Source organism: Buteo buteo, chromosome 18 (genome assembly GCF_964188355.1).
Source record: "Buteo buteo chromosome 18, bButBut1.hap1.1, whole genome shotgun sequence".
Classification (NCBI taxonomy): Eukaryota; Metazoa; Chordata; class Aves; order Accipitriformes; family Accipitridae; genus Buteo; species Buteo buteo.
This window is the reverse complement of record NC_134188.1, coordinates 19,235,173-19,771,578: the sequence shown is the minus strand read 5'-3', so window position 1 is coordinate 19,771,578 and position 536,406 is coordinate 19,235,173. Positions and strand designations below refer to the sequence as shown.

Here is a 536,406-nt window from a genome sequence, read left to right as displayed (position 1 = left end):
GGACCCAGCTGTCCTCAGATTTTTGATGAGCAGCGGACCATGCTCAGCAGTTCAGCCTAAGAAGAAGAGGACACTACATAGTATTTGCTTGGTTTCCTTTGGGTGGGAGCTTTTAACTTAATATACAGAGCTGGTGGATCCAGGAGGAGACCAGTCCTGAGATGAGTTTGGTGGTACTGCAGGCCATTACCTCCTTTTGTGTTGGGTATAACCCTCTTCTCCCTTTTGCCGTAGACTGTCTGATAAATGACTTCCGTCCACCTAAACCAATATCTAATGGCTCACTGGTTTTGTCGAGGATCAGAAGAACACATAGATGGGTGTAAGATAATTTGGAATCACATTCTTCTGCTGCCACCATTTTTTTTTCTGTTAATCCAGCTCAGCTGGAACCAAGAATCACCTGCATTTTCTCTGAAAACAAAGCTTTGTGATTTCAGCCTTTGGGGCTCTCTTTCCTCTTGTCACTTGATTTAATTTGCGCTGTCTTGGACTGTCCTTGTGCAGAGTGTGTATTTATGTGTATAGCAGGGAGTACATAAGGAAAGAGAGCGAAGAAGAAATCCCAGTTTGTTGCCTTGCTGCTCCTGAGTCCCTCCAGCAGTGCAAGCCCTGGCTACGTCCCTAACTGCGCGTTGTGCAAGCTTGGCCCTGCTCTGCAGTGGGAGTGAAGTCAGTCACGTTGGTTAGGGTGCTGTGCATGTTGATTTAACTCAAGATTTCCCTCCTACTCTTCCCTTTCCTTTAAGAGACACTTAATACCAGCATAAAAGTAATTAAGTGGCATTTTTCCGGAGAAAAGCGATCCTGATTTTAAGGTAGTCAGTAGTCACCCTTGAGCCTTCATAGAGGTGCAGTTTATCCGAGTCCAGGCTGTGAGCTGGCACCCCCTCTGTGAAGAAGACAATTCTCCTGGGCTCCTTATCATCGGCAGAGCTAGAGATAGAGGAATTCCTCGTTCAAAGGGTCACCCCAGCCTAGTAGCAGAGGTTCCCTCTATGGTTAATGATAAGCACTTCCAGGTGGGATTCCTTCCTTCCTTCCTTCCTTCCCAGGTATCTGGCAAGGCACTTGGGATGGGCGATTCATGCCAGTCTTACTGATTATAGTGGCAGTGGAGTTGACTAACTTAGATTAGGTACAAAACTTCTAGCTGGCTGAAATCAGATGAGAAAAATTCCCCACTTATCATCTTGGGTGGGCTTAGTGACCTCCAGTAGTGCCACCACACTAGTGTCTGTTAGAAAAGGATATTGGTGCATGAAAAAAGTAAAAAAAAAAAGGTCTTTACAGGTAAAAAAAAAAAAGGAGAGACAGCATCACTACTAGGTTCCTTTTTATTTTGGAGACCCAGAATGGTTAGCAGTTGCTAATGTGCTTTGCTGGAGATGTCTGCTGTTGAGAGCATGTGGGTGTTGTGTTTTGTGAAAGTAGTTTTTAGATGAAAGTTCTTGACAAAGGTAAGCACACTTAACTTGCAGGGACTCCGTAGTTGGAAAGCAGCAATTAGAAAGGAAAAAACCAGCAGAAATTAAAAGAGAAAGAAAATTCTATTAATGCCTGTCTTTGTGGTGGTAAGTAGGTCAGTGAGCTGAGAAAGACCCTAGACAGACTTACAGTTCTCACACAGCAAGGCTGGAAGAAAGATGCTGAAGCAGAGGTGGTGATTTAATCGGGGGTTGGTGGTGTAAAGCAAAGAGTACTGGATGTGTAGTCAAAATTGCAGAAAATGTCTTACATTCTGATTTTGGAAATAAAGATAAAGCTGGTGTCAGCCTTGCATTCCCAGGCAGAAATAGGCAAACCCGTTGTCTTTGGGTTTTATGGATGGAGGGGCTAAAGCAGATTAATTGAGGCTGTGCAAGATTATTCTATTGCACATGTGATTGGTGACCTTGGTGCGAGGCACCGTCTCTGTGTGTGTTCTGTGCAAGGCAAACGGTGCTGCTGCGTGGGTGGTGGAGGGACCGCGGGACCCCCCCGCGCAGGGCTGCGGTCCTGGGGTGTGCGCAGGAATCGAGGTGCCCTGATTCGGGACCCGCAGAAAGCCATTTGCATGATGAGCAAGCGACGACACCAATTCCCTCTCCCCGATGAACACAAGGGTAAGAGTCCAATTATTTTGCACATAATGAGGAGGTCACTGAAAGAGGGACTGGAGTTTGGCAGGGCAAAATGGGAGAGTTCTTGTGCTTCCATTTTGCACTGGGAAACCTCATTATTTAGTTATGTGGTTATGAATGAAGTTCTGGCTCTTGGGGTTTTAAGTGCTTGAAAGGAGTCAGCGGTCATCATGGTGTATCTGGGGATCCCGTAAGGTAGTATAGGAAAGGGCTTGCTGGGAGGGGTGTGACCGTATATCTTAGCTTTTTAGGAAACATCGTAGGGCTAATGGAAGAGGAGAATAATTAATGGGTCAGAATATGGACATGTCAGTATAGAAAAGAATCAAATTATTAGCAGTAACCATCCTTTTTTGTTGTTGTTTTTTAGGAAGAAAAATTTCAAACCTATCTTTATGCAGACTAATGCTAATTAAATGAGGGATTAAAATAGTGATATTTCAAATGCTTATTAAATGAGGGATTAAAATAGTGATATTTCAATCTAGGAAACTTGAAATAACTGGAAGAACTGAACTGTTCTTGCACAGGAATGGGATGCTGGTGAAATGACAGCATTGGGTGGGATATGCGTTGGTACTGGTTAGCCAGGAGCGCTCTGGGGCTGACTGGTGGTTACAAAGCTGCAGGAGGAGACTTGTGAGCACGCTGGGGAGCCCAATCTGCTGTTTCAGTGGAAGATATGAGAAATCCCAAGTGAAAATGCTTTGGAACCTCTAAATTTTTACTTATTTTTCTTTGGTTGCTTTGATTTTGACAGAAAAGCATTTTCACCCAAATGGAATTGTTTAGGAACATTTTAAAACTTAAGAGTGTACTTCTCCCATTTTCCAACTGTTCCAATATTTTTTTCCATTCTTTAGGTGAAAAGAAATAAGAGATGTTTGTTGCAGATGAAAACCTGTAGGTATTCTCCAAACAGTTTAAAAAACTTTCATAAACTTGAATGGGACACTTTAATAAAAAATAAGTGTGTGCGTGCACAGAATTAACAAGCATCCTCACCTAATGTTTCTCTTTTTATATCTGTATAAATTTACTTAACACGTAGAGAGACAGAGAGCTGTGTAACTGTTTAGTTTTCACATTAATGAAGCTCAAGGTTGAAAGAAGATGAAGTTATAAAAATGAAGTGCTTCATGGCATTGATTTCTCTAGACGCTAACAAGGCAGAATTTGAGTGGAGATGACAACGAAGTAATGTCTCCGTGGGATCAAATGCCAAATTACACAAAATGTAAATAAATAAACTGAGTCATCCTGTTACTTTGCAGGCTAAGGAAGTTACACAAACAATTTCTAGAGTCTTCTTGAGGTATATAAAACTAGTGATGCAGTACTAAAGGGATATGACATATTAAAATAATTTCTTGGTGTGTTACAGGATTGTGTTTTGGAGTGGGTAGTTTTGGAGAAGAAATCATTCTTCATTTAATACACAGTTGTATGGCGGAATCAGTTGCAGGAGTGATGAAAGTCGACTTGCCAAATGACTGGGACTAAAAGCCAAGTCCAGTCGTCTTCAAGTTATCAAATGAATCCATAGAAGTGTTAGGATAAATTAATCCAAGTCATAAATTAAAGAAACTATTAAAGACATGGATGAGGGGTGTGGCAGTCTGTCTCTGCCCCAGGATCTCATTCCTGCAGCCTGTCCTGTGGCGGATTTTAGAACTACCTACAGCTGTCTGTCAAAATAAACTTGCTATTTTGGAGTGTCGTATTTGTGTGTCTTTGTTAGTTGTTGCAGTGAATTTACAATAAAAAGGACATGCCTTTTCCTTTTTCTTTTTTCTGCCTCTTCATCAGTGCTTTGTGTTCAACCTGTGGTAGTAGCATCCAGCTGGAAACATCCCTCATCTTGCATGGCATTAGCTTCTTGAGGCTGGGTACTCCTACATCAGATTGTTTTTTTTTTTTTTTCCTGTTGTAAGCATAGAAGTATGTTTGTGCAAAAACATTGGCTTTAGGTGATACTGTGCAAATACAAGTGAAAAACTGGCCTAATAAAATCTCAAGTATGAGATGAAGCTGTCTGAGAGAAATTTTAGCTTTACTGTAAAATCTCAGCTGAAAATTGAAAGGGGAAAATACTTGTCATGTTCATGAAAATGAAGCAAGCAAAACTGGAGTCTGTGATATCATTAGTTTTATAGCAGAGCTCCAGAAGAGTATTTCACTTCAGGAGGAGTCATTATCAGCTCAATGGATAAAGAATAATTATATTGCATGCTTTGGTGTGGATCTTACTTTGGTGTAGTACGGGTATTTCTAATGGAAGTGCAGGTCGCAGTTACGTTGAAGTCTTCCTTCCTTTCTGTGATTGTTGCCTGGTTTTGCCTTTCATAGCCTTAGCAAGTCAGTGGTTGAAAACAACTCCAAAATATATTTTGGTTGTTTTTTCTGTCTTGCTTTTTGTACAGTAAAGGTATAACCCATAAGTTGTGATCTTTGGAATTAATTTTTCAAGACTTTTTTCTTTTTTTTAAGAGATTGAAAGTTTTTCTCTTTGCTTTCCCTATGTTACAAAAGTCATGAAAAACCATCACATCACATGTGCCTTTTAAAATTTTGGATGTTCTAATTTAGCATCTTCATTCTGATATATCTGGTCTAAGTTTGGAGGAGGTGGGGAGGTGACTTTTGGGACTCTTTTCTTCCTGTTTCTGAGTTGGCCTCAGATTAATACAATTTTTTTTATTACTTTCTGGAAATAGAAATACAGAGATATAACACACCTATGCAGAAGTAATATCCATCTGTAAGAAGGTGAGTAGAAGAAATATGTATCCTGCAGAAATAGAATATATATTAGTTTACATTTCTTTCTGTATTTTGAGCTTTAAGAAGTGATAGGGTGAGCTGTTGTTGCAAGCTTCTAGTTAATCTGATGTTTTTAAGGTCTCCTTTCCATTACAGTCAGGCAGACTTGCTCCACATTCAAGTTGCTAATTCTTGACGCACAGGATATTTTCCTTCTCATTAAAATGTATTTATTTATTTTGCAGTGAGAATAGCTTGCTTAAGATGCTTCTTTTGATCTTTGGTAATGTCACAGACTCAATAAGACTGCTAGCATAAAGTGGTGTTTATCTCATTTCGGTTTTACATCCACTGTTAATTGGACCTGAATAATATAACTCCATTGCAAAAACTGTTTTAGTTTGCTAGGTCTCAATATGATGTCCAATAAGATGCAGGTAATATTAGTGCTTGGAAATTGCTCCCTGTCTGTAATTGGAAGGCTTCTTCATGTGTTTCTGTGATTTTATTTGCATTTATTGGGTTTTAGGCCTTTTAAGATGTAGGGGGGGAGGGGGAAGGTATAGCGAGAAGCACAAAGTTTTTGTGAAATATAATTATTTTTTCTGAAGCCTGAATTTGTAATATCACTTATGTTTCTAGGGCAACAACTTAATGTAATGCAGATCAGCAGCTGAAATACTTTTCCTAGCAGCTGCAGAGTGAAGTTAGCAGGACCCACGGTCTGTTCTGCAGCTGATACTGGGAGCTTTGTGGCTGGTGGGGGTGGGGGTTGTCCCCCCCGCTCCCCTTCGTGGCTGGTGTCCTTTTGGGGACCAGCAGGCAGCACCGAGTGATGCCAGAATTATCCTCGAGAGAGGTTGTAATACAGGATGCTGCAAGTTCAGGGGAGCGAACAAAATCAGATTTCCTATAGCTCTGTCTCAGGAAAAGCTCTGAAAGGAGGGAGGAGGTGACAACGTGAGCTTTCTCCAGCAACTTGGATTGTAGAGGAATGTGAAACTTCACAGTTTTCTCCCATCTCGCTCTTGAACGTTAACACAAGAAATAGATAGGACTGGGAGACAGTTTTCTGACAGAAATCCCAGAACCTTCATTCCTAGAAACCGAGATGGTGACAAGAAGCTGGGTACTCCGCAGGGACTTACCCAAGAATTTTGTTGACTGAGTTAAATCCTCCAGCAAGCAGGTGTTGGGTAAATGTTTTGATTCTTTGCAGTGTATATTTGCATATTTGAAGCTTTCTGGTACTTACGAATCATTTTAGCTTGCCCAAGTCTTAAAACGAGCAAACTAGCAAGGCCCTTAATTTTGATGGGATCGCTGTGTAGTGGTTTCAAGACCTGAGCTGGGCTCCTCAGTGCGAAGGTCCCGCTTGTCCTACCCACACCTGGGGAGGTGAGGTACCTGCGGGTCCTGACCGTTGGCATCTTATGGATAGTTGTAGGTATGTCACACCTCAGACAACGTGGAAGGACTTTAACCGCCGCTGTCTCATCGTCTCCAGCCCTGAATCCCTTTGGTACCAACACCTCTGATGGGTCCCTCTTGCCCTCCCCAGCACGACCTCCGTCCTGTTTTTTGGCCAGGGTGAGTAGCTGTGGGGCTAACAGGTCAGGCTGGAGCAGCAAGCAGCTGGCCCTTCCAGAATGTGCCATGAAGGGTTTTAAAGGTTTGATGTAAAGCGAGGCTTTATCTCTACTGATGTTTTGTTTGTAAAGGTTATTTTTTTTTCTTCATGCAAATATGCTGGGGGGGGGGTGTTGGAGGAGGAGAAAACATGCTGAGAGAGTAACACTTGGATGTTTTGAAGCAGTTTTATTTTCTTGATTTAAAAAAGCTTTTTCTGTAATTTTTTTTTCAGTTTTGTCATTTCTCATTTGCTGGGATCATGAAGGATGATAATGTGCTTTCTGTAACCTTCTTTGGTATATTTTTGTCTGGTACATTAATAGATTCCTTAGTTCTTGAGGAGAAGCAAGTCTCAACTTACTAGTTGCTAATCAGAACGTGGAAGTGGTATGTTTTTTTTCTAAAAACTGTAATTCAAGGTTATGCATGTGCAAAAATAGCTTTAGGCTACAACAAATATTTTCTTCAGCAGGTCTAGCTCATTTTATTGACATATTGTTTTGTAAACTGCGGGTGACTTGCATTGTTCTCAACCAAAATAACTTGCATCAATCAACATAAGAGGGTAATTAATTTACATATTTTCATTGTGGAAATGTTCCAGACTTTTTGTTACTGTACAGTGCTAGACTTGAGAGAGGAAAAGTGCAATAACATTTTGGGTTTGTAGTTTGTTTTTAAGTTATTCTTCACTTCTGTTTGTGCTGGAGAAGGTGTTGTGACCTCCTTAAATTTGAGCTTGGCATAGCGTTGAATGAAAATAAAGCAAGACTTAAGAGTGAAATTGTATTTTGTGACTGTGTCGCACATCAGTACAGCCTTAATGAGATGAGGAGAGGTCGGCTATTGCGTGCCATAGCAAAATGTAGTCCAAAACGCTCGTCGAGAGCAAATGCAAGAGAGTTAACTCTTTCCTTTCTGTGTGAGAATCTGAGGCCAGCAGAGTCTGATGAATTTTGGCAGGGGCGTGCCTGGCACCTCTCTGCTTGCCAAAGACCAGTGAATACATGTGCAGCATGTTGTCTTTGAATAGGGAGGTGCTGACTCCTGTTTGCATGATGCACCAAAAGGTCTCAGAACCACCTGAACTTTGCTAGTCCATTGCTGAAGTGTAGTTAAAATGCAAGTTTCTGATCTGATGAAATGTAAAGAGCAGTGTAGTTATCGCTGCAGATAGATTGATGGGAGGTGGCTTTTGAGGGAGTGTGAACTTGTGTCTCTGAAGGTGTAGTGCGATGCCTCTTCCTCTCCTCCTCTGCACCCTGAATATACTGTGTGTATGACTTATTAATAGCTGCTTTTTTTCTTTTTACTTCCATAAGGTAATGGAGCAGTGAGGCAGGATGCTCAAAGCCTTCATCTAAGGGTGTGCCATGCACAGGCTATTCAGGCAAATCACTTTACCCATCCCATCATTAAGAATTAAACCTCATATTTTTCAACCTGAGACAATGTAATGCAAAAAAGTCTTTCTTCATTTTACATTATGCATTCTCTGTTACAGTGCTTGGTCTGTTGCCAACATATTATACATTGGCACTGTGACCTTAATTCCTCACTTTTAAGCGCCACCTGAGGGGATATGACTGGAGGTGAGAAAGCTGCTCTGGGAGGCAGGGCATCGGGTAAGATTTGCCTGACATCAGCTAAGGATATCTTTTGGGAAAAAAACAACCAACCAAACAAATCACTTTTATTTCTTGCTGTTTTCATTCTTTAAACAAGATTCCTGATATTTCACTTGAGGAGCTGCCCATGAACAGATAGTATTCAGGCTGATGGCATTGGCCTCTCTCGCTAGTGGCTTTCTGATGGTGAATGTTGCATCACCTGTGCTGATTTATTATTCTCTTGCAAGTGAGACTGCTGCTGTGATTAAGCTATTGCTGCTGTAGAGACAAGGGCTGGAATAGGATTTTCTGGCGTCGAGGTCTAGTCCTGAGATGCAAGGTCAGGATGTAACTGAGCTGCCCAGTGGTCCTGCTTGTGCTGACCAAACCTAAGCAGCTTCTCCATGACCAGTGCTGAGAAGCAGCAGGGTTGGCCCAGCTCCCTGGTAACATGCCTAAATTGCAGAGTATGTGTTGCCTCCTGCTTGCTCATAATCCTGGGTCTCACTCCTCCTGTGCCCACGCAGAAAACCCCTGCTTGTGTGCGGTGATGTTTTCAAGCTGGCTGTGCTGGTGATGGCTCGGAGCCCATATTCTGCTTTCACTCAAGCTGGTAACCCTCCCACTTCCCAGTGAGGACTCAGACAAAATCCAGCTGAGTACCAGTAAGCTCTCTAGAGCTTTCCTGCATTTTTCCCTGGATACCTGAAAGAGTGGATGAATTTCCTGATTTGCTGGCAGAGAATCAGACAAGTGCTTGACCCAGCAATGAAAAAGTCCTTGTGATTATTCACTCAGGGATATTAAAGGCAAATGAAGCCAAAGAAGGTTATATAGACATATGGGCAATGTGACTGTTGGCAACTTGGCAAGACTGAGTTAGTCCCAGGTGCTCTTATCTGTGCTAACTCTGCTGGGAAGTGTCGAACTGACTGGAGAAATGCAGTTGTGCTCACAGTAACTTGCAGAGATTGAAATCTGACTTTACTCTGTACCAGTCTGAATGCGCTCTGCTTTCCTTCCTTTCCATGAAATCAGAAGTGTCAGGGTACTGCAATTAAGATGCCTTTTTTGACTCAAGCACATTTTCTCATTCCAGTTACTTTGCATCAAGTGATGCAGGGGCTTGAACTTGGGCTGTCCGCATCCCAAGTCGGTACATTTCTCTTCGCTCTGTGCTTAATTGATGTGATCGGCAAGCAAAAGAGAATTTGTGAGCTAATCTAGTGAAAGCCTGTCCTCAGATCTTCAGTTTTTAATCTCTTCTTAGAAGACAAGTGATGGGTGCAGTAGATGGTGCCAAGTACAGGGACCCAAACAGTACACCCACGCTGGCAGAGACCACGTACTCCCAACCTTGCTCTTTGTAATGACTTTATGCAGTATGAAAATTCATGAGTATTTTATTTTCCTTTGGGTTAAGGAATTATCTGATCAACTGTCTGTCATTCTGAGAGTGCCTGGATGCAGTCTGTATTCCTCTTCCATCTCAACTCCTTTTAAAAGCTTCTGACTAGTATCCGTTGTCCTGGCAGCGTCCATGGGCTTTTTTTGGAGTGCGCGCAAATGACTGAGGCCCAAAGCCAACTGGTGCAATGCTCACTGAGCGTTGCGGTGCTTAAATAGACATGAAGGCTGGATGGAGTTGGGTTGCCTAAACAGACATATCTACTGCCACGTTAGGAGCTTCAGGGCAGCACATCACTGTTCGTACAGAAGGGCATACATCGCCCTTTGCTTCCAAGATGCATCTAAGATGCCACCATGCCCCAGTGCTTGGGCAGCTGAAACTTTTGTATGCTTCTGTTAATTAGGTGATAGCTTGCTATGCAAGGAGAAGCAGTCTGTGTTTTAATGCAGTGTGGTGCTTCACAATTTTTTATTCTTTCCTGGCTAAACAGAAATTTAATTGATACTGATCCATTTTGCTAGTTCAATATATCCATTGCTAAGGAAGGTGGATTTTTTTTTTTTTGTGAGAAAGTGCAATAAAGATGAGTTGAAAGGTAACAATGTATTAAAACAAATTCACTGTGATAAATCCCATTGGGATGTGCTTGTAGCTAATTCTTCAGTAGTGTACCATTGCAGCAGGACAGGAGTTTGGCATTAGACAGGAGTTAGGTGTGCATTGACAGCTTCCACTATTTTAATTTGCTTTGCTGTCATGTCTTGCAAACTTATCTCTAGTCTCATGCTATATGGTGCATTTAATAACTGGATATTGTTAAAATAAATCTTAGCAAAGAGAAGCTGGAAAAATAAATGAAAGGATCTCAAACACTAAACAAGAGAAGAATCCAAGTTTCCTTGGGTGTTTTTGTTTGGTTTTTTTCCTTTTAAAAATTGTAAAAAAAAAAATAATAATAAAAAAAAAATCTCTGCCTTAATCTGGCAGTGGGGTGGGCAGTTTGTGTCTGGCCCTATGAGAACACATCTCTCTGAACAGATAGAATAGGCAGATAAATACAAATAGTGACTTGGATTCTCTAGTTGTCTTGGATACCCAACTTGAGAGAAGCTAAGCCTAACTTTTTTTTCTTTTTTTTCCTGAGCTCCACCAAACTCCCGCAGCCCACAGAATCTAGCTGTTTTCACCGTTCTTGAATGGGAATGTGTGTTCTTCCAAATGCCATTTTAAAAACGTTTCCAAGGAAGATTATGGTTCTTTCCTGCGATCTAGCCTTTTCTTTTTTCCACATTTGGTAAGTCTTTACAGACAAAAGATGCTGTAGCATTTTAAACCAGTTTTATTGGACAACTCGCGTGCATATCTGAGTCCTGACATAACACAGGCATGCCTTTAGAAACGGCTGCATTTGTAACGCGCTTTGGTGTGTGAGCAATGGGCTGCATGTTGCCATTCAAACCAAGGTGAGCAGAGTCCCCTGCGCCGCATCCCTCCTCACCACAACTCCGCGATGTGTTCAGAGGAGAGAGATGGGCACGCCTGCCCCATGCCACGTCGCCATCCGGGGATCTGTTCAGGGTTGGTTCCCTCTGCGGTGCAGACGTGCTTTTAGGGTCTGAAATCCTGAATTATAAGCTCTCGGAGTCTAGTTCAAGTCTGGTTCTTAACTATCTCTGAAATTTCTTGTCTTATCACCTCTGTTTTTATTCTGATGGGGGATTCAGTTATTGATGGGGATTCGGCGTGCTGTCTAGGGCTTTGGAGGAGGAAAGCAGTAACTGTCGCTGCCGTGGAGAAGGGGGAGAAGCAAGAGCACCTCGTATGGTACCTCCTGGGTGCAGCATGGACCACATTCCTGACCACGGCTGGTTGCCAGAACAGTTTTCCTGTGGTGCCTTATACAAGAGGGGAGGGTATTACCATTGCCAGTCCCCAGCAAGGAATCACACTGCCTCCCTTGAATTCTCCTTGGCTCCAGTTGTTCATCTGACCCGAAAAGGCTGTTGTGACAAGTTCCTTCATGTACAAGGGCAACATGGAGCTGGCTGGGTTTCAGCAAACACTGGTGCCGAGTGGTTCTTGTGTTGTGTATATACAGTTGCAGAACACTTTCAGAATTAATAGTCCACGGCAAAGCTGTTTTAATGAGCTGGAATGCTGATTGTAGAATATCCTACCCAATCTTGCAGTGTTCCACTGAGCTGAAATACCTTCTTTGTTCTTAAAATAGCCCCCACTGATTCAGATTTTAATTGCAGATATTACAGCTGTCAAAGAAAAGGAGAGATGACCGGATGATTGTGTTGATAGTATAAATGGAAGCTGGGGATATGTCGAGTTCCAGCCTTTAGATCTTCCTTCATTCAAGCGCTATCGCAGATACGCCTATGTGCTGCAGTGATTACGTGGAGCAGAGGCTCTCTCTAATGTTAAGATGACCCTGAAGTGCATTGTGCCTCATTATATCCACCATGTTGACTAAACTAATCTGACAATAAGCATGTAGGGCTATAAGGATTTCGGTGCTAGTGAAGGTAACAAATAGGGATAGATATTAAGTATGCTGGTTGAAGCCTGAATCTTGATAAATCAAGGTGGAATTTACTAATGCACAGAGAGATCGTGATTCGGGAATTCAATTAAAACAAAAAAATAACAAGAAGGTGATTAAAATAAAGAGTTTAAAGCTTGGGCACCAGACTGCGTGTTTGCATTGCACATCAGTCAACATCGGTCAGAGGCTGAGAGCTCTTCTGAGTAAGTGAACTGTATCTTTTCAGTACAGACGTGTCAGGAGTGGCCATCAGCTGAGCGACCTGCCATCGTTGCGCTTTTACTTCATTACCTATTGATTGAGTTCTCAAGTTTTACAAGTTCATAAATCACCCTATGGAAAGAGGCATGGTAGGCTAGCTTTGTATTTTTTCATTTCTGGTACCAAGGAGGATGGATTTTTGGCTGGATGCAAGAGGTGCCCGGCAGATTCCTTGGGCTGCAGGGAAGCACCATGAGTGCAGTGTGAGACCATCCGCCTGAGCTGATTATGAACATGGAAAGGAGAAAAGAAATCAAGGAGAAGCCTCCAGATTGAGTCTATAAATCAGTGCAATGCTAACTACACAGACTGAAGCACTGGCACTGTGATACTGTCTTTGAGCCATTCCCTCTTTTGGAGAAGGGTAGGAAGTCATCTCTTACAGGGGCGAGGGAGCTTCTGCCAACCTTGGGAGATTTCTGCGGGGAATATGAGAGTTGTATGCATGGTAGCACACCTTGGTGATCCTTCTGGGATCACCAGTGTCCCAGTGCTGCTGCCGTATCAAGATTTCCATTACATCTTGTATGTTTAGTACTAATCACCATTAGTTAAACATTTACAAAATGAAAGCTGAAGTCGGGGACCAGTAAGTGTTACATTTAGCAGGTCTGGTCCTTGGAGAAGTATAGGACTTCCTTTCCTATTCCTGTTGTGAAAGGTAATATCCTTCAGGGTCGTTGAAGGTTTAATTATGCCCTTGAAGCATTCTAATATGCCTGAAGGGATTTTGCCAGAACTTAACAACAACAACAAAAGCCAGAGACAAGATGGAGAATAGTATTTTGTTTCTTTGTGTGTTTGCTTGAAGTGCTGAAAATGGGGAGGCAGATTGTTGCTTGAGTATCACAAAAACTTTTTTTTGTTCTGGTGCATATTACTTTGTAAATGCAATCATAAAATTAATTTGAAATTTCTTTTTCTTCCCCTATATGTGTGACGGGAGGGAAACTCTGCTCCAAAGATACTGTTACTGGCCTATGTGTGTAGATAAATTAATTACATAAGCTAAATAAAATGTTGGTAATTGATGGTAGCATATTTTCAGGGCATGCGGAGAGGTGTGAGAGTGCTCTGGGTGCTCTGTGCTGCCTGTTCTGGTGGCAGGGTACTTAACTCCCACTTCATTTTGTTCCTTGACACTTTGTTGAAGTGAAAGGAGAAACAAGATGAGCTTTCCTGTCTGAAATATTGACTGTCTTATTAAGAGTCCATTAAAAGTGGAAAGCAGGATTGTTTTAAGGTTACAAGAGCCATTTGAGTGACATTGTAGCCTCACCCAGGAGTGGAGAACAGCAAAAAGTGCTGGTACACTGGTAGCATATTACTGGCAATAATTATCTTGAACTATCCTTTCTTAATGAAGCTTGCAGAATGAATGTGCATGCTTTCTAGCTGTCTTGTGTTTTGCTGTTTTTTTTTGTTTTTTTTGTTTTTTTGTTTTTTTTTTTTTTTTGTTTTTTGTTTTTTGTTTTTTTTTTTTAACAGCTTCATAGGAAGTTTTAAAACATTGTGGCGGGGCCTTATCCTCAGCATTGCTTCAGGCAAATCTCTCAGTGGAGGTATTGGAGGTTTTGCTTCTCTGAAGACACAAACAAATCCAGCATTTTATTAAAGATGAGTAGCAGGCATTACTCACTTGTTTGCATATTGCTCCATATCCTTCTGATTGCCGTGCATGTTCTGCTCATCTTTGTTGCAGGGAAAATGGGAGGAAGGTCTTGGCATCTCATATCATATACAACATTTATGAGCAAGTGATTTGAAAACAAAAGCTTTGGAGGAGGCAATGTGAACGAGAATTTGGAGCCTAAGGAAATTTCATCTTATGACCAAACCCTGTAATTTTGCAAGCCAGAAAGTAGGCGTTGTTTTTCAGAGAAACCAAAAAAACCCAAAACCCATACAGCACACTCTCAGATGGAAGGGAAGTGAAAGTAGTAATGAAAATGGTATTTGTTCATGGTCTGTTTGTACCTGCATAGGGAGGAGATTGCTGAGACTAGGTGGTACTTCAGTCTATCAGGTGGAGGTGTAATAAGACCCAGTGTTCTGGAAAGCAGAAGTGAAGGAAATAAGGCATGCTTGAATTCTTCTTTTCACAGTGAAGGCAATTAACCATTGGGAAAAACTCAGCCAGAAATGTGATGCATGGCTGTCACCTGCTTTCACAACTGGGTGCCTCTCTGGAAGAGGTGCTGTCGCTCAGTTAGGAGTGGTGCACTTGACCAAGGAGCCATTTGGCCTGAACTCATTCGTGGCCTGAACTGATGAGTCAAGCAGTGTGCTCTTGACCTTAAATTCTGTGAGACTCTTGAATCACTCTTGTGTGTGTATTTTCAATATATTCCTTTAAAGTTCTTTTATAGTTAGAAAATGGGAATTGTCTTATCCTGAGGAGGAGGTAAGTATAAAGGGATGAGTATTGTGTTTTTTGCTTTGATGTATTTTTCAATACCTGCTTGTCCCCAGCGTGCTCAGCAGTACTGTTTGCTTTCCTTCTTGACCACCAGTTGGACCGCTGGTGGTATCCCTTGCATTAGTGTGCTGAATAAACACTTGAGGTGCACTCTCTTTGAGGAGAAAGCATTTTGCATCCAGGTGATTATTTAAAGCTAAGTGAGGCTGAAAAGATTAATCAGCTAATTACGTTAATAGCATAGTGGTTTTTTTTAAGAAAGGGATTGTGCAATACCAGAATGGTATTGCACAACAAGTCCCTCTGCAGAAAAAAGAGGAGTGCTCCAGGGAAATCTGCTACCCTCAGTAGTTATCAAACTATCAAAATGTTAAAATAGCTTTCAGTGCATTTGGACCAGGATAGTTAGGTGCAATGTTTGGTGGGAGTTATGGCTGTTTCTTATTCTGTAGTCATAGGAGGGAAAAGAAAAACATGTAGGGATCAATCTATTCTTGCAAGACTGGGAGGAGACTTCCTTCCTTATTGCCCTTTCATTTAACATTGTATTATATGGAGGCACTGGATGAGTTGGACTTAACCTGGAGTTAACATAATAGACCCCCATTTGAACTGGTTTTTAACCAGTATAGACTCGAAGGTTTCCCTCGGGCTGCAAGGCTAAGTGGGAAATGATAATGCAGGGAAACGCTATCATCAGCCTTCAGGAGTGGCTGCTTGGCCAGCTTATCCTTCCCATAGATGAACGAGAGCTGGAATCCGAAATGGCCAGGTCTCCGTGAGCCGGAGTTCAAACCTGCCCAGACAAAGGAGAGGCATTTTTGCCTGGTTGCAGCAGGGGCGTGTCTGTGCAAACCGGCCGAGCTCAGCCTCTTCAGCCCGAGGACTTGCTCTGGTCTGGAGGATGCGTCACTGGGATAGCACCGCTCAATAACTGCCCGAAAATGTCCTGCTTGGAGGTGATGTGAGCACAGCGGGCAGGGGATCTCCTGTGCAGGATCAGGCTCCTGGTGCCTGGAGGAGGTTTGGCTGTCTGGTGCGAGCTCTCGTATTAGGTGCAGATGCTGCGCAGCTGATTTTGAGATCCTTATGTGGGCCCTCAGCCAACCTTGTCAAACTTGTGTGCTTGAAGTTAGGCTCCCAAATCTACGCTTAGGCACCGATTAGGTAGTTGCAGAGCTCTGCTAAGCACCAATGTTTCCTACTTAAAGGAAATTGCTCCAATAGTTGTTTGTATCTGAGTTTGTCTGGCTGTAGGGCTGGCTTTTGTGGGACTGCTGCAAGCAACACATACCAATGGTCAGCTGGACCGCGATGCTTTGCCTGGTTGTAGCATTAACGGCACAGTCACGTCTGTGCCAGGCAGCAGGGAGGTGGCAGCGGTCTCGGCAGCGTAAAGGTCTTCAAAGGCAGAGAGGATGTGGAAGAAACTTCAGTGCAGTCGCTTAGGGATAGTTGTCCAGGCAGATGTGGAGGGGAAGGAGGGAGAAATAGCAGTTCTGGGGACAGGGGTGGGTTGCTGTATGAGCCTGCTGCCGTGCTACCCCGGAGGGCTGCACCTCTGCCCCATGTGGCAGCTGGAGCCCGGCGTGGTGGAGGCTCCCGCAGAAGGCACGGACACCGGGACAGCGGCTGCTGTCGCACCATTAGCCGCACAGCGTGCGGCCGCTTGAAATCCCTCTCGTCATCGTTATGAAGCTGAAATTCAGTGGCAGTCTCACAATGGCACAGTACCCCGTGCGAGGGAGGGAAACTAGGTCACAGACTTCCCTGCCGGCATTTGTTTGTATGGCTGCAGGGCTGTGTTGAGAGCTGAAGGCACCAAGGATCCAAACAGCCGGAATGCATTTCTCCCCCCTTTCATTTGCATCCTTGTTTCTGGCATGGGAGTTGACTGGGGAGGAGATGCTGGAAGGTTTTGTTGACTTCCCTGCTATCGTTATTAATATTTCAGTAGTGCCCAGAGGTTTTGGTATGACTGGGCACGAGGCGTTGTGCAGGCTGTCTACGCTGCCCATGCGCCAAAGAGTAAATGCTTCAGGTGGATGAGTCAAAGCACAGATGAAGCATAAGAGCATTTAAATTTTTGGCTACTGAAGTGTGTGCTCAATATCTAGCTGCTTGAATTGCAGAAGGTGCTTCAGGGTACCAATTGAAGGCCTTCCAGCCCTAGAGGCACTGGCAGCATAGCAGCACCTGCATTTCAGCAGTGATGTTGCATGGTGCGTGGACATCCCCTGCTCTTCCTTTTAAAGCTGTGGTAGCCAGCGATCTAAGGGTTGGGAGGAAAACAAATGAGGTGGGAACCTAACCCTGTCACATAAAGTCTGGGGTGTTCTTTGAAAGGGGAAATAAAGGATGAAAATATGGCAGAGTTACCTTCAGTCATTGTACAGCTTGAGGCTTTAACATGCTCAAAGTCTCTCAAAGACTGGGTTAATACAGTTGTTGCCCAGATAATCAGAGGAATATTTGGCCAAACCCTTGGATGTGCAGCTGTAACTGAGATCTGCAGTCATGCATCAGCGGTTGGAGCTGAGCAGAGTGGAGGGTCTCCGGCCATGCTGACCTGTGCTCCGTTGTGTGGAAGGGTTTGGGGATGGCGGCCCTGAGCACTCCACGTGTGCAGTGTGAGCAGTGGACAGACTGTGTTTTTCCTGGTCCTGGCTGGAGCAGATGGGGACTGCGAAGGCACAGAAGGGAGCACAGAGCAGCCTCTCCTCCAAGCAACAGCACTGGCCTCGCAGTATTGTCTTGTGGAAGCTGGAATTTTTGGTGTAATATAAAACATGATCAGGGAGAAATTCAAGTAGCTCTCCTATGTTTATTCAGTATTTTTCCAGATTAGTTCCTAGCTTCATTTGGCTCAAATATGCAAACCACTTAAGAAGTAAAAAGAAATCACCTTAACTGGCTTCCTGTGGGGGATGTCACTGGCTGCTCTGAGGACTGTCCATCACTTCTTAAAAAGTTAACTTAAACAAAACAAAACATTGTGGCTTTTTCTGACTGCCACAACTCTTCAGCTGTTGCTTAGCTACCACTTGGCAATGACCTTTCCCCACAGAAGTGATGTTGTGAGCCTCCAGGCTGAAATCACCCAAGAAAAGGAAAAAGCATAAAACCCCTGGATGAGGGTCACCCCAGATCTCTGCTCTGAACTCAGTGCTCTCTGTTCCCACCAGGAGCTCCTGCATTTTATGCATGATTTGTCAAAGCCAGTAGTAATCTTGCATGATAGTCTGTGGGATTAGATCTTAAATGTAGACTGTGAGGTCTTTAATTTCTGAGCCATCACTGCCTTCCAGTTGGTTCCTCTGTGAAACTTTGGTGCCATCAAGGTGAAAGCATCGTATTTCTGCAGGGAAACAAAGCCGTGTACCCTGAAGTTCCCTGACATTTGGGCAGAAGCACCAAACAAGCTGCACCCAGCAAGCAGCACGGCGCTCCTTCGGTCATGTCCCAGGCATTGCTTTGGTTTGTGTCTTCTTGCATCCAGAAAGAGCACGGGAGGGTCTCACCTGTGAGCCATGGCCCAGGGACCCTCAGTGTTGGGAGGCACTGGCTGCACAAACCACTGTCTCCGTGGTTGGGAGGGAGCTCTGTGGGATTTTGCAGAGAAGGGCAATCTGTTATATCTTTTTTTTCTTTTTCTTTTTTTTTCCTTCCATTTTGCAACCTTTTATGTACTGAACGGTAGAGCTGAATACAAATACTGCTGTTTTTATCAGGCTGGCGTGTCATTTTTAGAGAGAAAAAGGAAGTTAATACATCCTATATGTTGTACGTTTCATTGAAATTGTAAGTACCAGTGTACTAAGAACTCGAAGCTTGACCTTTTTTGGTTTGATTAATTTTCTCCAGCCCATAAACCTTCTGAGGTAGATTCAGCCCATGTGCACTTGATGTCTCTTGTTCTGTTGGACTGTGCTCTGAGCTGAGCAAGTTGCTGTTTTTCTTTTTCTGGGAGAAAGGGGGAGTGTTTTTGTTTTCAGTGGTATCAAACTCTCATTCCCAGCCAAAGCCAGTCCAGCTGCACAGGTATGTATGGATGCACAAGGACCAGTTGTTACAGACCCAGACAAACAGCCTTTAAGTCAGGTATGCGTGGCAGGGAAGGCAAGAGAAGATGCTAATGTTGCAGATTTGGTATCTGAACAGAGGCTCCCATTTTCTAAATATGGAACAGGGTAGCTTTGTTTTGAACCCCAATGTCAGAAATCTTCAGCTTGTGTCAAAATGAGGGAGGGGAAAAGACAGAGACTTTATCACAGCTTTCTGTAAGCCATTAAAGTAGAATTTCATAAAATGGATGCCACAGTATACAGTACTTTTGTTGGATAAGTTATGTAGAATCTGATGACCACCTATTCTGAAATGACAAAGAACCACAGATTGCAATGAAGTCATTAAGAAATTGAATTTCTGTATCTTTGAAAATAGAGTTATGAGTTAATAAACTGTTTGTTGGTTAAACATCATCCCTAAGTAAACCCAGTACTGTCAGGTCGTAACAAAAATTGTCTTCCCCGCCATTCATGGTGGTCCTTGTTTCACTTATTTTACCTCTTTGCTGGGTCCAAGCAGTAGCAACCTTGCTGCCTTAGAGATTGATTATAATGAGTGCAATAACTGGACTTGATCTATCAAAATTAAATAAATAGTTTGTGTGATGATCAATATTGTGCTAGTGGCAGCTCAAATGATGAAACCTAAGAAATGCTTTGGAATACATCAGGTTTTGTGCCAGTGTGAAAGACGCTAAACGAGTAAAAAGAGGTATCTAGTTCAGTTTTTGTGGATGGATACTAAACAGTTTGAATAGTGGGAGAAAAACTGTCTTATTATCTTTGGGTTGTGCAATAGTAGTTTATTACAGGGAAGGGAGAGTCGGTAGAACAGAAGTTGTATCATTTTTCATATCCCCAAACTCTGACACTGTACTTTTGCACTACAGTATTATTCCAATAAATCAAAAGATGGTATCCCTAGAGGTTTTTGTGAAGGGTCATATTTTTGAAGGGAGGTAGGGTTGGGGAGGATGCAAAAAATTAAATACATTAAAAAGTTCCTACTTCTTAAGCTGCTTTGGAAATGGCTTCAGGAGAAGAAAGCAGCCATGTTCAAGTTCAGACTCTAGCCTCAAGGTACTTAGGTGCTGCAGTGTTTGATCTCTCATCTGCTGCAGTACAGATGCCCGGGACAGGGAATGAGTCAAAGCTTTAGCTGGAATAGAATATGTAAAATCTTGGCCCTGTGAAATTAAGGAAAAAATAATAATAAATCTATAGTATTGAACAGCTACCTGATTGCTTTCATTTATAAAGGATAACAATAATGCTACTGCATTAGAGAAGAACAGCAAGGATGCATTTCAGACTGTTTAAGGCTTGCGATGGTAGGCTGCTGCACTCTCCCTTTTGTTTTGGGTTTGGTAGCTGTAGCCGGCCCCTGCTCAAAGCTGCTGGAATCTTCCCTGTGTGGGAGCCGTCCCCGCCGCTGGCGCAGGCCGAGCCCGTCGGTGAGGGCGGTGGTGCCTCTGGGAGAGCAGAGTGAAGAGGGGAACCTGCAGGGAGTAGGGGATTGGGATGGGAGAGGAACCCCTCTGCGGGTACCGAGGTCAGGGAGGAAGGAGGGGAGGAGGAGCGGGGGAGGAGGGGATGCCCCCCCAGCCCGTGGGGAGACCAGGCGGCAGGCTGTGTCCCCCCAGCCCAGGGAGGGCAGCCCCCGGGGGAGCAGAGGCCCACCTGCAGCCCGGGGAGAGAGGAGACCACACCGGAGCAGCAGGGGGATGCCCCCCAGGATGGCCGGGACTCCAGGGGGAAGCCCGCGCTGGAGCAGGCTGTGCCTGAAGGACTGCAGCCCCTGGGAAGGGACCCACGCTGGAGCAGTTCATGAAGGACTGCGGCCCGTGGGAAGGGACCCATGCTGGAGAAGTTCGTGAAGAACTGCAGCCCATGGGAGGGACCCCACGCTGGAGCAGGGGCCGAGTGAGGAGTCCTCCTCCCCCTGAGGAGGAAGGAGCAGCAGAGACAACGTGTGGCGAGCTGACCCCAACCCCCATTCCCCGTTCCCCTGCACCGCTGTGGGGGGAAGAGGTAGAGAATTCAGGAGTAGAGTTGAGCTGGGCAGGAGGGAAGGGTGGGCAAAATGTGTTCTAAGGTATGGTTTTGCTTCTCAGTTTCCTTGTTTTGATTTGATTGGTAGTAAATTAAATTGATTTTGTTTCTTCCCCATGTTGAGCCTGTCTTTTGCCCGTGACCATAAGTGGTGAGTGATCCCTCCCAGTCCTTGTCTCAACCCATGAGCTTTTCATCATATTTTCTCCTCCCCATCGCACTGGGGCAGGGAGGGAGGAGTGAGCAAGCAGCATCATGTTGCTTTGTTACCGGCTGGGTTTAAACCACGGCACCCTTCTAGCCATACACCAAACTAGAGGGAAGGGGATCAGGTCTGAAGTACAGCGTGTAACCTTGGCCAAAACACACTGTTCCTCCACAGGGTGCAACAGCAGCATCTCTCCTTGGCTCTTGATCAAGAGCTGCCTTTTGCCCTGCTGCCTGGGGGTGCAGTCTGATGTCTCCCTGCAGGTCTGGTATGGAGATGGCCTTTGCATTGCACTTTAATTGTGTCTGGGCACTGTCACTGGTTGTGTTAGTCACGGCACGCTCAGAGGAGAGGGATGTGTTTCCTGGCTGGAGGAGTTTCCAGTTTAAGAAGAGTACAAATCTGTGCGAGTGAGCTCAGTGGACGGTGAAGGAGGATGCCGGAGAAGGGAGCACAGGGCTGGCAAATGTATGTGTTGCATTTTGTAAGTGTCAGGTAACTTTTCAGGCTTTCAGAGGGTAAACCAAGGTGGTGACTGGTAGTGCGTTACATTCCCAGCTGTAGCTTGCTCTGTGTAACTGCCTTGGTAAATACATATCCCTCTCTCTGAGAGCTGGCAGGGAAGTGACCTGCCCTTTAATCTCAGTGTAGCAAAATACACAAGAGCAGTCAGAAACACACTGTAATTTCCCACCTTTGCTTACCTCACATTCTTGCACAGCTATGCTTTTAATTATGTCTATTTTTTGGAAAGCGTTTACCTGCCCCGCTGCCCCCAGTGACCCAGGGGTTATTTTTTCCAGCCAGAGTCAATACTACCTGTATGGAGAGTACTGCCGTTCTGCAGTGCTGCTGGAGCGAGTGGGTTGTCCACCAGGCTGGGCCTCATCCTGCTGAACATCAGTATTCACGAGCTGGGAGTGTAGCGGAGCCAGGCATGCTGTCGTCCCCTCAGCAGCTTGTAGAGAGAGAAGGTTGGTACCCAGCAGCGGTTTGTCGCATCTTTTGAGGTGTGTCCCATCTTTTTGGGATGGGATGTGTTACCTTTCTAAGGTGCTGGTTGCTTTCCACTGATGAGGGTGGGATCCTTCCCCAAGACTGGTATTCAGATGGATTGATTTTAAGTGAGAATAATTCCTTCCCAATTAAAAGCTGTTCAGTTCCTTGACGTTGGTTTGAGCATACTTTTGTGGGAAACTGCGGTCTGCCATAGATTAGGAAGTTTGCTATACTCCTTGGGGATGGCACCATATATAATTTGTTAACATATAGAACATGCTCTGTTTCCAGCATATTTTAGGGGGGAGGAGGGGTTGTTATGTTTTTGCTGTCCATGCTCTGGCATCATCCCGTACAGTTTTGGTGTCAGGGGAGGTGGAAACGCACAGCAGCTCTTTATGCCAAGCTTCTTGATAAGATCTCTTGTGGGCACTGAATCTTGAAAAATAAGCTTTTGTGCCTTTTGTGTCCCTAGAACGGATGAAATGGTTTTGAACAGAGGATGGCTGGATAGATTGTTACACAGTTCTGAGATGAGCACATGCCTGAAAGTTTTGTTTCTTTACTGGATGACCTCATAGGTATGACTACAGCAGTCCCAAAAATACGCTGCAGTGTAGAAACATCTCAGCTTGCTTTAAATGAAATGCTGGGTACTAGCTGCAATCTAGCAATGGCAGCATAGAGCTCAGCACAGTCTAGTTTTCCCTGCTGTTTGTGTGCACTAAAAATCTAGGAAAAAAGTATAGACATACTCGTAACACTTCTGGAAGTGTTATACATAAAAATACTCTGATTAGCTAGCTTTGGAGAGTGTGGTGATTCCACCCCCTGCCATGTTTAGGCCTGGTATGTATTTGAGCATGGAAGAGTTCATTTCAGAAATGAGGAGTTTAAGGATTAATGGGTTGAATGTCTGAATTTATATAACCACTATGTTCAATGTGTTCAACAACTTCAATTGTTTTCTGTCTATCATTTCCTCTTTTTCAGTCCATTTAACTTGTTTCCTTAAGGATTTAGTCTTATATCCGTTTCTGAAATATAAATATTAGTTTCCCTTTATGCTTGTGAGGTTGGCTTAAATAGGAGGTTTGATTTCATATGAAAGGTTTATCATGAAGGTGGGTGGGATGGAAAACCAATCACTTGTTGTTGCACACTGCATTGCTTTAGGATAACTCGTACTTCTTCAGCTCACGGACTAGGATCTTATTTATATTGATTTAGGGAAATGCTTAGGGGTTTGTATTTGCATATTTAATGTAGTTAGAGTTTCAGTTATTTGCATTAGCAATTGCTCCAACTCCAGTAATAATAAGGCAGGTGCTTTTGTATAAATAAAAAAAGAAAAAAAGAAAAGAAGAAAAAATTAGAGTACTGCCACAGGTTAATTTTTATATAGATGTAATGACTTTGAGCCACCACAGTAACACACAATATTCCCCTAGTGATACCTGGAGTCAGGAAAGAAATTAACTCCTGTATATTAAGTTAGCAGTGGCAAACAAAATTGAAGATGAAAAGAAAATGAAGGGGCAAGGAAAAAGGCTTAGTTGCTCAGCACTGCCATGAGGGACACCCAACTTTAATTTCAAGATGTGGTTGTTTCCTTTAATGCCCCACAGATGTGAAAAATACTATGGCAGCACTGGGCTGTATGCAAATCCCTTTGAAACTGGTGGGACTTAGATTAGGCCTACCTTTTATTAGTTCTTTATCCTTTATTTTGTTTTTAGGGTTTTGGGGCTTTTTTTGCCAGAAACAAAGAGGCAAGATAGGCCTGATAAAAGAGTGTGTTACGAAAGATTGGGGATCTTTAGGCTTCTGAAGATCTGCATTACTTAAAACATCATTTTGATTTAATGGGGTTGAACCAGGTGACTTAGATCAAAGCTACATCTATGTGGAACTAGCTGAAGTCTTTTGGCTTCGTGCAATGTCAAGTGCCCACTTACGAGGAAAGCCTGCAGGTGTCTCATTTTGCCCCTTTGTGTGTATGGTATGTTTGTGTAGCAGGCAGAAAAACATGAAGACTGGAGATGTTCCCCCAGCAAAGCCTTGGGGCTCCAGCCTCCATGGGAAACAAGGGCTGCCATCACATGGCGCAAAATCATCTCCGAGAAACAAGTTCCAGTTTGAAATGTAGCCTAGGTACTTCCACTTCTTGGTCCTTCTGATTTACCAAGAGACTTCCCAGTCTTGCTGATTACATATTTTTTTTTTCCCATTCATCCAGCGGTTCCAGCTCCAGAGAGCTTTCCCATAGCATGTACTGCTCTTGGCCTGGCTGGAGGTGGCTTTGCAGGTGCCACTGCCTGCTCCTGATGGGACACTTTCCTCCCACGGAGCTAGAGTGGACTCAGGAAAACTGTCTGGTCTCTGATGCAATGGCTGTTTTCCCTTCTTTGGAAACAGAGCAACTCTGTTAGGGCATAGGAAGGAAGCCAAAAAGTCAAATTGGCTGAGAACAAATAATGAAATTAGCTTGTGCTGCTTCCCCGGCAGAGCTAATAAATGGGGCAGAAAATCTAACAAAATACACAAATGAAGATGGGGTTGTCTACAGTTTTTTAAGCGTGTGTGTATATATATATATTTTTTTTTTTACCTTGACAGTATTCTCATTTAAAAACAATAGTGTGCTTTTAGTGTTTCTGGTTCTTGCCACTACTAATTCTTTCCTAAGTTGTTAAGAGACCCACATAAATATAAGGCGCTTGGCATTGCTCTTTAAATGGGCAGAATCTTGGAAAGAGTTCATTTCTCTTGTAATGTGGTTAGTTCTATTTCTGTCATGTACAAATCCTGTCTGACCAAGAATATTGAATTAGAGCTGGCTTGTGAGTGTTAAGTATCTCCGCAGTTATCTTTGTTTGTGTTGAACAAATGAAAGAAGGCTTAAGGGTGGACAGTCCCATGTGTGTTCCTGTTACCGGAGAGGAGCAGCCCTGCACCCAGCTAGCTGAAGAGGGCCTGGCACAGAAAGTTAAGCAAGGTGCTTGTGCCTGGGAGGAGCATCTTCTTGCTACACAAAGACCTGTTGTCCCTTGCATACTTGTGTATGGCTTAGTAAAACAAAACATAGAATATCCCAGAGGTGTGGATACTTCTCACGCAGCTAAACATCTTGAAAGTCCTGCTAGATAATCTGAGGCAGCCAAAAACTGGTGGCTGCCTTTGGATACATAAGAGCTGAGGATAGAAGGTGCAAGGGAAAGGAGATGTTGCATGCACTTGGGTTTCTTCAGGTCAAACCTTTAAGATCTGTTGCTGCTGAGCACGTGGTGTACTTCATGTGAATTGTGCTACTATATGCTTTGCTCTTGGGACCGATTGCTATGTAAATGCAAATTATTTAATTAACATTATTGTTTCCGTATGCCATAATATGATTTTTATGAGCATTTCTAGATTAAAGTTCACTTTAGAAACATAGCAATTGCTTCCCAAATTGCTTGGCTGTGCACTGCATTTTAAACCCCTTTAATGCAGTAAGGAATCCTTATCATTCCTTAAGCATCAGAGAAGCAGCCAGAAAAAATATAACCACAACGTGTAAATGTAACACTTCAGAAAGCATAACAAAAGCCCTGTGTGTTTTGACATGGCAGAACCAGTAATTCTTGACTGGTAACAGGAAAAAAAGTATTCACAGATCAAACTTGAATCTTCTGGTCCTCAAATCCTAAGTCCAGCTTTAGTTAGATTTCTTTTTTTTCCTTTTATTCTCCCCCCATCAATAGGTATGGTGTTTTCTCAGTAAAATTTCCATATTTGCCAACAGTTACTGTAGTTTTCCTTCTCTGTGGAAAGTGTGAATGGAGGTTAGATGTGTTTTCTAGGGCTCTGGTGCGTGGCACTGGTCAGTAGTGCGATGGTGGTTTGTGTGCAGGATCCTGCCGATAATCCAGCGAGGATGGTACAGGCAGCGAGGGTGGAAGTGGAAGCTCTCGCAGGCCTGGAGCTTTGCCAGGAGCTGCCTGTGCGAACATACAGCTTATTGCTTGGTGCTTTTTGGTTCATTTCCCTGGGTTAGATGATACTCAAAGATCAGTTGTAACACCTTTAGAATAGGAATGTATTGTTCTGGACTGCGGTTCGCCTAGTAAAGTTGTTCACACTGAGAAATTTGAGGACAATCCCCTTCATTATAAATGGGAAGCTGGAGAAGTGTTGGAGAATGTTACCTTGTTTTGCCTGGTGACAGAACTTTCCCAGAGTTTGTAGCTTTTACAAAAAGCTGCCATTTAAGTTTTTGCAGTCTTAAGACTAACCCAATTACGTGTTGGTGCATGGAATTCGAAACAGAGGGAGGTTTCCATAGCCAAATTTTTGTATCCTTTTCTGCTGTGAAATTTTAGCCTGCGTTAATTTCGCAAGGGATTGGGATAATGTCTTTTAATATTTACCCTCTTCTGCTGTTTTGGGTTTGGGCCTTGTTTGTTTTAGTTTTTTTTTATGGTAGCAGAGCACAAGCTGTTTAGTGGCTCACATTCAGGGGTGCAAAGAAGGCACAAGTACTCAGTACTTCCCACTGAATGTAAAGAAATAAATTTTACATAGTAATATTCAGTGAGGTCTGGATTTTGCTTTGAAAGGGGGAAAAGGTGTTGTATTATGCCCAGCCTGGCTTTGTATTGCTTGGTCTGAGCAGACACTCTGTAACTGCTAATGCTTCCTTGGATACCTCTGATGATATTACAGCTGTTGATATCTATAGAGGCTAGAACTTCACTTCTTGGGTTTATGTCTCACCTCGGATGCGTATGGCATCGCATGAGCTGTTGCATGTTGCTTGGGAGGGTGGCTGGCTCTGCTTTTGTGCTCGGAGTAAGCACATGGGGGGAAAAAACGTGTCTAATATCCTTCTTTTTACATAATCTAAGCTATCACTGGTAACAGTAGCAGGTCAGAATTTGCCAATCAGAAATTGTGGTATTAGCTGACAGCATGCCTTTAATCTTTAATTTGCATTTACGAGTTTGATTTTTTTTTTTTTTTTTTACCCTTCCATCAGTTGATAGGCAGCGGTAGATTTTCCTGTTTAATGGTTTACCTGTGCCTCCAGGTGCCAACAAAAATCTACATTGCAGAAGGTTCCTAAATACTTCTGAGTGCTGGTGAGGAAATCTAGATAAAATCCAGCCTCTTGTATAGGGTATGTTGCTGACCTGTGACGACTTTCTGGTTTTAGAGAAGTGGAGTGGGGGTGTTTTCAAGAGCAGGCTTCAGTACAGTAAACAGAAAAGACAGGATTTGAAGTAATTGTATTTTTTATTTTCAGTCTCTCTTAATCCTGCTTGGGGGGAGAAATGGAGAACGAAGGGTTTGATTATGGCATGGGTTAGATGAGTGGCTGGAGTGCGATGTAAGGTTGCAAGCCTTCACTTTTCCCTGCAGCAACCCTAGGTCAGAGCGTATTAGCTGAATAATTCAGCGTTTTGAACTGGGTGAATTAGAAGGTTCCTGTTAGGCTGGGGGGGGGATCAGGGGTTGAGGTTTCTTGCACCTGCGATATCATTCAGTATATTGAGAGACAGAGGAAGGAAACAAGAGCGAGGGAAAGCATGCTTTTAAATGGGCTGGAAATGCGGAGATAAGTCCTCCCTTCCCAGCCTCCGCTGGGCACTGCCCTGAAGTCAAACCGCCTTCACGGGGCTCCATGCAGACAAGTGGTTAACCTGCGCACGCAGGCGTCTGGGGGGAAAAAATTGCTGCTCTGCTCCCTCCCTTCCCACCTCCTCGGAGAGATTTCATTCATAGCCAGGATGTCCAATTGGTTGATTTATAGCGTGTGGGGTATTTTTTTAATTTTTTTTTTCCTTCTCTCAGCTTCTCCTATTAAAAAGCCAGCTGAGTTCAGCTCTCCCAAAGCAGGAGGAATGTTTTCTGTCAGTTTGATTGATCTGTGCATAACTTTGATGTTCCAAGACATAACGTTAATAGAGTTTGTGGCGTAAAGTCGTATGAAGAAAATCTAAAAATAAAGAGCAGCTCGATTAACGTCCACAGCCTAAAAAGAGCGCTGCTTGTGCAGCGGCCAGAGACAGGCAGTATTTGGAGAGGAGTTTTCTAAAAGGGGGAGCTGGAAATTGCTGTGCCTGGAACTGGGACTGAATTGTCTTCAAAATAGTTTCTTTTAATTGAAACCAAATTGGAGGTTTTCTGCCTGGGACGGTGCCTGTCGGCCGCAGAGCTCGTGCTGTGTCGCTGGCAGTGCCTGGGCTCGGCAAAGGACGGCTGGGAGGAGAGGGCAGGAGGGCTCCAGACCAGCTCACAGGCCCTTGGTGCCCACATGGACACTCCCAGGCAAGTATCCCGAATGTTTGCATGTTATAATACTCCTTACTGATACCACAGGATTCTTCTTGTGGTGTTTTCTGTTGCAATTGGGCATCGGTGCAGTGCACTAATAGTGGTGACTGTTAGTCAAAGAGAAACCCCACCATCCTGGGGAGCAGGATCAGGATGCGATTCCTGGAATTGTGTGAGAACCTCCTCTTTCCTACTCTCCTGTCTCTGAAATCCACAGGGAGAGCTGTGTGCCGGTGGCCAGGGCAGGCCGCAGCCATGGCCGGGGCAGGCCGCAGCCATGGCCTGTGGTGCACGCTCAGCCTGGCCCACGGCCTGAGGAGACCTGTCACCCGCTGTACTATCCTGGGTGAGAGAGGATGCGTACTACATTGAATTAATGCAGAACAGTGATATTTTTCTGAGGAACGAGCCAAGGTTTTGCCCTTTTTGGGGAGAGCTCCTTGCTGGCTGGGAAGCCCTGGCCCTGTGAGGAGGGACAGGCACGGGGGTGGTGCTGGGTCTCCTGAGTGACTGACACCCATCCACCAGAGACCAGAATCCTCCTCTTCTCCTCTCCTCCTCCCTCTACACCTACTGCCGTTGGTGGCAGGATCCCACACAGCTCCCTGCAGGCTGAGGGAGCCATCGGAGTCGTTCCTGTTCATTAATAACATTCCCAGTGTGGCCACAACCCTTACTCTTGAAGCGCTTGGAAGCGCTGCAGAAATGTGGGTGCCGGTTGGGAAATTTTGGGTGAGGGACCCTCCCCAGCCCAGCTGTGGGTCTCCCCATCAGTCCCTCATGAGAGGCAGAGGGGTTATGTACACCGTGGCTGTGTGGGCCGCAGCGAGGGCTTGGCATTGCCAACTGGCGGCTTCGGTCCAGGAGCCCTTCTCTCCAGACAGCTCTGGCTGAAAACCGTCAGGGAGAGGTAGGCCTTTTCTTGATACTTTTTCTTCTCCCCCCCCCCCCCCCCCCTCCTTTAAGTCCATAGTCCCATTCTCTTAAAAATCCTTTAATAATTTTATCCAAACCAAGTGGGTTGTTTTTGTGGTTTTGGGGTGGGATTTTTTTTCATTTTTGGATATAAACTCTCCAGGAGTACCTGTCCTGTGTTGGCAATAGGGAAACTATGAAGGTTTTCTAAAGATGTGCTAAGACTATGCTTTGCTGGGACCATGTGGTGGAAAGGTTCATGACCTGATGACTTGAGCTATCACTTTCTGTCATTCCTTGCTGACCTTCCCCTATGTTTATATGGTTTTGTGAACAGCTGGGCAAAAAGAAGAAAAAAAAAAAAAAAAAGGCCAGGACTGCAAGAACACTGCAGATCAGGAAGAAATGCATGTGCTTGGAAAACAGATGTGTTTTTATTTAAAACAAAACAAACCAACCACAGTTTATCTAAAGGATTCCTTTTTTTTTTTTAACAAGTGAAACAGATTAGGCATTGGTAACTTGTAAAACTGGTAAGGAATCATACCTTCTGACCACTGTTTTAAATTTTTATGATAGTGTTGTAACACTATTACGATAGGAAATGTCCTCCATACCTTTCCTCTCCGAAGGAGCCCCATTCTTCAAGTAAGCTGTATAGAAAAGGAGGTCTGTGACTCATGTGCATCCCCAACCAGTTTGTGATTTCATGTTTAATGATACCATCTGGGTAGGGCAGCTCAGTTCTTGGTGGCCACTTAGAGCCTGACTCAGGAGAGCACTGGATCAAGGTTCCTACCACGGGATGGCAGTTCTGGCCCACATGAGATGCACAGAACAGAAAAAAAGTTCAAGATCCTTTTCCTAAAAGAAAGATGACAATTTTATTCTCATGGGCCTGGTCGTCAGAGACTCTGTGGTATGTCAGCTGGAACAGAGGATGGTTCCCTACTGAGCACTAGATGTTTGATTGCTCTTGTACCAAAACTAAGGCAGATGGGTTTGAAGAAGTTTGTACGATGATTGTTTGCTGTTTCTTCTGTCTCTGAATTTATTGTTCACCAGAGTTAAATTCATACAAATACATAAATTGCAGATGGAGAAGTAATAGAGGAAATGCATCATTAGAATATGTGCAACTGATTTCAAGAAGGAATAAAGCCATTAAGTGGAAAAGAGACTAAATGTTCAAGAGCTTTTTGTGGGAGAGAAGAACCTTAGGTATTTCATTATTTGAGTGATAAGGACAGGAAGATTTGTGGCTGGCTGTGCAGCCATTTAATAGTAGGCTGGGATATCGATCTAGTATTGTATCGTGTTTTCTTAAGATATAGGATAATAATGGTACATTATCTTTCACTTCGGGAAATAATGACTTAAAAGGTATGTGAGCAAAGAGGCTGTAGACTGTAGAAATAAAATTAAATGGGAGTTAGATGAAACTGGCTGGAAGAGATCCTGGAATTTAGAAGGGCTATTGTAAAGCAGGTGTTGGCACTTTTCAGTGAGGGTGTGCCACCCTGTAGCCTTTTTTTCCCAAATTAGAGGTTGCGTGTGCCAGTAGAAATTGAGTGGAAACTGAGAGCCGCTGCCTTTTGCAGAGTCCTTAGGGTGCTACAAGGTCCAGCTTTGGGCATCTGCAGAGCTGTTCAGGATCAGTTGTGGAAGGTTTGTGCTGCACACTGCTGGCTTCGGCTGTGCAAAACTGTGGTGCACAAAACAGATTGACTAGGGAATAACTTACTGTCTCTCCATGGATTAGTCTTCATGAAGTGGATGTGCCATGTGTCATGTCTTTGGCTGTTACTAACATGATCTAAATTTTATGCCTGTCCTATTTCAGATAAGACATTACCAAGGAAGACTGTAAAAAGGTTGTGCATTGACTCCAGGGTACTTTGAGCCCTCTTAGAGTAACATCACTCATCCACCATGATGGCATTTATCTGAATGTATTTCTGGTGTGGTAAACAAGTTATGGGAGATCTGTTATTAGCACCTTGTAAATCCCAAGGACAGCTGAACACAGCCTTTTATAGTCTATCATAAAATAGTCTTCTGTTCACAAAAATGTGAAAATTATTGTTTTGCATGTAGACTTCCTTATTACACACCAAGTTTCTGGTTTGGTAAATGTCATTATTATTTAATCAGATTAAGCTTCTCTTACAGTTTTTTGTAATTTGCTATTAAGAAAAAGCCACCTTTATTAAGCATTCTTTCTTAATACTTTCTTAATCTTCATGGCCCAGAGCACAGTTGGGGAGGAAAACGAGAAGGGAGTTAAAAGTAGACACTTTCTCCTGACTATTACACTTTTCTTTTAAAAAACTTTTAATGCGAAGCCTTCAATTTTCAATAGCAAACCATGTCTTTCATTTTCCTGCATTCAGTTCTCCTGGCCAAAGTGTGCCATTAAAGAATAATGAATGTTCATGGCATTCTGTGTATTTTTAAATGCAAAGAAATGGTTGAAGTCAGGAATAGCATGATTGTAATGCTTTGTCTCTCTTTGTAGGTGCACACACATTCAGAAGTACAAAGTCTGAACTATACATACAGCTTTCTTGTTTCAGCTGGCAGTCCCTTTGAAGGTGCACTTGTCATTTCTCTTTTACTTTGTTTGCCTCTGCCTGCAGGCAGCATGTATGAAAAATAATAAATACTTCCACTAATGCCTGATGGGGCAGCTTAGTAGTTTAGGCATCAGATTTAGAAATATCTGGCATTTTCAAAACTTAAAGCTCCAACGCCTCTCAGGGTCTGGCTCCTTCTCAATACTGGCCTTATTGTTTCATTAGGTTGGGATTTTTCCTGCAGGATACGAGCCCTGATCAGTCCAGGAGCTTTCAACGCTGGGTTTCAAAGCATTTCTAAGTCTTGTGGAAATGTTGGCCAGGATTTCTTCACTGGAATGAACACACCATTTCTGCGCTTCGCGGCTTAGGAGATGGTAAGGAAGATGCCTACGCAGGAGCTCTAGGCTTCCTGCCATCTAATTTTACAGCAGCTCGAAAAGCAAACATTCAGTAGAAACAAATGAATTGAACTCAGCCAGCCGGGGAATTGGCTACCAAAAAAAGAAAAAAAATAAGAGGGAAAAAGCTCCTCCCTTATGCTCTTGCCTTTTGAGAGGGTTGCCAAGGAAAAAGCTGGAACTTACAGACGTTTTTGGCAGGAGGACAGGAGGAAAAACAAGGACTGTCAGGAGAGCTCGATCCCTTCTAAAGCAAGACCCAGAGAAGTGAAAGGCTCTTCCTGGCCATAGATCAGACCCTGAAGGCTCTGGGAAGTGAGCACGAGAGGTGGTGCTGGGGCACAGGAGTTCTGCAGCCTCTAATGGGCAACCCAGGGCTGTTCCAGCCTGGTGGCTGGTCTGGTGTTGACAAGTGCACACCTTCATTTGTAGGCTGTTCTCCTACTATATTTTTGATTATGTGCATCACATCTGTTCTGGATCACTTCCTCTCCATACCTGGTGCTGGTTCTCATCACAGGAGGCATAGGGGAGAGGCAAAGGAGATGCTGCATATGGGTAAAGGTTATGTCCATGGAGGGTGTGGGGATGAGGAGGAGTGTTAATGGTCAGCTCTTGTAGAGGAACTGCTGTAGTTGGTGCTGGGATACTTAGTGGGAGGTTTGAAAAGGGCATTTTCCATCTTATGGGATACTTGCAAGAAGAAGAATTAAAGAAAAAAAAAAGAAAAAAAAAAGAAGAAAAAAAGGACAGATTTTGGTATTAGTCCTGTGTCAATAAATCCCATGTCATATTAAGTTTCAAATATTGATGATTATTTTCTTTGACTGTCCCTTGATGTCCATTTGCCAAAGTTGAGACAGAGACAGGAGAGTGGAACTGCCAAGAATTTCTTTTTTTATCTTCATTTTCCTCCACTGAGAAAGCTAATTGAATCTCTTTCCGAACCACTTAATTCACTGCCTGTCATGCTCTTCTCTCTCAGTGTAAACTTCCTTGGGGCTATCGCCATAGTCCCAGCAGAGGAGGAAATTAGGGTCTCTAACAGAAATAACCTACAGCTTACATGGCATAAACAAATCTTGGAAGGCAAACACTGACAGGTTGGGGAAAAATGTTAAAGGAAAAAAAAGAAGAAAGTAATAAAAAAGAAAAGATTAAATGCAAACATAGTGCCCTGCAGTGTTTAAAACACTTCCTTATAGTCTGTCAAGCTACATGTTCAGGACCTTTGATCAGGATGGAGGTTGTTTATTTCCTGTACAAACCAGCTTGTACATTGATCAATGTATTGTTGATATAGTGAAGGTATTCCCTTTACTGGTCTCTTGGAGAGGCCTCAGACTTGACAACAATATTGTGAGCACTAACATGGGTGTCCGAGTTGTGGAGAAAATGCAAAGAGAAACAAGAGGACAGGGTTGATAATAACTTGTTCCCCTATTTAAGGGAAGAACGCTTGGAGGGGTTTCTGTGGAAAGAAGCACTATGGGGTGAAGGTTGTTCACACTTTAGAAGAGACCATTTGGGAATCATTGGCCTAAATAATCAAGCACTTTCCTTACGGTTACTGTGCTAGGAGGACCTGCTCCAGGACTCCTCCTGTGATGGGAGTTGTTCCTGACCGGTCATACCCTGTGGAAGGGGGAAGGCGTTAAGAGTTTCCTGCATTTAAAAAACAAAACAAAACCCAAACCATAAAAATGTACCATTTGCCTTAAAATTTTGCTGCATTTTTTGACCAGAATTTAGCGTTTCCTGCAGGATGGATCTGAGTGCAAAGTTATGCAAAGAATAACCTTAACTTTGTATGCACAGTAATGGGATCTAAAATAACTATTATCAGAAAGGAAAACTTGCTTAGCTGGAAAGTGAAGGATTATTTACTCTTTGTCCAGCTGTTTTAAGTCTGAGGCATCAGGCTTAGAAATGACCTGATGGAGATCTGTAATGAAGCTGTGCAGTTTGCTGCCCCTGGACCTTGTGGATGCCAGAAGTTTTCATGCCAACAGACAGCATCTGTACAAATTCATGGAAGAGAAATCTATCAAATGCTCTTAAAAAGGGAGAAATCCTCTCCAGTTCCTGAAACATGGGAGCTGCAAATCGCTACATTGCTGTGTGGAGTTACTACAATGTGTTTTGCCTGCTTTTACTCCTCCATAGGCATCTGTTGTGGGCCACTATCGGGCAGGATATTGGGCTAGGGAAACCTTTGGCCTAACCTCTGTCAGTCATTCCTGTGACTCATGGAGCAAAGGTTAACTGCAAACCACACTTTGGGAGCCTCTGATCTCCACTCATTTTAAGCAGAGCGCTAATTCAATAATATTTTGCTTATTTGGACTACGACTGGGTGGGATGAATTCAGTTTTCCTTCTCAGCCCGCATGTTTCCTTTGTCACATAAAGTTCTTTTCTGTCTCTGTGAGGCACTCTAAAATGGGAATATTGCCTCTTTTCTGCATGTGCCTGTTGTTTTGCCTAAGTAAAATAGCCCCCCATGATGTATTTGAGCACTGCTTTGGGGGTAGTGGGCATTAAGTACCATTAATATTATCCTGCCAACAGGAGCAGGAGGTGAAACCCCCTCGTCCATCCTCTTCCCCGAAACAAGTGATGCAGAGTAGGAGCCTCCTGTTTGCAAAGAGGGCAAGCTGTTATCTGTTAATATGGCAGCATTTCGCCAAATGATTAGGCTGTCAGAATTATAGCAATTTGAACATGCTGAGCAAGCTTTTATGTACACAGGAACAAGATGCCGGCGTTAGATTACTGAAGAGGAATAACATGCGCTGGAGATTGACAAGTGCTTGGCAAGCCCGTGTTCCTGGGGCTCATCAGACATTCACGGCTCCTCTGTGATGCTGGTGAAGAGCATACTCAAGTGGCTGTATCATAGCCCGGGTGACATCTGGTGACATGCAGTTAGGCCTGTTGTGTTTTTCTGGGATGAATTCATTTTCACAATATTTGAATGGAATCCATTTATGCAGAGTGGAAATATTCTGGCATATGCAAGTGACTTACAAGACAGTAATATTTTTGGTCCATCTTGTATTTGGTGACAAAAGCGTAATTAGCTGCACTTAGCCACGTGCTATTTTATGGAGTGGTTTTCTGGATTTCTGTGCTTCCTGCTGGCTCTGCTCCTCCTCTGCTCCCTCCTGATGCAGGTAGCTATGACTGTTGGGATGAGGAGGAGGGAGCACAGGTACACTTGGCAGTTTCCTCTGGTCATAGCTGGGGCTCCTACACAAACATGTCTGCTGCCAAAAGCTGCCTTTTCTCTCCCTGTAGCAGCTGGAGGGTTTACGTTGCACTAAACAGAGGCTTGGACACTAAGTGGTTTTTGATCCTCTGGTATGCTCTGCTTTGGTAGTGGAGTATATTATTGATACTCTACCAAGTTAGCTGGTCATTCTGCTTTGGTGTTGCTCTATGTAAGTGTTGGGAACTGGGTGATTTAGGTTTCTTTTTTCCTTGACCTCCCAGAAGATGACTGTGGGCTTGATTCAGCATTGCATCTGAGCTGAACTCAGGTTTGGAATGGGGTCTGGTCTCTGTTGGGAGTTCAGCTTTAGCTTGTTCTTTAGCTGTCTGCGACAGAGATGCACAGGAAATAGGATTTCATTGTATAGAAAATGTTTTTATGTTAAAAATCAAACTGCAAACAGCACATTCTGCTTTTCAAGCACTGCTCTCCCTGACAGATGTCAGAGTTTCTGTGGAGAGCAAATGCAGGGAAATGTGTATTTGGGATAAAAATCCAGTTTTTCCTGAAAAGGTGCTTTTGAAGGAAAATTCTTAACTAGGTCTACTGAAAAATCCTGTTGCAGAAACTTTCATGTGGTGGAAGCCCTGCAGGTCCTCTGTGGTGCACCTTGGCACAATGCATAACTGTGTGTGGTGGACCAGCACGAGTCCATGAGGTGCTCTTGTGCCAGGGAATAGCTTGGTGCTGGGCACGCCAGTTTTAGGCTGGATCAACAGCAAAGTTTGACCCTTATTGTGACATCTCTACTTGTAAATAAGAAGAACAAGCTTGAAGACATGTTAGCCTGCTGCTTGGCCCACAGCAGCTAGTGCTCTCCTGCATCCCATGGGCCAGTCCCCATGGGTGATGGGGCGATAACATGGAGACCAAATCTCTGCTGATGACTTTGCACCCTGGGGCTCTCGTGCAGCCTTCTCCGGGGTGTGAAGGTGCCTCTCTGCTGAGCAATGGTGATAATACTCTCAGGTCATTTCAGACTTTTGATCTGAAACCCATAAGCCAGATAGTAGTTATGTATAGTGCTTCATATGGGGCCAAAGTATTATGTAGTTGGACACGGCCAGGCTGTGCCACGCAACCTGAGGTTGGGCAAATAGTCCTTGGCCTGGTTTTATTGATTGGTAATGTGTAACCTGTGTGCCTCTAATAACTTTAATGGAGAAAACCTTATGGAGTAAACTAATGCAAAAGTGCATGGTTCGTGGAGTAGGAGAGATGTGAGTTGTACCAGGAGTACAGTAAGGCAAATCCACTTCGACATTTTGTCCTGCTCTTTGTAGGAGCAGCTGGAGCCACTGATGTGAAACACAGGTTTGGCAGCTTGGTTAGGGGTAAATCTGCTTTCTGTAGTTGTAGTCACACCCAAGTGCTAACGATTGTTTTGCTGAGAGGGGTCTTTGTGTGTCCAGCTGTGGAGAACAGGATGAACAAGGGGGAAAAATTCTAAAACATGGTTTCCAAATGTTCTTCTGCGGGTTGTGCCTCTGAATCTTAACACATGTTGTGGCATGGGCTCCATTTAGGAGTTGCTCCTTGGAAGCAGGCTGGCAGGGCTGGGGTGTAGCCTAGGTGTCCCAGGGCAAAGTCATTTCAGGTTACCCTAATTCAGATGAAGAAATTTTGTGAAACTCTATTTTTCCTATTTGCTTCTGTGTCTTTGGGAGAAAAGCATTCTTCTGGCTCACTTTGTAAATACTGCCTGGTTGCTATCTTCCAGCCTGGTGATTCTTGGATGTAAAACCTCATTTTTTTGCAGTACAGTACTGTTATGATTAAAAACAAAAAAAAAAGCCTTTTAAACTTCTTAAGTGCCCACCACAAGGTAAGGATAAAAAAAGTTTCCCGTTGTTAAAATGGGCATTTTGAGAGTGCCATCAAGGCATTTTGGAGAATAGAGGTATTTTATTTTTAATGAGAAGAACTAAAGAATAAAAAATGGTAGCCTTGGAGAATTGCAGATCAAAGGTTTCTTCATTGTAAAACAAATGAAAGGTCTCAGTCCTAGAAGTGATGAATAAATTGATAAATTTTTAATAAAAGAATAGGCTATAAATGGTAATTTAATTCTTTGGGGGAGAGAATCATTTAAGCACTGTTTAAAAAGTCCAGATTTTTTTGTGTGTGAAGATTATAATGATAACTAAGGGGACGACTGGGAAAGCGCACGGTTCGGCCAAGGCTGTTGTGCACAGCGTTGCTTGCGCTCACTGCGGTGCTTGTGTCCTTCCCGGCACGTGTCCCAGCATGGAGGCGGGCACCCACCTGCTTCTTGCAGGAGCTTGGTTGTGCTTTTTCCCTGGAAGCCAGATACATCTGGGGACTTCAGCCTTTGGGGGAAAAACTGAATGCTTAAAAGTGTCCAGACTTGTCAACATGCCTGTGCTTGCAGCCCCCCCCATCCTTTGGGTTTGCAAGAGGCAGAGCACAGGGCAGGGGTGGTGGGGACCGAGGCAGCCCATCCCTGTGTCCTCTGTCCCAAACCACCCCTCTGCTCAGTGCCAGAGATGTCTGGGGATATGGGGTTGAAAATGGACCCCGATGGAAGAAGATTGCCCATGAGTGCTGCTGGTGGCGGTGGGTCAGGCCAGGGCAGTATGGGACAGGCAGGGGGCTGGGGTGGGAAAGGCAGAGCCAGGAGCGGAGGAGCGTGGCCTTCACGACGGGGACAGGAGCATTAAGAAGCGTAGTGTGGAGAAGGGACATTTAACGGGCATTCAGCTATGGGAGCTCACTGCTGCCAGGCTGGCAGGCTGATGGGTGCTGCCAAATTTGCATAATAACACCACTAATAAAGGCCTCAGGGTCCCTGCTGATTGCTCCTCCGTTGCTTGCTGCGCACTGCCATTGCATTGGGCTCGTCCTCTCTGTAGTGTGACCCACTTTTCACACTCAAAACCGGATTTTATTTGTCAGTTGTGGGGCAGCCTGGCCCAGCTCTACGAGGAAACCTTGTCAGGTCCTATAAGGTGTCCCTGTGTGCCGCAGCATGGCCAGTGGCTGCGACCATGACACACCGCCATGTCCCTGCCTGGGCTGTGCCCTGGCGTATCGTCTGGGCTGCCAGCTTCCCAGTTTGTGTCTTCTAGCGATGCTGTCATGCTCACTAACTCATCCCACTTGTTCTGCTTCCTTCTCTTGGCAGTGTTTTTAAAGTTAAAATAAAGAAAAATACAGGCAAAAAAAGAAAATCTTTGCCTTTTGCTTGATATTAATTCCCTGATACTAATTTCCATTCATTTTTCCATCCCCTATCAATTTTCTCCCCTTGCTTTCACATCACACCTCTCACGGGCCCTGTGGATAGCGAAGCTCCACCACAGGCCTTGTGCATGGAGGTGGACTGGCTTTGCAGACCTGGGTGGCCAAGCTGTGCCTTGTACCCCTGTGTGGCAGCTATTTTGGAGAGAAAAATGTGCTGCTGCTTGTACTAGTGATTGAATTCTGACTTCTTGCTGACCTTACAGCAATGCAGGAAGCAGAATTAGTCATATTTGCAAGGTTCAGAACAGGATCGAGCTGTTTTGCAAGTGGCTGTGTCTCTATCACAGATGAATATCTTTAATTTTTTAAACTACAACAAGAATAAAAAGCCCACTTTGACTTTAAAAAAAAAGTTCTCTAAGAAACGGTGACCACTGTTACATTCTCAAAATCAGTTTACACTGAAGAGGCTTAGAAGGCATGATGGGACTTGTTAGTCATGGGCATAATTTTTTGGTCTGCTTTCTGCTTACTGGGAGTTAGAAATGTATGTCTGCATTCAGACCTTTGCTGTGTCACTGGATTCCTGATGATATGCCTAAGCTCTAACAGCTGGTCACGGTGGCAAAAAGCTCCAAACTGAGAAGCAGTATTGGGCTTTCCAACTTTAACCCTGTGGGGACTGCAGATGGGCAGTGATAATACTGTGAAAAATTTTAAGAGTTTTATTTGTAGCTTAAATAGCAGCACTGTAACCCCAGATAAGGAAAGGTGTGCTTGTAAGTTTTCATAATTTAATTTCTTAGCTTGTATCAACTTCAGGTGGCAAACGGATCATTTGATGTTATCGCTAAGAGTGTAACTAATGATGATCCTGCTTTGCTGACAGTAATTTTATTTTTCAGCTCTGCAGAGGTTTGGCGAAATGTTTGTTTCAGGTGGATTCTCCCATCCCTTTTCAGTACTTGGGAGCTCTGCAGATTTACTTTGTTTGGCTGATGTGAATGGCTGTTGTTAGCCTGAAATCAAACCTAAATCCTGAAGAAGGTTAAATGATAATATTTAGAGGTTGCATTGGTACAAAAGGGGTTCACCTTGGGAAATTCATGTCTATATCTAGCTCACTGTTCTCTTTAAGAGCTTATGGGTCTGATTCAACTTCGTGTTTATTTTGCAGCATTGCTTTGAGTAGAGCTGCTGCTGTTTTTTCACTGATGTGCGAGATCAGAGCAATGCCTTGCGGTGTTTAACTCTTTGCACTCACAGCAATAAGCTTCTGAAAGCTATCTGAGCCCATTTTCAGCAAAGCAATATTTGCTTCACCTGTTTTTCCCCTGCCTCTTTGGCAGGGCAGCAGTGGGGACTTGAACCTCTAGGGAGATGGCAGTGAATGCTCAGAAGGAGTCCAGGCTTCTCAGTGTAGACTTTTTATCAAACATGCTTATATGAATCCACACATTTATGGAAGTTTTGTTCAGTTTTAACCCAGTGAAAGGTTTTGCTTCCGCAGAGAAATAAACCCCTTCACATCTCATCAGCTTAGATGTTGCAACAGTGCTAATGCACATAAACCTGAAAGTTGCACTGAGTCTGGCCACATTTTCCCCCTCTGCCAGTAGCCTGTCCGAGAGAAATGTGCAGAGTAAACTAGCATGGAGAGTGTTGGGTTTGTACAATGTATGTGAGGACATTATTATCTTGAATATATTTTAACTTGACTTTTCCCCACCCCCTCATGATTTTTTTTTTTAACATCTATGTATTAAAGGAAAACTGTGTGTTGCTTGAAAGGTTTCTTTGTCTAACATTGTAGAAATACCTGAATTCAGATGATCATGCATTTAATTTGCTGGCCCTCAAATACTTGCCTTCTCTAACACTGCACTCTAGTGACTTGCACCATTGTGTTTGCTGTGCTCGCTGTTATCTTCCAGATTTGTGTGCATCTAGATATTGCTTGTTCAGCTGTTGCTGTTCAGCTTAGCTCAGAGCTTTTCAAATTCTGGTTGCCTGTCCATTCTCCGACCCTGTGCTCATAGCAGAGGCTGAGCTCCGGCAGTATTATTTCCTGTACCTCTTAGACCTGTCCAAGAGTTGTGACTGTGCTCAATGGGTGGCACGAATGGCAAAACTGCTTATGTCGCTTAGTTCCAACTCCCTTCTTCATTAGCAGCGATGGCTAAGTAGTAACTGTAGAATTTCACAGTCAATTCTGGACTGAGCATCATTTAGTGATGCGAAAGGAGTTTTCAGACTTGGCTGGAAGTTGAAGAGGCTTCCATAGCTATCTCTTCTGTGCTTGCAAAGGGCTGCATGGTTTATCTGCTTTATTGTAGTATTGTTTGTTAATAACTTTAAATGCGTTTAAAGCTTGGGAAATGGAGGAAATATAAAGGGAAATATAGGAAGTGTGACAGTCAATCAGATGGCATATGCAAATAAAGATTGACAAGAAAAGGGGTCGTAGCCATCAACACTTACAGCAATGTGCAGAGGGAAGTCCAGAATCCATGTTGCAAACCTGTTCCTTTGATTGGAAAATGGAGAATTTCTTGGCACAGCACTTCATGTGCTGGAAATATAAGGTATGTAGAAAGAAATGGTGTTTTTCTTTTGGATGTACTCTTCTATTGGCTAGCAAATATGCAATATGATCACTTAAGACTTCTGTTCATTTAAAGTGACACTTTATTATCAGTTTTGTGACCTAAGTTTCCAAAACCAAATTCTTTATTTGTATAGCTGAAATTAGCTTAGATTTGATATTCAGCTTTCACACAATTGGTAAATTTGAATCTTTGTGCTTAATATTCAGAGACTCACAGACCTCTGGAGGTCATCTAGACCAAGACCCTGCTCAGAGCAAGGTCAATGACAGCAGGTTGCTCAGGGCCATGTCCAGTTGGGCTTTGAATATCTGCAAGGATGGAGATTCTATAACATCTCTGGGTAACCTGTGCTAGTGCCTTACCACCCTCATGGTGGAAAAGTGGTTGTAGGGGGTTTTTATGTTTAAAAAGAATTTCCTGTATTTCAATTTGTGCCCATTGCCTCTTGGCCATAATAATATTCCTCATAAGAATAATTTGTATTCAACATTTTGTCAAATTATATTGGTGTAGTCATGCTTATAACTTCCTGAAAAATTAAGATTTTTTTATAAGGAATGTGGCTGAATCAGGGTAGAAGTAATTTTGTTTGCAGAAATCACAATGTGAAGTCCTCCGCTCTCCCCGCCCCCCCCCGCCCCCCCCCCCCAGTTAAGGGTTATATTTATGACCAAAGAATATTTTATCAGATCTTTGTTGTAAGTTGTCTCTTCAGTGAATATATTATGTCATAAAATTGAGAAGATAAAAGATCAGATTTCTGATTTTTTAAGACTGTCATAGAAAAACTTGTGGGGAAAAAAAGAAATGCAGTAACAGCAGTAAGACCTGAAGCTTCTTTCCCCAATTTCATCATCCTTAATTAACTTAAAATCGCACTGGACAATCCTCAAGTAATGTGCAAAAGTGGCATCTAATAGATGGAAATTATTAAGAAACTTTCAGCTGTCCTCTGGGAATATGCCTCAGTGCTTCTGTGTACTTAAGGCTGCCAAAAATATCCCCAGTAATTCTCAAAGTCTTTTGGCAGATGAAGGCAGAATGACTGGTTTTACAACAATCAAGATCAGATGGTGGCAGATCTATCATACACTCTTCTATATTAAGAAATACGTACACTGGGAAATAAGCCGTGATCATATGTTCCTTCTCTTTCCGTCGATTTGTCGCTAGTGAGTTAGTGTTAGCATTAGCGTCTGTAAAAGATGGAAGACAGTAAAAGTTCAAATCATTCGGTTGCTCTACGTGCTTTCTATTTCAAATATTCTTAATGTGGTTTCATTGCTGTCTTGGGGAAAAGAAAAAAGTTCAGTTTTCTCTTTCACCTGCCTAATAATGAGCAACTGTCAGACACACTTTGATACTTCTGGGGCTTGGCACAGCGGTGGCCGCAGAGAAAAATACACCTTTTTCTGCTGTCTTTGTTTTTCCAGTGAGAGATGAGCTTATACACTGTTGGCAAGAGATACTGCCTTTGTTCTGCTAAGATGTATCATTTTAGCCGTGGATGAATCTTGGAAAACAAAAGCATTTAATTTTCTATCACAGCCAAGTGATCTGTGTGAGAAACCGTGGTTAATACCATGGAGCATTTCTGCTGCATTTGCAGGAACAACCTTGGCTCTTTTTGTATTTGCCCATTTCTTTTGAGGAATTCCTACACCTTTTGTCGTTGTTGTTGTTGTTTTCCAGAGGGTTTTGTTCTTAGAAACTACTCTAGAATTTTTCTTATAGTTAGCTTTATCTTCAGGTGGTTTCCCAGTCCACCAGGAGCAATTGCAAAGTTGCTTCTGTGTAAACTTTTAAGTAAGCCTTCTATATGCCTGTAAAATCGTATCTCCATACATGCTGGAAATGCAAAACCTCCTCTTTTCAGGGTGTGCATTCAGTCTTGCTGATGTTTGCTACCATCACAGTGATGCGAGTCATCTCCTATTTAGAGATGTAATTTGACCAGCTGAAAAGGACAGTAGTATCTACATACAACCTTAATTCAGGATAACCCTTATTTTCTTCCTGTGTCTTGAGCCAGACTCCATCTCCATTCAGGCATCCTCTAGCCCAAGATAAATGAGTTGGTTCAGATCTGAAAAAGATTATGTATGAGGGGTCATCCTACTCTCAGTTCCTTTAAGTAGTTTGTTCCAATGCTACAGTTCAAAGCTTGACTTTTTGCGTATCAGTCTTGTTTACAAGTCTACATAGAAGTAAATAAAAGATTTCAAAAATTCCTTTTCCTTTTGGATGGTGCTGTGTAATATAAGCTATAATTACTTTTCTCTGAGATAAAGAACCCAGGTCTGGATTCAGGAAACAGGGATGCTGCGAGAACCCAGACAGTTGATGATTTATAATAATTATTTAGGCGTCTGTTGATGGGAATGCCTGCCCTGACGTTCTCAGCATCTGGCCTCTGTCAGGCTGAGAGGGAATCTCCATCCTTTTTTTTTTTCTTCTTCTTTTTCTTCTTCCAATCCAGAGGATACCCGCAGGAGGACACCTCCCTGGCTCTCGGCCGAACCCCAGAGCGGTGCCACTTTCCTCTTGGTTCCCCCACGCAGTTTCAAGCCTTCGCTCCGCCATCTCCTTAGCAACTCGGAGCGCACGCCCGCAGCACAGAGCCACACAGCCCCCGGGGGCTGCAGCTCTCTATTTATAGGCAGTCAAGCCTGGATGAAAATTTCCAGAGGGCTCTGGTAAGGCCTATACAGGAACAAAAAACTTACGGGTCCTGCTAGAGGATCTGGCTTGGTGCCGTATCTCAAAGCTCTGCCCCTTGCAGGATGCTCAACCTTTGCAGTAAAACACATTCACTCCAATACATAGTGAAGATTTGCTGTTTACATAGCTGCTGATTAACCTTTCAAGTATCATCTTCTTGTAACCCAGGTTAGGAAGTGAAATGCAGGTGCAAAAACAACAGCCTGGGGTAGTATCGTGTTGTAACAGGCAAAGTCTCAAGGATGATGCCATGTCTGTGGTTTTTTTATTTCAGGGATATGGCTTAGTAAAATCTTAGAAAACAGGAGAGGAAAATATTTTTTCTGAGCTTTGTGGTTAGTTTTTTTTAATTATGTTTCTTCAGGCTGAATTCTACATTGAAAACAAGGTTTAATCACTGGTTATATTGCTTAGTGTTGCTCTGCAAAGGTTTATTGATTCAGCATTTCCTTTAGTCATGTGGCTGAGAAATGAAGTAAAGGGATGTGTGGTGGTGCTACGAGTGACTCCAAATGTTAAAGGAATAAATGATAATCCATCAAAATGGGATGGGTGATGACCCTGAGCAGAACACCTGTTTTCATGAACTCTTTATGTATACTGTCCTAAAACTATGAGACACCCATGAAGGCATTTATTGGGAGATAATAACTTTCAGGTGAATCTGAGGAGCTTTTTGGAAATCCTGAAGTTACCATATCTAGTTGTCTGACAACTTTGTACTTTTTTACCTGGGCAAAATCATAATTAAAGACTTCCACAGGGCAGTGAGTTTTTTCTTCTCTTTAATCCTTGCATCTGGACCTTGTGTACCACTGTAGGAGAATTTTGTGTCCTGATCCTAGGGCTTCCCTCCCAGATTTCCCTCATACTCTGCATTCCCTGCCAATGACTGCTCATCGGAAAAGCCTTGGAGGAAATGTCACTCTGCTTTTACAATACTCTTAGATGCCTCAGAGTCATCACTGGAATTGTTCTCCTGGACACCATGGTGAGAAAATAATGTCTGTGTTAGACTGGAGGAGCAAGGGAAGTCCAAAGCAACATTTAACCTACTCCATTTGGTAGGAATGTGGGAATTACATGCTTTTGTGTGTGCTCATGGGGAGAGAAGGAGCCTCTATGCGCAAGGAGAACATGGGGAGGTGAAGACATGCACTGCATAGGCAGGCTGATTGACAGCCCAGCTGGTGCAGATCAGTAATTGGAAATTCATTGCACATAAATCTTCTAGTACTTATCGTGAGACACGGGAAGGAGAATATCTGAGCTCTGAAGCAGTTAACTCTTTCAAGGCCATCTGGGAGGATGTTCAGCTTTCAAAGTAGCAAGACTGTACAAGTATTTCTCTTTAAAGCCTTCATTTTTTTTGCTGTAGCGAGAAGAATGCTGGTGGAGGAAAAAGCCACCATGTGCTCCAAGTGATAGCATTTAGGTGAACAGCCTTAAATATTTAATGTTTATTTCTTTTACAGTGCAGCTTCAGATTGTCTTGGAAAATTCATCTTCGTATTTGGTGGTGAACACATTTTTGCCTTTACAAAATGCATCTTGCACATGTTGCCTGCCAATTTCATGTCTGATTTACCTGATTTGTGTCTCCACATTGGTGGGCTTATTGTATGTTTGTCCATGTGCCAGCAGACTCTGCAACTGTATTTTAAGAGGTCTGTTCGTGTCTAAATATTTATATTCTTTTCCATGAGGCTGAGACTGATCGTATGTGCTAGCAACTTCGTCCCTGCACCCCCTTTCTTCCCCCAGTCCAAGTGTGTTTTTGGTACATCTTCCTCCTCACTTGATTTCAACACTCCGGTGGTTTCCCCTATGCAGTTTTGAATATATAATTGGTTTCTGGTGACCGCATTTTTTTGCATTTATTTTGGTCTGCCTCTGTTCTGTAACGCACATATTTGTCTCTCCATTAATGTCAATGTGAATTACAGATGAAAAGCTAAGTGTAGATAAATTAGTAACTACGCAAAACGGAAGGCGGCATTTAACTTCTGAATTATTTGTGTGGGCACAGGACAGCTAACGAATACCTGAGGATCTGAATAAATGAGCAGCACCAGGATGCGGGGCTCTGCTGTCGATGCGGTTCTCAGTGCAGTGGCTGGGGAGGGTGGGGGACTGTATGGGGGGCAGTGCAACTGTACTGGGTTTTAACGCCCACTCTTCTGGCAAGTGCCGTGAGTAGATGGAAGTGCTGGTTGTGGTTTTGGAGCCAAAAATCATGCTTGCTTCGAAGGGAGCAGTTGTCTATGTACAATAAATAGAAGACTGAATAGTCTGCATTTCAGTCCATAACGTACTGAGAGTTCTCTCGACCCTTAAAATGGTGTAAAACAGTCCAGAATGGCGTTTCTTGCTGTAAAATTACAGTTCTTGGATGAAAGCCTTCCTTCAAGATAGGCCACGTTCTCTGCTTCACTGCCTGTGGTAACACTTCATTCATTTATGTCAGGAGAAAACCTTTTGTCTTCAGCTGAACAACTTCTGCTTTGCTTGCGGTGCTCTGCAGAAGCATTACAAGAGGTTTCCTTAAAGGGAAGCACTTGGCTATTTTCTAAGCTCACTTTCAAAGTACTCTGAATTAATTATAAATGAGTAAAGCCGTCTGGCTCTTGATTACACAATTGCCTATCCTGGATTCCCTGTAATGGAATGTAAGCTGGCCCAATCGTAGTAAAACGGGAGGTGCTTTTTTCCCCTCTCTATCTTATGATATGAGCTATTCTCAGATCTACTGTTCTGATTTCTTTCGGGCTGCAATTCTGTCAGCCTTACATTTCGTCCCCTCTCTCCCTGCTACCCTGTTTTTGTTAGGCTTTTCTTTTGGCTGCACTTATGCCCATATCCTGTTATAATTTCCATTGAAAGTAGTTAACGTGCATTGATACAGTGCCTTTTGCGCTGAACTAACCCAATGCATTTTATTTATTTAAAGGATTCTAAGTGCCTGTAGTGTCTAAGCGTTTGACAAACACATAAAAATACACAGAAGTCAAGCACTTAGCTGCCCTGAGAGGATGGGTTCCCCTCTGTCTCTGCCAGGAACATCCATAAACCCAATTACTCACGTAGCACGTAGTTTAGTAACAATTAAACTGAAGTCTGTGCTTTATATATGGTGAACCCTGATCTCTTGTCTCCATTGTTTGTCACAACATGAACCTCACAGGATATGCTGCATGTTATCCCATTATACTGTCTCTTTCTGCCCTTGTTTTTGTGTGGTGCTGGATGTTTTGGGCAGCAGTTCTTCTCACTTTTGTCACATTTTCACTGGGTTTTACTGTCTTCAGATGGGATGGGAAGTGGCTCAGTGCAAGTTACGTGGATGTCCTTTGCTCTGACATTTTTATTCTGTGTAAAAGAGCAGGAACAGTGTTAAGGAGCCATAAAGTCTTGGTTTGGACTGTAATAGCAGTGTATAAGCTAAAGATCCCAACCTCAGTTTTGGAGTAGAGGCCATTGAGCCCTAGCACTCTTGAGCCATGGCACACATGGTGGAGATGGTGCTGCTCCTTGCTCTGTCCATTGGAGCTGTCCTGTAGTGGATGTCCCAGCCCTGCTCTTGACCTTTCCACTTGCTGAGGAGGGATGGGTTCAAAATGGCCAAAGACAATGCTAACTGTCTTTCCCAAGATGCAACAAGGGCAACATAAATTTATCCACCCCTTCTTGTCCCTTCTCCCTTCTTCCTTGTGTTGGTTTAGGAAGTTGAAGATGTGCTAGGGAAATGGATGGAGCTATAAATTTTCATCTCTTCTTATAACAAAAGCATGGGATTGTCTAAGGATAATGGATTCTCCTTGGCTTTGGTTTTACATCTTTTCTGGAGATAGTAAACCAACAGTATGGAGGTCCTCCATGTTGTTGGCTGAGGGTCGCCTTGAGAAGTAGACTGTACCTGCTGAGTTACCATCCTCCCTGCCTGTGGGATTTGAAGCCCATGTTGATGAATACTGTTTAGTCCCAGAATTACAGGAGAGCTGACACCTATGTATTACTATGCCAAGCTTGGAGTCGTCTCCATTGAAATTAATTTAGGAATGGGATACCTGATTCTTTATTGTTTTCCTCTTTTACTGGAAGTTCCTCACTCCTACCAGTCCTCCAAGATCAGACCATCCCAGTTGCCTTTTTCTAACAAGATGCATTTTTTCACCTTCTCCCTTCCAGCTCCCTTTGCCAGGACCTCTAGCCCTGAAGTTGCTTTTGTGGAGCATCCACAGCCTTCAGGGATCATTCCTACAGCCATCCACAGCCTTCAGGGATCATTCCTACAGCCGGTGCTTGGCTTTGATAAAGACATCAGCCCTGCCAGGTTTAACCTCCAGCAGCCATGGCAATGAGCCTTGCAGCCTTTGAAGGAGTAGTCCTAAGCACCAAGTCTCTTTAAAGACCCATGCAGTTCACTTCAGGAGTCCTCCCCAAAATGGATGGGAATTGTCACTCAATACCATTTACCAAATAGGGCAGAGCTCAGAGAACATCTGTTCTGAAGATGACAGAAACTGTCAAAACTGTAAGGCAATTACACTAATCCACCCTCTCCTAATAGTGGGCCCATCACTCTGGCCATGCTGGAAACCTGTTAGAAATATATGGTGTTTCAGAGTGATTTCTCTATTTATTTTCTCTTCCTTCCTCTCTAAGGGTAATTGAGGCCTGTATAGGCAAATCATAGAATATGAAGTATTTGGGGGGTGGGGGTGGCAGAGCTTTCGTGAGAAAAGCAATATCAAACCAGTGGAAAACAAGGCTTCAGAGGAAAGAATTGTCATTTTGCCTGTTTAGTTTGGGACTAATATATTTGAGCTACAGCTTGACCTTCAGGGATGCCCCTGAAGTGGGAAGGTAAGCTCAGTAGTCATCCCCTCCTGGTGTGCCTGAAGACCCCCTGCAAGTTGTATCTTGCCAGAAGGAGACTCTCAGAGGAGTTGTCCAGATATAACACGGAGTGCTTTTGACTACTTGGATGCAATGTATATTCTGAAAATACGTTGATGAGGATTTTGATCGCTTGACCACAGTGGGGTTGTGGTGGTGGGATGTGCCAACACACTTTGTGCTGGGTTGAGCTGGCTTGCAAAAGATGCTCAGAAAAGTTGCTGCTAAAATAAAACTGGAGAAGGAGTAAAGTATGCAAGCTTGCAGTGAGCGGGAGACAGAAATCTTAGGCATTTGTGATCTCTTGCCAAATCCATCCATCTCTTTTCCCACATTCTCTCTCCATTTCTGAAGAAAGATGCTTAGCAGTTACTTTCTGTCTTCAAAAGTAATAGATGTGAGCAGCTGTGACATGGCAGGGTTTTACATTGAAACTGTTATTAGCATGTGTTGAAGGTATATATTCAAGCAAAGTGACACTTAAAATATATTCCATGTTGTACGCCAATATCCTATAGAAAGGCCTGATATATCAGCAACCAAAATTAGCTGTGGAGCCATATCATCATATAAGCTGGGTTTTTCTCTGTGGAATCACAGACCACTACATGGCAATTTACTTAGATACTTGTAATGCTTTTATTCATACTTATTTTTCCTTCCCCCTATCTGGGCCCATGTTGTTGGTTTTCCTGTATATGGTTGCTGGTGTGCCCTGACCAACACGGGGGCTCTTTTGGCTATGTGTTATGATACAAGTCTCTCTCTGCCTTTGAGCCAGCTTCGTCCCTAAGCTGCCAAGCCAGAGCAATGGAGGAAGGTTTCCTTGCTGCAGAGGAGGAACCGAAGCACACTAACTCAGTGTCGTGGTTTAACCCCAGCCAGCAACTAAACACCACGCAGCCGCTCACTCCCCCCCCACCCAGTGGGATGGGGGAGAAAATCAGGAAAAGAAGTAAAACTCCTGGGTTGAGATAAGAACCGTTTAATAGAACAGAAAAGAAGAAACTAATAATAATAATGATAACACTAATAAAATGACAACAGTAAGTAATAAAAGGATTGAAATGTACAAATGATGCGCAGGGCAATTGCTCACCACCCGCCGACCAACACCCAGCCAGTCCCCGAGCGGCAAAATCCCTGCCCCCCCCTTCCCAGTTCCTAAACTAGATGGGACGTCACATGGTATGGAATACACCGTTGGCCAGTTTGGGTCAGGTGCCCTGGCTGGGCATGAGAAGCTGAAAAATCCTTGACTATAGTCTAAACACTACTGAGCAACAACTGAAAACATCAGTGTTATCAACATTCTTCACATACTGAACTCAAAACATAGCACTGTACCAGCTACTAGGAAGACAGTTAACTCTAGCCCAGCTGAAACCAGGACACAAACTAAACAAAATGCACTGGGAGAAGCAATTGGAGGTGTTGTATAGAAAAATTTTGAGAAGAGCTGTCTTGTGTTAGTGCTCAGTGTGAGCAGGATCAAGGGTAGGGGTGGGACGTATATCATGTAACCCTAACCACACAGTAGGAGGGGCTGCATAAAGCTGGCAGCAGTGTTGTCCCAGGCTGACCATGCACTCAGTGGGGCCAAGCAGATGCCCCGGGAGCCATCCTGCACTACCTGAGGCTGCCTTGGGAACCACAACCAAGCACTTAAAAGTCAAGTGGTATGAATTTCTTCCAACTTTTTTTTTTTCAGTTTTCCTTTCAGTTCATTCTGGAAAGAGCTCTTTCCTCCTCAGTAAATTACAGATATTTCTAATGCTGCAGTCAGAAGCATGAAAAGTGTCCCAGCTAGCTTTAACCAAGCTTGCCTGGGTGCTTGTGGCTGCCATGAAGTCATGGTAACAGATGCTTTATCATGGTATGGTCAGTGGTCAGAGTCTCTTGGATCCTGATTAGATTTATGTGGTCTGTGCTGATATTTGTAGCTTCAGTGGTGTAAAGAGCAATGCTGTTCAGTCTAGTTTAAAATTAGTTTAGCTTTGCTTATCTTTGCTGCAGTCAGATTTTGGGTACAGCATCAACACCTTGCTACTACAGAGCAAGAGCATCTCTGGTGGAAATAGTGAGAAATAGCTCTTGCTTTTTAAGTTTGTGCTCTATCTTATTTTGCAGTACCTTTCTCTGGAGGGTCTGTTTTGAACCCATTGTCTAAGGAGTTAGAAGATGTGAAAATTAGATAACCTTTGTGGTTAGCAGTGAAAATCAGGCACCCTAAAAAGATGTCAGGACCCAAGGAAAGCTTCAGAACAATATACGGTGCTGGTGGCTGGGGGGACCTCATGTGCACTTTGTTGGTGCAAAATTCTGCCAGGATCTAGTTTCACGCTACAAAATTCCGTTCTGCAGATCTCACCTTTGCAGGGTTTGTTGGCAGATTGAGGGCTTAAACAAGATTTCCCAAATCCCAGGATACCTTGCTCAGGACTGCTTTGGGAGCATGGCCACTTTGGTAGAGAGTGCAGCGAGCCCTTGGTGCCTGGCTTGCAGGTATGGACATCTCCTGAAGATGGGCATGGCACTGGATGCGATGGGTGCCACAGCTTGGGTTTGCTGGGCCTGTGTGATGGATGCCACCATGAAGGTAATCACCTGGCCCCACAGACTGGCGACTGCACATTACTGAAACCCAATTTTCAAATAGGAAATTGGCCTTTTATCTTTGGTACTTGCTACATAATGGTGCAGAGCATTAGTCAGCTGAACCTCACCGTGGTTTATTGTGCAGTTATAAATCGTAATTGGCTGACTAACCTTCTCTGATGTTAAGTGCTTTAAAAGGTTGTTTTTTGCTTTGTTGTATTTTAGTTTTTGTTTATGGCTTTATGTGTTCTTTCTGTTTATTCTGCTACTAAAATGTAATTAGAAATTGAAAAGAACAAAGCAAAACCTCCAAGCCTACTGATGTAGATTAACATGAATCATCGTCTCTTGAAAGTGTGTGTAAGCCAAAGCTCTGCAACCTGATATACATCCCCTTCATTTGGTAAATATTTAAAATATCCACAGACATTTTTTCACATTCTTGAGCGTAGACCACATCACCATGTGTTCACCCTTGTTTCTGTTTTTAAGTATTGATGTTTTGAAGCCAGGGTTTATTTAGTTAAATGTTTTTCTTTTTCTTTTGTAATTTCTAGTATTTGTTGTACTATACAAAACCAAGTATAAAGGAATAGAGAAAAATCTACCAATTTATTTGCCTTTTAATAATCAAAATGAATATATTAGAAAGAAAATGTAAGCAACTTTAAATAGTGCCAAAGGCTGTAGTCTTTGAGAATAGTTGAATTGGAAGGTTTAGATAATGAACAGAGTTGATGATGCCTGTAATAAAGTGGATTAGCTGTTGCAAATTGTGTTATACTATGTATCTTTACATAGCTAATCTTCCATGTTTGCAATTTTGGTCATAGGTTCTTGGGGAGCACCCAGATAGAGTATAGTTCTCCAAAGAGTGTTGTAAATGCTGACACTTCCCAATATAATTTTTGAAGAAGAAAAGAGAAAAATCTTCATAGCTTTTCCTCTGGGTCGTATGGTACTGCCCCATTAGCAGTCTTTAGTTCCTGCCCTCAAGTAGTAAATACTGACTTCTTTCTCTTTTGGTAGCAGCTCTTTTTCTTTGCTTTCCAGCTTGGACTTCTGTTAGGTACTCTTTACAGCTTCCGTAGAGTTGGCTTTCATGTGAATAAAGCAAATTCTGAGAACAGTGCAAGCATATGTTCTTCCTCCAAATTATATTAAGCTAAAAATGTGCTGTTCTGTGGATTATGTTTTCGGTATCAGGGCACCAGCTCTGACAGTGGCAGCACTGGTGGGCCCGCGTGTTGGGTGATGCTGATCTCCGAGGACCGTTAGCATCAAGTAGGGTGTGCAGGGGCTGTCGTGGGAGAGCAGGGCCTCCAGGAAACCCAAGCAGCTCACCAGGCCATCCGTGCACGGGAGACCCTTTGTGGGAGCCTCTCACCCCGGTCAGGGCAGGCAACACATCCCTCTTTCCCTGCCTCCAGCAACAGCAAGGGTTGTTCTGTTGGCAGCTAGGGACTAGAACCTTCAGTGGCACTCAAGATTTTTTACTTTAACTAGACTTTAACTGATAACCTGGTCTGATACTGGCATACTTGCTTATTTTGAGAAAAGTTTTCTATCTGTTTTTCTTCACATATGAGGCGTCCTTCCATGCAGTTCCCCACTGGCTTGAAATATCCTACCAAACTGGGACTGCAATTCTAATTGTGGAATGATATTTAAATTATGTTCTAGTAAAATAATGTGAATTATGGATTTTTATTTGGAATAAAACCTGTCAGTGTATACACGTGTGGATTTCTTAAGCAGCACAGGAGCTCCTTAAATACCATGAGCTGTGCTTTGATTTATATCTAAGAGTAGACTAGAATGATGCTGATATTTTTTTTACGGAACAAATGGCTTGACTTTCAAAATATGTCAAATTCAGTTGCTTGTGTTTGAAACAAGAACAGTCTTCGCAGTTAAGGGACTTGAAAAGCCTGGAATCAGTTCCCTGCTATTCTCCAGCACTTCTTGCATCTCCTTGGGGAGGTAGTTTAGGCTTTCAGTGTTCAAATCATCATCTCTAAAATGGGGATAATAAAGACTTTCCTAGTGCCTAGGAGTGTTGAGATGACAGATCGACTGATGGATCATTTATGGGTTCCAAGAGCACTTGTGATCCCCTCTGCAGCTGTAAACCTCAACCTTTCCCAAAATGCAGCTACCCACTGGACCTTTTCAGCCTGGATATATTCAGTGGATTATATCCTCATTAAAATGTTTTCCGGCGTAAATGTTTTAATGTGTGAATAATTTGATTGCTAGGGTCAGTTTCCCCTGTCTTTTGTCAGATGGGGCTTGAAGTCATCAACAGTTCATGACTGTAGTTGTGGGGAAGAGAGCCCTTGCTGGGTGCCCTTTGAGGGTGTTTCCCTTTTTTGCAAGACTTTCCTCAGCTACCCTGGCTGAAGCTTGGCTTTGTGTCTCATGCTTTCGTGGAAGGTGGGTACACTTTCTGTAGCAGATGGAATGTATGTGTTCTTTCACTCAGATGGGATCCCAAAGCACTTGCCAAGTGCTTTGATCCCCTTGCAAAGAGAAGCATTCTGTACAAGGTTGAGGCCACTTTCAGGGATGCTTTAACCAATTGACATTGGCCCCTAATTTAGAGTAGGGGACTGAAAAGGGAACGTAATTTTGCAGACTCCAGACCATCAGGTTGGTATTATCAGCGATCTCTGTATCTCATTTCAAATCCAGTACATTTGCCATGCTGCAGTGCTGGGTCAATAAGGGCTATGAAGCATGAAGATCTGCATCATTTTCTGTGATTTCCTATGAATGTTTTTGTGTTTTCCTCTCATTCAAATTCCAACCCAGTGTTGCTCTGCTTAGTGCCATGTTACTCGGGGGTACTTTTTCCCTGAGCCTTCATGCACCAAAAAACCATGTCAGCTAGATTCTGTTTGTGAAGTCAATACATGTAAAGTGCAGCATTTTCATCATGAGTACAGGAGCCTGGAATTACTGTAGCTCAAGAAACATGGACTTCATGTGTATAAGCAATATACTTGCACTCTTTTGGGTCTTCCCCTGTAAATAAGCCTTTGGTTTTTGATATCTGTTGGGATGGTTGACCGCGGCTCGGGATTTCTGCATAGTCCACATTTATCTAACTGTGAAGGATGTTATTAGGCATCATAAAGAATTTGTGACAGTGTGGCATTTGGAGCTGCTACTAGTAGTCACTAGCTAGTAGTATTGTGTCCTGCTGTAGTAAGGTTTTTTCCTCCCTCAGCTAGAAGGAGAATTGTAACCTTAACATTATTTAATTGGAGGCTTTTTGAGTTAATTAATTTAACTCTTCACTGCCTTTGGTAGCATGGTTTTACGAGTATTTTTAATTGACCTTATTCGTATGGAAATGCAATCTCACATTAATTTAACAAGATGGATTCAAGTCACTGGTCAACGCAGCTGTTCAATCAAGGATATTGCTCAGTGTTATTTATTGGGTTTGGTTTGAAGATTATGGCCACCCCAGAAACAAAAAAGGAAAAGCAGCTACTGGTGGTGAAATCCTGTATTTGTAGGCAGGTTCACTGATGGTATTGTTAGCTTGGAATTGTACTGTCCCCAGCAAATAAATATGGCTTTCTTTTCTTTCCACTGAGTTTCACAAACACAAATAGAAATATGGAAAGGGGAAGGGGAGCTCTTAACCTGAGAATTTCAGACCAGTTGGATTTAAGCAAACCACCCATTTATTCTTAGATTAATGGCTTGCAGGCAGACTCTATCAGTTGCGGACTGTATTGTATTAATTTGCAATGGCAAGAGTTAATGCTGGTAATTGCTTTTCCTCTACAGAGAGAGCCTGTAGTAGATTGTTTTTACATCGCAATCTGTGATTGATAGATCAGGGAAAACAGGACCAAAGAAGGTTACTGCCTCCCAACCACTTCCCCCTTCAAATTAAAATAATTTGCAATTTGTAGGATGCCTTGTTGCACGTGCTGCGGGACTGAAGCAGTAAACGCACTAGGCTGCATTCCCTTAAAGCAGTGAACCTCTTACGGCATTTCTTTCACCAAACCAAACAAGTCATGTTGTTGGTAGTCCTTTGAAAACAAGCGTGCTGGTGAAACAGCCCCCAGACCCCTTCAGCAAACTTCCTGTACGGTCAGGCAGCAGACCTGATGAAAGAGCCTGTTTGTGAACCTTTGGATTCCTTCCATTGATTTGTAAATCCACTTTAATAAAGTACTGCCGAAGCTAGTGAAATGAGCAACCGATGTTCGGCTTCCATCAAGTTTCTAACAAATATCTGATACCGCTTGTATCGCTGGCGCTGGCACATGCTTTTTAAAATTTATTTTCCGCTGCGTTGGATCATTTCGAGACTGGGGGAGTAGGGAAGTAGGGGGGGGAAAAAACGCAGTCTCCATCAGCCACGCATTACATGGCTGCTTTATTTTTCAGCGCTGCTAAAACTCAGCTTATTTAATATCGATCATACCAAGGAGCCAGCAAAGTACAGTGTTAATTGGGTCCACTGGAATTCTTGTCCCCTGGGAGGGAGAGCTTCCTAGGCAGGGAGGGCGGAGGGAGGGAGGGAGGGAGGGAAGGAGGGAGGCAGGCAGGGAGGAGGGGACCCACTGTGCGCCGCATAAAATGTAAGTGCACTAGACATCAAGGCTTCTGCTTGCATCGCTGGAAAGCAGTCGCGGCGTTTCCCACCCTCCCCCCCTTTCAGAAATCAGGCAACTCATATTTTTTTTTTTCTCTCTCTTTTTTTTTTTTTTTTTTAGTCCGGTAGTTCTTCTTGAATTAAGAGCTCCTTTCTTCTATTATTTTTCTTTCCTTTTTCTTTTCTTTTTTTTTTTTCCCTTTGCGGAGGGCTTTTTTTTTTTTTATTGTTTTCTTCTCCTTTCTGCAAAGCTGCAAAAGCTCTGCTTTGAAAACTGCTGCCCCAGAGTGCAGTTGCTTAGCTGTCCTGTCAGCATTGTTCTAATGCTCATTCCATATGTATGTCACATAGGAGCAGTACCCTCCTCCTCTCCCTTCCCCCCTCCATGCATTTGATTTTTTTTCCCTAAAGACTGATTTTTTTTTTATTTTTCCCAAGGATCTCGCAAACAGGGAAATTCAAACTGAATGATTCTGTGCTGTGGTTACTTCTACAGCCAAGACCAGATTTCTCTTAGAAAAAGTGTTTGCTCTGTTCCTTCTTTTCCCCACTCCCTCTTTTTCTTCCCTATAAGCACAAAGGCTTTAAAAACTAAGATCTGTAGTTCTTTTTGCTTTTTCGCGTTACCGTGACAGCATGTATCTCTGTTGCTGAAGAATGAAGCAGGCAGGCTAGAGTTTTTTTATGTTCAGTGCTTTTGGGACCACTAAAGAGAAGTCCACAGAGAAATATGTACAGCAACTGTGCCGACTGAGTTTCTCATGCCTGTTATCTGTCACTTATTCTGACTAAAAGGTAAGGGATTCTTTACTATTTTTGTTGAAGTCTTTGTGCATTGTTTGTGCAGTGTCATTTGACATGTGCAACTAACTGGCTCAGGAGGGAGGTGGGTTATGAAGATTTTTGTGTTAAGGTATTATAGGTCACCCAAGCAAAGCTCTTTGCACCAGAGGAGACAAAAAATCTTGTTTATTGGAATTTATTCCCTTTCCATCTCAAATGGTTCCTCCAGCTTTACTCGCTACTGATTGAGACATAAAGCCAGGGCATTATCGCTGCTGCTTATCTTTTCTGGTCCTCTTTCTCTACCTAGGAAGCACACGCACCCAGTTTGGGTGTGCGTGCGCATGTGTGGGGTAAAGCATATCCCCTTTACATGGGAAATACTTGGCAACATGCACGTTCTCCTCTTTTACTGTAACTAAACGTCTTCAAGCACTCTTTGCAAGGTAAGAATGCCTTAGTTCAGCACACAGCAGCTTATGCCTGTTTAAAAGTATTACTTGGATTACAGTGCATACTGTGGAAAGTTATTAGTTTCCAGAGAGACCAATTTAATTGGGGGTATGTGTGCAGCGGTTCTGTTTTGTGCTTTACATACGCTGCTTATGGGAAAGTATGAAATGTTATTTTTTTCTATATTCTTGGGAAGGGTGAAGTTTACACTGTCTGTTAGGCATAACAGATGAAGTTATAGCTGAAATCGATTAAAGCTGCGGAGAAGCATAGCCTTACAAGGCTTTTCAACTTAGCCCTGAGAGTCAGAAGAGAGTTTATTAAAATATTTTTTTGCACTGCATCGTCATATGCAGAAATGTTAGCAGGAAGGCATCTTCACCAAGCAGAGGTAGCGGCAAATGATGCCTAGACTGGATGATTGTATCGTTTATGTGTTAGAAACCTGTTTAATCCACAACCTTGGTGTGCACTGCTTTTTTTTTTGTGTGTGTGTGTGTGCTGGATGCATCTTTCAACAGCCTCTTAGTTCAAGAGGGCTTTGTTTTATAAAATGTGTTTCAGCTTTGCAGGCAGGAGAAGTGCACTCTGTAACTGTCCCTTTAGCTGTGCCACGGTCTGTTACTTGGCATTTTGGGAGAGGCTGATTTTTAGGGCTTGCTTTGGTTTCTTTCACAGGTATTTGTGCTCTTACTTCTTAGCTGTTAGTTCTGTACCTAGAAAAATGCATCTTAAGGGTGTTCATTTCTCATGCTTTGAAATGATCGGTAGCTGAGACAGTTGAGCAACCTCATTTGATAATATAGTTTTACCTTGAATGTTGCATTGCTTCCTTGAATAACTAGGAATGCCACCAAATATGTAATTAGTTTAAAAACAGTCTAAAAATGAAAAGTGTGAAGGAAGAGAGAAAAGTCCTGTCTGCAGGCATTAATTTCTTTCTTTACTGTAGCTGTTTATAATGTCATTTCAAAATCAGATATTTCCTAACACCTGCTCTGTGACTCTATTTTCCCATGATTGTTGCTTTATATCAGCACTGAGAAAACAGTCATTTAGATAACAGGTTTTCATTGACATCCTTTTTATAATATAGAAAGGAAGAAGCAGTAATAAGTTAAATTGGCATCTGCTAATTATGCTGAATACAGATTGTGAGCTCTGCAAGTCGTCCCTTGCCTTAATGCTGTTAGCATATTTTAGCACTGGCAACCAAAGGAAAGAAACTTGAATGTTCCTGCTTGTTTTTTTAGGGGGGGAAAAAAAAAAAAAAAGACTTGTGAAGAAATGTGAAGTTTGGGGTTTTTTTAATGTTTGTATGCTGGTTTTGAACAGGAGAGCATCACACGCAGTTTGGTAGCGCTTGGTAAAATTGATTAGAGATCATTAAGAGACTGACTTGTCTGGTGATCACTAAAATTAATTTTGACCCTTGGCGACAAAACCATTGTTGTCGGATATAAAACTTAGTCTTTGGGCAGGAAAAGTTTTGAGCGTTTCGTAGTCACCGGATACCTGATTCTTTCGGATCCCTGAGAAATAATAAAGAACACAACCGTGTTCTGAACCTAGCTGTGGTTCTTCACCCTACGCGGCGATTTCGCTCACCTCATCTCAAACCCGGGAGTCTGGGGCTCCCCGTGGGAGCAGACGAGCTGCCCTTCTGCCCAAATGCTCCCATTTCTGCCTTGTCCCTCTTCCTTGGGCAACACCATCCCTGCCTGCCCGTGGCACCGAGCCCGGGCTCCGGCGAGGGAGAAGCTCAGCCTGTGGTGGCTTTGCCAGGGGCCACGCTCCAGCCCTTCGGCGTTGGCAGCTGCAGCAGAAGACACGCGAGCGGCTGCCGTGGGTCAGCCGCTAGAGGGGAGACGAGAGCTGCGTTCCGCGGGTGTCTGCTGCCGCGGAGTACCACGGACCCACGGGGGTGCTGGGGGGGGGTTTGCAGCGTGTGCTGGGGGTAGCTGACCCAACCTGGGTCCTCTGGATGCTGGGAGCATCCAGCAGCGGTCCGGTGGGGTGGAGCCCGGCATGGGTCCTGGTCCTCAAGGAGCACCACGCTTCTGGGGCGGATGGCAGCCCGTGACGAGTTTAGGGAGAGCAGAAACGTGTCTGGGCTTCGTCTGCGGTTTTCTGCGTGTGGACCTGACGGACCGTCGCTGTGCATGACTTCCGTCTTGCCTGGCTCGGATGGGAGCAGGCCCAGCCTTGGTGTCCAAATTCACTCTTGTGTCTCTGTCATGGAGCTTTTTTGCTGTGAACTTGACAGAAGCAGGAGGCCGTAAGTTTTTGTTTGCTTCTCGCATCTGTAGATGACTGCGGTACGCTCGTAGATTGCTTTAATTGGAGTTGAATGGTGACAGGTGGCTGGTAGGCATTGGCTCGAGAGCTCAGAAGTTGAAGGAATTGTCTTTCTTCCCTTCTTGGCTGCTTAAATCTGCTTCTGTATGATCATATGCGAAAGTTTTACTGGTAATATTGATTTGGCACATAGATGTACCATAAGTTGTTTCATCCTTGTCTAGAGGACAGAGACCTCGAACTTGAAGTATTGCACTTGGCGACGGGGCTGGGCACACCGGGAAGTCTCCCGTGCGGAGCGGTGCAGGGCTGAGTGGAGGTGGGAGAGCTCCCAGCCAGCGAGTCCTCCGGGTCAAGGTGAGGTTTCCTGGGGATGAGCAGCGCAAGAACCACATGCTTTGCATATTGGTGTGGTGTGTTATGTCAGTGCTGTAACTCTTGTCTTCACGCAAGCCTAATTTTGCTAAAAGTGGTGTCAGAGTCTTTTTAATAAGACATTACGATTTTGGCTTCAATTTTGGGTTTTCTTACTCTCTTACGTGCATGTGTGAAATGCAAAGCATATTTAATGAGCGAATACTTCAAATGCTTCCAAATTAATTAAAAACAGTTCCACATCTGGAATAAATCCAGTACCTTTCATGGATGGCTTCAACTTCATGGTTTTTCCCTCTTGTGAGAAGCCCTGTGAATATCCCCATGCGGACGCCTGTGAAAGCCGGAGTGGCAGTGTCCAGGCTTATTTTACAAAAGAGAGAGACATCTGAAGCCCACCGAAATCAATGGGATCTTGGCCTTTATTCCAGCAGACTTTGGATAAGACCTAATAATATATATAATTATATAATTTAATATGTCTGTGCATGGATAGATGTTTTCAGGGTATCCTATCTTCAAGGTAGCTGTGCAAGTCTTAATTAAAATATGTTGTTTCTCATGGTTCAACTGCTGTTTAAATTCATGCAGATTTCAGTGGGGCTTGAATTAGACACCACAAACAAAAAAAGCATTTTTATAATGAACTTTTCTTTCTTCTTCTTTCTCTGTCCTCAGATGTAAATAAAATGATCAGGTTTTGCTCTATGGGAATGTTGTGATTTAAACTGACACAACTAAGTGATCTAAAGATAGGAGATAGGCTTATTGCATAGATTAAAAATGCAGGGTTGGGTTGTTTGAACTGCATTAGCATCAGAATAAGAAACGGCAGGGCGAGTTGGCCGAGGTGGCCATGCAGAACTGGGGAGGGTTGTTCTTTGGAAAGCCTCCGAGCTGAGAATTCTTTTCTGAGCCATAAATAAATAAATCTGTGTCCTGAGCAATTAATGAATACAGAAGTCTGGGCAACTTTAAGCTGTTTGGGATATTTAAAAAACCCATATGGTGCTTTTGTTAGTGTTGTTGATTTCCATTCCCCCCCCCCCCAATATTTCCGTTTTAAGGTAGGCTTTTATTTTACTTTCTTTCTTTTTGCTGAAAGATGCTGATGAGAATGGTTTTGCCAGTGCTCTTCTGTAAAACCGCTGTTAACTCCCACATCAGTTTTAGCATGTGTTGCACTAAAATGCTGCCCCTGAAACTTTTGATCCTCCAGACAGAGATCCGGATTACAGACAACTTAGTGCTTCGAGTACCTCGTCTTTGGAGTTGTCCTCTGGCTGCTTGTGCTGGTTACTCTGGGGATGCCAAGAACATTATCTTGCAGGGATCCTACTGCGAATGCATATACTGCTTTTCCGGGGGATCTCAGTGTGTTTTACAGACCAAAACTAATTAAACCTCACGACATTCACGGCAGGCAGATAAGCATGAACCACAATAAGTAAGCTAAAACAGAGAGGTGAAGAGCTCAACTTTCCCATGGTAGCGAACAGTGACATTCCTGTTGAATGGTGCCTTGCACCTCTGGAAATGAGGCCGCTGGTGACGTGGCCGGGAGAGCTACCCTTTTGGAGATGGACTTTGTGGAGGCAGTTAATATTTGCAGTTTTGCATCCAGCACTTGCCTTTTAGCGATCAAATTAGTTCTGATCCCCTCAATGTTTCCTTGCTTGTGAGTTCTTGGTGAGTCTGCATAAGTAGCAACATCTTGGAAGGTTACTGGAATGTCCCCTTACCCTTCTAGACTTGAGTTTTCTGAATTAAGCAGCTGTGGTTGGAATCGTAACTTTTAAGTATCATTTTGCATTAAGCAGAAAGTGCCTGACTAAGGTGCGCCACCTCTCACAGTGCTGACAGGTTTTGACCGTTGCTGGGTTTTGACTTCATTGGTGTAGTGTTTCTAGTAATTCCATCTCTGGTGTGGCTTTTGAGAGAGGATTGATATTCTCAAGATTACTGCTGTGGTCACTGTTGGTCATAGGCAAAAGGAAAAAACAGTGCTGGTGAAGTGGACGAGCTGGCAGTACAGTAAAATGGAGTGGAAATGAGAAAGTTCACTTGCTTAACTGTTTTGAGTGCTCAGCTGCTTCAAGTACAAGAATGTAAGACAACGTCTTTAGAAAAGAAAGTTTTTAGCCAGTCTGGTAACTCGTTTATAAAATTCTAGAGGGGGTTTAAACAAAGCAATCTAAAGAGAGATCTAGTGAAACATCAGATAATTATGGTACTATAAGACAGATTTGCAGATATGCTGATACAATGCAGAAATTGCCATTAGGGCATGCTGTACAACTGGGATATATTGACAAAGGGAGAGAAAAAAGGAGGAGTGAGAGAAAGCTATGGCCTGAATTTCTATAGCCTTTTAACAAAACATCTTAGGCATAGGAGCCAACTAAAAAGGTTAATTGGGCAAGATCAGTTATTGTGGTGTGTGATAGTGAGCTTCAGAGCTTGAGAGGAGACAGCACCAGACAAAGCAGCGAGGTATTTCATGAGATGAAGCTGTTTGTGGTGGTGAGAAATGAGGATCAGCCCCACGCCGATCTGGAAGAGGGATGGTGTAAGAAAAGCAACAGAATTTACTGAAGATGTGAATGTTGTTTCAGTGGTGCAAGACCCCCCAAAGCAGAGCAGGTGGAAAGAGAAGGGCAGACAAGTTGCCTTTGGAACTGCATACAGAAGCAATGAGGGTTACAGTGGGAAAGGAGTAAAGTTTGTGAAAACAGAAGAGACAAAGCACAAAAGAGGAGGCAGCATGAAGACGATGGAGTATTTTTTCCCAAATCAGCACAGTGCCTGAGAGCATCGAAAAAAGTGAGAGAGTTGTATGACTGTATGTGCTGTCAGGCAGGAGCTGGCAGTCAGGTTATTCTAGCACTTGGCTATCTCTGCCTGAGGCCAAACTGGAAATACTCTGTGTAGCTTAGGCTATCTACTTATATAAAGGGTGTTACAGTCATGGAAAAGAATGAGCCAAAGGGAATGTAAAGGTCACAGAGAAAGATTACAGGGGCATCTGATAGAAGAAGCGGAGATGTTGAGGTATGTGCTTCTATAAAACTGTCACACATACTGGAAGGGAGGAATACCAAAGTTCATCCACAAAGTGACAGGGTGGTTGAACCTGGATGGAACTGCTTTATATTCAGGGGTTGTTAGGTGGAATAAGGTGCCACAGAAATCAGGAGAATAAATGAATGCTTGCAGAAATTGAGCCTAAAAATACGGTATGGCATGATGATCTAATTGCTAACATCAAAAAGCAGGAGTTAATTTTGTGTTGGCTTCCTTACTGTAGACCGGCCTGTTTCCCTAGGAAACATCCCTGAGAATGACCTGTTGATACGGGAGCATAAGTATTAATTTTAAAATTAATTTTAATAATGTGGGCATAAGTCAGTTTGTGTTAGTGCTTGGTGCTAATGAAATGGATTTCAGACCAATGTGCTCTGGATAAGAGCAGAATTTCAGTATTTCTCCTATTGCACGTTTCAGTTTGCTGTGAAGTTGGAGCAAAGGATGGCATCTCTGCTTCATTTGTTGCTGGTTATGCAGTTTAATTAGTGCCCATCATTACAGATTTCTGAACAACTCTCATGAAGGTGAATACGAGCTTAGAGAAATCTGCAACTCTGCAGAGGAACTCTGTAACTAGATGCTAAGAAGGGACGGTTCATACATGGCAGACAAAAGGGTCCTTTATGCAAAAGTAGCTTGTTAGCTTTTTGTTTTTAAGCTGTAGCATGTCTAAGCGATCAGGGTGTCACACACTAATAAACTGGCCAGTCCCTCTGGAATAGACATTCTTGGTGGTGATTTAGAAGGTGCATTTATACAGTAGTCTCTAACTTCATTACTACGCTGTTTCCTTGGATACTGAGCATTTTGCATATAATTACGAGAGGGCGTTAACAGTGCTTGGTGGTTCTAATCGTTTTCATAAAGTTTTTCATATTATTTGGTTAGTAATTCTCTTTTTCCTTTAATTTTCTATATTGGAGAGGAAAAACAAAAGGAAGTGATTTTTGTCAGCTAATTTGCACAACTTCTTTTGAGCCAAGAACACATTTTATTTCATAAAGTGTGGAAATTCTGTGTGCTATTTGTGGAATTATGTCGCTGAATGGGTTGTAAATAGGAGCTGAAGTGCTACTATTCATTGCAACATCAAATTCACACTGTTTGGGAACAACCTTACAATAGTAAAGAAAAAGCTGTTTAAATGCTGGGCAGTAAACAAAATTTGTTATGGGTGTGAAAGCATTTAAATACTTCATGTGTCTATTTAAGCCTTGGGTATTTTGATAGTGTTCAGTATGTTTCTCGAAGGTACTTTCTGCTCTTTACACACCATCTTGGTTGCCTCAACTCCGGCTGTTGTTTGACAAACAGTTTGAGCTGCCATGGACATGGAAAGGATCCCTCCCGCCTGCCCCAGGCACCCGTTCCCCATCTCCCTCCCTCCCTCTCTCCCTTTTGTTCGCAGGCATATTTGGAATAGGGCAGCTCAATCCCCAGTGAGAGCAAAATCAACAAAAAATAGAAGAAAAAGAAAAGGGGGAAAAAAAAAAAAAGGCTGGGGTGGGGGGAGGGGGTGAGCCCAGGACAGCTGCTTTGGTGGCCACGGTGGCTTATCCTGCTGTAAAGTGATCACCAAGCTGCGGCATGAAATGATTGTGCCTGAACATAATTTGGTTTAGTTGTGTAGAGCGTCTGCAACTCTTGCGAAGAAGTTGGTAGGAGCGTCAGGCTGCGATGCCCAGGCTCGTACGATGAGGTACAGTGATGCACTGTGCGTCGTGGCCCATCGCTGAGCCTGCACGTGAACACGCAGCTCCGTGTGTGTTACCTCCACAGCGTGCAGCACGTCTTGCTGCAAAGGATGCATTTATATGCATTTGAGGAATGTCTGTTTGGGAGCAGTATTTTTGCATGTCAAAAAAAAATGAATGCTTTCATGTTCTTTGAGACCTCATTGGACCTTAGGATATCCCCTAGAAACACAGCAGCAAGGATTGAAGCTCTTAAATGACTGTAACCGTCACAGGCTGTGTAGTGACATGAGGTTTGAGGGCAGCTGGACATGATGAAATGGGCTGTACGTGTGTGTATACACCCCTACTCACACTAGAAGTGTGCTTACTTACTGAAAGCGTTTTTTTAAGTTCAAACCATTTTTTTTAGTGCTAAAAGAACTACTTTATGTTCCTACTGATACTTTTTCTTCAGAGAAACAATATATTGTATAGTTCATTTAATAAAATAAAATCATTTTTCCAAAAGCCACAGAATACAGAATTTAATACAGTAGGATTTGAACATAAATTCTAGGGATGCATGTGTGATGGCTCTTTTACACTACTCTCTATTTTATTGCAGTCCTCATAGTGGCTTTCATATGCCAAAAGCTATTGAGAGCCTTTTCTTATAAAAGTGGTATAGAAATATATTATAACCACAGACATTTTCTCCTTATTCATGATAGTTTCACAAGTGAGACATGCTTCTTTTTCCCCCTTCTGTATGGAATTGTAATTTTGCTGGGTTTGTTTTGGTAAGCTGATGCATTGCTTTTTCATAACTCCCACTTTTTTGCTCTATGCTTTCATCTTAAAAATACAGAGGAAACCGATAGTGGAGCTTCAAATCAGGCAAAGTTATTCCTGATGACTTTGATCTTTGACCTGATGCTCTCTGATACAGCTGAGTTTTTTCTACCTTTCTGGAGCTTTGCAGGGGTCAGATTGAAATGGTAGCTGGCTTTCAGTCGGTGCACAGAGGAGCCTGAGGAACAAGAACTGTATAGAAGTAGCACCTTGCTATGTGAAACTTCATTTGAAATTGAGGTGTTAAATTCAGCAGCAGTGAACATCCCTGGGCATAAGCTAATAGTTATTATTTAGGCTGGAGTCCTTTTATTTCAGGTGAGCAGCTTTCCCCATCCCTCGCCAGAAGAAAAATGTGGGGAAAATGATGAGCATGTGGCTGGCAGGCACCTTGTGCGAGTTTGCTTCTGCGGGGTGCTGGAAGAGGGAACGTCCATGTGCCTTTGCGCAGGGGCAGTCCTGGGAGCTGCGCACCAGCACGGCACCTTCGGCACGGGGCAGGTGCAGCTCAGCACAGCCACACCTGGGTTTTGGAGGCGCAGAGAGGTATCTGGTGGGATGACACAGGGTTGCCGGCACTGGTTCCTCTGCTCCCAGTGCACGAACAGAAGACGTGGAGCCAGCGGCTGGTTGTGTTTCCAGGACATGGATCAGCAGCGCGGGGAGGTGTGTCCTGCCCTGTTTGCGTTGGTGAGCGCTAAGTTGGATGTTCGGCATTGTGACGTGTCCGCCTTGCTAACAGCTTCTCTAATTGTCAAAGTGCGTAAAGGATGGGGTTGATCCCATTAGGAAGATTTATCTGCTGGGGCTGCGGGGAGTTGGTGTGGCACCAGCGCTGCGTAGGCTTCTAGCAAGCGGGGAGAAGTCCAGAGCAAGGGGGCTGGCAGCAAACCGGGGTGAGACCTGACGAAAGCACGGTCAGAGGGACCGAGCCTGACCCTGTGTCGTGTGTTTAGGTGATTTACCGCAACCAGTGTTTGGTGTGCATGTGGTATTTGCTTTCTGTCCAGAATCTGAGAGTACAGGCTTTGCAACTTGACCTTGGGTGCAGATGATCCTGACTCCAGGAGAGCAAATGGAGAAGGGTGAGGCATTAAGAGATGATCCTGTTCTTCCTAGTGGCTACTGTTTTCAACAACATAAGGGAATCTTGACATTGTTGTTGTTGTTATTATTATTATTACTACCCCTTCCTTACTGGTGTCCGTTTCATGATCAGTGTCTCCAATTAACTTTTGAAGGTCTAGATGTAATTTTGAAGACTGAACCAATTTCCTGAACTGTGAATAAATGATAAGTTTTGAATGGTAGCCACTGCAACGGTGGTGAGAAACCTAACTGTATGACTCCCTGTTTTGGAAATTTAGGCCAGTAATGCTGGTGAGCATTGCTTTGTAGGGAGACCTTCCTGCCCTAAATTGTGCGGGTACAGAGGACAGCATAGCGAGGCGGTGAGAGCTGGCAGCTGGAGTATGCGGGGGGGTGTCTCCTGTGTGGCCTGGAGCCAGAGGTTTGAGCTGTTACGCCTGTTTCCTAATCTGAAAATTGGCTGAGTGCATGCACTTACCTGGTGTTCAAATATGCATGAAAATCAGGGAACTTGAGGGCAGCGCTGTCAGAGCAGTCAAAGCTTTTCTGACAGCCAGTGGATGTGGGTGCTTCAGGGAAGTCCTGTACCCATAAGGATTTCAGGAGGTAGATAGCAGTCGGCTGTGGAGTTGTTACTGCTTCCCAGCGTGGCTGGTGGTGAGGCTTTCCATGCAGCCTGGGCTGCTGTGCTTGTTTAAAACACCTTTCGTGGAGAAAGGGCAAACTGATATTTGAGGGAACATTCTTCTCCTGAGGAAAGCATGGAGCTCTGTTAGTGAAGAGGACTAAAAAAATCCCCCATTTCTTCTTTTTTTTTCTTCTTTTTTTTAATTTTGCATGATTTTGACCTATGAAACTAACTCATAAATGAAACTATCCTCTTTCTGAGGTTCTGCCTTTAATGCCAAGTATTTAAAAGGCACTTTTCCAAGGTGATTATCGAAACTCTGTATTAAGAGATACCTCATTTAATCTAGCATATGCTGATTGCCATGAAGATATTTTCAACAGATACTGTGCAGTGGTGTCTGTCATTCTCCAGGACATAAATAACTGCTGGACTGTAGATGACTCTGCGGCTAACTGATGGCTTATGGGTAACCTCTTTTCTGGCACGGAAATAATGGGTTGTTTGTTCCTCTAGTTGAAATCCTGATGTGTTTTGATGTTTCTGATTTACATTTTTAGCGCTGTTCCTGATACCGTCCAGCGTTCTGGGAATGGTCTTTAAACTTGGTATTTATTTTGGAGCGTTGGTTTTCCAGCAAACAAATATGTGATTAGCAATTAATGGTTTTGCTATAAATAAACAAAAGTGAACAGTTCAGCTTTAAATAGTGATCTCTGCTCTGTAGAGCTTTTAATTGGGCTGTGCCTGCAAAGTTGGACCTTTCCAAACACGCAACAGGCTTTGAGGGACTCCCAGCTGCGGTGACTGAACTGGCCAAGTTGGAAAGCTGAAGCCATAGTGGTTTGAGTTAATGTCTGCTTAGCTAAAAAGTGGTTATCGTCTCAAATATCTACACATGAGCCGACCATTGGAGGGGGGCAAAAGCGTGCATGGTTTCAGTATGGGTAACTTGTCTGAATGTGGTGGGAGTTTCAGCACGCAGAAGACTTTCGGTGCTGTGCCTTCCCCTTGGTGGCTGCTCGCTGGGGTGCAGGTGCCTGGCAGAGGTGGTACTGGAGGTGGTACCAGAGGTTCTTCTGTGCAGACAAGGCAGATCTGTCTGTCTGAGTGCCACCAGCACTCCCTTGTGTGCATCGAAAATAGCGTGTTATAATACCATATTAAAAATAATTGGATTCAGCACCTTGTATGGATTCAGGTATTTCTAATGTGGATAGTGGTCCAAGGCCAGCTTTGATGGAAAGCTTTCTTCCTTGCATGATTGGGCCTTAACACATGGGCTGGAAAGGAAATTTCTGGGTTTCTGTCGTAACTTTGTTTGGTTTAAGGCTGACTCCGTCTACTTTTCTATTTCCCACACAATGTCTGCAGCGTGGATTCCACTTAACTGAGAGAAACTGTGATGTATTTGACCTGATGTATCCGTGCGTTGCTTAGGCAGGTTAACCAATTTCCATGGCCTGAGCTGGATGTAATTTTAAAAAGTAATGGCAATAGCCCTTTCTCTAAACGCTGCTTGTTTGAACAAATGACAGCCTTTCTGATTTTTTGCACAGGAAGATATAGAAAGCAGCCTCTGTATTTATCAACAATCATTTTTCTTTATTTTTTTTGTGAACAGTTGTGGGCTTAGAGTTCGTCCAAGTTTTCAGAGGCTACTTCATCAGAGGGCCAGTTTTTGGGGAGCTGTCTTTCGGAAGGGTGGTTGGTCTGCAGTGCCTGGAAGTCAGACCCATGTAGACATCTCTAGCTGGTTGCAGACAACTCAAGCGGGTTGCTCCGGGAGTGGAAGCGGCTCTGTGTTATGCCTGCGGCACAGCAGCAGGTGCCAGCACCCTGCAGATTCCTGCCCTATCAGAAGAAAAATGTTCACTGCTAAATCTAGGTTTCATTCTCAAATCTCAAACTTGTTGAGGATCTCAATCAAAATATTTGTTCCTTGCACTTCAAGCATGATCTCTCTCTATTGCTGTGTGTCACAGCCATCTTGAAGAGAAATGGCATTGTAAAACCAATAATCCAGTTCCTAGTCTCAAGAAAGAAATTTTTTTTCTTTCTTTTTTTTCCCTCTAGAATCATAAGATTTAGGTATTTCTCAAGTGGTTGTCCTGTTTAATGGTGTTTTTTTTTCTTAATGGCACCTGGATCCATCCATATGTTTTTTCCTGAGACTTCTTCCCAGATTGCTCAGGCAGTGCCATTTTTCTCAGGTCACTTTGCGTGTTGCTTCTGCATGGACCAAACACCATGAAGTTATGGTAGAAACTGAAGGATCAGCAACGCTGGCTGAACTGTCGGACAGCAAGCCTGGCATGCCTTTGCCAAGAATACACCTCTGCCTCTGTGCGTGGTAAATGGCACTGTGCTGGTTAGGGGAACGTGTCCCTCAGTGCTGCTCACCTCACTCACCAGGTCCCATTCTCTTGTCTCTGCTCATCCCTCTCCGGACTGTCCCTTCTCGTTCCTATTGACTCTGTCCGTACCTGCCTTTTCTGCACTAACTGCCAGTGCAGGAAAAAATCCTGCTGACACTACCTCTCTGTCACTCAGCAAATCATTTTGGGACAAACCTGGAGTTTTGGCTTATCCCAAGATCTGGCATGGAGTGAAATGCTTTATCCCACAGTCCCTTTGTAAAATCCTTGCTGGACTGTCATTATTTTGACTTGGGATCTCGTAATCATAGAATCATGGAATGGTTTGTGGTGGAAGGGTCCTTTAAAGATCATGTAGTCCAACCTGACAGTCTTTTCCCCTGGTCTCCATTTTGTGTTGTGTTTTTTACATGGAACTGTCAACTGGGAAGAAGCTTTTGTATATTCATCTCTTTTTCAGCCACCCTCCTTTTGCTCATATATAAAGATCTGGACCATTTGAGCTGCCCTACCTCCACACACAGAGTGTCTGAGGGAGATATATAGTATTTTTTTCCTCTGAGAGTAACAGCTTACCCCAGTCCTTACACCTACATACCTATTATGGCCCTGAAAACAGTAGTTGTAAATCTCATAGCCGCCTTTCTTACTGTAAACTATATCCAAATAGTTTATACAAGCCTGTGCAAGCTGTCAGAAGGAGTATGTGCAGTATCCCGAATGCAGAGCAGACTGGCAGCAGCGGCCGGCAGTGCCTGGGACTAGCGGGGGAGGGTTTGCAGGAAAACTACCATGGAAAAGAGCGCAGGGTGGGAAGTGAGCCTGTGTGGGAAAGGTGGAAGATGCTTTTTCAGCTGCAGGGACACCACGTTCGCTGTTTGGGGGGATCCAAATTAACATGTGGTGAAGGGGGAGCTGTGGAAAGACCAGCAGTGACAGGAGTGGGACTCACCAGTCCTGGGTTTTTTACATTGGCTCCTTGGATGGGGGTCAAAGTAGATTTATGAGATAAACTTAAGGAAGAAAAAAGTGCCAAATAAACAAGAAATAGTACCCTTGAGCGTGCTTTGTAAGGAAGCACGTAGCCCCCATGAAAATAACTGGCTCATTTTGAAACTACCCCAAAGCTTCCCCATTTTACTAAGAAGAAGGAGCCTGGGGGGATTGGAGATACACAAAGCATGAAAACTAGGTATCAGCCTTTGTTTCCCTGGGGGCAGACCACCAAGGGACAAGCTCAAATCCCTTGTAAGGTGGCTCCCAGGAATTCCCTTTTGACAGATCTTGCATGGCGGCAAATTATTCCTCCCCTCTCCCCCTCTACCATTTCCCAAGCCACGTTTCATCCTCGAGGGGGAAGGGAGTCCGACAGACCCTTTGCACCCGCTCCCCAGGAAGACAAATGACGCCTGGCTCCTGCTCGCAAGTGGAAGCATTTGCTGATGAACTGATACTTGGCAAAAATTGGTGTTGTATGGAAAAAATCCCCAGCACCTGCTAGCAAAACAAAGTTATTCATAACATACGGCTGGGTGGCTAAATCTTCACTTCCTAGGGACGGCCTGAATTACACTTGCTACATGCTGAGCGGCCTTTCTCCCGTGTGAAATTATATGCAGGCAGCAGGAGGATTTGCAGCTCTAAGGAAGGTTAGGATTTATAGCGCTGTCTCTTGCAAGGGCTTACTCTGCAGAAATGGTCATTTTGTCTTCCTCTTCTCTTTTTGGGATAAACACATCGTGATATAATCATATATATGGAAAAGCATATCTTTGTGCTCATCGGGGAGCAGGTAGGTCATGAATATATCCCCTGTTGTAAATCTATCGGTGTCAGGTTTTTTTTCCCCTCCTGCCTACGGTTGAATGCACATTTTTAATTCATTTCCGTATGGCACAAATACTAAATTCTTATTCTATATTCTGATTTCTTTTCCTGGCCACTAAATTGTTAGCCTTTCCTAGCTGGGTAAATTATTGTGGAGTGCAGCTCAAGGAAGATGTCTGGCTAGAGGAAGTGCTGTTTAAATGAGCTTTTTGCCCTATTCTAATTTGACAACATGCTAATGATATTGCCTGTGTAATGAGGGAAGAGTATAAAATCCATGGCTATCTCTAGTCTGTTGCAGAGGTTTGCTGGTAGAGTAACACCTTGGTCTTTAAACTCCCAGATCGATACCTTCCATGTGCCTTAAATATGAATTTCCATGAGTTTGGAAGAGTTTTCTGTAGTTGTGCTATGGAAGAGGCTCCTTCCAAGAGAGGGCACCGATGTACATGGGCTCCTACCTCCTTGTTGCAGTATCAACAACAGATGGTGAAAACCATCTTTTCCTATCACTGATGCAGCTTGACGTAAGCCTTAAATAGGTAACAACTACAAACCAGTCAAAATGCTTTGTAACGTTCATTGCACCCTTTTCGCAGGTCCTCACGGACTGGTTGTGCAGAAGTTTTTGTGTAGGCAGGTTGCTGTTGTTGATAGAAAATAGCACTGAGAATAAGAGGATCTATTTAGGTACATGGATCTGCCTGTGACAAACTTGTACGTTTGGTGTTTTGATGATTAGACCATAAGAATAGATAGGCTACTGCTGATGTTGACGTTTAAGTGAAAGGAAAGAGTTGTAAGATTGAGGTCACTTCCAGCAAAGTCAAGAGCTTCTGTTCCTGCTGCAGATGCATGACTTCACTACATACTATTTAGACTTCAATTGCATGTGAAGTTAATATTTTGCCTCCTAAAAAAGACCTTTATGTTTTCAAATACACCTTTTTTCTCTAAAGCTGCTTATTTAATAGAATTTAAATAGTTATCTTTTGAAAGAGAATTGTGACAACTCTCATGAGAAAGGAGTGATAATTCCAAATTGTAGTATTTTTCCATACCATGAGGTCACCACTCCTGTCCTGTGTGAGGAGGCACCCTCACTTTCCTAGCTTCTCAAAGAGAAATAGCAATCAAGGTAAAAACCTTTAAGTCGAGGTTTCTTGACCCTTTTTTCCCAGGCACACAGGTGCATAAATACCTTGACTCTCAGAAATATGTCACCTGAAGTTGAGAAACTGTTTTTTCTCCTCCCAGCCTAGAGGACCCTATAGGTAAGAGGTTCATTGGGTCTTTGTAGTGAAGATGGAAGTTAAAGCACAGATTGGTTTCTTCTGTCGTCTTTTTCAAAGGACCTGTAGAAAGTCTTACATAGTTGTATTGTATTAGCTAGTTACATTGCCTAAGTTAATTTACCTGATGGTCGGCTTGAAAAATCCTTATCTCATAGGGTGTAATTGGGCTTGGAGGGTAAGTAGGGACAGAGGAGAAGACTCTTTTCTTTTCCCTATTGTGGTCTGCCAAGAGCTTATTCCTCCTGTTTGCTTAAGAAGTTTACCTGCTATATTCCTTATATTCTATAAAAGTCCTTTTGGCTCTTATTTAATATTTTCAGAGTTTCCCAAGAGGTATATGCATTCCTTTCTTTTTCAAGTATTTTCTGGTATGGAGATCTTTGGGATTAGAAGAATTAGCCTAGGGAGAGGGAGTCAAACAAAGGATCACACAGCACTTGTTTTACATCTGCACATTGAATTAGAGCCACGATTTTGGTGTGCAGGGATCCTGCCAGTTCCTGGGTCCTGAGTCTTCCTTCTCAGTCTGGCGGGGTGTTATGTTTGGATGCAGCCCAGACTGGAGGTTGCTGGAGCCAAGATGAGAAAAAGGAATGATGCTCATACCTCCCTCAATTCCTCTAAGGAGCACCAGCCACCTACAGCTTTTCTGCTATTCTGCAAGGTTTGGGTCACGTAGTTAAATCTTTGCTCAGGAGCAAAGGAAAGTGACTGAGTGGAGAACTGAATGTGAAATTATAGAGTTCTCCATGATGTTCAAGTTTGTTTTAAAGAGTATTAAAAATCAAGACACACTATTCTATTTCTCCATTCCTTCCTTCCTACTTCAAGGCCAGAGTATTTAATGTGAGCTAGAGCGGAAAGGTGCTGGACTCTGACTTTGTGTTATCTTGTCACCTCCTTGGGTAGTTAGGAGGTTTTTTCTTTTAGTCTCTGCTCTTGTTAGATCTGTGTTTTTTCTTCAGACTAAGCATGTTGAATAGTACCAGGGGAATTGTGGTTTTGTTTTTTTTTTGAGTAGCTCCTGCCTAAATGTTTCAAAATCAAGCAAAAGTAATCATAACCTTTTTCTTTACTTGAAACCATAACATTTTTTTGACAAGAAGTGCCTTTAAAGAAATGCCTTTTATTTTACAGTAGGTTGCTTTGTACATTGTTTCTGTAACCTATCACATTACATTTCCTTTGCATTGAGTATGTATGTATTATGAGCTCTTAAAAACAAATATCCCAGAAGAAAGGAATTCAGTAAATGAATAAAACATTCCTGGGTAGCCCAAGTGCCAGTTTAATAGCTCATCCATTGGGACTTTCAAATAATATAATGATGATGGCCATATAAATATATGGATAGATGAATAACTTCAATGAGGAGCTTGTTACAACTCTGCATACCACATCTGAAATGAAATCAAACTCTGAAAGTGCTGCCTGATGTGAAGGTCCAATTTTTCTAGTGCCAACCCTGAAATTATACCTAAAAATACACAAACTGTGTGTTTGTGTATACAAATGTGTACATAACTAACACATGCAGTCACAAACACACACACATATGTATGTTGTTTCTAGGTGGAATTTAGTGTTTCAGGACTGATCCTGATTGCACTGAACCACTAGAACTTTGTAGACTATTGACATGGCAGGATTTACAGCAGTGTATTTGAGATTAGGTCTTAGTCCTGTCTTTCTCTAAAAATACATAGATAAATGGAATGGGAGCATAAGGTTGTCATGTTATATTGCCTGGGATATACACAACTTTTTCATTAGGTTCACTTAATCACATAGCTTTGTAAGTATCTACTTTGATGCCTGTCTGCCACAGCAGAGTCTGTAACCTTGGGTATGGCTAACCTGAAGGTAAAGTTTTAAATCATTTTTGCTTGTCGCAATGAATTTCTCAGGAAAACTGATTTCTGATTATGGTGGACCTGGAAGCCCGATGCTGATGGCCATGAATGACTGAGAGGAACCAGCGCAGGCTGAACTATGGTATGGACAGGAAAAACTAGACCACCAAATGAGATGTAAATAGGTTAATACGATTCATTTCATTACTCCAAAGAGACCTATTTCTGGGAAGCTGCTGAGCAGCGGTAAAATAAAGTATGGGTGCTCATATGAAACATAGTATCAGTCTCCATAGTAAGCCAGCAAAAATTCATTTTTAGCAGTGGGGAGAGGTTGGTATTGCAGTACAGATGGAGGATGCTGAAGTGCTCTTGGTGAAAGGCAGCAATACAGTGATTTGTCTGTTGAGTATTTTAATAATGCCACATTACAGAAGAGGCACAGCCCTTTATTTTGTTATGAGTTGGGTCTCTCTCATTAGAATTTCTCATTCCCCTTGGCTGGCTTTTCCTTGGCAGCATACCATGTACTGGTTGTATTTTCTACTTGAGAGCATCGTCTCCCACGCTAGGCTGAAGCAGCAGCTTTTAGTGGCAGTACTCAAAGTGATCGCATAAAACCCCATGAAAATAAGGGACTTTGATATTTTCACACTGGTGGATTAAGCTGATGAATGTTTGCTGTGCTGAAAAATAAGGTGCCACTGCTCTGATCTTTTAGCTGAGTGAAATAGCAACAACAATAAAAAAAAAAATCTTTCCTAGCTGAAGTAGAAGTATTCCATCCTGGGTCTCCTAGGGATCAACCTGAGCATGGGGAGAAGCACGGGAAAACCTGATCCCTCACGTACACAAAGCATATTGCATAATTGTGCATATTTGATGTATAAACTGTATGGGATAGGATGTTAATCATAGGACTCACATGATAAGTGCATAGCAATTGAGTGGGCACATTCAGAAAAGGAACTGTCACATGTAGTTCTGTGGGGATTTGTCTGTTACTGGGGAATGCAGGTCCAGGAGGTGATACAGTCTTACATTTTTATTTTCTTTTTAAAGAGTTTCCTTTTTTTTGTTGGTAGAATAGAAAAGAAAATAAGAAGGAAACAAAGCGGGGAGAGAACTGCATGGGAAAATAAGTGTATTGAAAGATGAGTGCCTTGACAAACACTTGGGAGAATTGATCAAATTGATTAATGTGTTAAGCAATGGGATATAGACTGTGGGATCAGGAAGTTAAGTGTTGTGTGAACATTATAACACCAGTGCGATAAATTGATTGTCATTAGTACTTAAAACTGCAATAGTCATTCAGTTATATTGGAAGTGATAACTAACATGAATTCATATTCCAAAACTTGCGTGCAATTTATAAGTCTCCTAGGGGATGTTGAAATCATGTTGGAAATTTAAATTAACCCCTGTCATTATCGACTTTTCCTATCCTTTTCCACTCTGTATTCTAGCTTGGAGAAACCTACTTTTTCAAGCAGCTTTTAAATGACAATGAGAACAATGTATGTGTGCAGTGGGTCTTTCAATAATTGCCTTTTAGAATTGATTTTTATGATTTTCACGAGTAGGAGCGAATGTACTCTGTAACAAAGAAGCTTATTCACACTACCTCACTGTAAGCAGCTGCCTGGTTTCCTTGGGCTCCTTTCCTCTCCTTTCAGTGGGAAGCAATAAGCAGGACCTGGCTCCCAGCTTCTGCAGCACCCTCCAGTTCAGCCAATGTCTTCGCTTACCCAGTCTCCGTTTAACCTCCCAATTTAGATCCCTGAAGCGAGGTACTGGGGCTATTCCACAACAGGACTGTAAGGAGGAACTCCAAATCTTCCCCAAATGGCTGCTTATTAATTGCATTTGAATACATACATTTATAATGAGCCTTTTGAAATCAATGGAAGGGCTCTCACTGCTTTGAGGTGGCTGGAGTGGGACAGACTGGATTGAGATAGGCTCACAGCAATGGAATCGTGTGCTTTATGTGTAGCCAAATTCTGCTTGGGGTTACCAAAGTGAAACGTGATGTAAGCTGGAATTCACTCCACCTGAGTAAGGATGCATTAACGCTCTTGCTAGTTGGGGTGACCTGCTGGCAGCAGGACAGGCAGTAGATTGGAGGGCGTCTTCACCTTTCTTAGGTTGGGATGGCAGTAATACCCAGCAAATGGAGCATTTATTGGACATACAGAAAAAAATTATCGTCCGTGGCCTCATTTAGGATATGTTACCCAGTGTATTTGGTGGAAAGTGGTGACTGTAATTACAGATGCATTGTGGAACATATGCAAGGGTAGAGTTAAGTCCTACAAGCTCTCTCAGCTGTGCTGTTTCCTAACCTGAGTCTTCACCTGAGAGCTTTATTGAGCAGTTTTATTTTCTTCATAGTATTTTGCCTGTCCTCAGTATCTGGGTATGTGTATGCATATGTATATATGTATGCAATTGCATTTAGTTAGCCATAATTCTTTCTTAATTTTGATTTTTCTGAAGGTATCTGTAGTTAAAGTAATGGCTGTGTAGTGACTTTTATGTACTGGTTGTTCTTGGTGGCTCAAATTTCATCAACCATGTGATCTTCCTTAACTGTCCATAAAAAAACCCGGTAACATTTGACTATCACAGTGCTATATACATAACGAAAATCCTGTCTCCTTTCCAAACACTGGGACTCAAAATGAGTTTTCCAATATGCTCTGAAAACAAACAAGTTTAGGCTTAGTTAGAGCTACTGACAAATAAAAACAACAAATTCTGTATGTGGTTCATCCTTTTATGTAAACTTATTCAAATGTGTGTTTCTGATTTTAATTTATTTCACTGTGATTGTTATTCTGGACTATGTGAAGGTGTGTATAGATCTGGTAGGGCCTCAGGGTTTTTTATGTTAAAAAAGCGTATATGCACACACATATATAGTTATGTATATGTGCATGTATGCGTGCATGCATACATATTATACACTCACACACATGTAAAAAAATAATTCAAAACTGATGTGCTTGTGTGTGTGTGTGTATAGTGTTCTCCCTTTCTGTTTTGTTAAATATATAGTGACTAGTTAGTACATATTTTTTATTTTTAATTAAAAATTTAATAAGTAATTTTGACATGAAACTTCACAGTACAGCTTTTATCTCTTGATCGACTATTTCCTGTTTTCTCTCTGTCACAGGGTGAAAGAATGATGTGATGGAGGTGAATATGGGCCACTGGTCAGGCTCACGGCTACCTCTGTCATGCCTTGCCCTTCTGATTGTCAAGCTCCTGGCCTCCATTTGCCAGGTAGCTCACGGGACCACCCCGCTTGGCTTTCACTTTACACATTCCACTTACAATGCTACGGTGTACGAGAATTCTGCAGCCAGGACCTATGTCAACAGTCAAACGAGGATGGGCATTACCTTGGCTGACCTTTCATGGGATATCAAGTACCGGATAGTGTCTGGTGATGATGAGGGCTTTTTTAAAGCAGAGGAGGTCATTATTGCTGACTTTTGCTTCCTAAGAATAAGGACTAAAGGGGGGAATTCTGCTATATTGAACAGAGAAATCCAGGACAACTATTTATTGATGGTGAAAGGATCTGTCAGAGGAGAGGACTTGGAAGCATGGACAAAAGTGAACATTCAGGTTTTGGATATGAATGACTTAAGACCTTTGTTTTCACCAACCACGTACTCTGTCACGATAGCGGAAAGCACTCCTTTAAGGACTAGCATTGCACAAGTGACCGCAACAGATGCGGATATTGGGTCCAATGGTGAATTTTATTATTACTTCAAAAACAAAGTTGATCTCTTCTCAGTTCATCCTACAAGTGGTGTTATCTCCTTAAGTGGCCGCTTAAACTACGATGAAAAAAACAGATACGATCTTGAGATTTTGGCTGTGGACCGTGGGATGAAGCTTTACGGAAACAATGGTGTAAGCAGCACTGCCAAGCTTTATGTTCACATTGAACGTATAAATGAACATGCCCCGACGATAAATGTAGTAACTCATATTCCCTTCCCATCAGACAAGGAGCCTACCTATGCAGTTGTTAACATTGACGACCTAGATGAAGGAGCCAATGGAGAAATAGAATCTGTTTCTATTGTGGCTGGAGATCCACTAGAACAGTTCTTTCTGACTAAAGAAGGTAAATGGATGAATGAGTACAAAATCAAAGAAAGAAAGCCTATTGATTGGGACAGCTTCCCGTATGGTTATAATCTTACTCTCCAAGCGAAGGACAAAGGATCTCCTCAGAAATTTTCTGCAGTCAAACTGGTCCACATTGCTAGTCCCAAGAAAGAAAGTATCCCCATGAAGTTTGAAAAGGAAGCATATGATTTTTTGATCAGTGAATTTTCACCTCCTGGTGTGGTGGTTGCAGCAGTTAAGCTGATGCCTGAGCCACAGGGTGTGGAATATAGAATATCTCCAAGTGAGGAAGCTGAGTATTTTAAGATCAATCCTAACACTGGGCTTATTACTACTGCTCGTCCTTTGAAAATCGTTGAGAAGGACCTCTATGAATTAGAAGTATATACGAACAAAGGTGGTGATTTAAAAGCACACGTTACTGTCAGGTTAGAAGATGCCAACGATCACACTCCAGAGTTCCAGCAGCCCTCCTACAGCTCGTTCGTCAACGAAAGCGTCCCTGTGGGGTCTAGTGTTTTGGCAGTTTCAGCAGTTGATAAAGATAGGGGGGAAAATGGATACATAACATACAGCATTGCCAGTCTGAACTCGCTACCATTTACAATAAACCAGTTTACAGGTGTCATCAGCACATCTGAAGAACTGGATTTTGAGTCCTCACCAGAAAGCTACAGGTTCATTGTGAGAGCCTCCGACTGGGGTTCTCCCTACCGCCATGAAAGCGAGGTGAATGTCACCATATACATAGGCAATGTCAATGATAACAAACCCCTCTTTGAAAAAGTGGCATGTCAGGGAGTGATTTCTTCTGATTTTCCCGTTGGCGGTCACATCACTGCTGTTTCTGCAATAGACATAGATGAGTTAGAGCTTGTGAAGTACAAAATTATCTCTGGAAATGAACTTGGCATTTTTTATTTAAATCCTGACTCTGGTGTCCTGCAACTTAAAAAATCTCTAATTAATTCTGGCATAAAGAACAGCAATTTTGGCCTTAAGATAACGGCAACTGATGGAGAGAACTTTGCTGATGCTATGTTTGTTAATATTTCGGTAGTTCATGGGAAAGTGTCTTCAAAGACCTTTAGCTGTAGAGAAACTAGAGTCGCTCAAAAGCTAGCAGAAAAATTACTCAAAAAGGCAAAAGCAAATGTGAAGCTGAATTTGGAAGATGGTTTTCTCGATTATTATTCAGTGAACAGGCAGGCACCACATTTTGACAAATCCTTCCCTACTGATGTAAAGGTTTCAGAGGATCTGCCAGTTGGTGCCACCATCCTGAGGATAAAAGCCTATGATGCAGACTCAGGCTTTAATGGAAGAGTACTTTATACAATTTCCGATGGTAATGTAGATAGTTGTTTCAACATTGACATGGAGACGGGGGTGCTTAATGTTCTTATGCCCTTGGACCGTGAAAAAGCAGAGCTCTATGTCCTTAATATTACCATTTATGATTTAGGTAATCCACAGAAATCTGCGTGGAGACTGTTGACTGTCACTGTGGAGGACGCAAATGATAACAAGCCTGTTTTTTTACAGGACAGTTACTCAGTTAATATTTTAGAAAGTACAAGTCTTGGCACAGAGATTATTCAGGTAGAAGCCAGAGATAAAGACCTAGGACCTAATGGTGAAGTGACTTACTCAGTACTGACAGACACCCAGCAATTTGCTATCAACAGTTCCACAGGAATGGTGTATGTGGCCGATCAACTAGACCGGGAATCAAAAGCAAACTACACTCTGAAGATCGAGGCTAGGGACAAAGCAGAGAGCGGCCACCAGCAGTTTTCTGTTGTGCCTCTGAAGGTTTTTTTGGATGATGTCAATGATTGCTCTCCAGCCTTTATACCATCCAGCTACAACGTGAAGGTCCTTGAGGACCTGCCAGTTGGCACTGTCATAGCTTGGTTGGAAACTCACGATCCAGATCTCGGCTTGGGAGGCCAAGTCCGTTACTCACTGGTGAACGATTACAATGGGCGGTTTGAGATAGACAAAGCGAGCGGTGCCATCCGCTTGAACAAAGAGCTCGATTACGAAAAGCAGCAGTTCTACAACCTGACTGTGCGCGCAAAGGACAAGGGGCGCCCGGTTTCCCTCTCTTCGGTTTCTTTTGTGGAAGTTGAAGTGGTGGATGTTAACGAAAATCTCTATACCCCCTATTTTCCTGACTTTGCTGTCATTGGATCTGTAAAGGAAAACTCCCGCATTGGTACAAGTGTTTTGCAAGTTGTTGCTCGAGACGAGGACTCTGGAAGGGACGGAGAGATCCAGTATTCCATCAGGGATGGCAGTGGCCTGGGGAGATTCAGCATAGATGAAGAAACCGGTGAGTTTTGTTTCTAATTTCCTTTTCCCTTCATAGAGGCTTTTGCAAAAGCAAAGCTTAGGTATAATTAATTTCTACCCTTAACAAGAAGTTCAGTTCTTCTTAACAGGCAAGATAAAATTATAAATAAGGATTTTCCAGGCACAGCGATGACATGATTTAATTACCTGGTTACATTCATCACTCTGTGAGTGTGAAATAATACACATTCCTTTTCAGCAGCTATGTGATGACTCCATTTAGAAAGCAGTGATAGTTACGGAATGACTCACTTCCAGTCATGTATTATCTGTTGATTGTTGTAAATTACTCAGGTCACCTCTACAGAGTCACAACACTCATGACCTTGAATGCAGTGTTAAACCCAATGAAAGGAAATAAGGAGCATGAAACAAGAATTATTTCATCCTAAAACCTGTTTGTGGTCTTGTTCTTACTGTTGTTGGGAGTAATTTTTCACGGGAGTTAACAGTCTGGAATGATACGCCGTTCTGTGTAATACTCTTACTTGTAGCACACTGTTCCTCAGTGTTGGCATGTTTGTGTAAAGGTAGAAATGCGGGGGAAGATGCTTAACTGTAAACCAGCTGTGCTAGCTTTCCTTTGGTGGCAGTACTATTATGAACATTGATGTTAGAAGACAGTATTAACAGAGTGAAGATTTTCAAGATGTTGAACTTCATTAGCATGTCACCCTATTGGAAAATATGGAAAATAGTAAGTATAAAAGGCTATCTAGTAAAACAGTTAACAAACTGGCTGTTTAAATATCTGATAGCTGTTGGGAGTAATGGTGCATCTGTGGTACTAGAAGTAGTGAAGAAATTAGAAAATATTAGTCAACAGTTTCAGAAATTATATTAAATATGTTAGGTCTGTGGGTTTACTGTGGTTTAAGCAGACCTTGTATGTCTTTTTCTAAAGCTTTTAATTGAGAATGTGGTATTAAAACATAAGATTAAAATGTATGTTTTGGCAAATTCAAACTGTTTAATCAAATGTCAACTTTCTAAACTGAATGTTATGAAAAACAGACATTACAAATGCTGTGGATCGCGTCTGAGCATAAGCAGTGAAAAATATTTTTATTCTATTTGTGCTATAGTCTCTGCTGCAGCTGTGCACTGACGATACAGTCAAAACCTTGTGTCCAGAAACTTCAAACTTGAGTGTCAGAAGTCAAGAGGGCACCTACTCTAATTTCCAGAAACGTTAAGAACTCATGTATCCTACAGTGCTAATTGCAGTTGAAGGCATTCAGTCGACATTATGGAGGCAGTTGAACGTGAATTTCAATTTTAAGTTCCTGCATTTGAAAATTTCGGCCTACCTCCTTATTGAGTAGCATCAACTTCAGCTAAACAGGTTCTTTATAAATCAATGGGAGATTGGTCCAAATGCTGCAGTATTGCTCTGGAAATCTCAGGATACAACATTTATTGAACTGAAGGGAATTGGTAGGGACACTAAGTTAGTGCATGTTACTCATTAATAAATTAAACAGGTTTTTTTACCCTGTGCCTAGACTAGGAGGGGCAATAGCCTATAATAAATTAGGGGCCCCATTCAGTAAAGCACAAATCATGTTTTGACATGTATTTTATTATGTACTCGATATTCCACATTAAACATACTTAGTTTCTTTCCAGAATTGAAATCTAGTTGGGGGGGGGGGGAACCCACAACCCCCCAAACTTTAAAAGTTGCAAATATTTGTCTGCCTTTCACACTTCCACAAGTATTTTCATGAAAATGCACCGAGCTGTGCTGTTTCTCTAAACTGTTCCAGAAAACACCTGATAATCCAGCAGATCAAAAGACTTTTGGATTCTTCTTCTTTCTGTTTTCCCAACTGTTCAATACAATTTAAGTCTTCTCAAAACCAACTTGGAGAACAGTTGGGTGCATAGCTGCAGCCAGGGTGATGTGGAGAGCAAGGGTTCAGGAGTTACTCTAAGTTGCGCTGTTGTAACCCGAGTGCAGAATTTGACCTGGTATGTCAAATAGGACACAACATTAATACTCTGCTATTGAACTGGTGGCAACTTAAATGCTGCTGAATGATGAATCAGCTTTCTAGCTGTAGAAAAGAGCTCAAGTCACATATTGAATTAATTTACAAAGAGATAGCTGTTTATTTACTTTCAGCGCAGTTAATTTGTCACTTTTAAACTGACCGACTCTATTGGCTTATGCACCGTCTCTCCTGAAATTTGTGAAGGTAAGCAGGAGCGTGAAGTACAACAAATCAATATTTTTGGCTGCTGCCTTAATGAAAAGAAGACTGCAGTATCCATTATAATCATTAGGATATAAACTGGGCCAAATTCATCCTGATATGTGAGCAGGCTGGACTCCAAGCAAGTTTGTGCTTTCAGCAAAATTCTTCTCTAGTGCATTATTTTTATTCTTCTGCAATATTCCATCTCCATGGTGTCAGCCCATGTGCTGAGGGAGATGTGCCTGTGTTCCCCAAGGCACATCGATACCGAGGAGGGGAATGAGGAGGAGCTGGCCTGCATGGTGGATCTGCACCGCACCACGCTCCCGCACGCTTGTTGGCATGGTGGCTTTGTTCCTGTTCCCCTATAGATGTATACAGGTGCATATAAGTGCATCTAACTCCACTGAGCTTGACCTGGCTTTTGGTGTGGGTTCCACAACAGGCTGTTCTCCATTCAGGTCTGAACAGTGGTTTGTGGTCCGCGAGCTTGGGAGTCTCCTCCATACTGGCCAATATGGATCTCTCTGTGTAGGGTAGATGTGCAAACCTTGGTGCTACTGCAGTTTGATAAGAGACGTGCCATGGGGGTGAGCCTGGGATTTCCTTCCCACAGTGCTGCTCTTTGCCTTGTGTCGCAGAGGATTGGTTTTGAGGGTTGTTGTTGTTGTGTTACAGCATTCACTGCTAAATACTCTAGTTCATGTGTGGTAGTAACCAGAAGCATAGCGAGTGTTTGCCAGCTAGAAGTATTTGATGAAGTGAAATTTTACATGTATTTGGTCCCACAGCCTTGTGAATCACTTACAAATTTGTCTCAGTGGATTTACTTTCCTTTTTCAGGAGGCAGAGCTGGTACAAATTTGTAAATCAATAAAAGCTCTTGAAATGGAAGGCAGCAGTTCCTGACCTCTTCCAACTCCATCCCTGGTTTCCCACTAGTAACTTAGCCAGCAGACTATATTTCTCATGGGTTTACAACTCAGCTTGTGATTCATAGCTAAAAAAAATGGTTTAAGACTTTTCTAGAGGTTAAAAAAAAAGAACTTTTTTTTTAAATAGAGAACTCTTACTTGTTGATTCTCTGCCTCAATGGAGATTGAGTTTGTCACCAGCCTAGGTGTACGGTTGAAACTCATTGATTTTCTGTCTTCGTTGACCTATTTATTGACTGTTGGTATAAATGTCACAAGCTTGCAATTTAAGATCCCTGCACTGAGGGACATGTAATGTGATCCTGCCATTTATGGAGTCTCTTTTTCCTTCTGTCTCCTGTTCAGAACTGCTTTTTTTTTTTGCATCTCTCTCATTCTCTTGGACTCGAGAGATGTAATCTATATGATGAATTATGGTCATCTACAGTCAGAACTAGTCACTCCAGGCTTTCCTCATAGTCAACAGAGAGAAATGGGCAATTGAGAAACATGATTCTTTTTACCCTAAAGTAAAAATATGAAGTAAGTTGGATGAATCACGCTCTAAAAATGTGCGAAGGTCCTTGTATGACTAGCTCAGAGGTAGAGGTCTACATTAAACACCTTGCCTTGGTCAGATGTAATCCATCCCTGTTAACTGTAAACCAACTGTAAACAAGAATATATGCTGTCAGGTTTACATGCTAAGTAGTTTGTGATGACTCCTCTCTACCAGATTCATGTTTTTAGCCTAATTTCAGGGAATTGTCTCTCAATATGGAACCCACGCATAAATGCACTTCTAGAAATAAAAAGTGGAAAGGTTTTTAAGAGTATAGGGGATGAGATTTATGCAACTAATATTTTACGATTTTTCATTTTCTGAGAACACAGTGCTAGACAGAGCATCCCACTGTCTTTTCTATCTGTAGAAAGTCATCAAGATCTGATGCTTTGATCTTATTTGTGGAAGTGGGTGGTAACTTGCCCCTTATGCAGCTCAGGGGCCATGGAGAAGCTCGAGCCATTTCGTCATCTCTAGTACTGCTCCCTGCCTGGTGTGTTCCTCCACACTTCTCACCAGTCTGCTAATTGCAGTTCCTTAGAAGAGAACTGTGTAAAACCCGCTCTATATTTCCAGTTTGTTGTAACACAAAATGAGCAGAGATCTGTTAAAGATTTTTGTGGGATGACAGTGTGCTCTGAGTTTTCATCACAGTGATAGCTCTACTCTTCTGGAAATGGTCTCTGTCGGAGGTCCTCTACTGCCTTCTTAAAAACCTGGATTTTCACAGCTCTGGTATGTACACCCTCATAGTGCTGATACCACAGCAAGTGGTGTATTTTTGCTGTCTCAGGAGCTGGTGGTGAGTCCAACAAATGCATATGGGTTTATGGTAGCACCTACCTTGGGTGACTGAATACCATCTAACTGTACCTCTTTTCTGGCTGCAGTGGGGACTTGGACAACTAGCAAGACTTCCTGACTTCTCGAAAGGTCGAGTTAGATGAGATCACTCCTAGCCTAAATGCTGACGTCTTCCTTCTCATTTTTTAATGATTTGTGGTTCAGCTAAACAGGATTTTTGACTCAAGCTCTGCTTTTTAGTCTGGCATGTGTTTCTACTCTGTGCACAGTTGATGTAACAGCCTGGCACTCAAAGAGTTTCTATATTTACCCGTACGCTACCCGTGGATGTACTAGTAATAGCAAATGAACAAAATGAGTTCTAAAGGCGCAGAGAGACTAGACACACTCAGCATCTCCTGCTGCAGAGAATCCCGTAGGCTTGATCGGAGTTGGTATGGCAGTGCCCTGGGATGCAAGGAATGACTAACTCCACTGCATGGGTGGGAAAACTGAAGCCATAAGTCTTTTGCTGCTTCTCAGGAAAGGACTGAAACATCTTCTTAAGTCCCACTGAAACTGAACACAGGGATAAAATAGTGGTATTAACGAAATGCTTAGGGGATCTTTAATGTTCTTGCAAAGCCCATAAGCATGGACTTAAGCAACACTTTCAAAACTTACTAACCTCATTTCCTAAGGTTACTCAGGAGTCTGAGTCCCCTGATTTTCATTGGGACTTTAAATTTAAGCATTAGCTGGCACTAATTTTTTCCACCGCTATAGAGGCCCTCTGATAAGAACACAAGCTGGAGATGACCCTGTTAAGTGGTTATCTTTAGGTACTTTCAGCCCTGAAATTCAAATGAATTAGCCAAGCCTGTCTTTCACAGCACCGAAATCTTGAAGTTACTATTAAATGGAGGTGGAGTTCAAATTATTACAGACTCCATGGATTTATTTATGGTGCTAAGGATAGCAGTCTGATCTTCTATTTTGATATCTTTTAAGGTACCTCAAGAGTGATAGAAATTCCTGACAAACTGTGGCTAGAGTCTAAAAAGAAGCCAGTCGGTGTTGGAAAACCCTAATCATGGCTTCAAATGACTAATAATGGAAACTAGAAACACCAGATGATATAGTTTACAATAAACCAGACCTGCCTGCACTGTAATATCTATTTGGCAGAAGGGAATAAATTTATTGCTTCAGACTCCTTGCATCTTGTTGCCGTCTTCTAAAATAGTTTTCGCTTATTGTGTATGCAAGTTGAAGGATACTTTCATTTATTACAGTTTGCGTGGTCTGATAAATATTTATGTTGGACCATTACTAGCACTTCCTTGAAACAAAATCAAGTAAAAATGAAAATGTTTTCTGATACGTGATTTTTTTTTTTCCCCTCGCTTGTTTAATTTTATGAAAGCATGTAGGAACTAGTGGGTAAATCTGGGCAGACTCACTGGTAGAATTGAATTCATTGTAGAGTTTTGGGGCGTTCGTATTACAGATGTTCTTCATTTTCCTGGTGAGTGTAGACAAATTTCATTGCCCTGAGCCACTTAATTATCCCAGGCTTCTGAAACCAGTTTTCAAAGTAACTTAAGGCCATACAACAAGAGAAGTGTCAGTGAGCGTTGCTGGGAAAGAGCAGGAATGGGGGATGCTCGTGGGGGAGGCACCTGCAGCAGCCACTCGGGACTGGAGATCGTCGGTCCTCAGCCCGGCCATGCTGGCTCTCCTGAGCAGCCTCTCTGGGAAGAAGCGTGCCAGACGGATCACAGAGCGTGGTCCTGGCCAAAATCTGGTCTGTCATCCTGTATCTGTGTGAGGCATGAATAAAGCATTCCTGGGAGCAGCTATTTCTGAGTCTACAGTACTGCATTATTGTTGTTCTGTGAATTATCTCTGGTAGCTTTTAATAGTGCAAGCTTTCCTTCATTTATGATTTCCAATTTTAGGAAAGTAATTGTTAACATTTTTCTTTTTCTTTAAAATTAGTTGTGGTGGAAAACCAAGGTTTTTGGATAAATTCTCTGTCTGTGTGTTTATAATTTCCCTCTCATTTGTAGCTGTAAATTAGTAAAGGAACAAGGCTTGTCTTGGATTCACTGGAGTGAATTTGTTTAACTTTTAATTTAGTAATATGAACCCTAAAACAACGCATCAGTTTACAAAAATATTTACTTTAAAGAGCCCTTAGTATCATTCCGACATAGTTTCAAATTTTCCAAAGTGAGGCCAGTCGTGCAGAATTGTTCCATTCAAGCTGTTCAGCTCTCTTGGCTTTATACCCCATAAAACAGCTCACGATGTACTATTTTTATAGCTAGCTGTAATTTGCATGTTTTCCCTTCTTTGGAAAATGTTTAGAGAATCTCCTTTATTATTCAGGGTGCTTCTGGTGATAGGACATTTTGTCTCAATCTCCAAGTAATTTATTTATTAATAAAGAAATGTGCAGTTTGTATTCCCTCCTGTAACCTTTATCACCCTTGAGATTTGTTTCCAAGAGTATTTTGTATTACTGTGTCTTCTGTTATTCTCTCCCTTAGTGTGTAAGCCCAGAAATGACTCTGACATTATCCTGTGCATCATTGTCCATTAAATTATACCCAGGTGCTCCTGCAGAAAGCTTATGCCCAAAGTGCCGGCGATGGCACCACGCCACAAGGTAATCAGTTAGGTGATACTAGAGGAAAATTGACTTCTAGTGTCTGGTGTTCAGTCTGAGCATCTGAGCACCAGCTTTATCCTGGCATCACTTCAGACCATGATCTGCCTTCCGATGTGATCAATGCATGGTAGCTCAGAGGAAACTGGAGAAAAATCTATTTCAGCTCTTCCAAGGCACCAGCGGAAACCTAGGGGCATTGAGAAGTGATGTTGTTAATGTAAAGTTGCAAGCTTATGAGCATGTGGAGGTCAACAGGAGCAGTCCTGTCCTCCTGGGACGTACAGAGGAGGGTGTTTCAACGGTGTCTAAGGTTATGTGGAGCCACTTTGGTGTACTGCCTAATCCTTTCCTGAAACAAGTCCAGGAGAGCAGAATCACTAGTGGCCAATAAAATCGAGGACGCATCCTGCCATCTGACCCTTGCAGCAGGTTGTGTGGCTTTTCAGGGAGCAGTAGAACTGAACAGAGTTAATCAGGAATTTGTGGGACTGGTTTGGAGCAGAGGCAGGAGGTAACACTGGTTTGATCAAAAATATATGTCCATGTATCTGTTCCCCTGCTTCATAGGCAGGCTCCAGGATTTACCTTAGAAGCTGGATTAAAGGGTAGTTTTTACGAAGCTGTTTGCAATTCAAGGACTACAAGTAATGGCGAATCAGGCACTTGCTTGGAAAGCTCTTCCAATCTTTCATTGCTCTCATTGCTAAAAAATTGTCTCATATTTTAAGGCTGTTTGGCTAATTTCAGTGTTAAAAGTCTTGGAACATGTTATGTCTTTGCCAGCAAAGCAAAAATAAAATAAAATAATCCTTCCACTGTCAGATCTCTTTCTATTCATACATACATGTTTACCTGAAAATAGATGTTCAGAGATGAGCTTCTATGGCTCATGGAACAGATTCTTTTAATCCATAGTCTGCTGTTTAATGTAAACATCTTTATTACATTTTATACACTCATGGTGTCTTATTAGCATTGAAGTGTTGCCAGTAAGAAATAACTGAGAGAAAGCCAAACGGAGTGCAGGCGGGGAGGGAGTTTTCTTCGCAGTTGGTTTGCATTAGGCATTTGCACTAATACATTTTTGTGTTTTTCAAAAGTTAAGTTGTCCACTGGCATTGACCTGATCATTTGGTCTGGGGCTAATGAAAAAGGGGTAGATCTGTTCAGTTGTGGTTAGGAGTTTGTCACCTCTTTCTCTTTTTCTGGGGATGTTTTGAGGACAGCTCTGCAGGCTCTGCACCTCCAGTGTTTTGCAGAGCGTGGGGCAGGGACGTGGGGTGGGAAGGTGCACAGTCTCTCGCTGGGCGCTGGGCTACCCTCCCTGGCGTTGTAATTAGATGACGTGGGGCTCAAGTTGGACACATAACACGGGGCAGCATTCATCTCGTATGGCTTCACTCCCCTGGTTAAATGTCTCACGTAGGTTGGACGCGAACGTGGTGCTCAGCTAAGGGGAGGTGAGTCCTACCCCAGGTGGTGAAAGGTGGTCGGGGGAGTCCTGCTGGTGGTACCTGCCCTCTGCTTGGGCAAGGGTTGCTGCAGTGTACCGTGGAAGTACGTGAAGGTGTAGGACTGTGCTTGGTTTCCTCTGTGCTCTCTGCATCGAGGGAATGAGAAAGAAAATGGGGAGCATGGGTTTGCAGGGAGCTGTGGTACCCTCCAGCACATCGCCCATTTAAATGATTGGCAACATCAGGACATGTGGAGCTTACCTGCCCCTCCACTTAGACACATATGTTGATTTTTTGCTCTTTTGATATCTGTACTATGTCCTGAAGATACTAACCAAACAATACCTTTGTAGCTAGCTATGTCTCAACTTTGCAGCTGTTCCCCACTGGTGACAGTCTGGTTACCACAAACCCACTTTGAGAGGGAGGCAGCCTGAAACTGCTTCTTCTAGGAAATGTTTTTCAGTTGCTTTGATGATATTCTTGTCTTGGACTCGAGCAAAATGTGTTCACTGTATGTGTACAAGTGGCAGTTCTCCAAGGTGATGTACTGGAGAGGTGTGCAGCTCTGGGGCTAAGGAGATGCTGAGGTTTGGGTCTGGTTCCAGCTAGGTGGCTGCTTTTGCTAGTGAAAATCAGTTTTTAGTTATAAACCTGAGCTTGTGGCCACTAGCACTGATGAATAATCATCCTAGCAACTATAAGGAATGAAATTAAACTTTCCTGCTTTAATTTATGTCAGGACTAATTATGAAGAAGTGTTTACGCTGCTCTGAGAGTAATCTGATTGTATGTGGTTTCAGTAGCTCTCTGCTTCCACAATATGATGGCTAGATCTGCCCGTCTTTCACAACTGAAGTCTTTGGTTTTTCCATTTTACTAAAATTTGCTATGCAAATTCATTTCTGATTTTAGATCATTGCAGCCCATAATGAATTATATGCATAATTATTTTGGGATTTTTCCTCTTCATTTGAAAGTTTTACTGAGAACTCGTGCTCTGGAAATGCAACTTTACTCATAGGTCATTAAAAATAGTTTTGCTTCTCACCACTGGTTCAGTTTATAAGGTAAAGATTTTTCAAAAAGAAAAAACCAGACCCGAACTGTGAATCAGTTAAATTTTTAATAACTTCTTTTTTTCCCAAAAGCTTTATTTTTATGAGAGAATAACTATGGGATTTAATTAAATTTGCCAGAATACTTCACAGTCCCAGAACACCTTTCATCTAAAGTACACAAATTATTTTTCACATTTTAATGAAGGAAGCTCTTTGATGTACAACGTTTATGTAGTTTCCCATTTTACTGAAAGGGTGTGAGAGGTGTAGATAAGTTAATAGTTTGATTCTTTTTCTTTGGGCGGGGGGAATGACAATGTAGAAATTCATTAAAAACAGCGGGAACTTGAGGTGTTCAGCATCTCTGTGATGAAGCTGTACTTGCCCATAGCATACAGTGGTGGATGGGACAGTTTTTTCTCACTCCTGGCATGTCTTTCCATGCGAGACCACCCTTCCTACACTATACAGGATCTTGGAGCTGGTTTTAAAAAGGCTGGATTTTATTGTTTCTTCTTGAGATGGTCTTTAAGGATGAATTGGTTGGTGCTGCACTACTTCTATTGGCTATACTAGGTGGAGTTCATTACATTGCCTTAATTATCATTAAGCAATAACTCTTAGGAGATGGCAGACCACAGTCCAAGCCATTGTCAGTGATTAATGCAGCTTCCTCCGCGATGATAACCTTGTGTTTTGCTGTTGGGGGGAGAGCACTGGATAGTGGCAAGCACCAGAAATGTGACCCGATCCAGGGATGGCTGGAGTCCTGGGCTGCCCGCGGCAGCTCTCAGGGCTGCCGGCAGCTGGAGAGGGACTGGAGCGAAACCTCAGCGGGAATTTGGGGCTGATTCTTCTGGGTAGCGCTGGGTGCTCTGAACGGCTGCAGGTCCTTCCCAGGGATGGGGCACCTTCCCTCACTTTAACCTTTCCCAGCACCGCTCTTCAGAGACATCCACCTCATCCTTCTCCTTAAGGAAATCCTGAATATAGCAGATTTAGCCCACGTGAGCTACTTCCATTAGAAGCCTCACAAACTTTTAACGTGTTATTTTTCTTCCCACAGTACCAGGGATGGGGAATTGTGTTCTGTGCCTTCAGTACCTACATGCAGAGCAAATTAATAGGTGCTTCTTCATCTCCGTGATGAGCAGTTACACACCAACAGTTTGCAAGTGTGTGGCTCCTTTGCAACCCTTTGTGGCTCTGCTTTTAATGAGGTATCTTCCTTTTAGGAACGTGTTGTTCAGTTTGGGCAGCAAGCTGCTTCTGAGGTGCAAAACATCCTTCTGGAGAATGGCAAAATAATCAAAAAGGAAGGCTGTTCCTATGGTGACATTTTGAGAGGAGATGGGGACTTTTTATGAAGAATGAAGAGCACTAGCATTTAGCTCTGCTGGCAAAAGGGTAAATGGCAAAGTCTGTTTAATAAATGTGACCTAATGAATTTAGGACTGCTGACTCTAGAGTTTCCTCCTCTTTCAGTTGATTGTCAAAACCCATTGCTGCTTCCCTCTAAAGATGGAAGGTAATATTTACATGATATCTGAATTATTTGAACTATAAACATTGAATTTGTTGATGCTGGAAGTGGAAAAAAAAGCATTCCACTGATGGAGGTCATTGGCTGTAGCTGTTGCTGCAATGGAAAGTGCTGTACTCCTATATTCTTAGGAGCACAGAAGGGTTTGTCTTCCCGTAAACATACCAGTGTTTGAAACTTTGTATATGTTTTGGCTCTTTCATGGGGATTTCCTTTAATTGCTTAATCTTTTGTAATGAACATTAATCTGTCATTGGCAAAGATAAAATCCAGCTAATTCTCAGAAAATCTGTTTCTCTTTCTCTGTCCCCACAAATTAAAACTTCTCTGATACCAGTTGGAAGCTCTGCCTAGACATTGAATGTGGTCAGAAGTAACCGTGTGGTCCCAGGGAGGGTAACTGCGCTGCTTTACACTGTCAGTCGTAATCCAGTCCACTTTGACAAGAGGATTTGGACTCTCCTGGAAAGTCCGTGGAGGGGAGCCGTGATCCCCTTTCCCTGGTCACCTGGATCCAGGAGATACCGTCTTCCCCAGAAGGGTTTCTAAAGGGCTGATCTGTACAGAAAAAAACCAAACAAGCCAGCTTTTGCCATATTAGCTTCAATTGCTAGTGAAGAATCCCATCTTTTCAGTAAAATAAGACTGTGATTCCCAGCTCCCTTTAAACCTGGCATATATGTGCTCTGACCACAACAGAGGCAGCCCATTCCTGGTCCTGACTGCTGTTTCCTACCACCTCCCTGCAGTGGCTCTGTTTTTTCACGTAGCCACTTGGTGAGCCAGTTCAAGAAAGCAATGAGAGAAGATCTCATCTTTTTTTTTGAGAAAAGGAGTGAAGGGGTCAGTTCCCTGACTGCAGTTACAGGCCCTGCAAGCAGTAGGCATTTTGGTGGAGGTAGAGAAGGGAGATCAGGTACAAAGCTAAGGGTTGGGTTGCCCTTTTAATGCTTGTGACCCTATGGTTTCGAGAGCATCCATGCATGGAGCTGCAGTGGTGTCACTCATGTCATTAAAATTCATACTGAGCCATATGTAGACATTTACAACTTGTCCATATAGGAAATTTGTAATTTCCTATTTTTGTAGAGGTTGCTTGATGGAGAGTTGGCCTGATAAACCAGAAGTGATTTTAGCAGGATGGAGGAATGGCTTGGAAGCAACATGTGGCGAGAGCTACTGCTTTGTCCTGGCTTTGGTGTGGAAGAGGCAGCTGTGATGGAGTGAGCAGGATGTGTGCTAACACAGGGATTCGGTGTGTTAGCTGGTTAGGATGCTACGTGGTGTTTATGGTGTGGGCCCCTGAGCCTTGAGCTGAAATCACAAGTCAGAGCAACTATCAGATGGATAAAGCTGCTTACTACATGTTACAGAGAGATAAAATCCCTCTGGCAGTATGACTAACCTTTTCATGCCTCACTTTACCTGTCTGTACAATAAGTCTAATGATCGTCACATAGTCAAAGGCATTTTTGTGCCAGTTGTGATGCTCGCATGATTAATGGCTTTAAAATGCTATGAGTGATTTTGATGGAAAGATGTATCAAAATGCATTGCAGCGGTTGTGTGTAATGCAGTCACTTGGTATTTGGAGTTGGAGAGTGTTAAAGGAGAAGTCCCTTCAGGAGTCACTTCTTTCCCAGTCTAATCTTCAAGGAGAACTGTAGCATCGCAGTGACCTATTTAAGCTAGTACATTTATTCCAAATAATTAACTATAGAAATGTTACACTGACTGCACTGGACATACCCAACAGCCGTGCGCTCAGGTTGCCCGATCATTCCTTTCAGTCTTCTAGGAGTGAGTGACGGTCCAAAACCTGGCTTACTGCAGTGCTGGGTGGAAACAAAATACAGAATAAATTTCAGGATCAAGTGAGATGAATCCTTACTGTTGCTCCTTCCATAACTACCGTGTCTCTGTTTGGCCTGGTTGAGGGACTGGCCGTAGCTCCGTGCTGCAGGCAGTCCTATGATGCATCATTTTAAGGGGGTAAAAAATGCAACTACAGTATGTGTTTAGCCATTCTTGCCAGTTATGGAGCTGTTGGCTGGAGGTGGAAAGGGCTGTTGGGCGTTCCCCTTGGTAAAACATTCCTTGTAAGAAATAAAGGGAGATCATTTTGGTGGACTCGGGAGTTTTTGGCGGAGTTGTGCTCCTGCCTCTCAGGTGTTGTGGGAAAAAGCCGCTTGGGTGTTCCTGAGCCAGATAATAATTTCTGTGATACTGTAAGTAATTTATCGAGGGTACGAGCTGTAAGTAATTTATCGAGGGTACGAGCTGAGATGGGGCTCCGCTACTAACCAGAACCAGAGGTTTCGTGCCAGATTATCCCCTGGATAGCAGGAGGACCTCCAGCCCTGCATGGCCAGCGGCATGTCTGGCTGCAGGACAGCAGACAGCAAAGCCTGCCAGAAATGAGCAGCTTCTGCATCCATACCATGGTTTGATTCAGGGAACGTGAGCGTAGCAAGGTGGAAGGCTGTAGGCGAGAGCGAGACACGCTGGGAGCTCCGTCAATGCTTCTGTCTTCATTTACCTTAAATAGTTTCAGCAGCTACTAGCTAACCTGCCTGCTTAGAGTAATTTCCATGTCAGTAAGGAGCCCTGCCATGGTGTCCTTGTTTTAAATCCAGTGTGAGGCTCACTAGAGAGGTGACAGGAATTTGAGCAACTAATTCCCATTTTTGGGCTTGGGGCCAGGCAGTTCGAGGCAGCACGCAGAAGCCGGGGAAGCAGATTAATGCTGCCTGCAGCACGTGATATTTTGGCTCAAAAATCTGCTGAAGGAATGCGTCTAGCATGGCTTCACTGCCTTGCCAAAACGTTTGCTGCGTTATGTGGCATAAAAGATGGTAGTAGTTCTTTTAGGGAAGGATGCTCTGCTGTCTCATATTCCTCCCATTTTTCTACTCCATTTCAATAACTGTATTGACTTCTACCCCGCAAGCAGAACTGCAGACTTATCCTTTCTTTCATGTGATGCTTGACCTTCTCTGGTTTTGTTGGATTTTGTTGGGTTTATTTTGTTGGGGTTTTTTTACTTCAATGTGTGGAAGTTTCTTCCTTCCCAGTACAATCTAAATTTCAAGCTATTCCCCATCAAAACCCCTGTTGTCTCCATACTGCAGTGCTTTAACTCTAGAACCAATTTTTTTTTTCAGTTTTCACTAATCTGATGCTGAAGCACAGGACTGGAAATCTTCCTAAAGATATTAGGAATCTGTTACTTATCGTGGTTGGGAATAATCTCATGTGCCAGTGTCACAGTCTGGCCTGGCTGTAGGGTCAGGGCTTGGTAGTGCAGAAGAGGAATTTTTATTTAATGGAAGTGCCTAAGGACTAGGCAAACACAAAGATTAGTGATGCTACAGCCTTGGTTGAGTTGCTTGATGTCACTGAAGTTAATTTATTTATTGAATTATATGTTCTAAAGATGTGGAAGCCTTGGGATGGAAGATATTACAAAGATTTTAAAGAATTATTAAACTACAAAGCAATAAAATGCCTTTCCCTGTCCCTAATCATTCATATATTGTCCTTTTTTTTTTTTGTGAAAATGGCTTTATGTTTCTCATCAGCCGGTAAGGAAGTAGGTCTCTAGGTAGTGATATTGCTAATGGTGATAAGCAAAGTCAACACGGGGAGGGAACATGCACTGAAGGTAATGTTCCCTGGTCCTTGTCACCAGCCTCTGTTTTGACTTTTTCATTTGTGGTGGCGATGAGTGATGTTAAGAGTGTCTCCTGGGCAACATACTGTCTGTGTGGTGTGATTTATGGACCGCTATTTTAGAGAAGCTGCAATATTCTTCTTCATTCTGAAGAAAGCTTTAAAAACATACAAAAGTTGGGAAAATATTATCTGTCTTTTAAAAACAAGATTCATGAACAGGTGTATATATCTATTCTGTCACCATACAGATGGGCAGAAAATGTTTAGTTGTCATGGCAGCGAAATGTACGGTATCATAGATGAAAAAGAAATATAAAAAAAAAAAGTACTGTCTTGCCAGTTGTTATACCATGGCAGCAGCTGCTGAATTTGAGTTTTATTGTCCTGAAACTTCAACTCAAAACCCTCCAGACCACGTTTCTCATCAGCGGCAATATCTGCGTCCTGTAACCTTCCTGTGATTTGCCTTTAGAGCTCTTCACCCTGGGAGGCATCGGCATTTTCATCTCTAGTTATTTATTTAGATATAGTTTCTGTCTTGAATGGGAGCTGGGCAGTAAGTAGTAGTTGGATATCTGTTCTCATGAAGAAACTCCTAGATGAATTAATGTTTCTATTTTGTTGTTGATTGAGTTTTCCGTATTGCTGAGCGTGATGGGTTATACCCTTGATGTTAGGGTGGAATAGGAACTCTTCAGACTGTAACCAAAATTCCTGTATATCTGTATATAAAATCAGCAGACCTATCTACATGTTCAGACCAAAGTAAAACATATACAGTATCCTTTATATTATATTACATACTTTTTGCTAGATAATATTGACAATCTATTTTAAATCTCACATTTTGCTATCTTGATTTTTATTTTCCCCACTGCAGATACTTAGAAACAAAGCTATAAAACTTCTTTGTGGCTGTTAATTTCCCTTTCTGCTCTCTGAGGCACTATGTGGCAGAGCAGCTGTAGATTACTACACTGCATGGCCATGTTTTAACTCTCCCTTCAGTTGCTTAATTAAATTTACAAAGAAATAGTGTAGCCTGTTTGTATTATTCATCGGGATATTCTGCTCTGTAAAAACAGTCCGTGAAAACAAAATGACACAATTCAGAGGACTGTGTTGTGGTCGTGGTGATGGCTGGGAAAGCGCGGGGTCCCTTGCCCACCAGCACGGGGTCAGGTCATGCTGAGCACCCGCAGCCCTGTGGGCTCAGTCCGTGGCAATGATGGACCTTGAGGGTGGCCTTGGTCCTTCCATAACATCGGAAATGAGTGTACAAACACCCATCGGGTCTGCACCCCCGCTGGTGCAGAGTGCTGCTGTTTCACCTGGGGCACAAGTACAAGGTATGTGCTAATATCAGCAGGAATTATGATATTTGCCAATGGGCACATGAAGGGATAGTAACAATTAAGTAATTGCCTATGGTAAATTCAGAGCCATCATCAAAATTCCTTCTACAGCCTTGATGGTTGTAGACTGATTTTTAATTGTTTCCCAAAAAAAGAGAAGTGAGAGTTGTATCTTCCACCTGACTTTCCTTCTAGGTGGTGGTACCAGTTATCTGCTCTGTGGGTTTTGTGTAATATTGCAAATGTTTAGGGTGCATCCTCTTGGTTACTGCAAATGAGGTGTAGCCATTTCCATTTAAATGACCAATTTTTTTTATCTTAGCTGCTTGAAGCAGTGTTTCATTTTTGGAATAAATAAACAGAGTGCCAGGCTCTCTGAAGGTCAAAACTGTTTACAGAGCTCTTCCCTGCTTGGCTTTTGTTTTCCCAAAAAAAGAAAAAAATAAACTGGGATTTCTGGGATTTTAGGATTAGTTAATGTATTTACCCAGCCTTTAAAAGGTAATTTTCATGGGATAGAGAGATCTTGTTTACAATGTGTATAAAAAGATTAAAAGGAATTAATTTAATTGTGTAAGACTATTAAGTAATCTCCTGCCTTATGCTGTGAACCTATCATACCTTCAGCTGTGTTGCACTTTCTATTTCTACTTCTTCTTAATCTTCAATTAACTAGAAAGCTTTCTCCCATTTTTTAATTCTCTTATTCCCTTCCAAAGCCTTCTCTAGCAAATTCATACATACCCTGGTATGTCCTCTCCTCCTGTCTATCTGTCATGGGTTTTCTTATTGTCCCTGCCACCAGCATGGGGCCCTGATTCAGCTAAGTGCTTTTAACCCAATGAAGCCAGTGGGATTTAAATATCTGAGTGTCTTGGAATGGGATTAGCTTTACTGAACTCAGCCCTTTATGAAAGCAATGTTTCAGTCTCCATCTACAGTTATGTAGATGGAGAGCTGAGCCAGAGAGAAGATGCCACTGAGAAAAAAGTTGTGCTCACAGTCAGCCCGCAACCACTGAATATTGAGAAGCCTTCTGTTGGTATGGTTTAGGCTTTTAAATTCCTCTGTAAATCCAAAGACCTACTGCCAGAGTTCAAATCCAGTGAACCAGTCACAGGACTGGCCTGTCCTGCTGGGTCTATCTTCTCCTCTTCACCAGCACAATCTTGTTCCTACCTAAGGAAGAGAAATGACTGAGCATGGGGGAAGAAGTTAACGGCCAGCCTTGCCTTGATATAAATGACAATGTTTTAATTTACATCACCTGAGAAGAAAATGTCCTCACCGAGGATGATTTCGCTTTCCCATGTTATCTCCTCCTCCTTTCAACGGTGCTGTTTGCTTCTTCTCTTTCCTTTGTATGATCCTTAAGTCTATACTCCTGTATAGAAGGGGCCAGCACTGTGATGTCTTCTGCCTTTACTCACAAAACAAGACCAATAAATCTTTCCACTGAATTGCTGCCAGACCCTTGCATTGTCTCTTGCAGTGATTTCTTTCTGTCTTCTCCTAATGATGGCAGGCCTTTCTTTCCACGGGTGGCAGATGGAGTGGTGGCTCCCCCTGAAAGGGTCTCGCCTTGCAGGGACCCAGGGTCTCCTCTTTCTTTTATTAACCTCAGCCTTACTGTGCTGCTGCTGTTCTTCAGAGTAGCCCATGTAAGGAAGGAGCACAAATGCCACTGAAAGTCAGATTTCCTAAATCTTTTTTTTGGTAAGTTTGAAGATCCAACCTTGTTTCTGTATGGGTAGTAAGGCCAAGAACCACAAGAACTCCTCATGCTTTCCTACATGCCTAATTTTGTGTGTTTCTGGGTCAGAATTTGTATTTGAACTTACTAGGGCCAAGTACTTCACTGAGCTTATTCCTAATTTTGCCCAGCAGCAGTGGAAGCGTTCCCCCGGCAGAGCCTGGCTCATTTTTCACAGGTGCCTGCCGTGGCTCTTGTTCTGAAGCGCGGTGGACTTCAGAAGTACGCCAGCTAGAAAACTTCAACTGTTATTTTTCTCTCTGGGTGCATATTACTCGTGTGATCATTGGGTCTGATCTTACGGGTGCGTGCTAGAGCTCGCTGCCTTCTTAAAAATGTGCATGCAGCGTGGAAAGATTCATGGATATGAGCCCTCGCTAGTTCACAACCGGTAAATGAGCTAATGATGATACATCTTCCCCTCCCTGCTGCACTCAGAATTTTTATTACAAGGCCAGTGTCATTTGTTTTCATCTCTTGCAAATCCTCCCTACATCCTTCCCCATCCTAATCATTTCCTTTGAAAAACACCTACTGCAGTGACCTCCATTTGACTACGAAATTGAAGCACTAATCATCAGGGCTGGTATCGGTGAGGTTTTGTAACTGTTGTATAGTACAGACCCCTTTCTAGCTACATTAGCCCCGAAAAGGCAATGCTTACATTTTTAAGCAGTACAGAGCCAGATATTTCCTTATATGTGAACTTTTGCCTCAGCATCAACATCTCTTCTTAGAAGTAAATTTAAGGAGACAATTTGAGTGTAACTGTTTGCAAAGTGCAAAGTTCACCCTTAGTTTAACCCACCACCCTCCAGGCACATAGAAATTGTGTCAGGTTAAACATGTTACAATGAAGAGCTTTCCAGGCTCAGGAGCAGCCTGCATGGTATTTTCCTTGCGAAAATTTTAATTATGGATCTTGGTGTCCTCCAGTTCTGCCTGTACAGTGAGCCCTGCCAGGACTGTCTGCTTTATGAATGGCACTTCCACATGCCAGTGGTACACAAAGCAGTCATAAATTCCTGTCTTAATGTCAAATGCTTGGATGTACATAGCTCCTGTTTCAAGTAGGAGCCAGGACGTGAAGATTGGAGTGCATGCCTCAGTGGAGAGAGATTTTCTGAGTTTTGGAAGGTGTCTTGGACAGGTCATGCTCTTATCTAAAGAAATGGATTTCAGCTGAATTTTTAAAAGGACAAATGTGTGTCTGCATTATGTATTTATTACTTAATGTCAAGAAGTGAATTATGTGTTTGGCAGATCTGTGTAATAGATGTCCGTAAGAGATTCTGGCAGCCTAAGCTGAATGAAAGAGCAGATTTGTGGACTAACATGTCTGTAAAGGAATTATGTTTTGACTTCGTGCAAGATTTGTTAAAATACATTTTTATTCTGTTTTGGTAGTGGTACATGACTAATACATTGGATAAGTGCATGCGTGGGTGTACAGAAGACTGCTGAATGGCATATTTCTTTAATAGAAATAATTAAATTCCTGATTTTTTTTGAGTACTTGATGAAGTCATAAAAGTCAGTGATGGGAATTACCTTGACCTCTTACGTAATTTTATGCTCTTCCTGACCCGTTGACCTTGGGCCCTCATTTTAAATGTCCCAAATGTGAGGACATTCACCCTGCAAGATTTTTATTAGCGCAGGGATGTGTGACCATGTTTAGGCAGGGGGTAGAAATTCACGCTGCTTTTTCTTATAAATATTTTGGATGCTCAAACTGCAGAGTGCTCCTGCCCTCCCCGTCATGGCAAGCCTTCTTCTTCTTCTCCCTTCTCAGCATCCGTCTTGGGGTGACCTCGTGCCCAGATTCCTGCCCCTCTTTCCCACAGCTCACAGTGGACTGATTAAGGGGGATTCCCTTTTTGCCACTCTGGCCCCCCCTTCCTCAGCCTCATCATTACTTCAGTGATGTCCAAGTGTCTGGTGTGGTGACAAATAAGCCCTTTCATGCACCACTAGTTCAGAGAGCTGAAGCTGAATCCTGACATGTCCCTGGGCTTTCCCTGAGACCATGTTTCTAGCTGCAGTTCATGCATTTTTAAAAATAATTATATTTTTAGCACATTAGATGGCCCCCCCCTCCCCCCCCCCCCCCTTGTCTTCATACCTAATTAGTCATTCCCTAAGTAAACACCGTGGTGCCTCCCAAATTACTCGCACCATGAGGGAATGCAGTTTTCTCTCTCCCAAATACAATCTGTTTCATGCTGCATAGGAATGATGGATTTGTCTCACGGATAAATTTACTGGGAACATTTTTCATAACTGTTTAGCTTGGGGCATGTTTATGTTTTGAATCAATTCTCACATTTTTGGAGGTTTCTCTTTTTTGGAGGCTACCACAGTCTCACTCCTTGAGGAGGGATGGGGTGGAGTTTCTTAGTGTTTCTCCTGATGGTCTCCTCGGTCCTTTGAGGGTACCGTTCTCCCTATTTGAGCTACCTATTTCCTATACTCCAGCAATGTGGTATAATTTGGTAGCTTTTTGGTACCTTCTGGTTGACTACCAGTTCCTAAGCTTGAAAAATGGCATATTTCAGCTTTAACGTCCTTCATATGTCTCAGAGCTTGCACATACATACTTAACTCTCAGCATTGCTCGATTTACCTGGAAGGAAGTGTTCACTGTGAGGTAAAGGTAATCAAATGATGAAACTGTACTCACATTTTGAACTCCTAATTTAATGAAAAAATCACCCAAATGATAAAGTATGTAATTATGCTGATTTTCATGACATTCGGGTCACAAATGGATTCTTCCTTGTGTACAGATGACATCAATTAATACCCGTTATAGCTTTCTGTTAAGTCACAGATTTGGCAATGCTTTTTTATTAAGTGGGCATTAATACTTGCTAAATTGTGAAGTGAGTCTTTGTGTATTACTTCTTTGACACAAATACCTGGAGGGATCCTTCTTTGTCCTAATGCTACAAGAAGGTTGTCCCATGGAAAATTCCTTCTACTGGGAACATATCTACTTGGGGAATAAGTCTTTCAAGCTTAAAAAAAATTATTTTCAACTAATTTAATTTTCCACTTGCATGGAAGTATAAATTTATATGGAATACTTGTAATGCTCATTTCTGTATTGTTGAAACAAGACAGCTATGAAGACTGTAGTTCTGTGCTTATACCCCAAAAGTTTGGCAGAGCAGCAGAGATGCTAGGTTCCCTGGGCTAATCAGAGCACTTCATTGTTAATATCCAGAATGAACAGAGCAATGCTGCCCAGTTTCCATGCTAATGCAAATCTGTCTTCTCTACTGAAAAGGTGTGGTAGGTGGTTAATGGAAGTACTGAAACTGGAGTGAGTTCACAGACAAATACTGCCCAGGCCATTTCTTGGCAAATTCATACTGCAGATAAGTGAATCTTTGTACCATATGGTAAGAAGTAAGTATTGCATGACTAAATCAAAAACCAAAGTCCAGCTGAGACTGGGAGGAGAGTGAGGAACCATGTTTCTGATGCCCTCCTGCTCTTAGATGAACATTTTCCCCCTTAAAATACCTTAAGCACTTTTAAAGCAATTACTATTTCTATAGTATGCAGTACCTATAGAATCTGTAATAGGATAGTGTATATAGAAATATAAAATTTATATATGTATAAATAAAAACATGCAAATTGCATAGTAATAGTTTTCCTCAGGTTCTTTGTAAATCTCTCTAGGAGTTACTGCTTTTTTTTCCCTTCAGTGTCATGTTTTGGACTTAACTGCTTCCTCCGCTATGTTATTATGCTTTGATATTTCATTAATTCTGACTAAATTTTGTTGGCTGAATGATAAGTGTGGTTCTTATTTCTGCAGAAATGCTAATAAAGGATGGCATGCCATATTGGGGATTTTTATTGAATTTAATTAATAACAAAGTGAGTTAATCAGGTAACATTCACCTTGAACTTTTTCCTTTAAAGGGAGATAATTCCTCATCTCACATTTTTGTATTAGGTGGAAAATTTCAAAGTACATTCTGGCAGCTACATTTGAATATCTTTGTAGAGTCTAGTTAAATATTCTGTTTATAAGCGCTGCTGCTTAGTGATCTGATGAGCACAATACCAGTCTCTTGCCACATTATATCTCTGATTCTTTACAGTCAGGAAATGCATCTGGATTCATTCAGCATGTAGAGCTTTTGTCAGTTGGTGTTATTTAGTATGATAGGAAATAAAATATTTTTCTTAAAAAGACTTAAGTGCTGACAAATTATCATTTTTAAGTTTGAGTCCTTGTATTTTGTACTCTGAAGAAACCCTTCATTTTAGGGCATTCAGTAGAAAATTAGATCAGTGCTGTAAAGTAATGGTGCTATTTCACAGCTATGTGCTAGTTTATATTGTAGGGTAGTGCATATGCAAGAGTATTCACTTTTTTCCTTAATGGAGTACCTGAATGTGGATTTTATTGGAGTGCTGCCAGCTTAGCTGATTTTTTGTATCAACTATTAGGACAAAAGAAACTCCTTAAAATAGGTATTCAGAACATGATGTTATGGACGTAATTCATAAAGCTGCAGGAATGATTTCAAGAAGAAAAAGTAAGGCTGTATAAAATTACATTATAAATCTCAAGCCAGGGAGGGGAGGAGGGGGAGGAAGATGTCAGAACCATAAAGAAATTGCCCTGGTCTTCAGGGAGAGAAATGTTAATCCAACACTGAGTGTCTTTGAAAACTTCACCCTTTAGTATTCATATGACTGTGCCTGGAATATTGCACACTGAAAGTGCATTAAAGGAGTATGATTAAGGTTGCAAAGTTAAAAAAAACTTGCAAGTTAGGGAAATGCCTGTGCGAATCTATTCTGTTTGCATTATCAGGCACAGTATGATAATATGATCGGTAGTAGTAGTAGTATTTTTGCATGATCTTGATTATTCAAAGCACAGTTTCTCAGGGACTGTGCATTACTTTGCTTTTCCCTTGTCATTCATTTATTGTGGCCCAATTCACTATTTTTTAACATTCTTGAGGATCTTCTCCTTCTCTTTATCAACAGTATAAATTCCTTGATACTTAACTGGGATTCCTTTGATGCTCTTCACTCCTCACTGTCTTGCTTTCTTTTCATCACGACCCTCACTGGCTGTGGAAATTATGGTTAGGATTCAGCCCCAGGTTGAGATTTGCAAGTATAGACATGTGGGCTTGATGTCAGGGGTTTCTGAGTATGAACCTGTGTTTGGTCAGCTGAAGGGCTAGCGGGATCATTTCATATGCCCCAGCATTGCCTACCTGGTCTCTGGCTAGAACTGCAAGGGAGTATTGGTCCATGCATAATTTCTGTCATATCTGTCAGTCCCTTGAGAATGTCTCAGATAATATGCTGGGAAATCTTAAATGGCACTAGATGCCAGTGTGGAGAGAACTGATTTTTTAGGCTTTCATTGAGCATGAGGGGAGGAGCATAGGAATTTGGCTCACCTACATTTAGGAGTCTGGATTGGGACTTGGACTCCATCCTTGATGTTAAAGTTATTAACACATTGCAGATGGGGAGCAGAGGCCCAAAGAAATGAAGACAGAAAATGTACAGAAATTTTAAGGCTGATTTTTCAGAAAATACAGCAATCTGTATTTCAGAGCACATCAGAAAATTGCAGAAACTCTCAGACTGGGGGGTCCTCTAGCCCATCGTTTTGCTCCAACCTGATCTAACCTCAGTGCTGGATCCAGTTGCTCCAGGTCTTGTCTGAATTGGTTGAGAAAATCCCTCTGGGAGGTCTGTTCCAGTGCTTAACCACACTTAGGGCCGTGAGTTTTCACTTACGTCTAATAGAGGTTTCTTTTGCTGCAACTTGTGACTGTTGCCTCCCTGTGCTCTGTCTTTACACTCTTTAGGTGAGGAGGACTGCAATGAGATTGCCCGCTGCCACCGTTAACCTTTTCTTTCCAATCTAAACAAACCCAGTTCCCTTAGCTTCTTCTCATCCATTGTATGCTTGGGCCCCCTATCCAGTCTTACTGGATAGACACCGGTTTGTCATTAGCTTCTGGCACTGGGGAGTCGAAAACTGGGCCTGCTGTTCCACTTCCCTTGACCTGCTGGCTACCCTTGTGGTGGTGCAACCCAGTGCGTGATTAGCCATCGTCCTGCATGGACACACCGCTGGCTCATGCTCAGTTTGTTGCCCACCAGGACTGCCATGATTTTTCTTCCGAGCTGCTCCCACCGGGCCCCAGCCCATACTGATGAGTAGTGAATCCCAGCGCAGGATTTGACATTGGTCTTTGTTGAAGTTTTGGGTGGTTCTTGTCAACTGTTTTCACGTCAGCTCTTCTTCCATCTTATTGCAGTGCCTCTGAAGAGTAGCCCTGCTCTCCACAATATCCGTTGCTCCTTCTAAACTGGTGTCATTTGTGAACTTGCTGAGCGTGTTTTTTGTCCCACCATCCAGGTTGTGGTTGAACAGTAACGGTCCCAATCCTGACCTGTTAGGATCCCTGATCACAATGAACCTATGGATGTGAGATGAGCCAGGGACACTTTGAACTACAGACCTCTATTATTTGAGCCGAACAGTCCAGCCAGTTACTCCACCTTGTCCACCCATCCAGTTCAGGTCCCCTAAATTAGGCTACAAAGACTACGGAAAACCATACTGAAAGCTTTATTAAAGTAACACTTTGATTTGGCCATGGTAGATCCGCCGTGAATACAAAACCTATGACTGTAGCTGTCTTCCAGTTGAAAGAGAGCTCCAACCACCTCCTGTTTTTTAGAGGACAGTCTGTCGCGGATGCCCAGCGTGGTGCCTCCACTCTGATCCAGCACTGCAGGCTTTCAGCCAGCAGCCACGCCGGCTCCTGCTTTAACTGCCTGGATCCCGTTGGCACATCCCATTGGCAGCTCCCTAAGTGCTCCTGGGTGGGTGGTAAGGCTGACTCGAGCCTGCTTTCACCCCTCACAGCTTTGTCTTTTTGGCTGGCAACTCCTCACACTGCCTTTTGTTTCCTGAGTGCGTTTTGCTCGCTTTGTGAGCCTGGGATGCCCTCCCTGATCCTGCCTTCTGCAGAGACTTTGGTTACCTCTATACCTGCCTGCCACTTTTGATCCCTTCCCCACTGTGAATCATAGAAATGCTATAGCGTCTCATAGAAAAAAAAATAAAAAATTAACATTTAAAAGTATTTTTCACAGGTGCAATTCTTGAAGATGTTGTTAATTTAAGCTGAGCTATAGGAAGTGGTTAAGTTGAAGGCAGGTATGTGGTATAGAAGGTTTAGTGAAAAAATGTTTAGTAATAGGGAAAACTTTCAAACAAATGAAGAGAGATACTTCTGAAATTAATTTCTAGCAATTTTAGTGTCAGTACTGCAGCCCAACTGTTTTAGCCAAGCTAATGAAACATGTTTATAAAATTACATGTATACACTTAGTTTATGATATGAGAGGAACACCAAGTGTGAGGACTTCCAGTTTTGCAAATTGGCTGTTTCCCTAAGTTATGTATAGAAATAAACTACATTTAATGATTGCTGTGAAGAGTAACGGTTGCAAAGGGAAAGCAGACGTGTCTGTAAAGATAATGTTGAACTGAAAAGGTGACCTGTGATGCCTGTAATGAGAGTTTTCATTGTTAATCAGCATATGTTAATCAACAGAAGGATTCTTTTTTCTTGGAAGTTACTTGAAATAGTTGTCATATTTACTAGAAAACTTCTTCACAGTGGTATGAGGATAAGCGTCAGCACACTTTGTTTTTATTTCTCATAAGCTTCTGATACCTGATATTAACATCTCTGTGTTGAGTACGAGCTTGGTCTTAGCCCCATGGCGTAGGAGGGACCAAAGCTCTGCCCGGCTGTGGGAGCAAGAGTGCATCAAGAAGAGATTTATTTGCAGCCTAGTCTGGATTATGTATTTGATACACTTGCTGGCATTGTGTTTTGCCAATCAGATGGTGTAGTGCGTGTTTAACCTGATGTCGGTTGTCTAGAAGTTGCGTGTCGTGTCTAATCGAGTCACTTGGCTTTCCTCTGTAACAGGCCCTTCTGAAATGCTGCGGGGGGTTTGCCCTCTGGAAGTGGCTGTCTCCATGGGCTGCACAGAGAGTCTATCAGACCGGATTGGACTAGACACCAAACTTTAAGACATGTGGGGATAGTTGGAGAGATATTGTACCCTTAAATCAAATACAAACTGACTTCCAGGACTGCAGAAAATGACACCAATCTTGTTGCTTAACATTTGTTTCTTTCATTAGGAAACCAGGCCCAGGAACCTTTTGATTTGTGCTTGTAGGCTCTGTGGTCTGCAGTCTTAGTTGATCTTTGTTTATTTTGCTGTGGCCAAGTCCCATCAACCGGGTAAATTGCAGTGTGTCCATGGAGTGGAGCCCAGCTGGGCCCTGGGGTGGAGGCAGGACGAGCAGTGCATCCAATGGAGCTGATGTGCTGGCAGAATGATGGGAGTAACAGGAATATCATCCAGAAATTTCTTAACCTTCTGGACAAGTGGGGTGAGATTTAGGGGTAATGCACATCTGTCGGTCAACCCCGAGTTATCAAGTCAAGGGTCAACTGTTTCTCCCACCAGCTCCATTTTTAGGTCTGGCGGACTTTCCTGTTCTGTTCCTGGTTCTGCTGACATCTGATTTGAATGGACCTCACCTCTTCTTCTTCACTGTATTTTCCTCTTGCCATGATTTTAGGTGCATTATGGGCTCTTTGTTTTGTTGTTAGTCTTGGCAAAACATGGCAACAGTTTTTTACATTTCTGAGATTACAGAAAAATGATAGTTTCATTATAGAGGAGTATGATGATAACATACAGGTAATTTTACTCTTTTTTGTAGGAACTTCAGTATTTTTGCTGAAAAAAGATTTGGTTTATGGTTTTGTCTCGTTGGAGTGGAAAAGAGGAATCTTTTCTCTCTCTTCCTCTTTCACCCAAAATCATGTCTGAATTTTGTGAGCTGGAAAGAGGAGCTTTTATTCCAGCAGATTTCAAGATAAGGTCTTGCATTTTTTTCCATAGCAGATTTCAGGTTAAGACCCTGATTTAAATGCATTTGAAGTCGAAGTATGTTATTCCCTTTTAATTTGAAAGGAAGACGGATTTAAAAGCAAAGCTTGTAGAACGGCTTGGATATGTTCTGTAAATTGTTTGTATAAATTATATGAGAATAAATAGCAGAGAGCTTTAACTCTTCCCTTCTAATTTTCCTCGGATTTGAACTTGTTTATTCAGAAGTTAGAGAGTATCATTTGTGGCATTTACATTATACTGAAAATCAACTGCTCTCCATTTTCATTATTTTTCATGCTGTGAGGTTCTTGGGTTCCTGTATTTCTGTGTGTTGGGCAGTCAGGGCGGATGGAGAATCAGAGAATCGTTTATCCTGGAGTTTTCCATGTTTTCTGTCTCTACATCTTTTACAGCTTGCTTTATTTTCTCCATCTGGTATTTATAGCAGTTTTAGCAATTTCACATTTCTTTTCCTCTTATGTTCCCTCAAAAAATAAAATGAAATAAAGAAGAACCCAAATGCTGCATATCTCTGCTTTAGAAGTTCGAGGGAGGTGCCTGGATTTATGGAGGAGGTTTCCACCTTGCATGCCACGTATTGGTCTTGTGTTGCAGGATTACTTCTGGCAGCGTTTTCTAAAGAGAAATTTGAAAAAATGTGTAAGGGTTTATGGCGTTGTTTGTGGAAACAGACTTTTTCATTTCTAGCCCTGGGCTGATAACGTTGCCATCTGATATCAGCTTGATAACTTGCAGGAAGTGATTTGAAGGTATCCTGTATTTTAAAAGGGATTTTTTAAGGCTATGAAGATTTATCATTACTGATGTTAACAATTTTGGAAGGGATATTGGATCTTGTGCTTCAGAGTTTCATCCAACGGTTTCTGAATTATCTTCTGTTGTGGCCTTATGTTACTTTAGTAATAACCTAAACATCAAATGAGATTGAATTCTGGATGGCTTGTAACCCCATTTGTCACTGCCATTACCCTGCTTGCGGTTCCTAGGCTCTGGGTTAGACCAATGTGTGGCTTCTGCTGTCCAGGTGCAGTCTTTCAAAAGAGGAGGTTATTCCATATATTTCTATAGGGACCTGCTGATATAATCCTTGAAGAAGGCCAGTAAACTGGAGGTATTTTGGGTCTAATCCTGTTTAGATGAAAACATAGTGACTTTTCAGTTTTTATTTTATATTTTATGTTTACTTGCTTTTGGGTTTTAATTTTCTGGTTGAAGATTTAGGTATATAAAACTGTGTGGCCACTAAAAAATGACGATTCTTGCTTCAGAAATTAAAATTCTAAGGCTATGCCCTGTATTTCATTTAGCAGGACACGTTGCCCATGTTGGTAGGTGTCAGTGCCAAGGGTTTGGTGGGCTCCTCTTGCTCCAAGCACAGCAGTTTGCACTGGTGCTGCCTATGCATGATAGAGGTGCAGATGTGACTGCTAAAGTTTCACCTTCCCTAGTGAATTATTGGCCATGTGTACAGCGAAACGGCAGAGGCAATTTCACTAAAAATGAATAAAATCTGGTGGTTTTGGTTTAGATTACGCAATAAATTTCATTCTGTTTCTAAGAGAAACTAGCACTGTCCATTAAGGTAAACAATTTCACAGTCCATTTGACATTGTACAATGAAAGGCTGAGTTCAGAGATTGCTCAGGTACATCCTATTAGACAAGGGATGGAGCTCTGTTAGTTTTTATTATTATTTTATCCCTCTGCTGAAGTTTCTAGAAGTGGAAAGCCAAGCAACTAACAAGAATATTGGTTGTCTACATTTTATTTTGTCCCAAATGTGTATTGGCTTGGTAGGAATTGGTTTCACCCAGGGGTACCTTTGGTGTTTGGTATTTTAAAGGTTCTTCCTTCTTGAATTGATCTGAAAAACCCAAACTGAACATTTTCACAAACTAGGAATCCAGCAAATTTGGGACAAGGTAAACTCAACTATTTCAGTTCAGGGTTTTAATTTTTCATATTGTAGCTAATGTTACATTTTAAGCTGGACTTCTGCAATGAACTGACAAGCTGAATTTTTCATTCTGAAACTCTCAAAGTAGAAAATTCTTATTATTTTTAATTATTTTTTTTACTTCCAAATTCTGAATTCATTGAATTAGTTGCAGTTTTAGTAGAAAGAAAAAAAGAAGGAAAGAAAGAGAGAAAGAAAGAAAGAAAAACATGTAACCAACTGCAAAACATTTTTGGAGTAAAATTCCAAACTATTTCCAGTTTCTCCACTGGACACAGCTTCCTATGAGTAAATGTCATATATTCTCTGGAGAGCAAATAGCTGCTGTACTGAGAGGAGAGTCTTTGACTGTTTCACATTGTCATCTCTTAGGTTAGCAGCAACAGTATTCATAGCATTTTAACGTTGTAAGTCAAAAAGTTGTGTTTTGGAGGCACACATAAGGGGCCCCTTTCTTCGGGAATTGTAATGGGAATTGAAATGATTACCTTACAATAGACTTCCTAATCTTTATACAGCTAAAATAAGATGATTTCCATCCCTGCTGTTTAGGGTCAAATGTAAAATCCCTGCTCTTTTTATATACCTTTTAATCACAGTGTTAGTCAAAGAGAAGGCTGAAGTACTGTATTTATGGTTGTTAATAGAGACAAATGAAGATTTTTTTCCTTCCTCTTTCAAGTTGGGTGTGAAGCACCTATTCTGAATGCTGTATTAGTCATAGCCAAAAATAAGTTGTCTTATGCCGCTCCCTTCTTCTTCTCCCATATCTTCTGGGGAGCTCTTCTCTTGCTCCTTATCTCAGGAGACTCCTGGGTTTTGTGTTTCTGTGCGATCCATGCTAGAGCCCTGCTTCCTGGCTGCATGCTGCAGTTCGGTCTTTAGCAAGTATCTGTCCTTTGTATGGGCGAAAAAGTGAATTTCCCTACTTTTCATCCCAAGCCTCCAACGTCTGCTGGTTTACACCCTGCTCGACAGAGGCCAGGGGACGCATCTCAACATCTGCTTATTGGTTGCATCCCTATGAAGTGCCTGGCTGAACCATGTCAATAGTCACCCACCAGGTCCTGGGCACCCACATCTGGACCCTTTTGCAAGAAAGCAGGGAGCCCCAGGGTGCTGCTCCTGCAGCCCTGCTCCTGGCATGCCAAGGGAAATTTACTTACCTGACCTTTTAGCTACGGGAAAGGTGATGTAAAGCAAGAGTGGCTGGAGGTGTTCCAGTGAGCTTTGGGCTCAGATGGAGCAATTTGGAGGCTTGCCAGCAAAGAAACTTAGGCAAAGGTACAAATGTAGGTAAGAAAGAAAAAGAAAGTGTAAACGAAGGAAGCCAGCAGCTTGTGTCGATTGTGATGGGATTTGGCCTTGGCTTTAAGACCATTGGAGTCTTTTCTCAACTCTTAAAGTTTCTTTTTTTTTTATGGTACATTTTTCCAAATTAGCATTTAATCATAACCAGGAGAAAGGAAGTAATCCTGTGGTACTTTGCACTACTGAAGGCTGTAATAGAGCCATCTCTGGGGAAAAAGCGCTGTATTTTACTTCCCGTTGTATTTTCTACTGTTTAGTCTGTTTTAGTTCTAAAACACTTGCTTATTGTGGACATTACAGCACTTTCCTTGAGAGGCATTCAGATAACAGTCTCAGGCCAGATGCAGAATGAAGTGATCTTTCTCAAATGGCTCAGGAATAACAATAGTCATCTTCAATTTCTGTGCTGCTGAATTGCTACACCTGGAGGCAGCTAATTTCACTATGAACCTTTGGAACTGACATGGACAACATGATTTTGCTTCCTCAGAGGATGTGAAATCTGAGGGGTTTGGGGTTTTTTGTTGTGTTTTTTTGTTTGGTTTTGGGTTTTTTTGGGGGGGGGTGTTTTGGTTTGGTTTTTTTTCCCCGGAATTATTTTACAGTTGTAGAATTTCAGTTTGCTTTGTTTAACAGGAAGAGCTGCATATTATGGTCAGAGAAAATTTGGCATCTCGGAGTGTGTGTTCTTTACCAGGGGAGAAATGCATAGAGCTGGATATATGTTATATTTATTCTTCACCTGGGAAGAATTTATTCTTCCCCACCTTTTGTGTTGCTTGTAAAGTACCAGTCCCACAGTAGCTGTCATTCCCTAAACTACTCACATTTGAGCAATATTGGCCTGCAAACCCCCGAGAAACCACTTGTGTTCAGTGCAGGAGTAAGTGGCATATCAGACTGCCTGGGGCATTCAAAAGATGCTGGCCTTGCTTGGCCGCTTGGCATCCCACAGCCTCTCTGAGCAACCTAGGAGGATTTATTTGCAGGATGCCTGTCCCTACAGCTACAGGGTCTGGTTTTATGAGCGACTTCAAACACCTCTCGAGGTACAGCAACGGGACTAGGATTCAGCACTGTCTCTCCTTTTCAGGACAGTTGGAGGAGATACATGGATAAAAAAAGACAGAAGAAACCTTCGCTAATTTTATGTAAAAGTGGGGCTTCTGTCAGGAATCCACCAAAGTGAAGCTCTTTGGAGATGCTCTCTGGAAGGTCTGCCCTTTCTTCAGGAAAATGCCAGGGTGGGGTGGGATTCATCTCACCTGAATTTAGCCATCTGGAAGTGAAATTAATAATTTTAAGTAGTCATCTGGGCTCTTGCCATAATAAATAGAGAAAGTCCTGTGCAGGACACAGTGCCATCACTCCTAAGTTGAGTACCTGAGATGGTTGGTTGGATGGTTTTGACATGCAGTCATGGGCAAGAAGCATCCTTCCCTCTGAAGAGAATTTCTCTTTGAATTTGTTCATCTAAACAGTCTGGTCAGTAAGCAAGAAAGGTCATTTCTAGTTCATCTTCTTTCACAGCATGGGACATTAGGTAAATTTTGTGTTTTTCAAATAAAGACAATCAATACTAGAAGGAAATTATTTCCAGGAATGCAAGCAGGTTATTAACTCAGTTGGAATGTTATTCTTTTCAAAGCAAACCCTGAAACAATCCTTAAAGGACTGTAGCAATGTGTGTCCTTTCAAGTTGAGATCAGCATCTGTGTTGCCCCTCACTCCTCCCAGGTGCTTGATCCAGCTGACTGCTAAAGTTTGCCCACGCTGTTTGCTCCTGCAATGAAATCCCGTCTATATGTATAGTGACTTAAAATAAACTAAAGGACTTGGTTTTATACATAAGCTCATTGATTTAATAAATAGATATTACTGAGCATATAAAGGTTGAAGGAAAGTTAGATAAAGAAGCCAGCTAATTAATCATGCAGACTGCATATTCGTCCCTGAGCTATATTTGGTTACTGCTTAGCAAGTAAAGGGTGAGTAGATCTTTGCTTGATTACATTCAATGAACTCTCTGTTTTGACAGGAGAGTGAAAGCAGGTTTGTATTTACTTTTAGGGACAAAAGCAGCATTCCTTTGACATGGGAGTTGTTCTGCTTTACTGCTTACATCCCTGTTCAGAGTAATTTACACCTAGCATGCAATTTACCCGACTGTTTTAAGCGCCTGCAGGATTTGGCCCCAGCAGATTAACATGCATTTACAAATCCAGCTGGCTGTTTGGAAGCTCCCAAAGGAGTACTTGATTGCCAATTACACTGTTTCTCCTTTCTATCAAATTGCCAAGAAACAGTAACTCAATTGATTTAAAATTATTTTTATTCCACGCATTCTATAAGCCTTGCAAGCAGGTTATTATGCTCAGTTGCATGGTGGTGTTTTACCCCCTTGAATTGTGTTTTTAGGATTGCTCATCGTGTGCCCAGTTGGACTCCATTTAATAACTTGCTTGTGCTACATTAGCTGTGTTTCCTATCAGATAATTCTGCGTTCCTGTTAGAAAACAACATCTCGTAGTAAAAGCAAACACAACTTGTGTCTAGGTTTGGGCAGGTAAATTTCAAAACAGTGATATGTATTTATTATTTTGTTTAAATAAAATAGAATGTCACAGTCATAAAGGAGCCAAGTTGCCTGTCGCTGGGAGAACAAACGGTGTCTTTGCTTATACTTTGTAAATAATTATGTTAAAAGAAGATTAATAAGGTGGTGAACACAGGCGCTCAGAGTTGAGTAGTGGTGGGGTGAAGACTGCCCGTGGTGCCTTGCCCCTCTTGTGCCCTGCGGCATCCGCTGGTTTGAATTTAAAGGATCGCGCAGTCATTTTTGCTGCGTGCCAGTTACCTTATTTGGTTCCCTCCTTGAGTGGTGCTTGCGCTTTGAATGACTGTTCCAGTTTTTTTCCCTTCCATATTCAAATTGAAGTTTATAGAGCAGCATTTGAATAGAGAATGATTAACGTCCCAAAAGGCATCTTTCTGTAGATTTTGTGTGTCTGACCTGTTTGAACACGTACTGCTAGAAAGCACTGGATATCTGCTGGGAAAAGTTGGTGCCAACTGGGGCTGGTGAGCAGCACTACGTCTGGAGGGGCCAGGGTTGGCGGGAGGAGCGGCGTGTGCAGGTAGAAGCTGCCCGTGAAGCCCTTGGTTCAGAGTACGTGTCTGTGGCAGAGGAAGGGTTGAGATGCAGTTGCCCATGGAGCTTTCAAGTGAGCTTTTTTTCTTCTACCCCCCTTTCCTGCTCCCTGCCTGCCTTCTTGCTTGTGCAGCAGTTGGCATGAGCATCCTCGTGGACAGCAAGCCTTTGCATCTCTGTGGTTCTGACTTACCTGAGAACGGCCTCATTGCCCGCAGGCAAGGAGACAGCAATCATGGAGGGAAGAGCTCAGGGTCAAAACAAGTGGGAAGCTAACTTCTGTTTCCCAGCATTTGACTTTGCAATAGGGATTGTGTTGTTTTGGCAGAGTTTTCAGCATGTGGTTTCCTTGGTTTGGAAAGAAAAACATAAAAGAAGTACCCTTGTGTGGCAGTGATAAATGGGAAATCCATTTAGTAACAGAGAGCCTAGCATGAGCTATCATTAGGCATAGATGCAACCCACTTTTCCATTGGACTTTGCAGTTGTTTTCCTTGAAATACTGAGATTCAGGAATTTTCTCACTGTAGGTTCTGAATGAGAGCTTATTAGGCATAGGCTTTTTCTGCCTATCCCTGGTATAACTCTCTTTTTATCCTCTTCTCCTCTTGTCCTCTCTGTCCTCTCTTCTGGTTCATTTGTCCAGCCTAGTGATCTGTACTTTGCACTATTTAGGCTTTTGTTCCAGTTCCATCCTCCTCGGCAGGGAGTTTGTTGCTTTCCAGAGTCTTCTCTGCTGTGCTCTATAACTGCACCCTTTTCCTTCCTTGGCTCGCAGTCACAGACCTCTTTTTTACCAATGTCCAGAAAACTGTGTTCTTATTTTTGTGGGAGTCCCAGCTTCCTCCTGTACTTAGAATTCCAAATCTCCTTGTCGTGCTCTCAGGTTTCCATTCCCTGGTTTTCCTCCTCAGCGTCCTTGACGTCACCTCCTCTCCCTGTTCTGCTCTTTTTTCTCCCCCTCATCCTCACTTGCATGTTTAATTTTTTTTCAAATTTTTGTATGTTTTTGGAAACTTTTCTTTTTCGTACTATCTTGGAAGATTGCGGAGAGCACTGGTGTGCACAGTGCCTGTGCTGAGCTCTGGGACAAACAGGTAGCAAAGCCTGGTACAGCCAATAATGGCAATAGCATAAAATGTCCTATTTGATATGGGGTGGATCACACCTGGTTTGCAGGGATATCACACATATCGGCTCTGAGCTTTTAGGAAATGAGCAGCAAGCATTTGTGAGTGACAGTTTTTTGAAGGCTTATAATTTGGGAGAGAAAACGGACAGCATTTTAACAGAGAAAAAAATCAAATACATCTCTGACACAAAGGCTGCTCTGATGCCAATTCAAAGTCCATCTTCCAAAAGACATGGACAGTAGAGATTTTCAGACAGCTCTGATTTATTATCAGTTGTAATGAAGTAGTTGTTCTGTCTTCAATAAATTTCAAAGGTACTCACCATGATGCAGGCAGTCTGGCCTGGACAATCTCAGCCACTTACAGGTTACAGTTTGGGCAAGTAGCAAGTAAGCCATCAAAAAACAGTGTTTGTATAAGGCATTTTCAGGGAACCGTAACACCAGGTGGTGGTACTGACCCCAGCTCTAACAAGTGCGGGTTTGTGCACGCGCCTGCGTAGCGCAACCAGTTATTTTCCATATCGCATTTAATGCAGCTGGCAATCCACAAAATCTTGTGTAGGAGTGCTATGCATTAAGGTTAAAATACCGGCTTGGTTTTGAACAGTTGTTATGCTGGAAAATTATTACCTCTGCGATAGTTAACATTTACTTAAGCAGTAGCCGAGAAAAGCAAGATACAGATGTGCACGGTCATGTCGCGTAGAGGAAGTCTGTGATTTGGCCAGGCTGCAGCCTGGCGTTCGCCTGTGCTCCCCATTATGGAGCATTGCTCAGGCTCACTCAGCCACCAATTTGCAGTGAAGAAGAGGACAATTTCAGTGATGGGCAGGCTTCTTTATATAGGCAATTTGTAAAGCCTTTGGAAATAGTATTAAATAAACAAGACGCTGTTATACAGTTGACCAGCTAAGTTGAGCTTTAGCCAGTAATCCTGCTTAGTAAGCACATTAACAGAAGGAATACACTAGTCTAGACACTTTTTGTGATTTTTTACTTTGGTATGCAGTTACTCTGAAATAACAGGCTTTGAAAGGAAAATTGTCTGAAATGGCTAGTTCTTTACTGCAAGCATTAAGGACCTTCAAGGAGAGAAAACATTAGCGCTAAAGGGCTCTTCAGTCTGGCAGAGAAAGGCATAACGCAAAGGGGTGTCTGAAAGCTGGGGCAGACAAATTTGCATGGGAAGGGAGACACATTTTTAACAGTTACAATCCATTGGAACAAATTCTCATTGAAAGTGTTGAATCTTTCTTTCTATTCTTAAATTCAGGCTGGCTGTCTTGCCGATGCTTGTTTTAGCCCAACAAGACCATGCTTCAATGAAACACAAATTACTGGGATCTGTGCAGGAGTAGCTGGGAGATGTATGTTTACCTGTAATGTACAGATCAATTTACATGATTTGATGGAGTTTGCTGAACTTGAATATTGTGAATTTAACAGCAAATGTTTATCCATACTTATTCCCATGTTATCTGTCATGTCCCTGCCCTTGATTTCTAGCTTGCTTGTGCATGCACGTTGGTGCAGAGACCCCCTTACTTTTGGTTTTGGTGGGTTTTGACATCTAGCTGACCTGGAGCCTCACCGTGTCTGGGCACAGCTGGCAAAAGAAGTGTGATGATGTCCAAGAGGAGTGAAATAGCCACTCCCCTGTAATGCAGATGCCTCAGGAATCTCTCAGTGCCCTTATCTTGCACTCTGCTCAAGATCTCCTATATGTATCGGCCTCTGGCCCAAAAGGGCTGCTTCTGCTTCTTGATTAATTGGCTGTGAGATGTGGAAACCAACCTGAGCTAGTTCCAAGGAAACCCATATTAATCACACCATCGTGCAAACCGTATATGGCAAGCCTAGTAAGCAGCTGCTTTTGAAATCTTTGGGAGACTTTAAAACATAGGGACAAGAGCCATACTTACATACTTCTGATAGCTAAATAAAGCCTTAGCGGTAAGCATGGAGTTCCAACAGGCAAATGAAATGAAGCATCTGGATTCCCTTATCCTATTAAAAAAAAAAAGGGGGGGGGGGGGTTGGGGAAGGGGCTTGTGCCTGAAGAATGAATGATCCTTGAATCTGTGTGCTGAGCAGGGACCCTTGTAGGGGGACCATGGAGGGAACTCTTGGGAGGCACCTATAGGTTTAAGCGATGCCAGCGAGCAGGCTTTCGGGATCACATGCATGCGTTTGCCTGACTGCCAGTTTAAGCTCTGTTTAGATAGTCAGGTTCTTGTTGCCTCTGCCTTTATCTTTTAGGAGCCCCACAATGTAATGTGTCAGATTAAAACATATGTTGAATGGCAGTATTATTTCAGGAGCTGTGCCTGTTCTGTGCCCTATGAGAGACAGTGCTGCGAAGGAACTAATAACATGCGTCGGACTAATTGCACCCTGTGTCCAAAGGTGAGGGTACAGGAGGCTGCGGATAGCTTGGGCATGCTGAGATCTGGCATTGCTGAGAGTTTGTGAGTTGGGCTTTGCAAGGTGCACAGAATTGCACAACAAAGAAATTATATGCAATTAAAATATGCTTCATTATTAATTATTTAAATGTAATGAAATTATGCTTAATCGACTGTGTAAGCTCACGCCCACACCTAAGCTCTGCTGTGGCTCTGCATAATGCACCTATACAGCAGCCTCTCTGGAAAGGCAAATCCACTCATTAAGCAGGTGTGCCCTCACTCACTTCGTTCTGTTTTTTCACTAACATTTTGCCCAGGGGGAACCTGGTTATTCACTTGCAATTAGAGGAAATCATGGCCTGTTGGGAGTGGGTTGGTGTGGGAGCACTTTTCACCTGCCTTGAAAGTTGTTTTTCTTGTTTGTTTTTTTTTTTTTCTTTTCAATTCCATCAGTGAATTAAGCTCTGGGAAGAAGTATTCAGAAAGCCTATGCTTTATGGAGGGATGGGACTCTGTTCCAGGAGGGTTTGTTTTCTTCAGGGTTTCTCACTTCCCCTTCCTCTGACTCAGGCTGGCTTGTCGCTTTTCTCCTTCCCTTCCATCCCATTCCCTTATTGCTTCACCTTTTTTATTTTTCATTCTTTCTACATCCTGGCATCACATTCCTCCGTCACACTTTTGTCAGTCATTACTCACTTTTTCCTATTCTTCATTCTGTCCACTGCTGCCCTGGTTAGCTCCCCCTTCCCTCCTTTCTGTTTTTTTTTTACCCTCCCATATCTCCCGCACATCACATAATGAGGAACAGATTGGATTCCTTGCTGGGCTCATTGGTGAAGAGCACCATGTTGATGCCAGGTTGAACTGATATGATATGATACTACAGACAGGAGTTGGAAATCAGTAAACGTGGTTATTGTGGCACATTGAGATTCTTGGCTCTGCCCCAAAGAATTTAAAAAAAAAAAAGAAGAAGAAAAGTGGAGGGGGGAGGGAGAAACCAGCTGAATGGTCTGTTGCAGCTCACTTAGAGGGGAAAAAAACATGCAGAGCATCAACTATATTTTTTGGGGAGCTGATTTTGTAATGGTTCCATCAATCATACTACTTTATATCATTGGATTTACACAATAAAAATAATGTGCTTTATACTTCAGTTTGTTTGCACCTGCCCTTGTTTGAAAGGTCTCCCAATGCCACTGGGAGTACATACTTTGAGGACTGCATAAACTGGTTTCAAGACAGGTGTTGGCATCCCATCTGGGTATCGCACATAGTTGGTATGTGATATTTCAGTTGGCTGCATATACATGGTGTTTTCAGTTTAGAGGAAACCTAAGATCTGACAATCCAGTAGAGATATAGTATAAACAGTTATTTCTTATTGATGGAGAACTGATAACCTGCCAGGTACTTCTACAAATAAAGCAAGCTTGAGTATGATCCAAACTTAATGGCACTCCCTGGTATCTTGGTACCCATATACGTTATTTATTCATGGTGTTTATTTGATTTTTTTAATCTTTTCTTGGTTATGATGAGTAAACAGATAATGTAGAAATAAACAACCCATAACAGATAGAGGTTTTTAGTTGTGCTACCTGGTATTTCTGGTTTTGCCTCAAAAATTCTTGTTTTCTTCTCAAAACTGAGACCTATTAAATAGCCTATTAAGACTTCCACATTAAGAAGAGATCTCTCTGCTTAATTTTCTTCTACCATGTCCTTCTATGCACTAGAAAGAGCTGGGGCACTGAAGGAGTGTGAACCAAAATGAGACAGACACAACCCACAGTGCAGCATTATGTACTGTCCACCTACATCTGTCCATCTATCTGTATGCTATATGTGTCTTATGTATACAAGACCAGATCCTCAGCTTGTGAAAGTCAGAGCAGCTTAAATGAAACAGTATCGCACAAGAACTAGGGAAAACTTGACCCTCACACACAGCATCTGAGTAACCCATTTTTGCCAGTTAGCTTTCAGTGTGCTCGGTGGATAGTTTTTATAGCACCGTTTGAACTTACAAACATCATAGCTTTATTTTCTGTTTCTACCTTTCAGTTATTTTAAAGGAAATGCTGCCTTGGCAAGGCTGGTCAGGGCTGAGCTGGGGATAACAAAGCAAACTGCCCACGTGTGACTCTGGACTCCTGTGCTCATCCGTAGCGTTGAAATACCATTCCAGTCTGAAGTCCTGTAGCCTACACGTAGGGAAGGAAGACAAAGCTGCCATGTGTGCTCCAAATAAATCAGGAAGTTTCTAGCTCAACTTGTGGGTGGACGTAGCACACCCCTGCCTATGGTGATGAGACACCTGTGGCTCTTTGGTGTCTCTGTCCTTTGCCCACCTCATGGCTCTGGTGGAGAGCATCCGTGACCTGATTTGGGGTAGACTCCTATGACATGGGCAGCGCTCAGCACCTGGAGACTGCACCCTGCCAGTCACCTTAGGGCTCTTGCTTATGGGATGGTGGGTCCCTGGAGAGGATGAACTGCTGTGGAGTGGGGGCTTCGATCCATTTCTTACCCTGCAAATGATACATTGGAAGATTTTCAGCAAATTCGTAGGTCCAGTTCCCCCAAAAGTATATAGGCAGCTCCTCCTGGTCTTGGAAGGAGTTTGGTATGGAGTATTCCCATGGATTTGTGCTTCTATTTGTGAGCAGGGATAAAAGCATTTTTTATAGAAGTGATGCTGGTGATAAATACATCAGCTGTTGTGAGGTCCTCCAGTACAAGGGAGATGAGAGCCCTCTTAGGATAAGAGTACACTTGAGGCTTAATAGTGTTTCCATTGTAGTCGGTTGGGACAATGAAACATCAGCTCCCCTGGGGAATACTCTTGCAAATTCAACCTTTCTCCTGAAGGCAGTGAATATACTTTGCCATGATGGTAGGTGTTGATGAGCTTTCAAAACTGACCCTCTATCATTCCATGGATCAATAGAAAGAAGAGAGAGCAGCAGATGCCAGCCACTGCGAGGCTGATCCCAGGTACAGCAGTGCAGAGTTAACACAATTTTTTTGTAAGTATTCAGCTGTTGAGGCTCTGCTCTGCCTTTCAGTTCTCCTTTGCTCCCACATGCAAGTGACAGGCTTGACTACTCTGACTGGGATTCTCTGCTGCTAAAAGCAGAGTTTGGGTATCTTTCTACTCTGGGATGACATTGCATTACCAATGAGGTGGGAGAGGGGATCCACGGTGCTCAAGGTTTTAAATGACTTATTAATGCCGCTGTCAAGATTTCTGAAGAAACTGTTAATCAGGGCTTTCGCTATGAGCGTATTTACTATGACTCATCATTCTGGGGAAAACAGTTTAAGTGCTTAACAACTTGCCAGTTATCCTGCTCTAGGACACACTGGGGGAAGTGAGAAAGGAATCAACGCAGGCTTTGATACTGAACCTGCTAAAGTTCAACAAGCCCATCCCAAGACTGCTTTGCCCTGTAGCAGATGATGTTAAATGGATCACTGATCACTTAGCAGAAAATTAATATTGACAATTGTAGGGTTTTTGTTAAAAAAAGGAGAAGAAAACCTAGCACACAAACAAACTGCACCACCAACAAATGGTTTTTCTGTAAAGCTTGACATTAGTTACATGGAGAAACAAGCAAACTTTTAAGGATGAACTATTTGACTTCTCACATGCATATTAAAGAGTGAAATGACTCTTGCTCCAGATGAGATAGTAGTATGTGTCTTTTCTTGAAGAGCAAAGTGTTGTCTTTGGTGTCTCAGAGAGCAACGCTCACATGAATCTTCCCTCCACAAAATGCCACTTCTTTGGGCAGTGTGTCAAATAATGGCCTTATTCCACATGCTTCAAACCAGAGCTTTCAAAGAATCTGTTTTTCACATTCCAAGGAATATTTTGGATCTTATCTCTGCCTCGTAATGATATAATTATTTATATTTCTCAAACACCAAAAGCCATTAGGCCTCCTAACAAAAGTGGAACCCTTCCCTCCCCTCCCACTTCTCCATCCACCGCAAAACCCTCAATCTGTATATCGGCTATAAGATGAAATTAGTCTGATCATGTAGCATGCAAATGCATACTGCACAAAGTACAACTCCATAGCCCGTTACCCATTGTATATCCTTAGGTTTTCTGTAGTGGCACTATTTCCTCCTCCATTCTAAATACACTTCTGAGATACAGTCCCCTTGTGTTTGCATTAGACCTCAGTGATGATGCTCTAATGTGTAGTTGGATGGTCTGGCTCCGCTGCCTCCCTACTTTCCTAACTATAATCTTGGGCATTAAGTGAGATGACTAGAATTTGTCTTGTGTGGTTCATTCCCTGCCTGCATGGAGCAGTGTGTGTTTGCAGGGAAATGTTTTGCTTGGTAGTATTTTTGCTTTTAGTTTTTAAATATGCGGGCCTGCTCCATGCTTGTGTTCCTGGAGGAGTTAAATCTGCAGTCTTGGGCCCTGAGGATGCTATCGCTGTAGCACTCATTGATTTAACCCTTATGGTAGACATATTTCTGCTGGAGGAGCAAAAGCAGGACTGAAGAGAAGCATCTGCGCTGGGCTCCTCCTTTTACAGTCCTGCTTTATGAGGAAAGAGAAAGAAGACACATTTTTCTCTCTCCCCTAAGGACAAGCATGGGACCTGGGGGCTGCTATGAGGAGCAAGTTGCTGGGGGGGAAGGTGGGCAAAGAAGATGCACCCCACTGCACACAACAGTGCCTGGCCTGAAGGAGATAGGTGTTGGGCTGCTTTGAAATTGCCCAAAGCCTTGCCCATCAGTTGGACCTCAGTTCATCCCATGCTTTTGACTGCTTTGAGTCAAAATCTTCAGACCTGCCATGGCAGAAAGCCATGTCTGGAGGATGACCAGAGCCACCATCAGTGGCTTTCATTGGGAGGGTCCTAGAGGCTGGGATTTTTGGGTTTTTTTGTGATTTTTAAAAAAATTATTTTATTTTCCCATTTCTTCAGGGAAGTTTTCTAGAGTGTGCTGTGTCAGAGAGTAGCAAAGAACACTAGCAGCAGGGCAAGCCTGAGCTTTGTTTGTTTGCGGGTTTTGTTGTTTTCTTTTGTTTTCCAGTGGGATCCTTTGAGAATTGTTTAAGTACAACATTTCAGCTTCTACTAACCCAGACTTGTTTCTTTCCCATCCCTTAAGGAGGACTGGGTGAAGACAACACTGTCAAATTGACAAAGGCTTTGAATTAAAATGAGATAAAATAAGGACAGACCCCTAAGTACTGTAAGGGCAGTATATACAGTTAACCACAGTGTTTGGAAACGGTGTGGGGTTACCTCCAGAAACAAGGGGCACATCAGTTCCAGGGTGTATAATAAATAGGGGGGGGTGTTAGCGTTTGGGGAAGGATTCACCCATGGAAATTTTCATTACAATACATACAAAAATGAATAAAGCAAACTCATACAGTAATGCAGCATAATGTCATCTGCTATTTATTTCTGAAGTCTAAAGTAAACAAATATGATCTAATGGAGAAAATGATTGCTTTGAAAGCCAAAAAAAAAGAAAAGAGGGGGTGTGCCCCAGTCTGTGGATCATGCCTTTTTTGTTTGTGGTAAAAATAGAAACAATCAAATGTATTGGCCAAAACTGAGACAATTTCAGACAAAGAGTACCAGGAAAAAAAAAGAAAAAAAATATTGGCTTAAAGCTGGGGAAAAAAAGGGTTTGGAAATAGTGTGGCATTTAGTGGGAGTTTTAGTCCAAATAAATGCCTTATGCTTTGTTCTCATCCACATTGAGGACTTTGTGGTGAGACCACGTTCCTCTCTGAACGCGATGGTTACAGGAGGTGGTGAGCTGTGGGAGTGAGTGCTTGGGTGCGTCCTGGAGGATATGCATGACAAAAAATAACTGTAATTCCCACAGATTCAGGCAGAGGTATTTTAATATCCTGAGATTAGATCACCAAGACTTTCACTCCCTTTGAGGCAGTATCCCACTGTTTCTGCAATGGCTGATGTGGTAAGACCCAGTACCAGTTGTGTCCTGTAGGCATTTTTGTTACTGATGAGCTTATTAATGATGTTCTCCTACTTACATCTGTTACTAATAGCTTTAAATTTTCGAAGTATGGAGTCAGCCCCAAAATGTCACACTAGTTAAAAAATGTTTTTCCTGACTCTTAAAACATTCTGGTCATTTTGGTGATCTCTGGTCACCTTTTGGATCCAGCCTTCGCTCTCCTCCAACTCTTTGGGCTGTATGTATGCGCATGGGTGTTTGGATCAAGAGGGCTTTTTGGAATCAAATCTGATTGTCCCCACTTACTGGTCTTTGGTTCAGGTTGGGGAATGGTCTTGGAAGGCCCAAATCTGCTTGCTTTTTTGGAAAACTGAACTGGGAGATACGCACCTGCTGCACTGCAGCAGCTTGGGCATGCAGCCATGGGAGCAGGCTGGAGCACAGAGTATGGCGTTGGGCTCCTCAGAACCCATTACTGTGCAGTACAGACCAACTCCAGTTGCATCATGCTGTTGCTAACATAGGCATAGGCTTATTCTGTCTGATAAAGTCATGGAATTTAAGACCTGAAAGGACCATTATTCATGTTTCTGAATAATGGAAGCGATATATTACTCAGTGATTCTTTCAGCTTCATGATAGCACAGTAGCTTAGACAGTTTTGGTCTAGGAAAACAATGGACCAACTTACAGTTTAGGATGATGGAATTTTTTTTTTACTGTTACTGTGAATAAAATATTCAATTCTACTCTGAATTTGCTGGCATTTTCTTCTTTATTCCCACAGTTGTTGACACCTGCTTTTTTGGCACTATTTTGGGGGGGGGGTTACTCCCTTTTCTGCATCTTCTTCCATACTTCACCTTTTTGTTAGGTAAAGCAAAATGTCCCTTGATATCACTCCATTATGAAACTACTATATCTATAGTTTCTGCTAATCCAGGATTGAGAGATGTGTTTGATAACTTAGTCTGCTGTTACAGTGTACTTAAATTTCTATAAGGCTTTGGACTTGGTGCCACCAGATCTTTTGATTCAACTTGTGTAGACATAACAGTACATACTAGATGGGTTAAAAACTGGTTTGATGACTTGTGTCAAAATGTCATTGTTAGGGGGAGGATATAATTGAGGACGCTGTTTCTCACTAGATACTTCTGGGAACAGTTCTTGGGCAGATGCTATTTCTGGCAGCAACCTAGATAATGGTATAAAGTCTTTGCAGATGACGTAAAGATAGGTGAGGGTGCTAAAAATGATTAGCTTATTTGTCAGTGTGGGCAAAAGGAGCTAATTCAGTCCTCTGATGCATAAAAGAAGAAGCTGAGAGGAGATTCTATCTCCAAACTAGCCACAATAACAACAACAAAAAATATCGTATTCTGGTGCTGGCAATGTGGTACTGAGCAGACACCAAAGGAGACTTCAGTCACTGCAAAAAGATACAAAAGCAAGGATCTTTGCTTTTATCAAAGAGAAGGTTGCTTGGTGTCTTCATCCCTCCATGTGGATAGATGTAGAAGAGTTTTTTGGGTTTGTGTGGCAGGGTTTTGGTAGCGGGGCAGGGGCCGCAGGGCCGGCTCCTGTGAGAAGCTGCCAGAAGCTTCCGCAGATCCAAGCCGGGCTTGCCTCTGGCCCAGGCCGAGCCCGTCGGTGAGGGCGGTCGTGCCTCTGGGAGAACAGAGTGAAGAGGGGAACCTGCAGGGAGTAGGGGATTGGGATGGGAGAGGAACCCCTCTGCGGGTACCGAGGTCAGGGAGGAAGGAGGGGAGGAGGAGCGGGGGAGGAGGGGATGCCCCCCCAGCCCGTGGGGAGACCAGGCGGCAGGCTGTGTCCCCCCAGCCCAGGGAGGGCAGCCCCTGGGGGAGCAGAGGCCCACCTGCAGCCTGGGGAGAGAGGAGCAGGGGGATGCCCCCCAGGATGGCCGGGACTCCAGGGGGAAGCCCGAGCTGGAGCAGGCTGTGCCTGAAGGACTGCAGCCCGTGGGAAGGCCTCACGTTGGAGCAGTTTGTGAAGGACTGTCTCCCGTGGGAGGGACCCCACGCTGGAGCAGGGGAGGAGTGAGGAGTCCTCCTCCCCCTGAGGAGGAAGGATCGGCAGAGACAACGTGTGAGGAACCGACCCCAGCCCCCATTCCCTGTTCCTCTGCACCACTGTGGGGGGAGGAGGTGGAGAGAACCAGGAGTGGAGTTGAGCCCAGGAATGAGGGAAGGGTGGGGGGAAGGTGTTCTAAGGTTTGGTTTTACTTCTCATTATCCTTGGTTTGGTTTGATTTGTAGTAAGTTAAATTGATTTTGTTTCTTCCCCAAGTGGAGCCTGTCTTTTGCCCGTGACCATAGGTGGTGAGTGATCCCTCCCTGTCCTTGTCTCAACCCACGAGCCTGCCTTTATATTTCTCCTCATTCCACCGTGGCTGGGTTCACGGGGGAGGAGTGAGCGAGCAGCTTTGTGGTGCTTTGTTACTGGCTGGGCTTAAACCATGACAAAGAGTTATTGAAGGCTGGCATCTTTGCAGTTCTCCTGGTGAAAGCATGACAAGATCCAATGACTGAGAGTTGATGTGAGAAATCTTTTACTTTGAAATAGGACTGCTACTTACTAATAAAAGTCACTAAATATTACAATGGTTGCAAAAGGAGGTGATGGATCCATGGCTTAGAGACTGTAAAAAGGATTAGTTATTTCTGAAAAAGAAAAGCATATATACATTATTGGGCAGTTGTGCTTCGTGCTCTTGACCTTGAAATCTAGAAGTCATATTGTCCACCCGCTCATCCTGGCCCTTGATGGCCCTTGAGGAGAGTGAAGATTACTTGTGTAGCCTTCAGGAGATTTTTAATACTTGAGGCTCTCTGTGCTGCTGATAAATAAAATCAATTCTATGTTTCTTCTCTCAAACTTGTTGTTGCCTACCAGGGTCAGAATGGATGAATCGCTGCTTTCTTTCTCAATGGTTACCTGGGGATGTGCTGGGTCTCTCTTTGACTGTTTTTTTCTTTGTTTGGTTGAGAATTTTCTTCTTGCCTGTTTCCTGGGGAGAGATGAACCTCATTTGGAGATAAGAGACTGAACACAATGAACAAATGCTTGGTCCTACCAGGTTGGACAAGGAGGCTTGTTCCTGTGGTCAAGATCACAGTGATGGCTGTTTGAAGGGAGGAGAGATTTTTCCCTGGCATGATTAACAGAGAACTTGGGAAAAATTCATCTCTGCAGCAGGGCTCATCCGTCAGCTGGGGCAGTCATTTTTGCCGTATCTTCCCTAATCATTTCCCTGCCATGTCTCTAGTAGGAGCTGTGAGCACCAAGGCCATTTTTTTTCCTTCAGCCTCAGGCATCTTGAGAGCAGTTCACCTTAAGGTCAATGCCTGAAATGTGTCTGAGGAGTCACACCTAGAAGCGCCTGCCTCTGCCGGCAGACGTGGGAGGCTGGCAAGATGAATTCCACCCAAAAGTGGTCTTTTCTCTTGGTGAACTATAATGAGACTCATGGGAGTTGAGCTAAGATACATATATGTTATAGATGTCCATGTTTTGGTCCTGTGAATCCATGGAGATTTCAGCAAAAGCCTTGCTTTGCTTCTGCTTATCAGCTTTACACATCAGCAGTGAGAAACCAATACTATTTCACTTGGGAAAGACAAGCCAACATTATCTGTGAAACAGTTTTCCCCAAATAGTCAGTTTGAATATGGGGAGCAGTTACGGACCTCAAGAAAAACTGACAAAGAGGGGTGGAAATAGAGGATGGCTGTGGGTCAGTTCACGTAGAGGAGGTTATCTCTACAACCTTTAAAGGCTAAAAGCTTAATTTTTATTTTTAGATGAAAGCTTAAATTGTGCAGATGGCTTTGATAAGGCGGCACATGGATTTTTCATCTCCTGTTTGTTATTACTGTGAGGTCGGGAAAGGGTCCTGCGTTAAGGATATCTGGGAGAAAAAAAAAGAAAAAGAAGAAGAAAAAAAAGTGTAAAATCTTCACAGTCCCAAAGCTATAAAGGGAAGAAAGCCAGTCTTCCTAGGAATGGCACATCAAAGCAGCTTAGGAGGAAAGTATCTGTTTGTATTCCCACTGTAGTTCCTCTTTGCCACTACCACCCCTGGAGCATGTTCTTGACCTCAGCAGTAAATTATTACACTAAAAGCTTTTGTTTTTATTTTTTTATTTTCAGGAATGAAAAAAAAAAGGTGGTGTCAGACAGGAGGGTGGGCAGACAGGCAGAGAAAGCAATGTTTGCCTCCCCTTGCAACGGAGCAGAGCAGTCTATAATTATGATTTATTTAGTTTTGATGTGCAGCACGCTGAACTCCCCTCTGAGCTGCATTTCTTACTGCGGTGGATCAGGCACTAAATGTAGCTACTGTTACTAACTGCGACTGTTCAGGTATTTACAAAATCCCTTGAAAATAACGAAGTGACTTATGGGTTGGTGGGTTTGGGTTTTTTTTTGTATTTTCTCCCACATGGAGAGGATATTATTGTGCAGTTTGAAGTCAAATAAGAAGTTACTTTGATGTTCTCTCTCTTTCTGTTTTCCTGCCTCTTCACCCTGGAAAGATAAGATAAATTCTCCCCGCCAAGCCCAGGCAGAGATGGCTCAGGTCGGGAGGGAGCGGGGAGGTTGCCCGCTGCTCGCCCGCGCCTCTCCACGTCTCACCGCTCCATAGTTGGAGCTGAACTTTCTTGGTGACTCACCAAAGCGACTCCCTCCCACCCAGTTTATTAATCCTGCCTGCACTTTAATTTTTGCTCCTTATTAGGCACAGAGGAACAGGTGATTTAAATACAGATATTTAAAATACATGTGCTATTCTTATACAAAGCATTGGTATTGTTTTAGTGCTTTTTTTCTTTTCTTTCTGAGATGAAATCAGCAGAGGACGGTCAGTGAATTTTGGCTGCTTTAGTGTGTGTGTTGGCTACTGTTCAGAAACCGTCTTTGGCTGGCCGCGATTCTCCCCGTCTCCAGTCTATCTTATGAGAAGGTATTTGCTTTTAATGATTCTTGTCTTGTAGCGGTGCTGGCAGCTGGGATGCCATCCCTTCCCTGAGTGACAGCCCTGCTCCCAGCCTCTGCTGCAGAGATTAATACGAGCAGTTGCCTCTGAAACATTTTAATCTCGCTTTTGGTGGTAATGAAAAATGGGTAATCAAACCCTGTAAATCATCACCAGGAGACAGTAAACACTGCTCAGAAGTGTTCAACACCAGGCATGGATTGCACCTCAACCTTAAATCATCGCTGACTGCACCAGGACCCCAGCAAACTCATCGCTTGGTAAGCCGGCATCTTGGAAAGGTGCCCCGTGAATGATGCCGAGGGGTCAGTTGTGCTCCCATCTGGCCAAGCTTCGTTTGAGCTTCATTTCAGTTTTGCATTGGATTTTGGCTGTGGCTGGGAGGGTGGCCCCTCACCACGCCTGGGACAGGAGGGCCACAGCCAGCTTGTGTGACACCAGCTGCCGGTCTTGCTGCACGGGCTGTTGGTGTGGAGCAAAAAAAGGTTTGCAGTCTTTGCAAAGATGCAAATGGAAACTTGTATTGTCCAAGCACCTCTGTTGTCTTTAATGGCTCTTTCTACAAACGTGCCAGGATTTGAACTGAAGTGCATATGCTCTGTAATAATCCTCAAAACTATCTGGCAGTGGAAGTTTGTCAGTGAAAACTGGTTTGGTTCCCTGAAAGAATAATTTGTCTGCCTTGTTTTTACATGGCAGTTATGAGACTTTATAACAACATCAGGAAAAATTAATGCAAAAGAATGTTTTTCATTCCTAAAAATGACCTTTCCCTTTTTTTGCCCAGCAGTCAGGCACTTGTCAGTTGATGCCAGTAACTGAAATTCCTGAAATGCATTTGCTGCTGACCTGTAAAAACCCCTGAGACAGATACTTATAGCACAGGCATCGTGTTTAGGCACCTTGTACAGCTGAACTTTGTTAAACTGCATGAAAGTTCTGTCTTGGTAAATGAAACAACCCAAAATCTCTAAAATTGCTGCCAGCGTGTGAATGTCAATGTTTTTGAGATAACAGAACGTTGGAACAATAGAGGAAGAGGCCGTTTGTTACTATTTAAATACAGCTTCATTAAATATGGCTTCATCACGCCCTTCATTTTTAACGCAAGCAGGGGGATGCTGCCGAGGGTGTCGCCTGGACCCCACCAAGGCTGCCGCGAGCAGCCACCGTCTGTGCAGGAGAGGCTGTGGGTGCGCAGGAGCTTGAAGGGGTCAGCCCAGGAGACCGCTGGGGGATGCGCCTGAGGATTAAAACCATAGACAAGCTTATGTCAAAACCCACCAGAAACACAGCAGAGACTTGTGTTGAACTCAGTGGGCTTTGGATGCAGAGGTGGTTTGCTGGGTTTTCTTTTTTTATCATCTTCATATTTGAATAAAATTGCAAGCTGAAAGGAAATGCGAAAACCTGAGCAAGGCTATATTAGCCCATTTTTTCCCTCCGTCTTCCTGATCCCGTGCAGCTCCTGAGAATTAAGAGGCAATGAGGGACTGGCACGGCTGAAGTCATACAGGTCTGGGCCTGAGGTCAGTGGAGGCAGCAACATTGCTGGGAGAACCAAAAACAGGACTTGACTGCATGTGCTTCTAGGTGATGAAGTTAGTCTATATATCCTAGGCCTTCAAATAATTTTCCTGTATTCAATCCCATTTAAAAATCATTGAAAGAGCTATTATTAATCTGGTAGGATGAGGTACTGTTTTGCTTTTACTTTTATTCTTTTTTTTTTTCTGTATTGATGCTGTTTATTTGGGTGTAATTAATATTTGTGGGTTTTGCAAATTTTAGGTGGGCATTTGCTAATTTTTACTGGATGAGTTTATCACCAGGAGTATATCAGAGGGATGAACATTAGGTAAATAAATAATGATTAATAGTGTTGTTACCACTGTCCTCAACATTTTTTATAATGCTAAATATGCAGCAATTCAAGGATATGGACAACTGATTATCTGGCTGGGGATGATGACAGATTTCAAAACACATTTTATTTGTTAGGACACATCTGCATTAAATTGAAACAGTTTAGATAAATATCCTGCCAAATATTTCAAGTGGGTTACACGCTGACTTTTTTAATATCTATTGTATGTAAATTGCATGTTTATATTTTTGTAATTGCACTTCTAACAAAATGTAACAAAACATTTCTCTCAGAAAAATTCCACTCCTAGCCAGAAACTTATAATCTGTTGCAGGATTTTTGCAATAAATCTGAAGAAATATAAATAATGGGAGAACAAATATAGTAACGGTATAATATAATGTCCTGAGGGAAAATAATTTAGGACACAGGCAGTATAGAGCATAGTATAATTGCATGCATGTGGCTTTATACATTCTCTATCTGTGAATAACAACAAACCCCATCATTTAAAACATTAAAAATGAAGACTCCAGATTGGTACTTCTGTTTTTGTTTTAAAATACGAAATTTCATTTTTTCTATGGTCACATACTCCAGTTGAAAGAGAATTGTGCAGATATTTGTAAAAATAAATACTGTGCACAGAGGACTTGTCTTCTGCAGATTGGGGTACAGTGGTGAGGAGAGAATGGAAGAGCTCTTCAGTTTGCAGTTGTGATGCCAGGTGGAAAGGCTGAAACATGTAAGAGAGAGATTTTTCACAGTGAGAACAATCAATCACTGGAACAACCTCACCAGGGAGGTGGTAGGGTCCCCATCACTGGAGGTTTTCAAGGTGTGTCTGGTCAGGGTGCTAGATGGTCTCATCTAGGCTCTCTTTCCCATGAAAGGTTGGACCAGATGATCTTTTGAGGTCCCTTCCAACCTCGGCTGTTCTGTGGTTCTGTGATCCTAACATCACCTGAAAGGTATATACCAGCATCTTTCAACAGCCCTTCTTCCTGCTCAGAAAGAAGTCTTGCCACTTATTAAGAAATCTTTAAAGTAAGAGGGTTTTTCTACACCTATATGCAACCGGTAGACTATGCCATTTGAAGGTGATATGGAAATAGTGATCTCTGAGCCATAATCAAGGTGGTGGTTGCTTTTCTAAGCCATGCCTGTGCTCCAGCTACACTCTACTTGAATGATCCCAACACTGCCTGCCCCTGTGCCTCAGCCTCTGTAAAGCAGTGGAGCCTTTAAAACCTGACATAGCTCCAAACCTGCAGAACAAACAGAAAAAAACCCACATCCTTAAATAACCTACTTTAGCAGCCCCAGGGAGAGTTATGAATCCGCTTGTGCCAGGTGAGCAGCTGGGACATCAGTTTAATGGCAGCTTGCAGAGTTTTAGCTTTAGCCTTTCTGCGGAGGCATCTGTGTATGGCTATGTAGAACTGTGAACTGGAGGAAGAAACCACATTGCTATCGATAACTTTGATACCATTATCCTCACATTCAAATACTGAGAGGTATTACTTGCTGAGGGTACCATATTGATACAGATACTAAAATCAAAGACTGTATAGATATATTATTTACTTAAAGACTGTTTTTAAATTGAGGTGTAGCAAAGGTGAAATAAGCTGGTTTAAGGATCTGGGAATCACAGCTGATGGGCTGATCAGGTACTGGGGAGAGCACGGGAGGGGGAAGTTGCACAGAGTAGCATGAGGTCTCATGAAAGCTTTTCTGGTAAAATCATTCCTTGAAGTGTTTGAAATGGGGATGGCAAGTCATGTTCCCAGAAATGAGTGATAAAAGTATCAGCTGAGAAAACGCATGGAAGTTTAGTGTATCTGGGTGCAGGTTGGAGGGGTTTCTTACGCGTGTACGATTTCCTTCTGTTCTTGGATTTATATTTAAAAGGAAATTTATATTCAAAAGGAAAAGGACACCTCAGCTCACAGAATTTCTCTCCCATACATGGGCCCATGTCATCAATGCAGAGCAAACGTTTACAATGCTTCCTCTCGAAAATTTGGCATGGCAGGGTAGCCTGCAGAAAGAACAGTATTTCTTCCATGCCCTTTCAGCTTAGGTCCGTGCGGGTGCTACCACCTGTGCCCTATGAGAGCTGTGTTTGCTGTCGCTGCTAACCTGGGGTTCAGACTAACAGACAGAAAGATGAAAGACTAATACCTTCATACATTTCATGAAGCCATTCATTCCTCAGAGGGTTTGCTAGCAAATGCTCCTGCTCCTTGGTGTTCTGGCAGGTTTTGATACACTATTAAATGGTGAATATGCATTTTCATGTGTTTGGTTTTGTTTTTCTTTTCTAGTGGCCACAGCACTTAAAAATTCAAGATACTTCAAAAAAAAGTCCCTCAAAACTGCTCCTGTGGTTGCGTATCATGCATATTCAAGGAGCTGTTTCATTTTGGTTAGCTAAGGCGATTTACATGCTTAATTATCACTAGTAGACTTTTCAGATGAGCCCTGTGAAGCAGCTGAATTTAAGAAAAAAAAAAAAAGGAAGAATAAAAGAGGAGAAAGGTTAAAGAGACATGATTCTCTCCAGCAGATAACCACACAACAGCTCTGGATGCACTTAGTGACCAGAGGCGCCCTTCCTCAGGCAGCAAAAGGTATTCTGGGCAAATGAAGTCAAAAGCCAGCACTTAGGAGTAAATAGTCCTAAAGTAACACTCTGGAGCAGCGGTTTCCTGGAGAGACAGAGATCAAGTCAGTAACACAGCTGGCTTGTTTTTTTCTGAAACTGCCTTTTTTCCTATGGGTATTGACATGGGTACCCATGATGCTGACGACTAGAGCCAAATCCAGCAAAGACACACTGGGATCACTGGTCCCATATTGCCATTTATTTCTGCTGTTGACCGATTCTGTTCATATCCTGAAGGGTTCAATGTGGGCATCCTTAAGGGACCATGTAGATCGGACTTCAGAGGTGTATCTTCTACCCCAAGTGTCTCTTAACGCTCTTTGAGCTTCTGTTGTGGCATTGCTGGGTTCAGCTGGGTCACTCAGCACTGAATCTATAATCCCTGGATTTGAGTATGGTGCTACTTTCACTGACACCAGAGATATTAATTAAAATTGATGGGTTTTAAGGGATGATTGGATTCCTCGGGACCCTTTTGCTTTTGCTATGAAGAAGTGCCTCCAGCATGGGAAGACCCCAGCATGCAGAGCGTTCCCAGCAGCCCTGGGTGTCCTGGGGTAGGAAGACAGACATCGTTCTGCTGGTGCGCCTTGGCCATCCACAGTGCCAGGGAGTGAAGAGGGTTTGGCACACTTGACTGTCCCGGCAGGCAACATTTATGAAAAAACCAAAGGAGCAGTTCTTGAAACACGAGGGCTTTGGCTTGTCACGAGCAGGGTAACGATGGATTATCACATATAGCAGGCACATGTCTTTTTTCCAGCTTGATTTGTTTCTCTGTTTCTCTGAGTGCTTTGTAATCATGGGGTGGAAAGTAACTGGAAAGTAGACTAATAGGATGAAGGCGTTAGAGAGATTTAATTTCCTGGAGAACAATTTTCCACAAGCTGTGTAAACCCCTTTTTGGGGGAGGGGGGGAGCCAAAATTTTCTAGCTGAACTCTGACTCACATAACGATTGCGCGTCTTTCTTTCTGAGAGCTTTAACAACCAGTTGATATATAGCTTCCTACAGTAAATTATATTATGAAGGGGAACCTTTCCTGGAAAATAAATAGAAACAAACACAAAACAACTCAGAAGTGTGCACAGCAGGAGTCTGCCGGTTTTGAGGAATCCATCGTTCCTAGCAGTAGTTGGTGCCTGGGCTGTTCTCTTCTGTATACATACCTCTCTGTGTGTCTCTCTTATGTGCATATTTAAATTGTGGTGACTGGCAATCATGGCCCTGTGTTGGAGACCAAATTTGGAGCCAGAGGAGACATTCAGTCCCACACCAGAGGTCCTTTCCCAAAGTGGTCGGGGGTTCCCTGCAGATGCCAGGACTTGCCAGGGATGTGGTTCAGTCTCTTGACTAAGTGGACTCCATGTTATTAATATTTTAAAAGAGCCTTACACAATAAAGTAGCAGTTTATTAAAATCTGTTTGCAGCCCAGGTGGTTTAAATAATGGCAGGACACAGCCTCTGCAAACTTTTCACGCTGGGATTTGTGCAGGTCGCTTCCCAGGTTATCTGGTGCTGGTGAGCTTTCCTTTTAATCTTCTGCTGTCAATAACTTCAGTGCATAAACGAGCTGCAGATTAATTGTCCAGGCTGGGGTGTTTTGCTTTGCGTTGGTCTTGTGAGGCTTCCCTGCGTGAGGAGCTTGGGCTCTCTGGCTGCCTTTGCTCCAGAGAGTGTTGGGGAGGTTCAGACCTTTGGGCCACTTGTAACACCAAACAGTGCCTTTTTGGAGGCTCCTCAGTCTTCAGGCATGGTATTTTAAATAATTCTTGAGTCAAAGGTGAAATTTATGTCATCATCCCAAACATGGAGTGTATCAAGATGGGTCAATCGTTCATATCATTAACCTATAAGCTTGCTTGCTTTGTTTGTTTTAAATGACATTGATTTTGTAATTACCCCAGAGATAGCCACTGAAAACCCCAGGAATTTACAACTTAATTGAAATCCAAATATTGAAAGCTGTAGGAATGCGTCGTTAGGAAGCCTGGTGACAGGTTCTGCCATTAGTGACACCCACAAGAAAAAAGGAAATGTTTACAAAAACAAACCAACCCCTCCACCTGAATAATTTTTAAGTCTGCTTGCTATGACCCAGGGCCATAACCGATAAAATGCCTCAGGCACAGTGGTGTCATTGTTGTCTGATGGCACGGCTCAGCTCAGCTTTGCTTTGGTCTCCTTAGCTCTGCAAGGAGATCCACGCAGATTAAAATCACTGAGTGCTTTTACTGTTTTGAGTATTTACTCTATCAGGAAGGTTGAGCCCTTGCCTGGTGATTAACTCTGTAGGGGCCCGGTTCTGTACGTCTGGCAAACAGGACCGAACAGCAGTGCCCCATCCATGGGGAGGCATCCACCCAAGCAAGTCCTCAAATGCACAGTCCTGATTTACTGAAGTTATTTCTTTCCTCTTCTTTGATCTCCTGAAGGGTGTTGCAGTGGGATCATGTGTCTGTGTTTCAGGTGGGTGTTTGCAACCTCTGGTCCTCCCTGGGGAGCAGCCTGGCCGGGCTCCTGTGCAGCTGGGTGATGCGGGGAGCAGGACATTTCCTCCAGTGGAAGCCCTGGAGGCAAGAGTTGACCACTACATCAAACGCCAATGAAGTGCCAAGCAGGACGGGTTCTCATCCTGCTCTGCCTCCTCCTCCTCCTCCTCCTTCTCCTCCTCCTCCTTCCCTGGGAGCACTGCTCGGCATTTGCACATTGCTCAGCTTTCCACCCACAATTCAGGGGCACAGGGACGCTTATAACTTGCTAGCCCTGTGAAAATGCAAATGTCTGTTTTGACTCAGAGGTTGACCAAGTGCTGATCAAGTTTTGCCATCCCTGCTATTTCTTTTGTCCGTCCTGTTGAAACTGTTTTCTTGGAAAACCAGTCTTTTTCCTGTCCTGCCATATTCCCAGTCTTTGCTACCTAAAAGTTTTAAGCTGTCAAGAGTTCCTACAGTTTTCCAGGGTTGTTGGCATCAAAATTATCTCCATTAATGACATTTTCCAAATCTTTTGGCTCAGTTCAGGAATGAGGTAAAATCCTCTTGGAAAGTTATGGGGCATGTGAATTGTTAAGCACATGCCAAATTGCAGGAGCAGGGCCTTACATCACCATGTTTCTCCTGTCTTTGCTTCTATAGGGTCTCATAGCCTTCATGCTCTCAGTCAATATTAAATAATGTCCTACCAGTATTTAAGAAGAGTAGCAATGACTCCATATCCTCAGTCACATGTGTGCAGTGAAGAAAACTATAATGCTTGTGTAAGTTTCACTCCTTTGCAAAGCTCGGGGGGTCTAATCTTCATTTTCTTTTTCCTGCTCCAGCTATGTTGTTATCTCCCTTAAATGTGAATAAATACAAAGAGCTTCTCGGTCTCACAGCAGAAAAACAGCCAAGAGGGGGAGAAAAAGGAAGGGGAAAAAATCATACACTTAAGGTATTTTAGGCGGCATTGAGGAAGTGGGTTTTATAGGTCTTTCTTTGAGGATGGAGCAGGAGCTAATCAGTGTGAAGAACCGATTTGGTCTGACCAGAGGCCTCTCCTGTGGGATGGACTGACAGACTCAAAAGTGGTCTCTGGCCACACAGCAAAGTTTTCCAAAAGTTTGACTCTAGGAGGACTCTGATAACTGTTTCAAAGGATAATTTTGGGTTTGCCACAGGGGAGTTGGAGGCTACATGGGCTGTAGATGCCCTGTCCCACCACCTCGTGTGGTGTGCGGGCTGGGGCAAGGGAACATCTGCTCAGCATCCTTCATCTGAGAGCCTCTGATGCCTTTATGCTGAGCAGAGGTACTTGCTAAATACTGACACCATAGCATTAGGAGCAAATTTAAATGAATCAGGATTTCACTCCCATCTCTGCCTATTCATTTTCATTTCTGAAGACTAGGTGTCGGTGGGCTCCAGGAGGTCCATCCTGTGGGTGATGACGCTGCAGAAGACGCAGAAAGGCTGAGGTGATGAGGGAGGACGCCTGGCTGCGGCTCCTGGCAGCATCAGGCCTGGTCAGGGTCTTTTGAAGAGCCGATGGTGTAAAATCGGGAGAGCTCAGGCGGTCGCTTCGATGTGGGCACCCGGTTGGATTAATCGTCTGGCGACCTACCTGCGTTGCAGGGCCTGCAGGAAGGAGGCATTAGCACATGGAAATGGGGCGACCACAGGAAGACATTTGTCTTGCCAGTGTCTTAATCCGGGTTTGGGAAGGCTGGAGGAGCTGGAAGCTGGTACTCCTGGAGATTGCTTCGCTGGCACTGCGGTGGCTGCTCTCGAAACCTCTGCTTGTGTTGGCATCTGAACAGGCGCCGAAATGTTGCGTAGTTTTAAGACATGACGCTGCCATGTGCTATTTCTCCTGCTGCAGTGCTCTATTTTATGTAGCACTGCTTGTCAGCTTGCCTAGCATTGGAAAGTAACAAAAAGAACTTACTCAGATGCATTGAAATTACATAGAAAAATCAGTTGAAAGTAGAAAATTTTCTCCTTCAATTATTAAGGTCTAAGACATGTTCACTTGTTACTGTTTAAACAGCAGCTATTAACCTTTCTGTCCCTAACACTTATTCCTTCCCTACCTTTTTCTGCTTGTGAATTTTGCAGCTCAGATGATTATTCGATGACTGATTCTAATAAATGATTACTTTTTGTTTTGGAGGTGAGGCAAGGAGCGTCAATGTTGATGCTCCTAGTTGTATTAGTGAGGTTGTAGATAATTAAGCACTTGCCAAGGTCTGGGCAGTTTGTTGATGTGTTTTTTTAATTTTGTGGTGAATGAGTGATGTTCTTTAAAGAGAGCTGTCATTGGGGAAATCAGAGATGTACTGAAGCACACCGGTGTTGTCTGCACTGTCATGTTCAGTGCAAGTCCAGCAGTATTATGGTGATGCTTATGGGCATAGCTAATTATGCATGTCAGATGCACTGACAAATGCTCTGTGCATTCCTGTGTTAAACTTGTGAAATTTTATGTCAGCTGTTGAAATTTCAGGTTGTTTTCACAATAGCTTACCATGTTGTGAGGCGTAGATGCTTTGTGCACCATCTATAATGTAAAAGACAGTCATCCATAACACAAAATCAGAGTGGAAAACATAAGACTGCCGTGGTGTGTGGAACTAACCCATGCCATTTTGTAAGACAACGGTGGGATTTGATTTGCTTAAGGAATTAACTCTGTGCGGTGTATGACTAACTTCCCCGTGTTGTTTTGAAAGCCTCGTGCATCCATCCCTTGCAGCATTGCTTCTGAAGCGTTGGAAGTGTGATGCTGAAGCAACCCGGAGCTGTGTTAGGGAAAGCAGATGCAGAGAGAGTGAACCTTGTTATCTTGCAAATAGAAAGGGGTGGATTCTAGTCATGGTCCCCTGCAAGGATGGAGGAGAAACTCTCCTATGGACCCGGGGAGATTTAGTGGTGGTTTTGGTGGGACCAGGCTCTCAACAGTCCTTGCGTTTGCTGCCATGCCACAGTTCTTGCTTCCCCAAAGTTATGAGGGGTTGCAAAGACAAGTCCTCACAAATGTTACTCGTCTCTGCTTAGCACCCATTGCCATGAGTCGAACTATTGCTGGTGCTCTCCAAAAGTGTGGACGGCAATGACTGAATTTCTAGTAGCTGACTCAGGGTGCAATCTCATCCCAATCACAATTTTGTCTTATTTTGATTAAGGAACACAGCTTTTTCTTCAGAGCAATTTCCATGAGACGAGATACAGGCTGCTCATTACAAACAGAAAGATGCTCAAGCACAGTAACCTACTCGGAGAGGACAATGCTGTTTAAAGCCCTGAGTTAATGAGAAGTCCACAGCACACATTTGATAAGCTTTGTCATCCTTTTGTCTGCAGATCATAGACCCTGCATTTTAATTTACTATACATAATGCTTTCTTAATGAGTTCCAGTGGATAGCCATTGAAACATGGCACTGCAGCTGCCAGCGTGATTATGAAGAAGAGGCAGTTATTTGATTTACGTGATATTCTGTTATGGTAACTAATACTTGCCGACAGGATACAATAGAGGAAGAAAAAACGCTCCATTTAGGTTTTGGTATCTCAGGACTAAGGTGCTAAATCAATTTATTTTGCATGTACGTGGGCAAACTGCTAATTGAAAACTAATGGAATTATATTTGAGTCTTGAAAGTCTTGAGAGACTCCTGTTTGCTTTGCACCACAAAGTTCAAGCAAACCCAGTAACACTACCAGGATTTTTAAAGTGCAAATGAGCTTCTTAATGTAGTACACAGAAGCATTTTCTAGAAGAGGTCCCTCATCTCTTCCCCAGTTTCAAAAGAGAAATGAAAATAACCAAAACTTGGAAACAAAATTGTAATGCTATGGCAGAAGCGATGCATTGCTGATGGTAAGTTTTGTTTTGTAGGGAGTTGTTTTCTTGGCCTCCTTTCCTTTTCTTCAGCTGGGTCCTGCAGGCAAGCCTTTATCTGGAGCTCTGTGCGTGTGTGTGCACACTGCTCCCCTTTCCTATCCATCCTTGCATAGCACCACACCAGTGTCTTCTCACACAGAGGCACTATTTAAAGGGTTTATAGAGTTTTTCTATTGTTCTTCCTGTTATTTTTTCCTTAGTATAGGGATAGGAGCCAGGATGCCTTTGTGTGCTAGGCAATAAACAGGGTGAATTACCGTGCTGATAATTTAAACTGAGTTTGTATGTGGCAAGGGAACACGTATGTTTATGGTGGGATGATACTGTGGGACCCAAGTCTAGGAACAGACTTACATTCTCGTGCCTAATACAAGACACAAACTGATGGAAAAAAAAAAAAAAAGTGAATCCGGGATGGGTTAGGTTTTGAATGATGGCAACTTCTGGTGTTTTCTAAGTTAGACCACTTGACTTTACAGTCTTAGCATTCTTAGTGTTTATAGTGTTGTTGTTGTTATTATTTATTCCTCTATGTGTTTGGAAAGCAGGGCTAGCAGGAGTAAGACCTGCCTGTGGGTTTTGCAGAAACTTGCATGCACTCTGATGTGGTGAGACTGAGATTTCTGGACTCCAGTCCCAGGTGTGGGGAAAGGGGTTGTCACAAGCCTTCACCCTTCATTGTCCCAATCTTGTTTGTCTGTCCTAGTCCCTCTCTGTCTTCCCAATCCAGTGCTCCCAAGGTGTCTCTTTCCTGATCAAGCACTGGAACAGGCTGTCCAGGGAAGTGGTTGAGTCACCATCCCTGGAGGTATTTAAAAGACTGTAGATGTGGTGCTTAGGCACATGGGTTACTGGTGGACTTGGCAGTGTAAGGTTTACGGTTGGACTCAATGATCTTAAAGGTCTTTTCCAACCTAAACGATTCTATGATTTTATGATCAAACACCATTTATTATACCATATAAAAATACCACTGCCCCTCTGCGCAGTGACTGGCACTGCCACAGCTGGAGCAGCAGTTATGGGGACATCTCGTCCTGGATCTGCAGCTCAGACACCAAAAGCATCCTGACGAGTCAAACACAAATGCATCTCTACTCATCCCATGAAAATTGAGATTTTCCTCACCAAATTTACAAAACAAAGTGTTCCATCCAGAAAAATAGTAGCTGGTTTTGCTTTGGCCTAAAATAAAGAGTGATGATAATTAATTTTCTATGATACAGATCTCCAGTACCAAAGATTAAATACTGAATCATTTAAGTTTGACAAAGTGTGGAGGAGCAGAGTCCTGCAGCCGAAAGCGTGTACATTAATGGTGAATGGACTTGAAGTGCACATTCCCCTTCTGTAGCGTGTGAGCAAATGCGTACGTCTGTGTGTGCACCATGTGAGTCTGAGTCATCAGTATTACCCTTTTGCCAAGACACTGAGACTCTGAAAAAATAAGAAATGCATGTAAAAATACACCCATCGCTAGATCAAAAGGATGTGGCGACGGGGGAGCTGCAGCAAGGCGACAGTGATGCTCGTGTGTGTGGAATGGCTTTTGTGTGAGAGGAGATTAAATAGGTGGGGACTGCAGCTTGTGGAGAGGTGACAGAGGGTGGAAATGCCAGAGGTGGCATTTCTGAAGTGGCAAAAAGGGGACGCAGAAAGGACTGATTTTTCATGGGTGTGTCTGCTAAAAGGTCTGGGGTCGTCAAATGAAATAACCAGGCAGCAAGTTCAGAGCAAACGAAGGGGAGCCCATTTTCCCCAGCACCTCGTGTCGGGGTTGCACGGCTCTGCGCCCCCGACTGCTCTGCCTGCCGGGGACTGAAATGGGCTCACAAAAGGGATGCAGAGAGTCATGGATGAAAAGCCTTTCGAGAGCTAGTACTTACCAAGAAACAGTTGTTTCTCGTGGCTCAGGAATCCTCTAATTTTAGGTTGCCAGAAGCTGGTAAGGTCTGCCCGGGGAGGTCTCCCTGTGCTCATGCCGTAGCCTTACAGCTGGCTCTAAGCAGCAGCAGCATGGACTCATGGTTTGGTTCAGTCCAGCCCTCCTTGTGTCTGTTGTTTTGCTGAGCTTTTAAATTAGTCCTTTCTAATATTTTTAGAAGTTTTTGAGGAGACATTGCTTTAATATAACTGTAATTAAAACCCAGAACTCTTTAAAACTCTCATTTGGAAGTAGGTCAGTTTGCACTTATTTGTCTTGAAGGTTTTTTTTTTTCTTTTTTCATGTCTTAGTTGTAGGCTGAGTTACCATCTGCCTTTCCTTGGCAAAGCAAAGGAGCGGAAGATAAAATTTGTAAGATATAATTGGGCTAATATTAATCATTTATCTCATGTGAGGTGAGTCACTGGCAATTACCCGTGACCATGTTTCTGAGTCCTCTTCACAGTCTTTTATGGTAGACTTCAAGCTCAGAAAACCTTTCCAGTAAAAAAATCCCAAATAAAAAGACTCATGCTGACTCAGAGGGTGCTAAAATGCCTTAAAATAAAACTGTGTGTGGACAGCAGGGAGCTGCTTGCAGTGCAGCAGTTGGGTTTTGCACACTTGGGAAATCACAGGGTCAGCCCAGGCAGGACGCGGGGATGGTGCTCACCCTGGGGGACTGCCGAACAGGTTGGGCTGTCCCCCCCGCTGCTCTGTTACACCAGGTTATCAGTGAGACAAAAGTGAAACAGTCCTGTAGGGTGCATGCTGGCTTCACCAGATAGGATTATTTATTATCATTTTAGTATAACAAGTGCCCCTAGTCAAAGAATGTATCAGTTCTTAGATGCTGTGTTTGTTGATCTATACACATAGTCAAGCTTGCTAATTTCCCTGGTTTTGCAAAGAATTTTCAATAAAAAGGTAAAAAGAAATGCACATCTCCTGCGACATCCCAAAAGCAATTCTGCTTTTGGTCCAGCTCATTGAGTTTCTTTCCCTCCAGCACCTGGAGACTAAATGAACAGCAGCACCTTCCCTCCTCCATGAAGCAAGACCAGAGGAAAATGCTGCCTCTAACATCAACGTGGCCCCTTGGATTGATGGCTGCGCCCAACAGCTAGCAATTGCTAATGCCCCTTTTTTTTTTAATATGTAAGAAATTTGTATTTGAATCTAAGTTATCAAAAGAAAAAAAAAAAATTTGAGAAGATGCTTTTTCCTTTGCTTTTGGTCGTTCCAGGCCTCCTGCCATAAGTTTTTTTCTGACTTTAATACAAACTGTTCTTATTATAGCTTTCACTTTGAAATGGTTTCTTTGTTTTATCTGCGTGTGTGTGCGCACGTGTGCTTTTAAAAGCTTGCAGATGGTTTTTCCTCACCTCAACATTATAGCTAGCCTTTTTTGTTGTTGTTTTGGTTTGGATTTTCGCTGAAAAGTAAGGCTTGCAGGAGCAGGAGACTATTGTTCAGTCCAAGGAAAGGGGGGAGATGGACTTTTGGAATTAGATGGCAGCATGAAGAGGCTTCAGTAGTGGAGGCTAAGAAAACAAATACCACAGACTATTAAGACTTTATGAAATGAGAGGCTTGTATAATTATTACATTTGCAGCTTAAAAGGAAGCAACATGCCATAAGTATAAATTTACCTTTGTTTTTCATCATCCTTCTCTAGTGATAGTTATTGTTATAGGATGCAACATTGAGTAGCTATTATTTTTTGCTCTTTTTGAGGTCAACTAAAGCAGTTGACAGCAGCCCACTTTTCCTTTGCTTTCCCATGTGTTTCATAGCTGCTGGACATTGCATCTTGCCAAGTGGGTTGGTGTTTAAGAATCAAACAGGATAGTAAAGTTTTCAAGCGTGAAGACTGGTAGCACACAGTATGGTATTGGGTGTATGGAAATGTCTCAGTCTTTTTGGCTGAAGCTGTAACAGCTATTTAAGCCCATTTATTATTTCTTTAGACCTATACTTATATTTTGACTAGTTTTATACTGTTCAGAACTGAATGTTTAAGTTTTGGGTTGGGTGATACCTTCATGAAATAATTGGTCTTTGACTGACAGCAAAAGGAAACAAGAGAAAAAAAATAGCCAGTGACTTCTAACATAGTTCACAAGATCTTGGAGACGATATCTGTGCCCCCACCCAAGTTGGAAGAGCTGGTAAGGAAACAGAAAAATGACTGGAGTCTGGGGAGTAATGAAGACTGCTTTTCAGTGAGAAATCTTAAAACCGTAGAGTTTATTCTGCTTAGTTTATCAAAACAGATGAAGTAGTGATTGGTGAACATGGTACAAGCCTTCATGTAGAGACAATGCCAGGTTGTATGAAGAGTCCCATGAGTGAAATGGTGTTGTCTGTGTTATACGAGAGGTCAAATTAGGTGATCTAATCCTTTTTGACCTTAAAAGCTATTACTGTGTGCCGTTATCCATTTCAGATATGGATAGCCCACATCTGTTACACACAGTTCATGGTTATGATACTATTTGGCTGGAGAAAAAAAATGTCAAAATTAATAAGTAGAATCTGAGTTTTATGTCTTCGTACCAGATTTCTTTGGGGAAATTTCTTGTGGTCTTCTATTTTTAATATAGATACAGGCTCTGGCTTTGGTGATTTGTCTTGCTGCCAGATAAAGTTTGTTGAAAGGAGCGTAGTGATTAATGGCAAGAACATTTTAAAATTCTTGTGAGACGGGCTAGGGTTATTATTTTCATTCTTGAGTTTTACCATGTAATGCCTGCTGTCAGAAGATAAGCGCTATGTGACTTAATCAGCACTTGGGGAGAGACCATTAGTGACGAATCCAGGTACTACAGGTGATCGTGTAGATGACTGAATAAATAGCGTTCTTCTTTCTGTACCAGTGTATTACACAAATACCATGGTGTTGAGTTTGATTGCTAGCAGTAGAATGGTTTTTGCAAGGTTTTGTATATTAGGAGGAGAGCAAAACCACATAGAAAGCAGACAGCAGAAGTAGGAACAGTATAGTCCTGGTTTTCAGAGGATAAAATGAATTTGGTTGGACACTCTCAAGCCCTTGAAGTGAGGTAGGGACTTCGCAAAGCAAAGTAGACATGAACAGGCATATTGAAAGGTGATTCAACTTCGAATAAAGGTTTCCTAAGAGTCATAGAGTCAAAGTAAACTTGAATTTTCTTTGTGTTCTGCAAAGGGATAATTTAAAACATGTTGCAAAATTAAAGTTTTATTAAAATGCAGATAAGGATTAGGGTATGTGAAAGTAATTTAGGGTTGGGCACATTACAGGGATATTGCAATTATTCCAAAACAAACTTAATAAATGCAGTGTATCTAGAGTTAAGGTTAACCTTAAAAGAAATCAAACATGTTAAGGAATGGAAATGCACAATCAGTTCACCCAAAGAATCTTGACTCCGGGGTCGTGTAATATCTATATAATTATGGTGAGTGAATAATAGGGTTTTATTCTTTTTAAAGTCCTGGAACAGATTAAATTGGTCTTTTAAATGATGTTTTCTTCTTAAGTTGTGCCTGCGGGATGAAGATATGGTTAGAGTAGAGTCTGAGGAAGGTTACTACCAATGTATTTTCAATTGATTTTAACTCATAAAATGACAAATGACCCTATTTGTGAGTTCTCAGAAAATACTGTCTGAACTTTCTGTTGTATGGGGAAGATGTGTTATATACTGTATAGTTTAGGCTTTGCTTTAGTGTAGGACTCAAACTAGTCTGTATCAGGGAAACTAAGTGGCACTTCTACAGTGAAATATGTGTAAAATGTTAAAATTTGATGTGAAAAGTGACTCAGGGAAACTCTGAATGTGGGAGAAATCTTGCAGATACAGGGCAGAATTAGCAAGGGAAAGGAATGAAACTGGGTATTTGCACGAATGTGATATTGATTTGAATCCTGCAAAGGGGCTCGAAAGGGACAAGGCAGAATGAAGAGTGGGGCCACAAGTTGGCCAGAGAAATTCAGTTATTTGCTTCTATACTGTATGGAAACCCAAGCAAAGCTGATCCAGAGCTGTGGCTCACACAGGAGTGAGAGGGGGCAGCAAGTGAAGGCGAGGAATCTCTTCTTGAATACAAACGGTTGGGTTTTTTGGGCAGGTAAGGGAGCCTGGGTACCACCCTGAGAGCAGTTAGTGAGACAGTACTGGAAGAAGCCATGAGAAACACCTCAACTGCAAGCGAGGGTATGTCCTTCTGTGAGGAGACTTTCTCATATTACTGAGCTCATGCAAATCCATGCCCCTGGTGGACTCTGAGTTCTGTGACTTGCGGTAGTGGCCCAGATGACCAGGACATTGGTGAATCTGCTGTGGAAAATGCAGGTCCAATGATACCTCCAGAGCCCGGCACGTGCCAGGGCATATGGAAAAGCAATGTCTCACTGGTAGGACTGTCACTTTCACTGGAGCTGTCGCTGGAAATAAAGCAACTTTCCTTGGGATACAGGGGGATTTTGGCTTAGTGTAAGGTTGCTTTAGTGGATTTAGAGGCAACAAGGCACTTCACAATCCTCCTGTAAGAGCAGCAACAGCACAGGATGCCGGGTCCACCATATGTTCATGCTTAATAGCAGTTTATAAGTCTGTGAATTTTGCCTACGGGATGTCTAAAGACTCTGGGGTCATGTAAATTGAAACAATGCAAAGTTTATTGTGCATTTAACTTAATTTAAATACCTAGAAACAAGCACAGGGGGATTCTTACTAGTTGCAGTTATTGGTTTTAATAAATACTGTTGTAATTGAATGTGATTTAATAAAAACAGTTTATTTCCAGCCTTTTGGAGTGGGAGCGCGACTCCCCGAGGGGAAGACAACAGAAGGGGGTTAATCAGAATAACTTTTATTTTAACTTGATCAGTATTACTGAGCCACTCCGAGATGCAGGTGGGCATTCGGTTTCATTCATGCCGACTACGAACTGAGTGTTTAATCTTGGTGGTGGTGAAAAGCCCTGCACTGAGGTTGCTGTTCCACTCTGCAAGTGCCCTGTGAAGTGGCCCTTGGGAGGTGGGAGGAGGCTACTTCAGTTGTTGACCAATATCATGGTGTTTTTCATAGGAATTAACTGAGGAGAGTGGCGACTCTCCCAGTTGACTCTACTGGCTTTCAGAGCTCAGGAGAAGCTGCCTGCAGGGCTGCACATCAATGGATTTGCCCATCAATCTGTCCTCTTTCTGTTTTATTCAGCTCAGTGTAGTCTTTCATCTGCTGGGATCTAAGGTGATCTCATCTAACATCATCTATTTGTGTTCAAAATCCACGTTGAAGTTAGTGGCAAGGTTAGTACTAGTATCAGTAAACCTAGGATTTCACCCGGTAAGGATATCTGCACACCTAAACACCTGCAGAGCCACCATTTCTGTGCAAATCACAGTCACATTAATCCTACAGCATTTAAATACATGCAAAAACTAACGTAGTTAAAAATTCTTTTCCTGTTTATGGCTTCCCAGGCAGATTATAAACCTGGAGATACGCGTGCGATTCCCGTGTGTTGTTTTAATAGCAAATTCCCTAAAGCCATCATCAGATTCAGCAAATCTGTACTGCATTACTTTTACCCAGCTTGTTTTATTGAAAACACCTGGGTGAAGCTAATAGTTATCTGGCACTGATTTGATATTCAGCATCTAAAAAATATCCACTTATTTATATCGTATTTAGGGATCAGAATAAATGCTTTCAGCATAGTATCACTGCTGAGGAAATCAGTTTTCAAGGCATGACTCAAAGGTCACTAATAAATTTTGACTCTTAGAGATGCCACCAGATCAGTAAAAGGGGTCTGTGACAGAGTATTTGAGATATTATTCTGCTTTAGATTTTAAGCTGGAATCTTTATTTTGCTTAAAATGGAGTAGCTGCATCAGAGATGGTTTTTATGTTCCATATTATTGCGTAGACCCTGTATGCCTGTTACAGAATCGCAACAAGAAATGGGATCCCTAAATTTGGGGTAAGATCGGGAGAGATCTTTTAGTTCTGTGCCCCTCATAATATTATTACCTTTTGCTCAGCTTTGGAAAGTAATGTGTACAGTTTGTAAAGTGTAACAGTAATTTCTTCTTTGATGAGGGCTCCAATTACAGTGATTTTATCTTACGATGTTTGATTGTGTAATCTTTAGAAAACCATTTAGACATGCTGAAGCATTAACACCAGGTGTACGGTACCATGAAATCTGTTATAAAACAGCTGTTAGCGGCACTGTTGCTCAGTATCTCTAAATAATTGAAAGACCCAGTTAAGAAAATACTTGTTATTTATGCAGTATCACCTTGTGAGTGCTGTGTGTGGTATCACAGCAGGAGTTGTGTAACCATCTTGCTGAAACTTCAGTGAGAAATCTAGTACTCTCATAGGTAGGAAACTTTGGTATTTTGTAATAATTGTAATAAAGTAATTCACTGGATCCAGTGACAATATTTCTTCGAGTTTGATTGTCAGTGAAATGGAGCCTGTGAAAGTGGTATTTTGGGGTCACTGAAGCCTGTGATCCTACCGGCAGAGGTGGCAATCAATGATATAATAGTATGATCAATGACATAATACTATATCAAAGATAATAATCAATAAAATAATAATCAATGCTATAATACTAAAAGTTATCATAATGATAGTTATGAGAAGTGTGTCCGAGCTACCACACTCCCATAACCTGGGAGGTCTGGGCGGTGCCATTGTTCTCCTCTGTGTGCACTGACAACGAACAAACAGCCCATCAGCTGCAAAGCTTGTTTAAAAAAACCGAAATTTTATCCAAGATCTGAAAACACCACAGAACATGAATAGGAGAATATTTGATAATAACTTAATAAATGTTGTCCTTTGACAGTGCTCTTAACCCTTAGATGCCCTGTGAATACTGTATTATCCTAGAATAAAGATGAAATTCAAGATAAAAACAAAGAAACAGGCTCTGTTAATGCTAAAGAGCCTCTGCAGGTTTCCCTATCTGGGCCAGCTTCTTCATATGTTCCTCCCTCAGTGAGTCCATGTCCGTTTATATTTCATCAGATGATAGAAATTTTAGTCCTTGCAACTTTCTCCTTCTCATTTCTCTCCTGTCATTTATTATTTAACCCTCTACAGCATTTTATGCCTTGCAAGGTGTCATGAAAAATAAAGTTGATTGGTATGAATATTGTATTATGAAGTTTCTACATTTGTGACCTGGTTTTTGTTGCCCTGCATCACTAGGATACTAAATATTAGTTTATGTTTAGTGCCTATTTGGCATAAAATTATGTACCTGTGTATGTTTAAATTCAACTATATGCCCAATGAAGTTAAAACTCTCAGTGTATAACCATGTTGGTGCCTAGTGTGTATTGCAAGCTGGACAGCCTTTTTGTTTGCAGATAATTATTTCCTGTGGCATCAGAAATTCTTCAGAATGCTGGGATTTTTAATTTAAAAAGAAAAAAAAATCATGTAGTTGAAAAACTAGTTTTACAGAAACACTCCACTTGGATTCATAGCTTTCAGTGGCAGCAAGTGCTGTGTATAGCGCTTGGCTTTTCTGTTTCAGTTAGTTAAAAGAATAGTAGAAATAAAGCATGAAATAACCTTAGTTTGAGTAAAGTTTGTCCATTTCTTCTGGATGTCAGTTTTTACCAGGTTTGATCCCCAAAATGATAGATTTATGATGTTTTATTTTTGGCGTTTTACTGAGGTGTGGAGACCTGATGCAGGGTCATGATTTCTGTCTTTCCACCTTGAATATGGAAATATTTCATCCTTCTGCTTTCACACCAAGGATGAGGTGACCAGCATCAATAAGAGAGAAGGTCCCCATGATTGACATTAAACATGGTCAAGGCAGACTGTGCTATATGGGGACCTCTGTTATCTAAAGTGCCAGGTAGACAAAACTATGTATGTATAGCTGAAAGCATAAAATGGATTATACTGGAAAAGAGTGGCATGTAGGAGAGAGAGTAGAAAGTAGAGATTACTTTATGCACTTGGAATGAATCTTTCATCAGAGTCCTGGAATGAAAATCCAAAGATTTAAAAGGTAGTGTGGATTGAGGCCAATAACAACAGTTTATCAGTTTTATTGGGCTTAAATTAATCTTAATGCAGACAGAGAATTTCCAATAAATTAATCTTGAAAGAAAACCAACCCAGCAATACGGCTCATTTTATGTAAGATAATAGGAAGGGAAGCATTTCTCCTGCTAAAATGGCAAGTATAGAACAATCATAAAGATACCTTTATGCACAGTGCTTTGGTTAAGCCGCCTAAATATTTATGGAAATCATGGGCAGTGGGACTTCTGTGCTATTTTATTTCTAGATGAACGACATCTGAGTCATCAGAAGAAGAACATTAAATAAGGTGGTTTTTTTATGAAATTAATTTGAGTCATTAGGTGACCCTAGATTCTGTTCATGCCATTCATGGAGTGGGTCTGAGTGACTGGGGGGGGGGGGGTGATTGGCCAGAGAATGTTCTTTCTCAAAGGAAAATATCTGAAATGTAAGTAAAAAAAAATACCCTGGTCCTATGACTCTTTGTGAAATCCCTTCCCACAGGACAATGTTTCATAGGTCTTTGAAAGCAGTATTTTCCCTCAGGAGAATTCCCAACTGTGCAGCATACGCAGAAGGATTTGGGAGATGGCAGTAGAGATTGCTTTGAATGTCTCAGTTCCTCCCTGTCTTCTGTAGCAGTGATGAATGGGAGAAGCAATTGAAAAATGAAATTTAAAAAAATATCTTTCTGATAGTTTTCCCCAAAACTTCTTTTTGTTGTCCTCAGAAAGGTCTGGTTTTAGCCAGGCTGGTTTTACTCATGGTGAGCAGTCCCAGGTTTTCAGAACAGTGGTGTTGAAAGTGTTGCTCTTGGTATTTACAATACCTGCAGTTGAAATGAAAGGGGTAGTTCATGTCTCAGAGGTACCGCAATCAGGTTGTTTGCAAACCTAGTCAGAAATTGCAAACTGGGGACACCCAGCTCAGGCTTGAAGTTTTTTATAAGGATAACATATCTCAGGAAGGTCAGGGAAGTCTTCTCCTCTCCCATATCTCAAGCTACCTTTCTGCATCCTTCTTGGGAGACCATAAGCATTGAGAAACATTGCTGGAAGCACGCACCTCTTATTTTTTCTCCCAGTCTGGAGACAGCTTCATCTAGAAAGCTTCTTTCTTTTGTACAGGTTCTCTTTATCTTATTAATATTTCAGGAGAATCTGTGCGAAAGGAAGGGGCTTTTTAGCTGAAAAGCACTCCTTGCTCTTCTGAACCGCGCACTGTCATCCTATTGTCTGAACTGTAATTGTTCAGCATCGCCGTTGCTTAGCGAGCAGATTGCACGCTCAGCATCCTCGGAGGTATAGATCTCTCCTGTCTCTACATTCCCCAGTAGCTCAAGGATATCAGCTTTTCTGATGCAGCTGATTTTTGGCTACAGCGGAGACCAAGATTTCAAAGCCACTTTGTCCACAAGATGTCTAGGATAGCAGAGCACATAATTTTGTGGTCATCTTATTTTTGCAAAAATATCCATGTGATGGGGTGTGTGTGTGTTCACTTATCTGTGTCTCTAGGGACTGTCTATTAAGGGAAAAAGTGTGGAAGAGCCAAAAAGGGGGACTGAATATCTGGCATGGTTTCTCTTGAGATTTCCTCCTCTTCTATTAACCTTTCCACCACAACCACTTTTGTATTTCTGGTCTTAATTAGAATTTCGAGTGGAGCTATGGAAGGAGCGTATCTATCCCCCAGTTGATTCCTCCATCTGATTTGGCATCCAGAAATACGTTTCTTAGGAATTAATTATAATTGCTTTTGATGGAAAGCCAACTTTTTTCATGTGTTAACTGTTAATTCTTAGCTCTTTTAACATGTGATTAAGTAATGGTGATAAGCTTGAATGCAGGCTTTCTGTATGTTTGTGATTTGAATGGTTGTGTTTTGTATTTCAGACTTGGTGTGGCTAGATAGCTATGGCATGCTAGTGGTCAGCACAGAGACACATGCTTTGGAGGGGTAAGAAGACAAGACAATACCTAGAGAGGCTTTTAGAGTTGAAGGAGCTGAGGGGTTGATTAACGAAAGGTTGAAGCTACTGTTTTTCGGACTGCATAGCTAGTTTTTAGTTCACTCTCTAGCATGCCTCTCCCCAGCTGTATTCAGGATAGAGAAGTGCATTGCTGTGTTTTTTTCTTTTTTCTCTTCAATAAAGTGTCACTTCTCAGCAGCTACGTGTGGCTGAGGTGGGGACACGAGCACCTTGTTTCTCATGGCGTTTCTCTGTCCTAGGGACGATGTGTAACACCCAGCTCCTGGGTCGGAGAAAGAGGCTGTAGCCTCTACTTTGGGAACTCATCACAAGAGGCTCCCGGTGCTATGGATTTTTTTGGGTTTTTTTCTGCCTTTTTCTATGTATCTTTTTAGTGTGCCTGTTATTCCAGTTTCCAAGAGTAACTCCTTGTGCCAGTAACCATGTTTTAATCCTTGTCCTTCTCATGACAGCCAAAGATGTCATACAGGTTCTTCAAGACAGATTAAAACATCTTTTAGATACTTTATTACTATGCTGCTGGAATTATTTGTGACTGTCAGGAAAAAGCCTTTACTGGGTGATTTTATTCTGAAAACTGACTTTGTAAAAAGAGACTAGTAGCTGTCCAAGCACATTTCTTTGTCAAATTCACTGAGCTTACAAGTGGGGAAGTGCTTTTCCTCCTGCCAGCTTTAAAACTCATCCCAGTGCTAATCAATACGTGGATTGTTTTCAGTTGAGACAGACAGTTTGACAAAGTCATGATGCTTGTGAGTAAAGAAGACAAAGGCTTTTCTTTAGCTCGGTGAGTGGAGCTGTGTATAGGCTACACCTCTGAGAACATACGATCCCCACCCCAGCCTCTTCATAAATGGGGAAGAAGTAGGTAGAAGATGTCCTGTTAATGTCAAACACTCATTTGTGCTATTAATTTAGGCAATGGGATTTTTAGAGACACCTTGCAATGCAACATGGAATGTGGGAGTCCCAGAAATGCAGTGTGGGTAAGTGCTTTGTGCAAGTATAAATTGCAGGTTATTAGGAGGAGATGCTGCTGGGAGGCAGGCGGTGAAGGCGAAACGCTGCACACCTCCGGAGCGACTCTGACAGGCAATCATTTGCAGAAAGCTCCAGTGCAACCATACAGCTACAATTCAGCTGGCGCTTGGAGAGGAACAGTCAACAAGGGTTGAGGAATCGTCACTTTGAGTCCATCTTTTGGGTCCAACGTGATTTCTTTTCAGCGAGGTGTAAAGCTATCCTGTTTATCTTCCAGACACTAAACAGCGAAAGGAAGAGCCAGCACATAAAGAAGTGCCTTAAATGAGTAGTGAAATAAAAGAAGTTTTTAGACTTGCTTAGAAACTTCCAGGGAAGCCTTGAAGTCAAGGATACTTTTGGTTTGCATTCCGTGATCAGCCCTGTCAAAAAGGAGGAAAAATAATGGATTTTGAGTAAAATAAGTATTAATTCTCTAAACTTCATCCTCACACTGGGAAATGCTCTCTACAATGCCTGGGATCACCCTCGGCTTTAGCCCTTACCTGAGAGCTCCTGAACTCAAGCTAGAGGTAGAGATACAGAGGAGAGACTTTTTGTCTCGTGTTGCTGTGGTTTTGTGCCTAGGTTTTACTTAAATAGGATGAACTGATTTTTCTTTATCAACTTTCAACTTTTCCTGGCAAAAAGTGTGCTCTCTGTTGAAGACCGCATGGCCTGGGATGGACTGGTGTGTTGTGGAGTGCTACCAGCCAGAATGGGTGGTGAGATTGCCAGGAGTTTCGTGGGGGCTTTCGGTCAAGCTGAAAAGGTGAGTTAAGAGCTGGTAATGGTAGATAATGTCTGAAAATAGCCATATTCCATGAGACCAAACTCAGATATTTTACCATGTCTGGTAGCACATACACAGGGAGGAATCCACGTGTAGGGCAGAGGTATTCTTGAGTCTGTACTAGCTACAAACGGTGGGACAAGCACCACATCACAGGAGGAAGGGTTACAATTTTGAGAATATTTTTGTGTTTTTACACTATTGTTTGAGAGCTAGTTGGGAAGCCATAAAAAATTACTGAAACCTGGATGTGGCTAATTGCCAAATCCCATTAAACGGAAGTGGATTGATATTCATGATCGGCAACCTGAACTAACTCAGTGTTTGCATAACTTTGAAAACATCCTTTTTTTCCCGAGTTTAGGCATTTGTCGTTTTGTATCTGTGTGCAGCAGGTTAGCGGAGGAAGGGCTGTGCAGGGCAGCATCTGCTTCCTTCTGCCCATGATGGGGATGGCATCCCTGTGCCACCCACAGGGACCCTCAAAGTCGGGCTCCAGGGAGCGATTATCGAGTCTCCTGGCAATTGCAGTATCTCCTGTGCACACTCTGTTAGGCATCCTCATTTGCACGTATGCTACTGGTTTATTTACTGTGGCGTAATTGCTTGCTGTGTTTGTACTGTTTTTCAAAGCACAGGTAAATGATCCTGCTCCACTCAATCTGCTACGGTAAATACCTATTCCAGTGTATTGTCTCTCACCTTGAATGTCCTTTGTCACTGAAGCAATTTGATTCCTCACTCTGCTTTTCTTGATAATCTTTCTATTCCCTCTTTAACCACTTCAGCCCAGTGAGCCTTCCCCTTTTGGGAAGCCTTTCCTTTTTGTGCTTATCTGTGCTCTATCCACTGCCAAAGTAAGCCCCTGTCTACTCTCATGGAGAAAAACCTTCTCTTCACCTCCTTGCCACTTCTGCCTTTTTTTTTTTTTTCCCCAGTTTTGGTCCTTAAGAAAAAAAAGATTTAAGTGGTCATAATAGTTGTATTTATCTCTGTGTGTTATCCCTGTTCCTCTACACCCCATGCAAGAGAGACGTTATGAATAAAACCCACTTGTAAAATCGTATTTTCAGAGTTACAGTGTGGAGAGCGCTGATGATTCCTTTCTATTCTTATTTTTAGCCATCCCCCATCCTGCTTCGTCTGGCTGACCAGCCTTTGGTCCCATGGCTCTCTTCTGCCATCTAACTTGGGAAATCTCTATCTTTTTTTTACCTCCCCCAGCACGTGTCTCTTTTCAAACTGATTCTGCTCTGGTCCTTCATCGCTCTTATCCTGGATTAAGGAGTTTCATTTGTAATCACACCTCCAGCACATCCTTCAAGTCCCTTGAACAGGTTCTCTGAGTGATTTTCTTAATTTCTTCTGTCTTCTTGTCACTGAAGGTACTAGTCAGGTCACTAGTAACTCTTCTCTTCATCACATCATCTCAAATAACATCTTCCCAATATACCCAACATGTTCAACTCTTCCCATTTGGACTTTGGAGTATTGTGTTCTCCTGGTTTACAGCTTATTTTTCCAGCTCCCTTAATCATTCCCTACTGCCTAATTCCCATCATGACACTTGTTGGCATTTTAAATTTTCACCTTTTCTAAAAGTCTTTCAAGAAGTTTTTCTTACTTTTATGTGCTCTCCCTCTGGCTCTCTTAACTCCAGATGTCACTTCTAAAATAGTGACTCCAAAGATCCTTTCAACAGGCGCGTGGTCCACGTCTTGGTGCCTCACAGCCTGGCCCCAGATATTGCATTTCTTATTATAAGAGGTGGGCAAGGTACATAGGTATTTTTCCTAAGTGGTCCAGCAATTTGATAAGGCAAGCTCTGTGTGATTCAGCAGACACATCGGGCTGTATGTATAAAATTTTGCAGAAGGCACTAGTGTGATCTTTGTTGCCCGAGGCACAATGCACATGAAAGGGAAGGACAGAGGGAAAAGATCAGTCTCATTTACCACTAGGCAGTTGAGCTACAGTGTGCTGTAGTGATGGTTCTGTCTGAAACATCAGTTTAATAACACAATAAAAGGTATTTTTGTTCTAGTGTCTGTTGGTGATAAGGAGATAGTTTCTCTCAAGTTAATAAATTTTAATTAAAACTACATACAGTGATGTAAAAATGGCATTTTATTCGTAATCATTGTCAGCTCTAAGTCAAGGAGAGAAATTTAGCCAGCTAAGATGGGATGGAATTTTTCTTTTGAGTCTCCAAATTCATTACAGAAAAATTGAACTGAGACCTTTGGCAGAGTCTGATATGATGCAATAAGGAATTGCTGTAAAATTAAGAAAAGTCCAACTTCCATTCAGCATCCTCCAGATAGGAGATGCTTTTTATTGGCTGTTTCCTTTGGGAATGTGCTCATTACAGTAACCATCAAAATAGGAATCCTTCATCTGGAGACACTGCTTATGTTTGCTATCTGGCTGTTTGGGGAATGAGATCTTTAATTAGTTCAGGATATAAAATACTACACAGAATTTCCCTCCAACTCTTCCTTTGTTGCTGGGGTCAGTAAGTGCAGCTTTGTCGTAATTGTGGTTGTAATGCTGTTGTCCTTGTCTAATCATAGCACACTTTTTTCCACTATAAAGACATATTTTTGCATTCTGTAAATAGCATAAGAAATTGTATCCTGAGTGGATAATAAATATATCAAGTGTGAACAGTGATTTGGTTGACACATATTTGATATCGTGACCAGTGGAGAAGTTTTATAGCTGCCCTTACAGGAGACTTTTAAAACCAGAGGGTAACATCTGGATTTTTTCAGAGGGCATGAGAGATTTAGCATTGGTGTGAATGGCGTTATGATTTCATGCAACATTTGCTTAGAGGTTATTGCTGTAGTCTTAATGGAAATTCAGGCAAATAGACTTCTCAGAACTGGTATGTGTTATTCCTCTGTCAGTGTAGTAAGTGCAGATGGCAGCAAGTCAAAGTCATTGCTTCTTATAGTCAGACAGAACTTAAACTAGAAGGGATAGGAAGATAAAATAAGAATATACTGTACCTTGTTTAACCTAGGTGCTATATAAATCTAGTTCAGATTTTAAAACAGAAGATGTGAAAGGATGCCGTTGCTCTTTGAGAAATTCTGGAAAGCCTTTTCCCAAACTGCTGACACACAGAGATCTCAGAGGACTAGCAAAGGAGGATGTGGTAGGAGAGCACAGCTTTTCCCCTTGGCTGAGGAGTAGTGACCAGTGGTGTTTTGCGATGGAAATTGTCTTTCTTTGCTCTTACGTGTGAGACCTGTGATGGACAAACCTTGTTCTTCCCGCTCTTGACTTGCTCTCTTGAGCTCCTCCTTTGATCCCTTGTGACCTTCTTCAGTCGTTGTTGTTCGTGCCACCTCACTTAACCTCGTTTTCTTTCTTGGCATCATTTCAACTTTCAGATCTGCCTTTGTGTCCCTGGACTGGGAAAAACCCACAATTCTCCAAGCATATCTGCGGCTGCCAGGCACCCCTTCTCCTTTTCTCTCCTACCCAAGCTCCTTATTTCTGCTCTGTATTCTGGCTGCCTTCATCTTCCCGCTGCCAACTCTCTCTTTTCTTGTTGAGTTTCTGCCCTCTCTACTCCACTGAGATTGCAGTTGACTAAACCCACAAATTATCACCTCCTGGCCAAATCCCAAAGCGTCATGCCTGTCCTTGGCCTTGACTTGTTTTCGTATTCACTGCAGTTGACCCCTCTATCCCCTTCAATTCACTCTTTTCTCTGTAGCTCTTGGCAGCTATGATTGCTTCGAAGAATGGCTGGTGCCTCTTATCTCCAAAGTGTGTTGTTCAGCAACTGCCTTGGCAGCTGCGTCTTCTCCATATCCCCCTCCTATTAGTATTTAGCAAGGCTGCAGCCTCAGTTACTTTTCTTCTTTCTTTCTGGTCCTGATCACTGAGAAATTTCATGTGTTTTATTGCATCAGCTTCTCCTTCCGTGCTGACGGCTCAGAAATAATACCCTTTAATATAGAAAGTTCTATTCCGGTTGGAGTGGAAATTGGTATCTATTCCCAGACACCCCCTGCTAGTTCCTTTGCAACTTGCTGCAGTCAGCTTATGTATTATCCCTTCCTGAAATTCCTATTTTCTTCTCCATCATAGGGGGAAAAAAAAACCCAAAGCCAACTCTTTTTCTTTGACTGAGCATAGATAGGTCATTAAAGGTTACTGTAGGATTTTCCTTCTTCAGCACTTCCAAAATGCCTTCGTGTATCTCCACCCTTAGTGTTGGGTTGACCTAGTGATCTCTGGAGTCAATGTAGAATACTTTTGTCCTTTTGCTCAGTTTCTGATTACCTCTTTCATACAAAATGCTGCTTAAAAATCAGTAACAGAGCAAGGAGGCAAAGCTGTATTCCAGAGGGTTCATTCAGGTTAAACACAGCCTCTGCTTCTACACTCTTGTATTACAGCAAAACCAAAAAAGACACATTCAAAGCAAGATAGGCAACAAGGTTGTGTAAGAGTAATGGGAAGAGGGAAGGCAAGAATAAACAAAGCGCTAATGAGATTATATATTGAAATGAGGAACTTGGAGAAACGCTGTTACACACATGTATGGTAGGCTTATTTGTAGGGTTAAACCATGTACATGAAATGTTGCTGGTGTAAAAAATAGTGTTAAAGATGGCAGAACCGAGTCCATGAACTGTATCCCTGCTCTGTTTTCAGGAGCCCACAGGGCTCAGAATGAGACATCATCCGAAGTTCTCCTTCGATACTTGATTTCGCTAAAGGTTCCCCTCCATGGTGTTACTTACAGATTTCCAGCAATGCTCAGAATCTAATCATTTTAGTGCTGCGGTAACAACGCATATTGTAGAGATTGTTGGATAATAATGACAGTAAAAAGTAATTCCAGCGATGTATTCAGTTTATGAATGGCTGTAATGTAGTAGCTTAATATTGCTGCTCTGCTGGAAATCATGTAAATGCCTGATTATCTATACCTATTAAAAACCCCCCAATTATTTATAGCGGAAGTAAAAATAAAGCATCTGTTTTTCACTGGGGAAAACACACCCTGCATTGTGCTATTATAGGCCATGCATGTATTGAGAATTCTGCAGTCTCCAGTCCTTTAATCATCTAAGTTAATAGCTTGTGCCGTTAGCCTGCGTGAGCTCGAGGGAGGCTTCCCCTCTGCGGTGCAGTGCTGTGCAGTGAGGCATGTTTACCCACTTTTGTAAAACTTGATCCATTTTTGCCTGTTGAGCAACTGAACATGTGTTGTAGCAAATTTGCACAGTTGATCAGTTAAACTGAAGACGCACTGGTTAATAATGTGGGAATTTTATGCGGTTCTTACATTCAGTCAGGATGTCAGTGCCAAAGTTAGTAATGTGCATGTGTGCGTGTTTGTTTTGCCTTTTTTAGGCTTGTTTTGTCTGGCTGTTGTAAGAATTAGCAGATGTTTCATTTGATTCATGAGCTGGATGTCACCTCCTGGAACTGGTGTTTTAATTAGGTGGCACCAGATGCTTGTTTGGTAGCAAGCGAGTTGAGGCACGCTCATGCCGGGAATGCCAATACTGTTGCAGTGCCATTGCCGCTTCCCCTCTCGTTCTGTCCTCGGAACGATGCTTTCTGCAACAAACATCCTCATTCTCAACCTCTGCTTTACTTTTTGGTTGTGCCTTCAAGTCCCTAGCAAAGGACCGTTCCATCAGACCTTGCTTTGCATGCCCCTGTGCGTTGCTTAAAAATTACTGACCAGCCAGAGTAACGCTGTCGTGTCTTCTTCCCAGGATCTTCTCTGGCGGCACGCAGGATCAGAAACCTTGACAGCACAGTTAGTCTTGGAATTGCAAACTGAGATTAAGGCAAAGTCTGTGCTGCCATTCAGTGGCATGGTCACAGTGCCAGTTAACAGAGATCCTTTCAACTAACTTGTTCCCGTGCCAACAGCTATCCAGATGTAACCTTGGAGAGTCAGCTTGGGCACGCAGGCAGTGGGTGACATGGCCTTGAGGTGGGATTCTTTGTGGCCATCAGACATCCAGACACGGAGAGAGAGCAGGAGTAATTCCAGCCTAGTGTTCAGCTTATAAATGGCTGTAATACAGAGTTTAATATCCTGCTCAGCTAGGAGCCACGTAGATACCTGGTTGTCAGTGTTGCTGTGTGTGTAAGTGGCACCCATACAGAGTAAAATACTCCTTGGTTCCGTTTTGGAGACTCTACTGCAAAACAGGGAGAAGAGCTGGTTTGCCTGCCACCTTTCAGAAAGTAAGATAGAGCAGCCCGTATTTCTCCTGGCTGCCTCTAGACATTATTCAAAGTACTCCAACCTCCTTGGCTACCTTTTTCCACTTTGCGCTGACCCCTGGGAGTGTTTGGGGAGATGCCTGGCGCTCGCTCACGCAGCGGGGTGGCTGTGCTGCCGCAGGGCACCCTCTACCACACAGTTCACGTAACCTCTTCCAGACCTTACTGGCACGACTATCAGTCTATCAGTACCAAGCCTTAATCTTAAATTAAAGCTGTCTGAGCTATGTCAGCACCATTCACAGTCACACCTCTGGAGTACGAAATAGGAGTGCGGTCCGTTCAGACGTTTTGGCTGTGGAGCTTTCCAGCCTAGTTCTTGGTATGATGGTTTTGAATGACAAATTTTCCTCTTGGATGTTCGCCTTCAGTGTCCCAGCAAATTTGTGTTTTACTTGGTATCACTGGTGCAAACATTTAGTCGTTTAGAATAAGCGTGGAGTGATTCATCTATTTATTTTGAGAGGTTGAATGCCTGACCACAATATGTTTTCTTAAATTTTACCATTTAATAGTAGCCTGGGGTGCTGTATTAATTTTACTTTACTGCTCCAAGAGGCTAAGATATTGCTGTTCAGTGCTCTCCTGCTTTAGTTTAGCATTACTCTGTAAGATGAAAATAACTGCTTGGTAGCTCGAGCTTTACTCTTTCCCTTCTGTTGTATTTCTGACTCTGATGCTGGGCTTTCCCCTCTGTTAAATAGGTGCAGAAGCACCTGGCTGCTGGGAGTTTTACTAATGTTTGTCAAGAGCTCCTGAAGTGATGTTGTATAAGGTCTAACTATTTTCTAAACAATGCCATCCTTCAGAAATTCCTGTACACTTAGTCTCGGGGGAGGGAGTTTGATTGCAAACCACCGCATTTAAAATTATTCCATTTGAAAGCAAAAAGCAATTGACTGCTGAAAGCTGCCTTACATATTTTCTTCCCAACAGCTCTGTCACCTTGTACCCTCCCAGGGTCAAAACAAATCTAATCCCATCTTGTAGCAGAAAAAGCAAAGAAACCCAAAGATATTATTATTTGTTATTGGGGGTTTGGTCCTCACCATGGTATGTTTAGAAGGTAAACTCAAGTTTAATGAACAGACTTACCTGTTCAGGAATTGAGTTTTGAATTGCACTTTCCCAAGTAAGCTTTCCTGAAGGAGCCAGTATTTATCAAGCGTGCTGTCAGAGTTTTAGTGCTCAGCGTTGGACAAGTGGACACGTTACATCTCAATTAAGAATGGAAGATAAATGGGTGGCAGTAAATGGAGGTCATGGGTTAGAGGCATTTAATGGAAGAAATGGAAATGAAAATTGGAAAACAATCTAAGGGATCTTGAGAAGATAAGAGCGAAGGAAACTCAATTAGAGGGAGCTATGCTTCCTCCTGCTCTTGGATCAGGGATAATTTCCTGGTTTTTGTTTCGTTGGGTTTATTGCTACCACAGTTGGCAAAGTTGCATTATAAATAAATAATTAAATTCAATTTTATGATTTCCTCGTACTGATGCATTTCAAACAGTGAAAATATATTGTCCATTTCAAAATTGTTTATAAATAGACAAATAAACTTTCTATCTTAAGTGCAGCCTGTCGATTAGCCCTAGGCAAAGCTCACAGTGGTATTACTGAGTGTTTAAGAACTTAAAGCATAAAATACAAGGACATTTTTGAAAGCTAAAATATTCACAAATGCAAATTCGAATGCTAAGTGTTTATGAAAGCTTTGAACTGCGTACAATGATGGATTTGTAAGGCAATCCATGCAGAGAAAGCATACTATGCATTTATGGTCTGGGCATTTACAGAAATGAAAATAAATCACTTTTCCTTTTTCACTCTTCCATTTAGAATATACATATCTGCAAGTGTATGTGCACGTGTTTTTATACATATCATATCTGTCTGTACATTTATACAACAGTTCACCGAGATGAATAAGTGTGATAAAGTAATAGAAGTCACTGTGATGCATAATGAACACATAAGGGTTGTGTCCACAGCAAAGCCCTTATTTTCTGTGTCTTATTTCATTAGGGCTCGTGCTTGTGGTTTCCCTCAAGGGATCAGACAGCGTATATTGGTACTGCAACATCTCATTATTTACTTTATCAAGACGTTGACTTTCCCCACCTCTTTAGGGAGCTTAGTCCGCCTCATCATAAAACACTCTAAAATTGAGCTGCTGCAGTTTATGTGCATGTACATATATACCAGCTGGGGAATGCAATACTTACTGCTAGTGAGTACATCTGAGCCTTGCCCTGAGTAAGCAAGGGAGCATCTGGGTGGATGCTGATGTCTCGGCACCCCTTGGGTGCCAGGCTGCCCACTTTGCTTCCCGGCATCTTGTGTAGAGCCACAACATCTCCTGGAAAAGTGGGTAGGGAAACCTGACAGAAAGTACTGTGACTTTGGAGGACTCTGGTGGGATAAAGGCTGAGTTTTATGTCTTACATGAAAGGCTATACTTTGGAGAGCAGCAGCCAGAGCACATTTATTTGCTTCACTCTGTTCAGAGCCAAAAGGAAGCACCCACTGAGTCACTGGCAGAATTCCCAATGATCACAGTAGGGTTGTCTGCATTAAGGCTTTTATTGCACTGCTCTGATTTGCACAGTCCCTTGTGTATCTCAGCTTCCCGCTCCCTTCTGTTTTCTTGTCTGAAGAAAAGTATCCTACCTGTGGAAGATTTTTGAAGATAAATGTCAGACTAATGCTTTCCCAAGATTAAAAGAATGGTACTTTCCACCAATATACTCCAGCATATTCCCATATACTTTTTGAACCTTGGAATTATTATCACACAGAGTATGGAGAGTGAAACAAAAGCATAATTATGGTCTGCATGTGCAGGGTCTGTGCTAGGTTTGCCGTTATAACCCCAGTTCTATTTCCTCTATGCAAGGTAGAAAATTAAATTCTGACTATCTTAATGATCATGTGAAGAGTTACCGTGAGGTTGCTCAAGGGGTTTTGGAAAAAATCCAACAAGGAAATGAATTCTAGTTATTTCACTTTTTGCAGTCACAGATATGGCTGTAGGTGAGATGCCTCCCATGCAAAGCTTGTAGCTGTTTCTAAGACCTTCCTATTAGAAAGTTGCTTAGAAGCATCTGGGACTGCTCTTGGCAATTTCTGTGGTCGTTTTTGCCATACTAGGAGAGAGTCAGCTTAGTTGTGAGTGATCTTCAAACACTGATGACTGGTTTTGGTGAAAGATGTATCCTGTTGAGGTAGATGTTGGAATATGAGAAAAGGAGGTTCAAAGAAAGTTGTGGGAGCAGCCTACTGTCTTCCACACAAAATAAGACCATTAAACCCCCCCCCACCCCACCCCCCCGAACTTTTAAGGAAGGTAAGAGTATTTGAATTACATTCAGGGCAGGATTTTGGGGCCAGTCAAGTTGTGCAAAAAGTGACTTAGAAGCTGATGATTTCTAAGTAGGCAGCTCCTTAGCCTGCCCATTAGGGTTTCAAAAGAAAGACTAAACTCCACGGTTACTTCAATAGGGCTACAGTTAAATTCAGCATATAGTCAAGGACTGGACTGTCCTGCCCTGCCCTTTTTGCTAATTCTGCAGGTCTGCAAGTTCAGGTGTCAGTTAATGGAAGAGCCAGACCCAGTTCATCAGTGGCCTTCTAGCTTGCCAGCTCAGATGAGGGCATCAGGGGCACACTGTGTGGTTTGTTGTATGAATTGGTAGATACCAGTTTCTCAACCACCAGTTACCAGCCATCCACAGATGGTTAATACTGGAATTCCTTGGTTAATACTGGAATGACAGTGCGGGTGAAAACATGATGCCATGAACCTGCAGAGGTTCAGCATCTATGCAAAGGGTGTCTCACGGGGGACTGCTTTGTGAAGGGTAATTCCCCATTAGTGAAAGAGATCTGGGGTGCAAGACCCATTCTTGTGCTTAGGAGCACGACCAGAGCTGCTCTTCTGTCTGTTCAACAAGGGAAACTGAACTCCTGTCCTTTCTGAAGCAAACGACAAGAGATGCTCCTAATGTTTTCAATGTTGACAGGTGATCTGAACTAAATTTTGGCCTCCAGGCAACCGTCTTGCATTTTTTTCTGCTGCAGCCACCAAAACTTCTGCCTGGAGCAGAAGCAGCAGCTTGATGTGGTTTTATACCCTCTGGACATGAAGGATGGAAGAGGGGGTCTCTTCCTCAGCCTCTCTAGAGAAGAGAGGAGAGAGTACACCTAAAAGCATACTTAAGAAAAAATGAAATGTTTTGCTTCTGGGCTGTTTAAAGCAGTAGTCCTGATTCAAAACAAGTAACCTATTTTTGATATGCTGACTGTTGCGTATCCTGTCCCCTGTATGCAAAGCCAGTGTGGTACAGAAGAAAAACTTTCATTTTTTGGACCCGGGGACAGTCCCGCAAATGGGTCTAGATACAACTTCAGGTTTCAGTGCATCCAGTCTGCGTTTCACAGTGAAACGCAAAGCTTGTTGCCTTGTAAAACAGCAATGTACTGCTACAGCATCGTGGACAATACTGATGAAGTATATACTTCCTGGAGAGTCCTTATCTGCTGGAAAATTCACTCAAAGAAACACAAGGGCAATTGATTGTTATCCCAAAGCCACGAGGTTGGCTGCCTGAGAGCCTCTTGTAATCTACGAGTTTCTCCTCGAGCACAGAGCGGGACCAGGTTGTTCACTGCTTGCCACCCCCGTGTTACATCCTTCCCGGTGCTCAGCCTGGGCAGAAACAGTGGACATTGCTCCAGGCTCACCAGTGGTCACAGCCAACAGATGTGCTTCTTCTGATGCCTTGTGCACGTCTCTAGAACAGGCTCTGGGGTTTTTTGCATGCCCTCATATGTGACCGTGAGAGAATACCAGGAGCTGTTTTGCCATCAGGTGTATTTTCTCCCCTCCGTGGGGATGGCGATGCAGAGGCTGTTGAGAAAACAAAACAGTGACCATGGGAGCAGAGCTGGGCAGGCTGGGAGTGCTGTGGCAGCCCAGCACCATCCAGTGAACCTCCTCTCTCCGAGCTCCTCAGAGAAAACAGCTGGACAGTGTTCACAAATGTGTAGTGCTGGAAGCCAGAAGAAACCAGATCATTTGGGTTTGTCCCTTTTATCTCTCTGTCTATTATATATCACTTTTATACCTCTTTACTGAGTGATCTTTCTCTAACTAAAGCGTAGCATACATTTGCCACGAAGCGTTTCTCCCCCAACAGTTTGTAGCCCTCATTTGCAGATGTCTAGAGATAGGAGGAAATTATTCCAGGAATTAATCACCCACTTTAGAAAAATAAATAATAAAAAAGGGTATCAAGCTGATTGCTAATTTTATTTTTCCTGGCTGCAGTTTCCAATCATTAGATGTTGCTCCACCTTATTTTGTTAGATTAAAGAGCCCTTTACTACTTCCCAATAATATTTCCACATGAACTTTGCATGGATTTTCTAATCAGGTTGGCTCTCCATCTTCTTTTTAATAAGTTTAACAGATTGAAATCCTAAACTCTCTTGCTGTGAATCATTGTCTCTGCTCCTCATACTGTTTGTGGAGGTCTTTTTTTTGTAAACTTCTCCAATTTTTTGACATGCTTTGTAAAACAGACTCCAGAGTCATGCATGGTACCTCTGAGCAGAGGAAACGGCTGTGCCATGCCGTGGGGTTAAATGGTGCTCCAGTGCTGGCTCTGTGTATTACACTCCCCTCTTCCCTGCGGTGTTCATGTTCAAGTGCAGTGTGGCTATTAAACCCCTTTCAGAAGTACTGTTTCTCTCCTTTTTGACTGCTCCTCAGGGTTTATGTTTGGATAGAGAGAAAGATAAAGGCAGATTTCAGGGTCAATGTTACTGTTTTCATAGGGTTGCCCATTTGCTGTGGGCTGAAAGAAACAGCAACAAGGGGGGCAGGGGCAGAGATTATTATTTCTAGTATACTAGAATAATATATACTAGAATATAATATACTAGTATAATAATACTCTATTTCCAGTATAATATATGTAACTAAAAGGTGAAAGATGTTTATTGGGTGGAGTATTCCCAATAGTCCTTTATCTGTTCTGGCCAACCATCCCAGGCCAACATTCCTCAGTGCTGAGATCCATCCGAAGAGCCAGTGCCCATTTATGTTGTACTTGAGCCTCCCCCAGCAACCAGGCTCCTCTGCAGAGCTGCCTCTACTTCCCTCCACCTTCCTCACCACCGGTACAAATCAGCTGAAGCAGGTCAGCACAGATTTTATAGAAGGGTTTCCAAAACAATCTCATACTGTAGGCAGTACAAAAGGTACAGAGTTCCGTGTAAAGGAAGAGGACCCTGCACAGAAGTCCCTTGCCAGGACTTTTATCGGAATCCTTTTGAGCATTCTTTGCCTTTTTTCTTCATGTCTTCTTCCTGCTTCAGCTTTGCTCCGCTTCTGATCTCGTTTCTAAAATAACCAGGAGCAAACCCTTCTTTTTAAAATAGCTTCCCAGTCCTCCTGGCAGAGGACACATGGGTCAGACTTTGATCTCTTTATTAATCTACTAAAGAGGATGTACAGAAAATCTGGGTTACTCTGGGCATTAGCCAGACCCTTTGAGAAAAAATGCCTCCGTACAAACAGGTTATTATCAAGGTTTAACAGCTTTCATTGTTGGTGCTAGCAATGCGAGGATTTCTGCTGGTACCATCCCCACATTTGGTTTGGTTGGGAAGGCTGCAGAGGTGGGCACAAGGCGCACAAGAGTTGTAATCCCGATGGTGCTCCGAAAACAAGTCAGAACTCATCATTTGCTGTAGCGATAAACAGATACAGAGGGATAAATGCATACAGAAAGTTTATATATTGAAGAGAATTCAGAGTTTGTAATTCATGTGCGGCTGGAAACCCAGTAGCCACAAGTCCTTTAAAAAAAGTGAAAAAAAATCCACAATGCATAGTCAATAGAGTGAAATTATACCATCAGCTGTAGTTCTTCTGAGTTATATTAAGCATGTGTTCCTACAGCCGAGCTTCCAGCAAGCCTTTATAAAAGCTTGTGGTATCTGAATTTTGCACACCACCTGCCACAATCTCAAAAACGCACTTTTTGTTAGTTTTTCTTGGTCCTTTAGCTGAAAAGTTGAGCCTGCACATGTCCAGCGAATAGCACAAAGTTCATCCCATAAACAGGCATCGTATATTGCTGTGCCTGTGAGACCGAAGAGGAAGGTGGATCTACCTGGGTTAAAGGGATGCCGGCAGAAGCCCATGTTCATAAAAGTTCAACAATACGGCTCAAGCCATGCGGGCTTGCAGCACATCCCATTTGTCAGAGCAGTGTCACGGTTTGTCCCGTCATTCTCAAGCGCTTGCAGTGAGTAGGAAATGGTATGTGGCAGCAGTTTAGTCATCGCTGGGGCTTCATGGCCCCTCTCAGCCTGGTTTTACTGCAGGGTTTTATTGCATTGTTTGGCAGTGATGGAGTGTGTTAAGCTTTGACAGAGATTATTTGTAAATGAGAGGGTTTCTTTATAGTATTTGTGCTTTTGAAGGCAGTTTGGTTCTTCCAGAGTTGTCCATTGTGTATTTTTTGTTTATCTATGTAAGATTATTTTTATTCTTTTTTTTTCCACTCAGGCAAAATATATTAAAGCAAGATGAATATGGATATTTCTTTAAATAAGTAGAGGGATGTGATGGAAGATATAGAAACCATAATAAAGCCTAGTCAGGTGAAAATGTTGGCACATCTTATTTCATTTAATTCATAAATGGAAGAAGATAGAGAATTTATTTGACTAAGCCTCTGGTTCAGTGTCTTGATGATATGTTTGGAAAATTGCTCTGTAATGGATGTGTAAGTGACCTTGAAGATGTCATATTTAAGTGATAGCTCATTTTGATGTGAAGGTGTAAGTCTTCCCCCCACACCCCAAATAAAGCAAGCAAAGGAAACCAGCAGCATTGAATTTAAGCCATTAGAACGTAAAGAAGGAAGAACCTTGCCTCAAAACTCAAAATATAAGTGACCTGGAAGGTCAAGCACCTAATCTGAGATGTGCCTCTATTTCAGTGCCATTAAGATGCTGCTTTACCTGTAGCTTTGGTGTCTGCTTTGGGACACTCGAAGAGCCTGCGATCAGACCCCTGAGAAAACCCAGTCCCTATGGTGGGTGGCACTGCTAATTCTGCATGCAACATTACCTTTTGAATCACCTAATTCATATATATATATATGAATATATATGTACACACACTCTATATTTATTGGTATTCATATATACATTATATATTATATAAAAATATTCATACATTCAAAAATACTAATATATTAATATATATTAATATTGGCAAATATGCAAACTTACATATATATGTATTCGTATTATTTTGACTTGAGGGGGCACTGGCCAGATGTAAACTTGATTATCACCTTTAGTTAGTCGAACTCCCCCTCTACCTGTAGTAAATGACGTTACGTTTGTGTTTCGCAGCCTGAGGCAGGGCTGGCCAGGGTCCATGCTCAAGCAGGACAACATCCCCAGCCTGGTGTCAAGGTCATGCCTGCGTAAGCTGTGCCGATGGGGCTGTACCCGATTTAATGACCTCTGCCAGACCTGCAATTGCACTGTGCATCCGAGTCACACAAGTATCCCTGACTTTGGCTAGGCTGCTGGCTGGCCCAAGACCTCAGAGGTCAGAGTAAGTTTCCATATGTACCTGATCTGGATTTCAGACCAGCTGGCCATCCTTTGCCTAAACCATCGTGTGGTGGTGGTTTCTTTCATGAGCAGAAGGAGTTTACAGCCCCTCTGTACACCCAACACTGTGTGCACATCAGCAGTGGTGGTCCCTCCTTTGGAAAGAGCCCACACTTGAAATTGCTCCTGAAACACAAGATGGCATGTCGTGTCCAGTAAGAGTTGTAAACCTGTACATTATCTATTACATTTATTAACATGTTGAATGTCCTTGTCATGATCCTGGCTGATTGTGATATTCATGATATTGTGTGTAATAACACGGTAAAAGGTATATTTGCGGGCTAATCCAGTGTCAGTGGAAATAGCATTGCTGAGGATTAGCTTCCTAATGCTCTTTTACTGCTTTGGGAACTCACACATAATATTCACTGCAGAAACTGCATTTTGAGGTAACAGTAAATTTGTACATTCAAAACATATGTAAAAAAGAGAAAATTAAAAGTTAAGCCCTAGACAGGAATGTTACCTGACTTGCATTGTTTGACAAGCATGGTTTATTATATAAGTTATATATTTAAACCAAAAAAAAAGAATATTAGGATGCTCTAGGTATGTATAGCCTCACAAAGTTAATATTGCTTTTGGATTCTTTCCTGGGCATGATCTAGTCTCTATTTAAGTCAATGGGGATATTTGCATTCACTTCAATAGGAACTGGGTTTGCGTTTTAATATGCATTAAAGCCTAGAATGTTTGTGCAATAAAATAAAACCGGGAGGCCACCCTTTGTGCAATGGGGGGCCTTAAATGAAGGGGCTGAAATAGTGGTTAATCACCAGAGTAAGGAGCCTGATTTTCAAGGCTGCCAGCTGCGAGCGGTGGGGGGGATGAGCGATAGGTCTCCTTCATGCTCCGGTTGAGTTTGTGGCTGATGTGATACCGCTGTCCATATTCAGAGCTGGCACTGGTGATTCATGGCTCAAGACGACTTAAAACAGGGGTGAATATAATTTATGGTTTATTCTGATTCCCACTGGCTTCAGTGGCCCCAGTGCTCTGAATCTGTCTGGCATCGGTGCTCAGGTTCACGTCTTCGTTATGCTAAAGCTGTTTAATCCTGTGGTTTATATTTACAGTTTATCCTTAATGGAAGTAACTAAATAAATATCTGCCAAAAGAGGTATGGACTCTGCTTTTATACACACCACAGCCATTCTACGTCAAGAACAAATAAAAAAATATATGGGTTAGGCGTAATGTTAGCTTTCTTGAATTCATAAATTTTCTTCCTTGATTGGGTGTGAAATTCCTGTCTACAAATCATGCCATTTTGGTTGATTTTATGTTCATTGCTTCGAAGAATAATGGGCTTGCAGTATTTTTAAACTTTTCCTGCCTACGATAGCTCTCTGCTAAGTGTCCTTCAAAAATCACGTCTTTGCTAAATGCAAGCAATCCGGATTAGCTCTGACATTTGCATTTACGCTCACAAACCTTTCCATGCCCCCCCTGGTGCGACGATGTGTGGGGGCAGGATGTGGTGGAGCTTGAGGGGCAGGAGCGGGGGTAGGCAGATGGAAAGCTTTCATCTCAGTGGGGACATATGAGGTGTATGTAAACTCTTCCCCTCTGTATTTTAGACGGGCAAGTTTTGGGAAAAAAAAAAAAAAAAAAATCATTATTCAACTGTTTTCTTCTAAAGGTGCGTTTATTTATAATTTTTTTTCCTAGCAAGGCAATGCAAGCAAGGACCTTTGGCTGACAGCTCAGTGACAAGCAAGGTGTTGTGTTTACTGCCACGACTGGCGGAGTCTTTGATGAGGGTCATGAATAATTAGTAGCATTTCAGAATCACTGATTTTTCTTTTCTTCCTTTGAATTTGAGGGATGAAACAGAGCCCTGAGTTCTTCTCTGTCAGTAGGCATTCCTGACTCTGCCTCATTCCTGTCATTTTAATTTGGGGACAAACCAGCTTCTGCTTTGTAGCTATTTTGCACTGAGCCCCTTTGTTTTGAAGCTGGAGGAGGGAGAGGCAGACTTAGGGCTCTGGAAATGCATTTTTGTAGCACTTTGTATGGCAGAAGCTGACGTGGCCCTTGCACATATTGAGGGTGAGTTTGCAGGTACCCTGGGGGCTGGAGTCAGGAAGGTGCATCCACCACTCTTAGTCCTTCAGTCATCTTAAAGATTAAATATTTTTATAGCTACTTTAAGCACTTTGTCGAGCATTTATACTAGCAAGGAGCTGGCTTTCGGTGGGAAGGAGCGTGCCACAGTCTGACAGCTGGGATCACTGGGGGTGTGCTGCCGTAGCGTCACCTCCATCCCGTGCTGCAGCTTGTGCTGAGGACAGGCTCTGCCTTTGCTGCCTCCCACTCCTCCTGCCCTCCTCTATGGCCACTCCTGGGCCAGGCTTTGGGAATAAGTGGGCTGTTCACTTTATCTGGCCTTTCCTAATTTCCCAGTCTGAGATGCAGATTTGTGCAATTACCTCATATTCCTGAAAAGAGATGAGAAGAACAAGCAACATCTTGTCATTGAGGCTCTTCTCAACTGAATGACTGAGAAGAGCTGATGGTATTAAGCAGGATGTCCCACTGCAAAACCACTGCAGTATTTTGAAAAAGAGAAAATTAAGGGATTTTCTGTAACACTAAACATGTGATAGAAATTTTTGGAAGAGTAGCAGATACTTCCAAGTCAGTTCTCTTTCTGTCTGTGCATGAACCTCCCCGCATCTTATTCATCATTTACTGAAACTAAGAGTATTGACCACTTACACTGGCAACTTTTATAACAGGCTACCGAGTAGCTCAGCAAAATCACATGCTACACTATTTTTTGCATCTAGGCCAATAACTTGGGTAGGAGAATAGGTTATACTGTCTCGTCCTAGTACCAAGATGCCAAATGATGGGAGATTCTGGCCTGTCCCTGGCAAGCAGTTGCTCCTGCCAGATATCCTCCGTGTTGAGTATTTGCACTCTCCTTTTTCTGCCATTGACTCTCAGCCATCAGACCTTGATTTACTTTTCTCAGCTAGATTAAAGAGCCTCATTACTCTCCTCTGTCTTTTCCTCGCCCAGCTTCTTACAGACCACCAAGTTGTCTTTTAATCTTGCCTTGAAAAAAACTAACCAGAATTGAACTCTTTTCAATGTTTGCTCTATTGAGAGTATTCATGAAGGATGATCTGACTTTTAGGAGGAACGTATGTGCAAAGCAGATATCCATGGTGATGGGCACCTATGTAAACACCCGGGCTGACAGCTCCAGTAAACACTCTGTTGCAGAGCTGTGGCAGGTCCATTCATCACGCGACCTATACACAAAGTACTGTCAAACACGTAAGGTAAACAAACAGGGGGCAAAAAAGAGGTGAGGAAAGAAATAATGCTTTTCTCTAATCTCTTTTTGTTTTAAGAGCCTCTTGGGTTTCTCGTGACTATAGTAAATACATAACTTTGAGATAATTTTTGAGTGGAACGTGTCATTTAAAGGGGTCTGCTGAAAGATGTGCAGCAAACTGGTGGGAGAGGCAGGAAGGAAATCCAGTTTGCCCATTCTTTGTCCACTTTAATATCCACTAGCTTCTCACTCCTATTTTTTTTTGCCTTCACCCTTCATAATGCAGCATCTCACTGTGTGCCACTTGCAGGAGCCATACAGAAAAAAATTATCCCATTATTTTCCCGGGGAAAGAAGGAAAACAAGCCTTTAAGAGAAACAAGCACACAACCTTTGCATTGCTGGCACATTGCCAAGCCCAAGGGCTGCACTTAATTTACATATAAATGTGCCCAGGATTTTAATCAGAGATTAATGCACTCTGTTGTTATTTTTCACTTATAGTGTCTGTAATGCACGTGGTGCTTGGCGAATCGCATAGGGCAAATGTACTTGGAGGAATGCAGTGGCAAGCATATCGGTGGCTCCGCTTTTTTGGATTGATGGCTGGCTTTATTTCGAAGGCTGCCCTGGGCCTGAGGAAATGCTGGCTTCAGTCCTTCAGGGATGCTGCAAAATCTGGCCGAGGGTGACATAAAGAGCTGGCTTACAGACTGCTCGGCTGGATTTCAGCTGCCGCATGTAGAAATGCAGTAGTGCCTCCGTGGTGTAGCGTCTCAGTGGATGGGAACATCTGGTTTTCTGTCTTGTTCAGAAATGCGTCTGCAAAATCTTGGAACTTTTTCTTTTTTAATCACTTTGAGATTTTCAGGATCTCTGCTGGTGTTTCTTCTTCCTTCTTGATTTGTTTAGCTCAGGCTTCATTACCTTGTTCATGTTTCTTTTCTAATTAGCAGGCAGCTGGGAAGAGTGTACCACAAAAGCTGTCAAAGAAAAGCCTCTCCTCCCCTCATCCCTGCTGGCCCTGAAAACAAAGCTTTGTCTTTCTTTAGTATCTGTTAATATCTATAAGCTTTGAAGTAAGTGAGGTCTTTTCTGAATCTGTTGTGCTCTTATCCAGGGATATTCTTGGCCTTTCCCATACTTTCAGTCAGCTAAAGTGAGTGAGAGCCTACCTATGGACTGCCCCAGGAAATATTTTGCAACTCCTGATGCCAGCTCTATCAGCCTTTTTGCTTTCCTGCCATACTGATGAAGAAGCAGTGCTGATAGTCAAGTGTCATCATTAGTCTTCAGAGTTAACACCTCATATGAAGATGACATTTGACATCCATGTGGAAGGTGTCACCCATACCTACGTAGAGATCAATTAAATATTTGGGCAGCATGTGTATTCTTGTCGGTACTAACTTTAGACCCATATTTGGATAGACAGCAAGGAGGCACTTTGTGCAGGAAATTCAAAAACATGGTAGAAAGCTTTCCCAGGGCGACGGGAGAGTTTCCACGTGGAAAACCTGAAAGTGAACAAAGACCTTCTTATTTATCAAGCTGCTGTGTGGTGGTGACAGGTGAAATGACAAGACATATTGAGCAAAAGGAATTAATTTATATCTGGGACCTTTTAATAAATCAAAAGTAAAAAGAAGAACCAGTGTAGCAGACCCGTTGGCAGTTGCTAACACTTGTTCAATGATCCTTTCCCTCTGAAATACAGAAATGGAAAGTAACTGTTGCCAGGAGTAATAAAATGAAAGAATGACTCAGAAGATAGATTTATTATCAGCTCAGTATTGGTGAAATTCAGCTTCATAAACAGAGGTTAATCTGCTAAAACCTTCTGTGCTCTCACTGGGGGAAAACCGTACTTATTTCAAATTTTGTTTAAAGAACCAAAATAATTCTTCTTGTCTTCTGAATAAATCTACATCTCTAGGGCTGCTAATGTTCATCATTTTTTGCCTCATCCTTGCCCACGTGGATTTTATTTTATTTATTTATTTCCACAGGTTGTCATTTATTATGGGCTCTTCTCATCCCTGCAATGTAATTTCTCTTCTGGACTTCTAGGCATTCTCATCACAGTTCACTACATATTTCACCCATGTTTCTACAGAAAGTCATTATGTAGCACAAGCTGCTGCTGACAAGAATATTTAGAATACACTCTGCCTTTGTCCTCCAGTGCTATGTTTCTCACCTTTGTTGGGTGAATAATATATCTGAGCGAGAAAGACATGGATCTGAAGTTACTAGAAAAAGACCTAAGCCCATACATGGCTGGAATTGGTACTGCTCCTTTCCCCTTCCTCACTATATGGTTGATCAAATTGTAGGAAAATACTTGTCAGTTAAAACTAGCATTAAAAAAACATAATAAAAAAATCTCAAACTTGAAAAAATTACTTAGAAAAATTTAAAAAGAGGATGTATCCTGTAAGCAAGTACATCAGGCATCTCTATAGCTGTGTGGTGAGTTCTGTGCTGCCTCCTGCCCAGAGCAGAGGTGGACGGGGGATGTCAGGAGCCAGGACCTGACTCCCTGGGACAGGCAGCATCCCTTCTCGCTCGGTGGGCTTCTCTGTCTTGTGCCTGGGGTGGTGGTCGCTGAGGACAGAAGTTACATCATTCGCCTCTTGCTGCTACCCCTCATAAAAGCAATTTAGTAAGTTTGCCAGTAAACTTCAGCATAGGATGTGTTCTGCTGTGAAATCTCTGGGGAGGTTGGGACCAAAGCTGTTCATGGTGTTAGACATCAGAAGCTCTATCATGCCACCAAATCCATCCCTTCTGCGGATGTCTCAGGAGCACAGGGCCATCATTTTCATGGCTGCTCTTCAAGAAATGGAATAGACTTACCAGTTAACTTTTAAACCAAAGGTCTTGTCTGAATCCAGTGTCATAAAGGGATTAATTGCTGGTATAATTTAAAAAGCCAGATTTGATGCATAACTTGTAAGACTGAGGAATAATGCAGATAAATTACTTCTGAACTTCACATACTTCATTAAGAGGGATTGATGGTAGGACTGGTGAGGAGGATCCCTTCTTGGCACCCCATGCTCTGTGGAGTGGCTGAGCCCAGAGCCTGCACCTTCCTTAGCAGTGCCCAAAGCCTGCCAAAACCACCTCTCTGCCTATTCCAGTGTCTTCAAAGCTTTTCTAAGACTTCAGGCTGTCATAGGAACCTTCAGTGCAGTCTGATACTTAAAAAAAGCCCCCAAAGCCAAACAGACATGTACATCCATTATTGGAGCTGGTCTTAGAACACCTCTTTCCTCAGTGATTAACTGATAATGTTGTCCTAAGTAGCGTTAAGCACATCTGACACTAAATTTAGGTTTCTCTTGTTCCTTCTTCCCCTGCAACTTCTCCACCAGTTTCCATCTACTAATGACATGACGTGATGGTCTGCTGCTTTGGGTTTGTGTGCCGGGGTTTTGGTAGCGGGGAGCAGGAGGTTGTTCTAAGGTTTGGTTTTACTTCCTAATATCCTTGGTTTGGTTTGATTTGTAGTAAATTAAATTGATTTTGTTTCTTCCCCACGTTGAGCCTGTCTTTTGCCCGTAACCATAGGTGGTGAGTGATCCCTCCCTGTCCTTGTCTCAAACCACGAGTGTTTCTTTATATTTTTTCCTCATCCCATCAGGACATGTGGGGGGAGGAGTGAGCGAGCGGCTTTGTGGTACTTTGTTACTGGCTGGGCTTAAACCACAACATCTGCAAACTGTCCTTTTTAGTGTATCTCAAGCTTGAGATCTACTATATTATTGTGTAACCCAAGATTTAACAATGCTGTATTAGGAGAGGAAAACGTTCTTGGTATATGCATCACAGAAGTGGTGGGAAAGTGCATTTGCTTATTTTGATGCTGGTGCGGTCGTGTGTGTGGTATTGGTGTATTTGTTCCTCTGTGCTTTTGTGTTCAGTGCTGAAGTCAGTGAAGGTTTGGATTACACAAATGCGAGCAGGTCTTCCAGTGCTCGCAGGTGTTTCTGTTTTACAGGCCCTATATATGTTTTTACCTGTTTTCCTCATAGTTCTGGTGTTCATTTCAGGAGCAGGATAGATTTCTAAATCACTTAAGGCAGAAATGAGGTTGATGGAAGTCCTTCATGGCAGGGACCATGCGGGAGTGGGGGTGATACTTCAATGCAGTGGTGGGTTCCATGCCTCTCTGCAGCTCTTTTATATAGAAACACACCTTCTGGTTTCTTAGGACCAGGTAGGAAACCAGCTGATATTAAACCAGTAGGTAGAGTGGCCAAACCCTTCCTTTCTCCGTGATAAAAGAGGATATACAGGTTGTCTAAGAGCTTTTACTATGTGAGCTTTTGATTGCATGTTATCCAGAATTTTGGCATAGTGCTATAAGTGATCTCATTATTAAATTTACCATCTATTTTCTGAACTTGATTGGATTTATTTTAAACTGCCACCTAGTTTTTCTTCTTTAGCAAGGGCACTGGCAGGAGTCTGAAAAGAGAAGCCACTTTGTGCAGTTGTCAATGGTGATATCCCTGTCTACCAAGGTTTATACAAGTTCGCATCACCAGCAGAAAATGATGGTGTCTTTTCTGTTTCTCTGCCAGCTGCAGTCCCAGCAAAAAATTGGCTATGACATTAGGACACTTACAAAAATCCGTCTTTTTTATGTCCCACACGAATTTCTTGGGACAAAAGATTGAGGTGTTGAGCAGGGTTCAGGGAACAATGCCCAAGTGCAAGTTCCTGTTTTCATTTTATGCACAACTTTTATTTTTCTAAGGGTGGAGCATTTGTTATATGCTGAACACAGTTCTGTAGTACAGCCAAATCAAAATAGATGTGATGTTTCATTGATTCTAGTCCTGAGATCCTCTGCTTGCTGTTTTTCTGCAGGAGTTATCTACACAGCAGATATTCTTGACCGGGAGACGACCAAATCCTACTGGTTGACAGTGTATGCGACTGATCATGGTGTCGTCCCACTCTACACTACCATCGAAGTCTACATTGAAGTGGAGGATGTAAATGACAATGCCCCCCTCACCTCTGAACCTATCTATTACCCAGCTGTCATGGAAAACTCCCCAAAGGATGTATCTGTCATTCAGATCCAAGCCCAGGACCCTGACTCCAGCACTAGTGAAAAACTGACTTACCGGATTACAAGTGGAAATCCCCAGAACTTCTTCGTAATCAATCCCAAAACAGGTAACGAAATCCTGCTGCCTTACAGTGGTGGGAATAGGCAATTTAAATATTTATCAGCTTTCTCCCCTTCAGGATCTGCTGGTGTTGCATTGCTTTCCAAACCTCTGTTTTCTGGTTGGTTATGTGTCTAAAGCAACTTGTATGTGTCTAAAGCATCCTCTTTTGCATCGGTACGTGAACGCACTGGCAGATGACGTGCTGCAGTTGTGCTGCTGCAGCAATTGCTCTTCTGTAGGTCACCAGATAGCTTCTGGCTGTTGCCTCTTCCCTGTGCCTATAAGGATGAGACTTTGCTACACTGAGTCTGCAGAGCAATGCTAGGAAGCAGATTCAAGCTGTTGCAATTTATAGAGCGGCATCTTGTCCTTTGTAAGCCGGTGTGTCACCGCTGAAGTGAGTGTCATGACAATTGTCCAGCACATGCAGTTAGGCTCCACAGTACAGTAGCTGGATGTAATTCTACAGCTTGTTTTATACAAAAAGACAGTTTAGATAATCTAAAAGTCCCTCTGGCCTTTAAAAAAAAAAAAAAGTCGATGTGTTTGCATTGATTTGTAACAGCTGGGGATGTAGCCTGTGGGTGCAGCATCGCAGATATGGTTTTAAGTTAAAGTGCTGCCGTTATCTGGCCTGGCCCCGCTGCGGCAGAGCGTTGCGCCTGTGCAGACCGGCTCTGCACATCTCTATGCCCTCGGGGTCTTTGATGAACCAGGCATCCCCAGTGCCTCGTTGATGAAGAAATTGCCCAGGAGACATATCCCGAGGTTGTGGATGCTCTGCTGGGTGCCTGCCTGTGCTTGGCCTCAGGTGGTCCTCGCTCCAGCATGTACCTGGCCATCCCTTGCTCTTTATTTGGCTGGTGGGCACCCTCCAGCATGGTCCAGAGCTAGATAGTTGAGGGGCTCTTTTGCAGCAATAGGCTACTTTGATAAAGTAGTTCAGAGGATTCACACAGCTCTCATGCTGGTTGTAATGCTTGTTTTGTTCTGGGCTTTTGATTTTTTTTAAAAAAAAGTTTATTTATGTCTGCTGCAAATTTGTAAAGAGCTAGAAAACCAGAAGGAATAGACCTGAGAGGGAACATCTTTAATTTGGTCTAGGAAAATGACATTCACTAAATAGGTTTTCAACATTTGGCTGGGCAATCCTATTGCAATGTGTAGCATAAGAAGAGGTCAGGATCTTTTCAGGCATAAGCCCAGGTGAAGAATCATGAAGCATGTATAATCACTGTGTTCAATCTGCCGAGCCCTAAGGCACACATCTCACTTATTTTTAACACTTGAAATGGTCGAAGATGGCTCTTCCATCTGCATCCCTTCTCCCCCTCCCCACCCCTTAAATCCCATCTGGGCAAAGTAGCAGAGTTAGGACTCCGCAGTGTTTAATGCTTGTGCTTCCCTCCCGTCGGGTCCTCCCGCAGAGCAAGCTGCTTGGCACAGCTCCGCTTATCCACACAGCTTATCCGCATGGGTGAGGCCGTGCTGAGGACCGGGGCCGGGTGCTCTGCAGTTCCGCAGCACCCTAGCCCGGTAGCACGCCGTGTGGAGCGGCTCTTCCTCCTGCGGGAGCTGTGGGCAGGAATACTTTTCCCTTACAAGGAGATCTTCCTTCTCGCAGCTAACACTGGAGATGGTTCGTCTTCGTTTTGCGCTGAGGAAATTGCTGTCTGAGAAATTCAAGGCTTCAGGATGAGTAACGTTGCTGCTTGGGCAACCCCCAGTGGTCCCCCGTTGCGTTCGGTTAGCATCCTGGCTGTTGGCTCGCTGGGGATTTGTCATGGAGGGGATAAACCGTCCCCTTCTATCCACCTCGATGCCAAGCACAGAGCAGTGAGAGCCAGGCAAGGCGTCCTCTTTTAATTTGTTTTTGCCTTTGAAAATGATGGGGCTGATAGACCGTGTGTGCACAGAGGTGCCTTGCCGCAAAAGGGAAGTTTGTCATTTTGAACACAAGGACTTTGTTCTCTGTTGGGAAGAAAGTGTCAACGTGTGGTGAGCTCTGCCTGCCTGGCCTCAACATCAGGAGGCTTTCTCCCAACGGGATGCTGATGTCTGAAGAATAAAAGCATAATGGATTTTCCTAGAGAGTGCCCCTGGAGGTCTCTGACCAGGCTTCTTTCAGCCATCTCCCTGCAGTGCACTAGTTTCTCTAAACCAGCGTTTTACACTCTGGTTGTTTTATACAGGTGACTTCTGTACATGCAGAAGAGGTTTGTAGCGTGCTGGCCCTGTATGCTTGCTGGGATTCAGCACAGCGTTAACTCACGTAGCGGTTTGCACAGCAACCCTAAATGTGGCAGCGTGCTGTATAATCAAGACGAAAAGGTTTAGTGTGAACCCAAATATGCAGCAATTGCCACATACATGAGTTGAGCAAGCATGTTCTGGCCGTTGGGGGAGAGCAGTCATTTGTGAGAAAGAGGATCTTTTATTTTCTGTGTCACTTTGGAAGTTTAAACAGTGCCAACAAACTGACATCTCGTTCCTGTGACTAACCAGATGCTGAGGCAACACGAAGGCTGCATCCCACGTTTTTTACATCCTTTCACGGGAGGTGGCAGAAATTGGCCTCAACTAGAGATGGGGAGTCGGCTGGAGCGTACGGATGCTCTTAGGGTACTAAGAAGTTTCTCCAATCCCCAACTGATTGGGCTTTGCTAAAGTGCTCAGGGTTAAACCTCTGACTGGGTTTGCAGCCAGAAATGAGTATCCCTAAGCCCAGATTATTTAGAGGCTCAGGAAAACAGGTAAGAGAGAGGAGTTTGGCTTTCTCCACTGCAGAGGAGCATGGATCATGGTTCACAGATCACTTCCTTAGATCACCTGGCTATATTGCAGCAAGATATCTCCCACTATTGCTGGAGAATAAGGCATTATTAACCTTGGCCTCCTGTGCCCTCTTATTTTTAGGACTTGGTGCTTTGTACCAACAAAGTTGGGTTTATTACAAAGTGCAGAGAGTGCACAGGGCATGTCATAGCTTATGGTGTGTGTCTGGTGCGTGGGTGGGTGGTGTTTCAGACATTTTTGCCTTGACTCCAGAAGATGCGGTTATCTGCAGCCTGGGTGAGGTGGGTAACCCCATCTTTTTTTTGGATGGTCCTTGCCATCACAAAGAGGAATGCCCTGGGTGTTGCTGCACCCTGCTCATGGCATGTTCCCCTCCACCTTTGCACAGTCTCATGCTCCTCAGTGGTCCTTGGAGCTCAGCAATGTCTGTGTTTGCCTTCCTCTGGATCTCACTTTCAGATGCTTTATAGCTCATGCAGGTCATGCAGATTTCTGGAGGCACATGTACTGCTGCATATGTTGCCATCTGATCAAGGCACCAAGCGGACACATAGGGAGTCCAGGTTTTATTCCGGGTTCACATACAGGACAATAACTGCAGCCAAATCTTACAATCTTAATTTATTATCTGGATAGTGGAAGGAATGATACTCCTTGTATGCTGTGACTGTAGGTAGAAGAAACCTTTTAGTAGACAACCTGTCACTTCCTACATTTTTATAGACTGGCACAGCTCTGGGTGGCTATTTTAGGTACTGTCAAACTGCAAATACATCACATGGATTTGGGTCTGTTTGAAGGCAGTCTTCAGACCTTTCGGGATTATCACCTGCAATTTGCTCTATAGATTTCAAAGAGAGGAAGAGTTGCTCCTGCAGGAGCCAAGGGCTGCTAAAAAGCTGCTGAGAGCAAGATTTTGGCACTAAAGTCACCCTGGGCAACCCATGCTCTCGCCAGGGGCTGGCTCTGCTGCGGCAGCACAAGTGCCCATGGGTGGCGGGGGTTCTGTGGATTTAGGGTTTATATGGGTGCTCCAGGGGAGGAGGAGGGAACGTGAGTGCAGCTGAATGGGTACGCAAAGGCAGTGTGAGCAACCTCCCATGAAAGTCTTTGTTTTCTCACCTGGATTATTTTTTCTAACATAGAGCCGAGCGTCACCCTACACCTCAGCATGCACTTCTATCTCATGAGCTGATATTCATACGTACAAGCACTAAGTGAATAATGTAGCCCATGAGTACATGTGAAACCATAAATCATTGGTGCTTGAGAACAAGGCAGCCTTGTTCTGCAAACTGGTGGAGACCGCTGCCTAAGTTTAGCAGGTCCAAGAGAGCAAATCAGGATTTTTCTTTATAGTGGGCAAGAGGTATTGCAAGGCACAGTTTTGTGAGGGGGGTAGGTAACTTGTTTTTCAAATAGCTGAAGCGACTCACTAGGTTACGTGACCGCAGGGAAGGGCATCCCCTGCGCAGGGTTTCCCAGCCACGTCGTGCACCCAGCAGCAATGGAAGTGTTCCCAGTGCTTGGCACCTCCAGCAGCCACGGGTCAGCCTAAACCCTGGTGTGGCTGCTGGGGGAGCCAGGAGTTTCCCTCTTAGCCTGACTTTTATGCTGGGGAGGGTTCAGGCTTGCTTTGGTGGAGCACAGGGTCACAGGACTTTGCTCCTTGGCGGGTGGTGTGAGATGGGGCTGAGAAGGAGGAAGAGGAGGAAGACAGAGCTGCTGGTGTGGTGGCTGGGCCGGTTGGCTCCCAGGCGAGCCCATGGAAGTGCCATGGCCTCCCCAAGCTGAGTGAGTTATTTTGGGGTGAGAGGCCTGTGGAAGAAGGTAAATAAAACAGATAATGGAGTTAATTAAAATAAATTGATTGATTAGGGTCATAAATTCTTATTTTTATTTCATGTATATGGGTGTTAATTTCACAGCACAGCACAGGGGTAATTTACTGCATTGATTTATTACTTTTCTGTGCTCCGAAGAAAACAATGAATTTTAATTCAAAGCATTACATTATTTTGTTCAGTGTTGCACATATACTGGACAAACCCAATAAACTTCTCTTCAGTCTTATGTAGATTAGATTAAGAGATACTTTAACTAACATGCCAACAGACCAAATTTCACTCTCTTGCACATTGATGTTAATGAATTTACTCTAAAATTATGCTGGTGTGTCTGAAAAATTTGGTTACACCTTGCTTAGTCTCTTGTTGGCACTGTTTAAACAGAGGCAGATCCCTGGCACTCCCAAAATAGTATTTGCTACAGTATTTAAGGCAAGATCCACTGGTAGGTTTAGAAATAATATATGTAGGTCAGTACATGTTTCCAGAGCACTGATTCTGCTTCTGTCACATCTACATCTGAATTTGGAAAGAGACTGGATATTTTCATGCTGAAGAAGTATTAATATTTATATAAGCTAATATGGGGTTAGTGAGTGTCAGAATTGAGTTGAAATGAATGCTACTCTTCTCAGTAGGCTGGGCTTTGCTTTCTTTTGCACTCAGTAAGACAGCCAGCATAGGATCCTGCTGGGGCTGAATGCCACATTTGCCCTGCCATATTAAAGCACTGCTTCACCCTCCTGCCATACATCCTGATTTTTCTGGATGCTTTTGTCTGGTTTGTCCCAAGAAAGTCCCACACATGTTCTTTGCTCTCACAGACTGAGCCAAATCCAGTGCTCTGCTGCTGCACTGTGTCCTGAAGGTTGCCAGCAGTATAGCTGCTGGCTACCCAGTGCCTCTTTTCAGCCCAGAAATAAAGGTATGCCAGAGAGCAGAGAGAAAGAATAGTGGTTTGTATATTCAGGAGAGCACTCTTGGGACTCTGAGAGAAATTCTTGTTCTCCAAGGCCCATGTTTGTCATGTTTTTGCTTTTGTTTTTCCAGCAGAGGAACAAAGATGGTTAAATACTCCAGAATTTTTCAATTCTGCTGGGATTTTGCGGTAGATACCATCTCAAGGGGACACAGCTTGCTCTGGGAGGCAAACTTCAGTGATCTTAATGATCCAGTTATTAACATTCCTGCTGTACTGTAGGCGATGCAGAAGGCAATATGGACAACAAATGGAAGTGGAGGCAACTTAGTCCCTACTACAGCCTTGTGCATCTTTCAGGTTTAAACCCAAGTTGCATTGGGTGAGGAGAAAGACTAACATACATTGATTCTGTAAAGCAAGGGGCATTTGAAACCTTCCACCATGTAATAATTAAAGGTAAATGCCAGACCATTTGGAAAGATTAAACAAAATACTTTTTGATGATATTTCTAAGGGACTTTGGATCAACAATATCAAGCTAAACTTAGTACTGCCTCGGTCCGTTTGTCGCTCTGGTAAGGGGCATTTCATGCTACATTTTTAAAAAAAAATTCTGTTCTTCAAGAATGGGCAGCTTTCTATGTTCATTGACCCCTGATTCTCCCAGTTCCCACCCCGTCATGGAGGGTCGGCTGCATTACTGGGGGACCTGCCTGACATCGCAGTTGATGTTGCAGTTTAGCATGCTGCTAAACTCTTAATAAACTTCCTCTGAAGTAAGATCTTTGATGTTTTGTAAATGAAGGCCTTTAGCTTTTTTGTCGTTTGGATTGTGTAGTCTAACCTGCCACCTCCCTCCAGAGGTGCTATAGTGATCCAATTGGGAAATGCATGTGTTGAATTTTGCGGGTGTTGCAGATCACCTCCCTCCCCCTGGAGGCTCCTTCTGCAGGGTGCCTGGTGGCACCTCCTGCACATAGGTTGGTTTTGGAGTCCCGTTTGGCAGCTGTGTGTGCGATGTAAACTGGCTGTGCAGTTCACGCCGTGCTCACTGCCATCCATCCTGTAAGTGTCCCTGCAGTTCAGCTGACCTCGCCAAGACCATAGAAGACCTTGCAGAGGATGAAACCATTGATTGTAGGTCTCGTCAATCAATCAAATGTGAACTTGAGGAATTGGTTTCCCTTCCTTCTGTGATCTCTAACACTGTTTGTACAAATGCTGAGTTCAGCAACAGTTGCAGAGTCCAGCCCAGTATATCCATCACTGATCTGTACCTATCCATAACTAAAACAGATTTTTACAATGTAGTTCCCTTAGCACATTAGCTGACTTCCACCTTCTGTAATTCATGTTGTATCAACACATGCTAAATGATCTACTCTTTTCTTTCACTTTTCAATATTATTTAAAAGCATGGCTCTTAATGACTTCTTTATAATATGCTCACTGTTAAAAACTGAGCTTCTGAGCACTTTAAAAGCTTTAATTTCTGCTTTGGGATGGCTCATTCTTTACTAGACATCATATTTCCAATGTTCTGAGCCCAGGGTTAGCAGCTAGCAAATCAAAGGACCATGGATGTTGGAGTTACGTGCTTAGTCATAGTGGGACCTAAAAGCCTGCTAGGCACTGTACAGCATACTAGACAAAGTTCCTGCCTCAAGGAACTTGTCATAATAACAATAATAATAGTAATAATTAAGAAAAAAAGAGAGAAAAAAAAGCCAAACAGGGAGGGAAGGATGTAAATCATCAAGTCCATCTGCTTGCCAGTGCATGTTTATTCCCTGGCGCAAATGTTCAATTAACTCCTGAGCTGCAGCCCAGCTGTGACATGAACTGTTCTTTTGACTTTGAGTGAGTCACCTAACCTCACTGTTTTTCTTTTTCTGTGTAAGTGGAAATATTTTCTTACCTCATGTGATTGTCCTGGAAATTAATTCACAGTAGACAGTTTGCAGATCAAATAGGCTGTGGAAATACAAGCTATTGATTTTTCAGGCATCTTGGCGTTAATAGACATCCACACACAGTCACGTATTCATAGGCATATAAAAAGAAAGAGGAGCATCACTTCTGAAATTGTAGGATGAAGAGGAATATAAAACTTTTTTAGATTAAGTATGTCTAGTGCCAGACCACTGATTCCACTGAAAATGAGAAAATTTGAGCTCAGTCAGCCCATCTCTTCCCTCCTCACTGGCAGCGATTCCCTTCTTACTCTGTATGTGTTATCTGTGGAGGGGATAAAGGTGTGAGCTGTGTCACCTTAGTTGAGGCTACAGTAATGCTGCTATTAATAAAATAATAAATCCAGCTTTATCATCTCTCCTGAACAGACCTGATTTCTGCTAGCAGTGGGTTTTGATTCATGAAGCACTGAATACACTTGAGATTGCTGGATGTCTCCAGTATCAAGTGCCTCTTTTAAAATGGCATTAGAAGATACAATACTGCTCATAAATGCCATTTCTTTGTAATCAGCAGATTTAAACATGGCTTATAGAAATTTTAACCTTTCTTTACATCTCCATGATGACCTTTTTAGTCCTCTTTCACAGTAGGAAGCTTCAGGAGCATCCCCATTGCCTTGACTGGACCATTGTGTCTTCACTTATTCAATGCAACATCAGTTTTTAACCCGAACTCCCCGTTTGCCTCAGTAGAGACTTAAGTCTGAAGGGCAACAGCGTGGCGAGGGCCAATGAGTCAGTATTTGCTGATGGAGAAGGTTACTGCCTGATAACCAAAAAGCTTCCTCCTGTCCTGCCCCAGCACCCATTCTGGAACAGCAAGGATTTTGCTGTTAATCTCATAAATTTACATTGTTGTACATTACAGCAGTCATTTCATATTTTCAAAAACATCAGCAGAGCAGATCTTCTGTCCTATTCAGAACTAACATTGGCTATCAGCTTAGCTGTGAAACTATTTTTTCTACCTTGTCTGTCAGTCCTGTTTCTCTATTCATAAATTCCCAGAAGCCATGACTAGTCAGAACTCGTCAAGAAACCATCTACTTTTTTCATATGCTGCACTATTCCCTCACTAATTTGTAATTAGGGCTGTTGCAGTCACTTCCAGGTAGCCAAATACTTTTGAAAGAATTATTATCAATGACAGAAGCGTAACTGAGATGATTGGGTGCAACTGTGTACCACAAGTACCGAGTCAGAGCCCTGTTAAATGTATTCACAATGCATATGCTGTGGATACTTGTCATATCCCTCCATACACTATTATGATAATAGCAGTGAATGCCCCTGCGTTACAGTAATTGCTTGTGGTCCAAGCCTGAACTCTGGCAGGGGGAATTAGGTTGATGAGTTAGGCATGATGAGATAAAATATGTGATGTTATCCCAGATGAGGTGAAGGCTTGGGGGGGGAGAGCAGTTGCTTTTTGTTTTCTTTTGATTTCTTACTGCTTTTTAATCAATTAAGTAACTTGCATTTACCTTTTGCTCAACCATCAGAGGTGCTACACATATCTATGATGTTGGACCCTGCAAATCCCAAGCAGACAATATTGAATCAGCTTTTTTCCCTTTTGCTCCATTGCAATGAATACACTCATAGTGTCATCTTAGGACAGGCACTTTTAGTGGCTTGAATTGTGTATCTTCACATTATTGTGTGAGCACTTTCTAATATCTCTTTATGGATTGGAAGTTAAAAGCAAGGACTGCAGCTATATTTTACTCTGGGTTTGCATCCAGTCCTTGGTACGAACAAAAAAAGATGGAGATATTTCCTGTCTGGGACAATGCGATTGACCTATGCTGCATGTAAATATTAAAAAAGAAATGCTTGGAAATGGGAATAAAAAGAGAAGGCAACTGTGAAGACAGGTGTGTTTGCATAAGCCATCATAATGTCAGTAATCACCAACTATTAATTCTTTGTCTTCCATCACATAGGAGGTTGTGTCAGCACCTATTAAGCCTCCAGAGCCTCATCACCTTGCAGTGCAGCTGAACTGGTCTGGTCAAAAATCAAGGTTAACAGCAGATTTGTGTTAATTTTCCTTTTCTTTATGACTCTCTGTCTCCATTAGAGTTATGCTGTTATAACCAAAGCTAATTATTTTCTGTGAAATTACTCTCCCCTCTCTCTCTCCCTTCCCTTTATGTTAATGAGAGTGCTTTTCTCTTCCTGGGAAGATTGACACAACTTCTTTGAAGTTAGTAGTCCTGTTGCCAGTTAAGTATGTGACCTTATCTATATAATTGTACAGATCGTATTGCCATATGTCTAGACACACAGAGCTTAATTTAACAGGAGACGTATATGTATAAAAATAAAGCAGTATCTGGGGATTAAATATCAGAAGACCCCCCTAATCATAGCTTTCACATTATACAAAGCTTTCTGCAGAGCTCTGAAGTTAGATCTTAAAAACCATCTCCCTACAAGGGACCCTGCTCTTGTAACCTTGGTTTTACATTGATCATCATGTGGATTCCGCTATGCCTGTACTTCCTCACCTGGTGTACATATGTGGTTTCTCCTCCCATGGTAGCTAACTCCTTAATGCTGTATGGTAAGGTAGAGCAGCACCGTTGTTCCTTTTTTAACAAGCAGGGAACTGAGGCAAAGGAAGGGACTAACTCATTTTGTGCCCATAATAAAGATTTGGTCTTAATTTGCCTTCAAAGCCACTGGCCCCATGCAGTGCAAAGCCTTACTGGCTGAAGTCACAGCCCAGCCTGCCCTGCTGAACCTTGAAAGCAAGGTTGACTCAGCACCGGCATTCCCTACCTCGTGCACAGAAGTTATCTGGGCACATGGGAGCCCCAGTAGCGCCTATTTCGTATCCTATTTCCTATCCTGTTTCCAATTACCCCACCATTTCCCATCCCTGCCTTTCAACCCTTCCTCCCCTTGCTTTTCCTCTCACCCAAAGGCAAGCCTGGGTTGCCCACAGGCAAGGAAGGATTCCAGTTCGCACAGGGGCAAGGAGATGTAGGTGGCTCTGATGAAGCCTCCCGAGCGCTGTAAGGGCAGAGCTGACTCTTGTCTCCTGGGTGGGTGAAGCAAACCCCTTCCCCATCAGCCTGCTGCAGGCGCAGCCCTGAGCAGCTTGTCTGATGCTGTCGTGAAGCAAGGAAGTGAACCCAGAGCCCTGGAGTCCCACACTACTCCCCAAGAATCGTACTCTTTCTTTCTCAATGTTACATTTGCTTGTACTTTCTGTGCACAAACATGTTTACTCGTTGCATCCTGTGAATATGAGTTGATGTCATGATCTACTGTGGGTTTGTTGCCTTCTGAGAGAAATTTCATGTTTTTGTCAGATGAGTTACGTGCAAGGAATCTGTGCTGCAGTGATCTATTTGTATGGTAATTAGCAAGTAGCTTTTCAGATCTTGAAGGGAATTGGTTTGAAAACTAAGTATTATTTCCTGAATTTTAACTTACCAACAGCATATGAACAGCAGTGCACATTCACATTTTTTTTAATGTAGCCATAATACCCAAAAGATAAATGTAAGTCTGCTCTGCAAGAGAATATTTTGGCTGTAATTAATTTTGCTTCCATTCACCATATGCTTGTATTTTCTGACCTTCATTTGAATCGCAGACACTATGTAATAAAATGTGCAGTATAAAAAAGAAGTTGCTTAAAGAAGCACAGGTGCTTATGGTGCTACAGCTTCAGCTGAATGATATGTTTTGTGCTGCCTGAGAATTTGACCATCTTCTCCTTAAGAAGATATTATTATGGAAAGATGCTGTCATTGCTCAAAGATGTTAAAGTTATTTTTGTTAACATGAGAACAAGGTGGGTATTTTAAATCTCTGAAGAAATGTTGTATGCCCATCACTTATATTATTCAGAGAGATCCTTTAGGAGAGGCAACCAGGGATGGAGATTTGTCTCTTTTTCCTTATTATTCTATGTGTTTGAGGCAGCTCTTGAGGTAGGACCTGGGAAGATACTACAAATGACACAAAAAATAATTGTTGCTAAATTTAATTTATTGAGTAGATGTGAATTAGATTGATTAAACAGAATAAACACACACAGGATTACCCAGAGTAGGTGCAGGGATGGAAAAATGTTAGATGGTATTAACAGCTTAAATATGCGTGATGCTGTAGATATTTTTCAAGTAAGTCTATAATTTCTTAGGAGATTTCTCTCGGGGTTTTTATTTCTTTCTTGTAACACTTAATGTAATCCAAACTGATTAAGGCAATGTTATGTATTAAAGCAAAAAAAAAAAAAAAAAAGCAACCACATGACCAGAATTAACTCTAAAGTAGTCTACTGGGGCAAACTGCAGCTTCGACTCAGTGAGATTGCACATGACCTGAATTTATATGTGTGGAAACCCCTCAGCTTGAGTTGGGTTCGCTTGCTGAGGACAGAGTCCTTTCCTGAGCGATGCACAGACCGGCATCGGAGCGGCAAACAGGCAGGATTTAGACAGAGTTCTTCTTCGGTCAGCTGGACGGAGCGGCTTCACCTCCCACTCGTGAGCTCAGCTCCGATCTGTTGGTTCGTGCTCTCCTCCTGCTACTTGGTGTTGAGGAGAGAGGAGCTCAAGGGTTTTTTATTCATCCAGCCTGCAGGAAGAGGTTTCCTCTCCACCTCCAAACTTCTGTGTCTATTTTCTGCTTGGAGTCATTGTGCACAATAGCTGGGATTTTACAAACTCCCTGCAAGGCATCAGCCTGACCTCTTTACCTGGCTGCTTTGTTAGCAGCAAAAGTGCAGCACTGAGAACATAATGAAAGTTTTAATGGGAAAACAAAAATGTCAGAGAAGAGAAAATTTCCATGTAGAGAGAGGTCATTTTGGCTTATGAACAAACATGAGGAAAAGAAATGGAAACATGAAGAAAATAATATATTTTTTGTTGAACTGACTGTATAAAGACAGTTGCATCACACAGAAAATATTCCATGTTCAAAACTGTTTCACCCATATATTTGCATGGACTTTGCTTTTCCCACCATGAATGGTCACCCTCACGTCTGATAGTGCCTTTGGGTAAAAAAAAAAACAACCCAGAAACGTATCCTCAAGATACCTTAATTTCTTCACATTGAGTCCTGCAAGAAAAGGAAGAGGGATTGTGGGTTTTTTTGTTTGTTTTGTTTTGTTTTTCTTCATTTAGTAATTAAAAATAATTCAGAACTAAGAACTCAGTGAGGAAAAGCAAAACCTGTGCTGCCTTTTGGTAGCTGAAAGGATGACTTTTTTTTTTAATATTTATTTGCAATATTGTAGCACCTTTGTAGCTGCAGTCACGAGGCGGCACCCTGCTGTGCTTGGCAGGATAAATGGAGTAAAAGATGGTTGCTACACCGAAAAGCTCACAGTTTAAGGGGAGCTTGAGACAACAGATGGGAAAAAGCAGATGGGGATGCGGCAGAAAAACCAAGGCGGTATTGATCAGCGCTAAGTTTGTTCCTGGGCCCTGTTGGTGCGAGAAGGAGCAGAGACCAGGCTTTTACAATCCAGGAGCGGGCAGTTCGGTCCCTTGCTGGCAAGGTGCCGGCGTGACCCCGTGTGCCGTGGGCTTTGTCCTGGGGCTGCAGCTCCTGGCATCTTGCAGAGCTGAAAGGGAGGGAGTGCAAGGGATTTGCCCAGATTGTATGTAGGGTATATATATCCTGCATCTATAGCTACAGAGAGATTTCCCTCCTGCTCTCTGAGGTGTATCTGTATACATATATAAAATATTTAATTTCTTTTTCCCAAAATTTTGCACAAGTTGCAAAGGGTTGGGGTTTTTTTTTATTTCTTTTGCATTTTTTTAAATTAAAGGATTTTTCAGCAAAAATATTCAAAGTGGATTTTTTGTAATTTTTCCTTTAATGGCATGTTTATAAGTTTAGTTTTTTTCCCTGCTCTCCTCTTCTTTTCCATTTTCATGAGAAAAGAAAGACAGTGACAATCTTACAATAAAGGGCTTAGCTGTGGTTTCATTGGGATACGAGGGCAGAGGCACCTAGGAAGGCTGAACTTTTCAAACACGATGTCCAGCTGTGCTCCTGAAAGATGAAATTCCTTTATGTTCTAGAAAAGCTGGCTACTCTCTTCACCATAGTTAAAAAATAGAATATCTAATGGAATATCCTCATCCCTTCCTCCTACACTGTAGCTCAAGGGGTTTTGTAGAGGGGATTTAGAGAGAGACCTGTTGTCTACAGCCAGGGTAGGATCCGGGAAGGCATCTGGGTACCCGATGTCTCGTTAATAACGGTGTGTGTGTAGACACATGTACCAGAGTTAAGATCTTAAATTTTCTTCAGCTACCTCTCTGTGTAGGCAGTGGGACTCACTATTAAATGATGAAGTCAAACATTTAGAGCCAGATTCTCATCTCTTTTCGAGCATGTCTGGACCCTCCATCAAGCCATCTACTGAGAAGGATCACATCAGTGGGGTTTTCTATCACCTTTTATAAAATCTAAAATTTGCACCACCTTACTATTGAGGAGCTGAAGAAATTCAGCTGTATAATTTGTCAAGAAAAATTTAAGAGGTGATGCCTTCATAGTTTGTGTGTGCCTACATGGGGACAGGATTTCTGGCAAAAGTTTTCTTTCATCTAACAGATAAAAGGCATGGAAGTCAGTGGAAAGTAAAGTTAGAGAAATTCAGACTAGAAATAATCTTATTTTTCTGACTCAGGATAATTTTAGCTGTAAAGGTGCTATTCCAAAGTTATCGTCCAAACAAAGGAGCGGAGTGGTGAAATTCCCTGGCTGTTGTTATTCAGAAGCTCAAAAGAGATGATCTGATCTGGATGGAAAACCTATTAATGCATAACACACACAGTTTAAGCCAAAAATGACCATAGCAGTAGCGGGGCTTTATGGCCCAACTCCGTTTTGCACAGAAAACTGGGAGGAAAGGCTGTGTCTCTTCTGGGAGTGGGTAATGTATATTCAAATATTGTGTGTTCCCATGTTTTCCTGCTTGGGGCTTCTTGAATAGCATTATTGCCATGCAATGTTATAAATAAACCAACAAAAGAAAAATTTTGTTGTTTATATTCCTATGGTGATTCTAACAGGATAGGAATAAGAAAGCGTTAGCAGCAACTTGCCTCACCTAAGAAACATGATTTTCTTGTTCCAACATGGCTGAAACATTTGCAGGCCACATTCCTTTTAAATCACTCTTTCACTGATAGCAGAGTGTAATGGAGCTTTTCAGATTCTTCTTGTTACAAATTTTTGGATTAAAAAGTTTCCTATCTGTTACAAAACAGCAATAAACACATTCAGTGAGGTGTGGGGTAGGAGTGACTTGTTCCATTTCTGGGGACATGTAATATTTTATCATGTTGCAGCCTTCCTGCAATTTCGTATGCTGAGAGAAATTAATTTGACTGTTTACAATATTTAATTTTCAATAATTATTCAAGCATATATAACTACAGACATTTACAGTATGTAGTAAACAGATGGATTAGCAATTGTGCATGTAATTAGAAATTACACCTAAAATACAAAAGTGCATGTTCAGTTGCCTTTAAAAAGAAAAAAGGTATAAATGCAACTCTGAGTGCGTTAGAAATAAATGGTTTATAGAGTCCACAAAGCACCCTTCCTAAGTGAGTCTTTGCCAAAAATATTCACTGAATTGCAATTGCAAGTTGCGTATACTTTTTTTTTTTTAAAGACAAGACTAAATTGTTCCAATTTGGTAGTATTTTCCATGCTGGTGTGATTTCAGAATCACCACGGGATCACTTCTCCCACCCTCCAAACAGAGACATCCCCTCTCCTTCACTGCATCCATGCTGTCGGTGGTGTGAAACCAGGCACACCGCACTGTACCAGCTCCCACCTGGCACCTGGTTCTCAGTCCTGCCTCTTCTACAGGTCCAGTTGAGTCATGACACTTGAGAAATTATGTTGTTAGGACAAGATAAATCTTTCCCAGAAATCATGGAACTGTCAGGATGTGAAAGTACCTTAAATGAATAACAGCCTGATCTTATTTCTTTAGAGTTTATCCTTTCCCCACCTTGAATTGTGTTGCAATCTTTCATTCTGTTCGGTCAAAACTGATTTGTAGGATAGGTGGCACAGCAGCCACAGGTAAAATCATCAAAAATGCCTGTGAATGATTTTTAGAAGTGACTTGAGAATATAGATACTTCCCAGATTTCCATGTGGTCTCGTAACGTAGATCGTGGGTTGAACGCTTTGGTGCTGTGCGCTTGGCACTTACACCAGGCTCTTTAGGTCTACATCAGAGCTGGTATAAAAGAACCCCAACTTCATTTTCTCTGCTAATATAATCTTTAAAAAAAAAAAAACAAACCCCACTCTTCTGTCTCATGGATACTTTTGAAAATGTGACTATAATTGTGCTGTAACACCTTCAAAAAATGAGTTTTATCCTGCTCTCAGTGAAGTCAATGGGATTTCTGCCATTGCTACAGATGGGTGTGGGTTTGAACCCTTAGTGATTGTCTGAGTGTGAAATGAGAAAATATATTTAGCTGGGTTCATATGAGACTATTAGAGACAAATTCTCATCTAAGAGAACAGTTGGAGCTAGTTTCCGTGGCCTTCCAGCATATTGACCATAAATCATGTCATGAGTATGAAATACCCCCTCCCCCCATATATATCTCCTCCCTTTAAGGGGATTATAATGTAACATAGAAAAAAATGCCAATTCTTTAATTCTCTGCCCCTCAAGAGTTTACTGCATTTAAGGAATAATTTTAACTGTAGGAAAAAAATAATTAATTGAAGATGATAGTTCTTTTCCTGTAGTCGTAATACCATTATTTTTGTACTATTATTGTATTACAATTTTTGATACTAATGTGCTATTCACTGTTGCAATACCGTTCTATTTATTTATTTGCTGATGAAAGTGATTTTTTTCGTAGACCTCTCAGCATAGCTCATGGGAGCTCCTCTATTTTTCCTGCTTGTGATGTTTTCTGCTTTAGAGATGGAAGCAGAGGTTTTGCAGAGGTTTGGCAGTGTGATAGGATAGTGAATGAACAGATTCATAGTCTTAAGGTCAGAGGGTTATTAGATCACCTGCTCTGACCCCCTACACAGTTCAAATTGTAGGAATTCACCTAATTGCTCCTACACTGAGATGTTTAACTGGTGTGTAACCAGTTAAAGCCTGTATTTCAGGAAGAAACTGATTTAAAGGCTACAAGACCTTTTTTTCCTGATGCTTATCTCCTGCATGCTTTGAAATGTCTGGTTTATTTTTCATTGAATTTGTACGCCTCTTCAGCCATTGGCTTTGGTTGTACCTTTCTCTGCTGAAGTAGAGAGCCCTTTACTCCCTAGTAATTTCTCACTGTGCAGGTACTTATGTGCATTAATCCAATTATTAATTAATTAAACACAGTATAGTTCTTTAATGCAGAGAGGGGAAAAGAAGCACTGATTTAATTAGTGCCAGATTGTCATTGACTTTTATGTAGGAAAATACAGGTTGTTCTGCCTCCGTAAAGCCGTTCATGGTCACAGTCCAACAGTGACCTCCGAAGTCCTTCCCCCCAAGTCCCCAGCATGCAGGAAAGACCAGGGTCAGATGCAGATGTGGGGGTCTGAAGTAGCTCCAAGGACCTTCCCAGCATGAGCAACAGCAGCAGCCGATGCAGCAGAGAAGACGTGCCAGGTTATCGTTCACAAAAATTATTGCTTGTGGCTCTGCCTTCCACGGTAAGCTGATAGCTGCTTAATTTCTTTTTGGTGTAGATAGGAAGGGAATGCATATGGCTTAGCTATTCGTCATCCACCATGGCTATTCCCCGCTTCCCCAAGGACAAATTACACAGTTGTTTTTATGGCTAGAGATGGAAGTTTTTTGGCTTGGGGGGCAGTTAGCCCATTTAATGCTTCTTTTACTGTTAAAAGCTGGAAAAATTGGTATTACATGTAAACACATCGCAGGCATTTTGGGGGTAGGAAACCTAGAAAGTTGTTAGCTTTCTAAACTTTACAATATATATTTAAAGGAAAAATAAGATGAAGACCCAAGTTCTGATATTTCTGAAACGTACAGCAGATGTTCTTAGAAACTCCCATTTGTTTCCCCTTTGTTACCGCTGATTTCAGATTCGCACACATTGTAAGCCTGACCGATGTGGGTTTGTCAGTCCCAGTCGATGAGGGATGTTGTGTAGCACGGAAGAGAAACAGTCCAGTGCGATCCATCACCTTATCACTGTGGTCACACATTTGCCCACCAAAGCGCCAGCGCTGGTGTCTGGGCTGTTTCTCGGCGCTCTTCTATCCAGTCGTGGGCTCTGTCCTATGTGCAGGATGATGCTCGGTCCCTTACCCACCACTGAAACCTTGCTAATGGCACAGAAGCCAATGTAATAAATCAGAAGGAGTTGTGCTTCTGGAAAACGAGGTGTGATGGGTGAGGGGCTGGCTTTAGGTGACGCAGGAAAGTGGTGGGGAGTCGTGAGTTTGAACTTGGCTCCTCTGAGCTCCAGCTACAAGTCTGAATTGCAAGATGTTGCATTGCGTTTGCTCTAGCGAGTTGCCAGTTAACTCACTTGTGTATTAACAATTCCTCTTTAATGTGAAGCGTGGAGTAATTAAGATCTGGATTCTGTCCTTAGCTCTGCCATAAGGCTCTTGCGCGATCTGGAAATGTCTCTTGGGGTGGCTTCCCCCATGCAGAGGTCAGGACTTCGTCACAGCCAGCTGACTTCGTGCCAGCGGTGCAGGACTGGTGGCCACACACGGACAGAAATCTTGACTCAGCCCCCAAGAAGATACCGGAGCTCCTTAAGAGAGTGGGAGCATCTGAAGCACAAAAAGAAAATACATTTTTGTTGTTTTCATTTGCCTTCTGTCTTAGGGTAGACTGAACAGATTTCCAACTTCAGATCCGCAAATATAGCTTTTTTCTGGGGATTGTTTTCATTTTGTTTCTTGTAAATGAAAGCTGAGTCTCTTGTAATTACAAGAGTCTCAAGACATGAAACTTCAGCTAAAATACCTAGTATTGGGTCAGTGATGATAAAACCTTGACAGGACCTGTACGTGACTTCAGTAGAGTGAAGTATATGGTGACACTTGTGTGCTTGGCTCCTCGCAATGAAATTCTGTGTCTGAAAGCACGACTTTACGACTGTGAGCAGCAGCAGTAATGATCCCCTTTTCCCTTGCAGTGGTCTTGTGTGAGTTATTTCATTACTGCCTGTAATGTGCTTTGAGACCTTGGATTGAAGAGCAGGGTGATTATTATGGTAGTTTAATAATATTGTTTAGAAGGATGTAATATGCTGCGGCACTGGGTTTCACAGAAACGCAATCTGCATTCAGTGTAAATGCTCTCCATCACCAAAGTCAATTCGCAGAGTCAAAGTCACACTTGGCATTGCTGCTGCTCCATCTTCAGCAGCATTTGAGGAGCTCAAGGTGCAGTGTGGTGACGTCCCAGTCCCCGGGTCTGTGGCAGGACACAGCTTCAGCCCTGGTTGCTCTTACCTGTCCTCTATTTTCACTGAGATCTTTGCATTTAGGGCTCTGTGGTGCAGGGCGAGGTGATTTGCCTCAGGGTACCATGCCTGTCCTTCTCCTCCGCTTTCCATCAATGCATGGTTTTGTATCACTCCAAGAGGCTGCCGCGACGCTATTTGGGTTAACCCCGTGGTTGACTCCAGTCATTTACAGATTTTTGCGACTGCTTTCAAAGATTTCACTGTGGCGTTACTCTTAAGTGATGCTCACACGTCGCAGCCTGGTGTGCTCTCTGTCTGAGAAGGAAGCAGTACCTGCTGCTGCAGGTTTTAAGGCCAGAAGGAGCTGTTGTGGTTTGGGACAACCAGATGGGAAAAAAGCCGTTTCCCTTTATTTTTGCAGGGGAGCATGGGGATTTCTTTGCCTCCTCAGGGCCCAAACCTGGAGGACTGATTCCCTGGTACTGGCAGCTGCACTGCCACCCCCAAGGCAGCCCTTCTCTCCATGGGGAGGTGGGAGCTGGGGGCCCTGCCAGCTCCCAGGGCTCTCCATGTCCATGCCCCTGCCAGCCCAGCCAAGGACCCGAGCTTGTACCCGTTCACAGAGAGTTTTGCATTTGTTGCAGTATCACTCGGTGTCTGGAGAAGAGCAAATTTCAAAATATCCTGCAAGTTTAGTGACCTTTTCCCATCCAATTCTATGACCTTTTCTATATTTTGCAGCTTTCAAGACTATTGTGCTCTTGTGCCTATTTATCTTTTTTTTTTTTTAAACAAAGTCAGATGTAAGGTTATTGAAAAATACCATTTGCTGCTTAAATTGGTGCCTGAAATACTGTAGTGGCAGTACTGTAATGTCTATTAAATTGCATTTTGTTTTGTTGTATTCAAATTTTTACGTGAACCTTTAATACTACAGCATCTAAATACCTTTCAAAAATGCATTAACCAATCCACTTAACATCTCCAGGAAGATACAGACTTGTTCTATATAAGAAATATTATTAATATACTGTTCAATGCTCAATTTGCATTAATGCTTGTATAAACCAGGAGCCTAAAAAAACCCTTCAGCATCCCTCTGTAATGAAAGCATAGAGAGAAACCCCTCCAGAGGGCAGTTCTTCCCTTTCTGGTCTTAGTTGGAAGGGGTGAATAGCTCTTTGAAGGTCCTGGAGAAAGAGCTGAGGTGCCTTAACATAGCTATTTGGAGCTTCACCACCAGCCTGGTAGGATATGTGGCTCCAGACCAGGAGAGGACCAAAAAGGAGGGGGAGGCTTTAGGGTGGGAATTGCCATGACTTTGTCTCTTTTGTCCTCCTCCCGTCCCCCATCTCCCACCACTACTGGGCATCACGGGACAAGTAGCATGAGAAGTTCCTTTACTCTCCTTTCCTTTTCCTTTCTAGCCCCAGCTTAGCAACACTTTCAGTAGAGAGAGAGGAAAGAGAGGTGTGAAATGGTATATATATATTTTGGCATCCAGCTTGTTTTCGTCTTTTGCTTGCTCTGAGTCTGGAACAATTAGTCTTGGTCCACATTTGGGGCCTCTGAGAGCTGTCATAGTATAAACAATCAAAACAGCAGAGCTGGTCTCTTCCACCAAAGAAGTCATGTAGGTTTTTTCTCTTCCTTGGTCACAGAAAATGAGAAATGACAAGAAGCTTTCAGATTTGGCTTTTCAGATTGATTCCTGACCGTACATGTCATGCGAGACACATAAATGCAACTTAATGATAAATTCCAAAGGGAAAGGAGGAATTAGGAGGGAAGTATCTGAAAATACAACATCTTTGCCAGCCAGCTACATGCTAGAATATCGTTTCTGACTGATTATCATCTAGTAACAATTAAACATCTTTAACCTTTTCAACCTCCTGTGATTTGGTGCATTAATGAAAAAATGTAAAATGGAGCATGCATCTTTCTGAAGAGGTTACACAGAAAAAAAGATGTTGAGTGAGATTTATCAAGGTTTAATTTACATAGCAAATCTGGTTATTACTTAAATTGTCTTTCAGAAGACAGTGTCCAGAGAAAGAATATTCTTCTGACACTACGTAATGATTAGATTTCAAAGCTGAGAGGAATACAGTGCCAGGTGTTAGTGGGGTTTTTACTTGATTTTTTTTGCCTTTTCCTGTGTGTTAAAAGAATCCTGATATAATTTTAAAAGTACCTTTTTAATCACCAATTCTTACTTTTATAGTAATACCCTTAATATGTGTAGCTGTATTTTTTACAGGTAAATAGACATTTTCATGTTTGCAAGGACATCAGAAAATTAGACTTGAATTTCACCATTCTGGCCTGGTTTTCCTTGTTCTCAGTAAGAAAAAAAAACTGTTGCCACGTGGGCTGAAAAGTAATCTGCAGTGACTAATCGACTGCAAACATACACCGCTCGAGTATTGAAGCAGATAAAATTGCCAGTCATTTTTTAAATCGGGGTCTCAATATTTTTCCTCCGCAGTTGCTCTGGGCTCTAGCAAATGCTCGCTATTCAGAAGTCATTAAGGAGGAACACGTAGCCATCGTGAAGAGCAGATTGATCAGTTTAAGCTTTTTCTGTAAAGGTGAACAAAAAGGGCTATACATTTTGTGTATTACAATGATCTCCTGAAATGAGGCTGTGCTATTTTCCTGAGTGTGCCAGTGTTCAGTCTGTTCTGCCTCTGCTGCAGCTGTCCGTGTATAAATAGGCTGTGTTGGTTTCTCCAGGAGTCTGTGCTGCGAAGGCTCTCGTAGATCGTGTTGGCTTCAACGTTCTGCGGTTTGGGGGTGTTTCGCAGGGGAAGCACAGGAGGCAGGTGGCAGAGCTGGGGTCGAGTGGCCACATGCAGCAGCCAAGAGGAGAGAGGGGTAAGGCAGTGGAGACCCTCTGCACAAGCGGCAGCCAGAGGTTTGGAGAAGAAACCATGAAATGCGTTGGCTTTTGCATTAGGTGATGCTCAACTGCATTCCCTGATCTCTCCACAGCAGGGACTTGTCTAACAAGGGAGAATCTCTGTGCCAGCCTAAGGAGGCACCACGTATACAACCTCAGGACGGTCCTGCTTGTCATTTGTCTTGCGTCTTAGCCTCAGCTTTGTCGGACATCTCACAGTGGTTTTCTCACAACAAAACAAACACGTCATGTTATATTTACTGTCTTAACTTGTGGGCTATAGCCGCCTGACTCCATTAACATAGCTTCTGCCATTCTCACATGAAGTGTGTGTCAAAGTTTTAAATCATATGCTGCTAAAACTCAGCCAGCCAGTCAGCACTTAACTACTACGGGGAGCATTGCAGAGCCTGAATAAATACGGCTGTGTAGGTGTAGGCATAAGGTATGGGCTGAAATCCAAACACTGCACAAACTACCGTTGTTCAAGCTCCTGGAACCAGAGCTTAACATTTTCAGAAATATCACACAGCAAATGCCTCAGCTTTGGCTGTGTGCGTAGGTGTGGGGAGAAGGCGGCCAGGGGATGGGCGATGAGTGAGGAGGCTTGGTGGTGGGGAAGATGCGTGGATGGGAGAGGAGGGGAAGCTTTTTAATCTTCCAAACCATACATGAACAGTATGGTAGCACTCACTTACAGTGTCCCAGCACTGTGAACTCGTAGTGGACACAGTGCAAGAGAAGCAGATCCACCCCAGGCTCAGTTCACCCGCACCGTGGTGCAGAAAGAAGTTGGTGATGGAGAAGAGCCTGAAGAAAGGGGACAGGGAACATCTGCTGAACTTTCTTATGTCATGAGGTCTGGGGCTGTATTCAGAAATCATTGAAAAGGAGAAGACAGCTTATCTGCCCACCCCATGCGTTTTGTTGTTTACATTTGTATATAAATCTCATTCTGGTTAGAGCAACCTCATGGTTTTTGATTTCTCCCAGTTGACAGTACTGATAACAGTGAAGCAGTGTCCTTTGCGGTTCTTGCCTACTCTGCCTTGGCATGCCGAGAACAACCCTCTCATGCTATTAAAATCTAAAATGACTGTCTGGGACCAAAGTCCCAGCATTATACTTCTGTTGATCAAAATTACTTCTGGCTTATAAAGGACAAAGAGTGCAGCTTCAGAGCACCCTGGGTAGCTTTCCTCAATTCCACAGTAACCTGTTAGGAGGTGGATTAATGACGAACAATACAGCTTTGCATGGTACTTTTGAACAAGATATAAAGAGACAGTAAAACACAGGAAAGGGAACTCTGTGAGTCATTGGTCATTTTTTATGCTGTCAGGTACCTTCGTACAAATCACGTACCGTTCGAGCTTTCTTCTGAACAGCCCCTGAATATAATTGGTGAAGATGTCTCTCAAGGCAAGTTTGACGAAAGGGCAAACTTCTCATTTTCCCAGTGTTGACATTGACCAAAACATCCTGAAGTCCTTGCAGAGGAGCAGAGCCTGATTAATGTCTCAGCGACAAGGTGAAGGAGGGTTAGTGGAGGCTGCGGCTGCTTCTCAGTCTGTCATTGTGGTGCCTTGTCACGCACGCACACGCCACAAAGAGTGCGCCAGCATGGTATTGCTCCACATTAAGTATGTGTTTGAGGTTTTTCTCTTCTAGGACATCTGGAAATGAAGATCCTCGCAGTTGTACTAGCAGACATATAAGGTAGGCAGTCTGTGTTCTTTGTCGCAAAAGAGACAATTAGGGGGGTGTCAAAGCATTTCCCCTCATTTATTCTTCATAATAGAAGGAGAATGCAATCTGTAGGACCTTTTAATTAGAAATTTCTTTCTGGGCAGTTTTTTGACACCCAGTGTATACTTTAGTCTTCTGTAACAAGTTTGTTTGTTTAGTGTTCTGTAACAAACTCCGAGTGAGAGAAAATGAAGCATTTCATCATTAAAAGGCGTTGGTTTTGTAAAGTCATTGATGTCACAACATATGCAGTACTTGTCATATTTTCTGCCTTTTTTCGATGTATGCTGTAGCTCTGTGGCCATCTGGGTTTTGAGAGGAAACTTTCTATAGGTCATTGCTTTTACAGAGCCAACTAAATATGTGGCACTTCAGTTCCAAAATGCTACAGGATCACTAGGACTGTGGCTACAGCTATAGATGAGATTCACTGCAGAAACTATAGCATGCACAGAAGGTGTGTCTTACATTAAACTATTTAATTTAGTCTTACCAGAAAGAAAACAACCTGGATTTTTGCAAGCATAAGATGAAAGGTAAGAATTGTTTTACATTAAAGGTAACCTGGTAGTCTGGTGCCGAAATGTCACTAGGGAAGGAATAAGTTTTAGCACTTGTAGTTGTATTTTATGAGAAACAGTTTTGTAAAATTCATTGTTGAGCAAGACCTCAGAATAGTGTTGAATTATTTTTATATGGAGAGACATCGTACTCTGAATTCATTGCCATACACGTTGAAAAGGCGTACACACACCTTTTCTTATTTGGTGTTATTTTAATCCCTCTTATGTTTATCTATCTTTTCTGGTTTTACTTTTATTAACTGGTACAAGGCAGCAACTGAAAGACACACCTTATACTGCAGTTGTTGAACTGTTCAAGGAGACGTGCAGGCTCTTCAATATAAAAGGAATGTCTAAATCTAAGAGATAGTTTGCCTGAGGCTTTCAAAAAAATATTCCCTGGGTGCCAGCACATGGAAAGTACCAACAACTCCTGGTGAGAAATGTACATTTGTACAAATGTGCATTATTCTCAACTCGAGTTTGCATGAGGGTAAAGGAGAGAAGGATCCAATAAAAACAGTCGGGTGAATAAACCAGAGTCTGTTGCTGTAGATAAGTTTTCTTGGAAAGGAGTGCAGTGCACTTGGTGTGAGAAGCTGGGTTGCACGGGTGACGTTTCTAGTGCAGGCGGCACTGTGAGGAAAGTAGGGCATTTTGAGCATATGAAAGAGAGAGGTGTGCTGAGCTTCATTAGGGATTCTAGTCACTTCTTCACTACAAGACAAGATAGACAATGTATTTTGCATGTTAAGTCACTTTAGTTGTTCCCTATGTGTTCCACATGTAGGTTAAACATCTTTATTTTTTCTTCAAATAAAGGTGGGTATCTGTGCAAGACAGTGACATCTCTGAGACTGTATTTTAAAAAGATAGCTTAATGGTGGAATTATTTTAGGATTGCTTTGGGTTCTGATTTAAGGAAGGTCTTTTCACCTACAGCATCTTTTTCTGTGCTAGTGTTATTGGACTATTTTGGATCAAAATTTACTACTCAAAGGTAGTCTCAACCAGAACTGGTGTTCATAGCTTTTCCCACTGTGGTATATGGTACCTTTTCTACAAGCCTCAGTATCACAAACATTTTTTTTTTTAATTTTTTTTTTTTAATAAGACTACTCCTCCCAACACAGGATTCAGTTCTGCATAACCTAGAGTGTTCGGCAGCACTCTTCAGAAACATCTCAAAAGATGCTTCCAGGAATTTCAGCCTGGTAAACCCAACACAACGATCAGTGTAGCTGTTGTAAAGCATGTCAGTGTCCCCAAACCTACTGGGGTTCTACAAATGAATTGGATAAATCCAATTGATAGAGTATATTGTTTTTTTGTAAGGCTTCCTAAAAGGCCTTTCACTGCAGTCTGTTAGAAAAAAGAAGTGTTCTCTGTCCAATATTTTTGTCCTCATAAAGGGTTTCTGCAACACAGTAGTATTCTTGTAGTTCTGGGTGGGATTGCAGGCTACATTTACTCCTTTAGTATTTAGAGAAGGAAATCCAGTAGGAACTTTGAATTCCTTTGCACCAACCTCTTTGACATTTTTTTTTTCTTTCATTCACTTATTCTGGAAAGTCTGTTGTGTGCTTCTCAGAGGCAGTCACCACCATCTGTAATGCCATATCCACCCTGCAACAAGGCAGCAACTGGTGCATCCATTGATATTAAAACAGTACCTTGAAAAGGAAATTTCTTCTGTACCTCGAGCCTGGTATCTCACCCATTAGGAACAAGAAAGGGCAAAGTGCTGGTCAGGCTCTTAGAGTTTTTAAGAATAAGTATGGGAAATTGTCACTCTTGTCTTTATAGTGTCTTTACTATTAAGTTATATTTTTCAACTGCAAAAGTTGTGATGGACAGACAGAAGTTCTTCTTTGAATTGGGTCTTACCAATCTGCTGGAAGGCAGGACCTCAGGGTCCTTTTTACTTTGATTTCATACCAGGAGAGGATTTATTCCAAGGCCCTTTGAATTTGAATACACAATTTCCCACTCTGTCTTACTGTCTTACTGGACATAATAATCTGTCTTACTGGACTGAATAATCTGTTTTACTGGAATAATGTTTCCTACCATTACTTTATTCAGTGTTGTCCTAGCTTGTCACCAAAGCTGAACACACAAGAAGAAACAAGAACCACCAGAAGAAACAAATGCAGTTCCCCTCTGAATGTCTTAAAAGCAATAAATAGAACAAAATCTCCCTTCTGTGGGAAATTATTTGTATATTCCAATCTAAGAGTTTTAAATCTCTTTAGCTGTGTTTGTACTGACAAGGACAGAAATTTGTTGTGATTATTGCAAAAGGAGAGTGTACCACAAATACAGGTTGAATATAGCACAGTGCCTGAAAACTGAATTCTCCACGGCCTGCAGATTGGTGTAACTCAGTTGATTTAATTAGGATCATATGGCTTAAAAATCAGCACAGAATTGGTCCCTGGCATTATTAATGACTGGATAGCAAAAGTGGAAAAAAAAGATGCTGTGTTATAGAATCATGGAATCGTTTAGGTTGGAAAGGACCTTTAAGATAATCGAGTCCAACCATTAGCCTAACACTGCCAAGTGCACCACTAAACCATCTCCCTAAGCACCACATCTACACGTCTGTTCAATACCTCCAGGGATGGTGACTACACCACTTCCCTGGGCAGCCTGTTCCAATGCTTGACAAGCCTTTCGGTGAAGAAATTTTTCCTAATGTCCAATCTAGACCTCCTCTGGCACAACTTGAGGCCATTTCCTCTTGTCCTATTGCTTCTTACTTGGGAGAAGAGACCAGCACCCACCTGGCTACCACCTCCTTTCAGGGGGTTGTAGAGAGCGATAAGGTCTCCCGTCAGCCTCCTTTTCTCCAGGCTGAGCAACCCCAGTTCCCTCAGCCGCTCCTCATAAGACTTGTGCTCCAGACCCTTCACCAGCTTCGTTGCCCTTCTCTGGACACGCTCCAGCACCTCAACGTCTTTCTTGTCGTGAGGGGCCCAAAACTGAACACAGGACTCAAGGCGCGGCCTCACCAGTGCCAAGTACAGGGGGACGATCACTGCCCTAGTCCTGCTGGCCGTATATATATGTATACATTGCTGTACTCACTTCTTTGTAACATAAGAAAAATTGGAAAGTGCTTGAGAAAAAATGGGAATAACCTATGCTTTGGCAGATTTCTGTCAGGTATAGTTCTGTAATTTGTGTTTTGAATATATGGCCATGTAATTCTGAATGTGTGCAAAAAAACCCTCAATATTATCAGTACTTTACATTAAAAATACAATTTTCTATTCCATTAATAATGCAGAGTATTCTACAGAAGGTGCAGAAGGAAGAGAACATTGATAAGTATAGTTAATAACTGAAGATAAATGTAAGTTAAATATTTTACTTTTATTAAAACTCAGAGTTGCCATTCTGAGAGTGACTTTTAAACTATCAGAACTGATCCCTTCTGTTTTATCTAGCTCTGACCACACTTTGAGCTGAAAATAAGCGAGGTGATGATGTTAAGATCCTGAAAGCAGAGGCTGTGGTCCAGCATGCTGCTGTTTCCCTTCTTTTATGGTCTGCAACCCACCCAGAGGTTTAGATCTGATGGAATTTAAAAAGTCTAAAAAGTTGACTAGTCCCACTCCAGAAAGAGAGGCAGCAATTACCACTGCCTTTAAGAATGAGTACAGTTATGATATTCTAGTATTAGAATTAGTATCATTATTAGATTTGTTGCTAAGTACAATGTGTTACATTTTCAAAAGAGCCCTTACACCATGGGATTGTGTTTGAAAACCCCACAGGCTGCTGTTTGTGCCTTCTGACTGCATTGCTTCTACACACACTTAATAGGTTAGTAGGCAGAGAACTATATGAAATCTTCATTTTGAGGTGATCCTCACCTGGTTGCTTGTTTTTTTACAATACAGATCCACAGATTTGGAGCAGAATCCATCTTTCATGAAACCTCAACTCATTAGATCTCATTATATTGTTGTTTTCCTCACGTCAGTCATTTTCTCTGCAGCAGCTTAAGATAAGGCATAGTTTATATCTTCTCTTACTAATGGCTGTACAGCTGTTTTGAATCCTCGCCCATTGCATAATACAGTAAAAACCTTATGCATACACAGAAAAAACACTTGAAATTTCCACCATAAAACTAATGTGTGAAAGAGAATTGGCGGGGTTTTTTTTTTCATAGTAAAATAGTTAATTCTTTTAGTAGTAGTAATTATGTCACATTTGTTCAGTAGCACACATTAAGCAAGACTGCATAACCTCTGTGCCCCTTCACATGTTTCACTGCTTGTATTTGCTGAGTGCTTGGAGCAGGGGCATAAAATACTAAGTACCTTGAACTCAAATGGTAAATATTCAAAGTGAAGTATGGTGCATCATTAAGTAAAATTAACAACATTTGCATTTTAAATGGCTACAGTTGTGTGTTGATGCTGTCTGGCCATCAGGAGGATGCTTTCTGCCTGAGCACAGCTCCTTGCTGCGGTCCCTTGGGCTGTGTCTTGCCCATAAGGCACCAAAGCAGGCTTGCCCTGTATCGATGATGTACTCGTTCCTGCCTGCTACTGTTTCTGAACTAAGATACACAGAGTGCAAGCAAGAATAAATTTGTGCAAATAGTATACCTTATACACAATGTCACTCTGATGTTCGGCATGATCTCAATCTATTTGTAATCTGTGAAACTGATGTGTTGATATTCAATACTGTGTGGATTCAGCTAGCTTCTTGTAAGATGAGTAATAAATTTCTGTGATGTTCTCTAACATCCCTATTTTACAAATGCCTGAAAACCAATATCCTTGTCTGTGCCTTATATAGAAGAACAATCACAAAAGGACAGCGATTTCTGGAATAATGAATCTGTTTATACACTGATCTCACTGCTAGTTTCTTCTTACTGTCTCCTAGAGCAGTAATCCAGTAATGTTTGTATGGCAGCACACCTTTCAAAATCGTGATTCTTGCATGAATTTCTTAGGAAACCCAATGAGTTCATCCATCCCAAATCTACCAAAACTTGTGGTGTGCCTCTTGCTCAGGCACTGGGAGAGCTACAAAACTCTGCTGCTTTCCCCAGAGCCTCCCACGTGGCAAGCGGCCTCACGTTCCTGAGCGCTGGCCCTGGGACAAAGCTACAAATTCCTCCATTTTCCTGTTATAATTGGCCAGCAGACCTCCTCCTTGCCTTCACCATGCAGCAGGTAGCCCAGACCACTCCTGCCCGAGCACTGTCCCCAACTCTCCCAAGGACAGTTGTGAAGACTCAAGCACACTCCAACCCCTGAGCTGAACCAAGAGAAAGGCAGTGCACAGCCAACGCTCCCTGCGTCTCTGAATGGGTGGATGTCACCAGGTCAGCAAATGGCACCAAGTCTTGTTAGCCTGAGCCTTTACTTTAGTGTTCTTTTTAGCTTTTTGTTGGGGTTTTTTTGCTGGTTCAGTTTGGTGTCCTGTTCAGCTAAAACAGGCCTGAAGTATAAAAAGCAAGAAATTGGACTTTGTGTGATGATGTCAGACTAGATTGGAGAGGTACAGTCTGAGATTCACAAGATCTGCAATTTTCAGAGAGACAGTGACTAGAAACCAATTCTCTGACTAGCATTTCATTAATGTAATACATCAGTTAGTCTGTATTGTGTTTTTCCTATACTTAATCTATCATTTCGTAGTAAGTAATGCATGATTTTAAAATACTGTTTATGGACTTTGTAATTGAATTCTAGTTAGCCTCCCAGTGCAATTTGATACAGGAATGAAATATAAAATGAAGTAATAAAAGTAATCTAGCAAATAAAAAAAAAATCACAAATCTAGCATAGCAAAGCATAGAACTGCTTTAAAGTGTGTGCAGATTTAATGTACGGTTCTGGTTAGAAAAAGGTTTCCAATTTAGTGTATGGTTACAGTTTAGTTACAATTCGGTGTGTTTTAATGATTACCAGCCACTGGACTGAAACTTACTTTAGGGAAATAACTAAAAAGTACAGCTGCAAAACAAGATTAGAATTGATTATTTAAATGAATGTTTCCTGCTTGCTGATTTAAGTCGTGATTAAAACGAGTGATTTAAGTCACTTCTATTTATATTATTTTGCACAGTTTGGAGACTGGCAATCCAAGTCCAGAGACATTATTTCCTCTCCCAGAATGACAGAATTGCCTCTAGTAAACCACAATTAAATTTCGGAATCCTCTTGCCTTCACTAGTTACTCCAGGATTTTTTTTTCTCCCTCTGCTTAAACAAAGTACATTTGTATCACAAGTTATCTAATTACTGTTTCCTTTGGCCTCTTTATTCAACCTACGTATTGGGTTTTTTTTGCCTGAAATGTCCTTTTTTTTTTTACTTGTCCTTCCCCACTGCAATGATGCCTTCCTCAACAACTCTTCCCAGCACCTGTAGGATGAGGATATTGACAGATATAAATACTACAGTTACTGTGGTTAATGAATTACTCTCATCAGCAGAGCATGGTGAGGGAAGTCAAATGCTCTTGACTCATTCCAGTGCAAAAATCACCATGAGGGTAGTTTAAAGTTTGAATGTTTTCCTTTGCATTTGCAGCAGAATAGGAGCATGCACACTGTTGTTCAGTGGTAAATCTGTTTCAACTGTACCAATTTGTTTAATTGCCCCCACCTTGCTTATGGTTGTCTGTCTCATGCTTTAGCATCACTTAGTATGATATGGTATGGTCTGACTTCATACGATAAAAGTTTTTGTGTTACTATTTCAGTTTTATTTAAGGCAATAATCTTATGAAGCTGGAGAGTTCTTGTAGTCATTGCAAACAGAAGACATAAGAGCTTTCACTGTAACCTAGAGGTTAATCTCCATCAAACCATTACTGAAAATACAAGAGATCATAATAAAATCTTCAGTTTTTGAATATCAGTTGCCTAAAGCCTGAAAGAATGAATATGAGAAGCTCTCCGACTGACTTTAAAGAGGTGGAAAATGCACAGATTTTGTTCAGTCAAACATCCAAGGTTATATTTTCCTTTTTGGAACATTCATAATTCTTCTGATAAGTAAATTTAGTGATGTGTAATGCAAAGGAAAACGTAATATGTGCTGTCCTCTCTTCTTTGTACTTCTGTTTCAAACCTATCAAAGAGCAGTAATGGCATTCCTGGGGTTAAGGACGTTCAGAAGGTTATCTCATCACTTACTGTAATTATGTGGGGTAGTTCATAGGGTGGCTGGAGTTTGGTCCTGAAAAAAAGTCTTTTAGTGGGATCCAGCCCTAGTGAGTAGTAAGTGGAGTTTCCTTAAGGAAAGGGCATTTTTTTTAAGGGAAAAAAAAAAGTAAAACCAAAGAATTGTGTCTTAAAGAACTGATATTATGCTGTCAGTGTCCCTAAATTAACTAAGCAACTGACCTACACTTTAAAGGATTTTTGCATTAGTTTCAGAAGGGGTTGAGTCATTCTCCTTCAGCTAAACAACTCATGTATCCTGTCATACATCCTTAATAAAGAGAATCTGCACTGGAGCCATTCATGTTTCTATCAGGCTCTGCATCAAGAACAATTTGTCATGCAAGGAGGCATAAGTAAGGAAAATCAATCTCACAGAGGCTAATGAGAGTGCAGAACTCCTATGCACTTTCTCCAAAACAGGTTTCCTGATAGCATTTGGGCACTGGAGTCAACGGCTCACTGTCCCATGAATCACAGATCTGGCCATGGTGGAGGAAGAGAGCCTTGGCAAAGGAGGAGAGCTTTTACCGTGGTCTGCGTATGCAGCCACGGGTGGGATTTGTTGGGTCTTCATACTACACAGCCCTTTCACTTCCAAAAAAAAAAAAAAAAGAAATTGGTTTTATAAATGGGTTAAATCATTTATTTTCACAAAAGTGTTATCAGGCAACTCTTGTATCTGGCGTTTCTGTCTGTGCTTCTTAGGGAATTTGATGTTGCAGTGAAGTGCTGGATTAGGTAAGGCATTTGGTTTAGTCTCGGAAGAGCAGCCATCAGCTTCAAGAGTGAGTGCAGGGATGGCCAGGAATCACCTTGCTGCATCAGGAAGCAGCAGCACATGGAGGTGTTCAGTTCCCTCTGTCCTGCTCACGTGGTGAGTCAGCAGAGCGGAGAAGGGTCTCAGATGCTACCTCCGCAGTGGAATTCGGAAGAGATAGAAAGGCCAGCAGCTTCATCCAAGATAATTCAGACTTAATACACCATCTAATAGGCCATACTTGGCAAATTCTTCCTGATATATTTAAAAAGGGAAGATGAATTATCTTTCAGTAGCATTAAAAGCTGGAAGGTCTTCTGCTATTTACTTGGCTTTCTTATTTCTTTTCTTCTTTCTGGTAAATTTAAAAAAAAATCATGACTTGTGTCCTCAGCTATGTTATTTATTGCTGCTGAAGATGATTTGGCTGGTTAAATTTTTTTAAAGGACCGAAACCAGTCTGTGTCAGAGCTTTCAAGCTGCTTATGGCATAAGGACATGTTGGATGGAAAGAGACACATCTCCATGATACTTTGGGACCTGCTGAAACAGTGTGTCTTCCCAGGTCCATTTTCTAGTGGAGATACCTATGGGCAAGCTGTTCAGAAGTGCTAACCAGCATTTCTGGAGATGCACTGAGCCAGTGGTTTCTGTTTAGTGTGAATGTGGTCTCATTTTTAATAGAAAAGTGCTTATTTCCCCTAACTCATGATTGTAGCTATTAATAACTTCATCAAAACAGCTCTTTAGATTGAGCTTTTCCTAATGAACTTGCTAATAAAAATCCTGCTGACTTCCAGGGAAGTTGCTTTGGCTGCAAAGTTGCATTACTAGGAATAGGTTTACTGTCTGTTTCACTGATGCAACAGAATTTGTGGGAGAGGTGATGCCTTTCTCTCCTCTTTGCTGGAGAATGAAATGTCAAACTATCTCTTCAAGGCAGTTCCCTAGGTATTTTCTGCTTGTAGTGGAATTTAGAACTTTGCCTTTTTTAATTTGAACATAGAAAAAAGAAAAAGAGTCACTTACTGTCCCACAATTTTGTTTTATTTTTAACTAACAGTGACTCTTAGCCAGGTCTGAACCTCAGTCACTTGCTTTTCCAAATAAAATTATTAAATACCAGCAGCACTCCTTCTTATGTTGGGAGAGTTGGGAGAGTTGACAGTATATGCTTTAAAAGGCATGGTTTACTCTTAGGTTCTTGAAGGTTTTACCTTCATTCAGGCAGGGGTGATAGTACTAGAGTTTCCCAGAACTGTGTTCAAAAATTCTGGTGAGGTGAAGTAGAACTATTTAAAAAAAAAAGACATATTTGGTGTTACAATCACTGTTACACTTGGTAGGATAAAAATGATAACTGATACCAGGTTTTATGCTTTGAAGAGGAACGGAAAATAATTCTATGCTTTTGATAAAGTTAAAAAGACTATTTTCCTCCATGGAGGCTACCCTTCGGCAGATGGCTATATTGCAGTTCTGTAGGAACCACTCAGCACTGAGCATTGTCGGAAGTATAATACCAAATTACTCTCAGTGAACCACTCAGTTCTTTCAAATAAGACTGTTAGTGTCTTAAAAATTATATAGGGGAGATAATATCCAGCTAAGCAGGGAAACTGAGAAGAAATTAATGAAGGGCAAAATATGGGTTACCTGAATTAAATATGGACATACTTTGGAAGGAAAGGCTTATTGTTTATTGTAAAATGTGTACATCCTCACTGCTTTTTTTTTTTTTTTTTTTTTTTTTTTTTTAGCAGCCCTTGTGGCTAGCTCCAGACAGGGTTCACAAAAGCCATATTTTGTGAAATAGGAACGAATTACATCAAAGAGATTATTTTTTTCTTAATCCTTATTTATTGTTGGAAGTTCTAACCTTACAGCATGGACTTTCCATACAACCTCAGTTGCATTCATAATAGATCTGTTAGAGTGGCTGTCATTTTTCTGTGGCAGTGGCTAATATTCAAACATGCCAGGACAGTCGACAGGGATGTGTTCACCCTGCTCTTTCATCAAGGATTGTCTTTTTATTTTTGCCTAATCTCAGTGTGTCTCCATTTTGATTATGACCTGCAGTCCAAGCAAGAGAAAGAAAGCTGCAGAAACCCAAGAGCCAGACTGAGTTTTGTTTACTTGCTGGTGGAAGAGCTTGGATGACTATATGTTTATTTAATGGTAACATCGGCAGAAAATGAATAGTACCAGCCTTAAAATATCAAGTTGCCTCCTCCCAATACTTCTCTGTTGCATATGCTAGGAGCTCTTAAAGCATGGAGAGTAGAAATGAATGCTCCTATGAGTAGTGATCCTCATTTGTATATTATTTTTTAAGTGCTACAGAATACTTAAGGGTGAAAGATGATACGTGAGTAGCCAGATGAGATTGATTATTAACCTTAAGCATCAAGCCAAAAGTACCTTGATTTCCTGGAACCACAGATGTAAATCTTGGCAGAATCACCTCAGTGTTTATCCTTTCCTGTTACGTGAATTAAAGACGAGCCATTTTATTGTGTTTTCTTCTCTTGGATGAGATCTTAATGACTGAGACCCCATCTGATATATGTGGCCATTACACTCCATTACCACTTTCCATAACAGTAGAAATTTGCCAAATCACTTTAGACAGAATTTTGTCTTGCACGACGTGCTGTTTACTAATTGCCCACAGCCTTCAACGCTGTAGTAGCTATCCATCAGTGGAATGTCTCTTTGGCACTGCACATCTCATTGAATGACATTGAGTTTCTGATCATCATAACAGGCTCACTTCTTCCTGAAGGACACGTGGAGCTTGAAGGTGTCAGGACTACACGTTGTTTCTAAGCTTTCTGGATTCCTCTGCTATAAATGGATTCATCATTTTAACTTACTGCTATTATTACATTACTGATAGATTTCCTAAGGGTAGCTCAAGAGAATGTTCCTAGGGAGTCAAAGGTTTTGCCTAATTAGGAAAACTTACTTCCTGGAGTCTCTAGAAAGCTGTTGGCCTTGCAACAGCTCACCTCAATGTGATGTATTACTGGCAATTTTGGTGAAAACAAATGCAAGGACCCAAGTATGCTATTCTTACCTGACCACTTAGTCATACCCCTGGTAGTCTCCAGCAAAGTCCCTTGGTGAATGTTGTATTCCCAAGTCATTGGCTCTGAGACCTTGAAAGTTTTAGTGTGTTTTTTTATTTCCTTTTTTAAGTAGAGAAAATAACCACATTTGCATCTCTATGACTTAGCCCTTTTAGCCTTGCTATTTCAGTCAGTGTATGATTTTGAATCTGCTAGGTTCTTCCTGGGGCTGGTGCAGGTCATCTTTAATGAGATTGATTTTCTAATATTTTGCTTCAAAGGGCAGAGATAGCCATCAGTGTGTCTTTTCATTTGATACTTTCTGACAAAGGACAGACTAATTTTCACCATTTGCTCAAAGTGGTTTCCAACAGTAAAGCTCCTGTTAGAATATTATTTATGGAACACAAAAGTATTACAAAGTCCAACCTGATTAACTAAAGTGGCTCTTCTCTGTAATCCATTACTCTAAGGTGATGCTTGATAGATGGGCGGTTATTGCCCTGTTTGTATTTAAGGTAGTTATTATTTCTCCAGTTATAAATTTGCTGTCAGAGTTATTTCCAGCTGTCTAAAAAGCCAGTGAAACCTTTTTAGAAAATTTACAGTGTTTTGAAATTAAAAAATATGAAATGTGTTCTGTGTTCATAAAGAGAACAACAACAAAAACAATTAATATGAAAATAAAACCAGCCATAATCTTTCCTAATCACAAGTGATAGAGGGGCAGCTGTCTGGCACTGGCTATCTTTACTGTAGTTGTAGTACCACTGTGTTATTGTCGATTCCTGTTTGCCCTCTCAGAGAGATGTTTGCCATGAGCAGTAGTATGAAACAGAGATTCTCTTTGTGTGCCTGTGCACCCCATTTCTGAACTAGAAATTGGTGTTCAGATCTTTCTGCATGGATGATAAATACTTTTTTTTTTTTTGTGGCAACCATTTGGCTTTTGTCTGAAGAGAAAATACCGTTATCCATCTAGTCCAGTGAAGACACAGCTTTAGGGCCTGGTAGCAGTATTTTGAAAGATGCATATAGAACACAACTAAAGATCAGAAAGCTTGGGCTTACTCCTCTATATTGCATGAATTTTCTATGCCATCTCTGCAAGCTAGGGAGATGTTTATAAAGCACAGTTTCTTCATAGAAGAAATAGAAAAAAATAGATGGTTGTCTCAGAAATTTTCCTCTCCTCTCCTCCTGAGACCACTACAGAGTCTTAGAAATGTTATCCTCCCAAAATTCATGTCTGAGTCTATGAAGCTGCCGAAGTCTTAATTTTTGCTGCCTAATGCTTTAGTCTCCTCCTTACTTATTTTTTGGTTTATCCCCCACAGTCCTAAGTATCCTTGCACAGCTTCCTGCAGTGCAGCAAAGTTGAGCGTGTTCTTGTCCAGCGCAGGAGCTCTTCCACTGTCGTCAGTGGAGCTACTTGCAAACCGAAGCACCTGCATGAACTGGGGTCTTGGTGCAACACTGAACAAGGGCTTGCGAAGCCTCCATCTTCCATCAAAGGATACCACACTTACACTTCTGCTGTGGTTAACACGGTACTCATTGACTTTCTCTAAGTTACTACATTTAGAAATAGTAAGCACAGAAATATACTTCCAGCCATGGCGGACCGTTGCAGAAACATTGAGATGTACACTTATTAAGCGGTTCTTCAGTTCTCATATTTCTAAAGTAGTACTGAATTCAATTTTAAAAGTCTATTAATTTTCATTTGACAGTCTAGTTACCATTTTGGTAGGCAGCCTTATAGTAGAGGACTCTTTAAGAAAACTCTAAGTATTACTTTAAGATTAATTCACTTTGTGACATCAAATGTGTAAGACTACCAAACTGAAATGGGGATGAGGTTTGTAAGTATTCAGCATTTCTAAAATCAAACCACTTACCTAAATGTCTAGATAAGGCTTAAAATGCCTGAATTTTAACCAGGCAACCCAATTTAAAAAGGCTAATTTGGGCATTCTTGTGGAGGCAGACATTCACAGTGGATGCATGTAGATATCTGCTCAACTTCTAAAGAACTTGTAAAACCTGGAATTACGGATTCTGATTTATGCCCGGCTAGAAGACTGGTGGATAATTGCACCATTCTGTTGTCTTTCTAAAATTGAAATACATCTATTTCTGTTTGTGATGATAAATCCGATAATAAAATCTTAATTGGAAAAAAGCAATTTGTCGGAGCAGCAATTAGCAGTGGAACAGCTGCTTCGTTAACATACAGATGCAGGGTAATGGCTTCTGAATCAAATGGGACTTGGTGAACTCTCTGGTGAAGAGGTTCCTCCTGACAGTATTACACATTTTGCTTTTTCCGAGTGTTGTGTTTTCTGTTGCTCATAAGCTTGACTTGCTTTAATACAACATTATTCAAATGGCTCTTGATACCCTTCTCAACATTATCTAAGCTTTTTCCATGTAAAATCAGAAGCAATTACATAGCTCATATTGAGATGATTTACTGTGTCAAACTCAGTCGCCTGCTCTGATGTCTGAATTCAAGAGAGTGATTAAAAATTCAAGTAGTCTTTTGAGCGAGGCTGCCCATCCATGGGTTTATGATGAGAGCTGTGTTCAAACCCCAGCTTTGAAAGCTTTGCTCAGGTGTTGTGCCCACTGGTTGTCCCTGGGCTGTGCAGGGAAGTGTTGTCTGGCACTCCTGGGCAAGAGCAGTTCTCGGTCACTCGTTGCTTTCCAAATGTGATGCCGTTGTAGGTGCCACCATCGTTTCTGTTGAATGTCCTTCACAAGCCAAAGTCTTAAGTGGATGTGACAAAGTCTTTGACATTTCTCCCTTTTCATAGTAAAAGTTCTTGGGAAGAAGTTTGGGTTTGGAGGTTTATTTATTTGTATGAAAGATGATGGGGAAACCTGTAGTCCCACTGGTAGACCCTTCTATCTGTCTGTGGACACCAGACTACAAGGTTCAGTTTTCATCAGTGCTGAGCAGCCTGTAAATGGCCATTGCAAAAGCTGAAAACTCAACTGTCCGGCACGGCTGAAATCAGTCCACCTTCTAGGGACCTGCGTTGGAAAGGCTGAGTCAGTCTTACCACATGTAAAGACACTTCCTCTGTAGCAGACATTTGATATTACTTGAATGTATAAACAGCTGCATGGTTTTTAAGTCTCTTCTCTCCAGCTGATATATCATTTAGTCCTTTGTTTTTTTCTGCTCTTGAAATCTCTTTCCCAGATGTGTGGGAACACTGAAATCACTTATCTGGTTCCTTGGTACGATTAGGGTAACAATACATGGTTGTTTCATGAGGGCAGTAATACCAGCAGAGATTCATACTGAAAATCATTTAAATCAGAACATGAATATTTGGTAGCCTCTTTACCATAGTGTCATAATTATTGGAAGGTGTTGTCACTGTTACAGTGACCACCAGGCAGCCTTGTGAACAGGGTAGAGTATTAATTTGAAAATTGGTGATACTTCCCCAGGAAAGGTTTTTCTTTTGCAGTCCAGTACTATGCTCAACTAAAGGGATAGTGAGTAAAAATTTCAGGTAAGCCTAAAATCCACATTTTCAAAGGTGTTACTTCAGTGCTTAAAGAGCAGTCTTAGGCACTTGATTGCCATTTTTGGTCTAGTGCATTTGAGTATCCTATTGTGTCTAGCTTGATATTCAGAGACATAAATACCTCTGCAAGTCAACTCTTATACTAAATGGCATATTCAGTGGGGCACTACCTGAGATTTCTACATCACTTTGTGGGGTTGGAGTTTTTTTAAGTCTGTTTATTATTCCTACTTCTGTCACAAGTGTTTTTTCTTGGCATTCCTTAATGTCACACCTAGATAACAGAGCTGAAAGAAATAAATAAAAACAATTCTGAGTATTCATTATTGAAAATAATGCCAAGTATATGATTTTCAGACAAAGGTGTCTGGCTTTCAGAGCCCTTTCACCACAAACTAACAAGCCAAGAATACTGGCATCAGCTTTCTATATCCTAAATGTATAAGCAGTTTAAGCCTGACTTGCCACAGAGCCCAGCAGTTTGTAGTCATGCCCTTGAAATGAACACAACATGCTCTTCAGTTAGGCTTGCAATGATATATACCCCATTTTCACTGTCTTCAGTGACTGTGCAGGGTGCAGAGCAACTGGAAGTCTAGGCCTGAATGCTTGCTTACTCTAGGTGTATTTCTGGAATGCTGTTTTTCTGCAACTGTAAATACTCAAGGAAAAAGATCATTTTCAGTTGCTGTTGTGAATTACAATTCCATTGTAATACTATATTTGCTTTCAGAATTAACACCCTCTGGAGATCCCTGCTTAAACACAAAGTGTTGCTCTGGAAGATGTTTCTAAACACACCCCAAACGTCTATATTAAAGAAATATCGTGGCAAAATTTGGAAGGGAGCCTCATGCTCTTCATCTCTCAAATCAGTTATGTCTGCTTTCTGAAAAAAGGTTTGATGGGAAGGACATCGTTGCTGGTATAAATCAAGAATATTTCCACCACACAGTGATTTTTTATAGCCTGACTTATTCTATGATCATCTGATTTGTGTCTTTGTCTCTGTGGCTGAGTGTATCCCCGATATTTTTTTTTTTTTAATTCATTGTCCAGCTACAACCTTGGCAGTAAGATAGACATCTTAAAGATGATGAAGTTCTTCCAGGTGACTTAAGGATAAGTAATGACAGGAGGAAAGAACAGACAGAAGCAAGTGCTGTGAATTCGTGACTTACTGGATACTGGAAAAGCTGCACGATGGACAATCAGGTCAAAAGGTGGAAGAGTGCAAAGAAGAGACAGTTTGAGATACTGTGACCAAGGCCATTTTACCAAGTTTTCAACCTCTTAGACACCAGTATCAATCTACCACAAGACATCAAACCTGAGGAAACATAGTTCTGGTACTCCTGGATCTAGCTGGTAGCTGCTAAGTATGCAAAATACTACCACGGGCGCAGGGCATCGTTGTAACCCATCATAGTGTTAGTGATACACTTCTGGGTGCTGCTGTACGTCACCTCCGCTCTCAGAGTGCCCACTGGGTCCAGTCCGGCTCAGGAGACTGTGACAGTACAGGTCACAGAAGGTAACACCACCAGTGGTTGACAATACAGACATAGACTTATCGCCTAAAATATAGAAGGTGCAGGGCTACATTTTGATGTACGTGACCATTATTTTTTGGACAATAATCGAGCATATCAGGGGGATGATGACATTACTGTTTTCTATAAACAAAGGTTTATCTCATATCGTTTGTAACAGGCTGGGTACTGGGAACTTGAGTAGTTGTTCCAAAACCATTTGCAATCAGCAACGTGGTCCTGCTTTATCGCAATTAGCAGTAAGGGCTAAGAGGAGTTCAGTATCCCACCTTTTATTAGACTTGAAATCTGATCAGCCTTCCTAGCAGCGTGTGGAGTGGGTCCACGCTGGTAATATCATCCACAAGGCAGCCTGCTTGCTGCAATTCCTTTGGATGTAACATGCCAGCTTTAATAAAATGTAGCAATTTCAAGCACATGGTGATAATCACTTTTGCTTGTGGGCTCTAAGGAGGCATTGAGTGGTGAGGTTTTGGTCTTTTCTTACAGCAAGAAACAAATGCATCTTAAAAATAACTCCATTATTAGATATTGGTGAAGTGCAAAGCTAGGTTTCAGGAGACTGCAAAATGTGGGCTGCTGATAGCTACAGCTATTCAATACCACAAAAATATTTTAAATGCAATGTCATAGTTAGATCTCGAGGACAGGCATGGAGTCCTTGACACGCATTTCCCTGGTAAGAGTAGGGAAGCAACTGTAATAGGAAATATGTTATCAGAAGAGCGGATGGGTGTTGGTGCTTGGCTTGGAGCTCGGTGGGGCTGTGATTGGGGCAGTTCACCAGAGTGCGGGGCAGAAGATGCTGCAAACCTGCACTGCATTGGCAGGAGTACGAAAGAGAGGCCAGGGCCATTTCCACTGACATAAGCCAGATGCATTATTATATTTTTCCCTAGAGATGCCTATCATACAGTGGTTGCTTCACTCTCAAATCGGTGGTGGTAACAACCTCCCTGTGCTGCTCATTAGCAAGCTAACCAGCAGTGATCCTCCATACCTCCACAGGGGCCAAAAGGTCTTGTCACCATTTCACTTCTACACTGGTAAAAATTACGTAGGTTGTCCTCCAGATGAAATATATGCCTTCCTGGGTGAGATTCATTGGTGCTTGGTGCAGGGACCCGTGTGACCACAGCTTTGGAAAGGTTTGATGGTACGAAAGGGGGGTGAGGGGTGAGCAGCGGAGCCTGAGTGACTTTTTTTTGGTGATTTGCATCCTACCCTCAGCCACAGTTCCAAGCCTTTTTTACTGCCCAACAAAAAGTGGCTGCCGGAGCCCCGATGGCTGTTGCTGTGCCGCGTCTGCAGGCTGTCCTCTTGCCACACTTCTCAACACTGTTTGTCAGTGGTGAAAGGTGACGTTAATTGATGTGCTAACCCTCTTTAACACCTCGCCACCAAAAATGACACCGCAGGCTACTGTAGTAGACCCATTAGAAACTTGCCTCCATTACCCTGTCAGCGTGAGCCCTTGGAAAGGCTCAAAGAACAGCACCAGGAGCCAAGCTGTTGCTGTTAAATCTAGTGGCCAAAGGCACTGGGACACTGCTCTCTCCCTGGTTTCTTTGAAGTCATCCGTGATGTCGTGAGTCCCTCTGGAGAGCACCATGCTGCCTCGTGCTCCTGCAGTGGTCCTGGAGGCAACTCCGCAGCGCTGTCCCCTCAGCTGCACCACAGGGTGTCCCGCGTCCGACTGTGCCTGGAGACCTCCCGTTCCCCTTCTTGCAGGACCCCTGGAGCTACTACAGCAGTTGCGAAGAGGAGAACAGATACTAGGAAGATACCGTGAGCGTTAGCTGCCTGGCCGCACGCAGAGAGCCGCAGCACGAAGGAGCACCATCTGACCAGGCGGTGCATGCGGAGAAGTGCTAAATTCCTCTTCGGCAGGAGCCCAATCTGTTCCCGAGGTGATTATCAGCCTTTCACACTCCCTTTGCTCTTGGCTCCTCACAAACTGATGGGCAGATCCCGAAGCGCACGCGTGCCTGCTGGCCTGATCCCTCCGAGCCGACGCTCTGTCTCAGGGATGGGAAGTCTGCTCTGGCTCTGCTTGGGCAGAGGAGACCAGGAGTCCTCCACCACGGCAGATGGCCTCTACCGGGAGGGAGGTGAATTTTAAAAAGGTTGGGCTTTCCATCTAAACTATGGTTAATAGCTAAAATACAAAACATCTGAAAGTACTCTTATTGAGGCTGTCAGGGTAGATTTATTCTGCTCTGTGGTCTGGGAAAGCCATTCGACTTTTCGCTTCTTGTGAACTGGGCAGCGTGTGGCGTCTCCATGTTCCTCTCGTTATGTTGCATATCTGCCAAAGGCATTTCTCACTCCTCCTTTGGTGGCAACTGGTACGTTAGCTAAATTCACTCCTTCCAGCAGATGGTGATGCTGCTGCCCCGTCTGTAAGCGTGCGCTGCCTGAACAGCTCGTATCGCTCCTGCTCTTCTCCTTTACTTGATATTCAGGCTGGAGGCTTCCAAGGGATTTTCTTACATCAATTTTTATATGACACCTTTTCACTGGACTTGTGATCAAAAGAAAAAGCCAGGCTCATTTTCTCAGTAAGTGTCATGGTAATGAGAGAGATCTAGGCTAAACTTTAGGGGAAACTTTTTAACCATAAGGATAGTTAAGCATTGCAGTGATGAAACATGAGATGCCACAAAACATCCTTGGGAATTGTACAGTAGTAAGAGAATATCTGTTGGGAAGGGTTTAGATATTGCTGATCCATCTTTGGGGCCATGAGATGGACAAAACTTCTTAAAGTCTTTCTGGTCTTGTCTTCCATATTCTTTTATTAAATTTGTCGATTAATGGGTTGTTCTGAACATACTGTTCACCCTGGATGTGGGTGTCTGAGCAATGAAATATGTAATAAAAAGAATGGCATAGGAAGGTGCATTTTAAAAGGCAGTGATGAGTTTCCATTGATGAGATCAGGGCTGTATATATATACATATATATATATATATCTCCTGGCTCAGCAGCGTTAGACAGTGTGCAAACTGAACCCCAAACTGTGATGCAGGCTTTTTACTCTGCGTGATGCTTAGGAAGAGGAATTCAGTAAGGATTTTTTAGGATGACTGAGACAATACCTGACCTAAGCTGTGTCAGAAAAGGTGTGTTTTCACAACTATTGGTTTGATAAATATCTGAATCTGTGACTTTTCAAAGGCTGAAGTTACCGGAATGGGGAGGGTATAAAGGTGATATTATTAGACCTTGAGGACACTACAGATTTCCCAAGAGAAATGGCTATTTTCATTAGTCAAGAAGCTCCTGAGAAGACTTAAAGGGGAGAGCATCCAGCCTTGCCATCTCTTAAACCTGGTTGAAAGAAAGAAACCTTGCTACTGACTTGCTTGCTGCCAAACACAGGATCTCTTGTATTTGCACCAGGCCCAGCAAATAGGGCATCTTTAGTTTTTTCTGTGGTAAGGGGTAAGAGTCCAGCCATTCTGAAATGCAGCATGTAAGTAAATAACTCTTAGCCAGCTAGCAAGCTTGTCATTGTTAAATATAGAGATCAGTAGGGTAAATAACGAATATTTTGAAGAATGGCCCATTTGTAGGTAGCTGAATATCAGCAATCACGTAACTGATCCTGTGTAAGTATTAAATTTGCTGGGTTTATTCTCCATATAAATGAATACTCAGGTGCACTCTTACATTTGCTTTTGTTCCTGGGAAACCCTCTCTCATTTTATAATCAGTGATATTTCTGTGCTTGTGTTGATGTGCCCATGGCTAGAATTTGTAGACAGTATTGAAGAATGACACTGATAGCTTTGTTCAGATATGTTAATTCTTAATATTATTTAGTGTTAATTTAATTTAATTTATTTTTGTTTTATGTTTGTGCATAAATGCATAGCTGAATTATATAAATACAAATAAAACTGTATATCTCTCTAGTATGGCTTTTTCCTCCCCGATACTAATATTCAGAGCTGGGAAGTTGCTGATGTAAATAAGACAACTTCACGCGATCCCTAAAGGTGAATTTTCCTGGTCATCCTTCTGTCAGGATGTGTGTTCTGCAGCACAGGCAGTTTGATGAAATGCTGACTTACATTTGCGTCCGTTTTTTTCCTCAAAAAGTAGGGTACTTTCAGTGTCACTAAAAACCTCGCGTGAGATGGCCAGTCCCAGATGACAAGGTTCCTGTCCCCAGTGTCTGTTTTGCATTAGTTGAGGGAGCACAAGCCATATGAGAGGCTTCAGTAAGAATAAAGCACTTTGACCTGCTCTTGAGAAATCCCTACTGCTGCACCAGGATGCTCACAGCTTGGGGGGCCTACACATCCCATAATGTCTTGCTGCAGTCTCGGCCCCTTTTGTGAAGATCCTGGATCAGTTTGTCTGCCTTAAGCAGACACTGTGCCTGGAAGTTGCGATGGGCTGCCTGGTGGTAGATTGAGTTAAGCTGCTAGGGCAATCTTCTACCTGATTGCCTGGACTGCAAGCCTCAATTTTCATCCAGGTCCTGCTGGGACACAAACTTTCATCCCTTCCACTTTCCAGATATTACCTCTGTCTTCATCTGCCCATGGTCTTGGTTTGGCTATAAAATTAAATTGGGCTCACGAGAAGGTTTGATGCACCATTTCAATACGGCTCTCGCGTAGTTGTGGATGACAGGTTTGTTATGACTACATTCACAGACCTGAGTTTTAACTGCAATGGAATGAGGCATGTGACAAGGTAAATCAGATCAACAGTTTGAAGGCACTGACAGATTAGCAGTACTCAAATCGTTATATCCAGGCTGTATATCCAGGTCAATAACAGTAAGAGTGACAAAATCTGCATATCATGTGATCATGGCTTGTGTTATGGTTGTGCTCTTAGCAGCTGGTTGTATGCTTAAAGTGTTAGCTGTTGGACTAATTTTGCTTTATCACGTTAAAGTTTTGGTTTATATTTTCCTGATTTATATAAACACTCTGGTGACTTCTGGGAATTTTATTTGGTAAGAATCCGCAATTGTAAGTACCACTGAACACATATTATGAGAAGTCTTAAATTTTAGAATTCATTGACATTTCCTAAAAATTGCCCCTAGTTGGAAACAAAGTTTCCAAATTTCTGAACATAGTTTCCAACAGCTTCTCAGGCATCTGCTTTCAGAATAACTACGTTGCTGAGCCATTTAGGACTTCCTAGTAGAATTTATGTCACCTAGTTTTTAAAAGCAGTAATATAGATATTTGCATTTGAGCTTGTTCCCCAGAATTCCCTAAATGCTCACTAAAACCAAACAAGACCCAATTCAGGCATCTGTGTGCGGATGAAGGATATTCCTCACTTACTGCCAATTTGTGTTGGGGAGCTAAGCAAGCTATAGAGATCTGCACCGTACGTGCCTGCCTTTGGTTAGAGGGCTCCTGCCTCCTGCCTCTCTTGAACCATCATTGGGTGCGATCCTTGTCCTTGCAGTCCTGCATCTCCTCTGAGCTCCCTTTCTAGCTCTGCTCTTCTAAAACATGTTGGCTGTGCCTCTTCACTTTGGGTACTGCCTAAGGGACAGCTTGCTTCTTTCTGTGTATCCTGAGTCCTTCCTTTCTGTCTGTGTCATTTCCACCTTCCTCTCCCACTATCAAATTTGTCCTTTAATTTGGAGCTGTAACACTGAGAAGAACCTTTGTATTTGGGCGTATATGAAATAAGGCTACTCTTGTTGGCGTAAGCTTCTGAAAAAATAGTCTTTGTAGACCTCGTCTGCACCAAATGTTCTGCTATTTCTCGCTTAGACATCTGTGGTTCTTTGTTCCCAGCGTAGTACTTGGGATCACACAGTCACTAGCGCACAGCTTATGAAGGCAGGTGAAGATGAAACCACAGGAGAGTATTGTCAAAGTCACAATAAGCAGTTTCTTAATGCTAACCTTGTTGGTTAGGAAAATAGAAGAATGGCTCTTCCCTTTGAAAATGTAGTTCATCAGCAGAATTCTTTAGTATGTTTTTCACAGTTTCCTTGGAGTTGTCAGTGGCTTTTTATAAGTTAACTGCAAATAGCCTGTAGTATTAAATATTTCATCACAGTTAGGTACAGTATATTCATCAGTTTGTAGAGCGAGCTTGTCAAAAGGCTCCTTGTTTTTGTGTTCAAGTCACATATTTTTAATGCAAATCTGTTGAGTCTGTTATGTGGACTTAAATTGCTGCTTTGCTTGCAAAAATAGAAAAAGAAGAAACTAAAGCTGTTAGGGCTTTAAATGATTTTTGAAATATCTTCAGCAAAGATGTAGGATGAGAAGTTGTATCCACATAACAAATGATTAGTGAAAAACTTAGGAACGTAAAAGCATGTGTATGGCTTGTAAGGAACAGTCATTGGTCATGGTAAGCTTTATTCCACCACTGGTACTTTATTCCTTGTGAGAAAGGTGGCTTTATTTCCCATTAGGAGCACCCTTAGAGTATCTCATGTCATTAAGGCATTTAGAAATTTTTACTGTTCATTTTTTCAAGCACTGAACAATCAGAATTAAAAGTAATGCCAGATAATGAACCTGTGCTGCTTGTGGCCTCAAGGTATGGAACTTAATAAGAAACCAGCTAATGAGAATATCCACAGTTGTACTAGGAAGGATAAAGAGAAAAAAAACAAGAATTATAAACCCTCATGCTTCAGAGCCAGCCATTAATTGGCAGGGAGGTATGAAGAAACTTCCACAGTGCACAGGATACATATTTTGGTGGCTTCTTGTAACTTCTTCAGGAACATCTGGTGCTCATCCCTCTTAAAGTGAAGGTGGCAGAGTTAAGAATTGCTCAGGGCACCAGTCAGATATCATAAATTTAAAGATGAAGGTGCTGATACCACATTGTTTGGCAGCTATATGGAGCATTAGATTTCTATGTGGATATGAGTTTTGTTAATTAGTCAGTGGAGGAATGATTCCCCTTCCTTGGGGAACAAAAATGTATAAAAAGAGATGATATAGGACTGGAAGCAGGAGGTCAGATGTATGCTTGAAGACACGGGTGAAATAGTGACCAGGATATATATAAAATAAGAATCAGACAACACGTGAAGAAAGAAGGTGTAATAAAACCAGCTGTACCATATATTGTTAAATGACCTCCACTGGTTTAGGATTTCAGCTCACCATTATGTCTGCATAGATCATGACTTTGGTATTGCTCCATAACTGTCTACAGTATAACGTAAAAGACATGCTATGTCTTGAGCTTGTCTGGAACGTATTTTAAAAGATTTTTGACCTTGAAGCATTTTGAAGCAATTTGTCCAGTCCCTGAAAACCAGGAATGCCTGCTGCTTTCTGTCTAACCCATGACATGGTTGTCTTCGTAAAAGCAGAGCTACTGTTTAGCTCAGCCAGTCCTGTGCTGCTCATTACTATTACTTTTTCTAAAGGAGAAGCAAGCTGATGGTTTTTATTCACTTTAGATAAAGCTGTAGTGAGTTAATAGCAGCAGCGTGTGTACTAATTGGTGATTAAAGCATTGGTAAAATGGGCACACTTTGCAAGCCTGAATAAATCCTTCAGCAGAGTATCTCTATAGTATTTTCAGTAATCGTTCACCGGGGCAAGAGGCGGCCAAGAACAAATCTGCAGAGGATTGTACTGTTGTTACAGTGACCTCTGAGCAACATGAAACAACAGGGGAAATGAAAAACTTGATTTTACCTCGTGATAGATGATTGTGGCAAGAGCTGGGGGCTGACCATCCAGTCCTCTGCTGCATAGTCTAATAATGAATTGAGAATGCACTCATTGACCTCTTCTTAAATGAAATTTGTCCCATAATCACAAAGACTTCTTTTCACCTTAATCTATTCTTAAAGGAGATTTTATAACCATATGTCTTCAGCAGCAAAAGGAAAATAGTCTATTAATTGGGAAAGTTTTCTCTTAACTGTTCTTTGCTGGCAACCCTCAGAAGCCTCTTCTGACTGCTTATAAAGAGTGATCATCTTTGCTTGGTGATAATAGTTACAATGAGAGTGAGATTGATGCGACACTAAAAATTAAGAGCATTGAAAGGGTCAGCACTGAAAATCTTCAGCCAGATTTTTCATTTAACTAACATCTCTTTTCGTACTGACTCTTATAAGTAACATAAAGAAAAAAGAGACTGTTTTGGTTTAGTTATTTTGGGTAGGGTAAGGAGTAGGTTCAGAGCTTTGCCATTATTCAGAACAACACTGAACTGATTGATTGGGTCACTTTTCGCTTTAAAAGCAGCTCTTGCTTTCTGTTTTGTCCTGTATCATCTCTCCTAAAAAGGAGAAGTGAGCTTGGCAACACAAATTACAGTTAAATATTTTTAAGTGATGGAAAGAATATAACTCTTTGGGGCAACCCCAAGCACAAATACAGGCTGGGCAATGAGTGGATTGAGAGCAGCCCTGCAGAGAAGGACTTGGGGATATTAGTGGATGAAAAACTGAATATGAGCCAACAATGTGTGCTCACAGCCCAGAAAGCCAACCCTATCCTGGGCTGCATCAAAGGAAGTGTGGCTAGCAGATTGAGGGAGGTGATTCTGCCCCTCTACTCTGTTCTCGTGAGACCCCACCTGCAGTACTGCATCCAGCTCTGGGGCTCCCAACATAAGAAGGACATGGACCTGTTGGAGCAAGTCCAGAGGAGGGCCACGAAGATGATCAGGGGGCTGGAGCACCTCTCCCATGAAGACAGGCTGAGAGACTTGGGGTTGTTCAGCCTGGAGAAGAGAAGGATCCAGGGAGACCTTATAGCAGCCTTTCAGTACCTAAAGAGGGTCTACAAGAAAGATGGGGAGGGACTTTTTACAAGTGCATGTAGTGATAGGACAAGGGGTAATGGCTTTAAACTGCAAGAGGGTGGATTTAGATTAGATGTAAGGAAGTTCTTCACTGTGAGGGTGGTGAGGCACTGGAACAGGTTGCCCAGAGAGGCTGTGGCTGCCCCATCCCTGGCAGTGTTCAAGGCCACGTTGGATGGGGCTGTGAGCAACCTGGTCTAGTGGAAGGTGTCCCTGCCCATGGCAGGGGGTTGGAACTGGATGATCTTTAAGGTCCCTTCCAACCCAAACCATTCTATGATTCTATGAATTCCTGATAGTCTGCTTAAAAGAAGTATATTAATTCTGGGATTCAGAGGATCACTTTCAGAGATATTTTATGCACTTTATCTACTGCTGTTCATAGCAGCGTACAGATCTTCAAGCAGTTGACTTGGTCTGATTTACTTTAAATTCATGAATCAACCTTGTGATAGTTTCCACAGCTGCACTGCTGTGTAATAAAAGTCTTCTATAAATCACTTTATGTGTATATATACATGTGCATATTTTTACATGCAGAATTCCAAATGTTTCCATACAAAATACAGGCAACCAAAAGAACACATCTAATATGAGAATGTAAGAATCAGAATTTATTTTTATTCTAATTAATGTCTTTCCAGTCTAATCAAAATTCAACAACTGCTTATTATTAGACCAGCTATAAAAACAATCTAGATCACCAAATTTCTGTAAAGAATCATTAGTACTACAGTAAAACTATGTGCACAAGAATCTGTCCATTCCTCTGATGTTACGTTTCCATCCTCTAATGCATTAGTAGAGTGAGTTCTCGGCACCACATGCTGTTTGCAAGAGGATTATGAAGTTCATGATGGGGATTTCCTTCTCCTGAGTTCTTGGTTCACTCAAAATTATTTTTTCTCTGTAGTTCATCATCACAGTAGTTCATAGGTTGCGCTCTGGTGTTGATTCACGGGGTTAGTTATACCACAATCACTTACTTTCGCTCATTCCTTCTGTATAAACCATGATTTCTTTTTTGCGGGAGGGAAAGAATCTGTGATTGCACAAAGCTAAGCAGAACTGAAGTTAAAATAAACTGGGTAGCGGTGCAACTAAAACAAGTTCATAACCACAAGGCAGTCAACAGGCAAATAATCACAGGGAAATTTCACTTTACAGCTAGCCAAGCTAGACAGTAGGCATCTGATTATAGAGCAAGAGGCAAGCACAGTAGAAATTTCTTGACTTTTACAGGTACAGCGAAAACCAAGCTAAAACATATTCAACACCAGACAAGGCCTAACAAGGTTTGGAGCCGTGCACAGCTAATTATTGTTGTAAAACGTGAGATATGGGACAAGCATCAGCATTTACCAACAGGGCTCTGGCTGGGCCACAGGGCTCCTGTCCATGTGAGGTAGTTGTGCGTCCTGCCAGGACTGCAGGAAGGTGAGTTTGGGAAGAATTGATGTGCAACAATAACTGAGTTGCAAAAAGGAGATGTTGTGGTGTAACCTCAGCCATCAACTAAGCACCACACAGGTGCTCAATCACTCCCCCCACCCAGTGGGACGGGGGAGAGAATTGGAAGGAAAAAGGTAAAACTTGTGGGTTGAGATAAAAACACTTTAATAGAACGGAAAGGAAGACAATAATAATAACAATAATAACAATAATAAAATTACAATAATAATAAAAGGATTGGAATATACAAAGCAAGTGATGCACAATGCAATTGCTCACCACCCACCGATAGGCGCCCAGTTGTTAGTCCCTGAGTGGCGATTCCCCCACCCCCACTCCCCCCAGTTTCTATACTGGGCATGATGTCACATGGTATGGAATACCCCTTTGGCCAGTTTGGGTCAGCTGTCCTGGCTGTGTCCCCTCCCAACTTCTTGTGCCCCTCCAGCCTTCTCGCTGCTGTGCATGAGAAGATGAAAAATCCTTGGCTTAGTCTAAACGCTACTTAGCAACAACTGAAAACATCAGTGTGTTATCAAAAGTCTTCTCCCACTGAATCCAAGACATAACACTATACCAGCCACTAGAAAGAAAATTAACTCTATCCCAGCCAAAACCAGGACAGGAGATGACAGTATTACCCCTCTGCAGCATGATTTACTGATGCTTAGAGAAGTCCTCCCAAAGGGACAACCAGGTTCAGTTCCCTCCTGTGCCTGCAAGGTCTCTATCCCAGGTCTCTTGCTTTCCTGGGAAGCATCCCAACCACCAAGGTGTGTCCCAGGTCAACTGACAGCTCTCACTGTGCTTAATCCAAACAGGAGCTCCTCCGCCAGCATTACGCACAGGATTTCATTACCACGCAAACCTCCCACAGCCGACGGTGCTTGGTGTGCAATAGCTTTCCCATTGACTGCCGCTGGCAGCAGGGGCTCAGTTTCTGAGGCTGCATCGTGTTTATGCAAGGATTTGGATTTGAACAGCTCACACCCCTCTCTCCCCTCAGGGCATAAAGAAGCCTGCAACAGACTGCAATATGTGTTACGGGTGTCTTGATGGAAATGAAGGCACAGTGAAACACAAATGCTCAAAGAAACGTCCTTCCCTGGCTCCAAAAAAGACTGGCAGTGTAACAGGAAGGGTAATAGAAAGTATGATGGCCCTTTTCCATAGATATATTGACATATATTCCGTGGTATTTTAACAGATTGAAAGCTCCTGAAGCTGGAGTGCAGACAACATGCTCTCAGTAGCAGGCTACCCATGGTTGTATACATTTGTGTTTGGAGTACTTGCAAATACAAAGATCTATTGCCTTAAAGTTGTTGCACACTGATTACAGTATAGTCTAATGGAATACAGACATTCATTCGTGATGTCACTGTCATGAAGCAGTAGGACCATTAGGAACCTGAATTCTTTGGCAGACCCTGGTTCTATCTTAGACAATTCCCTGTTGAAAGTCTTTTCACATTATTCCTTCATGCTTGAAGCACACAGTGTTACTTCACTGTTCTGGGTTTGACTGCATATTGCCAGGCATTTTTAGTGGAAAACATTTGGAGGGGTTTGTGTAGCCCTAGTCCTTTTTTTTGTCTTTTGGCTTTGACTCAAGGGACAGCCCCTGCTTCCTTCAGGGGAGCTGGTCTGCAAGAGAGACAGTCTGCGGGAAGGGAAGGAGCACAGGCAGCCTTGTCCTTCCAGTTCATGTTCCAGGCCCGATACTGAAATGCGGGCGGTTGTTGACAGGGTGTGGATGGTCATAAAATATCATAAAACCAGAGTCTAACTGGAGAATAGAAGTAAAACTGCTCTCAGACCGGTGGTAGCAGATGCTCTCAAGCTTGTAACAGTTGGAAGGGAGTATGGGCTGTGTGAAGAGGAGGATTAGAGATGCTCCCCTTCTGATCAGAGCTATATAGTCAATCTGCTCTATTACAGCTTGGGTTGACTGGAGATTTCACTGAAGCAGAGCTGATTTATGCCTGCCAGAGCTCTGACCTTAGCACTAATTTTGAATTCCAGGGGAAACTGGAGTAAGTAGGCGAGTGGTAGATTGACAGATGAATGGAAAAGCCAGGAGAAATAGACGGAGCCACATAACATCAAGTATCCTGTGTTGAGGCATGAAGGACCCATTGGTTAGAGCAAAAATGACAAAGTGGGATATGTTGTGTGTAGGGAGCATTGGCTGAACCAGAGCATTGGTATTAGTACAAGAGCTTATCTGGTGCCCTGGCTCCTGTATCAGTACTCTATTCTCTTTGAACTTGCACTAAATTTGTCATTTCTAATTTGTTAAGAATCAGCCATGCTCTGAGCCACTGGGAAGCCGACACCGGCAGTTTTGGATTAGCAGCATGCTCCGTTTGATGCACGGCTTGGCCTCTCTGTGTTCTGTCTAGCTCAAAGTTCCATGGAAACTCCACTGAGTTTATCTCTCAGTCATTTCTCTGAAGCAAATCAGCTTGGTAAACGAAGCAAGATTATTTGTAATAATTGTGTCATCATCTCTCCTCCAAAGAGATCTCTTGGGATGGATGTTTGTGGATATATCGTTATTTGGAATGCAAACCCAGTTTTTTCTTTAAGAACTACAGGAGCCAGTAGGGCATGCATTAACTTCATCCCTTTTGAAAGCAATGCAGCCAATAGAAAAATGTTAATGTCTAGTGTTGATAGAAGAAGTAAATAGGATTTTGTGCTCATTCTGCTTGTTTAAATTCAGTTTAAGATTCTGCTTACGTCTGATCAATTTGTTAGGCTCATGGTGCAAATATTTTGGGGTTGGGGGAAGTATTGCACACTGCACCATATTGCCCTCCTGCATTTGAATGAGTTGGGCACTGTAACAAGACACAGAGAGTCTTTAGGTGTCTGGAAGAGCTGCTGGCTCAGCTCTGTACCAGAATTGAGAGCACATGCTGGGGGTTTGCCCAGGGGCCTCTTGCCCAGCTTTCAGGTTTAAATACATTTCCAGTCCAGAAAGGGCCGTACGCATGCAAGCATCATCTGGGGACTTGCTTCTTGGGAGAGTTTTCCTCAAAAAAGGATAGGTACAGAGGGCATCCACAGCTGAGGGAGGTGCTTCTCCTCATTCGTTGGCATCAGTTGGGTGCAATGACCCCGTTCTTTTACTGGGCAGGAAATTGAGTGATTAATGGTTTTATACCATAAAAGGATGTATTTGGTCCTTCTGGATGTGGGCACATGCAACCAACCTATTGAGACTCCTTACTATTACCCCCAAAACTGACACACATGAACTAGTCTCAATACCTGACAGCAGTTTGTAGGAAAGGGGTGCTGCTTAAGAGTGATGATAATGAGTTATAATTATTAATAATTTTTTTTACTTAGACTTTTTTTTTCTACAGACGTGCTTGTTACAAGTTGTCTGTCTTACAAAAATATTGATCAAAATCATGCTTAAAACCAACTAAAGATGCTTTTAAATTGAAGTTAGGAAAAGAGAATTTTCTATTCTCTCTCTCTACATCTCCAAAGTTCCCCTTTTTCGCCTTCCTGTTTTCAGAGTATTCTGACAGTGACACATAGGCTTCTACATACAACTGCAGACATTAACTGATGGGATTTTAGAAGTGAAATGAAATGAATGCTTGGGCATTTTTTTTCCTTTTTCTAGCTGTCCCACTGTCATGCTTGGTTAATACTGTCCAAAAAGGATAGAAAATCACAGGAGCATCAGGGATGCAGGAAGTGCGTGAAACGTGATTCTGCTCACCATGGTCTTCCAGAAAAAAAACAAAACCCACTGGTGTTGCTGGTGCCTGATGAGTTGCACATTTCCTATAACTCCTGCATTCACAATTTATTTTTTGACACATGGATTCTCTGATCACCACTACGTCGGCTGAAGTCTTGCTACAGCTTGAGCACAGGGAGGCAGTAACATGGGCCTCCATCCTTTAGTTGGCTGCTTCTTTTCATCAGATTCACAGGAACTTGGATAGAGAATTCTCTCTTTCTGTCAAATTAAGGTTAAAATTGGCTAAGAGAGAAAACAAATTATTGGGGAAGAATGACAAGCACACATAATGTGTTCACTTAACTCTCAGTTCTTTGGAAACAGGGACTGTCTGAGGTTTGTGGCATGTCAGCAGGTGTAGCTTCTGATGGGGGAAGCTGCATTTCACAGTTCAGGAAGTATCATCAAGATGTACATATTTAGAAACTTCCTACCTGCTCTCATCCTTTTCAAATCATGAAGCTTTTATGCTGAGTAACTTAGCTCACCACCATTGCATCAAGAGAGTGTGATTGCTTGGCTTTTATAAAGGGGAAGAAGGATGGGTTCCCAAGCGATATCAACTATACGTGGCATTAGAAGGTCAAGTACCAGTCCTTAAGCTTCACTTAGGAGCCATTTGGCATCCAGCAGAGACTGCAAGAGAGAGGTGTAATGAGCCATCTGGGGAGTAAGAACTTTTTGGGTGAGCTGATACATGGCTAAGCAGTTACGCCAGCCTGTGTTAAAGCACATATCACAAAGCCGTTTGAGAAGGCATTTAAGCACACTCCTAAAGCTAAGCATGTTCTTGAAAACAAGGAGAGTAAACCATATGCACAGTGTGTTTCCCTGAATAAAAGCCTGAAAAAAAAATTTGAAAGCCAATGACTGGAAAGGTTCAAATGTAATCACCAGCTTCAATTTTAACAGAGCTACAGAAAAGACACATGTAATATTCCTTATCTGTGTTGTGTTTCCCTCCTGTTAGAAATTCATCCAAAGTCCAGAGGGGGCAGGAGTTTGATTTGGAAATTGCAGCAAAGGCATCACAGACCATGGCATTTTCAGTGACTCTATGAACTCACAGTCACCTGTCACTCATGGGTCTGACTGCTGTCTGTTTGACCCCTTTTCCCACTCTTGCACTGTATTATATTCTGCAGCACAAGTTTCTGAACCCATGACCAAGGCAATCTCCCGCCACAGCTGTGGCTCTCAGTCATGGTGCTGTGATCACAAATCCACCTGTCATGCAGAAAAACTGGCAAGCTGGCAAAATGAAGCAGCATCAGTACTAATACCTGATCAAATTTGATATTTCAACCCCCAGTGAAAAAATGGACTGTCAACTCAATTATTGTTTGGAGCAAAACACAACAGTACTGTTGGCTGCGAGCCATGTCATTATTGGGACAATTGAGTTTTATGCTGGGGAATAAAATATAGTTATCCTTAGAGTGCCTGTCTGTATGCACACTACACTGCAGACCTCCATGCACCTCCAGCACACAAGTGCCAAAACTGTTTTCCTTAGTGTGTCTGTCATGTGTGTATCCAGATGCTTTAAGTACCCCATACAAAGGGAGCATGGATGATACTGCATAATTACTGCTCTTCTCAACCACTGTTATTCAAGAGAGAGCATTCACACCCTGCATATATCCTATGAATGAGTTCCTTTCTATTCCTTTCATCTCTTTTTTTTTTTAAAATTTATTTTTTTTATCTACCAAATCATGGAAAAGTTTAGATTGAAAGGGACCTCTGGAGGTCATCTAGCCCAACTCATGCTCAAAGCTGGGCCACTTAGTTCAGCTTCAATTCAGACATGATGTGCTTCCACTAGGCACCAAGGGGCATCTGTAAATAAGGATGCCTCCATCTTCTCCTAACTGACTCGAACACTCCTTTGGTCACCATGGTGGCTCTCCTGAGGTCACCATGATAAGAGGTTTATGAGTCCCTGTCCATGCACTCCCATTTCTGTGGGAACTGTGCTGTCTGTGTATTGTCCACTTTTTGGCCAGGAAGTGCCATGTTGAGAGCTGATTCTAGTTTTCCTAGTGGAGTCAGCCCCTGCTCCCATAGCAGAAGACTGGGCTACATGCAGTAACTTCAGTGGGCACAAACTTGTAGTGAAATCCAAGGCCAAGAGCATGGTTTCAGAGTGACAAATTGGCTGACATGAGCATGGCTTTGTGCCCTTGCGCTGTGAATATTGGTGTTCCGTACTGGTAGACTTCTTTCATTTCTCCATCGGTAGTGATGGATCTGGAGGTGTCGCTTCATTTCAGAGAACTACATTTGTGAATGATGCAGCTGCATCTGCACAGCTAAGGTTTCATGCTGGTCCAGAAGCATTAACCATGAATTCCCCATCTTTCCAACTCCACTTGGAAACTGTTCCTAGTTTCTGCTCCATTGGTATTGCTTACAAAGATGGGCTTTCCAGGCTCTCCCTTTGATGCTGATAACTCCTGCAGATCTGAGCACCTCCCACAGAAGCCATGGGAGCCCACTGAAAGAAAGGTTCCTAAGCCTTTGAGCCTGCCTACTGCCAGCTCACCCTGCCTAGCTTTTTGCCTCCAGAGACATCTTCTGCCTTAAAATGGCTCTTTTGGCTGTGAGCCCTCCTTCCAGTTAAGCGTTGACTCCCTAAGCACATCACACCACCAAGGATGTACTGTTTTTACATTGTAAGCCCTCCCCTGCTTGGTTTTTAAGTTCCATCACCGTAGAATAAGAGGAGTTTTCTGATTTGATCTCCAGATTGTCAGACTCATCTCCCTCCTTTGATGAATAGTCATCACTCCATCAACATAACAGGTGGATATCTTTGGAGGCCTGCAGGAAGGCATGAAGAGGAAGTCCAGCTTTACAGATTCCCAGGGAGGAATTAGAGAAGCTTCCATGTGAACTCAAGGATATATTTGCACTAGTCAGCACTCAGCCAGCTAGTCCCATCCTCCCACTGGAGAATAAGAATGGATGGGAATAGTGTGGTAGATGTCTGCCGCGCATGGCTTGCTCAAGCAGAAGGCTGGCAAAGCTCTTACAAGGATGTGGTCCTCTCTCTCACCACCTATCATTTCTTTCAGTGCTTCCCATGGCCAAAAGAAGGATGAGACTGTGGTGTAGCACTCTAAAGATAAGAATGAGACTGGAAGAACTGGGGGGAAGGGGCAGGGGAGTAAAAAAAAACCCACAACACAATCTTATGTTGATTTGCAATGCCAAGATACCAAAAGACTCTGTTGGTCTTTTGAGATTATAGATCCTGCATGTACTGGACATGTGCTATTGGAAATTCATGACAGTCAGGGAGGAATATTATTTGCACTACCTGCGGAAGAACAATCAGGGTAGCATTCACCTCACCTACCCTTAGACATCTGCAGTCTACATATCCTTGTCACACCAGGCTTATAGGTTGCAATACAGGAAATTCCAGGTATATATTAGGAAATACTTTTTCACTGTGAGGATGGTCAGACACTGGAACAGGTGCCCAGAGAGGTTATGGAGTTTTCATCTCTGGAGATATTCAGAATTCAACCAGTCCTTGAGCCACCTAATCTTTTTGGCCCTGATTTGAGCAGTGAATTGAGCTATATGTCCTCCACATGTCCTTTCCAGCCTGAATTATGCTGTGTTACTCTGAATCTACAATCAGTAGAAAGAAATAGGCCTTTCCAAGGCACAACCTGTCTGTTTTACAGATGTATCATTTAGGGAAAGATTAAGGTCTCTCAAATATGTTTTATTTTGGTTTGGGTTTTGGTCTGTATTAACTGTAAAGAGGGCCACACACAGACATCTGCATTTCGTCAAATTAAGACCATCTTTGGTGACAAAAGCATTACTTCAAGCCCCTCCACATTGTCCTGGTTTTGGCTGGGATAGAGTTAATTTTCTTTCTAGTAGCTGGTGTAGTGTTATGTCTTGGATTCAGTATGAGAAGAATGTTGATAACACACTGACGTTTTCAGTTGTTGCTAAGTAATGTTTAGACTAAGTCAAGGATATCTCAGCTTCTCATGCCCAGCCAGCAAGAAGGCTGGAGGCGCACAAGAAGTTGGGAGGGGACACAGCCAGGGCAGCTGACCCCAACTGGCCAAAGGGGTATGCCATACCATGTGATGTCATGCCCAGTATATGAACTGGGGGGATTTGGCCTGGGGGGATCGCTGCTCGGGAACTAACTGGGCATTGGTCGGCGAGTGGTGAGCAATCGCACTGTGCATCACTTGTTTTGTGTATTCCAATTTTATTATTATTATTATTATTATTATTATTATTATTATTATTATTGTCATTTTATTATTTTTATTGTTATTATTTTCTTCCTTTCTGTTCTATTAAACTGTTCTTATCTCAACCCACGAGTTGGGTTTGTTTTTTTTTTTCCTGATTCTCTCCCCCATCCCACTGGGTGGGGGGAAGTGAGTGAGCGGCTGCGTGGTGCTTAGTTGCTGGCTGGGTTTAAACCATGACACACATGCTTTGGACCACACTTCTTATTTGAGAAATGGAGATGCAAGGCCTTCTGTCTCTTTTTGCTTACTAATTTCACTTCTGAGGATTTGCCATGTTTGCTTGATGTAAAAGGATGCCTGATCTTTACCTTCACTGAATGGAGTCTTTCCTGAAATCAGTATAGAAATGGATCTTAATACACAGATCAAGGTCACAGTGATATTAGCCGAAAAACCCTCTTAACTTGACCTCGGTATGCTGAGGTGTGCAGCAGCAGCTCTGATGTCATCCAGCTGCAGTGGTCAGTTTATTTCCCTACAGCTCAGGAAGCAGCTTTTTTCTCCTGACCTTTGCAAAGCGTCTCTCAGAAGAGCTTCACATGCCCGTCAGGTGATGCTGTAGCGGTGACTCCAGGACCGTGCATCTCCAGGGCGCTCCCGCATCTGCTCGGAGTTTCAGGGCTCACCTTCAAGTGATCTGGGGTCTGCTCTGCAGCCTGTGCATCTGTATAAGCATTTGGCAGAGACTGAGAACTTACTTGGGGAATATTTTTATGATGTGTGGTCCCTACGCATTGTGTGTCTTGCCTTCCCTTCTTTTCCTGGAATTCTGGGGTCTGCCATAGGAGGGAAGAGAAGAGGGAGAAGCGCTGAGTTTTCTGCCCTTAATATACAACATATGGAGGGGTAAGACAGATGTGACCTCTGTGAGAAACACTGGGGAAAACAAAGTTGTCTGGAGCCGAATGACATTCCCTCTCCTGGTAGGATGCATATGTGCATGTAATGCACGCACATCATGAAGAGCTATGGTTCCTGGGAAGTAAGTCACATTTTTCAGCTATAAATTTCCAATTATAAGAAGCCTTTTTCATGTAAAATGAGATTGCCTTGCATACCACAAACATCAAATATGCAAGTAAAAATATCCCCCCCCCCCCCAAAACACAATGGACAGATATCTGAGAAACCAAGCAAGGCTGCATTTTGACATGCTGCACTTCTTAATTGAAGATTAGGAAATCAGCAACTAAGCATGTATTTATCTCACTATGGCAGAAAAGATCTTTTGACGCACATAAGCAGTTTCTGTTGCTAGCCTGCAAACACAGAGAAATTGCCTGCTGAAGTCAGAGATGATGATTGCTTCCTGGGTAGTGGTTGTTTTAACCATTTTTTCTTTTGCTTTTAATATTGTTTATGATATTTCTTTGCATTATTATCTGTAAAGATTTTTTTTCAGACTCCACAATATTCAAATAGCAAATAGCTCTGTTGTCATGGAAATCATTACAGAATTAGGCCACAAAGAGTGGCAGTGACTCAGTAGCCAGGTGATACAGGCACTCAACTGGGAAAAGAGAAATCTGTTTTTCTGCCCCTGCTCCCATGAATATATAATTATTTTTTCCCTAATGAAGGGAATGCACTAAGAGGGGATGTCTCAGAAAACTCCTGTCAGGTGACTGCAGTACTCTTTCAGGCCTGGATTCAGATCTCTTGTTCTTACTGGGCAGGAGGAGAGGAGAACCGAATTTTGATTTCATATATCTTAGCAGGTGGAATTAATCTCTGGATGAGGAGGTGGGAGAGGTAAGATGGCTGCGCTTGCCTGTCCTTGTCCGGGTGTTTAGGCAGTCTCTAAGCACACTCACTAACACTGCCGTAGCTAAATGAGATGATAGACGAACGGGTGCCTAATTTTAGTCTCATCAAGATTCAGCCAGGCATGAAACTGTTTCCTCATCACATGGCAGATGTGGGCTCAGGAACACGGGCAGTGATGGGAATTTAGGTGTCTGGGTGGAAACCGAGCAGGAGTACTGGGAATCTCTCTGTATCAGCATAGGAGTCTGTGTTTATCTTCTGAGTTCAACACTTCAAGGTCTGGTGGTGTAAAAAGAAAAAGTTTAATAAAAATTGAAATTGTGAACCTTGTTTACACAAAAGCACACATTTAACTTCAAAAGGATGAGCAGTCCTGTGGCACATGTGACAAACAGGACTTCCCGAGGTCCCTTCCAGACTGAATTATCTTGTGGTCTTATATCTGAAATATCTGGCATGCAGACAGGGAGCGGTTAAAAATGCTTAAACCATTCTTCACAGAACCGTCAAATTTAAATGTTTTTCCAGTGTAAGCAGTTTGCATCAGAAAGAAGGTCATGTTTGCAGAAGTTTAGCTAGAGGAATCACTGGTATTATTATCAGAAAGCCAATCCAGGTTGAAACATAAGAGCTTTCACTCTGATTTTAGTACTGATATTGATACTCCATTTATTAATGATCTTCACAGGAGCAGTAGAATAAAATGAAGACATTTCAGCAGGAAAATAGGAATTTACATCAAAACATTGGCCACCTACTATGTCCTCCCTTAGCCGCCAGAAGTGGTTTGGGGGTTTTTTTGCATCAGCATTTATCTCAGTACTTTCTTTCTTACAAGAGGAAATAGCAGTGCAGTTCTGTAACCTATAATCATTTGTCGGGGATGGGGGTGGAAGATGATTAGCTTATAACATTGTAATCTCATCTGCTGTCTATTTTTGGACAGATTTTGATTAATTCTCCATTAAACGAATTCAGTGGTGTGCATTATTATACTGTCATGCTTTTCTGTAGCATGCTACCTTTGTCATGTGATTAGCTGTCCTGAGGGCAAGAAACCAATAAAAATGACATTCTTGCTTATTATTTGCACCACTACCCTTTCATAGCCCATCATCAGCCTATGTGTTGCCTAAGTCAAAAGTTAATTAGAATGACTGCCACTTTGTGTCATATAAAAGATGATCATTGTATGTACAGAAGTTACATGTCTCCATACCCACATTTGTCAGCAGCAGCTCTGCCAGTTGTGCCTTATTCTTTGGTTTTAGTGGTTGGATAGGAATATGAGACATTCAACAAGCACAAAGGTGGCAGAATCAAACTCTCAGGAAATCAGCAACCTGTTCACCGTGACTGTGGCGTTTCTCAGGAATGCCTTAACTCTGCTAAATGAAAACTCTTCTTTGTACAAAATCATCCTTTTTAAATTATTTTAAGCCTTTCCATTTTATTTACGTCAATCACTGGAAGAAGATTTGTGAAAAGATAACAAAGAACAATTCTTAAAATGCGTGGATATGAATTGTAAGATAAAAAACTTAATTGCAGTTTAGACTTCAGATTTATTTGAAAAGGGGATAATGATAGTAATTACCCAGTTTGAGTTTTGTAGAAGGCTAATTAGATCCCAAAAGCATTTGTATGCACAAGGCAAACCATAAATACAAAAGACCATCTGGTCCTTATCAGCTTACAACACTAACACTGTCTGTAATTATTTTTTCTATATTGTTTTGATGTTGACATTTTATGATGCAATACATCTAGCCATGGTTAGGGAATAACCTGTAAATGCTTTTTGGTTGTTGCTGGGTTTGGGTTTTTATCCTGTTTTTAAAGATGTTGGCTAACTCTAGGAGTGCAGGAAAGCACTCTAGAGTTTAATCATTGACACTACAAATTGGTCAGCGTTTCAAACTGAGTTTGATTGTGGGGTTTTTATCTAAATTGTTCCATCTGCTTTTTCCAACATTCTGGGGTTCAAAAATAATTTATGAAGACGTTGAGATTGGTTTATCAGGCAGTGAAGTAGTTTTAAGGTCTCCAAGCTGTATCACAGCAATAGAAGGACTAATTCTGATGCCCTTGTTCAGGGTTTAGAGCCTGCCATCTCAATCTGCCTGTGGTTTTGCTCCAATGTGAAGTCCTCTGTGGCCTTGTGAAAGTCACACATTAGCACTGTGGAGTTACGAGTTGAGTAGCTTCTCTGCTTTAGGGACCGCTCTCCGTACCTCTCTCCCAAGAAGCTACGTCAGCCTGAGCAGCAGGGATGCCCCGGCAGGATCCCTGCCCGGCTGCAGAGTGGTGCTGAGCTGCAGAAGAAGTTGCAGCAGCCTCTGTGGAAAGGGTTAGTGGGGTCCTCCAAAACATGGGGAAGCAAGACTGGCTCCAAGCCTTAGAGAGGTTTTGAATGTGGTCAAGTCTGAGTGATTTACCGGAGCTACACGGGGAGACGCTGCCAGCTGCTTTCATTGGCATCTCGTGGGTCCTCCGAGTTTTTCTCTAAGAGGAATATTCTTGTGCAGAATTTTAATCAATTCCTTATTTATGAAAATTGTCACTGACTTGATGACTTCTGACAGTTCCCCTCAATAGCAGCCAAACAAGGACTAACAATCCAATCCTGCTGCTGCTGCCTAGGAAGCCTCGCAGGCTTCAGGGATCCACCTGTGAAAATCCAGTTGCAGATCAGAGACTTATCATGACGTTCAGGATTTATTTCACTGAAATTAGAAGTGTTTTAATCCAGTCTCCCTTCACTTCGTTCCAGATACCTCCTTATCTGTTGACCACCTGAACGTTGTCTTGGACTCTGCATCCATCCAAATCCTGAGATCTGACAACAGTTCTGTGTTTAAAGTAACAAGTTGTCCTGAAATTGAATCTTTTATAAAGAATTTTTTGATGCCAGGTGCCTTTATTTCTCTTTGTGCAAGAGACAGGCTCTTCTTTTCAAATATTTTTCTCTTAGTTGCAGTGTTTGGAATCTAACATCTCTTGTGCTTTAAGCTGTTTTGTTCTTATTGTATACTCTCATTTAAGAGTGCACAGAATCTCTAACCAGACCCAGAACTTTGGGAACTTTCTGTTTTGAAAGGGCAAGGTAGGGAAGGGCACAGCTGTACAAGCAGTGTGAACAGGAGTGTTGCATGTGTATAACCTGTATTTTCTGTATTTTTTCCATGGTTTTTCCATGATGTCTACATGGTCTTTTCTTTTGGAAAACCTGACCTGTGTGGATACTGAGAATCTCATTCTGCTTGTGCAAGGCTTAACCCACCTGCCCCACTGTACCCCATGCAATCCTGGTGTCCAGACTCGTACAGCTTGTGTAGCCATCAGCCTTCTGGCTCCCTACAAAGGAGGGTGAGCCTCCCCTGGCCGGGGCATCACCCTCTGCCTCTCCCCCCAGCGCCCATCCCATCCCCGTCTCAGGCAGAGGGATCCCCTGTCTTAGCCTGGGGGTGAAGAAGCCTTTATGCTATCCATGCTGTGAAACTTGGCTTTGGGTAAAGAAGTTAAAAATCTATATCTGCGTAGGAGCATGTATTTATTTATGGCAAAACATGACTGGAAAATGACTAAGTTTTGCAGGAAGTCTTAGGTGGGTGTATTGTTTAAAAATATTTTTTAATTGCTTTGAGACACACTGTTGGCAGGTTTTGTACAGTAGCTACAAACTAACTTAGATTTTATTTTTTTTACAGAGATCAGATTTGCAGTAGACAGTGTTCCTTAAGTAAATGCCACTGAGTGTCCTAAAATTTCATGTGTAATCTCTGCTTTCACATGAGAACCGCCTACTCTCCCGGTGCAAAGCCATGACCCAGATCTCGCCATTGAACCCTGCTCACATCACTTTTGCGTGACCACAGTGCGGTAAAGCACTGAGCACAAACCAGATAGCCAGCCCCTGGAAGTCACCCAAAGGCTGTAGCTGGGGGCTGTATCTGGGGGAAACAACAATTTTATGGCATAGAAGCATGTGACTTCTCAAACCTAGACTACATGCAGCCCTGTCACCATGTGTGGCATCTAAAAGGTTAAGCTGTACAGTAGGAGCCACAACAGGTGAGTTTGCTTCCTAATATAGACTGTCAGGAAAAAAAAATAACAGTGTTTTACTACTAAATTGCTTTGGGGATTTTTGTGGAATCATCTTGTTTGAGTTTTATAACTGTCTGTAGGAAATTGCTTGGGATTAGTCTTGAAATTGTAGCGTGTGTGAGATAGATGGACCTGTGGTACACAAGGGTGATCAAAGTACGTGCTGTGTGCCTGAGGCTAGTGCTGGTGCTGGGAAGGAGCATTCAGACTGTATGGCAAAACCTTCCCTTTTGTTGTCCCCCGCTTCTTCTTCTTCCTCTTCTTCTTCTCTTTCTTCTTCCTGTGATTGCTCCAACTCTCCTAGCAAGCGTCCAAGCATCCAGCGCCTGCTTCCCCCTCAACGTAATCCCCAGATCTGCATGCGCTTCCTCCAGACCGCAGAAAATGTGGCTTAGTTTGGGGGTTTTGTGTGTGAAATGAACACCTGGGGTGGGATTGCTCAACCAAATGTGGACCGCTAAAAAGTCAGCATTTCTGGAGCCAGGCTCCATTGCCTGTGAAGGGACACTCAGGTGGTTACTCCACTTGAAAGTAATTATTACACACTTCAGCGACAGGAAATCTGCTTCTGTTGAGTAGTCACTAGGGGCCAGATCCAGAAAATGTCTTGATTGCCTGAAATGAGACTTAGAATTTAGATACTAAAATCTAATATTGCAGTCCCAAAAGCCTTAATTACTTACACACAACCCTGAGGCCTCTTCAGTTTTTCAGTACATTTGCATTAATACTGACTGCTCCCACCACCCCAAGGTCTTGAGATTTTCTTTTCTGGATCACTGTATTCTCAACAGGACTGATCAGCCTGCACTGTAATTCACATATAAAAATGGACGGTCTTGACCCAGGAAGTTTTCTTTGAGCGTAAGGAATACCTGTTGACAGGGCTGGGCTTCCTGCCACTTGCCATTGCTACGCTATTTTTGAAGATGGCTGCAGGAAGGACAGAGGGACTCTGTCTTTGATGGATTAATGGTGTGGCTACAGCACTTACCCAGGAAGCTTAATGTTCTCTCGCCCCAAAGATTCAAGCTGGCATTTTTCCTCTTCCAGGAGATAAGTGTACTAGGTAAGAGGCACTATACTGATGACTGCTGTACTCTTTTTTTGCTGGCTCTCAGTGTAAAAAAGAATTTATGATTTTCTGCAATGGAAGGAGAGAAGCAAAGCAAAACAAGCTTTGCAGAGAAAGCAAGAGAAAATATGACTTTCCATTGCAGTGTTATGAGCATTTACCTGGGAGGTGATGGTCCAGACCCTCTTCTCTACTGTTGAGGTGTCTTTGGCATTTCTTGCTGAACCACAGTTGGATTAAAATGGCTAACATAAAACTGGAGGATTTCCAAGGTGAGATTCTCCACGAATGAGCTCCTAGATTGGTGATCCAGTTTAAGCTTTGTCTCAGAGCCAATAAATTTTAGGTATTTTGTTTTGCTGTGGTGCAGTGCCCATAGAAGGAACAAGGAGGTTTCTGTGTGTTTCCACGCATACGCCTTGAGGTTTGGGTTGGCTGTTTTCTGAGGAGGTAGGACGTGAGGTTTTGGATTCACCCCCCAGGCAGAGTCAGCAGCTCAGGACTGGCCATCCCTGCTGGTGTCCACTAGTGCTGCCACTTCTGCCTGTCATCATGGGTAGATCCACCACCACCTTCCTGAACTTGCTGCGTCTCTCCTGTCCACGGCTGCTGGTTTTCCTGAAATGTATAACAAGTTGTATCAAATTAGTATCATAGAGACCTATACTCCTCTCAAATTTTGTTGAAATTACCCAACAAAACTGATTGAGGACTTTTATCAGGCAGCACAAAAGCAATCGAGGGTATTTATGAGACAGCACAATCTTGTCATCTTGTTACCTCAGAAAAAAAGGCTAGACTAAGGGTACGGTATGAAGTAAATATCAGTCTGCCTGTGGCACTTGGATGTCAACAAGAGAAGTGAAGTGGATTTTACATCTTGGTTTAGTTAACATAGCTAGAATCCATTAAGTTTCATTACCAATTTTGGTTTGATGTGTGATTTGACCCTGGCGGTCAAATCCTGTAAATAAAGCAATGCTAGTTTACCTAAATTTCTGTCTGACAGGAGCACTAAAATGTAGCATTATGACCTATTATCTAGCATTACTGTTCAGTGATGGTTTGGGGAAGGAATCTCCTTCCAGACATAATTTATTACTTCTTTGTCTTGCTAAACTCTTTGAGTGACGTTCAGACTTAAAGAGAGCCAATTATATTGCTTCTCATAACAGACATATCTATTCACAGAGCCTTTTAGCAGTACTTAGGATTTCTTGACTGCATTTGTCTTTTATCCGTGAAGCTTACTTTCAATGTCACTTCCACTTACTGCTGGAGATAATCTCTGGCATCACTTTTCCTTTCACTCCTGTACCCCACTCCCTCCACCTTGATTTTCTCGCAGAATTTGCCAGCGGCTGAGGGGTGTCAGCCACGGCTGTAGCTCTGGGAGCTGAAGCCTGGTTATAAGAACAGTCGGGACCGCGAAGGCAGCTCGCACCATTGCAGCCCCCCTTACTATAGCCCTTGTTAAAACCCCCGTTCACCTGCCCCGTCACTTACACCAGTTGTCATCAGTTGGCTGACTTCAGGCTGTCTGACTTCGTGTCTTCCTCTCTCATCAGCTGCTTGATAGCTTGCTGATCTGTTTTGTTTGCAGTGTGATAGGTTTGAGCATACTGTATTATTTATAAATGTTTGGTAATTTTCTATGTCAGTGATATATTCTTTGGGGCTGCCTCAGTCTTTCAAAAACAGGCTTGACACAACATCTCTTTGTCTTGGCATTAGAGCATTCCCAACCGGTTACTCTATGTACTTGCTTCTGCTTGCTGCAGTTTTAAAAATGTTCTTGAAGGCTTGCGCTGAGTGATTAATTAAAATTTCATCAGGGTGCTTGGTCTAATTCTCATCCAAGTTACAACAGCATGAATGGGAAGTGGCCGCAGAGGAGTCAGTGGAGTTAAGCTAGTATAAAATTGGAGAATGAGGGCTGTTGTCTTCAGTTACATTGTCACACACTAAATCTTACTGAAGAGTTTCCCTACAAAACCTAACAATTTGGAAATAACTTTTTTTGTCTAATCTTGTTTCCATTGATTTTGTTACTAAATTTACTGTATTTATATTTAAAGCCCCAGAGTCCAGTCTTGAGATATTTTGACCCATCTACAGCTTTTCTCAAACTTGCATCTCATGTTTTGGACCTGAATCAATAAAGATTACCTGCAGTGTATCCTGCATTATGTGAGCATTAATATATCTTCAGAGAGGGAGAGAGTAGTGTCTCCTAACCCCTAGTTCTATTCCCTTTGGAAAGATGGGTTGACCTTTTCAGGGCTCAGCGGCTCTTGCACAGAGCTGCCCTTACAGGTTGCAAAAGGATTTACCTTAGGGAAGACCTGCGGAGCAGCTATAACTCAGGCTGTTATCTGCACCAGTCTGCATTTTTGCTTCTCTCCACCTTATCCCTGCTGTCCAGGCAGATGCAAGTATAATTACAACTTTGAATAGAGATCCCCAAAGTAGCTTTCAGTGAGCTACTGATTGCTAGCTATATTGTCTAGCCATGACAGATCCTCACTTTCATAGGTGCAAGCAGAAATTACTTTAAGTCCTCCTGAAAAATCAAATAAACTTGGCCCACATGGCTACAGGTCACCCACTTTTTTACACCTTATGTGTGTGCGTGTGAGAGAAAGAAGATATTCTGTGCGAAGACTGAAAACCAAGATGTGTGGATACGGATGCTCAGAGTCAAATTTGTGCAAATCCCTCCTGTTGGTCCATCATGTACGTCGTATTGCACTGAATAAGCACCACGCAGCCGCTCACTCACTCCCCCCCCCATCCAGTGGGATGGGGGAGAAAATCAGGAAAAGAAGTAAAACTCCTAGGTTGAGATAAGAACGGTTTAATAGAACAGAAAAGAAGAAACTAATAATGATAATGATAATGATAATGATAACACTAATAAAATGACAACAGTAAGTAATAAAAGGATTGAAATGTACAAATGATGCACAGGGCAATTGCTCACCACCCGCCGACCGACACCCAGCCAGTCCCCGAGCGGCCAAAAAAAAAAAAACTGCCTCCCCCCCCCCTTCCCAGTTCCTAAACTAGATGGGACGTCACATGGTATGGAATACACCGTTGGCCAGTTTGGGTCAGGTGCCCTGGCTGGGCATGAGAAGCTGAAAATCCTTGACTATAGTCTAAACACTACTGAGCAACAACTGAAAACATCAGTGTTATCAACATTCTTCACATACTGAACTCAAAACATAGCACTGTACCAGCTACTAGGAAGACAGTTAACTCCATCCCGGCTGAAACCAGGACAGACATTCAACTCCTAATTTTGCTGTTTGCAGTATACATGTAAAGATATATTAATGGCGTAGGGATTTTTCATGACCTTTGTAATTTTTGTGTATTGAAGGGATAGCTTAGCATCTTGAGAGGAAGTAGATTTCTGTAATACTCCTTTTTGAGGGCAGAATAAATTGAGTTATTCCTCAGCTTAACTAAACAAGCAACGAGTGCATTAGGAATAAGAAGAACAAAAGATGCCCAAGAATTATCTCATAAGACCAGATGGGTAAGCAGAAGCGTAGATCTCGGATAAACTTATGCTGAGAAAATATCATCTCGTTTGCAAACAGGCACTGAACAGGGTGCCTGTGAAACTACTGAGAAAACATGTGTTTGATCCCCACATGTAAATGATGGCTTCTAGTTGACAGCAGCTTTGATTACTCCTTGGAGCTACCCAAGCGAAGGAGAAACTGATGCAGTTGTCAGCCTGATCACTGACTAACTGGACCCATCATGTTATGACAAGTGTATCAGGTACAGATGCTTGTAAAATTTTCTTAATAGGAGAGCCAGACAGGTCTATCTGATCCATCAGCTGCCTCATGTATGGAGAGGCCACCATCACCATTGCTTCTCCTTGCTTTCCTCCCATACTTGCTCAGCAGAGAAGCCTAATATATTCCCCACAAGACCTATAAAGGTTGTAGCCTCAGAGCTCTGTTATTGCATTCATTATATGTGTATGTATACAGATGTGTTCGTATTTTTCTTGTCTGGATTCCCCCCCTTTTCTACCCAAAGAGGAGTAGTAGTTATAGCTGTTCTGCCCCACACTGCCCCATTTTACATGCTTTCCAGGTTATCTAAAGAGCAGCAGCAGCCAGACTCTCATATTGCCTCAATGTCCATAAAGATCACTCAGAAGCCTTCAATTCTTCTATCAACTCGTCCTCTACCAGCTGTGGATTTCTTTCCATTACCTGCAGAGGTGGACACTCTTGCCTGGACCTCTCACAGCTGGAGTCACAAGCACTGGGTGTGAAGAAGTGGCTCTAGTAGTAAGCTTGGTCTTCTGTAGTAGATGGCTTTCAGCTGTAGATAGTCCTTCCCTGTGAGCCAGAGATCTGTAGCCAGAGACGTTACCATGTGTTTGCAAAGCATCATACAAAAAGCACAAACTTAAATTCAGCAATTAATGGGAGGCACACTGTATCGGTAAAATCTGTACCTGACCTCTGCATGAAAAAAGGAATTTAGCAGATAGGATTGACTCCTGAGAGTTGTGCCCACGTGCCAAATTTAAACACGTTATTTTCAAGTCATTAGTTAAATTCAGACTGATTATGAAAATGGTTCATTATGGAACGGTTACTTCAGTTTAGGGGCACCCAAAATGGATCAGGGATCTGATTTCAGAAGATGCTGGTTTTCAGTCTTCTAAAAACCTGACTTCTTCAAGGTACCTCCATTTGTAGCACCCCTACTTATTATGTCTGAAAATTAAAAGTAGTTATTGAGATATAGCTTTGTCCCTTATGCCTAAGAGCATAACTCAAATGTCCTGCTGAGCCTTAAGTTCAATTACCTACCATTCCTTCAGGTGCAGATCTGTCTGCTTAGCAAGGTGGCTCAGAGGGAGACATTGCCAGCAAGCTGATGCACTGCTGCCATTCAAGGCTGTGGTCTTTTCTAGTTTCTAACAATAATTTGAATTTGACTTAGTTGTTTGTGTGGACCTTGCATGGATGTGGAAGAGAATGGAGCCCTGTGCAGCTCAGGGTGCAAGCCCTGGTTACTGGTCATCACTCCTCTTGGCCTTTGGCTCTGATTTGTGAAAGTAGAAACCTCATCAGCACATCGAGTCTTACTCCTGTGCTAAGAAACATGATGAGATTTCACAAAATGGGCATGGGTGACTGATCATTTATCCCTTTGCCAAGTAGCCAGTGAACTGATACGACAGAGCCAAACCTCGAAGTTTGGCTTACCGAAGTCCAGTATACTGTTCACTGTCTTCTTTCTCAGACGTGTTTTGGGGCGAGGAATTATCATTTGTCTCTTCTGGGTCCAGCATCTACCCAACCTTTGCTCATTTCAGTAAAATAGGTCTTCAATATCAGGATAGTCATGTGTGAAACTGTTCTCCTAAGTGCCAGTTTAAAAAACGGTGATGGCTAAAATGCCACTTTCAAGTCAAGTATTGACCATTTGTCTAAGCAAGAAGTAAATGTTTCAGAAATATATTTCTCAGTTGTTGCTGGAAGTGACATAGATTTTGTCCGGTTTCCTAAGTTGTGTCTGTAAATGAATCTTACATTTGGTCATTTGGAGAGGATAGGAAATATATGGTCATGTTTTATTTCCATTTAATATAGCACGTATCCTTTGGAAAGACGCCATCCCATGCTACGTGCCCTACACTCCACATGCATGTACAGATGCAGGCACTGTGCAGTGAGGTACAGTAACCAAACTCCTAAGCTAGAGTTGTTGTAGGAGGGGAAATTTTGGCTATTGATTTCATCAGCACAGAGAGGAGGTCAGCTGTTAAGTGTTTCAACTTACTCGTAAATTGTTTTATTATCCTGTTGTCTTTGTAATACTTGAACAATCATCATTGCTGCAAATTGACGGTATTCCTGTATCCTGGGTTTACAAAAGAAACAGGAGAAGTGAAGGAAATGATATGCTGAGAAGTTGCTAAGAGGGAAGTAACTTGGAGTTGTTCTTCTTGAAATATTTACTGCCTTTCACAGATTTTTTATGGGCTCCAGGAGAGATTTGAATGAGGTGTTAGGTTGAAAACTGAACTGAGAGGCTGTTCCTTATGTAGGGGAAGATGGTATAAAGGAATGAACTGTTTGACAGCTGGACTTTGACTTGTGATGGATATTTTTTACAGAAGAGTGCGAATCGCCCCCCTCCTTTTGCCGGCTGCTCAAAATACAGGGCCGGGTGTGCAGGGGGTCACTGCTCACTTCTCCGTCCCCACGCTGGGAGCGGGTGGATGGGGACCGTGTGGGCAGATTCTCCTCCTCCCTCCCGACTCTCCAGGGAGACAAGGCAGGAGGAGCCATGCCAGACTGTATTACCGGCACGGGTCCATGGTGGGTGGCTGCCTGCAGGACACGACAGGGGAGCGTGGGGGTAAGTGGGACCCAGGAGTATGTGTCTGAGCCACGGTGCCTCCTGGAGCTCCTCTCCTTGGGGTGCAGGTTATGTTCAAGTTCTTACTCAGGGCTTGGCTTACAGGCACTATCCAGTCTATAAAAAGCAATTAAAACATAGCAAGTAATCCCCCCTGGCAACCCTTGTAGGCTTGCAGAAAGAACTCTGCAAATAAATTACTGCTCTTCAACAGCAGCTTGTATCCACCTCATAAACCCATTCCTGAGCTCGGCATGGGGAAAGAAATAAAATAGCATTCAACCAAAGACTAGAGTTTTGTGTTGTGTTTTTTTTTTTTTCCTCTAAAAGTTCAGTTATTTTTACCTAACGAAGAACATTATTACCCCTATAACTCTCTCTGTGTTGGCACTGGGGCTCTGCGTCGCCGGTGTCTGACAGCTTGCTAATAATGCAGCGTGGTACGAGCACGTCCTGTGCCAGCAGCGATTACTGCGAGCAGGCGGCAGCGCGATGACAGCCTTCAGAAGCGGCAAGCACAATCTGAGAGGTGACATCGGAGGGAATTTCCCAATTATGTCTGCTTCGTTATGCTTAGGGTGACGGGAAGGTCACACGGCGAGTGTGCTCCTGCCCGAAAGGTGCAGGTCACCTTTTTCAGACTTCTCAAAATAGTCCCTTTATAATTAGGGGATGTGATTTAATTTTATTATATTTTTTAAAAGATAATAAACTATTGACAGCTGAGGTTGCAGGCTGAATTTAGCCATAATCACAACCACAGATGCTTGTGTTTTCACACAAGTAACTGTACTCATTAAGTCTGCCTGTATAAACAGTTAAACCTCAGGACTAAATTGCCAAAGGAAATCAAGACTTCTGAATACCAGTGCGCTGCTGCCCAGGGACTTACTGAATATATCTGAATGGGCAAGGGGAGAGAGGGGAGAAGGGCAAGGAGTGATGAGGAGAGCTTTTTGTGGTGGTGCTGCTGGCTGTGAGGGATGGGATTAATCTTGTTTAATGTCACCGTTTCAGAGTTAGGCATCTGTGCTAAGCCAGACATGCAGACTTGTCTGTAGGCAGTGGAGAGGGAGCTGCGGTCCAGACTGCTGAGCAGCCTCTCTTGTGCCTCTTACAGCAGAAACCTGGATTACAGGCCACCCAGAGACAGGACACCCAGATTTACTTAGCCAAAACTAGACAAGATGACTTTTATCCTATGATGTGGTGTATGGCATCATATCAGTTGAAATATTAATCCTATTCCTGTGACAGCATGGTGCTGCTATGGTGTAGCTCTCGTAAAATTACCAGAAAGGTGGGTTTTTTTCCCCGTTAGATGATGTTTTAATATAGAGCTATCAAACAACTTCATTTAAGGCTGTATATTCTGGTGGTATCCTTCCTGTGGCGGGGGCAGTGTGGAGTGAGAATGGAGACACAATACCTCCTGTGGCTGGTGCATCTCACAGATGCCTGTCCAAAGCCACCCCAGTGCTGCTTCTTCCCTTGGGGTAGCAGGGCAGGGAAAAAAGTGAGCAGTTCCTGCTCAGGAGCTGGTGTCATCAGTGGCGTATTGAGAAAGGCAAGAAAATAGATGTATTTGCTTGCAGCCCTGAGCACCCACTCATTCAAGGGCTAGTTGGGGTCTAACTCAGCTCCTTGGTCCTTCCAGATTGGACATATTGCACAGTCAGGATGACAGTACTACAGAAACTGAATATGTACGAGCCAAGAAACCCTCTCTGCAAGGAGGATTTTCAGTTGCTGACATGCTACAAAGTTATATACCACTGCATAAAGCACAGGAGAGCCTAAGTCTCCCCCCCCCCCCCCAATTAAAAAATGCCATATACAAGTTTGAATTTTTAGGGGGTGAAAAATCAAAATTTAAATACTCCTTTGTCTTTTGGGAATAGGAGTCCCAATGCCTTTTCTGCAGCTCCCAATCGTCTGGGCTGGGCAACCCACTCAGACATCTTCCTCTGAGCAGCAGCTTTTGTCCTGTTGGGATTCTGGGATACGAGGGCTGTGAGAACTTGGACTGCATCAAGGCACGAAGAGAGACTATTAGACAGCAGAGTGGTATCCTCAAATCCACACTCCTAATTTTAGAGAAAAAATATGGAAATTAAAAACACTGTAATGAAGAGGTGTGGGCTTTTTCACAAAAAAACACAACTGTTGGAAAGCTGAGATTCAGTGAGAAAAGCACTTCATTCGATGCCCAATTTTGTCAAAAACACTTGGGAGGGAGGCTATCACTGGTGCTGAGCAGTGTAGGAAGGTATTAATTAACACAGCTTGATGTCAGGTAGGGTCTGGAAAGCAGGCCATATAAGATGAAAAGGAAATTAAGGTCACTGAAAGTAGGAACCGAAATTGTTCTTCAATGGTTTGTCCCCATCATCACGTTGCAGGAACATGCAGGCAAAGTAACATTTTCTTTTTCTCCCTCAAACTGGGAGAAAAGCACTCCAGGCGTGGGTGTGGAGCACTCAATGAGAAGCCCTGGGATACGTGAGGCATCCGCAGGACCTGCAGGAGAGCCGCGTCTGTCCTGTGCGATGGCTGCGGGTCAGGAGAAGTACCCAAAGCCCTAGATATTTATATGTAGGCAACCGAGTTGAACATGTACTGATGAGCTCCCTACGTCACATGCAGACACCTAAATTTAGGTGTCAGTCTCAAGATGAGTCCCATCTGATGTTTCACATCTAAAGAATTACTGATTTTTCAGTTACAGATCTGCTTCCTGTAAAAGAAACTTGTATTTGTGTTCCCCTTTTCATCCCTAAGGAAAAAACACAACTCCAAACGGAAATTTTGCCTATTTCTGGAAACCTGTTCAATATATGTGTCAGTTTTGTTAAGCATTTCCCATATTTATGCTGTATATATTCTAAACGTAACATGCCCTTTGCTTATCCTAATGTTGCATGACCCACTCAGACATTTGGGAAAATAGAAGATGGTTGGAAATAAGGAGTCCGTGTGTCTAGTTGGTGTCTGTGCTGTTGCAGTATTTGTAGGCAGCGTTTCAGTCTTTCCTTGCTCATGCATATCCATGTGCTTGACCTTGAGCAAGTCACTAAGGCCCTCTGCGCCTCAGTTCTCTGACTGTCCAACGGCAGCATTCCCACCTGTCTGCATTGGCAACCCATTTTTTTATTAAACATCATTTTTTTCTGGACAAGAAATTTCTTGTAGTTCCTCATGAGATTGTTCTAGTATTATTCAGGGAAAAGAGATAAAGAGACCAGGAGCACAAAGCTAAGCAAAACGTGTATCCATTATCGAGTTGATGGGTTCAGCAGCCTCTTGGCAAATCCATTCTCAGCAGAAAGCACAATATGGTTTTCTGTGTTTTGGAGTTAAGTTTAACCCGCGGAGGGTGCTTATGGGAGAGAGGAGTTGTTTTCTGGGGTTGTTTTTTCTCCCTTTGTCAAGTTATGTACTGTGTAGGGCACAATTTCTCCCGGGACAAGTTGACAAATACTCCGTCCAAAGTAATCTTGATGTTTATCCAAACCTCTCCCCAAGTGAAGCCAAGCACTTTGGCAGGTCTGTTTTGCAGCGAGGTGCTCGAGAGCTGACAGCCGAGGCTCTGCTGAATGGGCCAGCACAGGGCCAGGGCTGATTAATGATGCAAACGCAGCCCCGAGAAGCGATGCTTGAGCAAACAGGGGTGATGTCAGCCCTAGCAACAGATGGCAAAGCCCCTTCTCCCGTGCTCCACGGGCTGCTTGAGCGCTCAGAGCCGGTGAATAAAGAACAATAAGGGTAGCACAGGGTTAACCGCCACTTTTATCAGCGTTTTTGTGCTGGCTTAGCTCTTTCACAGCAAAATGTCAGTGGCTGAATTGATTTTTTTTTTTTTTGTTTTGCTGTCCAGACGCAAGAGAAAAGTGGCCACAAGCAACTTTTAGCTCTTGGGGCCTCCTGCTAAAAGGGGCATAATAAACATCCTTCCTGCAAATGTGGCAAAAGCAATTGAAGGTGGAGCTGTTTTATAGAGGTTTCTGATGCTGTTGCAAATTCTTATGGGTCAGTTGCTATTTCTAACATAAACCTCAGCTGCTCAGGGTGGCTGGAAATGTCTGTGTTAATTACCATTAGGCTGAGGTCTTGTCTGTAGACACAAGTTGTATTGCTTTAACTACACTGGTATCATTAAAGCGGTACAAATACCCTGAAGTGAATGCAGTTACAGCGGTATAAATGAGCTTGTTTATCTCATAATCTATGCTAGTATAAAGCACCTTTATACCCATATAATTGCACTCACTGGGGGTTGTGCCAGTGTAAATGTTTTGGTACAAAAATCAATAACTGGCATAGTTGGAGGCAGGAGGCTGTTTGGGGTCTGGCAGGCTGGAAGTGCAGCACTGCAGCGGCTTCCAGACTGAACACTCAGCTATTTTTGTTTTTAATCTATCATTCTTGTCTTGACCTAGAAATAAAAATTGAATGGAAAGTTGAATTTATCTCAGCAGCAGAAATAGGGGTCACAGGTGCTATCTCCCTTCTTGAACTCCAGCGGCCGGAGGATGAGGGAACCGTCTGAGCCGTGGGACAGGAGACGTCCCTCCTTGCACACAGACACAGAAAGAGGCCAGCTGGCAGAGGATCCCGGAGAAATATCAATGACGGGAAAGAGAGTGATGTAGCCTAAAATGAGGGATTCAGAGCTGCTTCACAGCTTTCTGGGGCTGCTTTAATTTATGCCATGAGGCCACACTGACAGCCCCAAAGCCAGGAGAACCTAGGGTGAGAGATAGTCCCATTCTACCCCTCTCATCTGCCTGCTGGGTTTTATATCTTAGGACACAGAAGGTGGGACTCCCCGTATCAAACTGTAATCATCTGCACCTGAGCTAGTTTTGTAAACTGCCTTTATAGTGACTGGAGAGACAGAGACACCCCTCAGCTGCATTTAATCTGCTCTTAGGTTGGATATCTAAAATAAACCATGTAAATCATGCTTAAGAAGTACCTGCTTCTCTCCTTTGACTGTACAAGGGCGTTTGTCAGTCAGGTAGGATGCAGGTGAGTACAGTGAGTCTTACCTGTACTGGATAACTGGGGTCCTGTTCTGGTCTGTGGCACCTGCACTAACCCTTGGATTTGAGAGGGGTTTTGGTGGTGTGGCTGGGGGAATACTCACTGACTCTTGGAAAAATCCATGTACTAAAAAAGCATTTAAACTTACTTCTTTGTCTTCCTTCCTTTGACTGACCCAGCAAAATTATTTTTGGTCATAGAGTGTCTTAGGGAACTTTTAATGAACTGTTGCTCATTTCACTTTTTAATGAACTACTGTTCATTATTTTGTTACTTTGCACGTTACTGCCTTGACTCATTTGTGCCTGCTCGTACAAGCATTGCCTCTGGAAGAGAAACGGCCGCTGTAGCTCTCTGTGCATCCCTGGTTTTGTACCACCATCAGCACTCTGTGCACTAGCTACCAGGATTGTCCAGGTTCTCCAGCAGTGCACTCAACTCTGTGTGTTGCTGCTACCAGGTATCATGGCGGTTTTGCAAATTGTGTTTTGTTGCTATTGTGGTTAGATCTGTGCCTGTCCCTGCTCCTATGGATCCCCATCCCAAGTGCCAGGCAGTGTCCAGCCTCTGCTCCCAGCTCCTGCATGTCTCCATGATATCCCAACACAATGGCTTCGAGCTCAGGGCAGTGTGCTTGGGGTAGGTTGAGGCTTTAAAGAAGCTGACAGTGATTTCTTCTATCTTAAAATGCTTTAAATACCTAATCCATTTGCCTTTTATCTCTGGCTTGTATTAATTTCACCAAGCATATCCCAGGTACCTACAGTAGGTACAACCTGATCCTTTTGGATCCTGCAGGACCAGTTTCTAGACCTAGGGCTGTGCTATTGCTGTAAAAACAATACTGCTAGTAAAATGAATAATTTGGGTGAGCGAGAAAGCCTAACTGATTCATCAAGGGTTATACAGCACAAACATCTAAAAGCATCGTCACAGGATCCTACTGTGAAATGCCACTTAGCCTCCTGCCACATGAAGGCCAAGGAGCAAACACTCTGCATGTTTTAAGGAGGTACTGAGTCTTGGCCTTAAAACCCCAGAAACTCATTGTTTTTCCTTGCCCAGAGACTTTCTTTTATGTATTTGTACATTATTTTTACCTATATTTACCCATTTTTTATCCCAAGGAGTCTCAAAATTGCTCACATTGTTAAAACACAAACCTGAGAGACTGAAGATGAGTTTTAAACTTGCTTCTGCTATGGTTTGCACCGGTCTTCAACATGTAGTTTTACTTTTATAGTTAAGATTCCCTACCTGTAAAATAGGAGAAATCTGTTTAACCCATGGAAGAGTTAACCTTATACCTCACACAGGCTTTTGGTGCTAAATTCATTGACATTTATGAAGTACAGTATAAGCTTTGTATGCTACATGTTGTTAAAGAACATGATGTTGAGGTTCTTAGATTTTTTTTTTTTATTTTATTTTATTTTGTTTTTTAAGTGCTTGTTGAAAACTATAAAGTCACTGAGGAATGAAGTTTTATTTCCAACTTGATAAAACGTACCAAAAACTATGGAAAACTTAGTGTAACTTAGTGTTGTTTTGAGTCCTGTGTCTGAGGCAGTTTTATTCCCTTTAGTAGTGAATAAAAAAGTTGTAACTGATCTGTAAATCAACCCTTTGATGCAGTAAAACTGCCAGAAACCAAAACTGCTCTGGCTCAAATGATAGACACTTATTCTGGCTGACAACTTATACTTTTAATTGGAAGCTGCAGCTTTTGAAATGAATTGGACAGGGTGAAATCATCACAGTCTTAGATGTAGACAATGACAGAAGCCAGTATGTTCAGTTCTCTTCGTTGAGGCTTGTAACACACAGAGAAAGCTGCTGATCTTACTGGATTGCGATTGAAGATATTTGCCCTTCACTGAATAATGAGCTTGCAATCACATTTTTGCTGGAATAGGTTCTTTGTAGAAATGAAACTTAAATCAGAAGGAAGTTAAATCTCATTTCTTACTCTCCGATCAAAACCTGCATGCTTGAGCACCTTGTAGAGAGGAACATTAGGCTCACATTTCTGTAATCTTATTTGTTATTCAAGATTTGCTCCTGATAGCTTAAACTACTGAAAAAAAAAAACCCCACCCATACAACCTTAAAAATGGAAAATTGATTCATTTTCACCACTCTGCAAAGCCTTTCATTATAAAGGGGGAGCAAAGCAAGTAGAAAAGAACTGCATGCATCCAAAGTCACCAAATCTTTCCACTTGTTCCCAGGGCTCGGACAACAATGCCGCTATGAAAATAGCTCTGAGGAGGAAGAGCATGCTGGGTAATGAGATGCAAATGAGCACACCAAGCATCCCACTCTGCTTCAGAGCCTTTGTATCCAGTAGTGCAATAACAACCAGCTTTTGAGTCATGATAGGGTAGCACAGAATAGGTTTCACAATGGGTGTGTGCATTATCCTCTTGGTTCTCCTCAGCTTGTGGTCAGCAGGATAGTTAAACGTGGCATCCATTTTATTGAGAAGTCGCCTAGATTAAAACTAGCTGAAATAAGAGTGTCACAGTTAAGTGTAACAAAACGCAGTGTGAAACCTTGTGAAGGGAGAAGGGAATTTTATTTTATTTAACTTGCTCTGTAAGTTGTTTGTACCTACTCACACTCTCATACCCTACACACCACGGCATGTGTATCCAAGTGCTGTGGCCAAGATGACTCGTGTGGGAAACTGAAGTCCTCACGGCGTCTCTTGGGTTCTTCTTGACTGACAAGGAACTGAGTTTTGGACCCGTCTTTTAAAACATTTAGGAATTAACAGTTATCTTTGCATCACAATCTTGCTTACTTTTGTCTCTGTAAATCATTGCTCGCTTTCTTCATCTCCTCATCTTGGATATCTTTAGGGCTATCATCTGTCTTTCTCTTAGGATGATAGTATATCTGACATGCTGTAACCTTGTTGCCCTCCTGCTGTTACCAGACCACAGGTCTTCTGCTGACAAGTCGACAATGGTGGGACCTTACCAGAGCCCTCCACCCAGATGTAAACAGCACATTCCCCAGAGTTCACCTGCTGTTAGTCATCTCCTTGGTTTATCAATATAGACCATTCTTTTAAACCTGACTGTTGTTTCTTTTGGTGCTTTCACACGCATATGTTTCCATTCCTATTTCATCCATATCCATCTTAATATTTCTGATAGAGATCTGTACAAGAGGGAGGCAGCTAAGGAGACTTGATTTACTCAATTGGAAGGACTAAGGAAGGAATAGAGGAGTAGCTTTGATTGCTCCTTGGGCTCACAGTTCTGCCGTGCAGGTCTGGGAGGACCTCAAAGCCCCATCTGTGTGACCAGGAGAGAAACACAGGTGAGGCCTGGATCAAGTCACACACATCCCTCTTTCATCTAGGTGAACATCATTATCTGGGGCCTTCAGAGGGTGAAGAACTGGAATAGGAGGACTTGTGCCCTAACCAAAAGTTGAAAGGAGAAGGTAGAAAGTAGAAAGGAGAAGTGTATAAGCAGTGATGGAGCAAAACATCAGGGCTGTGCTTCAGGCAGCAGAAAGTAAAAAGCAAGTGGTGGTTATCCCTACAGCTGCAGTACTTCCAGCAGCAGCTTGTCACAGCCTCTGGATGCATCTTCTATTCCAAAAGCACTCCTTGTAGTAGCACCACTCCATCCTCATTCCTTAGGTGATGGCTGGCCCTTGCTCCTCTGTCATTAGCCCCCCCGGTGGCAAAGGCTTGCTAAACATGCCCTGCTTTCGGTCACCTTTTCTCCTCTGCTGGGATTGATGCACGTTCACATCCTCCCCCAGTGCACATCTCCTCATTCCTCTGTCCCCTCTATACTCTCATCTTCCCCGGTCACTCTGGGAGTAATAAATAAATCAGTGTCCTTGTTTAAAAGCAGCCAGCAGGGATGGTGCTCGGGATGCTGCTGAGCCCCCCAGCTGAGCAACCAAACATGGGGTCTGCTTGCCCTTCCTCCTCTCCATCTGCCTGCCTACATGGAAAGAGCTCAGCCTGAGGATCCCACCTCTTACTTGGTGTCAAAGCAAGAGAGAGCTCCTTGCAAATAATTGATTCTGCTCCTCTTCCTCAGCTGAAGATTTACTGGTACCCAGGACCCACTCTTGCCTCTCCACTCTGACAGCTGTCCGGTAAGGCTGAGGTACTGGACTAGCTTTGCAGAGAAAAGCAGCTACTGCTCATGTTCTAGTTTTACTGTGCATTTTTGCTCTTTGTTATGTCAGAGCTAATACTATATTTTACCCATTGATAACCATTTAAATAAATCCCTGTGCAGAGAAGTGAAAAAAAGAAAGCAGAAAACCCTAGAAAGCAAAGGAATTCATTTCAGTCTTTGAAGAAATTATTTTCTTTACTTACTTAACAATAAATTTTGGAAAATGCTTAGTGCTGTTATGGCTGAGCTTTATGAGATTGTTAGTTAATAATAATATCTTACTCTTACACAAGTCATTTTTTCCTTTATAGATCACAAGGCACTTTACAAAGAAAGATATCAATTATCCCGGTTTTATGGGAGGGGAAGCTGAAGCACAGAGACATAAAATGTCTCATGTAAGGTTACAGACCAAGATAGAGGGTGAGCTGGAAACCCAGCAGAGTTGTCTCAGTATGGTTTCTTAAGCAGGAGACCACCTTGGGAAGGGCAGCGGATCTTGACAGTGCCGAGGTCTATCTGTGACTTGCATGTCATGAAACCAGGCCATATATCTTTTCGATGAGGCTTCTTTCCACAGCTCTGCATTCTGCCTCTGGATCAGGAAGGTCACCTCGCCGATGAATCATATTTTTATTAGAGATGAAGATGAGATTGACTTGACCTGGGGAATCTGCAGTTAGCACGACGCACAGCTCCCCCAGCGCTGTGGCTTTGCTAAGCTGGAGACAATTGCTAGTAATGAGGGATCAATGCCTTTCTTTTGAGCGCAGTTGGGAGAAAAGCTGGGGTTGTTTTTCTATTGTTAAGAACGGTGCTCAGTTGAGGGTGTGTGTGGAAAAATGCAAAATCTCTTCTCTTTAGAAGGTAATGAGGGCGTCTAGATTAGGAGGAAAAACTGACAGCTGTGCCCTGCACACCCTCCACACCTCCTCCACAATTGCGAAGGGCAAATACCAGGACTTCATCACGCTGTGACCTACACATATGTGATACAAAAGCATACATTGGAGACATTTTGTATTATTATTTTTTCCTTCGTCATAATATGCCAGAGAAAGAGATCGAACAATAATTCATGATGTATTCAGGCCCAAGATGCAGAGTATTTGCATAGCCCCTTTCCACTGAAAGTGGCACCACCTACCCCCGCCGCGGATGTTATATAAGTCTTCTTTCTTGCAAACAGTGAAATTAATTAGCATAAATTATAACCAGAGTCTAGTTAGGCTCAGTCGTTGCTTTTGCAGAATTATGAGGCCTTTGTGCAGAAAAAAATTAAAGAAAATTGTATAATGATTATGTATGCTGGTTACTAAGCTAGCCACCAGTTATATATATTTATAGCTATTCCTGCCAGTAATAATTATATGCTAATTATAACCCAAATAGAATTCTGTAATTTCTGCCTGAAAATGAAAGCGATGCAGGGGGATGTTAAGATCTGTGCTGAGGCATCATATTAGCAATTAGGTTTTTAGGCAGTACTGCACTTTTTAAGGGAAGAAAACAAAAGAAGGTATGAATACTATTTCTATTCTTATGTATTCATTTGAGCCTAAATAAAGGATTTGAACCTGAAAACCTTCTTATCCCACAAACTGTGAGCTTCCATGTGAAGTGTTTTAGGAGAGCGAAGCCCCTGCATGACAGTCCCTCAAAGGCATTTGCTCAGTTGTTTCAGAGCATCAGAGCCGTGAGAGATGACTCAGGCTACAACGACACCGCAGAGAAATTGCCCGTCAGTTCTGCTAAAGGAGCCAGTGCAGCTTGGGCACTTCGAGTATTATCAGTCTTTTCATTTAAAAGTTGCAGCTGTGGGTTGCAGACCCTGTGTGTTTGATGGTGGCTCTACCACCCCGTCCCTGAGGGCTCATTTTTGAGGGTAGGCTTCTGGGGGTTGCAGTTTGAGCAGTAGCTTCATTCCTCCTGAGTTCAGGCACTTCACTGAGATGCTTGAAGCTATTTATGGTCCAAAGCGACCACAGTCAGGTGGTGACTGTGGTTTAATACAGGCAGGTTTGCAGACTTCGTCCTGCTGTCCACAGCTGTTTAGGATTTGGCTTCTTCCTGGCCCAACTCAACTCACTGCCATCACTCTTTTAGCAAGTAAGAATAACTACGATACTCTCCACTCCAGAAATATGAAAGAACTGGCACCTTAAATTGAACTCCTGCAGCAAGTAACTATTGAGGGGTATTATCAAATCTGGGATTTTGATAGGATTGGGAGATAACAAATAAAGTGTCAGTGGTAAAGAGAAGGAAGACAGGGTGAAGAAACAAGCCTTGCAGTCACAGAACTGTTTGTCTGACCTCTGTCACCTGCAAGGCTTTCGAATGTATTTGGAAGGACAGTATAATTAAAAACGTGGAAATAAATAGAAAATGGGATAAAAGTGCTCATGGGTTTACCAGAAGTAAATCGTATCAGCTTATCTTGATGTCATTGATAAGATGAAGGATGTTCTAAGAAATGCTCTGTGTGTTGTCTACATGGACTTCAGTAATGCATTTGATATGGTTGCACTGCAGAATTTATGAGGTACGAGGACATGGAAATTAATAGTCTAATTGATATGTGCATATGGGTCTGGCTAAAGAGGAAATAAAAATGATGAGTCTTGAAAGAGGAATTTGCATGCTGAAGGGCACACATTAACAGATTATTTCAAGTATTGGCCAGACAAATGACCTTGTTTGGTGGTTTTTTCAATGATGCTGGCTTCAAAAGTGGGAGTTTGCTCTGATCCAGAGATAGCAGGCATCATCCAAACAAGAGAGGTTGGGGGAAAAAAAAAGAAAGAAAGGATCCCTGGGAGTTTGAAGAGTAGAAATTCCTTAGCGAAGTAAATGAAACGGTGCATTTGAGGACTAATAACAAGATTGCCACTCTCTGCTAGATGTGCATCCACTGGAGACAGTAGTTAGGCTGCTTTAGTGGGGACGTGTAGACATTATCTGGAGCGCAGTGTTCAGCCTCCATCCCTCAGGCTTAGGAGGGTTAAGGGCTGGAACTGCAATGCAAGAAGGGCAATGGCAAGTTCATTAGGTGAAAGGAAACCAAAGGAGCTTGACTTGTTTAGTTAACCAAAAAGAAGGTGCAAGTTGCTCATAAATGGAGTCTGTCTAGAAATCAGGGCTTTCAACCATATGGTCATGTTCCCAAGTAGCCTTCCAGGAGGAATACAGGGAACAGAAAACCTGGCTGCTTTTAAAATGGAGAGGAATATTTAGGAGAGCGGTGGCTTTGCCTGCAGTTGCTGAGGACTGTGCTGGCTGAGTTTTGAAGGGATGAAAGGGAGTCCCTCTGAGTCCCCTGTTCCACCAGGCTGAACAGACTGGCACACCATATTGTCATTTTAAACAGATTCTAGGAACAAAAAAAGCCAGAATCTGCCTTTAAAGGAAAGCATAATCCAAATTCTTCATTGAAGTAAATGTTTGCTGTGCATTTTGTGCAGAGTTTTGGTATTTTCAGCAATAAGCTGAGGGAACTCTAACGAGAGACAGAAGGGACAACCAAAGAGGAATAAAAAGGTTTTGCTTCAGCTTCTCCTTTTTTTTTTTTTCTTCAGACATAACCACACATTAGAAAATGTAACTGTTTTTAAAAGCAATCATTTTTTATACCTAGCTTGTTTCAAAGAGGTCATTTCACTCTCATTGTCACCTCAGGAAAAACAATAAGGCAGCAGTCCTCCACGTAATTGCACAGGCTCGCCTGGTGAGTTCTCTTTCTTGTTCAATGAAGGATCATTCATTTAGATCAGAATACAGTCTTTCTAAATTAGAGGTTTACATGTGTAATTATATAAAATGATATGTTTGTTTACATCTCCAAGTAAAATGTACAACATTTTCCATCATTTATCTTTGAAATTCAATTTCATTTTGTCGATCCCTAATTTATTGCAGGAGATGAATGTGCTGTTAGAGTGTTTACAACGCCTCTCACTGCCTGTGGGTAATAAAATTACCCTGGTTATTGCTATTCATTTTGACATTTCTGTGGTTAGGAATACACAACAGTTTTACTTTCCTGAATATATGGTGGAAATCCTAATGCTATTTATTGTGGCTGTCCCTTTTTTTTTCCAGCTAAGGTCCTAAATTTACTTTCAAAGAGTAGCAGGACAGTTGACAGCTGATGGCTATATTTCTCAACAGATGTGTACTCTTTTCTGTGTTCAGTATGTGTAGGGAAAGGCTGCGTTCATACTTTTTTGTGTGCTGTTAATAAATATTTGAGATTGCTAGTAAACTCATCAGTAAACTCATACATTCCCATATGAATTTCAGCAAATTCAGCCTAGGGACTCTGTTGAATGAGCAGTGAGTATAACCAGTCGCTGAATTTATGGAACATTTTTGGAAAAGCAGTGTTTGTTTTACTTATTCCTTTTGTCTGTTTAACTTGTTGGGTTAAAAGGCCCATATTTTCAGCAAACAGTCCCAAGGCATTTTTCTCCCCAAGCAGAGCTTTCAAGGGTAACTCTACAGAACGTTTCCTTTGATATCTTCCTGTGGTTTTCATTCTGTATCCTTGTTCCTTACAGTATTTGAGAAAGGCAGATTGGGAACTGCATCTGCTTTGGACTGTGATGAGATAGCATCAGTGTTGCAGGATGTTCAGAGCATCTTGCAGGGCACAAGAACTCTGCAGAGAAAACTCTCTGATTTTATATTCTTGTTTCCACTTCAAATTTGTTTTCTTTGAAGATGAGGATCGGTATCTTAATGAGGAGAAAGTTTCCTCCAGCAGCCACGGCCTAGAAAGCTTTGAGACGAGACCTCGGCTAATCCATCCAGACCATCTCTGTGTGGGTGTGATGTATAAGCCCTGACATATATGGTCCTGTGCTGCCCGGCTGTCCTGGTCAAAGACCCTAATGCTGGGAGTGGAAAGGATGTAAAGCATGTACTGCTATGACTTGCAGCCAGGCAGTATATTCTGAGGTTTCAGTCAAACCCTGCATAATAACCTGACATCCCTAGTCATACTTCTAACCCACCCCGCACTTGTATTTTTTTAATGAAAAGTTTTTTATGAATATGCATAGCAGGAAAAAAAAAAGGTGATTTAATAATGGGCAGTAAACCATGCAGTAAATTGTACCCTGTTAGTCTTTTGCTGGGGAAGGGGAAGACGTTGCTTTCCTACTCGACTTCCTAACTCTATGAAGATAGTCTGCCTTTAGCTTAAAACAGAAGAACGTATTGGGGTTCTTGTACTTTAGCCTGCTTGTTACCTGTCATATACTCTTTTCATATTTCATCTAAACAAAGTTTGGAAATGAGAAATTAATAAAAGAGTCTTTAAAATTTCAATTTTTAAAAATTTAGTCTTTATACCATAAAATTTGCAACACTTCCAGAGACAGCAGTAAAATACATATGTCTCTCCATACCAGATTCTGTTATCTTTTAAGGAAACAGCTCAGGTAAGGTTATCCATCCACAGGTTGAATGAAAATAATTTAATTTGATAAGGAGAAGGTTATTGAACTCTCCTTGGCTTCATAGCCATATTAGGGAAATTCAATCTGTGTTAGAAAATAGCCTGTGGCAAACTGATTTTTGGTCCCTAAGTGCCATAGTATTGAAAAATATGTGAATTTCTCCTAAGCCAAAGGTCAGTTTAGTTCACTATATCACACCTACAGCCGTGGGCTGATCTGGATGCATAGAGAATAAGCATCAGAAGAAGCAAATCCACAGTAATGTTTCCCTCTGTGTACTACCGTTCCAACTATCCAGTGCTTAGAGATTTCCTGTGCCATAGCCTTCGCATTTAACAGCCCTTGGTGAATTTTTCTTCTGTGGCTCTCTAAGTCTATGAATTAATTTGTTTCTAACACAAATATTTTAAACAATGCATATATACAGAAAGAATGAACATCAGTAAACCTCAGAGCTAAATATACCTCTGTAAATATGTGTATTTTAGGATAATTTTTAACATTCACCTCAATGGGTATATGTAAAATGTCACACACATACATATACATACTCAAATATTTGACTGTATGTACAGTATACATGTATGTATTTGTATAGCGTGGTCTATCGACTTAAGCACACACAGACACGCAGAGGTTTTATTTGTATGAGGGCCCTTCTGTGAAACGAGAGCTAACTGAAGGCAGAGCATGGAGTATCCAATTGGAAAATCCTAACTGGCCGCTCTAATTAGAGCATTGAAGGCAGAGTTAGCAGGCAGGCTTGCATTTGTCCAGGTGCAGTCACCCTTTCTGACTGCAAGAACAGAGGTAGTGAATGCCTTGAGTTTTCCAGAACAGAAAGTGTTAAGAAAACAAAGAAGTGCTTAACTCTTCCAGCATATAAATTAAAGCTTACGTGCATAGGCTACTCTGGCTGACTAGTTGATAATTTATGGAATTTATAAAATAGTGTTGTCCAATAAATACATGATCCTCAGATGACAATTTGGGCTAGTGCAGGTTTGACATTATTTCACCCATCTTTGGTTGTCACCTTCACTTTGATCAACATCAAATTCACCTAAGATTTGAAAAGTCACTATTTGCTTTTACTCTGTCTGCATTTCTCAAGATTCTCACCTTGCTTGCATATTATCCCAGGTTTCGTGTCAAGTTAAAAATAAAAATAACCATAAACATAAATATCTCTGTTGGCTTTAGGCCATCCTATAAAATATATTTATATTTCCAGTAGCGTACAAAACAAACTTTGATAAAGATTGGCAAAAATGCCAGAATTCAAATTAAATTTTGGAGCTCTGGTAGGATTACATGGCAGTATCACAACCTCCTGAGGAAGGAATAATTTGGATATGCAATGGAAATATAGTTACTGAACTTTCTTGAAATGAGAGATGTTGGCCTCAAATTACATTTGAATATAAATTTGTTTGCCTTGCTTTGTTTATGTTAAATACGTTAATAATTTTCTATGCTTTTTCATGTATACTTGACTAAAAATAAAAATGCAAAGATTACATTCATTTGAGAAAGATTCTTAGCTAGCATAAATTTACAGAGCTGCTTTGATTGCAGTGGAATTGCACTAGATCGAGCCTATTACCTGCATATTATCAGAGAGCAATGTGTACTTTTGGGTATTCCTCAGATATAGACATTTAGCATAGCCACGTGTTTAAGCATCCAAGCAGAACTACTGTTCAAAAAACTACAATACATCACAAAAGACTCAGTTTGAGACAGAACATTATACCACTTTTGAATAACAAAGCATACCTTAGCTGACACAATAGAACCAACAAGCTGCTGCTTTTTCAGGTTTGCTGGCTTTATTATTAATAAAGATGCAGTTTTCTACAAAAAAATATCATAAAGCATTAGTCATACTGTTGAATTCATAACTATTCCTGATTTGATGTCATCTTCAATCATCTATACACACAGACACGCATGCATCCACACACATACCTGGTATTAATTCTAAGACATCAGACCTATGATCAAGTTACTGTTTGCTAATAAGTTACATTTCCTCATTTGCACTCTAATAACTGCATGCTTCATTCATTGCAAATGTGAAGAAACTCATGTGGGTTTTGATCTTCCACTGAATTTTTTTCTTTTTTTCTTTAGCATCTGTGATGTGCTAAAAGCATTATCCCAAGCATCAGTGCTAAGTGTTGCTCAAATGTCTTGATCAAACATCTGAGCCCTAATAACTGGTGATTTGCTTCAAAGATGATGCATTGACTGAAGATTGTATAGGCTGATGTATTAGTTAAAGTGTCAGGATTTCTTACTCTTAGTCCTGTTCTTTCTTCTGTGTCACCATGGCTGCACCTAAGCTGTAAGGCAGGTCCACCCCAAATCTCTGGTTCTCTCATCCAGAGTATAAGGTGATGGGGTGAAGGATAGTGCTATTTCTTCTCCGTCCACATGCTGAGTTTCCTTTTAGAGTGGAACGGTGCAGGAGAGGATGATGATCCTATCCAGTGTACAGTGAGGTGCTGGAAGGATGTTCCCCAGTCGGTGTCAGCTGGGACTCGTTGCTCGTATAATGGGACACGTTGTGCAGGGTGAGCTTATTCACCTTCCAGCACTTCTGAACTCTGTAATGGGAGGAAAACAGTAATTGTTCATTTATTAGGGTGGGAAAAGGACTCCAATACAAAAAGTAACAGGTATTGTAGAAAAGCAAGTTATACAAGAACATATAGTTCTCTCCAGGCTGAAATATTGGGTCAAGCAATGCTTTGGAGTTTCACAAAACAGTTCATTTATATGGCCTGAGGAACAGATGTGCCAGGATGCAGAGAGAGATGTTTTAACTCCGAAAGTCAAAGAAAAGTATGAAATGCTGGGAACAGAATCACATAACCTAGCCTGTGAGCTGGTGGTTTTATTGTAAATAACTTTTCTATCGGATCCAGTTTTCCTGTTCACTTTCACGGCTGTTCTTAAAGAATCATCACAGTTATAAATATCCCCTGCCCTTAGCAGGACCATGATGTTTCCCTGGAAACTTGAGTGAAACCATTTGAGAGGTGTGCTATGACTTTTGAAGCTTGTTAGTGGTTTTGACTATTTTGTGATAAATGCGTGCTATATTTCCCAGCTGGCTTTGGACAGTTGTCCAGATGGCTGTGACTAGAAGAGCTACGGCACATATTGAAGGGGGGGAAAAGAAAGGGTCATTTTTTATCATTGTCCCCTTGTGATTTTATATCATAACCAGCGGTGCAGCCTAACATCATTTCTTTGGGTTTATTTTTCTCTGTGAGTTATTTTCTTTAGATAATGTCTTTAAACCATAACAGAGTATGATGATTTAATACAGTTAGAGAAGAACTAAAACTGGAATATAGTCTCTTGTGCAAAGCCAAGTTTCTCTCAGTTGCCCCTGTATCTCAAAAATAAACTTCTACATCCTGCTAAATATTACTATTACTATGTATCTGTGGCATGGAGTACTCAATACAGGAGGGAAGGACACAGCAAGGTTTTCATAAAACCCATGAAATTAATTTCTTTGAGACTGGAGTGGTGAAGCTGTGGGTAGTCTTAGACATAACTGAAATATATTTTCTTTTTTCAGTTTTGATGATTGGTCTTAAACAGAATTCCTTGAAACGCAGTTTTATAATCTGAAAGGACCCGATTAACATCCATACTAATACAGGACCATAATTAAATGAATATTAACATAAAGTGGTTGAGAACTGATTTTGTGTATAGTCATATTTTAAACAGTAGTGTTGTGTAGTGTGATCTATCCGTGACTTCAGGAATGTATGTGGAAGAGAGCAGCAAGGAGACTGGAATGGGGCCACCATGAGTGTTGGACGGGAGAGTTCCTCAGAGAACAGGAATGGAAACTAGAGGCCCCATGACTGCACACACAAATAACCAATTATTTCTGCAGAGTATTGTAACAACCTAATGGCAGTTACATGTAGAGCTGTCTTTAAAGCAAAAACAACTAGTCGTGCTAGCACCATACTTCAGGGTCAGGTCTGCAGAAGTGATGGTGATGGTCTGGTTACCTGCCCTATAGGACCACCTGTTAAGTCTGGGTGCTAAATCTGTTAAGATCTGTCATGTTTAAAATATAAGCAGTGCGTTTGCAGAGATTTGTCATATGTTCATACACCTCTTTTGGAAGGAAATTCAGGTCTGAAGGCAGTATGACCATTACTGTAGTCCAAAAAGCTCTATATTGAAAAAGGAAAACAAACAAAAAAAACTTTAGTGATAACAGTAGTTTTGTGAGGAGGAGCAGTAGTAGTAATAGTAGTAGCAGTAGTAGTTTTAGTTTTACCAATGAAAGACAAGTACTATTCATTCTGACAGTTAGTGATACTCGGTTTCAGATGTTAGCTCTTGGTCTTCAAAAGGAATGTGAATTCATCTGCCTGAAGCTTCTTCATGATGAGGACAGAGACCTTCTATAACTTCCAGCTAGACATTTCTTGTTTAAGAAGAAAGTAGGTGGAGTTCATAGTGGAAGATGATATAAAAATGTTCATATTTCTTACCGTGGTTAGGTTGTGCTTGATAAATATCCATAGTGACCATGCATGTGATGAACAGGGATATTTCACATTTGAAATTTTTACTTTATCAATTTGTTGGGGCTGAACTTCTTTCATAATTAGGAACTTCTTCCCTGTATCTTTGCATTCTCTCTAGACGTGGGGGGGATCTTGTGTGAATGACACCAATTTGTCATCCGTGCTGTCATGTCTGTTTAAACTCATGCAGTGAGTAGATGTCTCCCATATGGTGTAACTGTTTTGAATACTTACAATTGCTCAATGCAGGCAATACCAGTTACGGTTTTTCAGCCTTTTGCCAGCACCAGGTTCTTCCATGTAATTGTAATGATCCACTGTGGCTTCTGTGACCTCCCCTTGGGTGTCACTTCTGTGGTGTAATAGATCTTGTAACCAGTCTGAAATATTGGAGGCAGAGTGGATTTTCTTGCGTTCATTTCACCCCATTAATTCAAGTAATATTTCCCACCTTCTCACCAAAACAGATAAAGTGATTCCTTCAAGAAGGCAACAGTGTATGAGGAGCTGTAGAAGCTTTCTGAGACTAGAGGTCTTATATAGATGTAAGATGTTGCTGATGGTTTTTTTGAAGAACTTAGGAATCCAAACATTGTGGGTTTCTGTTTAGATGTTTGGCTGGTCTGATTGAATAAATAAGTATAGTAGGGAGTGTTTATTTTCTTGTCTTCCTTGGTAATCTTAGAGATGAGGAACTCTTGAGAATGACTTTGTCCACTGGCATTGTCTCCAAAACCAGCTTTATCTCTAGGAAAAATTGATCCCTTTATGCTCGTCAGAATCTATCACAAAACAAGCACATGATGCCTTTTCCTATCCAAAGAAATGTTTTGTATTAGGGAAAACTCAAATCTGCCCTTTAAACCTCTAGTGAGAGCAAAATAAAAAACTAAGCTATGTTCATAGAAGATATGCATCACTTTTCTTGAGGGAACTTTGGAAGTGTTTCATTTTCTTTTCTTAGTATAAATCTCACAAGAGGTTAATCATTTGTGAAAGTACATTGCTTTAAAAAAAAAGATATCTTGATCATCCTTATGTAAAAGGGTACTTTATTTTAAAGACTCAATTTGAGCATGGAACAAATTGATGAAATTGTAGTACAAAACCTTTAATGCATTAGAATGATTACATTTGGAAATCATTATGTATACAAGTAGTTATTACAGAAATAACCTTCTTTGTCAAGTATTCTTGGTGTGAAAGTAATCAGCATCCTATCCCATTAATTGTTTGAGAACTCTGAAATCTTTAATGAGGTTTTTTACGGAAGGATTTCAGTCAAATGCAAATGATTCACTGAAGCACTTAATCATAAGACAAATAGTGATTCTTTAGTAAGTTTTTTTTATTCACTGTAATAAATGTAGCATGTTAACTGTAGATACACAGCTAGCTTTTTCAGTTACTTTTCTCACAGCATTTTTCTTTAAAGATTCATTGTTAGTCAGAAAGTCATAATGGCTGCACGGAGAAAGAAAATGCTTGACAGATGTCAAGAAATCTGTGTCTGATATAGCTTCAAATAGATTTCTTCCCTTTGAGTGTTTGAAAAATGAATTTATTTCTTCTGGTCGATAGAGACATATATTTTTCAATGGGTGTTGACAATCAAATATCATCCTTTTTTCACAGGTCTGATTACAACAACGTCAAGAAAATTGGATCGGGAACAGCAAGCAGAGCATTTTTTGGAGGTAAGATTAAGTGGAAAATATATGTTAAAAGGTTAATTGATTTTTGTCATTTAAAATCACTTCTTCCTCTTCCAGGAGAGTGGTATTCTCCCTTCTCTCAGTGTATGACAGACTCGCACAAAGCTGGGAATTGCCTGATTATACAGAACAAATAATACATTTTGCAATTCACAAGCATGGGAAAAAAGTGAACAAATATGCACAACACTTGCTTTCCACTTCTAATCTGCTTCGGTTAAATCTTTTATTGTAGCCCTTAAATTTTATTTGTGACAGAAGTTTAGAATATCCAGAGCAAAATATTTTTTTTTTTAATTGGTGGAATCACCCCAGCCCTGCCAAGATTTTCAGTCTCTCAGATTAAATATGTTTAAAGTTTTGCATCTCAGAGCTAACATACAAAGTATTCTTTTGGATGTAAGCAAACTTTGACCTTGCTCACATTCACTGCATCATAAGAAACAATGAATAATTCCGTAGCTTTCACTTACTAGGACTATCAGCAACAATTTTCAAGTTAAAAATTGCCCTCTAAAAAGAGTGTCTAAAACATTCCCTTGGCCCTTAGATGAATGTTTCTCTTTATAAGTAGCTCACATACGTTGGATCTGGAGTGATATACTTGTAAACTACTGGTTTTACCACATGTGTTTTCTTTCACATTGCTGTACACCATGCTGAGATTTTTTTTCCTTTGGCTGGAAGATCCTTGAGGCTGTTCTCTTGTCTATTTGTGAAATAAGGAATTCTTGATTTGTGTTGTTACAAGTAAAAAAGAACCATATTGTCCCACATAATCAATCATTCCTACTATGTATTTTAGGAAATCCCTTCAAATCCATACAAGTTAAAAAACATCTGGACAAAAAAGTTCCAAGTGCAATCACTATCTGGCAGCAAAATGTAGTAAACTATACTTTTGCATATTCCATGGCTATTTTTGTTTTTTAGAAATCCCAAATTATTTTAGCTAGTGCAGAACACAGGAGAGAAAAGTTAAATTTATTACTGTACAAGTCGGCGGGGGGGGGGGGGTGTTCTTGATAATTTACTGTAGATTCTTATACATTCCAGGCCATAAATAAATGGAGGGAAATAAAAGGATTTTCCCCTTTTTAGGATTTATTAAGTTGGAAAGTTAGTAAAGTAATCATGTGTTCCAATAACTATAAGCTTTCCAGTTTATGCTGTCAGAGAAGATTGCGAACTGAATGAAATTGGCATTGATTTTGAAATATATCTATTGATGAGAATCTTAGGTCTGTAAGTCTCTTTTGCATTTAAGTGTTTGCCTCAGAGACCTCAGTGAAACACGCCAAATTCACATTTCCCAGACGATTCCCATATAGATGGGGAAGTGTTACCATTAATAGCAAAAAGAAAAAATAATTACTTATAGGAATTAGGTTTTAGTCATCAATACAAGTTAATATATTTCTTCCCCTGAATTTTATCTCGTTTGAAACAATAACCATCTGCAAGATTTTGAGGACTGAAGATGCACTAGAGGGAAATTGGTGTCACAGGCTGCTCCAAGGCTTCTGAATGGGGAGTGGAGGGCAGGCTATGGAGGAGAGAAACACCTGAGTGGGGTGTCCTGGAGAAGTGGGGAGAGGACCAGAATGTTATACAGTCCACTTGGGAATGGTGTGTGGGAGAGGGAATTGGACTCTGGTGGGGACACAGCCCTGATGGCCAAATCGCCCCTTTGAGCTGCTGCTGAAACGTCGACCATCGCTGCCTCTTGGGAGGCACATTCCTGGGGATCACAGCAAATAAGCTGCTGGGGGTCCAGAGCCAGGCTGGCCAAGCTGTGCTCGTTCTTGTGGCACACTCAGAAAACGTTTTCTAAAATGCCTGGCTGTCTCTGTGTGTAATTAACCCCCTGGGGAGGCCTTAATTGCCGAGACAACCGTGGTCTCCCAGTAGTACAGTATTTCCCTTCCGGCTTCATTTTATACCCTTCTTCCAGTAGGCTGTCTGGTATAAAAGAGAGCAAAGTTGGCTCCCTTTGAAAAGCTCTGATTAGTGCTTGGCCTGGCAACCCTTGCTCCCCTTTGCCCAGCGCATGTGTGAGGCACTGACAGACCTTTCCTAGATACAACTTTTTTTAGTTATTTTTAATAAGCCTGTCTTTTCCCTACCTGAATTTGACAGGGACACAATACCCATACCGGCCAGTACTTACTAAGTAAATTCCATTACGAACAGTATTTCCACCTCTTCCTCAAAAGTTGTTAGGAAAACGAGGTGAAATAAGACGGCAAGTGTTAGTCATTGTAATTGTGTGTAACGCCAATGCTCATCCCGAGACTGCCGCCGCCTGTGATGGCTTGGGGTGGCTTTTCTGGAGTCGTCTGTCCCTGTCCGTATCGGAGGAAACACAAATTACCAGCAAGGACTGGATGTGTATTTTTAAGGCTGCCACGCTTAGGAAAGGTGAATCTAAGTGACTCCCCTTGTAAGTACACAAGAAGTCTGTTGCAAAGTAAGTACTGAGCCCAGGTCAGCCATGCATCTCTTCTTCCTTCCTCCTTTAATTATCTTCTTTGGATGTATGGACCTGTGTCCGTGTGACTTTTTAAACAGTACTGGAGGCTGCTGTCACAGGACTTGCACTTACCAAAGGGTATGTGCCAAAGTGAGTGCAGAAACATATCTAGACCCTGAGTTAAAAGGTGCATGAGAAAGTCAGAAATAGACTCCCCTTTATAATAATTGAGACTTTTTGTTCATTTTGGTGGTGGTGTTTGGGGAGGGGTTTTTTTGGTTGGGCTTTTTGGGAGGAGAAAAAAAAAAAGTATTTCTTCTTTTTCATTGATTGTGGCATTGTCAATGTTATTTTTTTTCAGCTCCCAAATTGAGGGCTTAATTTTTTTGACACATTTGTAATGTCTTGCAAGGCTGCAGGTTTTATTCAGTGCTTGTTATCAGGTAGAATTTTTCTGCTTAGGTTTAAATTGGATGTCACTGGACATTATACACGATGGTCTCTTGCTTTAGTGGATTCTTACTAATGGAATAGTTCTGCCTGAAATGGAAGGAAAAATGACCACTTCATTACATTACTTTTTCACATAAAGCGAACCAAAAGCATTTGCTTTATTTCCCAGACTTTCTTAAAGATTCTGTAGTTGGGATGAAGTATTTAAATATCTGTCTGAAACAAGAAAGGTAATTCTGAGAGTTACCTGCTTTCTTTCAAGTAAATGGAAATAGCGATGTATTTCCAAGTGAGGTGCAATTGCAGGTTTCAGGTGATCTGTCTTTATTCTCCTTCAATAATTGGACACATCATCCTCTCCTTTCATTCTTTTACTTCCTTCTTCTGGGTATGCGTTGTCTTCTAATAATTTTTACGTTAACACTTAACTCTGTCTGCTCTTGTATTATGGTAATTTGCAAAAAAGATGAAGCTAGAATTGGAGAGTATTAGTGGAGTTTGAGCTATGGAAAAACACAGAAAATAGTCTGGCTGTTTTTTCTGCCCACATTTTTTGTAGATGCCTCCTAATCCTGGTCTGACTGCTTTACAAACTCTAGTGATTTTGCTGTGATTTTATGCAAACAACTGCTGGACGGATGGAGGTCCAATAATAAGCATAAAAATTAAACCATTTAATGTAGGATCTGCGTTGTTGTGTTGTGTCAGCTGATTTTGAGATGTCCAGAATAGGAGTAATTCCTCATCTGCTTTCCAGTGTACATGTACAGCTTGATGGGAGAGGATTGTTGAATCCAGGCTACAGTTCATTGACTTGTGTGTTCAGCCTGGAAAGTGAATCTGAGCGCATGCTTTCTCACCTTGAGCGGTTTCTGAACACGCTGTTGGAGATGCTGGGTTACTTATGCTTCCAACATGGAAAGCCTCCACAAATCACACCCACTGCTGGGGAGTTCAGTTTGCTGGAAATTTCTGGAGCAAGACTTATATTTAGCAAAAGAATAAAACAAAAGAGTTACAGGGTTCAGTGTGCAATTCTAGCAACAGTCTTTGAAACTTTTGATTGGAAGGATAAACTATCTGTAGCGAGAGATGACTTCTTCTCCCCTTGATAATGGTATATAAAGTTTGTGCTTTTAAAGTGCTGAGATAATTTAGTCTCTCCTTGATGAGTACATGTGGTACAGGCTCTTAAGTCATTTAGCCAGTTTTGAAAATTGTATCCATAGTATCTCTCTGTTCCTCTAAAATATGTTTAGATTTACCACTCTAGATTCATTCAGAAATTATCTTTTAACATTTGTCATGGTGGAAAACTTGTCTATTCAAAGCCTCTCTAAAGAATAAAAATAGTTGCTAATAAGCATGGTCGGAACTTTAAATCTCTTCAAGAGTGACAAAGCAGCTGAAGACAATAGGTTTAAAAATACTGTTACAACAGCCTTAGCCTTTCAAGGTCCAAGTCATGTACCATAATTAATGAGGAGGAGAAGTGGGAGCAGAGCGTTGGCTTAGTGCAGCTAATTTTTAGCCAACTTAGTGCTATCAGAATAGTAACAGTGCCTCTCAAGTGCCTTGCTTTTGTCGCAAATCAGTATATACAAGCCTCATCAATCTTCCTGCTGTGATGCTTGAGTGTAGCTCTGAGAAGGATGTCAGTAACAGTGCAAGGGGTTGTAATGAAGATAAATTAGTAAATCTGATGTGTCAAAATACATGGGCTGAATGAAGCATATTGGTTTCTATTTACTGTAAGTACACTAACAGGGTACAATAAACTGTGTTACATGGTATGTATTTACATGCAGTAATTAGAGGGAAGCATAATAATCTGCTGTAATTGCACCCTTCTAAAAAGAATTCAAATTTCTGCTCGTTTAATGGGAAGTTGTAATTGTGAGGGGAATTTTGATGGAAGGACTATCATTTTATTCCACTGGGAATTTGGTCTGGAATATCACAGGGAAAATTGCTGCGTGAAACTTCGTGGCCAGAGTTTGCAGGGGAGACGGGGTTTAAAATCTCAAAAAGTAGCATTTTAAAATAGCACTGCCTCTCAGTTCTTCCCACAAACCCCACGCTCGTGGTTCACTGTTGGACCGGCGCTGTGTTCTCTGCCATCCTCCTCTTTTCCTCTAGCATCTCCCACGCGAGAATTTAACAGATTTAACCTTGTTTTGCTTTTGAGCCTATTCAGTTAGGCTGTAGCCTTTGCTAGTGGTGTTGCCTGAAGTCAGTGGTCCTTTGTGAGAAACCGCAGCGTTTTCTGAAGAATATAGGCAGCCGTGTGGCAATATGCTCATGTATATTTTTACAGGAGAAGTACAAAAGCTGAAGTTCAGTGGGTTTATGTAGCTGAATAGTGCTCTACAGAACATTGGTTGCTTAAATCCTGGATTACGGATCTGTGTAAGCATTTGTTTCATGGATCTTTAGCATTGCCCACATTTGGCAGAGAAAGCTGCATTTTTTCTCTGTGACATGCTGGTGATGGGGTAAAAATGAGGCAGTGTGTCTGATTGAACATTTTGTCTGAGGTTTAAATGGCTCCAAAGGCACACGCCTTCCCTTTTGTAACATTGAAGCCTATCAGATGATGCAAGGGAAATTAAAAAAAATAGGTAAACAGCCTCTTATTTCCGTCCTGAGCTTAAAAATTATTACTGACTGTGCTTGCTGGAAATAAGAGAACTATTTTTTATTATTTTGAGGACACCTGAAAGGATTTTTAGTGGAACGGTAGGTACGTAGAGGCAACTTTCTAGAAAGTCAATGAAAGCTGTATCATGATGTCAGCTTCACATGGTGACACACTGAACTTGAATATCAGCTTCAAAGTTGGGAGAAAAAAGAAACGGAAAAAAGGAAAGAAAGGGGAAAAAAAAGAAAAGAAAGGTTAAAGAGAAAAGAAAGGGAAGAAAATAAACAGTTCTAAAAAAAGTCAAAAGCATGTTCATCTAGTACTGCCTCTCCATGGGTTTATCAGCAGAGGGGGAAGCCGCCTGTGGGGTAGGTCAGGGTGGTGGTGGATCTAGCAGAGGCCCGAGTTCCCGGCGTAGAAGGCACATGCTGAGCTTGCTCATCCCACGCTGCAGATTTCCATCCTGCTCCCCGTGTTCTTCAGGAGTTGTTATTCTGCACCAGCTTTCTAGAGATGCATGGGCTGCAATTGCCCCCCTTCCCCTTTGCCTCCTGATTATTATTATTTTTTGTTTCCATCAAGTGCTATTTTCAGAAATAGCCAAGAACTTTCCAAAGGCAGGAGATGACCGGAGGTTAAAACTCTCTTTCAGAGACAGATTTGCATATGACATTGCACACTGCTTCTCATGTGTATTCAGGCAGAAAGTCTTACACAGCAAAATATGGGAAAAGTCCTGGTGTGATTCATCTGTCTGCCGTGATAAGTGGTCTCCTCCATTAGACTGTTGTCTCTAACTAATATGATCTGATAATATGAAGAATTATCACGTGCATCACTGAAAATACTACTAGTTCTAGTTCAATTGTTAACTGACTGGCCTCTGTGCAAGAGATACGAACAGGAATTTTAAACTGCAAAATAATTAAGGCATGGCGTTTTTACGGATTATTCTCTTTTCTTTGATTATTGCAAATTTCAATAGCTCCCAGATGTCCCTTTATTATTTTAGATAGTGACTTAAGAAGTAACACAGACGACAAAACCTAAGCATTGGGAAAAATTTAATAACATTCTTCTTCATGCATGTGGAATTTTAATTTTGTTTTCTTATTAAATAAGAAAAAACTCTTCATAAAATGATAGTAATAGGGTGAAATAAATTTGAATTAAAAAAAAAAAAGAGTTGTGTATTTAAATTCCTTAATATTCCACGTTAAATTCAGGTAGCCAGTGGGAAATGCACACAACTCTGATGACGTAATACATACCAAAAACAAGGGGCAAGAATGGGTCCGCATATATCAATAGTAGCAGTGACCCTCAGCTCATTCCAGTTATTCAATGAAATACCAATAGCCTTGAGAGACTGGATGTGCAAAGAATGCCTATGACATTTCCACAAAATTTGTAGACTCTAAGTCAACTCTGAGGAAGCTTTGTTTGCTTTTTGCCTTGTGCTTGTGGTTAATTTCAGTCTTTATTGTTTTAGATACTATTCATCTAATTCTTTGAATTCTTTCAAGATGAGATTGTTTCTCTCAAAAATGTTTTGCACATGCTAACACCGGGATGATGTCAAGGAAAAACACACTACTGGGAGCTCAATTAGTGCATCATTTATATCCAAGTATCTGATTCTGTCCTCTCTTGGAAAGTACTTAAATCGTCCAGTTAATCTGATACTGTATGGAACTTCTTATTTAGTCCAGCATTAAAAATCTCACACTTGTTTGGTTAATCCATTCTATTGATTCAGGATACCAATAGTAATGAAGAAAAGCAGTCCTCTTCTCTATGTTAAATGAACTTCCTAAATCAAAAATCTTCATAACTCAACATGCAAAACTTTAGGTGTCTGTTAGAAATGCTTGACAATTATAGAAATTAGTCAAATAGTTTATAGACCTTTTATAGATGTATTGTAAGCTTATGTTAATTTATTTGGGTATTAAAATAAAAAAACACAGGTAATTTATTATTTAGTCACTCCTTAGCTCATGGAAGAGATTTGATTATCCCAGTTAGTCGATATATAAAAATGGCAGATTCACCATCTACAGTGGAATACTGCCCCAGGTATATTTTCCACAAAATCATGTTTCACTGGACAGTAAGTCTGCTAGAAATGGGCAGGGAACAATTGATATTAAGATCCAGGTTTAAAAACCTGTTAGCCATTTAGATGAAAAGTCGACCCAATATAAAGATAGAGATGATTTTGCGAGTACTAATTCAGGTTCATATTTTGAAGAGCATGGCAAGATCAGAGTTGTCCAGGGCTAGGGCTTTGGTTCACATGCTGCGGTCTACCATGGTTGTTGTGCCTTATTAGAAAAATCACATTTCTGGTTCCCTAGAGCTTTGCCTTAGTTAAGGAATGATTTGCATATATCTGGAGTTTGCAGAGGGGAGGGAGCTTGTTTTACAGATTTCATGAATCACTGACCTGAACTGTTGGGTCATGAAATGAAGAAATGAAAATCCGCAAAGCACAGCACTGTCGGCTTTTTCATGCTGGGCATCAAATGCCTCTTTTAGGATTTTCCTTGTGGACCCACAGCAATTTAGCAGCAGGTCTTGGCTTTAAGCACCTCATTGCATGCAAGCACGGAAGGAGATACTCAGTGTATAGGCTTCGTGTGCTGTCTTATCAAGCATTTTCCACCTCTTTTAAAGGCGTAACAGAGAAGGTGGAATTGTTCCAGGAAGCAAATCCAGCCTACGGGCTGCCACCCTGCAAGGTCCTGAGCATCTCCCGGGAGCTTAGAGGTGTATCAGCATTTCCTTGACCATCTGGACCTAATTAAAATCTCACTGGACTTAGCATCATGCAGTTGTGAAGTCAAGTAGTGCAAGAAAGTGACCTTTTGGTTAACTGGCTTTACGTTAAGATGTACGTGATGTGACTGTGGAGAAGAGAAAGTCTTATTTATTATCCTAAGGGCTAGCTGAGTTCCTTTGCTTACCCTGAGTGGTGTGCTTAGTCCAGCTTCAGTAGCAATGATTTTCTTGAAGTTATCCCTGATAATCCCCAGAATGAGAGAATTAGACATAGGCACCCATGGCTGCATTTCCCCAGGTATGTCTGGTAGTGGATGAGTGAACACATGAGAGAAAAGCAATTTAAAATATACCCAACACCTGTTTCTTCTGCTCTGTTTGCAAAACTACGAGATGGCAGAGCATTAGATCAATGCAAATGGGATGGAAAAGTATTATTAAAACACCAAACATTATTGTGTGGTTTGAAAATTAGGTCTGCACCCATGTGTTAAATGCTGTTGAAACAGAGAGGAATATATTAATGGTCTTCCTTCTCGTTCTATAAATCATTCCTCCTGCTAAGCTTGTGTAGGCAAATTCTGTGATGAATCTATACCAAGTTCTTCTTTTCTGTCAGGATTTAGCAGTTTGGTCTAAGGTTGCTTTCTTGCTGAGGGATTAACTCACAGATTAGCTCAGGGTTAACAGGTTTTTTCTTCATTGTATGTTTCCTAAGATCTGTAGCTCTCTTTTGTGGGCTGGAGCCCACCTACCAGGCCCAAATTGGTCGGATATACCCTTTCAGGGTGTCTCTTTTGCCAGGCTCGGTACTTGGAGAGACAAAGAGTCATTGTGAAGGGCACACTGCTTTGCTAAATCTTCCCATTTGTTTTATGAATGTACCAATGTTTAATCTTCTGCAGAAGCAGCAGGAAATCTTTCACATGATTTGAATCTATTTTAGATGTACAGAGCCTTTGTGTTATCTGAAGCACGTCTGCTTTAGTGCTATATCATGTTTTCTGTAGCATTTGCAATACCCATCAGCTGCCAGACTGTTAATTTATGTCTGTAAGTGTTTGAGCACACACACACATGCATGCACACACACATTTTGTGGAGGTCTGTTTCCTGCCTTCCTGGGTAAGGCCAAGCTGAACGTTGCATTTAAGGCAGGGGAGCATCTTCTTCCTCGATTAGGAATACATTGCATCTGTACTAAAATCCTTCCTGGGCTTAGGAAATCCTAGTACGCCGTTTCATTAATCCATCATTTAGAAACATGCCCTTAAACAAGTTTTGCATCTGTTTGTCCATTCTCCCCGGGTGATCTGTACTCAGCTGCTCAGAATTCATGCTTGTTATCTCTTAAAAAAAGTTAATTCTGTGGTATTTTCACAGTGACTTCACTTGCCGCCACCATTTCTACACACCAAATCAAACCACCCTGCAATATGTCGTGCAGGGATCCCAATAGTAAATCTCCAATTTCTTTGACTTGAGGGGACTTTGGGTTGGTTTGAGACAAGTTCTTTGATCACAGGCTGTTGCAGGGTCCATGGAGTCTGACTGGAGATTGTTCCCAGGACACCCGCAGCTTAAGAGGTCCCTTCCCCAGATCATCTTCACTTGTGAGCCCTTCAGTTTACTGGCAGCTCTTCACAAGGGAAAAACTGGAACAACTCTTTCCTTTTGCAAGTTCTATTAGATTTTACTATCTTCCCTACAGCTCTCTTTTCTTCATCATGGTCAAGATCATCCTTATTCTTGAGGTCTACTCCCTTGAGTCATACTGTCAGTCTAGAGTAACATCATCTGGGTTTTCTCAGTGCTTCTTCCTCTGATTTTTTTTTTTTTTTTTTTTTTTTTTGCCTCCACCTTGTTAATGCTCTTATCATCCAAGGTCTCATAATTTCCAGTCTTGGTGATGTACTGAAAACTCATCATTCCCCAAAACTGCTCTCACTAGTCCGTGCACTTGGTGATAACCTCTTCCTAGTATACCTTGAATACACATTTTCTTTGAGTCTCATCACATTCCTTACAGTCTCCTTCCCATATCCTGTAACGTCTTTCAACAGTATGTATTCTTCCTCTCTATCTGTTCATTCATATTCCCAGATTGGCACTCTGTCCTTCCGCCACATAGTCCTTCAACATTCAGCTTGAGCAAAAAAGACATACTGGAAAGGGTAGGAAAATGTCTTGCAAAAACATGTTAGTCTCAAAAAAGAGTTTATTTTTTTATTTTAAAAATAATTTGTTATGGCAAAAGTGCATCATTGTGTGAAATGTGCTGAAATAAGATTGGAGTATTCAGCATAATTTGTAACATGACACAAATTAAAGTATTTACTAGACACCTAGAGATAAGAAAACCTCTAATCGGGTTGAGAATCAGTTTAATAAGCATATTTGACACCTTTTTTCTCCCTTAATATATTATCATGGAACATAAGAATCCTAATGCTTTTCTTATCTGACTTCAGCTTGATAATAATCAGAGACCAAACAATTCTGTTGCTTTTTATGAAGATATGATTTAAACAGAAAAGTACAAAGGCCCTGAAGCATCAAGTGCTATGAAATCTGCCCTCAAAAGCGGTAATTTTCTTTTCCCAGCCTAACAAATTTCAGTTGTCAGGAAACAGATTAATCTCCTCGTTCTGAAATGTAATATTGCTGTTTGCTAATCTCTCATGATACAGAGACATTGAAAATGTTATCATAGCAGTTCTAGAGTACATTTTATGTTTTGGCAAAAAATAATACTTTCTTTGGCAAGGAGTATTCTAAATATTCAAAAGCAAGGATTAACATGAATAATTGAGAGCAAAAAGAAGCAAAATAATGAATTATTTTTTCTCACATTCCCTGGGAAAGTAAAAAATACAAATATTACTAATAGCAGTCTGTCAGTTTATGGCTTCAGCTTTTCAGAGGACCAGCATGTTATCTTTAATTCAAATACCAACAAATAGCTTATTAATACTTTCTGTCATAGCCTCAAATATATTTGTTTTTCCCTGTGAATCTTGTTTCCTTCCACTATCCCTCCAGATAATTTTTAAGGTGTTGTATAAATAAAAATGTGTTCTTAACCCTCAAGGCCAAACAGCTATTTTAAAGACTTAATTGAAAAAAACATGGAGTATTTAAACATGTGTTTTTATATTGCCACACTTTAAAAAAAACAACACATGACCACAGTTTAAAAAACGCTCAGAAAATTTCTAGAAAGTCACAAGTTTTAGATTGCACATTTTAGCTAAGCAGAGATGATGCTTTTTTATGTGATACATCAAAGTATGCCAAAATGGCATGGCCTCTGTTGACTGAGAGGGATGCAGAAGGCAGTGAGACGAGTGCGTTAGCTTGATGTCAAGACCATAATGTATAGCAGAAGGAATAAAAATATTAACTAACACGTGAGGCTCACTTGCCTATAGTCCTTATCCTCCTCACCAAAACCCTGTTGTTCGAATGGACCTGCACAAACTCTGTGTGTGTGGCTTTGGCCATATGTTTGTGGGATTAAATTGAATACTAAAGCCCAGGTTTTGTCTTTTTTTTCATTGGCATTTACCAAGTGTATGTACAGTTAGGGATCTTTCACTATTTCTGTTGCAAACCACTAGATACTGCCTGAGTGCAGTCTTAACTGTAGCACCTCAGCCAGGGAATGGCATTTTAAAAAGTAAAATAATATTTGCCTTAAATGCCTTCTCTTCAGGCATTTAATCCTCATAATATCTGACTCTCAGTGTGAAAGTATCAATTGAAAGCTGTGGCCTTTTTAATAAAAAGAAGTCTGACGTGTACAGAAGATTTTGGTTTTCTGCAGCACGGGGAGGGTGCCTGGTGATGGATCACACCGGCGATGGGACACCCAACTCCCAGCGAGCTGCTGAGCTCCCGAAAGAAATCCCCGCTGCGGCAGCACGGTGCTCAGTGTGAGGCAGTCATTTATCCTGCCTCTTGACAGAGCAAATTACCCTTCTCGGAGCTGTGGGCTGTGTTTCCAGTACCTCGTTCAGTTCCAGCAGGGCTAATTTGGTGTCCCTTCCCTCTCCACGCTGTAGCATGGACTGAGAGCTACCTCAGGACTTCCTAACCCGAGACACCCTCCCCGCTTTCTCTGGAGTGCAATACGCTCCACTAGCCCTCGCGTGCCTAAACAGTAGTAGCTGAATAAATCACACATTTATGCTCTGTTTTCTAAAGGTTATTGAGCACACATTCACCAGACTTACATAGCAAAACAGGAATTGCATCTTAAACTTTACTTAATTGACAAACTGCCTTTGCCTCACTGAGCCTGTAAGTAAGATGTAGATATTTTGTCAAGTCAGTAATCCATGGATTAGACCCGCTCTTAATACCCTCATTTCTGAAACTGGATGCACTTTTGGAGAACAAGTATATTTATATTTTGTATACAATTTTTCAAAGGAAGCAGCGGCAGCGTCTATAGATGGTGTTGGCCAGGGCTCCACATGGTGAGCAAGCACCTGTGGTCCTGACCCCAGCGTCTCAGCACGGGGATTAGCGCGTGGGGCTGACATATCTCATCTCCCTGTGCCAAGGGATCGCGGCTCCTGTACCCATCCTGACAGGACGCACTTGTGCTGTTCAAGAGCTCCCATAATTCTGGAGCTTTCTCATGGCTATTCCCAACAAAGTACCCAGCCCCTTTAACAGCTCCTGAGACAATCTCAAAAGCAAAGCAGCTCCTAGAGCTTTCCTTTTTCGATCTCTTCTGCTACAAACCAACAAAGCGACTCATTAGAGGGATGCCTTCTGTTTCCCCCCTTTCGCTCCCTTCACCTAGTGAGGGCTAATTGGAAGCCCATAAAATGAATCCAGGAGAACTCTCCTCCTTCTCCCATATATCAGTCCTGCACTATCAAATTGGGCATATTGTCTCATGCAGTGTTTTATTGTCCCCCAGATCACATTATCAGCGGAGCAACCTCACAAAGGTTAATAACTTTACTAGGTTGTCTCTCGGTCTGACATTCTTGCTCATCACTCTAAATCCAGTCGTTTTACCGGTGGTGTTAGACATCTCTACTGAAGTTAATTGGATGCTGCTTGCCGCTGACTTCAAACCCAACTCTATAAATCGTAACTACTTGTAGCTGATTGTCCCTGCTCTTAACTTTCATTTCACAACTGGGAAAAGTATGTGTGGTTTGATATACCTGGCTTTTCAACCGCACTCTTTGACATTTGCAATCCAATTATCGGTCACCTTGGCCATTCGTTTGGTCCAACTGTCCTCCCGTTGGTATGCCATGTGTCAACACCTACTCCGTATACTGCTCTAATGGGAAAATAAACAGTAAATTATGAGCCTGTATAAATCCATTAAAAAGTTACTGTGACTCCCTGGAAGTGAAACTGAAGTGCTCTATGCAGTTGCTGGTATCCAAAATTGGAATTGCTGCTCTGTATTTCTAGAAGGTCCCAGCTTACTGAAGTCAGGCAAGATAAGTATGTGTCGAGAGCCTTGGTGTCCATACAGTAAGAACATGAACCTTAAGGGCTGTGCATAATAGGATTTTGATATTACATTCTTGAATAAATGGTTGTCACCAGTAGAAAGCAGTAAATTTATATTAATCATTTTTTATTAGATATTTCCTTTCCCCAGATGGAAAGTACACTTCCTAGGCTCTACTTACATTTCACTGACCCTTTGCACAGCACTGAATGCCATCCTGTGGCTGCGAAAACCCAATGCATGTTAAAGACTAATTCTGCAGAAGAATCGCAGTGCTAAGAATATTTTAAAAGTTGCGATCTTTTAAAATTCCTCCTGCACTGCAGGAGTAGAGTGCCATCTTCTTATTATTCAGACACATGAAGTTCTCTTTCCAGGACTCCAGGCACTGTGTAATTAATTAATTATAATAGTATTAATTGATTAATTAATATTAATAACCTGAACATTTTTAATGCATTCTGAGTGTTACTCAGGGAAATTAACTTTTTGGGCCAGGATGTTTGGGGGGGTTTTTTTGCAACACATTTGGAATGTTAAAACTTTGGGAAAGCGTTTCCTGTTGTATCGTTACCCCCAAATGACCTTGTTCCTATACGCGCACCTACTTATTTATGTCGGCAGTATGGTCTTGACAAATTCTGAAAATTATTCTTATACATTGCTGTTCGCAGGATCACTGGCTATATGTGTAACAAATTGAACCAATAGGAAAAAAAATATGTTAAAGAATTGTGTATGAAATTACTGCTTCTTTAAAGTAAACAGGAAATCCCACATTTGCTTGGGTATTAAAGTAAGATTCTTCCCAGTTAGTTATAATGCATACAGTGGTGGTGGGGCTGCGGTGGTACACATCTTCTCCACCCTTTAGTCAAAGGCTTACAGCTTTTAGGTACTTAGTTATGCAGCTGGAGCCCAGAGCTGGGCAGAAGCTGAACGAGAAAAACAACTGAAACAATGTTGTTGAGCTCTTGGTGTAACCCTGTTCTCACCAAAGCCATTGGGAAAAATTCCCGTTGATTTCCAAGTCAGAGGATTTCAGAGCTGGCCAGGTCCTTCTCCACCAGGAAGATCCCTGTTAATTCTTCGGCTGCTCAGACAACGTGAGCTCGGTTCCGCAGGGAAACACTTGTCTTTAGACTTGCCCTGTGCGTCTCTAGGCATGCGGTGTGTGCATACCCTGCCATCCATGGTGTGCTTGGGGATGCTGAGGCTGTTCAGGTGTTTGTGGAGGTTTGTAGAGTTTCAACAGAAAGAATGCTGAAAAGAGAGCTAAACTGACTACATGAAAAACAGGGTTACAGTGAACTAGTCCCTAAATGTATACTTAGCTGTGTCAGTCTTGTCTAGTGAAAAAAAGCAAGGTTTTTACTATGTCGGATGAAATACAGAGTCCTAATGCACCCATCAGGGAAGGGGCTGATGGCTGTCATCCTATATCACCAGAACAATTATCTGCATTTTCAGTTTCACATCTTTTGTACTGGATATAATACCCGAGTCCATTTTCCAGGCTGACTCTTCAAAGCTGGAAACTGAATTTGGAAAAAGTAAAAAAGTAGTCCAAGAATATGAGGTTTGCTTCAAAATCAGAATCTGCATTTTTTTTTCCCTATGTATAATCTCATGCTGATTCTCAGCCAGCTTGTAAAATTGACCTCATGTCAATGTAAACTGGATAGTAGATATTTATAGGACACTTAGAATCGAAGACAAGTGGAGATTGAGATAATAAGGCTTGTCTGTGTTGCCTGTTAGATGAAACTGTGATTAAATACGGCCCAATTAATGCTTATTATCTGTCTAAAATTAATTTGTCACAGAAAGTTGTGAAGTAGGCATCAAGAAGTCAAGTAGAAATTTTTATTGCTAAAATCAAAGCAATTAATGATGTGTTTTACTTTAACCTGGTCTGACAAAAGCAGGAAGATACTGTCTTTAAAAAAACCTGCCTTAGGAAGAGCCCCAACAACCAACCTCCTTATTCATGCTTATCTCCTTTACCTTATTTTATGTTTCAAACTGATTTTCTGAGCATTTTTATACTAGCTTGTTTGGTATTTTAGGACGTAGTCTTCATCTGACTACAAAAATTACTTTATTCAAACATGCATGAGTAATTGCTATCATATTGTCCTCTAAGTTGATTTAAATTTTGCTTTGCACCTCATTGCTAACCAAAGAAACTTCTATCAAATAATGTATCAGAAGAAAAATCACATCTTTATTTTTTCCTTTTAGATTAATGAAAACGGTTACAGCAATCTTCCTGAGTGTCTTCCTTTAGTTCACTAAAGCCAGATAAATTTCTGAGGCCTAAAACGTCCATTTTTGCCTTTTATAAATTTAGAATATCTCTACAGGATCAAAAAATTGGAACAAGCTGTACCCCTTAAAGGTCTGATTTTATATACTTTCTACTTGGCTAAGAAATCCATTTTTTATTAATCAAGTTTTTAACTGGTAAGCTTTATTTTGAACATAAAACTGTAGAAGCTTCATTTTTGCCCTGAAAAAACTAAATTGCATTTAAATGTCATAGGCTACTTGTCAGGCTATCAGCTATAAAACTGTCTTTGAAATGTTTTGCATGTATGTGTGGATGGAGAGCATTCATTATTTCTTGCATATTGTGGAAAAATAGTGTGAGATGGAAACTGGATATTTTCAGCAATTACTGACAGGACACAAAGTCTTTTATCTTGACATCACTGGTTTTGGCTTTGCCTACTTTGGTATTGATCAAAGACTTGTTGGTAAGTGATGTGTTCTACAGTAGGGATTTTTTTTTTTAGGGGAGGTGCAGAGAGTAAGTTACTATCTGTAGTGAAATTGCAGAATTCATCACCAAAATCGTAGTTACACAATGCGTTCTCCATCATTGGCAAAAACGTCTTAAGAAATTTCCCCCAGCCTGACTTAGGGACCTGGCATCCCTCTCCTTGTTTTGCTCTCTCACTGCCATCACTCGTTAACCATCTGCCTTTTGGGGGATTTTGTTTTCTTTTGGCAGTTCGTTTTAAACCCTGATTATTTCAGTAGCCCTGTTTGTAGCACAGATGCACCAACAGTTTATTGACGGGTGAAGGTGGCTGCAAACCGATGACAGGGGAAGAACAAATGGCTGGAGGAGGAGCTGGAGATGGGGATGGATGCATCTTAATCTGCCTTTCTGCCAGGGACAAGGTGGTGTCATCCTCTGTTAGCACAACTAAGTGCTGCTTGCTAGAGCAATTTAAAAAAAAAAAAAAAAAGAAAGCGTTATCTTTCTTATCTTTCTTTTGAAAATACTTGGTTCTGCTTCATAGAGCAGGGCAGAACTTGGATACGTGGTACCTATAAAGTAAATAACTTTAAGGAATTACAATGTCTATCTTTCATCTCATTGGTGGCCAAATAAATGTATTACTTCCTTAGTAGTAACAGTATTGTTTCGAGACTGACCATCACAGAGCCTCACCTAAGGGTGTTTCATCCTACATCAGAAGGCACTGGCTGTTGGCGCGACAAAAATTGTTTAGAAGTAAATTTTAATATTATAGTTTGGGAGAGAAGATGAGATTTCCTTTGAAGACTGAAAGTTTTAGTTGAAGTTATTACTCTATTTTAACAGAAACTGCATGCCACAATATTTCTAAGGGCAGGCAGAGCAAGCTTCTCCTACTACGTCTTTTCTTAGAGGAACTTCAACAGCATGTACCGCGTTAGCATGAGGCAGCGCTGCTGCTGACTTACTGCAAAATAGATGGAGGGCTATTGCCACACACAGGAAATCACCTGCACCGAATCTGAGAGTTTCTCCTAAAAGAGTTGCTGTACCTTCATTTCCCATCAGTTTGAATATCTGGGGACCTTTACTGCAAACTGATACAGCTGCACACCCAAGCAAGGATGTAAAGTATATACCGTTTTGCTGCTTGTTTAATTAACTCCATGGTGACTAGTATATAGCTTGATTAAATTTTGGCAATATATCAGTATATATTTTTGAGCACAGCATTTCTGCTGATAATTAAAACATAAAATAAATTATTAATATTAGGAAAAGATCTTGGAAGCATGGACAAAATCTTGTGTCTTTATTAATAGCCAGAATGTTTTTCTCACATGATTACACATATTGACTGTCTAGTATGAAAAAGAAAAGACTGGGGACATGTAACAATCTTCATAATTTTGAGGAAACTTTGAAGAAGGTGTTTGGTTCCTGCTTATAGTGAAGATGAGAGTCAAGTTACCTTTGTGGATAGAAAATGAAGGGTAATTGAATATTTGAGAAAGGGCAGTGCAGTAAGCTTAGAAGTTGATGCACACCTCTTTTGAAGCACAGAAACAGATTCTGAGAGCTACTGTATTTCCAGAGTGCTGAGATAAGATTTTTGGAGAAGGGCATTATCTGTGGAGGTAGATCTGGTAAAGGGGAACTTATCAATATTTGATCACAGGTGTTTCTTATCACAAAAAGCAAAATCCACAAATGGCTGAAGTAGATACTCAGGTATGAATGAAATTACAATTGACATAGAGATTACTGCTAACATTAAATTGCATAAATATCTTAATTTGCAAGCTTTGTGTTATTTAAAGCTGCTTGAAATGAAATATTCTCAGATTTGACTACTCCTCATTTTCTGTTCACAAAACGCTCTGATTGTAATCTTCACTATCAGCAGGAGCTAAACACCTTCTTCAAAGTCTACTGTGAAGATCAATACACAACTTTTATCTTCTTTCTCATTTAGAGACTATGAGGGTAGTTACACTTCTGTTTAGTAATAGGTTGTTCCTAAAGAGGCTCCATATGCCTATAAAAATTATTTTTAAGCAATCACATATCAGGCTTTATCTTGTTTGTAAGGGATCAGTCTGAAGGTGGGTAAATGTCCTTGGGTCCAGATATTATTATCACAAGATTATTTGGAGTGTATTCTTCTGCTTTCCAAATTTTTCTTCATTATATGCTGGGGTAGCAAGATTCATTATTGTAGCCTCATGAACAAAGAAAGGAAGTTGATGCACTCAAAAGACCTTTATAGTTGTTATTTGGAGACTGAGGTTGCTGTTCCTACTATGATCACCTCAAATTTTCTAATCTTCTAGTTACAAACTTTGCAAACTGCTCAACGTGGGATATGATATATGCAGTTTCAAGCACCGCTTCTGATGGTGGTGCTATCACCTAGAAGGTCAGGAAAAGTCCTAGCTGAGCAATGCTTTTTCTTACCAGATGATTTCTGCTAAATCATTAGTGATTACACACTATGGTTAGGCAGTAGAGGTGAAGGTTTTCTGTATTTAACACCACCAGTGGAAGTAGGAGACACATTTGGACTTCTGGAAAGTGATTGGCTTAGAGTCATTTCTGAGCAAAGTTTTATCTACAGTTTGTCCAAAGCAAAATGATATGAGCCTGACATTCCTGAGGACTATAGTTTTATTTTTACTCAGTGAAAAGTGGGAGAGAGAGATACTTTCTCAGATTGCCTAAAGCAGTTTCTTTCAACATAGGACAGGCTGCTCTGTTGTCCTGGGAATTTAATGGCGTAGTGTTTGGTTCTGCATTTAGCTTAGCATGCTTTGATTGAAGAACGCTATAAATACAGCCTGATGCACAAAGGTTGCCAGGATCTCCAAACTGTAATGAACTTCAAAAGCAATGCCCATGGAAAATTACTGTTTTTCTTTTAGAGTCACTGTCAAGAGCTATGCAGATCCTTCCTTGTGTTGCTTCTAAAGCTAAAATATGTCTTTTTTCAGAGTTTATGACTCTTGTTTACTGTTTCATTTTTCAAAAAGCTCACAGAATAAAGTATGACACAGAATAAATGTAGTAGTAGTAGTAGTAGTAGTGGTAGTAGTGGTAGTAGTAGCAGCAGGAGCAGCAGCAGTATTTCTGGACCTTTAAGTCACCTATTGTGATATTTCATTCTGCCAGCTCATTTGGTTACCGTCTACTGGTGTCAGTACTGTGAGTCTGACAAAAGTTAAGATTTGAAGCCTCTAAGACTTTCTTCAGCACGCTCTTCTAATATTTAGGTTTGCAGATACTGCAGGGAGCATTTAACTCCAAATGAAAAAGCCTTCCTTCCTTCCTTCCTGTCTTTTGGCAATACAGTGTTGAAATTACCTGATGTCATCGTTAATTCTCAAATGGTATAACAGACCATTATGCATCGCTTTCTAGCTTGAATGTGGCTGGAAGCCATTGACTTTCCTAATCAGCCACCTAGAGTGTTTGTGTCAGTGATGATCTGTATTTAAAATGTACTCTAAATTATTTATTTCTCATAGCTGGCCAGAGTGAATGTATTAATTTTTTTATGATTGAAAACAAGAGTTCCCAGATTAGCACACTGTAAGGGAAATAAGGAAAGATGGATCATACTGATGTGATTGGCACTCTTTCCTACAAGAAGTGTTGAAGTAATTTGTCTTTTAGGACAGCACTACATTCTATTAGGAGAAGTAAAATAAGCAGCTGCCCACTTGTTTTCCACACTTGCCAAGTAAAGGATTAGAAGAAAAAGGCATCTAGTTTGCTACAGCTAACTCAGTATTTGTGTTGAACTAAAAAAAACCAAAAAACTTATGTACCTTTTTTTTCTCTCCTATTCTGTATATCTTTGAGCTATGCTGCCTTCACTTTGTAGCAATAATCCGATGCGTAGTTCAGTAATATCATGCATTTCAGAAAAAATATTTCCTTGTAAGAAATTAGCTGCAAACTTAGTCTCTCTCTGAAGTAGGCAGAGATAGTAATTCAGTGTATTTGACTTTAAAGTTCCATTCATCCCTCAATGAGCTCTCCTTTATAATCTTTTATTTCTCTTACTTGGGCTGAATTCCAGACTCTTACAATAGGTATTGCAGCTCGTTTGCGCATTGGCAGAAGAAACAAACCCATTAGTCACTAACAGCAGGGGTATGCCTCAGCTCTCAGGCTCCCTTTGATCATTTTTCTGTCTCCAGTAACTCAACCAGATTCTCTTTTCTAAAGTTTTCTGAAGCAAAATTGGCACTTCTGGTTGGGGGAAGGGAGAGACTTTTACCTGAAAACCGCATTATGCACACTCCTCAGATGAGATGCAGGCATCTCAGCTCGCTCTTTTTGCATTAAGCAGTTATCACACGAACGAAAATAAACAAGCAAATATGACATCTTCAGCATTTTGCAATGCTAATGACACTAATGTGGCAGTTCCTCTTAACTTTAAAAATTGGGTAGTCTGAGTACTTCCTCCTACCAGGCAATGATATGGAAGAAGATTCTTGTTCTTTTCAAGGCTTGATAAACTCACATTAAACACCTGCTGATTGTCTTGTTACACTTGTTGAAGTAAGATCCCTGCTAGCTACTCTCTCCAGCTGAGTTAATAATTATTTTGGAAGTCAGGAGCTTTTGTTAATGAGACTCAATATTGTACTTTTACTTCAGGAGGGTGGTCCTCACAGTTGCATTCGTATTCGGAAAAAATTCAAGAGCTAAACCTTCTTCAGTTAAGTGTCACAGTCCAATTCATAGGAGGAGGGACTGTCTCAAGGCAAAATGATTTTTGTCAGCAGTGTTGAGGTCTGCTAGACTGACTCTGAGTTTTCAGCAGACGTCTCCTCCATGCCTTCTCCATGGTCATAAAAAGAAATTTTCATATCTAACGTTAGCTGTTGTATGCTAACAGTTAGTGTTGACCTTGGTTTTCACTGAGAAGGTCCACTGCTATGGAAATCTCTTTGTAGCTGATCTGTGGACTTGAACATAAACATGAATATGAAAGAATATCTCTCAGTCCTGTAGGGAAGGTAGAGTTAATGTCTATAGACCAAACCTACTGAAGTGGATCCTGCAGAAAAAATGGAACTTGCCTTGCTTGGATTTTGAAAGTCCTGTCATTATACTGAATTTTTCATACTCTGAAGAAGGAGATATTTTTGTGTGTCTTTCTCGAAAAACATGTCTGATGTAAGTAGAGGGAATTTCAGGAGGTCTTCTCCTAGTCCATCCAGCTGAAGGAAGCATTGTAAGGGATGTGTGAATGTTGTTACTCTAGCAAAGAAATTTGCAGGTAACCAATACCTATATGTGTATCGGCTGACATGGTTCAGTAAAGTCATAAACATTAAAGCCAATGGGTAAATGCAGATCCCTGACAGAAAATGCTCATTTTATGAAGAAAGCTACAGTGGAGCTGTCTGCAGGTTGAGGGAAAACAGCAGAGATGCTTAGGATTACACCATAAAAGTGGTATATAAAGTTCATATTATTCTTCCTGTCTGATGCCATCAGACCCCATTAAACGTGTCATCACATTCCTTTTAAGATATTCCACCCTTAGCGAATGGACCAACGCTTTGTATGGCTGGTCAGAGAGTCAAAATTCAGCTGCTTTCATGGGTGTATCCCAACTTTGGGAGGTCGTATCCTCTGTTTAGTTTGTGTTAACACGTCATGAGCAGCAATATCTAACCAGAAGGGCAGGGGGGATAGTAGCTGGCCGGCCCAGCTCGGGTTGCACGTGGGCAAGAAGCAGCATGTCTGCACCCATGGTGTCTGGATACCAGGCTCGGCACGTAGACGGGAGAAAGTGTTCGGCAATTAGGAAAGCACGTGCTGACCAAGCATCCATGCCTCATCTCCTCTGGGAAAGCTTTCATTCTGGTCCTCACCATTTCCCCATCTTGATTACTGTGACATTCGCCTCTCGTTGGGTTTTTGATGGTACATCTTGACAAGCATATATTGAGACAGTCTGTCATTCATCTATATCACCTTACTTCTCTGTTTTTTTCCCTACCGTGCCATCTGCAGGTTTCTAAACAAAAGAACTGTTTCACTGGTCCTGAATTACAGCTTCTCTCCTGGCAAGCTCTCCTGTGCCTTGCACATCTGCCTTTCACATTTCCAGAGATACCAGCTGTGAATTAGCTTTTGTGTCTTTGTCCTACAAACGTCGCAACCTCCCTCCCCTCCTGGTTACTTTTCACTGTAATTTCCAGCTGTTTAAGGATTTTGCTGGGAACTGTGGTAATGTTTGAATCAAAATTGCCTTGGTTAGAGGGGCCCCTAAGTGCTGGTGTGATTCAGTGTCTTGATGGAAACAGTATTTGCAGAGCTGTGCACTGAACAACCTCTCCGGTCCTCCCCATTTTTGTCTGGGAACAATTTTGAACTAGCACCAATTTGTTATTTTGTTCTAATGTGTTGTTGTGGAGGGCTTTTTCTGTAGTGGCAGAGGAAAATTTTGCAGCTCTTTTACCCTGTTTATAGCTGCAACCTGAAAAGCCAGGCTGGGGTCAGGCTGATGGAGCAGAAAAGAGGGGTCAGCCAGGGCGCGGATTTACAGTTAGGGAAATAATCACATCGCTGGTGTGAGGGCGGCTTAATTAATTAATTTACATGCCCGCAAAGAGAGAGCTTTAACTCACACTTCAGCTCCCATGTCTGGCACTCAGAGCTCTTTGAGCCGAGCTGGAACCTGTCATTTTGAAAAGTTTTGAGTGTCACCCAGAGAAAAAGGCTTAGCTGGTACATAACATTTTCCTCTCTGGGGACATAAAGTTTTAGACAGAGTAGAACTGACTAACTTCAGGCCTTCTATGTTAATTTCTGTTAATTAGCTGGCATTTCGTGTTATATCCATTACTATTTTCAATTAGCTGTCAGTAAATATTTTCAGTGCAACTTTTCTGTTATTGAACGGATTTCCCACAAGTTTGGCCTTACAAAAACAAACAAATGCATGCACGTATTTACTGCCACACCACCATGTTAGTCAGAATTTCAGCAGTAACCTAACAAACTGTGAGACTGTGTATTGGTAAGACAGGAGGACAGCTTCGCTTCTTGAGCAGTCTCTTGACTTAAGTAGGTTTTTCATCATAGTCGCTTGACTGTTTTTACCACTGTGGTTTTCAGAGATTTTATTATCATCATTAGTTGTAAACTTTTTAAAATCTCCCCACCACCACCACCTTTTTTTTGTAGATAACTGCTATCAGGTTGAAGAAAATGTCTTTTTTTTTTTTTAAAGCTGAGTTATGTTCTGTTCAGACAACAAGAGTTTCCTGAATCTTGCCATGTATTTTGCTTGTATTTGCTTGTATTTTCTATGCGTTAAGAACATTACACCAAAAAAAAGCTTTCTGTTGGTATTTTTGATGAGCATTTAAATAAGCGGGTCTCCAATTGTTCCTGTGCACTACAGCCTGTACTGCCTGGCATCATTGATCATTTTATCTGTGGAGTCAGCAGAAATCCTGAAAAAGGTTATACTTTAACCTGTGCTCTTGCCTAGAGCTTGGCCAGTTGCACCAGCCTAGAACAGAAATAGAGGGGATCAGCCTCCAAGTGGGGCAAAAGTTGTTTATTGCTGAAAGCCTGTAATAGGCGAATTGGCAGAATTGGCTTTTTGTTGCTGCAGAAGCTCTGAGGTTCTCCCGGAGCGGTGAAGTGGGGAGGCTGAGGTCCCCGGCAGTGTCTCTCTCACCGGGTGGAAAGGCAGATTCGCAGCCGCGTGTGCAGCCTTTCGGCATTATAAATGCTGTTTTGGAAAGCGTAGCGGGTGGGAGCTGGATGGCTGAGTACGCTGGTAACGAGCCGCGGGTCCCGTCCCCGCACCCCCTTGGTGGCGGCTGACAGATGGCGCGTTGGTGGCTTTGCAGGATGGCGACGGTCCCCGTCCGGCTCTCAGCAGACAGTCATCCCCGGCACGAGGCGGGGATCCCAACAAGTGCTAATTGCCAACCCTGGTGACAGTCTTAGGAGAGAGAAGCCTGAGGCTGATATGTGTTGTTGGGAGGACAGGGTCCCCTCTTCAAGGGAGTTATGGGCTGATTTGGGGGGGTTACATTGCCACTACATATTGCCATACCATTTATTTTTCTGTAAATAAAGGGTTTCGGTTCCTAAGGCTGTCAGTCTGCTCCCTTCCACTGCATCAGTTTTTAAAAGTATAAGTACAGGAAATGGAAAAGGTCTTTTAGCTTTATCATAGAAAATGTTGTGGTTTCTCTGCTGATCTTAATAACTAAATCAGGGTTACACTAAGTTTAGGCTTCTTGTCGTAAGGAGGGGACGATGGCAAGGGACATTATTCCCAGAAAATTTTGCTTTGCCTAAGGATTGGACATCAGGACTGTATGATTTGCAAGGGAACACAGAAAAATTTAAGGAAAAATAAAGCATTGAGAAGTTAACCAGCAAAGCAATCGATGCGCAATGATCGTTATGAGTAGGGAAGCGTATGTAATATCTTGGATCACTATCGTCAAAAATTGCTACTGTGGGAATTGGCATGTTAGCATATGTAGCTGAAAGTGAAATTTGAACTTCATGCAAACAGAAATAACTTTCTGCCTTATTTCTTTCTCTTTAAAAAACTGCAATCGAAATATTGAGGGAGAATTTTGAAACATATTGATTACATTTTGAAGGCATATTATTAAATCTCTTGAGTGCTTGTTGATCTTGGATCATTTCATTTTCACAGTGTTTCAGACTGAAAATTATTAGTAATTCTGTTAAAGTTTCAGCTAAATTACTAATTAACTTTTGTCTCAAAGATTTTATTTCTTAACGTGTTTCTGGCAGCACAGTATGCTCTTTATACAATGCAGCATAAATTTTTTGCTACCTGCCTCTCTGTGCCCCTTACAATCATATAAAGCAGTTTTGGAATTAATGAGCTGTCACATCTCAGGTAATGAATGAAAAGAACTGACAGAAATCCTTTTGTTGTTTAAGAAATTCCAAATAATTAATGGGAAAAAAGTGACAGAGATTCTTTTACGATTTAAGAAGAAATGTATCTTTCAAATTCGTTGCATGACTGAAGAAACTTTAAAATATGTTTGCAAAAAAGCAGGGATCCTGCTTAATGGCTTAATTCCAGTTCTCTCTCCTGGGATAAACTTGCAGCATTTAAGATAAAAGGATTTTATGTTTTGAGAAATAGATTCCTAGGCCGGAGGTTCCCCGTTCCACATTCATCTCAAAAGTAAAAAGTCTTCCGAATTCCTGTATTGCCATTGCGGGCATATCTGAGTTAGGCACTGAGCATGTTTATAGTGAGCATATCTTGTGTACACAGAAGATTTTGTGAACTGCAGATTTGTTTGGGGAGGGATGGGTGTTTGCTTACGTTTCATGTTTTTTCCAGTTTATGAAGTCCCACTGTACCTATTCAGAGTAACCTCTGGTGCTGTTGTTTTCCAGGTAACCGTCTCAGATGGGGGCACATCTCCCAAGCAGTCCTCCGTTTGGGTGGTGGTCCAGGTTCTGGATGAGAATGATAATAAACCTCAGTTTCCGGAGAAAGTCTATCAGATCAAGCTGCCAGAGAGGGACCGTAAGAAAAGAGGGGAGCCAATCTACAGAGCTTTTGCTTTTGACAAAGACGAAGGCCCTAATGCAGAAATCTCATACAGCATTGTGGATGGAAACGATGATGGGAAATTTTTTATTGATCCCAAAACAGGGATGGTTTCTTCCAGGAAGCAGTTCACAGCAGGGAGTTATGACATCTTAACAGTAAGTGCTTTTCCATCGACATACAAACCCGCAATTTGACTGACTTTTTCTTTAGAAAAAGGCCCTTCTGAATGAAGAGTGATATGTGACTGTGTTTAATGTATGACCTGTATGTAAGATCTGACTCTATTAAGAAATCTAGTATTCACATAGAACTCCTGCCAAAAAATTGAGTCTGAGAGAGCGTTTATGCTATTGCATGCAGTGAACTATTCTTGGACTGTTCAGTCAACTTGCAAATTGTTGGCGTAAGTCGTTCCCTTGAATACACAGAAATGAAGAATAAGGGCTTGTCTGCTCGCAAAGCTTTATCATGTTGAACTGGGCAGATACAGCTACAAATTGTTATTCACCTTTTGTGTAGACACAATTGCTTGCCCTCATGGAAAGGTCTTTGTACTGTCCAACTTAGGGGGCTTCGGGGAGGAGGAGTACTGTGTACTGTGTTGTAGTACCCTTCTCACCACATTAAAGAGCGTAAGTATGGCAGCAATTTCACTTAAAAGAAATCTCAGTTAAAATACTTTTGCCAGAACTCCAACCATATAGACAAGATCAAAGAAAGAAAGAATAGAAGGTGATGGTGTTGATATAAAGCAATATAAGACTTGAATGTGCACTCTTCATCTACAGCAATAAGCCAACAAGTTGCAGTTAAGGAGTTGACAAAAAAAAGTCAGACATCCACGTTCTGCCCCATAGTAAAGGAAACGATGTCACTTACAGTAGCGGGTCTCTGTTGGGATACCTTCATAGGCTTGGAAACTGTGACAAGAAAAAGAAGAAATATCAAAATATTGAGAAATACCTAGTAATCAGAATAGAGCACCCTCTGGGTGAGTGAGCACCTTTCCCTGTGCAGAGCTGGAAGTCACGTCTGGGATCTGGCCCTTATTACAATGCAACAGCTGAAGGTTTTCTACCTAGACACTGCTCGTCACACCCTCAGCATCTTTTCACTAAAGGCCTGCCTGCCTTGAATGGAGCAGGGTGGCGAGTGTTAGCACCAAACCCACTTAACACATTTCCAGAGAAAGAAATAGGGTATGGTATTTCAGGAAAATATTTCCCATTTTTAACAAGCATAGTAACAACATATTTACACTAGTGATCCTATATAGCCAGAAACATTTCCTTTAGTTTTAAAAGAAAAACCCTTTAATTGACATTGATGTTATTCACTAAAGCACCCATTTTGTGACCTACATTCTCCCTTTACTTAAGCCCAATGTTTGTTGCTGCTCATCTTGCCTTTGCTGTGCTAAAACCATAAAGCCTGCCAGGCAAATATCAAGTCTATCCATCCTTCTAGAGGACATTATAGTGAGAAGAATTAGCACCAAGCTGGGCAGTTCTTAATGAACATGACAGAGAGGAGAAAGCAAGGAAAATAAATATAGCAAAATTTTAAATTATATTTATTTTGGAGAATGGGGGAAATGATCTGAAACTTATTTAACTCAATTAAAGATCTTGAAGAAGACAATATGAGGAATACCAGTCTTATCTGCAATACAGATGCCATTTAAAAGCAATCAAACATGGTCTGGGTGAGCGTGTTTCGCAAGTGCACGATGTCCCACAGGGTCATTATAAAGCTCCCAGCTTTGCTGCAAGGGGAACTGGGTGGAAGATGAAATTGAAGAAGGAAGCTGGTTCTGGAGAGGAGGATCTGTGTGGGGAGCACTTGAATTGCATCTCCAGGAGGCCTTACACCAGCATTTCTAAAACAAAACATGCCAGTTTAAAATCAGTCTTTTCAGTGAAAAGTCAGTGTAATGGAAAAAAATGAGAACTGAGAAATAAGAGCTTATCCTCCTCTTTTTTCATGGGATTTTACGTAGAGGATTACAATGGCCATTTTCCAAGCAGTCATCATCATGCGATAGAATTAGGTCTGAACTGCCAAGCTGGGATGCTCAGTCTGAGTCCTCTCTTCTTTGTACCTGCCAGATAAAAGCAGTGGACAATGGTCGGCCCCAAAAATCTTCAACGGCACGCCTCCATATTGAGTGGATAAAAAAACCTGCGCCCTCGCCCGTGCCCCTGACTTTTGATGAACCCTTTTACAACTTCACCGTCATGGAAAGCGATAAAGTGACAGAAATAGTCGGGGTGGTCTCTGTGCAGCCATCTAACATTCCTCTCTGGTTTGATATTGTCGGTAAGTTGGGAGGCAGTGGCGTGAGAAGGACTCTTCAGAAGCAAAGCATATGGGTGTGTGGTTTTGAGAGCAAGAAAACTAACTACAAACTGTCCCCCCCAAAATTGAACCCACTTTTGTAATGCTGAAATGAAAATGCTATTTTAATATAGCAATAACAATAATAATAATATTCCTGCTTTTGTTATGACTCTTTAGCTAAGCTGAAAAAAGAGCGCTGTATGGCTGAATTGTTTTTTTCATACTATGTTATTTACTGCAATCTTAATGTTGTCTGTCATTTAAATTCTATTGTCATACTTTGCTAATCTCATTTCTAAATGTATTTATGGTACTTAGACTTGCTGTCCCTCATTTCTCTCTTTCTTCACCTTTTTTTCTGCATTCTGTTCTTTTTTTTCTGCTTCCGACTGCCCTGCTTCAAGGTGGCAAGCATGCTCGAGAGATGTTCTATATTCTACAGACAGCTTGTGGGCAGAACTGTTCAACAGAAGGTACCCTTAGTGCAAACACATTTGCTAAAATACAACTATCCAGGCTGCCTTTTATTTTTGCAAGTTCTTTGAGACAATTTATATTACATTTTTCATAAATGCCTGTGACAGGATGCGATGCGACACATGGATGTGCTGCGTTTCTTTCTATGACAGCTTTTACCGTATTTGTGTCCAATTATTATCATTTTATTCACGGATTTTCCGCAGTTTATCACAAATAATTAATTCAAACTTTTCACAGTCCAGTGCCATCCATTTAACTGTGAAACAGAATGGGATGCATCAACATATGGGTTACAAATGGAGCCACCAAAAGTTTGTCTTGAATGCAAGCTGAAAAAGAAATGTGTTTTGATGTGAGATTTCAACCACAAAATTGCCTTACATAAAATTGGTTATAAAAATAGGGAAGGAGACATATCCTTAGCAAAGAGGAGGAGAAGCCATAGAAGTAATGGTCTTAAAATCGCAGGGAAATGCCACTAAGGATGTAGCTGCCAAAAAGACAAGGAGTAGAGAGGGTCTCACTCAGTTGCAATGGAGAAACAGGAGTCAATGTTCCTAAGCATTTCCTCCCTGCTTCTGCTGCTGATTCAGTTATATCATTTAAAAAAACTTGTTTAACATCTACAAAATGAGATGTTCCCCAGCAGCACGATGACCCTGCACAGTTACTGTGCTACTTAATATTTGCAGGTACTTGTACATAATGTTTGTATACCTTTGGGTGTAAAACACTGTGTCTGCACAAAGTGGTGTTGTTTAAATGAAGGGTTATAAAGCAAATACTGTATGAAAGATTAGAGAAACAAAAAGCCTTTGCCACAGACTTAGTGGAAAGGGTGCATCAGCAGTCTTTATTTACAGGGATTGAGCCTGGCTGTCATTTCAGCGTAGCTATTTGTGGATGGGTTTAGCCAACAGGAAGGACAAGGACCACAAGAGAAAGGGTCTGTCAGAGTTGTTTTCATCCACCTTTTATTGCCAATTTGTGCAGATGAAAGACAGAAGCAGCAACATTTCCTCTTTGAATTTGTGGCACAGTTTTTGATGTGACAACCACATTAAAATCAAACCCAAATCTGTTATCACATTCTGGGGTTCCTGCTAGCCCCTGGGGAACGACAGTACATGTTCCCTACAGTTTTCCTCCCATTCCCTTGGTTGTTTCAGTATGCTACATGCAATTTATTAGCTATTGTTTACACTCCCTTTCTCTTCCTCACTGACCCTAACTTTCCTCCTGGGACAAATCCATCTTTATTGATGTTATTGCCACTTTTTTCCCATTTGAACCTTTTGCTGGACTCCTCTGCCTTTCACAGCCTTTTGGTCCTTTCCTTGGTGAATTCACCAACTCTTATTAAAATGCTGCCTGTTAAGCACTGAGAGAAGCCCCTGCTCTTCCGCTGCATTCTTTTACATTATTAGAGTTACTTGCAATCAAACAACATCTTATAATAATATTTCATTTTTGCCTACCAAACAGAGATGATAGGGAGAGCATTATGAAATTTAAGCCTTCAATTTGTCATTTAATGTGACCTTTATGGCTAAAATAGTTCAAATTGTTTAGAAGATTTTTGCTATTTAGACAACTCTAATGGTTTCCCTATAGGCTGTAGCTCCTGATGCTGCAAGATGCTGCATCACTGCAGAGGGTCATGGAGACAGAGCTTCCCTAGACTTAATGAGAAATCAGTGACCCTGACCATCCAGTTCACTACTGTTTCCATATGGATGTTGTCATTAAATATTACTGCTCTTACAAATAATAGCACTAGCAACAGCACCCATTTCTGCAATAGGAATAGCCAACAATCCCAGGCGTGCAGAAGACCCTGTTGTTCCAGATGCTCTGCATACAAGATGCAAAGACAAAACCCACCCTGAGAGGTTTATACACAGAGCACTGTATATTTAGATTAAAACACTTTTTCTTCTTGTTCCTCAATATCATCATGTGGAAAAAAAGATGTTGATACTTTCCTTTTGGGGGAACATTGAGGTCTAGTGCTGAAAAGCCCAATGAAAGACATGGGTTATTAGGAGAAGTTAGTTGTCACGTATGGAAAGCTGTATGGGACTGCTGATGCAAGAGATGGTTTCTGTGCTGCTGTAAAACCTAGACTTGAACCTGCTCCATCTGGTATTTTGTGATTTTGAACCTTGGTGCACAGTTCATAGTAACGTCAACAAAAGCCCTGAAGGCTTATGTAGAGCCATGGTTTAATATAGAGTTTGCAGCTTGACCTTTATGCTTATGACCTTTTCAAACTAAATGGGCATTGGAATTCCAGAGGACCTCTTTTTAAATGCATAACATGCACTTTCTCCCAGCTAAAAAAATGGAGGGAGGGCAGATGAAGTTTGGCTATGCTGTCTGCCTAACTTCAGCATCTAATTTGCGCCTAAATTATATCCACTTTAAGTAAGTGTTTAAGTTCTTGAGTTAATCAGCTCCAAGAGAGGAAGGTGCCTTGCAGGCAGGGACATCATCTTCCCTCCATGGACTAGAGAGGAATGGGATACAGATCTGTTTGTTTATTTGTTTGTTTGTTTAATTGGGAATGGTTGCGATGTCATACCTGGTTTCTGTTTTCAGACTGCATTCAACGCCATTCTCAGTTCATGCAGATCTCACATTGTGAAGGACATGAACATAGGTTGTTTCAGTTGTGTTAAATTTATTCTGTCATTTATAAGAAACTAATTTTTGATGCGAACTCCAAAATAAGTCAGAGATCTTTATCTCTCCCAGGTAAATTGAGCCCTCTCTGTCTCTTCTTTTGTTAGTGGTGGGAATGGTGTGGTGACTATTTGACACTGGAGCTAAGTTGCATGGTGCTAGTTTTCGCTTAAGTAGCATGTTGCACAACATCTCTGTGATTCTCCAAACAGGCCTCTCTCTATCTTTCCTCCTTCCCCCAGCCTATGCCTTTATAAGAGAAGCCAAACTTTAAAAGCACGACAGAACTTTTTATCAAGGGTGCTTAATGGCAATAATTTTAATATCTATTAATGTTAATTAATTGTCCTTTTAATTCACAGTGCTGCAAATTTTCATTAATGTCAAAAACATGTAGCTCCCTAGCCTCCTTTGAATTATCTTCTCTGAGAACTATCTAAAATAGCTTTCTGATTTCTTTTCTGCTCTTTTATGCCCTTACCTTCAGCTTCTTAGCAGCAAACCCAAGGCTTTGACTCTCCTTAAAATAGTTTTATCTGAAAATTCAGTCTGCATTATTTTCTTCTTCTTAGCATGATATAGTACATAAAAGAATAAATATTTGCATGTTATGTTACTAGTATTTATGATGTTATGATTAACAAAAGCCTGTAGTTGAATTTGTATTTCTCAAGACAGTTGCTAAGTTTATTTAATCTTTTTTGAAAACAGAAAAATTGGAAATTTTGGCTTTGCTTCTTTTCCTGAAAATAGTGGCACTTTAGACTCACTTTTGAGTTTCAGGGTGATAATTTTCTGCATTTTCCTCTGATTGTCTGCTCTGAGCAATGTGAGAATTGTAGCAATTGGCCTAATTTATCATCCTTATCCTTGGTGGTGTTAGTTTAGTTTGGGACAAGACAAGTAAGAATCTTCTCTGCCCTGAGAAAATGTGGTTTTGAGGACTATTCTCTAAATTAGATCATCTCCTGTATTCCTGTTCGTCCCCACTTGTCCATCATGGCATGGTAGGCCAAATGCGACTTGTGTGAGGATCTCAGTATATCCTGACTTCGTTAAGTTTGAACATGGAGCATGTCTGTTCTTTGCTATTTACCAGTGAAGGAAGACTCTTGCCAGATTTTAGCTGTATTTGATTTGGGGATGTCCTCCCAGAGTTCAGTGTGATCCACCTTTGCATCAAAGACTGAACAAGTCTGATTGTCCACAGTCATCAGATATTTCTGAGATGCATATGCAATCCCACTATTCTGGATCGTTCCACTGGAAAAGAGGGGAAAAGGCCCTCACATGGGATTCATTTGCCTACAAGTCCTCCAGATTTGCTGACCTGTTTTCTTCTCAGAGGAGAAAATAATTTCTCACAGCAGCATAATCCCATCTTAAACTGCATATCAGCAGCTGATAGGAACATAGGGAGGCTCATTGTCTTCCCAAAAAGGAATCCCATCTAGGAAGAGCTTGCAGCAATAGTCAAAATATAAGTGGAATGTGCTTGAAAATAAAAAACCAACATTGAAATTCAAAAGGGACGGAGATGCAGAGCCCACATTCTGTGGGAATGCAAGTTCTGCGTTTTATCTTGCTTTAGGCAAATTCTCTGACTTCTAGCAACCTCTTTAAACAGTTCAGGAAGTTTTCCTTGGCCTGTCCATTGCACCATATGAGTGGTAAGCTTTACATCAGAAGATCATCTCCTGTTAGTCATGTAAGGTTCAGTGTTTGGTTTTGGTTTTAATCTATCTTTTTTATTAAAAGGAGAATTAATTCTTTCCAAAGCATACGGGACTTTTGTCAGAAGAAAAATACATTCATAGTGACTATGAAGCCAAGAAACAAGCTAAGAATGAAGGTAACACTCCAGATTCAGCCAGAAAATGTAACCAAGGCTACTCTATACCAAGAACACAACCTATGGTCTGTTGGCTCAGAGGTGTCTCCGTTCAATTTCCTGAGATCTCCTTGACCATACTAGAGCATCTCTTAAATTGAAAGTTAGGGCTGTTCTAGAAAGGTCTCACAAAGCTGGAGTGAGGGCCAACTAGTATGATCTTTTGTACCAGAGGCTGTTTCTACAGCCGTCCTGAGTTTGATAACAGCTGGAATTGGGTAGAGTTATATTGGAAAATCCTATATAAACTATAACATGCTTTCAGATAACATAAAAAAAAATTCCTAGTTGTAGAAATATAATGCTTCCAGGGCTTACACAAGAGCATTAAGATCAATCTCAAGAAAGTAAGGGTGGAAATCATCTCACTTAACTTTAGGTGTCCAAAGTTAAAATTGGCACAGATTTTGTGTGCTAGGTGTCTTTGGGAATCTTAACAGTCAATTAGAGAGAAAAAGCATTTTCTGGATGAATTTATGTCATCCTAACATGATAAGTCTTCTCATCCAAAGATGGCGTTGCAAGTAGATGTGGGCTTTTCATGAAATCCCACTCTAAGTGCTTCAGTTTAATCAGAGTATTTTAAGGGAGGTCTTTAATCTGTATTGAAGATGTATCAGCATTATGTCTTAGCCTGCCATGGTATTACAAACAATGGCTAATCCACATCTCTCTGACGTCATTCAGTGTTAAAATGCTTTCTCAGGACAACCTATCTAGCCAACTTGCCAGTTCAGTCATCTTGCCTTCTTTATTTTTGATTTTCCCAAAGTGCCCGAGGAACTCTCAATGTATTATCTTCATTTGAAATATTTCTTTCCTAATGCAATTGCAAGCACATTAGCAAAGACAGCTTCTACATATCTTGTATCTGAAAGCAGGTTTTAGTAGACAATAAAAAGGAAAGCATGTGCCATATGTTGGAAAATGGAATAAGTAATAAAAATTCACATTAATAAAACTGAGCAGCTGAACAAAATTTCATCGTCCTTAGTCCCCTTTCATCCTAAGATTGTGATCAAAGAAAATGCTAAATGGCCGACAGTAACATTGGTAAAACTGATACTGCGGGAGCTTACAGCACTGCAGATGAGCTCGCTTCAAAAGGGTTGGTAGTTACCCAGCAGCATGCTTTCGAAAAGCAGCCTCAAGTACCCCAGAAATGTGTGAAGCTGACACCTTCTCAACTGTCACCTCCTACGGGCTCAGCCCTCCAACCTCAACACGAGCACCTTCGGAAGGAAGTGGTTTCACGTGGAGTTCCCAGAATAGTTCAGCTGCAGGAGATTTTAAGAGAAGAGTCCTGTTTGTTTTTACACAAGAACGTTCTCTCTCTCTCTCTCTCTGTCCCTCCAGCACTCATCTATCAAAGATAATCGTGTTGGGTGCTTCGTAGCAGGCCTTGCATAGACTTAACACATCTGTAAGACTCTAAGAGTTTAGCATTTATACCTAATCATTAATGATTCTTCAGTGCTTAAGAGCAACTTCAGAAGCATTCAACATACGAAGACCTGTTTTAGGGTATATGAAGGCCGAGGAGCAGTGCAAAGCATTTCCAGACTGCCTCTAGTACTCCCGATGAGAGGCAGGACCCAGTATCTCAGGTAATACTCCCAGATGTTCAGCCATCTGAGTGGTTCTTCACCTGACCATGGTCTGTTAAAATGTACCAGACTGAATCTGGAATAAATCAGGATTTCACTCCAAAAGAGATTATAATCACAAATCTCACAGCAGGACGTTCTCTGAGCCATCTCTGTCTCAGCGTTTGATGCAGTTTCTGCCTTGTTTAATAGAAAATGAATCAATGTAAAATAAAGTGCATTGCCTGGTTAGTTACAAGTGTAGTCCAGATTGGGGTGGCTGGCAACCAAGATTTATTTGTTTGTCACTAGACCATTTCGGAAGATGTGAATAACATATAAAAAACTCCTATGATGGATTCAGTTCCTACTTTAGGGGAAGAATATACTCTGTTTAATGAAAATGTCTTGAAGAAGTCAGTGTATTTGCAATACACTACATAGTGCCCTGCACCCCAGCTCTAAGCCAACAGGGGAAGAGTATTTAAAACATTTATGGCTAATCCTTCCATGTTACTTCTTGGAAGTTTTAAAGGCAGGGTTTCTTTGGAAGTGTATGCCAGTTGATAGCATATAATTTTTGATTGCTCATTAAGATGGTTATTAAGCATCTTGAAGTATAGGCTTTCATTTTGTTTTCATGGTTATGAAACATTCTCTTTGTAAAGTGCCTACTGTCCCAAGGCTAGCTTCATTTCAGCAGAGATTTCCTTACAAGAATCTCAAACCCTTTTCTTCAAAGGAGGCTTTTTTTCAGAGTTGTTTTTCATGGTATGATTTTTCTCAAGTAAATCAATTTAAAACATTAATTGGGAGACTGCATCTTTTTCTTCCAGACTAACTTTAAAAAAAAAAAAAATCAAACACTGAAGATATGATCAATGTCCAAATACCTTGCTATTGCTTAAATGTCAAGGACAATTATGCTTTTTTTTCTAGTGTCAAATGGTGTTAACTATATATATATATCAATTGAGAAAAATACGCAGTTTGGGCTTGCAGAAAGAGGTTAGGGAATAAGCAATGTTTCTGTTTTAGGCTATAAATCACAGTAGATCCAGTGTCAGGGTTTTCCTGGAAAACCACAATGCATCTATTAGGCTCAGAGCTGTATATATGTACATATATATATATTCAGCAGAGGGAAGTCTGATGGCACATCTGAAACAACTATGTTTGGATCATTTCAGTGGGCAGACATTCACCAATCCTGCCTTTCCTTTGCATAGGACACCCGCGCTCTTATTCCTCCTGCCCCTTTCCTCTCCCCATCCCTGAATGGCCTGCAAGGCAGATACGGACAGTGCTGCTTCTCACGTACACTTTCTTTGCAATAGCCTGTGCAAGAGGTAGAGAGAAGTGAGGGTTTCTTCACTTTAAGGAATTCAGGGGATGCGATTTCATGTGATTCCTCCTAATCTTCAACTTCTTGGAATGCCAAAACCTTCTTCCTCTCACTAAATGCATGACTGTTTCTGAGAATACCAGTCGTTGGTCAGCAAACCATGCAGATGCAAGACTTGGTGGTAGAGCAAGGAAGACCATCCTCTTCGCTCCTCTGTCCCCAGCCCTAAAATGAGAGCCATTTTGTGATAATACACCAGCCATTCAAATATAAATCTCTCTATATATATTGCATGAGAGCTAAGTCAATGGAACGGATGTTTTTCTACCTGTGGATCTAATCTCAGGAGGTCTGAGCAGCTCTTACACAAGTTTTATAACCAGTGGGGTTTGAAAGCCTTTTCTGCTTTGCAGAACTGGGTTGTCAGAGACTGTAGCTAGTGGCATTGCATTGCTGTGTGATGAATATACCTTAAGAGTTCGTTTGTCAGCAGTGTTGTGTTCCACCTCTCCCTGTCCCCAGCCTCCACAAATTTCAGACTCATCTCATAATAAATTCCACTTTATAGATGAGTAAGTAAGAAGCAGCTTAGCAGCAGGGAGTGTGTGCTTTACTTTTGAACATAATGAGTGATTCTAATTTATAAACTATAGCTATGGCTGAGAAATCCTGTAACCCTTTAATCTGAAATTATTTATGGCTTTCCCTTACTTTTTAATAGATTTTTTTTTCTTTTTTCTTTTTTTTCTTTCACCTGAGGCTCAGGAGGGTTTTCCCACTGCTGCATCGTTCAGTGTGTGACAGGATAAGGGGATATTAGTTTCAGAACAGTGCTTTGTGAGGGTTTTTTTAATGGAAAGGAATTTAGGATGTGTATCCTGTCAGATCTATTTGAATAATTCCTAAAAGACTAGTAGAATTTAACCTTTGCTGACAGTAATTATCATTGTCCTTGAAATTAACATAACAAATCTCTATTTGCATTTTTAAAATTGATTATAATTGTAATTTTTAAAGACTCAGTTGACGGTCTTTGCACCCACGAGCATCAGTGAGAATTTCCTGAAAATAAAATTTGCAGTATAAAACCCTCTTAAAATAATTTTTATACAAAAATATAATTGTGCTTGTTCATTATCTAAACTACAAGGGCACACATCTTATGGGCTTATAGCCATTTGATTCTTTTTATAGACTCAGTTATGGTTCACTTAAATATACTGCTAGATTTTTTTTCTTGCAGTGCATTTTAATGATATCTGCTTTCCAATATACAAACTGTGCTTTGAAATATAAATGAGTTACGAACAAAGAAGTATCAGTAGATGTACTGTGTATGCTAAGGCAAGCCGTTAAGATGGATGCCAGTAAAGAGATATGCCCACTTCTAGGAACATTTTCAATGGAAATTTTCCAACGATGGCTAATTTAATTGTATTTTTGTGCAACAATTAGGAGGGAATTACGATAGTTCTTTCGACGCGGAGAAGGGAGTGGGCACTATTGTCATTGCAAAGCCCTTGGATGCAGAGCAGAGGTCAATATATAATATGACTGTGGAGGTCACCGATGGAACAAACATTGCCACGACTCAGGTAGAACATCACATTCCTTTCTTGGCAAGTTTTTAATTTGTTAGTGGAACGTATATGCTATAAAAATTAATAATTTTGCCGTTCAAATAACACCTCATCCTTTGAGACCACCGTTAACTAATGGAGGGGATATTTTTCAGAGCCTTTCCATCTGGTTGTAAAGAATCGGCTGTTGAAGGTTTCAAAGCCTTATTTCTCCTTTTGTCCTATTCGTGCTCACAGGAAAGTAATTTGCCTTCCTCCAGCTGAGGAGGTCCCTATCACAGGCGGCGAAGCTTAGATTTTGATGATTGTACCACCCTGTAATGGTCCAAAATACAATAGTGCTTCTGTGCTGTTGGGGAATATTGCTATTGATTATATTAAATGGAGTTTACACCTCTCATCCTCCCAAGACCCAAATGTGGGACACAGGATCAATTGTTGAGAGAAGAAATTGTTCAGAGGCGAAACTTAAAATTCAGAGGATCTCTCCTTTCGTGTCACTGCCTGCGATTACATTGTCTTCTGGGGAACAGCCCCAGTGAACCCCTTAAAACCAGGCTTGCTTATCAGGCTCAGTGCCTTTTAGTAATTAAAAAGTCAGGTCAGATAAACTTGAAGGGCTGGGATAATGCTGGCTCTGACACATCCTTGTCGGAGAGACCCTGACGCAGAGCCTGGGTATCTGTTTGGTAGGACCCAGTCTGGAGTTGGAACATGGTCAGGGTCATGGTACAGGGACAGAGACTCTGTGGTCCAGGTGGAACCAGGGAGAGTCCGAAGAACAAATCCTTCAATACGAGGGGGAGTTGTGGGGTCCAGATTAGCTAGGGCCTGAAATCCCACATCTGAATTACTGCCCAAGTGTAAAGTGTGCCTATAGCCTGAATATTATTTGACCCACAGGGAAAAATACATACTGGTAGAGGACACCTGTGTGCATCCTCAAATCCCAGATTAAATGTGGTTTATAGAGAAAATGAAAAAAAATAGGTTTGTGATGTTATCTGCTTCTTTATAATGCAGAAGGAAGGCCTTAACATTTTTTATATTTACATATATGCATGCACACGCAGATGCTTCTGTTTTACCTTGCCTTTTTGCTCAAATGGTTCAGATGTAAATCTGTATTCAGTGAGTCACAACACCAACTTTCCTAAGAGACTGTTAAATCATTGATTGCTTTCTCAATCTGAATTTCTGTTTATAACCAGCCCTAAAATCTCTAAGTATCCCTATCTGATAATTTCTCCTGATAATCCACTCTTGATAAGAAAACATCATTTGATAGTAAATTAGGTGGTAGGAAATCTGCTATTTACCCTGTTAGTTTTCAGTAATAAATTACATTTCTGCTAAAAACATCCCTTATTTTTAACTTGATTATATCTGGCCTGTATTCCCTGTTATGCCTTTCTCTGCTCGATTAAAGAGCTCTTTAAAAACCAATATTTTCTCCCCAGGAGGGCCCTTACTCAGAATAGTCAAATCACCTCCCAGTCTTCTGATAGAAAAGTGAAGGAGAATGACTGACCTCTTTATGTTCCCTTTCCATAAATCATTTTCTTCAGCCCTTGAGTATTTTTTTGTTTTGCTTTGTTTTTTAATCTTGGCGACACTCTCAGTCCACATTTCAGAAATGTAGTCTTGAATCCCTAACATGACATTTTTTTTTCTTGCTAACATTTCAGCCAAACAAATATTAAAAAGCACAGGGAATTTCAAACATGCTGGATACGAGGAATTTCTCTTCTCATGGATATTATGTTTATTGTTTTTGCCACTTTTGATTTAATAAATTGACCCCATGACAGTCCTCAAAACCTATTTTGATGAAAACCCTACATTTTTAATTAAAACATATGGTAAAAACATATTTCAGTAAAGCTGTTGCATTCTAAAAGAAGCCTGAGCATTCTTTGCAACAGTGATGTGACCTATTTAAAAATGTAAAATAGTCATTTAAGATTGCAATAGTATAGCATTAGATAATCATTGGTGGGTACGGACCCTTCTTTCCTCTACCTCCTCCTCTCCGTGTGGAAACTGTTGAAGTATTTAACTGTGGCCCAGACAACATCTGAGAATGTGTTTCTTTTGGTCTTCACAACAGAGATTTCAAAAGTGATCATTATCTCAAAGCTGCCAGGATTATGGCCTGCCTAATTATCTCTCCCTTATACAAAACTTTCCTACTGAATTTTTGACTGTACTTTGGAGCCTTTGGTTACCTTATATATCATTATTTCCTTTTAGAACAATAATAAAAAAACAAACTGATAGGTTAAGTTAAATATGTCATAGAAAGAGTGAAAAAAGCATCTACTAATGGCTCTCAGTGGCCTTGTTCTGAGTTTTGATAAAATGACATTGTAAGTGCTTTGTCTCATATACGTAGTACCACCTGCATTTTTAACTATAGCTGCAAGAAGATATGGTAGAAGAGGAAGCAGGTGGAAAGCAAATGTATAAATTCATCCCCTCGAATAACAATAAAGTAATATAAAGCCCCCCTCAAAGTGCAGTGGTTTATTATGAAACAGCTGATCATCACCATGCCAAATGGAACAGTCTTGCTTTTTATTCCACCGCACCTGTTTCCCTTTATCTCTTCCTGGACTTTTGTCTATTACACAGTTGGAGGTGGTAAAATACAGCGTAAAAATGCCAAAGATTTTTGCTTCGGTAACATGATCCCTGGCACGGACTTGGAGAAGTTTCTTCAGCAATGCTCCTGCACGCCTTAAACTCCAATAAACTGTTCACTTCCTTCATGCCTTACTGTGCACATGGTTCACTACCATACCATGAGAGGAAGGAAATCATTTTGATTTAAAAGTTACATCTGTTGTATTAACGGTTCACTGTTATGAAAAGAGGCGAAAAGAACATTAGGAATAGTTAAAAAAAAGTAAAAAATCACAAACTTCCTTTGGACCTGAAAGCCTTTTTGGTTTGGGCACGATCAGGGTTTCAAAAAAGAATACAGTCTCCAAAGTGAGAACCAAAGCACCAGGACTTGTTGAGCCGCTGCCACTCACCGTGCTGCCCGTCCAGCTGAGCCCCAGCCATCCCGGCAGCACAGCCGTGATGGGGAGGCATGGAGGGGGCAAAAGACGAAGAAACGTTGACGCGTTTGATTTATATATTTGGAGTGTGGGTATAAAGCTTCTGTCATGTTGATTAACTTCTGGGAAGGCTAAGTCCCTTGACTTAGCCAGGGAGACCTTTTGGGTTTTTTTTCCCTTTGCTTAATTCATCATTGCTCAAGGCCACGCGGTAATTTATTAAAGGCTGAAGGCGTACGTTGGCGCTAAATCCCTGAGAAACGCGATTCCTGCAGCTGCCAGGGGAGCTGTTGGCCTCGGGGAGGGACAGGCCTTCTGCATCCCGCGCTGGCGAGAGCCGGGACAGGGCGTGAGCCCTTGCTTGAGCAGAGAGAGGACTCTCCCAGCAAGAAATCGGCGTTAATGGCATGTAAATGTGTACTCCTGCCACAATTTTGACTAACTTCACCTGTGTAACATTAGAGGTTCTCTTGGTCATCAGTCAGGTTTATCCCAAAGCCTCCTGGTTTTTTTCTGAACAGCTCAGATCCTTTGCATCCAAGCACAACATAGGAGTAGAATTTATTTATTTCTTTGTAGTGCATACTGTTGAGTTTGCTAAAATACCCACAGAAGTACAGTACACTGGGGAACAATCATCTAAGCGATGGTAAATTTTCACTTTTATTGAGAATGTTGTACTAGAGGATAATTATCTTTTTTAAGAACAGACTCCTGGAGTTGTGGTATTATATGAAAAAGACACTTTTACTTCTTCCTTATTTTCTTGCCTTCTTATTTCTCGTCATCCTAACTGCTATAACAAAGATGCTTTAAACCATGAAGGCTGATGCTTCCAAGTTAGGAGGCAAAAAGTGCCTCAGTTTCACTTATTGCAAAACCATCTCACTATTTCCCAGTGGAGCAGACACTCAGAGAGCAGCAAGCAGTTCCCTCTGAAAAGTTTTTGTAGATCAATACATGGTCGCTTGTAATACCTTCAGTTGGAGCCAACCAGGCTGGAAGAGCAGACGACAGAAGTTACTGCTCATTGCCCCTTTCTGTCTTTCCTTGCAGAAGGTTCTGGACTTTTATTTATTCTTCAGCTCAGGATTGACCTTTAGCTGCAAGTTTCAGGATACCAAACTTGGCCTCACCTTTTCAAAGAACACCTTTTCTTTATAAGATTGTTTCTTAACAGAGGAGCTGATCAATCATCCCAAGTGGGGGTGGTTCTTTTAACAGAAAGGTGAAAAGCTCTTCTTAGAGGACCATGGCCAAAATGTTGCTAAGACATTAGAGCCTGCCAGAAGAGGTTCTGGGCTGTGGATTTTTCTTGGATGGACAAGAAGACATGAGGTTTCCATTCAATTTTTCACTTTTGCTCAGTTGAACATTTCCTCTGAACTAGAACCAACCCATCCCTGTTTTGTTTTGTTTTTTCTGTCCCATTCAGCGATCTCAGCATTGCCTTGCCTGTGAAACAAAGACTTTTCCCCACATTTTAACATAACACAAGGGGCACAGTAAGGTATAAATAACAGGCCACTGAGGTTGGTAGGGAAACTGTTTGCATTTTTATGTTAAGGTTGGGGTTTGGAGGAGAGAAAAACTTGTCAGGAAGTAGCAAATAAAGCTGTGTGGTAACACTATTCAAAGCAATATTAAATCAAAATAGGTTTTCAAAACCCGTACAAAAGCGTAACCTGAGTTTAAGCAATTCAGGCACTTAATAGGTTGTACTACAACACTGTGCCCAGACCAAGCAATTAGCCAAGCAGATTCTTCCAGCTTCAAATGTCTCTAAAGCAGCTCCTGGCATTTATCCAGTTTTCACTCAAATACGTTTGTGCCTAAACCAAAGGTATTTGTGATGGGCAACATTAAAAACAGCTTTGGAGAGACTTCCTGCATTAGGTTTTGTTCTCCTTTGATTTGATTGTATTTCTCTAGGCCTTTCACTTACCATTTTGAATACAAAGTCTTTGCTAATGCTCCGAGTGCTACTTTGCCTAATTTGTAAGCTTGGAGGCCCGTGAATCCTTTATTTGAAACTTGCTTTAACTGTGGGAAATAGGAAGTGAGCAGGGAGAAGCAAATCTTTTATAGTGAGGAGCTTTTCGGACTATAAATTAGGCTCTGCACAATGGAAGCAAAAGGAAGCAAGCCTGCCTTTCTGAAGCCTGTGATGCGCTGGAAAAGATACGAGCTTTCAAGGATAACCAGGCAGAGACTGCTTTGCTGCTTGTTTGCTTTATGAGCGTGGAAGAAAGACTTGCAGCTAATGTTTGTCTATGCAAAGTGGTTTAGTCAGTAACCTTGCACAGTCCTCAGCAAAGAGCAATCCCTACTTAGTAGCAAACAAATAGTAAACATTTCCATTTGTCACCTTTTGGAGATGCGTTGGGAAACTTTTAAAGCCTGTCTTTGATTTTGCACAATGGGTATTGTCACAGCTTAACACCCCAGGCACCTACACAGTAATAAATGATATTTATGCAACACAGCTCATTCTTGCCATATCTTCCATTTGGAAATAAATGTGAAGAAAGTATTAAATTACACATGCACTGTTAGTCTTTGAGTTGCTTCAGTAGGTTAACACTTGATTTGGGGTGAAAGACATGCTACAGGCTGGCTAAAGCTTAAGGCTTCAAGGAGCAGAGTGCTGGCCCTTTTGAAGTCAATGGGAAATTTGCCAGTAGTACCAAGATTTTATGCCTAAGTTTGGCAGCCGTTAAATGAATTTGAGTAACTTTCCTCATATTAACGATCTGGTGGCATTCGGCTTTCTCAACTTAACATATGCTTGTAGGATCAGGTTTTATATGAGCCTGGTGTTCATGTCAGTGTAGCATTTGTCTGTTATTAAAGGAAAAGATTGCCCCCTCTTTTTAAGTAACACCTCACTAGAAGTCATCCTGCTGGAGCAGGAAATCTTCTGCATAGGAGGGTGGCATTTTAAGGCGACCTAATAAAAGGGAGGTGGCTCAAAAATAAACCTAAAACATCTTCCTCAGCTTTGCCACTGCACTTCTTGTGTGGCTTTGGTACGTCATTTAACCTTGCTGCAAAGCAGTGTGTTCCTGGGCAAAGGATGGGAATAATAATAGTCACTTGCTCCTAAAAAATGTTGTAAGGATTGAGGGTTTAATATTTAAAATTGCACTTAAGTTCCATTTTATTTTACCTGACTTTGTTTCAAGTAGCTCCCAAGACAGTTACATTTTTAAGAACATAAAAGTGTTCCATTTTCTCCTTTTCCATAGCTCGTGCGTTTAACAGAGCTCTATATGATCAGTATTCCCATATATAATCTAACTTTCTTTTGCTGCAAGGAAAATCCAGCCCCCTCTAGTAAAGGAGAGACCATAATGTTAAAATTACAGTTGACTCTCGGGGATTTTGAGGGACAGCTGACAAAAATTAGAAATACTCTTAACTGCTTTAATAGAAGAAATTGTGAATCAATAATGACCTCTTTATTCATTACATCTCTAACCCACCGCCTTCCATCTCCAGATGGAAGTGGCTGTTGAAATGCATAGTATGTAATAAATAATGCGTATTTCAATGGGGATCACTTGACAAATCATTAAAATACTGTCATCTCTGGGGAGGAAGATGCCTGCCACTTAAACAGGCACTTGATCAGTTTTACAGCAGATATGAAGTGAAAGAAAAAAAGAAAAGTCATTCTTTTGTCAAAAATATCAAAGCAATTTTAGGTGCATAGCTCCCTGTAAGTTTGATGACCACAGTGACTGAGGACCTCAATTTTTTTATCTTTTCCCCTCTCCATGCCTCCCACTCCCCAAGCACCATCATGGTCCATATCTGTGTGTCATGGCCTTATCCTCTACCTTTTTCAGTGGGCAGAAATGCTGCTGTGTGAATCCACGCTATAATTTCCATAGTCTCATGGCTTACCCTCGGTCTCTGATGCTGATCCAGTCCCACCCTGTTTAGTTTATGCAGTCTAGTGAAGGCGTAAATCACAGAGCTGTGACTTGCACAGTCACGGTGCAAGCTTTGTGGTGGATAAACCTTTATGCCCTCCTCTGCTTTCCCAATTTGCCAGTGATCCCAAAATGCATTAGATATAATGGAAATTGAACCCCAGCACTGGGGTGATCACACACCATGCAAACAAAACAGCATGTCACCACTGTAGCAGTACCTTTAAGACACATTGGCGTGCATCTGTACACTTTTTTTTCTTTTTCTTACAGAATAGCTTGAGCTTGCACACATCAGTGTTAAAAACAAATTCACAGATAGGAGCCTGTCCCTCACATGGCAGCTTACTTGTTCCAAGGTAGACTGTGCTGTACTAGCATCAGCAGAATCAAACATTCTTGGTATTCTCAAACTAATCCATTTGAGAAGTTCTTACTTCTCTGTTAGACTCACTAAAATGATACATGACAAAGTTTTTGGCCACTAACTAAAAGTAAAATTAATTGTGGTGTTGTCTGTGTTAATGATGCACCAGTAAAATAATCCAGCCATGTTACAGTGGTACCTGGCAAGGACTGAGGGTGTCAAAACTGCTTGAGAAGATACCTTTAAGTATTAAACACTGGAAATCAGATTATCCCCAACTCATACTGCTTCAGTGTCTTTTCCTTACACTAAGAAAATTGGATGAGCACTGGCTCTGTGTCCCATTAGAGTAGAGTTGAAGTCTTTCATTTTTTCCTTGGGCTTTCTTTTATATGTTGCAACTCATTTCTTCACACATTTTTCAGATGTGGGTTTGGCTTTTTTTTTTTCCTCAGTCGGGTCAGGAACACACCTTGATGTATTGTGTAGCAACAACAAAAATATAAAAAGCTAAGTAACTCTTCATCATTATTATGGGCCAGCAATGTATATTTCCCCCCAATTTTATTGCTATCTGTCCAAGACTGAAGCATAACTTAATATAGGCTTTGCCCTGCTTCACTCTGGCGTACCATAATCTGGTGAAAATTAAATCGTATGGAATGTGCAGTTGAAGTCCTATGCCATTTACCTTACAGAGCATTTTATTTCAGCTGTCTTTTAAACAGTTCCCAGGCTAGTTCATTACGACTGCTGCTTACAATTGCTCATGTTCCTTTCTGGTAATGTGTTCTGCAAACCCTTCTGCATATCATGGAAATCTAAAATTTCATTTCTCTCTGAGGTCAACATCTGTTTGTGCAATACTGCAATAAAAGTATAACTGTATTTTACTTCTGTTAAGAAAGTATGGGTGAACAGGGCTTGATCAAGCAAAGTAATAAAATATTTGCTTAAAAAAAAGCCAAGTACTTTTCAGAACTACAAAGAAAATATCATGAGGATGGGTCAAGTCTCCTAATCTTAGGGAGGAGTCCTGTGCATGGCCTTTCCTATGCGGTTCATTGGAGTATTTCTTATTTCAAAGTCTGAATAAAAAGATTGTTCCATTTCACTCACTGTAAAATTAGGTGTGTGCTTTCACAGGCATAGTCTGCAAAAGATATACTTTTTTTTTTCCCCAGTACTGAAAAAGAGGCCAGTCTTTGCATTTTGTCTTTCAGTATTAATGTAGTTTGTCAAGTGTTTTGCTGCCACATTGCCCAAAGTAATCTACAGCATACAGAGTCTGGAAAGCAAATTTTCTCCAGGGAGTGAAAATGGTGAAAAATCTCAAACGGTGAAAAACACAAAACCTCATTGGAGCCACACACGCATAACATTGCATAGTCACATAACTTTCGAAAGGCAAACCTTGGAACACAGTGATTCTTATTAGTTACCAGGGTCAGCTTGTGATATATTGAAATGGGTGTAATAGGCAGCAACAGCAGCATCCAGGTTTCTTTAGGGATCAATACCGAGGTTTTAAAAGACAGACTTGAAGCAAATGGCACAGCGTTCATTCACATTTTTAGCAGAAGTTCTGCCGTTCATAAACTGCAACAGAAGGGAGGCAAATAGGTGTTCAAGGGGAAAGTGAATTAGTTGGCAATAAAGACAACCACCACTGGCAAAGGAAGAGCAAGGACGAAACCGTAAAAATAATCCTTCCCTGTGACCAGTGCCCTGAGATTCCCTGTCCTTGGTGGTATGTACTGATCTGTGTGGGGTGGGCTTGCGTGGTCATGAGGTCGTGTCTCCTGTTCTCGCCTCGTCAAGTGTCACCAATGTTCCTACCACAGCCTAAGGTGTAACAGCAACGTGAACTCTCCACTGCTGTCACCATTTAACACTGCTAGTATGTCCCAACGCAATAAATCAGGCAGAAAACATCACAGGATTTAGCCAAATCTTGATTGTATAAAAAGCAGATTTAAGTAACATGAAAAGGATTCTTTAATAGCCTTATTAATAGTCAAGGGGAAAGGAAATCCCATAATAGCTCTAGAAGTCTCTTGTAACCAGAGCAGTTACAAGGGATGACAAAAACTTTGCTATGACCATTGTAGGAATATTTTCCAATCTATAGATACTGAAAATATCAGCTTCTTTGTCAGGCTCTGAGTAGGTCTTATAATTAGGAACATTTTGCCTTCAAAGTCATATCCTTACTATTTCTTTTGATCTGAACAGTAAGCATTTAATACTAAATGATGTTTCTCAGTCCCACCATACAGCAGCATAACATCATCAGCCATCTAAAGTAAATTACATTTCTCTAGATGCCTATTCAGTAATCTCACTAGACTTCAATAACTTAGATGTTTTTCTTTTATTAACTGTAGGTTCTTATCAAAGTGTTGGATAACAATGATAATGGCCCAGAATTCTCTCACCCGAGTTACGATGTCACCATTTCAGAGGACATCCTCCCTGATACTGAAATTCTGCAGATTGAAGCTATAGACAGAGACGAAAAGCATAAGTTGAGCTACACTATTCACAGCAGCATCGATACAGTCAGCATGAGAAAATTCAGAATTGATCCCAGCACTGGGGTGCTCTATACTGCTGAGAGATTAGACCACGAAGCTCAAGATAAGCACATCCTTAATGTCATGGTAAGAATGCAATATTCACTTGGCTCAGGACGCAATCACTGCTGCTTCAGGTGTATATGTGCCTTAGTCTTTGCATGAGCAAAGGATTCTTAGTGCAGTAAGTAGTTATTAATTTCATCTTGGCTTCCCTGCTGTGTATTTATTTTACATTTTTATTTGGGCTTTTTGGGAAACTTATTGTGAATTCATTGTATGGAATATGGTATGATTTGCTGTCTCAAGGGAGAGCAAGCAGGAAATTATTTAATCTTTTGGCATCTGGTCCTCTCACTCAAGGTAATTTTCAGAGTTTCTGAAGTGAGGCTGAAAGTTATTTGAGAAGTTACGCACAGGGAGATAACTGCTTTCTTGCCATAGAGAATGCTACAGCCTTTCTGAATACAAGCTTCTTTTATAGTTTACTTTTACGGACTTATTTCAGTACATAAACTGTTGATATACGAAATAGCTTTCATCTACATTTCCAAATGTTTGGGTATGCAGAAAAAAACCTTCATTACCATTTTTTGCTCAGTGTGCCTAAATTACAGAACATAAGTCTGTCTGTTTCCAAGTGAAGATTGTATGTTATGGACTGGAGGTTAATTAAAAAAAAAATCTGTGTTATTTTAAACTTTGTGGTCCACTATTTCCTTTAACCACTTAAGACTTCTGCAGAAGAGGTCTTTGAAGGAACAGCTCATGACGTGTTATGAGGGCCATCTTTGAGCGGGGGACCCTAGGAATCGGAGAGCTGCTGTGAGATCCAGCGAGCAGGAGCTGAGTGGGGTCTCAGCTCACAGAGTAACAAGCTGCAAGTCCTTCGGCGAGCAGGCTAAGAAATAAATACAAACTGAATCACAGAGAGACATGGCTGACAGAGGTCATTTCCTGGTGCTTGGTTTTGATCTCCACCTGATACAATAGAGGTTTTGGTCTGTTTAAGAAGAACCAAACTTTGGGGGATTGTGTTGGCAGGATTATCAGTGTAGCAGTGCTGAGGTATTTTGTATGGGGTTGAAAGAAGTATGATAAATGATACCTCTGTTGGGAGTGCTTGGCACTTCTTCAGGTAATTCCCACTCTGTTTACTATTGGTATCATCATCTTCAAAAAGGTATGTACATACATAATAATAAAAAAGTCCATTGGCAGATACAAGCACTAGATTGACACAACTAATCATAGCAGGTAAAATTATTTGTAGGTCTTTGAAAGAAAGAGCAACAGGCAAGGTATATTTGCCTCTATTCTACAAAGCAGGGAATGGCAGGGCAAAGGCATGACTATTTAGCACATATGAAAAAAAGTATTACTTGCGAACCTAAAACCAATTTTAAGATGTCATGTGGTTGCCACTTGAAAAATTCATGTCATGATAGTTAGTTGCCAAGCATTTTTTCAAAGTGAAAAAAAAGTCCCTAAACTCTGTTTCTTTTATTTTACTCTCTACCATCTCGCGTGTGAATGTATTTTAGACTGTTCTTTGTGACAAATGGATTTTTTTATTACTTTGTATTAAATAGAACAGAAAGTATTATTAGCACTCAGATGAGTAATATTTATGAAGTATTGCTAGACGGATATTAAGATGTGTATTATGCACCTGTTCTTTAGGTTCGAGATCAAGAATTCCCTTATAGAAGAAACCTGGCCAGAGTCATCATAAATGTGGAAGACTCCAATGACCATAGTCCATACTTTACCAGCCCATTGTATGAAGCCTTGGTGTTTGAATCAGCAGCAGTTGGATCAGCAGTCTTACAGGTCACGGCTTTGGACAAAGACAAAGGAGAAAACGCAGAGCTTATCTACTCTATTGAAGCAGGTTAGGACAGAGGCTGAAAATGTAGCATCATGATTCCTGCCATACACAGAGCAGTGCTGCGACGGTGGTCCACCTCGACACACAAGTCAACTTCATTGGTCTACCTTCTCCTGTAGGGCTGGGCAAAGGAGACACCTTCCTGTTGGTTGTTTTTTATTTTGAAACTGCTATACCCAAAACCCGTCAGAACAGAATCTCATTCATGTTCACTAGATGGCTACAGAGCCTTTTACCTCCAAGTCATTGGTTCAAAACCATCACAGAAGTTATTGAAAGCTACAGCCAGTGTTTGTTCTCAGGTTGCTGGCTTCAGTCTCGTACACAGTGGATCCTCCATAAATAAATGCCACACCAGCTGGTATGTCCTGGTATTTTTGCCAGTATTTGGATCAGAGGAGCATGGAGACTAACACCAGGGCTATGCTAAAAACTTTTGTCAGCAGAGCTGTAGCATTTTAATGGCACAAGGTCTCTTGACACTAAGGGAGGGCATGGTGATATCAGATTAAAATTGCTTTTGCTGCTAAGTTGTGGATATTTACACTCACCACATAATCTGTACCAGCAAAAGCATTCCTCTGCTGGTGCAACAGCTTGGTCATAAGAAATTTGCATTATCTCTGCCACACATACAAGGGAATACAACTTCCTCTGGCTCATATGGATCTGAAGTTAAGAATTATCTCTGAGATAAACCATTAACATATATATAAGGGAGTTGCCTGGAAAAGGAGAGAAGGAAGTAGAAATTTGTAACCTTTGGATTTTTTAATGTTTCATTTCTACTTTTTTTTTAGTAATATGAATCTTTCCATTGTAATAATAGCAAAACTTGAAACCTGTATTGCCCTAAAAAGAAGTCTCATACACTGCAGATTGTCCCCATGTTAATCAGATCACAAGCCTTTCCCAGCATTAGGCTCTAATCCTAGAGGATCATTATTTATCCCTATATTATTATAAAGACTTGTCATTAGCTAGGATGGCTTACATCAATTAGGAACAGGCTAAGTGACAAAAAATAACTAATGAAACAAGAATATCTACACCATCTCATATTGATTTAACTTCATACAGTTCAAGCTCACACCTTAAATTAAGCTGATAGAACCTGAATCTTAGAGAAGACCCAAGGAACTTTCTTCTGTCATTACCCTGTATGCTCTGTGGAAGTAGAGTCCCTTAAGCAAACCGGAGGAAGTCTTTTGCAGCTAAAAGTGTTGAACGTAGACCCTTGTGAGCCTACAAAGATCTTAGCACTACAAAACAAATACTTCCTTTATGCACTGCATTTGGCCTTACCAGTTATTTCTCAGTGTTCTCCAGTGACCTTTAACTTAGATCAGGGGAAATTTTACACGTGCCCAGGCAAGACAACATCGTACCTTATAGAATGAACTCTGAGCAGACCAGATCAGGTTCCTGGGGCAATGTTTTTCAAGACTGTTCCCAGCTTTTTCTTGACACCTTATTACTATTATGGGCTCCAACCCAATCACCCATAGGTGCCACCACAATGTAAAGAGCAACCTGACATACTAGGAGTATGACTCCCATACACTGGTAAGAGAATCATACATGATGCAGACAGAAAAATATGATGATTAGAAAGGATGGTTTAGCTATTAGATGGTCCTTTTTTAGTCTGTGTGTTTTTCTCTTTTCTAGAGGCTCTCTGTTCCATTACAGCCTGTTTCTTTTTCATCATGAGCTCTCCCTGCAGTGTCAGACTTCAAACTTCCATTTACTCTAAGCTACGCACTCCCCCAGTTTCATTATCCACAAACGTTCCAATCCTAGATGCATCAAAATTGAGACTTCTGCTGCTGTAGTTTCTATGATCCATAAAATCTGCAGTTGAGGATACTGAGCATTCAGATTGTACACAGCCCTTTCATTCAGGGGAATTACTTAGATCACCTTACACGTGAAGAGAGCAATTGGTAAAGAAAGTAGCTTTTGTGTAATTTCATAAGAAATTCCTAAAGGATAAGAATCAGATCCGGCCTTACATGAGGCAGTCAGTGGCTAAAAATTATTTGTGTTAGCAAGCAGTGACAAAAAAACTGCAGCAGCATTTGTAATGTCTGCAAATGTGACAGATACTGTGATCTTTATGAGAATTTGTAGCTCTGGCAGAATCTCAGCTCCTCAGTGAATAGCACAATTTTTGTTTTAGCTAGTAGAGTAAACTTTACTGATCTGAAAGGATGGATATAAATAGAAAGCCACTACCAGTATTGAACTACATACAGTAGTATGTAGCTTAAATTAGCCTCCAAGCCCCAGAATTTACAACAGATAGTGAAGCACATCTTAAAAATAGTTCACATTAACTCACTTCATTTAGGATTCCATGTATTTGGTATTCCAGCTACAATTTTCACATTTACTGCTCTGTGTACAGCACCCGTAACAATCACCATTAAAAGAAATTCTCTTGTTCATCACCAGTTACCTGAGACATATTTCTGTCCAGGTCATGGATGGATGCTTGACTGTAGATTGGAAGCAGTTCTAGATTTTAAACTGTAAATTACAATAGCACAGATGTGTTATAATGATTGGAATCGCTGTAACTCGGTACATGCTGTTTGTATTTAGAAACAAATTCAGAAGAAGAGTCTGTATGCTTATACAGGCCATATACACATGCAGCATCTTATTCTTTAAGCGGGCACTCAAAGAACCAGCAAAATAAGGATTGCCTAATAAAGGTGATCTCTAATTGTAGGGTAAGGTTACATATCAAAAGTTTTGAATCTGTCTTGCTAAAGAAGAGGTTGGCAAAAAGATGAAGAAGAAAAAAAGACCCCAAAGAAGGTCCTTGATCCAAACTCACTGTTTTCACCTTTATGCAGTCAGTGATATCCCTGCTTTCATGTTATAACAGACATTTCATGACATTTTCGGCTAAATCTCATTCATCTAGATTCATCCTCCTCAGAGATCATATGATAAACCTTTGTGCCACAAGATACTTGAATCTCTTTTCTATGCTATTTGTTCTGTTTTATTTTTCTAAATGCCACTCTAACCTTCTTAAATTCACTTATTTGAGTCTCGAACTACTGTAATCTTCTCTACGGTTGCTTAATAACCCCTTCAATTAAGAGCCTGGGTTGTATCCATTTGTCATGTAATTGGCTTGTTAGCCTCTGATCTAGTTTCTTTGCCTTAGGTGTACATGTATTTGACTAATTCCCATAATTTAGGAATGCTTTTTCCTACTTCAGTAGGAATAATGTACATGCAGCACTTGCTCAGATGCTGATACTCAGAATCAAGATACAGATAGCAGCACCTGCATTTCTGAAATATATACCATCTGAATTCTATACCATCTATTCAGATACCTGATTTTCAGAATGGAAGACTGGGAGGGTCTTTAGAATTCTTTTATGTTGGCGGGTTGTTTTTTCAGTAACTGCCTTTAAAAAATTGCAGCTAGTTGCTGCTGGTTTAAATTATTATTAAGTGTGTTGTATTTCATTTTTAATTTGCTTTCAATATTTGTCTTTTAGGAAATACAGGAAACACATTCAAGATTGAACCAGTTTTAGGAATCATTACATTACTGAAGGAGCCAGACTTAACCACAATGGGACAGTTTGTTTTGTCAGTCAAAGTGACCGATCAAGGTTCTCCACCACTGTCTGCAACAGCGATTGTGCGGATATCTGTGACGATGGCAGATAACTCCCACCCCAAGTTCACTCTCAAAGAGTACCAAGCAGAGGTTAATGAAAACGTAGATATTGGTACTTCTGTCATCTCTCTCTCTGCAATCAGTCAGTCCACGTTAGTTTATGAGGTTAAAGATGGGAATGTGGATGGAGTCTTCACTATAAACCCATATTCTGGAGTGATCACCAGTCAAAAGGCCCTTGATTATGAACGCGCTTCCTTCTATCAGCTCATCGTACAGGCAACAAATATGGCAGGCATGGCATCAAATGCCACTGTGAACATTCAGATAGTTGATGAAAATGATAACCCACCAGTTTTTCTCTTCTCTCAGTACTCGGGCAGCATAAGTGAAGCTGCTCCTGTAAATAGCATAGTCCGGAGTGTGAATAACAGTCCTCTCGTGATACGTGCCACTGATGCTGACAGCAACCAGAATGCTTTGCTTGTCTACCAGATTGTTGAATCTACCGCAAAAAAGTATTTCACAGTAGATTCCAGCACAGGTGCAATCAGAACAATTGCAAATTTAGATCATGAAACAATAGCCCACTTCCACTTCCACGTGCATGTTAGAGACAGTGGGAATCCCCAGCTTACAGCAGAGAGCCCAGTTGAAGTGACCATTGAGGTAACTGATGTCAATGACAACCCACCAGTCTTCAGCCAGGCAGTATTTGAGACGGTTTTGCTCCTGCCCACATATGTTGGTGTTGAAGTTCTCAAAGTGAAGGCTACAGACCCAGATTCAGAGATCCCTCCTGAACTAACTTATAGTCTAATTGAAGGCAATATGGACCATTTTTTAATTGATTCAAGCACAGGGGTGCTCACCATTAAAAACAATAGCCTCTCCAAAGACCATTATATGCTAATAGTAAGAGTATCTGATGGGAAATTTTATAGCACTGCTATGGTGACAATAATGGTAAAAGAAGCCATGGATAGTGGGCTCCATTTCACACAAAATTTTTATTCCACTTCTATCTCAGAAAACACCACCAATATCACAAAGATTGCTGTGGTGAATGCTGTTGGTAACCGCCTCAATGAGCCTTTGAAATACAGTATATTAAACGCAGGCAACAAATTTAAAATCAAATCCACCTCAGGAGTCATTCAGACAACTGGCATCCCCTTCGACCGAGAGGAACAAGAGCTGTATGAGTTGGTGGTGGAAGCAAGTCGTGAACTAGATCACCTTCGTGTCGCTCGAGTGGTGGTGAGGGTTTACATTGAGGACATAAATGACAACGCTCCAGTGTTCGTAGGGCTTCCGTACTATGCTGCTGTGCAAGTCGATGCTGAGCCTGGTACCCTGATATATCGAGTGACGGCTATTGATAAAGATAAGGGTGAAAATGGTGAGGTGTCCTATCTTCTGAAAGAAGACTATGGACATTTTGAAATCGATAGAGGATCTGGTAGTGTCACTTTAAAAGAAGCCTTCAATTCTGATTTGTCTAATATAGAGTATTTGGTTGTCATTCTTGCAAAAGATGGTGGTAACCCATCGCTGTCTGCTTCAGTAGAGCTCCCCATTACTATTGTTAACAAAGCGATGCCTGTATTTGACAAGCCCTTCTATACAGCTTCCGTGAATGAAGATGTGGAAATGCACACGCCGATTTTAAGCATAAATGCAACCAGTCCAGAAGGCCAGGGCATCATTTATATCATTGTCGATGGAGATCCCTACAACCAGTTTAATATTGACTTTGATACTGGAGTTCTGAGTGTCATCAGCCCACTGGACTACGAAATAAATCCTCTTTTCAAGCTGATGGTGCGAGCCAGCGATGCCCTCACTGGTGCTCGAGCTGAGGTCACTGTGGACTTGATCATTAATGATGTTAATGATAATCCTCCCATTTTCGATCAGTCGACTTATAATGCTACTTTGTCTGAAGCATCTTTGATTGGGACTCCTGTACTGCAGGTTGTTGCTATTGATGCTGACTCTGACAATAACAAGATTGTGCAGTATCAGATAGTCCAGGACACCTTTAACAGCACGGACTATTTCCATATAGACAGCACCAGTGGCCTAATTCTGACAGCCCGGATGCTCGATCATGAACTCATACAGCAGTGCAGCTTGAAAGTCAGAGCTACCGATAATGGCTTCCCGCCACTAAGCAGTGAGGTTCTTGTTAGTATCTCAATAACAGATATGAATGACAACCCTCCAGTTTTTAACCAGTTAATATATGAATCGTATGTGAGCGAACTGGCACCTCGGGGTCATTTCGTGACTTGCGTCCAAGCCTCTGATGCCGACAGCTCCGATTTTGACAGACTGGAGTACAGCATCCTATCAGGAAATGATCGGACCAGTTTTATTATGGACAGCAAGAGCGGTGTTATCACCCTTTCCAACCATCGCAAACAGCGAATGGAGCCCATGTACAGCCTAAACGTCTCTGTGTCAGACGGGCTGTTCACCAGCACAGCTCAGGTGCACATACAGATCCTTGGGGCCAACCTCTACAGCCCTGTGTTTTCGCAGAGCGTTTATGTTGCAGAGGTTAGGGAAAACGCTGCTCCTGGAACTAAGGTAATCCATGTGAAGGCAACAGATGGGGATTCGGGTGTATATGGCCAGATAAGCTACTCCATAATAAATGACTTTGCCAAGGACCGATTTTTGATTGATAGCAATGGACAGATTCTGACAACTGAGAGGTTAGACCGGGAGAACCCTCTGGAAAGTGATATTGGTATATTTCTGAGAGCCCTTGATGGAGGTGGCAGGACTACGTTTTGCACTGTGAGAGTGATAGTAGTGGATGAGAATGACAATGCTCCTCAATTTATGACGGTTGAATACAGAGCAAGTGTCAAAGCAGATGTTGGGAAAGGTTACTTGGTGACCCAAGTACAAGCGGTAGATCCAGATGATGGAGCCAATTCCAGAATTACCTATTCTCTGTATAGTGAAGCCTCCGTTTCAGTAGCTGATCTGCTTGAAATAGATCCAGACAATGGATGGATGGTCACCAAGGGTAGCTTTAACCAGCTGAAAAACACAGTTCTGTCATTCTTTGTCAAAGCAGTTGATGGTGGCATTCCTGTAAAGCATTCCCTCATTCCTGTCTACATCCATGTTTTACCCTCAGAAACTATTTTGCCTTCCTTTTCTCAACCCCAGTATTCTTTTACCATAGCAGAAGACACCGTCATAGGTAGTACCATTGACATTCTGCATGTTTTGCCTAATCAGGGTGCTTTGTATAGCACAGTTAATGGTGAACTGACTGAAAACAACAAAGATGGGGTTTTCATCATAGAGCAAGACACGGGGCTCATAAAACTGGATAAGAGACTTGACCATGAGACAAATCCTGCTTTTCACTTCAAAGTTGCAGCCACCATTCAGCTCGACAAAGTAGACATTGTGTTGACTGTGGATGTGGAGGTTAAGGTGTTGGATGTAAATGATAACAAGCCCATGTTTGAAACGGCTAGCTATGACGCTATAATAATGGAAGGGATGCCTATAGGAACAAAACTTATGCAAGTTAAAGCGGTTGATGCAGACTCGAGTGCAAACGGGCAGGTCACTTATACACTTGCGGTGGAATCGGAGCTGGAGAAGATCACGGAAGCGTTCACCATTGATAGCAACAGTGGCTGGATCAGCACGCTGAAGGATCTGGACCATGAAAAGGATCCTGCTTTCACCTTTGCAGTGGTGGCCTCAGATCTGGGGGAAGCTTTATCCTTATCATCAACCACCTTGGTCTCAGTTACTGTGACAGATATAAATGATAACGCACCCGTCTTTGAGCATGAGGTGTACAGAGGGTCAGTGAAGGAGAGCGACCCTCCAGGGGAAGTCGTGGCTGTTCTTAGCACCTGGGATGAAGACACATCTGATGTCAACCGACAGGTTAGCTACCATATTACAGGTAAGAAACAACTTGCATGCTTTTTTCCCAAAACCAGCTTTACTGAAGAACTGTGCATGTGTCCAGTTTCAGGTGAATGTTTAGCAGGGTTTCAGCTAAATTATCGCTGTGAATCAGACAACTGCATCTTTCTCTGATTTTTTTTTTTTTTTTAATTTGGACAACATTTGCAGCAGCTAGCAAAGCTGAAAAGAGAGAAAGGGAGTGGTTGTGTCTGTGTCTGTCTGTCTGCCTGTCTCTCTGTCTGGGTTATTCTCTCTCTGATTTCCAAGATTAATGCTTCATGATTTGCTGCAGTGCAATGTAGTGTGACCCATCAACCCATCATAATTGATGTGTCAGCATGGAAACCATCATGACTTAATGTTTCATCCAAGGGAAGAAGGATATTTTATTCTTAAGGAGAAAATCCTTACATTTCCAAGCATTTAAATTTTTTTGAAATAGCATTTTTCTTTTTCAGATAGGAAAGTGCATGCAGGAGCCACTTTGAAATACCACGGGGGGGGGGGGGGGGGGGGGGAGGATGAATTTTACATTGGAGTGAGTGGGGAGATGCCATTTCTTATCAGCACAGATTTCTGGCCAGGGAAATAGTAATCCACTTAGAAGCACTGGTTAGCTGCCATGCATTGTTATATACAGCATAAGGCAATTTCGATTACATTACTAACATATTTTTCAAAGTGTGGTAACATTGCTCTTTCCTATTGTGCTATATTTATTATCATTCTTTTCTCCTAGATTCAGACTGGCTTTTGTGTATGTTATGAGTGATGGGGTGCTGCAGTTATTTTTCTGCCTACGGCTTGCATTGTTCAATAGATTTTGTTAGGGAACAACTTTGTCATTCCTCCCAACCTTCACAATCCAAGCGCTAATATTAAATACCTAGTAATAACCAGATTAGTGGACAAATTGGCATTTTTCTCACTGGATGGGATTAGAAGTACACAAGACTGCATGTAGGAAGCAGGCTATTGGCAAAAATGACTTAACTAAGGGGATAACAGTTTGTATATTTTGATCTGGAGGGTAAGACCTACCCCTTCGTTAGCAATCAAATTGGAAATTGCTGCAGGATGGTGTGTAGGGAGAGGTGTATTATTCCAGTTAGCCATAGATTGCCTGTGTTACACATCAGAAGTAGTATCATTTTCAAAGCAACCAGAAATTCATTCTGACCATTTACTTGAAAGTCTGGATTCAGTTTAAAGGTTTGCAAAGACTATGTGTTTATAGTGTGATGCGTTGTAGGATATTAGAAGTAGAGGCAAAAATAGTCTTGTGGATAAAGCACAAGATTTGGAGGCTTTGGGCAAGGTGCATTAGCTGCCGGTAATCCAGTTCCCACATATCTAAAAGTAAATAAGTAGTGCCTCAACCTAGAGATTTTGTGATATTTGAAGGAGTTTGGGGATCCCAGTATCCCCTTGTAACAAAAATGCATTCATGTACTGTGATCATAAGCTGAAGGTACTGTTTTTCTCTTTGTTCTGAAGTCTTTCAGTCATCTCTTATAATGCATTATGCTTTTAGTTACATAATATTGTTTTCTTCACATCCCTGTGCTGTTAATTTAGCAAAAACTGGACTTTTGAATAATAACTGTCACATGTGTCAGAGGGTTGGAGCACCTTCCCTATGAGGACAGGCTGAGAGAGTTGGGGGTGTTCAGCCTGGAGAAGAGAAGGCTCCAGGGAGACCTTATAGAGCCTTCCAGTACCTAAAGGGGGCCTGCAGGAAAGACAGAGAGGGACTTTTTACAAGGGCATGTAGTGATAGAACAAGGGGTAATGGCTTTAAACTGAAAGGGGGTAGATTCAGATTAGATTCAAGGAAGAAGTTCTTCACTGTGAGGGTGGTGAGGCACTGGAACAGGTTGCCCAGAGAGGCTGTGGCTGCCCCATCCCTGGCAGTGTTCAAGGCCAGGTTGGATGGGGCTGTGAGCAACCTGGTCTAGTGGAAGGTGTCCCTGCCCGTGGCAGGGGGGTAGAACTGGATGATCTTTAAGGTCCCTTCCAACCCAAAACATTCTTTGATTCTATGATTCTATGTGGCTCAAAAATTATAGATCATTCTGTACCTTAATTTCTATCACAGTTCAAAATATGTCAGATATTTTGCTGGTATTTAGTTTCTGAAAATGTTAGATATCAAAGCCTAAAACTTTCTCTAATGACTACTGTACAACTGCTAAAGTATATGAGCTCAGAAATTCCACTGTCTTTGAATATATCGTTTGGAGTTGGGATATGCATAAGGAGAAATGAGGTTCTTTTGATTAAAATGTCAAAACATATTAAAGTATAGTTTAACTAACGAAATAGTCTATTCACACATTACCTCACGTTGAGCTCAGGAACTGCACTTGAATATTTCATGGCATTAGATTAGCTAGATGATTATTCAAATGCTCTGGCTTTCTGGGAGGCATTTTGAGCCATAGAAACTTCTGTGAATACAATAAACAAACTCTGAGGGAAAATGGGACACTGACAAAAAGGGAGAAGAAAACTAATTATGAGAATGACATGTGGATCCACCAAAACCAGCTTTGTGCAAATGCACCTGGAGAAAAGTAGCATACAGGAAAAAATCATCACTTAGGAGATGAAAGAAAGAAACATTCTGGGTTAGATGTGATCACTGAAGATTCCTTTGCATTCTTTTGAGAAATACAAATGCTTATTGCAGTCTTCTGGTCAACTGAAAAGGAGTAGATAGATACATTCTGGTAGATGAATATGTATTATGTTCTGAACTCCGTCAGTTTAGGATCAGTTTCCATGATTACTGGCAAGTAGTTGCCATTTTCAAGTCCACCTTCATCTGCATTTGATGGTGGGGGAAAAAACTTTTACACTTACTTACCCTTTGTTATTTGTAGTTTGGTAGCAGCTGGAGATATTCACAAAGCAAAAGCATTATATATAAATCTTAATAGAAAATCAATAGGAAGCGCAGATGACACAAGTGTACTTAGGGAGCACAGCAGTTTTCTTTTGAAGGCTCATTTGAGGTTGTTGCCTGTATCATTTGAGGCAGTTTGGCTACAACCAGCGCTCTGCTGATGTTTAGCCAGCCTAGACCCAGCCAGCTTTACTGAGATTTAACAGTGGTAAGCTAGGAAAAGCCACCAGAAAAATGTCAGTTGCTAAGACTTTGGTACAGTAAAGTGTTTTGTGTTCCTCACTGATGTTAATGAGGCTCCATCAGGCATGTAAATCTAAGGACAGACAATAGTCTTTAAGCTTGGTTCAGCTGAATACAAGGAAGATGGACAGTGTGTTTTGGAAGAAAGAACTGGTATTGTACACAGTAGGGTTTTTGCTGGGTTGATTGCCCAATATGAGCAAAGTGATGTTTTTTGTTTGTTTTTATTTTATATTTGAGATCCTGGAGTTCTGGAGAAATGGATGTTTCAGTGTTTGGGGAGGACTTGGGCTGCAGGCTGAAGAACAGTGTCTGCAATTTTACGATAGTAAAGCTAAGAGGATTGGGTTTATCATTTCGGCAGCTCAGTAAACACGCAACATCTTAACCTGGGAGTGGAGGATAAACCTATTGATTTTATGTGATGCAAATGACTAGAGTTCTAATTGGGAATTGAAAGTATCTAAATAAATGCATAAATGTAAGAGAGAAACTAAATAAATAAGTCCGTAAATACTCAGTTCCCCCTCCCAGACTGGGACATTACAGTGAAAACTGATACTGTTGGCTTCTAGTTTTCTGTTCCCTTATAATTCCCTCTGTGTGTGCTTTAGTAATGATGTGTGTCAGGATTTGTTTATTTTGGATCACTGTGTCTCTACATTTCATTTGTATCTGGCTGTTTTCTTTCTTTACTTAAACTTGAGCTTGATTTGCCTTTGTACTATTTGCTGACTAGGGAGGGAGGGAGAGCATTATTTAAACTTCAAGTAACAAAAGATAAAAGATAGTGCTGATTCTTTTAGCCTCAAACCCTTTCTAAAAAGTTACTGGAGTGTTTTTTGTAGCTAGCACTTCACTGTTGTGACATTCAAAGTAGAACATAAGAAAACTGCCAAAAGATTTTAAAGAATCCATTAATACATGTAGTCAGGAGGCTTCCGTTTAGAAAAGCTACATTATTCAGAGTGAAAAACTAATTAATTAGAATGCCCCTAGGAAACTGAATCTGCTTACATATATTAGTGAAAAAGTTAATTAATCACTGCAGAATGAGATCTGCGTCAAGACATATGTATAAGTACTAGAAAATGGTTCCCTGGGCCACAGTGTGGATTTTTTTGCCTTTCTTTTTTTGAGACTATTTCCTTGATGGTATTTTAGTGTTTACATCTCATTATTTCTGTTACACTTTATAATACAACTTCCACCTTTGTCTTCCATCAACAAAGTGTATAGCCAGTCCTAAGAAACAAAAAAAAAAAAAAAGAAAGGTAGCGCTAATGAAAAAGGCATGCAGATAAACTGTTACACATGTTTGCTGCTAATTGCACAGGTTTCTTGGTCATTCAAATTGATCCTTTTCTAGTGGAGTAAAGTGGGGTGAAAGGGATCCCAAGGACTTTTTTTTATGCATACTCCCCAAATTCCTATGTAAGATTTAAAAGCCATTCCATCAACAACAAAGCAACAGTGATTTTAAAATCGCTCCAAGCTAGCATTACTGCCAGCCATAAAAGCCACCAGCTGATTTTAATTAGATTTTACCCTTCCTCTTTTCTTAGCAATGGGATACCCGTACCTTGAGTGTATTGCTTCATAGTTGGTCGGGACAGTTAATCATTTCCTTTTACAAAAGGACTAATATGCAGGAAAGCACTGATTGATATCACAAAGCTAAATAAGAATATTTAAGACCATTTTTATTAATGGTTTACAACATTAAACTCACTATGACAAGATTACAGCCTTTTATAAAGGGGAGTTAAGCTATTTTATGCTGGTGTTGAACCAAATAGAGAGAATTTAATGTCAATCAGCAGGGGTCTACCTTCTTTGAAGTCACATTAAGACTCAAGTCAATGGACAGTCTCATTGCCTTGAATTGTATACAGATATGGCCTGTAGTGCACATCGACATACTGTGTAACCCTCTTTAGCAGAAATGTGTGTTTATATCACAAAACAGATTAAACAAGGTTTAACCGAGTCCTTTGATGGTTATTCCAGACTGTCATAGAAATCAGTGGGAAAATTAGGATCTGCTTGGTTTTGTGATCGAAAAAGGTGATTTTCTATCAACAGAAAATATCTGTGTTTGATATGCCAGTTTTGTGCTCTGTTTAATTAGAGGGCCTTTTATAATTATAATGCCTATCTGAGTAATTTTCCGGAAATCTTACTCATTACAATGTGATTTTTTGACACAGTTACAGCTAGGACAAATGGCGATGCTTAACAAGAAAGATTTGCTCAGCCTGTCTCAACTGACTTAGTTTTCATATTAAATAGAAACCAGTCTATCTTGTCATTGGTAGCTAATGAAGAAGACATAGATTACAGCCTGTGACCTCTTTTCTGCTTTTTGATGTAGAAAGAAGGTATGAAATATGCATTAGACTTTTTTGCTTGGTTTTAAGCTCAGTTTCAAGTTCAGATCTTCTCTGCCTTATTTTTTTGCTAAGAAGGTCCCTGGGAACTGACAGAATTGTGACACCAGAAGCAAAAACAGTGACATCTAGTCGCTTGACAGCAGAGGCAACTCAAATAATTCAGCCTTGGATTTTTTTTTAAATAGTTATTTACTCAAACATTCAACACAAGTACTAGAGAGGAAGGCTTAAGAACCTGGTCTTTCCACTGAACTTGGACAGGTCCCCTGACACATGTCAGGACCCTGAATAAGTTGTAAGCAAAAGTACACTAGGACGCTTGACATTCTTGATCCTGTTACAAGAAAGAATAAGCATTCCCTTAATATTTTTATACCACTTTTATACATGAGAAACATGGAAAGTAGTTCTCAGATTTCATTTCTGCATGGGAAAGCACAGCAGAAAACTTACCATGGTGGTGAAAGCACTAGTAGCGGGTTAGCTGGAATTATAGTTCGCCCAGTGGAGAAGCGTGATGCTTTTTTCTATGTCCTCACTCAGTTTCTGTACCACGTAAGTTTGCTGTGACTATAGTGTTCTATCCTAAATTATTAAATGTGCAGCTATGTTTTTACAGACCAAGGTTGTGTTAGACACTGTGCCCAGAAGACTGGGTAGTTGGCTTTACTTGTTTTGGCTGGGGTAGAATTAATTTTCTTCATCACAGCTGGTATGATGCTATGTTTTGGTTTTGTGACCAAAACAGTGTTGATACCACAAGAACGTTTTAGCTATTGTGGAGCAGTGCTTACCCAGAGCCAAGGCTTTTTCTGCTTCTCACCCCACCCCACCAGCGAGAAGGCTGGGGGGGGCACAAGGAGTTGGGAGGGGACACAGCCAGGACAGCTGACCCCGACTGTCCCAAGGGATATCCCACACCATAGGGTGTCATGCTCAGCATATAGAGCTGGAGGAAGAAGGATGAAGGGGGGACATTTGGAGTGATGGCGTTTGTCTTCTCAAGTAACTGTTACACGTGATGGAGCCCTGCTTTCCTGGAGATGGCTGAATACCTGCCATTAATTCCTTATTTTGCTCTGCTTACAAAGCAGCTTTTGGTTTACCTATTAAACTGACTTTATCTCAACCCATGAGTTTCTGCACTTTTACCTTTCCGATTGTCTCCCCTTTCCCGCTGTGGGGGGAATGAGCTAGCAGCTGTGTGGGGCTTAGCTGCCTACCAGGGTTAATCCACAACAGTGGCTTAAAAGATTTTACTATCTGGTCTGACAGGGGGTTGAGATTGGGCTCAGAGAAAGGCGATTGAAAGTGGTTTCTTCATGGAGCAGGCAGGGGACTGTACCATTTCAGATGAAAGAGTAGATAACTGTTGGAAGCATTAACAGCTGTGCCCGCCTCGATTATTGTACCCTTCTGCATGTGACATGTCCTTCCTTCCTTCCTGAGGATGATGTGGACCAAAACTTTCCCTCTCCCAACCTGCTTTTGTCACCAGGCAATGTAATGATATGGAAGAGCAACACTGCCAGGTTCAAGTGTCAGTGTTACGGCATGATAAAAAGCCGTTCTGTTTCGTCTCCTGCACTCCTTTTACCAGCTTTCAGTCACGGATACGTTTGATCTAATTGTACTGCTTATCTTCCAACTGCTCCTCAAATGACCTCTTGTTAGGACTATTTAATACTAATGCGTCTTCCTGTGTCATGTAAACTTTTTTAAAAACTAGAATTTTAATGAGCAGAGGAACGGCACAGCTGTATGATAAAGCTTTCATTAGAGGATTCCTTAATAGAACCCACTTCCAGTCCTTGATTGCATAATCAACAGCTAATGAAATTGTCTTGGTAACAAGAGCTACGGTGTATTACATCCTCTCCGGAGACTAAGTGGAAAGACAATTGTACCAGCCTGAGAGGACTATTGATTGTTCACAGTTTGAATTTGATTGCCCTTACGGGGAACTAAACAAGAGATCATCTTCAGCTCTGCTAAATGGATTTTGTTTCCACTGAAAGTTATTGGTTCACTTTCATACAAGGCGTTCGGGGGGCAATAAACACAGGGAGCATAATCTCATTACAGATTTCCTGAGTCTGCGAGTTGGAAAGCACCGACCACTGTAAAACAAATGACGACTACTTAATTCAGGTCCTCTGTGATGTGTCTGTGTGTTTAAACGAGGTGGGAGCTCTGAAGGGACACCCCAACCTGTTGCGTGTTGCTTGTCTCGTTGCAGGAGGGAATCCCAAAGGGAAGTTTGCTCTGGGACTGGTTCAGAATGAGTGGAAGGTTTATGTCAAAAGGCCTCTAGATCGGGAAGAACAAGACATTTATTATCTGAACATCACCGCCACGGATGGCCTCTTTGTGACCCAAGCTGCCGTGGAAGTGACCGTCACTGATGTTAATGATAATAATCCAGTTTGTGAACAGGTGAGTTAGCAACACCCACGGCAATCGACTGTTGTGTTGAAAGTGATGGTTCCCCTAAGGGTGTCCCTGCTATTTACAGGTATTCACAGGCAATGCCCTTTTTCATCTTTAAGGTCTTAGTTGAAGAATCTGGAGTGATCTGGGAGACGAGCAGGATAAAGAAGTCCTGTGAAGCCAAGATTGAAGGATAATGGTCTAGTAAATGTAGCAAAGGAGTCTTGTCCACAGTTGCCTTAGTTGGCTTTAGGAAAAAATGAAGCATTGTGAGGTGGCACTGGGCAGCCACTCCCCCCTTCCAGAAAAACTGTGCTTTCCCTTCACAACCAATGTGGAAATGCCTTCAATCTAGTTTAACTCCAGACTTCCTGAACCTGGCAGATGCCAGAGACCCAGTGGAAAAGGCAGAAGAACGTAGCTTGCTCTCATGTTGTTGGGCATGCATGCAGTGTAGCCTGACCACAGCTTTCACCGTGCTAGCTGTCTCTTATTCTGTGGAACAGCAATGTGGGGAACTGATATTACTGCAATAGAAAGGTCTGTGTGAAAGAAAAGACACGATGAAACGCAGAGTTCCTTAGTGGTACTGCTCACAGAATCTTATATGTGTATATCTGTATGTATATACTCATATAATTCCCACCATTACATTATCACTGATGGACCACTGTCATTGCAAGCACCACTCTGGGGAATCACAGTCTGTATTTCCCTCAAACACTGCTGGATGAGGCGATAAAAACAGTTGTCTTCGTTAGCACACTCATCAAAGTTTCCATTTCATGGGTGTTGACGAAACAAACTGAAGATAGAAAATGAGACTGCATTTAACACCTAAGACAAGCCCTATTAACAGTCATAATTTGGCATTGTTTTTGTGACACCTCAAAGCTTAACAGTGATTTAAATTTCTAGGAATGTGTTACGTGAAGGAAAATTGTTTCCTGTATAGAAAGATGCACTACAGAGAGTTTAAAAAAAGAGTTGTGCAGAGACTATAAAATACTGTTACAGCATAGCTTACATTTCTGTTTTCTTCTCTAGGTTGCGTACACAGCACTGTTTCCTGAAGACATTCCATCAAACAAAGTCATTCTTAAAATCAATGCTAAAGATGCTGACATTGGGTCCAATGGCGAAATTCGCTATTCTCTCTATGGTGCTGGGAACAATAAATTTTTCTTAGATCCAGAAAATGGTAAGATGACAACTGAATGTTTCTGAACAGCCTTCTTAATCCCTCGACTTCAGTGGGTGCTAGTTTTCTTAACTTGAGTTAACTTCGTTATCAGCCAGTTCCTCATCCACTGAGCAGTCCACCCATCAAATCCATATCTCTCCAATTTAGAGAGAAGGATGTTGTGGGGACCATGTCAAAGGCCTTGCAGAAGCCCAGATACATGACATCTGTAGCTCTTCCCTTGTCCACTGATGCAGTCACTCCATCACAGAAGGCCGCTAGGTTGGTCAGGCAACACTTGCCCTTGGGGAAGCCATGCTGGCTGTCTCGAATCACCTCCCTGTGCTTGTCCTGGAGTCTTTTTGGTACAGAAGGGGGGAAGATGCCAACATGGTCCTCCTTCACCTTTGGACCTCACTTCTTCCGCCTTGGTCTAGATATATTGGTATGTAGATCCTGTAAAAAAGACATTCCTTTTATACACAGATTTAGGAGGAGAAAGGATATCAGCAATGAATTTGTGGGCACAGTGGAATGCTACAGAGGTCTTGTACATTTGGCAGTTGGTCTGGAAAAAGATACTGATCTTGCTAAGATCTAGATTTTATGGTTGTTATGAAGTAAAGCTAACTAAAATCATTTTCCCATGAATAAAAATCCCACCCTTCTGTTATTCTTAGGAATTTGGTTTCCATAATGATGGACTTAAGTCCTTCCCTGTGCAATGCCTCCTCTGCCTGACTAGCAGGAGGCAGAGCCCGCTATTGCCGTAGCGTTACTGATGGAAGAGGAGGTGTTTAGAGATCTATGCAGTGTGTAGAATGGAAAGGATTGCCCTCTTCAAGAACAAGATTTTTATTTAACTGCAAATTACACCCTTTACAAAATTAACCCCAGACTTACCTTCTGACTAGTAGTGATGTGGCAATGTTTGGTGGTTGTTTATCTGTGCAGTAGGAAATGGATCATGGGTAAAGCTCTCACAGTCTGAATAAGCTGGCTTTTTGTTGCTGTTAATGTTTATTGTGATACCCATCTCTGTATGAGAATAAGAAGTTTGCTTCAGACTAGATGCCAGAGGTATCTACAAGAATTCAGAGCTGGCTGGAGATTGCTTTGTGGGGAGAACGCGGGTTTTGATGTTATTTTTGAACAGTAGCATTGGAAAACTTTAATGTTCACTATGGCTACTGTCATCAGATTCAGGATGTGTTTCTGTGTCTAAGAGTCTATAAAACTTGAGATAACAGAAAGACAGGCTTGGAAGAACATGGTGGTGTTCATATGGGTGACATTGTAGGCTGTTGATGGCCACCATGAGTGGCTTGTCCTCCCTGCACTCATACTGGCAGCTCACATTGTTGGGTGAGGAAGAGTGAGAAGTGACACTGCTGTGAGTTTTTAATCCGTTCATTGGAATAAGCAAGATTGATTTTTTTTTCTCTTTTTTATTCCTGTGAAATACTTGGTTTTGAGATATTTACACTGTCTAGAATTAGTGATGTTGCTACAGTAATAATGATGGCTGCTGCTTTTAATCAATTTTAGGTGAGCTGAAATCCTTGGCCCCTCTCGACCGAGAGAAAATCCCTGCGTATAACTTGGTTGCCCGAGCCACAGATGGAGGTGGCAGGTTTTGCCAATCAGAAATCCATCTTATTTTAGAAGATGTTAATGATAATCCACCAATGTTTTCATCTGATCACTACACCGCGTGTGTCTATGAGAATACAGCCACTAAAGCTTTGTTAACAAGAGTCCAAGCCACTGATCCTGATGTCGGTGAGTAATGCTGCGAACAATAATTATTGCTCAGGAAAACTCTGTGGGCTGGTGGAATTGCAATACAGATTAATTTGTCTATTGCTGCCTTTCTTCATTCTTTCCTCTTTTTGCTTCTGCATCCCCCCCATTTTTCTCTCTTTTGTTTCTTTACAGCGAAATGCTCATGGCTGAGCTTGACATAATGGTGTTAGAAACAGAAAAGCATTGCAGCAGCCACAGAAGCATGTAGTCTTTTATTGCCTTGATCAGCAATAGCTATGTTTAGGGATAAATGATAATTTGGGGGGTAAATTTCAACTTCCTTCCTCCAATGGTCTCACCTCTTTTTGAGCCATGATTTTGAATACCCATGCCTCTATTTATGCAAATAATATACTTACATGTCATAGGTACCTACACCTGATTAATCACAGCTTTTCTAGAGTTTTATACTGCTATAACTCCCATTTGTTCCAGCTGGTTACCTTAGCATAAAACTATTGTTGTACACTGTGAATGTACATTATAAATGTTCTGGTTATTTAACTTTGCATTCTTTTAAAGTGTAATAGTTTATTATATGAGAACCTTAATGTTGAAATCTGGGCTCAATTATAAATATTTAAAGGGGGTTTTTTTGCATAACACAGTGGTAAAACCTACCAAATATCAGATATTTTTTTTAGCTCATTCACTTCAGTTGGAATAAATAAACCCCACAGTTTATTTTTATTTCCTGTGGTTCTGGAGATGTTTTGTAAAAACTGTGGCCTGAGTAGCTTCACATAAAAAGCAGACCTTTTAGTGAGTGAAAAAATATTTCATGTTAAAATCTTTTTTTTTTGAAGTACAGTGCATGCTGGAAGTCTCAGTTGTTACTAAGGCTAATAATGTAAATATACAGGAATCAGTAAAGGAGCAGCAAGCATTCATTAAAGTGTCTATGAAAATCTGCATTATATGCCTTGGTTGAAAAATCACAATTAAAATTATGATACTGTCCTGCAGTGAAAAGCCAATTACTGGTAGTAAACTACTGAACAGTCTGAAGACTCAGTGTTGTTGTTTTCCACTGTTGTCTTAATTACCATTTTTCTCACAGGTGAGATGACATTCAAGGAAAGAGGGAGACAGAAAGAATTAGAATAAAAAGTTGTCAATAAAAGTTCTTGCTAGCATCAACTTTACATAATAAGATTGTTAGCAATTAAAAAAAAAAACAAACAAAAACCATGATCTAATTGCTACATCTTCCTTCTGAAACTAGATAAGTTAAAGGGAGGGATGCATGTGATGAATGAGAAGGTGCTATGTATTTCCTTAATGATTAGACCTGAAAATCAACCAAGACATTGTATCATATGAAAGTGACTCTGGTCTCTAAAATTGGATTTTATATTAATTACTATTCTATTAGTCCCTACTAAAATCACTGATTCCCTATTGCTGCATAATAAATGAGTTCAGGTAGTGTAATGTTCCCATCACAGAGAAAAATGTGTTATTGATATTCCTGATGGGCTATGGTATTCCTGTAAGGTTTTGTGGACTGTTACCCTGAAAACATCAGTGGATCCAGTAATCATCATACAAATAAATTTTTAACATTCAGGAATCATCATACGATCAGTCTTAGAATTTGCGCGTTCTGCTTTGGGTTTTGAAGAGCCACGTACTGTAAGGATAGGAGTATCAGTATGGAAGCCATTGAGATAAAACTTTAGAGAGGTCAATTTGTGTCTGCACCTAAACACAATTTAACATCAAACTGAAGATATTATGGTCAGACACTGTTGGATAATTAAGACAATTTCCTGTTAACAGGAAAATAGTGTTATATGTGCCTTGTGCCTCTGATATGTTTTGAAGTTCCTGAACTCATAATATCCTGGGAATTTTCAGGACTGGAACATAAATTGTTGTTTAATATATTTGTAATTTGGATACATGCTTAGAAACTAGCTGTATCAGCTGGACACACTGAAGGAGAGATGTGATTCTTCTTCACAATATTCAACAGAAGAAAATAGGTTTAACTGTTTAACTCTAGTAGCACGCAAGTTTATTTTACATAACCTCTCCATGTAGCTAGGTATCTTAAATTAAATGATCACTTGAAGGAGAGAGAATATACATAAGTCCCTTTGTTAAGACTTATTAGTAACATTAATATAAAACATTTTTTCTCCCATCCTGCTTCTATTGGAAATTCTTAATATTTCCACAAGGTAACATTTCCTACTAGCTGACCACCATCAGGTTTGGAAATGCGCAAACTAAGAAATGAAAGAGAAATGCTGGTTTTACAGGGTTTTAGAGAAGTTCACAGGGAGCAGTGGATTTTCCACCTCCCACTGTCTTCAAATCAAAGTGCCAAATTACTCCATTCTGTTCAAATTAAGGCACGAGAAGAATTGGACTGAATGCTGAGGTGTAATTATCTGAGCAAACCCATCAGCCAACTACAATATCAGCCCGTTTCAAAGGAATTAGGGTCATGCTAGAGCAGCAACACTGAGAAAACCTACATGGGACTTTGTGGCAAGCATGACATTAAAAAAATTGATAAACTTCAAAGTAAAGCGGGAGCCCAAACCTGAGCTGCAGGTGCATACTCATTTCCAGCCCTGCTCCTGTTTTCTGCATGCATACAATGTTGTAGCGTTGCTCGCAGAATACAAGAATGAATGACAGCATGGTCCAAGCTCAGCCGTATTTTAAGTGATGGTGAATTCCTGCCTCACTTGCAGCTACTTTGCCTTGTGAATGACCTCCATGCTCAGGCCTGTTTCCGTGATGATTGATGGTGTAGTCTACTGAAGATGGAAACACTTACTGTACTAAATACGAACAGCGCATCATCTGTCCTTCTGCACTCCTCGTCATCACCACTGGGGCACCGGCAGTTCCACACCATCCACGCTCGTAGTCAGTTTAGTGATTTCACTGACCTATTTAATTTTTTCTGGGTTTGTGTTGACTACAGGGCTCTAATTTTGCTGAAAATGGGAACGCCCTTGTCAGCCAGCCCTGTCTTGCCTGCCACCGCTGCCTTCCAGGCTCTGCATTATCCTATGGTTAAAGCCACGGCTGGTTCCCACTCGTGCCGGTCCTCCTCTGTTCCTTGCACAACCAACAGGTATAGATGGACTAGGTTGTCTTGGAGCCAGCACCTTGTATTGCATGCAGCCAACGTGCAGGAAGACACAGGCATGTAGGCAGACAAAAAATTGGCAGGAGTGGCCTTGATTTGGTTGCAAAGAGCACAGACCTCCCTGCTCTGTCCTCAGCTGTCCCCCACGGCCCCCCTCCAGCCCCAGGGCCCATACAAGTACATTGCACAGGAGTTGTGGTGACACGCAGCCTGCAAGGAGCCAGCTGGTGCCCAGGTTACAAAAAGTCTGGCTAGCCAAATCTAGGAGTTTCTCACAGACACCACTGAGACTGATCTGATTCTTTCCTGAGTAGCAGTCACACCTCAAACAGCAAAGGTCCGCACCCACTCGCTTGCCCAGCCAGGCAGTCCTCCTTTGCCAGCTGCCCTATTTTTTGACGTAGTTTTGTCCATGCCTTGTATTTGTCAGTTCATGGTCCGCTTCCCAGCAGGAATGACCCTGCATTCCCCTGCCCCATTTTTGCGGCACGTGCAAATAGCAAATGGGTCAGGAAGGGCCCTCGCTGTGGGCTGAAGGTGAGGACCACAGGGCTGTGTGTGGTGACAAGTCAGAGGGGAAGCGCTTTGGACGGCCTTGCTAGAAATGTGTCTCCTGGCCTTGTGGATACAGAGGTGTCATGCTGCAGGGTTCACACAGTCACACAATGGTTGAGGTTGGATGGGACCTCTGGTAGGTCATCTTGTCCAAAACCACCCTGCTCAAGCAGGGCAACCTGCAGCGGGTTGTCTAGGACTGTGTCCAAATCGGTTTTGGGTATCTCCAAGGATGGAGATACTCCCTGAGTGCTGTGCAGCATGGGCACCCCAGGGGCCCTCTGCGAATAACCAGAGACCTGTGCTGTGGATACAGACAAAATCCTGACATCCTCACTGTGACCTGGCAGAGCAGTGCAGACAGGCAGCAAACCCACACTAATGCCCTCTCTGACTGCCAGCTCTTCCCAAGCTGGAAATAATTCAGAGAAGAAGAATTAATGGCAGATGAGATTTTGCAGAAAGTTTAGTTTGGGGAAGTTTTCTCCTATATCTAATAGCAGATTTAATAGTACTGAGTAATGCAACCTAGACAAATAATCAGCAGTGTGCTACTTTTGCACATAGGATGCCCAGAGTTACAGATGTGTCCCAGGTTCTGCAGGCTGTAGATTCACAGCAGAACACAGAACAGTCTGAGGTTTATTTGTCAGTTCCAAAAAAAAAAGTCCAACTAGTTTGGGGTTGGAGAGATTTGAATGATGACCCTGGTTTTCTGTTCTTTGTTCTCTGTATTTCAAGCTTTGGTATTTAGGTGGGTGTAAGGGAAAAAATGGGTGTTGAAAGCCTAATTCAAGGAGCCAGGAGAAGACTTGAGGCTCTGCCACAGATAAGTTTGTACAGCCAGGTTATACAGGTCAATTGTGGTTGAATTTGGTTGTGGTTTTTAAGAGTTGTATAGAGTTAAGGCCAAGATCTATAAGAAGGATTCTGTAGTCATCTGATTAGTGCATTTGTGTTTAGTGTGGAGAGTTTAAATCAATCAAGTCTCTAACCAGTCTGGTTCTTCGTGCGGGGAGCTGATTATTCACCTCTTCGCACAAAGTGGAAGAGCTGCAGCAGAAGGGACTCAGCCCTTCTGGGGAAGCCGTTTGACCTTCTCCATAGGAGACGTCTGCTCCCTAAGCCTGATCCTCTCCACCAAGAAGTACAGGGGAGCAAACTGTGGCCCGTCATCTGCCTGGTGAGCAGCTGGGGAACCTGGTGAACTGGGGGAAGGAGGGCCATTTTCTTTCAGCTTCTGATGGAAAGTTTTATCTTGGATTTCAAAGAAATCTGCGACAAAACTGATGTTTTCCCTGCAAGGTTTGACCTCAGTGATTTTGATGTTTCAATAAAGACGGTTTGTCAAAAAACAAAACAAAACAAAACAAACCCTTACCATGTGCACTTGTAAGGCTGGTGCACAGGAAACAAGAAATGTGTTTTCTAGGGAAGAATGGTAATATAACTTCTCCTTCAGGTTTCAGTCAGTCTAGTCTGGAGTGTACTTACCTCCAGGAGGGTGATGAAGCAAGCATATTATATCTTCTTTTTCTTCTTGTCCTCTCCTTGTGTCAATGAGAAAAATGAAGAAACCATTAAAACAATAAAAATGAAATATCTATCAGAAATAATGACTGAGGAACATGGATTGTTCTCCAGGGTTTATCACTTGTTTGTAGAAAGTGGCACTGAAGTGCCAACGAGCACAGTACAGAAAAAAATCACTCCGTTAGGTTGTTCAGTGGGTCACCGCTTTCAAGAACACGTACATGGAATTAATGAGTACAGACTTCAACCGTATCAATGGTGGGCTTCCCTCTTGAAGGAATTAGGGCAACTGAGCCTGTTGCACAGACAGTTGGGCAACACAGCTGGGCTTGGGGAATGGTAAAGTGCTGCCAGGTGAGATTGCAGAAGTGTCAGAGAGGAGTGCAAGACAGTCACAGCTTGATTACAGAGCAATTCTCTGAATTGTGTACAATCACAAGTAACAAAATAATAGAAATGCTGAAGTAGATACTGATTTTGGCATTTGCTGGCAAAGCCAGTATACAGCAAACCTCCACTTTGCATGTTTGTTTATGTTGGGCAGGTCCCTTAAAATGGATCTAGAAACTTTTGAGCCATTCAGGATCTGAAAAAAGAAGAAAACAAGGATTGAAACATGAATAAGAAGAATAACAGAAATAATAGGACAGAATATTTACTAAAACCCAACAGCTAATAGGTAGAAAACTTTGGCAATGATGCCAGTAGTACCTATATGATATTTCTGGATAGTGCCTGAGTTTTTGTAAAATAAATATTACAAGATACTTTCAAGAGGATGGCTCATTCTCTTTAAAACATACATGGAGTTTCCTATATCTTTACCCACATCTTTGCCTCACTGTCTTTTAAAATAGTCCAGAGGTTAGTGCACTAATGCAGGATATGGAAGACCTGAATTATTAATTCCTTGTTCTGCAGCTATTCAAAACAGCATTGCATAAGTAGGGGTTATAGTTGAAGTAAGGGGTCCTTTCCACTGTCACTGAAGCTGTTTTGAAAAAGGATTCAGGAATCAGCCAGATGGGGAAAAAAAAAGACATGAGTGTGCATTGCTCTGTAGCCTGATGGGTGATTGCATTCTGGGCTCTGTTCCCCCGGGCTTATTGAATGAAGAGTAATAGTCTATGACAATGTACTCTTGTACTCCTCCTTCCTGGAAAGGTGTCCTTACCATTAGACTTCTGTTCCATAAGGAGAGTGGGAGGGCAATGCCTCACATCCCCCAGTGGGCTGGCCGGCCCCGAGGACACCTACAGGTCCAGGTTCACCCAGTGAGTTATTAAGGAGAAAATCTAGTTTTTGCCTTCTTATTAAAGGCAGAAAGACTCGTAGGAACACAGAGATACAGCACTTTGGGCCCCTGAAAAATTGCCAAATAAAAAATAACAGTCAGGCTCTGTGGAGTTCAGACTTACCTAGTGTTAGGAGGTAAACAAACAAGGTGTTTGGGGATTATGATAGAAAGCTTAGGTTTCTGCCTAAACAAGCCCAACTTCGTATTGCTTATTTTGCTTCCCATGCCTAGGCACTCAGGAGACCTAATCCTGTAAGTACTCAGTCTATATGACCCTGTTGTTGAATCTTTCAAAGGGCCAGATTTTTAAAGCTGCAGATAGGTAGTCAGGGGGACTTAGTCACCCAGCTTGCATTAAAATGAGTCTATGTGTATCAAGCTAAGAGCTAGTCTGTGTTCAGCAAGCAGAAGTCATCAAACCAATCTCATTTCCTTCTGCAACATGCAAAGAGGCCATATAGAAAGAAATATTATGGGTGGTATGGCTTAGGTTTAGTGAGGGTTTTGACATTATACTGCATGATATTTTTGTAAGCACGCTAGGGAAACATGGTCTACATGCAACTGTTATCAGGTGAGTTTGTAATGACTGTTACACTAGAGGGATAAGTTAAGAAAAGTACTGGGTGCAGCATTGCTCTTACTTCTGTTCCTGGATGGGTAGGTAGGCATAAGGTCTATATTGGTAGATGTCAGAAAGCAGAATGAGACTGCAAATACCCTGGATAGTGTCAAAGTTGTAGCTGTGGGATTTAACAGTTGGAAAAGTCATATGGAAAAATATAATGCAAGTCATCAAGATAAACGTGAAATCCTGCGTTTAGATAAGAATAACCAAGTGCACCAGTATTGTCTGGGTAATGACTGACTGGGCAGCAGAACTGCAGACAAGCAGCTGTATTATGGTGAATCACAGACTGAATGTGTGTTTACACTTTCATACTGGTGTGAAAAGGCAAATACTTTAATGAGTTGGGTAAACAAGAGTAATGCTAGAAAACAGAAGTAGTTCCTTCTGTTTACTTCATCTTGGCAAATCCTGATGTGAAAGGCTGTGTCAAGTTCTGGGTACAGCACTTCCAGCAAGTGGCTAACCTGGAGATTTACAAGAAAGGTCACAGATCTGGAAAATGGGTGCTACCAGGAAATATTAAAACAGTTGAGCGGAGGTGCTGGGGAAAAGAAAACTGAGATGATAAAGTATAACAGTCTTCAGATATCAGACAAGTAGCTCTGAGGAAGGAAGTCAACCTTTGTTCTTCCCCCCCCCATCTTTTATTACTTTTATTCAATCATCTCAGAAAAAAGTCAGGACAAGATTTTTAGTTGTAAGAAAAGTGAGGCACTGGGGTGTGTTATCCAAGGAGGTTATGCAAGTTCAAGATCAAAGGATAGGCCTGTGTTTGGGGATAAATTGCATCCATCCTTTCTTTGTGCAGGGATAAATTAGATGACCTTACAAGATTCCTGCTATCTTTATACTCTGTCATTTCTATTAATTTCTTTAATTTTTGAGATTTCCAAGACCTTGTTAACAACATGGAGGCAAAGAACTAGACAAGGAGAATTGTACCTCTTGGATTATGTTGACTTAATAAGCTCTGTATTTAAACTGGATCACTGAAACATGTATATGTATGTGTGTGTGTGTCTATATATGTATGCATACATGCATACTTTTTAATATAACTCTCTCTACACATGCATTCCGTTGCTTCAGGCTACATTGCCCAATGTTGTCAGCTGCAATGTGTAACCCTAAATCAGGTGAATCCAAAATGGCCTCCCCCACTTCAGAAAAACAAGGAAGCTTATGCCTGATCACCGGGGGGAAGTGAATCACTCAGGAGCACTGATGGAAATGAGTATTCATGTCAAGTCATGTATGCCAGTACCCTGGGCTATGTAAATCTCTGCTAGATTCTAGATCTGCTAGAGAGGGAGGGTGAGCCAACCATCCAGATCTCATCTTCCCACCAAAAAAGGCAACACCCAACCCAGATGAAACACAAAGCAGGGATTTGGACACCTGTGGAAGGTATCATACCACTAAAAGCTTTATGCCTGCCATTTCTGTCTAGTATTTCCCTTCAGTAAGGGGTTGGTTATCTTCTCTGTCCTCTGTGGCCCTGCTTTCATCCCATGGTACCGTGACTCTGCTGGAGCACTGGTGTGAGTAAAGGCCTTTGAGGTTAAGGCTGTCGTTTCCCCACAGAAAAGGGACAAAGCAGTGAAAGCCTGTCTCGGTAGCGGTGTTACGGATTGAACTTGGCCAGCTTTTCTGCTTAAGTTGTAAGAATCACTTGAAATATCTTTCCCTATGGGGCTATATATTCTTCTACAGTTCAGCAAGGTCCTTCTGGCAAGGTTTTTCTCTTTCATCTCAAAATGATGGAGTGAAGTATTATAAAATCTGGTTTAGTATTCATCTTTTGTCTTGTTTGTTGTTAACGAAGTTGTGGACTTTTAACTTCCAGTAATTGGTGTTGTGGTTAACATTTGGGTAATCAGGAAAGGCCATGGGTATACAGTGGAGTTAATAGAAACACCATGAAAGACAGAGGCAAGAGGAAGCACAATAATTAGATACCATGCTTGCAAATCACTCCTAAATTGATAAATAACTTTTTTTACGGATCTCTTTCTGGACAGCTTTCTGTTCTACTTCTTGTTTGTTTATTTTTAATGCTTGCCATTATTTTTCATTCCATAGGTTTCCAAAATAAAAATGAGCAGATGACAAAGTTAAGCATTGCTTTCCAGAGATAAACAAGAATGAGTGGGCTAGCTATACTTGGGGAAACACATTAAGTAATGAGGTCAGGGTAACAGATGAAAACAGAAAGGAGAAACACAGTATGTATGGTCTTTAATACCTGTAAATTTTAGTTTGTGTGTGATGCAGTCAGCAGGTAATGCTGCAGAAACTCACTGTCATATGGGGATTGCACCTGTTGTGTTAATGCTTAGCCTTTTAATTGGTGTCGGTCTGGATCAAACCGTGTTGTAACTGAACCATTGTCAGTTGAGCTGCACCTCAAATACTGTGTTCAGGTTTGGGCCCCTCACTATAAGAAAGACATTGAGGTGCTGGAGCGTGTCCAGAGAAGGGCAACGAAGCTGATGAAGGGCCTGGAGCACAAGCCTTAGGAGGAGCGGCTGAGGGAACTGGGGTTGTTTAGCCTCAGAAAAGGAGGCTGAGGGGAGACCTGATCGCTCTCTACAACCACCTGAAAGGAGGTTGTAGTGAAGTGGGGGTCGGTCTCTTCTCCCAAGTAGCAAGCGATAGGACAAGAGGAAACGGCCTCGAGTTGTGCCAGAGGAGGTCTAGATTGGATATTAGGAAAAATTTCTTCACCGAAAGCCTTATCAAGCATTGGAACAGGCTGCCCAGGGAAGTCGTTGAGTCACCATCCCTGGAGGTACTTAAGATGTGTAGATGTGGTGCTTAGGGATATTGTTTAGTGGTGGACTTGGCAGTGTTAGGCTAACGGTTGGACTCAGTGGTCTTAAAGGTCCTTTCCAACCTAAACGATTTTATGATTCTATGAGTTAGACAAGGAGGAATTTGATACTCCTGAATTATAAAGAGAAGTTATTTTATTTCCCTGGTGCTATTTAAAGTAGTAATGACATAAAAGATGTCATTATGTGACATTCAGTGCATGGCCCTTTGTTTTAGTACAGAAGAAAACACAAAGAAAACTCTGTTTGAAGGATGGCATTTGAGGTACTAGAAGGCTGTGTGTTGTACAAGCTCGTCACACCAGAGATTTGGCAAAGGGCAATATTCTATCATATGCTAATACAAGTCTAAATAGAAAATGTGCTTGCTTATTCCTCTATTTAAAAAATGTACTACAATCCTCTTATAGTAATAGTAATTCCTGCAAAGCTTTCCATGTTCAAATAGCTTATTTTTGTGATTGGCACCTTAGAAATCTGAGAAGTTTAAGTGAGTAAGTGAATAGACACAACGCAGTTTGTAAACATTAATCCCCCAGCAGCTGTGGGCAAGCAGTGGGGGAGGATTTCTCTCTTTACCCGTGCAGGGACCATGGTGTTGGAGCAGTTGTTTCCTTTCCACAGAAAGCATCTCCTTTATAGTCACAGCAGAATCTGCCATCACCTCCATGGCAGGGATGCCATTGACACACACTGGTGGATGCTACTCTCTCAGCAGATGGTAGCCCCTGGACTAAAGCATTTTGGATTTCAGTAGAAATAGTTTCCTACTTCAAATTTGCCTCATGCCCATTTTGTTTCCAGCCTCGGGTCAGGAAGCTGAATGGAAACAGCTATTGATATAACACAAGACTTTCTTCAAAGGGCTGTTTCTGCCACAGCTTCTCACTGAATTAATTTTCCTCCCAAGAAGCAAGCGTTAAACTCCAGACCCACAAAACACTGTGGGAGAAGGTCAGCAGGCAGCTGAGATCTGCCTCTGTATTTCTCCTTCTATCATGTCTCTGCATTCAGGCTGAAAGCCACCAAGAGTTGTTGTCTGTGAGTGTCCCAGCTCAGGTCCTCTGCCCTGATCTTCTATCTCTCTTTGAATAAAATGGCATTTTCACCTGTAAGAAAGGTGCATTTCATCCAGGTCCCATGGGAAAAATAAGACTGTTTTAGTCATCAGACCAGACTGGTACAAGATAACCCACATCCCTGGAACTTCTGTGTTCCTCTCTTGTTTTCCAGGAAGGAAAAATAAAAGCACTTGCCTTCAAGAAGTAACTCTCTCCATTTCTGCCTAAAAATCCCTTATATTAGAGTTAGCAACCAGAACACCATAATCTGTATCTGAACTGTCTCCATTGTAGGATCACTAGCAATCATTTATCAAAAACCGTGATTCATATTTTGTTAATTAATCACCTTTAGTGATGCTACACACCAGGAACTATGTCACGACCAGTGCTGGACAGACCAGGGAGGGGTTGTGGTGAGTCTGGAATTCCCTCGGGCTAAATTAAGGTGAAGCAACACCAAATGATCAGTTGAACATTTTATTTATGGCAGAAGCAGCCTGAACTTGGAAGGTGTAACAGCAGGTGGCAGGGTTTCTCACAAGAGGAATTGGCATGAAACTATGACAGTAAACCGTGTAACCCGTGGTAACCACATATATCAATTCAGGGAAGAAGAAGATCGTCCGTTGAGTCACGAGGTTGAGAGTGGACCCCCTTGCTTTCTACACGCCTTCTCAGAGAAGAACCTAGGCGCGGCTGAATCCATTCCTAGTCCCAGACTCGGTCAACGGTTTTATGTCTAAAGGGATGAGGTGTAGGAATTATGAGGGGGGGCGAGAAAAAATATTTCACCAATCCTGGGTCCATTGTTGGTCCAGCCAGCCTAGAGGTCCAGTGCCAGAGGGCACGCGTGTGTGGGGCTTCAGTTCGTGTCCTTTCATCATCTCCTTGCCCCTCTTTCAGGCAGGCACTCAAACTCATTAGGCTAATTAGGTGTCATGTGTGGTTTGTGCTTTCAGAACCTTCAGGAAATGGGTCGGTGGGCTTGGGGGTCGTTTGGGGAGTAACTTCTTTCCTGCAGACATGACCATTGTGTGATCTTTGGCCTTGCATGGTGGGCTGCCCTGCTCAGCGTATCAGAGCACAGACCTGGGCATCTTCCTGCAAGCCCTCCCATCCCCTTCTCATCTGTGGTTCTTCCTTTTGCAGGGTTCTTTGTTATGCAGAACTTTCCCCACCACAATGTTTGAGACATTAACTCTTTCAGTCTCTCACAAAGTAGCATACAAGGAGAGTGGTCGGACTATATATCAATCAGATTGCAGTCACCAGAGTTACCCCTTCCTTTATGTAAACCCACCCTACATGGTGTCACATCCACCAAATTCTGTCTCTCCCCTGTCCCCCTTGCAAGGTAGTCTTACTGAAGTTTTGGGGTGTTTCAAGACACAAGTCCTGGGTAGGCCATCTCCTTTCTAGCTATTTGTGCCTTAAAGACTGTGGTATCTGAATCTGCTGTCTTGTGCCCAGGTACGCTGTAGTGAGTGTCAAATAGGGGGTTTGTGCCAGAGAAAAACCCAAACCAGACTAAAGTTCTCTTGCAGTCACAGACACATATGTGTGGAAGGTATGTGTTAAGGTCCCTGCTTCAGAGAAGTTTTTAATTCTGTGTAGAAACTGGCAGACATCAAGAGAGCCCAGTACAGAATACTAAATAGCTTTACTGTTAAAACTCATGTATAGGTTGGGTGTTCAACTGCATGCTCTGAATCAGGCAAAATCCCCTTTTCCAGCATTCCCAGAGATCAGTTCTAATTACTAGCTTATTAATTGTTCTGGTCAGGTCTGTCCCTTTTTGTAAGTGGAAGTTCAGGGAGGATTTCTAGCAGAAGGAGATCCTCCCCTGCTGGAAATGTAGACACACCTCCAGCCATTCAGTCCCTCAAAACCTTCCACTTTCCGGAGGGTTTTACGCCTTTTTCACTTTTGCCAGTTTGGTTGATGGTCAGCTGATGGAGCATTTGGATGCATGTATAAAGGGGCTAAGTGAAGGGGTGAGCATGGTCTCCAGCAGACTCTAGGGTATTCAGAGTCTAGGTGTTTCAGCACGTGAAAGAGTCTCTGACTAGTTCGTGGGCTGAGCTCAGTTCCTCGTCTGTAGGACAGGAGTCACCTCCTTGGCTGCCTTGCCGGTTTTGCCAAAGGAGGGCCTATGTTTTTTTTCACATTTGAGATGCCATGGTGAATAGAGAGGTTCTGCTGTGATAAAACAAAACAAAACAAAACAAAACAAAACTGGTTCATTGCAATATTGGCATTTAAAATTTAAAATTTTATTTTAAAGACATTTGAACGTTTGAAATATACTCTGGTGTCTCAAGCACTGTGTAAAAACTTTATTCCCTGAAGAGGCCAAACAGTAATTCCTAATGCTCTCCAAGTAGGGTCTGGCGCTCTGTAGTTGCTCTAGCTTTTAGGTGCGTGTGATTGAACAAAGAGTCTCCCAGCTCCCCCTTGTGTGGATGCTCTACTCCTGCTACGTCAAGCAGAAAACAACTGTGATTTGTGCTGCTTTTGATCAGACATTTCTACAATGCTTTGCTGCTGGAAAGCAGAATAATACTGTCACAAATTTTAAATTAACAAAATATGCCTAGAAGGGATTGGTAGCTCTTGTTCGTCTGATTAATGTCAGGCTTGTAAAGTCTGTTCTCCAACAAAAAGGGCAGCAAATGTTCAAGTGAGAGATGTTAAAAACAGAGACTTTCCATTTCAGTGGATCTTTGTGTTTCAGTTATAATCTCTTAGTGAAGCACCCAGGACCAAATCACAAAATCAACCAGCATCAAGGGATTTGAATTAGGTTGTATCTGTGTTCACTTTTAATTAGATTTGAAATGGCTATCCCACTGTAGTGCAGCAGGCAACCAAGTCAGTACCGCCCCTCAGGCCTTATTACTGACAACAACCTTAGCATAGATCTGCATAGTCAGCAGCTGGGTGGATAGGTGTTATGTATTGGGAAATACAGGCAGGATTTGAAAAACATAGGATAGCTTTCGTACAACTAGATTTTTGCTCTCAAACTGGGGGAGTGGGGGACTTTCCTTTCTAAAGTGTCCATATTCTGGCAGGAGTTTTTTGATGCAGCTTTTGTCTAACAGGTATCGTCTTATCATAATATTTTGCTGCTCAACAGTGGAATCAAGGCAGCACTGGTAGCAAGTACATTCTGTGCCACCTGATGTATTTTTATGGGTTTATTTTTCCCTTATGTACATTTCTATTCCTTCAAGATGTGCTCTGAGACATTTCCAATTTCAGCATTCTGCCTGTCTCATCTAATTCAATTGTAAGCTTTTCTGGGCAAGGACCATATCTGGAGTCTGCTTTCCAGTTTCATTACACAGCAGTTCTGCAAAGTGATCTTTTAAAAAAGTATCATGATGAAGGAACTTAACTTATCCATGGGGATTTAACATGTGAGAAGAGCATGTCCTGATCTCCCAAACTTTCAGCAATACCATACCCACAGGCACTCCTACCTCCATGTGCTCCACCCCCATTGGAAATAATCAGTGTGACAGCAGATTTTTGCTTAGGGCTTCTGTTAAATGGGAAGAGGTTGTTCTTTACTTTATTTCACTTTATCATTTTCACATTTGCTTCTCTTTCAGGTGTGAACAGAAAAGTTACCTATTCCCTGGCAGACTCCGCAGATGGTTACTTCTCAGTTGACCGGTCATCAGGAATCATTATTTTGGAGCATCCACTTGATAGAGAGCTTCAGTCTTCCTATAACATCAGTGTGAAGGCCTCAGATCAGAGCATTGTGCTGACCTTGTCCTCTTTTGCCACTGTTACCATTACAGTGCTAGACATTAATGACAACCCCCCTGTGTTTGAAAGAAGAGATTATCTTGTTACAGTACCTGAAGACACCTCTCCTGGCACTGAGGTCCTTTCTGTTTTTGCTACAAGCCAAGACATTGGTACTAATGCTGAGATTGCCTATCTCATCAGATCAGGGAATGAGAAAGGGAAGTTCAGGATTAACTCAAAAACAGGTTTGTAAAGTGGCTCTTACTTGTAATGCAAAATGAAAGCATCAGAAAAATGTGAGTGCTTTGGGGAAGGCTCTTGGATGAAAAAAATTTCAAGAGCAAAGACTCAGAGCTTGTCAATGTGGAATTAGCTGCACAGTTAAAAACCAATTTTAGGTTGGAGAGTGATGTAAATTACAGTCACACTCAGCTGCCCCAGCTTGAGTGGAGAATACTTTTCTCCATTAGTATGTCCGTTGAAGTCAATGTAGATGTGACAACCCATTAGCCAAACTGTGCAACCCTTACAGTTCTGAACACTTGCAATGTTTACCTGCTTACCAGCTGAGTACAGCCTCAACAGTCTGGACCTTAGCAAGCATCAGACAGCACTATCAGGAACAAATAGCTGGCAGTCCTAATGTGATTGCTGTTTATACAACTGTATGCAACTTCACTGGCTTAGGTGGCTCCTGATTTGTGTTGTCTGACAGTTGACTTCAGCCATGGTTTGGGTTTTTTTTTTGTTGCTGTTATACATCACAAATTTTGAAAACGTACTGCTGCTTCTCTTTAAGAAATACTAAGAAAAGCTACCTTATTGGTGCAAATGGCTCGTTTTCTTTGGATTTCCTTAGTGGGATATATTCTTTATCCTTACTGAGGTTTTAATCCATCAACAGTAAGCTATGATTCTTCCGTGCTTCCCATTATTCTCATAATATTCAGGATGACCAGTACAAATCTGCCACCAGAGCTTCAGTGCAAAACAATCTTGATTTTGAAAGCTGAAGGTAACACTTGTTTGAGTGCAGCTGTAATAACCAGTAACCTAGAAAATCTCAAAATGATGCATTGTGTCATTTATATTACTGTGTGCAAAAATCTCTCTCCGCTCTGTGGAGGCCACTGCCTTGCATGTAAGGGACTTAACATAATTGTGTGTTGTCTGTTATCTTCAAAACATTGATTAGTGCTAACAAAATTTAAACGTAAATACACCTAGACAGCAATACTTAACTTCACATTTGACAATGAAGCCAAGGAGATAAATCAATAAAAACCCATAATAAAGCTTAATCACACAGGGAAAAAAAAAAACTATTTATTATTCATTAATGTGTGACAGCTCCATTATTATCGGTTTAGAGGCAGGAGCTCAGTTTCCAGACAGCCGGGTGCTGATGTAGCATGCCTGATCAAGGCTTGAAAAATAATGCCCTTCACACCATTTATCAGTGGGAACTCTCTGCTAGCCACTTGGAAGCTTCTCTTCAGGGCTTCTGCTTCCAGCAAGTCATGCTGAAAGGTAGGATTCATTTGGAGAGAGCTCAGATGAGATTAAGAAGAATGATCCAAGGTCTGTAAAATGTGGCTTACCAGAAAAGACTGAAGGAATTGAGACTATTTAAGCTAGCAAAGAAAAGGCATGCTGTTAGTATTCAAGCCTGTAAAAAGTAACTACGAAGAGGAGGGGAATAAACTGTTTTCCATGCCCATTCATGAGAAAAGAAGTTGTGAATGGGTTTAAATTGCATTTGGATTATTTTATTTAAATGATAGAAAGAAAATCCTAACTGTAATGATTATTAAGTACTGAAATACATTTCCCAAGAAGGTTAGGAAACTGATGTTGTTGGAGGTTTATATGAACATTAGAGATGAGTACATTCAAGAATGATGAGGTTAGCTGACCTGTGTTGGGCAGCAGTTGGACTAAATGACCTTTAAGCCCCATACATCCTTGCTCCTGATGGGTCTATATTGAAAAGGATTTGGCTTCCCAAGGTTGAGGATTTGCTTGTAAGTCTTTCCTGCCATGCCCAGTATTACCTCCTTCAAGGCATCGCTAGTAATCTGTGCACAGCCCACTCCCCCCTTCTTGTTAAGGTTATGGGTACATGGGAAACAAGGGGAGAGTTTGCATTAAAAATCGTTTCTATCCTAGAGGGGGTCTGGGTGCATGGAGTGAGTCAAGTTACAGAGGATCTTGGTTTTGATTGTGTGGTGAGGGAACCCAAAATTTATAAACTTAGTTGAGTGGGGAAGTCCCTGTTTAATCACATAAATGATAGACAACTGATTTCTCAAAGGTATTCATACCCTGTTCATTTGTATTTAATTCATGAGAAGTTAATTACATGGGAGTGAATTTCTGTTTAGTTATCAGGGCTTATTTCCAGAGTTGGCATTCAATTCTCCCATAGGCTCTGTGCATAAGCCCAGGCAAATGGGTGGATAGGGCCCCCACTTCTCCGTCTACAATACTCATATAATAAAAGCTATTTTCATGAGAAACCATTCATTGCTTCATGCCTTGTGAAGGTCCTTTCTGCAGAGGCAACCCAAGTGCAATTAGCATCATTCTTTAAGCAAATGACAGCAGTAGAAACCTGACCAAATATTTTTATTGGATTGGGCAGTGTTACAGTTAGAACAACATATTTTGTATATGTGCCATGGTGATAAATAGCATGCTGTATTGTTTACTACAGTCAAATCCCTTAGTCCATAGCATTATTTGTTTTTCGCTGGCTGTTGACGTTCCCTCCCTTGCTTCAAAGGAGTGATTTCCATTTTTGAAGCTTTGGATTATGAATCGTGTAAGGATTTCTACTTAGTAGTGGAAGCAAAAGATGGAGGTACTCCAGCCCTGAGCGCCGTTACGACTGTGAACGTAAACGTGACAGATGTTAATGACAATGCACCAAAATTCAGCCAGGAGGTCTACAGCGCAGTCATCAGCGAGGACGCCGCCATCGGTGATTCGGTGATTATGGTGAGTGAGGCCATGGGTGGCATTTAGGTGACATGAAGCCCTCTGCCACATGACCTTTAATAAAATACTGCTGCACTGGTTAATAATGACAACTACTGCATCTTGAATCACCCAAACTGTTCTCTAGCCAATACTCTGCATCAGCTACTGCTTTCCAGGCTGCTGCCAGTTTCCCCCCAAAAGAAAGTAGTATTAGTACCAACTGTTGCTTTTTAACCCTGATATGCTGCCAAAGAGCAATGGCATGTTTAAGGCATTGCGTTTCATGGGTCAGCTAGAAACAAGTGGGTTTTATTGGAAAGGCAGAATTCAACTTTTCAGCGACATACATAGTATTTGTGTAGCCTGGCATGCAGTGTGCCATACCCAAACCTCATAATACTCTCATCTTGGAACTTGTGGATGCAGAAAGAAAGCCTTGTTTGGAATATTAAGATTAAAATATTGTGTATTTTTAAGGCTAAAATTCTGAAAAGGTCCAAGGGGAGCCTCCTATCAAAAACTGATTGGCTTGGTGCTTGGCTTGATGCTGTAGAGGTGTGGATTTCAGATGTAACTAGTCTGATGGAACATGAAGTCTTACTTTTTGGGGTGTTGAGCCATTAATATATCATACAGATGGCTTAATATTTGTTTTGCTAATTTTCACTCTTCTCTCAAAAAAGTTGATAGCAGAAGATCTGGACAGTCCTTCCAATGGCCAGATTCATTTTTCCATAGTGAATGGGGATCGAGACAATGAATTTTCGGTTGATCCTGTTTTGGGACTCGTGAAGGTTAAAAAGAAATTGGATAGAGAAAGGGTAAGACATGTGGGACTTCTTAACTTACAATGACTTACAGATGTGTATTGATCTCAACTCCGCTGCTAGCTTGTTTTGAAGAAGCTTCTTTTATACTCTGCAATGATCAGCCTAAGATGCTCCAATAGGTCTTTCTAATGTTGTTCCACTTCTTCCCACGCCAACCCTATCCCCAATCCTATCTACCAGCCAACTGCTCTGCTAGCATTCCCATCCTGCACTAACACAGCTGAGGCCAGATCAGGGAAAAAAGCAACCCCAAATTTCTCCTGTGGTGCCACCGGCAGCTGTTGCTGTGTTAATGAGCTGCCTCCTCTCTCCTGCGCGTGCAAGCACACACGTGCAGCGGTGTGTGCGATGGGGCGATTACGACATACTCCAGATTGTGGCACCAAGCACCGAGCTGAGACCTCAGCCATTAATTAGCGCTCTGCAAAACATGTCACTGGGGAGGTGATGTTATGAAGTGGCCAGGCTGTACCAAAAGTGAAAGAGTGCTTCATTAAACAGATTCTGCTGCTTTGTTTGCTCACTAGATTATTTATTCAGGGTGATTTATCACCATTTTGCCATAGCTAGCAATTAGCAGCTTTTGGAAAAAAACAAACAAATACAGGTGCCTGTGCTACTAGCAGAGCAGGAGAGCGCTACATGGCTTCAAAAGTCTTTGCAACACATAAAGAAATCCATGCCTCCTGCCTCTGAGCAATGCGTCCACAAAACTGGGGAAGCTGATTGCTATCCTCGGAATGTGGGCTCAGCTGGAAAAGCTCTACTGGAAGCAGGGCTACTGCTTAAAGCAGTGGCAAATATCCTTTCTGTATTATCACAAAGGCAGGATTAAATTGTCAGTGTTTGGTGGCAGAATGACTTTACTGCAGACTGTCGAGGACAGGGAAGTAACAATGGCTGTGCAGATTACAAATTTGCTGTGATATATTTCTTTTAAATGACATAGGCTTAATTTCTTAATATGATTTTATTTAGTTTCTGAAGTGCATCTGCATTCAGACACACACATTCACCGTCACCGGCACGTGCATGTTTAATGCCAGGTCTGTTAGAACTGCATTTCCAAAGTTTCCCTTGGTTAAAATAAGCTGAGATATTGTCTTTTTCTTTGCTTCCTTGGCACATTTCCTAGACACAGGTGTTTCTGACCCCTTCAGGGAAAATGATACGTGATGCCCTGTCTGCTGTAGATGCCCAAAGGCTGTGCTGAGTCCCAGGTTTCAGTGGTTTAAGGAAACTCATTTGCAGAGCTGTAATCACACAGAAACCATGACTTTTGCCATCTACCTTTCTGGATACATTGAAATGAAAACAAACACGCACAAAATTTGGGAAAGATCCCACAAAACTGTCAGTCTTGTCTTTAGCTAGCAGTAGAAATTACAGCTCAAAAGGGGGGGGGGGGGAAGATTAATTCTCTGCCTCAGTTTCTTGACTTTCCATACTTCAGGATTATTCCTCCCTCCTGTGTCACTATGCCCCCACCAAATCACAGTCTTTCTCCTCCCTACAACCCCTCCAAAAAAACTGTTGCCTTTTTCTTTAGGTTGAGCCCACATCCCAGAAGAGCCCCCTTGTTTCATACACTTAGCCTGGACTCCTCCCTCTTACCCAAATTACTTTTATCTTTCAAATGGCTTTTGATTTCCTCCCACCCTGAAAAAGCCCCTTTAACATTACGTTGTTCCCTTCTGCAGGGGCATGCTTTTCCCCTTTCCAGCCCCGCACAGAGAGGCTGGAGTGGGGTGTTTTACCTGGCGCGTGTTTTGCCCTTTGCTCGCTCCCCCATAGAAGGATTCGCAGGCAGACGTGTCAGCAGCTTCCCCTGGGGAGCAGGAAGCGATATACATTAAAAAGCAGTTGTAAGACCTAAGGAAGCCAACATAAGGATGCAGTTCATAAAATCAAACTGTCATCCATAAGCTGTGCGTAGACAGAGCTTTTGCAAATTGTCACATACTCTCACACCTCACACATGGGCACATATGTGCGTAGAGGGCCCATGGGTGATGCACTGAACTGCCCACACCCTGTTGAGTAGTTTGTGTCTGTTGCAAACACGTAGGCTCATAAAACCCTTATCTTCTACTGAATGGTGGATAATATCCTGTTGCTACAGAGACTGTTGTCCTTAGTAGTCCCAAATGTTTCCCAGTGTGTTTAAGCCAACTGCCTGTGAATTTTTTCTTGGTACTCCATCACCATGTTAGAAACACTGTGTGTCAAACTGAGGTTGGCTCTAATAAGCAATTTATATAATATCCTGGAAACCAACTGTCAGATAAATAGAATCAGGTCACATATCCCAGGTGACACCTAGGAGAGATGAAAATGTTAGCAACAGTAGTAATGGCTGAGTTTGGATATTATCTGTCGTTTATTTTTTGTCTGCCCCTTTGTTTCAGGAATGCATCATCTGATACAGTTATTTTAATACAGTGAAGCTGTTATGTTTATTGATAGCCTTATAAAACAGAAGTTGGGACACAGTGTGGCAATAAACAGGATAATGTTATACTAAGGGCAGGGAAGGTAATGAGGCCAAACAGCTTTCCGTAGAATATGGTAGGTGGTGCACTAGATGTAAAGAACATGAGTTAAAATTTAGGACCGCTTTCACCATGATTTAATGTTTTCACCTTTTTGCAGATATCTGGTTATTCATTAGTTATCCAGGCAAGAGACAGCGGCAGCCCTCCTTTGTCTTCATCTGTGACGGTCAATGTGGACATTTCCGACGTAAACGATAATAGCCCTGTATTTACTCCAGCTAACTATACAGCTGTAATTCAAGTAAGTTTATCCTCCACATCAAAAACTTCTCTGACTTTTAAAATACAAAAGCATTTGGTTTCAGTTAAGTAGCTTTTGATGATTTATCTGCAAAAGATGTATCAAGTGATCTTATTTAAAGGAAAGTATAAACATGTCTTTCTTAAGTCTTTGGTAAGTTTCTGTTTGCTAAGGGTCCTTAACCTCAGCATCCGTCACACGTTTTACCATTCATCCCCGGTGCGCCAGGTACTCTGGCCTCAAAAAGTCTGAGCTGGGATGAGTTCGCACTTCTTTACACCGTGCTCAGTGTGCAAGTCTTAATGGTTAGTCAGGGCTGCTCAGATACGGTACCAGCAGAGCTCATCGGTCCCTGGAGATGTGGGAGGTACCTACATCTCTGCTCCAGTCCATGGGGCAGAAGTGGTGTCAAATAAATGCTGCTTGTGAAATGCTGTCTTGGGCAAAGAGCATTCAGTTGAATATTCTCGATAGCGAAATGTGGTATTTTATGATTGTGATATGTATCATTTTAATCTTTTTCTTTATACGCTGTGTATATGTGTAAAGGAAAATAAACCAGTGGGGACAAGCATTTTGCAGCTGGTAGTGACAGACAAAGACTCTTTTCACAATGGCCCCCCTTTTACCTTCACCATCCTCACCGGCAATGAAGAGGAGGAGTTTACGCTGGACCCTCACGGCGTCTTGAGATCTGCAGTCATCTTCAAGCACATGGTCGCAACTGAATATGTGCTCTGTGTGCAGGTACAGCTTGATTTTTGCATCTGCACAGAAACAAAAACCCTCGTAGTGGTAGGTCATCTGTACATTGCCTGTATGGGTTGGTTTCAACTGACTGTATTCTATGAGTAAATACCATGCATTCCAGTTCACAAGTGCACAACGTGGTATATTTCCTTTGATGTCCTTAAACCTAATTTCATATAAATATAAATAGGTAGCCAGCCACCTTTCCAATTTCCTCCGCATGAAATGAATTTTCTGAGCAGCGGCCGTTATGATTTAAGATTTTCATCTTTTTTTTTTTCTGTAGCTAAGCGAGGAAAATAAGCAAAAATGCATTATATACATATAAATACACCGCAGAACGAGTGACAGCAAAATATTGTTCTAGGAAGGAAAATCACTTCTGCTTTTAAGTCATAAATTTAATCATAAATTTTTGGAAGCCTACCAAGAATTCATGAAATCACATTTCCAAGGTCAACTTAGCTTTTAAAGAATGTGAAAATAAGACATACAATAGAAGTCCAGCTCAAACTTAGCTTTAGAGTCATTGTTGAGGAACTTTGTAACCAGGGTAATTTTGATTACAAAAAATTGTAAATCCCAAAGTAATTTGTCCACATTGCTCAGGCCTGCCAGAGAAAATGTAGTAGGGTTCAGTAAATATGCAAGTCTAGGGAATGAACTATGCTTCTTCATTGAAATGGACGTGGTCCTAGAAGCTAAGTCTGAAAAGCAGGCTTCCTCCACTTGCTTTGCTGGAGTTGATTTCTCTAAATACAGCCTGTCTGCTCCCTTACAAGCACATTTAATGCTGTTCATAGCAGTAACATCCTTAGTTAGTTACAGTTCCAAAAATATAATCCCTGATGCTAATTAACAGTTCAGATTGAAATAAGGTTTTACAAGTTTGTCATTTAATATCCCTGAAACCTACTTTTTGAACCTTGTAGGAAAATAAAAACCCCTCACCTTTCATTCTTACCATGCCTTCATCCTAAAATACCCTGTTTTCAGGGCAATTTGCTAACCAGAGTTCCAGTATAGCCAAAATTGGGCATGAGAATTAAATTTAAGCAGCATCCTCTGGCTATGTAGATCCAAATATGTCATATAAATGTAATATTACACAGACCGCAATGTCTGAGATGCACCAACATATTCAGAAAACCACGCTGTTGGATTGTGGAGGCCTAATTCCTCCCAGTATTATTTTCTTTAGGGATTTCTGCAGTGAAAACATATTTTATAGCTTCCTGCTGTGTATAGACCATAGAAATGTTTCTTTCCATTCATATGTGCCAGAGTGCTGCTTCCTCCTTTCCACCATCAGGTTCCTCCTCTATGTTAGGTTTATTAAAAAGTAATGTTAAAATTTAAAGTAGAATGGGATGTAATCTCTGTGCATGTACGTGTGTGTGTATGTGTGTGCACATATACATAAAATCTTTTTTCGAATCCACCCAGCCCTATTAGGAGTGAGGATGAATGATCTTTAGAGTGTCTTAGAGTACTAATCCTTTCCTACTATTGTCCATATTAATGTTGCCATCCCGCCTTTTTTTTTCTTCAGCTTGTAAATTTTCCTCCCCATGTCCAAATACAAAGATCTTTGAATGTGTGCTACATCTCTGCCCAGTGACAGTTTAGTCTTCTGTTCTCTGGAGCAAAGAAATGTGTGGAGCAGTATATCTTAATACTGACTTCAATGAAACATTTTTCTTAGTGCAGGAAAGGACACTGATTCGAGTTTGCACACCTTTCTGTCAAGATGGCCTTGGGTTTTTTTGTCATCCTTGCTCTTTTAGTCTATAAAAGAGTGCAAATGATGCTATCATACGTGCTCTGGGTCATGCAGTCATCTGTCCAAGTGCAGTGCTGCTCTCATATGTTAGCATTGGTAACAGCACAAGCACCCTATTTCATTTTTGGACGGTGATAAATTTTATTTATTTCAAGCATGTTTCTTGATTGCTTCAGGTAGAGTAGTACACAGCAATGTTAGAAAAACTCTGAACTCCCTCGCATCCACACAAACTAAGCAGCATCTGAAACACTTTGGGGCCCACCAAACAATGCAGAAATTGAGGCTGGCATTTCACTGGGCTTCAGTCTCTTTTCCAACGCAGAAGTGAGCCTAAACTCCGTTCGGTGCAGAATATACCACATTCAAATGGCTCAGTTGTGAAGAGGACAAGTGATAGCTGTGGGATCCTGGGAACATTTCAGTTTGAGTAATGAGACATTCTGCTGACACATTTCTCTCTTCAATCCACTTAGATGAGGTATCTATGCTTCCCTAAAGGGTTTGTAAATTCTGCTACTAGAAATGGCTGAGATGTTTCCTTACATATGTATTTTGCAAATGCATTTGGGAAGTTCTTTTGAGAGGTCTTCAGAATTAGTGATGCTGTGAAAATATATATAGCAAGAAGTTATGGTTGTTGGCTGTGTTATATGTGTGTTTTATTTTGGTTTTTTTGTTTGTTTTTTTTTTCTAAATTACATTAGGCAAAAGACTCTGGGAAGCCTCAGCAGGTTTCCCACACCTACGTTCAGGTGAGGGTTATTGAAGAGAGCATTCACAAACCAACTGCCATTCCACTGGAGATTTTCATTGTCACCATGGAAGATGATTTTCCTGGGGGAGTCATTGGGAAAATTCATGCCACAGATCAGGATGTGTACGACGTCCTCACATATACACTAAAATCAGAGCAGAAAAGTTTGTTCAAAGTCAACAGCCACGATGGAAAGATCATCGCCCTTGGAGGGCTCGATAACGGCAAGTATGTCCTGAATGTCTCTGTCAGTGATGGCCGGTTCCAGGTACCCATCGACGTTGTGGTCCACGTTGAGCAATTGCTACAAGAAATGCTGCAGAACACAGTCACCATCCGTTTTGAGAACGTTTCCCCGGAAGACTTCGTGGGCCTTCACATGCACGGGTTCAGGCGTACCTTGCGAAACGCAGTGCTCTCTCAAAAACAAGACAGCCTACACATCATCAGTATTCAGCCGGTGGCAGGCAGCAATCAGCTTGACATGCTGTTTGCGGTTCAGATGCACAACAGCGGTTTCTATAAGCCCGCCTATTTGATTCAGAAGCTTACCAATGCAAGGAGACACTTGGAAAATGTGATTCGTATTTCTGCTATCTTGGAGAAGAATTGCTCTGGTCTGGATTGTCAGGAACAGCACTGTGAGCAAAGTCTATCTATTGATTCACATTCCCTGATGACCTATAGCACGGCACGAATTAGTTTCGTGTGCCCCCGCTTTTACAGGAATGTGCGCTGCATGTGCAATGGTGAGTACCGCTCCCTCTTCCCCTCCCATCTTTACACATTATGCGATAGGATCGGTTTTATTCCTCTGATGCAGATTAGAAGGGGCATTTCAATTCAGTCCGTTAAAGCACAGCTGGCTGATGTGTTGTGGGAATTGATTTCTCAGGCTCAGGAAGAATTGTTCGTGTTTACTGATGTAAATGGAAGTTGATGAACTTTGGCCTTTTACGACAAAGACCGCTTTCCTGGAGGCTCCATAATCAGAGCCATCAACCAACTTCCAGGGGAGGGGAAGGAAGGGGAGAGGAAGAGAGAGGAGAAGGAGGGATATGGTTTCCCACCCCCTCGGTGCCACTGCTGGAATAAACCTGGAGCGTGACCGTAGCAGAACAGCCTGGTCTGCCGCGATGCACCAGCAGTCCCCAAGGAAAAGGACCCCTGACCTAAGCAGTGCAGGTGGAAAGCCCTTTTCCAGTCCCATTTTTGCCGAGACGCATGGAAACCAATGAGGTATTTTATTAAGTAACTGCAAGCAAGCGCTCTTCCTGACCTTTAATGCTACAGTAGGTGACAGGGAGGGGTTTTGGCTGGGTTTCAGGCTCTTCCACGTTGTGACAGAGATTTCATATGGGCATATATGACAGATAGACTTGAGAGCCAATCTTCCTTATGATTCTGCACTTGAAGTATAAAACCTCAGGCAGTTATAATAATAGTTCTGTTTCTTTTGTTTGCCAGGCTATTTGCTCCTCATTCCACTTCATTTAAGAGTGGAGAAAAAAGCTGCTGTAAAATCAATACATCTAAGTCTCCCTCATCTTAAGCACACATGCACAAATACACACACAGAGAGCGGTACAAGAATTCAGCAGTCATGTCTCTCGGTAACCAACCTTTGTTTCTGCAGCAGTCAGCAGGACTTCGTGTCTTACCATCAACTTCAGAGGGGATGAAAATAGGCATAAATTGCATAAAACTTAACCAGAAATCATTGTCTCCTGGGGCACGTGAATAATAATGCCATAGAAGTTCAGTTCTGTAAAAATATCAGAATTCTGTATCTGAGGTATTTTCATGTACATTCAAGAGCAGACTATCTGGACAATTTTTAAGTAATAGCATTATAAGTCTCAAACAGATGTATCTATTATAACACTAGTCAGCATTTTGTTACATATGAAAGGCTCTGAAATAAAGGATTTTCACAGGTTTAAAAGGGACAATGCTGCAATACCTTCCAGACGAGTCCAGGATCCAGTGCAGGAGCCCTACCTGCAAAACACTTTTATATTCTCTAAGTCATAGCTTTGTCTCATTTTTGTACCAAGAAATCACAAATCCTCATCTCCATGGGGATAGTGATAGCCCTCACTGTCAGAAATTGGTTTTCTGGCAGCCAAAATTTTCACTGTTTATAATTTCATTTCACTACTTATTAAAGTCAATAATGATATATTATTCCCTTCAGATACTAACAGTAAGTGGATCTGCCTCGTAATCCCTTAGCTTAACTCCAAAAAAAAGGACTTTGCAGTGCAGTACAGTTCTCATCCAGCAGCTCTCTCCCTTTTCCTCCCTGCACAGCAAGTTTGCACTGGAAGCACAAAAATTCAGCTGGGGCAGCGATTTCCAGATTTTTCTGTCATGTTCCAGTCAATCCTCAAAATGTACGGCAGGCTGCCGGAAAGGCAGGGTGGTTTTGCAGACCGACTGTGGTCCCTGGTCTCCGGACCATTTACCGTGGCCTGAAGACTTGCTGGGTGGGAACACTTGCAACAGGCGGCTTGTCCTGGTCCAGCCCGAAAGCTGGATGGGCTCCCACAGCTCCCGTTCGAGGCACTAGGTGCTGATTCCCCATGGGTGATCCACAAGACTTGGGATGGGGTCGTGCATGTGCAATCCGCCACCCAGTCTGTAACAAAAAAGTGTCCAGAGCTGCTAATTTAAGTCTAGCTACCAGAGAGGTGAAAGCCTTGGTGCCTCTTACTTGCACAGAGATAAGAGATCTTGTGGGAAGTAAAAAAACCCCATGCTTTGCTCTTCTCCACGTTAGTTAATATTTCAGCCTCTTCTACTGTTTTTAATTAAAGGAGCCACAAGAAATGTCTTGGTATTTAGGTAAATACACAGACACACACTGTGTTTTACCACATAGGAGGTAACACAGACTTCTGAGGGAATATTAATTAGAGAATGTATGCATAGTTTTGCTTTCATGAAGGCTAAAGACTGGGCCCAGTAAGAGAGTTAGAAAAATGCAAATACTTCTTTGATCAGTAGTTCTTGTACACGCACATAAATGCAGCAAGTCAGGAAAAAGCACACAAAATACTAGAATAAATGTATTTTGGCTTGTTTAACAAGAGAGCATTAGCAAGATATTATCAGTATAATAAAAGTATTATACTTCTTTTGTTACTAGGATAGTTTCATGATCCAGTCCAGTAAATATTAATAGCTTGAATTATGACAAAGCCATTAAAATATTGCATATGTTTCCAGAGATCTGATTTGATTATGACCCAGAAAGCTTGGGTTTGAACTAATTCACTCATTCTTGAAATATGTATCATACTTGGAGTGTTTTTCCCACTGGCAGATGTCACAGATATGCACAATTTATGCATGCCAGCTGTGCATAACTTACCTAGATTACCTTTGTGAGCAAACGGAGTTACCTAACGTGAAAATGCAGGGAGACTGTAAAAGCAGGCAGTGGGTGAACTTCAGAGGTTCAGCAGCTCAGTTCTGGAAGGGTAAGTTCGAAAGTTCAGGTGCATCAATCTAAGCCTTTAAAATCAATAAAATTGAACTAAAGAGTTTTCCAATAACAGACTGTCTCCTTAGATTTCTGGCTCATCTGCTTGTGTTTGTATGAAAAATATTGTACCAAACTGGGGTTTGTTGCAGTGTGGCTATAGGGGCTATGCAATAGCCAATCTCCCATCACATGACGTGAGGGTATGCAAACATCTGTCAGTGCTTGTGGGAAATAAAGATAGGAGGACCGGCATAAATATATTTGTGTAAAACAGTTCTCATGACATTCTAATTTTTCAGAAGCAAAAATCTATTCCATATTTTTATTTTTTCATGATGCAAAATAATTCTTTTGTGTTGAGACAAAGGTGCAGGGAAGAAGCAGGTTTTGTTGGGACTACTTTGCTATAGAGTTGTTCTGCATTATAATCTTTCAAAAGTGAGGTTACATTAATATGTTTATGGGAGAGGGCTCAATTGAAATCATCTTGACAAATGTGGGTGTATATCTACATCTGAGCTGGTCACTCCAGGTCCCATTTGCAGACAGTGGAAAGAATGAGGTATTTTTAATGATGTGATACATCTCTCCCTAGATGTCTAAAATCAGTCAGATGAATCATGCCCTAAAGTTAGATGAGATGAATTCCATTTCAAGTGTTTAATATGGTTCTGGCTTAATAGTTTGAAAGAATTTTTCTAATAGACCCAGAAGTGTTCAGCAAAAGTGCAGGCACTCACATCCGCGTTATTTAATCAAGTGAATAGCAGCCTTGGTCCACTTTCTCATGAAACCAGGCAATTCAGACTTTATGGAGCCACTTCTAGCATTTTGTGAATGTTCTGACAGAAGGAAATCATAGACTGTGATGATCTGCTATTAATATAGGACCTAATCCTCAGAGGTGGTTTGTGTCCTCAGCTCAACAGAGCACACGCTGCCTCTTAAAGAGTCCTGGGTGTTTTGCGGGATTGGGCATCAGGAACCCCATTCCTATGGGTACAACACTGCTTTTCCCATTTTCAGGAAGCACACAGGTACTAATGAGCCTCGAGTTGTCCTGTCATGGTAGCCAGGAAGATTGAAGAAGGTGGCGTCCTGTCTGTGCTTGGGAGCAAAGAACTGCAGATAAATTTGATAGATTTGATTTGGCTGTAGTCCTTTTAACATTGCACTTGTGTAAGGAGAGGTGTTTCTCCCTGTGAATATCCCCCGTTTTAAGGCCCATGCTGACAACCCACAATCTCATATAAAACGTGGGAGAGCTAAAGCGTGAAGTGGGGGCATGACTGTAGAATTGGGGCAAGTGGGAATTGCTGTCTATCACTTAAGGGGTCTTAAGGGAAGCTGTGATCAAGGAGTGGATGGAAGAGGTCAAATGTCTCAGTTCTTCTAAAACTGGGAGAGAATCTGATTCACTAGGACATACTGCGTGACACAAAGTTTTCCAGGGGCACTTGACCTAACTGAAACCCATGGCTGACTCGTGCAGAAAGAAGTTTGTGGTATCTGCACTGTGATACGTATACAGTAAGCATTGCTTACAATACCTGGTCACCATGCTCCAAAAATAAGAACAAACTGCAGCTCATGAGTTGACAGTCTTCCCTCTCCACTAAACTAGTGATGAGGTTGTTTAAAAGTAACAGTTTGGAGTTTGCTTTACATGCTTTCTGAGACCCTGGCCTTCAGGAGTCACCTTTCAAGCTTTCTTCTGCAAGCAAGAGAAACAGACTCTTTTTTTAATATTCATGCAGATTCAGGAGAATGGGCTTACAGAAAAATAAAAAAAAAAAAAAAAATATCACGAGGCTCAAGTTAAAATTGTTGAAGCACTCAATTTTCAAAATATATTTACATTCCTGGAAGTGATCCTTCTTTGGAGAGGCAGGAATTAAATAAATGTCTCATTTTGCAATGGAAGAATGTTTTCTTCCTCAGTATACTAGTAGGGAGATTGTAATACTTTTACCTTCTTTTAGAGAATTAAACGGAAGATGATCTCTCAAAATCAAGTGGGTCTATTCCACCTTTTCCTGCCATGCACTGGTTGATGCTAGCTCATGTGTCTATGACACCTTGTAGAGAACAGCTTTATTAATACTAATGTGAGTTTCAAGGGAATGCCATGGATTATCTGGACTTGCCTACAGAAAAAAATGATCAGTTCAAATCTGTATGTCTTGAATCTCTTCTTGGATGATAAATAGACTGCTCTTTGGAGTGGAAATGCAACATTAGAATAATTTTATTCAAACTCAGGCTGTAAATCTTTGATGTGGACAACATAACCTTGAACAATTTCACAATTTTGCTCCACATAGTTGTGAAATTAGCCTGAAAATGCATGTTAGCTAGGGAAATGCAATAATGCAGATTTGTAGCTTAGGTTCTTACAACCATACAGACAGGCGTAAAGCATTTCTTCTCCCTAGTCTGACAATTTTAAAAATTTTGTGACAGCTATGAAATCCTGCTGCAGCAGGATGAATAAAAAGTTGATTTTCTTGTTATCTACTTGATACTAGAAGAACTATTCTTGGCCTGCCAGGATAAGCAGTTCTTTAGTGTATCTCCACAGTTACACTAAATATGTTAGATCCTTTCCATACAGTTTTTGACTGTGGAGGGATGACTCTGAAGTACAAATCAGAGTTTGAATCAGCTAAAAAAACTGGCAGAGATGGATAACGAAGGAAGCTATTGCTTTATTGCTTCATGTCAAAGATACACTCATAGGTTAGGGAATGTGAAAATTTGCGGAGCCACATTTGGAAATCTCAGTGCCGCTTTCTGCTGCACACTGACGAGCTGTGGGGCTTTTGTCCAAATGACTTGTCTGTCAGCTACGCAGACGCTCACTTGAATTACAGCTTCACAAAAGGTTTAAGTGTGTTCGGAGAAGAGATACACTCTGCATACAGCAGAATGCTGTGTATTTGTCACATAAGAATGAATTAAAATAGCTGAAAGAACCAAGTAGAAAGTACAAGACAGCCTATAGAATATTTAACTGCCTGTTATCATTTCAGAAATAACTGTTACTTGCCATTGAATTGCAAAGAATGGGGGGGGGGTGTCCTAAAAAAAAAAAAAAAAAAAAAACAAAAAAAAAAAACACCAAACTATAGAAAACATCATATTCTTTGTTAAATTCTGCAGACCTTACATCTAAATAGAATATAGTTCTGTGGTGCAGAACCCTATTAAATGACATTTGTTTCTTGATTCTATAATACTTAAGTATGACTGTATATTGCAGCTGTTATTCCTGTTAATGTTACCTACTAAAGTGATTAATAAAGATTGCCATGCATCATTTTCTAACAGTGCTACAGGCAGTACTGTAAATCGTTTACTGCATAGACCTCTCAAACAAATGTTTGACAAAGGAGGGGAGGATGTTAAAGATTAAATTGACTGTGCTGTACATCAAGCAAGACATTTACAGTCATTGCCATATTTGTAGTCAGCCCATGTCCACTTTGAAACCTATAGCAGTAATTTTTCTTTTTCCAGAAAATACTTACAGTGCCAGGTAATTTCAGCTGTGCTTGCTATGAGCCCTACTTGGCTTGTAGTGAAGTGTGAGAGCAATAAGATTCTTTCTTTCATTACTTTTTGGAGATACACTCTATGACAGGTTGATTTCTTCCTTTATAAATTGTAAATAAAATACATATGCTCAAAAACTAAAGTAGTTTTTGAATATGATAAGTGTCCTGCAATAAACAAGAATACCAATATGCAGAAAGTGAGGGACAGGAAGGTCCTGACTTTTTATTGTTAAAATCATCACCTGCATGTGCTAAGTAAATTAATTTGATAAGCAAAACAAGAGACACCTGCCCATTCCCAGCAACTGGCTTTCACTCTCTTCACGCTCTGGCTGCAAATTAACAGAAGCAAGGGCAGGAGTGCCTTTTTTCCTGCACTTACAGGCTACTTTCATAGCAGCCGCACACAGGTGTCCAATGGTAGAAGCTGACCTTGCATATACCGAGTTCCTCTACCGCAACCAAGAAAAGGCTAACTGTTGTGGAAATTGTATGGTCCTGAGAATTCATATATTCAGCAGCAATAGTTGTATTTTGGTTTGCATTATTGTAGACAGTGTTTGCATATCTTTTAAGATGAGGGCAATCAAGACAGATTTATTTAGACACTTTCAGAAGTTATATAGAAGTTTTAGCCAAACCCCATGGAATCCAAGAAGTTCCTTTGACATTGACAGGCTTTAAAATAAGCCCTTGACATACTCAGCTTGATAGATGTTAAGAATTTAGGAGGTTTTGAAGAACCTTAATGTAATTGTGTTGCACAAGTATTTTAAGCAAATTTAAAACTCGATATTCATCTGTCCCTTCAGCTTACTTCCCTCATGAAGTTAGTAGTAGTTCTGAATTCACCTATTCTTGGGCAAGATCAGATTCCATACTAATAAAAGATTTTTAGGAAAGAGTTGACACTAGCATTCAAAATAATTTTAGCCAAATTATGCTCTTCTCCATATATAAAAGGAAATGGATGTTTTGCCCAATTTATAATAATAAATTATAACTGGCTATTTAGATTATTAAGCTTCTCCTTTCTTCAATTCGGTCATGTCAAGCAATAGGTCAACTAATTTTTGATTTTCAAAATTTCTTCACTTTGAGTTCTTAGTGTCCATAGCAAGTAATCCACTTTTTTTTTTTCCCCCCCCGGACGCATGCAGTTCCAGATGCAAGTGGACTTATGTAGTCACAACCAAAAGAAAGGAGGATAGGTTTTGGCAGCCTAGGCAAGGTGCACAATAGGATGTGAGATCTCAGAAATGTCAGGAGAAACATGGGGACAGGGCAAGTTTGCCTGTGCTGTATGATCAGGCTGGCAGCATGTCCTGTGCAGTATAAGGATGAAAAGTCCAGCTGTCACTCTGTAGCCCAGGAATGACTTTTTTCTTATTTTGTCTCCTAGGGAACTCTACCTCCTTAAATTTTCTTCTCAGGGGTGTGCTGGGACAAAAGGAGTGTGTAGCTTCAAGTCATTTTTTGTCTCATATCTCTAAAGCCCCTGTGCAGGAGGCTTTGTGAGAAAATGAACAGCCTGAGTGTCACAACACCAATTATAAACCAGTTACTGCCCATAACAGTTGGTTTTTATAATACGTTGCCATGGGTTTTAGGGCAGCCTTTGAACAAGAACCATAATGGTTTTGCTGCATACTTGTCCGAAAGACGTCTCTTCTGTGAAGTTTTTTTTTTTCTTTTTGTTACTATTATTAAGCCATTCTTTGCTTGTACTGACGTGTGAGATCAATAATTGTCTTTCATTACTCTTGTATTGCTGCAGATCATGCTTTACACTATGTATCCCTGACAGTATTTTAACTTACTGCAGGAGGACTCTGCCCAGGGTCTAACGATCCCTGTCTGGAGAAGCCGTGTCCAGGGGACATGCAGTGTGTGGGGTATGAAGCTAACCGGAGACCGTTCATCTGCCAGTGCCCACCAGGAAAGCTTGGCGAATGTTCAGGTGCATGTCACAGCGGCAATGGGGCATATACTTGAACAACAAAGTGCTGCCATTCTCATTGTGTAGGTAGAGGTGCCACTGAAGTCAACAGAAGATGTACTGCTTAACCCTTCTCAGCACTGCTGCTCAGCATGTCTGTTTATAAGGCCTCTAAAATACTTGTCTTTATAGCTATGGGGCTGTATGAAGACCGTGATCCAGTTTCTGTTGGGAAATTCCCACTGACTTGGTTGAATCCCAGATCAGTAAAACAGGCCGCTAAGAAAACAGGACTTTTCCTAGAGGCTGTTACGCCAGATGTGTTCCTGCCATAGGCAAAGCTCTATAATTAACTCTTCTGCTTACTATTTAGATTACCAAAATTCCAATCTTTATTGATGAAAACACTACACGATCCCAAAAAGAAAGTTTGAGGACATTTGTTAGTTCTCCGCAGCTGTGTTGTTCCCTGGGATATAAAGAGCCAGGTGGAACGCTGGTGAAGCGGAGCTTTCTGCTGACTTCAGTGAATCCAGGCATGAGAGAGACTATGTGCTATTCCCCTGATGAAAACACAGCAGATACTGAGCTGTACCACTGTGGTCCTGAGCAGCGGTTGCAGGGAACTCATTGCAAGGGTTTGGCTGGCATCTGCCCACCCCTAACATTATACCCGTAACTTAACTGCCTGATGTACAGGCATGGTCGTCTTTGACTCCCTCTGTTATCAGTGAGGCGAGATAGGTGCCTCCAGAGGTGTATAACCTTAAAAAGGGTGAATACTTGGAGAAACCTGTCTTTTTTGTAAGTATGGAGAAATAGAACTTTCCTCCATCCCTTGATAAATAAATTTAAAAAACCAAACAATATGTTTTTGTAGTAGGTGCCAGCCTTTTTTCCCGTCAAAGTTGGGTTTTATTTATTTCTTCCTAGACATTCTCATAGCTCTATAAATTCTTTAATTAACTTGACAGTTGAGGAATTATTTCATGTGTCACTAAAAGAACATGTCTTTTCAAAATGGTTATTTCAGGCCACACTTCTCTTAGTTTTGCTGGGAATAGCTACATTAAATACCGGGTTTCTGAAAATAGCAAGAAAGAGGAATTCAAGTTGGCTCTCCGTCTGCGAACGCTGCAAAGCAATGGGATTATAATGTACACCAGAGCGAATCCCTGTATAATTCTGAAGGTAATTAAAATAACTTATCTTTTCTGCAGTTGTTTTTCTTGATTATATGTTTTCTGTTGGCTCTTGATTTGGGGAATGCTGTTCTCATTTCAGCTGTAGATTGAGAAGATGAAGTCTGATCTGTTTCATGCTAACAGGGAAAAACAATTTCAACAATGGCAGCAACAACAACAATCAAAAAAAGCAGCTTGTTAGTAGTACTTTACTTGGATAATGCTCCATTGGGTGCTGTTCATTATAAGAACGTTATGTGTGTCTGCATGCAGAAGCCAATCTGCACGAGATGCAATATTTGGCCATTTATATGACCATATAGTAAAAATGATGCATACTGAAATAGCTGCTCTTCCCCTGTGTCCATGCCTGTGGATAGAGGATATGCCCTCACTGTTGTCAAGTTAATTCCAGAAACCAATTGCTTATAACATGCCTCCTACTAAATGTGAAGATTTCTGCACTCTGTGCATTAAGATTATTTGTTGAGAGAAGCATGGGGTAGCTGGAGATTGATATCCAATCAATATTTAATTGATAAGCTCTCCGTGCATTTTTGTTGTTTGTTGGCTTTCTGTGGAATGGGAAATATCTGCTGGATGAAAAGGGAGTGGTAGGCTCATCCAAGAGCCTGCATGTATAGTATTTCTGCTAAAGCCTCTAAGGTACAAAATGAAGATATTGACTTTCTTAACTCAGCCATGACCTATAATTCAGCAGCGGGAGAAATGGCACAGAGCCTTTTGTGTCTGTATTTGCAATTTTTAGAGTTCTTTTGGCTGAATGCTTAGGTAATGTTAAAATGGCTAGATGAGTTATTAATGGGCAACAAATAATTTTCTGGCTGTTAGACTGAAATATTTCATGAACAGGAGTACTGTCTGTCATTCACTAGTGACTCTCAGCGGTGTTCAGATTTGAACAAGACAATTAAGCTCTGCTTTGAGACACAGAAATGCACAGTTTGAACTTTTCAGTGTACTTTTTTGTTCAAAAAACCAAAACAAAACTGCAGGCTTTAATACCTTCTTTGAAGTCTTCATCAGAGTTGCTGTTAGCATATATCAATAGGGAATGTTTGCAATTCTGTAGTTTTGAAAAATGCTTGGGAAAAAACATGGCCCTGGTGGAAGGTGCCGCTTGAAAACAGTAGGAGATGGTACAAAGGCAGACTGAAATGGAGTTAGAATGATGATAGGAGAATTAGTTAGAATTTAGTGTATAAACCTATCATGATTAAGGAGTATAGCAGGTCAGGTCATAGGCAACTGAGTGGAAATCTCCAGTTGAAGCTGGGAAATTTTGCCGCCAAAAGAGAAAAGTTTATGCTATTACAAAAAAAATGAGTAAGACAGCTCCTCATTGCAGTCACCTGGGTTGAGTTTTTAGTTGTTGGGTAGGAGTTATGTGTTTTCGGTCACCGCTTCACACAATCACCTAACCATTTTGCTTTGAGAAATACTGGGAGGAAAAAATAATACTTGAAGGACCAGCGACAAGAGCTGTGGCTACTCTGCTCCGATCTCAGAGGCCAACCTTCAGGTCATGGTCTGTTTTGCTTCCTAGCTCTAAGAAAGGATTTCCAGCTCTGAACCCATCTCATGCAGGACTTGGTAGAGAGCTTCAGATGCAGCTGCCGCCTCACGGGTCCGATGAGGTCCAGGGTTGTGTATGGATGGCTTCACTTTCTCCCATGCATTGACAGGGAAGAACACGGGGAATTCCCTTCCAGAGCCTCATCCTTGGCTTTTAGGTGGGGCAAGATCTGCTGTTGCAGTGGGTACGTCCTTCTCCCAGGTCTGGCCCTTGGCTTGTATAAGCATAGGGTTTAAAGAAAAGTAAAGCATTACATTCGGCATGTTTTTTGAAGAAATGGCGTCACTTAAAAGATCGGGAGTTGCTAGAGTTTTGTTTTTGTGAAGATCATTTAGCAGAGGAACATCAGACTAAGGTCTCACAAAAGTGCTCTACAGCAGATGAATGGCATTATGCTCAAGGGATGTAGCTGTAGCAGTTCTCTTCAAGGGATGGCAGCTGACTCATGAACTGCACTTTGGGGATCCCTAACTCAGATATTTTCAAGCAAGTTATGCTTAGGCTTTCTAAGCATATGTTTTTTCATTTGTAAACCAGAGGTAAGGCGCTTTTTTGCCTTTTTTTTTTTTTAACTAGGTATGTATGTTGTGAGATAGGGAGGTGCTCAGAAATGAGGCCATTAAGCAGATTAATTAGAGGTCTATAAATGTGAAGTTGTTATCATTTGAGCATTGCTTTCAATTAAATTAAACATGAGGAGAAGCTTTCCAAATAGAGGATAAAGGATGGGATACTGTGCTCTTTTGAGCACTCTGGCATCACTCCAGCAAAGCACTTAATCACTTGCTTAACTTCCTGTATTTGAAGGCAATTGGAACTACTCACATACCTTAATTCTAAGCATGTACTTAAGTGTCTGCTGGATTAGCACCAGAGGGCCCAGCACCATCACTGAACTCCAAAGGCAGAGGTGGAAGAAGTTTAGACCCACCGCATAGTATGAGCCCGTGGGAGAACGGGCAGAAAACACCACCACTCTTGGGGCATATAGTGGCATTGATTTTTTTGAAGCAAGTCTCCCCCATTGCAGTCGATTTAAAAATTAATGCTGCAATATGGTTTTCTGTGTTTAAATGACCAGCTTAATTTTGGGAGCTCATACATTTGTGATAACTCCAGGGATGGAAATATTTCATAATCATAGCACGGTGTCCTTCTTAGATGAATAATCAATTCCATAGAGCAAACTGCTTGTCTACTACTTTGCTGAAAGCCTACCAGCTATGCTGTATTGATACAATATAATAAGGGTGTTATTTATTCAGCTGTTTCAAATAAAGCAACTCATCCATCGATTTTGAGAGGTTGGCCATTTTTTTTCTTGTGTGCTCTTGCTTTTAAGACAATTGGAGCAAAATGAGATGCAGGTCGATGGCCTTTTCCTTTCCTTTGAAAAGATTACGTGTGCCAAAACCAGTATCACCATTTCCTTCTTCCTTTGTAGCATCTATCTGGGAAAAGTAAGATTTAACTATTTAAAGTATTACGAGGCCATTACAGAAGAGAATTCTATAATTTATTTCATTTTTTTCCAAGGAATATAATGGAAATTCAACTTGTTTTGTGAAATTTAAAGGATTAAAAATGCGTAAAGAAAGACTTTCCCATCATGGCAGAAATATAGCTGCTAAATGGTAAAAGGCAAGCATATGTTCTTCTGTCCAGGCAGTTAATGTGAAACTTTGCATGGTTTAGTTAAGTGTACATTATACGTTTTAACGCATTACTGCTGCATGGCTTATGCTGGATAAGACTGAAGCTTGGATATGATCCCAGTTATGGCTGGAGTTGAAACAAGTAATATTTTAATTAAATATACTGTTTTACACAAACGAACCTGAAATGTAATTCGGCTAACGAAATATTTCCCCAGATAGATTAGTAGGCAGCATGCTGTATCCATGGTGTGTGACTGCAGATGGACTGTGTGAGCCGAAGGTGGTCTCAGAAGAACCATTTGATCATTTTATTACCTATGTTGATACACAAATATGGATGTTAGCCAAACATCTTAGCCAGGCTAATATTCTAATATAATTTACAATATGTGTTTGGCTCCATTTTGCTCATTGAATGAAACTGTTGAAATGTAACAGATTGCATCAGCTTTTGGAGCCTTCTCTGTTCTTTGTACTTCTCTACAGGTGAGGAATTCTGCATCTGTAAGAACATACGTGCTTAAGTATGCATTAACCTCACTGTCCTAGTAGTTAACATGAGAGATGCTGTAACTAAGCCCAGAAAGGTCTGAGAGGTTGAAGTTTGGTGGGAATTTTCTGCCCAGCTAGGATGAAGCAGTGTCTCTCTGCTTTCGTCTTGGTGCAGAGGGTCTCAGCTGGCACCGTGGGCTGCTTTGGTGAGGGGTTGCAGAGTTTGCATCTCTCTGCTGTGAGAGGGAGTAACCCAAGCTCTCTGCTGTGTTGGGTCACATAGATGGAGAAGAAGGGAGTGCCACGCGTTCAGTCCTGAGCTGAGAGTCTGATGGTACCAGCCCTTAACCAGAGCAGTCAACCCACTGAGGTTATTGTCTGGATAACTGCTGAGCCTGGACAACAGCATTGGCCATTCATTGGATTTCCATACCATTTGCTTGACTGTACCTCATTTAGTAAGAAGTTCACTTGAAGTTCAGCTTTTCTTGGTACCAAGGTCCAGGGTATAATCAAAGAGCCCCCTCTGAGGATTGAACAGTGTCCCTGACGTCACAGCGGTTATGAGGGATCACGGGAACACCAGGGATTAATCTCTGAATCAAAGATCCGTGAGTGGAGGACCCTTCTCCTCCCTGCCCAGCCAGCCTCGCTGCTAAGTAGGCAGGACAGGAGCCCTTGGCGGCACCCGCTCCTCGCCGGCTGTTCCTGCTCTTCCTCCTCCTCCTCCTCGAGGCACAGGGCTGTCAGGGAACAAATATTTCCTCCCTGCCCCGCTACAGCAGGGCCTGTGACCATCTGATTAATGAAAGTACTTTTATGGTCCCATTGCTAGGGGTATCAGGGCATGTCACAGTCTTTAATGTACGTATCCGTAAAGCAGTGGTGTGAGGTAGGGAAATGACGTTATCCCTCTAACTGATGGAGACCTGAAACTAATGACTTGCTTGAGATCCCAGAGGAAGAGTGTTGCAGAGTGTGGATTCCCATGCATATCTACCATATCTTAGGCTAGTACTGTAAGCATCAGACCATCCTTTCCATCTTTCACTCTAGCCTGAGGTAGGGGTTACTAGTGCCTTTTTAATAAAAGGAAGGAAACATAGCCTTTCAGACAATATAGATTTACTGTGTATGTCAGATCATCTGCTGGTATAAAGAAATAAAAGTGGATGAGAAAGATGTATAAAACATATTTTAATGGCAAATCTTTTAGGTCATCATTTCCCGTATACAAATGGTGTAATATTTATCCCAGGTGCTCATATGTGGTGTTGTATTTATAAAGATAATTGGAAAAGCATGTTCTGTGAGTAAGGGTAATAGACATGCAGGCAGTAGGTCCTTCAGGGTATAAGTAGTCTTAGGGGAGGTATATGTATATTATACACAATCTGTAAAACAGTTTCCATAGGAAAAAACCTTTTGACTAAGAAGCAAGTTAACTGCTTATCCAATGATGGCTGTTTTTCAAAGTGTGATATGTTGGCATGTATTTTTCTGTTTGATTTGTATTCCTGTTGAGCCAGACCACACTTTCTGAGCAGTGCCTTCAAGGTTTGTGGACTATTTTGTTGCACAGGGAGAAAAGAAACTATTTCTCCATCTCTGGAGAGAAACCAGCTCAATTTATCAGGGCATCTTGTTTACCAAGATTCCTCCTGAGCAGATGCTTTAATAGGCCCAATTTCAATCTACAGAAATAGTCTACAGCTGAGGTTTGAGTCCTGTAAGAAAAGATTTTTTAATGAAAAATGATCCAGACTTATTTTTCTATACATCTATTAGCCTTTTTTGATTGAGTTGTAGGCATACCAAGCAACATCCATCCCTCAGGCATGTTGTATTACAATCATAGATCTCATTTCATTACATCCTACAGGTCAGGGACTTCAAAAGAGCAAGCTACCCATAGCAGGGGCTAATTCTTGCTCTTCTGGCTCCTTCTACATGTGTATCCCTCTAACACCCCTCATGCCATGCAGAGTATGTAGGTAGCTGGCATTTATAGGGAGCTTGTCACATGCTTAGTGTCTCCGTGTTCACCCCATCCAAGCGACTGCAGAGCAGTGGAGTGGGGTGGTTTACACCCCAACTGCCCAGTGTGACTTGGCTTGAGGTTACAGCCCAGTTCAAATGCAGCTGGTCAAAAGACTGAGGTCTGGAAAGGAGGGCAAAGTCCAGAGATCATAAGAACTCAAGATTTTACCCTTAGCTTTTCTCCAGGTAGTTTTGTGAACCTCCAAGGAGAATGAAGTGCTGATAACGACACGACAGCAGATCCTGCTCCTGTAGATCAACAGCATCCCATTTACCTTCCAGCCACATCAGAGAGCCTGGCAGAGAAGAGTTTGAGCACCAGTTCAGACACACGCCAAGGGATATGTCTAGCTAACACAGTTTTAAATGACTATTCATGCCAGAAACAGCCAAAAATGGCCAAAGACAGATGGACGCAGTGCAGCATCCTCACATCTGCATTAGCTGTGCCAGTTTAGCAGGCCACCAAAACTTGGGGGGTTCTTGCATGAACAGCTATGGCAACTCTGCTCTGCTGTGTTGTGTTACGGATCAACCAGTGAGAGTACAATGTGCGCTGCAGGGAAGGATGAAAAAGGACACAGCGCCTGAACTTTTCAGGGGGATAAATAATGGGACAGAACTGTCTTGAGATGGGATTTGCAGAAATAAATACTTCCTAGAGCATGACATAAAGGTAAAATAATTGCAAGAGCTTTCAGAGAGCTTGAATCCAATTAATGTGTCATAAGAAATTATTTCCAGCCTTGTCAGCCATTTTAAACTTATCTGCCATCTGTTAGAGAAACCTAAAATCTTTGAGTAAACTGCTAATCAGCAAAGCAGCACTTCATACCTATTCCCTCACTCTGTACTTTGCCTGCCCCAGCAGACTAGCACAGATTTTCCCTTTATGAGGACTCTAGATGGGTGAGGGACAGGAGGGAGAGTGAGAAATCCTAACAATCCCTCTAAAGGCATGAATCCAGCACAAATATGAGGGAAGAAAGAAATGTAAGAGGCATCTTATGTCATCCGTAAGGTTTACACAGAGCAGGTAGTATAGAATCCTTGGAAAATAACTGACTTTCGGTCAACCAGAATCTTACTGTTGTACTTAGAGAAACTGAACTTATGACACTTAGGGACAAATCCACACCTGCTGAGATGCTCCAAAAGGTTACAGAGGCACAAGATGTGTGCATGAGCAGAGCACCTAACATCCTCAGCTGAAAGCAGTGGCCATTGACTTTGCCACAAGCCTCTCTCAAACACTCAGTGGTGGTCCCTTGCCCTGACTGTCCTTTTGGCAGCATCAACCACTGGGAGCAGAATCGCAGCCCACGGGTGGATGGTGGGACTTGCTCGGAGAGGCACAATTGCTCAGCAGCAGAGCCAAGAGCAGAGCATGAGTCCTCCGGTCCGTGCCCTTTTCAGTGAGACATACTGTTATCCCAGTCCTCGCCTGTGTTCTGCATCTATATTTTTTCTTTATTATTTCAGTTTGCCTGCAGTAACTGGCTTTGGGTAAATTCTGAGTAAGCTGATATTTATCACATTTTTTTTGCTAATGATAAAGTCACAGCTTTTTGCTATTTTAGTGTCATGTAGGAGAGCAGCTTTAACACTGTATAGAGACTGTCTAGGAGTCCTCTGTGTTTCCAGATTCTCTATGAGAGCGTGTTACGAGACGGCTGAGTGCCTGAAGCACTTTGATTTCTGTTTTCCTCCCACAGATTGTTGATGGCAAACTGTGGTTCCAGTTGGACTGCGGAAGTGGCCCAGGAATCCTGGGAATTTCTGGCAGGGCCGTTAACGATGGAAGCTGGCATTCGGTGTTCCTGGAGCTGAATCGCAATTTCACGAGCTTGTCCCTGGACGACAGCTACGTGGAGCGCCGCAAAGCCCCCCTCTATTTCCAGACTCTCAGCACAGATAGCTCCGTCTACTTCGGCGCCCAGGTCCAAGTGGATAACGTCCGCAGCCTGACCGACAAGAGAACGACGCAGGTCTTGAGTGGCTTTCAAGGCTGCCTGGATTCAGTTGTCCTAAATAACAACGAGCTGCCGCTCCAAAACAAGCGCAGCAGCTTTGCAGAAGTGGTTGGCCTGACCGAATTAAAGCTTGGCTGCGTCCTCTACCCCGATGCCTGCGAGAGGCATCCCTGCCAGAACGGCGGCACCTGTACCAGCGTGCCATCTGGTGGTAAATATTTTGCATTACTTTATGGGTTGCCCCCCCTTTCCCCCCCCCATATTCCTCTACAATTTATTGCCAGAGATGGTTTTATGCAGCAGCATGCTTGAAAAATCTCATGAACTCTATAAAACTCTGATAGGTATTGCAAATTGTGTAAAAGCTGTTTGCTCTATAAATAACGGTGAAATGGTGCCCCTTCTCATTGCATTAGTGTTCCAGGAGGAAATTGATTTATTGGCTGTTAGGATAATCCTATTTCTATAGAAACCGATAGAATTACAATTACTGTAATGCTCAGCTGGATTTTTCAGGATCCATTTACAGCATTGAAGGCTGTAAACAAAGATGGTGATTTCAAACGTCCATCACAGATGCAACAGCACTGTTGCCTTCCTCTGTTTCTGAAGCTGTCACAAATAATTACTGAGCTGTCCACGAACACCTTGGTCCTTTTGTGAGTAATTTGATTACATGGCTGCATGGAAAATAGCAAGTCCGCCCCATTATAAACACCCCCAGAAGTGTATTTTACAGCTTCCTCAGAGGCCTGAATGCTTCAAGGTCTAAGTAATATTATCCAAAGTTTACAGGGCATTGATTTAAACTGTGCTCGTGTTGGAGTTTCCTATCCAATGGTTATATGGTGGCTCCTGTGATTTGGTGCCAGTGACTTACTACCCAGTAATGCAGTGCACAAGTTACCAAACTGTAAGAACAGTCAGCATCTTCGCAGGAAAAAAGCAAATGGCATACATGTAGGACACTTCCTCTAGAGCTGTTCTCTCTCTGCAGTGTACGGATTTCCCTTCCAGTTCCCCATATTGTATTAGCAGGCAGCATTGCTCACCTTTTCTGGCAGACTAAAACTTCCCTGAAAAGGATGCTCAACAAAGAGGTCTTCTGCAAGTTCAGAGCTTTCCATCCACTTATTGTCAGTGGTTTTGGTCATGGTTCCCAAGGGATGTTCCCACTAAACTCATTTTTTATGGAGCATTTAACCACTACCCCAGGGCTTTCTGCTTTAATGTGTCCATGCAGTTCCCTTGCACCCATAATTATTATTTCTGTTTTTCATTGTTTTAAGCCTTGTTCTCATGTTTCCTTTCTGACTCCCCTCCCCCACATAGATTTTTCTAAACTTTAGGAACTTCCTAAACTTGAGTTTTCAAGGCTGAAATCTGGTGAGATCTGAGCAAAACTGTCAGACAGAAGTTTCTCATTTGGATAACCCTGCCCTTATAGGGTGAGCCCTGACAATGTGGATTTCCTGATGCTGAGCTATGTCAGCTAGCATCTTCTCTGGATCCTTGGCTTTGATTCAGCCACCTCTTCTCCCCTGCCGGGGCAAATGTTGCATCAGGGATGCTATCGGCTTTGCTGTCGGTGGAAGGAGATGGGAGGACAATTGGGAGGAATGAAGCACAGCAGTGGCAAGCCAGGATGTGATGTGCACCACGAGGGAGGACAAATGTTGCTGCTTGTGTGTGTTGTTAAGGGTCTTTATTTACCAAAGGAAGCAAAGAAAAGGAGTGCTGCACAACAAGGGCAAAAGGAAATCATTCTAATGCAGAAGGATGCTGCAGCAACTGAGAGAACAGCTAAGCAAGATTATTTAAATCCCAAGGAAATACAGCTGTAATATGTACCTGAACGTAACATGGCTTTGATTCAGACTCCATACTTAATAAATGAGGTTAACCATTTGCCTAGCATCCTAGGAAGCATGAGAACAGCTCCTTCCATCGATTTTATTTGAGTCTATTTACAGTATTGCTCAGCAATCTCGTGATGAGTAAATTGAAACGTTTCTAACAAAATGCTTTACAGTAATTCTTTTTTCCCCAGCGCCATGTGCATGCCGATTCAAACTGAGGGGAGACATGGGGTTGGGGAGAAACAGGCAGCGCTGAAGATTGAACCCATTTTATTACTGGAGTGGCACGCACTGTTTTCATGTCAACATAATTCGCCGCTGGAAAGCAGTCATGGAACTGATTTAACTTGCCTGCGTTCCTGCCTCGGCGAGGGGGGCACGTGCCCTGCAGGGATGTTTCGGCTGCCTGCCGTTAAAAAATCTGTTTGCTGTTTTTACTGCCTCAGCAGTGTATGTAAATAAAGGATTGTTATAAAGCCATAATTCCGGCGCAATGGGCCCTGACTGTACGTTGGTGGTTCTGCAGCCCAGCCCACAAGAAGGCATGGGCATTTTTGTTTCCACCAGGCAAAGCGATCCTGTTGTTAGTGTCCTCCATATGCAAGAAGGCCACGTAATTAAATTCTGTACAGCATTGCAAATGCTAGTTGTGGAGCCACAAATTGCAGCGTGCATTTAAGAATCATCAGCCATTGTATTTGCTGACATAGATGTTAGCAGCTGACTTTCATTTAAAATAGAAAAAAAAAGTAATAACTCTTCCCTTTTTATCTTAAGAAAGAAAATGCCAGCTTTTTTCTTTTTTGGTGGGGGGAAACATTCAAAAATATACCATGCAAAGGTCCTTTTCCCAATCGCAGGGCATTCAGTAGCATCACAATCTCCTGACTAACATTTTCTATGATATTATCCTCCTGTTAAAGTTTCTGGAGAACAATGTTCATTTTCCTAAACAGAGAGTATTTGGCATAATGATAGGATTTGTTTTAATAAATAAATTGTCTAATTTGAATTTTACAGAGCAGATTTGGTATACTGTTAACATCCTGTTTCTTACAAAAACCCTACTGTGCTTTACAAGAAAATTAAGAGAGAGAAAAAGGAAGCTCCAATTTATAGCTAACTTTAAAAGAAAACAGTCAAGCAAAGGTTACCCAACATTATAACATGAAAGAGTTGCTGGCTGCATGCCAGAAATCAAAGGGGCCATGTCTAATTTACATATAATTTGCATAAATCGATCATCTAAACCACAAACCTCCATAATAGTATTCCTGTTGTGAGATCTTCCTTTCAATAGAAATGCCTACTGCCCTGTTCACCATTAATAAAAAGCTGCCTTTGATTACCTTCCACTTCATCCCGCAGTCACAGGAGTAGGGTAATATTACGGCCCTGTTTGGGGAATTGCTAAAGCGATGCTGTGTATGCACTAGGAGTATGTGCACGCTGCTGCGGTTAGGGTTCGTATGGGTAAATTCACAGCAACTTCGAAGCGCCTGGCTCAGGGTCAGTGCTGTGCATGGGCTGCCCAGAGCTCAGGACCAATGGCAAAGATATTGCCCCGAAAGGAGAGTTGGCATAGTTCACCCCTGCTGGCTCTTTCCGTCTGACCTCTCTGCACATGGAACAGCAGGACAAAATGGGGATCTTAGCCTGCAGGAGAAAGCATAGATAGCTCAGATGCTCTGAGACATCACTGAGAGTACAGAAAAACCTCTGTGCTTTCAAAATCTGGTTTCTGGGCCAGCAGAAAGCGACCATGACATGAAGCTCTGCTTGCACTCATGTGTTCCCACGGGTCCAAATCAAGTCCCGCGGCAGCAGTGTTTTCTCAGCATTGTCGGTTGTTAAAAAGAGGGCACTGTGTGTCCAGAGGCCCCACAGTGAGATCCCCTGCACTCTTTCAGAGGGCTGGGAAAGGGGGACGAGCACTCACTAGGTCTGACAGTTCAGGAGAATCCTAGCAGAAAGAGCTATATACAGCTTTAGGAGAATTTTCTTGGGAGACACTGGAAATCACAGCCCTGAAATATAGGCCACATTCTTCCAGACTTTTCAGTCCCTACTGATAAGTACAGGTTAGTAAAACTATCTTTAAAGAAAGTTGTTAACATTTTGAAACCTGACAAACAGCATGACTTTCAGAAACAGCTTGGCTCTTTGGACTGAAATTTCCCAAGAAAATTCAACCAAGTGTTTAAAGTGTGGTTAAGCTATAAGCTGCTGAATATGAGGTCTTAAAATGGGAAATGTCACACAACCTTAATAATAGAGTGGCGTTACTAGGTCTGCCAATAGTAAATGTATGTTTATCTGCATGAATAACAACATGAGCAATCACAGCAATAGAAAGCCTTACTGTAATCAAATGCAAACACTGCGCCAAGGTTTTCAACCACAGAGAGAAACCTCGTGCTTGTAAAGCCTGCAATTATAAGTATAGTTACTTCCTTTTAATTTGATCAGTCCTATATACATCTGGCTTTGATTGAAGTAAATGGCTTATATGAATACGCAATTTTATTTGAACGTGAAGCATTTGAGCAAAAATATCTACTGAGTCAAGGACTATGGGCAGTGTGAGGACCAAAAGACATTGCTGTCCCCTCTCCTCATTTTTTTCTTTTTTTCTTCTTTCTTTCTTTTATGTACAGAGTTAAAATCCAAAGGGAAGGGAAAATGCAACCTGGCACTTAGGTGGTGTTTTTACTAAATGTTTTAAAGCATGTTGGCAACATTGACACATGGGTGGGTTTGAGGATTAGGTAGTTCTTAAGAATGACATTAGGGAAAAATGGGTGTGTTAATACCATAGTTGTGAACTGACCAGGTCTTACTTATGTTGGTCTCGCTTTTTCACACACACAAACAAGCCAGCATGGTGTAATGTGAGCATACCAAACTCACATCAGTTAATTTTTAAAACCTTTTTAGAAATGGGGGTTTAATCTTTTTTATGGCTATGCTTTTAGACATCTGGATTTAAATTCCCACTTTCAAAGCACATACATGCCAATCCTTTCATAGAAAGCACTGGTTTAACAACGACTGAGGTTCATTTTCATACCAACTACTGGCAAGAGGCAGTCATCTGTTTGAAGACAGATAAGTTAAATCTGAAGTGGCAGGAATAGGTATGGCTGAAGAACACACAGTTCTTGAAGGTGGCCTGGTATGTCTATAAACATGCCAAAATACAAATGCTGGGAGAGGTCCTCTTCACTTTCAGTTCTTCTCATCAGTTAACTTGCCATGAAACACTATGTGAGCAGGGCCAAGGGCCCGCCTGTTTCTGGACATCGAGTTTGTCAGGTCTAGCTGCACAGCAGGGAAAGAAACTATGTGGGGAGATCAAATGCAAAAGCCAAAGCACGTAACAGATAAAAGCCAGCTACTCTTGCATGTGATAGATAGAAACAGGAGCATACACATGTTCAAAAAAAGAATTGGCAGCAGTTCGGAGCATCCTCTTTAATAAAGTCAAGTAAACCTGAGGATAGACAGACATTCAGATGCTCAGGCTGGGAATGCTACCAACAGAGACGTTCACTGCATAACGGCATCCCATCTGCTGATGGCACCATGCCTGCCTTTTGCCACTGTCTCAGCTTATTAAGTGCCAAGCACACACAGGCATAGGCAGGAAGCCTGTGTAGCATCCTCGCTTACAGCATGTTGCTCTTCGGTAAGGTCTGCGCTGAAAAATCCCTTTTCCTCTGGATAGGGACATGGCAACAAGGCAGGAAGAGAAGCTGTTGGAGTCAAAGTGAGAAGGTGACTCAGCTACATAGAGGGGACTCAGATTAGTGGAGGAGCATGAGAGAAGCCTTATAAGACAACCAGAAAGCCCAAGACTATGTGTAAGCAGCAGAGGGCTATGTCTACATAATGTTTTAGATCACAAATGAGCGTTGACATGAGTCTTCTGATCATCCCCTCTCACTATGCTTTGGTTCCCACTGTGGAAAGGTGAGGTCTTGGAGGGTAGAACTAGGCTTCCTTCTGGATGGTGCTGAGCTGGAAGACATGCACCAGGAGTGCAGCTAATGTGATCCTAAACCTCGGAATCATAGAATGGTTTGGGTTGGAAGGGACCTTAAAGATCATCCAGTTCCACCCCCCTGCCATGGGCAGGGACACCTTCCACTAGACCAGGTTGCTCAAAGCCCCATCCAACCTGGCCTTGAACACTGCCAGGGATGGGGCAGCCACAGCTTCTCTGGGAAACCTGTTCCAGTGCCTCACCACCCTCACAGTGAAGAATTTCTTCCTAATATCTAATCTAAATCTACCCTCTTTCAGCTTAAAGCCATTACCCCTTGTCCTATCACTACATGCCCTTGTAAAAAGTCCCTCTCTGTCTTTCCTGCAGGCCCCCTTTAAGTACTGGAAGGCCACTATAAGGTCTCCCTGGAGCCTTTTCTACTCCAGACTGACCAACCCCCAACTCTCTCAGCCTGTCTTCAGAGGAGAGGTGCTCCAGCCCCCTGATCATCTTCATGACCCTCCTCTGGACTCGCTCCAACAGGTCCATGTCCTTCTTATGTTGGGTGCCCCAGAGCTAAACGCAGTCCTGCAGGTGGGGTCTCACGAGAGCAGAGTAGAGGGGCAAAATCACCTCCCTCGACCTGCTGGTCACACTTCTTTTGATGCAGCCCAGGAGACAGTTGGCTTTCTGGCCTGCAAGCGCACATTGCCGGGTCATGTTGAGCTTCTTGTCAACCAACACCCTCAAATCCTTCTCCGCAGGGCAGCTCTCAAACCACTCATCGCCCAGCCTGTATTTGTGCTTGGGATTGCCCAATCCATGTGCAGGACCTTGCAACTTGGCCTTGTTGATCTTCATGAGATTTTCATGGGCCCACCTCTCAAGCCTGTCAAGGTCCCTCTGGATGGCATCCCTTCCCATTACCTGGATATTAAATTAAAAGTGTAATAAAAACTCTTTGTTAGACCTAGGATGCACTCCTGACCAAAAGGGTTTTCTTTACGATTGCACTTTGTCCATGGCCATGTGGCTACAATGTGCTGTAGCGGGCAAAATTACAGCCCCTGCTGAGAGGTTTGGAGAAGCATAAAGGTCTGCCAAGTCTGCTGGCCAAGTCAATATATGCTGTGTACTGAGCCATCGTATCAGCTCTTCACGTCCCTACTCCATGAATTTTGACATATGCTTTGCTGTGTTGGAGACCTCCCGGGTGAATGCTCTGCAGCTCTGAGCATGTGTCACGGGAAAGTTCTGTGTCTTTTGCCAGTGGCTCGGAGTTGCCAGGTGTATGGCAGTGCTTCCAACAGGAGGGAAAGTCAGTGATAAATATTGTCATTTAATACTGTCTTGTTTTATTGCCCTTTTTATTTCTAACTTTGATCCCTAGACTTAGAATCTGTACTGAATACTTCAGTCTTCTAATATCTGACTGTGTTCCACCATCATTAAATCAAATTCAGTCAAAAATGTAGGCTTTCAGAAGCACAATTTTCATTTTGGTCTTGTTCATACATTGCCCAACAGAGCTCTGAACCATCTGGAGCATTCAGTTTAATCTCCTCTTAGTATAAAAAGTTAATTGAAGTTAGTGCATCTTTAATATAAACAATAAGCAACAATAATAATTAATAAATCCATGTTCCTTTTATACTTAGTGGTTAAAGGATTATTTTTTTTACCAAATCAATATTTCTTAAGTTTTTCTGCAGTGAATAAATGTAACAGAATATGTTACAGACTGAGAACCCAGAACTTAAGCAGCTGAAACAATCAGAAGACATGAAAAGAAAGTGACTCAAAGGCTTTATCTTACAAATGATTGGCAACTAATAACTTAGGTACAGAAAGTTGGTTTTTAAAGTCACTTTAAAGCTATGTAGGTTTAAAATATCAGGTAGCGAATAGAACATACCTATTCTGCTATTATATATGGCAACAGATTTGTTTATGAATAAAATATTTTATATTTGAATTGAACATTTTCATTTCAGTTAAACTCATTGAGACATATATATATAAAAAACATTACTGCAAATTTTTGAACTATAGATGTCACTGTTCAGTCATAAAATGAAGCACTGAAACAGCCTTATTTATTCATGCTGTGATTTCTACCTACAGTATTTCTAGAACAGGTACTTTGCCAACTAACAATAAATCTTTCATACAGATGGCATCAAAATGAAATGCCTGGCACAGTCGCAGTTTTGTAATTCTTGAGGCACAGATCTCTACAGGTCCAGAAAATTGTTTGCATTGTCTGAATGAGATATGTATAAGACACAAAAAAATAATCCCATCTTGCTGGTGCTGACCAAATACACTTTCTAGGAATCCCCAAAGTCAAATCATTTCTCTTCTTAACTCTGCCACCTTGAAAACAGCAGTGCTTCTATCTCCCTTCTTATAGCAGGACAAGAAACAGCATGATATTTAAGTATCTCTTTCATTTATCTTCAGTTAAATAGGATTGGACTCTTGACTGAATACGCCAGCAAGTCTGGTTCCAAGTTTGTTCTCTAAAGCCTGTCCTCATGAAAGAATTCAATTAGAGTAACTGAACAAGGCGAATTGAACCAGATAGGACATAAAAGATGGGGGAGCCTTAATGCAGAATTGCTTTTGCCTCATGCCTCCACTGGGCTTTTCCATGTTGTTTCCATGAAATTCTTTTCCTTGTAACTGTGCTGGAAACTCCTGCCTTGTTTCCTAGAGCAGTGGCTTTTAAAATACGTTTGGGTTTTGTGGGGGCGGGGAGTGGTGTCAGGTGTATAGATATAAAAGGTTTTTAAAAATGTGTTTAGGAAGCTCACCACAGAGGGATGATATTTCAGCTACATCAGTTTGTTCTCCAATAACTTTGACACTGAACTGAGTTGCATTCAACCATTTCAGCTCTACCCCCAGCAGTATTAATGGCAGGAAAGTTCCTTGTTCCAGTTGCTTAATATGCTATATTCAGTAAGTATGTGAACCCCATAACTGGAGCTTGAACCTTGCCTGCACATCTGTTTGGGGCATTTAGATTATGTAAGCAGTTTTTTAAAATACCAGCCAGAGTGTTTTACAGATGTCCAGGAAAATTTTGCTAGTTCAACATCTCTAATCTGGGATCCTTTCCATCCCAGGGACTGCCTTAGCCATTTCATGGCTTTCATAACCTACATGTTCCTTGCTCTTTTGAAGAGTAAAAGCACTTGGATTTCAATATCCAGTTCACAACATAACATAAAGAGACATACTGCTTCACTGGATTTCTCTGTGACCTTAAATAAAGTTTTTATTAATGGCATCGTGCCATACGAAATCACAAAGAGAGGGAAAAATAATAAGAGATCTGTCATTTGATACCTGGCAGAGTGGACTGATGAGTTTAAAAAAAAACATGATATTGCTCCGCTGTTGGCAAGTAACATGGAAGTAGGACTTTGATCCCCTGCAGGGTCCCCCTCCCCTTGAGTGGACTTATGTCTGATGTATTGCAGCCACTGATTAATCAGTCTCTTAATAGCACACACAGCACATAGTCAGCTCTGACTAGAGCTGGTGTTGCCCAGGTCAGCTGGTATTATGAAGTGTATAGTTCATGCCTAGATGATGCTCTTTATGAAAGTGGTAAATATCACTACCAAGTGTTTTATTACTGTCACATCTCTACTGTGTCATCCTTCTAAAAGGCAGGTGTGGAAAAGCTCTCAGCTCATGAATTTGTGCTTCAGTGAAGCCCCTAAAGGAGTGTGGGCTGCCACTATCAGCAAATATGGTCTGTATTTTCAAAAATATTGGGAGATGCATCCTTGATCTAGAATATTTCTGGTGACCAAAGTTGTTCATGGACAACATTTATTCTTGTCTGAATCGTGACAATCAGGATGGTCTGGGCTGCAGCTATTCCTCTGGTCCCTGGTTGTAGACATGAGCTCCAATTGCCCAGACATCCCAGATAAACAAACCCTTGTCTGGAATTAGTGTGGACCACACAGACATACCAGAACAACTATAAACGTCCCCTTTCTCCCACAGTACAGTATATTTTTTGGAGTAAAGAAGCCAAATGGATCCCCTTGCTTCTAGACAGATACAGTGTTAGGCTTCTGATTTATTTCTCTGTGTCCCTCACCTCCCAGGCTACCAGTGCAATTGCCTCTCCCAGTTTACGGGAAGGAATTGTGAGTCGGAGATCACAGCCTGCTTCCCAAATCCCTGCCGGAATGGAGGCTCATGCGATCCCATCGGCAACGCTTTCATCTGCAACTGCAAAAATGGCCTGACGGGAGTAACGTAAGTGACCCTCCCCAGGTGGGCAATGGGAGCTTTTCAATTCAGTGATGGCGGGTTATTTGATCAGGCATTTTGTACTCAAAAGCTATGATTCACTTAGCAAAAAATAAGCCAAAAAATTAGTGCTTATTTCAAGTATAAGCTAATGACAGCTGAGAAATCCATTAGGCCTGCATTCAGAAATGCTTTTCTGAACTTGGCCTAATTATTAGTATCCTAAATTATTATTTCAGGATGTTATCTCCAGACATTTTTCACTGAGATATGTACACCTAAGTGTTAGAGGCTTTTTGAGCAATCCCATAAAGCCTGTGGAAGCTGCTATGTAATCTTTTTTTTTTTTTTTTATGGATCAATTATTTAGTCATCTTAGCCTGGACATAAAGCCTAATTTATTGCGTTGATTTTTTTAAAGTCCCAGCCTTGATCGTATACTTGGTATAAAAACAGAAAACCCCCTGACCTGCCCCTCAAAATGTTATTTTTTTCTCAGCTAGTTTGTCTACTGTTTGTATTTTTTTCTGCCTTTTTCTTGATTGCCTGTTCTTCTTTCCAGTTCTCCTCTCTCTTTAAGGTTCCTGTTCTTTTTTTTCCCCCTAGTTCTCTAATATTTGCTCATTTTATCTCCAGCCCTAAATAATTTTACACAGTCAGTATAACCTCCTTTTCTCTTAAATAAGTACTTTGAATTTTTTACTATATTTTTTCTCAACTATTTTCTCCTTGAATCCTCCTAATATTTTGTATTGAATCCCATGGGATGGTCCAAAAACAATATAAAAAGGCTGAGATTGTCTGTTACATTGAGTGAGCCTCCCTAGGGTCAAGTAGCCTTTTCCTATCAGAGGCTTTAAATTCTTATTTCTTTCTTGATGTTTCTATTTTATTGTCTTAAAAAGCCATGAAATACTTGTAGAAAAAAATAAATACCATTAAATAATGTGATAACAATATGATCATTTGCCAAGCACCAGCAAGGTGTTAACTGTAATGGTACCACTTTGACAAAATAAGTCATCATGTACAAGCTGGGCTGTTTGCTAGGTGTTCTCCAAACTCCAAACTCTCTTCTTCTTTTCAGGTGTGAAGAAGACATCAATGAGTGCGAAAGAGAAGAATGTGAAAATGGTGGCTCCTGTGTCAACATATTTGGTTCATTCCTGTGTAACTGCACCCCTGGCTATGTGGGGCAATACTGTGGTCTTCGCCCCGTGGTGGTTCCCAATATTCAAGCTGGGCATTCATACGTCGGCAAGGAGGAACTGATAGGAATAGCCGTGGTCCTGTTCGTCATATTTGTGCTGATCATCCTCTTTATCATCTTCCGCAAGAAAGTTTTCAGGAAGAACTATTCCCGCAACAACATCACGCTCGTGCAGGATCCAGCTACCGCCGCCCTGCTCAACAAGAGCAACGGCATCCAGTTCAAGAACATCAGGAACAGCGGAGACAGCAGAAACATCTACCAAGAGGTTGGGCCCCCGCAGGTCCCGGTGAGGCCGATGGCCTATACCCCGTGCTTCCAGAGCGACTCACGGAATAACCTGGACAAGATAGTGGATGGGCTTGGTGTGGAGCACCAGGAGATGACAACGTTTCATCCCGAGTCCCCTCGAATACTGACGGCCAGGCGGGGGGTGGTGGTGTGCAGCGTAGCTCCCAACTTGCCCGCCATGTCTCCCTGCCGCTCCGACTGCGACTCCATCAGGAAGAGCACGTGGGATGCTGGGACAGAAAGTAAGTGCTGCTCCGTGCCGGTCTCGCTCTTCCCTGCCAGAGGTAGGGGTTGCCTTCAGGGTGCAGCAGGTACCTTTAATGCTCCAACCTCATACACTTAAAATTGTTGTATTTCTCCAAGAAGAGGTTTGGTTTAATTTCGAAAGGTTATAATTAAACTAGGCATACAAGACCTCTACTTCTATGCATTAAGTATGACTAAACGCATTTATTTCACTTGTTCAGAAAGCACGTATGAGTAAGTGCTCTGAGCATTAGTTCTTCAAGTGATACAATGCAATTATCTTTCTATTGGAAAAAAATAATTTGGGGAAGAATTCTCAAATATAAACTCTGCTAGGTTTGGGCAATTTGTCTCCTGGGGGAGTTAAACTTTCTGGAAGAAGCAATCCTGTTTTGCAACGGGGACAAATGAATTAATATTCTCTACTTCCAGTGTCTATGAAATTAAGCAGAAAATCATGCACTACTTATAGGATCACCTTTTCAGAACATTGCATTCCCATCTGCCTTCAGTATCAGAGTGGTCACAAAATTTCTGATCCCCATGCTTGCCCTATTTGTGCTCTGGTGGTTTCTCACCTGATAACACAGTGCTCCCTCCATTCCTGAACAAGTTGCTGGAGATGCAGCAAACATCATCTATTCAGTCATAGCAGGAAATGCCAGTTTGCTGGGACACGGTTGCGGCCCAGTGTTGTCTATCCTTGCAAATCAGAATGTGTCATATAAACTGGGAGATGTTTGCTTTAGCATACAGGGGCTTTTTATGATGTTTTTTCTTTTTTAGTAGTTTTTCCTAATGCATCTTCAACCCCACTGCAACACAGCCTTAACCAAAACTGTCACATAAAACTCCATGATCCAGAAACTCTAATAGTCCTGTAGTTCTAGGCAATAGGAATTGAGGAAAAGACAGAGGAATCGGGCACTGCCTTATACCTGTGCCCTGACCTGCACATTTACATCTAAGGCAGTACGTTGGCTAAGGTCTTCTAGTGAAAAACAGGAATTAATTTTCATTTCTTTGGACTGTATTTCACAGTTGTGTTGTGGTTGACCATTTTAACCATTAAATATAGTTTTGCTGATGGAAAGCATCAGCACGGCAGTCCCCCCACGTGCTCTGTTCTGTATTCTCCTGGGTGTTTCTGCCGCAGACGCTGCTGGTATCCGTATGAATTTCTGCACAGCACGAGGCCACGCCATGAGACGGACCTCAGCTGTCAGGGAGTGGGAAGCAGTGCAGCTTCATTACCGCAGCACTCGCTCCATCTCCTACACACCCTGCTGCTCAGCAGGAGCAAATCAGCCCTTACTGCATGGAGGTGCCTCATGCTGGGTAGAAATATCTACAGCTAGCAGGCGGAAAGCTGTACTTAGTGTTTGCAGCACCTGGGCTTGTTCATTTGTAATTAGCTCAGGTATCTATCTTGGTGCTTACTATGGAGGATAACTTTTTGTGTTCCTTATTATCACTCATATAATGTGTAGTTGAATGTGTTTATTCATGTGTGTTTAATTACACGAGAATTTATACCGTAGGCTGCAGTTACATTTCTAAACTGTAGAAGAGTTGTCAAGACTGAATGTCCCTGATGAAAAGCAATGTAAATTGAAGCATAATCTATTATATGTCAGTGGTGGAGCCATTAAAATCTGATCCAAGGGCCACCGATGTGAATAAAAAGATGCACAATATGTTTATTGAGCATTGAATGAGCCTTTAATGAGGCTCTCAAATTAAGACATGAACAGTAAAGATAAATGTAACTGTAATCTCCTGTATAAGATGTTTACACCACATTTTTTCAGTCATCATTTTCTTGCTGCTGAGACTACATGTCATCTAAAAAGGCAATACTGAATACAGATGTTTCTTCCTTGATTACAGTGGTGTCAGCCACTTGAAAGACTCTTTGGGTTTCAAACGCTTCAAAAGTCTAGGTATCTTTGTCAGCTGCTTCCTTGACCAATAGGTCATTTCCTCTGTCTTAAGGAAATTATTTTATTCTGACAAACATAATAGAAGGTTACTTGTTGGCAGGATTTAAATGGCTCCGTGGTATAAGTAGACAAATGTGCATACGTAGAGAGTACCATTTTGCTTTGTTTTTGCTGTCAATGAAGGTAAAGGGGTTGATGACGCTGAAGAAGTGACCTGTTTTGCAGGAAGTAATAAAGGCAGCAACTCCGAAGTACAATCCCTCAGCTCCTTCCAGTCTGATTCCGGTGATGATAATGGTAAGAAACGGTTTCATCTTTATTATGCTGGAGACAAAGCTATTTAACTCTCTTTCTAATATTATTAAAAACATTTAGGTGACATCTAGAAAGCCCTTTAATGATGCTAGAAGTCAGGAAGTCCTGGGTTCAAACCCTCACTTTGTGTCCATTTTTTAAATTATAGGAACATAATTAAAATCTTGATGCTTGGAGCTGGTGTATCAGTACCCAGCTTTACAGTGTATTAGAGGTGTGATACAGCAGAGTCGTGTTGCCAAGACGTAAGTTGACTAATAGGTTGCAAGGGAAACTGTAGGATTTCTATCATTTTCCCTCTTGGAAGAGGATGACTTTCATGTTTCGTCAGTCAAATTAAAGGGAATTTCTGTGCCGTTTGCCAGGTCTCATTCATGGCCCCAGCAAAACTCTGCTGGTGCTCAGCAGCAGCCGTGAGCGGATGAGCCAGTCCCTGGTGGCTTGGCCTCTCCCTGGCACTCACAGCTCAGCGAACAATAGAGCACCATTAAATCTTTGCTCGGTGCATGTTCGTTGCCCGCTGTCGTGTCCTACATCATTATCTCAGTGGGTGACATGGGCAGAGCCATATACAGCCTGAAAGAGGCCTACAAAGTCAGAGCAAACCTTTGTTCCTATGGCCCATGTATGTTGAGCGGTGGGTCTTAGAAAAGGCAAGATGTTCTGCTGGGGAGGGATGATGGATGTCAGGGAAGCCTCATTCAGATACACGGGAAAAGATTAGCACAAAGAAATTGCACTTAGTTTCCTCAGCCGCCAGTTAATGAACTGTCTGGAGACTCAGTTCCTCAGTCATGTCATGCAGCTCTTCCCTAGGTACTCCTAAACGTTGGAAAAAGCACTTAAAGAGAAGTGCACTTGCAGTTCCTTTTGGTTCAGCTGTGGCTGAAGCATCATGAGTATTTTTGGCAAGCTTCTGAGTGCTTTTCTGCCCCTGCACCCCCAAAAAAACACCCTTTAGTGTTTTTCAGAATTATTAGAATTACTATTATTTCAATAATATATATTTATATAGTAATTACCTTTAGAATAATTATTCAGGTACTCATTTATTGTATGTGGTTACTTTTTATATCTCCCAGATTCTAATTAGGCTTTTCAAGCATCTGATCCTGCCCCCATTTAAATCAGTGACACAGTACCCACTGAAGCTGGATTGGACCTTCTGTGCCCGCTCATTTTTTTGTGAAAGCTGTATTTAAAATATGGCCTTCAGAGATAACAATTCTAGCTGAGGGTCTAAACAAATCCATATCTTCAGGGAGAATTAGGGAAGAAACTTAAATCATCTGAGTTGCTTTGCAGAGGTCAATGCAAGACTGCATGCTCTGGTTTTTTTGCAGCAGCAGGGAGGGTTTGCAGTGCAAGAGCTTAATATATAAATACAGGCACAAGTAAGCATATATACGCTCATATATATGTTCATGGGGGCTAACGGGTATCCCTCTTGAAGCCATAGATCCTTGCCCTTCCTGTCATTTGTTTGGCGCCAGAGAAGCACTGGGACGCATCCCACCGAAGGCGTGAACAGCCCTACGCTGTTCGGTTTGTATCAGGTGCTGGCAGCCTCCGCTCACCCTCTCCATCGTGCTTGGAGCCTTCTCTTGCTGCGTCCAGTAGGGGTTGTCTCACCATGCAAACTCTCTTGGGGTGTGATTTTTTAACCTACTTTTATTTTTTCCACCTTAATTCTACTGCATTTAAATTGCTCAGCTCCCCTAGCCTTCTTGAGAGTAGTTACCAGTATTTTTTGTGATCAAAAAGCAAAAATTTTTATGAGCCACAAATGTAAAAAAATAAAAGTTGCCCACCTCCAGCAATAATATTTTGGGAAGTCACTTCAAAGGCAAGTTACATGTTTCCATGGTAACTATTTTGAATGGGGGGATAGGGCAAGACAAAAGTGTATTTTTAGGTTACTGTTTCACTGCAGGCCAGTGCATGGTTGTGCTGGGAAGTCCAAGGAACTGCTGTTGATGACAGCAATTTTTACCACTGAGCAATGCTGTATTTGGGGATTGCCTTGTGCTGAGCTGCCTGGGGTAAAAGTTTCCCTCCCTTCCGTGAACATGCTCTGCTCAGCTCCCACCAGAGCCAGCCCTTAGTTATGATGAAGACTGTGCTGGCCCTGATTTTTGACCTTCTGTTTTTCACTCTCGGTTGTTCTCTTCCTACAGTAACAGCTGCCCTCCACCTCCTTTTGCAGCCATGCAGCAGCTAATTACATGGAATCACTTATTTTTCCATAACATTTATTCTGCCTTAGCCAATACAAGTCTCCCTTGTAGAGTTACCAACACTGTTGATGGTATAAACATGCTCAACGCAGACATAGAACACAGTTCTTTTTGGTTTATCAAGGCTCTTTTTGCCAAGCCTTCACAAGGACTGAGGAAATTGGATGAAATCCTTGATCACATGCCCAAAATTTAACAAAAACATTAAAATATTCAACATCTATTTGAATGGCACTATTACTGATAACATGTTCCTTGTGACCTCTAAGTCTATTGGCTGCATGAAACAAAAAAAGTATGCCTTGCCCAACTTTTCTGGTCCCCTTCTTAGCCTGCTCCAAAGCAATCAGTTTTCTCCTAATTATAAGACAAAGGAAAAGGGATGGATCCAGTACCCACTGAACTGGAGCTTTCCCTCTGGTTTTTCTGGGTTTAATTTCAGGTCCTCAAAGGCAGAGGTGTGTGTTAGTCCAAAATGCAGATCATCTAGTGGACCACACATTATAGGCTTGTTGGACTCCATGTTAAACAATTGCACGGTCTGTATTAATTATTTCAAGGGAAAAGTATGTTTTGGTTAAACACCTGCAGAGAACACACAAAGCATTTGTGAAAATATTCTGTCAAACACAGATCAAAATTTGAACCAAACCTACTTGGATGTGTCCTCCTAATTACAGCAGTACTGCTTAATATCCCAGAGGTATTACCTGGCACAGCACAAACAGTAAATAAGTAAAACATTCCTCTTAGGAAATAGATTGAGCTTAACACCGTTTCAGATGGCATGATGGTCTAAAAGATAATGATCCCTTAGAGCACATGGCACCGTCTCTAGAGACCTTTAAGCAAGAATGAATTAGAAATTAGTGTCAGGTGGACAAGATAGTGCTTTGGTTAATTGAATCAGCTGGCCAGTCTGCTTGAATTTATGAGGTGATACATATCATCCCATATGCCTTTCTGGAAATGCTGGTTTGGAATTTATCGCCAGTCTGAAACAATGTATGGGATTATCTGAAATGAAATGTCCTGCAACCCACTGCATAAATCATGCATTGGTCTGCAGCCTTTTTTATTTTTCAATGTCAGTTCTGTCTGTTTGAGAGAATTTATTGTGGTAACGTATGATGTGTGTTTTAAATACTAACCTGAAGCTGTCCTTCCCCTCCCTTTATTTTCTGCTTTCCCTCCCCTGCAAGCTTCCATAGTGACTGTCATACAGCTTGTCAACAATGTAGTTGACACTATAGAAAATGAAGGTATTTAAATTTTTTTCTTTCTTGTTATGCAACAATGCTTCCTGTTTTCATTGTGAAACATTCCAGCAGAACCTCACTAATCTGCACTGACCGGCAAACTTGTGGCAGGGATTGGATTTTGCAGATCAGCATGTTCACCAGAAAACACAAAAACACCAGAGGGATGTACCACAAAATACCTGTGGGTAATTGGAGGTGGTAGAAAAGGTGTCAAGGCCTTCATCCTCTTCTGTTCAAGTCAATGTTTTTGCTTGCTTATTCCCATTGCCTTCGGAGGAAAGGATTAGGTTGACAATGGAGCCAAATCATTGAGATTATCCTGGCTGCAGAGACTGGGAAACAGAAGAAGACGCAGGAAGGCTGTGAAGTGTCCCAGGCTGCAGTAGAGCCGGGTTATGTGTTCCAGAGGGACCACATGGAGAGGAGCAGAGTGGTGGTAGGCAGGTGGCTGGTTTCTCCCAGGTAACACTGTCAAACAGAACATGTGGAGACACAACTCCATGGATGCCACGTAGCAAGGCAGCCGGCCTGCCACTGCCTTCCCCTGGGGTTGATGTGCCCACTGAATATGGGTCCAAGGACCCAAGACTCAGCTCTGCCACTGACCTCCTGGGTAACCTCAAGCACGTTACCTGTTTTACAGGTTTCCCTACCTGTAAAACAGGAATATCACTTTTTTCTTCTTCCGTAAAGTACTGGGGAAACGTGATATATGACAGATAAACATTACTTTATTTATTTGTACAACATTTACCTTATCCTTGGGAAAATGTCAACTCAACATCAACTCAAGTTATCCACATGTCCAAAATTTCATATGTCTTCAGCAAATTTAAGCCAGGTTTTGCAGACTTCAGCTAGTCCAGTCTGCACAATGCTTAAAGATGATCAAGTAAATTGTTTTTGTGAAAAGACTGATTTTTTTCTTCAGCCAGTGTCACAGTAATTTTGAAAAGCACTTTTACTCCTTGCTAGTGATGGCACTTGAGTATTTGTCTATAGTACATTTACTGATTTCCTGAAGTGTAAGAGTGCCATTCTTCTCGCTATCAAATAAAATGAACTAGCCAAAGTTAATTCAAAAAGGAAGTCCGGCTCAAAATATAATAACCTTGAAAAGAAACCATAGCCACTGTAAATGGCCTTGCCTTCCTAAAGGAAAGCCTAAGCAAACGCATTGGCTCCCCATCATGCTTTCCAGGTCAGAAAAAGCCAGCCTGGCATCAGTTTCAAGAGGCTGTCCCTGAAAATGCTTTTCCCACTTCCCAGTTCCTTACCTGAGACTTATGAACCTTGCACGCTCTGCAGCGGAGCTGGTGAAGGCAGCGAGCAGTTAGCCGCACCGGAGCTCCTGGTGGCCGGCGGGCAGGATCGCTGCCGCGGAGCCGCGGGAGGACGGGGCTCCTTCCCCAGGGAGCTGCCACGGGTCGTGCAGGTCAGCACATCAGTGAGGTTCTCCTGGATCCTGAAACCACGCAGCTCGGAGGGACCTGACGCATCTCGGGTGCAATGTCATTACACTGACCAAAAGACAGCAAAATCCGCTTGACAAAAAAGAGAGACATGAAGAAGAAGAGTGGTTAGGGCCGGTTCAGACACTGCTGCTAAACCTGCAGTAGCCCCAACCCTCCTCACCCCAGGCTAACGCAGAGCAGGTAGAAAGCTACTGTCTGGCTAACGAGCTAACGAAGAAACCGCTATCACCACATGCGCTCTGTGGTGATAAGCAAGGGCAAGAGTGGTCTCCAGTAGATGGAGGCCTGGAGAATAGTCTTCTCTGCCCTCGTCTGTGGCTGAGCCCCAGAGGTTAAGCACTGTAATGCCATAAAGGTCTATTAGTCTGGCCAGACCTCCTCCAGCAATGCAGTCGAGAGACCTTGCCCAGTGACTTCTTGCATGAAGCCCAATAACATGTGGCTGAACAAAAGCATCTCATCTAGAAAATGCTGCAGCTTATTCCCCGCCCTCGTCTCACATAAAACCTCTTTCCTTGCTCTCTCCCCCACCCCTGCACCCTCTCCATACTGGAATGCCTCCCTCCCCACCAGCTAGCATGGCAGTGCAGGTGGGAGGTGGGTATGGGGTTGTGGGGCATTGTAGCTGACGGCCCCATTAAATGGCTTTGTATTCTATTCTATTCAGGTTCTTATACCGTGCCCATCACCATGGTATCTGAGCCCAGGTGGGCCCAGATTTGTTTGAACCGGCCCTGAGAATGGTAGATTCTTATTTTTCTGTTTCAAAGTGAACAAGTGAGAGAGAAATGTACTTTGCAATTATAAACCGTAGAAATGGTGGATAGCCCTTTTTGTATTAAGAATTCCAGCTCTAATGTAATTCCGTATCTGTTCAGTGAGGGTAAATAATTAAGATATGATAGAAAAGGAATATAATACACGTGACATAATCATTTCTTTATGTATGTCTCCATTTGACTGGGCAAGCTTATCTTGTATGCTAAAATAAAGAACAATTAAAAATCCTATTAAAACGACACGGAGGCAGCTGTACTTTAGAAATATGCATGCAGAGTTTTGTATTTTCACGTATAATGCTGTGCTGGTAACAAGCTCCGAGTTACCAGTTTTTACTTTTCACTTTGTATCTGACAGTGTCTGTTATGGATCAAGGACAGAACTACAACAGAGGTGATTTTTTTCTGAGATGCTTTCTGCCTGTTGGACTGGGCTGGGGTGGGCAGGGCACTGATTTGATCTGTTTTTTTCTTGAACTGCTTCGCCTGTCTTCTTTTGTTTGAATTCTGTTGGGTTCAAATGCTGCATGAGAATGGCCGGCCACCTTCTTTATTTCAGGATCCAGTTTTCAGTCAATCACATTATTTGCTTGCACACTTTCTTTCTTGCAACGCAGTCATTGGAGGTGGAAGGGGAGACTAGATGTGATACCATAAGCATGCTGACTTCATTTATAGATTTTTTCAAATAACGGTGAAAAACATTAATTCAGAAAATTTTTGTCGTTTTGATTTCTTGGACTCATAGTTTCTAACACAACCTAGTAGCATTCTAAAAGGCGAAATGCCCGAGAGTGGCCGTGTGTTGTTTCTTTGCCTGTTTGCCTTAGCATCATAGCACAATTTTGTTCTCCTCCCCTGCCCCTCGGGTCAGAGCATGGCTGACCTGTGTCGATGGCCTGTGGCGCATGCTGCGGTACGAACGTGCTGCGAGGACTCGGAGGCGAGTGCATGCAGGACGCTTCGCTCTCCTGGGCGGCCCCATCCTAACGGAGCGCTCTGGTTCTCTTTCCTGCTGCAGCGTATCATTGGGATACCTCTGACTGGATGCCAAGTGCGCGCTTGTCTGACATTGAGGAGGTGCCCAATTTTGAGACGGCGGATGGAGGCTCGGCTCATCACGGCAGTACCAGAGAGCTGGAGACAGATTACTACCTTGGTGGCTACGACATTGACAGCGACTACCCTCCCCCTCACGAAGAGGAGTTTTTAAGCCAGGACCAGTTACCGCCTCCTCTTCCAGAGGATTATCCGGACCAATATGAAACCCTCCCGCCCTCGCAGCCGGTCTCAATGGCAAGTACGCTCAGCCCCGACTGCAGGCGACGGCCGCACTTCCACCCTAGCCAGTACCTCCCTCCTCACCAGTTCCCCAATGAGACGGACACCACGGGGTCTCAGACTGGGAACGAATTTAGTACTTTTGCTGTTGGCCCAAGCCAGAACACAGAAAACGTTACTGCAGGTAAGATGCCCTTATCCTTGCACAACTCTCTAGATGCCTCCTCCTCTGACGTCTCAGCCAGCTGCGGCTTTGATGACTCCGAAGTAGCCATGAGTGACTATGAAAGCGTGGAGGAACTCAACCTAGAAAATGTTCACATTCCATTTGTGGAGACCCAGCATCAGACACAAGTGTAAAGGAAGCTCCTTCTTCTTCTTCTTCCTCCTCTTCTTCTCTTTTTTTTTTTTTTTGTCATTTGGTCAAATTAATAGTATAAATATTGAGAAGAAATTTTGCTGAAGGTGTATCTATATATATTGGGCAAGGCAAAAATACAGTATAACCCATTATTAACTTGTTCAGAAATGATACTGTATGTGCAGACACGAAGAGACCAATTGTGCTAAGTATTATACATCACAAAATTGTTACAGACAATCTGGAGAGTATGTACCTTCTATTTATTACCAAGAGTAAAACTTGGCTTTTGAGGCAGGGGGAAACAATAATTGCTAAACAATTTCTTTCTCTTCCCCAAAGTTTGATTTTTCTTTTTTTTTTTTTTTGTATTGTATTATTAAAAGTGTTACAGTGTTATGGTGTCCCCACAGTATTAAGGAACTGGTATGGATCATTCCAAGATGTACTGTTGCATGAAGTTTTATGTCAGTGAAAGAGTGAAAGCAATTGATCGCTGAGGCTGCTGTGTACAACACGTCAGACGGCTGAAAAAACAGCATTTACAAATTGACCTATCAAAAACAAGTGACCAGTCAATTGCCCATAAATATTTATCTATGGTTTTGTTTGTTACATAGCATTTCATTCTACTTTGTGTGCATAGAGAGCAACATCTATACAGTATATATTTACTCCAAATTGGCCTGCTTTGGTTGCCATTTTTTAAAACCTGATGTCAGGTGCGTGTGCGTAACTTCACCTGTGAGGACTTCTAGAAATGTCAAAGTTTGGCTCAGTAGTGGCCCAGTTTTGCCCCAGCTGCACAGCCTCCCTTCACTTCTGTATGCAATGTGAACACGTATCTGGAAACTTTGGGAAAGCTAACTATCTACAAAGCGCTGCTGGGTTTTTTGAAATTCCTTGCTTGGGCAATCACCTCTTTAACAGCAGTCATCATGCTATGATTATTGCAGTGAAATTAGTTGCAATTAAGTTGCATATAACGCTGCTGTAACCTCAAATTGTTACCGTAATGTCATTTGGCAAATATCCATCCTTAGAGTTTACGGGATGAGTTCTCAGCTGCTGTAAACTGACTCAGTCGGTGGAACTGCACGGATGGGCTGCGGCCAAAGATCTGGCCTTAGATTTTCCGCTGGATATGTGATTTCATAGGATTTGAGGACTTCCAAAGGTTGTTGGCAGACTTCAGAATATTGTTGTGGGATGAGGAAAACCACGGCATCTGTATGCTTTTATGCTTCTCTCAGCCCGATTGGAGTAAATGGCCTTTCACACTGACTTGGCCTGAGCAGCTAAGTGCAATATGGAAATATGGGATTTTCAGTCAATGTATTAAAGCAGAATATACATACCTGTTGCTCAGTGCTATGAAAATGTTTTTACCACTGCATTTTACAGCATCTGTATACCTTATAGAATGAATGTGAGTCTGCAGTCTGCATTACTGCTGGGGTTTCATCCATTCCTTCCATGGCATAATTCAGTCATTCTGAAAAGCTATTGAGTGCATAAATTGTTGTTATAGATGAACAGATTCATTCACAGGTTTCCTCTGCTGCTTTCCATGTCCTGTCTTTTGGTCAAACATCTTAACTGGAGAGTTTCAGCAGTTGTATTCCAGGGCATGTTCTTGACTGACTTGAGTTTCACCCAAAATTAAATTGTGGGCCGTTTCTTGACATGCAGGAACTGTTTACTCAGAAATTGCCCCCAACACAAAGAAATTCTTCATAGAATGTAATTTAAATAATTGCAGCTTGTAACACTTTTAATAAAACAGGATTTCTAAAATTCTTGGCGTAGGTACAATATGTTGCTGCTTCCCTCCAATAGCTCATATAGCTGTAAAAGATTGGTGTAGATATTTTCTTTGGGATCGTGCAGCAATTCTTCACTAGAAAACAGCTCATTATACAGGTACATGAATAAATTGAGTGAACTTCTAGAAAGAATGTACTGCACATACAAGTATTATCAAGTACTTGTCTGCAAATAGTTCCTGTCCATCGAATTTATGAATGTCACTTTGTCTTCTCAAAGTAAACATGCTTCTGTAACAGTGATATATTCTGAATGTGCTCATGGTATGTTTCAATCCCTTTCCCCTGCTACTATCCCTGTGTTTTCAAGAAAAAAAACAATGGAAATTTGTATTGCGATTGCAAGGAACTGAGGGATTTGCCAATAAGCCATGAAATGGTTTGGCAAGCCTAGAGGCACAGGTAGAGGATGACTTGCGTTGTTCATGAAGTCTATGTTGCAGGAAAGCAGATGCAATTCAAGATGTCTCTTCAAGAGTAGGAACATCTGAGTTTGAAAAACATAGCTGCAAATTTAGCTGCACTTTTAAAGTTGGTATGACTTTCTGAGATTGTAATGCTCTCTTAGCATTGGGCTGCAGTTTACATGAGGTTTGCTCCTACTCAGTTTTGGTGTGAGACATTTTCCTCCATTATGTAATTAGTTCTTTTCGAGCCCCCACCTAGTTATGAAGTGTACTTGTCATCTGTTTCCTGTAGTGAAAATTCTTGAGTACGCCTGAGACACCAAAACCAAAACTTTACTGGGACATATCAAAAGTGTCACGAGGGAGAATATGATGGGAGCCTAGCAGTTGCCATACAAAAAAAAAAAAATAATCAATGTTTCTTACCAAGCTTGTTGCCTCAGTAATATCTTGTTGGTAGTGAGTTTTACTAGTAAAATATGCATAAATACAATGTATAGTACTTTTTCTGTTTTGATGTTGTTGCCATTTCATTTCACTGAACGTCTACTTATTAAAGTGCTGTTGGGAAGGTGCCAAGGATCAACCTTCTCTGTCCCACTCATGATTTCTATACCTCAATATCTCCTCCCCTCCAAATCGAATAGGCCTAATCCATCTTCAAACAGATGCCCCTCTGTGAATATTGGTACTTCTGTGGCCTTTATGTTATGTTCTGGCTCTTTTTGATAATGATAAGACCCAAATGCAGATCTCAAGGTGAAATACCTCTTAGGGAGTAGGATTTTCATATTAACATCACTTTTGTTAATCCAAACCATTTTATTTTCTTTTTAATTACTGCTCTACATGGACAAGCTATAATCTTCTAACCTGGAAGTTACCACCACATTCATAACCTAATGTAAGAATTAGTGTTCGTATTATTCCATCCAATAGATATTTCTTTTTCTGCCATATGATGATTTTTATATTGCTGCTGCTGTTACTGCCATGTCCCTGGTTCTGTCAGAGCTTCCCCTCACATCTCTGCTAATCCTGTGTGTCTGTATTTCAATTCACGTTCCTGTAGATGGCTCCACTACACGGTATTTTCTTTTGGAAACACCTGTAGGAGAGGTTTCATAGACTTAATAAAGTACTTTTGAGTGTCAGTGGATTATAACTCTTAGGATCAAGACAGTCTTTGCTTTTTGTAAAGAAACAACAAAAGAAATAAGCAACTTGTTAAAATGCAAATATATGCTTGTATCAGAAATCACTGACTTTGCCAGGGGTGTATGATTCTGAGTAAAAGGGTGCTTGTTCGCTGCGTTTTGATCAGGTTGAGAATGTCATGCACATTGACAGCCTTTTTGATAACTCTGGCAATGGAAAGAGCCTTAAAGTGACTGACAACATAATTTATGCTGCCAATACCACATTAAGTGGCCTTGTGCAAAAGGAAAAATTAGGCTTATGTACCTTTCTTAAATATGTTAATTATTTTGCCTTTGTATTATAAACATCCTAAAAAAAAAAAAAAGGGCAAAAAAAACCCCACAAAACCATAGATACTGGATATGATTGCTGTCCTGAGCCAGTATCTTATAGCAGGGCAAAGGGCCAAAGGTGGCACCAAGGAGCTGCAGAATCACATCCCTCCAGTGGGGCCAAATGGACAGCCCCACTAGAAGACCACTGTAAAGTTGCCTTCCTATAGGACCCTCCTATAGGACCCAGTGTATCAAGGCAACCAGGAGGATGTTGCAATGCAGAGATTCATTACAGAACTGTGATTTCCAGTCAATCAAGCTATTTTCCTAAGGCTCGGTGATGTCTTTGATCCTGAATTACTCCATGGGTTTCTTTAACCTATAGTTGCAGTAAAAGGCTGGAAGGAGTCAAAGGCTTCTCACTGCCACTGTTTTCCTGAAGTCAGAAAGTTGCGTGCTCCATCTCTCAAGTGGGCTCTCCCTCTCTGCATGTGCCACAGACAAGTTAAATTTTGGTCCTCCGATTTTTTTTTTCTCCCCTTCTCTAAATTTTCTAGTGTAGTCTGAAGTAGTGCTAGCCTTGATGTATTGGTACCCTCTCCAGTCGGAAACTCAGAGTGGGTGCAGCAAAGTGAAAAAATGCATGCCACTGAAGGGCTGATGAATGGGGATGCAGCAGCCTGTTGTCTCTGTGAGCCAGGCAGGTGGTAAACTTTGAGAATATGACATAAAAAATGTTGCTCTTGGCTCATTATAAATTCCATTGTAAAGAGAAATGTGGGCTGGACAGGACAAACGGTTAACAACACGGCTTTACTCCTCATTGAGCTTCTGCTTGAAAAAGCTAAATGGATGCTATAGTGTATCCTTAGAGCCGATAATAATTGCAGTCATGGAAGAAAGGGTTGAAGGTGCTCTGATCCAGTTCTGCTAAGCTTCATTTGAAAAGAAGCATCTTTAATAATGGAGAAAACCAGCTATTTAAAACCAGTAGTGAAAGTACATCTGTGCTTTGTTGGTATTTTTTGGAGCTATTCACTGAGTAATAATGGACATTTCATAGGTTTCCAACGACAGCATTACATCTTCAGGTTCATTCTCTGATGGTTTACCGTCATTTATCATGCAGTAAAAGTGTGCTTTTTGCCTGTTTGCATCTCTGTCCCTCTCAATACACCAAGCTGTGGTTTGAGCCTTAGAAATTTAGACTATTGCCCATTATCCATGGCTTTTAGCCTGTGTTTCATAAACATGACATTTAACATCTCCATTATCAGAAGGGCCATTCAGTTAGTAAATTAGCTACATCATCCAAGGGATGGGCGGATGGGGAGGAAATGAAATTAAATTCATTTCTTTATGTAATAATGAAAAGCAATAATTGCAAATATGTTGTATTACACAAAGGCCATAAGTAATCTTTACCAGTGTTAAGAATGCACTTGAACTGTGTTATGGAAAGAGATTGGAGCCCTCAGAACTGTAGCATTCTTCTGTCATAGGAATACCTGAATCGCTATTATTTAACAATGCAATGAGCCCATACTGCCGCTTTTCAGGAGGTGACAAAGATGTTTAGGAGTGAAAGCAGTTCTCTTTAAAGCACTGTATCAGAAAAGATTGTCTTGTAAATTTTACCTGTCGCAAGCAGGCTGGTTTGTAAAAGATGTATGTTTTGGTGTTTAAAAAGAATTTATAAAATAATGTATATAATGGTTTCAAATTACCAGGCTTTTGTAGATATTTGATGCCAATCAGGTCGCTTTAATTTTTTTTGTTTGTTCGTTTGTTTGATATAATTCTAAAGAGTCATCAAAGTTGGTTCAAACTTTTAAGGTAATAGCAAAAAACAAAAAAGTTTTAGATTTGAAAACTTTTTAATCATTTCAAAATGTACTGTAACTTTCCTTTGGTTTCAGCTCTTTTTGTTTAACTTTTTTTCTGTTTTTAAGAAGATGTTTTTTATTGACTTTTTTTAAATGAATGTGTTTTGCACAAAAAAAATAGAGATATGATTTTTATGCCATTTCAAGTAGGTATTAAGAGATGTCATTTCTCCAATGACAACAAATTCAACCTTATGCAAAAGGGAAGGTTTATCACATTGAGTGGGTATAGTCCTTCATCCGAAAATTAATTGTTCCTTCATAATTGCTGTTGGCAGTATTGTCTTGTGTTCTTTTGCTATAAAAACAAAACAACAACAAAAAAAAAGTGTACAGGTTTGTAACTGCCAAAATTTGCTAAAGTTGATGGTTAAAACAAGTTTTCCAAGTAAACAAAAAGAAAAGCCCAGCTGTGTTGACTATTTCTTGATTTTTCTCCTACTTTCAAAGGAGGGAACAAGATAAGACATATCAGTTCTGCAAGGAATGTAGTGTTTCATTGCCTCTCTGTGTACAGGATTGCAGAAAATGCTACTTTTTTGGACTCTTCAAATTCATTTCATTATTACATGGCAATTCCTCCATAGGCGCCCCTACTCACACTGCAGAGCTCTCTTGCCAAGAGTCGCTTAGCTGGTGTGTGTACTCTAAGGCAGTTGCCTAATTAAATCCACATCCTCAAGTGATGCAAAAGGCATCATCACATCATGTAGCCATATAGACAGTGAGCTCCATCGACTGAGACAATTTCAGGGGACGATCCAGCTGTCCTGGATTAGCTGCTTAGCAGGGGTGCAAGGGGCAGGTGTGTAAAGCAGCAGCCTGTTCCGCAGTGCAGCGGGACAGATTTGCCTCCTGCCACGGGCATCTCCATCCTCCAGCATCGTGGCACTGGCAGCTGGGACAAATTCAAGTGGGGATTCTCAGGTGTGTAAGCACTGCCCCAGAAAAGAGCTGTCATTGTGCTAGGCATGATACTCGGTCTGCTCAGGGGGTTGCATTCAGGGATACCCCGTTCACTTCTCCTTCATCACATATGTTCAACTCCACAGCCCAAGCTGCCCCAGCTGGGCTGGTCTGAAGCATGGCTAGCCCAGCCGCAATGTAGGAAGAAGGGGAGATGTTGCTTCCAGAGGTCTTTGAACGCCCTGCTGGGACACAGCCAGGAGTATGCTTCATGCTGCTGGGGAGGAGGGATGCTGCCTGCAGCACGGTGCCCCATTAAAACATGTGGGACTCAGAGCAGTGTTTCAACCAAGCCTGCCAGCCAGTGCACAAATACCCTTTCTCAACATTCTTGAAACAGAATTTTAAGCTCTGGAAAGGCAAAATATCAAGTCAACATTAAAAGTCTCTCTTCCCTCAAGAATACCTAAGTTTTTGTCCTAGAATAGATGAGTCCCTTACTTTAGCCAGTTTCCTATTTAATTTTCTATTTCTATATTCCCTGCTTGTAGAGGACCTCTTCTTCTTTTCCACCTCTCCCAATAGATTTTTGACACAATCTCAGGGAAGTATTTGTGGCAGCAGAAGTTGCACGACAGTTCAGTGAGGCTTACTGTTACAGTGAGATGGAGCAGAGCATTTTACGAGGAAAAGTAGTTTGGAGAACATTTAAGACTAAATGATGTAAAATTCTTGCCTCTGATGTCCAAAGCTAGACATAGGGAATGACATCAGTATTTCTTTTAGGATGAAAAAGACGAGAATTGAGATGGCAAACAGGTCAAAACATATGTAAGCATTTTGTCAAAATGGAACCACCACCACCGGTTGTCCCCTTAACTTGGGCCAAAAATAAGCTATTTCTTCCTTCCAAGTGTTATAGTAACAGGTTGTGTAAACTTGCAGCATATCCAGTCCAACAGGGTGGAAACCGCCTCCCCCCCATTAACACTGCAGTGCTACCAGTGCATAAAGTCAAAGAGCAGCAGAAGCTGTTGTGGTCTAAAACTAAGGGGGTAACATCGAATGAGAGAAAATGAAAAGGAGCAGACACTAAAGTGACAGGTCTAGTGATTTCACTGGATCTGGAGTTTTTCACACAGAAGCTTTTCCTATATTTCTACAGGAACATCTGTAATGCAAAAGAACAGGAAAATCACTGTTAGGTGGCTGGCTGTGACATTTCCAGCCTCTAAGAAAAACCTGGAGGGCTCCTACAGTATCCTAGGGATCGGTCAGCTGGATGTGAAAAGAAGGAGACAGTCCTTCCTATCTGCAAACTTACTGATCATCTCCATTTTTAGATCAAAGAAAGACATTTCCCTGCTGGTAACACCTTCCCTGCTTCCACTTTTCATCCTGCCTGCCCCCACTCTTATTGTGCAATGGGGTAAAAAGTCAGTGCAATGACTGTGACCTTCTCTCAAGTTCAAAGAAAGCAATTTAGAAACCCCCTCCCTCTTCTCAGCCAGCAGTCATATGCCACAAGGAAGAAAGCCATTTCCAGAAGGCATATCAGCCTGCTGAAGGAAAGGCTCCTGGCAGCGGAGAGAAACATGCATGGCTTCATAGGAGAGGAGGTGAGGAAAATGTAACAGCAGGTGAATGTCAACTTCTTTCTCTCTTAGTTTAACTCACTCAGATTAAGTTCTCCCCAGCAATAATAAGGGTCTTTCTATACATATATTTAGCTCATATCCCCACCTGAACTTGCTTTTTGAGGCTTCCAGAGACTAGTTAAATTTCTTCCTTCCAACACATGAAACCCTCATGCCCCTGGTTCTGGGGTGGAGGAGAGGTCATCTAGTAGGGCTCCTTCTAGGACTCCATACGCCAGACACATAACGATGTGGTGACCAGCCCTGGCAGGGACAACCACTGTGAGGTATGGCCAGGGACGATCAAATGGAAGCCAGTTAAGGGAGTCTTAATTCACAGGCCTGTGATTTGTTAAGTCCACTGCCAGTTCGATATGACTTTTAGCTTCCAGCGTCTTTGGAATAACTTTCTACAGTACACCTAGCCTGAGCTCCCACTAAAGCCAATGCACAGCCACAGGCATCTCCCGTGGGAGATGTACTTTACAAGCTAGGGGTAAATCCACCAAGCTCTGTGGACACAGCTACTCTGAAGCTATTGCCTGATGAAGAAAGAAGGTACAAAGAACCAGCTGCACAGAAGCTAATTCCAGCTGTCCCACTTGGCTAGTTCTTGGCTTGCTCAGACACATGAATTGCTCTCAAGGGAAAAATGCTGCTGTAAACTGGCCAAGCAGAGAAAGCAGCTGCCTGCTGCAACCTACTGAGCAGTTATGTGGGAGTGTTTGCAAGGTCATTTATATGGCAAATAAAAAAGAGAAACTGTGAAGAGAAACTATTTTTTTCAAGTCCTAGGGATTTATTTTATTTAAAATAACATAGAAAATTGGATGCATTAATTACTGTTAACAATGTTAAAAGGCGATCATATCTTTACAAAACAACATGTGAGGATTTAAGCAGCACAAGTAATTCAGCCTTAATACACATAAAAGGTGATGTGCTCATTTTAAGTCCATTACATCACTCCTGTTGTCTTCGGTAACTTCACGGAGTCCCCCTGAGGATGGGATGTTTGTAACCCAGCAGTTGGGGCATTACCACTGCCTAAATAGAAGCAGGAAGGATTTCTCCTGGAAACTTAAATATGCTACTTCAAGTTAGGTGTGAATTGACAGGTTGTAAGGAGACCAAGTTCCTGTCATTCTTCATCCCACTTGGAGCAAAGCAGGGTTAACAGTTCCTGTGCACCTTGTGGTCAAAGATTAATACAAATGGAGTACTGGGGCTGCTGCCTGCAGGGCTTCCAGTGCAAAACGGTGTGCCTTGTCTTTCCTTCCCAGCAAAGACCGAAATACAGTCATGGGGCAGGATTGCTGTCATCTACCTTCAGATATCTACAGTGGCAGCGCCTCCTTTTGAGCCAGTCATCTGTGGCTTCTTTGTATTCAGTAAAGGGATCTAGGATGCAAAGTCATCTAACCTGTTGTTAATATCTGCTTTAGAAGGACACCAGCTGAAGAGATTATTTGTCTTCAGTGACCATTAGGGATTCCAGATGATAATCTCAGCCATGAACTTCTATTTGGATCCTATGGATTCCACTTCCAGTGCATAATTTGCTATTGGGAATTGTTGTTTCATGTCATTGTTTTAAGTATATTTACTCCTATAAGAGTGAGAGATTAGCAAACTGGAGAGAGGTCAGAAGAGAGCCATTAAGAGGGTCAGGGGCTGGAATATATAACATATGGGAAGAATTTAAGGGACCCAACTTGCTTTGTTCTGTAATTCTATCTATTTCTGTGCTTTCTGTCCTAAGAAATAAAATACATTTTCTATTCTACTGAAATTCCTCCATTGCCATGTATAAATATTATTTGCCTTTCATGAATTACTGTAAACATAAATCTTATTTAGTAGGTCCTCAGGAAAATTACCTTGTATTATCTCTGCTTACTGTTCAGTTTTCATAGTACTAATTAATGCAAACATCAAACCCATGTTACTCTATGAAAAAAAAGTTACTCCTAAAGCAAGACGACAATGATCTGATTAAGGCCTGTTTTCCATTTTGAAGGTTTGCCAACAGATGCTGTCTTACTAGCTGCTGTTGAATGCATCCACACATAGCCAGAAGTAACCAGCAATACTCAAACTGTACATCAGCGGAGCTGGTGAGCGAGGCAGGGAGACCTGCTCAGCACTCAGGGTTAGTCAGGTTGACCAGAAACCCACTTTTTCCTCCCTCCCTCTCTTAAAAACCTGGAAGTGTTTAGGAATGTTGCTTTCTCCACTGGCCTACAGTTGTGAAGCAAGTAGTATGAGTTCCTGGACAGACATTCACTACATAAATCTCATGTTTCCAGAGCAGGAAAAGAACTGGATTTCCTCCACCTGTGAGTAAAGGGTCAACACAAACCTAAACTAGTGTAACTGCAAGAAGTGGGATGCTTCTGTACTCACAGAGCTGATGCTACTATTATGATAAGAAGCAGTGGAGATCTTGGATCAATAGGTCTAAGCCAGCATACTAGATCCTAAGCTGTGAAGAGTCTAGGTCAAAGAACAGAAAGTCTGGAGGCAGCCAAGAAAGCATACCTTTTTACATGAAAATCTACTAGCCATACTCTTGTAATTTCCATAATCATCTCCTATTAGCTAAAATGGGCGAATTCTAGTATGACAAAAGGATGTGAGCTTACCCCCCCCCCCCCCCCCCCCCCCCCCCCAGGGATGCAGGATTTCTTCAGAACACGGCAGAGTCAGAGGTACCAGGGGGACAGCAGTGCTGCAAGACTGCAGGAAAATACAACACTGTAATACTGCTAAATGCCAGGCTCTGTCTGTGCTATATAGCCCTCTCATTTTGGAAAATGGCATCATTTTTTCCTAGGCCAGAGGTAAGCTAGTTTAATTCTTTTGATTATTATTATTCAGTGATAATTTGGGGCCATTGAATGAAAAAGTGACTTGTAAGTAATAGCAAACTGAAATAAGTTCACAAGAACATAATAATTTGCCTTTAAAAGCATCTGAAACCCTGGTCAATGGGAGTATTGGATACTGCAGTTTGGTCACCCTCTTCAAAGAAAGGTTCACCACTGCACTTGAGCTTCTGTCCCCCGTCAGGTTACTCCCTTGGGCTGCTAGGTGTGGGGGCAGTGCTCCCCAAATGAGAGTCCAGAGAACATCGAGACCTGCACTGTTCCCACTGGTGATACTAAAGAGATTTCATATTCAAAGCAGTCTCTGCTTAAGGAATTTAATTTAATTTAATTCATTGCTAGATAACAGCAACTTTTGATTATTGATTTGGGTAACAAGGCAAAAAAGAAGAGGAAAAACATAGCCAATTAAAAGTAAGCTAGGGAAACATCTCTTTTACAAGTTGCAGACCCTCAGGGGTGTCCCTGCCCTCATGTGGGTGGCCCGTGGCCACAGGTCCTCAGGGGTGTCCGTACCCCAGCATGGGTCACTCACAGCTGCAGTCCCCCCAGAGGTACCTGCTCTGGCATGGAGCACTTCTTTCCAAGAGCCTCTCCAGCCGTGTCCCCAACAACATCTCCTTCCACATGTTTCCTCATGTGTCTCTTCCCATGTGTTTTAAACCCTGCAGCTGACGTTTTTCCTTAAATATGTTTGAGCATGAAGCTTTGGCACCTGATTAGTTGTTTGCATCATCTTCAGAGCTGAATGGAACCAGCTGCGACCAGCACAGCACAGCCCCTGACCTCCTTCCACACAGACCACCCCTGAAGCTCCGTGCCACCGAAACCCTGCAATTTATGCCCAACACAATGCCCTCGTTTCATTGCCTACTCTCTTGCTCCCCTCCATGCAGACACTGTCTTAGCCGCAGTGCCAATCCTTAGCAGCTCCTCTTGCCCTTTCCCCTGAGATCTTTGTAATTTCTTCTATTTACCATGATAAGAAAGCTTCTCATTATCATCTGCAACAATTGCCATATATTGTCTTAAATGCGTGGTTAAGAGACAGGCCAGGCTAGCACTGAGCCATCTGCCACGTCTTGCCACAGCTTTTACTACCCTAAAAAGTGCTGTGCTGCTTCTGAGCAAAGTTTCTGAGACCTCACTAGTCTGGCGAGTAACGTGGCACCTCTGGTACCAACAGCTCTTTCCTTCAGGCTGAGCTTAGCAAAACTCTGCCTAAGCTTCTGTGGTTAGTTCCGTTAGGTTGTGCTGGGCTCTGATAACCCCAAGGCATACTGTCCCTTTTCTGCCTGGTAAATCCTTAAAGGAAATTAGGTTTTTTGTTGTCCTGTGCCACCACTGTAAGTATCTCTTCCTTGAAAACTACAACCTCAATAACTGCCTAGGTTTACTCCAACCCAAAAGATGTTGTATCCAACTATTATTAGCCTTACTGTTGAGAAGATACTAGAATGAAATGGCAGAATACATAGTCCTTTGTAGACTATAGACCTGTGCAGTGTTACTGAGTCCAATTATCATTACACTGTATGTTTCAACATAGAGGAAGAAAAGTAAATGCCCTTTGACTATTCTGTCCTTAAGGGTTGGGTGGTTCAATCTCTGTCTAAAGTAATTGACTATTGACTAGATCACCACCAATTATAATCAGAGTTTAGACACCTGGCTGTCCCACAGACACCTATGTTTAAATATGATTATGGTGGGATTCAGTTACTTACATATAGTGCTCTAGTGTCATTTCAGATGACAGTTATCCCACCTAGTCAACTAAGGGCAAATAATGTGTGCAAAGCTGGAACTCAACATGATTGAGGTCTCAACTAAAAGCCATGGAAACGCAGATATGCCCAGCATTTAGGGCTGAATGAGACTGCAGAGGCTGAATGACACTGCAGAGGCTGACATAATTGGGTGAAAAAATACTAGCACTATAAGGAAAAAGAAAGTTACAGAAGTTCTTCTTAAATAGCTTAAACGTCACACTGGTAAAGGAAAAAACTGTGAGTCATCATCCATTAGACACATTTCCAGAAGGACATAGAAAGGCTCTCTTCTTGGCCCAATCTCATTCATAAAAATTATCTGGAAATGTATAAAAGTCTTTGCTTGTGTAAATAATAGATAGTACAATGACACAGAACGATTGTGTGAATGGTAAATAATTATGGAAGCTGGTCAATTATACAGAGCAGGATGGAGCATAGAGCAAACCAGGACCATTTGGGAAGGATGATTTTTTTTTTTCAATACACAAAGCAATTTATCTCAGACAAGTGAACATAGATCTCTTCTACGAGATGGAGGAATTGCAAGTTGGTATTGTATGTCAGTAAACTGAACTCAGAAATAGTAGATAATCCTTTGAATAAGCACTTTAAGTGTGATGGTAGGAGTTTGATCTATGGCTGAGAAGCAATCTTTGCCTGCATAAGACTGGAAATACCAAATGGGAGTAGGTAGATGATATTTCCAGCTTTACTAAGATTCATTCAAGTCCTCACAGTTCAAAAAGGGATGTTAAGAAGCTGCAAAGCATTCAGAAAAGCTGCAAGACTGACCTGAAAGCTGGGATCCAAACTTTACAGTGAAAAAGTACAATCTGGGGCTCTCTATTTATTTAGTAATCAAAAGATCATTAAAAATTACTAGAGAAAACAAAATTTTGTCTATTTCAGACTAGATCTGTAGTAAGGCAGGGAATTAGCCTCTAGAAATTACTTGCTTAGAGTTTGGATTGACCATCACTGGACATTTTTAGATCACTCCGATCTTAAATCTGTCTGTTCTTAAACAAGTCTCCATCTATCTCCCTAAAAGATAAGCTGTGGTTCAGGTAAAAGTTACACAACTGACAGTACACCCAGGAAAGTTGTTTGGCCTGTGGTAAACAGAAAGCCAGTCAATGTAGTCAAAATTGATCCCTTCTATTATTAAAAAATTATTCATTCACACAGAGAGGAAATGAAGAGTCTGTGAGGTACAAAATTCCCTTTGGTGCCAAGCAGACCCTGTCTGGAGAAACCCCCCAGACTGTGTCTGCCTTGTGGACACCACTGCAGCACTCCTGGCTGCTCGGCCAAAATGTGGAGCTGGGCGCGAGAGCTGCGACACTGCTGAACTTTGCCAGTAACCGTTGAAGGAGAAGGGGGGGTGATTTACAAGCACTACTTCATCACTTGCAGTATTGTTTTCTTCTTTCACCATTCTCTTTTTTTCTTTCTTAAATTGTATTTTTTAATCCAGGGACGTTTCATTATATTGACTGCAATATTGAAAGCATAAGACTTCAACAATATGACGCCAAAACACTTTCTGAGGGCATTTAGCATTTGTAAAGGAATTACTCATCATGCACTCTGTAGGAAGAAAGACATTCTCCTTGAAATTGCCAAGGGAGGTGTTTTTTCCTTTTCTTTTTTTTCCTCTCTCTTGTTTGCTCTGGTTTCTTGAGCCAGAGATGCTTTTGACATTAGATCACTGTTTTGACGTGGTTTCTTCACAGGAGACTAATTTTAGAGGGCAATGGAGTTTATCATGTGAAGGAGAATTACTCATTGCTTACAGGAACAAAGCAAAAGAGAAAAACTTTGAATTGTCAAAAGCACCCACTAGAAGCTCTGAGTCCAAATGTTTTAGATAACAGAAAGGGCTCCAGCATGTTCCCATACACAGTTAGATGAGGAAGGATAATGGCTACGCTCTTGGCAGCACAGAAGACAACAATGTAGGGGCTTTCAGCTAGGTCCTCAAATTAGAATATGTGTCAGAGTGATATGACAACAACATCTTGAGATTTGTTATGGGGAAAACTGTTGCATCGGGTGTTCCTGCTGCATCCCACAGAACTATTGCGCTAACCACTATGTAAGCGCTCACACACGCTGCCACAGTCTAATGGACTTCAACAGCAGAAGCCAGTTACTGAATTTTACATAGGGCTGAATCAAGTTAGGGACATATGTTTCACTGAGTTTCAGGGTTATGGCCTCTTGAGAAACTCAGTGTCAATATGGGTTCTCAGGATTTGGAAGATCAGCTACCCATTTAACATGTCTGTGTTGATAAGCACTTGAAGGCTTGCAGATAAACAATGCAATTACCCATCCTGGTTCCATGATGGTCCTGAGAAACTTAACAAAATCCAAGCTGTGTATTTTAAGTTATGACTTTCTAATTGACTGTAACCATGTCAGAATGCCTTAACAAGTTACCATATGTCACCTAACCTTTTAACTATCTTCCAGCACGTTGCCAACACCCCTTTCCAGTTGTGAAGCAGTGCACAATATTTTAAAACTCTTATGAAAGTGTAGTCAAGTACCTAGTATGTGATAGGCAACGCTGAAATAATATACATTGACTTACTCATCTCAAACTTATCCAGTCCAAACAAAGTCTCCCGTGAAATGCTGTTCTGTTGGTTAGCTGCCTTAGTGGCAATCACAAGCATCCTTCTCCCTGTTGATTTAGGGCCCTTCTGAATTGTCCCCCATGTCATAGAATCATATCAAAGGCCGAAGATGGAGAAACTCTACTCCTACACCTTCATTCCTTATTTGCCAGGAAAGGTGCAAACCATTGAACTGTCATATTTTCCTGCCCTCCTTCTTGAAGCACTGAGCAACCGGACAGGCAAACAGCAAGCGTCCACCAGCCAGAGAAGCAGCAAGGCAGAAGTTGTCAGTTCTGTCCAGCACTAAGACATCTCCATGCTTACGTGGGTCTTTTTTTTGTTGCTGTCTCAATATCCTTCTTTCTTTTTTCCTGAAAGGCTGGAACTTGCACCAGTCCCTACTTGAATTGTTGTCCTCTTCCTAACCTTTGCTTTCCTCTCTGGATGAAGAAGCAGAAGGATATATAAACAAAGATGTAGGATGAGATGAAGGGAAAGAATAGCCATGGGAAACCACACTGAGGCTGTGTTTGAAAAGGCAGCTTTAAGTAAAATAAGGTTCAAGAAGGAAACAACAGTCAAGTTGAAGGAGCTGTTTTCTCTGCAGTATTTTGGCTGGTTGGAGATTCTGGCCACGACCTGGCTGAGTCACAGCAGTGGGGGCTGCTATGTACGAACCAGGGTAGTGATGCTGGCATTGATGTGGGCCCAACGCACAAATGCAAGGCGGCTCACCGGCCAGCTCCCTCTATATGTCCTTTCCTTCACATCTCGCTGCCCGGTTCCCCCCCACATGCCCCCCATCTGTGCAGCTATCCCCCTCACAACCAACCGCTGCTCCACCGCCTATTGCTGTGTCGTTTCTGTTGCTCACAGCGAGGGGGTTCTTCTTGTCTTCAGACCGGGCTCATGGTGTCAGTTACAGCACGGCTTTCTGTCAGGGCAGGATCCAAGGACACCGGCTTTTGTCCTACAAACCGTTTTCAAAGCTGAGCTACTTTGATCGCCTAGGCAGAGAGGAGCAAATTGCCTGGGAGCCGCTGCTCTGGACGTGATAAGATGGTGCTGTCGGGAGCCAGCGTGCCTGTGGTGGCTGCGATAAGCGGAGGCATTCCTCCTCCCCGCGCTCCTTCTGCCTGAGGAGATGGCGTGGTTTGTTAATCCAGACGTATATGTTGCATCACTTCCTAAAGCACAGGATGGCAATGCCTCTGTTCTGTGAACGTAGCGTAAGCAAAAGCTGGATAAACCTGCAGTGAGGCTGATTAGGAAACTGCCGCTAGACATACAGGCTCTTTTCATTTTTGCCCTCTCCCAATTCCTGACTGTAACATAAAAACTTCACTCCTCAAAGAAGTTAGTTTAGGTTTTTTAACTTTCTCTGAGAGCAGATTAGAGTGGCTAAAACACTCTCCTGTGCCCATAGAAACTACCCTGAACCAAAGTGCGACGTGAGCAATAGATAAGCAGCATTTGAAAACGTAACTTCTGAATCAGGTTAGAATGTAATTGAATATCACATTGGAGAAGAGAAGCGTGGTAGAAGTGTTTGTGCATGGCCACAATAGAAATGCAGGAAATTGGCTGTCAGACCGACATGGACTTCATAGCCGTATTGGTAGTGATTTCCTGAAAACCTATGAACATTTTGACTACTTAGACTTTGGATTTTCACTCAGTTAAAATGAACAATTTGTGAGGTCTCTTATTACTGATCATTTTCCTCATTTCCTTTTTGGATTTCCAGAGTTTTACAATGAAAAACATGCCAATATTGGAAAGGGTGGGGGGTGGGGGGTGGCGGGGGGCTAGATATATGTGAAACAGCAAATATAATGTAATCTTTATTGGAAAGAGGAATTTCTGATAAGTCGCCAAATACTGCTGAGAGGAATAGAAACTCTGATGACAGACGCTGATCACAACAAAAACTTCATTTATTATCTTGACATGTCATCCTGGTGCTCTTAACATCTTTAATCATTGTCAAGCAAGAACAAGAATCCAAAATCACTGAACAGCTGCTTGGTTCTGTTTTTCTTGGTATGGAAAGGAAATCTTTGCTTTTACTCTAACTCCCTGGATAAATACTTTCTTTCATGGGTTTTATTTCATTCTAATCCTCCCGGTGTATATGTGAAAGCAATTGTGTGTATAAATACAGAAAGCAGCTGTAGCCATATTGGATAATAGTCCTGTAATTACTTCTCTGATTTAAAGCCTAATAGTTTATTCCACAACTGTTGTGGTGCGTTTTTATTAATATTGCAATAATTTTGCTGCCCTTTTGCTAAGTTATGAACCATTGTCTCCCAAAATAAATGGAGTACTTACAGTATAAAGGATAATTAGAATTTAGCTCAGTATGGAAATATTTAACTCTCAGTGAACCAAACCAATCTATTTACAACAGGAATTTAGGAACTGGGTTATGCTAAAAGTCTGTGGCTAAGCTGGGGACAGATTCCAGTGCTGACGAATGTATTACTATTCACCATGCTACCCTCAAAAAAAAAAACCAAACAAGTTTTGAGGTTTTTCATTCCACTTGCAAAAAAAAATAACCTATTGTTTTAAAATTAAATATGCTAGGGGAAAAAAAAAAAAAAGTCTGAATCCATTTAGGGACCATATTGCCTGGGTTTTTGCCTACGTGTGTAAGACTGTAGAAAAGGCCATAATAGCTCAGGTGAAAGGTCCACCTGGACTCAGAAGCTGTGTGAGGACTTGGAACACCGATGGAAACCCCAGTGCATGGATGCCTGCTCCACTTCTGAAGTCCACACAAAGCTAACACAGAGCGATCTCTGGCTGCTGTAGCCAGACCATGGGTATCTCCAGAAAGACATAACCTGTGTCCAGCATCTGCAGAAGAGCAATAGTTCTTGGGGCAGGGAGGTGCAGTGTGGGGGAGAAAAGAAACCCTCAGTGGCAATAAACGGGTGCCCAGGGAAGGGCAACGACAGGATGAGCATGTATGACACTTCCCTTCAACTATGTTCATCTCAGGAGATGTCCTTACCTGGCTGTGGTTTGTGCATTTAGTAACTCTTAATAGGGTTATAGCTATTTCCCTGTGTTATCTTTACAGAGGCAACACTGGTATACGAATACTGGTGTCACTTTGTGTTGTCTCTGATGCGTGTGGTCATTCACTTTATCCTTCTGGATTAAATTCTTCCATCACAGAAACATTCGAACACTGAAAATTTGGAAGGCCTTAGCTTTTGCTTCTCGGCATAATATAAACAAAGTACTAAGAGGAACATGGATTAAAACTGAAGTTCCTTTGTGCCACTTTACTGAAAGCCTGCAAACCGAATCATAGGGTAAAAACTACTCATTTAATTGGGGCTTTAAAACAACTTAGGTTTCTTGAAGTGATTTCTCATGGCCCCAGGTCTATAAGTGAAATTTTACTTCCTGTAAAGGTAAACACGTTTATGGATGGGCCGGGATTGTCTGATTGTGAATTGATATCTGAATTTCCTACAATTTTCCCAAGGGTTCTAACAGTTACACATTTGCTGCACTTCTAACTACTAAGCTTATTGCTTTAGTTAATAACAATACCTGGGGAATGGAAGGCAGCAACTGTGATGCCAAATTTTATGGATAGCTCCAGGTAACTACAGACCAGGAAGACTGACCACTGCACTAAGCAAATAACTGGAAACAGCGACGGAGAATAGAATTAGAGGAGAGTTAGCACTGATTTGTTTGATAGAAGTAATCTCTCATAAATCTACTTCAGTTCTTTGGAGAAGTCAATGAGTGTGCCTAGGGTCTTTAAAAAGCTTTCAATATGGTCCTGAAAAAAAATCACCAAAGAAATTAAGCTGATATGCAAAACCAGAGATCCCTCTGAGCAAAAACCTGGTTAAAACATCAGAAATAAAAGTTGAGAAGAGCTCATGTGTTTTAATATCTCAGAGGGTTACAAAAATAATTTCAGAAGGATCTGTACTAGAATATGGGCAGTTCAACATATTCATAAATTAGTCACAAAAATGATGCACCAAAGTGTGCAAATAATATAAAATTATTCAGATAGTCAAAATTAAAGCTGACTGCAAACAGTTGCAGAAGGTTATCACAATTCTGGGTAACTGCGTGATAATATGTCAGGTGAAATTTTATGTTGATAAATGCCAGGTACTGCACATTACAAAAAATAGCTCTAACTATTTGTATAGTGGGTTCTAGTGATGTATTTTTATTCAGAAAAGAAATCTAGGAGTCATTGTGAACAGTCATTGTGAAAATGAGGTTTCCTCTGAAAAATCCACTTAGTGCTTAGAAGTTGTTAAAAAAAAATTCTTATTAGGAATTATTAGGAAAGCAATTGAAAATACAGGTAAAAATATACTTCTGTCTGAATCTGTAAAGAACCCTTATCTTCAATTCTGTGTATTTCCATCTCACATAGGACATAGCTGAACTGCAAGGAAGTGCAGAAAAGGACAGCAATAGACAGCAATAGAGGTATTCTACCATACAGGAAGATAATATATATTAAGATATTTCATCTTAGAAAGAAATAGCACAATGTTTTATGATAAAGACCTATAAGCACTTGAAACATTGAACATTTCTACAGAGAACATGCCTAGGAAACAATCATTCACTGCTCTTTCTAATGCAGAATTAGAGGGACCCAATGATATTATTAAGCAATGATTTTGAAACAAATTGAATGCAGTAATTTTTTTACATGTAGTTAACTTGTGAAACTTTTTGCTTAAATAGTTACGGAGTCCAAAACATAAATGGAGCTTATAATAGGAACAGAATCATATTCATTTTAAAAAGCAAATGTTTCATAGATCCCTTGATGGCTATTAAATGAAATTGTTTGAATGAAAACTGGTTCAGATATTTCCTAGAAGACTTCCCCAGCCCTCTCCAGTAGTAAGGACCACTACGTACTGGGAGTTATCCTGTTTCTTACATTCTTTCTCTAAGCATCTTGTACTAGTCAACATCATAGACAGAACATGTGGGCTGTTAGTGTCATCCTGTGTTCTTACATTCATAATTTAATACGCTATGGAACAAAAAACCCAGTGCTCCCTTATAATGCGAGTTGGCAGTATTAACTTAATTTGTATCAATTTCTCTTCAAGCAGTACCTGCTTTTTGGTTTAGCTAAGTGATCTGACTTCAGGTAGCCTTCTGTCAGATGACATTTGTCTTGCACAAGATCAGTTACATTACCACAGCTGAAATCACAACTCTATTTTTTTAACCATGCTTTTTGAATTTCTAGCAGATATGCTCAGTGTTCAACTAGGTGTTTCAAGATTTTGAATAACTGTCTTGCTGATCAGGTCTGATCTGAATATTAGCCACTGTAAAACTGACTATATTGACGTTCATTTACATTAATTTCCATTGCTGACTTCATCTGCCATCAAGTTCTTAGGAAAGGTTCATCCGAAGTTCAGACGTTCTGTACAGTTCCTGGGTTCGACTGACCTGGGTGACATGCTCCCAGAATAAATTATAGATTTCACTGATTAGATGGATTCAAGTGCAGCTGTCAGAGCTGCCAGAGCTGCTGAAACATCAGATCATTAAGAAGTTTTGATATAAGTTGTATGCTTAGTACTTTTCAGTACTATGTTCAGTATAAAAAAGGAATCATTTTTCACTGAAGTTGATTTTCCACCCATGCACTACTCATTAGGATTCTCCACTGCCCAGGACAGCTGAGAATATGCCTTTTTACAAAATCTATTTCCACAGTTTCACCCTCTTCAGTTTTCTGTACACTGTATCTTACTGTCATGGCATGGCTCTATGATGCCTTCTGTGAAGCACAGAGATGGTTCCCTCAGTCTGTGGAAAACCACATTTTCCTGTCATACATTTAAATAAAATAGTAATTTTCTCTGTACAAACAGGTTGAAATAACATTAGCTAGGTTACAAACGTAGTGTCTGTCACGTCAGTGTCTGTCAGTCTCTCATCTCCAAGTTGCCAGTTTCCTAAACTGGGTCTGTAATCAAAATCTCTAAAAAAGTGCTCAAGATGGTTTAATATTAGATGACCAGTTTCAAGTACATAAATAGCAAGTCATTAGGAGTGGGATTCATCTCATCTAAGCTACCTCCAATTTAGATACCTGTTACATGGCTGCAACCACTTTGGTTGAGGACAAAAAAGCTGTGAAGCATCAGGAGAGTGTCCCTGGCAACAGATTTAGATATTCAACAGCTTTTATTTTTTTACTCCAATTTTAACAAATAAAACACCATTTATTGATCACCACGTCACCTACTTCATGACCCCAGGTGCTAACATGTCCCAGCTAGTCCTATCTCTGACAGTGAACGTGTGCTCAATCCACATGATTCGTCATCTGCTTGGTGGGGAACAGATGGTGTCACATACAATAGATTGGATGGGAAAGGTATGGCACAAACGTGGCTTTCTGTTCCTGAGGCTCAAGGCTCAACAGGGTCTACAGTCCTGAAGAGTGTCACGGATGACGATCTGCTGTCCCTGGACAGCACAAGACAACTAACTCCATGGATCCTTATCCTATGCAGTAGATTGGGTGGAAAACGTTGCATATAATGATATTTGTATGTAGTAAGTCGCAAAGCAGGATCCTTATCTTGAACATGGCCTGGATGTGCTATCTATATCTACACACACACATATACATATAAATATGCACGTACATCTGGATTTAGAATAGCATACACCTTTAGAGAACAGGCTTCCTAAAATCAAGTGCAAATAAACCACTGCCAAAAAAAAAAAAACACCCAACCCCAAGCTTAGTGGCTTGGCTTACTATTAGATATCCTGAGCAGGTGAGCTGTACACTCCCAACAGCTATTTGTGTGGCTAGAAAAATGTGTGTGCATATTGTTCTCAGGTTCTTTCTGAAGCTTGCTCTGAGGCATGGTGTGGTTAAAAAGGCTTTCAACCCATGCTGAGAGCTGAGAAAATCAGACTTACAGTGAGGCATCCGAAACACAGGCAGCCAAAATTATTGTTTCTTTTAAAAACTGAAACCAGCATAATAGCTGCTTAAAACATAGTAAGGAACTTTAAAGATTTTTGATTATGGATGAAAAACTTCTCTGCATTGATAGCTAAATATGTGTAAAAAGGCCTTTCTCTATTAACACCCACAGTAAAGGAATGGGGAATTGCACTTGCTTGTTAGCATTCCAGTCTGGAGGTGATGACTAAGAAATATTCATAATTCATAGCTGTGACATCAAACCAGTGAATATTGTGCTTCTAGCCTTTACACTGAGTGGCAATCTCAATTTTTGAGAACAGGTTATATTTTTGCATGGAGTAGGAGCTTCATGCTTCATAGGCAGTAAATGCCGCCTGAAACAAGCACCATGAACTGTTGACAACCAGATCTCAGGTGATGGTATCAAAAGTAAACAGTGAAACACCTACAGATGACCACGTGTTTCATACATTTTGAGACTAAAGAGAATGTTGCTAATGCTAGCAAAACTATTTTTTGCCTAGTATGACTTTAATTCCCTCAGAAATTACTGTTTACTCAATGCTCATCACTATTAATTACACACTGCTTTTGTGCTCATCAGCATGACCTCTGGACATGAAGTATGCAGACAAAAAAAAATCAAGACCAGTCTCTGAGAAGAGGAAATAAGACATGTTTCTGGCTCCTCTGAATATTGTTCCCCTCCAGCATGGCACCATGTAGATACAGCCATACTCTTACACTAAACAGCCCCAGGAAAGGGCACGTGATCCACTGCATAGCTCATTCAATGGGATGCTCCCTGGCTTGATTTTGGCCCATGCCAGTTGCCATTTCACCAAGCAGTGCCCAGTTGTGGGGACAGCACAGGCCAGAGACTTTTCTCAATAGATTGCATGGATGGAGCTACCCTTTTCTGAGGTCAAGTTGTGCCGTGCCACATACCCTCAGGACTAAAGCACTGGCTCTAGCCTATTTTATTTACTGGAAAAGACGTGCAAGTCCTCCTACAAAGCAGTGTAGGAAGGATGGTCTGTTGAGACGAGGTAGATCTGGGGCTCACACAAGCTGGATTTCTTTGCCTGTTCATGTTGATTTGACCAATTTCTTTTCAATAAAACTGGGATAGTACTTCATAGCTTTTTGTGCTGATGAAATAATTTATTGGTCGTGAGGAAAAATATCATAAATCCTGTCCACTTGCTTTCTGCTTTTAGCAACAGGTGTTTCATCTGCTAGGATAATTATCCTTAACCTTCCACTGGAAACATGCAAAGAAAATATATAAAAATTATAAATTTAGGTAGACATAATCCCGTTTCCTCACCATGTCTGCCTTAGCACCTGGGAGGGATGGTGCGAGAAAAAGGCATCTGAGATGTCAAAAAAGAATTAATATTTCACAGCAAAAATGTTTGCAAGACATAAAAAATAATTTTGTTCATGGTTTGGTTTTTCATTTTTAACAAAAAGGAGAAGTTGTTTTTCTGTGGTGTTTGAGGAATTATTATGTTGACAGTGGATACCGCAAAAAGAAACGAGTGCTTATAGTGGGTGACTCTCTGTTAAGGGGCAGTGAGGCACCCATCTGCCAGCCTGATAGGGAGTCACGAGTTGCCAAGAGGGTGCCACAACTTGTCAAGAGCATGGACTACTATCCATTGCTACTCTTTCATGTGGGCACGAATGATACTGTAAGCCAGAACCTGGGCAAAACCAAGGAAGACTACAAAGCCCTGGGGATGCAAGCAACAAGTATTGGTGCCCAAGTTATCTTTTCTTCCATTTTACCAGTTAGAGGAAAGGGTGCAGCCAGAAATAGATGTATAATGCAAATCAACTTCTGAGTTCATGGCTGGTGCCATCGTGAAGGTTTTGGCTTTTATGACAATGGGACATTCTTCCACGACCGTAGCCTGTTAGGGAGGGAGGGGATCCACCTGTTTAGAAAAGGCAAGGAAATCTTTGGCAGCAGGCTGGCCAACTTGGTGAGGCAGGCTTTAAACTGAAGGATGTGGGGGACGGGGTCGAGAGTGGCAATGCTCACACCATTGCAACCATCTGGGGAATAAACCAGGCCAACCAGAGAGCAGTGACAAATGTTCCTTAGCTGCCTCCCAAGATGAGAACCAGAAGACCAACCACACTTGTGTGTGTGTATGTGCACGTGGGTGAGGTCATTAGCAAACTCACGCCCTCAGCAGTCAAAGAGAGAAACAAGACCAGGCTGTCTCTGTTGTTCATGTTTGTATGACTGAAGGTTGTTTTTATGTGGGCGCCAGTATTCCAGCAGTTGCGTCCATTGGACTGTGACTGGAGGAACCCCAGGGGTCTGTGCTGGTTTTGGCTGGGGTAGAGTTAATTTTCTTCATAGTAGCTAGTATGGGGCTATGTTTGGGATTTGTGCTGAAAACAGTGTTGATCATACAGAGATGTTTTCATTATTGTAGAGCAGTGCTCACACAGAGTCAAGACCTTTTCTGCTTCTCCCCCCACCCCACCAGCGAGGAGGCTGGGGGGGCACAAGGAGTTGGGGGACACACAGCTGGGACAGCTGACCCCAACTGGCCCAAGGGATGTCCCAGACCATATGGTGTCATGCTCAGCATATAAAGCTGGGGGAAGAAGAAGGAAGGGGGAGACATTCAGAGTGATTGTGTTTGTCTTCCCAAGTCCCCGTTCGGCGTGGTGGAGCCCTGCTGTCCTGGAGATGGCTGAACACCTGCCTGCCCATGGGAAGTGCTGAATGAATTCAGCTTTGTTTGCTTTGCTTGTGTGCGTGACTTTTGCTTTACCTATTAAACTGTCTTTATCTCAGCCCACGAGTTTTCTCACTTTTACCCTTCCAGTTCTCTCCCCCATCACACTGGAGGGGAGTGAGCGAGCGGCTGCGTGGTGCTTAGCTGCTGGCTGGGGTTAACCAACGACAGGGTCTTAGACCAAACAAATGTCAGCTGTGTTGGACTGGAAAGGTGAAATGTTCTGAATCTGACAGTCCCCCAGCTCTCATTCCCTTAACAGAAGACTTAACAGCATCAACTCTTCAGGGATTTAAGGCATGCCTAGAGCCAAGTCATTTGCTCCCTGAAAACAGCTTGAATCACCATCTTGTAAATCCCATTAGCATTTCTACCGCCTCACCTTCTTCAGCCCATCGCTTTTGGTATGCAAGGAACTGAATGACCTGTTGAGCATGCAGCTGCAGTGGGAAGAAAGCATTTGAGATGGTCTGTTCCAGTATCAACACATAAACTTTGATTTCAAATTAAAAACACTTTGAGCTTTAGGTGAGTAAGAAACCACTTAAATTAGGACATAGGAAAATGATGGTCATTTGAATATCACCCAATCGGTTAATATTTTTTCCCACTGAGACCAAGCTTCATTTCCATTAGGTCTCTTCCTAAAATATTGAGAGATATTTCCTGTATCTCTTTGCTTCAACCTTTTGTTATGGTGAATAAAACTTTCTTATCTCAAAGAACAACATTTTTGATGGAAAAAATTACAATTGGCTTAAACAATTATACTTCATAATGAGCTCATGAAAGTGGCTCTTATGATCATCTTCATTCCACAGCAGAATAAATGCTATTTATAGAGATCTGTTATTGATAAGCAAACAAAATGAATTGCAATCTCACATCTTTGTCTTACGTCTCATATATGTGGTAGTAGTGCCAAGTGCCTACAGCCATGCAACAGGAAGAGAAGAAATTAATTTCAAGCCTGAGGATTTCTTTAAAAAAAGCAAACTATTATTTAGGAGGCCTGTTGTCTATAATCTCACTTCAAGCTCTTCCTAATAATGTGGGTTCATCACACCAAAGAACAAACTTACAATTTCTTTGTGTGCTAGAATAACACTATTTCTCTGGGACCCTCCTTAAGTTCCTTGTTAAAAGAAATAAGAGGATGGATCAGGAGACAGAAAAGATATGAAATGTGAACTTTGCTCAAGGGTGTCCAGCTATTTGTACAAAAGGAAAGAGAATTTAGACTCTGCAAGTATCATATCAAGTCACTGTGTTATTGGTGACTGGTACAGGAAGGCCACTCCTCCGCATTCAAGTACAGTCCAATTTCAAGCATCTGCTCTGACATTTAAGTAGATGACTCATTAAATACAGTGAGTATCTGGAGGCAGGGATGCTTTTTTTTTTTTTCCTCTGGGCAGCACACTATGTTCTAAAATATAAGGACGCTTAAAAAGTTTGCATCAGTGGATCCTGCTTACTTTAAAAACAAAACCAGAATCTTTCTTTTTTAAGTTTGATTATGAGAAGTTCCTAAAGGAGACTCTCGAGTTACCTCACCCCCCTTCTTTGATCAGAAACAGATGAGCTTCAGCAATTGCTCATTTTTAAAAAAATATGGACCACAAATCCAAAATGTTTCATAGAGACAGTTGAAACACCAGACTGGAGCTGACATTGTTAAATATATGCTTGTGCTTCTGCAGCACTCACTGAAATGGGAAGGGAAGGAAGAGCAATACAGGTGTGCAGATATATGTTATTCAGGATTCAGACACAACAGGTTGTTTACAGCTACTTATTGACTGATAGATGTAAAACTAGGAGTTTTACACTATGGTAGTATATATTCATGGATGACCTGAACCACTTATATGCCATTCTGACCCCTGAAAGAGTAATACTGTCACTACCAGCAGAAAAAAGAATTCTTGTTTTTTCTCTTAAGTGGTACATCCACATCCATCTCATCCCCATCTCTCTGCAAGGAAATGACTAAGAGGGAAAAACTTTACTCTCAGGAAGCACTTAATGGAAGAATGTAGTATATGTAGTGAAAGAAGACTCTTTCAACATAATGTCAGAAGTGTGTGTGAAATTAGAAACCCAATATATTGGGTGGGGATGGCAGACAGGGAAGAAGACAGAAAGGATTGGGAAAGCACAGAGAGAAAAGTAATTGAGTACATCAATTCCTATTCTAGATTTGGTTAAAGTGATGATGATTTTGCACCATCTTGAAATAATACACTGAGAGTAAGGAGGGAACTACTGAACTAGAAAGTTCATAGGAGTAAGACTTGTGGGCTCTGTTTTGTTATGCAGTAAAAGGAAGAGGCAGAAACGTTCACATCATACTTAGACAACTGTACAGTCTTTACATCACTTTAAAAAGCCAGCGACATTGGGACAGGCTAGAACAGTAAAAAATGAGTAGTCGCACTACCTTCATAATGGGAAATGATAGTGCCTTGGTGTGCTAGGAAAAGTTCAGAAGAGTCCATGATGGTATTTACACAGCTCTCCAAAAGCACTTTCAATCCACAAAAAAGCTATACATTGAAAAGCTGTATTTTTAAAAATTATGATCAAGAAATTATTATCACTGTATTGCCATAACTGACAAAACTGATGGCAAGGTTGTCAGATTGCAGCGGAAGATGTGGACTGGGCATTGAAAGGGAAATTCAAACTGTAACTGTTCAGCAGTGGTAATTTGTGACCAAGGAATGATCTAGCATGGAGGGCAAGAAGGCCCAGCTGCAGAAGGGGTTAAACTGGCTAGAAGCAGGAATGCCAGAGACAGAAGAACTTGCAAGAGAGTGAAGTTTCCCTTGGTGATAAGGTAAGAAACAGCCTCAGCATTGTCTTGCAGACCATCCTGGAATGGAAGGGCTCAGGGGCCACCTTTGGGCAGCAGAACTGGCTCTGGGGGGTGAACCCAACACTGGGCTGAGGCTCCCCATGCCAATGATCACAGGATTGGTGCTGGTGCAAGTGTATATAAGGAATTGGTTCATGATGCATCTTTGTGGACTCCTTGTAGAACCACTTATGGCAGGAGGACTCTGTCCAATGCTTCGTTCTTTTTTCTTCTTCTTGTTCTTTTATATTTAAGCACAAACATGTTTAATTCGCCTCAAGGGGGACAATAAAAACTCCCCAACAGCACGCAAGCTACAGGAAGTCAAATAAGAAAGGTCACAGAGCACTCACAAACTTTGGCACAAGCATTAGACCATGGAAGGCTACTGAACAAGCTCTCATCAAATGCAGAGAAAAATTGGAGTTGTTAATAATAGAAGAGATGATTCATCAGTAGCCTGGAGAAAGCAGAGGAATTATCAAAATGTACAAACATATGCAAGGGAACTTAACATAAGTTTGTATAAAAATACAAACAGAAAGCAAAGGAAGATGAACAACACAAAACAGTGAAATCAAAGAAACAAAGTACAAAGAGAAAAGAAAAGAAACAGGTTCTGCATATGAAGTCACATGCAGTAGTCATCGCTGTGATGGAAAAGGACTTAACTGCAACGTTCAAGCAAATGACTTGGACTTCACTCACAAACTTAACTGAAAGGTTCAAGCAAACAACTTATTTGAACTTCACTTACAGACTTAACGCACCACTATTGCAGGTTTTACAGATACAAGGGAGGAATGCACTATTGCAATTTTTTAAGGCAAGAGTAGTACACTATTACAGCCACAAGCGATTCACAGACAACCACAAGCACACATGTGTTTACAAACTTAAAGCATAAACAATATTCACTTACCCCTCCAGGTAAGGGCTCTCAATCCCAGGGAAGTTACCTCGACCGGCGTCCCGATCAAGGCGGGGAAGGGTTTCCTTCACAAGCCAACTGTATAGTTGGAGAAGTGACTCCTCCATTTCCAAACTGAATCTTAGAGTTTTTATGCCCTGACTTGTGGAGTGGTGTGTATGACTATGTCTGAGTGGATTATGATATATGCCTAAATGGATTATGTAAATCTGAGCAGAGTTTCCCCTTATCTTTCCTTTGCTGTTCTGTGATTGTTTGAGTACACAAGGTTGTCATTTGAAACTGAAGTTGAAACCCTCCAGTTCTTTTTTTTTTACCTTGCTTCCTCAGGCAACTGCATGGTGGTTGGATTGAGACTCAGGGCATACTATTTGTTAAGGGATTTCAAGGCTCAGTTCAAGTTTTGGTTCTTTGAATGGCACAGCCACCGCCCTGTTTAGTTTAGGGTTTATCAGACAACCCAGGGCTCAGCTGTCGACACAGCTCCCCATGAGTCGTCTCTGCAGAGAGCCAGGGCCTCAAGGCAACCCAAGGCTGGGTCGGTTTTGTAACCCCCCATGAGTCGCCTGTGTGCGCTAGACATGGTGGAACTCGTTTGTGAACTATGAGCCCGACAATCCACACAGTTGCATGAAAAAAATTGTTATGCCAAAGCCTCCAACAAGAAGTACAGATCAGTTAATGCACAAAACCTCAGAAGCATCGGCCCAAAGGATGAGATTTTGCAGCCAGAGGGGTACAACGCGGCTCTTCATTCTCCATTTGTGCTTTTGCTGTGCCCGTGCCTCTGGACCTTTGCCAGCTGCACAGGGAGCTGAGCACCAAGGAGTCAGCAGCGCATAAGGAACCTACCTGGTCACAGAAACTTCCTACGAGACAAGGAAATGAAACATCAGCCAGGCAAATGTTGAGTCAAACAATAGGGGGAATGATTATGTACCCACAGCAGAATATTAAATAACCTGAATTTAGTCTTGCAGCATAGAGGCTCAGGCAGAAGGCTAACAGGGATGTCTCTTCTTTCAGCTACAAAGCACCTGACCCTAATGCCTAAACCGGAATGGGTATCTGTAGAACAGATAAAAAACCAAAAATATCAAAGCACATACAGAATTTTGGCTCCTCCACAACTAAACTGCTAAGAGATTGCCAAGACTTATTTGAAAGACATTGTCTACGCATGTTGCATCTGAAAAGGTATGAATCATTCAGTGGTGTATCACCTGCTTCACAGAGTAACCAAACAAATGCAGAAAGCAGTTGTTTTTTCTAAAGAAACAGAGCCCATGACCTGGAAAACGTTAAGGTAGCAATTTAAGCAAAGCACTATAGAGAACATACTGCTAAATGCCCTCCACTGACTCAGGAGAACTTCAGTAGAAAAAAAAAAAATAATATCCTCAGTACAGGATGTTACAAATACTGACAATCTCTTCTAGGTAAAGCAAGCAGCTACCTCGCCACACACTGGACCACAAGAAAGAGATAGAAGCCGTCAAAACCACTGTCTGGGATCCAAACCAAAGCAAACTACCACATTGCAGAAAAACCAGCAGTAAAACTTGTAGGATCTCTGTTTGAGTAGACATTTCCAGACTGCTGCCCTGAAGAAAGCAATAGCAGTTCATCACCAAGGCTACCTGTGTCTGCCAGAAAGTGCCTGCGAAGTAAATCTAAAATAGAATAAATGAAGATAATGCTGTGATTGACTTCAGTATCACACTTACATACAACATGTCAACACAACTAATCTGGAGATGAAAAATTTCCAGAGCGTTTTGCTGGTACCCTGATCATCTGGGGTGTACTATGGCTTTCCTCTTGCCCACACAGATGAGTTTTTTGCAAAGCAGACCCAGTGAGGGACTTCTCCTGTGCACAGCTGAACTTTGTTTCAGTGTTAAGTCAGGAGATGGGCATCCAGTTCCTGAGCCAAGAAGCATTGCTAGATTTCACCATTGAAACACCGCTGATCTTCTTTCTTAGGATCTATGATCTGAAGCCCTTTCCAGGTAAAAGCAAGACAGAGGGTCCCCATATCTAATGCTGTAAATGCAGGTACTCACAGAATTACCCCAAGAAGCCACTGCTAGCTGAGGAGGCAGGATTCACACCATTATCTCCTCACATGTAGCCATTTCACGTAGCAGGGAAGTGGTGACACATTAACCAAAGACATATGGTGCATCTGAGGAGATGCCATTGTGATATGGACAGAGGGCCTGCCCTTAGAAATGCAAACAGTCAGCAGATCTCAACCTGTTAAAAGCACCAGAGATAAGCCTATCTGAAAAAGAAAACTATATATATATATATATATATATTCCTGTGGTATAGATCACAATTAGCCTCCATAGTAGATATATCCCTGCCAAGAAAATGCCATTGCTAGCAGGTCTAGGGGGAAAAGAAAATTAGACCTGATTTTTCACAGCCAGCTGCTCAAACTGTAACTCTTGTTTGTACACTGATACTCGCCCTCATGGGAATGAGAAATTACTGGAGGGTACCTAAGTGACCATTGCGGGGAAAGCAGCAAAGTGTTTCAGCAAGCAAAGTGCCTCTGGCTATGCCATTTTCAGAGCAAGGATCTCAGTTTTCTTGGAAAGTCTTTACGCATTTTCCTTGGAAATGGACACTTAGTCGTCATCACTTAGTCATCACCAGAGCATGGCCAGTCAAATGGTAAATCTGCATTGTTGGTTACAATTGCTAAAGGTCTATTAAAGAACATGGTGGGAAGCAAAATAAGTATACTGCAATTCTCCTGAATGGAGAAATCTCTCTCCAGAGGCCTTCATAAAAGTGTAGCAGTTACTTCAAGATACAACCCTACATTCAAGTGCATAACTCCAGGAATACTTGCAGCAGATGAGAAGACATAGAAACACATAGATTAATGCTGGTTATGATGGACAAGCAAAGGATCTCCCAGAATAACAGTTTAGAGACTCTGCCAGGATGAAGTCACTCCTCCAAGAAAGACTGTGCATTTTGTTTACTCCTGTATGAAACTCCTATTCTTACAGTAAATGCCATTTGTCTTTCCTCTTTCTTGAGGGAAGCTGAAACAATGAGAAATTCACTCCCTCCACCTGGAAACAGAAAAATGCATCACTTTTGACACATTGCTTGGAGGCTCCTACTACACCTGGTGCTTTGTCCTTCAGGCTTTGTATTTTGATTTGTATATTTTTTGTTTTGCTTCACAATAATGTACCTATTTTCCACCAACATGTGCTCAAAGAAAGATAGAAAGCTTATGTTCCAAGCAAGTCCCATGGATTTAGAGTTTGCAAAAGATTTTGAGTTAGATATTAAGGAAATATTCAGCAGAGGAAGAAGAATGAAGCAGTGAATCTCCATCACTGCAGTCTTTACAAGAATAGTCTGAGCAAACACATACCGATAGTGTTATAATGGTGAGTCTGATCTGGGGCAGGAGAACAATTCATCATCATGAGATTCTTTTTAAGTCTGTCTTGCCAGCTTGGATTCCGTGTAACGGATGTGATTTTCATATGATGAACAGCCAAATCCTCATTCACATCACAGCACAAAGCTGGTTTGTTGCTCAAATGCATTCCCAAGTCCCACTACAAAAGGAAGATACAAACATCGGCATGGATGACCACCAAGTATGCACAGGCTGAGAGGTCTTCAGCAGGACATGGAAGGATCGCAGGTGCTCAGTGGTAACAGTTATCAGAAGAAGCTCTCCCAAGGTGAAGAGCTAAATGCTAGGTACTCCCCTGCATGTGTAAGGGCTTCATACCTTTGTGACAGCCTCAGGGCATGTCACATGCATGAAGAACTAAGAAAGAACAGCCTGCCGTCTCCACAGCTGAGCTCCCAACCATGAGACTCCCTGTTAAGGGAATCCTAAACAGGCAAGAGCAGTTGAGCACCTCCACTTGGGCCAAGTGACAGGCCCTGTGGGTCCCTCAGAGTAGAAACCTCATCCTCATTAATAATTTTTTTCTGATAAAGGCTGTGGCACTTCACTACTTATGCAGGGCTTCCATGAACAGCTCCGAGTCAGGCATCCCAATATGCCTTTATGAGCAACCCTCTGAAAGCATCATATGCAGGGACAGAAAACTACAGTGTCCAGGTGCAAGGAATAAATCCTAAATCTTGCCTTGTCCTGCTTTTCTTTTTCCATGTGGGCTTGAGGAGTGGACAAGTGCAGTTAACTTTTAATGCAAACTCTTAGAAGCCTGTCTTCCTGGATTAGATTTCTAATCCAGTTCATCAGGCAAGTGTGGATTTTATCTGCTAATAGTATGTCTGCTGTGGACAGCACATGGTTTATAGAAGTGCCTGAGCAATGCTGTTGTCAGCAGCTCACAGACTCATTAGAGCATTAGTTTCTTATCAACTGTTATTTTCCAGCAGGAGTCCCTTTGCATGTCATCTTAACCTAAGACTCCTGTCTTCTGGTGAGGGTTTTCTTTTGGTATGAAAAGCATAGAGGGAAAACCTGGCCTGGATTGATGGATTCACTGTAATTTTCCTAATCTCCTAGCTAGAGCTCTTCAACTCATTTTGAAGAGCCAAAATGAGGATAAAAGTCTGGGAAGAGGCAGGGTGTATGACTAAGGGGACAGAAGAAGAAGGTGATATGGCTGCCTGGGTCCCTCTCTCCATTTCTCTACACTTTCCTTTTTTCCTGGGCCTCACTTGTCCTCTTCTCCTTGTGTCCAACCCTCTGCTTGCTTTGCTGTCTTCTTTTAAACATGGACTCTGTTGGCCCTCAGTTCTCCTTTGGTGTCCATGACACATTTGGGGCTGAGACATGAAGGTGGCCATCAGTGATGTGGGGACTCCTGCCAAAGGAGTGCTTGTTAGTCCACCCTGGGGCTCATAACAGTCTGTAGTCCAGTCCCCGACAAGGACTTCCCAAAACCCCTTTGAGTGTCATCTCCACTGCATAGCCTGCCGCCCTCTGTGCTCTCTGCTGAAAAGGACCAGCTGTATCTGCAAACCACCACCCAGGTTTCTCTGTCTTTGCTTGTTTCCACCAAGAACAATATTTACCAAAATGCTAGCAAGTTTGATGATTTTATCAGCAATGTTCAGCATGCAGCAAGTGCTGTTGTTTCCAGTGTCTGAAGAAAGACTGATGCAAATGCAGCAAACTGTGACAACCTGCCAGCAGCATCTGGAACCCCTGACAAATGAAAGTTGGGGTCCAGTGCCTGCTCCTGCACGGACTGCCAGCACCCCAGTGGCACTGGGGCTTGGCAATGGGGACAATGAAGACATGGAGGTATGTCTACCAGTAGGGACTAGGCAGGGGGTGTTGTTTGTTTTTTGATACATATCTACATTGGTGAGCTCTGGTTGAAAAGAATTACCAAGAACGTCTGTCAAATCCATGAGTTCCCCTTCTTTTATGTACCCATGGCCAGAAAGAAACGGAGCGTAGCACAGAGTAAAAATAGTGTATGTGTCACTCTGTGGACCGCTGGCAAACACAGCACTCAGAAGTCTTTATTAAAGGTCAAGCCACCTCCTGATCATGGATGAAAACCCACTTACTTAGAGGAAAAGAGCTGACTGTGCACACACCTACACTGAAAAATGAGGTGCATTATTAGAGGAGCTCGGGAAGGTATCTCAGCTGCTGAGGGGGGCGTTTGTGGTGGCCCCCTCCCACGTTGCACACAGGTGCGGGGTGCTGGGCTTCCGTGCTGGCTGGGCAGGGGGGCACTACTTGAGTGAGGCAATTGCACTGAACGGGGAGAAGGGGAACCTGGGGATGCGTGATAAGAAACTAGTGTTTAAGCCTCTACTGTTGAATTCAACAGAGTTATTGAACCAGGGGGAAAAGCCCTTACTAATAATTCCCTTGGTGAATCAGGCTGTGATTTTGACCTTGGTTACACTAAGGACTAACAGTCATCCAGCAGGTACTAGCTCAGATTTCTCACTGCGATGCCTTTCTGCCTGTTCTTGCTGTAACAGAGAAATTGCCTCCCTGATCCATGTTTCTCTTTAACCTCCTGCTGCTTGTTTTTCTGAAGGTTGAGAGTCACCTACAGACCTCTTCACAGGTTCCTGGGGTACAATTTGAAAAACCCTGTACCCTTTGGGGGTTTACTAAAGCACAGCCCTCCCCAGCCAAAGGACATTTGGGCGTCCCGGCGATGATGTGGGAGCCTGTACAGGGATCTGCCGAAAGCACTGCAGGGCTGACACAAACTTGGAGGCATCGTGAGAAGCAGCTAGTGGTGGGGAGGGAGTGAAGGGACAGCAATAATATGCGTATGACTTCTGCATGCTCTCAAAGGGAAAATGGAGAGAGGCAATCCTCTTCCTGGAGACCCTGGCCTCTGGAGCACTTCAGTCTCACTTAAGTGCAAAGGCCTGTCACACCATTGCAGCTTTCGGAAATTAATGTCTCTGCCGCTGAAGACAGAATGGAAAACAGTCCATTATATAAAGTGCTGCCAATTATGGTTCTTTTATTCACGCACAGAAGTGACGGGCTGGTACGTGTGTGCCTAGAGCAGGATGCTTCTGCTCATAAAGTGTCCACTTATCTCTGTTTAGATCCCTCCCTAGCCCTAAATACCAGGCTGACTTCTACCACTCTTGCTGAGATGAACAGTATAATGGAGCGTGACCTCTACGGTAAATGCAAGAAAAGATAAGGACAAATGTGCTCGTCCCGCAAGATGAGGTTAACAGCAGTCTGGAAGAGTGGAAAGCAAGCTTATCTCCCATGAAGCATAATGTCTGATGGCACATTTTATTTTAGCGTAAGCCTACATTAGTATTCCTATTTTATTTTATCACCAACATACAGGGACCAGTGCAGGTATCCTTATTCCTGGCAAGCAGTATATTACTATGTAAACTACTGCATTATTCTTAATGGCACAGCTTCCAGAATAATATATTCAATTCATATTTATTGTAAGTAAGAGTATCAAAATTTGGACGTGTATAATGATGAGGGTACAGTGAGTTTTTAAAGGTGAGATGTTTCATTTTAATGTGTTCTGTGTAATATACCTGAAATATTATGACTTGTTTAGCAACATGTGCAAGAAAATAGAACTGTTCTCTTAGTGTTAATGATCCTTGTTAGATAAAATAGAAAGCATCTTTAAAAAAACAGAACCATAAAAAGACATTAATATTTTCTAATGTTCTTGAATAACAATCTAATAAAATTAATATAACTTTCTACTAATGGAGCCATTTTCATTTCTTGGGCTAAAAAGCAATGAGCCATGTACAGCAGCAGAATCTGCAGTCTAGGGAAAATGGAACTTCCTTAACCAAAGAGGTAAAAATATTTTAAAGATTTTAGGGGTTAAAATGAGTGTTCCTACTAATTTCCATCCTCCTCTCACTCATGGTGTAGTCTCCTGAGCATCGCAATTCCCTTTCCCCCCTTCTGTGCCAACAGAGCTATAAAAGGATCAGAAGTGACTGCGGTATGGTTTGGTTTGGGATTAAAACAAAGCAAGGAAAAAAACCCACACTTTTCTCGGAACCCTGAAGCTGGGAAAAATGCGTTGGAGCTCTGCCTTAAGACTGTAGCACACACTTCAGAAAAGGGATAATATTGTTGCCCAAACCACTGGGAGGTTTCAAAGCAGAAACAGACAGGATCTTGCAGTGAATAAAACAGAGGTGAGGCTCTGCAGGGACTTTGAGCAGTTTACTCATCACCATATATTTGACCTAAGGACAAGCCACAGGATCTACCTGATGCAGCAGCTCAGTTAAGCTTAAAGGAAACCTTTGCTTTTCTAACTAAATCCTCTACTGTGTTTCCAACCTATATTCAACCTTTGGATGGAAAATGAGAATTTTATAGTGTGTCCAGATAAATTTAGCAGTTAATTCAGATTAATATATGTTATGAAGGTAAAGGACAGTAGCTATTTCGTGCTTGAATACTTTTTTCCCAAGTAAACATCTTTATGCAGATACTTTTGCAGGAACAGTTATGCTGAAATAGCTATTCCCATGCGACTGCTTAGCCCTGAGCAGTTATGAATGCACAACATTTACACCAATTCACCTGCAATTAGCTTACCTAAACTGGTGCAACTACTGCGGATTGGATCTGTTGTGCTGAAGGAAAAATGTACAGGTACAAGCTGTCCTTTGATGAACACCTTTGTAAAAAAACATGACAGTTCCAAAACAAGTTCAACAGTTTCATGAACATTTTGGACTTTGAAAAGACACTTTTTGGATAAAAGCTTTTCCATTTAAAATGCACTAGCCCTCCCTCAGACACTCCCAAGGCATCCATGTGTTTTGGAAGGTGCTGGTATCCAACATAAGATGGTACAAGCCTTACTTACCCCTTACAATTTAGATTTCTTTATCTGAATACTGTTAGGTTTTATCCCCTGAAAAATATACATGGCAGATAATCACCTCCATCGGTGTAACCGAGCAAGAGAGAGATCCCATAGGCCCAAATTTTGCATTTCTGTTTTCCTTCCTTTCCAGTTAATGATTATCTTTTATTATCAGAGTACTTCTTCAAGACCCCAACTGAGACTAAATCTCCTCTAGACATGATGCTGTGCAGACATACAATAAAGATTTTATCATAAGCTTCAATGATTTTGCAGTCTTTCCTACTGGGACTGAGCCAAAATATCCAGTTGCTGATTCCTAAGACACTGAGGGGGAAGTTAGGCTAACCAGGTCCTTCTCTGGTTAGCATCACTGCATCCTCTCTACCAACACGATTGAGATGGTTAACATTAGAGAAAATACACAGTACTTTGTTCATGAAAGCAAGTCAGAATTGCCAGCAAATTATTGTATTTTTCTCAATAAATGCCCATTCAGTGAAGCCAAACTTTTTTTTTTTCCTTGTAGAAGAAGGTCTAGACAATGCAAGTTGTCTAAAGATCTAATTTCAATGTTGTTGGTTTTGGTTTTGTTCAGGCAAAAATAGCTTTTCCTTTAGAAGCTTAATTTGAGCCACAAACATTATGAATTAAAATTAAAATTAGGATTAAAATGTGCCTAAAACCCTCTAGATGATTGAGAAGACTCAAACCAAAATATTGTCATAATTTCTGTTCACAAAGAAAAATTTAGATTTTGAATTATCATTCAAATTTAAAGCTAGCAATTTTTTTCTACATGCTGAAACATTTTTTAGACAGAAACAGCAGCTTCTTAATAGTTAGATTCTCCCATCTCTATAAAATAGAGTTATAGGCAGTCACATGGAGGAACAAAGAGATACCTGATGTCTCCTTACCCTACTCTGAGGCTTGTTAGGGGAATGAGCCCTAAATAGTTAAGATAAAGGCTGTTGGGAAAGAACAAATTCTTTTCAGGGAATCCCTGAAAACTTTTAGTGTGATCTTTTGCGAAGTATAGAACTTCCTTGAATTCCTGTTTGAATGCAATATTTAATAAAAGGACAATATCTTCCTCCTTTAAAATTGCCCTTAATAAAGACCCTACTATAACCTTAATTATTTTATGCTTTTTGAGACAGTTTTTCCTTTTGAATAACACACTCAAAATGCAAATGTCTAATGCTGTGTCCAACTAGTATGCAATTGTTTCCTGCCCCCAGAGCCTATTGGGACCGCTCCAGAGTTTGCTGTGTCTGCCAGGCCCTGCTAGGGCATTGCCTGGGAGTGTGCTCATTGGCACTGATCAAAACCATAGGTGGATAGACAGGTTATTAGGTGTGCTAAAAACTGGCTGGACTGCCAGAATCAGAAGACAGTAATCAGTGGCTCAGTGCCCAGTGGGCAGCCAGTAATGGATGGAATATGTCAGGGGTTGATTATCTTCATTAGTTTCCTGGGTGATGAGGCAGAACAGACCCTCAGAAAATTTGTGGATTAAGTTAAATTGGAGGCACTTGATATGCAAAGCAGTGCAGCTTCAATTCAGGGGAACCTTGGTAAATTCAGGGATGGGACCAATAGAAATTTCAAGAAGTTCAACATGAAATGCCAAGTGCTCTACCTGGGGCAGAATAACTCCGCTGTTACAAACATGAGTACACATTGGGAACTGACTGGCTAACTGTTGAACAGGACCTGAGAGTTTTGGTGGACACGAGGCTCAGTATCAGCCTAGAGCATGCTCTCCTCACAAATAAGACAAACTGCATAGCAGTGTTATATATTGGAGAAGCAAGGCCAACAGACCAAAAGCAGGTATGAGCCTCCTCTATTTGGCCCTGGTGAAACCATACCTGGCAAAAATCAGTCCAGTTTGGGGTCTTCCAGCCCAAAAGGGACGTGGAGAAACTGGAAAGAGTCCAAAGGATGGCTATAAAGATGGTCAGTAGCTAGAATTCCAACAAGGGCATGTTAAGATAGCTGGGATTGTTTGGTGCAATGAAGGGGCGGTTAAACGGTAACCTAATTGCAGCGTATACGACTTGAAAGGGAGATAGAAACTCCTTTCAGTAATAGTAGACCCTATATAAAAAATAGCAACAGTTACAGATTGGGATATGGGAGGTTCAGGTTAGACATAAGAGAAAATCTTTTCACCAGCACTGGAACAAGTTGCCCAAGAAGGTTGAAAATTCTCCATTCTTGAAGGTTTTCAAGTCAGGTAGTAAAGACACACTGCTTTAATGCTGGTGATCTTTAAGCAGGAGGTTGGAGAAGAAACCTGCAGAGATGCCCTCCGACCAGCATTAGTCCTGTCTGGTTCTTACACAGACGTAGCCTAGGGCCTGCAGAGATCCTGTCCAGCCAACACTAGTTCTGGTTCTTACATACAGCTAAGGCATCGTATAAATGCCTAAGGCTTTCACACAGCTTTAGGTAAATTTTGCTGTGAAGGTGCTGATGTCTCCAGTTGCCTGCTCCACCTTTCTGCTGGTACTTACTGTCCCTGCTGAACCGTCAGCAGCAAAGAGCCCAGTCCCTGCCGCAGCCCCACGGTCACGGCATACACGGGAGAACCAAGACCCAGATACACGCTCGGCTTCACCCACCCCAGTGGGGAAGAGGCTGTAACAAACCTTTGAAGATACAGCAAGATCTGACGCCACCACAGCTGTTTGCCAGGCCAGTTTGACCTGGCTGGCTTAACCACATTTGCAAGCACAGCTTTTTCAAGCCTTGTTGAATGGAGCAATAGAGCTGTTATCTATTCTTCCCACTTGTACACTTCTAAATACATGGTTAACGAAGGAGACCTTTATTGAATGAAGGTGTCTGTCTGTATCTCTGGGCGGTAATATTCACAAAAATGTGTTTGCTGAAAGGATTAGCACACAATAGGATTATTCTAGTTTTGTATCCAGCGTGTTCAAAATTCATCCAGTCCTGGGGACAGACAGTCATAGGAAAGGAAATTGCAAGATTCTTACTTGGGACAGCAAAATACCACTTTTCTCAAAAACATGACAGATTACAAAATGGCTGATCCTGCTCTTTATGTGGTGATTCATTATCACCTGTTATCAGAAACAGATTTACCTATTCATAGATGCAAGGAAAATTCATCTTTTCCAACGATACGCTATAAGTCCTTGCTTGTCAGCTTTACCCTGAAAAATTCAAAGCATCCCACAAGAAGAAGCCCTGTTGTGCTCTGCAAAGTGCAAGAGCTCTTCTACTCTGAACTGCAAACCTAACCTTCCCAGGAAATACAAACAGCTCGATACACTCCAGAAAAACAAGTTAATTTATATCCCATTTGACAATATGAGTAATCATTCATGTGACTGTCAAGTTGGTTGACTGCTGCTCTCATTTTATATCTTAAATTAATTCAGTACCCAAAACATTTGTGTGGAGGCAAGCAGTACTGACAAGGCAGGTTTACCTGCCTTAGATAAGCAACTGGAGTGAAAAAGCAGCCAAACTGAAGAAATGAGCATGTTAAAGAGACCATAAAACTGTCCAGCCAGGGTTAGCATGCCCCTCAAAGCCCAGGTGCGTGTCTGCTGGCAGAAGCCCACAATCTCCTTTACTGAACTTCTTTATACTTCTTTCTTTATGCATGGCGCAGCCCGTGGGTGAGGGATCAGCCCTCCGCAGGTACCTCTATGCTACGTTGGTGGAGGCTTCAGAGATCGGTGTGCTTCCGCAGACAGCGGCTGCTCGCTTGGGTGCCTCACCGGTGCACTCCCTGTCTTTGCTGGTTTGGGAGGAGAGGGAACATATGTGTTTTGATGTTCCACTCACTTGCAATGCCAAGTACCTTCAGATCAGACTTCATACAGCGCAAGGACAGCAATCAGACTGGGGTGATGATCTTTCATTACCAGAAGTGGTATCCCTTGTATACATTGTTAGCAAATGTATATTCATACAGGAGATGGCCTGTTTAACCCACCATTATTTTTTGATATGGATATGTTTGGGGTTTTTTTCCTCAGTGGATAAAAGCAAGCCTGATGTTGGACACACAATGTAATATTTCCCTAAGAATACCTATATGTGGGAGAGCAAGCTGCTGAATACAGAAGACAAGGTGATTGCAACCTTCTGGGCTCCAGCTGTCCTAAAGCACAAAGCCTGTTACTGAGACCTTCAGTGGGATCTATCAGACTTCATGTGTCTATCTTTGAGCCAGTCACCCTCCCTCAGTGTCCTAACAGGCAGAGAGAAATGGGCAATTCGAGGGCACAATTCACTGTATCCTGATGTAGACATGTATACTAAATGCATGGGTTGAATTACAGGAGGTTTTGTCCCTCTCCGTTTCATGGAAGGGGACCCAATGGGCTAGCTCAGGTGTAGATGTTTACACAGCAGACACCTCAAGTTGGGTGAGACTGTTCCTAGCCCTGGTGTGGGCTGGTTCCCACTTAATAACAAGTAATCTGTTTGCAGAAAGAACTTCAAACTTTGGCTTTTAACTATTTCTTTTATTTTGTTTTTAACAGCTAGGAGACTTACAATCATAAAGAATGATTTCCCATTGTAAGATCTGAGGTTTACCTCTTTATTCCAACAGATGCAATTTTCTCTGCACAATACCCCATGTATTTGAGCCCCAATAGCCTATTTAAGAGTTTCATTTCTCCTCAAAGCAATATCTATGCACTGGATGTACCTGTATCTTGAACCGATCTCACAAAGGTTTCTTATTCTCCAAGTAAACTAGGAATCCTTTTCTTTAAGTACATTCTTTCTTTTTTGGAAGGTTTTTGCAAAATAACTACTTCTCACAGGCATGCTGGCTCTCCTCAACATAAACTCTGGCTTTGTTTACCATGCTTCTCCTTGCAAATCTATCCAACTTGTATTTTGCAAATCCTTTCTTAGGATATGTGGTTTTGTTTTTCCTTTGCACATTCTGTAGGATGTTGCTGATCTTGCAGTCCACTACGCACTATTCTGTTTTCCTTCTGAACAGCTATTTTTTGCATCCTGACAAATTCTGATTGCTTTTCCTCAGCTTAAAGAAGGAAATTTAGCAGTTCTGTTTCTCTTTTGAGTCCCTGATACACCATCTGGACTCAGATTCTGCAAAACATCCAAAACTGCATATTCAGCTCTGCAATCTCAAATCTGTTATAAATGATGCAGCAGTTCCTCCCTTTCTTTCAGCTTTTCCTATCAAGCTGATATTTTTCAGATGCATCATTCTTTCTCAGAGCACAGTACTCTTCAAATATCTGTGACTGTCTAGCTGTCATGCTCTTCCTCACCTAAATATAGCTATCAAAACTAGTGTGTCCAACCCATTAATATTAAAATAAAAATAGCTACCTTTCACAAGTCTTCATTTCCAGAAGGTCTATTTGCATTCATTAATAGACAAAATTCTTGCCAGTGATGTTTCCAGTTGGCAGCATTTCTGGAGAATTTGAGGTGCCTCAGGGTTTTTACCTTCTGCTCCAGTTTCTCAAGTCTTCTCTTCTACTTTTCTTTTTCCACCTCCACTACTACCATGTAGTGTGGCTAATGTGATGACTCACATGAACCTTGATTCAGAGTACACATCTCTGATGAGTCTTCCATATAACAAAAGATAAATGAACAAAAACTGGAGGTAAAAGCTTGAGAGAAAGGGAGAGGGAGGAATTTTCATGCCTCATTCTCTGTCAGATTGTTCATCAATTAACTCTAATAAGCCACTCTTTGAAAGCAAGATGAGATGAGGCAAACCTCTTAAATGCGCAGCTGTACAACCCAGAAATTTCCATATCTCTATTACAAAGGCAGAGTTTCTTTCTGTAGGCTTCTTCCAACCTCTTTTCTAAACCAGAGAAAGAAGACATGGTTGGGAATTACTGTTCTCTGGACAAGACTCAGACAGGATACGCTGGGAAATAGAAAGAATGCCTGTTTCACACAATAAAGGAAAAACTTGGATGTAATATGTTATATGAATTTGGCCCTTCAGCTAAGAAGTATGTCTTTTTCCTGTTTGTTTTAATTCAGCAATTCATTTCTTCAGGGAAAAAAAAAGAAGAAAAAAAAAAAAAGGTTACTGATTTGGGGGCAGAGGAAAAGGGGAGGAATTCATGACAATGCCATGGAAATGCAAGGTTGTGTTGTATCAGCTACATCTCACTTTAAATATATTAGAAACACTAAGTTGTATGAATTGCATGGAAGTGGTTTATTTCTTGTGCAATGAAGAGAACTATCCAGATTGTTGATTTTGAGATGAGCTCTCACTTTCCATATTTTGAAGCTGGGGCTGCAGTAATTGGTCTGATGAAGGGGTCTGACCTCTTTTAATGCTGTGGAAATTGTCAATGAGATGCATTGGGTTTGGTGATTAAATCAGCCTGGGTGGTCTTGGCTGACTCAGAAACCAAGGTGATATTTCCAGGAAGAGAATAAGAGAACATTTAAAAGTAAGAGGCTTTCTGATCTGGAAGAGAGTTCAGAGACATACAGCTTGCATGTCTTTGTTGCATCAACATCCTTTTTTACCTGTCTTGAATTAGCTGCTGATACAGTAATGCCCCCATTGTTTAAACTTACAAGTGAAATGGTGTTTCTCCATTTATTTTAAACAGTAATAGTGGTAACTGTAGGAATTCATGATCACTATTTTTCTAGGATGTAGCACACTGCATTTCTCAAATGAATCTGCAGAACTTCATTTCTAATAGGCTGGAGTGAAATTCACTAAAATTATTATCACAGCAAAGAGCCAAAAAAAAAAAAATCTCCATGCAAGAGAATGATTATTATTCAAGAACCGTGCTAACAAAGTAATTTATAAATGAATAAACATTTTGTTCCCTGGAACTTTATAATATGTGTATTGTTTTCTTTTTCAAGTGTCACCTAATGGCCCATGTCAGACTACCTATGCCATAGGCACAGAGAGCTCTGACTCCAGGGCTGTGTGTTAACCCCAGAGTGGAAGTCTGTGGAGTCCCTTCACTCAGTGTAGGACAGCTTTTTGGGGGTGATGCTGTGCCTGAACTACTGAGCTGGGAGGCACCATTCTGTCCCATTTGTGAACTTCAGCTGGTAAGTCAGTATCCTAGCATATTGCCAGGCTCCTAGCGGCCATACTTGCGGTGGGAGCAAGACTACTGTCCTCAGCTTTCTCAGCATGGAGGATTTGTTCAGACCTCATGTATTCGTGGGAGCTTGTTCCCTCTGCAGCTGTGCTCTTTGGGGCCAGTTGCTTTCCAAACAGATGTGCTGTCACTGTAAGGCAGCAAGGTATCCTGGCTTGCACACAGCATGGTGGAAGCAAGGCTATACTGTTACCAGGCACAGACTAGCAACTCCATGCCACCTTGTACCACATCATGTAGCTTTACTGCCTCAGGTTTTTACTATTTCTGTATCACTGCATTGCATTCCAGTTCCTAGTGAGGATGTGTCCAGAGATGATTTGTGACTGACTACCATTTATCTCCAGGTAGTGGACTCAAAGGCATATAATAAGGTGCCCCTGCTGATAAGCCATAAAACATTTGCAAGATGTTCAGCAGACATCCAAGGGCAGGTAAGCTGATTCAATCACATCCATCAAATAAGGCAAGACTTGCTTTTTCCTCCTCTGCTCCAAACCAGGCACTCTTGTGAGTGAGCACAATGGCTGTGTGCTCACCGGAGCATACTGTGATCCACTTCGCTTGCTAAGATAGCAAAAGAATATCCACCATTTTTACTCGGTGATTAAAAGTTTAAGCAGCACCAGAAATGGCTGGCAGAAGAGAAGCAGCAAAAAATGGCCAGGAGGGGGAAGTGGAACTCCTCCTTTTTGGCAGCAATCAGCTGTTATGTTTGGTGGAAACATAGCTCTGTTCAAGATTGATCCATGAGGCTGAAGCAGCTGTAGATGAAGAGAGAGGATCATGATGAATAGGTACAACTTATAAAACTGTAAAGAAAGTCTCTAGCAACAGACCCACACCAAGACTTACAGGTTTGTTTCCATCAACAGGGATTGTCATGGTTTAATGATGATCTCAGTTGATCTGAACTGAGATGCTGCAGCACCCCAGACCACTGTGCTTCTAGCAGGTAAACCATACGTACAGCCAGACTCAGGAGCCAAATCATCAGCTCTCCAAAGGAGAAGTTATGAAGCTTTCAGATATTTGGGGGGAAAGGGATAGAGCACAGATTTTGTGGCAACTTGTGCAATATGGCACGTAGAGTGAACTTCTGACATGATGATTGGGATCAGGAAAGCAGGAGACAAGCTATTTTATATGCTTATTTATTTTTATGCAAAAAAACAGGGGAGGGAAAAGAGGGCTCTTGCTGGTGTCAATGCTGCTGTGAAGACATGAAGAGGAGTGAAAGGTAAAGACCAGAAAAGCAGCAGACTTTTTCCCCACAATTTTTCCAAAACCAGAAACTTTTTGTGACTTTGCACACAGATTTCAGCAAGACTGAAATAACCTCTCTCCCCGAGCAGTACAAGGTGGTGCGTGTAAAGTTTGTGGCTTGATGGGGAAAGGGTTGCTGTGCTCCACAGGACACTCACCACAGTGAGGTCTATCCAGGACTTCTTTCATCATGTATTATCAGGGGCAGAGCCATACTTTCCATTTTTGGTCTCCTTGTGCTTTTTGAGAAAGGTAGATGTGGCAAAGCCCCTCAGAGACCTTTATTAGGGAGGGATTAAAATAATTGGAGGTTTTTAAAAGGGATTTGAAGGTGCAGGGGAAAGCACAGGAGAAACTGTAAAGCTGGAGAGATTCATCATTAGGTTCACATTTAAGATTTCACTGACTTTCAACATCTACTGATTCTCAGTTCCCTTTCAGCAGCTCCACCTTATTAGGAAGGTAAATTACTGACAAGAACTGAAGAAATTGCTATCACGTACTGCTATAAAAATACTGTGTGATTAGCATGAAGTGAGTCATATGTTTTTCACAGTGTGGGAGAAACCTTACCTGCCTGACAATATTTCTGTGCCATCCTATATAATCCTTTTGACAGTACAGTGTAACACATAAAAGCAGGGTCACAGTGCTCTCAGACAACTCACAGGTTTCAGCTGTCTCCTAAAAACACCACCTCCTGGTACTTTTAATCCTTAGCACAGTGGTGAAGGGAGCCACTTTCTGCAGTGTACCCAACAGAGTCTTCTTTGTCAAAGGGAGAATTACAGGTAGGCTGAGAAAGTATACTTAAGAAATTGTAGGTCAGTTGACTAGAGTTCTATGACATTCATTGCATGGTGTGTATCAAAAGAACAGTGTAAAAAAGAATTGTTTACAGCCTCAGGCCATAAAATGTTGTATGATCTCATATGGGACATCTCTTCCAAAAGTGTGAGCCTAGTAATTCCTTAATCAAAGGTAACAGCTCAAAGATCCTGAAGGGATATCTGGTGTTGTGCATGCCAGTCCACAATACTTGTATTAGTATTCTAATAATATTCCTCCTTGAGCTTGCTGCCTACAAAGAGTAGATGCAGTTGCTTGGTGCAGGTCCTATCTGCTAACATGTATTTTCCATAGGCAATATGGCACTATGGTGTGAAACTTCCATATAAAATATCAGTATTTGGACAATGAAGGCGTTCACATCCTGGCTCTTCCTTTACTTATGCATTCTGGTAACAACTGAATTTAAAACTCCCCTATATCAGAGGTCGGTTGCATTTTAAGGCATTTTTGTTGACCAAAGCACTGCACGAGGTTCAAGGTCCTGGTGAATCAACCTCTGGTGCTATAACTAGCTATCAGAGGAAAGGAAGGAAAAGTCAGGCTCCTTCATCTGACAAAGTGAGACTGCTGAAGTATGTAAGCATATTGTTTCTTCCTTAGTGCATTCACATTACATTTTCAATGAGGCTGATTAAATTTTATGAGACTGTTACTACACATTTTTTGCCAACTTTTTCCCCAAAATTGTTCAGCTGTTGTTTGGCCATGAGTCAGAGCGCAAAGACAGTGTTAAGTTACAGGTTATTTAGTGCAACACTTTACCTGGAGGAAAAATCTCCCAGTCTTCAGTTCTCTTTCCAGATACCAGTCATCATATGCCATAATCTCACCACTGTGTACTTCTGTTCTCCCCCAATCCTCTGCTTCCATTTAGAAAGTGAAAGTTACTTGAATTTTAATTCATTCTTTAATTCACTTTAACCCTAAAATGTCCTAAAATGGTACAGAAAGAAATCTCTCTTTAAGAGTTCTTTTTTGTCATCACCACAAGCTGTGGTGATAGCACCCCTACCTTAGGTTGGGTACCACCACAATATAAATTTATCATTGTGACAATGATTGTGAGATGGCTTGAAATGCATGGCAGAGTGAACGTATACTTCCAGCTTCACCTCAGCATTAAACTATAACATTTAAAAGCTAATGAGCTAAAAAGGAATGAATGAGAAAATTAATAATGCACTGCAGAGTAGAGCATTCAAGAGAAACTTCTCCTCCCCTCCATATGAGGGCTAATTAATGTGATCTATTCTAATAAAAATAACCCTAAGCACTACTTACTCATTTTTAACACCCTGCATTCCAAGTTAATGTATAAATGCTCTTTGTAAAACTACAGAATTTGAGTAGTTATGAATCATGCCACTTAAAATGGCACTTTCAATTGTGCAAGTAAATCCAAGGACACTGATTTTTCAAGCGGTTTATTGTATTCATATTGCTATTAAGGAATCCAGGTGGTTGTTCTTCTATCAAATAAATGCTTTTTTTCTTGTACCAGTGCATGTGTTATATGCTCCCAAAAGAAGACTACAAAGGTTGGACCAATTTTTCTGCTAATTTATAGTCCATGCAACCTTACTGAAGTCAAAGGGGTTGCACAGGGTGTAATTGGTAGTGGTTTTGGCCTAGTCTGTTAAAATACCAGCAGTGGGCAAGAAATTGCTATGATGATCACCACAGAGTACAAATTGGCCAACACAACTCATGCTAAAGGGAAATTTGGCTGTTAATAAAACTGCATGTATTGCAGTTTATTTGGACCTTCTGTTACAGGTGTACTTAAAATATGTGGCTGTATGTACACATAATTTGTATTATGCTTGTATAAGCATTTAAATATGAATATTGGTGTAACCTTCTCCCTACCTTCCTTCTGGGGCTAACAAGATGAAGAAAAATGGGGGAAATTCTCCTCCCATTGGAGAAGAGAGAGACTCCTCTACAGTCCCACGACTGGAGTGCTGGGATGGAGGGCTGCAGGCTGTTCGGGAGGGATAGACAGGGCAGGTGAGGTAGGAGGTACGGCACTATACGTAAGGGAGAGGTTTGATTGTAGTTAGTGATGATGTTGTTGAGACCCTCTGGGGTAAGGATTAGGGGGATGGAAAACAAAGGAGATGTTGTAGTGGGTGTCTATTACTGATTGCCCAGCTGGGATGTAAGCACCAATAAGCTATTCTATAGGCAATTAGGAGAAATTTCTGGAAGCCCTTGTCCTTGTGGGAGATTTCATCTTCCCAGACATGAACTGGGAATATTGTACTGCTGTGACAAGCAGGTCTTGGAAATTCTTGAAGTTTGTAGGAGATAACTTCTTGTCACAGGTACTCAGTGAGCCAACTAGGAAAGATGCCCTCCTAGACTTGCTATTTGTGAACAGAGAAGGACTCGTGGGGGATGTGATGGTAGGTGGCTGTCTTGGTCACAGTGATCATGAATTGGTTGAGTTTAAAATTTTCAGTGTAATAAGAAGAAAGGACAGCAGAATTGCTACCCTGGACTTGAGGAGACCAAACTTTAAGCTATTCAGGGACCTATTTAGCAGAGTACTCTGGGAATCTGCTTTTGAGGGCTTAGGAGTCCACGAGTGCCGGTCAGTCTTTAAGAACCACCTTTTAGAAGCACAGGTGCAGGCAATTCCACTGTGTTATAAATCAAGTAAGCAGGGCAGAAGACCAGCTTGGCTGAACAGGAAACTCCTCATGCTGCTCAGGAGGAAAAAGAAACTGTACGATCTCTGGAAGTGAAGTCAGGCTTCACGCTTTAACTTGGTCAGACAGTTGGGCCAGATGATCACTGTAGGCCCATTCCAACTGAAATAGGCTGTTCTAGTCTATTCTAAATAAACATGCATCTACTACAGATTTGCTTCCTTTTAGGTCTGCAACAATGCTTGCACAGTACATTCATAACATGTGGAAGGTGTATGCCAGATCAGCATAAGACAAGAGGGGGCTTGTCTGTTAGCTGTGTCCTAAAGTTTGAATAGATCACTGCAGCCTGCACCCAAGGAGAGGGCCTGTGGACAAGATAAATAACGATGATGGGTCTGAAGCGCTCAGGTTTCCTATACTCAGTGTTTATGGAGGCAAGCTGGAGATGGAGGCAAGAGAAGACACAACTGTAAAGGTATAAGGAAAAATAGTCAGTGATTCACTAAGCCCTGCCTAACAGGCTACTGCATTTCACCCAGGTATGCATGGACAAGCCTTGTGCTAAACTACGAGAAACCTTCCAGATTGCCATCTAGTCCAAATGTGAAGATAGCAGGGAACAGAGGGCCCATTTCTTCCCTTGCTTGTTTTTTCCTTTTGTTAATCGCTTCCAATAGAAAAAGTTCTGCCTAATTCCTTACTTGCAAATGATTGTTTCCATCTTCTGGCATTGATTCTTCTCATTACTTTCTCTCTTCAGTATTCCTCTGTGATGTTCTTATAGATTGGAAACAAGTAATTTTTCAGGTTTTGTTTTAACAAACTAAACATACTAAGCTCATTAATTTGGTCCCAGAGAAGAATTTCCTTCAGCCCTCTGATATTTCTGGGCCTCTTTATTGATCATCTACAGATTTTAAGAACAAATCCTGAAAGTATGCAATACTCCAGTGTGGGGTTTATTTATCCCAAATACACAATGAAAAAAGCAGTCTGACTATGTCTACTAATTATTGCCCTGATTATAGATTCAGATGTGACACTAGTTCTTTGTACCACCACATCTGTTTGTTCAACGCAGTCTGTAAAACACTTTCACAACCACTGCTTCTTAGGAGTTACTCTTCCATTCTGTATGTTCTTTTATGGTGTTACCACCTTGTACTCGTACTTACATGTGTAACTTTGCTGTTGGCTGCATTAAAACACAGCTTGGATGAACCAAGGATAGTAAGCAGTCCTGATCAGTCATTCTGTCTGCACATTCTTGTTTGTGGTGACTATGTTGATCTGCGGTAAGTTCAGAGATTGGATGAAGCAATTTAATGGTTTAAACTACCTCAGTGGGCTTACACTTGATAATACCAGCCATTCATGTTTGAGATGTCATTTACATTTCCTACCACCTCTTACATTTAAGACCTTAGCACAGAGAGTGGGACAACCCTCTTTTTGATTCTGAACTGTAATCTGCCTCCCTGCTTGGATCCACATCAAAGGTGGTCATGAAATAAATCTTGGGCATATTGCTAGTCCTTCCTGGAGGGACCCCACATTGTCTGCTGCCAAGACTGATGAAATGGATAGACAGCTTCCTCTCAGACTGCCGTTAAGCAGTGTGGACACCGGACATGTGGCTCACATGCTGCCTGTGAGTGGCACTGTGGCTGCACAGAAGTGGATAAATGAGTGGAATGGTCTCCAGCAGTTTTAACTGTGTTGGTTCTGAAAAGATGGCATGGATGTAACCTCACTTACCAAGGGCTTAATCCATTCAGTTTGTGCTCTGCGGTACAGTACTGTTTTTTAACAGGAATGCCAAAGCAAGTTAAATGCTCTAAAGGGTTCAAGTAATAGATATCATTACCTTTAGCAGTAGAACAGAAACCTGGATTAGAATGGAAATATTACTTAACATTTCATAACCTTCCATACATCTGCATTACACCATCTCCACCTAAAAATGGGACTTTGCCATTGCTAGAGTTTCTTTACTGCTAGCACTATTTTTCCCCCTCTAATTTCCTTAGTTTTATGCATAATTTACCGTTTACATAGTGCTATTTCCCTGTTTTCCCATTTTTATTTTTCATCAGTGTCTATGTTCATGTCCACTGGCTTATCTCTTTTCTCTGCTAAGGAAGGGACTTGAGCCCAACATTGTAGGATTTTACTATCCTGATTACTTAAGGGCTTATGTCCACTGCACATGGGAGCACTGTGCAAGGTTAGTGTTGACTGATTTGTTATACACGGCCATGGAAATGTATTAGATGAGGTGCTCACAGTTGAAGAGCACACTGCCTAAGCCACCAAACTCTGCCACTTCCTCTGCCACCTCTGAGCCCTGCCTCATTCTGCAGTGTAACTCTTACCTAATAAAATCTTCTTACTTTTCATCTGCATCTGCTTTCTTGTGGCTACGCTTTTTTCCTGATCTATTTCACTAAAAATTTTCCTTAGCCATGAAAAATTTGTCCATATGAAAGAGAAGATATGTGTCTTACATTTGGGACCATCTCTGTCTTTACAAGTTCAGAGTAATCAGGTAATGGTTGCTGGTATTCAGATATCATTTAGCTTTCATTTCAGAAATTATTTCATTTTCCGAATTCAGCATGGCCGTGTAAATCCTCAGGGCTGATTTAGGGGAGAAAGTTGTAATAATTTTTTACTTAAAAGGGAAAAGTAATTCAAGGCAAGCTACTTCTAATTATTTTGCATTGATGGTGAAGAAAGGGAGTGCATACATCAAAGTACCTAGCCACTCATTACCCACTGCCCCCTATGTCATCGTATTAAGGTATACTTTAACAATCAGTGAGGAAATCAACAAAGAACTTACTTAAGATTTTCAGTCCCTAAAGGTGACTTTCTTGGACTTCAGTAATATGGTTACTCATTAGAATGAGGAATAAAATAATTATTTTTTATATTATTTTATATATGTTAAGAAACCAGAAAGCTGGTTAATATTCAAGGATCGCTTCCTACAAGCTCAGGAGGAATGCATCCCAGCAAAGAGGAATTCAGGCAAAAACACCAGGAGGCCTGCGTGGATGAACAAGGAGCTTCTGCTATTATTAATAGGCAGAAGATTGTAGTGCCTGGAGTTTCAACTTTCTTTCCATTTGTGCTGCAGTGGTTGCCCTCCACAGGCTCAGCTTGAGGTTTTCAGTCTGGGACAAACTCAAACACAAAAAGGAAGCCTGCAGAGGGTGGAAGCAAGGACAGGTAGCCTGGGAGCAATACAGAGAAATTCTGTGAGCAGCCAGGGATCAGGTTAGGAAAGCTAAAGCCCTGACAGAATTAAATCTGGCCAGGGATGTCAAGGGAAACAAGAAAAGCTTCTACAGGTACCTCGGTGATAAAAGGAAGACTAGCAAAATTGTGGGTCCTCTCTGGAAGGAAATGGGAGACCTGGTTACCTGGGACATGGAGAAGGCTGAGGTACTCAATGACTTTTTCGCCTCAGTCTTCACAGGCAAGTGTTTCAGCCACACTGCCCAAGTCGCAGAAGGCAGAGGCAGGGACTGGGAGAATGAAGAACCACCCACTGTAGGAGAAGATCAGGTTCAAGACCATCTAAGGAACCTGAAGGTGTACAAGTCCATGGGACCTGACGACATGCATCCATGGGTCCTGAGGGAACTGGCAGATGAAGTGGCAAAGCCACTATCCATCGTATTTGAGAAGTCCCGGCGGTCTGGGGAAGTTCCCACTGACTGGAAAAGGGGAAATATAATGCTCATTTTTAAAAAGGGAAAAAAGGAAGATCTGTGGAACTACAGGCCAGTCAGTCTCACCTTTGTGCCCACCAAGATCAAGGAGTGGATCCTGCAGAAAACTATGCTAAGGCACATGGAAAGTAAGGAGGTGATTGGTGGGATTGAGTGCACACTCAGCAAGTTTGCCAATGACACCAAGATGTGTGGTGCGGTTGATACACTGGTCCTTGACAGGCTTGAGAGGTGGGCCTGTGTGAACGTTACGAAGTTCAACAAAGCCAAGTGCAAGGTCCTGCACATGGGTCAGGGCAATCCCAAGCACAAATACAGGCTGGATGATGAGTGGATTGAGAGCAGCCCTGGGGAGAAGGACTTGGGGGTGTTGGTTGACAGGAAGATCAACATGACCGGGCAATGTGCGCTTGCAGCTCAGAAAGCCAACTGTATCCTGGCTTTCATCAAAAGAAGCGTGGCCAGCAGGTTGAGGGAGATGATTCTCGCCCTCTACTCTGCTCTCTTGAGACCCCATGCAGAGTACTGTGTTCAGCTCTGGGGCACCCAACACAAGCAATACATGGACCTGTTGAAACAAGTCCAGAGGAGGGCCACAAAGATGATCAGAGGGCTGGAGCACCTCTCCTATGAGGACAGGCTGAGAGAGTTGGGGTTGTTCAGCCTGGAGAAGGAAAGACTCCGGGGAGACCTTATAGAGCCTTCCAGTACCTAAAGGGGGCCTACATGAAAGACAGGGAGGGACTTTTTACAAGGGGATGTAGTGATAGGACAAGGGGTAATGGCTTTAAACTGAAAGAGGGTAGATTTAGATTAGATATTAGGAAGAAGCTCTTTACCGTGAGGGTGGTGAGGCACTGGAACAGGTTGCCCAGAGAATTTGTGATGCCCCATCCCTGGCAGTGTTCAAGGCCAGGTTGGATGGGGCTTTGACCAACCTGGTCTAGTGGATGGTGTCCCTGCCCATGGCAGGGCAATTGGAAGTGGATGATCTTTAAGATCCCTTCTAACCCAAACCATTCCATGATTCTATGATTCTATGTTTAAAATATGAGACTACACATGCTTCAAGTTGTTTTCTTCTTCCTTGGACATGGGTGATTGCAGATGTGGAACATGCTAGGTAACTTTTCTCTTAGGATTTGTAGACTGTACCCAGCAGTATTGATTCTGCACAACTAGATCTGCTATCCAGACAATGTACAGCCAGCCAGTGAGGTCCAGCAACCTGAAGAGAGACAACTTTGTGAAAAGAGATTTCTACAGGTCTCTGAAGAATATGGTTTAGATAGAGGAGAGCTTTAGTGGAGTAGAACTGACAAAAAAGAATAAGCCATTGATGCCTTAATTGATTGATGATTGATTGATGGATGCATTGAAGCCTTTATAAGCCAGGTGCTGGTGAGAGGGAGTGGTGTTAGCAGACCTGAATATCCCATTGCTTGCTATGTGAGACTGAAAGAGGAGGGCTAAGCATTCAGTTGTCCCTGTGTAACAGGAAGAAAACCAGGACTTGTGTTACAACAAGAACCAGGAGCCCATGCCCGTGCAGCTGGGAATGTGTAACAAATGTGTAAATGGAAGGGAGTTTCTGTATAACAGAGTAAACTGAATCCTGCTATTATTAATAGGCAGAAGATTGTAGTGCCTGGAGTTTCAGCTTTCTTTCCATTTGTGCTGTAGTGGTTGCCCTCCACAGGCTCAGCTTGAGGTTTTCAGTCTGGGACATTTTGTGGGTAACAGCTTCTGATTCTCCTCCTCCTTTTTTCTCTCCCTCTTTTATTCATTGTGCTTCAAGCCAAAGCTTGAGGCAGCAGATGGATTTAACAGCATGGGATCAGCAAATTCCTGTTATGATGAAATGAGAGAGAGAAAAATCCTAACTTAGCTCTTTGATGCAAAGGGGAATAATTGCTTGTGAGTCAGTGGAGCTAGATTTCACTCTGTGCACCTAGACTCCTCCTGAGTACTTGAAAGTGGAAGCTCTGGGAGGATCTGGCACTCTTAATGGTATACTTATGGAGATTGCACAAGATGTTAATGAAGTAAAAAATTATCAAGATGGTAATACTTATTTTCCATGAAATATCATATTAACAAGCTTGGGATGATTATATTTATAAAGCAATGGCAATTAAAGTGGAGCAAGTTCTCTTTCTGATGTATCTTGACTTCCTTAAGGACTATCAGGAATACTTTCTGATCATTAAGAAAAGACTGCTCTCTTGGACAATATCCTATACATTAATATGTAGGTGTTAAAAGTAAACAGTAGGTGGCCTCAGAACATTAGTATTGCTCTTCACTGGAACAGGCATAAAGTGAGGGCAGGAACTCCGCTGATTCTCTGTGGCTGAGTACAGCTCCTTCCCTAATTGCATGAAACCTGCTGAGATGCATTCTGCAGCCCAGTGCTATTGCTTTCACTTGGAAAAGGGCCATGTGTTAAACCCTACTGTAAGCTCACGTGATCTAATTTTGCTTTGCTGTTTTAAACACATTTTGACCATTGTCATGTCTCAGACATTAGAGAAAATACCTGTGTTGCACAGAGAAAATGAGGAGATACACAATTCTCATTATTTGGTGTGGCATACCAATATACTAGCTACCTATAGTGGTGAAGAAAGACTGGAAAATCCACTTGCTGCTTTACTGACAAGTACTCTCTACTCACACACCTTGCTTTTCAAACAGCCAATGAATGACGACATCTGGTGGTTTTGGAGATGATGACTCATTAACCATCATGAACCACTCCAAGAGTTGGCTTGTCTTCTTTAGGGAAGTTATTGCTGGCGATAAAGAATCCAGACCAAACCTGTGGGCCTCAGAGTCCTGAGAGTCAGTTTGCAGCCTTGGTCAAGGTTTGGTCCCCTCAAGTGCAATTTATATTGTCAGCATCTAATCCTAGGCCTAAAATCTTGTGCTTCAGGAGAATCCTTGATCGCAGAGTCCAGACCTTATGCATGCAATAGCCTAATCTGTTCCATTGGTGCTCTTCCAGACTGCCAGATCATTTCAACAGCTGGAAGAAAGAAGGTGTGTTATTGAATCTTAATTTTTTTATTGTTGACTCCTCAGGAAAAAAAAAGTGAAGTTGAACAAATCGACAGAAGCCTTGTGCACCAAGGAAGATGCAGTCATTATAATACATATTGAGGCATGGGAAATGAAAGTGCAGCAAGTCTCATGTTTTCCTTTTCTTTTTTTTTTTTGACCAACATGAACACCAGTGTGTCACCATAAAAGGACTGTTGATTAGTTAAAGGCATAGTGTCTATCTTCAGTCCACCAAGGACCTGCAGAGACTGGGACAGCAGAGCAAGGGACTGTCCAAGCCAAAGGAGAGCAAGACCCTGCTGCATACTGTCGTTGTCTTTGCAGAACCATTCAGCAAGAGAAAACCAGCAGAATATTGGAATTTTCTATATGAAATCTACCAAGCATCTTCTAATACAGGTTACAGGGCAGAGGAGGAATAGTTGCTGTAAGAGCCAAGTACTTTGCTTAGATACAGCTGAGGCCTTTCAAACTGTGGGATAATCCTCATCTTTTCCAGTGTAGGGTGCATGCAATGGCCTTGCTACCCTGTACCCAACCTTGTGGTGCATTCACAGAGATATTTAATATGTCCATTCAGTCCTGTACACAAATTTTTAAAGAGAGGCAGCTCTTTCTGTTAGAAACATGCAAAACTCCATGCCAGTATCACTCCAATACTGTTGAATGTTTTGCAATTACATGGGATGTTTTATAACAGGCATATCCCAGGTAACATATTAACTGACTGCTGACTGATTAACTGACATTTATTCCTGTTAACTGAGCTTGTTTTTCACTATCTTCTCTGGTAAAATTTGACCAGATTTAGCTTGAGTATCTAATTTTGAAGTTGATCAGCACTAGAGTTCAATGTTCAATGCCTGTCCACATTTATAATTTGCCAGCAGAAAAATCAGTCATGCCAGCGTTACTGAGATAGTGACCTGTGGAGTGCTGCAGGAAAAGTCCTCTGTTCCACAGCTTTTGCCTCTCTGGACAGTTATAGTTCCCAGTCCTAATCCCACATGCAGGGCAGGAAAGCAGTTTTTCAACAGGTATTCAAATGGCAAAGGAGCATTAAGTTTGCCAACCTGGGGTGGGACTGCAAATTCCCCTCCCTTGGTCTGTAAAATATCATAGACTGTTAAGGCTAAAATGTTGTGCTTGGAGCAGGAGGAAAATATGTTCATGGTGCCTCCAGCTGTTCAACAAACACAAGTTGCTATCAGCTCGTCCTTAAAAGCATGAAATGTTTCACACAAAAGGGGACAAAGAAAGCAGCTTTGCCTGGAGGGGAAGTTACCCTTCCTCTCTCTCCCACTTTATAGTGCAGTATCAAGGATGCTACCAAGGCATGTCACTTAGCCTATTTTTATTGCTGATGGTTCTTCATGTCACTGCCAGAGAGAAGCGGCACTGCAGAAAACACACTGGCAGGTCCAGCCTTTCCAGAAAAGACATCCGAAGGAAAAACTGCTGTGGGAGTGCTGCCACGGGAGCAATGGAACTCTTTGCCTGAGAAAGAAGTGTTTTATTTTGCACCTACATCCACCAGCAGAGCCGCCTCTGAACATCTCATCCATTAGGGAAGGTTGAAGCTGCACATCAGGAGGGTTGGCTGACACTGCAAAGCCAGGGCTCTAGGGTGCACAGCCGGTGTTAGAGCCTGCCCTATCCATCCTAGGCTGACCCACCGCCCACATCAATCCCTGTGCACAGAGGGCTTCCTACGGCTGGGTCCACCCTGTTCAAAGAGGTGCCTGTTCAGCCTGTCCCCTTCCTTTCACAGTTCCTGTGATGCTCTGCACACCTTTATCACCTCTCCTGTATGGTAGTTATCAGATCAAATTGTAGCTGCATGGTAGATAGATAGTGAGTTAGCTCTCAGAGCAGCAGCAACGAGCATGAGGTTAATTACCATTTGACCTGCCTGGAGAGTGAATACATTAACAATTTATTGAGCCTGTCTTTCACTCAGTATCCCACGTGGAGCAAAGGACAGGCCTGGACAGCAATGTGCTGCTGTAGCAATGGCAGTAATCTGCATTTGGCTCATTAGAGAACATGATTTGACCTGCCTGAATTTCAATGAGTGCTGACATTTAGCTGAGAACGGAAATCCTCCTGAAATGTCCCAAATCAGTGTCCTTCCATTCAAGTTCATCTGCATTATTCTGCTGCTGGCTGCACTCCAGCACATGGGAATCCCCAGTGTCCTCTGCCATGAGTGATTAGCTGGCAGTGTGAAGCAGAGGGAGAGGATGCACAACTTTCCCTTGCCGTGGAATTATCATCCGCGTGTGAGATAAGAACATCCCTTGTACATTAACGTGATTTCAAAAGAACCCTGCAATTTCACCTGCATTACAACAGACGCTGGCCTAACAATCTGAAATGCTGTTTAATGAGTTAGCAGTCCAGACAATTTCAGTCAGAATTTGATGATTTTTTTTGTGTGTTCATGGGTTAGATTTGTACTTGAATTTAATTGCTATAGTGCCATGTTCTCAGCTGGAAGTATGCCAGTTCAAACTGTTGAGGGTTCGACTCTTCGTTAAGTACCCATATCACTTTTGCACAGGCTGAAAATGTCTTCTAAATTGTAGGAAAAGCTCAGAAAGCATGAAAGTACAGGATTTCAGTTTAAATAGCACATTCTTATTCTTCTAAAAATGTGAGAATATTTTTCTTACTGTTCCATTAGTTTTACTGTCTGGGATGATTAAATATTGGTCATCTTCAGCAGCTATGGTGAAGAGCACAGCTGGGTCAAATAATCTTCATATGGCCCTTCTTTAAAAAGATGCTATGTTCAGGACGTATGAATCAATACATGAAATTCTGTGCCTTGCTTATATACTCTTGACTGTATCATAGGCTACATCTGCATCATAGCCTACATCTGTCTTGCTATATAAAATTGAAGTTGGGGAGCATCTTGCTGAGAGAGTATCTGAGAGCCCGGGAGAAAGGCTACATAGCCCTAGGCCTTAGGTGTCTTCTGAATTCAATGTGGTGTGTCCCTTGAAGGCCCTAAACCATAATTACTACTTTGTTCATGTGGGTTTTTTTCCAAGTTCAGATCCATAGCTGATGTGAGGCTGTGGATCTCAGTGCAGGAGGAAGCTGTTTTCACAGTGGGAAACCCAGGGTTTGTGTTGCAATACCCTGAAAAGCGAGTCCTGGGGGCACTGTTGGAGACATGTGCAGGGCAGAGGGAAGCACAACTGAAGCAGTTGTGCTCAGCTGGTTTAACAGGAGTGGGTCAGGCCATGTGCTGTTCCTGTACAGTGCTTGGGCAGGGTGTCAGAGAGCACAGCCCCAGCCCAGCCTGTGGGCACACTAGCAATGCAGCATCGGTCCTGTGCCTTGGACCCCTTTGGCAATACAAACATAACCAGATCCTTACCCTTTTTTATCTTTATTTCTGTCTTAAGAAACTTCCCAGGTTTCAGTAATGACATGGCAACCAATACTGCCATTCATTTGACCTATCTTTTATTATATAAATACCAGGCTTTGGTCTAAGCCACTATCTCACTGTCCTCAACAGCAAAAGCCACACCCCAATCCTGAGACTGTGAGTGTAAGATGAGCTGAATCTTACTGAAAGTTGCTTATAGAGAAATTATGGATGTTTGGGTTAGGTTTTAGTCCAGTTGTTGACAAATCTTGAGCAAACCACTGAAATGCAGTGTCTGTCAGATAGTAAACCTTACCTGTCTCTTACATGGAGTACCACAGGACTGCAAACCTTTTTGAGATCCCTGGCTTAAAGTGTTGCTGTGCAACTGTAATCCAAAGGTACAGTAACTGTTTATAACTGTGACATGCCAGCATGATTGTTAATGAGAACAAATATTGTATTTATGGGAGAAAAAATGAAGCACAGAGCTTAAACTTGTAAATAATTCCTATAGTGTTATAAAATTTCCCACTTCTCCACACCAACTTAAAAGACAGTGCCTGCGTCCTGACAAATGTGCTACCTATTCAGACAGGTATAATGCACCAGAAGAATTCAAACACAAAGTGTTCTTGGAAAAGACACATAACAAAGCCTTGAAGGAAGATACGATTCAGGGAGAACCTTTCAGGAGGAGGGAAAGAATAAATGATACACAGAAGTGGGAGGCTGGTTGGAGAAAAAAGATAAGAGTGGGAGAAATAGACAGGTAAGTCCAAATTTTGTTTTCAGTTACAGCATCATAAATGATTTTTCCCCAGTAGTACTTGCCTTTGGACACCCTAGATTTCTTTTTGTTGCTTTTCTCTTGATAACCAAGAACCAGCCAAAGTCAGAAAAAAACCCCAACCATATAGCATGGTCAGTAGTCTGATGTGGGCTTACAGAATTTGTCATCTAAGAAGCAAGGAGGATGGGTGGGTACATTTTCTCCCTGTGGGATGGGATACAGTTTGTTTTTCTGAGAATGAAATAGCTTATTGTAATTTACAGCTTTGGACTTAACAAGGAGGTGAGGAATCTGGATGATTTTTTATTATCTTTAGTGGGCTAGATGACCTGAAAGTTATTCAGACTTTAGAATTCATGCCCATGTCTACCCTGCAGGTAGAAATACAGAAGGTCCAAAAAGGTACATTCTTGGAAAGCAGGTACATAAAGAGATAGTAAAAGGACAACATAGGGACTTAACACCAATACCCTTAAAGAACTGACTGCACAGGCCAGGCTCACATGTTCTCCATAATTAGCATCTCTCAATGCCACTACTTGAGATGCAGTATTAGGCCAGATGGACCACAGGGGAAGGTAGAGTGTGTCTTATGTCCTTACACTCTGTACCTTACAGATCATACTTTGCTTTCAAGGTTGAACTCTCCTGCAGACTTAGCCAAAGTTTGTAATTACAAGATCTTGGCATACACACAAGAGACCGGCTAGGTTGTCCATGGTAAGTTGGAGGCCAGGCACTGGAGTGAAGCTGGTGGGATGGGGAGAGCGGTGCTCTCACAGGACACTGCCAGAGTGATTTAGGCATCACTCGCAAAACAAGGAGATCTGCAGGAACTTCACTGGATCAATGGAAGATTTTACAAACCTAGAATTTTGCCAAAAGGGAAATTCTAGGATGGCATTCAGAGGAGTGTAGGGAGTGCAGACAGAGCAGAATGAAATGCCAGTTGACTGAAAGTTTCTCTGTTGTCTCATCTAATGTTTAATACCCTTTTCAAAGTGTGACACATACCAGCCAAAGTGTGGGAGGTAATTCTGTATCACTGGCCTAAGTTTCCTCCCACACAAAGCAAATGCTTTTACTTTGGCCTACCCTCAGCTTTCACTGTGAGGATACACAGAGCCAGTTCTTCACCTTTTGGAAGATGCATTTTTAATTAAAGAATGCTCTCATACACACATTTGGAAGTAAATCTGCACTGAGCACACTGCAAACAACAGCAGGTACAAGACACACAACCTCTGACTCCTGAAAACTGTTGTTCTCTAGACTAGGATTCATCTTCATTAACAGAGGCCTCAAAAAGGTAGGTGGACACTCATTTCATTGCAGTGCCATTACCTACAGACAGAAATCTAAGTGCCCTGACTACTTTGGTAGATGCCAATTAATCAAGGTAAACAAGCCAGGGGACTCTCCCTGGCCTTTAGGTAGCCTTTCAGGAATGGTAGGTATCCTATAGGTACTGTGACAAAGCTACTAGCCCCATGAATGTGTTGTGGATACAGTGCAGCTGGGACTAGATGTGGGCACTGAGACTAGATGTGGGGACCTGGACCCCACTCCTTGTGACTGATGTCTACTGAACTGCCTTCTACTCTCACTTGATTTTACTGAGTAGTGGACAGATTTATATACCTAGACACCTGTAGTGCCATTTGAGCCTCCAACCACCTTTTTAAAAAGATATGGGTTTCCTATAGGCTCTTCATCATGGTTGCCAGGCCTGTGAAGGTATCTTGCATAGGGAAATTCCAATGGCATTACATATTATGTTCAGGCAACTGAATGAGGATCCAGGTCTCCATTGTCTATAACAGGATTTTAAATACCTACCCTAAACCTACTTTTTAGTGTCTAAATCTCAACTGAATGTCACTAGTAGATGGAAAGTGGATTTTTCCCCGCAAAATAGGCCTAACACTGTGATCAGGCGTCCTCTGGGCAGCTAAAGTACAGTATTCCAGAGAATAGATTTTTTTTCATCGTGGACAAACCCTTTGAGTCTAGAAGAAATCTCTATGACATGATGAGAGTTTGCTACAAATAGCCATTGAATTAGTCATGTAGGTCCATAGGTAGCAACTCTGTGTGGTCCTTACATGGTAGCATTTTGAAGGACTGGCTTCCAGATGTTCACAGAATCACAGAATAGTTGAGGTTGGAAGGGATCTCTGGAGGTCATCTGGTCCAACACTCCTGCTACAGGAGTGCCACCTAAACCTAGTTACCCAAGACCATGTCCAGACAGCATTTGAATATCTCTAAAGAGGGAGACTCCACAGCGTCCCTGGGAAACCTGTGCCAATGCTCAGTCACCCTCAGAGTAAAAAAGTGTTTCCTGATGTTGAGGGAACCTCCTGTGTTTCAGTTTGTGCCAATCGCCTCTGGTCACTGGGCAGCACTGAGAAGAGCCTGGCTCTGTCCTCCTCGCACCCTCATTTCAGATCCCCCTGAGCTTTCTCTTCTCCAGGCTGAACAGTCCCAGCTCTCTCAGCCTTTCCTTATATGTGAGGTGCTCTGGTCCCTTAATCATCCTTGCAGCCCTTCGTTGAACTCCCTCCAGTATGTCCATGCCTCTCTTGTACTGGGGAGCTCAGAACTGGACACAATAGTCCAGGTGTGGTTGAGTAGAGTGGATCGACAGGCTAACAATACTTTGCCTAATGCAGCCCAGGATTCCATTTTCCTTCTTTGCAGCAAGGACATATTGCTGGCTTATGTTCAACTTGGTGTCCACCCCCAGGTCCTTTTCTGCCAAGCGGCTTTCCAGATGGGTGGTCCCCATCATATACTCGTGCATGGAGTTGTTCCTCCCCAGGTGCAGAACTTTGCCCTTCATGACGATAAAGTTAAGGTGCATGATGGAATAGAACTTCAAAGGTAGATGAAATGTAAGTTGACAAATATTGATGAGTTTCCTCAGAAGGTCCGAAGCCATTGACTAGCTAGCTGGAGCTGAGAGGAGCTTGTGGCACAGTGCTGGCATGCAGGGACAATGGTGGCTTTTGTTGGACTGTTCAGAGGTAAGCTTTTGTAAGGAAGTCACATGAGAATTGAATGACATTTGTCTTTAGCCTGGAGTTTGATGCAGTTTGCCCATGAAACCTGAGAAGCAGGAGTGTGAGCAGAAGTTCAGAAGTTATCATAGGCAGAGAGTTACCCTTCTTCTAAGTGGTGAGAGGCAAGGGCATTCACTGAAATGAACATGCTGGCTAAGTCTACCTTAGTGACTAAAACAGCACTTAGGAATATGGTAGGGCCCTGGAGCTTTGGACTGTGAAATTTTTCAATGCCTCCAGCATGGTTCTGGCCAAGGCCAATGAGCACTCTCTTAACCAATAACGGATCAGGGTCCTGGACTCAGCAAGGGCTCAGGATCTTTCCCAGTTTGTGGCTGCAAGAGGTCATCCATTTTTGGAGGTATAGACAACGATTGTGCCTATCTGTCTTCTCCATCCCAGATAACAGTCCTGTGAACATTAGATACAGGGAAGATTAGGGTATACATAGCAGCCGACTTGCCCTCAGGTTTTGCACGTGGCCTCCACCCACCTTGTTCTGCTCCCCGAGCTGAATTCTCACTGCTGCCCCTTCCCAGCCTAATGATCCACTCTATCCCTAGCCTAGTCCCCACCCAGCTGCTAAAGTCCCACCAGCCACAATAACCTAAACCAAAGGGTCTGGGGAAACACTGCCCTAGCTATCCTCTCTTCCTTGCAGCACATATTGTTGGCTAGCCTAAAACCAGAATGAGTGTGTTTTATACAAAGGTTGTTTGCAGGCTGCCTTTTTGGTCTGCCACAGTTAGTACAGAAGTTAAATACCTGGAAATTTGGAACTTTTGTGCAGCAGAGCTGAGTGTGGGTTGGATGTCTTTCTTTGAGGTGATATGAGTGAACATATGCAAAAGAGATCTGTTAGACATCTAGAAACCCTGGTGCATTTGCCCTAAATGCAGATGCTTGAAGAGGAAGAAAGAATTGCAGATGAACACTAAACCACACAAAGCCACTTCAAACGTATTTTCAAGCAGGTGAAACTTACTTCTACTGTCAGGCCTTGCAGAACTCTCAAAACTGTCTCTGAAAAAAGTCCAAACAACCCAACAAAAAAAACCCAAAACAACAAAACAACCTCAACAGATTATTTCATCAATCACTATTTTTTTCTATGAAATGAAGATGACAGTCCATTCACGCTGGATTTTTAGAGGTCAAATACTTAGATACTGAAGGAATGCTACCATTTTTCTCCTCCAGCTATAAAATTCCAAGTTTCTTCCTTAATTCTGAGGAAAAAATCTACAAAGTAAAATACGCTTGTTAGCAAAATATTTATCTTCTCATTAGTACCCATTGTTACCAACATCATTTCATCTGCCACATTTTGCATTTTAAGCCTTCCTTCAGATACTCCTAAATTCTGCCTGGAAAGTATGAAAATAATTATGAACCCAATAAAATTTGAAGTATAACATATTCTTGATATGATTTTCATGTTTGCCATCTTGACAGATTGGTGTAGTGGAATGTCAGTTTTACTGTTTCCCCTTTGGAATAATTTTACCTCCCCTTGAGGAAGAAATTAATGAAACTAAGACAATTTTTATCTGGAAAATGTGAGATTTTTGTCACAGGATGTCATGTGCATGAAGACGCAGAACCATTCTGAGTCACTCCCACAGCTGCACCATGTCAGTTCTATTAGTTCCAATTCAGAAAAACGAAGAAGTAGCACATTTCTCAGAGGCAGAGTATACTGGGGCTCAAGACACAGGAAGGAATTCCTTGGCATAGTCGTGCTTAGTTGGGAGATACATAATTTGTGGCTTTTAAGGCTTAAATAAAGCATCATGTTTAGCTCAGGAATGTTCCAGAATTGAGTTAGTGGTCTAGACATGTGCAGTTCATGTTCCCAGGATTCTCTGGAAATGGGTCGGTGGGCTTGGGTTCATCGGGGAGTTGCTTCTCCCTCCCTGCAGACATGACTGCTATCTGGCCTTTCCTTCAGGTGCATACATTGTGCTTCTTCTCATGGTCACTTAAAATAAGGAATTGTAGCTTTGGAGAAGCATGGTCCCACCCTCCGTGTGGCCTTCTACTCCAGGCAGATTTTCCTGTTCACACAACTCCAGCACTTTTACAGAGGCCATCTTCTCCACCAAAGTTCTTTAATGAATATTTGAGACATTGGCTATAAGTTGTCAGATCATCACAGTCTGGCATGGGGCAGGCCCCAACGTGTCCTTACAAAGGCCCTCCCTGCAGCTCCTCCGCTACCAAAACCTTGCCACGGACACCCAATATATATACCTTCATCACCACAGGTTGAAAATCATGCTTTTAATAAATTACTTTTTTCCATGTTTTATGAGTTATGATTCAGAAAGTTTAAAGGCAATCTCAGAACTGCTTGAAACCAAAAAACCTATCTTAAAATTAGAAAGAATGTACTGATTAGAGAATACAAAGAAATAAATTGTTAGAAAAGTTAGAGAAAAAGACAAAGAAATCTGACCACCTCCACACACACAAAAAAACCAGTAAGGAAATGTCCCTTTGAAAGTCCCTTTATTGAGTTTGGTTTATGTATCCCAAGAAATGGTGAAGCATGTATAAGTGCTCACAACCATAGTTGGTATAAATCCTAATATGGATATTATACCAAAAGTAATGGAATCTGATCTTTCTAGGAGGCAACTCTTGCATATTTAAGAACCTTTTATATATGTAATCTGCTATATAAGAATTTCTGCAATGCTTACTAACCTTAAGAAACAAGTAGAGAGTGGCCAGCCTCTCAAGGCAGCCAAGGCATTAGAAGTTCTTTAGTGAAGAGAGGACCAGTTTCTGTTCTGTCAGTATCACCCCAGAGGGTGGAGGTGCTGCTGGAGCTGTTCCAGCTGCTCTTGGAGCACAATCCTACAGAGCAGCTAAGAACAAAGCTGAGATTCAGATAGAGTCATAGAATAGTTTCAGTTGGAAGGGACCTTTAAAGGTCAGTTAGTCGAATCCCCCTGCAATGAGCAGAGACTTCTTCAACTAGATCAGATTACTCAGAGCCTTGAATGTTTCCAGGGATGGGGCATCTACCACCTCTCTGGGCAACCTGTGCCTATGTCTCACCACCCTGAAAAAATTTCTTCTTAATATCTGATCTAAATCTACTCTCTTTTAGTTAGGTTGTGCTTCAGCAAAATATGTTTTGGTTTGTGTGTCTTTCAAAACTATGTTTCTGATTGGTATTCAATTGGCCAACCTCATAATTTGCAAAAACAAACTCAGCTTCTCCCCTAACCTCGCCTAGTAAGAAGCATAGGCCCTGCAATCTCCATTTCCAATGGACCGATTGGTCTCCCCACCTCAGGCACTGCTGATTCACTCTTAGTGCCTGTTTGTCAACATTTTTTCAAGCTCTGAAGGGCTCTGCACTGAACTGTGAGAGTCATTCTGGGTACTGGTGTCATCAACTGTCAGGTAAATGGAGAAAAATATGCCATAGCCCATGCAGTTCAGTGTTTTGCAATAGCAGGAGTCAGGAGTGGAAAGGCAGTGTTACCTGCACTGTCTGCTATGAGCACAGAAAAACATTAGCCTGTAAAGAGATGTTACCAGCTTGGGATGGTAAAGATTGATATAGCCTCAGTTCAGCCTCCTTCCTATGTGGATCTGTCTTGCCAGATTCAGTTCTTACGCAACACCAATCGTATCTACACTGCATGTATGTGGAGCTAGTTCAACAGCACGGTCAGCAAGACTGGATGGTGAGGTTACCTGTCCGCTTCACCTCGAGTCTTGTGATACATACATGTCTTAACATACCTGTCTTGACTACACCAAGAGAGATACATACATTAGAAGGTTATTGTTTCTTGTACCAACATGAATAACAGCAGGTTTTCCTCAGACATCTATCACATCTCCTGAGGTTGCCATATGGTGGAGTTCCTGCCAAGTTTATTCCTATCCACACTCTAGTAACAACCCCCTTTTTATATCTCTACCAGTCTTTTTAGCCTTCACACTCTTCAGGAAAGCAGATGTTGGGGTACCATCCCAGCAAAGTATCATTATCATTCTTCCCCTGCCCAGTGCATTCTCCTTTCCCTTCGGGATTATTTGATGACACATTTCCTTGTTCAAAACTATGGAAGCCAAGAGAACATATGGTCCATAGTTTATAATAAACCCCTGGCAGTCTGCCTCTACGGATGTTTTAGCACATTGTGGGGACTTGACAGCTTGCAACATTTCCTTCTCAGACAGATCATTTCCTGGTAGTTAGTGTTGGCTGTGTTGACAGCTGCAAGTTTGTGTTGGGACAAAGAAATATTTACATGTAATGAATAGCAGTAAAATGCCTGTGTGATACAGCAGCGAGAGGTATAAGTGTTTGCACTAAGAGCTGGACTACTGGCCTTCTTGAGAGAGCAAATGGAGAGCTTTCACTCATTGTAAAATGCAAGTTGATTTCCCCTTTCCATCAGATCATTCATAACCCTTTTTCTTAAATGCAGTGGCAACATTCATACAAGTCCATCTTCAGGATAAAGGATTTCCAGGTTCTGAGCTCATCTAAGGAAATTTCACACAGAATTTTCTCCAGACTTATAGATGATATGAAGGTTCTTCTCTAGTAACTGTTTCTTGCCTCTGAGCCACAACTTAATTTCCCATGCATTGAGCTGATGTAACTGCTTGCTGGTTTTCCTGCTGAAGCAGTTCCACAAATGGTTGCATTGAATGGAGGGGCAGCAGAACTGTGCCATGTGTAGGAAGGGATCTGCTTGAAGTGAGATTGAAACCACATCACATGCATCCCTGGAAAGTATCACTCTATGCATAGATACTCTTGTACCTTTATCTGTCCTCAAGTTTGTATTTTTCCTTTATCTTTACAGTGTTCCAACCTCTTCCAAGACTCAAATTATGGTTAAGTCAGTTCCCCCACCAAAAAAATTAGGAGCTGAACTGGAGGCAGGATTAGTTGCTGAAAGAGAAGTGGACTAGATAGTATCATAGAATCATAGAATCATAGAATAGTTTGGGTTGGAAGGGACCTTTAAAGATCATCCAGTCCGAACCCCCTGCCATGAGCAGGGGCATCTTCAACCAGATCAGGTTGCTCAAAGCACCATCCAACCTGGCCTTGAAGACTTCCAATGATGGACCATCACAACTTCTCTAAGCAACCTGTTCTAGTGTCTCACCACCCCCATTGAAAAAAATTTCTTCCTTATGTCCAATCAAAATCTACCCTCTTCCAGTTTAAAACTGTTGCTCCTTGCCCTGTCACTACAGGCCTTGGTAAAAAGTCTCCCTCCATCTTTCTTATAAGCCCCCTTTAAGTACTGAAAGGCTGCAATAAGGTCTTTCCAGAGCCTTCTCTTCTCCAGGCTAAACAACCCCAACTCTCTCAGCCTGTCTTCATAGGAGAGGTGTTCCATCCCTCTGATCATTTTCGTGGCCCTCCTCTGGACCCACTCCAACACATCCATGTCTTTCCTGTGCTGAGGACCCCAGAGCTGCATGCAGTACTCCAGGTGGGGTCTCACAAGAGCAGAGTAGAGGGGGACAACCACCTCCCTCAACCTCCTGGCCACACTTCTTTTTATGCAGCCCAGGATACAATTGGCTTTCTAAGCTGCAAGTGCACATTGACGGCTCATATCTAATTTTTCATCCACTTGAGATGCCGTAGGGTATCAGGATGCTATAGTGTATCTGTACCAACATAAGAAATATGGCATAAGCCCTACATAAAACCCATGATCTTCTAGGTGGGCAGCTGGAAGACAGGCAGAATAACCTGTTGTGACTAATATGTCCCTGAACACCTATTCAGACAAGAGAACCACAGCCATGTGAAATGTAGCTCCCAGGATTACTTTGGTCTTGGTCTTGCAAAATCCTCTTCAGGGACAGGAACCTGTCTTTGTGCTGCTCTTATACACCCAGACGTATAATGTGGATAGTGAATAGAGAACAGCTACTTTATATTTTTTGCCTCCCCCTGCCCCCAGGCAAATGCTCCACCTCAGCATCTTAAACAGCACTGTGGTTCTTACAAAGATCCAGCTGCATGCTCTGGCAAGGTCTCAGTCAAAGGAATGAGACCAACAGCACAGAAAAAAGCTTATTCTATTTATTATACTTAGCTCAGGTCATTCTTACCCCCAACCCATCCCCACCATTCATTCCTGCTTCTGTCAAATTATCTTGGTTTTGAAAAAGACTTCTCTTAGAATAGTATTTTTTATGATCTGGATTATTTCACACTTCTGTGTGCAGGCACAGTTTTACAACTATGTAAATCCACAGAAAGGAGTGAATTGTAACCTCTGATGATTGGGAGGGAGAGGCAAGGGAGGACAGAGGTGCATTCCTTGGTGGGGGAAGGCTGAGGGCAGGAGCCATTAACTAGCTCTGAGCATTATCCTTGGAGGCCTGGGCTGGATGCCTACGCTTCATCTGTTGACATGAATTGGCTTTGGACCATTTGGAGTTTTGTTGCCTTTTATCCACAGGTGCTAAGCATAGTACAAGGGAAACACAGACAATATCTGCCACCTTACAAGATCACCTTATAAGATTTATCTTCCTAACCCAGCCCAGAGCAGACTGTCTAACCTTATCCTGGAGTTATTGTTCTCCAGGGACAGGTTTCTTCCCATCTTACAGCTATTACCTAAAAATGACGTGTCCAGTCTCAGTGAGACATCTGCAGTCCTCTGAAAAGTGAAACAGTAGACACCTACTTTAAGTATCTAACAAAGATTTTTACTAAGAATAGATATCCAGGTTTCAGGCAGTTGAAGTTGATTGTATTGACTCAAACCATCAAGTCTTTTCTGAACAACAAACCTAATCGAATTATTATTTTTGTCCTCTGCTTCTCATGGAAGATTATTTCATCTCCCTCCTTCCAACACTCTCATATAGCTCTCGGTTCACTTCATTCTCTCAGAACAAGGAATCTTGGGCCTAGCCTACAGTGACTTTCATTGAAAGTCAGCATCTAAATTCTTCAGGATTCAAGCTAGGTTTGTGGAAACCCCAACTTGCCCATGCAGGGGCAAAGAGAGGAAGGGAGTGCCCTTGAGGAATCCTGCAGGCAGGAAGCCAGTCAAAAACCCAGTAAAACCCAATCAAAGTGATTTGATGACAAAGTGCCAAAATCAAATCTCATCTTTAAGATCCCACTATACAGAGGATCACATCACTCCTCTCATGCAGAAAGGCCATGAGGCTGGTGCTGGTTGCTCTAATGCATACAGTCAGCATTGCCGGTGCCAATACTCTTCTGTCCCTGCTACCTACTGGAGCAAACTGTCAGGGCTGAGAAGGGGCTGATCTTGTATAGGTACAATATGCTGGTAGTTTATTACAGTAGCCTCCAGCCTGCTGCACTCTATGTCCCAGCCTACGAATACATCAAGATGCTATTAACTGGCTTCCTGACAACACTGATCTCTGCTATTCTGCATAACTGGGTGCACAAGAAGTCTAGCCATGAAGATCTAGATAGAAGTATCCATCATTTAAATTGTGTCTCATGGGTTATAAGGTGGATGTTAGATGCTAATGTATGGCCTCAGATGAAATGGGCTTTGAATTGTGTGTTTACTAAACTTTTCTCCTCACTGTTGTTTTTTATCCTTCTGCCTCCTGCCTCCAACAGGTCATTAAAGCTGCTGAGGACATACGGTGCGACAGATAAAGGCTGAAAAAAATCAAGGCATTTATAAAATCAGTCCTTCATTTGCAGACTGTGCACTAAACCATTCAGGTGTATTTTGAAATGACATTTTGAGGAGATGCCTATGTATAGTAATGGCACGCACTACTTATCAAGGAGGGGGAAATTTCGGATTTTGCCAGTAAAAAAAAGAGGTTTCTGAAATAGAATCCTTACTCAGTTGAAAAGCTTTGAAAAGGGAAGATGGGAGAGATTAAAAATACAACAGCATTGTACCTCACATGGATGACTGACTGCAGGAGGAATCCAGGGGAGCAGAAAATGAGACTGCATTGGTATGATGTAAGGAGGCAATAAGATGAAAAAAATCCAGACAGAGAAAGAGACATAGTCTTGAGAGTGGTGGCATACTGTGATAACAATAACTGATGGTGTGTAAATGTGACTGCGAACATCTTTTAAACACTTCTGAAATTCACTTTGCTCCCAAGCTATGTTGCTCGCTTCACACTCCTCCTAGGCCTCACTTTTTAAGGTTGGGGGTTTCCTGGAGTTTGTACAGCGCTTACCACAAAGGAGCATGAAATACTGTTGTCTGGCAATGCTGTGTAAATGACTTTAAGGGTTTGGGGCTCCACGCCTGTTGATGACTGTACTGGGCGATCGTGGCAAGGTGCTGGGAGCAGGGGGGCTGCTGGGGCGGCCCCTGTGAGAAGAGGTCGGGTCTGCCGGTGCCTGACGCCGCCGGTTCCATCCCGCCGCAGCTGCCTCTGCAACGGCCCCGCTGCAGGACACAGCTGAGCCCATCAGCCCTCGTCACACAAACGGCGTTTGCTATAGCTTAACCTTAAAACGCAACAGCGCGAGGCACCGCGTGGGTAGCCCTCTCTTCTGCCAGCCCTCATGAAAAGCTCTATCATAGCAGAGAGAGCAGAGGAGCCCAGTGAGGCTCCAGCGGGACCATCTGGCACTGGCTCCTCCAAGGCCTGGCTCGGCATGGCTCCAGGGCCTGTAGGGCCTCCTCTCTGTGGAGCAGGGCCTCTTTAACGCTCCCTAGAAACTGATGCATGTCTGTCCTTGGAACACTGGCCTATTTGGTCCCTCCTAGGAATCCACAGAATCACAGAATCATAGAATGGTTTGGGTCGGAAGGGACCTTTAACAGTCATCTAGTCCAACCCCCCTGCAATGAGCAGGGACATCTTCAACCAGATCAGGTTGCTCAGAGCCCCGTCCAGCCTGACCTTGAATATTCATTTCCAGGGATGGGGCATCGACCACCTCTCTGGGCAATCTGTGCCAGTGTTTCACCACCCTCATTGTACAAAATATCTTCCTTACATCTAGTCTGAATCTACCTTCTTTTAGTTTAAAACCATTACCCCTTCTCCTATCACAACAAGCTCTACTAAAAAGTCTGTCCCCGTCTTTCTTATAAGCCTCCTTTAAGTACTGAAAGGCTGCAATAAGGTCTCCCCAGAGCCTCCTCTTCTCCAGGCTGAACAACCCCAACTCTCTCAGCCTCTCCTCACAGAAGAGCTGTTCCATCCCTCTGATCATTTTTGTGGCCCTCCTCAGGACCCGATCCAACAGGCCCATGTCTTTCCTGTGCTGAGGACCCCAGAGCTGGACACGTTATGTGTCCCTCCTTAGGGCAGGGGCCTATTCAGCCTGTTCTTGCAATCAGGGCCCGCCTGTCTCCGGAGTGGGGACCTATGCAGCCCTCCTTGGGAATAAACCCTTCCTCTCCCTGGAGCAAGGGCCCGTTCTGTCTGTGGTAGCAAATGGCGCCTGCTTATCTGTGAAGTACAGGTCTGTTCAGCCCTCCCTGGGAATCAATGCATGTCTTCAGCCCTCCCTAGGAAATAACACGTCCGCCAGTCATTAGAGTAGAGGCCTCCCTAGGAATTACTGCACATCTGTCCTCGCAGCAAGCACTTATTTAGCCCTCCCTGGGAATCAATTCATGCCTATTGCAAAAGTGTGGGTCTATGCAACCCTCCCTAGGAAGTAATGCGTGTCTCTTTGTGGATCTGAAGCCTGTCTAGCCCTCCCTGGGAATTAATGTGTGTCTCTCTTTGGGGCATGGGCAAAACAGATCCCTGCAAATAGACCCCTAGAGAATAGCACCTCCTTGTCTGCAGAGTGGGAGCCTATTCAGCCCTCCCTGGGCATTAATGGATGTGTTTTCCTCAAGCAGGGACCGATGTCACCCTTCCTAAGAATCAGTGCATTTCCTGGAGCAGGTGCCTATTCAGCCCACACTTGCACATAGGTCCCATCTATCTGTGGAGTGTGACTGTGTTCATCCCTCCCTGGGAATGAAGACATGTCTGTCCTTTTAGTGGTGGTCAATTCTGTTAAAGGGATCTTATGAGATGTAGCCACCACCTCCACGAGTGTTTCTTTATGTTTTCTCCTCTTCATCCCACCGTGGCTGGGGGGGAGGAGTGAGCGAGTGGCTGTGTGGTGCTTTGTTACCGGCTGGGTTTAAACCACGACAAGGTTCAACGAGTAGTGAAGCGGAGCACACATCCCAGAGACACACATACACAGGGACACACACAGGGAACATTGACATGGCCAGTCACACAGACTGCCACAGACATGGCGCTACCTTCAACAGCACCCACACAGGGGAATCGCATAAAACAAAATAGACAGCCAAGTTCCCTCCTGCTTGCTCCTCTTCTTCAGCTGGTACCCCTGCCCAGACCTTGGGCCCTCTTACCTGCTTCGTGGGTCCACTGCTTGCCAGTTAGTCCAGCTTGATGCTCACTAGCAAACACGCACACACTCGTCGCACACTTCACCCTTGCAAGTCCCCCTGGGCATACTAGCACATGGCCTTGTCTGCCTGAGTCCCTAGTCCAGACCTGAGGCCACCCTACTCACCTGCTAGTCCAGCTTGAAGTTTGCTAGTGCATACACACACCCCCCATGCACACCAGGTTTAGGGAAGATATGGACAGTTGCCCCTCCTAGCAGAAAGCACCGGGTACATGGGCTGTGACCTGCAGTCCTGGTCCAGATGCTGGTGTTAAGCCCCTCACCCTCCTCACTCATGCCAGTCCCTCCCAGCCGCTGGTTTTTGGGACACAGAACATTCCCACCCCAGTGGCTGACAGCCCAGACCCCCATTTGCTCCAGCAGCTGAGGCTGAGACTGCACTCACTCCAGTAGCTGACACCACGGGCCAGGGGTTCCTACACCCTGATCTGACTCCGGTAACTGGCACTTAGTCCACTCACACCAGTCCCCCCAGTAGCTGGCACTCTGGGCACAAAGTCTGTAGGACCAGAGAGCTGTGGTCTGTCCAACTAGGGACCCTCACTCACTTCAGTAGCTGACACCACAGCTCTCATCTGTAGCTGGCTTTTAGTTCTTGCAGCAAGTATCTACTTGGGATAAAGAGTGAGATTATGCAGAGACATAGTTGAAAAAAGATCTAATAAGAAGATAGGACAGATTGTGGTGATCAGGTGCAGGGCTCAGCCGGACAAGCATACTGACTGGCCCCATTTTATATGCAACAGGCCACTTTTACACTCTTTTCTGTCTAGCCCCCCTCTTTGTTCTTCCTTCCTCCCCCTTCCCCCTGCATGACCCTCTTGCATTTGTACAGATCTATCAATTCCAACACCCCTCTCAGCCTGCTGTCTGCGGTCTCTCCTGGTTTACAGTCTTATCAGTTGCAAAGTCCAGGTTGATCTTCCTGGAAGTGTTGCCTGTAGTTTCCTGATAGCCCATCAGTTAGTACAACCGGCAACCTTTGTTTCTTGTCCTTGTCTCTGTCAGGTCTGTGTCTCTGTATATTTTGTCAGGTCTGTGTCTCTGTATATTTTGGTTTCTGGCTTCCCCTTTTCCCTTAGTTGATGAGGTCCCTGATGAGATAACCTCGCCACAATAAATTCAGGCCTCAGTTGAAATCCAACAGCTGGAAGCTGAAGACAGGTATATTTTAGACTAGAAATAGGATGACAGTTTTTAATAGTGAGGATAATTAAGCAAATTAGCTAGCAAAGTTTGTAGGTCTGGTTGCACCATAGTGGTCTCATCTGGATTTGAAATACAGAGAGAGTAGCTGTAGGACCAGAATGATCTCAACACTAAGATCTTCCAAAAATCCACCTTTAATTTTGACAGAGAACTTTGGTAGTGCCTCAAACATTTCTCCACCATTGCCATTCTAAATTAATTATTTTCACACTGTTGTAAAGCAAAATAATAATAAAGTTTTATCTGATAAATTGTGAAGACGATTCTGATAAGCTAATGAGTGAGGAAACAAATGAAGTCATTTAGGAGGAAGCCCTCCCAGGATGACCTGGCATGGGCTCAGGACAACGTGCCTTTGTACAGGCTGGAGAACAGAATCACCCACACACTGTCACATTAGTTATGCAAGCAGTAACTAACTATGATGGCAAAAATAAGACCTAAACAGTGGGTGATTCTGCAGTGGAGGAAGGTACACCACTGAGGTGAGCTTCTGCCTGCAGCCATGCCTGTGCAATTGCACTGAAATCAATGTGGTTGCATGGCTACAACTGAGGTCAGCCTTTGCCATAGTGTTCCAAGAGATCAGTCACACAAACAGAGCAGTTATATCACTTGTATTGAATAACATTTGGAAAATGATTGTTTCAGAATCAAATGAGCAGCTCACTCAAGAGATGCCAGTATTAATTTCTGAGTGCCTCCTTTGCATGTGTCCTCACAGTTGTGCACATGACTTAAGTGTGCAACTGCATACTCACATGTTTCTTACTTAGTTCCATTATAGAGTATCTCTTGAGCATTTTTTGTAGAAGTTAAAAGGGAAAAACATTTAAAGGTGAAGATTTGAGGGGGGAGGTGGGGGGAAGATCTTATCATGAGGGCCTCGTCATAAGGTTGTAGTGGGTTGACCCCAGCTAGCAGGTAAGCCTTCACCCAGTCACTCACTCCCCCACAGTGGGATGGGAGAGAGAATCAGAAGGGCAAAAGCAGGAAAAAATCCTGTGTTGAGATAAAGACAGTTTAATAAGTAAGGCAAAGCAGCACATGCAAGCAAAGCAAAATAAGGAATTCATTCACTACTTCCCACCAGCAGGCAAATGTTCAGCGATTTCCAGAAAGCGGGGTTTCATTGTTTGCAATGGTTACTTGGGAAGGCAAATTCCATAACCACAGACATCCCCCCTTCCTCTGTCTTTCTCTGAGCTTTTACAGCTGAGCATGACATCATATGGTATGGAATAGCCCTTTGGCTGGCTTGGGTCAGCTGTCCTGGTTGTGTCCCCTCCGAACCTCTTGCCCACCACGAGCCTACTTGCTGGGGAGGGGACAGTGGGAAAAAGAAAAGCCCTTGACACTGTGCAAACACTGTTCAGCAATAGCTAAAACATTGGTGTGTTATCAACACTGATTTGGTCACAAATCCCAAACACAGTCCCCTACAGGCTGCTATGAAGAAAATTAACTCCATCCCCAGCAGACCTAGTAGGAAGGTTCATTTTTTCTTCTAACACAATTGGTAGTACAGTTAATGCTATAAAACACTGCTGACAGATGCCTTTCATGAATTCTACCAAAGCCTTCTCCCAGCTTTGCTCACATTAATCCCTCTGCAGCCAGGAGGCTGCATTTTTATCCCCAGCAGCTGCAAGGGCAGGGAGACAGAGAATGTATCTTTACTGACAAGTAGCTGGACAGTGACATGCCTCTCAGTTCCCCTATTTCGCTTTCAAGGTATTTTGGTTACTTTACCATCCTGTTTACCCAAACTCAGTTAATCAAAATTCTTAATTAAATAAGGATTAGTTTTACCCCTCAGGACTTGACAGTACTATTTCCTGGATCCAGAAAACCAGAAGTCAATATGCCCTGGACAGCTTCCCAGCACAGCACTTGGAGAGAGCCACACTGCAGCTTGCTGAAAGCCAGTTATGCTCCAAGTTCCCACACATCCCACACTCAGATAAGGGATGGCAGAGCTGGCTTTACAACTTTGGTTTCTTGTCAAGCATTTAATTCAGCAAACTCCCAGTCTCCTCCTTAAGTTACCTGAAGGTGTATAACCCAAACTGCTCTTCCAGATTTTGTACATTTTAATTCATTTGAGTTACAAAATTCTGTATTTATCTGAATGCTTTCTTGCCTTCTTGTATATCCCACCTGAAAAGAGAGCAGCAGGTGCCAGTATGTACAGTTAAGGCATCTTTCACTACTTGCCTTTATAAAGCACAAATAGCTTCTGATACTGAATTTCCAGTAACACGCTGTGACTGGAAAGGTCCTTGCTTTCCATTTGTTTCACTATACAGCATATAAGATGTCTCAGCAGAAGCTTCTACTGAGGAAATGCATTTGCATTGACATCCGTTCAGTTACAGTACTTCTGTTCTGTAAGATGTCCTCAGTGATGTTGTGCTGCATGCAGATAGCCAGGATTGTTTTGCAAATTTTGTACCAATGCCTTTCTAGATGTATGTATCATCTAAATCCTGTGTTTTATAAAGTTATAAATTTTAGTTTAAGCTCCACCAGTATCTACTTTCTGCACAATGTGATGTGGCTAGACGTACTTATTAGCACCTTCCCTGGGACTTGAGTCACTCTTGTAAAGAATATCTACAGTAAAGATGAACACTAGTGAAAGTTTTAACTAGATTTAAAAATAGCAAAATATTAAATTAGTAACCATCTGAATTTCACAAGACTGTCCTGATAAAAACAAGCCTGGAGTCCATGATTTTGAAAGCAAATTACTTATGACACAGTTTTACCCTTATTATCAGACATATTATCTACATTAACTTCTGTGTGGCCAATTGTTGGGTTTTACCTAAAAAAATTAGTGAAGTGAATACTATAGATAAATGACATTTGAAAATACTTGTTCAGTGTGTTTGCTTCTCATTGGGTTTTTTTGTCTTGTCTTCTTTGCATGAAGAACTCCATTTATGTTAGGCATAGCTTAGAGTTTTGTCATGGAAGATGATAGCTGAAGTTTTCAGAAATTTTGCCAAATATGTGCACAGTGAGAAATTCTACCTTCAAACGTTTTGGAAACAAAGTTTTGAAGCCTGTGGAGCAAATCTCAGTCTGCCAAATAAATTTAAGCTGTTACACATATGCTACATAGGTTACAGAAAAATTATTTTAGATGTTTTACAGATATTTTTCATGCTTAAAATACTCAGGTTTTGTGCCCTTTCACACATGCAGCTAGATGCCTCAGTTTTCATTAACCCAAGAAGTTAAGCTTAGCAGGGTGCATAAAACCCCCTCCAAAGTGACATTTCTGTATTGAAAATGTCACTTTCAAGGACAATATTCTGTTATCTTCAAACTTCTAACGAATATTACATGTCCCCTTCAGAAACTCCACCTCTGTGCTTCCCCATGATGCAATACAGTCTCCAGCCTTACAGGATGATGAGGATTCAGACCTTGAAACTGGTATACTGGAAACATGTTACTGGCCCAGAAATAGTTGTTAATTGTCTTGCAGTGAAGCTGGTCTAAAGAATAATTCACTGTAGGGAAAACTTATTTATTTGCAAGGACAAACAGAACACTATTTTCTAACAGGGAGGATTTTAAGAATGGTTTTTATCCTGCTCAGGATACTGGAATATCAGAAAAGGAATGTATTAGCAAGCAAATGAGACTAGAGTCAAAGGAAATACACTACTACTCTCTTCAACATGCGATGTAATTTTCCAGTTTGACATGTGACTGCTCATTTTTCTTGGAAAGTTCCTGCTATCTGGTACCTTACAGAGTTCCTTTGCTTCTGTCTTCTGGTTGTAGGAAAAGTTCCTGGTGGGAATCTATCAAAGAAGGAAAGTAACACAATGCATACTGAAAAAATGCTAAGAAAAAATAATCAAGGGAGAGTGAAGCTACTATGTATTAAATGCACTGTTGGCAGCAGTGCATCCAAACGTGCAGGAGACAAACACAGGATAAAAGTATCATAAGTGCTTACAGAACATACTGATATTTCAATGTAATGAGCATTTAATGTCTGTCTTAGACAACTTTCTACAGAAGCAGAGAAAAAAGATGCAAGGTTGTTTATACAGAGCAAACTCTTAAACCTAGCCAATAATTACTATTAAAACCAAAAGGTGGCCCCACTACTAAATGGATAGGTATTGGGGGGGGGGCTTTCTAGCTGTATGTTGTTTTCGAAGGCCAGGAAGGAATCTGAAAGCTGGATATTGTAAATATCAACAGTACAAAGAAGTTAAAGATGTGTCACTGTTCAAAGAGTGACTATTCAGACAGGTTCTGATTCATCGCTTTCATCAGAAGGAGGTGAAAATAGGATAAGTTGTATTACATTTTAAAAGTGTACTTTTTAAGTAAAGACTGTATGATATTTTTTAAAGCAACAAGCGACATTTCTTTCAGTGAAAATTACTTGATTACCTGTAAAGTACAAGATGTGTTCCTTCAAGAAAATAATAATACTAACAATAATGCTTCACCTTTCTTCACGTGGCACCTGCTCAAGACTTGCTTCTGGCTCCAAAAATGATCAGCTTCCCACAGCAAAGTGACTATTAGGTTGATTAGGATGGCTGCTGTCATCACACCTGATAGCTTTGCAGTAACAGTGGAGTACTGCTCTATGGCCTGTAATGGTTTGACAGGTTTTTTTGCAAAAGTATTCATAACAGACATAGTTTCTTTTCCTGGAGATTACTCAAATGCCTGCCATAAAAATGCTTTGCCTGGGGTGACACTGGGAGATGTCTATAAGAACACATTTTTCTTCATTCAAACTGATAACCTCGCCTAATGGGATTTATAGCTGTGTTGAAGGCAGTGCTGGCAGGGAAAGAGGCCTGTGTAAGAATAAGGGTGGGCAGAGACCATAAAGTACACTGTGACGTTACGTTTTGTGAAGAAAATTATCTCCTAACAGGGAATCTCATAGACACATGTACATAGAGCTTCCTGTGCAGTTCTGATGAAATGGAAGATTTTGCAGTAAAATATGCATGAAAAGAGAAATTTGGCTTCTACCACACTGCACACTGAAAAGCTCTGAGGGGAGCTATTGCATGTAGCACATTTATGCCAGGCTTAGTCCATCCTGCCCTCCTTTCCTCTGGCAAGTCTTTCTTCTGGGGGGGGTGGGCAGCAGGTTTCTTCCTAGGGCAAAAGCCCCAAGGCCTTTTCCCAAACACCCGCCTGGATGTGACCGACCTCCTTTTTGCCTAAATGAAGGTGGCTTGGCCTGGCTCAGGACTTTGGCTGTTAAAGCACAACCAGTAGCTTAACGGTTAAAAACCATCTTTAACAAGGCCTGTCCCACTACCATTGCTGTCTCCTGAGAATTGTACCCATTGCACCCAGTGTACCCACCTCAGTGGGTGGTTTTCCCTCCTTCATATTCAGACATGGACTCCAAAGTCCCTTTTCCAACCATATTGCATGTGTGTGTGTGTTTGTGTGGGTGCAATCTCTTGTGACTCTTTGCCATTTGTCCTGCAACCATGTCCTCAAAGCCCATCTCTGGTACTGGCCGATATTCCTTCAGCACGTGCTCCTGGGCAGGATGAACCTGCATGAAGAGAGTGGCATAAATAGACCCAACATACCTGAGTCATGGGATTAATATGTGTCACACGACTTCATTTCATTGCTTTGATTTCACAGTTTTCCAAACTAGAAACAGTCATGAAGATAAGACATCCAGGTGATATCTAATGAGAGCACTCCAAGATCTTGAGAATGGACAAACCCCATTACATTTAAAAATAATATATTCAGAATTTTATTTACCTGACTTCTTGCTTTTGAAAATAATTGAGTTATGTATTGAAGGACTTTCGTTTGCTTTGTTGCTTTTTTCCACATATAAGCTTACTGATAAAGCAACTAAGATGCCATGGCATTCACCTATCTCACAGGCCTAGGTATTTAACTAAAATAGCAGAACCCACGACTATACTGAGAGAAGCTTCAACATAATAAACGTGTGTACCTGTATTCAAGTAATTTGAATGACACAGCGTGGATGGAGAGCACAGGGTAGCTAAGACTTGGACAGATCCTCACTTGTGTTGCAATTTAAGCCGGTCTGTTTGAATGTGGGTTTGTATCACTATGCTAGTTACAATGAGTTACTTAAGCTAAGGTGACAGTTATTAAGTTGTTAGGGTGAGGTTAATGATTTGTTTATTGCACTCAGTTCATACCAGTATGAATATGGCAGCAGAAGAGTCTTTTTTAGTCCCTGGTTTAGTTTGCTGCTACAGCAGACATCTGTTGCACAGAAGCTTGTTCATAAACAGAACAAGCTTCTAGATTTATACCAGCTATGAGTTCATCTATGAAACCCTGAGGACTGGAGGGGTTCAAATGAGAAGCTGGGCAATGGAAGAGTATAATTTGGAAATGGGTTCACATCAGAAGAGAACAGAGAAAATGCTATCTAATCTGGGAAAAAGTATCACTCAGAAATGCCAGGACACAGGCATGATTGACTAAGAAAGATAGTTAAGCCCACAGCATTAATGTTTGGTTTTACTACTCACAGGGGTCTGTTGAAACATCCTAGATGCATAGGAAAGATTACCAATCGAGGTTGTATAAACGCATTGCTTAAACAACAGTGAAAAGTATACACTTCGTGTCAATTATGTCATTCTTACAGGTTTTGGGGGTTTGTGTGGCAGGGTTTTGGTAGCAGAGCAGGGGCCGCAGGGCTGGCTCCGGTGAGAAGCTGCCAGAAGCTTCCGCAGATCCAAGCCGGACTTGTCTCTGGCGCAGGCCGAGCCCGTCGGTGAGGGCGGTCGTGCCTCTGGGAGAGCAGAGTGAAGAGGGGAACCTGCAGGGAGTAGGGGATTGGGATGGGAGAGGAACCCCTCTGCGGGTACCGAGGTCAGGGAGGAAGGAGGGGAGGAGGAGCGGGGGAGGAGGGGATGCCCCCCCAGCCCGTGGGGAGACCAGGCGGCAGGCTGTGTCCCCCCAGCCCAGGGAGGGCAGCCCCCGCGGGAGCAGAGGCCCACCTGCAGCCCGGGGAGAGAGGAGCCCACGCCGGAGCAGCAGGGGGATGCCCCCCAGGATGGCCCTGATCCATCTTCTTGGAAGATGCAGAAGTAGCAGCTCAAAAATTTAAGTCACGATGACTCCATGTTCAATTTTTACTAGTTATCTGTTAAAGCCTGATCTGGATATCTCCCAGTCTTTACCACCTTACCTATGTCAGGCTGCAGAAACCTTGTGGCAGACTTTAGTCTTTCCTTGGTTCTTTAACGGTCTGCAGGCAACTTTGTCATTATCTAGCTATTTATCAGGCACAGTCTCAAGCTTGCTATTACTTTAGCTGTTCAGTCATAATGAATAGCCTTTATGATTTTGGTGCCTGCATGGCACCATATTAGCCTTCAACTAAGCCACTGGGGGACTCCTAGAAAGCAGATCTATTTCCTTCTCCGCATTCAAACTTATAAGTCACTGTGGTCTCACTGAATTTAATTTGGGCCTTGTTTTCTTCAGATGCAATTTTCAGATGTTACCACACTACTTTTAAAATAAGTGGTTTCATTTTTGAGCTGCAGCAACTGAAGCATATGATAAATACGCACAGGTAACATAAAAAATTGCCTCTTCTGTCCTTCATTATCTATCTACTTATCAATCTATCTATGTTGCAGTGAATAACATATATGCATCTTCATTATTTCAGTTGTTAAAAAAATTTCTGATCTTTTATCTTTCTGATCATCTATCTACATCCTCATTTTGGGCTAGACAGTGCTTAACATCAGCCCAAAGAACTGAACTATAGTAACACCCAATGAAATCAGTAAGATTTTTAAAAAATTGAGGGGGGGGTTGCAGTAGCACTTGAGAGTTTCCACCATAAACAATGGCCTGCTTGTCAAAACTGGTGGCCAGTCACTGCACAAACATATGAAAAAAAGCTAGTGCCTGCCTCCTCAAAATAAAACCTAGGGATCGGATTCATCTTCTCCAACTTAAGTCGTCTAAAAACTAAGCCTCAGACTATTAAGAGAGACACTAGCATCTCCAGAGGACAGTTCATCATATTCTAAAAGAGATGTCTAAGGAGAGACGAATCAACCATGAAGGTACCACATTGGTCACTCCCTTTCCCCATGGATAATAGATGACTAGATGACTAGCCTGAACAAGACACTCAAGACCAAGATGGGTAACGTTAGATAGATAACAGTATCTCAAGAGCCTGGGCATCTGATGTCCTTAGCATTCACTGGTTATTATCTTCATAATGTTCCATCTGTGATATTTAGTGTTTCCCATAATTCAGTATAAAGACAAGAGTACTCGTGAAGATTCTCTGATAATCAACTTTCTCGTGTTGGTTGAGGAACAGAGCAATACAAATTAGACGAGCTCCTGGTAAACAATGCTTCTAGTTCCTTAGTTTGTCCACCTCCTGAAGAGTGTCATATTAATAAAGAAGATTTTATTTTAAAATCATTATCTACTTGTTTGCTCCCTAACTCGAAGCATTAGTATTCTTTATAGCTACAGTACTCCATAACGTAAGGGCAATCCTGCACTACAGATCAGTGACCAAAGCTGAGCTTTGGTTGTTTCACACACTTATATATGCACAGTGACTTCTCTAGCCAATAATAAAAGCACCTGCCATCAACTCAGGGAACAACATTTGACCAGCTTTACATTCCCTAACAAGCAATGCAGGTTTTCTGATATTTACAGGGTTTGTTATTTTGTTTGTACAGAGTTTGTCAGCAAAGAAAATGTTTCTTTACAGTACATTCACCTAAATAATATTTAGTTCCAACTGGTTTAGTCCATTTTTTTAATGTTCTGTAAAAGAAGGTTAAGCAAGAGAAGCAGAACTTTATTTTGACCTTAGGGCATTATAAAATATTATATAAAAGATAGATATGGACTTGTCAGAGTCAATTAAGAAGCTGCGTTGAAGTTAGAAGGCTCAGCTGAGCTGATAGCCAACCCACACAGTAGTGAGTCATTTTTGCCCCATCACCAAAGAAAGCACGCACATAAGGCATGTGGAGAGTGCGTCATACACATCTAGCCAATGGGCGCAGCTCCACTTCTGGACAAAATAAAGTTATTCACTGCACTTAGCTTCTCCTGAGATTCCAATACCGCATGCCCAGGATGTCACACTGACATTTAACAAACAGGAAGAAGTTACTTTTGCTCTGCTCAACCAGCTCAGTTATGCATAAATGCATCAGCCAGAGAAAACAGAAAGAATGTGCAGGGTTGCTGCTTCTGACTGAAATGTCTCCGCTTAAAACCATTACCAATTCAAATGAGTTATTATTTAATATTTAAAGTAGAAAAATAAAAACATATTTAATGAGCATGCAGAGTGCATCAGAACCTCAGGGATCCGGACATAAGCAAACACAGTATGTGATTGCCAGAGTGCTTATCAACAAAAAACCAAGAAGGACAAACCCATGTCTTAGTCAACAAGAAAAACTTGATTCAATTGCCCACACAGACACACCTAATATCATTTAAGATGTGACGGGGTGCCCGGTGAAGACACCCAAGGCTAGCACTGGACCTGGAAAAGGCCTGTGACCGGCAGTTAGGCAGAAGATTTTACAGTCTGCTGTAATGATGTAAACAGATGCAACTAGCTTTTGATATTTAGGCAGCTAAACTGATTCCTAACAGTAAGTGGAGCCTCCTCCTATAAAAAAATATATCAGTTTGCAGTGATTTATTTTCAGGAAGCTGGAAACAGAAACCAAACCCCAAATGACATGCCCTGTCTCCCTCTGTTAGGCCTGATCCTTCTGCCCCAGGTAGGAGTCTTGTCCAACTGAGATCCTCTGGGCAACCTGACACGTTTGCACAGAACTGGCATATAGGACCCATGTACTTCTGGCAAAGCAGCTGGAAGTCAAAGCTGATCTCAGATGGCCCTAGACATCTGCACTGAAATAACTGAACAGTTTTAAGTGTCTAAGTTCCCATTATAACCAATGAGTGAACTAATAATAATGATAATGATTATCAAATTATGAACAGTAGAGTGAATGTATGTTACAGAGGAATTTAGTGATGCCTGCTGTAGGGTGAGCTTCACTGCTCTCTGAGCTTCTTTGACTGCCATGGGAGCTCAGGCTCTTAGCTTATCTCTAGACACCTACATTTAGATCTCTGCCTCTGGGCCTGCATCCTACTTAATTTCTGTGTTGCACTTCCCCAAATACAAATGAGGATAGTAATAGTTGCCCTTTATCAGTGGCACTGTGGGAAACATTCATTAGCACATCAGAAGTATTGCTGTCATGGTACCATGAGTGCAGTACCATGAGCGCAGTACCATGAGTAGCTGAAGAACACAATTAATTTAGGCAGCTTGAATTCAGTAAGTTCACTGATCAAGAGTGGTCATAGCTTTTATAGGATGAGATACCTACAAATATCTGTAACCTACAGAAGTCACTGGAATCCCTTTCTTGGTATTGGGTGGGACTGGGGATGGATCAGACAGTCCATCAAGCTATCCAGTCTTCCAATTCCAATTTCCAATTTCTTGCAATCTCCAGGCCTTGGCCAGCTGACTTGTGAAAGTGTCCACAGTCACACCACCCTACTCTAACTTGGGACACTACTATGACTTATGATCAGTTGGATAATGCTTCCCATGCAATCACAGCATGCAGCTTGAGACAATTTTTCCAGATTTTTGCAGATGTGAAGTATAATCTTTTTTTTTCTCTTCATTCAGGACACATGGTGAATAAAAAATTCAATAGGATTCTTTGCTGAAAGATTCTCTACTTTTAACATGACATCATTGTTCAGTCCCTTAAATTAAAGGAGGAAATAGAACATGAAAACTTGATATAATGGGAAGATTAAGCACTTTCCTTCCTAATTGCACTTCCGTCATCTTCTGCTGAGAGACTCTAGTTGTTTCCTCATATTATTAAAATAACATGACAATTTTGTTAGCCTGGTTCTCAGGCAATCTACTTCTGTTATTTTTTTTAGCTTTTTTTCTGCCTGGTATGACAAGAAAGAGAAAGAGAAAAATTACCACAGAAAGAATTGTACAGCCTGAAAATTGTTTTTTCATTCAACGGGGACAAAACTTTTCACATTCATAGAATCACAGAATGGTTTGGGTTGGAAGGGACCTTTAACAGTCATCTAGTCCAACCCCCCTGCAATGAGCAGGGACATCTTCAACCAGATCAGGTTGCTCAGAGCCCCGTCCAGCCTGACCTTGAATATTCATTTCCAGGGATGGGGCATCGACCACCTCTCTGGGCAATCTGTGCCAGTGTTTCACCACCCTCATTGTACAAAATGTCTTCCTTACATCTAGTCTGAATCTACCTTCTTTTAGGTTAAAACCATTACCCCTTCTCCTATCACAACAAGCTCTACTAGAAAGTCTGTCCCCATCTTTCTTATAAGGTCTCTCCGGACCCTTCACTTCTCCAGGCTAAACAACCCCAACTCTTTCAGTCTGTCTTCATAGGAGAGGTATTCCATCCTTGTGATCACTTTTGTGGCCTTCCTCCAGACCCACACCAACAGGTCCATCTCTTTCCTGTGCTGAGGACCCCAGAACTGGATGCAGAACTGCAGGTGGGGTCTCACAAGGGTGGAGTAGAGGGGGAGAGTCACCTCCCTCAACCTGCAAGGTTCACGTTACAAGGCGGAGCATGTAACAAATCCATACACACACGAAGATGTGTCCATGTATTATCTAGTCAGACTGCAATCATATGGCTTCGTACAGTCTGCATGGTATTTTAGATTTAAGCCTGAAGGGAGACTCCTGGCTTGCAGTAGTAATGTTGCCATTAGCAGAAATTTTAACTGAAATGGGATCCTTTTAGGAAGGAAGAAGAGAACACAGTCCAATGGAGAATGAACTGGTCTGAGGTTAAGGAGATCTGGAATCTCTCCCTAACTCCTTTATAGTTATAAGGAGAGAGTTTTGCTGTCTGTGGTCAGCAAAAACCTGAGAGACCATAGACATGACCCAATACTGGCTATACCTGAAAGGAATGGTGATCCAGTGCTTCAAATATTAAAATAAGACTAAACTTCTTAGGAATAATGTATAACCCTGATAACTAATGTCTAATACCGACTAACTAATAGCTTAGGGGTCCTGATTCTGGATCTGACCCTGCACAATGTCTAGGAGTCTCGTTAGGATAAATCTCACCCAGCTATAGACACAGACATCTCAGCTAGGCAATGGAGAGGTGTTTCCAGGTGTTTCCAGGGAATGATTTGTGTGACCTATTTTAGACATCAAATCAGAATGAAATGAATCATGCCCTAGAAGTGCCTTGGTCTTGACTATAGAGGGAAATCAGGGTGACCAACTCAGATGTGAATATCTGCAATGCAGACACTTGGAGGTAGTCAGATGAGTCCTGCCTTGATGGATCAGAAGAGTTTGCAATCTAAGCACAGGGCAAGAAAACAGTCAGGAGGGAATACAGAAAACATTCTAACACAATTAGTCATCCTGATAGCTACGATGTAATGGAAAATTGGTCAATCTTTAATTGCCTCCATCCTTCTTTTAGAGGAATGTGATTCACTAGACTTTCCCCTTCCCTCATGCTTTGTCTTGTAAGGTTATATCAGTCAGTGGCAGAATTTCCCATGGAATTCAGGGGCCCTAAGCCTTCACATCATGATTTTGGCAATATTAAGAACAAACCTGAGCATTTAGTCTCATGGGTGTTTGGATGCTGATTCCAGTCACTTCAGATATCATCAGAAGGGAAACAGAATTAAAAATAAACATAAAAGCTAGGGAAAAAAGGTAACGATAGTAAAATTTTAAAGGCAAGCAATCTTATATCCTACCAGGACCAACATTTTTTGATTGCTAGTACCTGGTCTTACAAGGATACAAAGTTTTTCACAAGTTTTCTAACATAATAATTTAGTAAATTAAGTAATTCAGGAAAAAAAATAGGTTGTTACTCTTTTTCCTCAGACTGTGTGTATTTTCTATTTGTGCATAAAATTTGGGTATCACTGAAGAACTCTCTTCATGCTGAGAATGCACTAGAAGTTCATAAAGATGTCTCTAATGGTATTTTCTTTACTCGGACTCAATTGAAACTTTGGGGTTTTGCCATAGGATCCATGCAAAACAGTTGCTGGTCACTGTGGAGGAGGCCATATACTTGAGTCTAAGCTCCAGTCAATGGAAGGAAGATGCCACAGTGACAGACAACTTTTCCAAGGGGTTGGGGAAAGAAAACATATGGCAACCCAGAATGTGAAGGTTGGCCAAAATAATAGGTTGATGATCAGGATGTTCTGTAACCTAGTCAGGGCCCACTGCTAAACTACAGCCATTGTAAACGCTTGCTCCAAGAGTTGAAGGTTTTATCTCAGTTTTCTTTATTTCTGCAACTTGCCTACTTCATGGATTTGGATGTGAACACTGCTCCTGTTCCACCTTGTGAGTAATGCTCCTTTTCTTCCTGCAAACATCTGTCTTACCATCTTGTCCTACATTTGTGTGGTGATTATAAAAGAAAACTTGTACTTGCGTAATATTCTAGGTACTATGGCAAGAAATATGTTTGTAATCAGTAGCACTCTGGTTTGAACAGAAAACGTGGATGGCTGGTGACAACTGGGAGGTTGTCTGGGAAACAGGTTGGATCAGAACAAGATGCAGGTACTCTGAAATACCCTTGTTCATGTCATCTCATCTCTCTTTCCTTCCTCTCTCAGGCCTTTAATTTCAACTGCTCTGCTGTCCTAATTTTGTCATGTTTTAGTTTGTTCCTTACACTTGGAAGTCATCAAGGCGAGGAACTTACCTTGACCCTTGCTTGCAAGGCATCATGTGCCTTTGTGATGATATATAAATATTTTATATAAATTGCCAAGAACAGATTTATCAGCAAAGCTCATAGTATTAACATTACTAGAATGTGAACAGAAGGAGAGAGCATTTAGCATTCTCTGGGGTTAGTTTACTTATTTCCTGGGCAACTCTTGGTGTTCTTTCTTGTCTCTGTATATACTAATATTGACTTCTAGATATGATCAAAAAAACCCTTTGAATATTATTATTAATTTTTTGTTTACATTATTTTAGCACCATTGTCTGCCCACAAAGAACTTACAGTTTGTCCAGATGCTGGTTTTGCCACCACATCAGCACTTTCTCATTGCCTCAGCCATAAGAAAAACAAGTGCAAACTCACTGTATGAATCACAAAGGAAATTCTAGTATTTATTTAAAGTGAAAATTTTTTCTATTTCCCCTTATACAGCTATAGTGGTAGTGGCCAATAGGCCATGTTTACTGTCTTAGTATGAGTCAAAAGTATAAAAAAATAGATTGCTTTGTGAGTTGGTGTTGCATTTTAGGAATAGACATGGAAAAGAAAATCAGGTTCTTGGAAAGGACTATGTCTGTATTCCTGACTTCTGTTGCTCAGTGTTGTTTATAAAAGAGGATACTCTTCCTGAAGAGAAAGACTTGTTCCTGAAGGGGTGTAAATGAATGCATACTAGTGATTTCAGTGGAACTACATTGTTTTGCGCTGAGAATTTAGGCCAACCTCTCTAAATTTCTCTTCAACATATGTGTGCAAAAAGGAAAATATTCTAAATAGAGACAGAGCTCTCTCTAGTCCCTGGTTTGTGTCGTCCCTTGAACAAAGCAACAATACCAGACATGAATGTTGTGGGAGGGTTAAGAGAGGAGTGATAGGATGTGAGTGCAGGAGTGCAAAAGGCAACTGGAGACGGGCACACATCTCTACAGTAGGAACATAGGAAGAGTTGGGGAAAGCACTCTCCAAACAAAAGTTGGTTTGACACTTCACTCATCATCAGTGAGGATGTGGAGGAGAGAAATGTGCCATACAGGAGACATCTCAGTGTTACTGGAAACAGGTTGGCTAGTGGGAAAGGTGTTGAAACACAGTTGCAGGGGAGAGCAAGATGGTAAGAAGAAAAGGAGGAATAGTATGGACACTGCGCCTGTGGGAAGATGGGATATTGTGAGGTTTGGCAAGGTGGAGTTGCAGTAGCTATAGATTGAGTGACAAAGGAAGGAAGGAAATCAAGGTCGGAGTAAGGAAATTTAGAGCTCATCATATCATCATCTTGGAGCGAGTAAGGACAACTGGTGGGAAAGACTCTTCTCACCAGGTATGTCCTGTAGAGAGCTGTTCCACGCCATGGCTTTGCATTCCCACATGACCCTGCTCATGACACTGTACCTAGAACTGATGCCAGCCAGAAACAACAGTTTGAAAGGGTAAAACTACTCCATCTCTATCCCTCACTAGCCTCAGGGTCCCTGGGCTATAACTGAGAGCAGCAGAAGGTTCATGTTTCCCTCCCTTTGTAAAGGGATCAAAGGCAAAGGGAGAAATCCTGAGGCTGACAATCTTATTGTTAGCGTTACATTTTTATTCCTGAGACTTGCAGGGTAAAGGGCTCTATCACCTTTCCAACATGCAGGTTCTCTTTATAGAGGTTTTTCTCCTGAGGTCATTGCCCCAGATATCCTGCTTCCTAGCCCAGCTATTCTATTCCTAGCTCATGCCGCAGGCGTGTCTGTATGGAATGACTCTGCTCCAAAAAGAGACTCCACACTGTTTTCGATATGATCATAGATCAATATCAGCAGGCAATTTTTTTCACTGCTCCCCATTCTGAGCAGTCTGATACATAGACTAAAACCAATGAAAAAAACACATGCTGAAAATAGATATATGGCTGATTCTTTCTGTCCATACTCAAAAAAGGCTTTGTTCCCAGGCTGAACCATTAGCAGTTTATGAGACTTGTCTACTACACTTTCTTGTTAGAATTTCTTTTTATTTGTCTTCATCCTAAACCTTTTTCCTTAATTCAGTTAATGATGGCTGCTCTATTCAGTTCCATGTCTTGCCTAAATTCTTCTCATCATTTCTTATGTATATACTAAAAGTATTTGTAGTTATTTTCAAGAAAGAAACTGAAAACTAAACAATAATGGACTGTATTGGACTTCTGCTCAACCTCCCCTACAATGTAACACATTACATTTTTTGTCCCTCTCTTACACACTGATCTAGTAACAGAAACACCTACCATCATTTTTGCCATATGGATGTCTTGATAGTTTTCTGACTTATGAGCTTCAATGCAAGACCACTGATTGCCACTAAAATAGATCCCAAATGGAAAAGAATATCATTGCCAGGTAACTTTTTGGAGCAACTTACTGCTTGTTTTTTTTAGCCCAATATATTTGATAATCACTATTACAGCAGCATTATAGTTGCTTGAAGAAGAGCAAGGGAGACTATTCACAAATGCAACTTAAGGCATTTAAATAACACAGCTGGAGCTCCTCACCCATTCTATTGACTGTCCATGGTGGAAGACATTAATTTGCCTTAAGTGCTATAGAACCACGGGCTACAAGGGACAAAGTTGCCTTCCCTTGAAGAGTTCTGCTGCACAAGTGTCATATGCCAAAGAATTTCAGCATGCTCAAGCAACGCTTCTTAGAGTGTTACACTCTGAAGAACAGATCTTCCATTCTCCTGGCTCTTTCAATTTTCCTGTTACTTCAGAGAAAGCTTGTCATGTGTTTCAAATTAAAGTCTTGGAAAGCAATCACTGTAGTGGCAGGTAACTGAGTAATGTTTATGCACACTCATTAATAAATTACAAAACAGATTTTCTGTTGAAATTCAGCATTTCAGCACATACAGAAAAAGAGTATGTATATTTTTTCTATCAAGGAAGAGGAAGTTCTTTGCCATTGTTGTAGGATTGCTGAAGTGAAATGCCAGACCTAATTAAGATTGAAGACTTAAGGTTTATTTGGTGTACATTGCAATTTTCCACTACTTTTGTATTTGTGGGCTCATGTCATCTGCTTCTGAAACATATGCAAAACTACATAACAATGATTTTTCTCAAATAGTCACATCTCCTTTGAATGTTTGTAGTTCCTGGATTATCTAGGGTACAAAGAGAAATGTTCTTTTGTTCAGTGTCTTTGTATGACCTTCTTAATATTAATGAATATTTTCCCTCAAAAGTGATTATTTTGTGGGTGCATGTGATTTCTCCTTTTTGTGTAGGCTAAAGAAGAATATGCCATGCTACTAATACATTGGAGGTCCTTCTGAATTTTCAGCAGCAACCTTATTCTCAGACACTATACAGGTCCCCTTGCTATTGCATGTGTTACCACATCATTAATACAATATCTTTGGTAAGTATATTGCTTCTTACCATGTTTTCCAGTATGCAATTCGAAATGATCATGGCTTGGCTTCATAGAAGACATTCTAATCTGTTATAGATGACATAAAACCAGCTGTTTTCCAGCACGTTCAGCATTTTTATTCACTTAATAAATCTATTAATCATATAGTAAACATGACAGTTTAATCTTAGCAAAGCTGTCAAATGTTCAGATCAGTTCTGGTGGCTTTATCATTAGGAGGTCATAGATGCTAATTGCAATAACATTCTGTAAAATTAATCACCCAAAGTTATTTCTTGAGCTTATAGTATGTTCATGTAAGTCTCCTGTAGTTCAGACAGTGATTTGAAGAAGAAAAAGGAGATAGCCACTGATGCTTGATTTGTGGTCTTCTCATTCCAGGGCGGTATTGTGTGAAAGACTGTAGGAGAATACAAAATTTGTCATGTTCAAATGGGGGATTCCTGGTAGATTCATTGAACTCAGTAAAGTGATATTGAGGAAGACCATCAACAAAATTGTTCTTTGAAGCCAAAAGGTTTTGAAGGGTGTTTGGTTACTGAGCTGACGGCATCAGTCATGTTCTCACACTTGCCAAAGAAATGTGCAAATTATGTCCTATATCTAAGTTACATCAGACCACACTTTGGCTGCATGCATACTTTTAGACAAATGGTAAATGTTCATCACCACTTTTTGACTTTCTTGGCATATCTGTCCTACATTAGCATATCAACAGAGTCATAAAGTGTGCTTTGTAGTCCAGCTATTCATTGGTGTGTTCCCTTTTGAAAGTGCTGTAATACTAATGAAATACAGCAAATCAAGCTGAAGCAGAAAGTTACAGTGACATTTGTGTGCCAGCTTTGATTATCTGCCTTTTCCAGGTTTCAGTGGGTTTTCATCTACTCTGACATTGTCTCTTTGTAGTATGTAATTGTTAATGAAGTCTGGGAGATTATTTGTGTTGTTGCATCAGCTGATCATGTCCTGTGGCTCCATTCCTGCCAAGAAGAAATGAAACCCGCAGACAGTTCTGTCCCACACACCCTGACCTCTCAAAGGACACAGATGAGTCATAAGCTGATGATGCCTCACTTCTGAACTGCCTATTGTAGCAATTGCACGGTAGATTTTGGATATTTTCCACCAGAATTAGTATGTACTGGCACTCATTTCTCTGAAACTTTTATTTCTGACAAGGTAATTACTGTTTTTAGCTACTCTTGTGGAACATGTAATAGTTTTACTAGTAATATACAAGCATCTCAGACTTTAGGAGAACTAGTTATTTTGATCAAAGAAAGGCCAAACACGACTAAGCTTCTCTTTAGTCCTGGAGTTAATACCTACATGTTGTAAAGTTTTATCTTGTTTTAGGAACATATACTACACTTTTTTGTGTATGCTGAATCTCTGCTCTGGTTTCACTGGGCCTCGTAAGTGACCTACACTTTCTTGAAGGAGATACTTACAAACTGCCTCTGTTCCATAATCTGGTATTTCACAGTCACTTTTCCTGGATCTGGTACCTTACCATGCTAGACCAAGTCAATGAATAATGATCACTGCATACAGCACCAGGTGGCTTTTCCAGAGCTGTATATGAATTTTCTTATACATCCCCATCTCCTGGATGTGTCTTAATGCTCAGGAAGTATTTCTGTGTTGTAGAATGTCTATCCAATTTTATTTGGCTTGGAGTAGAGTCAGACTTGTTTTCACTCTATTTCTCTGCAATCAAATAGCTCATGGACTGCCATTTAGGTCATACCCCTCCACAGTGTAGGTGTCATAAAAGAAGTTGCTTCCCCAAAAACAACAAATGGAGGGATAAAGAGGGCAAGATGCCCAAAAATAATAATGGAGAGAGGAAGAGAGCAAGATGTGAAAAGAGTATGCACGTTTTAAAATTCAATCTACCCTTCTTTACTTCCCCAAATAGTCAACTTTGGGAGAATGGTGTACACAGATTCAACAAAAAGAATATATACAATTTCATATGTATAATGTACACATAGGTAGCTTATATAAATTACAAAGCTTTATGCAAATTAATGTTTATAGTCAATTGGACAATGGCCTCTAGCCTGAAACTTATATATTCCTTGTAAACTTCATATAAGTATTGAATGAGCTTTCTTCTGACTGTCATTATTTTCTATTATGCCTTTTTTAAGTGCATAAAGTAAAGGTAAGATGATATGTAAATCTCTGGTAGTGTTCTTCATGTGTTTGCTACCCTCCCACAATACCTTGAAGTTGCAGGGAAGAGATATCTGAATTACCTACAACATCCAGAGAACAGATGCAGAAGTCCAGAGCAGATATCATCCAGATGCTATCTTAAACAGCAAATACATGTACCTCAGCATTTTGCTTAAGGGCATCAGTCCATGCAGCAGCATATTATTTCTCACCCCTTTTATCTACAAACTCGAATCTGAGAAAGACTTTGAGCATGCTAAATGTGCTGCAGGTGTTTCTCTCGGTGCTACCAACCATTCCATCAACAAATACTGGAAATGAAGTGCTGTGCTGGGACAGATTAATCATACATTGCTGAAATCTGGTAATGCATTTTACACGAGGCCTCATTCCACTCCTAAACAAGTCACAGAAAATGGAGATTCAAAAAGTAGCTATATTTTGACTGAGGTGAACTTCAGACTATTGCATACAATTTGGATGGCTGTAGTGTACATGCTTATGCAAGAGATAAAAGGATTCACACAACTGAATGGCTCAGTAACCTCAGTATTAATTTGTAATCTGTTATTGTATCTTAAAATACTTTACGTGCAGACACATTTGACATATTCTTAACCTGAGTTCTACTAGGTAGCAGAGCACACAGCTCACCTTGGTTTGCTTCTCTGGGTGGGTTTTGCTGCAACAGCAGAATAGTCCTGCCCTTGGATTCCAGGGTCTGTGGTGGTGTGGGCTCTCCCCCCCAGTCTCCCAGCTTAAGCCATAACCACCCCTGGGGGTCCTGATGGCTGCATCCAGCTTACTCTGGGCTTTGGGGGACGGATGGCAACATGGTAGCCAAGGGCTGTCTGGAACGGTGACCCAGACTTATTGCTGGTATGCAAATATGACTGTAAGTCAATTATCTTACTCCATAAACAGTGGAGAGCCCAGGGCCCGTTGAGCTCTCCTGCACCGCAGCGGGCTGCAGGCCAGGACCTCCCCTCGAGTATGGACACCTCTCAAGGTTACTCCTCGAGGTTGAGAGATTCCTTGCCACAACAGATTCTCAGTATGTGATTAACAGTGTGTTAAACTTTGAAATCTTAACTAGGTGATATAAAGGATTGATCGCACACATATAATCCTTTAGACATCAACTGTTGACCAAGTCTGGGACTAGGAGTGGACCCAGCTGCACCTAGACTCCTCTCTGAGAAGGAGTTTAGAACACAAGGGGGTCCTTTCTGAACCTCGTCACTCAACAGGAGGGTCTCCCCAACAGTTCTGTCTGACCCTGCCCTCTGCGCAGTTAATAATCAAGTGTATCTTGCCATCAAATCTTGTTAAACCACTGTTGCACTTACCATTGAACTTTGTTATATCAATAAAGTATATTGTCGCTTCTCTTACAAGGGAAGTGCATGACTCCATTTGCAACAGGGTCATACGATAAAGTAAGTCTGGTCCTCTTGGGGCCAGCAGAGTTCAACACCAAGACTGGTCTGTTTTTTGAGACATGGAAGAACCATCAGATAAACATATCAAAGTCTGACTTTGAAGGTGAGGAAAAGATGGTATTAACAGGCCTTTAATACCTTAGTTACTTCTTACATATTATACATTATTGCTGGCCTTTTATCTGTTGTGACTGAAGACAGAGAAGAAATATCAAAATATCAGAGGCCTGATTATGTGAGAGCTTTCAGGTTTGTATGTCCGTCTAGTTATGTATTTGTCTCTCTATTCGTCTATCATTCAAGCTAGACAAACTAAAATTCATGCCACTTTTCAACACAGTGAGATACTTCAGGTGTAGTAACAAGAGTTACAGTAGGATTGGCTTAGGTAATACTTTCAGAATTGGACGTTCTTGAAGGAATTAATGTTTCCATCACTTTTATAGAATTGCCTGAGGCAGACACTACACCATACAACTGTTGGACTCCATGATCCTGTGACAGAAACAGGAAGGTGGGAGACTAAGTAATCCCTTTTCATTTGAGCCTTAAAAGAAGCAAAGCAGCAGTATATACGCACTGAAAACCAATCATTTTCAGAGATAAATCTAGTACAATCCTTCTTGGTCATTTATTTATTCTGATGAATAGCTACCGGGAGGGAAAGAATTTAGATGATACCATCACCTTTTGACTTACCGGATCTTATAATATTGCTGAAGACATAAAGAGAATCATCCATATTTTTTTTAAAACCACCAACAGAAAAGTGACTGGGGTAGAGATCTGTTGCTAAAGAAAATTAATAGCCCACCTCTAGGATCTGTCAGTAAACCTGCTGGCAAAGAGGCAAAGGACATTGGTATAATATAAGAATTCAGCTTGAAAAAAATACAGGAGAATAATCAGATTTGAAGATGGCATGTGTTTTCAGCTTTACTAATTGGCTTGAACCTGATTTATGCAAACAGGTAGTTGCAACTTTCCAGAAAAAGTACTCTGAAAGTAAGGTAACTACAGGGAATAGGTATAAATCCGAAAGGAAAAAAAAAAGTCTTCTTTACATATTTTGCAACCACTTATTGACTAATGGCTTATCCTGGCTTATCCATAAAGCATGACAAACTGAAGGGGCAGGAGATGCTATTGCATCTCCTTAAATCTGCCTTATACATGTCAACGGAACACTATTCATCCAACTTCTGACATAGTATATGTGACCATTTCCTGAGGACGAACAGAAACAGAGCAACAAGTGTGTGAATACTGTAAAATACAGCACTTAAAGACACTCCAGTTTATTTGCTTTGCTATGATGTTTCTTAGCTTCTTAGCTTTTTTTTCATTGAGGATTTGCAGACATTGGTAAAGTCCATTTCCTCACAGCAGAGATTTCTTCCATCAATGAAGCACGTGTGTCTAAGACTTTGAGTCATTCCAATAAACTTGACCCAAAAAAGCCTTGTAATCTTAACCACAAACCTGAAAATTACGTGTAAAGGTGATGGTGTACCAAAATTACTACATATAACAGTAATAGCCAAATTTTCTTTCTGCTGATACTACTATACATCCAAGCTCAGCTCAGCCCATTATCTCTGCTTTGGTCAAAATGTCACCAATGATCACCAAATGATTCAAAAGGACTGTTTGCTTGTTGAGGAATGAATTCACTGAACACTTTTGTGTCTTAAACAGCTTTGGGTTTTACCCTCTATGTGAACATCTCTGACGTTGCCTGTGCCCCTACATGTCTGAACTTGCACATGTTTTAGTTAATGCAGACTCAACACTATTCACATGGTCCATGTATTCCAGTAATTACACATGAGCAAGCTTTATGAAAATGCAAATTTTTTTTCTATTCAATGTGAATCTGGCTTGATGAAACTACCTGTCAGTTACAGTTACCCCCAGATTTAAGAATGGGGTACTGTGGAGCAGTTTACTGCATTGTGTATGAAGTATGTATCTGTCAAGCTGTGTTTATTCACATGAGTAGGAACCTCAAAATGAAAGTTTCTTCCTTGGTTTTGAAACCCTGTTTCCACCAGTTTGTCTAGTCCATTGCTCCGATAAACTCTGTCTCCCATAGTCACTGCATAAAACTTGCATTCTCCCTGAGAAGGATGTACAGGAAAATGTGTACGTCCTAGTTCCACATTCACAGTCCCTATTCACTAAACTGCTTTTTTCCCCATGCCACTGTGTATTATGCTTGTGCCTTTTCTCAGTCCCCATGACAGTGCCATTATCCCAGCCATGTGTCTTTTAGCATCAGCTACACTAGAGGAAATGTGAGCGGAAAGTGTAAATTCAATCATGATGGTTGCACTTTTTTATAGACTGTCATTTGAGAAAATAGTTTATCCTTTTTAAACCCACTTCTCACTTCTTTTCATAAATGAGAAAGCATGTATTTTGCAAGAATGTGTAGAGCTGTTTTTTAAAAAGTAGCACAGTGTTGTTTGACATAGGAATGCTAGGGTAGTTTGGGACATTAAAGGTTGGCTACAGCTTCTTGTGTCTCCTTGCTTCTTCAGTCATTAATGGGACTTTTCGTCAATTAAACCTTGCTAAAAGTCATGGCTCCATCTTTGAGTGTTCCCAACTTTTACATTTGGAGCAGCTGTGAAAGAAGAAAGATCAGAGATTACATAAAATGCCTTTCCTGTTGCCCTCCCTCCAATCCTGGATGCATTTGAATTGCAGTAATGTAGTTCTCATAGCCACTGTTTTTGGAAAGTTCCCTCAAGGTGGTATCTGTGGTGTGGACATGACTTCTTAAGACAGCATGACACACTAATCCTCAGTGGTTTTGCAGTGCTGTTTTCCTACCAGGCAGTAAAGTTCTCAAATATTCTCTTTCAGGAAGGGGCACTTCATATTTTCATGCTGAAACTTAACACTATCTGGAAATTACATCATTTCCCAGGCCAACCTGTGTGTGTCTTCAGCTAAATGTTTTTATGGAGCTGTAGCTAAATATGTTGCTGCCTTTGTGAGTCTGTTTTACTGCTCCTGTATTCTTTTCCTACTGTTTGTAGTAACTGTTTCTGTGAAGTTTGTGCTTCTCAGAATTGCTTTGGAGCTACTCCTTCATCTGCAGGTGCGCTTTCTCCTTTGTAAAATCTCTTTTCCCTGCTTTATTTCAGCTTCTGCTGGGGCCAGTATACACATTTTTCCTTCAGGTTTGTGCAGGAAAGTGATTCTTACCCTTTGCTCTTCCAAAATCTTTTTTTTTTTTTCTTTTCTGTCTCTTATTGACCATTCCCATTTTCCCTACTCTGATCACACTTTTTGTTCTCTTCCCACAGCTCTCCTCTCACTCCCCAATGTTGTGTTATGTAGCCCAGAGGTGGCTGCTCCCCACTGCCTGCAATTGGATATGAGATAGCAATGCCCTGACCTCTCCAAACCTTTGCATTTTAAATGATGCAAATGTTAGGGGAGAAAGGTAGAGAGATAATCCCCGATGAGCGATCTGAAAACAAGTTGTGATTCATTCATCCTGACTAAGCACTGAATGACATTACCCTTCTGCAACCTGCAGTGAGAGAACAGGAAGCAGGTTTGATGACTGTAACTCCTGGGACTTTGCATGCACACCTTATCCCACAAGAAAATCTGCAAAAGCAAGGGACGATGAGAAAAACTGAATTATGGACAAGGTCTTTAACAACCTCATTTAACTGTGAAGTTAGCCCTGCTGTGACTGGTGGGTCAGACATGTGATCTCCAGAGGTCCTTTGCAACTTAAAATATTCTATCATTCAGTGATTCCCATGACATTGAGCTTTTAGCTGAATAGCTCACATTTTAAAGCACTGAGCTGAAATTGACTGTGTATGCCTCCAGTGCAGATGTCTACAGATGAGATAGACGCTCAGTGAAAAAATTTCAGTTACCTGGGAAAAATGGGCATTTTTAAGGCATAATTTATCTCATCCACTTTAAAAGACAATTTCAGAATAAGGATCACCCACGCTCTACAGTACACCCATTTCTCAGACTTGACCCCATGTTGTTTTGTCAGTACAAGTGTGAGTACAAATCAGTACAAAGCTTGTTTGGGGAGACCATAGTCCACATTTTACTATTCCCATTGCAAAAAGGTATATTAATGTGCAGAAAAGGACGCCAGCAATGCTTTGTGACTTACTCAGTAAAAAGAGAAAAAGAAGAGGAATGTCAGCCAGTCTGATGTGATTAGAAAAAATTCAGAAGTATGGACAGGGGTACTATCCAAAGTGAAAATTACCTGGATACCTTCTTTTCAGTTCCTTAGGTGATGTTTAACTAGCAGAGATCTTGAGCACGTGATACCGTACAGCCAGGTAACATATCTGTGTTTTGGCTCCATTTCCCAGATTTCACAAGCCCAGTTATAGGTGACTGGTATTTCTTGTTAGCTTCCAGGGAGAAGTCCAGAGAGTTCACTACCACACTGAGATCCCCACTTCGTGGTTTCAGCTCTCAGAGGGTCTATGGTCTTTAGGCCAGTCAGTTCCTGAGGCACACTGTTGAAATGGGGTTAGTTGGTGGCTGAGTTTTTATGTGTGTTGACATTAAGTTGGCACGGGTCACAGAAAAGGGCTGTAACAATCTAATGGTTGTTTTAACCAGGCAAGAATTAATGTGGCAACACTTAAACTGTTGACAATTTAATTATCTAAATAGATTTTTCAAAGCTAACACAGAAACAAATACTCTCATCCCACTTCTGTTCAGGACATCAGTAATCTCCTAGCAGATATGCTGAAATTTTGACATAAAACAAAGGAATAACAAGGAAATAAAACAAAGGAAATAAAAGCAAAAGAACTTTTTATTTCCTTTGATTTCGAGTACACAATTACTGCACTGAAAAAATAAAACATGCAGAAATACAAGTCCTATTTCAGTTCTTCCTGTTCTTGATAAATTATTGCTCCATGCTCATCAGTGTAATTTCTTAGTACCTTCCCACCTGAGGCAATTCTAGCAGCCGATGTATGCAGAGTTAATTGGAGTGTGGTCTTCAGTGCAGTGTGTTTCTGTCTGCTTTGTTAGAGAATGCCTGGTCACAGAAACACCCCTTGCACTGACAGCAGAAGGGGCAGCAGGGTTTCCAAAGGTCATCTGCTCCAATGGAAGATCATTCCACAGCCTGGGGAAGTCCCCAAAGAGGCCTTGATGCATGAGCATCCTCCACGGCAAAGGACTGAAGCTGATGGCTGAGCAGGTATGAACACCAGGACTCCACAGGTAATCTGGACTGCCTGGTTCTCATTCTCCCAAAGCTGCTTCCTCTAGCCCAGGAGGTGTTCCCTGTGCCCTCCCAGAGCTGACTACGACCTTTTCTCCCCTCCCCCCCAAGGTTTCACGTAAAGGGTATCTGGAGACGTATACCGACTCTCGATGCTATCCTGTGCTAGTCATTCCCACCAGCTGTAAGGGAACAGAAAATACTTTCAGCTCAAAATCTCCCACGTAAATCCGCACTAACTTCAATCAGACTGTTGTTCTTCCATCTACAGAGGAGGCAGCCATAATTGCGGTACAGATCTTACATCTAACTACCCCTTTTGATTTATAATAAACCTATATAACGAAGCAGTTATCAAACCAAACTTCAGAGCTCAGAATTTCAAGCAAGATTTTGACAAGTATAGAAAATATCCTACATATTGTTCTAAGGACTTAAAGAAGCCTTAGAATGTAGTTCATTATGGAATATAGAAAGGGTCAGCCCAGGGACGTTTTACTGGGGAAAAGAGGGTATTCATGTGCCTTAGGTCTTCCTGGTGTCAGAGCTTTCTTGTTCACGTGGCACTGAGCCATTGGCTCACTCTCTGCCTCCACCCAAGCCTGACTGCATTGTTCAATGATGGATTTGTGTGCTGCTCTGAAATACATTTTACACTGATACTGCTGACTGCACAAAATAGCGTTCTTGAGCTCCCTTCCAACCTGAATTATCCTGCGATCCTGTGATTGCATAATGACTTTGACTGTCATCAAGCAAAAGACTGCTTGTGGTAAGATTAACTTCACCTGCAACCTGGGGTATTTATAGAGGACAAATCACTAGTGAAGTACAGCTGTCTCTGTGTGTGAGCACTCTGATATAGCTGCATTGGCTCATGGCACTTGTACATTTGCATAGGCAAATGTACTGTCTGGTGCTGTCCCTTTTTACAGGGTTTCAAATAGGAGCAGCTGGGAAAGCCCATACTTAGTCATCCTCCTGGATGTCTCCTTCCAGGAACTACAGAATGGCCATATGTTACCCTGTCAAAAATGGCATTGCTGTTATCCACAGAGAGTAGAGAAACAACAAGGGGAATGTTCAGAAAGCCCGATGCTGAACTAGATCTTTTTTAAGTAACCCAGGTCTCTTCTAATCTGTGCTATCACTAAATACATTTTTAGCCTCTAAAGTGTGGTTCAGTTAAGTTATTTAACAAATGAAACATATAGTTCTATGAGGCTGTTACGTATTTTTCTTAACACATACATTTGTTTAAATTTCCCCAAGTAACTGAGCATTATCATGTATCTTTCACACAGTGATTTATTTTCCAATTATAGTAACCAGCCAAGATGTAAATGCGCGCCTTTATTTAAGCATAACAAAATGATACGAGCATTTAGATGAGCTAGAATCTGTAAACATTATTTTTACACACTTAGGCCAACAATGCTTACATATAAAGGGCATATAAACTGTAATGCACCTAACTGTAACTGAAAGGCTGTTGTGGTTTTTTAGTGATGCCTATCATTAAATATGAGACAGAAATAGGTTTTCTGTCAGTATCATTACAACCATGGAAGAACTATGAATCTAACTGAAGTCTCTAGATCACAGATCGTTTTTTTCTTAATGGGAATTTTAATCTCTTTGACTTTGGCTTGAAAAGCAACAAACACTGTGGGATGCAAGTAATCCAGAAGATTTCTGGAGGGTGTCAGGTCTCTGGATGAGTCAACCAGGATAATGAGCAGCTGGATCTGCTGTTCACTATCAAGGAAGAACTGGCTGAGGATGTGATACTCCATGGCAATCCTGGCTGCAGTGACAATGAAATAGAGGGTTTCGAGGACCTGAGGGAACTGAGGAAGGCAAGGAGCAGAGTACAGAGCCTGGACTTCTGGCAAGCAGCCCTCAGTCTGTCCAGGAAGATGGGAGCTGGGTTTCCATGGGAGACAGCACTGAGGGGAAAAGGTGCTCAGGAAAGATGTCAGGTCTCTAAACAGAGATGTAGATAAACTGGATCAAGTCCAGCATAGGGCCACCAAAGCAGTCAGGAGATGAAGCATTTGACCTGTGAGGAGAGGCTGAGTGTATTGGGTCTGGAGTTAATGCTCCCCACAGCAGCCCTCATAGCACTGTGCCCTGCATCAGTAGCTAGAAAGGTGTTGATAGCACACCAGTGTTTTGGCTACTGCTGAGCAGTGCTGGCACAGCATCAAGGCTGTCTCCCCAACATTTTTGCCCTCCCCTCAATGGCAGGCTGGGGCAGGGCAAGATCTTGGGAGGGGACACAATCAGGACAGCTGACCTAAACTAACCAAACAGATATTCCATACCATATGACGTCAGCTCAGATATAAAAGCTAAGTAAAGGGAGACAGAGGGGGGGCATTTTGTCTTCTGGAGCAACCACCACGCGTACTGAAGCCCTGCTTCCTGAGAAGCAGCTAGACATCGCCTGCTGATGGGAAGTAGAGAATAACATCATTTGTTGTTTTTTCTTTGCTTTCGCGCGCGCGACCTTTGCTATCACTGTATTAAACTGTCCTTATCTTGACCCACGAGCCTTTTGTTATATTTTCTCCCCCCCAGCTGAGGAGGAGGAGTGATAGAGCGGCTTTGGTGAGCACCTGGCATCCAACCAGGGTCAACCCACCACACTGAGGAAGGTGGGCTTTTTCAGGATGGAGAAGCTTCAGGGGGACCTAACAGCAGCCCGCCAGTACCTATGCGTAGGTCTTCAAAACGGAGGCAGGCTTTTCACAGTCGTGTATGGCATGAGGACAAGAAACAATGCTCATAAACTTTAAGAAGAAAGGTTCCAACTGAATATAATAAGAAACTTTTCAACATTTGGACGGTCAAGTACTGGAAAGGGTGGTCCATGAAGGCTGTGGAGTCTCTATCCTTGAAAGTTTTTCATGATCCAACCAGACAAAACCCTGAAACTTAAATAACTTGGTCTGATCTCCTAGCTGACCCTGCTTTAGGCAGGGGCTGGACTAGTGATCTCCTGAGGTCCCTCCCAACCAGAACGGTTTTATGATTCTTTTGTTGCTGTCATGTTTTCTTGTAGTCAACAAACAAGTTCAGTCTGTTTCAAACTCACGGAGCTATGAGGTACAATTCCCTGGGATAATCCAAGAGAGCAGAGGATCTGGAAGTTACTGAAATAGATGTACCATAGCAAATCATCCTAGTGAAGAATAAAAATATAGAGATTGTTATGATTGCATGAGAGGTCTTTAAAGACTTGAAAATCAATAGAGAATCATACCAAGTGGGAACTAGAGACCATGACTAAGGCAAGGGACAAAGAATGCCATAAGCTTATATGAATAAAAAACCAGAAAGCTGAAAAAAAGAGTTTCACTTAGTGGGTTATATAAAAGCAATAAGAAAAGGATCTTACAAATACTTTTGAAATGTGAAAAAAAGGAGAACATCAGTCTAGTAAGACCTAATATTATTTGCAGAGTAAATAATAGATGATGCAGAGAAGGCTGAAGTATTGAGTAGCTTCCTAGATTTTTGTTTGGGGGAAAAAAAGCTTACTAATGATTCATGTGAACTTCAACAAGGAGATAAGAATGTGGGCTAGAATGCAGAAAGGACACATTAAATAATGAATTTGAGTTGTCAAGGCCTGATGGAGTTCACACTAGAAATTATACAGAGCCTGTCTTTGAACCAATTTTTCCTAAGAAGTGGAGAGGAACAAAACCAGTAATTATGTTATAAAAAGGAAAAGGACACGCACATAAATAAAAGACCCACCATTTAGAAACAATTTTTGAAACATCTGACAGTCTGAGCTGCACTTGCGTAAGTTGATAGTGCCTGACTGATGGAATCACAGAAGTAAAAAAATCAGCCATGCAGTTACTCATAACTTCAGGCCTGATTAAAAGCAACCTATGGGAAAAAAAACCCCTGTTATTGAATTCAGCTTTTTTATAAGCCAGGCCAATTCCTTTTATATTTAATTTGAAAGACAGTTTATGAAAAAGATGTTCACTTGTCAATTATGAAAGCTTGTTAATGTAATTTTCTATAGACCTGCAGGTTCAAAAAGAGGCAACAGATATACTTCAGTTTAATGAGCTAATATGAAACATCTGTGCCTTGGTATACCTCAGGTTTAGAAAAGTTCTGCACCAGGTACATTTTTTTCCAAAGCTCATATCAACTTCTATTTTAAACTTTATCATTAATACATTGCTAATTTTCTCCTATGAAGCCTAAGCTAAAGAGTATATCACTTTGTATCACCAGCTGATTTTGCATGATTCAACATAGAATATTTCTGTGAGGTATGTTCATTTAATGATCTCATAACTGATTATTTCTGGGACTGAAAGGCATCCTGCAGCTCCCCTTAATAGAGTCCAGAGCGCATGACACTTGGTTATTTTGGTGCTTAGGTATTCTAGTGATCTTAGTGAGTCCCCCAATCCATTCACATGTTCAGCTTCCTCAACAAATTATTTAGTTAAATGAAAGAGTTTGGCACAACTGAGCATAGAAAAGAGACCTAGAACAAAAAAGGGCTTGAATCTGGACATTTTAATTTCAGTTTCACCTTAATATCATTTCAGAATTGATCTTGCCAAGTCCAAGAGCTAAGTCCTTGCCTCAGCTCCTAGAAAAATCAGTAAAGGTTGTTAAGGTTATGCCGCAGTTTTTGTTTATTCAGGTTGCCTAGGACTGAGACATGAATACTCTAATCCTAAGCACTACAAACCAAAAATATTGGGCAAATCACGAGATGGTATAAGTCAATTAAGCTGCTACAGTTTGTGCCAGCAGAGGATCTAGCATTCTTCCTGAGATAATAAAAATTAAACAAGTGGGATCATCTCCTAGCTCTGAGTCTTATTATGAGTTTACAGCAGCTCCTGCTGTTTTGAATGCTAAGTGCTAAATGCCTTTAAAACCTCTGCAACACTGTGGATTTTCATAATGCCGAAGAGTCTAGAGAAGCACATTAAGTACCAAGACATAGTTTATCAGATAAGTTTTATTCGCCTGTTAGATAGTAATTGCCATTTTAGATGATTGTTGGTGGATTAAATATTAAAAGTAATCTCCTCTCATACCCCTTTGGCAAATGCCTTCTAATTATATTGGAAAAAATGCTAATAGTGATTAATTATAATTTAAACTTTATGGATAAATCAGTTAAGAATAGCTGCAAATGTACATAGTGATTTTCAAAACAGCATTAAAATACGTGCCAATCTATGAAGATTCTCTATGGCTTATGGCAGTTCTTTATTTATGGCTTATTGCAGTTTCTGGAGTTGGAATAATTTTTTGTGTTCTGGGAAATAACAACAAAAATGTTATCAAGACCTTGAAGCACTTAGAAAGTCTAATTAAATCAACATTAAAAACAACTCCAGTGACCAATTCTAGTAAATATCCAGTCAATTTCATTGATTTTTAGCTAATATATTTATCCTAATATCATTAGGCTATTCTAAAAGTTAAGAATGACCTAAGGAAAGATTTTTAACTCATTTATCTTCCTGGTCTTTGAGTAGTGTATTATTATACAAACAGTAGGCACATTACAGAAAAAGTAATAAAAGCCTGTACTGAAAAAGTTAAAACTTTGTTTTATTTTCCAAATATGACCTGACTTCATGGCATAGCAAATGTCCAACACCACTGTGCTGGAGACAGGGGAGCCTGAAGGGGCGTTAGGTCTAGCAAAGCTGATGAATGGCATTCCTGTAGAGTGCCGGGCTGTATCCCAGTCATACGGGAGACGGAAGAGAGTATTCAAAACAGGTATGCAACGGTCATAACTCACAAACTACTCCAGCGGTTTCAGCACTGGCTTGAGAGACAGGAGATGTTTCCAGCCTGCATCTTGCCTGGGTTGGTCTCTCTGCAGCCCAGCATCAGGGTTCCCACAAGGCACAGCTTTGGCAAAGTGGCCTGAATAAGAGTATCTCATAAAATAGGAATGTGAGTGTAAAAAGTGTGTCCGTGAGTGGAATACCCAAAAGTGCTTGAAAGGGTGTTTGTCCAAAAACTGGGATGATGCTAAAGAGAAAGACAGCTATTAGCTGAATTAAACAGTAACTAAGGAAATAGAAAGAGGCTTTTGAAATAAAGAAAGAATCAGCATGAAAAGAAATATAAAAGAAGCATGATCCTCTGTCACAGGGGGGAAAAATCTGAAACTTAGAGTGCTATGAGGATGCTATGATGAGCCTTCATCCAGCTGGTAGACTGACAGTATGAGGTGCAGCAAGTAGGGACCCACACCATGGGTACGTGTCCTTGTGGGTTGCTTTCTTGCCAGTGTGTGGACTGATGGATTGCAGAAAAGAGCAGAGGTGCAGATAAAACTAGAGCACCACATCTCCCGCAGGGCATCTAACTGTTAGAGGTGGCCAACTCCAGTGGGCTACGAGCCTCAGTGGGCTTCCTCCTGTCCTGGTGGTATTGATGGCAGGATCTGGTCTGAGACCCCTGGTGTATCCAGGAGCTGCATCCAGACCTGCTCTGCCCTGGAGCTGGCCCCCAGACCTTGGGGTCCTGCAGGTCCTCAGCATTTCCCCAGCGGAGGCACCAAGACCCTTCACCTTCCTCACTCACACTGACACACACCAGCCCAGAAGAGAGGGTGCCTCCATCAAGGAGATACCTAGAAGGAGGATTTAATAAGAATGTAGGGTACACGGCAGCACAGGGCTCAGTCACACAAGCATGCTGACCAGCCCCTGTTTACATACAACCTTTCAGCTCCTTTCTCTCTCTTCCTCCTTCCTCCATGCTTTTTCCTCTCCAGTCCATCTTGATCCCTCCCTTTCCTTGCTTTTGATCCTTCCTTTAAGCATCCCGTAAGATGTTTCACACATTCCCACAATTCTTTTAGAACATCCCGTAAGTTTTGCACCGTTCCACCTACATCCCATAATGAATCTATACCCCTGTAGGCAATAATCCCCTCAGTCTGCACAGCCTTCTTTGGCTGCCTTGGCTGGTGGGACAATGGGCTGATCCTGCTCCTTCCATGGTCCTAGGGGTAACCAGTCTGGGGTGACCTGCTCCCTAATTAGATTACTAGGGTTCCCCTGCCTGCCATTGCTCCTCCCAGGGTCTTTATGTTCACTGTGATTGCTCTACCATCACATAACCCAGAGCATAGGGGACGTCACCCTCCCAAAACAGGGGCTTGTGGTTGTAACCCATGCTTCCTTGTGATTATGTGTGTCTGGAGGGGGTTAAAACTTTTTAAGATTAGCTATGGAAATAGATTTAGAAAGGGGAGTTACCAATTGGGTAAGGTAACAGAGTAGCAGAGATTTTTGAAGATTACTAATAACCTGGATAAGCACAAGCATCTAGTGCCACTTGAGATTTCCAAGTGTATCCTGCCTGGCTTCCAGCTGTCGTACCTGCCAGCCCCAGGTACTGATATCTCAGACATCTAGGCCCCTCAAATGGTACTCAATGCTTATATTTACAGAGCCCCTAAATGCTGAATTTTGTTCCTAAATAGAAAGCTTAGCATTTGAGGATTTATTTAGATGAGAGCAATTACAGGCTAACTTCCAATCTTAGGCACTTCTGTATGTGTCTGCATACAAAGTAAGCTCCTTTTACAGTCTTTGGGCTCCCACAGCTAAAGTTGTCTAAATGTAAATCCCTAGTGCTGTTGCAGATGCCCCGTGGTATTTAAGGCACCTGCGTGGGGTTAGTTAATACAACACAGAACGTAAAAGAAGCTGTGTCCTTCTGGACTGGTAGCTGGTAACAAGGCAGGATAACTTGGATACTCAAAGCACGTGAACTATCTTCCAACAACTGAACTGAAGTCCTAGTGAATGGCTAGGTACTAGGTGCCTGCTCTAGGATGAAAGGGATCGCTCCATCCAGGTTCCCTTGACTCTAATGAAAAGCAGCTCAATTCATCTGCCTAAGCAGATGTGTCTAGTGTCATCTGAGGTGGCATAAGGGTGCTAGTTGGAGCTGCCGTTCCAAAGGGGCACAGGTTTGCTGTAGGACCATCGTCACACCTGCTAGCCCTGAGCAGGGGTTTTGGGCACCCTCAAAGATCTCAAATAACACCATGTACTGAAGCGCAGGCAACTGAAAGGAGCCCTAGATCTCTCCAAAGTATAATTGGAGCCTAGACACATAGCTCACATACAGACATCTATGTGAAGACACCCCAATTTAAAAAACTTAATTTCAAACTGAATCCTTCGCAGTTTTGTCTTAACTCTGGTGTGTACTTTACCAAGGTTGGGGTACCCAGATGCCGTAGATGAAGCCAGCCAACTTCAGAAAACTATAGAATGACATAAAACATTCGATGATGCCTAAAGCAGGAGAAAGCAAAACTAGTCGCTGTGCAGGGGAGACAAGGAGATTACACTCATGCCTATTATATGGTATAATGAGGAGCAGTGACACTCAATGTAATGAGCAGTGGTGACTGCAGTACATGATCACACTTGCTGACAGTCTGAGGAAGAGAGTGTGAAACACATGAATCCAGTGACCTAGTGATCTTGAGTTAAGAGTCATGTCTCACTCATCATTAACACCTATATGAGTCATTAGACCATGGCAGAGACATTATGAGAACTTTTATTCACTATCTGCTGCAAACTGCATTGTTTAGCTGTTGTTCTGACTAGAGAACTCATTTCTACTAAAAGGTATGAAAAGAAAAATAAAAAAGAAAAACAAGAGTGAGAAACATTTCTGGTTGTCAAGAACAAATGGCCAGTCAGACACCCTCTTCACTGTGGTACATATCTGTCGGCTTAGTTAATTAGCAAGTCATCAAAGAAAATAACTTTTCAGCTTACACATAGTTTGAATTATAATTTGACAGGATGGACTTCAGTTCAGTCATATTTGTGATAAACCCAGTTATGTTGTGTGAGAGATGTTTCTCATCATCATTTCAAGGAGGAAAATGTTACTGGAGCTCTAACTGCCAAAATCACATGGACCATTGTGAAAAAGCTTACTAATTTGTGCCAGGTATATACTGACAAACTGGTCCTGTGCTGGTGAATCATCCTGGACACACTTCATTTTTTATGGGCATTTTATCTAATAAAGGGTCTTTGCAGTGTGAGAGAGGAATGCTGTGGACCAAACACAATGTTGTGGGATCATGCATGTTTAACATATTACATGGTTACCTCCAGTTACAGAGGATGGGATTTGATTTGATGACCCCAGTTCTGTGTTCCTGTACAACAGTAGAGCCCAGGCATAGGTATTGATCAATGTTTGGACACTGGCCATAATCTTTTTTAAAACTTATTTTCTAACTCTTAAAGGTACTCCAGCAAAAAAAACTAATAACCCCTGGAGAGACTGGAGAAGTACAAACAGCCTCTGCATGAGCATGCCTGAAGGCAAGAGCACACGCCATCAGTCTGCCTAAGATACTTTAAGGTTGAGAATTATCCCCCTCTAGACTGTGGTTGTGGTCTTTAAAATGGGGAAAACCTGAACTATGCAGAGCTGTGTTGCTTTTTTCTTTTACAAAACAAAAATATGTGGAGGGTGATTTTTTTTTTTATTGCATACCAAATTCCTTTAGAATTTTAATTTCTAACAGGAGGAACTATGTTACATGTCTTAACAAGACTAAACACTGTCAATGCTCAACAGACACTGCAAGACAATGAGAGAGCAAAGAAATTGCACAGTCTCCTTTGGAATGGTAGTTGAGTGACTGTCATCTGCACAGTGATGATACAGCAAACTAATCTGCTTCTCTCAGCTGTTTAGCATCAGCATAATTACAATGAGCAAGATACCTTCTGCAAATATTCATAAATACTCCACATCACCTTGCAGGTATTCTGGAAGAACAGCCACTCAAGGCATCAAAGAATTAGCATGAGCAAGAGTGCTGAATTAACACAAATACCTTCTGGCTTGTTCTCTGTGTTTATGTACAGCCTGCCACCCACTACCTGGAGTGGAAAATAGAAAAAAATGTAATGAAACTGAAGAATCACTCTGCTCCTCAGCTTAACTATGAGTTCATAAACTTATCCTTCAGGGAAGAGATTACTCATGCTGACCTCGGATTTAATGGTCATCCATTCTGGATGCATGAGCATTCAAGCATGTTGACATTGGTAGACAGACTTTGGGACATACAGACACACTGGCCTGTTGTAAAATTTCACTGAGATCACAAGGCCTCATCTTCACAGGATAATAAATCTTCCTTCTTATAATTTCTTACCCTATTAATAGAGAAATAATCCATAAACTATTGTCCTTTGGGTAAATGTGTTGATATATCCGTTATAAGAGCAAAATGGGGGAAAAAACCACTTTGTTTTAAACACATGATTTCCTTTAGTAGCATAAATTATTTCATGAATTCACTGATAAAATTATTTGGTTTATGAAGGGACTGAGTTCTGCAGTGCATGAAGATATACTACAATCTACTTTTCTTTAAGTGAGTAACTTGGACACTTTTTTTTTCCTTTGGAAATGTAAAGAGATGTTAAATGATACACTCCTATTCCCTGCTTTTTACAATAGTTCTTAATGCAGTCTACTGATCAAATAAAATGTACTTATATGTATACACAGACCTATAGACACACAGACCAGCTTTAATTCTGGAGGAAATTTTCCTCTGAACATATCAGAGGCAAGATTCCATAAACCTTGGCAATTCTTCAAACAATAACTAAATCCTTTCTGCACATGAGATCTGCATACCTGACTCACAAGGATGTCAGTCTTCCACTTGTAAATCAAAGTTTGAGCTAATTGGCATTTTATCCATTAGATTTACTTATACATCATATTTCACATTCTGAAGACTCTTCAGGCATAGAGCTGCTCCCCACCGAGCATGAGAGGTCTTTTTCTAATACAATGATCCATCCTTACAGAATATTTCACAATACTATAAACTTCTTCCCTTAATTATCTTTTCCAACACCTGCTGTTCTGTTATTACCAAAACCAGCTAACTTTGGTAGATAGAGAGCCTGTCCCTTCCTTCTTTGCTCCTAGATCCCTCCTTTCCTCACTAAACCCAGGCATCTTTTGTCACATAAACCTCCTTGATAGTAATATTTTATCCCTACAGGCATTCGTAGGCAGGCATACGGGGTTGGGAATGGGTGTTAATTTGACAGCACTATCACTTCCAATTAAAGGATCTTGTAATGGCTTTGTAGTCCTTCGTGCCTTCACAGTCGCACACGCTGCCATTGAGTGCAGCCCTAAATACAATGTCAGCTTCTCCAACAGTTTCCCTTCCTGCTCCTCCACTCTTTTCCCCTTCCTACTCAGGCTGACTCCTGATGTAAACTGTAAATGGAATAAAATGGGAACATAATTACAATGCAGAAGAGAGTACTAGTGATGTTAAAGTATTTCCATTTTCTTTCAGAAGTGATGTGCCATCTTGCATTCTGTATTTCCATTCATTGTCCATTCATTGCTTAATATGCATTCTGCTCCATATCAGACTCCACGTTTTGCACAGTGTGTCTTTTCTTATACAGTCACCCTCTTAGACACCAGCATTGCCAGGCACATGAATAATTAATTGCACATTTTACAGGCCTGTCTGTGGGAGGACATGAATGAGTCCTTCTTTGATTTATACTCAAGAGCCTCCACAAATTCTGCTTTAGAGTACAAATTTGCCTTGTTCCTGAGACCTAGCTCTCTGGTAGCAAACCTTAAGCCTCCTCTCTGAGCTTGCTTTGCCTCTCTTAATCTAGATTTTTCATTATCTCCACCCAGAAAGCTGTCCTCAGCCCCCAGTTAAAAACTTTTCTTAAAATACGGACTCAATTATTGTAATTAATCAGATTTCTTCTTCCCATTTCCCCCAATCATAGTGAATGTGGAGAACAATTGCTCATTGTCTATTTTATAGCAACTTGTTACAACCACAATGCTGTCTTCATACTTTCTCTCATGTTTTCTTTTCTTGACTAAACATATTCAATTTGTTTAGACCTCCTAGGTCATGCTATCTAATCCTTTAATTATTCTTGGAGAATCAGAATTTGCCTACATTTTACTTAAAATATGATGCTTAGACTATACACAGTATTTCAGTAAGGCTTAGCTTAACTAAGTGCTTAGTAGACTGAAAAAAAAATCTTATCATTTCCTCTTCTGCTAATGCAGAACACAACTTGCATTTCTGGAAGAAAACATTGCATTGTGCCTCAGTTTCTCTGATATGTTAACTTGTTAGGTTTGTTTCGGATTTATTGCACCCCTGAATCCTTTTTCTGTGGCTCTTCAGCTGAGTTACTCACCATTTTTATATTTGTGCATTTGATTTCCTCTTCCTAGCAGTCATTCTCCATGATTGCCTCTATTGAATTTAATCTTGTTGATTTTAAATTTTGCTCTCTGCAGTCTGCTGGGATCTCCTCACTTACAGAAATTCTTGCAGGCAATTTTTAATGGTTAAGTTCTTTAATGACTTCGGAGTCAATTTCAGTAAGTCTGAAAAAATTGAATCCATCTAACTTATCCAAATGTCTTTAATGCCTCCCTGCTCTATCTTGCTCTGCACCTCTATATTGTCATTAAAATTAATTTAAGTACCTGGTGATGATTGATATTGCCTTTTTTGCATTGACTCAAATGAAGCACTGTGTACCTCAGTCATTTCTGCAGTATCAATCACATGTACCTCTTCACTGTTCCTGCTTTTTTCCACTACCACCATGGTGAAAATACACAACACAGGTAGGAAGCACACGCTTAGACTATCCTTCCCTTTTCAAATGAAATCTAGCTCTGTTATCACAATGAGACATCAGCCAGCTAAAACATGTATTTCTCATGTCTACTTAACTCAAAAACATAGCACTATACCAGCTACTAGGAAGACAATTAACTCTATCCCAGCTGAAACCAGGACAGGGTGCATTTTTGTACCTGAAAAATTTTCATCACAGGGAAAGTAGCCATGGGCTAGAACAACAAATCCAAGAATTCTCTCTGAGACGTTCAGAGATAAATATATGAGAGGCTCATGGCAGGGGCCAGCTACAAGATCAGACCAGGTTATTCAGACCTTTATCCCATTGACTCTTGAAAACATTCAACAAACCCCATGCTTGGACTCCACAACTTCTCTGGGCAACCTGTGCCAGTGCTTAGTCACCCTCACAGGAGAAAAGTGTTTCCTGATGTTCAGAGGGAACCTCCTGTGTTTCAGGTTGTGCCACTGCCTCTGGTCCTGGCACTGGGCTCCACTGGAAAGAGCCTGGATCCGTCCTCTTAGCACCCTCCCTTCAGGTATTTATACACATCAGTAAGATCCCCCTGAGCCTTCTCTTCTCCAGGCTGAACAGTCCCAGCTCTCTCAGCCTTTCCTCAAAGGAGAGATGCTTCTGTCCCTTCATCGTCTTTGTGGCCCTTCCTTGGACTCTCCCCAGTATGTCCATGTCCCTCTTCTTGTGAAGAGCCCAGCACTGGACACAGCACTCCCGGTGTGGCCTCACCAGTGCTGAGGGGAAGGATCACCTCACCTCGTCCTGCCGGCAATACTTTGCCTAATGCAGCCCAGGATGCCATCAGCCTTCTTTGTGACAAGGGCACGTTGCTGGCTCACGTTCAGCTTGGTATCCACCAAGACCCCCAGGTTCTTTTCTGCCACGCTGTGTTCCAGCTCAGTGGTCCCAAGCATATACTGGTGCCTGGGGTTGTTCCTCCCCAGGTGCAGGACTTTGCACTTCCCTTTGTTGAACTTCATGAGGTTCCTGTCAGACCATTCCTCCCAGCCTGTCCAAATCCCTCCAGATGGCAGCACGACCTCTGGCATATCAGCCACTCCTCCCAGTTTTGTGTCATCAGCAAAACTGCTAAGGGTACGCTCTGTCCCATCACCCAGATTATTAATGAAGGTGTTGAACAGAACTGGACGCAGTGTTGACCCCTGGGTACGTCACTAGATACTGGCCTTCAACTAGGCTTCCTGCCATGATCACGATCCTCTGAGCTCAGCTGTTCAGCCAGTTTTCAGTCTACCCTGTTGTCTGCTGATCTATTCCTTCTCTACAAGGATGTTATGGAAGATAGTGTCGAAAGCCTTTCTTCAGCGCGGCCATAGTTTCGCACCTTCTCCTGACATTTTTCCTCCAAGGACTTCTCCCATTGCAAGACACTCTCAAGTTAACAGCCACTGTTCCTGAGGTTATCTTGTGGACGGTTGGGGTGTCTGGCTGTTCTCTGTAATATTCTGTTCATGGAACAGTGGTACCTTTGAACACTTCCATGATTTTACTATGTAAGATGGCCTTCTTTGGTTTAGGATGATTCGCTCTTGCCGATGAGCCTATGCACATTTCAGCAGAGGTTCAGGCTCTGTGCAAGAAGTCTCTAGCTCTTTGCCTCACATTTTCTGGACTGCAGTCATCTCCAGCCATCCATTCTTTTCTGCAATTGTGTTGAGCTTTTGCCAACTGCTGGATTTGGAAGTGGAGACCTTCATAAGTTCATGCCTTTCCAACTAGTGGCATAAAAGTTGTATTGTAGGGGAGGTGTAAAAATTGCATGGTGGCAAAGGAGTGAGTGACAAGGGATACTGTTGAAGGAAGATAAACTGGAAGATTAGAGTGGATAAATACACTGACATGAACACAAGTTGAGCTGGTATCAGCAGTGTGGAAGATACTGACATACAGATGAAGAATTAGGTGACTCTGAGTAACCAAAATAGGATGAGCATTTAACAGTACAGAATGGAACTCTGGGTACCAATCAACTAATGAGAATTTTGTCTGAAAGCTGAGAAGTCATCTACAGGAAGCAAATGAAGAAGATGAAGCTATGGTTATTCCTCAGGATAAACATAAGCCACCAAAGTGGAAAAGGTGACCCTACAGTAAATCAGTCCATGAGTTTCCCATATAGAGCATGAAACATTGCGTAAGATGTGACTCACCTACAATACTGTATACACTCACTATTCACATCCAAATATGAATCTAAACTTGAAGAGCTGCAGTCAAAAGCTGGGATAACAGAGGAAATATGAGGACTCTCAAAAGTAGGTGCTGCATGTAACATGAGCTATTCAAATGTGACTGTAGTTATATAAAAATGAGATTATTTTTGTTTGACTTCAGATTTTTTCATACTTCCGTTTTCAGTGTTATGACGTTCCCAGTATTATCAATTTTCCAACAACCTCTGGAGAATTCCTTGGAAAGACAGAAATCTCTGGAAAGAATTAGTCTTGACTACTCCTCTAGAGACATGAAAGGCCAAGCCAATAAGGAAATGGGAACATATATGCTGGGGAGAAAATGACCAAAATAATTTTTTGCTTATTCAAATCTTTTTGTTATGTGGAGTGACTGTTTAGTGTCTCCTACTCACTGGTAGTTGGTTGACTTTCTGTAAGAATGGAAGTAACTTTTAGGGAAGTACTTGAATGAAAAGAGATCTGTAGGCTCATAGATAAGCTCAGAAAAGCATTCCTAGGGCAGGAGAGGTAGCACTTTCCAACTGGCTGTGCTGTGTAAATAGGAAAGACAAAACTTACCAGTTGAGGAGACGAAATATGAAGAAGTGACATGATGAGGTAAGATCCTAAAGGTATAAAGAAGAATAACAACCTTCATGTAATAAAAGGGAGGAAAGATAAAACGGGATTTCACAGATAATAAGGCAGTTACATTTTAGAAGTTAGAATATGACTTGTATAACTATCAACAACCACAGATCTGGAATCTGAAAAATCACCTGCTCTGTTTATTCCTCTTCCCTTATTATCAGCAATGAAGATTCAACAATTAAAATCCCATTGTTTCCTCACTGGCTGATGAGGATGATGAGAATCCAGCTCAGCCTTCCAAAGCACTGAAGAGCCAATACAGCTTAATGGGAGGGAAAGTTGTTGGCTTGCTGCCAGCTAATAATAAAGCTGGCCCCCAAAAAGTAGCTATGCTGGGTGATAAAAAGGACATTGGTAAAGTCATCTTCTTTTGTCTTGTTGGAGTCTTGAATTATTTTGTATGTACTTCCCTGTTGGCTACTTTCCCTGCCACCTCTCATCATTCTTGCTTTCTTATGTAAATTACAGCAATTTATTAGATTCCAATTTTCTGGAATGTAAAAAAGCTCCCTACCTCGAATAGCATCTCTGAACCTAATTCTATCTGACAAGACAATGTCACAGGCACATTGCGCATGGTGGAGACAATAAAAGTATATGGCCATAACAGTGTGATATATCGCATGGTGATAGAGCAGAGCTAACAGCTGCTTGAACCCTTCACAATGAAAGCACAGCTATGGCCTATCAATTTTCAGATTACCTTGGGAGTGGTTTTACAATCCATAATCTATAATCCTATAGAGGGGAAAATTTTATCAATTTGGTTCCCCACAGGTTTTTTAATACCTTGAAGCTGTAGTGTGTTGTCTAAGGAAGTCTGCAAAACCATATTAAATGTTTGAGTTTATGGACCTGCTGCATGTTGCAATGCTGGGAGCTCACAAGAAAGTCTGAGGTATCCTCTGAGCTAAGAGTTTGGCAACCATGACTGTAGGATAATCTCACAGTCACTCTAATGGCATCTGTACACCATCTTCAAAAACTTAACCAGTCCAGTAACTTTGGTAATGATCCACCTAAGCTTATGGTTGACTAAAAGCTTCTTCCTTCTTCTCTTTCTGATTAGATAAGGAAAAAATTCTAAAATCTTGAAAAAGTACTGCTTGTGATGCTGAATGACTAATGAAAATGATTCCATGTTTTGAGAATGCCCTGTTGGAACAATTGCTTCTGAATTATGACTACATGCAGGTTAGCAGATCAGAATAACAGAGCTCAGAGCAAAAGGAGTTATTTGCCTGTTCACAGAGAGAATTCAACACAAGACCTACGAGACCCTTGTGACCTTTGTGCTGTATGTTCAAAAAATTAAAACTGGAGAAGAATCCATAAGTAGTAGCAAACTACTGCTCTGCAGTACCCTTTCCAAACTTTTTTTTTAATTAAAAAAAAATCATTGTCTTTCAGAGTCCATCCTCCTAACCATTTTGTGGAAAGCAAGAGAAGCTTCTGAAGAAACAGGAATTCAAAACCATTTGCCTTCTGATCCAGCTACTGTTTAATCTCTGCAGCTAGTAGATAGGGAATGTGTCTTATTAAACAGACTGCATGTAGGTGCATTGGTCTGTGAAAATGGGTGTGGTTGTAGAGGAGTTGCATGAATTCTGCCATTAACAGTACTGATCTCTTGCCTAAAGGTAATTAGCTTATTTAAAACAAGTCATCCTTTTATCTTACTAAAATACATATAAGAGAGCAATCCAGGATATGTAATTTGGTGCTTAGCATTAAACAGCCTCATGAAGGCATTGCTCATTGGAGCTCACGCCTCTGCTCTGAGGGATTCAGATCACTACAAAGATTACCACTTACCTCTTGTCGAGGTATTCAGTCACACAGTCAAAGTAAAGCATATTCAAACTTAAATACTTCTTTTCTGGATTAGAATTGGTGCTACACCAACTAAAGTATTATAGAAATCTGCAAGGTGATTGGAGTTCTGTATTTACTCCTTCACTGATTGCAGTATCAATTTGCTTAGTTCCAAACTTTAAAAACTATGGGGTTTTTTAACTGCAAATCCTGTTTTTTCAACAGGGGTTCTGGAAATCAAGGTGAGGTTTGTCCTTGCTAATCAGTGTCTCATAATCAATTCAGAAATATGTTCATGGAGAAGATAGGACGCTGTCAGAGCAATTTTACAGGTAATGAAAAGAACACAGCATGGGGGTGTTCATTTCAGAGTTTTCTTTATTAGCTGTGGTGGTAATTGGGAAGTCAAGAGCCCAGTTGACTATCAGAGTTGAAATTGAGTTTGCAGCACTAAAAATTATAATTTTTTTTGTGAACTCAGCAGATCTGCTGCTGAGTCACTGAGACACAGAAATACAGCACCTCTCTATTTTTCTCTGTTAGTCATTTTTTCAGCCTGTCCATTGTAAGCACTTAATGGATTTGATATAATGGCATTTAAAAAAAGGAATACAGTTCAAAACTGTATTGCAACCTGTATATATCCTACCATTATGTTACCCAAATAAGTTTTGCCACTTCTAAAGTAGCCAGGAAGTAAAACATTAGAGTAATTGTAGCATGCAACAAGACAGGTGAGACTATTATTAGCATGGTCAAAAACGAAGCTAAAACATTTTTGGTGATGGTTCAAGCCCATTAGGGATAATATGGTCTCATTTAATAATTAATAGCACAGTAACCAGTTGCACTAAAATCTATCTGCAATAGGCTGTGAAACTGATGAAGGACTTCATGTACCTTCAGCCATTCATGAAAACCTATAGATTTAATATGATAAAACTCCCTTGCCTACTGATCAGACAAAACCCTCACTTTTTCATATCACTTGTGCCACTGAAGTCTCACAACACCTTTTCAGATTTGTATTCCACTGAAATACAACTTAATCTAAAATTAACCTTCCTTTGCCATTTGTGGGCATGCTGCATAAATATTAATGTGTGAAGTATTCCATTTATAATCAGTCACACTCCCAAAATTTGGTGATGTCTCCCCCCGCCCACATCCCCTCTGACAGCCCACTGCTGACCTCACTGACAGGAAAGCAGCAGATCAGAAACTGCTGAAGACAGGAGCAGTGCTTTGCTCACGCTTGCATCACTCCTCTGAGATCAAGTGCTAGCTCTTCTTTGCGCATCTTCTGCCACTCGGCCTGGCCATTTCTGTTCGGATGTATTTTTTCAAGGCAAAACTAAAGTCCAAGTGTTTGAGAGGGCACCAGTGCAAGAAAGCAGCATTTGTGAGACAACGTGCAGGCAGGACCAAATAGCTGCCTGAAGCTTATGTACATCTCCATGTTGCACATGCTTCCTTGCATCTAGGATTGAGACCGTTCCTGTAACACTGCTGGACTAGAACTTGATTACCCTCATTGTGAGGATGCCACCAGTTCCCAGGTGCCTGGTGGCAACTGCTCAGGCGCACTCAGATGACCCTGGTCAGAGGAGCCATTTTAGAAAGTCAGGCTTAAATTTAGAAGAATGTGCCAGATTGGGAAGTGCCAGATTTAGCAAATGGGAAGGTGGCTGTGCAAAATAGAAGGCTGTTTCTTCACCCTATAAATACAAATGGTTTAAGGTGACTAAGTAAATCTCCTAGTGTTGCCTCAAGCCTTCAAAAGACTGATTAACAAATAAGAAGGTGGTGATAGCTTAAAACATGAGAAGTGTGATATGCTTGCTATTCAAGGACTGTTTAGATTATGTGTACTCAAGGTAAAATTTATCCAGTTTAAGATTCTGCTTGCAATAGAGGATGCTTAAGGAGTGTTTGGATAATAGTCAAGGCACCAGGTACTGGACATTTCAGAGTCACAGACTTGCTAATTAATGCTTGTAGAAGATCAGTGCAAGGAAAGAGGAAGGTGGGCCCTCTGTCCTCTCCCTCCTAGTGACAGTCTTGGAAGTCTTGTCCCTCCCCTTCCCATGGCTCATGGTCAAATTAGAACTGGATCACTGGAGAAGGCCCACCATTCTAGTGGAGCTAAGGGGTGATCAGGAAACAAACTGCCAGGTCCATCAGTGTAACAAAGAAAACTTGAATACTAGAGGCAGGCTGTGCCCAATGCAATCAAGAAGCTACTCTGATGGAGTAAAGCAAGAACCTAATGAAGTGCTAAAGGGTTGTTTGTGGGTTTTTTAGAGAAGGAACATACAAAAGAGAAATGAATATTCCATTAGAATCAGCCAGGCTGCTGAGCCCTGCCATCCTCCTGCAGGGGCTGACCACAAAGGATGAGAAAAACACACAGTGGCCATGTAAGCACAATTTCAAACTCGTAACGGGTTTGTTATGGCTCTTTGGGAGATGCAGAATAGTAGGATGGAGAAAGACAGAGAGATCCAGACCCATCCAGACTAAAGACTGATAATAATAATTGCGCTGGGGAATCTGGAAAAGAGCAGTTACTCACCACACTATGCGCTATTGCAAAACCAGCTCTGCAATATAGACAGCCATGCAGAGAAAACCAATAACTCTTTAATCATCAAGACTGTAGGAAAAGGGAAGGGCCAGAGGTGTAAAAGCAAACTGCTATCACAAGGAAGTGAAGTCCCAGACAGATTGAACCTGGATACCTCTATGGAGCGATGGGTTAAATGAGAGAACACCATTGGGATAGCAGTATGGGAACCTAGTTTGAGCAGCAGCAGCCACCGAATCAGATTGGTAACTATTTCTTTAGTTGAATTAGCACAGAGGTTCCAACAAGCAAGGAAAATTTTGAGATGAACAAAAGGCTCAAAGGGATAATAAACACAGAAATGAGTCAGGGTTTTACTATTTGCTAACAATGACCTGCAGCAATCGGACCTAAGAAAGAGGGATAAGAGTGGAGCATCATATAACTAGAAAACCCAAATATGGTATGATCCCCAGAATTAGAAAACAAGAAGAGAAAAGGCAGCATCAGCTTCAGGCTCTTCTAACACACATTCTGAAAAGTTTTGGAAGAATCATAGAATCATTTAGGTTGGAAAAGACCTACAAGATCATTGAGTCCAACCATCATCCATGCCCACTAAACCATGTTACTAAACCATGTTATGGAGTACCCTGTCTACGCGCTTTTTTAATAACTCCAGGGATGGTGACTCAACCACTTCCCTGGGCAGCCTGTTCCAATGTGTGACAACCCTCTCAGTAAAGAAATTTTTCCTAATATCCAACCTAAACCTCCCCTGGCACAACTTGAGGCTGTTTCCTCTTGTCCTATCATCTGCAGCCACCTGACAGAAGAGACCAGCACCCACCTCACTACACCCTCCTCTCAGGTAGTTGTAGAGAGCGATAAGGTCTCCCCTCAGCCTCCTTTTCTCCAGACTGAACAACCCCAGTTCCCTCAGCCACCCCTCATAAGACTTGTGCTCCAGGCCCCTCACCGGCTTGGTTGCCCTTCTCTGGACACGCTCCAGCACCTCAACGTCTTTCTTGTCGTGAGGGGCCCAAAACTGAACACAGGACTCAAGGCGCGGCCTCACCAGTGCCGAGTACAGTGGAACAACCACCTCCCTGCTCCTGCTGGCCACACTATTTCTGATACAGGCCAGGATGCCGTTGGCCTTTTCGGCCACCTGGGCACACTGCTGGCTCATATTCAGCCGGCTGTCAACCAGCACCCCCAGGTCCTTTTCCACCGGACAGCTTTCCAGCCGCTCTTCCCCAAGCCTGTAGCGCTGCATGGGGTTGTTGTGACCCAACGGCAGGACCAGGCACTTGGCCTTGTTGAACTTCATATGATTGGCCTCAGCCCATCGATCCAGCCTGTCCACATCCCTCTGTAGAGCCTTCCTATCCTCAAGCAGATCGACCCTGCCTCCCAACTTGGTGTTGTCTGCAAACGTGCTGAGGGTGCACTCAATCCCCTCATCCAAATCATCAATAAAGATATTAAACAGAACCGACCCCAACACCGAGCCCTGAGGAACACCACTTGTGACCAGCCGCCAACTGGATTTCACCCCATTCACCACAACCCTCTGGGCTCATCCAGCCAGCCAGTTTTTCACCCAGCGAAGAGAAAAAAAGCGAAGGGAAAAAAAAGGCGAAGAAAAAGTGAACCACATACAAAAGAATACCTAACTGGTAGAACAGGTAAAATGTTTAAAACTGCAGAACAAGCCAAACAAATGCAATACAATTAGCATGAAAACAAGCAGTTCAAGCTCACAGACGGTATTGTTAAATTCAGTGAAGCATGTGAGTATATGCATGAAAGAAATCTAGCAGGGAGGTTTCCATTGGCTACAAAATCAGGAAAAAAAAAAAAAAAGGACAAGTTTGAAAACAAACACCAACAAAGTGCTACTGGCATGTGAGTAGATAACAGCTGAAAGAATGGTGGATTAGGTGTGACCCTACAAAGGTAGAGAGAGGGGTTGGGGTATCAGGTATTTTATTGAACTCAGACAGACCTAACCCTTGAAAACTGAAGTTAACACTATAATGTATGATTTTAAGTGGTATGTGAGAAAAAGTATTTTTTTTAGAGTACAGAGAAGGAAATGGAGAAAAAACAAAACAACAACTAAAAAAAGGAAAGGAAAGATAGTAGAAATCTATGCATAAATAAAACCTGCTAATTTAAGCTAAAACAAACTTATTGGTTATAAGTAATAGATAATAAATGGATAATAAACATGGCTTGAGAACTTCTAAACAATAGTATGAGGATATTAGCTGATTAATTGTATGAAATAAAAAAGAAAAAATGCAGTTAATCAGGCCTTTAACATCACTAGAAAATCCTATGGAGGGAAATACTTGAGCTGGAGTAACTCAGATGATAACTATTAATAACAATCCTTCCTGTTTTATCTTCCAGAGGTAGAACAGAAAAGTAATCCATTCCAACTCTATGAACATTATTAATTATAAGTTGCTTGACTTTGTTTAAGTTTATTTTGATTTCATTTTATTATCATATCTGAAATGGGATAGACATAATACTTTTATAGGTCAATTGTCCTGTCTGAAGATAAAACAAGAGAAAAATATGAACAAGTGAAAGTAACTGGGAAAACTGAATCCAAATCAAAGGTGTCTCTATCTCCAAACTCTGTTTCTCTCAGTGATGATGGATATAGCTTCTTTTATTAATAGTGAATATGATTAATAGATCACCAACTCATGAAGGTGTGTATGTAATATAATAATGCACATGGATATGATTTTGTCTATTTATAGAACTTAATATTCTGAGTGTTGAAAAGCAAAGGTAAATCAGTTAGATACAGAAATGTATCAGCTGCATTTTAAAAGTCTGCACGTTTGTGTAGTGCTACACCCAAGACATTTTAAAGCAACAATGAATAAACTGATGGACCTGGGATAAATAAAAAGTAGCATAGGGTAGAAACCAGAGGTTTCCCATTTATGGAGATATCAAAACACTACATATGTGTAGAATATGCAATCTGATGGAAAAACTTAAATTTTTATCAAGGAGCTTATCAGGTAATTTTAGGAATAAATAATGATATTTCTTCTGAGATTAGAGCTCTGCGTCAATGATGAACTATGGAACAAGATGGAATTTTCTGGACAGTCTCTACAGAAGAAAGACAGCAAACAGCAGGGAAAGGCAGGCATTACACTTGGGAAGATAACAGCTTTCTGATTCAAACATGATCAAGAGTGGCTATGAAATTGTCCCATCTATTTCCAATCAATCTGCAATTGTCTATGTAGGCTCCAGTTGTCTCTGTGTGGCTTGTGTCCAAAAATACCATAAATTGTCTAATTTACAATATGTATGTATGTGTATGTTTAGTGTAAACTCTATGGAAGAATGATATTTCTTACTATACACATTTTAAAGTAACACTTATTAAAGAAATTGTTGCAATTGTGTGTTATAATAGGCCACTAAATTTTGGGGTGAATTTTAATCAATTGCAACAAATGCTAAGGGTACTTAAAAGGTGGACTGAGTTGGACTTCGTGCCTGAAGAATCATCAGGGTGATTTTGGTGATTGTGCAAATCGTATAGACTATAACAATTCAAAGATGAGCAGGCTGGTGTGTAACCAATACTTGAAGGTAATGATGGGCTGCCCTCAGACCTTTGCAAGTTATGACATCACAAGACTAGATAGGAAAAAGTGAAAGCTTTGAAGAAGATCCATTGCCCTGTCCCAATCCTGACCTCAAGTACAACGATTCAGAGTCTTAGTATTAAAAACTATTAGTGCGATCTTTGTTTCAGTAAAACCTTTGTTTTATATAAACATGAATTTCAGAAAGGCTTTGCTGACACTATAAAATTTTAGAGAGACATACTTTATTTCAGTCTAACACTTGATTTTTTTCCAAGCAAGTAAAGCTCTTAACAATTCAGTTTTAAATTTATTGACATGAGATAGCAATACCAGAAGTACAAGTAGGCAGCACTAGCAAAGTGCAGGTTAAGGGTCATAGGCACTATTACTCTCTAAGTGCCAAAACCTCATTGCAACATAGCAATAACGGTGTAGTGAACTTTCAGTATTTCTGCAGGAGTTACAAAACCAGGAAAGTCCTATGGCACAACAGTGCAGGGCTACTTTCTCCTTTCATTTGAAGCTTTTCCAGTCTCACAGAAGACAAGAAGATCCTATTTTGGTGAATAAGAGCCTATCTTACAGTATTCTCCTTAACCTTTCCAATTAGATTTTTTTTCACTGCTTTGTCATGTTTCAGGGGCACAGTTTTAATTAGGACTGCACACCCTTAAACACACAAAGGAAGTTTTCTTCACTTAGTGTGGAGAGGACAAAAATCAGTCCAATGCAAGTCAAAAGCAAGACACAGTGAGAGGAAACAGTAGGTTAGGACAATCTGCTGGGCAAGGCTGGTACAAGGAGCAGTCTGCTCTAGAAAATGAAGCCAGAATTTCATAAATAAAAAGCGAACAAAGCAGTAAGACAAGATACTTTGAGGTACAGGTACGTGAGGAGAGAAAGATGGATCAGCAGCAAGGGAGAAAGAAGATGCAAGACTGATTGACACTGATTTGCAGGAAAGGGGTGGTGAGATTGGGAAGCCATACAAGTAGGGAAAAAGGTAAAACAAAACCTCCATGGTAGTCAAAGGACAACTGGGCTTTGCTAGGCAAGGAGGCTCCCTGCACGTGAGGAAAGGGAGGTACTGGGATCTCAAAGAGAGATCCCAAAGGGCAGACAAGGGCTGTCTGAGAAAGCAAACAGTAACAATGCAATGAGGGGGAAGAAAAGAGATTAGAGGAAGGACAAGGTGTGATACAGCAGAAAGGAGCAGATAAGGAGGAACAGGGTAGGATAGAGCAGAAGGGAACAAATATAGGAGAAACAAGTGGAAAGGTTAGAACCCTAAAAACAAAGGTTTTCCAGACTCCAGAATGAAACCCAGATTCCTGAGCATCTCTGGTCTTCTGCTGAAAGCAAGCAGCCATGAAACTCGATAGCCTCAGACTCATTTAATGCTGATAAAAAAAAGAGAATGACAACTAATTGTGCTAGTCATTATATCATTAATTTGAAGGGAAGAGAGCTGTAGAGATTTAAAAATATAATGTTCACTATCAGTGACAGCTCATACAAAGGTCAGTAAATCCTGAATGACAGAATATTCGATTTTCAGGTTTTTTTCTTAAAAAAAACCCTAGGACATGACATATAAAGAATTCCAGACAATTGCAGCTTAAGGTTGCAAGTCAAGAAAGTGTCAGACAAATAGCAAAATTAAGGTTGGTGAAATGTGAATTCAATCCTTTTCGTGTCACCCTATGACACAGTTTGGGATGACTACTTACCTGTAATGGACAGCCTTGTTCCACAAGGGAATCAAGTTGAGAACATGCCAACAGTAGGGGAAATGATTATTAGGCGTCTCCTGCCAAAATAATCAGTTATTGTCAATCTGCATATCTCAGTGGCCTACTGTTTTGTTTTTTTAATGTGGCCCCTCTGAGATCCTTGACTGAAATAGACTATTTATATTCTATTTCTCTTTATATGCACTTAAAGGACCTTAACTTTTAAAATCAGAATTGGTTTTGGCTTTCCTTCCCTTTTGTGAAACCTTAAATGTCCAATAGTTCTAATTGCCTATCCCCTTATGATACTCCTTCATATTAGTGCATTTTTCAAGTATCCTGTTTTCAGTAATGTACTAATTAAAAACCAAAACTAGAAAAAAGGACAAGTTTTCTCATCTCTTCTTTTCGTAATTTTCATCCCTGTCCTGTACCATTTCCCTGTAACCCATGCAGCCCTCACCTACTGCCAGCCAAGCTTCACCTCATAAAGCTAGATACACTGACTTTTTTCCTTTATGTTAGTGTTAAACATAGTGTCACCAAGCATGTTCCAAATTGCTTCTTGAATTCTTCATCTGATGTTCCGCTTTCAGTCATATCCTCCATGTCAGCAATACCAAGTCTGGCAGTATTTCATTTCTTATTGTTTGACTTAATAATCATACTGAGTTAAAAACCAATTCTGATGCACTTCCACAAATACACCTCCAGGCATTTTGTCCAGTAAATGAATTCCAGTCAATGCATGAAAAGTTAACATTTACCATAAATATAACTTTGTCCTCTAATATGATTTTGTCCCTTGTGCTAGGAGAGTGCCAGAAGAAAAGCATGATTATTACTGCACCCTTGATGAAAGAGTAGCTGGAGGTTCTTTTGAAGCCTTTCTGAAACTGACACACTAAAATCCTAAACTAGATGGGTAATTTCAACATTAAGTAGAAGATTACTCTAGTGCAGTGAATGATTTAATACCCATAAAACCACACTTCACCTCAAAGACTTTGATAGATGAAACTCACCTGGAATGAAGACCATCACAAAGGCACTACACCACTTCAGGTACTACAATAATGTTTCTCTCTTAAACACTAACACAGTAACTGAAGTGATGTTTAGACTTTATGTTGACTGTCACTGAAGAGAGATACATGGCTCTAAACGCATTACCCCCAAACAGCAGCTATACCTAGGGCAGCAGATAATTCAGTGGGTCAGCTTTTGTTATTCAGGCAAGGCAATAAATCCAGCCAGTAGGTTCCAATTTACACAATGATCTATTGTTCTGTCTCCCATCCCTGAAAGACATGATCCATCTTACATTGCAACTGAATGGCACCACACCAACAACCACGGTTGACTCACTGGTACTATTGTTAGTTACCAAAGTGAAAGGGCCAGACCGTTGCCTCTGAATCACACGTAATGGTGGAAAAAGAAATCCAGCTAAGCACATTATTTGGTTGGTGTGACGGTGGTTATCAGAAAATGATCTATTCTAATCAAGCAGTCACCAAGTCTGACTTAGTTTTTATTCCCATGACTCCATCATGTTCCAGCTCCAGTCCCAGTCCTTATTTCCCTGGCATACAAGAACCAGGTGCATACAGCACCAGGTAGTCTAGATGGAAACGCCCTAAGTACTGGACCACTGTAACCTAAACTTCCTATGGAAATGGGACTTAAGATAATCAGGCCTTCTATTAACACATCTGTCCTTTTGTTAGCCCCTCCCAACAACTTTTAAACTTTTGCTAAATTCCACCAGATTTGAGCCATGGCCTCAAGTTTTGAGATTATTATACAGAGGTTTTGTGAAAATCAGGAGCTGGCTAGAAGAGAAAGAGCCAGACTCCCACTCCTGAGAGAAAAAGGCTGTTGTAACTCTGTGTCTTGAGCATATTGTGCCAGCCACCTGACTGATCTCAGGTGACACCTTGACACCGTGACAGAGCTCAAGACAGCACAGTTCATACTGTCTTTGGGACAACACTGGTGGAAAATGATGGTGAAGAATGAAATTTGACCCCTTTCTTTATTAAAAAGTTGTATTTAAGTTGTGAACTCATTTGATTCACCAAACCCAATTATTCCCTGGTTCCAAATTTCAGCTTGTGTTGAACTCATGGTCAACCCCGTGAAGTAGACCATCTGTTACTGCTGGCAGAGTAACTACAGGCTGTTTTTTATGCAGCTTAGGCCATCCATGACAGCTTTGCATAAACTTAAACAAAAGACAATAAGCTGCATAGCAAAATTATATTTTAAATCATTAACTAATTAACTCTCAATTCCCTCCCAAGAAGTACATAACAGAGTTTCCTTAGCCTCATTTCAATGCAACAAAAGAGACAAAGAAATGAAGTTAGTTGGCCCCAGTGCAGTGGCAAATCCATGGGACAGCCACCACTAGGACTTCAGAACCTCCTGACTGCCAGTGCAATGCTCCCTCCCCGGCCCATCTTGGCCTTCTGGCTGTGACAAAACTAGCAGCTGCCTGCAAAAACAAGCTGAAGGACAGAGATAACAGCACCTGAATGCTACATGAACAAGGGATTGTGGCAGCTCCCTTTAATAATATAAACCAATTATTTTCTTGTGGCTCTGTTTTCCATCTTAAAAAGGATTAGTCAAAGGGTTATGTGGGATTACGGAATTAGCCTTTCACCCCTGAAAAATGTAAGTTCAAATATTAGTTTGGGTCATGAATGAAAATCAGTTTCTTCCATTTCAGCCTAGAGCTTATACATTAGAAAAGCATGATACAAATTGGCAGAACAGTCCCAGGAGTGGAATAGCAACAGTATCTTGTATAGAAAGTGTGTGTGTGTATGTGTATATCTCTCTCTCTCTCTCTCTATAGTACACAAAATACATATATACATACATCTACTTACACTAAAGAATAGGGAAGGTGGAATAGGTGAGCATGTTTAGAAATAGGATGGCTTTGAAATGTTGATACTGAATCCGCATCAGGAGATCGAGGTTTACTTTTAGCCCTGCTATGACTCCTTGGAGTGGTCTTCACCAAGCAAGAGTCACCTTTAATCACCTAACACTGAAGTATCTGGTCTAAACTAGTCATCAAAGCTCCTCTTCAGTTTCCGCAGAAAGATGTGCATAAGGTTACCTATTCTACCTACCTTCCACACCTATCCAATGATGGCAGTACAACGTACACAGTCCTTTGGAAATAGATCTCTCTCTCTCTCTCTTTCTTAGGTTGAGATGTACCCAACCTAAATCCCTTCTTGCTTCCCATCTTTGTTTTGCCCAATCTATTTAGATTAAAGTTTCAAACCCAGGTGAATCTTTTTTACTGACAATTCACAGCAAAAGGATCCTTTTACGTGACATGGAAATTCAGTGTGACTAAAATACCAATAAATTATTGAGAATGAGATGACAGATCTCATTTTATGGGCAATTTCCTGCAGGAGAAAAGGGTTGGAAAATTATGGACAACAAAATAACCCTTCCCCCACTAAGGCTTTGATTTCTACCCCAAAAATATTAACAATGCAGGGGAAAAGATAAAACCCAGACCAGAAAATGTTACTAAGTGAATCTTCTGTCCCTACAAAAAAGACAGACTCTTCTTTATTAAAGGAGATGCAACTTTTCTGTACAGGCTCATGACAGCAGTGGACAGGCAAACAGGCTTTCATTTGAACAGTGGCTGGGCTCGAGCTGACTCAAAAATATATAGAGAACTATTTAAAAAAACCAAAATTGGATAGAAATGGAAGCGGTATAGAAGTCCAAACTCCAGCCCCTGCCATGGTGTACACTGTGAAAACAGTCAACTCAAACGGAGACAGTTAGAAGTAGGAACATTATTTGGAGACTGTGCATTATAGCTCTAAGTGCCCTTTGGTCTTGTAGAAATGTGTGCTGACACAACAAACATAGAAGAGACATAATTTCTTCCTCTGTTCTACTGGAATACCCAAAATTCAAGAGATTTCACCGATAGGAACCTCTGACCTGAAATTTCATTCATGCTTATGAAAAGTTTTTACTTCTGTGACCAATTAAAAATAAGTCCCTTCAGAAAATCAAATCAACAAAACGCAGAAAACAAAGTGCATGAATGGATCTCTAGAAAGCAGCCATTTGTCTTCAGAATAAAAAGGAAAAAAAAAAAATACAAACAAGAGAGTACAGACTCCATCAGCAGAGCGATGCACGGAATAATTGATTGTTCCACCATTCAGGCAATTCCTGGTCTTATCCTGCAACACAAATATAGTTTGCCCTAGAAAACTTAGACTGCTTTCAAAAAGAAACACAGAACAGTTACTTTTCCTAGACATAGAAGAAAATTTCCCAAAACTTAAAAATATAAAGGTCTTAACAATCCAAGCGTGAATATACCCCTTTCTTTGAGATGGAGTACTTCCTGCAACAATGAGTTATTTCGTATTAACCATAAAAATCAATAGGCTTAAACACGCATTTCACTTTCAAAGAGAATTTAGTTAATTTGAAATACGGCTACTAAAAAGCTGAGTAAGAACATCCATAGATTGCTTAATGCAGTTTAATCAATCATTTTAAAAAGCAAATAAGATTAACATTTATAACTTATCCTTTCATAGATAACTCTAAATAATAAATCAGACCTATGTTGCTGATATAAATGAAGAGAGTGGAAATTCCTGCTCTTTACAGGTTGCTGAGGCAGAAAAGCTACCATTTTGATTCCCACCTACTTGTTTTCTTACTGTCAAATGCCAGTGCAGCCACAAAAGACAGACTGTACAACACTTATTTTATTTCACATTTTGTAGCAGGCTCATACTTCAGGCCAAGTTCAGGCCATAGCTTTCTAATTTTTCTCTAAATCACTTGGCACACTTTTGGGAGCTATAAAACAAAATGAGTGATGATACATAACAACTGTGTGTGGCAGGGAAATATATAGCATTCCTCTTGTGTGGACGAACTGCAAACCTGGAGAATGCCAGGAGCAAAGCCTACCTTGAAAGGTCACATTTATGCTCAGGGACAGTTTAAGCTTTTGACAAACAGTTAAAGATAAATCCTGTAGTAATAACAGACAACAAAATGGTACATTTCTCATAAAAGCACTTATACAGACTCGGGAAAGATGCCCAGAAACAGCCTGAGGCATGAAAATAAATGATAATATCTGTAAGTTTTCCATAATAAGTCAGTAAGACTAGAGTAGTACATAGATAACGAGCAATGAGGATACCAACTTTCTGAAAAGGGAAACTGGAACAGAGGTAGATAAAGGGAGACACTGTAACACAAAAGCTCTTCTTAAAAGTAGATTATTATTCACTAGAGAAAAATCCTCTGCACTGATGAATTCAGAAAACAGGCACTTCCTTGGATAAACTTCCTTTTAAATTTCTGGAGAAAGAAAAATCAAGTAAACTCATGCTTCCATCAAGAACGAGCCTGTACTGTGAAGTGTGCAATTATTACTTTCCTGTAGCAGAACTGCAAAATAACTATTCAGGAGTGATAATTCTGAGAAGACAGTCCTTCTGTGCTTCAAGCCATGAAGCCGTGATAACTCCATCTGTAGTTTGAAAAGGATCATGATGCCCTATGTCTTGCCTACATTAAACAGAAAGCATCTGAGGTATGATTATTTTTTTTTAAATCAGTGTAAATAAGATTGGTGCAAAAATCCACATGCACCCTTTCATGTTCATTCCAACCAGGACTACTTTAGTGTATCTAAAATTGATTAGCAATACATTTAAATTGAACAACAATAAACTATTTCTAATTTGGAAAAAGAAGTCCACAAAATACTTTGTAGTATTTTGATTACACCAGTGCACATTTGTGTAGAGATAAGTCTCAAAGAAGCAATGTGCCGTAATAAATTATTTGCTGTTAGAAAGGACAGAAACTTTCCCCATTTTTCCAAATTAACTTAACGAGGCAGGCTGTCTCAAGATCTAAGTCTTTAAAAACCATGGGGCATACCTTTCTCTGTGTTGAACAGACACAAAGAGGAAGAATACAGCTAGACAGTAACCTCTTCTGTGGGGGTAGCTCCTGCATCATTCTCAAAAGTGGGGCAAAACCTGGAAGCAGCACAATGATCCAGTGTGGCCTGGCTGGCCTGAAAACAACGCAAAGTAGGACACAAAACCCTTCCAAGTTGTGTCGGCTGCGAGCAGCCCTAATTGCCAGCACGTGCTATGTGAACCCACTGATACGCTGTCAGCAGCACCTCGTAACTGTGCCAGCCATGCTGGAAGCCAGGCAGGGAGACGTGCAGTGCCTGTCCTCCTCTGTCGCATGCATCTTATTTAATGCAAATGAGCATATGGCATCTGTCACTTTGGGATCCCAGATGAAGCTGTAGGTTTCAAGCTTAATTTCAGAGTGAAGTCCATAGATGCCCTACTGCCTACTTCTGCAGCTTTGAAAGGAAAAACCTCTGAAATGCACACATTTTCCGAGGTTGACATTGGGTTGGAGCACGTCCTGCCGGTGACTTTTGCAGTCGCTTCCCTACGAGTGTTGTCCTTCGTCTTGATCTGACAGACTGGTTTGCTCAAACGCAAACCATCAAGGCCACGTCAATCAAAGCGTAAATCATTTTTAGGTCTGTAGCCCAGACTAAAACAAGAAACGCATCAGAAAAACCCATCGGGGGTCACAGAGCGCCTGGCAGGCAGTGAGGGGAAGGGGGTTCCCTGGCCTGCCACTGCCGGGAACGCAATGCACCCAGCCTCGGGAGAAAAAAAAAAAAAATCCCCCCCCCCCCCGTTCCCCGCCGCGGAAAGTGGAGGTTTCCCGCCGAGCCCGGCAGTGGGAAGCCGCCTGCGGCCGCCAGGCGAGGCCGGGGGTGGCTACCGGCAGCAGCACTGAGGGAGACGGGCTTCGCCGCCGGGCGACCGGCCCCTTCGCCGCCCTCGCCTG

At 41.8% G+C, this 536,406-nt stretch overlaps 1 protein-coding gene across 2 annotated transcripts; it reads left to right on the top strand.

Annotated features, from left to right (window-relative positions):
- Nucleotides 1–78,032: 78,032 nt before the first annotated feature.
- On the top strand, nt 78,033–409,132 carry FAT3 (FAT atypical cadherin 3). 2 transcript variants are annotated; one of them, XM_075050109.1, is made up of 27 exons: nt 78,033–81,327; nt 177,164–177,478; nt 270,347–270,408; nt 296,477–296,791; nt 298,745–298,955; nt 308,419–308,558; nt 318,301–318,576; nt 320,173–320,383; nt 323,908–327,981; nt 335,770–335,966; nt 337,008–337,161; nt 338,692–338,925; nt 353,593–353,982; nt 356,523–356,737; nt 357,403–357,540; nt 360,202–360,345; nt 360,895–361,092; nt 363,586–364,384; nt 372,508–372,642; nt 373,655–373,812; nt 381,308–381,776; nt 391,543–391,696; nt 392,778–393,433; nt 395,564–395,677; nt 399,135–399,194; nt 401,807–401,842; nt 402,470–409,132. In XM_075050109.1, the coding sequence occupies exons 1-27, from the start codon at nt 78,033–78,035 to the stop codon at nt 403,087–403,089; spliced, it is 13,770 nt and encodes a 4,589-aa protein (XP_074906210.1). In that variant the 3' UTR covers nt 403,090–409,132. The 2 variants fall into 2 exon arrangements, with proteins under 2 accessions (XP_074906210.1, XP_074906211.1); XM_075050110.1 differs by lacking the exons at nt 399,135–399,194; nt 401,807–401,842.
- Nucleotides 409,133–536,406: the final 127,274 nt, after the last annotated feature.

What these genes read in the sequence shown, in the direction of transcription:
- FAT3 (XM_075050109.1), top strand. Translation starts at nt 78,033, where the DNA reads ATGGAGGTGAATATGGGCCACTGGTCAGGCTCACGGCTACCTCTGTCA. An exon ending in GGTTAGCTACCATATTACAG is followed by an intron (nt 327,982 to 335,769) that starts GTAAGAAACAAC and finishes GTCTCGTTGCAG; the next exon opens with GAGGGAATCCCAAAGGGAAG. An exon ending in TGACACTATAGAAAATGAAG is followed by an intron (nt 399,195 to 401,806) that starts GTATTTAAATTT and finishes TGTATCTGACAG; the next exon opens with TGTCTGTTATGGATCAAGGA.